This window comes from Euprymna scolopes, chromosome 22 (genome assembly GCF_053919585.1).
Source record: "Euprymna scolopes isolate OS-2025 chromosome 22, ASM5391958v1, whole genome shotgun sequence".
NCBI classification, from domain to species: Eukaryota; Metazoa; Mollusca; class Cephalopoda; order Sepiida; family Sepiolidae; genus Euprymna; species Euprymna scolopes.
Window position 1 is genome coordinate 38,018,253 of NC_136503.1, and position 505,030 is coordinate 38,523,282.

Sequence of the window (505,030 nt, forward strand, 5' to 3'; positions counted from 1 at the left end):
AAAGATTGAAATATGTCCGTAGGGACAGCATAGCTCCAGATATGATCCCGGTGTCATATCCAAAGAGAAACCCGCTTATTGTCGCGCAGCAGGTCAGAAGATATAGAAAACAGTTCGCTTTTCTGTTGGAGTTTTTTTTCAGGATCGGAACACGGTCGTCCATGATGGATAGGAGACACGGTGTTATGAACGTCAGGTCTTTCTTTCCTTTTCAGTAAACATGATTTCAATAGTCACAGCTGTTGCTCCCCCCCCCCCCCGCTCTTTCTTTAGTTTCTGCATAAAGTATGACTATTACGGTAACAGCAATAAAAAAAGAAGAAAAAGAAAAGAAAAATGAAAACACAACTAATAAAACTAATAGTTCTCAGTCGACAGTTATTACTTCAAATGAGGGTTTATGCCATTATGCTCACAAATTAGCATAGTTGCTTTTTTTTTTTTTTAGCTTTTTAATGGAAGATATATATCAGTGGGTGATTGCTTTTTTGACAAAAGTTTTTTACATTATTTTCTCTTTTCTTTACGACAGCTGCTATTTGGATTTGTAGATCTATTACAAATGGAGATTTGGTACCTGTCTGTCTGAAGCTGAAACTATACTATTACCGTGATTGATGTGCCGTTGTATTTCTATTACTAATGGAAATTTGGTATCTGAAGCCGGACCTATACTATTCCTTTTATTAATGCACTATTGTATTTTTAATTCTAATGGAGATTTGGTATCTGTCTGTCTGAAGTCGATACTATACTATCACTTCTATTACTGGGTTCTATGTACCTTTCGACCGACTCATATTCAAGAGGGAAAATGAATAACGTTTAAAATAAATATATGAAGTCGAATGGGGAAAAAAAAGAAAAAATGATGGCGAGGAAATCATTATCTGTGAATAATTGCAGACAAAAACTATATACATTGATGAACAGTGGCAATCTTCTTTTTTTTTTTTTTAGAGCTCTTTAAATAGTTCTAACTTGTGTGAGAGCTATTTTGCCTACAAAGCAAAGGTTTATACATTGTTACACATAAAGCCTCAAGGATATTAAGGAAGAGGTCTTGTATATGATGCGAAAGCAGCTGTCCGAATACGTCTCACCACACAATTTATTATCATACAAACACTGCCCAATTGCTGACACTTGAATCGGTGAGTTCCCTATATGTGCTCTGTAAACATCCGGACGTATTCCTTAAACACCTGGATGTGCTCATCAATATATTTCTTTTCAACCCCCATGACTTGCGATAACATGCAAGGATGTGTTGTGCCACTCTGATTCCCAAGCGTTAAAGCATTCGACCCACATAATCAGCCTCACACTGACATTTAAATTCCCCTAAAGTCTAAATATAGACTACTAAACTTTTACTTAGTGTGGGAAGAACATCTCTCTGAACTGCTGTGAAAGCAGTCATAATGCCAAATACCAGATGGAGTTGTACTGCATAAAACCAATGGGATACAACAGACATAATTCTGTCGGCAAATCCTTTACTGATAGAACCAATAAAATGGAGTTTTAATAGACCGGATTCTTGGGTGAACCAAAGAAAATGTTAGTATTAAATTTCGCAAGTGTTTTATGAATATACTTGGAATTCATGCCTTTGGGGAAACCATTCTTAATTAGAATATCAGTTATCTTTTTTAGTTCAGCTACTAATTTGCTGGTCATGCAAATCGTAAGGGCAAAGTGAACTCAGATCTTAATTAAACTGATTTTCTTATTCATTAAGGCAAAGGAACCCAAACTAATATACAGGCCCGTAAAAATCGGTTTCCTGTATCTTGTCTAAGTGAAATTATTCCCTGTCCTTCCTACAAAAATGTCCAAAAATTTAAAGAGCCATTCGGCTCTTCCTTCATAGTTAACTGTAATGCTAGGGGGAAATTGTTTAGTTTCAGGAAAAAATCATCTACTTTGTGGTGGGATTTATAAAGGGACAAAATTGCCGTCCACATAGCACCAATAACAAAAGGGTCTAGGAACCCGAGTGAATAATGAAGATTCTTAAAAACGTAGGAAAATATTTGCTAGGATAACACCCAAAGGACTGCCCATCGCTACCTCATCAATCTGCAGATACGTTTCATTATTGAAGCTGAAATTGACTGACCTAGTGACCAGTTCCATGAGCAGTAGCATAGCAAGGGAAGGCAGGAGAAGTGGTCTTTCCCGGGCGGCACATGCCAGAAGGCGATATTTTGAGAAGGTAGAAATAGAAAATAGAAAAAATTAAAATAATAAAAAGCTAGCAAAAAAATCTGAAAGTTTATACTAAAATAGATTTTTAAGGTCGTAATATGTTTTTGTGTTTTATGTGTGTAATACTGTTTTTAAACTGGTTTTAGATTCTTGATTGGAATTCTATGTAAATAAATATTTTGAGGATTTTCTGGAATTTTGAAGGTTAACGGATTATCAACGGTCAGTGGGTGAGGTTGCAAATCTTATACCGTCCCGGGTGGCAAAAATAGTTTCTACACTACTGTCCATGAGTTCAAGGAAAGTGTTCTCCAGAAAAGCAGAAGGGATTAAACCATATCAGCACATATCTGAATGGTTTCATCGAGGGGAACATTCGTAAATAATATCAAAAGAACATAGAAATTTTGCTTGCGAATTACAATCCAATTCCCACATGAATGCTGCAAAACAGAAAAAAAAAAAAACTAATACAAATACCTGAAAAGTTTTTAATACAAGATCAAGCATCTCGGCCAACCACTTGACCAACTTATGTTAGAGTGAACCAATTTTTACTTCAACACCTGATGATGATTCGTGGACGAATCGAAAGTGCTCGTGACAGTAACAATTATGGAACTTTTATTAATATTATTGATTTTGATACTAAACAGATTATACGGAAAATCAAAAAATTAAAAAAAAAGGAATCATAAAGTAAAGTGTTTCCGTTGCATTTAATAACATTTGCTTGAATGAGGGAAATAAAATGCTGCCTAAATATACCAATTTCACACACACACACACACACACACACACACACACACACACACACACACACACATACACACACACACACACACACACACACACATATATATATGTATGTGTGTGTGTGTGTGTGTGTGTGTGTGTGTGTGTGTGTATCTATAAAATAAAAATTACAATTAAATTTACCAAAATGATCCAAGATGGTAAAACAAAAGTATATTATAAATATTAAAGAATTAATATTTATAAAGTAATCTCAACCAGATGTAAAATCTTGATAAAACCAAGTAGGAGATAGAGCTTATAATAAGAGCAAATAGTTAATAAAACATGTTAAAACACTTAGAAAAAGAGTTAAAAACATATTTAATCTGTAAAGGAAACACTTAATAAGTGGATAGTCCTTAATCCGCAAATCCTTAAGAGCAAATAGTTAATAAAACATGTTAAAAACACTTAGAAAAAGAGTTAAAAACATATTTAATCTGAAAAGGAAACACTTAATAAGTGGATAGTCCTTAATCCGTGGAGTTTCAAAGGAATACTTTCCTTCTCATCAGAGGGTAGGAATTAGCAAAATGCAGGATCGGATTTTGCATACAAAAGTATTTGATGAAACAACAAGTAAGTCAAAGATCTTACTTGATAACAAAAAATGAAGCAGAGAGAATATGGTGAAGAAAAAGGTGATTTCACGTGAATGGATAGTCAGGTGAAAGGTAAGGTATCCAATGACTGTAAAATCCAAAAATGTAAGTCCAAGAAAGTTAATTTAATTTTCCATTTCCATTAATATAATATAATATAATAATAATAATAATATTAATGAGAATAATAATATTGCTCCTAACAGCCATCCTAACACTAACAACACTCATTATCCCCTCCAAAACAGTCATCATACTATCATTGTCCCACCCTTTGTTGAACACAATGAACAAAATTCAAACTATTTGACTAATACAAATCAGCAAATTAATATTAATATCAGACCTCAAGCTTTTAATAAAGTACATACATATATCGGCGCTACTTCAACATTAATTAAGAAAAGAATATCAAACCACATTCTTCTTTTAAAAACCAAAATTCTAATATTAATCAAGGAACTTCTCTAACCACTTTAATTAAAAAAACTTAACTCTAATAATACCCTCTTTTCAATCAAATGGACTATTATAAAAAAGTTCAGTCTTATACTCCAGGCTCAAAGTAATGTCGCCCCTGCACAACAGAAGCTAGCTATAACTATAATTACTTCTCCTCAAAGTAACAATATATATAATAAATTCTAAAAACGAACTGATCTCTTTCTGTAAACATAAGTCCAAATTTAATTATGGTAATTTTGAAATTACATAGCTATTACTTTAACCTTTCAGATATATATAATTTTTCTTTAACATTATCGTTTTTTTCTACATACTTTCTTAATACTTTATAACTCAATAATCCTTTATTTTAATTCTTTATTTCTTCTTTGCTTGGCCGTTTTTTTTATCTGTAATTTCCGTCTTAGTCTTTAAATATTCCTATCTATCAATTATATCAATCTACTTATACATTCATATCCTGTATTTACTTATATTTACTATATGCATTTACTTACATACTTACTGGCTTCATCCGGAATTTGCAGATACCGGCCATCCTCTCCCCTTAAATTTTTTATTATTATTTATTTATTTATTTTTATTTATTTATTTATTTATTTATTAATTTATTTTTTTTTTCCATTTAATGTCTTTTAATTACTCTTGCTGACATTTTCTTAAGTAATAACCTGTACATTTCAGTTGACTTCCTTTTTTCCCTATATTATTCGTGCCTTTTAACGTTATCCTGTCTGGGTCATTTTGACATTTGCTTTTCTAATTTATATTTAATTCTATCACCATCTAATCTTCTCTCTCTCCTCTCTCTCTCTCTCTCTCTCTCTCTTTCTCCCTTTCTCTCTCTCTTCTTCTTCTTCTTCTTCTTTACTGATTTTTTTTTAATTGCACTTTGTTCTCGGCAGCCGTGTTAAAAGCATATCTTATTTTTCTTTTATTATTATTCAAATTTTTCCCCCTTTTCTTTGTACAAATTTGTGAATTATTCCACGGATTTCGGCCTTTTGGATTATTTTGGACCATCTTCCAACTATGTGATTTCCTTGGATTTTACTTGTGCGAATGGAAAATTAAATTAACTTTCTTGGACTTACATTTTTGGATTTTACCGTCATTGGATACCTTACCTTTCACTTGACTATCCATTTACGTGAAATCACTTTTTCTTCACCATATTCCCTCTGCTTCACTTTTTGTTATCAAGTAAGATCTTTGACTTACTTGCAGTTTCATCAAATACTTTTGTATGCAAAATCCGATCCCGCATTTTGCTAATTCCTACCCTCTGATGAGAAGGAAAGTATTTCTTCGAAACTCCGTGGATTAAGGACTATCCACTTATTAAGTGTTTCCTTTTGATATTAAATATGTTTTTAACTCTTTTTCTAAGTGTTTTTAACATGTTTTATTAACTATTTGCTCTTATATATATATATATATATATATATATATATATATATATATATATATATATATATATGAATTTACTTGATTCCTCCGGCCTTGGCAGACATGTTTTAAATATTCCCTCCAGTGCTTTTTCTGTGCACATTTGATTTTTCTTTTAATGATTTGGAACTCATTCCATTTGTGATTTTTTCCAAGGAATTCTGCCTTTTGGATCATTTTGGACCATTTGGAACTTACCTGTTGGATTGGAAATTTTTAATTCTACCATGTTTGGATTTTACCATTCTTGGATTTTTTACCCTTCACCAGACTATCCATTCATGTGAAATCTTTTTATCATTTTTCTTTTACCTCCTACTCCCCTTACCTCACCCTTTTTTTAACCAAGTAAGATCTGTGACTTACTTGTAGTTTCACTAAATACTTTTACATGCAAAATCCGATCCCGCATTTTGCTAATTCCTGCCCTCTGATGAGAAGGAGAGTATTTCTTCGAAACTCTGCGGATTAAGGACTATCCACTTATCTTGTGCTTCCTTTTTAAAATTAAATATGTTTTTAACTCTTTTTCACGATGTCTTTTAACATGTTTTATTAATCATTTGTTCATATATATATATATATATATATATATATATATATATATATATATATATATATATATATATGCAAATAAATAGCAAAAGGTTTAGATTCCATATATCAAGATTTAGTCCATCTTACAATTTATTTATTTCAGCATTTAAAAATGTTTAATTCTTGACAGCATCTGTTTCTTAGTGTAGAATCATTCTTGCAATTATTATGTGAATTATTATATTATTGTATCATTATTATTATGCCTGCACTATGAAACAGGTGCTGCCAAGAATGGAACATTTAACATGCTGAAAGAAATAGACGGTAAGATGGACATCTTGATATTTGGAATATAGACTTTTTTTAATTTATTTGTATATGCTCTGTCCATCGATCTTTATTAATCAAAAGATTGATATAAATAAAAAGTGAAATATAAATGAATAAGCATATTTTTCCTATAAACGTATATATATTTTTTTTGCTCCCCATCCCCGACAAAAGGAGGGTGGCCCTGTAAATTCACCCTTGTCCGTTCGTCCATTCATCTGTTCGCACTTTTCTCAATGAATACACGCTTTGGAATTTTTTTAAATTTTGCACAAACATTAAACATGATATGAGTAAAAAAGTAACAGAACGGATTTTCCAGGAAAACTCCGGTTACCCTCCTATGGGTGCCTTTCAGGTTAAAATGGCTAAAATTGACACTTTTGTAATTATTAAAAAAAAAATTGATGCCTTGGATTTTTATAAAACATTCTGAAAAGTTGTAACTTGTGATTTCTATATAATTTTGCTTGTCTATACTTCGCGATAACTCTTGGATGTGCCCCAGGGGCTCTTTTAGAGCTGATAAAAACACTCCATTTTTGGGACTATTTTACCATATTTGTCCAAAATTTTCTGTGTATGTCTATTTAGCTGTTTTGCACAGTGCTGAACTCAAATTTAAATATGTTAAGGCCTTGGGGACTTTGGGGGCTAAACGGGGGGGAGCAAATGATAGACTGAGTCATTTCTCGTTTGCATAGTGCAGAACTCAAATTTACATATGTTAAGGCCTAAAATTGCACCGTTTGTTCATTTTCACCAGGATTTGACGTCCCCTGGGGACTTTTAGGGCTAAATGAGGGGGGGGGGCAAATGCTGAGCTTAGTCATTTTTTTTATGCCTCCTTCACTGTGCACTTGTTAAGTGTTGAGACATTATTTTGAACAGAGTGCAGTCCCGATACTGAGTGTGAAGTAATTTCCAGTAACAAAAATGGCAGCTAAGAATCAAATGCGGCTCATGACATAGCCAACGGCGAACTGATTGAATCCAAAATTTGACAATTTTTATAGTAACTTTGGAACATTTTCATTGGTTGATTACCACAACCGGTGGTTAGAAAAACGATTTTAAAAATCATTGGTGTCATACCCCCATTAGTTCGTCTGATGGGGATGTGTCTCCTAGCGGCTTCGGCTGCAGGGAGACAGGGTAGAAGTACTTGTCAAGGATCCGTTCTTGACACTCAGCTTGACAGGTGAGAGGCCGGGAACCGGCCCAGCACCTGTCAGACTGAAGTACACCGCCTGGGTAATACCTAGGAGGTCCACCCTCCCAGGCCTTGCCACTGGGCTTTCCGGTGGAGTAAGTTTATCGCTTACTACCTGAGGCGCCCCGACTGGGAATGCCGACGGGGTTACTCAGGCAATTTTTACAATTGTAGGAGTGCCACATCAAAATGTGCACTTATTAAATCCCCACCTTCCGGCCTTGTGCCACATATTGTTGTGGTGGGCAGCAATTAAATCTCTACCCCCATTAGGAGTCAAAAACATTTCACAGCATTCACGGGGGACCATGCATGCTTCACTTTTTCTTTTTTTTTTTTTAATCTAGCGAATTTACAAACTCTCAGTTAGGATAAAAAAATTTTAAATCTAGAGGATTTTGAAAATCTCAATTGACAACACTAGTTTATCTCCCTTAAATATGTTTATTATTCTAAGACAATGATTATAAATTTACTCATTAAATTTTAGATACAAAGTGTCAAAAAATTAGCTACTAGGTCATATATCATTATCATAGGAATATTAAGGAGGGTTTCTACATTTAAACCAATCATCATAATACCACATTTACAGCATAGACTATTTTAAACATGCCAAAAGTTTAGTAAATGCTAATTAGTAAGAGTATGAATTCTGTTTTAGTTTTCTATTTCAGGCGCCATGCTATAAATGAGCTACAGCTGCCACAAGTTCAGAAATATTGTGTCTCCGAGATCTCTTGATTGCGATTTCGCTCAGAAGGCCAACTGAGTGCTAGTGATAGCAAAGCAACAGTGTAAGGCTCTAAGATTAGTGTTAGCGTCAACACGACAACACGACAACAAGAGGCCCAACCATCACCAGTAATCCATTTCGTCTGCATATATGTATAATAAATTAACAATAATTAATTATTTCTACAATTATTAAGATTATTTGCTTCCTAAACTTCACATTCTCATCTTTTTGAAAAAACACTTACGGCATGTGTGTTTTGTTTTTATTTGCAAATAATGCAACTTTATTTGACAAAAAAAAAAAAAAAAAAAAAAACCTATTTTGATTACAAGGGAAGTAACTCTGTAAACTTCCTGTTTGACAATTTTTTTTGATTTTTCATAAATAAATCAAATTTGCTGTTTTCCAATTGCAGTTTTAGACATAAAATCAGTTTAACTTGGTAGTGAGGTTTAGCTCCCACAAGAAGGTATAAAACAACAAGGATGAGTGTATAAATTGCATTGGTATCACCTCTAAACAACAATAATTCAAGTCCTGGTGCTTTCCCCATATTAATTTCTTTAATTGTGCTTTTTATCTCATCAATACTGGGATCAATCATCATCTCCATGATAACCTTGTTTTGAGGGAGATCATCAATAAAACTGTAGTATCACACAGGATTAGTGAATCTCTCAATGAAGGCTTCATTTCTAGAGCAATTTGATGCCTCCGTTCAGTCTCAAAAGACAAAGGATACCCCCTGTAGAGGCAGTTATGCATGTGATTGTGAGGCAAGGGTTGCTCAATCTTCAACCACACCTCTCCTCAATCGACACTGTTCATTGGCAAGAAGTCCAGGACGACTGGAAACAATGCCAAGATAAGCGGAGTGTACATACAGCACCTGAAAGTCGAAAATGGTTACCCATTTAGTACCGACCAGGTTCAACATTGCTTAAATTTGGTGATCCACTGGTTCTTGCTAGAGCAATAGCTCTTGACATATCAAAGGTTTTTAATAGGGTATTGCATAAAGGTCTACTTCACAAGATTGCCAGCTACAGAACAGCTGACAATGTTCTCTCAATTATTAAATCTTTTCTATCTGATAGGCTTATAAGAGTAGTTGTTGATGGACAGAAATCAAAAGCTCATGGTATCAATGCAGGTGTCCCTCATGGTTCCATCCTGGGCCCAGCTCTCTTTCTGATCTTCACAATGATCTTCTAAATCATATTCTTAGATCATTTGTAGACATTTATGCAGACGACACCACAATCTATGGCAACACTTCAAAAGCCAGCAATGACCAAAATCTTTCTAATTGTATCTCTTCTGATTTTGAGTGGTACAATGAGGAAAAAGGTGGCTGATTAATTTTAATACATTGAAAACCAAGTTTCTCTCTTTTCATCATAATCATTCATCAGGCTCCAACCGAAATGAATGGCTCTCGTTTTGGGGAAACATCATGTCTTGACAAGCTTCTGGAACTGACCTGACCTGATCTGAAATGGAACACATACATCAAATCTGCACTGGAAAAGTGGTTGGATCATTCTAGTAGGTATCTCACTGCTGATGCAATCTTCTATCTATATAAGAGCCAAGTACGTCTTAAAATGGAGTAATGTTGACACATCTGGGCTGGAGATGCTCAACACATCCTGCTTTGATAAAATTCAAAACCGGCTTAAAAACCTATTAGGTGATGCCTTTTTCTCTTCCCTACAATCCTTTTCCACAGAAGAGGCATTGCAAACCTATCTCTGCTCTATCATGGTTTCATGACAAGTGCTCGTTTAAGCTTCAATCTATGGTTCCCCTTGCCAAACTTTCACAAAAACTCCGACTAGATACAACCACTATCAACAATTTCCCCCACTCTTTATCTGTGCACAAATCTAAATGCAGATTCCACAAACAAAGCTTATTTCCTAGAATTGCCTGCCTGTGGAACACTGTTCTGTTGACCCACTTCCTGTCCAATTACAGTATGGTAGCCTTCAAGTCCAATGTAAACAAGTTCTTGTTGAACTGTCCCCTTAAATAATCCAAATTCTACCAAACCTACACCATTAACGATTACTAAACTACCACCTTACATTCATTAACCTTTATACCTGGGAGATCTTCGGACCTTGATTAGTAGTGACCCCCTTGTAAAAAAAAGAAAACAAAAATAACCATATCATTTATTTCAAATGGATTATAAAATAGATCTCTAAAATGTGTGCTGTCCATCACTCCATGATCCCTTCAACATTGTTGAAAAGAGTTGAACCATCTTTTGATTTCACAGATACCATTTGTTGAGGCCGTGGACATAAAGCTTTCTGACTTTCTTTTTTTTTTACACATAGTTGTTTAATCTTTGCGATCATAAGTTGTCTGTATTTTGGCCACTAATTATCTCATGCTGTACTTTTCATTTTGCTTCTTTATGAGATTTTTCTGCAGTTATTTGAACACAGAAATATCTCATGAGTAGGGCTGTGACAACAGAATATTCTTTTTATTCTTTTGACTCTCAAGTATATATCCGACACAGCAAGACACAGTCAATCAACCGAGAACCACATCAGTCTATATAAAAACATATGAGATATTAATGGATAAACACTCAAGAGTCAAAACAATGAAAAAAAAAATATGCTATTGTCACAGCCCTACTCATGAGCCTTGTTTTTCTCTTCCAAAACATTGGTGATTGTAGAATCATTTTAAATCAAACCAATTCATATATTTGTCATTTTTAAGGCCAAGAACTTCAGTTCCTTTGGAATATGTGACTTGAATCGCTCCTAGGTTCCATCAAATGTGATATTAATAAATGAGGTCCTAAGAGTTTCCTGCACTTCTTTATTTTGTAATTTGAAGACATCAATTAGTTTTGACACTTTTATTCTATTAGCTCTGACCTTTTTCTTATGCACAACTAGAGTTTTGCACAAACAACTTTGAGATCAATGCCACACTTGCACTTTGCACAATCCTTACAGTACACATATCTTGAAGATAACGTTTATGCATGATGACTAGGGCTATGACAACAGCATATTCTTTTTATTGTTTTGACTCTCGAGTATTTATGCGACACAGTTAAACACAGTTAATCAATGGAGAACTATATCACTCTATATAAAAGCATATAAGATAACGGATACACACTCGAGAGTCAAAACAATGAAAAGAATATGCTTTTGTCCTTGCCCTAGTGATGACTTAATCAAAAATATATGCATGTTTTAATCTTGTGAATGGGGTATTATTGCTAAAAGGTATTGCATACTATAACTGCAAAAAACAGTGCACAACTGCAAAAGAAGAATACCATTTTCATTTGCCTTGTGAAGACTGTATTTTCCCAAGAAATCCCGGGTTTTATGATCACTTCCAACCTGTTTATTAAAGTCTTTAACAAAATCTTATCTGCTGTTCTTATTCCTTTGATACAATTTCCTACACTTTGACAAAACGCTAATTTGACATCCTGACTACTATCTAAAGCCAGGGCATATACTGAGATAACTGAGGTGTAATCATCACGACGTAAAGAACTTTTAAACAGAAGATTATGACCGAGGTTTGCCCATTACACGTATCGTTTTTGTTGGACATGTATTGTTTTTATTTATGTATTGATTTATTTTATGTGTTCATCATCACGATCGTCATAAACATCAAAGACACTTGGCGTCCTCAAGACGGTTTTCCTATATGAACTTATTAACAGAAGATCGCGACCAAGGTCTGCCTATTGCACCCTCACTAACGTGATTCAATCACTGATTTCACAAGGTTCTAACTGAGATAAGATCTTTGTCCTGATAGCAAAACCAACTCCTCTTGGGCTTCCTTTTCCAGAAAAAAAAAGTGTACCCATTATTTTTTTCAGTAAGTTGATCTTCAGCACTAATACAAGTCTCAGATAGAGCAGCAATATCCACGTGGTATCTAGCTAGTTCTCTGGCAAGAACAGCTGTTTTCCGCTATGGATTAACCGACTCTTTTATATGAAGAAGTGTCCTTATGTTCCAGGTAGCAATATTCAATTTAGTTTTCTTTTTAGCATAAATCTCATTGCTTTTTCTTTTGTTTCCCCTGAAGAAATGAACAACTGTTAATCGCAAGTAGACGACCAGCTGAAACGAGAAACAGACAATTTTAAGTCATCTTTTTTAGATCCATGCCATAATCCGGATGAGCAAAACGCCCCAATGAAACAAGTTCCTGTCCCTCAAAACTAACAGCGATGTTAAGATAAGCTGTAAGCCACCACTTTGTGCAGATTTGTGACTACACACTTCCAACTTGTTAAATCTGTACACATTGCTCTGCCTCCCTCACCACAGAACTTGCAAAGCAGAGATATCTGTACAAAACGATCTCAATGATAAATGCTTGGACAATACATATATCACTCTCTGAGCATCCACAGTCAGGATCCATAGACAAGCAGGTGCAAGATAACTGCTAACTTTATCAGCCAAAGGTTTTCCTCGATGTCCTTCTCACAAAAGTGATGACTTTCAGTCACAAGGGTCAGGCCACCATGATCCGCCAGATCCTGGACAGACGCATCATGGATTTGGACATGAAAACATGATGTAGTATACTTCATAGATACTTATTTATGATCATGATTTGATACTCCGGCCGATGCGTAATTCATCTGTCGTCAGAGTTCCTGGAGAAAATGTAGAGGCCATGGTTTGTCATTGGTTGACAAACACACACAGTGGCTATGGTCACCGGATACCCACCAGATACTGGTCAGATGTATCTCTTGATTTGCTAATTAACTGTACAGAAGAGCATAACCATACGCTGGTTGGTTGTATGTCTCACAGGATTAGGGACAGTTCTTCTGGACGTTCCGACAATAGACTTAACCTTTGCCCTTTTGACTTGGACTGCATTTAAATTAAATACTGTTATGTTGACATTTTCCAATGAAATAAAATAACTTGATCGTTTAATGTTTTTCCTGACAACTAGTGAACTGAATGCAAATCAATAACAAATACTTTTGCTCTTTGTTGTTTTTTAAACAGAGAAGATGCTTAGCATAATGCATGTGAGTATGTGTGTGTGTGTGTGTGTGTGTGTGTGTGTGTGTGTGTGTGTGTGTGTGTGTGTGTGTGTGTTATGAATTCGAAAACGACTGGGCCAATTTTTTCACATAAAAGTACTTCATGTGTCTGACAGCGTTCTTAGGTTTTGTGTCAGAATGTCTTCATTAAGTATCGATAATCAATAATCGAAATAATCCTATACCTCTATAAGGTCACCATTCGCCCATGTATGGAGTATTGTTGTCATATTTGCTACTAGTCTCTCACTCCTAGACAAGGTTCAAAAGAGAGTCGCCAACCTAATAGGTCCTGAACTGTCATCCAAGCTTCAGCCTCTATCCCATCGATGAAATGTAGCATCTCTCTGCCTGTTTTACAAGTACTTTAACGGTGAATGTTCTGACGAACTGCAAGCACTTGTACCCCCTCTACATAAATACCCCTGACAAACCCGACAAGCAGCAAAATCCCACCCCTTCACAGTTGAGATCCCTAGATGTAAGAGAGCCTTCTACTCTAGTAGTTTCTTCCCCAAAACTGCTAGACTTTGGAATTCCCTTCCAGGTTCCTGCTTCCCCAACTGTACTGACATCCAGAAGTTCAAGTGTAACGTGAACTGACATCTTGTTGGCCAACTCCCCACCTAGTACCCCTGTAGCCTGTGTTCCTAATAGTAGCCCCCCTAGATCAAAGTGGCAATGTGCCTTGTTTGGGGTGAAAATGTAATAAAAAAATAAATAAATAAATAAATAAAATCCAATAAAAGAAGGAACAGGCGATTTTGACCAAAGTTAACACCTTACATTATCACATGTGCATTTGAGAAGTTTTATTACAACACAAGCTGTAAGGCCCGACATATGAAATCAATAGTAGGTTCTTTGTTATGACATTCTTTGAATGTTTCTGTTTAAAATACAATTGCACCATGATACTTGACTTTTTCATTTTAAACTTAAATTCAAGCCATTATCACCGCACAAGAAGTAAGACATATAAAATCAAGAGTATATTTTTTGATAAGATAGGGGCGCATTCCAAATGAATATTTCTGTTTTGAGCACAATTGAACAATGATACTTAACTTTGTATTTTGAACTTCAATTCAAGCAATTATATAAAAAAAAAATAATTTTATAAAATAAAGAGGTTCTTTACAGTGCAATGTAGACTACAAAGTATCATGGACTAAGTCACTGTGAAGAAGGATGTGAAGCTTCCTCCCGGTGCACTGCGGTGAGTCCAACTAGAGCAGGAAATCGATTTGATTGAAAAATGGGTGATTTCATATATATATATATATATATATATATATATATATATATATATATATATATATATATATATATATATATATAGTAAGTTTCTCCATAGGGAATCATAAGGCTAAAATGATTCCTTTTAGGAATGAGACATAGACTATTCTATACAGCTTAATTGCCATATATTTTCATAACTTACTAACTAGCTCTACTTACGTATTGAAAACTATTGGAATACTGTAAATTGTTACAAAAAATATTATGTCTATAAGATTTTATGTGGATACATGAAATAATTATATATATATATATATATATATATATATATATATATATATATATATATATGTGTGTGTGTGTGTGTGTGTGTGTGTGTGGTAATCAATTCACGCTTGAATCCATAGAATAAAAATCCAGATAATCATAATTATGTTTATATGAATGTGTTTAATAGTAAATAAAGCTAGGAATGCATATTAATTGGATTTTTCGGACTACTATTCTCATCTTGAGTGTCATCTACCTTCAGTCGATGTAACCTCCGACCTTCTTCAGGTGTATATGGTTGAACTCGAGAATGTTTCTGTCGAACTCAGGAATTTGGACGGAATTTCAAACAGAACCCTTTATTTACTTCACGAGAGTAACATGGTCGTATTCCATCCACCATGACTAGACGGAGGTCTTAAGTAATTCACAATTGTATTTTTTAGTTGTCCATACTGAGAATTGAACCTCAATCTTTTTGGTACAGTGGTGAGAGTATTTGAAAAAAAATCGATTGTAAAAGTGATATTCTCCTGAAGCTTGAAGGTTCAATTCTCAGTGTGGGCGACCGAAAAATACAAGTACAGTTCAGCTGTATTTTCCACACTGTAGGTAGGCATGTTATTGGCCGATAGTTACTAGGAATATTTCCTTTTTCCGAGTCTTTTTACGCCATCTGTCAATAAATTATATATTTTACAAAATCTTCTGTGTCATGGTTCTTTCTTCAACATGTTGCATTTATTGGTATCTTCTCTGAGACGCAAAATGGAGTTCGGGAATAGATAATCAATTTTAAAATTTTGTTTTTGTTTCCATTTAAATACGGAAAATTATTTGTCTGTGTCGGGTGGTTTTCTTGTATGACTTGTCACATGTGATCTATAACACTAGATCATTATCAAACTTCATCGAGTAATTGTAAGTTTGTCGAACTTCCAGCTGTGCAGTTTGTAATGTCGAAAGCTTTCAAAGGTCAAGAGAGATTGAGTCTCTTGAGAGAAGGCATATTGGTCTACGCGGCATCCAAGAAACACGATAGAGAGGTAAAACTGTTTGAATGACTGTGGGAAAGAAAGCAAGATATAAGTTGTTTTAGTTTGGAAATGAAAAAAGAAAACAGTTGGTGTTGGTATTTTTTATTGTATAAAGAAATAAAGAGGTTGAAGTTAATCGTGTAAGTGATGAAGTTGATGATTGGTGAGAACATTTTCACAGCTTTATCTGTTTATGCATCACAATGTAATGTTGAGTGGGATTGCAAAAGATGAGTTTTATGACTGACTTATTACAACAGCTTAATAGGTAGGGCTATGACAACAGCATATTCTTTTCATTTTCATGACTCTCGAGTATATATCCGACACAGACATAGTTAATCTACCGAGAACCACATCACTCTATATAAAAGTATATAAGATAACGGATACACACTTGAGAGTCAAAACAATGAAAAGAATATGCTGTTGTCCTAGCCCTATTAATAAGGTTGATGGCTTGAGATTTAAATAGTCATGGAAATTTGTTGATTTTGAAGATGTGCATGGAGGAAAAGGATATGGTGATAGGGATACAGAAGGAGAAAGAAATTTTAGAATTTGGTTTTGTAATGGAGATGTTGTTTAGGACACTACCTTTTTATGAAAAAAGAAAGCCATCTCATTATATATGAATCTGGTACAGCAAAAACACAACTAGATTATCTGCTGGTTATAAAAAAAGGACAGAAAGCTCTTAAGTTATCATCATCATAGGAATCCGAAGATTTTAGTGTTGGCATTGGTTTCTCCGATATTTTTTTATAGTCAAAATTCTTTCTACAAAGACATTGGGTACTTATGAGAGGGACCATGTGAAGCTTGGCAACATCAAAAGTGAAAGTGTGGAATGAACTGGGTTCAAACTTGGAACGCGCAGGTCGTCAGTCGGTGTTGTTATCCACTTGACCATCGTCACCTTCCAACCTTTAAGTAACGTGAAAGTTAAGAAATCGTGATACGGCACGATGAATGGATCGATAATAGGAAATACAGAAGGGCATAGAATTTTAGAATTTGATCGTGCAATGGATTTGTTGATTGCTAATGTCCTATTGAAAGTGATGATTCATGGGAAGTGCCGCAATATGGTTTGACTGAAGCAACAGAAGATGAGTTTTATGATGGGCTTATTGCAGTAACCAATAAGGTTGATAGGAAGGAAGTACTTGCTGTGGAAAAAGATTTCAATGATCATGTAAAAAAAAAAAAAAAAACTCTGGTAGTTTCAATTATGTCTGTTGTTTGTTATTGACTAATTAAATGTTAAATAATCATAAAATAATGAATTGCCACTTTTATTGAATAGCTGTGCTTAATTTCCTCATTGTTTCTAATTCATCTCTATATAAATAAAATGAGCTCATTTTTCCCGCCTGATTTTGACATTAATAGGATTAAAAATCAAGATATTTCATGCAAATATAATATGCACAAACGGCAGAACAATATCTGAGGTGTGTTATAGGCTTATTATTTCTCAAATTCCTCGATAATCTTAGATTTCTATACTTTTTTACTTTTTCTGCTGAGAAGTAACGGCCAAAATCGGTTAAGATCAATGGAAGTGGTAAAATATTTTCTCTCTAATAAATTCCTCCTCCCCCTGCCACCACTTAACACCGTTTGGGGATCGTTCACAAGGAACAGTTGAGAAGAGAACACCGGTTTGGCTTCGTAGTTCTTTCATGTGAAGTTATTTAAAATCACTAAACTAAGCTGCAGTGCTCTGTGGCGTAGTGGTTAGCGTGCTGGACAATTCACATTATATTTTCACGTTCGCGCCGACCTACCGTAGTCATTTTTTTTTTTTTTTTTTTTTTTTCCTAAACTGGAATGGCCTTTTCTTGGTGGCTGAACTGTTAACGTTGCAGATGGTTTTTTTTTTTTTTTCACACTTTATTTTCCTACTTTTACTCATGACTCCGGGTTTGATCCTTCCTACTTACCTACCATAACATTTTTTAAAACTCCCCCCCCCCGTCCCGAAAACAAACACTCGGGCAACGCCGGGTACCCCCGCTAGTAAGAAATAAAATGTATCTAGTGAAACCACATAATCAAATTATTGCTGCGCTAAAAATTCTAGATCACATGATATGAATTGTAGTATCTGATACAAAAAGCATACCTTCTCATAAAATTAACCGTGGTTTCCAAAAATATTTAAAAAACATAAAGAAGAAAGACAGTGAGGCTTTTTTTTGTGTTGCCACTCTAACTTAGGGTTAGTTGGTTGGTTGGTTGTTTTTGTTTTTCGGCATATCAACCCTTTTCGGGTTATTTAATGCCGAATCCAAAGATTTTGAAGAAAATTTTTTTTAATAAAATATATTTGTTGTTTTCACATCAGTTTCTATTTAACCCATAGTTGGGACCCTAACAGGTACTACCACTCCGGGTCAGAGTGGACCTGGGAGCAATGGTAATTAAAGGGTGACTCCACACTCCCCAAAGCCCACAAGCTGGAGCCTCACCACTAGATATAGTTTATGGTCATATCTAGGACCCCCATTGAGGGACTTTTACCGTGGCCTACGGTCTTGCTTTTACCCTCTGCAGGGAGGCAGTCTATTCTAATGCCCCACCAACAGGGCCGTCCGTAGGGTTAGTGATAGGATTAAAGAAGAGCATATTTTTTTAATGACTTTTAACACCGACATCTTGATATGAATGTCAACATTGGACAATATTGTACACACTCGGAAATGAATAACAATACTGATTCAAGTACTTGTGTGCAGTGTGCAAATATTGATTTTGAAAATTGATGTAAACAAGAGTAGAATAGAAAATTAACCTAAAAGTCATTAAGAAAAACATGTACTTAATCAACTCAAATAATCTGGGTGGCTATATTTGGGTGATAAATGCTTTTTTCTGCAAATATGGCAAAAAAATATACCACTTAACCTAGCTTTTGGAAAACGGACAGCAATTTAGAATTACTTTGGAACGATTTTACCAGAGAACCGAAAATAATTCTATAAATCTATTTTTTAAACACATTAAAAACAATGAAACATTGCTTTAACTTAAATGCTAATTAAATATTATTGAAAACTATACTTTTTAACCCATTAAAAACGGGCAAAATTCACTCATTCTAAGTCAACCTGTTGACTTAGAATGAGTGCTTTATGCCAAATTGATGGTTTAATATGGTCAAATTTGTGCTTACTTTTGCATCCCTATTACTCTTCAAGTGTGCATCGTACAGACACCATAACACTAAATTTAATGCACCTTATCTTAACAAAGGTCCATACAAAATTTCAGACAGATCGGCTCAGTAGTTTCCAAGAGTAAATGTGATACTGTCGTGACTAATCCTTATTAATTCCTAACTATGCATCAAACGGATACCATAATACTTTGTTCTTTGCACTTTATCATAACAAAGATCCATACAAAATTTCAATCGAATCGACTCAATAGTTTCTGAGAAAAAATGGAACGGACAGATAGACAGACTAAGAGAAATAGAATATAGATAATACAGATACCTATTAAATATTAGTTTAAAATATACAAAGGTTCATAGAAAGCATGCGAAATTAGAATGTTGTTGCTAATGGCCACATAGTAAACAAGCGATAGTAGCTCCTACTTCACGTGTGGGAGAAGGATGTTCTCTCGTCAGCCTCAAATTCAAAAAGGGAAGCTTGTCTTTCATCAGCAAAAAGCTGTGAATAGTTCGACAACAAATCACTATGGCATAGTTGATACCATGATACGCGACTTAGTTTGCTGCACCTTATAACAAAGGTTTTTACAAAGTTTCAACCAGATTGACCTAATAGAAAAAGTAAAAATTTAAATACTAATCTCTATTAATTCCTAATTGTGCATCGAACGAATGCCATAATACTTAATTTACTGTACTTTATCATGACAAAGGTTCTTGCAAAATTTTAGCCAGATTGATCCAGTAGTTTCTGAGAAAAAGTGGAATTTAAATATTAATCCCTATTAATTCCTAACTATGCAATGAACAGGTACCATAATACTTAGCTCGCTGTACCTTATCATGACAAAGGTTCATACAAAATTCCAACCACATTGATCCAGTCCTTAGCCTTGAGTCCCTGAAGGGGCATAGGCCATCCACAACTTTGTAGATGCTTTTGTAGCGAGTTCTTTTTTCAGGGTGAGGGTGCTGGCCCCACGCCTAACCTTCCCTGAAGGTACATACAGCACCTAACATTCCCAAAATAGTCACCCATCTGGTTTTGGCCAGGCTCAATGTTGCTTAACTTCGGTGATCTGGTGAGAACCGGTGTGTCAACATGATTGTGCAGTAATTGACCCAGTAGTTTATGAGAAAAAGTGGAACGGGAAGACAGACAAACAAACAGACAAGCTAATAGAAACATGATAAGCATATGCATGTAAACAGAGTTACTAGACTGAAATTTTTTATTTAGAAACAATCACCAACAATTGTATGAAGTCAATTTATTCGCTGTTTATTTTTGTTGTCTTCACTTTCACAACATTCATTTCATGAAACAAATGTGCAGCTGTTGTTCTTTCGTGTTCAGAATGCAATACTAGTTTTCAACCGTGGATACAAGAACAAGTCAAGATTTATTTCAATGACACAGTCTCTATTTACTTGCTTCCCAACATGGATAGAATTAGAGACAAAGGCCAGTTTTTAATGTAGGGAAAATCATAGTGATGGGACGATTCAACATTTTCCCCGATTCCAATACAATTATCGATATGAAGGAATCCCTCGTGAGAATCACTCCTCGGTCACAGAACTGAAGTGTGACCTCTGATCTCGTCCAAGTCACTATTCTGATCGATAATGACCATATGTGAACTTTTCAATGCAGTAGAACCCTGTTAGTCGCACTGGTCAGTCTTCAATCCGTGGCCGGGTGCTTGTCAGTTTTTCTCGCGTCAGGATTGATATGCCATCGTCTCACTGGTTGGTCGTACGCTAAGGAAAAGTAACAATAACTCAATATTTGCTCTCCGGCAGGAAGACAATTCAATTCACAAAGAAAGAAAAACAAACTCGGCTTCTTTCTAGTCTACTGATTAAATTTAAAAAAGATATGTATTAGTGATGAGACAATTCCAAAATTTTTCTCGATTCCGATACAATTACTGATTCCATCTTAAATTTCCGATTCTGATACAGTTCCTGATTCCGATTCCGATTATTTTAGAATTAATGAATATTTAATTAGTGATTTGTTGTTTTGTTTTTTTGTTTTTTTTTCTTTTGCAAAATTTCCAATTTCTGGGTAATTTCAGCGTATATTTTTTTCTCAAGTGTTTTCCTTGTAATTGATTGAAAATTGGAAGGCAGCAAAAGATTTATTTTGATTTTAAAACAAAGCCAAATTGTATCAGTTCGTCGTTAGTGTACAACTGTACAACATGCTACTTGAAAATGTTCATAAAAAGTTAAAAATAGTCGACGATTGGTAGGCAAAATGAGAAAACGATGTAAGAACAAAATATTTAACAACACCCCCTCCCATTGTTACGAACGAATTTCTAAATAATGTTACTATTTGGATAACCATTTTTAACATGAGGAGGGCATGGGCTTTGTTGACTATTCTATGCATTCTATGAATGAAGTTAAAATTTTATTTTAATTGTGAAAAATTGGTGGGTTATTAAATTTATTTGCTTTGCTGTAAACTAAAAAGTTAAAACGAGATGTAAATAATAATAATAATAATAATAATAATAATAATAACAATAATAATAATAATAACAATAATAATAATAATAATAACTAGCAGGACCTGTGGAAATTCCACAGGGACTGATTCATATATAATATATTGATGTTGGCATTCTGTAGATGTTCAGCATAAATGGAGACGCTCTGATATTATTGTAACTATTTTGTTAAAACTGCAAAAGTATTTATCCAAGCTAGCAGGGACGCCCGGTGTAGCCAGGTCGTAAAAGACGCTTAAATATGATATTTCAATTCTTGCAGATTTGGTATATATTATTATAGAATTAATGTTCTATCAATTTTTATATATTGTAAAGCTGCGATTTCAAAAACAAAAAATATACCTATACGACTTGGGTTCATCAGCTTGAATCGAAACCGAATCTCAAACATATATATATATATATATATATATATATATATATAATTTTAGTTCCTGAAACCAAGACTTATGGAGAATTCTTGATAAAATTATTTTTAAAAAACAGATTATTGGAGTGCCATTAACTATAATCGAAACTGAAACCAAAACTTAAGTGCCATCAATTATAATCGAAACCGAAACCAAAATTATAAAAAATTCTTAGTAAAATTATTTATAAAAAAATTAAATGACTTGAGTGCCATCAGCTATAATTGAAACCGAAACCAAAACTGATGAAGAATTCTTGGTAAAATTATTTATGACAAGAAATGGAAGTACATAACAATTAAACAACCCGGATATAAGTGTGATACAGAAAATAATACACACGCTATTGTATTAATAGATGATGATGATGATGATGATGACCTCGCGGTTATCATAGCTTTTAACGACGTTTGAAAAAGGGTCACCATTTTGGTCGGTCCCCCTTTTGGGGTACCTCCGAAATTAGAGAGAGAACAAGAGTGCTGAAAAAGAACAGTTGTGGAAAAGAAAACATCGGATTATAATTAAGTGCAACGAGACTTTAGGATTGATGATGTTTTATAAAAGTTTCCAAGATATAGGGGTACAAAGAGGATGGTACATTTCTTTGATAAATGTCTTTACCCAGGGAAACTGGTCCGTCGCATGTGGGTGCTTCCATCGTTCCCGCATGTCTGAGACAAATTTCTTCTTTGTATCTCCCTCCAACACAGTCCTCTATTCTGATTGGCTGAAACTTCTGGTGATGTTGACAGAAGAAAGGAAGGGAAAAGTAGAAGAGTAGGGAGAAAGAGAGAAATAAGGGAAGCATACCGTAGCAGCATCATAGTAGTAGTTCACTACAATGATAATAATAATAATAATAATAATGTATAAATTTACGTTCAGATGAAACAAAGTTTTACTCACTGACCGTATTAAATTTTAATGGTTCAACCTATTGAAAATTAAAGAAGAAAAAAACAACAACAACAAATCACTAATTAAATATTCATTAATTTTAAAAGAATCGGAATCGGAATCAGGAACTGTATCAGAATCGGAAATTTAAGATGGAATCAGTAATTGTATCGGAATCGGGAAAAATTTTGGAATTGTCTCATCACTAATACATATCTTTTTTAAATTTAATCAGTAGACTAGAAAGAAGCCGAGTTTGTTTTTCTTTCTTTGTGAATTGAATTGTCTTCCTGCCGGAGAGCAAATATTAAGTTATTGTTTCAGAGAGGACATTTATACATATTACAATTCTGTTCTGCTTAGGACTTCATATATGTACTGAGGGTGATAGGGTGATAGATGCACAGTTCTTATATTTCTTATAACACATATACAGGAGGAGAGATACATATTCTTCGAAGGGTTACACATTGTTCATAATAAGATGTTTAACACATTACCTTTTGAGTTGTTGAATGATGACACATGACAACAGTTTTACAAAAACACAAAGATGATTCTTTATTCATTGGACCGGTCGAATGTTGATGACGTCAGGAATTCACTTGTATCTACATGGTTTAATCTTCTACCCTTTGCTTCCAAAGGGGATCCTCCTATGACCATCTTAGCCGATCAACCCTCTCCGACCGACTCTGCTGACTGTTCTGCCAGCTCTTCTGCCTATATTGAGAATCCCCCTTTTGTTATGACGTCAGAAGTGTGTTTCCCAAACGTGACCAATTCACGTGGCTATGCACGTTTGTCCAAAACACACTTCTGCAAACAAAGAATTCTCTCTTAACCTATTTTTTTTAACCTAAACTATTTTTTAACAATGTATTTGTAATTTGTATTGTTCATTCATTTTAGCTGACATTTTTAATATTCAGCTTTATAAAAGAATAAACAATCAATTCTTTTTACGATATCAACAATATCTAACTATTTTATAATAGAATTTAACAATAGACCTTTTTAACATTCTGATTTCTAACATTCTATTTCTTAATCTTGCTTACAAGCTTCGAGTCTCAGCTTATCCTAATCTCATTTTCACTTATCTAATGTTCTTATTTACATGGAAATTTCTGTCCACCTTGGAGTCACGTTTTTTCCTTTTGTTATAATCTTTTTATTTCCTTCTTCCTCGCTGTGACGTCACCTCATACACGGCTCGGTCATGTGCATATGTTGACTGCTGCTGCTGCTGCTATATGCACATTCATGCTCAAGAAAGATATGGAAACAAAAAAAAATGAAATGGCACTAACCCTATGCGGGTTTAACCAGCTTCCTCCAAGGGAGGAAGTTCCATGGAAGTATGAAATTCACAAGCGGTCCCCAGTCACATGTATATCCCCGCTAGGGGAGATGACGATGCTAGGTTTTTGCAACTCTTGCAGGGATGTGTCGACGTCCTCCTACATACAGTGCCTGGACTTCCGAAATTGGTCAACCATCTGGTATTGACCAGGCTCAATGTTGCTTAACTTCGGTGATCTGACTTGAACTAGGTGTGTCAACGTGATTATGCTGTATAGCAAGAAAGATATACCATAACATGTTTAACTGGTTAATTAGGCAAAGAAAATTTAACGTTTTTCACTTGTTTGCTGACTCAGCAGAAATCTATGTATTTCATATAGAAATCAAATGTTAGACTCGAAAGGGGTCCCTTTGATTTCTGAGAACTTACTGAGGTAGAATGAAAACAAAACAATAGACAAACTGAACTTGGATTTAGGATCAGGGTGTAGTATTTGTTCTGTTTTTGGTCAGAAGAGGCGAGATACTTCCAAACTGATGAATTTTTTAAATATTTTTTTATTTTGTCTCAATCCAAAATGTCCCATTTTTAGAGGAGCAGAACTTTCCCCACTAAATATATATTTATATTAACTTGCCTTTCTATGAAGTCAAAATTAGACAGAATGTTGGTTTTTAAACAACATTCTGTCTAATTTTGACTTCATAGAACACTCAGTGTTCAACAATCTCTCATAATACCGTTCACAAACACCCCCATTGTCTTATTCATTTGTTGCTAGCACCCGATCATCATTTAGATTGTGCTTCTATCCAATAATATCCATATTTGTCCTTGCTATCTGTTTAAATGTTTTTGACTAACGAGGGTATGACCTCAATGCTATGGACGATCTTATTTATAACTACACGTTAGGACAATCAACCAATATAAAAATATCGAATTTTGGATTCAAATCAGTTCGCTATCAATCTCTGTCTTGAACGGCTGAACCACTGCTGATTGTGACTGCATTGATTCTTTGCTGATCTAATGCCGCCATCTTGATTCTAAAGAATTACTCAACACTCGAAATCGTGACTGCATTGATTCTTCTCCGATTTGCTTTACTAGCGCCATCTTTGTTCAACAGAATGGCTCAACATTCAACACTATCTGTTTAACTATACTAAATACATAATTCTTCTGGCCGTTCCTTTGTAATATATCTAGAAACCTAGTTTGCTCAGCCTCCAGATTGGCTTTGTAGATAACTCTCCCTGCTCTCCTTTGTTGCAGGAACCACTTGTTCGTGATCGGTACTAGGTCTAAGAAAAGAAACACAAATAAAAATACAACAATGACAAAAAAAGAAAAGGTAAACTTGTATGTGCATCAAAAATATAAAGGAGGTATTTATTTCAAAGAAATAAAAAATACTTCATGAATCGTTACCATAGGATGATGCTGATGATTATCCTGGCTGAAGTGTCCTTTCGTCTTTTTGCTGGAAACTGTTGCCTTTGATGTAGCTGCTGTAGAAATTTGGCTGGAGAACAAATATAAATGTTCATCATCATCATCATCATCATCATGACTAAAAAATCTTATCACTCTATAGAAAGGAAAAATTACATCCCTTTGCTGTAGAGTTTTGGTATAGCAGAGAGATTTAACGGAAACTCTTTGCATGTCTACGATTATCGCAAGGTTTGAGAAAGGCAATGATTTTGTTTTTTCTGAAGATTTTTGGGATGTTTCATGTCAGCATACAGTTTTTTTTCAGCTCAAAGATCCATTTTCATGTCAGCGGTCCAAAGTGGTTGATCTCCTCTGTAAAAATATCATCTAGGCTTTAAGGACACTGACGCTAATATTGTAAGTAAGAACAACTCAGCCAGTTTTGGGAGCATTGAACACGGTTTATGTTTGATCTTTGCCGTTTGGTAGTCGGCTTACTATTGAGCAACAATGGGTGTGCAATTTGGTTGGCAGTTATCGTGCACGGCTGTTATGTTGGAGTTGATGAATTGTTACTGATTTTTCAGATTAGACTCTGGGTGCCTTCTTACTATTCTTTGTTGTATCAGTTTTGTTCAACATTTTTTTTCCATCTGGGCCTTTTGATAAGTAGGTCACGAGTCTTTCACCTACTTTGATGCCATTTTTAGCAAAGGGGTCAGATTTATATAATTTGTTGGTTTGGACATCAAACCCACATATATTTTGAGTGCAGCAGGCTCTTAAAATGTTCTTTCGGGTTGCTTGGCATACAAACCTTATTTTAATGGTGAATGCTCTGTACCTTTTCAATGTAAATACGCCCAACATACCTAACAAGCAGCTAAATCCCACTCCTACACAGTAGAGATCTCTGGGTGTAAGAAAGCCTTCTATTCCAATAGTTTCTTTCTCAGAACTGCTAGACTTTGGAATTCCCTTTCAGGATTCTGCTTTCTCAACTGTACTGACATGCAGAAGTTTAAGTGTAAATGTGAACAGACATCTTGCTGCTCATCTCCCTTCATAATATACCTGCAACTTATGTCCCCGATAGTAGCCCCCTACTTCAAAGTGACATTGTGCCTTGTTTGGAGTGAAAATTGAATTTAAAAAAAAAAAAAAGTAAAAAAAAAAAAAGGAAAGAAAAGAAAAGGAAAAGCTGTCATAGTATTTTGGGAGCCAGCAATTTTTTATTTCAAAATCTCCACAGAAGCCAGGCCAGTTCGCATTCTCAAAGTTGGATCATCTTCAAAATAGAATTATGACTGGAGTGATTTTAGCAGGGATTATAATGCCAATGAGGTAGTGTTGTATTTTGGGCAGTGGCTTTTTGCTCGGCTGATGATGCTCTGTTCTATTTGGAAGTTTGCTAAAACACTAAACTTGGCACTGAACAACATTCGCTGCTAAAACCTTCCAACCTAGATTCAAATGGAAAAGCCTACTCACACTGTTAGGTTTGCCTGATGGTGAACCCCATCTGTAAGACTAAAATGAATAAATGCACCCTTTTTATACTGGCTTTCAAGTTGCTGTTGATATAACTGTCACGTTGTGTGTATGAATACATTCCAAAACGACGTACCTGTTGAATAGTGGGGTTTATGTATGTGTAAGTGCATGTATGTATATACGTCGTATCATTTAGTTGATTGTCTAGTGTGTATATTTTAACATTTATGCAACAGTTCTAACAGGAAATGATTAATGTGGACATATCGAAGCAGTTGTAGACAAACAGTTCTTTTTAGCAGATGTAAATAACACAACACATACCTGAATCATTTACGAACATTTATTTTTATGATCCGGCCGGTATCTTCAGAGATTACACGTTCTTACATCTTGGCTGACTGAGATGACGCCACCGCCTGTGCCATGGAGAGACCAACTCCCCTTTTTCAGTCGTCCATTCTCTCTGATGTCCAACTAACGACTGACTAGAATCTCCCCAAATCTACATTTCATCACGTGTCTCATTACGTGTTTTATTATGTGGCTCAGACCAACAGCTGATGTAACCCCAATCTAGTTATTTGTTTATGTGAACCAAAAATCATGTTTACATCTATTTTCACATTCCTTTTGCAATTTATATGTCAATCATTTTTCCCCAATTTAATTGTTTATTTTTCTAATCATAATAATTAATCCAGTGACCCGCCGTCACTCAAATCAATAATAATAATAATGTTTTGACTCTTGGCCTTGCTTGCCACAGATACTATGCTATGATCACAGCCCAATGGGTCACAACATTACATAACGCTTTGATGAGATCTGACTGGTTTGAGTGACAATATCTGCAGAAAGAAAGTGTTTTGGTTTCTGTCATATGAGTTAAGTTGTTCAATCATTAAACATTTTATTTTGTTAAGAGTTCCCAGTAACAAACAGGGGCAGCAGGACACAATCATCAAATTTCGAATTTTAATGAAATCTGGTTTGTTACTGAAATTCTATCAGATTATTTTCAATTTTTTTTGTATTAATATTCTGTTGAATATAAACTATCATCACTTAACAAAATTCAAAGAATATTAACATTCTTGCAAAAAAAAAAAAAAAAAAAAAAAAACTATTTCACTGAATTATTCCGTTGACATATTTATAAAACAAGTATAAGGATGCAACACTGGTGATGGGACAGGGCCTGAAGTTTGGTAGATAGTGCGATACCAATCAGCTTAGAAATTCTTACTTACACTCTGCTCAAAAGAGAGAATATAGTGCTTGCTGAACCAGTCCAGATGTGGCAAAAGAGCTCTATGCATTTGCAAATGGTGGCTTTATAGAGATATAGGATACTGACATGTGCAAATATTTTAGCTTAGTACAGGAAGCCTACCATCTTTATAGCAGTTTTGATAACATCTTCTACATACTTATTCTATTACATGTTGCCTGAAAATGTCAGGAAAGATGAATTTCTGAAAGAGGGGTTTTTCCTTAGTAGAGAAAAGGAAACATGTATTCAACACCCGAAGAACGTCGCAGGGTACAGCGACCGAAACGTTGTGCTAATAACACCCAAGATGAGAATAATTGTCCAATTAATCAAAAATAATACAAACTCTTAGGAAATATGTTATCAACTATGACAATCGGTGGCTGATATGATGCTTTGATGAAACCTGATTGGTCAGTTTCGGTAACGATATGTGCAGAAAGAATAAAACTATTGATTTCTGTCACACGGCTTAAGTTGTTCAAGGATCAAAACATTCGGTTTTGTTAGGAGTGCTGATCCATAAACAGGGTCGGCACAACACATAGCCTTTTTAAATAAACCTTTTCTTAACTCGGTTTAATAGTTTCTGCTTTTCTTTGATGCACTTTTCTACTTATTTATTCTAGATGATGTCTTGAAGGCCGTTTTGTACACCCACAATCTTGTCTCCTATCTCCTGTGTTTTCTTCAATTTCTTCCTCCATACCTGCTGAAGTGAATTTGGTAACTGAACACTTATCTGTTTGATCTCTAAACTCGTGCTTCACGTGTTGTTCATTCAGCATCAACACTTTTCTCATGAGCTTTCTTCAAGTCACAAATAACTAATTTATGCTTGACACAATTTTATCACCAGGTATTTCTTTCACATCACTCGAGAGTTTTCTGTCCCTTGCCAGAAGATAATCCATTTGAGCATATACTGTCCCAGATTCATACATTGAGGGTTGTTCTAAAAGTAATGCCTCCTATTTTTTTTTAATTCCACCCAAACTGATCAGAGGGTATTGCAAATTGCATTGTTATGATGACTAAACTTATAAACATTCATCCTTCCGTTGCAGATATTGGCAGTGTGAGACTCTTAAAACAACCCATCATGGACGTGCATCAGAAGCAGAGATACGTCATTGAATTCCTCCATGCAGAAAAAAATTGAACAGATCAACATTTATGAAGCTGATACAGTTGATGTCAGCACAGTTAAGAGATGGGTCCATCGAATTCAGAGTGGCAACAAAGACGTGAGTGATAAAGCGTGCCCCAGATTTTTACAACGAAGGCATCATTCGTTGCTGGCGAAAGTGCATTGAGAATGATGGTGACTATGTAGGAAAATAAAATTTGGAGCACAAAAGGTTGCTTGTTTTAACAATGTCATTCCCGTTTTCATACCCTTTCAATTATTGAGTTAATGACCCTCATCAAAAAACATCAGTTGCCATCTGCTTTTTGTTTACATATACAAAGTCGAATTAAGACAACTACTCCATTGAATTTGGATGAATTACTTTGATTTAGTCAATAGTAGTAGTCAATAGTCAAGTAGCATTAGTATTACCTATAATATAAAGAGCATTCCAGCCAGTTTGTATGTCCGATTAAAAAAAATGAATGAATAAAAAATAAATAAATAGACACACACAAAGTTGTTTTTTCTTTGATCAGTACTGCCCGGATGAATATAAAAGAAAAAAAAAAAAAAAAAAAAAAAAAAAGAAGAATTATTCATTCTTTGAGCCTAAACTGGTGCAGATTTTGTCAGATTAATCACTTACTAAAGGGAAGTAACTTCTTTTAATGAAGAAATTAATTCTCTGATGCAAACTCCTAAAAAATCTATAAAAGTGCGTGTCAAAAAAACAACAAAAGAAAAATGGACTGGGTGGAGAAGAATAAGAGGATGGGGAAAGAAAGGTAAGGGAAAAAACGAAGGAAGGGAAAAGATAGCAGTTTTAATAGAAATATATTACACACACCCCCAATGCACTTTTGCCAGCAACAAATAAAAATCGGAGTGCGCTTTGTCACTCACATCTGTTGCCACTCTGAATTCGACAAACCCATCTCTTAACTGTGCCGACAGCAACTGTATCAGCTTCACAAACGTTGATCTGTTCAATTTTTTCTGCATGGAGGAATTCAATGACGTATCTCTGCTTCTGATGCACGTCCATGACAGGTTAAGTAGACCTGCTAGCATGATTATTATGTAGATGTAAACATCTACGTAGAAATGAAGTTTGAGGGTTGTGGTCATTTGTAAGGTGGGGTACATACAAGACAAAATTTAGATAAATATTACACAATTCAAAGAAAGTTTGTTTAGAACTGTAAAATCTGGAATCTTTGTTTCATTGTATTTCAAAGTTCTCAGAAATCAAGGGGGCCTTCTTCATGGGGCTAACACTTAATTTTTAAGAGATATATAGATATTAGAATATACCATTAAAGTCCTCCTTTACCCCTTAAACACTGAGTTAGTGAAGAAGTTAGAACAATTTTCCTCTCCCCAATTGACCATTTAAATATTTATAGAATATATTTCGTGTGGTCTCTTGGTTTTACTGAATTTCAGGACAATTCAACTAGTCTGAGATAACATTCCTCATAAAAGTCAATGTGAAGTAGCCATACCAAAGAGATCTTATTTGGGCTGCAAATATTAATGTGATTTTGAATATTTAGTCAGAGTTTACTTGTAGAGAAAATGTATCCTCATCCCAAGTTGACTGGACAAACCCCTGTACAGAGAATAGTCTTTAGTAGGCATTCGAGTTTTTCTTCGCTATCTTGAAGAATAATTTGTTTAATGATTAGGGCTAGGACAACAGAATATTCTTTTCATTGGTTTGACTCTTGCGTGTGTACCTGTTGAGATCTTATATGCTTTTACATAGAGAGTGATGTGGTTCTCGGTTGATTAACTGTGTAAGATATATACTCGAGAGTCAAAACAATAAGAATATTCTGTTGTCATAAACCTATTTAATGATCAGTGAAAAACAAGAAGAAAAGTATGAAAAATATTTGATGTAATTAAGTTTAATTTTATATCAGCTTTTTAAATTTTTATTTCAACACATCGAGAAAAATAATTAAACAATCACTTAATGTAAAATTAGACATTTTAGCACGTTAAAAACCGGCAAAAGTTACAGCCCATTGAATGAGTGCTTTATGCTAAATAAAGGTTGAATATGTGCTTATTTTTTGCACTAAATACTAATTCCTATTAATCCTTAACTATGCATTGAATGGATACAATAATACTTAGTTCGCTGCACTTTATCATAAAAAAGGCCCATACAAAACTTCAGTCAGCTCGACCAAGTAGTTTCCGATAAAAAGTAGAATGGACAATTAAAGTGAAGTATGTCTTTTGGACGCATTCTTATCCAACACTATATTGACTAGAGTTTATTAACTTCCAACAAAGATGTGTCTATATTATTTAATTGGAATTCATTATTGAGATGAGTATTATTTATTAATTTTTTTTTTATTGCGGACTATTATCCTCATCTTTTCTTAGTTGTTTCACGTTTCCGCCAACTATTCCTCTGGCCTTCATCAGGTGGTAACCGCGACGGATAGGAACTCTGAATCTCCTGACTGCATCCACTGCAATTACTGCCTTCCATAGTTGTTGTCTCACCACATTTTGGGCTAAGTAAGACTCTGGCCGGCAAGGTAGTAATTACAGTGAATGCAGTCAGGAGATTTAGAGTTCCTGTCCATCATGGTTACCACCTGACGAAGGCTAGAGGAATAGTTGGTCGAAACGTCATGAAACAACAAAGAAAAGATGAGGATAATAGTCCGCAATAAATAAAAATGTGTCTATTTCACATGCAAAACTTCTTAGAATTGGAGAAAATGTAAAATTACTGGTTATTTGTAAACACCAATAGCAATGACGAAGGAATGCAATTTAGATCAAATCTCTTGATAAAAAGTTTAAAAATAAAAAGCAAGAAAGGAAATAATTTTTAACATTTTTTTTTTATTTATAATTTTTTTTCTTTTAAGGGTTAAAAAAAAAAAAAAAAATTTCCAACTTTGATGACACCAGTAAATCTCAACGGCGAACGTTTTCTGAAAATGCACGCAGCTCAGCAAAACATTTGCCATCGAGTGCTAAGGGTGTGCTCTATTTCCACTATCCGAAAAACACCAACTGCTTATAAAGCAGCTGCACCAGAAATTATCTCAATAAGTTCTTTGGTGATGACGGCTTGCCTGGTTCTATTGTAGGTCAGAGTCAATTTGTCAATCATCTCACCTGAAAGTTAAAAAAAAAAAAAAACGAGTTAAGTGAGGTCAAATTAATGATTTTGTCAGCTATTTAATGCTCAAAAATAAACAAACAGATTGGAAACTGGATATAATTAATTAACGAGTTATTATAAAGTTAAAGCATATTAACCCTTTCTGGGTTGTTTAATGCAAAATTCAGTCATTTTGGTAAAAGATTTTATGCTAAGCATTGTTATTCATGGTGGAAATGTTTATGCAATTAACACAATTGACACTCAGTCACCATCTTTAACATTTCAAAGTTATCAGGGAAAGATGTCTGATTAAAAAAATATTGAGTTTAATAGAATGTAGGAGGGGAGAATTTATGTTAAATTTTTTTTTTCTGTACAAGCAGGTTTTTTTGTTTTTTTTTAAATTTCTCAACTCACTCCTTTCGGTTGGTGTGTCTCACGAAGCTGACTGTTGATAAATTCTCCAATTGTCAGTTCTTTTACCCCCCCCCAATTTCTTTTACAGAAGCACAATTTCGTGCAGTCTTTTATATAATATGAACATTTGTTAGAGACGAAGGAGGTCTGATTGAAGATCAGGTTTAATAGTACAATTGAAAAAAATTAAGTTAAATTTTGGGAGCAAGAATTTTTTTTTTTTTTTAATTTTCTGTATGTCACTTGTAATTGGGCAATGAACCATGCTGGCCATTCTTGGTATCTCATTTATTTTAGATCCACCACCCTCCAACACACACCCACACTATTCTCTCATTTTGCTTCTACCGTAAAATCTTTCTCCAGTAGAAAGATTTGGTGAAAGATAAAGTAGGAGAAATTGCAAAAAGATTTGTATCTTGTAGATATACAAGCCAACATGAAGGACAATTTGATCTTTCCTCACTCGGATTTATGCTCAGTTCTTAAGGAGTTCGAAATAGAAAAGGTGTTGCAGAAAAAAGAAAAAAATTCTCTTGATTGGTGACAGTTCTGAAAATTGCGTTTAACAAATTCTTAAAAATCAGCATATCTCAAAATACAAGCAATAAAATGCTTATATTTTCATTTTTGTCTGGACCTTAAAATCATCAAAACAATCACATTCCAAACGGGAAGTTCACTCACATCTTATGATAAATTAGGGTCCTACAGTAGCGAGTGGCGAGTAGGGTTAACTAGGCAAATATGCAATGTACACAGCTAACAATGAAGAATTTAGAATATACAGTTTTTAAACAAATTAAGAATTGGAAAGAAAAAGGAATACACAAACAATAACAAATACGGCATGATCTTGGGTGTCCAAGAATGACATAATTGTAATCTTGAAAGAGGTTAATTTTAGAGAATAAAGGAAAGAAAAAAACCATTTGAATAGCAGAAAGGGGAAGTGTTGGGAGAGTGGACACAGCAGCCATTCAGATCATGTAAGGACTAGCAAGAACTTAGCATTGTGTCCATATCACCACAATGTCATGAAACTGAAATTAAACTATAACAAAAGGTATATAATACCTTTGTCATCAAGAGACGTTTTGTCAAACTGGAAGTAATAGTCTGTTTAAAGAATCTTTTACTGTATTTGCTTAAACATAGACCCACATGACGCATTGACATGGCCGGTATGTAATGGTTCATTATTTATTATCCAAATAACTATGATGTGCATACAGGATACATACATGTATAAAACATGCATGGATGTGGTATACAATACATCATTTATTCATATCAATAATGTATGTACATGATAACTAACATTCTGATTTACATTTTGTTAACATCTGGGTTATAATTTTTTTTTTTTTTTTTTTTTACTATTCTGTTTTTTTCCATCATCCCAGGATAATCTCATTACAGTTTCTTACATTTTGCCTACATTACTTCTCAAAAATCAACTTGGCCTTTTGGTCAAGATCAAAGTGTAGTATCTGTTCTTCAGATGCTGCACTTCCATTTCTTGTTCTCTTTCGGTGAAGGAGCAGTCCTTCACGACCGAGACAATTTTATATTTTTGTACCTTTCTCCACATTAAAAAACGACCCCGGTGTCTAACTCTGTCCCGTGGAGAGGCATTGTAAATAGGTACATTACTTTTCAACTCTATCAACCACTCAAACTGTCTATCCCAACCTAGTCTCTTGCGTATTACATTATAGTTCAATCCCAATTTGGAAAGGGTGCATGGTCACACCTTAGTTGCTATTACTCTTGGGTCTATTGACCAAGTGGTAGTACCTGTCAGAAATCCATCTATGATGGCATAGTTTATCATTTCCAACAAAAAATTATATATTTTTCATAATTAAATAATTATTTTTGTATACCTACAGAAATGTACCTGGCAACTAATATTCAATGTTTCATGCTTATGCAATCATTAGTGTAGGATAACAATTCCTGTCGATCGAGAGAGTCAAACCCAGTCACCGAGCTACCTTTGATTCCATTTACTAAGCCTCCACCTCCGGGCCACAAAACAATTGCCACGAGAATAAAGGGAATTAAGAACTAATAAATGCTCAATTCGAGTGCAGACATAAGACAATCCAGAGTATTCGAATAACAAAAGTTATGAACATTTCAGAAATGATAGTTGACTGCCTCTTAGTTAATACTGCCAAGAGAGTGTCTAGCCTTAAATATTCTTTAAGAGGTTGATAATTATAATTAAATAACAACTAGGTGGGGGTGGGTTTGCCCGGGCTTAAAATATGCTTAAATATGATATTTTAATTTGTTCAGATTTCATATATATTATTATAGTCGTGATTTCAAAAGTAAAAAAAATTATTTGGGTGCCATCAGCTAGAATCGAAACTGAAAGCAAAACTGTAGCATTCAAAGCTGGTGATGTTACCACTGTACCAATGTGACACGCATATGAACTGATTAAAAATTAAAAATAAACCAAGATGAATGTTTAATGATTTTTTTTTTTTTTCAATTTTGACCGATCTTTTGACCCCTTAAAAATAATTTTAACCGGCTAAAGACCCATAAAAATATGGCCTGTAAAAAAATCCAATCATTTGCGGCCTCTAGTGCCGCTCTGTGACTTTTAGTTCTGGAGGAGATAGAGTTTGAAAATATGGAGACAGAAGGCAGGCGGTTATATATTAGACTATTCTTTTATACTAATATATATATATATATATATATATATATATATATATATATATATATATATACACACACACACACACACACATAGACAAATAAATAAAAGAAATGAATCTAAAATATTTGAAGATATTAAGAATCCAACTGTTTACCAAAATTTGACATTAAATAAATCAAAAGGGTTGATAGATGTTAAAAAAAAAAGATAAACAATAATACCTATGACAACAACTTACTTGCGTTTTTACTAGCAGCATCCATAGCTGTCATCCTAGAACTCTGCTCACTACAGGCAGATTCCTTCAGAGCAGAATAAATTTGACCGACCAAAGCAAATTCGTTGAAAGAAGTCAGTACCTCATCATCAATGCTGTCATAGAGAGGAAGATTTTCAGCCTGACTGACAGTTTCCAAGGAGTAGATTGGAAGCTCGGATGTATTGTAAGAGACAACAGTCCTGAGAGAAAAAAAATCTGATTATAGTCCAAGGCATTGAATTAGTCTCATAAAGTTACGTTGACAAAAAAAAAAAAGTTTTTAAAAATTCTTTATTTTTATCATTTAATCCTTCATAAAAAATATCTTATTTTGAATCCATATTTTGGCTAAATTAGTAAATATCCATAGTTTGTAGCAATTCATTTTTTTTTTTTTAAATGTCTAAAAAAAAAAAAAAAAAAAAAAAAAAAAAAAAAATGTTTAAACATTTACCAGTTGCTCATGCAATACTGTGTATTAATAAGAAAGTGTAGCAAAGTAGGTTTTTATGGTGCAACAACAGCAACAAATTAAAGTTTGCTATTCAGAATCAAAGTTTCATATATCAGCTTAAATGCTACTTAGGCCCAACTTCTAAAATCTCACAAGTTTATGTTAAATTGGTTCTTGTTTAGTTTAATCAAGACGTTAAAAAATGAAAATATTGAAAAAATTTTTTTTTATATTGTACATACTCATTATAGAATTAAGTTCTTATTAAAAAAATTTCAATTAATTTGATCAAGTAGCTTTTTTTTTTTTTTTTTTTTTTTTTTTTTTTACAAAGAAAAATCAAATTTTAATGAGATCAGTCATATTCTGGCCATCTTGCCTATTTTGTGGACGAGGAGGCACCAAGGAAGATAACTATCACTGCTTAAAGTTTGTCAAAATTGGAGATTATTCTGAAATAGGGTCAGAAAAAAATACTTAGATAAATATTTTAGTTCTTTTTCACTTTTTTTTTTTTTTTTTTACAGAGTTTCTGTCCTTTTTTTAAATCTTTTTTTCATTTTATCCTTTGTTAATCAATTTTTTGTTTAATGGCATCCCCTCCTCCTCTGCCAAATAGACAAGATGGATGTGATACGATCAATCTCATTAAAATTTGATTTGTCAGAATTGGAACTCTAAGGCTAATCTTGATTGTCGCCGTTTAACTCTGATAACCAGAGAGTGACACAGCCACGTGACTTGCTGTTCTTTCTTTTCTCTTCCTCTTTTCCACTGAACCCTCGACCAGTCAATATGAAACGAAGAGTCACTCCTGGTGGGGGGCATCGGCCAACCAACCAGTGCTCCTGACTAACCCATCAGCCTCTCCGCAATCTTATTCTCAACAAACTCTCATTCTTTCTATCTATATTCTTAATATTTCTCATGTAAATTTATGTAAATAAATCTGCATTCTTTCGCTGATGTATATCGGTATGTTTTCGTCATCATTATGCGACCCTTTGCTTTTCAATCCTTCTACCATTTAAATTCATTTAACTACACAATGGGGATGGGATCGTCTATAACACAAGCAGACCATCCTGTCCCCACCAAAGATTTTCCTATGTAATAAAAAAAGAAAAAAATACTTGATCAAATCAGGTCAATTTTTTTTTTACGAGAACTTAATTCCATAACAGGTACGTACAATATAATTTTTGTTCAATATTTTCATTTTTTAATGTCTTGATTAAACTAAACGAGTGGAATATAATAAACTAAATTAGTGGAATAAGATTTTGAGGGACCACAGCAAGGCATCAATTTAGCAGCCCTGTTTGAACCTGCCTTGCAGATTACATTGTCTGCAATTGTGCAATTTGCCTCACACCTCCACAAAAAAAAAAAAAAAATTTTTTTAAAAATAAAAATTTTTTTTAAAAAAATGGTACTTGCTTAAAGATATTGTAATAAAGACTTCCGCAGTCAAACTTGTAGCCAGAGTCAAAGATTTCCTTTGCAATAAGTGAAGCTTCCGCAAATGTAGGTGGTTTCTTTCCTACTTCATTGAAACTCATCATGATGCTTTCAGGTACGACTCTGAAATTAAAAAAGAATAAGTTCAAATTAACATTTAATTTCCTAATTATATTGCTGATTAACAAATAAAAAAAATTATTCCCACTATATTAATCTATTTATTCTATTGTAATAAAATACATTAAAATTTTAAATTATGTGAGAAAACTAATTATCAATTGAGATGGATTATTATAAAAAAAATTAAACTTTGTAATTAAAAAGAAGTTTTTCACGCCCTCAAAACAGTAGAATGGAAATGTTATGTATCAGTTTCGAAACTCTTTAGGAGAATATATATTTATTTATAAAAAATACATAATTGTTACATCGGTTATACTACAACAATACTTTCCTATAGACTTAGTATGCATCTATCTGAAACTCAATTTGCCAATATAGAAAAAACAAAAAACATGACCCACTTTCAAGATAGACACATTTTAGTAATACAATATATTTGATAAAATATTCTTAAAATCATGTACATTAAAACTAGACACCCACAATAAATGATGTTAACTATGAAACTAGTGATTGAATTTTGAAGTGTCTAGCATAGTAATTAATGCTAACAATTTATTAGCCATTACTATTTGGAATTCTATATGTGCACTAGAATGGCCGTCCGGCATTGCCCAGTCACAAAATATGCAATATTTTAATTACTGCAAATTTCATATTTAATATTATAGAGCAAATTCTCTATCGATTATTATTTGGTACCCAATATATATAGTAATGATTTCAAAAGTTAAAAAAAAAAAATGAGTTCCAGTTGGAATTGAAATCAAAACATTCAGCGCTTCAGCTTTAGTCATTATTTAGCGCTTCAGGTTTCGTTGTTACCGTCTGAGCTTTTGCCTAAAAATTAAGCAAATATGTGCATATGCTCAAAAGTTAGTTTATTTTCTCCTGCCAAGGTCAATTGTCAAAGGTCAATTGTGTTTTTTGTTGTTTTTTTTTCAATTTTGATTCTTTAGCAGCTACTTTTACATCCTAAAACAAAATTGAAATTGTTCCACTAATCCAAATCACCTATATATCAAGTTTCACGTCTGTAGACCAAATATTCAAAAAGGAGTTTGAGAGAAGGTTCACGCACACACACACAAGGTTATATAATATATATATATATATATATCTATATATAAAAAATCTGTGCGCTAGAATGTTTTCATCTTAAATTCTACGCAATTATGCATGATGTAGAAAATACAGATAAATAGAATTAAGCGTAATAATTAAATGAAACCAATCATCTAAAAAGAACCATAAAAATGAATAGTTAATTAATGAATGCTTGTTTTTCAAAGGAATGTGCAAATTAGTTAACCTTCATGTAGTCAATCACATATTCATGACTGAGCATATTTTCATTTAAATAACTTTTAGATAAAAAGTAAAAACAGACTTTTAGTATCAATGTCAGAGCGAGAAAAAAAGTCTTTAGGTATATAGATTCCACATTATAGTGTTCACATACAGCATTTCATCACTATACTCGATATACTAGCAGATGTAAACATACCAAATTTAACCCTGCCCAATGATTTGAGATATCAAAATTATTTTTGAAAATATAGAATTGAAACCCACAAAATTTATATATATATATATATATATATATATATATATATATATGACAGGAATATCAAATTGAAAAAAAAAACACAAAAAAAAAAAACATTAAAAATGTTATTTAACAACATTTGCTTTTAGAGAGAGAGAGAGAGAGAGAGATCTCATATTGGTATGTGTGTGTGTTTCTTGGAAAAAAAAAAAAAAAAAAATTGAATTTTTTCACATTTGACAAATAGAAAATAACTTTATGGAAAACAAAAACATCCAAATTATAGGCATTATATATATATTTTTTGAACAGTGCTATGTTCTTTATCGAAAATTATATATTTTTTAAAACCTATAAAAAATTGGCGACTGAAATTGTTCTGAATGTTACAGAAAGAGAATTTATTTTTCTTAATATCAATTTACACAGGTGTCTATCTAATTGTAATTACTATTAAGAACAAAATCATTTTGTCAACCAACAAACTTATTTCAAAACGAAAGGCTTTTGTCTAACAAAAAAAAAAAAATCTAGTGCCATCCCCCATCTAGATTTTAAAGTTCATTTAAGTATTCTATTAAAGCAAAAAAGCATGGTATCAGAAGTGGCAACACTATTCCACCTTAGGATGCAGCTGTCTCATAGATAGAGAATTGCATCAAGAGTCGGGTACTTTCTGGAGTAATAGAATGAGCCAATGTTTCCAATAACCTTAGCAACAGATTTTAAATCAGAACTTATTAAAGCAGCTGACTTTGTCAATAAGAGAGCCATTCATTCTAACTGGGGTAAAGATAGGATCTGAGTGTTGGTGTTGAAACGAGAGAAGGTTGGTTTTAGAAGTGATAAAAAATAACAAGCCATTCCTTCCTTTCATGTTAGAAGAGAAAATCAAAATGATCTTGATTACCAATGCTCTTTAAAGTGCTGCCATAGATATACTAACCAAGAATCAGATATAAAGCACAAATATCTTGCCAATTAATTGGCACGTTATACCCTGTTCTTTTACTGCTCCCAAATGTAAAAGATTTGGCATTAAAAATGAAGAATCGAAATAACATTTTTATGTATGGCTAACACTTTAAAAAATTTATCTGCACAAAATATAAAAATACATAATGAACAAATTAGGCACAAGGCCATTCAAAAGTGTGGGATAATGGGTGTTGTTGGTCATCCTTAGTCTCAAATAAAATTGTCTATCCTACTCTTAACTAGAAATATCTGTCACTACAATACTACATTCACTCCAGAGGCTGTCCCTACTTAAACTGCTAACACTTTATCGTAGTAGAATACAGACATTAGTTTTTCAATTCCTGCTTCAGATATGCAGCCAGCTTTCCAGCCCCTGCTGAAGGGAGTAAAAGGTGAATATATGTTCACTTAAACTTCAAGTCTCACACTCCGTTGGCATTAACAGGGAACATGTTTAATAAACTGTTTAGTGGATCAGAGGCATTACTTATTGAACGCCCCTTGTAAATCAGTTGATGTTAGCCTTGTCGTAAACAGCTACGACCCAATTCTTGATTACAGTTTCACCATTCTTTTTGTTGATAATGCTTTTTTGACCATGGCCACGAAATGTTTTTTTTTTTTTTTTTTTAAATAAATTTTTGTTCTTTTTATTGTGACCTCAAATCCATCTGTAGACAACCAAGATTCAAAATCTTTACCCTGACAGTTATAGTGTGATGTCAATCTATCCTATTTTAGTAATAGATTGACTATTCCAGATACAATGAACAGAGTTACGACTAAGTGTTGTCACAGTCACAGCATCGGGCACAGACATTCTGTAACATACTATTTCTATAAATACACCATCATGTCTTAATTATCATTGGCCCTTCAAGGTCACAACATTAATAATATTGCACAACATGCACGTTAACAAAAACACAGATTAATATATCCAATGAAGTTACACCATATTTTCTCCCTAAAACTTTAATGTCTTTTCCTCGTAATGTCAAACTTTTATTGTTGCATACAACCTGTTTGTTTTCATCTTTCGTTGTCTGCCACATGATTCATTGGCTGAGAAAATTTAAAATATGACAATTCATTTTACTTAATCATCCACTGCCAGGAATTTTCATGAAATATAATAAAACATGTTTTATTTGAACTTATTTTTCATTCAAAGAATCTGGTTCCCAAAAGCATTTTTTTAAAAAATACATCTTTATTATTCAAGGTCTAGTTGGAAAGATTTGTGATGTCACTCACGAGATCCAGTCTCACTCATTTCTCTTATACAACTATACTGACCTAATACAAAACAGACAGCTTTAGGAATGAGCATAAGTGAGGAGGGAAGAACTCTTCATTAATGCAAGAGAGAGAATTCTGTTAAACTATTTTGTATTCAGATTTGTCATTAGCCAAATCTTCAGCCTTTGCTATGCAAATCTAGAATAGTTTGATATTTAACTGACCTTGAAAGCATAGCTCGTGATTTGTCACCAACAAGCACCAGCTTTGTCTCTACTCCTTCCTTCTTGGCGGCAAGTGAAGCTTTGATGGCTTTTACCACATTAGAGTGGACGGCTCCACACAAGCCACGGTCAGAGGTGATGGCCACAATCAAATGCTGAGGTTTTGAATCGTCCTGTTTTATCTCTGCTTTTTCAAAGAAAGCTGCAAAAGAAAAGAAATGAAGTTATAAACTGTTTAAAATAAAAATTATATTCAACTAGTGGTATTCACCCAACATTGCTTGTGTGTAGATATACTGATTTTTTGAAGCCTTTTTAAGAAAAATAATGTTTAATAACGCCATATTTATAATTTTTGCATTGTGTTGTTTCTAAATTAAAACAAAAGAAATAAACATTTCTTACAGTTAAAAAACAAATAGACATAGTGAATCAAATTTGAATTAGAAAAAATAAAGATGAAAAGAAAAGATGAAAAAAATGAAAAAGAAAAAATGAAAAGGAAAAATAAAAATAAAAATAAAAAATACAAAACTGAAAATTTTTTTATTTATAAAAATAATTTCTAAATCTTTTTAGATACATCCTTCATGGAGATATTCTTTCTTTGTCTTATGAAATAAAGTTAATCTAATTTTAAAAAATGAATTTCATTTCTTTAAGTTCTAATACATTTCAGTTATTTTATAGATCAAACCAATAATTGCCCTAATAACCCTAGATGGAATCTATGGAATATTTCAATGCCATAGCTAACCCTTATTGAAACTTACTTAAATATTCTGTTAACATATTGATTTTTATAACACTCAAACATTGACTTGTATATAAATGAGATAAAAAGAGAAAAGATTGAACCTTGTTAATTCTACTACAACAATATAGACGTTCTAACGTCAGAAAACGATAGCATAATCTTAAGAGACACTGATAAAGGGTGTTAAATGCAAGGGAGATAAGTATGTTAGGCTAAGTGAAATAAGCATATAATTCAGATATCGTTTGAGATGCTGAAAACGTATGCAACTCATTAGGCGATATTTGTTGAGTTTGCTTAAACTTATTAAAGGGTACTCGTAATCTTTTTCTAAAAAATACTTATTACACTTAATCGAATCAGGAAACATTAGATGACAAATTAAGTTTTTTGATTAGCGAATAAAAAAAGGGGTTTATTTAAATCAAATAAAAATATTTTTTTTTTTTAATAAAATTTTTTTGGAATTTAATTGAAAAGTTTTCCTAATTAAATTACAAGAAAATAAAACCACCTAATTAAAAAATATATTTTTAGTTATCGTTTATTATATAAAAATAAGTTTGAAACCTTTAAATGTAATGAACATCAAAAAATTATTAAAAATACATTTGTAAAAATTAACATTTTCCTAAATGTATCATTTTTTTTCATACTTAACTCACTCAAAGTGCCCAAGTTATGCTACTGACAAAAAACATAGCCTATGTCTCATTTGTCTTTTTTTTAATTACCATATAATTTCGGCATATAAGGCGACCGTCGGGTAAGACGAGGTACAAAATTGGAGCAAATTTTAATAAATTTATCATATATCGGTTGTATAAAACGACTGCTAAATCACAAACCCATGTTTGTTTAGCCTAGGCTAGATATTGCAACACCCAATATCTTATGAAATATTGGTTTTTAAAGAGGATTTCTTTTTTTTTTTTTTTTTTTTTTTTAAACTTTAAAAGGTCGTCTTATACGCCGTTAAATATATGGTAGTTAACTGCACTAAGACACAAGAAAGGTCCAGAAAATTGCTTAAAAATAGCGTGCATGAGTGCGGGGTGGGATGGGGTCAGTTGAGGGTGAAAGATAAAGATATATACAAAAACACTTATTGCATTTATAAAAAAAAATTCAGTTGTAGTATTTTTGTATAATTTTTCAAATTAAAATTGTCATCTTAAACTAAAAAATTACCGTCTGATAAGCGGCATACAATTTCCTCATCCTAAATTGTCTTTCCAATGTTTATTTTGCTGAGTCTAACGTAGTTATATCTCTTATTTAATACACTTTCAAACACCTATTAAGATGTATCCAATTACTTTTATTTTTAAAGGAAATCGCTCCAGACGAGGCATGAAGCCAATTGATGTCAGGAGCTAAAAAATAAAATAAAAACTAGCCAATGATAAATGTTTTATGGACAGATTCCAACCCAGAAAACAGCAACTCTTTCCCCTTTATCAGAAACATGTCTATGATGCTTATTCTATGCATTAAACAATAGAATTTTCAAGCGCGAAAAATTAACAGACTGATGGCATAGTCAGTTATAAAAGGTGTGTGATTACAACCAGCTTTTAAAAAGAAAAAAAAAAAATCCTGAGATGTTATTTCCCCTTCCTCCCACCACACAAGGTTGAAGACAGTCATTTGTGAGGCAGTGTTGATGGGACAGAAATTACTTCTTTTTCCATAGCGTTGCACTCTTGAAGTCCTCTGGCTGCACTTCACATCACATCTTGCATATGAGGAGTCAAAAAAATGCTATTTTGGCCATTCTGTTTCAATACATAATCAACGTCTGTTTTCAATTGAAAATTAAAAAGAAAAAAAAGTTTCTTCAAATATATCCCCCCCTCCATTCATGTACATTTGAACTTTTTATTTTATTTTTTTAAATATAAATTTTTGAAACAAAAATCTTCATCAAAACATGTCAAATTGAATTTTCAAACTTTGTCTTTTTTCAGCAATGAATCATTTGGAACAAACTTATACTCCGGGAATTCTGGGATACGGTGGCCATAGGATATGTTTTTTTTTCAGGTTACGATGTTGAATACATTTTTTGAACCCTGGTTATGGTATTTGCCCCACCTCATGGTGTTATTTATAATATTTGATATATATATATATATATATATATATATATATATATGTATTATATACTGTACTGTATTTTGTTACTAATTTTTAGTATGCACTGTATAAAATTTTGCTTAGGCCCCATCATATGGTAATTTCACCTTACGACCCACCCCCAGAACGAATTAATGCCGTATTCTGAGGTTCTACTGTATTCAAATCAAGAATGTTAAGAAAAGAAAAAATAATTAACAATTTATTTATTAAGATAAATTCTGATTGTAGTACTTCCAGCTAGTTTTAATGACATAAATTCAGTGCTTCTACATAGTAAGAGTAGAATTTTAAATATTGAATTTCAAGTAAAACAAATACACCTACATAATTGTCATGTTGCAAAAAATAACATATCTCAAAATTACGAAAAACGATAAGATAGAAAAATAATAACTAATGAAAAAAGAAATTTATGAAATCGAGCAATTTCGCTAGATTTAGCTAAAAAAAGTTTTTTAAAAAGTTGACAGGGGAGATAATTAAGGTCTGAATTTCTAAGAACCGGGTTACTTCCCATTTTGCTTATATCACGTGACACAAACAATTCCAAATGTTAGACACATTTGTTCCTTATAACCTTTATTGAAAACTGTCATTAATTTTTTTTCTATTTTATCATTTTTTTTGTAATTTTTAGATATGTTATTCTTTGCGACATGACAATTACATAGATACTATTTGTTTTATTTGAAATTCAATATTTCGATTTTTGAATTTTGCTCTTACAATGTAGAAGCACTTCTAAAGTGAAGTCAATTTTTTTTTTTTTAAAGAAAAGGACAACTCTGCCTTAAGGAAATTATGAGCTCAGGCCTTTTGTTAGGTTTTCTATATATCTATAAAAGTGAAAATGTCTATGTGTATGTGTTCGTGTACATTTCCCTACCAAATAACTGTCAATTTTCAGTCTAGAGACTAGAGATTTGACATATAGGCCGTCGGCCCAGAGTGAAAATTCTTAATTTTAATGAGATGTAAAAGGGGTGGGCATGATTTTTGGATATAATATGTATAAAATCATAAGAAACATGGAAAAAAATTTCACAAGCAAGATTATGGTGCATTAATAAATAATTTTAATTTTAATGCACAAAAAAATGCTAACTGTTAAGTTGCCTTCGTACAAAAAAGTAGCCATTCAGAATACTTCTTTTATTTACTCCTTACAATCTACCAATCACAATCATCGTAGTGCGAGTTAAAAATTCAATATGGCTGCCTCCAGTGAAGAAGAAATGTTTGTAAACAAAGACAAAAAAGAGTGCGTTATGTGCATATTTCCAACTAAAACATTGAATGTTAGATCTTTTTCAGTGAAGACATGGACGCGCTTTTTAGAATATGTTAAAAAATGGAAAGGTTTACATGGACCACAAGCAGAAATTGCGAAAAACTTTGACTTAAGCTGTGATTCAACTGAAATACCACCTCGTGTTGAGTTTCACCAAACTTGTTATGCACGTTTCACGGATTATCAGAAAATTGAAAGAATTCAGAAAAAACTAGAAAAGAATACTGATAACGTTTTCGAAGGTAAGTTTAAGCTTTTAATAATTTTTATTTTTATTGATACGTATTTGGAAAGAGACAATTTTTCTTATACTCCCTCTATTCACTTAGGCAAGTACGTGTGAACTGAACAGCATGAAAAATTTTATGGTAGGAAAAAATGGATTTAGAGTAACATTTCGTATATAAGTTTAATGGAAAATCATCCTCCATTTCCTGGAGACTATTGTTAATTTTTTTTTACCATTAACCCTAAGTCTGAGTGCCAAGATTGTAATTTACCCCCTCCTCTCCCAATAAAAAAACGCACAGAATTTATCTTCACTAGAAAAAAGGTCAACACCTCTAAATTCTAAAATATATTTATTCAATTTAATTGATTTTTAATTTTTTTTTTTTTTTTTTTTTTTTTTTGTAAACTTCTAAGTTGTACAATCTTTTTTCTTCTCGGGGGAGGGAGCGATTTAAATGAGGGTGTTAATCTACATTAATATCTTTTCAAACAATTGAATATGTACATAAAAGTTGGCATCTGTTTTAGAAAATTTCACTTGTAAAGAAAACAAAAAAAAAAAACTAGAGTTTATTTCTATTTACTTGCCTCCCCCACGAGAACATAGATACAAAACAGGGTTTTATTGTGGGTAAAATTTAGTTCACCAAAAATGTATTCTGATTGGAACAAAAATTACAATTGCCTCAGTTTAGAAAGATTTCTCCTTCACAAATCTGAAACAAAAGATAACCTGTATTATCAGAATAAAGGGTACACTTTGCTCTTAGCCAAATGCTGTTACTATTTAACAGTTTTCATAATTTCAATAATTTTAGCTATTGGTTTTAATCTGGAAATGTTTCATTTCTTTTATGATTCTAAATATAGATACAACTGTCTATGGTACCATTTCTTGATTCTAGCACTTCCACAATCAGTCACTTGACAATCTATTCCATTAACCTTTATCCTCGTGTGGCTTTTAGCCTTGATAAGTGGTAACTCACTAGTAAAATAACGTGCATTGCATATTGAATTTACCTACCAATTCCAATGATAAATATATTGCATGATTTTGTAAACATCCCTTGGTCCGATTAATAATGAGTCACCAGACGATTTAATTGTAGAATGTAAATTAATAACATACAATTTTTTCACAGAAGTTTTATCAGCACTATACAAAAAAAATCTTAAATTTTTAATGAAATGTTTTGGATTTATGAAATAATGATTGGATATTTTTAATTTGAACTTTTCCATATACTTTGTTATTTCAAATGCATATTAAACTCCTAAATATATTTATTTTTACAGGGTCCCCATCTCAAGAAAACATTGATGCGACTACTGCCGAAAATGATGATCCACCAGCTAAAAAAAGACGGGTTCTTCGTTCCAATTTTGATCGACCATCTTTGCCAGCTAGATCAGAGCATATTTTACCAGATGTTTGCATACTATGCCAAAAAGTAAAAACTATAGTGTGCAAAGGATCTGGCAAAAGAAACAGGGAAAAACTTGTCAGATGTTCGACAATAGAAGCTGCTAATTTAAAACGAGCAGCAGAAGAAAATGAAAATGAATCACTCCTCATGCAAATAAGGAATAAAGATTGTGTAGCAATCGAAGTGAAATATCATAACTCATGTTACCGTGACTTCACTCGATATTTAACCAAACCAACCAAAACCGAACACTCTGAGCAAACTTCATATGCTAAAGCATTTGAGGTCTTTGCGAAATTAGTCCAAACAAGGATTATCGAAAACAAGGAAATCATGAGACTTAAAAAATTGAAAGATTTGTTTGTCAAACAGATTAAAGAAACACATGGAGTTGATGCGCATTTATATAAAACAGGATATTTAAAACAAAGATTAATGAAAAAATTTCCTCAATTATGCTTCATCACTCCTAAAATGAGATCACAAGGTGACATCGTGTATGTAAATGACATTACAGTGTCTTCTCTTGTAGAGGAAAAAACAGTACTCCATGAGGAAACACATACCACAACTCCAAGTGAAACAGAGTCGTCAGAAAATGACACAAACCAACAAACAAGTCATGTACGCTCAGATCCAAATCCTCTTTCTAACTTGTACATAACAGCTATGGATCTGAGAAATATTATTCAACAAGTAAAACCTCCTTCGTTATGGCCGCCAACAGCAGAAACATTAAATTTGCAGGAGGCTGAAAAGATGGTGCCCCATATTTTATTTAACTTTCTTGCATGGATAGTTGGGGCATCTGAAGATTTGTGCACAGAAAAAATAATGGACATATCTGCATCCGTCTATAGAAAGATTTTGTCTATTTCACAAGACATTATATTTTTGTCTTCTAACGGACGTACATTAATGCCAAAACATTTATCACTTGGTATGGCTGTACGCCATCTGTCTGGATCTGCCCAAGTGATTGGTTTATTGAATGGTTTGGGACATTGTGTTTCTCATTCGGTGGTTTTAAATCATGATACAGCACTAGCTGAACTTGAAATCAATCGTGGAGAAAATTCTATTCCATCCACCATCCAGGCAGGTATTCCAACAACTTTGGTCTGGGACAATAATGATTTTGGTGAGGAAACTTTATCTGGACATGGAACAACACACAACACAACTGGGATAATAATACAAAATGTTAGTCGAACCGTGTGCATCTAAGATTGCAGTAGAAGGACTCAAAAGAACACGGAAAAGAACATTGGAACCACCAGAAGTAAATTTGGCTACATACACCGGTGGAAGAAAAGATGGCCCACTACCATTTGCTGAACATGTTTCACTTCATTCAGATCGTGTATTTCTGCAAAATTCTCTAAAACTTGATATAGCGTACTATATCACAAAATTCGGCAGTGAAATTATATTACCATCTTGGACTGGGTTTAACCAACTCCTGTGCAAAAGGGAGATTGCATCAAAATCTACCATAGGTTATTTACCCGTAATTGATGTTAGCCCCACAGAAATGGATACAGTCCTTACAATTCTAAAAAAAAGCATTGACATTGCAGATCAACTCAAGTTAGAGTCTCTTGTTATTGTAATGGATCAAGCAATCTATTCAAAGGCACAATTAATTAGATGGAGAAATCCATATTTCATGAAGAGATTGGTGATTCGACTTGGTGCTTTTCATACAGCAATGTCCTTTCTTGGGTGTTTGGGAAAGCGTTTTCGTGATGCCGGGCTTCAAGATATTCTAATAGAATCAGAAGTTGTTGCTGTAGGCTCAATAAATGGAGTTTTCACAAGTAGACACTATAACAGAGCAGTTAGAGCCCATAAATTAGTGGCCGAAGCAATGCAGCATATGCGTTTGACAACCTATTTAAACAGCATTCCTGAAGAAAAGGCAGAAAAAGTGAAGCATTTAATGACATCCTTGTCACAATCATTCCCAGGACCTCAGTATGAAGAAATTCTGAAGGGAGAACATTTTCAAAGTTTTCTATCATCCTATGAAGAATTTATACAGGTTGGCAACAAAAAGCAAACTTTTGCATTCTGGAGTTCTTATATTGACATTGTAGAAATTCTTTTACTTTTCCTTAGAGGTATTCGAGAGTCAAACTGGGAACTTCACTTGGCAAGTGTTAGACAGATGTTACCTTGGGTGTTTGCATATGACCATGTAAATTATAGCAGATACCTTCCAGTTTACTGGTTGGAGATGTCTAATCTCACTAATACTCATCCAGTGATATATACACAATGCATTGGAGGAGATTTTGCTGTTCAAAGAAGCTCAAATGCCTTTGCTAAAATTCCTTGTGACCAAACCATCGAACAAACTGCTAATCGTGATTCAAAAACAAAAGGTGGTATGACAGGCTTCAGCACAAACAAGAGAGCCGTCAACAGGTGGATATGGTCCCATCATGCGAGAGGGTCTATTACCCATGAATGTGAAACTATGGCTGGCAAAGGAGAACGAAGTGGAACACGATCAGATCTTTTACAGTCGGATGAAACATGATAAGCTTGCTATTGGAAAGATAATAGACACAGTAAACAGTATGTTTAATCCATTTGAGTATGAACCAGCTGAGTTGATCCATATTGCATCAGGATTAGTTGCGACACAAGATGTTCAAAATGATCTGCAATTTGCTAAGGCAAGGGGCGAATCAGAATTTGAAAATTTCTGTGGGCAGCGTCTACAAACGGGAGAAGTTGATTTTTTTGCCCCGATGAAAAGAATGAATTTAAAAACATTCTCCAGTATGTCTAAAAAATCAAATCATCATGTCCACGGAAAGGATATCACTTTGGAAGCAGATAGAAATCTCCTAGCAAGATTGGTAGAATCCGGAACATTAATCTTCAAGAATTACTGTCATATTCCTTAGGTCCATTACCATTGTCCCTTGCAAATTCACATGGATCGTTGGTTAAAACTAATAAAGCAAACTTACTTCATGCTTTAGAAAGCCATGCTAACAATCCTATTGTTGAGAACCCTATAGTAGGTGGCATATATATAGTGGATGGTATGTCGCTGATACACCAATTAAATTTGAACAAATTACAAGGAGAGAAAACATTTCTTAATCTTGCTCTTGTTATTTTGAAAAGTTTAGTGAACAGGGCAAAATCGAATCATTCTAAAGAAATTCATTTTGTTACTGATACATACCAGCAGATCTCTATAAAAAATATCGAGAGGGATAAAAGAGCTGCTACTAGCTCTCAGATAAGAATCCATGGTCAGCTCCTTCCTCAGCAATGGAAGAAATTTCTTTCAAATGGAGAGAATAAAAAGTCCTTAATAGAATTCTTGGATGAAACATGGTCTAATGTTTCAACATCAGAGCTTAGAGGAGTGAAGGTATTCTTGGCGCATAACAAGAAATGTCATTCCTTCTCACCTGGAAAAGAGGCAAGTGATATTGTCATCCGGTTAGAAGAGACAAAACTTTGTAGCTCACAAGAAGAAGCTGATACACGGATTTATTTGCATGCTCCTTTTGCAGCCAACACTAGTACGGATGTAATCATTATGAGTCCTGATACCGATGTGTTTGTAATTGGAGTTTCTTTACAAAATCTTATTCTCGCACATTTATACTTCCACACAGGAAGAGGAACAAATTTGCGAACAATAGACATCAAGATGATTAAAGACAACATTGGAGAGTCTGTCAGTCAAGCCTTGATTGGTCTACATTGTTTTACAGGATGTGATAGTGTCAGTTCATTTTACGGAAAGGGCAAAAAGAAAGCACTTAGTTTATTACTGAGAGAGAATGAGTTTTGTTACGCATTCAGTGATCTTGGTAATGAATTTTATGTGAAACCAGACACAGCAAAATCATTGGAAATGTTTGTTTGCAGGTTGTATGGCCAACAAAATGTCACAAGTGTTAATGAAGCCAGATACAACATGTTTAGATTCCAAAGAAAATTGGAAATCACAATGCCTCCAAATCAAGATGCCCTGAGTGAACACATCAAGCGAGCTAACTATCAAGCAGGTACGTTTTATAAATATTTAATTTCCAATTATATGTAAAAATTAAATATATGGAGTTTCATTGTTATTTGCTTATTAGAAAGGATGAAAATTATTCAATATTAATGTTAATTTCTTTCTTTTTTCAGGTGTCTATAAAAGGAGCCTCCATGCAAATCCTGATATACCATCCCCTGATTGTCATGGATGGAAGATAGAAAATGGAGATTTAGTAATCCATTGGATGAATCTTCTTCCTGCTCCAGACAGTTTAATGGATTTAATTAACTGCTCTGCCAAATGTAAAAAAAGTCATTGTAAAGACGTTAACATTTGTACATGTCTCCAAAACAGGGTCCCATGCACAGATATGTGCAAGTGTGCAAGAGATTCTTGTTATAAAATTAGTAAAAACATTGGACATGATGATGATGACACTGATGATGGTGATGACGACGACGATGATGATGAAGTGGCATAAGCAGTAATCAGTTTTAAATAAAAGCATATATGATCTTATTTACTAACATGTTGTTTGTTTAACTTTCATTAAAAATGCCTTTTTGTCCTTTAAATCTGTGTTATTATTCATAGATTCAAAAAAATACTTTTTAATGAAAATTGACAAACATTGTATATTTTACCAAGTTGATGTGTATAAAAAATGACACAAAATCGCAGCTCTACCTCTGGTTTAAACGACCTTGTTACATACAAAATATAGCAATAGATTTGTATGACTAATAATATTGGTAGACTATAGGTGTCTCTACATGAGAAATATCAAAATGTAAATCTATTTCTTTAGTTATCCACAGAAAAGATTGAAGTTGTTTCAAATAAGATGTTTGAAAAAAGCTTTTTTAGAAAAATATTCCCTATTTTGAAGCATAGTAAATATATTAAGTCCAATATTTATGTATTAAATGATGAAGAAATAAATTGGGAATAAAATGTGCTAAACTAGATGTCTGTATTGTTATCGGTTTGTGTGCTACTAAGGTTTAAGCAAGTCATAATGTTCTATTTGATGATTGTCGGCCATCTTTAAATATGGCCGCCGTTTTCATTAATGCGCAACATTTGTGCTTGTGAAAAAAAATATGATGTTCAGGAGTCTATTGGCATTCATTTGACACCATTTTTTCTTCCACCCCCAACCGAGGTCACAGAATCAAAAATCTAGAGGGATTTTGACCTTTGGGCCCATAGCCTAATAAGGAGTATTTGGGAAAATCTTTAATCGGTTTTAGGCCAGAAATTTGGCTGTCAAGGGGCCAAAGTTCAACGATTTGACCTTTGAAAACTTTATAAAACTCCTCTGCCAATTATGGGTCTAAACACTTGAAATTTTAAATGTAGGTTACTTGAACATAGATCAAACTTTTTAATTTGATTTGAACCCCAAAAAATAAATGTTAAGGAGTCAAAATTGGGGTCAAAGTTTTAAAAAATTTGACCGCTGCGGTCTCTACCAAATTACTCGGCCAATTTCTGGTCTAGACATTTGAAATTTTACAAAAAGGGGATTCAGAGTTAGGGCAAGGGCAAGGGGTCAAAGTTCAAAAGATTTGACCTTTGCGGTGTCTAGCAAACTACTCAGCCAATTTTGGGTGTAAACATTTGAAATCTGTACATAACGGGTATTAAGACATACAGCAAGCATTTTAATCAGTTTTGGGGCAAAAATTTGGCTGCCAAAATGTCAAAGTTGAAAGAGTTGACCTTTGCAGATTCTACCCAATTCCTCCACCAATTTTTAGTCAAAAGACTTGAAATTTTAGATGTAGGTAATTTGGACATAGGTAAAACTTTGTATTTTGATTTGAGATCAAAATAATAAATGTTAAGGGGGGTCAAAGTTTAAAAAATTGACCTTTGCTGTCTCTACGAAATTACTTAGACAAATTTTGGTCTAAATATCTGAAATCTTACATGAAGTGTATTCACACGTAGGACAAGTTATGAACAATACATAGAGCCCAAGCAAAGCCGGGCTGAACTGCTAGTGAAATAATAAAAACTGACATTAAATTGTTGGTTTGGTCACTGTTTTAATAAATTAATAGAAAGTTTCATAAGGAAACATTAAGAATACCAAAATATTTTATGTAACAAAATATTATATAATAATTGTTAAATTTTAATGAATTAAATTACTCAGCGACTAAGGTTTGGTTTGATTGTTTTTTTGGGTTTTTTTAATGACATATCAACCCTTTTCAGGTTGTTTAATGCTGAATCCAGTTATTTTGGAAATAGTATTCATGTTGCATGCAGTTACTTTGTAGGTTTTTATTCTTCAATCACTAGTTTGTAGTGTTTGGGTTGGTTGTTTTATACTAGATTTTATCAGGTTTTTTTCCCCCTTTGCCCTGCAGAACATGACTGAGTTTTGCAATGGGAGCGGGAAAAGATTTACAGTATTAATGTTTGGTATATTTTAAGCTAGGAAACCAGTCAGGAAGTGGGGGAGACAGAAATAGAAAGGAGAAATGGGAAAGAGAATGGTGAAAGGTGGGTTTTTGTTTTTGAAGAACATAAGTTTTGCAAAAGAAAGTAGAAAAACAAAAAGCATCAATGTTAGATGCATTTTGTCTCAGGAAGCCAATATCTTCAGACAGCCTGATCTAGTAGCACCAGCTCAACGACTAAAGGATATATATATATTAATTGTTCATAGAATGTTTTTCTTTTTATAATGTTCATTATAATAAATGTAATTATTAGTTAATAGTTGAAGAAGGGCTATAATATTCAGTTGTTGTGGTTAGTCAAGTTGAATATATTTGTATTATATTCAGATTACTGTTTTCATCTAAAATATTATTTTCACAATGTTTTGGATGCTGTAACCACCAACATAATTCAAGTGTGTATTGCTGAATTCTGTACAAAATCACATGGTAGACTGCTCTCGCTTCAGCAGCAATGTCTGTGTAAAAACTTACAAGTAATCTTAATTGTATTGTTAGTATTACCTGTAATATGGATTGAACCCGTAGCACAATGGATGAAGTAGTAGATAATAAGCAATTCTAAGCAACAGTATTCTGAAGGTTTTTTTTTTTTTTTTTTTTTTTACACAGTGGTCACCACTTATCAAGGCCCGGAAGCCACTCAGGGATAAGGGTTATTGCAAGTACATTACGTTAGTGTGGAGATTTGATGAAGTGTTTACTTAAGGGGGCGGTTCATTAGGAATTTGTTAACGTTGGACTTGAACACATTCAAGTTGTAGTCAGGTGGGAAGCAGGCAGACAGAACAGAGTTCCACAGCCGTGCAGTTCTAAGAAAGAAGCTTTGTTCATGGAATCCACGTTTTGATTTAGGCACAGATAAAGAGTGGGGGAAATTTTTCACAGTGGATTCAGCTAGACGGGTGTTTTTCGTGAAAGATTGGCGAGGGGGGACCAGAGATTGGAGTTCAGACGAGCATCTGCTATGGAAATAACGATAAAACAAGGATATGCTCGCAACGTCTCTTCTGTGGGAGAGAGGTTGCAGGGTAGAGAAAAGGGTATTCCCCACTAAGCCACAAAGTCTATTTTGTACTCTGTCAAGGCAGGATAGGCTGTTTTTAGCAGCTCCTGCCCAGATATGGCAGCAGTATTCCATCCTTAGACGTACTTGGCTTTTATATAGATAGAGAATTGCATCAGTAGTGAGATATCTCCTGGAGCGGTAGAAGGATCCCACCATCTTTCCAGTGATCTTGGCAACAGACTTGATGTACGTGTTCCATTTCAGATTGGGAGTAAAGGTCAAATCCAGAAGCTTGTCAAAACACGGGGCCTCTCCCAGACGAGAGCCATCCATCGCAATTGATGCCAGATGGGGATCAGAGTGTTGATGATGTAAGGATAGGAGTTTGGTTTTAGATGCATTAAAGGTAACCAGCCACGTCTTCCCCCACTGAACCACACGCTCGAGATCAGGGGAGAGATAATCAGAGAGAACTTTGTCATTTACAGCCTTTGACGTGTTGCCGTAGATGGTCGTGTCATCAGCATAGATGTCAACGAATGATTTAAGTATGTGTTTAGGGAGGTCATTGATGTAGATCAGGAAGAGAGTTGGGCCCAGGATTGACCCCTGAAGGACTCCAGCATTAATACTGCAGGCCTCTGATTTTTGTCCATCGACCACTACTCTTATGAGCTTATCGGAGAGAAATGATTTAATGATTGAGAAAACATTTCCAGTTATACCGTAGCTGGAAATCTTGTGAAGTAGACCCTTATGCCATACCTTGTCGAAGGCCTTTGATATGTCAAGAGCAATTGCCCTAGAAAGAAAGCCTTTGTCAAGAGATTCACTAATCCTGCGAGATATAGGTTCAATCCTCAGTGCAGGTGATAGTAAAATATGATTCATTATATTCAGTTTATCATGCTAGTATGTGTTGGACAGCTTTTAGAAATTGACTTTTAAACTGGTGAGATTTCTTTAGAAGTTATTTCCTTAATTGGAACAAGATCTTTTTATAAGTTGGATTCCTTACACCAATCCAGCATGTTGATGGTGACCAACATTTTTATTGAGACACGATTAAGTGATTGCTCCCCATGGCTAAAAAGCGTTTTATTTGCCTTTAAGAATTACTTAAGACAATTTTTGCTGTTATGACTAGGGCAACAGTATATTCTTTTGTTTTGACTCTCGAGTGTGTATCCGTTGATATCTTATCTGCTGTTATATAGAGTGATGTGGTTCTCAGTTGATTAACTGTGTTTAACTATTGAATATATACTTGAGTCCAAAAAAAAAAAAAAAAAAATCATTGAAACATTTGTTAAAAAAAAAAAAAAATCTTAATATACTTTTCTTAGAAAAAAAAAAATTTCTTTCAGATAATTCAACTAATGGTATATGGTTCTTATCTTGCGTTAAAATTTTGTTTTCAGCATCTTGAATTTATCGTCTGCGTTTGCATCAGTCTTTTCCAGATGCTTGCAAGAAGATGCAAACATAGCTTTGGGTCAGGTTCTGGATCACTACCAATTTGTTATTCAGAAAACAGACGAATAAAATCAAATCACTGAAACAACAATACCAGGTAGTATCTGAAAAGTAAAATGGACACCATGCAAGCTTACCTGTAGCTCCTTTCCCATAAGATCTGGCAGGTCGTAACTCCCTCTCAGCCCGAGCAAATTTCGCAGCAGACACCATTTTCATAGATTGGGTGATTTTCTGAATGTTGCTGACAGACTTGAGACGGATACGAACTGGAATGAAAATAAAAATACAAAATAAATTCTAGTAGACACATTTTGAATCAACATTAAACAATGGCAACATTTTTTATGTTTATCTTTCGAGATAATGTGTCCTTTAACATTCCATCGCTACTTAGATATTTCCCTTTTCTTTAAATAAGGTTATCAGTGTCTTCTCCACCTGTGATCCGCAAGGGTTTTGTTAGCCCCCACCCCTTTCGGTTTCTGTGGTTATAAAGTTGAATGTCGACTGTGTAACCAGTCTTCTAGTTCTACCTGTTCCATCATAGGTGGTTATCTCCAATGAATTACCATGTCCTATTGAAAGCAGCAAAGGGTTTACTGCATCTCCTGAAAGAGGGAGGATGAATTTATTTTCAGGTGTATTCATCCTTGAGAGAATGCCATGCTATATTCACAGCTGCCCTTGTGCGCCTTCTTATAGGAAAGGGAGGGGGGGATGGATTCCCACAATAAAATGACCTTGTATCTAGACTGAGAATGGTAGGTAAACAAAATTGGTCCCATTTCAAGAGGAACAATAACTCAAATTTAATACGAGGGAAATAAACAGATACAAATGTATTAATCAGACAACTAATTTCATCTTTGATATCATTATTACAACATTTTGGCAGATGTAACTGCCAACCTTCATCTTGGAGAACTTGCATGGAACCTTTTATTTAGTCCACAGGGTTGGTAGCTTGTTCATGTTCTGTCAATCACGACTGGGTAGAAGTAATCCACTACTGTATTACTAGCTTGTGTATTCATTTTTTATCTTCATAGTTGTTGTTGTTTTTTCACCACGTTTCAATTAATGGATAAAGGTATCGAATTTCTACAGTTCCAGATGAACATTGTCTGAAGATAGCGGTTTCAATCCTACCCAAAGAATTAGTTGGCTAAAAACGTGGTGAGACAACAACAACTATCAAAGGCAGTAATTACTAGGGATACAGTTACAAGACTTAGCATTCCTATCCCGTCGCGGTTAATCACCTGAAAAAGGTCAGACGATGGATTGGCTGAAACTCATTTTTTTTTTTTTTGCAACAGCAGCAGCAACTATGAAGATGAGAATAAGTCTTCAAAAAATGAATACACAAATTATGACGCCTAATCTCAAAGGATTCAAAAAATGTATTACTAGTATTGTTAGTTGCGCAACGGATAAAAGTGCTAAGTTATAATCAATTCTAGTGACAGTATTATAGAGGTTGAAGATTCAAGCATCAGCATGAACATTACTAAAAATAAAATTACAAATTATTTAAAACTTCTACCCAGTCATGGTTGACAGAACAAAAGCTACTCATTTGGATTAAATAAAGGATTCCATTCACAATTCAATACAAATGCCAGAGTTCAAATTGTCTGAAATGGTGTGACAATAACATCAAAGATGAGAACAGTAATCGGAATAATAGAAACCATCAATGATCATCTAAAAAAAAAAAAAAAAAAAAACTATGGTTATAGTCAGCTAACTTACTTCTTAATTTCTGACATAGTGCAACTGGAATTGGTGACAAGGCAAATAATTTTCTTCACTTTTATTGTTCTTCAATATTTCTATTATGAAATAATTTATTGAAATAAAATCTAAGAAAAGGATATTATTGAAAAGTATACAATAAAAATTAAAATTATAAAGATAAAAATAACAATATTTATTTGCATTTTTAATAACAAAATTTAAAAAATAAGTTTTTATTTCATTTGAAATTTTATAAGAACGCCATGCTATATTCACAGCTGCCCTTGTGTGCCTTCTTAAAGGGGGAGAAAGGGGGCTGGATTCCCACAATAAAATGACCTTGTGTCTAGACTGAGAAGGGTAGGTAAACAAAATTGGTCTTTATGTTTATGAAATTATAAAAATAAGTTTCTTTCAAATTTATATAATAAATATATATTTGTGAAAGCATAAAAAATAAAATTGAAAAAAAAATGATATAATTTATAGGCACTAGAGAAAATAAAACGAAGGAACTGATTTGCCTTGTCACTACTTCTGCGGCTATACAGGAAATTAGGAATTATACTAGCTAACTATAACCAAAATTCCAAAACAAACCAGCATCTTTTCATTAACATGTATTTTCGTTTGTATTTGCCTGAAAAAAATCAAAGTTTTTGTACGACCGATTTATCTTGTGGCAACATTCATAATCCTTTTCAATTTATTTGTTCACGTGTCTCATCTCCTGCAATGCCCAGCAATGTCTTACACTTTTGACAGGGTCCGATACTCTAGTTTATAGTCAATCCTGGTATTGTATTTCTGACAGGCAGATAGAGTCAGATAGTCAAAAATTCTTGTAGAAGTTAGAAGTCCAAATACTTATATTTTAAAGATTCTGGAATCCAATTCTTTTACAACTGATTTTCCATTTTTTTTATGGAAAAATTTTTATAAATAAGAGGAAAAATTTCTGTTTAAAAAGAAACGTTTTCAAGTGCATCAGTTGATATTATAATCTTGCCTATAACTGTTATGGTAATGTCCAGCATTTTAGTAGCGTGCAGCAACTGAAGCTGGTGCTGGTACATATTGTGAGCTAGATGTATTTCAGTGTTCGCTCGGTTCTGGCCAGAACATAATGCCAAAAGACAGATAATGCCAAGCATTGCCAAAAAAATCATAACACAAAATAAAAGAAAATGGCAAAATGAATAAATGTAAAATGTAGAAACCAAAAAACAAACCAAATGACCTACCATGATTTGGCGTTTTATTTTTATTTTCATTTTAATAAGAACTGTCAAGAAAAGGTTAGAGGAAGCAAAAATTAAGGAGGGAGGGGAGGGGGGAGTCCAAATAATTTTCAAAAAATGTTTGAAAAAATAAATAAAATAAAATGAAATAAATAAATAAAAAATAAATAAAATAAAGGATAAAAAGAAACTTTTTGCTTTTCAATGTTTTAAAGTTTTTTTCCAAGAAAACTGGAAACAATTTTTTTCCCAAGTATTTATATAAAAAGTATTTTTATTTTATTTTTTTTAAATTGGAAGAGATAATTTTAAAGATTCATTATGTTGGTACTATCCATGATTTGCATGTAACAACCGTTTTTTGTGTATATTAAATTTTTTATTGCTACTTTATATTCTAATTTGATGGCAAGCAATTAATTTCAAATTATGTGCAGCTTTATGAGAAGCCAAAACATTATTTATGTTACTCGCCCTCTTATGTGATAGAGCAATTAAGCTTAGAAAAAAGAAAAAAAAAAAAAAAAAAACGTTCATTGAAAATAAATAAAAATAATAAACCAGTAAATTAAAATGTTATACTTACTATCCTTCAAGGTAGCCATACCCCGTGTTTGCACACTAAAATAAATTTAAAAAAAAAAAAAAAAATGTATAAGCTATTTAAAAAAACAGAAAAGACAAAAAAAAAAAAAAAAAAAGAAAAAAAAAATTTTTTTAAGTGAAAAATAATCAAAACACCAAATCTTTAACATGTATTAAATTTGTAAGGGAGATAAATTTAGCTTGACAAGTTTCCCTAACATCCTGTTTAATAATAAAAAAATTTTGGCGCATTTTCCATTGAATAGCAATAGTCGATTTGATAATCTTTTATATTGTCGACCACAAAAAAATCGAGTCGTCTTCTATTCCTTTTGGGATATCTTTCGACTTTATCATCATCATCATCATGGACACTCTCGTCTCCACCATTTTTATTGTTTTCGTTTGTTCTAATTATTTGAGGTAATATAATTTCATCCTCTTCATATGACGGGTTTTCGTCTGTAAAATTAAACGTGTCTGTGAATTTTACACACCAGATTCTTTTTCTTTTATTTTTTTTGGGAAAAAATATTAAATTGGCTCGACTGTTTTTATCGTATCCAAGAAATATACCTCTGTCGGCTTTAATATTCAATTTACTCTTTTTCTCTATATATGCGAAGCAAGTTGAACCAAATATATGCATTCTGCTTAAATTTGGTTTTTTACCGCAGAAAGATTTATATGGAGTTTTAGATAGTGTTTTGCTAAAGCACCTGTTGCGTATATAGGCTGCTGCCATTAGTGCATACGTCCAGAGGTTTTTAGGGAGTCTTGATTCAATGAGTAGGCATCTTGCCATTTCAAAAAGTGTTCGCCACGCACGTTCAGCAGTCCCGTTTTGGTGTGGCGATCTAGGAGCTGATGTTTCATGCCTGATATGATGGTTAATTAGTAAAAGTTCAAAGTCTTTATTGATGAATTCCGTACCGTTGTCAGAGTGAATACACTTGATTTCACCGTAGGGTGTCATGTTGGCTAGATATTTCTTAGTTGCTAGCAGGGTATCAGATTTGTTCTTTAAAAAGGAAACCATTATTAAACCTGAATGGTCATCTACGAAATTCAACACACATCTATAATGTTCTCTGGCCATCGGTTCTACGGGACCGTTCAAGTCACAATGCACCATTGATAGGATTTTTTTGGCCTTTTTGTCTGGTATCTTGTTTTGATAGTTTGTCATTTTCCCTTGCGTACAGACGTCGCAGTTGAAGGTTTTTGATGTTTATATTTGCATTCCATCAACTACAGTCGGCAACTTTTTGATATCAGGAATATTGCAGTGTCCAAGAATTTTATGCCATGTCTGTAAATCATGGCAGGCGGTTTTTGATGGGACTACGCTATTTAAATAATATAGTCTTCCATTTTCTTTAATACAGTTCCATTCGGGTATACCAGTTTTGATTTATTGAGGCTAAAGTTTATATTTGCACCTTGTTTTGTGGCAGCTTGTACAGAAAATATATTTTGTTTAAATTTTGGGATTAGAAGAGCGTTTTCTAGAATACAGAAACACAGTTCACCTTTATTGTTCTTTAGCGAGATTTTCGCATTGCCTCTTTTCAAAACGATATCATTGACTCGACTCCTGTCAGCTAGTTCTACAAAATGATTTTGTGGCTTAAAGTTGGGATCAAAATTGATAAAATCAGATTCCTTTGTAATCACATGTGCTGTGGTCCCACAATCGACAAGAAAATTATCATTGTTTGTTGAAGCATCAAATGTACACGAAAATAAAAATGTATGTTTGTTAACAGAGCTCTCTACATTTTTAATGTAGTCGCCATTTTGAGTCCTGTATCTACATTGGAAACTTTTGTGATTAGGTCGTCCACAATTATAGCAAATAATTTTTGTACTTTTCTTAGGAAAAAACTTGCTTTTGGCAAAGTTGCGTTTTTTATTCCTGGCATGGGTATAATTCGATTTTGGTGTTTTTATGTGTGTATTTTTGAATTTCATGATATTTGTGGATTCATTTTTTTCTGTGATCATTTTTTCAGTTTCTTCGTAACTTCTGAGTGCTACCTTGAATTGGCTAAAAGTCATGGGTTTTTCTTTCTGGTTTATCACAGTGGTAAATGGCTTGAAATCACTCGGTAATCCCTTAAGGACCATGGAAATTAACAGACTGTCACTTATAACTTCAGACATTTTTAAAGAATTTGCAGGTGTCTCGGCTCTTATAATATAATCAGTAATAGTTTCGGCTTCCATTCGTTTTAGAGAGGTCAGTTCAGTGTATAAAGAAATAATTTTGGGTTTTCCTTTCAATAAATAATGCTCTCTCAATATGTTTAATGCTTTGCAGCTGTCGTCCAGGGCTTCTCTCATTACCAGTGATAGACTTCGGTCATCTAAACACTGTATTAATTCCGCAAAGACAGTTGCATTCTTTTCAATGAATTCGGGGTCGTTTCTGTTTTCAGGTTGTGTTTGTAGTACTTTGTGTAGCTTTTGGATTCGTAGATGTCCTAGAAATTTAACTTGTCACAATTCGAATTTTGATTCGGATCCATCGAAATAAAGACGCACTCTGGGCCCATAACTTCTAGAAGTGTAAGCCATTTTGAGTTTCAGATGGTTCGCTGTTACACACAAGTCCTGGGAGGTGACTTGTTTGTAGTAGACAGTTCCTCAGAACAAAATATTCTTACCGTGTCGAAACCCAGGAAAAGAACATGTGAAATTGCTCCAGAAAATGTTTAATATTTATGAAGCAATTCTGGTTTCTGATTGGTTGGTAGCAGAACGTGAATTAATTTGATTCGTCAGTTCTTAGCAGCATCGTTTATAAATAGAATCGTCCGACTGTGTGGGATCATACCCCATTATACCCCAAAATATTGCAACAAGATGAATTTCACAACCTGGGAGCCATGGTCCTCTACATGTGTTTGTGTGTGGAAATAGAGGACAACACACACACACAAAAAAAAAATAAATAAATAAAAACACCAACCTTTTCTGGTGCTTGTTCAGAATTCCCTCTATATTAACAAAAATAAAGAAAAATCAGTATATTTTTACAACCTGTCCCCATGTAGTATAAACACCCCCAACCACCCTATGTTAAGAACAGCTTTCGAGGTTGAGGGGTGTTTATTCCGAAAGCCGTTCTTAACATGGGAAGGTTGGGGTGTTTATAATATGCTGTGGCACATCAAAAATTTACTGAAAAATCTGTATGATGTACGTATCCGTGACAGAAAATATTATATTCTAAAAATCACCTAAATTGATCAAGTAGTTTTATTTTTAAATAAGAAAATAATTTTTAAGCTAATTTGAGATTTTTCCAATATACATATGTTAAGAACGTTTTTTTTTAAATTTTGCAGGTTTGAATTATTTGGAATTCTCTCCCTTGTTTTTCACCTGCTTCAAGATGGCGGCACGATATCGTCGCTGGTCACTTAGTAAAAAAATTTGATTTTCTTATTTAAAAAGAAAACTACTTGATCAATTTACCTATTTTTAATGTACAATATTTTCTTTCCATCATTTTTTTTTCTTTTGATTTCGGCTACTATTCTCATCTAAGTTGTTGGAAGGTAACGGTAGTTTAGTGGTTAACGACACAGATTGACGACCTGGATGTCCCAAATTTGAATCCAGTTCGTGCCACAAAAATCACGGTGCTTGTTAAGATAGAGTCGACAGATCGATTTTCTTTTAATATGTCGTTTTAAGTAATTACGTACTTAATTGTCATGTCGAAAATATGCAACAATTAAGAAAATTCATCAAGTACAAAGTTATTTATTGACAAAAGTAATTTTTATGAAAATTGGATAAAATTGCATTTTTCTTAGAAGTTACAAAATGGATGATAAAAAGTTCACACACAGGACGGAACTCTGAACGCAAAATTTATACACCGACATTCGTAGCCTATAACAATATACTTTTTGGTACTTTTTATGACCTGCCCCATCGTAGTATAACCCCACCCCCCAGGGTTTGTATTACTATACACAGATTCGAAAAAGTTGTCAAAAAAAAAAAAAAAAAAAAAAAAATATATATATATATATATATATATATAACAAATAAATGTTATCAAAGGCAAGATAAATTACTTTTCTACCTAATTGGATAATTTTCGAGTGTTTTTAACGTGTACAGTAATACAAACCCAGTATTTATTCCGAAAGCCGTTCTTAACATGAGGAGGTTGGTGGTGTTTATACTACGTCGGGCAGGTCGTAAAAATAAAATTTAAAAAAAAATAGCAATTGTGCTACTCGATAGAGTGTTGGAATCCAACACTCTATCGAGTAGCACAATTGCTATTTTTTTTTATTAGTAATATATCCAACACTGTTGGATATATTACTAATTTCGACATGACAAGTACGCAATATTGTTTTTGTTTAAACGACATATTAAAAAAATTGTCGATTGTTTTAACTTTCACTAAGGACGTTGGTAACCTTCACGTGATCCCTTCCATAAGTACCCGATGTAAACAAAAACTCCGACTAGAAAAATATCGGTGAAACCAATGCCAACAATAAAATTGTCAGATTCATACGATATGATGCTGATTTTTTGTTAAATGAAACATTTCAATCGATGCGACATACATCCGCCCCCTTCTTTGGACGCATCTTTCTGGAAAACAAATGCATCTGAAGAAGATCGGTGGTGGTGAATCCGAAACGTTAATAATAACAAAGACAATAATAATAATAATAATAATAATAATAGGCTGAATGCAAAAAAAATTCGAAACAAAAATTTTTTTTATTAATTATTTAAAAAACAAATTTTTTTGTCACTAAATTTTCACAAGGAAAAACATCTGCTTTTGATGGTCAACTCGTTTTTGCTTATTTTCGGTCAGTGCACTCACTGCACTGCACTGGTTGGTTGTCCAACCTCCAAAGGTTGTTTATTCCGAAAGCCGTTCTTAACATGAGGAGATGATGGGGTGAGGGGTATTCCGAAAACCGTTCTTAACATTGGGTTTTTTTTGGGGGGGAGGGGTTATTCCGAAAGGCATTTTCTTATTTTCAACCTTCCCGTAATCAACTTCTAAAAGGTAAGTTTCGGGTAGTGAGTGCCCCCAGTGGCACTTTCATCGTATTTTCTTACGACTGAAATAGTTAAACAAACACGACTTTATATATAAGTTTACGTTTATTAGTTTTGTGACTGTTCGTTTAGAAATATTTTGTTTATTATTATTTATTTTTAAACAATCTTTTTAGAACAACTGCCTAAGTGTCCTTGAGTTTTGTGCAGGAAAAATTAAAAGTTAACGCTAGAAGAGGACAACCTTTTATAATCAGCAGATTTGTGTTGGAAAAGAGCACTAACTAAGAAAATCGGTTAGCACTTAGAAATATAGACATGATTTTCAATAATAATAGAAAATAGCAGAAATTGTGCAATGCGTTTAAAAGAACGGCGGATTTAAGTTAAGCAACAACTAAAAATTGAAATGGGATTCAGATCACCATGACTATGGCGACGAACACGACTTAACTTTTGCAATTAGACAAGGTGATTGTTACTATTTATTTGTTAGGATTACAAAAGACGCTTAAGAAAAAAATAAATAAATAAAGAGCCAATAAAAAAAATAAATGATTAGATATATATATATATATATATATATATATATTAATAATTTTTTTTTTACTTTGATTTCATTGGTGTAGTAGCGAAAGCCATATACTTTTTTTTCCATCAGAGTTGAGGTACGTCAATAAGAATCTGTAGACATTGAAGTGTTGGCATAGGCTGAAAAGAAAACCTTTCCATAAGGTGACAAAATAAAGATTAATAAATTTAAATAACTTACCATTGTGGGGCAAAAATTTGGACAGTGCGGCAAAACATGGCTCTAACCTTGGTTGTGTGAACGACGTTGGTGAGTCCCGATACCGGTAGAGGTCGTCAAGGGAGATAATTCTCAAAATCACAAAAAGGAAGACTCTTCATTTTAACTTCCGGCTTTGTCGGGCGAAAAATTATTAATTCATGTATTTATTTATATTTTCCCTTTATAAGTATCACAATAAAAAAATATAAATAAATAAATAAAAATAATGATAATAAAAATATTATTTCATTCTTAGAAAAGAAAAAAAAAGGAAACAAATTCCGTTTCAGGCGCTTCTAATTCAACATGGCTACCATATTGTTTAATTAGGCATTAGCAAAAATAAACATTATAACAGTAAATGTTTTTGTTTTTTTTGTTTTTTTGTATCGCTGGCTGTACTATTGTAACCTGTGTTTGGGTTAACGAAGGACATGTTTGTTCTCAACTGCCACTCTTGACTTACGGTTGTGTGCGGATTAAAAAAGGTCATGTTTTCCTCAACTGTCACATAAGACTTAGGGTTAGTGTTGGGGTTAATGAAGGGCATGTTTTTTTTGTTTTTTGTTTTTTTTCTAATGATTATTTAATTTCGTAAATATTGATATGAGTTAGAGACAGATTTAAAATGGCGATACATGGGAATAGCTGGATGAGTTTGCCTAGGACTAGTAGATGCTTAGAGATGGAGGACCTTGGTCTGCAGCTGAAAAAAAAAAATGGATGGAATTAAAAAATTGGAGCTTCGTTATAATAGCGAAATTTGTAGAGGACTTGGACATATAAGTCCTAATCCCGTTACAAAAGAAAATAATGAAACAAATGGAATTGACGGAAACAAAAACTCAATTGATGAATAAGATAAACGTGTCGTTTATTTACTGTTGAAAGAATGAATGTTTTAGATATAACACGTGTTCATGTCCGCGCGGGTGTAACCATCGTTTGTTGCGGGACTGGTGGTGTAGAAAGAAAAAGGAAATGTGTGTTCATCTCACTATCGGGTCACTATGGTTTGTTCGCGCATGGGAAGAGAAGTGAGTAATGTAATGGAACGAGAAATGGCAGTCCATCGTGTAGACAAAGAAAAGGATAGAGGGTTGACATCAGTTAGCAGTCAGCTACGCGAAGGTGTTCTCAGGGACCAGTTGTATATATAGAGAGAGAAAGAGTGAGAATGTCAATCCAGTTCATGGAGAGAGAAGCGTATAAAGTGTACGTACGGTCTATTAGCTTTTTGTCCCACATAGTAGCAAGTGGTGTGAAGTACGCGCTTGCCAAAAAGGCACGCTGTCGGTCCATAGACCACATAGCTCGAAAGCTGGTCTGAAAAAGGAAGAAGCCGCTTGTTGCTCTTTCTTTTATAGGTGTTTCTGGTGGTCTTTTGCGCATGTGTGGATTTCCTTTGAAAGGGGAAGTGACGATGTCCATATGTGCGTACGTGTGCGCGTATGTGAGTACATGTATGTACGTTAGCGTGTGTGTGTGTATACACGTGAATGTGAGTGTATATATGCGAACATGAATATATGTACGTGTGGACGTGCGCACGTATGTTTGTGTGCGTGCATGTATATGACAAGTAATATGGCTTGAAATGTGAACGCGTGTTTTTGTGTGAGACTAAAAAAGGCTTGCGCAAATTCGAAAATCGAATGCTGAATTTCATGTAAAACCAAGGGTATCTACTTAATTGTTATGTTGCAATGATGAACATATCCAAAAAAATACGAAAAATGATAAGGTAAAAAATGAATTATTAATAGTTTCAATGGCAATTAGCGAAAAATGAATTTTGCTAAATTGACCTAAGATTTTCAACGTTTTCAAAATAATTACCTCCCTTGTTATGATTCGGACTCTCCGTTTTCTTTTTTTCTTTTTTAGCAAAACTCAGTTTTCCCTAATTGTGTTCAAAAACTATTTTCATTAATAATTAATTTTCTACCTTATCGTTTTTCATAATTTCTAGATATGTTCATTACTGCGACATGACAGTTAAGTAGATACCACTGATTTTACTTGAAATTCAATTTTTCAATTTTCAAATTCACTAATAACGAAGAAGCACCAAAAATTTCATGAACTTCAAGTGAGACGAGCAATCAGCTGGGAACCGGGAAATTTTATGAAATATACTAAAATCCAACAAAATTTAATATTTAATTAATGCATTTTTAAAATTTTACTTTTATATCATCTGAACTACTATTCTCGTCTTGGTTGCTATTTTCACACCATTTTAGATAGTGTCTGAAGAAAGATAAAATGATGAAGAAACGGTTATATAATATATGTACATTTATTCTCATGAGGAATGTTTCTCAAGGATAAATGTAAGAGGCACTTCATCAAACATGATACATAAAGGGGATAAACATCACAAATGTAATTAATAAAGGTAATTTCAAGTAACTGCCCCAAACACATTCAAAATAGACATGAACTGCCAGGGCAAACAATTTATAGAGAGATGCATGTTGTTTGGCTTGATGAGCGGCTATTGAAAATAGGAAAAAGTCGCATGTTCAGCGTTGTTATAGAAGTTGGTGATTTGCATACGTGAACATAAACCTGATGTAAAAGACAACTTATAAGAAAAGTGAGGCAGATGGTAAAATACTTTTTTCTTCTTCTTCTTTTTCTTCACACCAGTCAAGGGTACATCCCTGATAATCAGTCTGGCAGAAGGTGGGATGCTGTGGCATCAGCTAACTCTGCTTTATTGGGTTAGGTGTAATTCTATTCAGTACTAGAAAGGGCACATTCTAAGAATTTATCTTCTCTCATTTAGAAGGGTTTGGTTTATTGCCAATTGCATTAGGAACCTTTCTATGGAATATCAAAAGGGTTACTCAGATTATTTTCATGGAACCAGAGTGCACCCTCTTCTGATGTGCTAGCTTTTCTATCATTCACTTTCCAGCCTTGTGCCACATATTACTGCAGTGGGAAAGAAGTAAATATGAAAAAAACAACAACAAAAAAAAAATCATTTAATGTGAGTAGATTAAAAAGAGATTCTTGTAGTTAAGAAAGCATTTTTGAAAGTTATTGTTCCGCTGTTGAGTTGTTCCTAAATTTTAGACCGAATTAGAATTTTAGAAAGAACTGATATCAGAATCTGTAATTGTATCGTAATTGGGAATTTAGAACGTAATCTGTAATTGTAATGAAATCAAGAATTTAGAACGTAATCTGTAATTGTAACAAAATCAAGAATTTAGAACGTAATCTGTAATTGTAACGAAATCAAGAATTTAGAACGTAATCTGTAATTGTAACGAAATCAAGAATTGAGAACATAATCTGTAATTGTATCGGAATCTGGGGAAATTTGGGAATCATCCCAGCATTACTTTTAACTAAACGTTGATTGACCACTACTTTCAGGAATGTCGGTCTTTTACTTTAAATTCCAGCTATTCTTAATGCCTGATGCCAACTCCACTCTTAGAAGCATCGACCAATGCAAATATCTCATTAAGACTGACCACACAAATACTTTTTACCAGATTCCTCTCCAGAAGAAATGAAGGTGTTATATCGCATATCCCTCCATATTTACATGAATAAACCAGAAACCAGCAGGAGCAGCGATGGTGATAATATTGGTGATGCTAAAACGAACCCCGTTCGTTGATACAACATAAATGAACACACTAAACACACACTACAACATCAAAACCCATTTCTTTATATACATACATCAACGGAATAACTCGCAACTCACCTCAACAAAGAAAACCGCCAGAGGAAGTCGTACATCAAAAGACAAATCAAAATACAAAACACAAACATCACAGCAGACGCAACTCCGGCACCATATAAACACGAATAATTATCTCACAAAACACTGCAACAGTACAACACCTACTAGAACACATTCACAACTTTCTTAGCTTTAAATTGATATAACACATGTATACAAACATCAAACAGATGACTCCCTACAACGCATTAAAACACAAAAACAAACACAAATAAAAAGAGAAAATGCCGACCAATGATAAAAAGCCACCTTTGTCTACAACTACGTCTGCAACATGAGTATAAAAATTACAGCTTTTTCGACAAGCAAGCAGATCGATCCAGCGTGTCAAGCTGTGAACCTCATTCCGTCTCCAGCCAGCAGCCGTTAACCCCTCGCCAGCGACAACAGCTATTAAAATTACTGCGCTGCCGCCACTGCACCACCACCATCACACTCATTATACTGGATAGCAAGCCTTGAAGACTACCCTTCTTTCGCCGCTAGATCACCGCAGTTCACATGATAGCGAGGTTTGTCCCGCCAATAGCAGCAGCCACCGTCATAAACCCTCCATCAGCGACACCTGCTATTAAGATTACTCCTCTTCCGCCGTCGCCGCCAAACCCCTTGTGCTATCAGACAACAGCTTTTAAGACTCCCCCTCCTTTGTTGCCGACACCGCATCTGTATCCCAGACACCAGAACACTAAGCCACATTGCTGTCATTGCCGCCACCGCATGCATATTCCAGACACCAGAACACATAAGCAACGTTCCTGACATCGCTGCCCCCCTGCCTCAGCCTGACCTAACACGAGATCGTCGCCGAGTCATATTAACACCCGACCGGTATTCCCACCACCGCTGCTACCAGAATATCCTGACACATCAAGCAGTTCGTTTCCCGATCGTTTTAACTTTAAATAAAAGGTTTAAACTCAACCTTTTCGTTTGTTCCTTTATTGCTTCCATATACTCAGTTTTGTAATATAACAAAATCGATGAAATACCGACATATTACAACCCTACAAAGGGGTATGTATATATACATGCTGTGCTGTGTGCATGAGACGTAATGAATATGAGAAAATCTGGATTGCTCTTGACAGGAATATAATTGGCTGGTTAAGTCATAAATACGAACTGGTAGAGCCGCCTGAGAGAGATGTTGAAAAGTATGCCAAAAGCCTCACGTTATGAATATATCAGCTCTGACCATGAACGCTCATTCACTAAGGCAATTTATTAGATTAATACTCAAATACTGTAGCCAAGACAGTTCAGCTGCTTCAAACAAATATCACCATTTCATGGGACATATAAGCATGCTTGGATTAGAAACTGACCTTAAAGAGCTTATGTATTGATAGATGAACTACCATTGATTATACTTCCCTTTAAAGCTGGTAACAATTTATATACTGTGTTTCCTCACAACACCTGGTGTGATGTAATTGCTTCTCACTGGAGCAACATATGGCACAAAGGGGAATAATCTACTTTCTAGGAGGAAGCACTATAGTCATGTAGAAAAATATCCAAGAATGAATCCATTGGAATTCAGTTAGGAGCAACTCAGGCAATCGATAATAAACCAACCTCTCTCTAAGGTCGAAGTAACACTTAGGAAATGTGCTTCTTCTGACCAAACTGAATACCTCATTCCAACAAAAAAAAACAATTGCTGACCTGTGGTAGCTTAGAGATTGATGTGTGAGACAATGAGCATAGGAAAGTTATGGAGCTGATTTAAGCTATTCCTTTTTTCTTTCTTTGTTCGTTCGGCTTACACTTTCCTCTTTTTTTCTTTTCACTTCTTTCATGGAAGTTTAGTGACAGATTTTTGCATCGAGATGCAATTTGGACAAATGCTAAAAAGCAACTGGTTTGAATAGCTTACTCTCTTTCTTTCTCCACTTCTTTGGGATTTGCTTTCTTCATCACTTACAAAGCCAAGTTAGTTTTCACATGAAAGTGTTAACTCCAAATATTTTCCAACCAATAAAAGTCCTTTTAAAACCAAAGAGTAACAGTCCTGTGCAAAATCAAAGAAGCCTATAAAGCAGTGATTTACTAAACTGAAATCAGATTTCTTCCAAGTGACACTTTTGATGCACCTTGATTCCCAGCTTTAACAATGTTGATCCTAGCAGACTGGAATGCCTCATGCTGAAATTCCTTTATGCCTGCTGGTATTTCTCCATTGAACCGGTCACCCAAAAGGTAAACTCACACACACACACACACACAGACACACACATCAGAACTTTGAAACAGATTTTCTGATGCTGTTGTCTATTTCTCGTCTAAGAACTTTAAAACTTCTCAACAAACTTTGATCTTTCTCTGTAAAATTGTTGATATAAAAATATGCTTTGCTTGTGAACACTTGTTTTTTTTGTTTCGTTTCATTCCCAAAATCCTGTTGTTGAGTTAGCACTTGCTAAGCGGTGACCCATTCATAACATTAATGCTTTTATCTATCTTTTTCATTTGCTAATTTTGCTACATGTATATTCATTGTTAGCGCAGTTCTTGGCAATTTTCAAAGGCATAACTATTGCCAAAAAATACACTGCAGTTCCTATGTTGCCAGAATGGTGTCAAGGATGCGTCCTCATCATGTATGAAAATTGGTTATCACCAACTTGGCAGCTGACTTGTATTCAGGTGCTAACAATGCCGAGGAACTCATCAATAACTTAATCAACACAATGGATGCCATTGATTCCTGCAATCTTTGCCTGTCTGCATCAAATATTGTGATCTTTTTATGATCCATCATCAAAGTTGCCATCTCATTAATAAGGATGGTAAAGGTAAATGCTTTATCTGAATTGACATCACCAACCTGATAGTCCAAACCTTAGAATAGCTTCCAAGAAGGCTATCATTAGCAAGTGCATAAATACCGGAGCTGCTGTATTGCCATTTGGTAAATGAAATCTGCACCATCAAACCCTGGTAAGGCCTTTCAGAACTGCTGCGACTTTGCTTTCTTTAATGGTTTACAAAGATAGTTTGTTTGCCCATTCTCTCTGCATTTCATCTCATTCTTGTAGATATTTTCCAAATACCAACATTTAAATGTCTAAAAACAAAAAATAAGTGTAAACCCAAATCCCAAACTTCAAACCTGAAAGTTATTCAATTTTTTTTTCAATCAAAAATTCATAAAAGTTACTAATAAAGTCAACTGAATCTATTCTGGGTAATCAATACCCGCTTTTTATTGAACTAGTTTATTTCCTCTCACCTTGATTGTCACGATCAGGATCTTCCTTGGTAGGTTATGGGTCAGTGCCCTGCAAGAATTCTAATAAACAGAAAAGAAAAGAAAAGAGAAAAGACAAAAATCAAAGTCGTTCTTAATGTATCCACATCTCGTTTTCTGAAGGGGTCTCGACATGCGTGCTGCCTTCCCTTGGTTTCTCACCCAGAACTGGGTTTTCTTCAGGTGGGGTCATCAGGGCTGCCGGTGGGTTTGGACTCGAGTTATCCTTGTCGTCAATGCAGACAGCCTTGAGGTGCTTCTCATTATCTTTTGACTTCATCCGTTCTCTTACACACCACACCACTGCTGCCAGTAACATATTCACCATTATTAGCATGCTTATTCCCGCTACCGTAATTACCAATCTATGGAATCTATCCTTAGACTCTGTATCCTCTAGACCATCCAATCGAGTCTGTAATTCTCGCAAATCTATTTTTCTTGCTACCCCCCAGAGCTTTGGGCAACCAGAATTGGGTACGCAGTGACGATTGACGGATTAGGGGGTCCCAGAGGTTAGTAAGGTTATTCAACTGAACATTTGCTCACTCTACCTCAGGCGTCCTCAATAAATACCTTTCCTCAACTTGATAATATGCAGATAACCCTATACCTTTCCCCTGGGCCTTACATCGCTTGTCCAGTTCTATCATAGTTAAAGGTGGATGCACCTTAATTATCCTAGCGGCACACCCTGGATAATTTCAGCCTCTGTTGGGTGGACACTAACCAGGTGCCTTCTGCCACTCTTACAGCCAAGGGCAATAGTCCCTCGCTTGCCACTTCAACCTTGCAGACGCGGTTTATCATTCTCTCACCCCCCTGAAATAATCCCAATACACACAGCTCATGATCTCTAGTCACATATATCTGGCTTTGTGACCGACAGATTGACTCGACACTCTCCTGCTTCTCGCCGGTTCAATAGCATAAATTTATCCCTCATCATGTTAAACGCTACGTATTCAGTCTCCACCCGGTAACTGGCCACCAGCCCCAATCTGGGTGTGACCAGTGGATATGGAGCGGGTGAAGTGATGACCTGGTAAACCTTATATCGACCTTCTCGATCCCAGAGGGGCATAGACACAAACACCAATATTCTCCCAGCTTCAAGCTGCGCACTAAACCGCAGTGTGTTATAATATTCCCACAATCCTTCTTCTGGACTCACCGGGAGTTATAGATGCGATGGTAACTTCTGTCTTATGTCCTCTAGAAGTCCTCTTAGCTGATCAGGGCTGAGTACACTAGGGGACAAATGCCCCAACGCCAGGGCATCCAGCTGTGCCCTTATATGATTGGTCCATTTGACCAAAGTTTGCTCGGTTCATCGTAATCGGTGCCACATATGCATCAGGTGCAAATATCGCTGTAGGAAAGTTTCGAAAATTCTGTCTCCATCCTACTAGACACATTCCAAATTTCCTCATGCAAAACTTGCAGTTGGCTAATGATATCTTTAAGGCCTTCCCTATTCTCTTGCATCTCTACGCTAGTAATATTTTATATTGATACCCCACCCCCTGGTAACTTGTACCAACGCCTTCTGTGCCTTCTCTTATTCTTCTATCTGTAACTTTACTAATCCGAGGTGTTCCTCAGTGACCACCCCGAATAATGTCTCCAAGGCTTTGCCTATTACAGGAATAACTGCTCTCTTGGGTCTGGGCTCCAGGTCCCTAAATCTCTGATAGTGATCCCATTTGTCAGCCCACTGGCGCCATAATATGTGCAACTCGTCTTCCAAGGGATTCAATATCCGGATATATTGTTCTACACGCTCATACCTGCTAACTAGTTGCTTTCTCACTTTGTCAAATTGATCGATCCCTTTACAATGTCTGGTAATTAGTTCTCCGTAAGGTCGCAAATCATTCATCAACGTCACTAACCAATTCGATTGTGTTATCATTATCTCAGTGGTTTTTTTGAAGATGGCACCCTTTCTCACTGTTAGCGCGTTGGACGTCCATATCAGCCCAAACAGGAATATTACCTTGATGTCCTTCATCCCGGCTTTCAACATCAGTCCCCCGGTCTCAGAAGGTCAGGATCTTCATTCTTAGAGAAAACAAAGAAAGTATTTGTCCGGGTTTTCTTTTGTATTGTCTTTTTCATTTCACTGTCTTTGTGTACTTTTGCGTTCTTTTCCTTTTTTGGTTTTCAGTCTCTGTTCCTCTCTATATATTATACTTATTTTTTTTTTGTGTTCGGTTGTGTCTGTTTTTTGTTTTTTTTCTAAGTCCTTCATTGTACCGTGGTATATTTTTTTGGGTTTTTTTTCATACATCTTTTGTTCTCTATATTATATATTTTTTCTCAGTTTTTACGTGTTTTACTCAGGGTCAATCCTTTTCGCTGTGAAGGTGCTTACTCAGGGTCTACTATCCTGGTTACACAGCTCCAAATGTGAATGGGCTCTTGTCACAGTTCACCAAATGTGACCTTCCCGGGTCACTGGTAACAGGTGTGAACCCTCACACACATGTCTTGATCGTTTTTCACAGGGAATTCTCCGTGAGTTCTCTCAGTGCAATGGGATCTGGTTAGTCGGTTTCAGTGTCGATTTCACCTTTGGGTTGATATGCCATATCACGCTGGAAATGCACACAAAAGAAAAACATACTCAGTTTTCTCTATTCTAGGAGTTAACTCAACTTAAATTTACAAAATATAATACAACCTTATATACAAATGTCCAATGTTGATTTCTAATAAAACACACTATTGAATCTTACTCTCCGTGTTTTGCAGTGGCGACGGACTGGGAAGGGTGTGACGACGACTCTTCGATTAGTGTTAGGTTATCTCAAGACCCAGCTTCACCAACTCACTGATTTTGGCGTTATGATTTCAAAACAACATCGAATCGTCAATTTTCCAACAAACAATGAAATTTATATGTCGGCTTCACAAAAATAATAAAATTCATAACTAAACTCTTCCTTTCAGCAAGGTTGGCCGTCACTGCCCGGGCATGCAATAAGGCCTAACAATTAATACACGCATAGTTGCCCGGCCCTTTTCAGGGTTTCGTGAGTCTTAATCTCCTCCAATGGGAAGCTCTACCACTCCCAGAGGCGGTAACGCCACATAACATGCTCAAAACTAAACTTTAAAAATCTGGGTTGGCAATATTCTTTTACCACATTAATCATTTTTAAAATACATGCCAGTCTTTGAAAAAAAAAAAAAAAAATGAAGCAAATGGTGTATAATTCTTACCGAATCGTCTCTAGTCAATGGTAACAGATTTTCAACATATAAGGTCAACTTTAAAAGAAAAATATGAAACAAAGGAATCCCTCCTGCGGATAAGAAGAATAACATTTTTGAATTTTTTTTTTTTTTTTTTTCAAATCTCTACTATTATATACTTTGTGTGTATGTGTATGTGTGTCCGTTCCCTATGGACTCCTAAACGGTTGGGCCGAATTAAAAAAAAATTTCACACAAATATACTTTATGTGCCTGGCAGTGTTCTTAGATAGGTTTTGTATCAGAATGTCTTCGATAGGTATCGATAATCAATAATTGAAAACATTCCGATGAAAGAAGCAACAGACGATTTGGGTCAAAGCTAACACCTTATGTAGCTTGACATCACAAGTGCATTTGAGAAATTTTATTACCACACAAGCAGAAAGACCCGCCATATAAAATCAACAATAGGTTCATGTATATGACAGGAGCACGTTCGTAATGAACGTTTCTGTTTAGAGCATAATTGAACCATGATACTTGACTTTTGCATTTTAAACTTTAATTCAAGCTATTATCACCGCACAAGTAGAAAGGCCAGACATATAAAATCAACAGTAGGTGGTTTTATATCACAAGGGCATGCTCAAAATGAATGTTTCTCTTTAAAGCACAATTGAACCATGATACTTGACTTTTCAATTTTAAAGTTTAATTCAAGCTATTATATATAAAAATTAATTTTATAAAATCAACAGTAGGTTCTCTACAGTGCAATGTAGACTACAATGTATTATGGACTAAGTCACTACGGGAAGACATGTGAAGCTTCCTCCTGGTGGGTTCTCGACTTGGCAATTAATTGATTTGATTGAAAAATGGTCGATTTCATTGATTTTGATGACAAGATTGTGAAACATTCGTTGATCCTCATTCAATCCCGGGCAACGTCGAGTTTCCCTGCTAGTTGTGATGTAATCCACATTTCTGATTCTACACTTTATCTTTTCTGTCCTCAGTCAGTGAAGGAGAATTGCTTATGGATTGAGGAAATTTTTTTTTATCCTAATCCAGACAAGCACGTTTTTGGAGAGATGAATTTTCACTACATTAAAAACACACCTTGTGTCTAACTATGTCGTTGTGAGGAAGGAAATAAACAGGGAAATTAAGCTGAAATTTTTTAAAAAGATATATACCCCCTCTGCCAAAAAAAAAATAACACAACAACGTCACCTCTAAAAAAACGGCACATTTTTAGATTAAGACTTTTCGCTACTCTTTCCCTCAACAACAAGAAAACAATTCCACTTTTTTAGGCGAAAAACTCGGCAGAAGAAACAAAAAATATTCTTTAAACTTTGAAATGAGGATCAGTTTCGTATATATAGTTAGCATCAATTAATTCTCTCATTTCCAGGACATTCTATTCTTTAGACCAGTTACCTATTTTTTTTTTTATCATTAACCCTAAGTCTGGGTGGTAAAGTCATAAAACTACACACAATCAACTAAAAAAAATATAGAACCATCAACTCCCAATAAAATTCACAGAATATATCTCCCATAGCAAAAGAAAAAGAAGGAAATGGCTAATTGCACTAAAATGCTAAAATGGCCCGAAAACAAGTACTGTCGAGGTGTGTGTCAGATCACCGCTTCCACTTAACGGAAGCTACCAAACCTGAAACGAAACACGAAACCATATAGCAACATCCCATTTCAAAAAAAACAAACATTCCCAGTGTTAGTACTTCTTGTGTTAATGTATTAAATATATTATTTAAAAAAGACTTCATTTAAAGAAATGTAAAAAAAAAAAAATTTTCTTTATTTTTTATTGATTCGTGTGCGAAATGCGAAACAATGTGGATGTGTTTTGTTTCAAAGAAATGATTTTGTTTTGACATTTCCTGTGTTATTATGAAACAATAAAAAATAATAAACTTTTATTTTCTTACATTTCTTTAAATAAATTTATTTTTGTTTTAACACATGTGTTATCCCGAAACAAGAAAAATAATAGAATATCTTTTTTTAAAATTTCTTTAAATAAATTGATTTTTGTTTTAACACTTTTGTTTTCACAAAACAATAAAAAATAAACATTTACATTTTTTACATTTCTTTAAATAATTTTTTTTGCTTTAACACGTGTTATCACGAAACAATAAAAAATAAACTTTCGTTTTTTAAAAAAGTTTATATTTGTTTGAACACTTGTGTTATCAGGAAAAAAAAACTTTTATCTTTTTACATTCCTTAAGATTTTTTTTTAACACTTGCATCATCACGAATCTATAAAAATAGACTTTTATTTCAAGATTTTTGTTCCTTGGAAGTGCTGGTTGAGTTTAAATAAAATAAAATATGTATTATATACGTTTGAAGCCAAAACAACGCATTAGTACAAAATAAACAGATATTTATTTTGTTTAAAATTTATATTGAAATATATAAAAATAATATAAAAATAATATAAATTTCAAACAAAATAAACAGACATTTATTTTGTTTGAAATTTATATTGAAATTTATAAAAATAATATAAATTTCAAACAAAATATATGTCTGTTTATTTTGTACTAATGCATTGTTTTGGCTTCAAATGTATATAATACATATTTTATTTAGACTTTTATCTGTTTACAGTTCTTTAAATAAATTTATTTTTGTCTTAACACTTTTGTTATCACAAAACAATTTAAAAATAAACTTTTATTTTTTAAACATTTCTTTAAATAATGTTATTTTTGTTTTAACACAGGTGTTATCACGAAACAATAAAAAATAAACTTTCATATGTTTTACATTTTTTTAAATCAACTTTTTTAATTTAACACTTGTGTCATCACGAAACTATAATATAATTAATAATAATAATAATAATACTAAAAATTTATATTTTTACATTCCTTTTTGTTTTTTGTTTTAACACTTGTATTATCAAAAAACAATAAAAATAATAAAAATGTATTTTTTTTACATTTCTTTAAATACATTTATTTTTGTTTTAATACTTGTGTTTTCACAAGACAAAAAAATAAGCATTTAATTTTTTTACATTTATTTAGAAAAATTTATTTTTGTTTTAACACTTGTGTTATCCCGAAACAACAAAAAATAATCAAAATTTATTTTTTTACATTTCTTGAAATTAATTTATTCTTGTTTTAACACTTGTATTATCACTAAACAATAAAAAAAAACTTTTATTTTCTTTTACATTTCTTGAAATGAACTTATTTTCGCATTAATACTTGTGTTATCCCGAAACAACAATAATAATAATTTATTTATTTTTTACATTATTTAAATGAATTTATTTTTGTTTTAACATTTGTATTATCCCGAAACAATAAAAATAATAAAAATTTATTTATTATACATTTTATTCATAATTTTTTTGTATTAAGACGTATTTTATTCCAAAACAATAAATAATACAAATTTAATTTTTTTACATTTCTTTAAATGAATTTATTTTTGTTTTATCACTTGTGTTACAACACAACAATAAAAAATAAACATTTAATTTACATTTATTTAAAAAAATGTATTTTTGTTTTTACACATGTGTTATCACGAAACAATAAAAAAATTTCTTTGTATTTACATTGTTTGAATAAATTTATTTTTGTTTTAACACTTGTATTATCAGGAAACAATAAAAAAAAATAATAAAAATATATTTTTTTTTGCATTTCTTTAAACTAATTTATTTTTGTTTTAACAATTATGTTACCAAGAAACAATAAAAATAACAAATTCTTTTTACATTTCTTTAAATAAATTTGTTTTTGTTTTAACACTTGTATTTTCCCGAAGCAAACAAAAATAATAAAAGTTTTTTTTTTTTACATTATTTTAAATAAATTTATTTTGGTTTTAACACTTGTGTTATCCCAAGCAATAAAAATAATAATGTTTTTTACATCTTTTAAAATAAATTTTTTGTTTTAAAATCTTTTTTTTCACAAAACAATAAAAAATAAACTTTTATTTTTTTTTTTTTTACATTTCTTTAAATAAATTTTTTTTTTTAATACTTGTATTATGACGGAACAATAAAAAAACTTTTATATTTTTACATTTTTTTTTTTTATAATTTATTTTTGTTTTAACACTTGCGTTTTCACGAAACAAAAAAACTTTTCATTTTTTTTTACATTTCTTTTTATCAACTTATTTTTTTATACATTGTGTTATCCCGAAACAATGGAAATATTCAAATTTTATTTTTTTTACATTTCTTTAAATAAATTTATTTTTTAAGACGTGTGTTATCACGAAACAAAAAAATTGTTTTTTTTACATTTCTTTAAATAAATTTATTTTTGTTTTAACACTTGTTATCACGAAACAATTAAAATAATAAAATAAATTTTTAAACATTTGTTTAAATAAGTTTATTTTTGTTTTAACATTTGTTTTCACGAAACAATAAAAATCAAACTTGTTTTTTTTTTACATTTCTTTAAATAAATTTATTTTAGCTTTAACACTTGCGTTATCCCGAAGCAATAAAAAATAAAAATTTGTTTTACATATTTTTTAAAACAGTTATCTTTTGTTGAAACACTTGTGTTATCACGAAACAATAAAGAAACTTTTATTCGTTTACATTTCTTTCAATAAATTTACTTTTGCTTAACAAGTGTGTAATCACGAAACAATATAAAATAAACTATTATTTTTTTTACATTACTTTAAATGAATTTATTTTTGTTTTAACACTTGTGTTATCCAGAAACAATAATAAATTTATTTTTACATTTCTTAAAATAAATTATATTTTGTTTTAGCACTTCTTATCCCGAAACAATAAAAATATAAAAATTTTACTTTATTTTTTTAACACTTTTCTTTTTATGAAACAATAAAAAGAGAAACTTTATTTATGAAACAATGAAAAGAAAAACTTTTATTTTTTTTACATTTCTTTAAAAAATTTATTTCAGTTTTTACACTTATGTTATCACGAAACTATAAGAAATAAACTTTTATTTTTTAAACATTTCTTAAAATGAATATTTTTTTTATTCACACTGGTGTTTTTTTCGAAACAATTAAAAAAATAAAGGTTTATTATTTTACATTTCTTTAAATAAACTTATTTTTGTTTAAGCACTTGTGTCATCCCTTACCAATAAAAAGCATAGAAATGTATTTTATTAAATTTATTTTTGTTTTAACGTTATTGTTTTCACGAAATAATAAAAAATAAACATTTATATTTTACATTTCTTTAAATAAATTTATTTGTTTGTTTTATTTGTTTGTTCTTATTTGTTTTATTTGTTTTTATTTGTTTTACATTTCTTTAAATACATTAAAAAAGTTTTATTGTTTGCATTTCTTAAAACAAATTTATTTTTGTTTTAAAACTTATGTTATTACGAAACATTAAAAAAATTTTAATCTTATTTTTACAATTCTTTAAAAATACTTATTTTTGTTTTAACACATCTGTTATAAAAAAACAATAAAATTAATGAAAATTATTATATTTCATTATAAATTTTTTTTTTACACTTTTCAGAAACAATAAAAAATAAACTTTTATTTTGTACAATCCTTAGGATGAATTTATTTTTTGTTTTAACATTTGTGTTATTATGAAACAATAAAAAATAAACATTTTTTTTTTACATTTCTTTAAAAAAGTATTTTTGTTTTAGCATTTGTGTTATCACGAAACAATAAAAAAAACTTTTATTGTTTACATTTCCTTAAATAAATTTATTTTTGTCTTAACACTTGTCGTATCACGAAACAATAACAAAACATTATTTTTTAAAATTTCTTAAAATAAATTCATTTTTGTTTTAACATTTGTATTATCATAAAGCAATAAAAAAATTATTCATAAAAGTTAATTTTTTGTTATTGTTTTGTGAAAACAATAGCGTAAAAACAAAATAAATTTATCTGAAGAAATGTAAAAAGAAAGTTTTTTTTTTTGTGATAACACATGTGTAAAAACAAAAAAAAAACATATTTAAAGTAATATAAAAAATAAATGTATATTATTTTTTTTATTGTTTCTTGTTTTTTTTTTACATTTCTTTAAATACATTAAAAAAAAAGCTCCTATTGTTTTCATTTATTTATTTTTGTTTTAACACTTGTGTTATCACGAAACATTAAAAATAATTGAGAAAATCTTATATTTACAATTCTTTAAAAATACTCATTTTTGTTTTGACACGTCTGTTATGAAACAATAACAATAATGAAAATTATTATATTTCTTTATAAAATTCATTTTTTTTTTACGCTTTTCAGAAACAATAAAAAATAAACTTTCATTTTTTACAATCCTTAAAATAAATTTATTTTTTCTTTTAACACTTGTGTTATTATGAAACAATGAAAAATAAACTTTTTTTTTACATTTCTTTAAAAAAATTTATTTTTGTCTTAACACGTGTATTATCACGAAACAATAAAGAAAATTATATTTTTTATTTCTTGAAATAAAATTATTTTTGTTTTAACACTTGTGTTATCACGAAACAATGAAAAAATGTTTATTGTTTATATTTATTTAAATAAATTTATTTTTGTTTTAACACTTGTGTAATAACGAAACAATGAAAAATAAACTTTTAATTTTTTTTACATTTTTTAAATAAATTTATTTTTGATTAAACACTTGTGTTATCAACAAACAATAAATAATATTAAACATTTATTTTTTATACTACTTTAAATATGTTTTTTTAGTTTTTACACTTGTGTTATCACGAAAAAACTTATTTTTACATTTCTTTAAATAACTTTATTTTTACAATAAACATTTACTTTTTTAAATTTTCAAAAAACTTTAAAAAAAAAACTTTTATTTTTAACATTTCCTTTAATAAATCTATTTTTAACAATTGTGTTATCACGAAAGAATAAAAAAACTTCTTTTTTTTTTACATTTCTTTAAATAAATTTACTTTTCTTTTAACCTTTGTGTAATCACGAATCAACAAAAAATGAACATTAATTTTTACATTTTTTTTATATATGAATATATTTTGTTTTTACACAAGTGTTTTCACAAAACAATAAAAAAATAATCTTTTATTTTTTTACATTTCTTTAAAAACACTTATTTTTGTTTTAACACTTGTGTTATCACAAAACAAAAAACTTTCAATTTTTTACATTTCTGTTTATAAATTTATTTTTTTATCTTGTGTTATAACGAAACAACAAAAATATTAAAAAAAAATTTTTTTTACATTTCTTTAAATAATTTTATTTTTGTTTTAAGACTTGTTTTATCACAGAACAAAAACAAACTTTTATTTTTTTACATTTCATTAAATAAATTTATTTTTGTTTTAACGCTATTGTTTTCACGAAACAATACAAAATAAACACTTATATTTTACATTTCTTTAAATGAATTTATTTTTGTTTTAACACTTATGTTATCACAAAACAATTAAAATAATAAAAAATGTTTTGAACATTTGTTTAATAAGTTTATTTTTGTTTAAACATTTTTTAACGAAACGATAAAAATGTAACTTTTTTAGATTTCTTTAAATAAATTTATGTTAGCTTTAACACTTGTGCTATATCGAAGCAATAAAAAAATAATAATTTTTTTACATCTTTTTAAATAGTTGTCTTTTGTTTTAACACTTGTTTTATCATGAAACAATAAAAAACTTTTATTCGTTTACATTTCTTTTATTTTTTACAATCTTTAAAATTAATTTATTTTTGTTTTAACACTTGTGTTATTATGAAACAATAAAAAGAAAACTTTATTCTTTTTACATTTCTTTAAAAAAATTATTTTTGTTTTTAGACTTGTGTTACACGAAACAATAATACACTTTTATTGTTTGCATTTCTTAAAATAAATTTGTTTTTTGTTTTAACACTTGTGCTATCACGAAACAATAAAAAACATTAATTTTTTTTTAATTTCTTAAAATAAATTTACTTTTGTTTTAACACTTGTGTTCTCACGAAACAATAAAACCTTTTATTGTTTACATTTATTTAAATAAATTTATTTTTGTTTTGATACTTGTATTATCATGAAACAATAAAAAAAACTTTACTTGTTCACATTTCTTTTAATAAATTTATCTTTGTTTTAACGAAACTATGAAAAATAAACTTTTATTTTTTTTACATTTTTTAAAAATAAATTTATTTTTGATTAAACAGTTGTGTTTTCAAGAAACAATACAGAATAATAAACATTTTTTATATTACTTTAAATATGTTTTTTGTTTTTACACTCGTGTTATCAGGAAAAGAAACTTTCTTTTTACATTTCTTAAAATAAATTTATTTTTATTTTTACGCTATTGTTTTCACAAAACAATAAAAAAATTAACATTTATATTTTATATTTTTTAGAATATTTTTTCCTAATCACGAAACAATAAAATAAACATTTACTTTTTTAAATTTTCAAAAAACATTTAAAAAAACTTGTACTTTTCACATTTCCTTTAATAAATCTATTTTTAACCATTGTGTTATCACAAAACAATAAAAAAAAAACTTTATTTTTTTTTTACATTTCTTTAAATAAATTTATTTTTGTTTTAACCTTTGTGTAATCACAAAACAATAAAAAAAATGAACATTAATTTTTACATTTTTATATATGAATTTATTGTTTTAACACTTGTGTTTTCACAAAACAATAAAAAAGTAATCTTTTATTTTTTCATATTTCTTTAAAAACACTTATTTTATTTTTAACACTTGTGTTATCACAAAACAAAAAAAAAACTTTCAATTTTTTACATTTTTTTTTATAAATTTATTTTTTATACCTGTGTTATACCGAAACAATAAAAACATTGATGTTTTTTTTTTTTTTTACATTTCTTTAAACATTTTTTTTAAGACGATGTTATCACGAAACAAAAAAAAATTGTTTTTTTACACTTTTTTTTAAATAAATTTATTTTGGTTTTAAGACTTGTTTTATCACAGAACAAAAACAAACTTTTTTTTTTTTTTTTACATTACATTAAATAAATTTATTTTGTTTTAAAGCTATTGTTTTCACGAACCAATATAATGAATGAATTTATTTTTTTTGTACACATGTGTCATCACGAAACAATAAAAAATCTTTTTTTTTTTGCATTTCTTCAAATAAATTTATTTTTGTTCTAATACTTATGTTTTTACGAAACAATTAAAATAATATTTTTTTAACATTTGTTTAAATAAGTTTATTTTTGTTTTAACACTTTTTTCACGAAACAATAAAAATTAAACTTTTTTTTAGATTTCTTTAAATAAATTTATTTTAGCTTTAACACTTGCGTTATCCCGAAGCAATAAAAAAAATAATTTATTTTTTACATTTTTTTTAAATAGTTGTCTTTTATTTTAACACTTGTGTTATCACGAAACAATAAAATCTTTTATTTGTATACATTTCTTTGAAGAAATTTACTTTTTTTTTTAACAAGTATGTAATCACGAAACAATATAAAATAAACTATTATTTTTTTTTTACATTACTTTGAATGAATATTTTTAACACTTGTGTTATCCAGAAACAATAATAAATTTTTTTTTACATTTCTTGAATAAATTTATTTTGGTTTTAGCACTTCTTATCCCGAAACAATAAGAATATAAAAAAAATTATTTTTTTACATTTCTTTCAAATAAATTTCTTTTTTTAACACTTCTTTTTACGAAACAATAAAAAAGAAACTTTTATATTTTTTACATTTCTTTAAATAAATTTATCTCAGTTTTTACACTTATAAAAATAAACTTTTATTTTTAAACATTTCTTTAAATTAATATTTTTTGTATTCACACTGGTGTGTTTTTCGAAACAACTAAAATAAGGATTTATTATTTTACATTTCTTTAAATAAATTTATTTTTGTTTAAATATTTGTGTCATCCCTTTACAATAAAAAGCATAGAAATTTATTTTAATAAATTTATTTGTTTTAACGTTATTGTTTTTACGAAACAATAAAAAAATAAACATTTATATTTTACAATTCTTTAAATACATTTATTTTTGTTTTAACACTTGTGTCATCATGAAACAATTAAAAAAAAACTTACATTTTTTTTTACATTTCTTTAAATACATTAAAAAAAAGTTTTTATTGTTTGCATTTCTTAAAATAAATTTACTTTCGTTTTAACACTTGTGTTATCACGAAACATTAAAAATAATTGAGAAAATCTTATTTTTACAATTTTTAAAAAATATTATTTTGTTTTAACACATCTGTTATCATGAAACAATAAAAATAATGAAAATTATTATATTTCTTTATAATTATTTTTTTACACTTTTCAGAAACAATAAAAATAATTTTTCATCTTTTTACAATCCTTAAAATAAATTTATTTTTGTTTTAACACTTGTGCTAATATGAAACAATAAAAAATAAACTTTATTTTTTTTACATTTCCTTAAAAAATATTTTTGTTTTAACACTTGTGTTATCACGAAACTATAAAAAAACTTTTATTGTTTACATTTCTTTAGATAAATTTAATTTTGTTTTATCACTTGTGTTATCACGAAATAAAAGATAATAAACATTTATATTTCATATCACTTTAAATAATTTTTTTATTTTTTTACATTTCTTTAAATAAATTTATTTTTGTTTTTACACTTGTGCTTTCACGAAACAATAACATTTTTTTTTACATTTCTGTAAATAAATTTATTTTTGTTTAAACACTTGTGTTATCACGAAACAATAACAAAAAAACTTTTATCTTTTTACATTTCTTTAAACAAATTTATTTTTGTTTCAACAATTGTGTTATCCTTAAACCATAAAATAATAAAAATTTATTATTTTACATTTCTTTAAATAAATTTATTTTTGTTTTTACACTTGTGTTATCACGAAACAATAATAAAAAAAACTTCGTTTTTTTTTTTTTTTAACATTTCCACTATTTTTTTTTTTTTTTCCTGTATGGGTTCGTGTTCCGTTTCATGCCTGATGGCTTCCGTTCCGTATTCACATCAACTGGATCCATTTCCGCCATCTTGCTTTAGGGAGCGCAATTGTTAGATATTGCCCTAATTATTAGCAATTAATTTAAAATTGACAGTTGGTAGGTTTGTTTAAAATTTTTTATTTAATTTCTTATTTGATGTTTAAGAAAATACAATTTAAAATAAATTATGCCCAAACCTTACGCGGATATCAAAATGTATATCCCTGGAACATCAGTTCAGTCAGTTTTAAGTTTAAATATACATCCAAATGTCACGAAATGTTGTCAACTAAAATAAAGAAGGAGGAAATAATAAAAATAGAACATCCTGATTAAAAAAAAAAAAAAAAAAAATCCACTCTTAGAGAAAGAGGACGAAAGAGTTCCCGCTACGTGACGTCATCGATATTATTTGTTTCACTCTCGTGGTTTGTACTCGACGTTACAGGTAACTTCGTTTTTTCTTTAATTTTCTTCTTTAATAGATTAATCCCCTTTCTAACCGCCAAATAGGATCGCTTTATGCGTTTTTTTTTTTTTAAACACTTGAAAGTTTTGATTTTGGTGGGTTTTTTTGTCCCGACATATGGTTATTGTATTTACTTTACGACTATGAAATCGTTTTATTTTTTTATTCGTAATCTTTGACGTTACATCTGTATCTTATTTGTTTCCACCCTCCCGATACACACGAGGGCAAAGTTAGACACAAGGTCGTTTTTTTTTGTTTTGTTTTTTTAATATAGAGAGAATCAATCTACTCCCTACCCTCACTAAAAAAGCGCACTTGTCTCTATAGCTAAAATGAGTCTGACATGTCAAACTTTTTCTCCACTTTTTTGTATCTTTTAACGTTTTCTTTCTTATTTTGATGTCATTGTTTGTAATGGTTTTAAATAGGTAATTATTCGGTGAGTGAAATTGTTTTGCTAATAGTCGAACGAATGTTTTTATGGCGATCACCTGGTGCTACACTGCTAATCTGTAAATGTGACAATGTATCTTTATAGAAAGAACCTCATCTTCTACAGGTCTGTCTATTCTTTTTTCCTTCCTTCCTTTTTTATTTATTTATTTTTTTTTAACATCTTCGTAACTAAACTAACTTTTGGCCTTTTTTTTTTTTACGATAAGCAACAAACCGAAAAAGTTTTACAGAAAGACAGCAAATAAATATTATCAAAGGCAAGCTAAATTACTCCTCTACCTACCTGAATAAGCTTTTGGTGTGTTAGCTTATTTTAAAGTTTGAAACATAAGTAGTACCGAACTTTTAAGTTAAAACGACAAGACGGCCGACATGAGGTTGTCATCTTTAAAGTCCCGATGGTCGCTCAAAACTTGAAAAGAAAAAACAAAATACTGGTCGAAACCCACTCAAATGTTATAGAATTTTATCGAATTTTCATATACATTTAACGTAAACTGATCTACTTTGTTGAGCACCGCACCACTCACCAGCACCACACACCACCACTAACCCCTAAGTCCGAATGGCAAGATGCTAAAACCAGGCATAAGTTCGTGTCTTAATGCTCATTAAGCCATTTAAACCTAGTTTCCGCTTACTTCTGTAAGTTTTAAACCAATTGTTTGTTTCAGATTTTTTTAAAATGAGGATTGATAATTTAAATAATAATAAAAATTGGTGCTAGTGCACTTACTGATCCGCGCTATTTTTTTAAATCGTATTTCCAAGTTTAATTAAAGTTTTATGCTGTTTTTTTTTATTCAATTGTAAGGTTAAAGTATAGAATAGTTACAAAACACCCTCCCCATGTTAGGAACGGCTTTTTAAATGTTATTTCAGCACGGATCAATAAGTGCACTAGTACCTAAAATTATTTTTCTAATTAAAATACACAATTGAGATCGATTTTTTTAAAATATGTTGTTTTAAGCAAAAATATTGCATACTTAATTGGTATGTCGAAAATAGTAATAAATCCCAAAATTAAGAAAATTCATCGAGTAGAAACTTATTTATAGTTGAAAGTAATTTTTATGGAAAATTGGGGAAAATTGCATTTTTCTTATGTTATCAAGTAGACGATGAAGAGTTCACACACAGGGGACATAACTCGCAACGCTAAATTTAGATTATACCGTAATGGTTTCCGACATTTGTAGTCTATAGCGAGAGGCTTTTTTTTTTTTTTACTAAAAACGCAATAGCAGTTGTTCTACTCGATGAATTTTCGTAATTTTGGAATATGTTACTATTTTCGACATGGCAATTTTTATTTATTTATTTATTTTGCTTAAAACGACATTTTTTTTTTAATCGATCTGTTGACTATCTTAACATGCACGCACCAGTGCAGTGCACCACTGCCACTGCACCAGTCACCACTACCAGTTTCAGTTCTAAATTTTTTAATATAAATACAATTGATTTAAAAGATGCAGAAGTCAGGTTACATGTTTTGTTTTTGTTTTTTGTTTTTCTCGAGGTGCTTGTAGTCTACAGATCAATTTTTTATATTGTCATATAGAAAATATCCAAAAATTAGAAAAATTCATGGAGTAGAACAACTGCTGAAGTGCTGCTTGCTGCTATTGTGTTTTTAAGTTAAAAAAAAAAAAAGTCTATAGCTATCGGCTAAAACAAAACGTCAACCACACTGGCGAAACGGGAGGATAAGTATATCCCATGTATTCGCAAGCTTCAAGGTGTTTGGAAAATGCAATTTTCCGTAAAAATTATTTTTAACTATGAATAATTCTCTATTCGATGAATTTTCGGAATTTTGGGATATATTACTATTTTCGACATGACAAATAAGTACTGTTGTTTTTGCATAAAACTTTTTTTATCTTAATAAGCATTTTTCCCAATTTTACGCTTGGAAAAGTGAAACTTGAAACATTCGATATCTTTTTCGTCAGTCTTCCCGCATGTCCAGCTTGTCTCATTGCAATCACACCAGACTAAGACAATGTTTATCTGTAATTGCCATAAACGCCCATAATAACGCTACCACTATCCCCCACTAAATTTTTATAGAATCACTCCAGCCTCCGAACCGGTTTTCCCGACGTATGTTGACAAATAAATGCGAATATGTTATTTACATCCATCGCAAATTATTAGGGTTAGGATTCCGGTTAGAAACGGGAGTGGTTCTAAAATTACCCAAGCCCGACAAGATTACTTGAATTTACTAACTACACGAGTAGTAGTCTGAAAATTAAAATAATTACGAATTCTTCGTTCATTACATTTTAGGAAATTTATATTAGAAAAAAAATGTTTTAAACTATGAAACAGAAGTTTAAGAGACCATATGGTACTAAAAAAAAAACAAGACAACAAAAAAACAACTTCGTCATTTACCAAAAGGATAGTTTTAATTTATTTGGGTTTGTATTACTGTGTACACATAGATTCGAAAAAGTTGTCAAAAAACAAATATATAACAAATAAATATTATCAAAGGCAAGATAAGTTACTTTTCTACCTAACTGGATATATTTTTAGTGTTTTTATTCAACGTAACATGTTTATTCAGCTCGAAAAGCATACAGTGTTTACCGATGTATTGGAAAATCCAAGATGGCGCCCGACTCTCTCTTTACCACGATAAGTTCAGGAAAAGATGTTATAAATAATAAACTAGACAAAATACTGTTAGAAATTCGCTCAATATATGTTACCGTGACATAAGTTGACATATATGCGGTGTTTTTTAATAGTATTTTGTCTAGTTTATTATTTATAACACCTTTTCCCAAACTTACCATGTTAAAGAGAGTGTCGGGCGCCATTTTGAATTTTCCAATACATCGGGTAAACACCACTGCATGTTTTTCGAGCTGAATAAACATGTTACATCGAATAAAAACACAAAAAATGTATCCTGTTTGGTAGAAAAGTAACTTATCTTGCCTTTGATAATATTTATTGGTTATATATTTGTTTTTTGACAACTTTTTCGAATCTATGTTTACAGTAATACAAACCCATTTATTTTTTTAAAACAATTTAAGTCTAGCGTAAAAGAATAAGTCTCGAGACCGCGGCTCAAAGTGAGCACAAAACGGTGTTAGGCCTAAGGCTAAAATAGCTTCCGGATATAACCACGGCTACCTATATATCTTGTTGGTCGTGATATAACATACTTGGGCGGACCTGTACGAGAGTGCCCACTCCCTGGAAATGTGTTTTACACTCTTTTAAAAACTTTTTTTTTCGATGATTATCATAGATTACAAACTTAAGTATCATATTAACAGAAAAAAAATGTGAAAAAAAAAATTGACTTTTAAGAAGGGGGGTTCGGGTTCACTCTCTCGTTATAACGTTTTACCTCCATTGCCACCTGACTTACTGTCCATTTCTTTACCGACGTGTCACGTGATTAAAAGTCATTAATTCCACTAGTGACGGTTTTAAATTATTTAAAAAATGTTTATTTCGTATTATTTGGATTTTGCGGACTTGAGTGTTATTTGCACAATGTTTCGGTCAGAGGTTACATCGACCTTCTTCAGGTGTATTTTGTTGAACTCTAAGAATATTTCTGTTGAACTCGGGTATCTGCACAGAATTTTGAAAGGGACCCTTGAAATAATCCATGAAGGTAGCACGTTTTTTTATTTTTTCTGCTAATATGATACTTAAGTCTGTAATCTATGATAATTGGCAAAAAAAAAAAAAAAACTTAAAAAAAAGTGCAAAACACATTTTTACGGGGTAGGCACTCTCGTATAGGTCCACCACAAATGGAAACAAAAAAATTGTCCCAGAAATGACCAAGTGTCGGAAAGGGTACTTTCTGCATTTTAGCTTTTTGTTTGTTTTTAATTTTTGAAGTTAGACTCTAAACAAGTGTAGAGTATCATAAAAATTTATCTCGATATGGACGTAATACTTTGCAAAAAAAAAACAAAAAAACTGTTCATTTTTTGTTTTTTTAATTTATTTTGAAATTTTAATTCATTACGAATACTGTTTGTCCCCCCCCCCTTCCAAAGGAAAGAAAGAAATCACATTTTCCACTAGTGACGGTTTTAAATTATTTAAAAATGTTTATTTCGTATTATTTGGATTTTGCGGACTTGAGTGTTATTTGCACAACGTTTCGGTCAGAGGTTACATCGACCTTCTTCAGGTGTATTTTGTTGAACTCTAAGAATATTTCTGTTGAACTCAGGTATCTGCACAGAATTTTGAAAGGGACCCTTGAAATAATCCATGGAGGTAGCATGTTCTGTCAGCCATGACTAGTTAAAGATCCTAAGTAATTTGCAATTGTATTTTGGGTCGGCTGCACCTTCAACCTTCAACCTCAAGAAGAGTAAGTTTTACAACTGAATTTTACCCAATACCTCTATTGACTACATCATGGGTTCTGTGCAGATTCTCGAATTCGACAGGGGCAAATAACATTCAAGGTGAGAACAGTAGTCTGAAGAATCCAAATCATATAAATAATCAATCATTATCTAAAAAAATGCAGAATCCTAAATCTTTATATGGAAAACTCTTCATAAAAAAAAAAAAAAAATAAGTTCAAATAATGACTAATTTTATTGATCCCCTGACAAAACCTGTAAATTCACCTTTATCCGTTCGCCTGTCCACACTTTTCTCAATAACAATGCCTTGGAATTTAAAAAATTTTTGCACAAACATTAAAAATGATATGAGTAAAAAAAAAAGTAACAGAATGGATTTTCCGAGAAAACTTTGGTTGTCCCCCTAGGGGTTCTTCTCGGGTTAAAATGGCTAAAATTGACACTTTTGTGCTTATTAAAAAAAAGTGATGCCTTGGATTTTTTTATAAAACTTTCTGAAAAGTTGTAACTAACTAATTTCTATATAATTTTGTTTGTCTATACTTCACGATAACTCTTGGGTGTGCCCCAGGGGCTCTTTTAGGCTTAATAAAAACACTCGATTTTTGGGACTATTTTAACATATTTGTCCAAAGTTTTCTGTATATCTATTTAGCAGTTTTGCATGGTGCTGAACTCAAATTATTATTTGGGGCTAAATGGGGGTGGGGGCAAATGATAGACTTTGTCATTTCTTTTTTTGCATGGTGCAGACTGCAGAACTGAAATTTACATACGTTATGCCCTAAAACTGCACTGTTTGTTCATTTTCACCAGGATTTGAGTCCCCTGTGGACTTTTGGGGCTAAATGGGCAGGGGGGGGGCAATGATGAACTTAGTCATTTTTTTTTTGTGCCTCGTCCACTGTGCACTCATGAGGGACCATGCATGCTTCAACTTGTTTATTTCAGAATTTCATGTGTTTAAACAAACTGTTTGATTTCTAGTAAAAAAAAAACAAACAAAAAAAACACATGTTCAGATATTTATTTACTTGCATTCATTTTAGAATTACAATTTTTAAAACTGTAAAAAAAATTTAAAAAAACATCACGTTTGCAAATTAAAATTTCAAAATATTCCAAATCGACAGTTTTAATTTACTTCTAAATTTAACATAAATATTGGTACTTGCTTGTATATTTATTTCAACATTGTGATTTTTTTTTTATTTTATTTATTTATTTTTTTTTTTATAAATCTTATTCATCCCAAACAAGGTACAGTGCCATTTAGACGTGATGGGCTATTATTTGGGACCATATCTACAGGGACACTATGTAGGGAGTTGAACAGCAAGATGTCTATTCACATTGCGTTTAAATTTTTGCATGTTTTACGGTCAGGGAAGCAAGAAACAGGGAGGGAATTCCAAAATCTAGTAGTTCAAGGAAAGAAACTATTAGAAGGCTTTCAGGTATCTGGGAATCTCTACAGAGTAGGGGTGAAATTTTGTTGCTTGTCGGGTTAGTTGGAGGTATTTACGTGGAGGGGCATAAGTGTGGCGCTTATGTCAACGGATCATCAAATCTAAGGGAGATAACCAGCATAAACATAGTAAAAATAAGCATATTTTGCAAGGTATAATTTGGGACGCTGAAATAATCAGTAGAACAATGAAAGAATGTTAAAATGAAAAAAAAAAAAAAGATTACACGATTATTGTAGCTGAGTTCCGGAAATTGCTGAAGCAATTTACAAAAAGGAAATAAGTTAGCGAAGTTAATCAACAAACTTAAAAATATAACCATGTTAAGCAAAATAAACTTATTATTAACGTACACAAAACAAAAGTAAACAACTTGTTACAATAAAACTCAACAACAAAAATTAAATAAACTTGTTAATTAATCAAGGAGTTGTTGTCTAATTAGCCAAAGAAAAATGCTTCCCTTATTTAAGACCCCCCCCCCCAAACCCCGAACACTTTATCTTGTGCAGAATCTTTGAACGTTGTTATTTTTTCCTACTTTAATCATAGACAGAAATGACTGATTACCTAAAATAAAGAAAAACAAATTTTTAATTTATTTTCATTTAAAAAAAAAATTACATTGACGGTTTAAATACTTCAAAATCTACTTCAAAAATTTTCTATTTTCGTTGTTTTGTGTACGTTAATTATTATGCACCTCAAATTATACCTTGCAAAATGAACCTACAGAATAGTAAAAAAAAAAAAAAAAAAAAAAAAAATTAAACTTTAATCATTGACGGTTTAAATACTTCAAAATCTCCTTCAAAAAAGTTTTAATCATCTTGACGCTGACTGATTACCTAAAATAAAGAAAAACAAATTTCTTTTTTTTTGTGTGTGTAATCGTTTTTTGTTTTGTTTTTTATCTTGCAAAATATGCTTATTTTTACTATGTTTATGCTGGTTATCTCCCTTAGATTTGATAATCTGTTGGCATAAGTGCTATGAGTTCATCAGAGTACATGCCATTGAAATATTAGTAAAGCATGCACAGAGATGCAATATTCCAGCAATGGGACAAAGGTTGAAGCTTGGCCGATAGTGCAAGGCCTATTAAGTTGTTGACTCTTTTCTGAATCCTAAGAGCGAAAGAATAGTGGTAGATGCACCAGCCCAGATGCGACAACAATACTCCATGCATGGGTAAATTGTGGCTTTGTAGAAATAGAGGATACTCTCAAGTGCGAGTAGTTTCCTAGCATATTAGAGAGAGCCCACTTTATTTTCAGCAACCTTGGCAAAGTTTTCAATGTATTTGTTCCAATTCATGTTGCCTGTGAATGTTAAGCCAAAGAGTTTGAATGAAAAACTTCCAGGTAACATTGGTCATGGCAGCCATTAGTTGAGAAGGTTACTTAAAGAATCTTTGTATTGGCAGCATTCAATGTTACCATCCATTTACACCCCTATTCCACTACAGACTGGGAGTCATTCTATAAGATTTCAGTCATTGCCTTAGATATGTGTTCATTCATTCCCCCCCCCCTCGTGTCTGTTAAAAAGCATGATGTCATCAGTAAATATACCCATTTCGGAGACAATTTTATCAGGGAGGTCATTTGTGAATCTCAGGAATAATAAAGGTCCAAGGATAGATCCCTGTGGCATGGCCACATTTATATCCTGCCGTTTTTACATACGACCATTAAGGACAATATGGATTTTTCTCTTGTCTAAGAAGGATCCAATTCTATTAAGTATTTGTCGAGCAATACCAATGATTTAATTTTCATGAGAAGACCTTCGTGCCAAACCATTAAAGGCCATAGATATATCAAGGGCTACTGCTCTAATCTCCTCTGCCTTGTCCAGTGCATGGTCTATACATTCAAAGATTAGTTAAGATATCTGCAGTAGAACAAGTTTGCCTAAATCCATAGTGTTAGTCAGAAAAAGTTTAGTATCTATGAGGTGGTGGACTAATGCTTCATTAAGGATTCAAAAGTTTTGCTGAAAAGAGAAAGGAGGCTAATGGGGCAATAATTGAAGGGGTCAGTTCTTTCGCCAAAATTCTTGAAAACTGGTATCACAGAAGCAATTTTCCAGCAGTCAACAAAGCAAGATTCAGTAAGACATTTGTTGTAGAGTTTCGAGAGAACTGGGGGCAACCTCAGTGGAACATATTTTTTTAATAATATAGCAGGGATGAAATCAGGCTCACGTGCCTTTGATGTGTCTAGGGTTTTTATGGCATCACAAACATGAAAAAAAGGTGATTTTCAGATCAAGTGTGGCTTTTGTCTGTAATGGGGAAATTGGTGGTGGGGTGTTTGTCCTAATGTGGAGTTGGAGGCGAACAGCTGGGCCAGCAGGTTAACCTTCTTGGTTGCCGTGTCAACAAGCTCAAGGTTGTTGGATTGTGGAGAAATTGTTGATTGCAGATATACCACATTGTTATAGATTTTCTAGAAATCATGAATTCCTAACTTCTGTGATTGAATGTGTTTTCTGGTGATTTTGGTATGTCTACTGTTATTTCTAACCTCTATAAACTCTTGTCTATTTGACTTACAGCAGATAAATCTGTAAAATGCATGCAGCCTTTGAGCAATGGCAGCTGCACAGGTAGAAGTGAGCCATTGAGGACAGTGGGGTTTGTTATAAAACTTCCGTGTGGGAAGATGCGCTTCAATTGCTCCTTTGAATCATTCAGCAGCTTCATTTGCACACTGTTCCACAGGATGAGAAAAGATATTATTCTATGGGGCATCCCTGATGACTTCCCACTCAGCCTTTTTTTAAGTACTTTGTCATTTTGAGCAATGGCTCTTCAACTAAGGGTCAAAAGTTTAGGGTGATATCTACCAATATCACAAGGTGATCAGCATTCCTAATGGACTATAGGCATTTGTCACACAATCTTCGGAAATTGTGGTCAGAAATGAGATGCTTTCAATAACTTCCCAGGCCTTTTTTTGTATGAGCACATGAAACCCTAGTACCCTTCAGAGTAATCTCCTCTGGCTGCAATGCACTTGTTGTACCGTTCTAACAACTTCTGAACAGTCCGGTGGAAGTCTTCTCATGTGAGCGTGTCAATGACCCTCATCACAGCCTTTTTCATCTCCTCAATTGTCTCATAACAACAGCCTCTAAGGTTTGCCTTGAGCTTAGGGAATAATTAAGTCACATGGGCCAAGATCTGGACTATAAGGGAGGGTGAGGAACTGTCTTGATGCCCATCTTGGGTCAAATAGTCTGTGACAAGAATGGAGTTATGAACTGATGCATTCACGCAAATCTTTCTCATTTTCAGTTCCTTGTGAATAATTGTGTGTACAATTCCCACACTGACATCAAACTGTGCACTTATTGTCTCTATAGAGACACAATAGTCTGTATCCATGAAATTCTTGATTTGGCCAATCAACTTTGGTTTTCTGACTTCCTTACTCCTCCCACACCTCTCATCATCCCTCACAGACTCTCTGCCTTCCTTGAATCTCTTATGCCACTCAAAAACTGATGCTTGATGAAAGATGATCCAAAAACTGTCTGAAGCATTCCATATGTTTCTGTGGCATTTTTTCCAAGTTTAAAACAGACAAAACGTCCAGATTGCATTATTGAAATTCACCAGCTGTGACAATCAAACTTTAGTAGGGTGTACTCCAATTCCTGCTGTAGCTGTTCATTTGAATCTGAAATCATAAAACTTGGTCAGTCATCTCATAAGATGTATAGCAATAACATACTGAATTTTCAAGAGTCTACGACAATTTTAAATGCCTGTACAAAAAAAGTCGGGAAACTTATTGAATGCATCTCGTAGGTCTAAAATGAGGCTTGTTGATTTTGTTGATCTGGGAGGCGGGTCAGTAATGTGACAGTCAGTGTCAGGGAATAACCAAAAAACTGTGATGCTACCAGCTGTGTCTGTAACTCGAGAAACCAAGCCAATTACTGTGGTGGATATTAAAATTACCAAATACATGTACTTGAACACTAGCATCTATGTTGTCAGAGACATGGTTGATTACAGTTCTGGGTCAAGGGAGAATGGTAGAGAAAATATAAGTAACTAATGCTATGTTGCAACGTTAGTCCAAAGCACATGAAGGTCTGATCATCTGATTCTTGTTTGAATCTCTAGTCAAGGGAAGGGTGTTATGAATATAAACTCCAAATCTGTGTATATGTTTGTCAGAGTCCTTGCGACAAAGTGGGAAGTAGCCAGACATGTTAAAGTGGTTGAATAAAATGGAGGATTGGAGGTTAGTTTCATTTAGTGCTAAGATATCTGGCGAGTTTGCTAGGAGAAATGATTCTACACCATCTAGATTAGTTCTAAGTTTATGGATATTTGTAAATGTGAGTCTTAAGGGAATAATTGGTTTTATTTGAGTGTGTGTCTGATTTAATTGTATTTTTTGTTTTGGCTGTCATTTTGTCATAGTTGCTGTAGGTGAGTGCCCCATAGGTGTATTTGGGTTAGGCATTATTCTGTAAACCTGCAGAAACTGTTGTAGCGCCCTATCTGTCGGCATGCCTTCTGCCTTTCTCAGAACCCCCTTCAAGGTGTCCACGAATCTTTCGGCTTGACCATTTGACTTTTAAATAGTACTGCAGAGTCATGATGTGATTCACCTGATATGTATCGCAGATTTGCTTGATTCACTAGACGTGAACCACATCCCATCATCCATAACTACAGTCAATCATGCCAAATATGCATGCAAACAGTTCATGTAGGAATTCTGTCATGCAACTTGTAGGTCTTTTACATTTCAAGATTTCTAGCTATTTAGTGTGGCTGTCAATGACAATGAGATAGTACTGGTTATTTAAAGGACCTGTAAAATAAACATGAATCCTTTGCCATGTTTGGTCAGTTTTTGGCCATGGTTTGGATGTAATTGTTGGTGCTTATGCTGTGAGCTTTGCATGCATCAATCATGTCTGCTATGTTTCGGACCATGTTTGGCCAATAGATGTAGCATTGCATGAGGAGTGTTTTTTTTTTTCCTCAGATGTCCCATATGAAAATCCTGCAGGATTCTTTTCTGCAGACTGCTCGGTATCACCATTCTATTGTTATATAAAAGGACATTGTCGCAAAATGAAAAAATCTCTGGCACATCGGGATTTTTATTATGAATTTTATTCTTTTTGGTCTGGATAAAGTCATCTTATTTCTGTAAGTGTAATTTATAGTATCTGCGATCATATTTATTTCACAGTTAATTCTTAATATTGCAATGATTGAATCCTCAAATATTTCAGTGTTCTTCGGAACAAGTTGGGATAACCCATTGGCATAATAGATTTTTAAAAGACAGGTACTCCATTTTGAAATTGTAGTTTAGTAGTATAGTATCCAAACGTAAAAGTCGATTGGCGGTAGAGACAGGTAGACCCCTTTTTTTTTTTTTTTTTTTTTTTTACCCAAATATCAACAACAGGGGGTTTGTGATCCATCTGTAATATAAATCGTCTGGCATAGAGATATATGTAGAACTTAATCATAGCAAAAATTATGCCCAGTGCCTCTTTCTCGATCTACAGAGTATGTAGTGATAATTTTGAAAGCATAAACATACCCATGTTTAAAAAATCTAGCAAAAATCAGTTAATGGTTAGATTTTCATGAAATTTTTGATATAATCATTTCTAAATTATATTTTAAAAGTATTTTTTTTTTTTTTTTTTTTTTTTTTTTTTTGGTGTTCTACTCTCCCATATGTCATGTTACAAAAACTAAATATATATATATATATATATATATAAAACCCATATTTCACTTACCTTGAAGTTGTAACTAAAAAATGGACATCAAATCAATATTAAATTAAAAAAAAAAAATCAACATTTTTTTTTTTTACTCAATAACAAATAACATAATTAGTTTGTATTACAACAAAAAAGCAGAATTCTAAGAAATAATTAATTTTAAAAAGATTCAAATGTAATAAAATTACAATATTCCACAATATGAAGTTTTAAAACAGAATGTTATCTTTCCAAAATCACGTAAATTGAGAACTAAAATACAAATTATTTATATAAAATCTGTTACATATTTCAGAGACCTACCATGGTTTCATTGCAGTGGATTTGATTTGAATTTTTAAAAAGCATATCCATTGCAATGAAACCATGGTACATCTCTGAAATATGTAACAAAGTTTTTATATAATTTGTGTGTGTATGTATATGTGTATGTGTGTGTGTATATATATATATATATATATATATATATATATATATATATATATATATATGAATTATGAATTCAATTATGTAGAATTACAATAAAATTTATTGCTTGACAAATGAGTACAAATAATTTTTTTAATTTTTTCCTTGATCCATAGATTTTCAATGAATGGTTCACCTCATCAAAGTTATTAGCAAAATAGATGTCGATGATAAGTTTTTGCTTATTAGCACAAAAATTAAAATTGAAATGATAGGGTAAAAAGTATCCTCCATAGTTGAATGAATGAGGATACAAGAACAGTTGTAAAATTCAAAGCAATGAATACTGGTATATTCCAGAATGAATTGTCTGAAATATTCTTTAAAAAAAAAAAAAAATTCTTTCTGGAATGTACCAGCATTTATTGTTTTGGATTTTATAACCGTTCTTGTATCCTCATTCATTTCATCATGGAGTATCTTTTTTACACTATCATTTCAATTTCTACTTTGCTCATAACATTTCAACACACTTTTGCCAACGCAAAATAAGTGTATTTATGCCAATAATGTAAAAATTTTGTGTGCTGGCGGCGCTGAAGTTGTTTTTGATATTGTTTAAGTTTTTGGAAGCATTTCTCACGCAAGAAGTTGTCGAGATGCTTGAAAAAGTGGTAGTCTTGTAGGTGAGAGGTCTGGAGAGTATGGTGGACGAGTTTCGTAGCCCAATTTGTTCAACTTGTGCTTTTTTTTTTTTTTTTTTTTTTTTTTTACCTCCTTTTTCAGGTTCAAGCCTGGCTACTGCGGCTAATTTTTTTTGCCCTCATTAGGTACTCACTGCTATTGAAACAATTCAGTTATTTATTTATTTCTTTTTTTGGTGGGGGGGTGCTCAATAGCCTTTCTATACCACCTCTTGACACCCGAGTAACGCCGGGTACCCATGCTAGTCATTGCATAAAATAGTCAGATACAGTCATGCAAAGAAAAGTTAAACTCTGGTTTCTCTCTCAGGTTTAAGAACAACAAACTGTTTCCTATACAGGATTTCAGCTTAATTTGATTTCTATCACAAAGTAACAAACGGGTTGTGGTTGTCTGTTGACTCGGTCGGTCATGAGGGGAGATGTCTTTATTTCTACTTTGCTCTTTTGAGGAGGGATCCAGCCTTTTGGGTTGCCAGCCCAGAACTTGCGTGCACTCTCTTTGAGTCCAGCAAGTGAATCTCTCTATCTGCTAAAAATAAATAGCTTTTATTAAAATCACTAATTCTCCTCCCATTTCTTCAAGATTATTCTGTTCTCCTTTCTTCTCTTTCTTTTCCTCTTCTCTTCTCTCTTTCTTCTGACACGCTTATCTTTTTCTCTCTCTCTCTCTATTCTTCTGAAAGCTCTTATGGTTTTCTTTCAAACCAATTCCTACAGCCCCTCTCCCATGTCATCCAATTTATTTCTTATATCAAAACTTCCTGTGGAGTCTTGACAGCATGCTTAGTGATTCTTTTGCTGAAATGATAACAACCTTTTTTCTTTTTTTTTTCTTTTTTTTTCTTTTTTTTAAAATTCTTCTTTCAATATAAACAGGTGGTTGTGAGTGACTATTTCTTTGATATCAACTATTTTAGCTTATTTTATCTAAAGTGTCACTTTCCATTTATTACTGAAGATTTATTCTTTCCAGAATCTTCAACAAGAATTTATTTTATCATCTGGATTATGCGCGACTGCCAACCTTGAATAGCAAGGTGGATAGATGTTGCCCAGGATAGGGATTCTATTACACTAACAATTCAATGAACAAAAGATACCAAATAAAAATATCAATTAAAAATGAAGAAATAACCGGAAATTAAGTGGAAACAGTAATCGTAAATATAACCCCAATTCTGCATCACGAACTGATTTATCTCCTTTGTTTTCACTTAACTTTTGCTACTTCGATATTAGAAAATGACTAACTGATAATAAAGATTTATTTTTAATTCGTTCTAGCAGATTTTTTACTTTGCCATTTTTTTGTGATTTTGTAATTTTTACCACTTTCGACATGATACGCAATTGCATAATAGTATTTTGGGGAGGGGGATTTTTTAGATATCCCATTCTAATGCACAAGTACCGATTAAAATTTAGTTTTCACTTATATTTCATTTCTGAAAGTCCTGCCTCTAAAAGATAAAAGAAACTGGTCAGTCTTTCAAAACTATTTGACGTTTTCAACTTGTAAGGTCACGCCTGACAAAGTATAAAAACAAAACCTTTGTATGTTTAATTTGCTGTGCAAGCTTCTGAAACATCTTATTAGTTACTTACAAAAACAACAACCCGTTTATATAAAGTAATTTGATATTAAAATTAATTTTAAAATTCCTAATGTGGCTTATATATATATGTCATCCACATACAGTACTGTTTCGCTATTTCACAGCTCGTCAGTGCGGCTAGACAAACAACTACCTCAAGCCAGGATCGAAACCTGATCGGCCAAACGAGAGTCGGAGCTTCTAACCATTGCACTATACGGCTGCTGCTATGCGAGCAGTGAATTAACAATGTTGTGACATTGTTCAAATACCTAAGCTCAATTTGTTTGCACAAAGAGCATCGCTTCATATGCTAATGGTAATTTGTATATCACTTCCCAAATGCTCAACCAAAGATAGAGAGCATTATAGTCATCCACATAAAGTACTGTTTCGCTGTTTCATAGCTCATCAGTGTGGCTAGACAAGCAACTACCCCAAGCCAGGATCAAAACCCGATCGCCCAAACGACAGTCGGAGCTTCTAACCATTGCGCTATACAGCTGCTGCTATACACACACTAGCAGAGAAACCAACATTGCTTGGAATTGAATGATGACTAACAAATGTTTTACACTCCCATATTTTTATTGTCATGGAAATCAGTGAAATCGCCCATTTTTCAATCAAACCAATAGATTGTCTGCTCTAGGTGGGGACCCGTCATGGTACATCAGGAGGAAACTTCACATACTCACCACAGTGACTTAGTCCACAATACATTGTCGTCTGCATTGCACTGTAGAGAACCTACTGTTGATTTTATGAAATTATTTTTTATTCATATTGGCTTGAATTAAAGTTTAAAATGAAAAAGTCAAGTATCTTGGTGCAATTGTGCTTTAAACAAAACATTCATTTCGAACATGCCTCTGTTATATCAAACAACTTACTGTTGATTTTATATATTGGGCCTTTCGGCTTGTGTGGTAATAAAACTTCTCAAATGCACTTGTGCTGTTAGCTGTGTAAGGTATTAACTTTGGTCAAAATCACCTGTTTCTTTTTTCATTAGATTATTTCGATTATTGATACTTATCAAAGACATTTCGATACAAAACCTATCTAAGAACACTGCCAGACACATAAAGTACATTTGTGAAATTTCATAAAAATCGTTCCAGCTGTTTTCAAGTCCATTTGAGCTCACAGACAGACAAAGTTCTTTTTATATATTAGAAAAGAGATAGAGATATATAAAGTTGAGCTTTTTCTCACTCTAACATTGATATTAAAAGCCTTTTTTTTTTCTATTTAAAAATTATTAAAACAAACTTCAAATACTCAGTCATGAATATACGAGCGGCTACATGGAGGTTAACTATTTTGCATATTCCTTTAAAAACCGAGTATTTACATTAATTATTTATTTTTTATGGTTTATTAGATAATTGGTTTTATTTCACTATTAAGCTAAATTATATTTATGCAGTTTCTACATTATGCATAATTGCATAGAATTTAAGATGAAAGTATTCCAACAAACAGAAATATATATATATATATATATATATATATATATATATATATATACTAGCAGGAGTAACTGGAACTGCCAGTTGGAGAGAGGTTGTATATAGTGTTGGGACGATTCCTAATTTTTATACGATTCCGATTCCAGGAAAATATTGATTAACGATTCCGATACCAAGTCCGATTCCTAGGGAATTAGTTTTGAAATATACCAGGTAGTTTTATACTTATGGTTGGGTAGTTCCCAAATATGTTCCCTAACTTTGGAAGAGATATTTTATGTCTACACCGTAGTGTTTTGGTTTAAATAAAATTATTATATAGTAAACTAAACGGAAAAATTAGCAAAATTTATTTTAGAGAAAATTTATTTTACTTAATTGGAATACAGAAAAAAAACCCAAAGAAAATAGAATTTATCCTTCAGAGCAAAAACAAATAAAATAGAATTTATATAACAGAACAAAAACAAGAAAATTAGAGAATAAATTAACACGATTCATTATTTTGGTTGTCATAATTAACAGATTTAATGAATTAAATAAAATAAAAATATATACTAATTAAATATAAAAAAAGATAAATATTTAATTTAATAATTTATAAATGAACGTGCGTAATGAAAAAAACAATATACCACGTGACATGGCGCTGTAGATACAAAATAACCCTTCTAAAGTTAATGACCATATTTGAGAAATACCATTAATCGAAAGTGTTTGTGTTTTATACCAAAAGGTAGGTATAGCGAAAAGTTACAATTAAAGGAATTTCAAAAACGATTTTCTGTTTGGCTATTGATAGTTGTATTTGTGATGGCAGTTCTTCAGACCACCATAATTCACAAAGAGTAGTTAACACCTGTTTTTCATTGCTTTTACATGTTGTTTCTAACGTGAAGAATAAGTTTAGCCAAACTAATTTTGAAATAGGGTATATCAAAGGAACACATATAAAAATGATACCACTATAAAAAACAAATGAAATACTAGATAAAATTGAGCAAAAATAATTACCAAAATTACAGAAAAAGATAACAAAACAAAACAAAAAATGGTGAAGTTTGTTGAGTGAAATGAATTATTGAAAGAAAATTAATTGAACTAATAGAAATGTTAAATAAAAAATGTTTCACCCATTTTTTTGGCATTATTATTCTCAAAGATCATTCAAAAGAAACGTGAAGGTATTGTGCAATTATTATAAGAAACTATCTTATTTATTCAATAAATATATTTTTATATTTGAAAATTAAAAATTTATTAGAACTAGAATATAGTTGAAACCACAAAAACAATTTCTTAGTTATTTCATAATTAGCATATTCATTACAAGCACAGGCTAGTTAAAATTAAATTAATTTTCAATTCATGAAACACATTTTGACTGTCTTTAAAGTAGTTTAAAAGTATACACTTACATTTTTATCTTGGAAAATTTACACTGTCTTTTGTGTGTCTTGTCAGTAGCTGAGAAACGTGAAAACTAAATTGTCAAATGATATGAAAGATACCAATTAGCAGAAATAATTTCTATCTGTAGTTTGGGATTTATGGCTTTATATTTATTGCTCCTACAGACATACTTTGTTACCATTGGCTGGCCAATGCTGGCTAGGTGACCCCGGATATATATATATATATATATATATATATATATATATATATATATATATATTTTCCACAGTTAAAAAAATGAAATGTCATCAAATGATTTCAATAAAAATCGGCAAAAGATTTTGCAATGACTAATTTTTTTAAGAGTTTATAATATTCTAAAAAAAGATTTTAAATTAAAACTTAAAAATTCCATAATATATAATAAATACATTCTATTTCCGACTATTTTCGCACCTAAGCTTGGCTGAAAAAAAAAATTTGGGGGGGGGGAGTTCACCCCTCTATGGCTGTCACTCGGGGCTGACCGCCCCCCCCCCTAGCGGGTATGAGCCCCTGAACCCTCAGACTATTTTCGGCCATTTTACAGCTTTCGTTAAGGTATGCTCGAGTGAACACTAAGGCTATTCGTGTGCCATATGTGCACCCACACTCGTATTAAAGTGACATAAGCGTAGTAATCTTTCGCGGACAATTTAAAATTAGATGGAAATTAATTTTTAAAAATTGCGGATAATTTTGGAAAGGCAATTGTTTTTTTTTTTTTTTTTTTTTTTTTTTGTTTTTTTGTAAATGTCGATAATACAGGACTTGCCTTTTAAAATCTTAATTTTCATATAATTTCGGGTGTGTTATAAACAAATATTGCATTCAAAATTGGGGACGGCAAATAGTTTTTAAAATATGGAAGGAAGCATCTAACACGTGTTTTTGTTTGTTTATAAAGTTCATGGTGGGGGGGTACAAAAAACATAGGCTCCATGTCTTTTTTAGAATAAGTTTTTTTATTTTTTCGGGATAAAAAGAAAATTCGAAATAGGTATTTTATAAAGAGTTACCCGAGAATGGTGTGGCGTTTTCAGTACACCTAAATCTACTTTAAAAATATATTTTTCTATACGAACGTGAGACGAGCCCTAAAGTAAAATAATACCAAAAATGTTATCTAATCTAAATTAAAATCAATATTTTATTTTATTTGGGGGGGGGGGGATCTGCAAAGAAGTTCCAAAAAATATATCTAATTGATTCATGAGCTGAATATTTTAATAGAATGTAAATTTAAAAAAAAAAAAAATATTTGAAAATTGACTTACCCAGTAGTAGCTTAAATTACATATAAAGCTGTATTTAAGAGATAGCAAAATAATTGTTTTGTTTTTTTCATTTTCTGAAGACCTTAACAGCAAACCACTACTTAGCATGTGTAGTTCTAATGTTATTCCAATGATATTCTTTTTGAAACTTCAAAGGAAGCCGACTACTGTCAAAATTTTGCGAAATAATACAACGTGATCAATTTCATTTTAGAGATATTTCTTTCAAAAGCCTTCTTTTAAAAAAAGAAAAAAAGTATATTGTTCTATTAAACCTTTCACTGTTTAAATAATTTGACTCTGCTCGTTTTATTTTAAGAAAATATAAGTTGAAAAAGCATTTTCATTCACTATTAGATTTGTCAGTAAAAAAAAAAAACAGTCGCCAAAAAGATAAGCGTTTTTTTTAAATTTTTACTCGCAATGTAGAGCCCTGCATACTTCTTTTCAAATTAACTCTTTTGTAGTTTTGATTACAATAGAACTGAATGAATGAACCTTGTAAGGGAGGGGGCACTAAGCATTTCCCTGTTAATAATGAATTTCTTTGGTTTCTTTTTGTAACATGCTACATTTCTCTCTTGCGGTTAGAAATATCAGGAAATTTTTTTTCTTTTTTTCAACATCAGACTAAAAGAATCGTAAGGAAGGAATCGGAAAATTAAGGTATTTTTTAACGATGCGATTCCGATACCTCCCAAAATACACGATTCTTACGATTAACGATTCCGATTAATCGTCCCACCACTAGTTGTATATTATTGAACCCCCCCCCCCCAAAAAAATCCAAACAACTTTTGTTTCAATCAAAATAGCGAGTACCCATGCAAGCAAAAAAAAAAAAAAAAAAAAAAATTAGCCGCAGTAGCCAGGCTCGAACCTGTAATGTAAAAGAGGAAAAGGAGGTGAAAAAAGCAAATGCGTTAGCCGTCTCATCAACGACGACTTATGACGTCACAGGTCTTCAAAATATCATCTTCTAAACATGTTGAGATCGCTAGGCGTGAATGATTTGCAAAAATGTTGACACAAAAACTGACCTATCCTTGCAAAAAACGGCCGAGATGACCGGCACAGAAATAATCTTTTTGGCCAATTTTGGGATATTTGTCGTCCGAGAGATCGATCTTTCTAACAAAATCAATTTTGTCAGTGTTTGTTGCGTATGTCAAAAGTCTTTGGCAAATCTACACACACACACACTAACACGCATTTTGCCTTTTATATAATAGGTGTATGTGTGTGTGTGTGTTCGAAAAGTCTCTACCAAACTTCTCTCTCAATATTTTGTCTACAGAGTTGAAATTTGATATATAGGGTATTTGGACCCTTGTATACTTTTGATTTGGTTTTTAGCCGGCAAAAATTGCTGTTAAAGGGTCAAAATTGAAAACAAAACAGTTGACCTTGGTAGGGTGTAAGTCCAATAAAACAATATGTCTGCTGTTTCTTTTGCACATGCACAAAATTAAGCATTACTAGCTCAAAGTCACTTAATGTTCTGATTTTAGTTCTAGCAGATGGTACCTAAGTCATTTTTTTTGTTATAACTTTTGAAATCCTTACTATATATTGGATAATAATCAACAGAAAATTGGCTCTATAAGAAATCTGCATGAATCAAAATATAATATTTATGCATATTTTATGACCAGGCAACACTGGGCGGCCTGTTAGAGTGTGTGTGTGTGAGGACAACTCTCAACTTATATACGATAAATTTTTGATCTACAGATTTGAAATTTGGTATATAGGGTATTCAGACATGTGGAAAACTTTTTAATTGATTTTCATCCAGAAAAAAATGGCTAAGGGGTCAAAATTGAAAAATTGGTACTTGAGGATCATCAGATTTTTATTTGTTTTCAGCTGTTTCATGCGCGAATCGTTCACATGATAGCTTCTTTATGTTAAGAATAGGTAGGTTTGGAGTACTTTTTTTTTACTTACAAGAAATGAACGGTTTAAAAAAAAACATAATACTCGCATGCACATGTCTCTTTTTTTTCTTTCTTTTTTTTTTTTTTTAGTAGGAATTTAATGTAACGTTTAATACCGGCCAATGCTGGATACATCTGCTAGTGTGTATGTATACATATATATATATATAATCATCCTTGTAACTTGTCTTTTTATTTTATTTTTCCAATTTTTTTCTATTTTCTTTTTTTCTATTTTCTTTTTTTCGTTTTTCTTTTTTTCTTTCTTTTCTTTTGACACTTGTTTCATGGTATAGATAACTTTTTTTTATTCCGGTAAAAAGGGGGGGGGGGTTCAAGTGGTTTATATAGACTTATTACCTCCTCATTTTTTTCCCCCCTAAGTGCAAAGCTTAAAACGTGATCTGTTAAATGTTTCGCCTAACTTTTAACTTCACAATAATAAAAAAAAAAGTTGTTTTAAAAATATACTTAATTGCAAAGTGACACTCCGACAGAGAAGGATCAAAAATAATCCTAAACATGAAAGCCCTTTGGAAGACAGAATCGATACTACACTTTGGTCCTGGTCCAAACGCCTAGTAGTACCAGATAGTGAGTTTCTTTTATCTATTCCATGGATAGTTTACTTTTGGGTAAACACGTATATTAACGTAGGCGAGCATTAGCATGGTCTACATAAATAGAAGGCTGTTCCACTAAAGTCACATAACCTGCTGATGTCGCAGAATAAAGTACAATGGTCACTATTAGGCGATAAACGAATATTACTAGGATTATTTAAAAATCCATGCATTTTTAAAATTAATTAAATACACTTTTCAAAAATAAAACTTCACTACAGTATTTTTCCTGAAAAAAACAAAAAAAAAAAAACTCACTTTTAATTACGTGTCCAAATGTAAAAAAAAAAAAAAAAAAAAAAAAAAAAATGCTTTATCCTTCGGAAAAGAAAATACAGTTACTTTTGGACCAGTTTTATAAATCCCTCGGCAATTTCTTTGAGAATTGAAACAGAATATAACTATCCTCATAATAGTCGATTATTGCCTGACCGTGACATTGTACTTTATTCTGGAATGTCAGCAGATCACACGACTTTAGTGGACCACTGGACCACACTGACACTCGGCTAGTTTAATATACGTGTAACCTTATTTTTTTAATTGTTTTCTGTTGTGTTGCTTTAGTGTTTGTTTTGCTTTTATCAATAAGTTATGTAAAACTTTAACTCTGAATTATTTCTCCTTGTTTTTGTATTTTTCATGCGAATTTTTTACATTTCTTTACATGGAAATGAAAAATTGATTAGGTATCCATCCAATAAATGTCAGAGTGACATCTATTAGGTAAATTTCTATCAGTATTTTGTTTTATTTTCGAGTTTTTAACGATTATTGTGACTACAAAAATGAAAACTTTGTCAGCCATCTTGTTGTTTTGACTAAAGTGCTCAATACTACTTGTGTTTCAAACTAAATAAACACTTTGAAAATAAGTTAAAATGCAAAAAAACTTATCCTGGTAGAAGAGTAACCAATTTTGCCTTTGGTAACATTTAGTTGTTGTATATTTGTTAACTTTTTTTTTGTTGTCTATAGTAATAACTGCTCAAATTGACATATCTGACATCGGTCAGTGGAATATTATTTTTCATAAGTTGACATTAAAGTTAAGTTTGTTTCTGTTAATTGATTTAGCTAACAATTTTTTCAATAAGTGATAGTTATTAAGACAATATTAATCTATGCTAGCAGAATCCATGGTAATTGAAAATTTTTAAAACACACATCATTAAGAATTACAATGAGGTTGGACCATGTACCATTAAAGACTTAACTAAATCACAAAGCTCTAGATCTTCAGGTCCTGGTATCTCTGCTGGCATCTATTTGTTGAACTGTTCTCTGATCTTATCCTGATCTCGCAGTATTATGATCATGTGGCAGCCTTTTTTCTTTTTTTTTTTTTTTTTTTTTTTTTTTTTAAATTTTTTTTTTTGAGAAATTCAATAACATAAACATATGCAAATGAAATTCCCAGTACAGTTTGTCTTTAATCTTTCAAAAAGTTCAGCTAGATATGTATGATACACATGATATTAAGTCAGGTTGATTTTGTGTAAGTTCTGATGGTTCAAGTTATTTACTATTTCAGAACATCTTGGATTACACATGTATGTAAGGAATAGATCTAGTTTTCCGTATTTACAGAAAACTGCTTTGTACCAATTTCAACATGCCATTTAAGTAGGTAATAATGTTTTTACTTGAAATGCGTAGGTTAAAAAAACTACTAGTCAACAAAAGCACCATTTGATTTACTTATTTTGACATGACACTTAAGTAGGTAATAATGGTTTCACCTGAAATGCATTAGAATTTGTACTTATTTCAACATGGCATGCAAGTAAGTAAAAATGGTAATAAAAATTTTTGGAGAGGAAATAGTTTTAATAATTTTTAACTATAAGAGTGACTATAAAGGGAGATAATTCGTTTCTCATTAGTTATTGTATGTGATGATTTTTTTTTTTTGTTTGTTTTTGTTTTTCTTTTTTTAAGAGTCTGGATGGACGGACAAGTAAATTAATACTTAGATTAAAAAAATGTTAATTTAAACTGAGAATTAAATCCAATTTAATTAATAACCTATTTTTCTTAAAATAATTTGTGTTTTGAGATTTTTTTTTTTTTTTTTTTTGAGATTTTAGGAACAGGTATTCATAGATTTGCTGGTGTAGTTGTAATGTAAGCAGTTCTAGCTACGACTGGAGAAAGTCAAATCAGACTCCAAATTTACTGAAATATGTAACTAAAAATAAAACGCTATTACTTTTCTTATCAGACGACTAGTTTTCAATCAGTTAGAGATATCAAGTTCCGACTTTTACATGAGATTCTGGATAATCTTATTACTTTTGCCACTTTACATTTGAAATTTTTTTTTATACCTTTTTAATTTTTTTGTTTTCAGTTTTGAAGAATTCCACAAACAAGCATGTGAAAGGATGGAATAGAGGGAATTTTATAAAAGTCAATCAAAATAAATGTAGAGACGACGTCCATTCGCAAATCGTAGATATTATAATCTAGGGAGTATATAAAAAGTTCTCCAGAATAGTAACCCTCTCGAGACCCCCCCCCCCGAAAAAAGCCTTTCTTGGACATTCAAAAATGCGTGCGCCACTTTTGCCTTTTATATATATATAGATTAGTATTTCAAAATAAATTGCAACAGATATGGGGTTCTTTTACAATAGACAGAAAAGGTTGTCAAAAAACAAATATATAACAAATAAATGTTATCAAAAGCAAGATAAGTTAATCTTCTACCAAGCTAGGTAAATTTTTAGTGTTTTTACTTATTTTAAAATGTTAATTCTGTTAAAAAAAACAAGTAGTGTATAGTGGAATGTGAAAACAAAAAAATTGGTTGCAGTTTGATTCTTACAGCTTTGAAGTCTCGATAATAACTTAAAAACAAAATGTCAGAAACCTACCCAATAGATGTCACAGTAACATTTATTGGGTGGGTTTCTATCAGTATTTTTTGTTATTATTTTTTTAAGTCATTATAGAAACTTCAAAGATGTAAGAGTCAATTTGTGGCCATTTTTTTCTTGTTTTCATGTAACGCTATATTCTACTTGTTTTTCAAACAGAATAAACGTTTTAAAATAAGTAAAAACACTAAAAACTTTTCCAGATAGATAGAAGAGTAATTTATCTTGCCTTTGATAACATCTATTTATTATACATTTGTTTTTTGGTCACATTTTTGTATTCTGTCTACGTGTATTGTAAAAACAACCCCCCAAACATTTTTTTGTGGGGGGGGGGGATTTATATAAAAATAAATACAAACATTTTTGAAAATGTATGACTTCTTTTAACAAACCTTTAATGAACAATTTGAATGAAAGAAAATTTTGAAATGAATGAAAATGATCATTATATGAAAATATATGACTTTAAAAAACATTGTTTCCAGACTCTAGTAACATGCAGAAATTTAAATATGAAAACAGACATCCTGCTGCTCAACTCTCTACATAAGGTCCCCATAGGCATTATCCCTAATAGTAACCCATTTTGTCCTAGTGGTAATGTGCTTGTTTGGGATAAGAATTTAAAAAATAAAGTCCATCTCAAAGTCCAAAAGCCGATTTATCTTTGAAACCTGCAGAAATCTAACATTTGTCCATGCTACTGAAATATGTAGTCTGTTTATTATACAAACATTATTGGTTACACATGTACATACATGTTTCAGTGGAATCTCAATTCAAAGAGACCAAGAAAGAAAACTTTATTGAAACAAAAATCAATGTTCATTCATTTTATATAAAATATATTCAAGTGTGTTACTCTGTAAGAAAGGGAGGGTGTATAGTTTGTGGATGTGGACAGTAGCGGTTTTGGAAAGAGGTGTGGTGAAGAAAGGGATTAGGGGTGGGAGGAAGAGGAGTGAAGTACGATCCCCGTCTGGTCAAGCTGTCACAGTGGGGGAGGTATCGGTTTCATTTTAACTTGACGGTTGTTTATTGGCCTAAGTGTTTGCTTTACTCTGAAGTAATATTATACACTCATCATTGTTGTTTCCCTATTTTAAGTCTTTATGACCGGTTTTTCTTTTCTGGTGGCACATTCCTTATTCATCTATTTTATTGATAAGCTCTATTGATTTATTCATTTTATTTCTCACTTTTTTATTCATTTGTTTCTCGTTTTTATTTATTTATTTGTTTATTTATTTCAAAATAAAATATACATCCACATGGTCAAATTAACAGTAAACGAACAAATATACAGGCTTATTTATATGATTTTTAAATAAAGGTGGTATACTGGGAGTTACATTTTCCACTCTAACGTGGTGTCTGAAGTAATTACATGTTTTAATATCTATGTATAAACTAAATTTTAATGATTGTCATTTTTTCATTTGGGTTGTTTATCTTTTCCTCAATACTATAATGTAAATATATTTTATAAGTTTATATGCTTCATTATAAAGGTAGGTTTTTCAGACAATTAACATGTAAACAAATACATAATAGTATATGTGTGTCTATTTTGTTAAAACATTCTGTTCTCATAAATCCTCTAGAGTACTTAGTTACCGTTTGAGATCAATTATGTGGTTGGTTTACTACCTTATAATACTTCTGTTGGGAAAATCGTAGTGTACCTGGTTAGCGCAGGTTTCATTTGCTTAAAACAGAGAGTCTTGAACTTGAAACCCGACCAATATGAAACAAAAACGTCTTATGCAAATTGAGATGCCGTCGGGTTTGGAAATATAAAAAGTGAGTATTTCTTGGAATTGGAATAAGTTTGGTGGAGTGGAACTTTTGTCAGTGTATTTGACGAACATAGAAAATAATACTTCTCTTTTTTTTTTTTTTCAACTTAAAATATTCAACATCTGAACTTCTCTTAAGTATATATCAACATTCCCATTATAAGCATGCCAGCCACATAGATTATTTTAGTTAATCGTTTTCGGGTGTTTCTTTAGCAACTATGCAAAGTGCACTCACCTTTATCCGGTTGGTGGCATATTGTTTTAGTTTAGTATTAAATGGTAGTGTTTGAAATGGTGCTGAGGGGTAACGAGAGAGAGGTTCCTTCTTCAATTTAACTAATTTCCCCCACTCTATATCTGTGCCTAAATCAAAACACGGATTCCATGAACAAAGCTTCTTTCTTAGAACTGCACGCCTGTGGAACTCTGTTCCGTCTGCCTGCTTCCCTCCGGACTACAACTTGGATGTCTTCAAGTCTAATGTTAACAAATTCCTAATGAACCGCCCCCTTAAGTAAACACTTCATCAAATCTCCACACTAACGTAATGTACTTGCAATAACCCTTATCCCTGAGTGGCTTCCGGGCCTTGATAAGTGGTGATCACTATTTATGCTAGCCTATTCTTCAATTTTTAGTAAATATAGTTATTAGGTTAGTGCAAAAATGTTGTTTTACATATATAAGTTGAATGCCAAAAAACATTATTTTTGTACCAACCTAATATTAATTAGAGGTGTGATGGTTTTTAGTAAGTATAGTTATTAATTTGTGGCGTATCGGGATTACTTTGTATCCTTTCAACTTTTCCTTTCGTTCATTAAGATATTGAGAGTGAGGGGTTATGTATTGTAGTATTAACTATGATCCCTTGTCTATTTCCACGTATTTACAGACCAATCATCTTACAGATTAAAATTTATGCATTTTTTTTTTTTTAATAGCTAAGCTTAAAGAAAAGAAAATTGATGTCCTTCCTACACTGATGATTGCGTTAGCATGAAACATTAGTGTCTGTAAGTATAAAGAATAATTATTATTTAATTATAGTTATTCAGCCTCTTTAAGAATACTTAAGGATGGGCACTGTCTACAGAATTATAATTAAGGCAGTCAATTAAGCGTCTATGCAATGTTTACGATTTTCACTCGTGCGAACTCTCTAAATTGTCAAAATATATTCGCCTGAATTTGGCGTTTAATCTATATATTAATATGATAGCGTGTGTTATTTTCTGTGCCACGCTTACATCTGGGCTGTTTAATTGTTATGTATTTCCATTTCTTGTAATATATTTGTGATAAATTCCAAACAAGTAAAATATTTGTTTATTTTCCTAATATTACATTGTGATTTGGCTTTCAAACGCACTAGATGCATATTTATTTTATTCAGATTAAAACAACATTTCTATATGAACTCTCATCCTTGATGTTATTCTCGCGTTGCCTACGCACAGTTCAAACATTTCAAAATAAAACTGCTAGATACGACGCGTGGCTCTTTACAAACAGACTTCTTTCTCCGTTACAACATGGCAAGGAAGAAGAAAAGGAAAAAAAAAGAAACAAGCAAAACAACACCCTGAAGATGGAGTATACCTCTGAAATATATATGTTATAAATTTCAAACAAATAAAATATTTGTTTATTTTCCTAATATTACGTTGTGATTTGGCTTTCAAGCACACTAGATGCGTATTTTATTTTATCTTATCAATTTTGAAATATTCTTCGTCAACTTTGTTCGGTCGTAACTTTGCTTCCTGTGGTCGTAAAAATATAAATCAAAGTCCAGTAGAGATGGACTTCTATGCTTATATAGCTTGTAAAATTTCAGCCATATCCAATCAAATTTGACCCCACGCATGTGTATTCAAATGTAAACATTGAAAAAACAGTTTCCGTTTTTGCTGGCGTCATTTTTTACTGTTTTTTTTTTTTTTTTTTTTTTTTTTTTTTTTTAACTTGGAGCATAAAAATATAAAAGAAAAATAAATTTACATCATTGGAATGCTTATTCTATTCTCTTTCCATCAATGTAATTTTTAAAAACGTTGACCCACAAATAAAAAAGATATGACTTGTTGAAGCACATTAGGTATGTAATATTGTCGATGTCCACGAAAATACAGTGTACGCTTGTAATGCTAGCTAAATGTCCATCAACGTTTCGTCTTTATTGTAAGACTTCTGCTTTTTTTTCTTTTCACTATTTTTGTATGTTTTTTGTACCAGTGGCGAGTTAAATTTTGTATGCTCCTTTGACCTGCTTCATCCAGGACTTGCTGTTTAATAAATCTGTTAAAATTTAAAAAATTGAATATAAAATTTAACATCTTGAAGATGTTAACTCCCAAAGAGGTAGCCATTTTTTAGTTTATTTAGTATTAAAAAAAAAAAATTCTTTTGATTTATGTGGATCTCTTTGTTTATTTTGTGATTTCTACAACTTAAAAAAACTCGTTTAAACTTTCCACTAATTCTAAATCTGAATAGCAATCATCCCCCCCCCCCAAATGTTTTTTTTTTTTTGTTCCTGTTTTATTTATTTATTTTTTTTTTTTTTAGGGGGGCATTGTAGAGTTAATCGGTCTGTAGGTAGAAGAGTTTGATTATCTTTCGAAGAAATTGTTGTCAAAGGAACGTGTAAAAATAATTTGCACAGTGGACTAATTTGACTTGTCACTGGTACGAAAAAATAGAAAACTAGTTGTGAAAAAAAATGACCTTATTTTTGGGAGCTAACATCTTCAAGATAGTCGCCCTTCCTTTAAAATCTGCCATAGTTGAGAGCAGCATAGATACTTAGGAAATAAGTATCTTTTTCAATGATATTAGTTTCCATTGTTACAAGTATTTACGCCTACACACAAACACACACACACACACACACACACACACACACACACACACACACAGTTCTCAAACTACATTTTCCTGGTTGAGACAAATAAGGTCACTTCATAAAATAAACGATTTTTGATTTCATGCACATGTACAGAAAGTGAAACCTTCTGCTTGTCAGGATCAGAATTCTTGGCCACCGAGACTACATAAGAGCCTGAATGACTGAAGATGACATCAACAAATAAAAATCACTAATCCGTTTCTGCATTCTCTTTTCTTTTCTTTTTTTCTTTTCTTTTCTTTTTTGCTTTTCTTTTCTTTTTTGCTTTTCTTTTCTTTTTTTTTCTTTTTTTTCTTTTTCTTTTTTCTTTTTCTTTTTTTCCTTTCTTTTTTTTCTTTTCTGAGTGGGGACTGAAGGGAGTTGAGCAGGGAAATGTTTGTTCACATTACATTTAAACTTTTGCATGTTAGTACAGTCATGGTGGGGAAAAGTGCATGTCTAGCCGCACTGATGAGTTGATACACTGAAACAGTACTGTATGTTGACAATATATATATATATATATATATATATATATTTTTTTTTTTTTACTATCTGTAAATACAGAGTATAACGATAAAATTCTCACCCTAAAGAAACCAACACTACAGCTTTATTTTAAAACTTATTAAAAAAAAAATCAGTTCAAGTAACTTGATTATGTAGTAGAGCTGACATCTATTCAATGTAGCTGCCTTCAGCCTTAATCACCACCTCAATATTGGTCCAAGCCTGGGAGCATGCCTTTTCTACAAGTGCCGGCAGGAACTCAGTGATTACTTGGTAAATGGCAGTGATCAGGCTGGCTTTGGTATTGTGGGAGGTCATGTTGGTGATGTTCTCAATGTATGATCAAAGTAGTCCAACGAATTCAGATCGGGGGAGGAGGGAGGTGCCAGTGAGAGAAGGGTACAAAATCGTAGCAGAAAAAGTCAAGCCTGGGTCTCTTTGGGCTTGTGGACTGGCACCAAGTCCTGCTGTCACACCCAGGATTTGCAAGCGGCCACCTGATTGCACCAGGGGATCACCACACTCTTCAGCACATCCAGGTACACTTTGGTGTTGATTTTCAAGCAGGAAACTACACCAAAAACCATAACCATTAGTTGTCCGATGTGTTGAGCTGTGCTCTCAATCGTTGAACTGTTCGGATTTGCATTTTGAGGGTGCTGGCAATGGTCCTGTTGTCATAACTTGGATCCGTAGAGAGCATGATTTGCACAGCGACGCCCCTTTGATCTTGCTCGTTGAACATTGTGTCACTTTCACACATGATAGAAGGCTCCTATCACTTTTGGGATTTGTACACAACTGGCCAACTAGTAGATGGTCTGCAACAAAAAAAGAAAACCGGTTTTCATTAAATGGAAATGGAATCATGTCGTCTTTTCTGGTGCGACAATTTTATCGTTCCATGCTGTATAATAAGTCTAATTTTTTTAACTGAGCAAAAGTAATTAAACTTAATATGATTAAAGTGTGTTTTTACTGCAAAAATTTCAAGAATTTTTCAGAGTAGGGCTCTCTGGACAAATTTATCTTCAGTTGACCTTTGACAACTAAATATTTTCGTTTACTAGCCAAATAGAAAAGTTACTAGCCAAAGCCACATGATTTTTAGAATATGACATCTTCGTTCTGTGACGAGTATGTATATCATAAATGTTGTTCTGTATATTTTTTTTTTTTTTTTTTTTTTTTTGATAAGTGTAATTCTAAAATACAACAAATTTTATGTTGATACTTGAAGGTATAAACATTCTAATTTCTTCAGATGTTTTTTTTAAACGCCTTGGTAAAAAAAAAAAAAAAAAAAGTGTATATTGTTCTATTAAACTTTTATTGTTTTAATAATTTAACTTTGTTCATTTTATTTTAAAAAAATGAAAAGATATTTTTCACTCAGTAGTGAGCTTTTGAAGATTGTCAGTGAAAGAAATACAATCACCAAAAGATGAGCATTTCATTATTTCTACTCGCCACTTTGAAAAATCACTCACAAATGCGACTGTTTCACTCGCAATGTAAAGCCCTGCAAAATAAAACTAATCCTGCTAGTTTAATCATTCTACATCTACTGACCTAAGCACTCTCATCCAAAACCAACAGTCTCTGTTCTGCATACATTTCCTTAGACCATCTAGATTTAATCTTCCTCTGAGCTCATTAGATTTAAGCCCGTTTTTAAGACTTCCATTGCACATTCATTATATTTTTTTCCATGCCACACATATCCTCAACCCTCACTAGCTAGGTTTTACTTCATACATCATTACATTGCATATTCATACGTGATACTCTTTCCTTGATCAACAATGGAAATGCTCTGCTGGTTAGTAATGGCAGAATTTCTCTGAACTTATTCACTTTCACTTTTAATTCTTGCAATCACACTAGCACCTGCCCCACCCTGTGCTCCAACAGTGTCACCAAGGCAACAATCTCAGTAGCTTCATCATCCAGATATACCTTATTCACGTCCGAATTCTTATCTGTCTTCATTGTTTTACACTTCTTGCACATAAACTGGTTATCATCTTTTAACCTAATCTTTTTTCCTTGGAGTTGCCCCCTCCCCCCTTCTTGCATTGTTTCTTTTTTTATTTTTTTTAAAACAAAAATATGCATAGGTATCGATCCTCTGTTTCGTAAAACATTTTTTCACTAATATTAACAAATAGTATAGATATCCCCAAAAATTGAGTCATAGGAAAGCCTTTAAAAAATATCTTAGTGACCCTTGAACATTGAACCTTCTTTATGATCTACAGACCCAGCCTCAAACCCACAATCCGCATTCTTCTAATGCAGAGCCAACCCTCTTTTCCTTAATAGAGAAAAAAAAGCATGTTTTCAACGCCCGAAGAAGGTCGCAGGTTGCAGTGAACGAAACGTGCTAATAACACCCAAGATAGTCCGATTAATCAGCATAACACAACCATTTACATCTCATCTCAAAAATTCAGAATTGCATCTTTTAACCTACTTTCTCTTAAGTCCATCCTCATTACTTCCTCCCATACTTTCCTTGATCTTCCCCTGTGAACTGAACCTGCTATCTCAACTGTTCTACATCTACGAACCTAAGAACTCTCATCCATTCTTCCAACGTGACCATCTCCCTATAATATACAGATTTAATCCTCCTCTGAGATCATCAAAACTAAGTCTGTCTAAGTCGGACTCATCGTATCATTTCTCATATCATTTCTCTTCATGCAATGCATGTCTTCAACTCTCACTGGCCAGGTTTCACTTTCATATATAATTGAACATGCCTGATAGACTCTTCTCTTGATCAAAAGTGAGTTAGTAATAATAAAAGTTGATATAACTTGCTTCATCCATTCCTAACTCTTACAAGCACCTGCGCCACCGTGTTCCAATGGTGTCACCCAAGTGACAAAACCTGGATAACCTCAGTAGCCTTGCCATCCAAATATATTTTCTTCACATCTGAGGTTTTTTTTTTTTTTTTTTTTTTTTAGTCATCACTTATCAAGGCCTGAAGACGACTCAAGGATAAGGGTTAATAAATGTAAGGTGGTAGTTTAGTAATTGTTAATAGAGTAGATTGGGTAGAATTTGGATTATTTTAGGAGATGGTCAAACAAGAACTTGTTTACATTAGACTTGAAGGCTACCATATTGTAATCAGCCGAGAAGCAGGCCAATATAAAAATATTCCATATGTAGGCAGTTGCTAGGGAAGAAGCTTTGTTCATGGAATCTGTGTTTGGATTTAGGCACAGATAGAGAGTGAGGGAATTGGATATAGTGGTTGTAACTAGTCGAGTGTTTTTTGTGAAAGTTTGGCAAGGGAGGGGGAACCATTGATTGGAGCTCAATCGAGTGCTTTCTATGAAAATAATGATAGAGCAGAGACAGGCTTGCAACATATCTTTTGTGGGAAAGTGGTTACAGGGAAAAGAAAAGGGCATCACCTACGAGGTTACAAAGCCTGTTTTGAACTCTATCAATGCTGGATAGGTCACGCCGGGCAGCTCCTGCACAAATGAATAATTTTCTTGTTGCAATAAATCAATTTAATTTGTCGTCTGCTGAGTGCTGATTTGCTCATTCCGTCGACTTTTTCTGACAGCTTACTGTAAACTGCTTGAAAATGCTGATACAACCTTGGGTCAAGTTCTGGATCAGTACCAAAAAAACCACTATAATTCTTCAATGGCGATCGATATGTTCATTACATTTAAAATTTGACACAATATTATGATTTTAATTATGCAAATTGTTATCCCTGACTTCAGTCTACAACAAGGCAACATGCTCCCACAGCGGTTATTTGTAACTGCTTGTTTAGTATTATTAGAACGAGCTCGTGTTTGGGAGAGGTAGAGAAATGTATGAGATTATAGTTTACTAGCAGCCACATCTGAAAATGGATGAGGACCCTCTCCAATATGTACTTTTTGTCACAGCCCTCAACCTTAGAATTTTTATCATTTTTCAGATAAAGATGTTGCCTTTTTGATGTTTATGGATATCCAGCGCAAACACAAATCTGACAATATCATTAAAAGTAAATCCTAGTCAATATGTATATGTAGAATATGGCCTAAAATCTTTGTTCCAAATTTCAAAGGAATGTGTACACAGGGTTTCAGATGTTATCAGTGGCCCTTGTGACCCCCTTTTAATCAAATCTTGAAGTAACCTTGGTAATGTAGTTTCAGAATATAGTTATAAGTAGTCTATCTTCACAATCCTAGGTATTTGTGAACGAACAGAGGTTACAATTAGACATCTATGTGTATGTGAGTGTGTGTGAATTTAATACAGCTGGTTTTGGAATGATAACTAACGATATATGTGTGCATGTATAAGGAGGTATATTTGGTAAAAAAATGGGAAAGTGCTCAAATACTTTAGTGTGTGTGTGTGTGTGTGTGTATATATATATATATATATATAAGAACAACTAGTTAATAAAACATGTTAAAAAACACTTTGAAAAAGAGTTAAAAACATATTTAATTTTAAAAAGGAAACACTAAATAAGTGGATAGTCCTTAATTCGCAGAGTTTCAAAGAAATACTTTTCTTCTCAGCAGAGGGTAGGATTTAGCAAAATGCGGGATCAGATTTTGCTTGCAAAAGTATTTAATGAAACTACAAGTAAGTCATAGAGCTTACTTGATAATAAATAGTGAAGCAGAGGGAATAGGGTGATGAAAAAGGTGATGGGAAAAATATCCAATAACGGTAAAATCCAAAATTCGAGAATCCAAAAAAGTTGGTTAAATTTCCATTTCCACAAGTAAAATCCAAGGGAATCGCGTAATTGGAAGATGGTCCAAAGTAATCCAAAAGGCAGAAATCCATGGAATAATTCACAAATGGGTACAAGGAAAAGGGAATGAGTTCAAATAATATTATTAAAAGAAAGATAAGATGTGCATAGAAAAAAAAAAGGGAGTAATTTACAACACGACTGTCAAGGCTTGGCTAATTTAAAAAAAATGAGTGAAAAAAAAAATTGGATGGTGATTAAGTTAATTTTAGAATAGAAAAGCCAATGTCAAAATGACCCAGACAAGATGACGTTGAAAAGGCACCAAATTTAAAGCAAAAAAGGGATCAACTGAAATGTACAAGTTATTACTTAAGAAATAAATTATCAGCAGGAGTTATTAAAGGAAACAAATGAAATGCAAAGAAAGATAAGTTAAATACATACACATGTATATACGTACATACATATCTATGAATACATACAATTGCACACACATATATATCTATAATATAAAGCTGAACATGTGTGTGTGTGTCTGGTCACGAATAGGCTCATATATGGTTGACTATTATAGAAAACTGATTACATATAATGATAGATGTATCAAGACACAGGAATGGATATGTTTAATCTGGCATAATGATGATTCATTAAAATTGTGGGGTCTGCGTACGTGCCTGGTCCACAAAGTATGGAAATAAAAAATAAATAAAAAACGTTTACAAGTATTTTTGATATAGATGTACATAATAATACTTTGATAAGTATGTTTAACTTAAATAGGGATGGTATAATAAAATTGTTGGGTCTGCGTTTGCGCCTGGCCTCCATAGAATGGAAATAGGCACACACTTTAATAAAGACTTTTCATATCTATCTGCGTAAGTATACTTTGATAATTATGTTTCAGTTTGAAGAAATATGTTATAATAAAATTATGGGGTGTTCTTTCGTGCCTGACCTCCATAGAATGGAAATATGTCACAAAGTTTAACAAGGTTTTTCAATATAGATCCACAAAATATTGTGATAAGTGTTTCAGTGTGAACAGGTATGGTATAATAAATTATGGGGTTTATCTATTTTATTTTTACTTTCATCATATTTTGCTTTGGTTTTGATACCCCCAAATTCGAAGCTATCTTTTTAGAACCCTTCCTTTTCATAACCTATCATACTTTAATAAATCAGAGTCCATTTTCTGTAGGCTGTTTTTGAACCCAGTCAACAACGGGTACTTTTGCTAGTATAAATATATATATATATATATATACAACAAACACACCCACATATACACACACATATAAATAGATGATTAAATAAATAAAGAGTTAAAAAATATATATATTACAATAGAAAAATGCGACCATGAAAAGTAATATGGTTAAGATTTAAATGAAAAGTAAATGGAAAAGTAGAGGACTAGTTGTTAAAATTGGAAAAGAAAAGGACAAGATGTTCTAGTAAAAAAAATGTTTTTAATTTTTTTTACATAGGCATCACCGCTTATCAAGGCCAAGAGGCCACTCGAAGATAAGGGTTAAAGAGTGTACAGTAGACATTGGACAATATAGTAATCGTTAGTAATAGAAATTTGGTAAATTTGTTAACAAGTGGGACGGCGCCTCAAGAACTTGTTTAGGTTAGACTTGAAGACAACTATATTGTAGTCAGCAGGAAAACGGAAGAAAATTCCACAGGCATGCAGTTCTAAGAAAGAAGCTTTGCTCATGGAATCTACGTTTAGGTTTAGACACAGATAACAAGTGGGGGAAATTATTGACAGTGTTTTCAGCTAGACGGGTGTTTCTTGTGAAAGTTTGGCGAGGGGAGACCATAGACTGAAGCTCAGTCGAACGCTTTCCATGAAAACAACCATACAGCAGAGACAAACTCGCAACATCTCTTCTGTGAGATAGAGGTTGCAGTAAAGAGAAAAGGATATCTCCTACGAGACTACGAAGTCTATTTTGAACTCTATCAAGGCAGGACAAGTCCTTTCTAGCAGCTCCTGCCCAGATGTGGCAACAGTATTCCATCCTTAGACCTACCTGGCTCTTATATAAATAGAGAATCGCATCAGCAGTGAGATATATACTGGATCGATAGAAGGATCCCACCATTTTTCCAGCGGCCTTGGCAACAGATTTGATGTATCTGTTCCATTTAAGATCAGGAGTAAAGGTCAAGCCCAGAAGCTTGTGAAAACTTGAGGCCTCCTGAAGACGAAAGCCATTCATTTCAACTGATGCCAGATATGGATCAGAATGTTGATGATGTAAAGAGAGAAGCTTGGTTTTAGATGCATTAAAAGTAACCAGCCACTCCTTTTCCCATTGTACCACTTGCTCAAGATCAGAGGAGAGAGAATCAGAGAGAACTTGGTCGTTTACTGACTTATATGTGCTACCATAAATGGTAGTGTCATCAGCATAAATGTCTACAAATGATGTAAGGATGTGATTTGGAAGATCATTAATGTTGATCAGGAAAAGAGTTGGGCCTAGGATGGGTCCCTGAAGGACTCCAGCATTAATACTGTGAGCTTCTGATTTTTGCTCATCAACTACTACTCTTATGAACCTATCAGAAAGAAATGATTTAATAATTGAGAAGACGTTTCCAGCTATACCATAGCTAGAGATCTTGTGAAGTAAACCTTCATGCCATACCCTATCAAAGGCCTTAGATATGTCAAGAGCAATTGCCCTAGAAAGGTTGCCTCCGTCAAGAGATTCACTAATCCTATGAGATATAACTATAAGCACATCTGCTGTAGATCTAGCAGAACGGAAACCATATTGTGTGTCACTAAGAAGGTTATTTTTGCTGAGATGGTTGATTACTTCTCGAACACAGATTCCAGCAACTTACTCATGACGCACAGGAGACTTATTGGCCTGTACTAAGAGGGGGATGAGCGATCACCTGAATTCTTAAATACAGAGCATACTGATGAGATTTTTCAGGGTGATGGAAAGCAATTCTCCTTAAGAGAACATTTAAACAGTTTTGTAAGTATGGGCGCTAGTTCTGGTTGAATTTTTTTTTAGTACTATAATTGGAATACCATCAGGGCTGGTTGGTTTACTGGAATCAAGGTTTTTTATTAGCTTGGCAACATCACATACAGATATATGTATATCACATAGCATGTTTTCTGATACAGGAGGAAATATTGGGGGTTGGCGGCATTGATCGCAAAGGGTAGAATTAGCTGCAAAGTTCTTGGTAAATAGTTTGATTTTGTCTGATGCTGATGAGATTACCTCAGGTCCATTGATGATAGTTGGGATAGAGCACATGCTTCTGTTCAGGATTCTGTTTGCTATTTGCCGAAACTGGTGGGAACCAAGCCGCTGCTCAGCTACTTTGGACTTGATGGACTGAGCATACAACTCTCTTGCGTTATTTATTACTTTCTTACAATGATTGCTGGCAGTCCTGAAAGTGGCTTTAGTTTCCATTACATCTATTACATTGGAAGCAGTGGAAAAAGTGATTTCTTTGCACAATAACAGCAGCACATTCTGAAGAGAACCATGGCTGGCTGTTAGGTTTTTGCTGGAACTTTTTTGAGGCTATGAAACGGTCTATACCTGCAGTTAACCATTCCATCAGGTCTGATACTATAGAGGACACATCCTTTTTAAACATGGAACACAGAGGTAGATCCGATATAAATGTATGGAAGCTATCCCAGTCAGCCGTAGTGTATCGATATACTGTACAATGGAGACGTCTGGGGACTTACTATATTTCATTTTTATCTTAATTGATACAACAGAGTGGTTGAAAGATCCAAGAGGAGACAGAACAGAAACTGAACATAGTTCAGGGTAAGTTGTGAGAAAAAGGTCTAGTAGACTCGCATACTGGCCGTCATTGTCGGGCACACGGGTGGGTTTGTGAACAATCTGAGTGAGGTCATAAGCAATGGAGAAATCATGACAGAACCTCCCCTCATCATCGGTCTTGTTTGAATATATAATAAATTTATAGCTTAAAATATTGTAGCATCAAGAAATTTTTTTAAATTGAATTTAACATTATATAATCAATTCTTAATATCTTGTCCTTTACTTTTCCATGTTTAAATCTTAACCATATTACTTTTCATGCTTGCATTTTTCTATTGTAATCCATGATTTTTGTAGGCTTCCAGTAAATTCACTTGTTCTTTGTTTGAATTCAGTCTTATTTTTTTGCCTCCATAAACGTAACATACACATATGTAAAACAATGTACAGCACTCGTCTGCTATCATTCTCTCTGTTTCTCTTGTTACTTCTCTTTTTGCGACAGCAGTAAATTAGTAGCAACACTAGTTGCTGAAGCGACGTGGTTGCTATGGAAACCAGTCATAAAAAATGCCGCTCACCTCTTTAAGAATTTTTACGATTTTGAACACGACTAAATTCATCATAATTTTTGTTTTTACTGAACGAAAATTGAAAAATATTTTTCACAATGTAGCTGAGAAGGTGATATATAAACTGTAATAATTGTTTGAAATTTGATTGAAAAGTGAGTGAGCAGTGAATCTTTAAAGCAGTTGTAAATGACTAAAACTGCCACTTAACCATATATTCAAATGCTACCGTGTTTGAATGGTATAAATTATTTTTGTCTTTATATTTTTTGTTAAAATAAAAAAGATCATTAGAAAAATTTGAAAAGTAAAAGGTATGATTAAGCAGAGATTTGTTATTAACAATATTCGCTTGAAAATTTCTAGCAATTTACATAGGGTAGGTGGCAGGTGTCAGCAATGAGGGGTTGCTGATGAAGGAATGAAATAGAAACCCAACTGAGACAATATTGTCCCTTTGAAGCTGTCCACATTAATGTCTTGCTGGTTGGTTGGTCAAATTCACTTTCTGTTTTCGTTTTATGTTTATTTTAAAAAAATTTTATACAGAAATGAAGGTGATTGAGTTTTGATTGTGTCTTTGCGGTTATAATATTCAAATTCAGTTGGGTAGATCAGAGGACAATCACAATAGGTTTTTTGTTAAAAATAGTAATTGGTAATCAGGCTTGCAGGCTGGTAAAAATGTCTTCATAAGCCGGATCCAACTCATGAGCCGTAGGTTGCCAAACCTTTGTGTACTTGATCAGTGTCAAATCACTGCAAACCTTGGTATTCCACTTTCTACTTTGTTAATCTAGTGATTGTCTAATTCATCAGTGAGGCGAAAATAATATTGACTAGGTTGATCAAAACACTCTGATAATAGTTTTTATGATTAATGATATTTTCATGTTTGTGTAGATATAGATTAGAGCCTTCTATAACTTAAAAAAAAATATAATTTTTCTAAATATGAGATGCATTCGAAATGGATCAGAAGAGATTGCAAATTGTATTGTTATGATGACTGAACATATGCTTTTATGACCTGAAAGTTTCATTTCTCTGTTGCAGATATTGACGGTGTGAGACTCTAAGAAAGCAACCCAGTCATCGACATGCGTCAAAAGCAGAGATGCGTCATTGAATTCCTGGCAAAAGTGCATTGAGACTGATGGTGACTATGTAGAAAAATAAATTTTGAAGCACAAAAGGTTGCTTGTTTTAACGGTACCACTCTTCTTTTCATTGCTCTTCAACTTTTTAGAGTTAAAAAAAAAATGAGGCTTTACTTTTGGAACGACCCTCGTAAATACCTGTCAGGGTTTAAAAGTAATTTTAATTTATTTCATAACAGAATCTAAAGAGCTTTCAGTTATTAGTCGCGTGCAAACGACTCTATAAGTCACTCCATCGGTCTGTCAGTCGGTCTGTCCGTAACACTTTTGTGCTTGGCCTTTTTGGTTAAGATCAAAGGTCTGTTGTTAATAGATGCTGTTCTTAGCTTTTTTGGGCCAAGATCAAAGTGTAGGGCCTTGTGCCTAATTTTGTTGAATTGAATTTTTTGTACGTTTTTTATGTTCAATTTTTTCTTTCTCAATAAAATATATAAACAAGATCAAAGTGTAGTATCTGTTCCGGCAAATACTGCAAGCAAAGACCATATGTGGGGGTAACTCCACATATAAGACCTTGATCAATGTAGGGGCAACCCTTCATACCAATTGTCACTATCCAGCTTCCCTACTCCCCAGGGAGTTGGTTCCCATTTCCCCTTCACTCCTCACATTAAAAATCGGCCTTGTGCCTCATGCTCGGTGGGGGAGCAAATAAATACCCTTTTATTGGCCTTTTGGCCAAAATCAAAGTGTAGTAGCTGTTCTTACTACATGTTGTACTTATGTTTGTAACTTTGTGATATAAAGTGGGGGGGATCACTTTTCTGTATTAATTTAACGTAAAATGATCACCCACTTTACAACCAGTCAGTCTCAAAGCCATTCAAGTCATTCTCCAGATCATTCAAGTGGTTTTTGAAGGATTCCAGTTATTTTTTAAGCATTCAAGTCATTCTTAAGATCATTCAATTCATCCTTAAGTTCATTAAAGTCATTCTAAGTCATTTACTTTTTATTTATTTAAGTCATTTCAGCCCATTTTTTGGTCATTTTAGTTTATCTTTAAGAATTTCATGTCAATCCTACATTCACGCATTCATTCATTACACAAGAGCACGCGACTAATGGCTATCGGCCTTATTTTAGTAGCAGCAGAATCTCTAGATAGGCTTCTCTAAGTCACTGTTGTTAAACAACAATTCTCTCATTTTTTTTTTTTTTCTACTGCTATTTCATCCCAAACAAGGCACAATGCTACTAAGTTGTAGTTGGGACCAGAGTTGCAGGGATACTATATAGAAAGTTCGGCAACAGCATGTCTGTTCACATTACACTTTAACTCCTGCATGTCAGGAGGGAATTCCAAAGTCTTACAGTTAAAGGGAAGAAAGTATTTGAGTAGAACGCTTTCTTGAATTTAGGGATCTCTACAGTGTAGGGGTGTGATTTTTGCTGTTTGTTGGATTTGTCAGGAGTAGGGGGTGTTAGTGCTTTGTTCGTCAGAGCACATTCCATTAAAATACTTTTAAAATATGCACAGGGATACAACATTGCAGCAATTGGGACAGGGTTTGGAGTTTAGTTGACAGTGTAAGACCTATTAGGTTGGCGACTCTTTTCTGGATCATGTCTGAGAGCAAGAGATTAGTGAAAGATACACCGGCCTAGATGTGGCAATTATACTCCATGTATGGGTAAATGATGGCTTTGTAGAGATATTTAATAGATGGCAGCAGCAACAATCAATGTATGCAAATGACCGAGCTGTGTGTGAGGAAGTAGGAAAGAAAAAGATTATAAAAAAGGAAAAACGTGCCCCAAAGAGACAGATATATTACACACGCGGCCGCAAGCGAAAGGGAAAGACATGTCCTAAATGTTACATGATAAGGACTGTCCCCTTTTCATGTAAGTATAAAAATAGAGAGATTTAGTTAAAATGAAAATGAAATAGAATAGACGAAATTCGAACCTCGTAAATTAGGTTTAGAAATAGATTACGAGAGAGAATTAGAAAATGGAATGTAAAACAAACCATTGTTTAGCTTAGAGATAAAATAGTTTCAAGAAAAGAATGTGCGTTGTCAATTCTGTTATGAAAAATTCAATTGAGGAATGCAACTATACAAGATAATTTAATAAACATGTTTTTAACATATTGGAAAAATAGGTTACTGGGAATATAGGTTAAAATTCCTTTTGTAAACAAAGGAAAAAGTTTTGGACACGCATGTCCAGAACACGTGAAAGAAGACGCATCTTTTAACATGTGTATGACGTCATGGAAAATGGGAAGTTCTCGATATAGTTAGAGATTTAGAGTTAAGCGAGGAGGAACTGGGGAGAGTCAGAGAGAGTCTGAGGACGACAGACGACAGTCCAGACATGGACATTCGAACGTCTAGAAGCGAGACGGTCACTTTTGAAACTTAGAATGTGAAGCTTTGAATTCTTGACTCAGAAAACCACGGCCGGTCGTGAGAAGAAATAAACCCATCATGTGTTTTTATAAACGTCATCTTTGTGTTGTAATTCTACCAAAAAGGTAAAGTGAAAATTGTTATATATGTCTTATGTATATCATGTGGTTTAAAATGTCTTTACATACACGTCTCGACATCTCATATCTACAATGTGAACTCTACATCTCATATCTACACTTCTAAGTATGAACATTTAATATAAATATGAATCTTAATAAAACAAACAATCTCTTACAACAACATCTCTCTCTTACAACAACAACAATCTCTCTTACAAAGACTGCACTTTTAATAAGAAAATATATATATAACACTAAACATGGCTGGACAAAGAAAGAGTATTACATTTTCAACACAGCAGAATCTTGTTAAACACATTTGAGTGCAAGAAGAATTTTGAAAAACCTACAAGGCATTTTTCTGGAAGTACTTGTAAATAAATGTCTGTAGTTTCAACTGAAGAAAAAGGGAATTGGGTTTTTCCTTGTGACTGTATGCATACGTGTGGGTCTCGAGTATTGACGGGTAACTATTATGTTACAGATATAAGATACTCTCAAGTGTTAATAATTTTCTAGCACATTAGAGAGAACCCACCTTCATTGCAGCAATCATGGCAATGTCTTCAATGTATTTGTTTCAGTTCATGTTGCCTGTGAATGTTTAGGAATTATGTCCCTTAGACTTCTTAAAAAAAAAATTTTTAGGTCATTATTTGAAATCGTTTTCATTGTAATAATTTTACTTACCGGAATAAATTATAGAAACTGAAACGCATTACACATTGTTTAGCGTAAAGAACTTATTGCAAGGATAAAAGCAGAAATTGCCAGTCAGAATCAAATATCGGTTGGTAAAATATATTTCTATTTAGGCCTTACATAGAAAATCCAACCAACTTAAATTTATATATTAGGTTAAAACCTTCCATGACTAAAAATGTTTTTTCATAAATACATGTCTATGAAGTTCAAAAGCAATTGTAGCAGTATATGTATTTGGACACTAATGTTAAATACAGAAAGTCCAAATTATTTTATGAAAAGAAAAAAAAAATTCTTGGCTATGAAAAAACACAAAGGCTTTGTTTTGGTTTTATGGTTTGCATCCATTATTAGGCATACTTTTTTTTTTGTTTCAGAAATTCCAACAAAATAAATCTTTTTTTTTTTTTTTGTCACTGGTCTTTCTGATTTTTATAAAATTTCGTTAAGTTTTGACATAATCTATCTATATATCTATAAAAGTGAACGTGTCTGTCTGTCTATGTACATTTTCCTTCGCAATAAGTTTAATTTTCAGTTTACAGACTCGAAATTTGATATACAAGGGTACTGAGATTTGGGAAAATCTATGTGATTGGTTTTCGACCAGAAATTTGGCTGTTATGGGGTCAAAGTTCAACGATTTGACCTTTGAGAACTCTACCAAACTCCTCCAACAATTTGGGGTCTAAACACTTGAAATTTTAGATATAGGTTCCTTGGACATGGATCTAACTTAATAACTCGATTTGAGCCCAAAACAATAAATTTTAAGGGGTCATAATAGGGGTCAAAGTTTAAAAAAATTGACCTTTTTTTTTTTTTTTTCTCACGTACACCTCCAAACACCCGGACAACGCAGGGCACCCATGTTAGTATATCTATAAAAGTGAGAATGTGTGATTGTGTGAGAGAGAAAGGACACTACTCAACCTATATACTAAACAAATTTTTGATCTACAGACTTAAAATTTGGTATATAGGATATTCAGATATGTGCAAAATTTTTTAATTGGTTTTCATCAAGAACAAAGGGCTGCTTAGGGGTAAAAATTAGCAAATTGGTAGGTGGAGGCTGTCGGATTTTTTATCTATTTGTAAACTGTTTCAGTCAAGAGTCGAGAAATCTGACAGCTTATTTCTGTTAAGAATAAGATTTTTTGAAAACATTTTGTAAATGTTGTGTTGAGCTGGTATATCATACTTGACTTATTGTCTTTAGGTTTTGGTTTTGATCTCAGCTCAAGTATTTTTTTTTTTTTTACTTACAAGAAGTGAACTGTGTAAAAAAACTACATAATATTTGCAGTACTCCATTTCTGTATTAATTAAAATATATTTATGCATATTTTACAACCGGGAAATTCCGGGTACATCTTCTAGTTGTATATAAAGTCATCATAAATGCAGAAAACTAGCTGAATGAGATTGGGGGAGATGAAAAAACTCTGGCTAAAATTGAACAAAGTTATAATTTTTCCAACTATTTAAAAATGATCTTCAAATTTTGCTTAAAATCCACCTAAATTTCATTGTCTTTTTGCATGAAACAAATAAAATATTGAAGAACTTGAAAAAAAGCCCCCTCAAAAAAATAAAAAATGGATAAAAATTACATTCTTCATAGATATCTAAAAGTACATTCTTAAGTTGTGACTAGCAAGGCCACCCGGCGTTGCTCGGGATTATATAAGACAATGAGAAAATTTTTGAACATACCTGTTATTCTTAGGATAGAGGAATTTTTGATGTCTATGTATCATTTGCCATCTTGAGCAAAAGAATATTTTACCTACCCTAGGACGGGTATTGCACAACATATGTATGAAATAATTGTACCTTCCCTAGGGCAAGAAAATTTAGAGCACGTCTATGGGAAAAATTTCCGTACTTAGGGCGGGTAATGTATAACATATATTTAAAATAATTTACATAATTTTCTGTTGTGTTAACTTTTCTGCATGTCATAGGTAAGAGTTTGTTTGTTTTTACATCAGAGGTTTATAGTGAAGAAGCACCTTATTTCTTATATAAATGTCATACTACTCGAATATGATTTTCGGTTTTGATAAATTATGTACGCCACAGGTAAATTTTCTTTGTTTTTCATATGTGTACTATACTCGACAAGTACCTTATTTTCTGGGTAGGATACTGTAAAAACACCTTTTTTTTCTAATAAAAAAAAAATGAGAGAACTCTATACTTTTAAGTAATTTTCTGTTGTACTAAATTTTTTGTGCGTCTAGAGTAAGAATTTGCTTGTTTTCTATGTGGGTTCTATAGTGAAGAAGCACCTTATTTCTCATTTAAAAGTTATACTACTCGAATATGTAATGTAACTTTCGGTTTTAATAACTTTTATGCACGTCTCAGGTAGGATTTTCTTTGTTTTTCCATATGAGTACTATACTGCACAAGTACCTTAATTCTTGGATAGGATAATGTAAAAGTACCTTATTTCTAATATATAGATGAAACTATGATTTTACATAATATTCTGTTGTGATAACTTTTCCGTGTGTCATAGTTAAGAGTTTGTTTTTACATTAGAGTGCTATAGTGAAGAAGCACCTTATTTCTAATATAAATGTCATACTACTCGAATATATTACATGATTTTCGGTTTTGATTACTTTTATCTACGTCACAAGTAAGATTTCCTTTGTTTTTCATATGGGTACTATACTGCACAAGTACCTTATTTCCTGGGTAGGATACTGTACAAGTACCTTTTTTCTAATCTAAAAATGAAAGAACTCTATATTTTTATGAAATTTTCTGTTGTGCTAAATATTCTGTATGACAGGGATAAGAATTTGTTTATTTCATCTGGGTCCTATAGTGAAGAAGCACCTTATTTCTCATGTAAGTCATACTACAATATTTAATGTGATTTTCGGTTTTAATAACTTATGTCACAGAAAATATTTTCATATGAGTACTATACTGCACAAGTACCTTATTACTTGGATAGGATTTCTTGTACACATAGATACATTAAAAAGTAAGTGATCATGGTATGTGATTTTTGGAATATGACATCTATACAATATACAAGCCTACAATACATAAAATTCATAATGATCAGTTAATTTGTTTAGGAGTGAATCCAATACATACAAATATATAATCATATACACATACTAAACATTCATAATGATCGGTTAATTAGTTTAGGAGTGGATCCAAGACATACGAATATGTAATCATATACACATAATTAAAATTCATAATGATTTGTTAATTAGTTTAGGAGTGGATCCAATACATACAAATATATACACATAATTAAAATTCATAATGATCGATTTATTAGTTTAGGAGTGAATCCAATACAAAATGCCATTACTTGATCTATTTACATGATTTTTGGAATATAACAAATAAGCGATATACAATATATCAGATATATTTGGAATATGACATTTTCGTTTCAGAAACATTCTTCTGAATTTTTTAAAAATAAAAGTTTTCTTGTGTAATTATTACATAACATTTAAAAATCAAGAATATTGGTATGTAAAAAAAAAAAAAAAAAAAAAAAAAAAAATGGTGGAGCTCAAAACCGTAACATTTTATACAATGTACGCATGCGCACAACAACGCCATTGTGCTAGGCTTGTCAAGTTGTCATTTCTTTCAAGTTTGAACCCCTTTTTTGAATCCCTTAACAAGTGTTTTAACTGATTAAACACCTCTAATAAAATTCTGCACCAAAAATGCAATCTTTTGAGCTATTGTATGCCGTCCAGCAACCATCCGTCTAGGAGGAGATACAATTTGAAAAACGGAGACACGCACACTGATTGTGAGATTTATATATTAGATTAATGATCATTTACATTATTCAAGTTGTAGTGATTGCAGGGGAGCTAACTATGATTTTTCTTTTTCTTTATTGACGAGGTCAAAGTCCACATTAGTTTAATATGTTCAATATATTTTTACAATCTTCTGACCATAAAAAATAAAAATAACTTTTTTTTTTTTTTTTTTAATATAGTCCCAATTTTGAGAGTGAGTAGACAAACTATTCTGTTGCATTTTAATAAATACAAACAAGTAGTTTTTTTTTTCTTTATATTTTACTTAATGCATGATAGCATTCCAAGTGTGAGACATATCTAACCTTTGTATAATACTACAGCAGTGCAAAACGTTCACTATTTTAGACCTAGGTATTTTGTGACTCAATTTTAGGTTTACATGTTTTGTGGATCTAATTTTAAATTTAGGTGTTTTGTGAATCTAATTTTAAGCTTAGATGTTTTGTGAATCTAATTTTAAATTTAGGTGTTTTGTGAATCTAATTTTAAGCTTAGATGTTTTGTGAATCTAATTTTAAATTTAGGTGTTTTGTGAATCTAATTTTAAGCTTAGATGTTTTGTGAATCTAATTTTAAGCTTAGATGTTTTGTGAATCTAATTTTAAGCTTAGATGTTTTGTGAATCTAATTTTAAGCTTAGATGTTTTGTGAATCTAATTTTAAGCTTAGATGTTTTGTGAATCTAATTTTAAGCTTAGATGTTTTGTGAATCTAATTTTAAATTTAGGTGTTTTGTGAATCTAATTTTAAGCTTAGATGTTTTGTGAATCTAATTTTAAATTTAGATGTTTTGTGAATCTAATTTTAAATTTAGGTGTTTTGTGAATCTAATTTTAAGCTTAGATGTTTTGTGAATCTAATTTTAAATTTAGATGTTTTGTGAATCTAATTTTAAGCTTAGATGTTTTGTGAATCTAATTTTAAGCTTAGATGTTTTGTGAATCTAATTTTAAGCTTAGATGTTTTGTGAATCTAATTTTAAGCTTAGATGTTTTGTGAATCTAATTTTAAGCTTAGATGTTTTGTGAATCTAATTTTAAGCTTAGATGTTTTGTGAATCTAATTTTAAGCTTAGATGTTTTGTGAATCTAATTTTAAATTTAGGTGTTTTGTGAATCTAATTTTAAATTTAGGTGTTTTGTGAATCTAATTTTAAATTTAGATGTTTTGTTAATCTAATTTTAAATTTAGGTGTTTTGTGAATCAAATTTTAAGCTTAGATGTTTTGTGAATCTAATTTTAAATTTAGATGTTTTGTGAATCTAATTTTAAATTTAGATGTTTTGTGAATCTTATTTTAAATTTAGGTGTTTTGTGAATCTAATTTTAAATTTAGGTGTTTTGTGAATCTAATTTTAAGCTTAGATGTTTTGTGAATCTAATTTTAAATTTAGGTGTTTTGTGGATCTAATTTTAAATTTAGATGTTTTGTGAATCTAATTTTAAATTTAGATGTTTTGTGAATCTAATTTTAAGCTTAGATGTTTTGTGAATCTAATTTTAAGCTTAGATGTTTTGTGAATCTAATTTTAAGCTTAGATGTTTTGTGAATCTAATTTTAAATTTAGGTGTTTTGTGAATCTAATTTTAAGCTTAGATGTTTTGTGAATCTAATTTTAAATTTAGGTGTTTTGTGAATCTAATTTTAAATTTAGGTGTTTTGTGAATCTAATTTTAAGCTTAGATGTTCTGTGAATCTAATTTTAAATTTAGGTGTTTTGTGAATCTAATTTTAAATTTAGGTGTTTTGTGGATCTAATTTTAAATTTAGATGTTTTGTGAATCTAATTTTAAATTTAGGTGTTTTGTGGATCTAATTTTAAATTTAGATGTTTTGTGAATCTAAGTTTAAGCTTAGATGTTTTGTGAATCTAATTTTAAGCTTAGATGTTTTGTGAATCTAATTTTAAGCTTAGATGTTTTGTGAATCTAATTTTAAGCTTAGATGTTTTGTGAATCTAATTTTAAGCTTAGATGTTTTGTGAATCTAATTTTAAGCTTAGATTTTTTGTGAATCTAATTTTAAATTTAGATGTTTTGTGAATCTAATTTTAAGCTTAGATGTTTTGTGAATCTAATTTTAAATTTAGGCGTTTTGTGAATCTAATTTTAAATTTAGGTGTTTTGTGAATCTAATTTTAAGCTTAGATATTTTGTGAATCTCATTTTAAATTTAGGTGTTTTGTGAATCTAATTTTAAGCTTAGATGTTTTGTGAATCTAATTTTAAATTTAGGTGTTTTGTGAATCTAATTTTAAGCTTAGATGTTTTGTGAATCTAATTTAAAGCTTAGATGTTTTGTGAATCTAATTTTAAGCTTAGATGTTTTGTGAATCTAATTTTAAATTTAGGTGTTTTGTGAATCTAATTTTAAATTTAGATGTTTTGTGAATCTAATTTTAAGCTTAGATGTTTTGTGAATCTAATTTTAAGCTTAGATGTTTTGTGAATCTAATTTTAAATTTAGGTGTTTTGTGAATCTAATTTTAAGCTTAGATGTTTTGTGAATCTAATTTTAAGCTTAGATGTTTTGTGAATCTAATTTTAAATTTAGATGTTTTGTGAATCTAATTTTAAGCTTAGATGTTTTGTGAATCTAATTTTAAGCTTAGATGTTTTGTGAATCTAATTTTAAGCTTAGATGTTTTGTGAATCTAATTTTAAGCTTAGATGTTTTGTGAATCTAATTTTAAGCTTAGATGTTTTGTGAATCTAATTTTAAGCTTAGATGTTTTGTGAATCTAATTTTAAGCTTAGATGTTTTGTGAATCTAATTTTAAGCTTAGATGTTTTGTGAATCTAATTTTAAATTTAGATGTTTTGTGAATCTAATTTTAAGCTTAGATGTTTTGTGAATCTAATTTTAAGCTTAGATGTTTTGTGAATCTAATTTTAAGCTTAGATGTTTTGTGAATCTAATTTTAAGCTTAGATGTTTTGTGAATCTAATTTTAGGCTTAGATGTTTTGTGAATCTAATTTTAAGCTTAGATGTTTTGTGAATCTAATTTTAAGCTTAGATGTTTTGTGAATCTAATTTTAAGCTTAGATGTTTTGTGAATCTACTTATAAATTTAAATGTTTTTTTAGTCTAATTTTAAGTTTAGGTGTTTTTGTGAATCTAATTTTAAATTTAGGTGTTTTGTCAATCTTATTTTAGGTGTGTTTTGTGAATCTAATTCTAGGTGTTTTGTGAATACATGTAAAACAAAGGGAAACAGATCTCGATTATCTGACAGCTACAAGAATTTAACGGTTGAAATACACCTTTCATTTTCAATAGTTAACTCCTTAAAACAATGACCATTAAAGATTTCATCAAGAATGAAACTTTGAATCCTCATCCAGTTCTAATTTTTTTACTACCCTCTTTTCTTGGCCTTTGGGACAAGATCAAAGTGTAGTATCTGTTCTTCAGATGCTGCACTTCTATTTCTTGTTCTCTTTCGGTGGAGGAGAAATCCTTCACGACTGAGACAATTTTTATTTTTGTACCTTTTCTCCACGTTAAAAAACGACTCTGTCCCGTGGGGAGGCATAGTAAATAGGTACCCTCTTTATTTTTGAAATGCCTTTCAGGGGAAGGCATCATGCCTAAACAGAAGAAAACAACGAAATCAATTGGCAAGAAGTAAATTAACTGTGTTCCTTTTTGATACACGTTTTTTTCCGTGATGTAATCATTTATTTATTTATTTTTTTTAAATGATATTTTCTGCAGTTGTGATTGGCTGAAATAAGATATGTATACTAACATTCGTATCCAATCAAAAGTTGATTTTTTAATGAAATTTTTTTTTTAATCTGTTCATTGAAAAAGATTTTACTGAATCGGTTTTCATGCAGTAATCGAAATTTTCACATGAATAATAAAAACCGGAAAATCTTTGGGTTTTTGTTTGTGTTTTTTTTTTTTTTTTTTTTTGTTTTTTTTAAATATATTTTTATTTTGACTGGTTGACAGTAGTTGAAATTCCAGTTTCATTTTGTTTCTGTTTGTCTGTCAATGATAAATGAAATTCATATTGTGTTTATCTGACTAGTTGTATTGTTGGGTTTTGTTATGTTTTATATATTTTTTCTTCAAAATTGTAATTATATATGCAGTGTAATGACATATGGAACTGAAATTTGATCAGTGAGGTTTAAAGACATGTGTTGCATAGAGAGAAATTATATTTGAATGATATAAATGGTGTTTAATGTGCGTGTTAAGGACAAGCTTAGATTTGATGACTTCCAAAGATTAAATCTGGGCAGTATAGATATGTGTACAGAACGGGAAACTTTGATTGTATGGCCATGTTGAAAGAATGGATGACAGTTCTTGGGTCAGTGGATATAAGACAGTTGAGCTAGCAGGTTCATTTCACATGGGGCAGGTCAAGGAAAACATGGATAGAAATGATAGAAAGAAGGACAAATAATGTTAGAAATTAATTCCAACTTATATTTTAAAATAACAATTAATTTAGCATTTACTTTTTGAACAACTTCAAGAAAAACAACTACCAAACAAAGCCAAATTATTGCACATCAATTCCAGTAGTCTATAATATAAATCTCACCTGTCTGTTTAAATATATGTATGTATGTTTGTATGTCTGCCTAAAACTTTCGACAGAAGCGACCGATTTTCATGAGATCAGTATCCTTTTGAAGCTCAACCCTTCGGACGACAAATATCGAAAAATTGGCCAAAAACATTAATTCCTTCATCTGGGCATTTTTCTACAGAGAGGGTGTTTTTTTTTTTTTGTTTTTTTTGGCTGACATTTTTTGCAAGTCATTCAAGGCTCACGTAAATGATGTCGCATAAAAGGTGTTATTTCGACCGCCCGTAAGGTCACAACCACGGTAGGCTCATTGATAAGAGCGTTTTTTTTTTTTTGGCCCCCCCCCCTCTTTTTTTCCTCTGGCACATTACGGGTTTGAGTCTGCTTACTACACCTATTTTTTATTTATTTATTTTTTTTGCTCAACATACCTCTAAACACCCAGGCAATGTCAGGCACCCAGGCTAGTTATATATATATATATATATATAGTAGTGTTGTGACAATTAATCATGAATTGGAAAAATAGGAACTTTTGGGGGTATCAGGATCAAAAAAAATGAGTGCTTATTTTCCAATGCCAAAAGCGATTCCTTTAAGTATTATTATTTTTTTTTTTTTGAGGGGATTTTGTTTAAAACAAAGTCTTTCATTATTGATAGTAATGTTAAAATAATGAATATTTATTGATTTTAAACTACTAGTAAAATCTATAGATCACCCCCCCCCTCTCCACACACACACACACACACACACATGCACGTGTTATTAAGTTTGAGAAAATATATGCACATGTTTTTATGATAATCGGAGGGTGGGGGTGGGTAACAAATTTATACTTAAATATGTAGAGATTTGTAAAGAATTGGAATCTGTAATTATATCAGAATCGAGAATTTAGTACGGAATCGGTAATTGTATCAGAATCAGAAAAATGTAGTAATCGTCCCATCACTAATATATAGATACCCGATCAAAAGCAGAACAAAATTACTTAGTTGATGTGGTTCTGTTTTTTCGAAGAATAGTTGATTTTGAAGATATTTTCTTCCTTCCAAAGCGATATCTTTTAATATGCTACTTTTCCTGTTGAAAAAGTTATCTTGATTAATCAAAAAAAAAAAAAGTTTTAATCTATATATATAAAAGCGAAAATGTATGTACGTATGTATGTATGTATGTATGTGTGTTCGCTTTTTCTGTATGTCAACAAAAGGCTTTTTTCAGAGAAGCGGTCGCTCGCTTCACAACTTTTTAAAACTTTTTATATCACATATAAATCGTAATATCTCACAGTTAACAACGAAGCTCGCCTGTCTATTTAATTTGCTCGATTTCGGGAAGATAAATATTCAATATTTGTTGCTCACCGCATGTGGGTTAGTCTTTTTCCTATAACATCTTGGAGGAGAGAAAAAAGCGTTCAGCAGTAAATGAATACTATCCCGCAGTCAAACTTGGCCTCATTAAAACGGGCACCTGCTAAATCCAAGTAATTAAATAAATTCAAACGTGTTTCCGTTAGCATCTCGCGGTGGGGCAATGGTTAACGCTACTTTTTTTTTTTTTTTTCACACTTTGATTTACAACTTTGCCTCAACGGTTCGGGTTCGATCCTCATACTTACTTTTTTTTTTTTTTTTTTTTTTTTAACCCCCCCCCCCCAAACACCCTGGTAACGCCAGGTACCCCTCGCTAGTTATTCATAAAAATTAAGACCTGAACAAATTATTATTATATTTATTTTTATTTTATTTTAAGTTTTATTTTACTTTGCAATATTATATCTTATTTCTAACGATAAATAGCTGACCAGAGGTAAGTTAGTTTGAAGTGAATTTCTAAAAGCCGTCCAACACATGCCAGTATGTAAAACGGACGTTAAGCCAAAATATGATGAAGAAGAAAGGCACAAGTTTAAATTTATTTATGTTGTCTCATTTCTTATTTGTATTTTATTTAAATTGTACAATAATTAAAAAATCTTGACTCTTAAAAGTGATGAATAAAAAAAATATATAAAAAATAGAAAGCATTCTGTTTGCAAATATGAGATTTGAAAGATTTCTTGTCCTGCCCTGTACAGGGTGGAACGATAAAGTTGTCGCCCTAAAGAAAACAACGCTACAGTTTTATTTTAAAACGTTTATTGAAAAATCAATTTAGGTAACTTGATTATGTAGTAGAGCTGACATCTATTCAATGTAGCCGCTTTCAGCCTCAATCACCGCCTGAATACGGGTCTGGAATTGGGAGTATGACTTTTTCACAAGCTCTGGCAGGCGCTCGGCAGATGGCAGCGATCAGGTTGGCTTTAGTGTTGTGGGAGGTCATGTTGGTGATGTTCTTGACGTATGACCAAACGTAGTCCAGCGGGTTCAAGTCGGAGGAGGAGAGGGCCTGTGAGAGAAGGGTACAAAGTGATAGCACTCCTGAAACCAAGCCCTCTTTGGACTTGTGGACCGGCAAAGTCCTGTCGCCACATCCAGGGTCTGCTACCAGCCACCTGATTGCACCAAGTGATCACCACACTCTTCAGCACATCCAGGTACACTTTGCTGTTGATTTTCAAGCCAACTTTGAAGATGTGAGGTAGCATTAGTGCCTTCACTTGAAACCACACCAAACACCATAATTGTGGCCGAAAACTTTGTTTTCATCACCCTGGGCACATTCCTGTTATTCATGGCAATCCAGCGATACATTTTGAGGGTGTTGGCAATGGTCCTGTTGTCATAACTTGGATCGGTGCAGCAGCACATTTCCAATCTCGCTCGTTGATCATTGTGCCACTTTCGGACATGATAGAATACTCCTATCATTGTTGGGATTTGTATACAACTGGCCAACTAGTAGATGGTCTGCAACAATAAAAAGAAAAACTGTTTTCATCAAACAGATATGGAATCATGTCGTCTTTTTTAGGGCGACAATTTTAGTGTTCCACTCTGTATAATAAATGCTGCATATATTGTTATAACTTTCCATTTGTGATTTTGATAATCATATAGTATAAATTGGGAGAGGGGATAGTGTATAACAAATATGTTTTCAAATGCAATAACATTTACTTTCCACCGACCTGTATAGTTTCAAACTTCTGAAAGTGTTATAAAGTTTCTTCTTCTGTTTATTTTTCCATTTTTTTGTGTTTATTTTTGTTTTTATATATAAGATTTCTTCTATATCCTGTCTTTTAGATTTGAGACAGTAAAAAAAAATCTAAAACGGTCAACCGTGTATTGATGTTTCATTCCTTAAAGAATAATTTTAAAAAAAGACTTACCTTGCCACTAACCCTAAGTTCGACTGGAACTCCTCCCAAATTTAGAGTTAATAGTAGAGTAAGCCTTTTTATGTTTTCTTTTTTTTTTTCTATCTTTTAGCTTGAAATTAGTGACCATGTCCAAACAAAATTTACCACCATTTTGATTTACTCGTGTTTGACTGAGTGAAAGTAATTGTTTTTGTAAATAAGATCAAGGTAAAGAGCCACTTGAGGATAAGGAATAATGAGATGAAATGATTGTCTGCTGAAATTGATTACTGAAATAAACAAAGTTTGATTTATTAAGTACTTGTTGACATTAGATTTGAAGATGGCTGTTATAGTCTGAAGGGAAGTAGTCCCATAGTAATATATTCCACAGATGAGAAGCCTTTGAAAAGAAACTCCCCCCATGGAAATTCCACCTGACACTAGACATATGAAAAGAGAAGGGAACATTTTCTCTTCTAATAGAAAGACAAGTTCTTGCTGTGAATGTCTTATGAGGAGGAACTAGAGATTGGAGCTTGTTCAAGCACCATCCGTAGAAATAACAAAGTCCCTTCTGTGAGAAAGGGCTTCTAAGGGACAGAAAAGATCATCGGTCACTAGATTTCAAAGTCAGCTTTGAACTCTATCAGATGTGGCAGCTTAGGAAGTATCTGAATTTTGCCCAGCACAATGATAAAAAATTTAATTCCTAATTAATAAAAATGCTTGGAATTTTTTATTATTCAAAGGAATAAAAGAAGAAACAAAAAAAAAAAAATTCAGATTTGTATTAAAAAAAAAAAAAAGAAAGTTTTTTGCAAGGAATTGCAAGCTTGGTGTTAATGGTTTCTAAAAGATATGTATCCAGTAATTTTAGAAATTTTAGATCAGCATTTGCCAGACAAAGTGTTTGAAAGTTTCTGGCAAAATCCGCTATCAATTCTGATAAAATATAAAAAATTAACAAATAAAAAAATAAAAAAATCAGTCACACCTAAATTTGCAATAGCATTTTTTTTGTTAAATGCACAGATTGGATGAATGAATAGATTTTAAGAATACACATTGTTTTTTATCTTTTTATTTTTCCTTTTGTGTTTTCCTTTTTTCCTTTTCTTTTCGTTTTCTTTTTTTCTTTTATCTTTGTTTTCATTTTTCTTTTTCATCTTTTTTCTTCTCCATCTTTCTTTTTCATTTTTCTTTTTCATCTTGTTTTTTATTTAACCATACTTTTTTGTGTTTTCGTTTCTCCATATTTTTCTTTCCTTGCCCTATTTTACTCTACTTTTTTTTTTCTCCTCCTCTTTCCTCTCCGTTCTTTTCCCCCACATCTTCCTCTCCCCTTTTTTTTCTGTTTTTCTTCATTTTGTTTTTTTTTTGGGGTTTTTCTTTTCTTCATTTTTTTCTGTTTATCTTTTTATGGGGTTTCCTGTCTTTATTTGTTTTACCCCCCCCCACCTCCTTTTTTTTCTGTTTCTTTTTATATATTTTTTCTTTTCTTTTCATTTTGTTAGCCGGCAGTAACAAAGTTCAAGCCACAAGTGAAAATGCCTCTTGGTAAATCAATAACATCGAACTCATTTATACGTCAGTTACCTATGAGTGCATACAGAAATTTAGAGAATCTATTAGACCCAGGGGAAATGTGGACGCAGCTGATGGAGAATATCCCCCAATACCTGGATGATTCCAACTCACCTTATCGATATACAGTTCAAGATGGATTGTAAGTATAAGGTTCAGTATTGCCTCGGATTGAATGAGGAACCCTATGTCACCCCCCCCCCTCATTTTATTCTTACTTTTTTACATTTTATGATATTTGATTGGCTGGATTTTTAAGATGAGGATTGATTATTCATATTTCGCTTCTTCCGTATATAGTTCTCATCTCAAGTGTTATTTTCACAATGTTTCAATCAATGTAACCTCCGACCTTTATAAGGTGTATTTTACCAAACTCTGACCTGTGGCATAGTGGTTAGAGTTATTGGTAAAATTCTGTTGTAAAGCTACACTCTTCAAGAGGTTGAAGGTTCGATCCTCAGTGTAGGTCACATTCAAAAATATAATTGCAGATTACTTAGGACATCTACTCAGTCATGATTGACAGATTGAGAGCATGCTACCCTGGTGGATTGAATAAAGGGTTCTGTTCGAAATTCCGTGCAGATTCACAAGTTCGGCAAAAAGATTCTTGAGTTCGAGAACATATACCTAATGAAGGTTGAAGATTACATTGTTCAAATCATTGTGAAAATAACACTCAAGATGAGAACAGTAGTCCGAATAATTCAAATAATATGAACATTGGTGGGCTAGGAGGGGTGTGATTAAATTAACATTTGTTGAAATAATTTTTTTTTTTTACCCTCCTTTGTACACACTCGTTGTTTCCTCAAGAATGGCCTCTTTGTACACCTGCTCTGAACACCATATTAACATAAAAACAACTCTCCATGTAGTCTGTATTATACCTTTCTTCATTGCTTTGGAACTTATGACTGTGTCTCTATGTTCCTTCATTGAACCTAACTCGACGATGGAATATCCTTTTATTTTAATTTTGGCTTCTTTTAAGCTTTTCATGCAAGCTTTTAGTTTTCAATCGGCGTGTTAAATAGCAAAATTTATGACTCCCTATAAACATTATTTTGCTAAAACTAGTTCCTCTGATGAGATCAGCTATTTATTAAGGAAAAAAAACCCCCTAATATATAATATAATATAAAAGGAACTGTGTGTCTGTGAGTTCCTTCCTTATAGACTCAAAAACAGCTGGGCCGATTTTTGTGAAATTTCACTCTTTATGTGCCTGGCAGTGTTGTTAGATAGGTTTTGTATCGAAATGTCTTTGATAAGTGTTGATAATTGAAATAATTTGATGAAAGGAGGAACAGGCGGTTTTGATCGAAGTTAACATCTTACACAGCCTAACATCACAAGTTCCTTTCAGAAGTTTTATTACCGCACAAGCCGAATAGCTTGATATATAAAATCAACAAGTTCTTTGATATGACAGTGGCACGTCCAAAATGAATTTTTCTGTTTAAAGCACAATTGAACAATGATACTTGCCTTTATACCGCACAAGCAGTAAGGCCAGGCATATAAAATCAACAGTAAGTTATTTGATATGGCAAGGATGTGCTCAAAATGAATGCTTCTGTTTAGAGCACAATTGAACTATGATACTTGACTTTTGCATTTTAAACTTTAATTCAAGCCATTATATATATAAAAATAATTTTATAAAATCAACAATAGGTTCTCTACAGTGCAATGTAGACTGTAATTGTGAACTAAATGACTGTGAGGCATGTGAAGCTCCCTCTCAGTGAACCACGATGGGTCTCCAACCAGAGCAGGCAATCAATCGATTTGATTGAAAAATGGTTGATTTCACTGATTTCAATGACAATAAAAATATGGGAGTGTGGAACATTCGTTCATCATCATTCACATCACAGGCAACATCAGATCACCCTGCTAGTATATATATATATATATACATAAAATAAATGCGTATTAAATACGTTTGAAGCCAAAACAACACATTATATAAAAATAAAGATATTTATTTTGTTTGAAATTTATATTGAAATTTCTAAATATAATTAAAAGTAAAATTTCATCTTTATTTATTTATTTATTTTTTTCTTTTTGCCATGTTATTGGAGCATAGAATCAGTAGAAGTCTGTTCGTTGTTTCTGCGGTAATCTTTTCAAATGTCGGAACGGTGCGTTGGTCACGCGGAATTCACGTTAGGGTTTGTGTTCCTTGAACAGAAGCACTGGTTGAGTTTGAATAAAATAAATACGTATTATATACGTTTGAAGCCAAAACAACGCATTATTACAAAATAAACATATCTAATACATATTTATTTTATTCAAGCTCAACCAGCGCTTCTATTCAAGGAACACAAACCCTAACGTGAATTCCGCGTGAACAACGCACTGTTTCAACATTTTCAAAGACTACCGCAGAAACAACAAACGGACTTCTACTGATTCTATGCTCCAACTACAAGATGTCAAAAAAATAAAAAGACATACTGAAGATGAAGTTTTTCTTCGAAATATATTTAGAAATTTCAATATAAATTTCAAACAAAATAAATATCTGTTTATTTTGTAATAATGCGTTGTTTTGGCTTCAAAAGGTATCTAATACGTATTTATTTTATTCAAACTCAACCAACACTTCTATTCAAGGAAGACAAACCCTAACGCTATATATATATATATAATATATATATATATATATATATATATATATATATAATGTGTGTGTGTGTTTAGTTTTTTGGCTAGATTTAAAGTGTAATATCTCTTGTGGTACTACACAATCTTTTGTCCTTAATCAGTGAAGAAACCCTTCTAGACTGAGGTAATTAAAACTTTTTTTTTGTCCCAATTCAAATTAATCCTTTTTGGGAGATAAATTTTTCCATATTAAAAATCGACCTTTTGTCTCACTTTATTTGAAAGTATAATAAAAATTATTTTTGCACAATCATTGGCAAGATCTCATTAATTTTCTCCTAACTAATTGACACCATCTGACCGATAGAACACTGTTCCTGGCGGACAGAAACAACAAAATCAGCAGTAAATTACAATATCAACAAAATTAAAAAAAAAAAAAAAAAAAAAAAAAAAAACAAGAGTTCTGTAAGATACTCAATTTTGGTTGGTTTAACACGTAAATTTTGATTGGTTATTGAGATCCAACTTTAACCAATCAGAAACAGTTGCCCTGGATCCAAGCATCTGTTGAATATCGGTGCATGGGAGGACCCTTATCACCTGGGGAAACAAAGCCACTACTTGAAAAACGAACCATTGAATCCTGGAGAGAAGCTTGCTAAAACAAACCTTAGTCAGCCACAAACTCTACAGATAATAATTTTTCTTCCAAGTTTAGAATCAAACAAAGTGCAAAAGATCATCAAAGACGTCAGCCAAAACAAAACTTTGTTTTAACAAAATTTCTATGACTGAAGCAGCCGATAAATCTTCCAATTTTATTATCAAAAAAACAAGTGACGAAGGATTATCAAATTCCTATTATTGCTGTTATAACTGTAATTATGTTATTAAGTATAATTATATTATGTTATTATTGTTATTCCTTCCTCAAGGTGTGGATTAAAACAAACCCTTTTTTTTTTTTTTATAAGAATCGCCACTGATCAAGGCCTAAAGACCACTCGAGGATAAGATTCAATATCGCATTTTTAAGGAAAGCTTTTTAAATTTTTCTTGTATTAAATTTTTTTGGCATTCCTTCCTCTTCTCTTTCTCCTTAATAAGGAATGACTGTGTGTGTGTGTTTTGAAAATTATTTTTTTTTTGTTTTTAATTAAAACATTTTTTATTCATTGGATATCATTTCATTTTTAAAAATTTTGTTTTATAACATTTAAAAAAAAAAAAAAATTCTTTTAATTAAAATCATTTTTTATTCATTTTCTTTTCATTTTCCTTTTTTAAAATTTTATATAACTTTTTATTAAAATAAAATATTCTTTCAAATTTGTCTTCCATCTTCAACGTTTTCTGTGTTTTACGCTAAACTAAAGAAATAGAAAATTAAACTTTGAAATATTTGACTATATTCCAGAAACATCCGTACAAAAAGTCAATTAAAAGGGAGAAGTCCGACAGTTTTGTTGCTGGAAGACTGGGGTACACAAAATCCACAGATTCGACATTTGATTGAAGTTTTAAGAGAGTCTGAGTTATATGCTGCTGCTGATTATTTGTCCGTTAATGTTCTTAAGGGTAAGTTTTACGTTAATATGTAACAGAGAGCATTTGATATGATTTTTTCACAAAACCAAAACAATGAAAAATATTTGGCAAATAATAAAGGTCATGGCTAAAGCAGAATGTGAGAAAAAATCCGTATGAGCATTAAAACTGTTTTTATGTTCTTGTTTTTCTTATAAATTATTAAATGAGGAATCATTTTAATTTAAAATCCATTTAGCATTACGCATGTAAAACTTGAGAAAAGCATACTTGAAATGTGTCAACATTATCTGAATAAGTAAAATCACACATCAGTTTAAATTCGGTCACCATGTTGTTTTCATTTCGTTTATTCATATAATATTGATGCATTTCAAGCATGCTTTTCTCAAGTTTACATGCATAATACTAACAAGATTTTAAATCCAAATGATTCCTTGTTTAATATGTATAATTATAAAACTCTGTGGACTGTCCAACTGTCCTTCCTTGCTTACTTGGTTATTGTCTTTAACAATCGAGCAATTCCATCTTTCAAAAAAGGGATGGCAGGTGAATTTATATAATTTTCAGAATGTGAGAGATTATATATAATTATTTCCACAGCCAAACAACGTCACAGCAACTTTGTTTGGCTGTGGAAATAATTATATATAATCTCTCACATTCTGAAAATTCTATTTACTAATTGCTCGCTAGGTTAGCATTGCTGGATGTCATCATCTTGGTGAGTTGAAAGTTCCTATTTGTGAGACATCAGCTTGGTGTTATTAGCTGGTTGGATGACTGCGTCCCTCGTCAAGACGAAGTAGGTCCATTCCACAGTCAGATTTTGCCATGGTTTGCTTAATCTTTGTTAATAGAATTTCTTCTGTGCAGGGCGTTTGCTCAGTTGGCAGAGTGCTTGCCTTGCATGCGAGAGTCTCGGATTTCGAATCCCGGTTTCGGATATGTCTAACTGATGAGCCCAAATGAGGGCAAAACTCGTGTCTTGGACTTCCGGTTTGTTGGCTGTCATGGCTCTTGTAGGTTGTGGTGTTGTTTGGCTGCGGAAATAATTTATATATATATATATATATAACTACTTCATTTACTCACATAAAATTAATATACAAAAGTATAAATTTATGCGTAAACTTTAAGTATTTACTTCAAAAGTGCTCAATACGTAGGTAGAGCTAGTTAGTAATTTATGAAATATATATGGCGATTAAGCTACGCAGAATATTCAGTGTAGCTTAATCGCCATATATATTTTATAAATTACTATATATATATATATATATATATATATATATAATGTGGATGGGCGTGGCTCAGAGGCCAAGGAATGAGGGTGGAGAATTGTATGTCTTGATTTTGATTCTAGCTGATAGCACCCAAGTGATATATATATATTTTTTAGTTTTGATCTTGCTACTCTACAGAGTGTCCATAAAGTCTGTGTGCACATTAAAATATTTATAAACTTTATTTGTATTTGCAATTGAAATAATCTGTAAAAAGAATTTTATGGACACTCTGTATATTAGATACAATATAATAATCAATAAAGAATTGTCTCTATAATAATATTAAATATGAAATCGGCATGAATTAAAATATCACATTTAAGCGTATCTTATGACCGGGCAACTTGCTAGTAATATATAAGAATACAACACGTTGAAATCATTTTTAATGCCCATGCAGAATTTTTCTTGTATTCTGCTCTTGAAACAACCTGTAACGCCCACCAAACATTTTTTTTTGTTTACATTTTTAAAGTTTATTAAAATTTATCAAACAGGCTTTGATTTCAATCTAGAAGTTTTGTTCAACAATATAAAGAAAAATTTTCTTTAATCTTTGATTAATATTTTTGTAAAACTCTAAACTGAGAATTTGAATAAGGAATTTCAGTTAACAAAAACTTAAAAAAATTAAGTTTATTTTTTCTCAAAATCTTTTCAGGATCTCCAGTCTCACGTGGTGGACAATCAACATTTTCTCATCAATGTAAGTAATAGTTTTTCACATCATCACATCTGCTTAGATGTTTGTAGAGTTAGTGTTATAAGACGTTTGCTAGAGATAGCCATTGTATAGAGGCGGCTGTGTCTATTCTGACTAAGCTGGCTTGAAATGAAGTTTCATATAGAAATACCAACATCTTATAAAATACCAATCAGTTTTACTTAATAATTTCATTAATACAGGAACAGAATTGTAAGGTTAGTTGGTTCAGCAGGCAGGCTTTAGCTATAGAAAGAGAATTAAGTTCAGAAGGTCCATTTTATCCTGTCATTTTATGGCAAGGTATGAGAAAATGTTTATAGTGCCTGGTCTCCACAGCGTCTGTTCAGAAACTCTGTATTTTAGCACCAAACTACAGTTCAGTGGAAATTAGGAAAACTAAGTATGCACATACTGCCTGATGTATTTCTATGAGAGTTTTAATATGACTGTATGAGACATAGAAATTCCCAGGTTGGTATCTGGAGGTACGTTTAACTCACTGGGAGAGATGTACACTCAGTCTTTAAGATATGCATCTAGAAGGAAACTCTGTCTGCTCTGCCCTGTGGCCATTGCACCGACTTTTTAAAAAAAAAATAAAGATATCAATCAAGAGTGCCTCATTTTAGGGAGATTCGGTCATGGGTAAATGCTAGAACTTGTTTTTTTATTATTTTTTACCTTTTTTAATGGCTTTTACCTTTCTTCAAACTGTGTGATACCGTCCATGCACAACATTTATTTATTAAAGTTTTGTAAATATATATCAATCTTATTTGCAAATAAATAATAAAACTCATTTTTATTATTACTATTTTTGATAAAAATCTCAATTTTCAAAAATCTGCTCCAAAATTAAAAAGCTTTGTAAATATATAAATGCACTCTACATAAAAAAATCAATCATGTTCGCGAATAAATAATGTATCTTGTATTTATTATTTTCAATTAAAATATCAATTCAAACTTTAAATTTGTGTAAATATATAAAAAACGCACTCTTGTTGTTTACAGAAGCAATGTGTGTGCTAAGGTCAAGGTTAAACCAAAACGTGTACTTTTGTTTATTTATTTATTTATTTTTTGCATTAAAGTCAATTGGTGTCCATATTCCCTACTTCATCCAAAATTTTAAGCAAATCTTTGTGTAATAAAAGATTAAAGTTTTTGAATAATTTTCTAAATGCAGATTAAGACCAACATTACGCTCAGAAAATTAGTTAAAATTTAGTTCAATTATTTAATCACTAATCAATACCATAATAATTACTTTTAAATTTAAAAACTCTATAAAAAAGCAAGAGGAGAGGGCAGACTTAGAAAAGTAAGATTAAAAATATTAAAGTATTTATGGGATTTTAATTTCAACCTTTTTTACGATATCCAATATAGCAAAACTGCCATTTATTTATTTATTTATTTCATTGAATTGTCTCCAAGCTTATAAATATTTGATTACAAGAAATTCGTTTTCGCCCTATTATCAAATTGTGTTTCCGTCTTTTTTCAGATTATCCAAATCTCAAGTTTTTTTTTTTTTTGTTAATTTATTATTTAAAAGAAAAATCTAGCTTGATCCCTACTGTGCTATGAATCCTATGAAGATTCAATGTGTTTAAGCTGTTTAAATGAATCTTATATGAATAGTCAAAGTTGTACTTCCATATCATTTTTATGAATTTTTTTTTTTTTTTTTTTTTTTCCAGAAGTACTGGCAATTTGTCCAATGTTTATTCTGGTTTGATCTAATAATTGTTTCCATTCTGACTAATTTTCATTTTCCATAAGATATTATTACATTTGTACTGATTTTTCACTTGTTTAAATTCTACATTTTTAGTTATACATTTGTGAAATTAGACTCCTTCATTAATAGCACACAAGATGGCAATTTTTTTTTTTTTTTTTTTCCCCCAATTTTCACCAAACTTTGAATGATCATGATTCAGTAGTTAAGTGTGTTTCAGAAATAAATTTGGTATTCTATTTTTGTAAAAATCTGTGTCCACCTTAAAAATTTATAGATATAATGAAAATAAAATTTTAGTTTGGAATGTCTTCAAATGAAATATCAAAATTTAGCACCATCTTTAAATGTGCATTTATTCAAGGGGAGATAATTTTAAAAAGGAGCATTAATCAGTTTGTACCAATTTTCTGTATATTTTATGGACTCATTTATAGGTACAGAACCTACAGAGCAGAGAAGTATTGACTCGTGTGATAGCTGTTGGAAGATATCTGACTCAAAGCCTGAAGAGCCCATTGAATCATCTCTTGATTCCAAGTGTGAAACTGCTAACAAGATAACATCATTATCAGGATCAATCGACAGTAAGCCAGATCCGAAAAGCTTAAAGCTCATCGGCAGTCCCCCTACTTCAACAACATCTCCAATCACAACTCCTACAAATGAACAAAAATGTGAAGCCACAGAAAATGATGAAACAGAACAAGTGAAAGAAAAATTCAAGAAGATAGATATGGGTAATATTATTTTTTTCTTCTTTCTCGTCCTACTTATTTTAATATAGTAAAAAAAAAAAAAAAATGTAACTTTGTGTATTTTAAAAAGCCATAGACATTCCAGATATTAAGTAAATTCTGAGGATTGAGGTGATATATTTAAACATTTTTACTCCTTGTGGTGAAATAATAAATTAACTATTCTGTACTTTCAACTAACAGTTTTTATGGTTACATTTGTCACATTGGTGTCCAAGCTCACACCTCCAAATTTGCTCCTGTTTCTGAAAAACATGTTTTTTTATTCAAGCCGGCAGCATCTCATTACATATGTGTTCGGACGACGAATTAGAACGAATCTAAGAATTCAATCTAAGGGAAATAACTCCTCCATTTTCATAGAGTTGCTTCCCCTTAACCGTGAAATGGTTCCTGGGATTCTTGTCTGTAAACACGGGAACGAGAACACAGCGACTATACGAGATTAGGATGAGAGGCGGCAGTCTGCGATTGGCACAATGGAGGGACGAACATCGTTCTTCATAGCAGAGACATTTCTAATTGAATCTGTTCCATCTGAGTATATATTTTTATGTAATCGTTTTGTTAACAATCAATAAATGTTGTTAACCATTAACCATTGTTTTTGTCTCTCCATCGATGTGATTCATTACCATGTTTTTTACTGTTATGAAGGATTCCATTTACCCACGTCATAAGAGAGTGGCGACAAGATGAGATTAAAACTCAACAAATCAAAAACAGACAAGAATCACACATGCTCAGAAAAAAAAAAAAACACACTCTCGGAGATTTGCAAAAAAAAAAAAAAAAAAATGGAGAACCTTCGTAATTGCCAACAAGAACGGAAATTTCCTAACATTTTTTTTTTCTTTTTTGAACACACGAAGAATAAGGAAGTCTGTACTTTCTTCATGGCCTGTTCCAGATTCTCCTTGGTCACGCCTCCACATAGTTTTTGCAGGACCCACCGATGGGCAATTTTTTCTCCTTGTGTGGTAGACGCCTACAGCAAATGGCCCGAAATATTTCAAATGAACCGCATGACTTCTGAGGAAACAATTTCCAAGCTTCAGAAGATTTTCAGTAGGTTCGGCATTCCCGAGACTTTGGTCTCTGACAACGGCACCACTTTTAGCTCAACCAAGTTCTCTACCTTTTGTGAACAAAATGGTATCAACCACATTCGCACAGCACCATTCCACCCACAATCGAACGGCCAAATCGAACGATTTGTGGATATCTTTAAAAGAGCCCTTTTAAAACTCAGGGCAGAAGGGTCAACATCTGAAATTCTGGAAATGTTCCTGACGAGCTATAGGGCAACACCAAACCCTAACGCACTAAACAGTACCTCACCAGCCAAATGCTTAATGAATCGGAAAATCCGATTACACATTGATGTACTACATCCAAAACCACATCATCCCATCAAGAGGAACACAAAAAGGAACGGGAGTACAACCGCCATCATGGTTCTGTCCAAAGAACATTCTCTCCGGGTCGACAAGTCCTAGCAAAGGATTACCACAACAACAAGTCCTAGCAATGGACACATTATACAAAGAACTGGAAATGTAACGTACAAGGTAAAAGTCCAAGATTCAATTTGGGTTCGACACGCTAACCAACTGTGACCATCACATCTTCCAGACAAAGTACAAGATCCTTTTATTCCTCTAAACATCTTGTTGGACACCTTCAACTTGCCTCAACAACCACCAGAAACTTCTCAGAGCAGTGAAGCTGTGATGCAGGACCCAAACATCCGGAAGTCAGCTAGCACCCTTTATCCAACACGACACTTACAGGTGGATCCCCGACTTGTCGTACAAGCGACATAATTAAAAGGGGGACAAATTAGAACGACTCTAAGAATCCAATCTAAGGGAAATAACTCCTCCATTTTCAGAGAAGAGTTGCTTCCCCTTAACCGTGAAATGGTTCCTGGGATTCTCGTATGTAAACACGGGAACGGGAACACAACGATGATACGAGATTAAGGCGGTAGTTTGCGATTGGCACAATGGAGGAACGAACATCGTTCTTCGTAGCAGAGACATTCATAATTCAATCTTTTCCATCTGAGTATATATTTTTTATGTAATCGTTTTGTTAACAATCAATAAACGTTGTTAACCGTTAACCATTGTTTTTGTCTCTCCATCGATGTGATTCATTACCATGTTTTTTACTGTTATGAAGGATTCCATTTACCCACGTCATAACATATGGAAATCTTGTAACTTCACGAGACCCATCAGTTACTGTTTCTGTCTTTTTTTTTTTTTTTTTTTTTTTTTTTTTTTTTTTCAGACTCTACATGGTGCATGAAATTAATTTAAAATAATTAAAAATACTCTATACTATTAAAACTTGAAAATCATATATATATATATATATATATATATATATATATATATATACTAAAGATGATGAGTTTCCTTATTTAAAAAAATAAAATGTCTGCTATTAAAATGTTTGATTTAAGTAGTTTTATTAGTTTTGTAAATATATATATATATATATATATATATAAAATAAATCTTGGTAATGAAAATCCGAACAAGCTGGTTATTTTATATTTCTTTAAAGAGATCATGGCCATGTGTAAAGGTCATGGTCAAACCGATGTCGACAGAAATCTGTCCTCTTGTTTCTCCTGTCGGCTCATGTCAATTGGGATCCTTATTCTCTTCTTAGTTTAAATAAAATTTTGGCTGTCTTTGCAAAAGATGAAAATTGACTTACAAAATGCAAATGAAAAAAATCAACAAAAACAAGCTTTAAAAAACAAGCAAAAACAAGCTTTATGAAACTTTCTCTCTTTTTTACTCCCTTTCTTTTTCTCTCTCTTTTCTCTTTCTCTCTCTTTTCTCTTTCTCTCTCTTTTCTCTTTCTCTTTCTTTTCTCTTTGTTTTTTTTTTTCTCTTTTCTTTTTATACCTCAAACAAGGCATACTACTACTTGAAACGTAAAAGCTTACTATTTGGGACTGTGTTTAATAGTGAACTGTAGGGAGTTGAGCAGCGAAATGTCTGTTCACATTACATTTAAATTTTTGCAGGTTAGTACAGTTGGAGAGCAGGAAACAGGGAGGGAATTTCAAAGTTTAGCTTTCCTGACTGTACTAATATTCAGAAGATTAAATGTAATGTTGTTTAGGGCTCTACAGACAAACTTATCTTTAGTTGACCTTTGACAACTAAATATTTTCGTTTACTAGCTAAACAGAAAAGTTACTCACATGATTTTTAGAATATGACATGTTTGTTCTGTGACGAGTATGAACATCAAAGATTTATCTGTGTTTTTTTTTGTTTAATAAGTGTAATTTTAAATATACAACAAATTTTATGATACTTAAAGTTATAACATTCTAATTTCTTCAGATATTTTTTTAAACAGCCTTCATTAAAAAAAATAGAGTATATTGTTCTAGTAAACGTTTGTTTAAATAATTTAACTTTGTTCATCTATATATAAAAATCAAACGAAGATTTTGGAACTTTTTCCATTGCGCCAATTTGAGCCACAGCAATGCGTGGCAGGGTACAGCTAGTTTTATATATATAAAAAAAAAAAAAGTTGAAAAGATATTTTTCACTCCCTAGTGAACTTTGGAAGATTGTCAGTGAAAGAAATACAATCGGCAAAAAATAAGTGTTTCATTATTTCTAGTCACCACTTTGAAAAATCACTCACAAATTCGACTGTTTCACTCGCAATGTAGAGCCCTGCTGTTAGACATAGTACCAAATTGTAGCCCCTTGCGCCCAAGTGACACCAAGTGACAATACACCTTATTTGGAATGAAATGTAGTAAAAACAATAAAAATAAATTTAAAAAAAAAAAAAAAAAAAGAGTAAAAAAAAAAGTTGAACTTTTTAGATGAGGATTGATTATTCGTATTATTTGGATTTTTTAGACTACTGTTCTCATCTTGAGTGTTATTTTTACGTTTCAGTCGATATAACCTCTAACTTTCTTCAAGCATATCTTGTTGAACTCAGGAATCTTTGAAATTCCATGCAGATTGCTGAATTCAATAAGATACACCTAAAGAAGGTTTGGAAGTTACATTGACTGAAACGTTGTGATGAGAACAGTATTTCAAAGAATCGAAATAATATAAATAATAAAGGAGTTTATAATTTATTTGTCTTTTCCATCGAATACAGGTGATATACCACAAGAGCACTGTCCACGAATTGCATACGATGTTTTAAAAGAAATGACTGATAATTTTAATGATAAAGACATAATCTCGGGTGGACGATTACTTGGAAGTGGAGGTTTTGGCTCTGTTTATCTTGGTAAGTAAAAATTTTTTTTGTTATTAGCCTAAGCCTAAATTTTTTTTTCTCTAATATAATGAATGAGATAATATAATACCCAAAGTCCCCCAATATGCATAATCTTGTATTTTATTTATTTTTTTTATTCAATTTTCACCCAAACAAGGCACAGTGCCACTTTGAAGTAAGGGAGGGGGCTACTATCAGGGACATAAATTGCAGGGATATTATGAAGGGAGTTGGGCAGCAAGATGTCTGTTCACATTACACTTGAACTTCTGCATATCAGCATAGTTGGGAAAGTAGAATCCCGGAAGGGAGTTCCAAAGTCTAGCAGTTCTGGGGAAGAAACGAGTAGAAGTCCTTCTTACACCTAGGAATCTCCACTGTGTAGGGGTGGGATTTAGCCGCTTACCTGGTTTGTCGGGGGTATTTACATTGAGAGGGCACAATTGCTTGTAGTTTGTCAGAGAATTCACCAATAAAATTCTTGTAGAACAGGCAGAGAGATGCAACATCTCATCGATGAGACAAAGGCTGAAGCTTAGATAACAGTTCAGGACCTATCAGGTTGGCGACTCTCTTTTGAACCCTGTCCAGGAGTGAGAGACTAGTAGCAGATGCACCAGCCCAAATGTGAGAACAGTACTCCATACCTAGACGAATCATGGCCTTATAGACCTACAGGATACTTTCAGGCGTGAGTATCTTTCTAGCACAGTAGAGAGAGCCCACCTTCTTCACAGAAGCCTTTGGATTATTTAGAGAAAGCAACCTACTCCCATAGATTAAAGAAAGGTTCCATTTCAAATTCCATACAAATTCCTAAATCCAACAATATGCACCTTAAGAAGGTCGGAGGTTGCATTGGCTGAGAATAACATCCAAGATGAAAGCAGTAGTCCAAATAATCTAAATTACTAATCAACATCTCAAAACATGCATAATCTTGTTATCTGTATGCAGCATTCTTGGTTGTGACACGATCACTATGTGTTGATCCCAGGCAAACCACTTATACATTCTTGGGTAAGATGTACAACCTGTTCCACCCAACTCCATTACCCTGAAATCCATCTTTCCTCCTACTAATATTTTTCTTCCGCCTACTCTGCTTCCCAACTCTCAACTATTCAAACTCTGTTCTCATCTTTAGTGTCATTTTCACAACGTTTTGGTTGGTGTAACCTCCAACCTTCTTCAGATGTATTTTGTTACACTTGGGAAGGACCCATCGCGTTAGTGGTTAGAGTACTAAGAAAACTCAATTGTGAAAGTGACCTTCTCCTGAAGGTTCAATTCTCAGTGTGGGCGACCGAAAATAAAATTGCGAATTACTTAGGACCTCTCTCCAGTCATGGCTGACAGAACAAGACATGCTACCCCCGTGAAGTAAAAGGGTTTTATTCAAAATTCCATTCAAATTCTCGAGTTTGATAGAAACATTCCTGAGTTTAACAAGATACACCTGAAGAAGGTTGGAGGTTACATCAACCGAAACGTGGTGAAAATGGCTCTCAAAATGAGAGCAGTAGTCCGATGAAGCCAAATAATACGTAGGTAAACTCTGTCTACTCTAACCCTTCCCAGGTAAAACACCAAACTACATCAGACGTTCTTGAGCATAAATTAAAATCAAATTAATTTTATGAACGTTCAGTGTTTGTATTCATACAAAACTATCTTCCAGTTATGAAGAGGAGAAAAATGGTAATCTGGTGTGGTAAGATGGGATCTTGTGTTACATGTGGTCGATTGCATTTTCATCATGGCATCCGATGAGTTCACTTAGGCTTGAAAAATCCTTGAAGTTTGATTTTTGCCTTGAAAAGACCTTCTTTCTATTATTACCTTGAAAAATCATTGAAGATATGGAAAATGTTTGGAAAATCGTATTCTTTATGTTCAGTGAAAATTTGTGCTACAATATTGAAAATAAAATCGAAATAAATACTATTAAATTATTTTTTTTAACTATTAATAAAATGCCATCAAAACATTTTTTAAATATTGAAAATAAAATCGAAATGAATACTATTAAATTATTTTTTAACTGTTAATAAAATGCCATCAAAATGTTTTTTAAATATTGAAAATAAAATCAAGAAATTCTATGCAATAAATGGCCATACAATACTAATAGAGTGGAAGCCAATCACACTAGCCTGGCTGCACGGTAAAAAAAAGTGCTCAACACAGACAGCCTTGTACCAAACCAATGCAAATATACAACGAAAAATAAAGTAATATTAGATTACTAGCAGGCCGCCTGGCATTGCCCGGTTGTAAAATATGCATAAATATATTTTAATTAATACAGAAACTGAGACATGTGCATGCAAGTATTATGTTTTCTTCTTAAACAGTTCACTTCTTGTAAGTGAAAAAATTTAAAAAAAATACTCAAGCTGAGATCGAAACCAAAATCTAAAGATAGTGAGTCAAGTACAATAGCCATTAGACCAGCTTGACACAACCTTTTAAAAGGTGTTTTCAAACTACTTATTCTTAACATAAGTAATCTATCCATGCATGCGCATTCGTGAAACAGCAAACAGATAAAAATCTAATGACTCTCACGTGTCAATTTTTAATTTTGACCCCTTAGCAACCCTTTTTCCGATTAAAAAGTTTTCCACATGACTGAATAGCCTATATATCAAATTTCAAATCTGTAGATCAAAAAAATTCGTTGAGTATATAGGTTGAGAAGTGTCCTCACACACACACATGTACTCACTTTTATAGATATATAAATTGTTAAAATGTAAGATGCAGAATATTGGAATGGCAATCATATTTGAAAATAAAGTGGTAACATTCGGCACCAAAAAGAAAGAAGAATAAAAATTAAAATCTGCTTATTTTTTAAGCTAAACAGATTAGACGTCAAATTTTCACCATTTTTTAGTTTCATCCTAGCTCTGAAAATTGCCATACGAATCTAATAAAACGATAGCACTCATCATGGAGGACTGGTGTTTAAACATTATCTGGAAAACCTACAACGCAAGTTATAATCAGTCTTGGATATGACTTTAAACTATATCCGATGGTGAGACCCTAGCTTGCAGGCTTTGGGGAGTGTGGAGACACCCTTTAATTGCCATTGCTCTCAGGTTCACTCTGACCCGGAGTGGTAGTACCTGTTAAGGTCTCAACTATGAGTTAAATAGAAACTGACTTAAAAAAACATTTTATTAAAAACTTTTCAAAATCACTGGATTCGGCATTAAATTACCTAAAATGGGTTGATGTGCCATAAAACAACCATCAATCCAAGTTATAATCCAGCAATTAATATCTCATCTCGCATTTCGGTTCTAATCTTTGTTAATCTGTTATTTTTTTATTTTTTTAAAATTTTTACTCTTGTACTCTCTAGGTGTGCGGTCAGATCTTAACGTAGCTGTAAAGCGTCTTTTTGATACAAGTCCCGAAGAAACCAAGCTTTTTGAGACAGAATTACAAGTCCTTTCCAAGTGAGTACATTTATGTACAGTTTATGTATACTAGCAGGAAGCCGTGGAAATTTCGCATTGCTTTTTACATGAATCTGTATAATTTACTATTAATGATTTTGATGCAATGAATAGGGGTACATCTGGGTTCCTCCTCACAAGAATATGAGGTGCTTATTCAGATTGGCACTTATTATGATAAACAAAAATGAAAACTTTTATCGTGTACCTACTTGTCACGGAATGAAGATGGTATATTCCAAAAATCACAAAAATAAAGTTTTTTTTTCTAATTTAAGAAAATCAAATTTTACTCATTTTAGCAGTAACAGCCATTTGTTTCTGGAGATGGTATTTTGTTTTGAACTTATATAAAGTGTACATAAATGTTTAAATCTGTATATTTTCTGAAAAAATATTGTCTATTAAAAAAATCATGTTATGTTTATAATAAAGCATTGTTTTAATTCGTAAGCTTACATTGTATTTAAAAAAAAAAAACAAAAAAAAAACAATTATCCTTGTGGGTTGTCTGCCTTTGTAAAACCTCACTTTCCTTCAAGTGTAGAGGCTATTTTTCTCCCTTGAACAATGAAAATTTGATATTTGTGAATGAAAAAAAAAACTACTGCTTGATCAAATTACGTAATTTTTAAAAAAATATTTCCTCTTCGTTACGTGACTGGTACATACATCATACAGACTTTTCTTTATTTTTAATTGCCGCCATAATTGTCAATTTGAATAAGCACCGAATATGATTTACTTGTGTAAGCCGTTAATACGTGTGGATAGAACAACTCTGGCGAGACATTGAAAGATACACTGAAAGCTTAACACTTAAGAATATTACCAGGTATGACCACAAATGCATGTTCATTAAGGCAACATGCATTTTTTTTTTTTTTTTTTTTTTACAAAGGAATTGTCACTTTTCAAGGCCCAGAGGCCACTCGAGGATAAGGGTTCATGAGTGCACAGTAGTCAAAGGGAACATGTCATAGTAATTGTTAGTAGTAGAAATTTGGTAAATTGGATTACTTAAGGGAATGGCTCATTAAGAATTTGTTTACGTTGGACTTGAAGACAACCATATTGTAGTCAGTTGGAAAGTAGGAAAACGGAACTGAGTTCCAAAGGCATGCAATTCTAAGAAAGAAGCTTTGTTCATGGAATCTACATTTAGGTTTAGGCACAGATAAAGAGTGGAGAAAATTATTGATAGTGGTTTCAGCTAGATGAGTGTTTTTTGTGAAAGTCAGAACAGGAGAGACCATAGATTGGGGCTCAGACTGGCACTTGCCATGAAAATAATAAAGCATAGACAGGCTCGCAACGTCTCTTTTGTGGGAAAGAGGTTGCAGGGAAGAGAAAAGGGCATCCTCCACTAGGCTACGAAGTCTATTTTGAACTTTGTCAAGGCAGGATAAGATGCTTCTAGCATCTCCTGCCCAGATATGGCAACAATACTCCTTGGACGTATTTGGTTCTTATATAGGTAGAGAATTGCATTAACAGTGAGATATCTACTATGGAGCGACCTTGCCCGGTCGTAAGTATATTTTAATTCATGCATATTTCGTATTTATTATTACAAAGCCAATTCTCTATTGAATATTATATTGTACCTAATATATAGTATTGATTTCAAAAGTTTAAAAAAAAAAAAATGACTTGGGTGCCATCAGCTAAAACCAAAACATTTAGCGCACCAGCCACATCTACTACCGATGTAGCTATTGAGAGATAAATAAGAAAGATTTAATATAAAATGACTTTAAGAAATGAATTGAATACTCCACAAATATATATAAATATATACTATTATGCATCTGTTTGCATGTTGAGTCCAAAGAACCTATCCCTAAAGCAAAGCATATCAAATATATACATATTCTAGTCTTGGGCAAAGAATAAACAACCCAAATGAAAGAATGGCAACCACCGAAATTAAGTTTATATATAGATATAAAAACCTTTACCACGATAATTACCTCAAACACCGCAGTAAAGGAGAAAATATGACTACCAGTATACCACCTTTATTTAAATCATATAAATAATCCTATATATCTGTTTAACTAATTATTAATTTGACCATATGGACATATATCTTATAAATAAACAAACAAATGAAGAAATAAAGAAAGAATTTGAAAACTAGAAACAAATGAATGAATAAAAAAAACGATGAATAGAATAAAAAATAAATAAATAAATAGATAAATAAAACTTGTCAATAGGAAAATGAAGTCGCCCCCAGAAAAGAAAAAACAACCATAAAAACCTAAGATAAGAAAGCAGCAACAATAAGAGTATAACATTACTTCAGATCAAAGCAAAAACTTAGACCAATAAACAACCGCCAAGTTAAAAGAATACTAACCTCCCCACTGCAACAGCTTAATCACACAAAATTATAGTTCCTCCCTCCTCCCTCACCCCAATTCTTTCCTTCACCACACCTCCCTCCAAAACCCCTACTGCTCACATTCACAAAGTATACACCCCACTTTCTTTCAGAAAGTAACCCACACCTGAATATCTTATAAAAACTAATTTAATTTTGACTCTTGTTTCAATATGAATTCTTTTTTGGTTGGAAGTGTTACCCTTGAATTAAGATTCCACTGAAACATGTATGCACATTTGTAACCAATAATGTTTGTATAATAAACAAACTATATAATTTACTGTTCATATTATTTCTTTTGAAATAATAAATGTCTGTCAGGGTAAATACTGTTAAGTAAAAATAAAATTAATTCTTCCGTAAAAATAATTATCATTAAGTAAGTATTTTTTAAATAAAATAAAACGAATATGCCTATTTAAGATTGTAGCAATTTAATTCTTTTTAAAGCAAAAAAACATTCTAATTATGGTAAAATTATCCAAAACTGAACATTCAAATCAATGAAACTAATTTTGAAATGAATTCATTTAAAATTGTTTTAGTCAGGTGACTATTTGATTTTGGAACAATTCATTTTAAATGGGTCAGGCACATGTGATTAGTCTCAGTGATAATATTTCATATTAAATTATAAAGTATGAAATAGTGTCATTTTTTCCCTTTTGTTTTGCCATTAACAAAAAATTCCATTATTCTCATGTATAATAGAAAAAAAAAATCCTTCAGAATTTAAAATTTAGTTCATTTCTTTTTCTTTCAGTTTTTCACCTCTTTTTTGCCCTTTTCTTTTCTTTTCTTTTCTTTTCTACTATTTTCTTCTTTTTTTTTTTTCACTGTTTTATTATATCTACAAATAAATACAAAGACATTATTGAGATTCATTTGCAAAATTTTTGATTTACATACCCGCAATATATCTCAACTACAAATCCCAAAATACTTTATTTGAAGAATTGTTTTGAAATATAAAATCAGTATTGAATGCAAAACAAACTTTGTCTAAATATGATTTATGGAGAAATTTTAACACAAAGAAAAATCTGAATCCTCATTTATTTATTTGTGCAAATACAGGCTTCAAATGCCAGTATTTTATTTATTTGATTTTGGATCAACCATAAAACATTTAGGAAACATAATTTACCAAACAGTTTGGAGCTTTATCATCAAAACGAAAATTCTGTTAAAATCAGTTGTAAGTTTAATCAATCTCATGCTGGTCAATCTCCACATCATAAATGCTACCACAAGTTTTAGGTAAAAGCATAAGCAAAACTCATACTCACACATTTCTTCACACTGTGCCAGAACTATACTTAATTGTTGCAGTCAAAAAGAAATTTCACTTTCTTTTGATCCTCATCTCCAAAATTCAGAAACTTAATAAAAACCTTTGAATATTTTTAACGCCAGAATTTTTAATGACAGGCTTCTCCTTACATATTAATCTTTTACAAAAGCAAATAGCAATGACAAAATACCATCCCAAAAACTTGGTTCAAATCGTAAACATTACAATGCTGCATGTTTATTGGAGGTGCAGAGATGCATCTTACAAACAAATAGGCCAAAAACGAGAAAATATTTAACTTAAAAGCGGCTACCCAAAAGATTGATTAGCTTTTTTGAAAAATATAAAGACTTCTTAAAAATAAGGGTTCATGCTCACCAATATTCCAGTGAATGGTTGCACCAATTTGAGAAAAGTAGCAGAATTTTTCTTTTAGAACTGCACTTATTATCTGCTATTGACAGAGTTCAAAATGAATTTGTAGCCTAGTGGGGATGCCCTTTTCTCTTCCCTGCAACCTTTCCCACAGAAGAGACGTTTGAGCCTGTCTCTGCTTTATCGTTATTTTCATGGCAAATGCTCATCTGAGCTCCAATCTAGGGTGCCCCCTGTCCTGACTTTCATGAAAAATACTCGTCTAGTTGAAACCACTATCAATAATTTCCCTCACTCTTTATATGTACCTAAACCTAAGCATAGATTCCTTGAATCAAGCTTCTTTCTTAGAGCTGCATGCCTGTGAAACTTTGTTCCATTTTCCTACTTTCCAATTGATTACAATATGATCATCTTCAAGTCCAACGTAAACAAGTTCTTGATGAGCCATCCCCTTAAGTAATTCAATTTTTATCAAATTTCCACTACTAACGATTACTACAACATTTTCCCATTCACTACTGTACACACGTTAATCCTTATCATCGAGTAGCCTCCAGGCCTTGATAAATGGTGACTCCTTTGTCAAAAAAAAAAAGTTTCTTCCATAATTCAAGCAATCGATGCAGCTGTGCTGAATTTGTTCATAGTTCCACAGAACGTAATAGTAAGAACAAAGTTGCTGAATCCTGATGAATCATTTCATCTTTACTTCTTTGCACATCTTTTAATTTTAAACCCTCATAACTAAAGATACTAATATTATTAGACAATTAGGAGAAGGGAGGGGAATTACAGCCAGGTAGATTTCTCATGAAGTCACACTTTGCATTTGTAAATTTATATATGAATAAAAAATGATATTTGTGCACTTTAACCATAATTGAGCAGCTACAAAGTTAACATTACATTGAAAAGACACATCTTGATGAGGCGTGTACTAATGTGCACGTTTGTTATATTATTGGCTCCTGGAAAATACTGGTTAGTCTGCTGCTGTATGGCCGATTGTCAGTATTTTAGGTTAGAAATATTTCGATAACAAAGAAAAGAATGCTTGAATAATAGAAAGAATGTTATCAAAACTAAAAAAAGGTATTTAACTTGCGAAAATATTTATGTTAAAATAGTCCCTAGGAATTTTAACTTGGGGGGGGGGGGAGGAATTTGATAAATAAAAATAAACACGGATGACTTAATGACAGAAATCAGATGGTTGTATGTTAAAATAGCCCCTAGGAATTTTAACTTGGGGGAAAAAGGAATTTGATAAGTAAAAATAAACATGGATGACTTAATGACAGAAATCAGATGATGGTTGTATGTTAAAATAGTCCCTAGGAATTTTAACTTGGGGGAAAAAAGGAATTTGATAAGTAAAAATAAACACGGATGACTTAATGGCAGAAATCAGATGATGGTTGCATGGTTTTACATGTTGATGACATCATTTAGAGGGGGGGGTTGGAGAGACACGTAGAAATTAGTCAACGAGATGGCAGTCAGTTGAGTCGACAGTCTGCAGTCAGAGGGAGAGAGATGGTTCACTGACCATAATGGCTGTGAGTCGGAAAATGTTGATAGTTAAGATGTAAAAATCTAAGACTAGCGTGGAGCTTTCCAATGGAGAAACATTGGTAAATAAAGTTGCTGTAAGTGCAACCAAGACTTTGGGTTGTACAAATCTTCGTTTGCAACTTTTTCAAGGATCTATCAAATCAAGATCAACTCAGATGGATAAGGTATGTTTCTTCATTGGCCGATGTTAATCCCCCCCTCCTCCCAAAGAGAACTGTATCTGTCCCCTATTATTGTAAAGACCGTATATCATCAATGTTATATGTCCTGTTTATACACTCCTCACTGGACGATCACATACACACTTCAAATATCTATACACTCAACATCTTAGAGATAATTAAATATGACACATCAAACACAAAATAGACACATTCATATATACTCATAAATATATGGACACATTATATAGACCAACAATATTACATGACTAGTGGAACACATAGATGAATGCTACAGACGACAGTTTAATTGCTTCTTAAAAAATGAAGACAGTGGAACATCACGACCTGTGCAGTGAACAAATACAAATTCACCAAATGATTTAATTGACACATTAAAATGGAGTTTTATATTTGAGTAAATCTCGGCAGGAAAAGCGGAATTTATCCAGTTTGAAAGACGGTTCTTATGGCTGACATATATATTCAGTCTTGAAATTCACAAAATTCAAGAATTAAAAATAAAGGCAATCTTTTTACTTATTTATTGCAGATTTCAACATGAAAACCTGGTCTCATTGCTTGGATATAGTTGTGGTCCTAAATTTTGCCTGGTATACACTTATATGGTAAATGGTTCACTTGAAGACAGACTTGCATGCAAGGTAGGTCTCTATTGAAATACCTTTTATTAAGGATGAAAACTTCAACATGGTTGATACAAAATTGAAATATGATGTAACAATATATCTCACATAAAGTTATCTTGTCCGATTTTCAGTCAGGCCAAACAGCATTTAAGCTGACAAATTCAATTTTCCTTCTGACTAACCAATTTTCATTTGTTATTGGTGAATTATGTTATTATGAACAACTAGGCTTTTTAGCTCATTAAAAACAGACCATCCTTATAACCTGTTGACTTAGAATGAGTGCTTTATGCCAAATTAGTGGTTGAATATGGTTAAGTTTTTGCTCATTTTTGCATTAAATACTAATCTCTATTAATCCCTAACTGTGCATCGAACAGATACGATAATACTTAGTTTGCTGCACCTTAATAAACGTTCTTACAAAATTTTAGCCAGATCAGCCTAATAGTTTCTAAGAAAAAGTGGAACGGGCAGATGGACAGACATAAATATAATATAGATAACATACTTCACTGCAATTTTTAAAAATTACTTGATCCAAATATGAATGGCTTAAATAATCCCATAAAAATAAAACTTGCCAAAGGGAGATAAATCATTTTAAATTTAAAGAATATAATAGATATTTACCGTTTTAAGTTTAAAAATGTTCAAATACAAATTAAAGACTAAAATAATTTCACTGTATTTCGGATATTGCTGGGCCGGTACAAAGTTGTGGTTCCTTTCTGTTTAAGAACTCTATTAAACAGATTACATGCATAAGTAACACCGTTATGAAGTGTCAACTTCTCTTCTTTTTTTTTTACGCAACAACTAGGTTGTGACTGACAATGAAAATTATGATCAAAGGGGCATGTAATAATAATGGGGGTCGGGTCTGCCTTTGCGCCTAACATTCATAAAAAGCAAATATGTCTTTCTTTATTCTATTTTATTTACAACTTTAAAATTATAGAAATTAAAAACTGAAAATGGTAATATGGTCCTTTATCGTTATTGTAGTGAAATTCAAAAATTGAAATATTGAATTTCAAGTGAAAATAATGGTATCTCGTGAATAGTCATGTCACAGTAATGAACATACCCCCAAAATTATGAAAAAAATGATAAGATATTAGGTTGAGAAGAAAATTCTTGCAGAATTTTATATTTTGATTTCAAATGATGTATATCAAATAAGTTTCTGTTATAATACCTCATTTTAAAGAGCACTTTTCGCTCTATTTAACCGTGTGGTACTTGTATAGTTTAGTCAAGACATTAAAAAATGAAAATATTGAAAAAAGTTTAAATTGTACTTATTTGTTATGGAATGAAGTTTTCCGAAAAAAATTTCACTAGATTTTATCAAGTAGTTTTTATTTTACAGCGAAAAAAAAAATTGTTATGATACCGAGCAAAAGGTTTGATTTTTAGGAAGAGATAGGGAGGGTGTGTTGGCGCTTTATATGGAATTATCTCCCATGTCGTTTCTAAAATTCAAACAAAAATTTAAAACAAATCAAAGATGTCTGCCTTCAACGCGCTCTCATAAAAACGTGTTTTTCCACTGTAAAAAAAAAACTACTCGATCAAATTAAGTGAAATTTTTTTTCTCTGAGATCTTCATGCCAAAACGAATACGTACAATGTAACTTTTTTTTTGATATTTTCATTTTTTAATGTCTTGATTAAACTGTACAAGTACCAACCGTTTAAATTACAATTGTTTTAAAACAATTACGTTTTTTCAGAATGTTGAATATAAGATGGAAGAAAAAGCAAATTTGCACAATTTTCTTATTTCAATTCAAGTTAGGCTGTAAAGCTGTAGAAACAGCTTGCGACATCAACAAATTGTTTGGCTTTCATAAGTATATAATAACATCTTCACCGGAAATGCATTGGTTTAAAAGATCACCAACGTAAACAACCACCAAACTTCCTTCAATTGAAGCTGGTTCAACCTGCCAAAGATACGGTATGAAAAATGCTGGATCTTTCTGCCTCTGTAGTAATAATCTCCCAGGTGGAGCAATACAATCAGCTGAAACAAAATAAAATATAAGGTTGATGCAAAAATAATGTCGTTTTCTTGATGTTCAACTTCAAAAAATCATAACTCCTTTCATAAATAAACTTTATTAATCGAAATAAGAACCATTAGAATTGACACATTTTTGCCAACGAGAAACCAGTTTGTTTATCCCATTAGTATAGAAATCCGGAGTTCTAGAAGCAGTAAGGTCATTGAAGGCTGATTCGGCATCATCTCAGCTTTTGAAGCATTTTTCATGCAGGAAGTTGTTGAGATGCTTGAAAAAGTGATAATCATTGGGCGGGAGATCCGGTGAATATGGCGGATGAGACAGTCTCGTAGCCCAATTTGTTCAACTTCTGCAGGATCAGTTGAGCAACATGTGGGCAAGTGTTATCATGGAGGAGAATTGTTCCCTTCATATTGACCAATCTCAGTCACCACAACTCTTTTTTGGTGAAATTTCGACTTCGGGAAGTGTTGTGGAGCTTCTCCGGCATCCAACCACTGTGTCGAACATCGCCAGTTGTTGTAGAGGATCCACTTCTCATCACACGTCACAATCTGCTCGAGAAATGGGTTGTTTTTGTTGCGCAGAAGGAGCATAGAAGACACCTCAAAACGAGATTTTTTTTTTTGATTATCGTTCAATTCATGCAGCACTCATTTATTCAACTTTTTTGAGTTCCTTATTTGCTTTAAATAGCGAACGACTGTTCAGTGGTCAACCTTAACAGGAACTTCTCATGTGGTTTTGCAAGGATCGGCTTCAATTAAGGCTTTCAAATGTTTAGCAACTGCAATCAGCTGGCTGCACCCATCTTCATCTTCAAGGCTCTCATCACCATTGAGAAATTTCTTGAACCACCGTTGTGTCACATGTTCGTGAGTGGTTCCTGGATCAAATGCATCATTGATATCACAAGCTTTCTCGGCAGCTTTTCGGCCTAGTTTGAACTGGAACAAAAAAATTGTGCGAATTTCAGTTTTGTCCATGCTGTCGAAAAGCCTGCAAAAAAAAAAATGAATAAAGAGATTGAAAACAGTAACGAATAACACAATTTGATAGAGCGAAAATGATATATAACATGTATATATATATCTATATATATCAATGAATTAATTCAGAAATCATATATAAAAGTAACATATGTAAGAAAATATTGTTTTTGCACCAACCTAATATTAATATCAGTAAGTGATGAGATTAACAGTCAAAACAGAATGGGGGATTCATCAATCATCTTTGGGGGAGCTGCAACCTGTTGTAACAAAGATGCTTCAAAATGGACCCAAGACAAATGATTCACTCCCAGGTATTCCTAATAGCAGAAGAGTGAGCAATGATCTTGGCTTGGGGTGGTTCTATGTCTCCATTCTGAGACACCCCCCCCTCATGGGGGAGACCCATTTTAGCCCATCTTGTTCATTTGACGTCTCCAGTCCAACTCAACGATACTTATGCAAATCGGAACATGTGACATGTCATGTCCGGTCACCTGTTTGGATACTTTCTGGTGCAAACTTGACTGTTCATAAAGTTTGACATGTTTGACAACCTGTCAAAACATGACAATTCAAATCTCTGTTGTCCACTCATCACTAGATAGATAGATAATTATATAGATAGATAGATAAACAGATACATAGATAGATAATAAATAGACAGATAAGTTACTGCTTCTGCTCAGTCACTCTCTAACAAGAATGCAATAAAAAAAAAATGGTTTTATGATTTTTTAAGATTTTTTTTTTAATATTATTAAATGAGGTAAGATTTTGACTTAAAATCTATTTAATATTACACATATAATCTTAAAAAAAATTGTTTGAAATGCTATAATAATCAAGATTTTAACAATAGATATTAAACATCGATTAATAAATATTTCCTACATTTGGTGGTATGAGAAGGACTTGCTATTTCAACATATGATTATATAAGATCACTTATAAGAATATCTGTTCCAGATACGTAAAATTAATTTCCCAAACAGTAGTTTTGCACCACTTTTGTCTCCTTACTAAGATTAAAATAATGCTACTAAACTGTATGTCTAGAATCATTATTCCAATTTTGATCAAAATCCATTATATGATTTTGGTTCTAGAAAGTTTGGCAAATTTAAGAGTTAAGCTTAAGAGTTCTTCAGAAGAAATTTAAATTCAGGGAATCATGTTTAATGAGTGCCTAATGACCATGGACCCAGTTTAATGCAAATTTGAAATGTTTGAATTTTCAAATGAGAGGTTGTATCCATATTATGCTGCACTTTAAAAACCTTTTATAATTTTATAATAATCCAAATAAATTGACATTTAAGGAATTAGTCAATGTCTAATAGCTATTTCACAAAAAAATCTTAGGCATCAGAATTTCCACAAGATTCTTCGATTCTCTATTTGCTTCCAGATTACTCACTACAATGCCTACTGATTTTCAAAATTCATTATGATTGGATAATGGTAATTTTTTTTTACAAAGGAGTTACCACTTATCAAGGCCAAGAGGCTACTCGGGGATAAGGGTTAATGAGTGTACATTAGTCAATGGGATTATAGCGTAGTAATCATAATAGAAATTTTGTAAATTGGATTACTTAGGGGGACGGTTCATCAAGAAATTGTTTACATTGGACTTGAAGACAATCAAATTGTAGTCAGCTGGAAAGCAGGCCAACAGAAGAGAGAATTAGTTTATGAACAGATCTTGTACACAGATATATAAACGTGTACATGTACCTAGCTTTATATGCAGTGCATACATTGACAGATAACTGTTTCAGCAGTTTGTATTTTTTTTTTCATAAACATATCAAGGCCAAAAGCCACTAGAGTTAGTGTTTATGAGATAGCTAGATTATCAGTTAAATGATGAAGAATATTATGGGAGGATTGAAAATTATGAATGTAATGGTCAAAATTTGATTAGTTATAAAAGCGGTTTATGATGAGTATTTGTTCGCTTTAGATTTGAAGACGGCCATGTTGCAGCTTTCAAAAATTGCTTGTAAACTTCATTATTTGATTCTTGTGTCTTTCTTTTTTCTTCTTTTAAATAGAATGATACACTTCCTCTTGTAGTTCAACAAAGAATCGATATCGCGAAAGGAACGGCTCAGGGCATACATTATTTGAATAGTAACAATGTTATTCACAGAGACATAAAAAGGTAAAAAAAATATGTTTAAAGTAAAATTTTCTTACAAATTTATTTAACTGATGTCTTTATAAAAACCACAACACACCATTTTCTTCTACATGCTTTTGTATGTAATTGCACAATAACAGTAATTGATGTCCATACAAATGTTATCTGTAAATAAAAATCACAATATTGTCAGCTTGTTTAATATGAATACATATGAACATAGCCATTGTGTTCACTCACAGCCGTGACCGTTCTGCACATTGTGTCTGGGCGTAAGTTGATAGTAGATCCAGTTAAAGTTGCTGCAAAGTATCCTTACACCAAGTAAAACCATGAGTTCAGCTTCTTTTTGTTTTTTACTTAAGGGTTACTTTATTTTACTTGGAGGTCACGGCCTAGAGGTCACTCTAGAATAAGGGTTAATAAATGTTAGGTAGACTCTGAGACAATACCCTTATGATCAGTAATGGTGGAACTTGGGTAGAGTTTAATAATATACGAAGACGACTCAACAACACCTTATTTAAAACTACCATGTTATAGGCAGCTGAGAAGCAGCCTCTCTACGAACAAATAAAGTTTATTATTTTTGGAGATTACTATTAATGTTGAATGACAGACTTGCAGAATAACAGTTTCTTTCCTACCCTATCCTATTGAAAAACATCAGTTCAACCTGACACAACAGAGCCTCTGTTCTCATAAATCATCAAAAGCTAACTGCCTGACAGCTCCCTGAAAAATCAACTCTCCAACATTCGACTGCCACTTTTTAAATTTTAAAAAAAAAAAAATCTTTATTTTATGGAAATCGCTTGAGACGTGGCACAAAGCAACTTGATGTACAAAAATTAACAGGAACAAAAGATAATTATCACAAAAACATGAGATGTCTATTGACCTTAGTCTTGAAAAGATCAAAGACTGTAGGTAGAAGGAAAACAGTGAGCAGGAAGAGAGTTCCACAATGTTTCGGTCTTTGGAAAGAAGCTACTGGAATAGGAAGCTGTATTACAGTGAGGTATTAAAACAGTGAATTGATGAAGACCACTAGACCAACAAGTCAAACGAGTTGGAGCAAAGGAAGCAGAGAATAGATCAGGAAATTTTTTAGAACATAATCATGTAGAAAAGACTAGAAGAACATGTAAGGGCCGATCAAATAACAGATACGTTTCAAATAGGATACAGATTCACCAGTCCAAATATGACGACAGTACTCTATACATAAACTGATAGTAGATTTATAGAGATAGAGATTGGCCTTGGGTGTGAGAAAGTGTTTAGAGTGATAAAGAGAACCGAGTTTACAAGAAGTAGAAAGAGCAATGGATTTAATATATGAACTCCAGGAAAGATTTGATGAGAAAGAAAGACCAAAAGGTTTTAGAGTCGATTTCTTATCTAGAACAGACCCATCCATAAAAATCTCAGGAAGAAGGGACACTCCTACCATTAAAAGACATTAGCGGAGTCTTAACAGTATTAAAGTATTATTTTTATATTGCATATGTTTAATATAAATCTATTGTTATTTTAAATACTAAACGTTTACATTTAAATTACCTCCCTTGAAAATTATTGAACATAAATTATCAAAAACTTTCTTAAATCTGTTTTTATCTTTTTTTTTTTTTTTTTTTTCTAATGAATAAAATTTTTCTTGTGTGGTGTTTAAAAAAGTTTGATTGACATTCAGATTGAGAAAACTATACATTTCTAAAATTACTGAAAAATTAGTTTAAAAGCTGCCCAACAGGCAATTTCTTTTTTTTTCTTTTAATAGAAAATAAATAGAATTATATTTTTTAACAGCTACAATCTAATTTCAGCGCAAATGTACTTCTGGATGAACACTTTTTACCGAAAGTTGGTGATTTTGCCACGGCACGGAAAAGTCCCAAGGATATGACGAGCATATTTACTAGAGTTGTAACAGGGACAGCAGCATATTTGGCCCCTGAAGCATACCAACATGAAGTATCTGTAAAGCTGGATTCCTACAGCTATGGAGTGGTAAGGATCATTAATTATTTATAATAATAATGCTTTGTATTATATGTTTACAAATATCAAACAAAATATTGGAAATTATAACTAAATGTTATATTAGCAATTTTTATTCCCCCCACCCCCCAAATCAACATTCCTGTAATGATCTGGTCCCTGTTGATTTTGCGGTGGGAGTTAAGTTCTGTGCAGTTCCAGGATGTGCATCCTCCCAAGCCTTGCTTTCTCTCTTTGAAAAGGAGTTAGTTTATTGCTAATCACCTAAGGTGCTTTTACCAGGGAATGCCGATGGTGCTGCCCAGGCACTTTTTGCAGGTCAGAGCGCCCCTCCTCTAGGACGCTGACTTCTCAATTTCATTTTCCAACCATGGTGTCTGAGTTCTTGCAGTGGGAAAGAACTAAATATTTTATAACGTATTTGACACTCGGGCAATGTTTGGCAAATTTACTAGTGTATGTCTATAAATTTGTATGTTTGTGTGTCTGATATATTAAATAAGTTCAAATGTTGTGAATTAAAAACCAATATTTTTCAAAAGTGCTCAACATATGTAGAGCTATTATGAGTGAAATTATATAAACATCAGAAAAAACCCTACGCGGATTAATCAACATTTCAATAATAATATGTATGCATTGAGCACTTTTGAAAAATATTCGTTTTTAGTTCTGGGACAACTTCTTTTTTGAAATTTCACACAAATCTATTTATGTGTTTGGGGATGCTCATAAATAGATTTTGTATTGAAATGACTCTGATAAGTATAAAAAATCAATTATCAAAAAAATCCGATTAAAGAAGGAACAATCTGATTTTTACTAAAGTTAACACCCTTATATAGCCTAACATCACAAGTGCATTTGAGAGGTTTTATCACCGTACAAGCAAAAGGTCCTGGTGTATTAAATCAACAATAGGTTCTTTGATAAGACAGGAGTTCACTTGAAATGAATGTTTCTGTTTAGAATACACCTGAACCATGATACTTGATTTTTGCATTTTAAATTTTACTTCAAGTCATTATATAAAAATAATTTTATAAAATCAACAATAGATTTCTACAGTGCAATGTAGGCTATATTGTATTGTGGACTAAGTTACTATGAGAAGGTATGTGAAACTTCCTCCCAGTGCACAGTGGTCCTAGATATGACCTTAAACTATATTCAGTGGTGAGGCCCCAGCTTGCGGGCTTTGGGGAGTGTGGAGCCACCCTTTAATTACCATTGCTCTCAGGTCCACTCTGACCTGGAGTGGTATTACCTGTTAGGGTCCCAACTATGGGTTGAATAGAAACCGACTTGAAAACAACAAATATATTCTATTAAAAAATTTTTCTTCAAAATTTTTGGATTCGGCATTAAGTGACACGAAAAGGGTTGATACGCCGTAAAACAAAACCAACCAACCAACCCAGTGCACAGGCAGTCAATCAATTTGATTAAAAAATGAATGATTTCACCAATTTCGATGACAATAAAAATATTAGAAGTGTGGAACATTCATTGCTCCTCATTCAATTCTGGGCAACGTCAGATCTCCCTGCTAGATTTTTTTTCCCTTATATTGTTTAATCTAGGGACGAAGCATCCCACTGGATACCAGCTATTCATACATATCTTATACATTCAAACTGAAATCTTTTCTTGTCCTTTTAAATGCAATTGTTTGAATCTCTCTTGCACTTGGTTTACTGGGTATATTTGCCAGGTAGTTCTTGAAATTCTTTTTCAGGAGTCTAGTTGCTCCTATAATTTCTGGAGTGATAGATCTTCCTAAGATTCCAGTTTCTTTTCATGTCATACATAAGACCTTGATATTATATCTTTAACCTCTTGGCGCTGTTCAACCAAGTATCATTGGGGTCATTAACTTCTACTAAGGTTGTTTCTTTCTCCTTCTTGACTTGTATCACTATGTAAGGTTTAATAGCTCTGTTTTCTAGGTATATAACTGTAGGAATTACATAGTCATAATGGATGGTGTATAACTTATTTCCAACTGTTCTTTCTGGTATATGTTCTGAAGACTTGTTGATTCATTCGATATTCAATTTTTTACAGATGGTCCAGTGAAGATATTTGCACACTCCGTTATGTCGCGTTGTATAGCAGCCATTCTTCTATAGTTTGATGAAAATTTCAGAAAACAATAACTTCACATATGTTTTTGGAAAAGTGTAAAGCAATCATAAGTAATTTAGACTCTTTGGAGATTTTCTTAGCAAAATGAAAGTAAGAATTTAATATTGCAATGTTTACATTGTTTTTATCCAATGTTTAAAGATTTAGTCCTCTGGTTTTTTATCTATAATTTATATTATAAACATATATACAATATTCTGGTTTTATATCTATAATTTATATTATAAACATATATACAATATTCTGGTTTTTTATCTATAATTTATATTATAAACATATATACAATATTCTGGTTTTTTATCTATAATTTATATTATAAACATATATACAATATTCTGGTTTTATATCTATGGTTTATATTATAAACATATATACAATATTCTGGTTTTTTATCTATAATTTATATTATAAACATATATACAATATTCTGGTTTTATATCTATGGTTTATATTATAAACATATATACAATATTCTGGTTTTTTATCTATAATTTATATTATAAACATATATACAATATTCTGGTTTTTTATCTATAATTTATATTATAAACATATATACAATATTCTGGTTTTTTATCTATAATTTATATTATAAACATATATACAATATTCTGGTTTTTTATCTATAATTTATATCATAAACATATATACAATATTCTGGTTTTATATCTATAATTTATATCATAAACATATATACAATATTCTGGTTTTATATCTATAATTTATATCATAAACATATATACAATATTCTGGTTTTATATCTATAATTTATATCATAAACATATATATAATATTCTGGTTTTATATCTATAATTTATATCATAAACATATATACAATATTCTGGTTTTATATCTATAATTTATATCATAAACATATATACAATATTCTGGTTTTATATCTATAATTTATATCATAAACATATATATAATATTCTGGTTTTATATCTATAATTTATATTATAAACATATATATAATATTCTGGTTTTATATCTATAATTTATATTATAAACATATATATAATATTCTGGTTTTATATCTATAATTTATATTATAAACATATATATAATATTCTGGTTTTATATCTATAATTTATATTATAAACATATATACAATATTCTGGTTTTATATCTATAATTTATATTATAAACATATATACAATATTCTGGTTTTATATCTATAATTTATATCATAAACATATATATAATATTCTGGTTTTATATCTATAATTTATATTATAAACATATATATAATATTCTGGTTTTATATCTATAATTTATATTATAAACATATATACAATATTCTGGTTTTATATCTATAATTTATATCATAAACATATATACAATATTCTGGTTTTATATCTATAATTTATATTATAAACATATATACAATATTCTGGTTTTATATCTATAATTTATATTATAAACATATATATAATATTCTGGTTTTATATTTATAATTTATATTATAAACATATATACAATATTCTGGTTTTATATCTATAATTTATATTATAAACATATATACAATATTCTGGTTTTTTATCTAATTTATATCATAAACATATATATAATATTCTGGTTTTATATCTGTGATTTATATTATAAACATATATACAATATTCTGGTTTTATATCTATGGTTTATATTATAAACATATATACAATATTCTGGTTTTATATCTATAATTTATATCATAAACATATATACAATATTCTGGTTTTATATCTATAGTTTATATCATAAACATATATACAATATTCTGGTTTTATATCTATAGTTTATATTATAAACATATATACAATATTCTGGTTTTATATCTATGGTTTATATTATAAACATATATATAATATTCTGGTTTTATATCTATAATTTATATCATAAACATATATACAATATTCTGGTTTTATATCTATAGTTTATATTATAAACATATATACAATATTCTGGTTTTATATCTATAATTTATATCATAAACATATATACAATATTCTGGTTTTATATCTATAGTTTATTTCATAAACATATATATAATATTCTGGTTTTAGATCTATAATTTATATTATAAACATATATACAATATTCTGGTTTTTTATCTATAATATATATTATAAACATATATACAATATTCTGGTTTTATATCTATAGTTTATTTCATAAACATATATACAATATTCTGTTTTTTTATCTATAATTTATATTATAAACATATATACAATATTCTGGTTTTATATCTATAGTTTATTTCATAAACATACAATATTCTGGTTTTATATCTATAATTTATATTATAAACATATATACAATATTCTGGTTTTTTTATCTATAATTTATATTATAAACATATATACAATATTCTGGTTTTTTATCTAATTTATATCATAAACATATATATAATATTCTGGTTTTATATCTGTGATTTATATTATAAACATATATACAATATTCTGGTTTTATATCTATAATTTATATTATAAACATATATACAATATTCTGGTTTTTTATCTAATTTATATCATAAACATATATATAATATTCTGGTTTTATATCTGTGATTTATATTATAAACATATATACAATATTCTGGTTTTATATCTATAATTTATATTATAAACATATATACAATATTCTGGTTTTATATCTATAATTTATATTATAAACATATATACAATATTCTGGTTTTATATCTATAATTTATATTATAAACATATATACAATATTCTGGTTTTATATCTATAATTTATATTATAAACATATATACAATATTCTGGTTTTATATCTATAATTTATATCATAAACATATATATAATATTCTGGTTTTATATCTGTGATTTATATTATAAACATATATACAATATTCTGGTTTTATATCTATAATTTATATTATAAACATATATACAATATTCTGGTTTTATATCTATAATTTATATTATAAACATATATACAATATTCTGGTTTTATATCTATAATTTATATTATAAACATATATACAATATTCTGGTTTTATATCTATAATTTATATTATAAACATATATACAATATTCTGGTTTTTTATCTAATTTATATCATAAACATATATATAATATTCTGGTTTTATATCTGTGATTTATATTATAAACATATATACAATATTCTGGTTTTATATCTATAATTTATATTATAAACATATATACAATATTCTGGTTTTTTATCTAATTTATATCATAAACATATATATAATATTCTGGTTTTATATCTGTGATTTATATTATAAACATATATACAATATTCTGGTTTTATATCTATAATTTATATTATAAACATATATACAATGTTCTGGTTTTATATCTATAATTTATATTATAAACATATATACAATATCCTGGTTTTATATCTACAGTTTATATTATAAACATATATACAATATTCTGGTTTTATATCTATAATTTATATTATAAACATATATACAATATCCTGGTTTTATATCTATAATTTATATTATAAATATATATACAATATTCTGGTTTTATATCTATAGTTTATATTATAAACATATATACAATATTCTGGTTTTATATCTATAGTTTATATCATAAACATATATACAATATTCTGGTTTTATATTTATAGTTTATATTATAAACATATATACAATATTCTGGTTTTATATCTATAGTTTATATCATAAACATATGTATAATATTCTGATTTTATATCTATTCTTTATATTATAAACATATATACAATATTCTGGTTTTATATCTATAATTTATATTATAAACATATATACAATATTCTGGTTTTATATCTATAATTTATATTATAAACATATATACAATATTCTGGTTTTATATTTATAGTTTATATTATAAACATATATACAATATTCTGGTTTTATATCTATAATTTATATTATAAATATATATACAATATTCTGGTTTTATATCTATAGTTTATATTATAAACATGTATAATATTCTGGTTTTATATCTATAGTTTATAATATAAACATATATACAATATTCTGGTTTTATATCTATAATTTATATTATAAACATATATACAATATTCTGGATTTATATCTATAGTTTATATTATAAACATATGTATAATATTCTGGTTTTATATCTATAGTTTATATTATAAACATATATACAATATTCTGGTTTTATATCTATAGTTTATAATATAATTAATGAATGCATGGTAGTCACCGAGAAAGCAGCGTAGTGATCTTTTAATAATGGAAATCGGGTAGAATTTAATTATTTAAGGGGACGGCTCAACAAGAAGTTGTTCACATTGGACTTGAAGATGACCATGTTGTAATTAGCTGAGAAGCATATTCATTAAAATAAAACAACTAATAGTTAATTACATTTATAAAGCCAAGTCAGTTCATGATGGTCTTTGGTGTGGCACATCATTAACAGACCAGGGCTATCGAGGAAGCCACATGTAGCAGGGCCTACTGCTTTATTCATCTTCACGGTGATCAGTTGGAGTACAAATCAGCTGAGAAACTGATCTCTGCTGATATTGCTGCATGAACAGAGTTTGTTGCCGATTCTGTTACTGACAAGGATGTGAAAATATCGACACCAGTTGCAAAGGGGAATACTGTCCAGCCATCAGGCTATTTTCCATCTCTTTTGTTAAGGCCAACCAGTTTAAGGATCAACAGAAAGCCAGTGATGTCTAGAGCTGACCAGGCGATATAATTGAGAGTACTGTCTAATGAATTGTTCAGCACTCCAAAATGAAAGGATGTGCAGTCCATATAGATTGATTGGCTGACCTGTAGATATTTCAGCATATCTTCTATTATGTAAAGGGAAAACGTCTGTGTGCATGTGTGTTTGTATGGCCAGATAAAACTTGAAAAATACAAAACCAACACCCACAAAGTTTATATTTTCCTGACCGGTGCTGCCCCAGATTTATAATATCTAAAATTTAGGGAAATTTTTTTTTTTTTTTTTTTAAGGATAAATTGGAACAGATTTCGTTCTTGAAATTTTAATTAGTTTAAAAGAAACAATGTAATTATATAATAATTTGGAAAAAATGCCAAGTCAGTCCTCAAAATCTTCTGGAAATGACATTTAGGACAGTGAGAGAGAGAGAGAGAGAGAGAGAGATAGAAGTTTTAATATGAAGACATTGTACACACACACACGCATACACACACACATACTTTTATTTATTTTTTTGTTTTTTTATGACCCAGCGCAATGTCAGGTAGCCTTGTTAATCTCAAATATAATAGACATTAGGCACTTTTGAATCAACAAATAATTTACTTTGAGAAAATGGACAGAACTTTAGTTCCAACTTGATGCTTGCTATTTTTCTTGTGAGAAGTCTAATGCATTTGATAAATGTAGCCATCCAATGTATTAATACAAGGTATTCTATCCTATGTAATAATCTTCATTTATTTTGCAGGTACTACTTGAACTTTTAACTGGGCTTCCTGTATTTGATTATAAAAGAGATGATCATGATCTGGTAAGCATTACTCACATTAAAAAAATAAAAATAAAAATTGGTTCTTGTTTATAATTACCCAATATTCAAAAAACAAAAATAAAGAAAAAACTTGGATAACGTATATACCTGTGACAAAAAATATATCATGTTCTAAAAAATCACGTAAATTAATCAAGTAGTTTTATTTTTGCAAAGAATATCATTTTTAAGGGATTAAAGTGAATTTATAGGCATTACAACAAAAATCTTGCAAGTTTAAATTATTGAGTTATCTCCCTTTGTTTCTTGAGGTAGTTTTCAAAATGGTTACATGGGACAGTTGCTTTTCAGTTACTCATAAAATTTGATCTTATGTAAAATTAAAACTACTTGATCAATTTATGTAGTTTTTGGAACATCATATAAGCCATACAGATTTTTCTTTACTTTTGTTTTTTAATATAGGGGTAATTCTGTATTATAAGGACCCCTTAATTATTGTGAGGAGAGCAAGATAACTAAATAAGAGACAGTTAAGCTATACTACTTTGAATGTAGGACACAATTCACAGAAAACATGGTGCCATAGTTTCAAACAGACAAGTAATTTTGAACTTTTTTATGACACAATGGTGCAGTATTAATATTTGAACACTCAGACCAAATTGAAAAGTTCTTGTTACATGCCTCATACAGCGCTTTGTACTCTATCCCAGTGGTTCCCACGAATAGATTATAAGTGGAACTTATAAGTTATATATAACCAGAATTGTTTGTATTAATAAATATTAACTCACACATTATTATTTGTATGATATTCATGCTTAAATATCAGAAAGAGAAGACTATAATAAATCATTTGCTTAAATTGTTAGATATTTAGAATTCTGATAATGATAAACATTTGTAAGTGCTATGAATTATTCATTTAAATATTCATTTTTTGTGAGAGGTGTGTCGTGAAAATGTAAAGAGCTCAATATTGTGCTGCCATGTTAAAAATGTTGGGAAGAACTGCACTATCTAAAAACTTTTTCTTCCCCCATTTTTTTTTTTTCCATTTTGTCTTGTATTAAAATATTGGTTTGTGAAAATTTAAAGAGCCCAGTATTGTGCTGCCATGTTAAAAAGGTTACTCTATCCAAAAACTTGTTCTTCCCCTGCTTTTTTTTTTTTTTTTTTCATTTTGTCTTGTATTAAAGTATTCATCATCAAAGTCTGTGTTCATTGTAATTTTTATATTCAGTGATTTTTTTTTTTTTTTTTTTTTTTTTTTTTTTTCCAAACTGTAGACATCCCTTTTTTAGGAATCTAAGGAGTCATACCTGGAACAGAAACTCACAAATTCCAGCGAAATATAAATTTTAATTTGTATCCCAAGATTATTGGCAACGTTTCAAATCAAATAGGTGTTTAAGAAAACCAGGAAAAGTTTTGTGCTAATTTTTATTTTAAATAATTTTTTCACAAAAATAAATATTCAAATAGGTGGTATGATTTTTTTTTATTGGAAAAATGATAAAATGTTTTTCTTTTTTATTTGTACTAATTTTTATTTTAAATAACTTCTTATACAAAAATAAATATTTATAAAAGTAGTAATTTTTTTTTTTTTTTAAATGTTTTTTTTTTTTGTTAATTTTTTGAGGGAAAACAATCAAATAGTTTTATTTTCTTTTGGAAATATAATTAAATGATTTTGTACTATATTACGCATAATTTATTACTTGCTACCAGTTAAATTGTTTTAGTATTTGTTAACGGTTATGTATTGAGAAAATAAAACTATCGCATACAGGGAATCTGAAAATTTTGCCAGAAGTTATATAACAGATAAAGTTTAATATCAGGAACTAATTTTGACCTAACACTGTTTACTGCGAACTTTAAATCTGGAGTCTTTCTGGTTTGCCAGAATTTCTACCAAGCTTATACACTCAAATTTCTGAACGAATTACGCATACACATTTCAATATTAACACACACATACACACACATTGCACATGCACACACATAGTAACATTTAAGAATACCCAAAGCCTTTAAATTCAAACCAGTCTTCAATATTGAACAGTTTCTTACATAATTTATTACTCATTATAATAAGATAGATATATAAAATTTATGCTTCACTTTAACAAAAAACACAACCACTTTATTATTCGTTTTACAGTATTTGTGAGGTTCAGAGTTGGAACAATTTCAAGTAAACTCAAAATAGCCTTTTTTCCCATCTTCTTACAGAAATCTCATATTAGTGAGCATTGTGACAAAGTGGATGATATCTACGATTTTGTCGATGTTTCTGCTGGAACTTGGCCGAAACACATTATAGAAGCATTTTACAATATTTCCATGAAGTGCCTTTATGACCGAAAAAAGCGGAGAGCAACAATTGCTGATGTGAGTAACTTTGTCTCTTCTGACCGATTTATACATTTTACAAAAAAAAAAAAAAAATATCGCATTGTCACATTTCTTTAATTTTATTATCCAAATTTTGATGCCATACTTTCTGAATTCATTCTGAGGCTAATTTCATTTCTTCTTGACCCATTAATTCCCAGAGTATCTGAATTGTTTTACTATTGAATTGAAACTTTGTCTAATGAATAAAAATGGATTAGAATACACAAATTTAAAGGAAAAAGTTATTTATTTTTATTTAGAAAGCAAAATATTGACTCTTCTATAAATAGGACACTAGGTACATGTTATATTTTAGAAATCAAGAGGATATATATTCATGATAAAATTGACACATTATGGTAAATAGCAAAGCAGTTCACACAAAGAGTTACATTGGAATTTTGGCAAGACTCATTTATATAAGTTCATACGTTATCAAACAAATAGAATTTTAGAAAACTTCACAAGAATTTTTAAAAGTCCCCAAAACTCTGAGAGAAGTTGATGAATATAAATAAATTTTATCCTTTCTTCAAAGTAATCATGCAATAAGCAGTTATATACTAAAATTTCAGCCTGGCGTTGCTCGGGTGTTTGGAGGTGTATGTTGAGCAAAAAAAAGGGGGGGGCGGTCAATTATTTTAACTTTGACCCCTTAACATTTATTGTTTTGGGCTCAAATCAAGTTATTAAGTTAGATCCATGTCCAAAGAACCTATATCTAAAATTTCAAGTGTTTAGACCCCCAAATTGTCGGAGGAGTTTGGTAGAGTTCTCAAAGGTAAAATCGTTGAACTTTGACCCCTTAAAAGCCAAATTTCTGTCTGAAAACCGATCACAAAAATTTTCCCAAATCTCAGTACCCTGTATATCAAATTTTCGAGTCTGTAGACTTAAAATTGACAGTTATTGCATAGGGAAATGTACACACACACAGACAGATATGTTCACTTTTATAGATATATAGATTATCTTATAGATTTTAAAAAGAAATTATTTGTTGTTCTATTTATAGGACAGTGGAACCTAATGGTTTTAATCCTGACTGTCATAAATAATAAGCCATTTCATTAAGTTATGTGACTTGCTTATGTTACAGAATAAAGTACAATGGCCACGATATTGACTATTACAATGGATGGTCATTTTCTGTCTCATTTCTCAAAGAAATTGCTGAGGGATTTATAAAACTGGACCAAAAGTGACTGTATTTTATTTTCCGAAAGATAAAAAGTTATTTTACGTTTGGACGTACAATTAAAAGAGAGTATTTTTTGTCGGGAAAATACAGTAAATTTTATGTGTTGAAAGTGTATTTATTAGGTTGTTGCATAAGTTCAGCCGTTTAAAGAAAATCAAAGAATTTTAACAGCAAAAGTAAGTTTGTGTAGGGCCCAAACTCAAACAGTTCTCTCAGCTATAGTGTTTTCTCCATGTACAGCATAATATCCTTGGTCACTTCACTTGCTTTTAGACCTCAATTAAAAGGCAAAAAGAAGGTATTGAAAATGTGATTTTTTTATCTACTTGACAATCCATTTGACGGTTCTGCAAAACAAAAAAAAATTATATGAGCAAAAAACGATGGCCATTATATTGTAGAACAGAATACATGCTTTCTAATGATACATAACACTTTGCCAAATATCAAAACATGTTTTAGCACAAAAAATTTTTATGAAATGGTGAGAACGTATGTAACAACCTGATAATTACTAATTTACATGTGACTTTAATTTTAAGTTAAAAATATAACTGTTATAAAATAATTTTTAAATGAGATTTTCTTTACAATGCAGAACACATTTCTTTAGTTTTAAAACTTGTTAAACAAGTAATTTTTACATGAGATTTTTTTTCATAGAGTATCATCAGTATATTTTGGAAATGTCTTTAGTTTTCAATGTGGAAAAACTCAAACTTATAAAAATTTTAACCTTGATCATGACATTATGATAGGAATTTTAACTTCATTTCTTTTCTTTTAATTTATTAAATTTCATTGAAACTTTGTATGTGTGTATAAAAAAAAATGTTTCAAGTTTATTTCTTCCAGAATGTTGTTTTTATTAAAAAAATATTTATAATTTGTAAAAATTATCATTCAATTTCATTTTAAAAAATTATTTTAAATATTATTTGTTGTTCAATTTCATTTTAAAATATTATTCATCATTCAATTTTAATTTATTTGTTTATTTGCTAAATTCATATTTAGCAATATGTAATAGTTTCTTGCTTCAAGCATTTTACATACATAATTCTTGCTTTTTTATTTATATTGAGTAAAATTAAGTTTTAGACTAAATCATGTTCCTTTTTCTTAAATGCAATTTTTTAAAGTAATTAATAACCAAATTTTAGTTTTTAAATCCATTAAACAAACGTTTACTTACTTTTAACTTTTCTTTTTGAATTATTTCTTTCTTTTTTTTTATCGAATATATGAATAAGTTCAGTTTTAGTATAAATCATGTTTCTTCTTTTTCTAAGTGTGTTTCAAAAAGAATTCTAATTCTTTTTGTAAAAAGCTCTAATTCATTATTGGCTGCTTGTACCTCAGACAGGACATCATTTTTCAGTGACCAGGCCTGTTTTACAATGGTTGTGGTTAAACCTATTAATCTGGCAGAATAAATAACTAGTGTAAAGGATAAAGATTTGCCATATTTGTAATTTGGTTGGTAGAAAATAGACAGAAAAGGCAAGTTTTAATTGGTAGGCTAGGCTCTTTCACTTTCATCATCTCCTGGAGTGTTGGTGGAAATGTTTCCTGGACGTTTGATTTCTTTAAGGAAAGACATTAAGTATCCATGAAGAGCACCAAACTTAAGCCCGTATGATATTTTATTTATTTTAGAATTGTAGGAAAGATTTGGGGGAAAATGATGCAATTGAATTTGAGATTACCTCAGGAGTACTCTGAGAATGACTCCATCGATATATTATTAACAATGGCAGTCATTTATTTAGTATGATTTTCAAAGATTTGTCCATTATGTTCAAGTATTTTGTTTCCATTGATTTGAGTTGATTTAACTGAAGAAAGATTAGAGAAAATTTTTAATTTTAACTATCAGCAATATCCTAGATAGTTCTTGTGTGCCTTCAGTTTTTTTTTTTATGAATACATGCAAAAGTTTTTCCATCTATCCTAACTATATTAACATAAAAATTGATAAGATTTATTTCATTCTAATGATACAAGAATATTTCCAAATATCATATACATATGCTAATCTTCAAACTCCCTCAAATAGATTTCGATATTTCTCATTAACATATTTATTTTTTTTAAGTTTTTAATGAGCTAGCATACCGTCTACCATATCCCGGTTGTAAAATACACTTAATATGACATTTTCATTTAAATAGATTTCATATTTATTATTATTATAGAGCCAATTCTTGTACCCAATAGGTAGTAGTAGCTGCCTGACATAGCCCAGTCATAAAATATACTTATATATGAGATTTTCTCGTGTGTAATTTTCATATTTATTATTATAGAACCAATACTCTATTGTCTATCTTGCAAAGCCATATATATATATTAGTAATAGGACGATTCCAATGTTTTTCCAGATTCCAATACAATTCAGTACTAAATTCCCGATTCCAATTCTTTATAAATCTCTAAATATTTAACTATAGAATTGTTATTTTTCCCCGATTACCATAAAAACACGTTAAATGTGCAGATGTTTTCCTAAACGTAAAAATACATTTGTGGGTAATCTATAGATTTTAGTTTTACTGATAGTTTAAAATCAATAACTATTTATTATTTCATCATTACTTCCAGCAATGGAAGATTTTGCTTAAAACAAAATAAAAAAATCAAAGAATCGGTTTTTTTTTTGGGTTTTTTTCACATCGGAAAATAAGCAAAATATTTTTCGATCCTGATACCCCCAAAAGTTCTGATTTTTCTGGTTTCCAATTCTAATTAATTGTCCCAACACTAAAATATATATCCATATATATTATACACATTTTGTATAATTCTAGCCTTTCTCTTCTGATGAGAAGCTATTAGCTTCGAAATGACATGGCTTGAAGAAGTATCTTTTTTTTTTTTTTTCTTAATTTTCCCCTTTTACTTTTCCTTATTGTTTTCATATAATGAAGTTATATATAACTTTTCTTCCTCATCTTTTATTTAATACACACACACATATATATATATATATATATATATATATATATATATATATATATATATATATATATATATATATATATATATATGCAGCATTTCTCTTGTTGGTTCTAAAACAAAACATTTTTACTTATATCTTGTAATTCTACCTTTTCAGATTATGCCTGAAATGCAGAGCCTGACACTTGTAAATTTGTGTGATGTCACTTCAACGAGTTGTTAATAGATTGAATGATTATTGAAAAGAAACTGACAAGCAGATTTTATTTTCACATTTCGACAAATTTTCAGATTTTATTGTGTAAGAATTAATATTTTTAATAAAACAAATTTTTTAATATTTTTTTTTATTTGTTCATTATAACACTTTGAATGTCACATGTTTTAATCAATAATCCGTCATCAATCATCTAATTATACAATATATATATATATATATATATATATGTATTTGAAAATCTTGGGGGGGGGGGGTACAGAATTTTATAATAGCTAAATAAAGACTAATTTTTTTAATCATGATGAAAATAAAAAGTGAAAAAGCCAGCTGACCGGTTTCATTCCTCATTCAACAGAGCTAAATAGAGGATTATATATATATATTTCTGTAGAAATATTCTTTATTCACTTATATTTCCTTTTTATGTATACAAATCTTTATTTAAGAAGCTAAATGTAATTACAGAGCATTTAATGCATGAATGATAAAGGTCTATATTCCAAATTTCATGATGTTGACCGTCTTAAAATTTATTCCTTTAATCCAGTTTACAATTTTTGACAGAAACAAATACTGTCAAGAATTGTAAGTGTCAACTGAATTAAAGGAATAAATTGTAAGACGGTCAACATCATGAAATTTGGAATATAGACTTTTATCATTCATGCATATTATATATATATATATATATATATATATATATATTAGTGATGAGACGATTCCAATATTTTATCAATTCCAATTCTTATTAAAATCTCTATTTATCTATGATTTTTTTTTTGTTTTTGTTTTTTTTGTTTTTTAGATTACCGTAAAAACCAATGTAATATATGCAATGTAATATATTCGCAAATGTAAAATACACGTGGGAGGTGGTGATAATCTATCGATTTTAGTTTAACTGATAATTTAAAATCAATAGATATTTTATCATTTTATTAGTACAAGTAATGGAAATTTGATACTTCTGACTCTGATTCTCGACTCCTTGACCCCTATGTGGAAATCTGTTCTGCAGATCCATATACCAGCTTCCCACACCTATTCAGCAAGAATTTTATAAATATTTTGCATGTATATTATTTTTTACATTTAACATTCACTTGTCTGATAAATATACTCACATGTACACTATATATATATATATATATATATATATATATATATATATATAAGCGCTTTAAAAAGGTCGGGAAGACTCTAGGGACCCCTTTCATCAACAAACTCATCAGGAGTCAATCGTTGAATTTCTATAAAGAGAACAAATGTCACGCAAGAGTGAAGACTGAAGTGGGGATTACTTATAAAATTATAACGAATAGATGAGAAAAAAATTTTTTTATATAAATTAAATGAAGGGCAAATGGGATTACGAGCAAAAAAAAAAAATTACGAGTGAATTCTACATTGTAAAATATATACAATTGTATAAAATATATGTACAAAATGGGATGTGTGGGGAAGTTAAAATTTAAAATATATCCCCAAATAAGTCCAAATATTTCACAAATTCCTTCTGTCGACAGAGAGAGGGCCTGCGTGAGAGGATAGAGACTGACTCCAGAATCCTCAGGTTATTCGAAGAGTCAGCCCGGCGTAAAATCCTAAACCAGTCCATTTTATATGCATTGGCACATGCTGGATTTTCAACAAGGTGCTGACCAATAGCAGATTCCAAGGTGAACGAGGGGTGACAAGGCTTACCTAGTCTGATGCTTGCTGGAACATGTTGGTTTATTCTTGTCTGCAAATTTAACTTTGACTCCTGATGAGTTTGTTGATAAAAGAGGCCCCTAGAGTTTTCTCGACCTTATTTAAAGCGCTTTATAAGTTTTGTACCGTAAAACACTTATTTAAATTCTTTCGGGCTCTACAACAATGAACAAATCAAAGAAATTAACAAACTATCTCGTTACAGGAGCAAAATAAGATCTATAAAACTAACCATTCGTTTTCTTCACTCATGCCTTGAAGAAAACGTCTCTCCATTTTATATTAACACAAGAATTATTTCTTCTAAGGTAACACCTAGCCTCAAAATTGAACGGGCTTTTATCCACGATGAAATAAACAAATTATGCAGACAATGTGTTTCTTATATTAATTTAAAGACTCATTTTCTCGAATTAAAACTTTTTGTAGCTTTTATGACTTCTTTCGACTATTAAAGTATTTGGCAAACCGAGAGGATTTTTCTGGACAACATATTTCTAGTAAATTAAATAAACAATTGGATTTACTTATTCGGTCTAGATTCGGGCGTGACTCTAATGCTGAAGGCAAGAATATTTTTAATTATTCAAATCTTGTCTTTTCTAAAGTTGAGACTGCAGTGTTGTCTAAGGGGTTGAATTTTTGTGTTCCCCCGACTCGTATAGACAAAGAAACACTTACAGCATTTGAAGTTTTATTTTCTCAATTTAAGCACCACGATCTTCTTACACCTGAACATGTAACCACCCTGAAGGCCAGTTTGAAGGACTTGGCTCTTCGTTACTTAAATTCAAACATTGACTCTGAAGATTTTGTTTGGTCCAGCACATACTTTAAAAAACCATTAAAACACTTAAATCCAACAAAGATGTAGACTTGATAAAGGTGCTGGTGTGGTTATCTTGGACCGAACAGACTATGTCCAGAAAATATCAGTTATTTTGAATGATCCTGATAAATTCCTTTGTATTGGTTCTGCTGATATTCACGATAGCACCTATAAAAATGAAGTCAAAATCCAGAAGCGCCTTTTGTACCTCTACAAAAAAGGATTATTTTACAAAAGATATATATGAAAAAATAAGGCCTTCTGGCTCTCTGAGATCTAGACTTTATGGCCTTCCTAAAATCCACAAAGAAGGTATTCCGCTTAGACCTATTGTGTCTATGACGGGGTCTGCCCAGCACTCCTTAGCCCAATGGCTTCTAACCATTATAAAACCGGTTCAGGCTCTATACACTAAACATTGTATTAGTGACTCATTTAGATTAGTTGATCACTTGCACGAATTGCAACCCAGTGTTAAGAACAGCTTTATGTGTTCTTTCGACGTATCCAGTTTATTTACCAATGTCTCGCTACAAGAGACTATAGATATTTGTGCTGACTCCCTTTACAACAGTGATTTAACCCCCCACCCCACCCTTCCCTAGAGAAATATTTGTTGAACTCCTATTAATCTGTACTAAAACTGTAGAATTCAGCTTTGATAACATCATGTATAGTCAGATTGATGGGGTTCAGATGGAAAGTCCCCTGGGTCCGGCATTGGCCGACATTTTTGTGGGATATTATGAGTCTGCACTATTTAACAGTATATCGAAACCATCGATATACTTTAGATACGACGACGACGACACCTTTGCAGCTTTTGCATCAGAAAACGAGGCATTAGCTTTCTTCAATAAACTTAATTCCCTCCATAAATCATTAACATTTACTATGGAGGATGAGAATGACGGTTGCTTGCCCTTTCTTGATGTTTTAATTGAACGTGGTAAGAACTCTTTCCTTACGACTGTTTATCGTAAGCCGACATTTATCGGCCTCTACACAAATTGGCGTTCATTCGTTCCCACTTCAAGAAAAACAGGGCTCATTCAAACATTAGTGTATAGAGCCCTTAGAATCTGTTCTTCTAGTAAACTGGATTGTGAATTAAAGAAGATTAAAGACATTTTTATTCACAATGGTTATCTGGAGAAATTTGTTGATAATATTATTTATAATAAAGTTAAAGCTCACAATTCTCCTACAGTTTTTGGTCCCTCCAAGTGTCCTGTTTATTTAAAAATCCCTTAGATTGGTGATCCTGGTCAGTGTTTGGGTAGACTTGTTATCAAGTCTGTATCAAATTGTTTCCCATCTGTTGCTCTTCGCTTGGTTCATCGTGTTAAGTCTGCATTTACCTCAGTTGTGAAGGATGGTTTGTCCTACATCACAAATAGTAATGTGATTTATCAATTCAATTGTCAGTATGCTGCTGTCTATGTAGGTCGAACCCGTTTAAATTTGCAGACAAGAATAAACCAACATGTTCCAGCAAGCATCAGACTAGGTAAGCCTCGTCACCCCTCGTTCACCTTGGAATCTGCTATTGGCCAGCACCTTGCTGAAAATCCAGCATGTGCCAATGCATATAAAATGGACTGGTTTAGGATTTTACGCCGGGCTGACTCTTCGAATAACCTGAGGATTCTGGAGTCAGTCTCTATCCTCTCACGCAGGCCCTCTCTCTGTCGACAGAAGGAATTTGTGAAATCTTTGGACTTATTTGGGGATATATTTTAAATTTTAACTTTCCCACACATCCAATTTTGTACATATATTTTATACAATTGTATATATTTTACAACGTATAATTCACTTGCAATTTTTTTTTTTTTTTTTGCTCGTAATTCCATTCGCCCTTCATTTAATTTTATATATATTTTTTTTCTCATCCATTCGTTATAATTTTATAAATAATCTCCACTTAAGTCTTCACTCTTGCGTGACATTTGTTCTCTTTATAGAAATTCAACGATTGACTCCTGATGAGTTTGTTGATGAAACGGGCCCCTAGAGTCTTCCCGGCCTTATTTAAAGCGCTTTATAAGTTTTGTACCATAAAACACACACACACACATATATATATATATATATATATATATATATATATAAAATGGTATTATTTATGCTCATGATCATTTACCAGCCTAATAATTTGCTCTCAAAAACAGGATGGCTTCAGTGAGTTTCTTTTTGATTTCAGCCACTTTGACCTTGCTTTATGATCTTGTTGATCCAAAAGCTTTTCAAAATCCTCTACATCAGGCATGTCAAACTCAGAGCCCCTCAGGGCCACTGGAATAAGTTTGTGTTGGCATGAGGGATGCACCCCTACAATATTAATCAAAGTTAAATAAAAATCATTGCTGAATATGTTTCTTTTACCGGTAATTTAGAAACATGCAATAGTTTCGTCATATTCAAGAATGCAAGTTAAAAGTACTTGCAGTTTAACAAAAGAATATAACAAAGGAAATTAGCATGACATAAATCTGTTCTTTATTTCGATATAACGAAAATTTAAAAAGCAACATACATAGTCAACATGTAATGGAATGCAACAAATGCAATGCACATAAATTAGAATTCAAAATGGACATTTATTATCAAGTACTCAAACATGTTTCGTGTTTTGTCCTGAGGTTTAACACCTCTTGTTCTTGACAAGCTTTGGTATGTCTGGCTGAAGTTTCTGTGTATTTCCGAGCTTTACAAGAGAAGATAAGTGTTTGTCAGTCAACCTAGTTCTCTGAGAAGTCTTTATTAATTTCATGAAAGAAAATAATTGTTTGCACAAGTTGGTGGAACCAAACATTGCCACAATCCGTGTGACAAACTTTCTGAAATTTATAAACCTTTTCAGAAGGTATGAAAAGAAATCAGGTATTCTCACTTCAAAATACTTTGCTCTGAGTAAAGAATCTGACTGCATTTCTAACAGTTCCATTTGTAGGCTTTTGTCTGTCTTAGTAACATCAAAAGTAAACGGTGCTGTGAATAATGCAAACTCTTGCTCAAAATATGAGAAATCACAAAATCATTTTTGAAACTACTTTGACAATGATTTCAGGTGACTGTCATACTTGGCAAAACTTAGTGCTGACTTAGTATTAGTACTATTTTTTTAGCTATTTTCACGTAGGAAAAGAAATTAAATTTTCATTTGAGACTTGTGACTTCCATAATCTCAACTTTGTAATGAAGCATTTGATGTCATCATACAACTGAGTGATGAGCTTGTTTTTACCTTGTAATTTCAAATTGAGATTGTTTAATTGTGCTGTAATGTCCATGGCAAAAGCCAGATCCTGGAGCTATCTTTCATTTCATCAGTGTTTCCACCTTTCATCTCCAAAAATGTGATTATTTCTTGTCTTAACAAGTAAAATCTTTTCAACATTTTGTGATATGACAACCAGCATAAATGGAATGTTGGTGAACTGATTATTCATATCTTCTTACAACTGGTTGAATTGACGCTGGTTGAGAGAACGACCTCTGATATAGTTCACTATCTTTATGATTAAACTAAGCACATGATCCAATTTTAAAATCTTTGAACACAAATTTTGTTGATGAATAATACAGTGGAAATGACAAATCCGGATGTAAATTCTTTATTTTTGCTTGTAACTTGGCAGCAACACCATTATGTCTGCCAAGCATATTCGCTGCACTGTCAGTAGACAAGCTTACTCAAATCTAAATCATATTCATGTAGAATCCATTCAACATTCTCAAAGATGTCCTGGCTTGTTGTAGTGTCATGCATATGTATTAGTTCAATCAGTTCTTCATAAATGTTGAATTTATTGTCGCAGGCCCTGATGAAGACCGCAAGCTGTGTTATCCCAGTGATATCGACAGTCTCATCAATTGCAATTGAAAACTGTTCAAATCTTAATGATTCAGCTTTCAACTGTTGCTTCAAATCACTTGACATTTCATCAATCCGTTCAGCAACAGTGTTCCTGGTAAGGGAAATATTTTTGAACAAGTGTGCTTTTTCTGGACACACAACTTCGGCTGTTTCTCCTTCGGTGTAGGATTTCCCATGAATCGCTATCAATCGACTGAGTTCATAGCTTGCAGTAATAGAAGCGACATAACTTATTTATTTACTTTCTGACTTTTGTAAAAAAGGCCTGTTGCTGTGTCAAGTTAACCGTCAATTCTTTGAGCATTGAAGCACGCATGGTGCCTTCATATTTATTATAAGGCAGATGATTCATTTCATAATGTCTTTGCAGGTTATACGCTTTCGGCATATAAATATGGTTATTGCAAATTAAACTATGTATATTTTCATTCACTTCTGTGCAAAAATAATGTAGTTCCCATTTTTCTTGAAACACTCACCCTTCTTCATTTTTTTTTTTTTTTTCCTACACAGTGATCACCACTTATCAAGGCCCGGAAGCCACTCAGGGATAAGGGTTATTGCAAGTACATTACGTTAGTGTGGAGATTTGATGAAGTGTTTACTTAAGGGGGCGGTTCATTAGGAATTTGTTAACATTGGACTTGAAGACATCCAAGTTGTAGTCCGGTGGGAAGCAGGCAGACGGAACAGAGTTCCACAGGCATGCAGTTCTAAGAAAGAAGCTTTGTTCATGGAATCCGCGTTTTGATATAAGCACAGATATAGTGTGGGCGAAATTTTTCACAGTGGATTCAGCTAGACGGGTGTTTTTCGTGAAAGATTGGCGAGGGGGGACCAGAGATTGGAGTTCAGATGAGCACCTGCCATGGAAATAACGATAAAACAAGGATAGGCTCGCAATGTCTCTTCTGTGGGAGAGAGATTGCAGAGTAGATTTACCTTTCTTTTTTTCTTAGTCAGAAGCACTAGCCATTTTAAAAAGGATGTGCAATCTGGAAAATTAAAAAGTAAAAATAAAATCAAACACAACGAAAAATATTTATAAAATATAAATAAAAGCAGTTATCACAAAAGAACAGTATTACCCGATTCATATTTTTAGTTATAAAAGTCAATTTTAATAAAAAGTACACAATAGTAAAAAGCAATATAGATACAGGGCCTACACGACAGGAAACGTAAAAGTAGATAAAATAAATACAGATTAAGAGGTGTGTTCGAAGAATAGTTAAAATTTCTTATCTATCTTTGCTTTGAGAAAGTTATTCTTTACATTGAAACCATCAATCAAAGGCTTAGAACATCACGGGCACAACATTTTTTTGATTTATCACTTTATGAAGACAATTTGCTTATCAACAGGTTTATTGAAAATAGAAGAAGGTAAAAACTGAGAAGGAAAGAAAAAAGAGAAATACAGTGACAGTGTGACAACTGAGTAAGAGAGAGAATCGAGAAACGCTTAAAAGTCCAAAACGATGAAAATGTGAGTCCAAATAACGATGTGAAGAAATTGAAAGTCAATAAATTCTGTAAAAAAAAAAAAAAAGATATTTGTTTCTTTGGGGGTCATTGAAGCTAATTTACCGGTGATAAAGCAAAAAGCTTGTCCCTTCGACAAATTGAATTTTCTGCTGGTTGTGGGTTTTGTAAAATTACGTTTTGTCAGTGTTTTCACGGGTGCAAGTTGAAAAAAGATAAAATAAATCTAACAAAACCAATGTAACAAAATAACTTTTTATTAACTTTAAATAAAAAAAAAACGAATTTAAAAACAAAACGAAACAATTAAAACTAAAACAAATGTAACAAATTAAAAATAAAAAAACAATTTGAATTTTGAAAGAAAAAATAATATTGCGGATAGAATTGCTTTCTTTACTATCGTTGTGTCTGTTATTTCTATGATTAATGCCTAAAAATATTTATTAATGAAAAATAAAACAAATTCAACTTTATGAGCAGAAACCATTTATAATTTTAATTGCAAGAAAACTTAATTTGACAAAACCCACAACCAGCAGAAGATTAAATTTTTCAAAGGGACAAATACCAAAAAAAGAAAGAAAAGGACTTACAGCGTCGGTGCAGAACGTCAAGGTAAGAGTGAAAAAAGATAAGCTACCGCTTGGACAGCATGTTGGCGTGCAGGAAAAAAGAAAGCCGGTGTAGGGCTAAGAAAGGTACCCTGTGTAAGAAAGGGAAACTAAGGGAAGTAATGAGAAGTCGTCACAGTTGTGTTTGTGCCATTGTAAGCTTTTGATATGTGGGCTCAGTAAGTATCAAAAAAGACTTTCCTAATGTGAGGATAGATAAGAAATTTCGAACTCACCTCTTATTTTGATCTTTTCATTTTTCTCCTTAATTTCTTCCTGTTGCTTAAAATTGTCTGTGGGGCTGCAATTCTTCTTCTTGCAGGCTGCATGCGGCCCATGGGTAGCATGTTTGACATGCCTGCTCTACATCACAAATTCCCTCTGAGTCTGTGGTTGAAATAGTGTGTGGATCTCCAGTAGATGCCTTTGCATTTAAGCCCAAAATCCTGACGGAAAAGTCACAAAGTGATGATTTTGCATTTTTCTTAGTTTCAAATAACAACACTCTATTCATTGGATCTACATATACTCCAGCCGGTAGAATTTTATTATTAAGCAGTTGTACTTTTCTTTGACGCATTGACTCACACATTGTTCCTGCAAGCAAACCACATTCTACTCTTTCAAGAACATTCTAGGAGTGAGATCCTCTTTTTGAAGTTAGTTTGTCACTTGAAAAAGAAGCTTAAGAAGGTCTCCCAGTTCTTCAAGTTGCATCCACTGCTCTTCTGAAAGACTAGCATCTGGGTTTGCCATATTGATAAGAACAGGCTTTAATTCAACCAACCGTTTTACCATGTTGTAAGTACTATCCCAACGGGTAACCTGGTCTATTATAGCTCCTTTTCTAGCTCTTCTTTTAAGAATGGCATCAAGCTTTGGTGTTCTTGCTGAAATAGCAACTCTTCTGACTTTGGCTATAAGATTACTGAAATAATGCTCTTTAAGAGCATCGTTCATTGCAAATTGGTGTGTATGAACACAAAGATGGTGTTCAATTTCTATAATGCAGGCTGTTATGTTACCAAATGCATCTAATGAACATGGTACCTCCTCAAATCCTTCTAAGAAATTTAAATTCTCTTGCATCTCTGTTAAGTCATTCCAGTCAGTTGGCTTCCTATTGTGAGTAAGCCCAGGTTATTCTTCCTGAATTTCTGCTGCACATTCTTCTGTAATACTTGAATCTTCTCTTTCATTCAGTTTTTTGACCATACTCAACATGTTAAATGCACTATTTGTGACAATGCTTAATACATGGTCTTTTTGAATGCCAAAGTCTTGCAACATTTTTTTTTACCAATTGTTTTAAGAAGTTATTAGAATGTTTGGCTTCAGTGTCTTTAATGGCTAAGGTTTTGGTCATATTTTTCCCTTCACCCACATACCTAACATTAACAACAAAATAATTAACACAATGGCGTGTGCATACATCCATTTTCAAGTATAAAAACTTGTTGTCTATTTTTCTCTTATGCTGTTCCTTTTGGCTTTCATATTCATTAATTACTATTTTCCTTATGGAATCTCTGTTTAGAGCCACTCCTAGTTTTTTCGTGCCAGTTTACCAATCAGTGATAACACTTCAGGCTGGGAAAAGAATTTCAAGGAAATGCTGTTGAGTACTCAGTAATCTTAATGATGTTCCTTTTGAATGCATCTGGAGTTATTGATATTGTCACTTTATCACTAACAACAACAAAAAAAAACTTGTCAGAGATGCTGTAGCAGGGTTTTTTTCAGTAATCAAAGTTTTAGATTTTGATGCTGTTGGTGTCTCAGATGAGCCTTTGTCTTTCTGTTGTACAAGTTAAAAGATGTCAGAATGGTATCACTCCAAATGTCTTTTTTAAGAAGCATGAATATGAACATGTCCTTTAGAAGTAGTAGCACCACCAGAAGCATTAATTTCAGCACCACAAGTTGTTTCTTCATTATCTTGGCATGTTACGCACTGACTTACATAATGCTTGAAATCACTGGTTAAATTAAAATGTTCAAATATGGCAGATTTATGTTTTGAAGCCATGCTAAGGGTGCACTGAGTTTTATAGCTTTAATTTTCAAAATTATATATTATGTACTTCTGTAAATCTGTAAACAATCTGTAAAAAAAAAAAAAAATAAATAAAATAAAAAATAAAAATACTGTTTAATTCAAAATTTAAAAATTGTTTACTTTATTCCACTATTCAATTTCTCTAAATCTGCAAAAAAATAAATAAATATGTAGGATATTCTGTATACCAGTATATAACCATTTGTCTTTACCAAAGTCACATTACACAATGTACAAGATTTTGCTTAGATATTTTCTTTTTACTATTATGGTTATGAGTTAATGCATAAATATCTGATACACTTGGGTCTAATTTGCAATTGTCTTTATAACATAATCAGTTTTTAATTAGATTAAGATGCTTTCTGAATCTCTTTACTCTGATTCCTATTTTTCATTGATTCGCTTGTAGGCCTATTGTATTCACTAGTAACCCCTGTTTTCTATTTCGTATATTCCAAACGACTAAATTTTTTTTGATAAATGTATGATTTTTCATATTCTGAAGTACCTTTAACATAATCTAGCATATTTCTATTAAAGAAAAATCACTGGGAGACACTGCTTCAGCCAGAATCGGCTGTTTTTTAGATTAGTTAGTCATACACAATGCCATCGCATGGTAGCAACACAAATTGATTTAGGCCCGTTTTTTCGGACAAGATTGTAATTCCGGATCAATCCCGGACTAATCCAATTACCAAATTCTATTTGATTCAGGTACTGGATAACTTTTAGATTACAATCCAATTGTTATCCGATGTAATTCACTGCGATCTAACTCAAAGGCAAAGTTTTCATTGACGTTATAACGAAAACAGCTGTCCAGACAGGATTTGCAGTGATCTGATGGACCAGAATATGTTGAAGTGGAAGCATTGAAGTACAGTACAAATATGATATACAGTGCCAGCAAAAAGAAAGTCCACACTTGTAATTTTTTCAAAAACTGCAAATTTAAGCTAAATTTAATGTAAAATGTTAAATTGTAATGTTAAAACAACCTATACTTCATTCGCTTCGCGAATTCTTCTATAATTTTACCTGTTCATATTTGACTTTTAATTGAAATATTGTAGTGTTCGTGTCAATTTTAAAAAAATAACTTCAAATTGAGGGGGCAAAAAGAAAGTCCACAGCAACAAATTCGCTTTAAACCAGCTTAAATTATCGCCCCTAAATCAGTTTAAAATATCCATCAACAGGCAACAAAGCATCTCTAATCGTAATTGTTGTTGTTCCAGGTTATACAACGTAACATTTAGTCCATATGCCACGACTTTCTCTTAGTGATCGTCAGAGCTCATTAATCTCCACCTTTCTGGTTTATCCAATCGAGAAATTGGCCACAGATTGAAATGTGATGAGAAAACGGTACAAAAAACTGTGCAAAAGCACCAAAACACTGGCAGTGTTCATGATGCCCCTAAATCTGGCCGTACTAGAGTTACTTCTAACAGGGAGGACAATGCTATCAAGATCCACAGCCTAAGAAACAGATTTGAAACGGCTCCCCAAATCGAACAACAGTGCAATCTTGTTCAAAAGTGCTCCCTTTCTACTGTTAAGAACAGATTAAAGGAATTTAATTTGCGAGGATATGTTGCAAGACGCATGCTAATGATTTCTGTAAAGAACAGAAACGCCATCTGGACTTCGTTAGATGCAATGAAGATCATGACTCTTCATATTAATCAAAAGTGCTTTTTAGCGACAAAAACAAGTTCAATAGGCTAAGCAGTGATGGTAGGCAGAACGTCCGTCGGAGGAAAGACGAAGAATTTAATCCTAGGTGCTCAGTTTCAATGCTGCAAGGTGGTGGAGGTTCAGTTTTGGTATGGGGCATTATTAGTACTAATGGTCCAGGGCCTATAGTTCGCTTGCAAGGTCGAATTAATTCAACGAAGTACATTAATATGTTGAGTGAGCATTTTCTACCCTACTTTGGTCGGAATTTGGATGATAATCTCATCTTCAAGCAGGATAATGCTCCCGTTCACACAGCTGGCAATGTCAAGAGGTTCCTGGAAGAGCATGATATTCTGTTTTGATTGGCCTGCACAATCTCCAGACCTCAATCCTATCGAAAACGTATGGCATTACATCAAGCAACAACTATGCAATGATAAAAGTTCAAATTTGGAAGGACTTTGGATAAAAATTAAAGAAAAGTGGGATGCCCTTTCCCTGGAGTATTGTTGCAGTCTAATTCAAGGAATTTCCAAAAGATTGCAGGCTGTCAAATTGCAGAAGGGCTATGCTACTAAATATTAACTAGTTCATTGTGTTCCTGTTGTATTTGTGTTGCATTAATGTCCTAAAGTTACATTTAAATAACAATTTTCCATTGTGCGGACTTTCTTTTTGCCTCCTCAATTTAAAGTTATTTTTTTAAATTGACGTGAACACTAGAATATTTCTATTAAAAGTCAAATATGAACGGGTAAAATTATAGAAGAATAAAAGGCGAATCAAATGAGATATAGTTTGTTTAAACAGTTACATTAAATTTAGCTTAAATTTGAAGTTTTTGAAAAAATTACAAGTGCAGACTTTCTTTTTGCCGCCTGTGTATATATATATATATATATATATTTCACTCTCCTTACAGGAAACCACTACAAATGCATAACCACAAACCCTTTTACTCCACAGACTGATAAAGATAACTTGTCAGTATTGTGTATATTTCTTCTTTTTTTTTTTTTGTTTTATTATTGATGGATTGTTTTCTGTTTTCTTTTTTTTTTCTGTTTCCATCCAGAGAGACCACTAAAGTGTAGATGTACACTGCACACATTTACTATTGTTTCCAAAAATAAAAGCAAAACCAAACAAAAACTACTAAATTGTGCGATAGGGAAAACCAAACAGGAAAACCATGCAAAAAAAATTTTTTTTATTGGATTTAAGGAGTCGGAGTTGGATAAAAAATTCCGACCTTGACTCCGACTTTGGAACCCTGAATGGAAATTTTTGTTTTAAGTAAACAGAAAAAAAAAAAAAAATAATTCAAAGAAATTTTTCTGATACCCTTAAGAGTTCTGATTTTTTCCAATTCCTGCTTTCAAATTCAAATAATCATCCCAACACTCATACACATGTATATAACTGGTTGGTTTCCTGTTTGAAAACGTTCGTAAATAGAAAATCAAACAGAACACGTCTATAAAATATGTTTTGAAACCATCCAGCGCAAAAAAAAATAATTTAAAAATAATGTTTATCGGTATATTTCAGCGAAGAAACTCGCCTTTGTCAAGATATATTTTTTTCTTCTTATGCCTCATGATGGTACTTTAGCATATGCCATGTGCATGCCTGGACTATAAAACAACAAAAAAAAGTTCAACAACAACTAAACGGACGTGTCCCGTTTAAAAGTACCATCATGAGGCGTTAGAAGAAAAAAAAATATCTTGACAATGGCGAGTTCCTTCGCCGAAATATATCGATAAGCACTATTTTTAAATTGTTTATTATTTTTTGCATTGGATGGCTTCAAAACATATTTTATATATGTGTTCTATTTGATTATATATATATATATATATATATATATATATATATATATACATTCACGTGAAATCACCTTTTTCTTCACCATATTCCCTCTGCTTCACTTTTTATTATCAAGTAGGATCTTTGACTTACTTGCAGTTTCATCAAATACTTTTGTATGCAAAATCCGATCCCGCATTTTGCTAATTCCTACCCTCTGATGAGAAGGAAAGTATTTCTTCGAAACTCCGTGGATTAAGGACTATTCACTTATTAAGTGTTTCTTTTTCAGATTAAATATGTTTTTAACTCTTTTTCAAAGTGTTTTTTAACACGTTTTATTAACTATTTGCTCTTATATATACATATATATATATAATTCGAAAGGAAAAACAAATGAAACTTTGGAAGACATAATAAAAAAAAAAAAATGAGGGTTTCATTTAGCTCAGTTAAAAAAAAAAAAATGTCTTCAACAAATTCTGGTTGTCGTCAAAATAAAATCCAGTTGTAGTTTTATTAAAATGCAAAAAAAAAAAAAAAAAAAAATGCTTCAAAACTCAAAAAGAAATATGTAAGTAGAAAAATAACCTTTATTGCCTTTGGTAACATTTATTTGTTGCCTATTATTTTTTTTAAACCCTTTTTTTGGTTATATATTGTAAAAAAAAAAAAAAAAAATTACTCCTTATTTATTTTAATTGCTAATTGAAAATGAAAGCAAAATATAGGATTTACCTGCTGCATTCGATAATAGGAAAGTTTCTTGTGTTTCTTTTAAAGTAGTTTCTGACTGATAATCATATAAACCCTATTTTGCCCGGATTTTTCAAATCTGGGTTGAGACTTTTCATGGAGACAATTTCCATCATGCCTTTATATTTACATTAATTTATATAGTGCTCTTACACTACAGAATCAATCAATCAGTATATATATATATATATATATATATATATATATATATATATATATATATATATATATACTAGCTAGGATATCCGACGTTGCCTGGGATTGAATGATGATCAAAGAATATTTCACACTCCTATATTTCAATTGTCATCAAAATCTGTGAAATTGCCCAGGAGGAAGCTTCACATGCCTCCATGCAGTAACTTAGTCCAAAATACATGTTATTCTACATTGCACTCTAGAGAACCTACTGTTTTTTTTTTTTTATAAAATTATATTATATAAACTTTTTTCTAGTTATCGAAAAAAATAAAAATTAAGAAATTTATGTGCAGGGTTGAACCTACAGACCACATCATGCCAGAAAAAAAAACACACACACACAAATTTCGAAGTCTAATAAATTTCTTTGCAGTTAAAAAAATAAATTAAGAAATTTACGTGCAGAGTTCGAACCTACAGATCACGTCATGCAAAAAGAAAAAAAAACACGCTATCAACTTACTTACAATAGAATTTTCACAGCCCATTATTCTATTATTGTTGCTAAGCGACAACATGAAAAAATGGCTTTACCGATGATAGATAAATTAAAATAGCAGTTTCGATTATCGGTAATTATCGGGGGTATTCTGAGACAAAACTTAACTAAGATCATACCCAGACTTATACGCTAAAGTTCTGTAAATTTTAAAGAAAATCTTTACAGCCGTTTCAGAGTCTGTAAGGAATGAACTCACACACACACAAAGTTGCATTTATATATTGTGTATTTAGATGACATTTTTTTATTTAAACATTGTTAAAAATTACCCAATGATGACATCTATGGAACTTGCATTAATTTTTTTAGTTTTCACACAAAAATAAGAAAAATAAAAAAAATGAAAAAGTATAATTAAATAGAAGTTCTCTATTATTTTTAACAATGTTTTATATATTAGTGTTAGGACAATTAATCGGAATCTGAAAAATCGGGACTTTTGGGGTTATTGGTGTCAGAAAAAATTGTGCCTATTTTCTGATGTCAAAAACAATACTTTTAATCAGCTTTTTATCTGATTTTGTTTAAAGCAAATCTCCTACTGCTGATAGTAATGATTAAATAATTAATATCTATTGATTTTAAACTACTAATAAAACTAAAATCGATAACTCATCCCCCCTCAAATGTATTTTTATATTTAAAAAAATGTCTGCATATTAAACACATGTTTTTACAGTAATCGTGAAAAAAATAACAGTATAATTCAATATTTAGAGATACATAAAGAATTGGAATCGGTAATTATATCAGTATCGGGAATTTAGTATGGAATCGGTAATTGTACTGAAATCAAGAATAATATTGGAATCGTCCCATCACTAATATATATTTTAAAAAGCCAGTATAATGAAGGATTAAAAAAAAGTGCATTGGTTTATAATCAAAATTCCTGTTGTACTGGCTTTTTAAAATTACAAATTTTATTCAAATTTATACAACACTTATACAGGGAAGAAATATCTACTTATATTTACTTATATATAAAAGGTACTTTGTGTCTATGTAAGTTATTTACTTATGGACTCCAAAACGGTTTAACCAACTTTTTTCAATTTCACATAAATTTACTTTATGTGTCTGGAAGTGTTCTTAAATAGGGTTTGTATCGGAATACCTCCAATAAGTATTGCAAATCATAAAAATCCAATTAAAGAAGGAGCAGTCTGATTTTGACCAAAGTTAACCCCCTTAGACAGCCTAACATCACAAGTGCATTTGAGAAGTTTTATCACCACACAGGCAGAAGTACCCAGTATATAAAATCAACAGTAGGTTCTTTTGATAAGACAGGCCGAAACGAGTGTTTCTGTTTAGAGCACAATTGAATCATGATACTTGACTTTTGCATTTTAAACTTTGATTTTATTTACTTGTGTACACCCTCCATCAACTATGATAAAAGAAAAAATAAATAAATAAATAAAAATGTACTGCTCTGTACAAGGATTGAACTTACAATCTTCAAAATATGTACAATGATATGGAAGTTCTCTACAATCATCAGCGAATCCCAATGTTTGTGTGACATAGGTTTCTGTTCATCTTTATCTCTCATTCTGGCTGTGTTGTTTTGGTGATCGCTGAGGGCACGTATATTGGTTTATATATGTTTAAGTATGTGAAAATAGAAGCAACACAGACCCACAAAAAAATACACACACTCAGATACATTGTGTATAAGTCAGTTGTGCTGTGCTGTGTCTGTGTGTGTGTGTGCGTGAGAGAGAGAGAGACACTGTCACAGAAAAGGACCCCCATATGCTAACGTCCACATTTTAGTTTTCGGTCATGCTAAGACCTAACTGAGATAATTTGTCTATCGATGCCATCATTGCCGAGGTCGTCAGCATCTGCTCAACCTGATTTGCTTTTGCTCAACTTTGACTCCAATCTGTTTGTCTCCTCTCATCTCCATGCTTCACTCGGGTTTACCTTAGTCTGCTTGAAGCCAAACTCTCGAGGATCTCTCCAAGTTGCAAACGGTTTCAAACAATTTTGACTACTAAATATATTAACTTACAACTGGAAATCCTCAGCATCTTTCTCAGTAATGACTCACTTTCTCAGCTACTCTCACTTGACTATTTATCCTAGTTCTGGTTGCCTTTGTTTTTTTTTTAATCATTTCCTCACATTCTCTGAGGTATTGGCTCTGGGGTGCGGAAATGTCTTGGGTAGTCCATAGCATGGCAAATATAATACTTGTGTTTAATACATCTCTCCTTCACTTAATACCTTCCTCCCAACACCTTTTGTCCCGTTTGCCCTTCGTTCTCACCTGTTATATCACCTGTAATATTGATTGGACTGAAAGTCACACACACACACACACACACATCTTGTTATTATAGTTATTGAGATATATTATTTTAAAAGATACTCACTATTCATAGCATTTAGACATTTACAGTGTGACAGTGATAAAACAATAAAACAAACAAAAAGATCCAAGTTCTGTTTTATTCATCTTCACTTTGTCTAATTAACATTTAATATCGTTTTTCTTAAACCCCCACCCCTACCCTGCCAACTGCCTGTATAATTAAAATTAGATTTTAACATTTAGTGGTGATCAAAGTTTGTGCTGATGGTCTGCCCTACGAATGGTATTTGAGGCTGTCACACGATTCTGACAGATGTGTTCAACCATTAGTTTGATGAGGATTCCATCCCAGGTCAAGTCACCATTGCTGAGGAAGAGGGACAGGCATAGTGGAGAAGAACTAACATCCGTTTTCATTTTTTTGTTTTCCCCCCTTCCCCGCACCAATGAAATTATTTTAATAAAAACGATTTATTTATTTATGTACAAGTTTATTTAAAAAAAGAAAAAATCGATTTGCTAATCTCAAATCAGACGACCCCTGAAGTGAATGTGGTATTATGGTGATTGAGGACTCTAGTTAGGAAAGGCAGTATAGTGACAAGGATGGCCATAGACCTCCTCCCTCCCCACTTTTTCGATTGGCCTGTGCCTAATTTATTTGCAACTTTTATATAATTTTTGTAAATAAATAGATTTTTTAAAGTTTGTGCTGTGCAGCTGACATGTCAGTTGTATATAATCACACTGATGAGTCTTAACAAAAACAAAACATGCATGTCTAAATATATATATAAAGGTGTGTTTGAAGGGTTGTCAATGCAGGAATTATTCAGTTATTGGAAAAATAAATAATGATACATAATTCAAAGGATTCAATAATTTTCAGTAAATATTTATTTACCTGACTGTAAATGATAGATTTCCTCAAAGGTTTTCGGGGGTATCCGCCATTTTCAAGAGGTAACAAATGTACATAAACCCTCCATGCTGCTGCTTTCATGTTTATTTAAATTAGCTGCTAAATTTTATTTTGTTTTGAAACATTATTTTTTTAATGTTTAAAACGACGTTAATTGTTTAGGGGGGGGTAATTCTGTTATCTTTTTCTTATTTTCTTATCTAGGGAAGTAACTGTAACCCTGTCCAAGAAAAGTAATTAATCCCCTTTTGTCTTTATAAGCAAAATGTTGGATCTTTCTGCTTTATTATTAATTTCTACACTACACTTAGGAACAAACCATGTTCATTATCTAACTGCCCCTTAAAAAACACAGGACTGTGAATATTCAGTGTATTAAATCCAATGCATCATATGCAATAAGTCTTACATTGGAAGTACAATCAGGCTGTTGCATATCCGAATCAAAGAACACATTACTACCAAGACCTCGTCTTTTTATATGCACATATCTCACACACACAACCCTAATAAAAATATAATTGTTAAAATACTAGCAATCGCGAGAATTCAAGAAAATCTGAGATTAAAAGAATCGATATTGATAGAAAAATTACAATCAGAAATTAATAATTAATTAATCAATATTGGTACTAATTTGGCTTGAAATTTACAAGGATGAGATTACTGAGCCTTCAGTGAATAACTGACAGTCTTTTCTTTGAACAAATTGTCCTGGGTCCTTTGTTGTGATCTGTGCCAACTAGACACTGGCCGTTTATTGAATAAATAAAAAATAAAGACAAAATTATAGTCAGTAACAGTAGCCACTGTATATGCATAGTTATCTTTGTATATACAGTCACTGTATATATAGTTACTTCAAAGTTATTGACATTTTTATTAGGGCGATTTTTATTTTATTATTATTATTATTATTACACAATTTCAGAACTGAAACAAACAAGACAATATATATAAACTTATAAACTATATTTTTGCCTGTTCAAAATAGGCAAAAGTTATAATGCATTGACTTAAAATGTGTGCTTCATGCTAAATTAATGGCTAAATATGGTTAAATTTGCGCTAATTTTTGCATGAAATATTAATCCCTATTAATCCCTAACGGTGCATCGAACAGATACCATAATACTTAATTTGCTACACCTCATCATAAAGGTCCATACAAAATTTCAGTCAAATCAACCCATTGGTTTTCAAAACCTTTATAGTAAATGTGGTATTGTTGTAACTAATCCTTATTAATCCCTAACTGCACATCAAACAGATACCATAATACTTTTTTTTTTTATTTTTTTTTTTACACAGTGATCACCACTTATCAAGGCCCGGAAGTCACTCAGGGATGAGGGTTATTGCAAGTACATTACGTTAGTGTGGAGATTTGATGAAGTGTTTACTTAAGGGGGCAGTTCATTAGGAATTTGTTAACGTTGGACTTGAAGACATCCAAGTTGTAGTCCAGTGGGAAGCAGGCAGACGGAACAAAGTTCCACAGGCGTGCAGTTCTAAGAAAGAAGCTTTGTTCATGGAATCCACGTTTTGATTTAGGCACAGATATAGAGTGGGGGAAATTTTTCACAGTGGATTCAACTAGACGGGTGTTTTTCGTGAAAGATTGGCGAGGGGGGACCAGAGATTGGAGTTCAGACGAGCACCTGCCATGGAAATAACGATAAAACAAGGATAGGCTCGCAACGTCTCTTCTGTGAGAGAGAGGTTGCAGGGTAGAGAAAAGGGCATCCCCCACTAAGCCACGAAGTCTATTTTGTACTCTGTCAAGGCAGGATAGGCTATTTTTAGCAGCTCCTGCCCAGATATGGCAACAGTATTCCATACTTAGTTGGTTGCGACTTATCATAATAAAGGTCCATACAAAATTTCAGCCCAGTAGTTTCCAAGAAAAAGTAGAAGGGACAGACAGATAAACATGCTAAGAAAAACATGATATAAAAACCTGTTGCACTTTTCTGTGTTAAACAAATATTCTAATGATTTTTTTTTAAATAGCAAATAACTTTTCAATGTGTTTTATTTCCACAGGTGTTGCTAGTTGAACGTTCATCAATAGTGGAAGAAGACAAAGAAGGTTCATTTTAAAATATTATTCGTGCCTCCCAAACTGTAAACAGCAGTTAAAACGAAAGACTAATTAATCACTAAGTAGATTTCTCAAATTAATCTAAAAATCAATGACTGTCCTAATTTACTAGGGACAAATACTGATAGTGGGATTCACATTTTTTAGCAACCTTTTCTATTGTTACATGTCTCACTAGCAGGTACACTTGGTGTTGCCCAGGAATGAACAAGGACCATTATGATAGGTTCATAAGAGTAGTAGTTGATGGGCAAAAATCAGAAACTCACAGTAAATGCTGGAGTCCTTCAGGGGTCCATCCTGGGCCCAACTCTTTTCCTGATCTAAATCAATGATCTTCCAAATCACATCCTTACATCATTCGTAGTAGCACATCTAAGGCAGTAAACGATCAAGTTCTTTCCGATTCTCTCTCCTCTGATCTTGAGCACATGGTACAATAGGGAAAAGAGTGGCTGGTTACTTTTAATGCATCTAAAACCAAGCTTCTATCTTTCATTATCAACGTTCTGATCCACATCTGGCATCAATTGAAAAGAATGGCTCTCATTTTGGGGAGGCCTCATGTTTTGACAAGCTTCTGGGCTTGACCATTACTCCTGATCTTAAATGGAACATGTACATTAAATCTGTTGCCAAGGCTGCTGGAAAAATGGTGGGATCCTTCTATCAATCCAATACATATCTCACTGTTGATGCGATTCTCTATCTATATAAGAGCCAGGTATGTCCAAGGATGAAGTACTGTTGCCACATCTGGGCAGGAGCTGCTAGAAGCGACTTATTCTGCCTTGATAGAGTTCAAAATAGACTTCGTAGCCTCGTAGGAGATGTCCTTTTCTCTTCCCTGCAACCTCTATCTCACAGAAGAGATGTTGCGAGTTTGTCTCTGCTTTATCGTTATTTTCATGGAAAGTGTTCGACTGAGCTTCTATCTATGGTCCCCTCTTGCCAAACTTTCACAAGAAACACTCGTCTAACAGAAAACACTATCAATAATTCCCCCATTCTTTATCTGTGCCTAAACCTAAACGTAGATTCCATAAACAAAGCTTATTTCTTAGAACTGCACGCCTGTGGAATTCTCTTCCATTTTCCTGCTTTCGAGCTGACTACAATATGGTTGTATTCAAGTCCAACGTAAATAACTCCTTGATGAGCTATTCCACTTAAGTTAACAAATTTACCGAATTTCCATTACTAACGATTACTATATTGTCCAATTGACTACTGTGCACTCTTAACCCTTATCCTCAAGTGGTCTCTGGGCCTTGATAAGTGGTTTTGCCTATGGAAAAAATTTTTTTTTTTTTAATTATGTACTCTTGTTGCCAGCCCTGAACCTCATGTTACCAATATTATTATTTCTTTTTCATTCTTTCATTTTCTGTATCTGCAATTGTTCAGGGATGGCAGTGACCACCAACAACAACTGTAGTTTACTTTTTTGTGAGGTGGGGGAGCAGACTTCCACCAGCCAACGCCGGTTAACAGGTCCTGCTAGTACATAAATAGAATAAAGCAAAATGATGCATTTTCTGTTTATGGATGTGAGAGAAATGTTTTTTTTTTTTTAATTGCATTTTCATCTCAAACAAGGTACGTGGCCACTATGAAGAAGGGGGCTACTATCTGAGACATAATTTGTAGGGATACTATGTAGGGTGCTTAGCAGCAAAATATCAGATCAGTTTGTTTACATTACACTTGAACTTCTGCATGTCAGCACAGTCAGGAAAACGGGAATTCCAAGGTCTGGCCGTCCTAGGGAAGAAACTAGTAGAGTAGAAGGTTTTCTTATATCTAAGGATTTCTTCTGTGTATGGGTGAGATTTTGCTTCTTGTCAGGTTTGTCGGGGTTATTTACGTCGAAGGGATACAAGGGCTTGCAGTTTGTCGGAGTACCTACCGTTAAAGTACTTATAAAGCAGGCAGAGGGATGCAACATTTCGTTGATGGGACAGCGGTTGAAGCCTAGCTGATAGTGCAGGACCTATTAGGTTGGCAACTCTTTTTTTAATCCTGTCTAAGAGGGAGAGACTAGTAGCAGATGCACCCGCCCAAATGTGGCAACAATACTCCATACATGGGCAAATGGTGGCCTTGTAAAGATGCAGGATACACTCAGACATAAGTGACTTTCTAGCATGGTAGAGAAAGCCCACCTTCTTTGCAGCAGCCTAAGCAATGCACGTAATGTACCTGTTCTAACTCATGTTGCCTGTGTACGTTAAGCCAAAGAGTTTGAACGGAGTACTTTCAGGTAATGTATTATTAGCCATGTAGTGGTTGAAAAGGTTACTTGTAGTTATTGAAGGAAAAGAGCTTAGTCTTTGCAGTATTGAATCTGACCATCCATTTTTATCCCCATTCCACCATAGATCGGAGGTCTTCCTCTAGTATTTCTGCCATTGTCTTGGATACATATTCATTCGTTTTCCCCCTCATGTCTGTTATAGAGCATTATGTTGTCAGCAAATATACCCATCTCAGAGACAATTTTATCAGGGAGCTCATTTATGAATATCAGGAATAATAAAGGTCCAAGGATCGATCTTTGGGGTACACCCGCATTTATATCATATTGTTTTGACATACGACCATCGAGGACAACCTGGATTCTTCTTACTTAAGAAAGATTTAATTATGTTAAGTATTCATCCAGCAATACCATAGGATCTGATTTTCATGAGAAGACCATCGTGCCATACCCTGTTGAAGGTCTTAGATATATCTAGGGCTACTGCCCTAGCCTCCCCTGCTTTATCCAGTGCATGGTATATATGTTCAGAGATTACAGTTAGGATATCTGCAGTAGAATTGGCTTGCCTAAACCTATACTGTTGGTTGGACAGAGTTTAGAAGTTGTGAGGTGGTGGACTAAATCTTGATTAATCATGGACTCAAATATTTTGGTGAAAAGAGGGAGGAGGCTAATGGGGCGATAATTTAATGGGTCAATTCTTTCGCCAGAATTCTTGTAAATTGGTACCACAGAAACGGTTTTCCAGCAGTCAGGAAAGCAAGATTCATTAAGGCATTTATTGAAAAGTTTGGAGAGAACTGGAGCTACTTCAGCTGAGCATTTTTTTAAAAGTCAGGATGAGATCAGGTGCACATGCTTTTGAAGTGTCTAGGTTTTTTATGATATCATATACTTGAGAAGGGGTGATCATCTAGTGTGGTTTTTGTCCGCAGAGGAAAATCTGGGAGAGAGTAGTTTGCTGGGTCCAAAGTAGAGTTGCAGCCAAAGCGATGGGCAAGCAGATTAGCCTTCTCGGTTGCCAAGCAAACAATTTCAAGATTGTTAACCAGTGGGGAAAATGCTGATTGCCCATTATTTACTACACTGTTATAGATTTTCCAGAAGTCACAAGTTCCTAATTTCTGGTTTTAATGCATTTTCTGGTGGTTTCGGTATATTCTCTCTTGACTGTTGTTATTTTCTTCTTACAATAACTTCTATTAACTTTTGTCTATTTGTACTGAATTTATGTCGGATAAATCTGTGGTATGCATACTGTCTTTGAGCAATGGCAGCTGCACAAGTAGAAATAAACTATTGGAGAGAGTGAGGTTTGCTATAGAACTTACATGTGGGAACATGTGCTCCAATTGCTGCTTTGAACCATTCAGTAGTCTCATTTGCACACTGTTCAGCAGGAAGAGAAAAAATATTTCCCCATGGGGTATCTCTGATGTGATTCCTGATGGCATCCCAGTCAGCCTTATTGTAGAACCTTGTCATTTTGAGCAATGGCTCTTCAATTTCGAGTCAAGAGTTTAGGGTGATGTCTATCATTATCACAGCATGATCAGCAATGGGCATTTGTTAGACAATCCTTAGGAACTGTGATCAGAAAAAGGTCCAGAAATGAGGTTTGATGGTCCTGACAATCTGGAAGACGGGTCAGGAACATTACTGTTTGTGTCAAGGAATGGGATATAGAAAAGTTATGTGTGATGCTACCAGCTGTGTCAGTGTAGTTGGAGAAACCAAGCCAACTTCTGTGGTGGACATTAAAGTCACCAAATACAAGTATTTGGGCACTAGTGTCTAGGGAGAGTGCTACATCTATACTGATTGATTAGAGTACAGTCCTAGATTAAGGGAGAGCAATAAAGAAAATATAAGTAGCTAATGCTATGTTACAAAATTAGTCTAAAGCACATGAAGGCCTGGTCATCTGATTCTAGTTTAGATTCCTTAGTTATGGGGAGGGTGTTACGAATATAGACTCCCAATTGGTGCATGTGTCTGTCAGAGTTCTTACGACAAAGTGGAAGATAACCAGACATGTTAAAGTGGTTAGAAAAGATAGAGGAGTGCAAATTAGTTTGACTTAGCACTAAGATATCCGGGAAGTTTGCTAGAAGAAATGATTCTACATCATCTAAGTTAGTTCTAAGTCCATAGATATTTGTAAATGCAAGCCTCAAGGCAGAAGGCAAAGCGTTGTTCAAGTGTGTGTGGTTTGATAGCTATTTTGAATTGAGCTGTCATTTTTATAGCTTAAGTTTAGGATAAAGGATGCTAAGCAAAGAAAGTCGATGTGCATTCCCACCATCATGCAACACAAGTAGATCATTAGCTAATTCCTCACACATAGGAAAGTGGCCTCAGGAATACCCACCGGAGATGAGTGCAGGGTCACTTTTCCATGCATGACATGGTACTACAACCATCCCGATATTATACAACTGATGATAGAGCAGCAGCTCTAAGTGCTACCAAAGAGTACTGTCAGTCAGAATACAGCAGAATAATATGGTTACTATTTTTACTAATATATGAAAAAAAAATAGATGAATTAAATAAAAAAAATAAAAAGATAAGTAAGTTTAGGATTACAAGATTCATTCTGCGACATGTTAATTAGCATATAAATACTATGAGAATAAAAATGCATAAAAGCTTAAGTACCTTAGGTACCAGATAGGCAAATAGATAAGAGGAAGGAAACCTAGCCATACATGTGTGTGTGTGTGTGTGCTATTGAAAAAGACAATTATTCTTGAATCTGTTGCAAAATATAATGCAATGATGAAGTAATGAATAAATTGTGATAAAACAATGGCTAAAAACATTTTATTTAGAAAAAAATGTTTTTAGCCATTGTTTTTGTGTTCATTTGTGCATTAATAAGAGGCTTTCTGTGTGTGTTTATATGTGTAAATTTATTTAATATGCACTTTACACAACACTAAAGACAACTATCCAAAGAATATTGCTTCAGTTGCAACACAGGAACCATTACAGTACCTATTTACTATGCCTCCCCACGGGACAGAGTTAGACACCAGGGTCGTTTTTTAACGCGGAGAAAAGGTACAAAAATAAAAATTGTCTCAGTCGTGAAGGATTTCTCCTCCACCAAAAGAGAACAAGAAATAGAAGTGCAGCATCTGAAGAACAGATACTACACTTTGATCTTGACCAAAAGGAGCCATTACAGTATCTCACACATTTCGCTTGTTTTTGCACTCAAATTTTTTGATAAAATTATTGGTATTTCTTGTTATGAAATTATACTCTGCTGTTTAAATGACATAAAATTGAACTTTTCTTAAAATAAATTACACTATAATCGCCATTTGTTTTACTTTCTTTTATTTATCAATTTGCTATTAGCAAATTATCAATTAGTTTGAGATTTCATTTTTTTTTATTCATAATAGTTGTTGTTTCACCAAAATGAATACTCAAATTATAAAGCCTTATCTCAAAGGATTAAAAAAAATAAATAATATAATAATAATAATAATAATAATAATAATAATAATTATATAATCAACTAGTTTTTTTAAATCTTTATTTTTGCATTTAAATGAATAAAATTCTGTTAAAATTGATTTTATTTATTTTTTCGTATGTAAAAAGAAATTTCTTTTTAAATAGTTCGTCAAAAAAATATTTTTAAAATGTCTTTTCTAAAAAAGAAATCAATAAAAAAAAATTGCAAAGGTTGGTGTGATGTGAGATGCTTGTCAGAAATAGCCGTTTTATATCCATCTGATGAGGGAGGGGCCTTACTTGAGATGATGAAGAAAAGGGTTACAAGACTTCTGTTCAAAAAAGCAAACTGCTCTAAAATTTATATTAACTTTATTTAACAGTTTCAGCAACACAGGAATATAAGACAGTTAAGTTTGGCCGGTGTTTATTGTAGAAAAAGAGTTGAGTTGAGATTTTTAGTCATGTGTCTCGGTTATATTTCCACCTCTCATCATGACTGATAAGAGGTGAACGAGGAAATGCCATGTTTGTTTATATTGGCGTCTTGATAGAAACTGTTCATATTTGAGCACCAAACAGTCTGGGCAGAAACAGGAAAAGGTGCGCATGATCAGTAGTTTCTAATCGTCTGTTAACTATTATGCAACTTTGAACATACTTGTTTTAGTTAACCAAACAACATTTTTTTTAAAACTCATTTTCACCCCAAACAAGGTATGTTATCACTTTGAATGTAAGGAGCTATTTGGAATAGTATATAATAGGGGACTGTGTGGAGTTGAGCAGTGAGATGTCTGTTCACATTACATTTAAACTTCAGTAGGTTAGTACAGTAAGGGAAGCAGGAAACAGGAAAGGAATTCCAACATCTAGCAGTCTGAGAGAAGAAATTATTAGAGTAGAAGGGCTTCCAGCATCTCGGAACCTCAACAGTAAAGGGGTAGGATTTTGCTGCTTGCCAGATTAGTCGAAAGTATGTACATCAAGGGAGCACAAGTGCTATGAGTTTATCAGAGCACACTTCATAAAGTACTTATAAAATAGACACAGGGATGCAACATTGCAGTGATGAGACAGATGTTGCAGCTTTGCCAGTAATGTGGAACCTATTAGATTAAAGACTCTTTTTTGGATCCTGCTTAAGAATAAGAGATGAGGTTGATGCATCAGCTTAGATATGGCAACAATACCCATACATGGGCGAATGGTGGCTTTGTAGAAGTATAGGATGCTTTCTGGTGTGATTAATTTTGTAGCATACTTGGCAGTATCCTCAATGTATTTGTTCCAATTCATGTTGCCTATGAATGTTTGGTTAAAAAATTTGAAAGATGGGCTTTCAGGTAGGGTATTATTTGTTTTGGCAATCAGTGGTTGAGAAGAGTTTTTTTTTTGTAGTTATTAAGGGACAGAAGCTTAGTCTTAGTAGAATTAAATTTTATCATCTACTTACAGCCCTATACCACTACCGACTGAAGATCATTTTCTAGAGTTTTTGCCATTGCATTGGATATGTGCACATTCGTTTTTCGCGAATGTCTATTACAGAGTGTGGTATCATCTGCAAATATATCCATACACAATTTTATCAGGAAAGTCATTTATGAATATTAGGAATAATAAAAGGTCAAGGGTCGAATCCTGGTGCACATTTGATTAACTATCATGTTGTTTAGATATATAGCTATTGAGGACAATTTGGATTTTTCTCTTGTCTAGGAAGGATCTGATTATGTTGAGTATTCATCCAGAAATACCATAGGATTTAATTTTCATAAGAAGCTTTTCATACCAGGCTTTGAATCTATCAAGAGCTGCAACTCCAACTTCCCCTGCCTTATCCAGTACATGGTATATGCACTCAGAGATGATGGTTAACATATCTGCAGTAGAATGAGCTTGCCTAAATCTATACTGTTGGTCAGAAAGAAGCTTCACATTTATAAGATGGTGGACTAATGCTTGATCAATCAAAGACTCAACGATTTTAATGAAGAGGGGCAGGAGACTGATGGGACAATAATTGAGCAGGTCAGTTCTTTCATCAGAATTCTTGAGTACTGATACAATGGAGGTAATTTTGCAGCTATCAGGGAAGCAAGATTTTGCTAGACATTTGTTGAAGAGCTTGAAGAGGACAGGGGCTAGTTCAGTAGAACATTTCTTAATTAGTATGACAGGGATGAGATCAGGCCCAGATGCACTGAAGGTATCTAAGTTTTTTATGATATCATGAAAATGAGAAGGGGTGATTTTCAAATCTACGAGTGTGGTTTCTGTCTACAAAGGGAAATTTCGAAATGAGTGGTTTGAAAAGTATAAAGTGGAGTTGAAGCAAATCGCCGGGCAAATAGGTCAGCTTTCTTCAGTTGCCGTGCAAGCAACCTTATAGTTGTTAGATAGTGGAAGAATTGTTGGTTGTCCATTATTCATCACACTATTACAATACCAAGATCTTTCGAGTCATTGCCGACTCACAGGATACTCAATACTCCAGTCTGCAGAGTGACTTAGATCAACTCCAATCCTGGGTAAACAACATGTGTATGCGGTTCCATGCAGAGAAATGTACAACGATGTATCAGGGAAAAACAATCGCAAGCATCCATACATCATGAGATACGGTGATAGTAGTTGTAGCACTCTGAACAAGACCAATGAAGAGAAGGATCTAGATGCGATCATTGACCAAAAGCTGTTGTTCACTAAGCATGTTGAAACTCATCAATAAGGCCAACCAGGTTCTCGGAACCACCCAAACACACTTTTACAGGTCTGGGCACATCTTTCTTGCTTCTCTATAAGTCCCCAATCTGCCCACGTTTGGAATACACCTGTAGCTTGGTACCCGAAACTAAACAAAAAGGATGCCCTGGAACGGGTCCAGTGTAGAGCAACAAGACTTGTACAGGGCATTTCCAATTTTGCCTCAGAACGCCTTGCCTACCTCAACTCTTGAATTTGGCAGAAAACGCACCAACATAATACAGACACTACAAGATAGTAAGGGGTTTACATAATGTCCCATATAACAGACCTTGCACCAACTGTGGCAATTCCTTGTTCGCTCCAGCCCTCAATCTATCCACCAGGGGATACAATCTGAAGATGTAGATACAACATCATCCTGGCTCTCGTGGTTAGTTCTTCTCAAGCAGAGTTACTCCTGTTTGGAATAGGCTAAGTTTCCACACTGTTAATGCCCCTTCAGTTATTGCCTTTAAGTCTTGCCTCGCAACAGAATGGAAGAACCACCAGGACCTACACCACTACCCAATTTTTCTACTGAACCAGTGATTCTACCCTCCTATTTTTTTTTTTTTTTCATGAACATACAGCGAATACCATTTGACACTCTTCGATGGAAGATGGTCAAACCTTGACATATGGTCTTAATACCCTTGTTGGGCAACCAATGACCTTTACTTAAGATAATTACAAATTTTTCAGAAATCACGAGTTCCTATTTGTTGCAACCTGATATGTTTCTAACGTCTTAATACTAATTAATCACTACATAATTGATTACATGTAAATACAAAAGAAATTAGATGTTTTGCTACAAAACAATATGGCTGCCAACGATTAAAATAGTTAATAGATTTTCAAAACTTTAAAAAGTAAATTAGAATTTTATTCCAAGACAGAAAATACATTTTAAGATCAACAATCCATTTTATCAACTAAAAAAAAAAAAAAAAAAAAAAAAAAAATGGCTGGTACTCATGGAGAGTGATCCGTGCTAAAATAATAACATTATTATTTAAAAAGCCATTCTTAACATGGGGAGGGGAGAGTGTTTTGTACCTATTCTGTACTTTAACCTTACAATTGAATAAAAAAAACATATAAAACTTTAATTAAACGTGGGAATACGATTTTAAAAATAGCGCGGATCACTTGTGGAAAAAAAACTATTTAGAGGGTAAAGTAGATTACCCGGTGATAGCGTAAGCTCCGAGGGGTTGCAAAGGATGCCCTAAGCGACCCCCCCTACTGGGTCGAGTAACAAGTTTTGTAGTACGGCGAGCGAGTAACTAATTTGTGCCAACCGTTCACCAGTAAGTCGTTAACAGAACTGGCGCTAGTCAGAGACACAATTCTTTTATAACAGAAGAATAGTGCCTCCCCCTACTCCTCCAAGTCTATAAGAGACTCGTTCTCTCAACCACTCAGATTAGAATTCCGCCCTCGAGGCCGGCGCCACCAAGTAAGCAATCTCCTTTTTTTATTTTTATTTTCTCACACACTCCCGACAAAAACGAGAAAAAAAAACAAAAGGTAGAAGAGAGAAAAGAAAAAGAAAAAGTTACATAAAAATGACAGACCACCAAAATACTTAATCAAAAAACAACTGTTAGTACAATATAGCAGTAGTCGATCAGTCCAGATATCAATCAAGCAGGCAGCAGGCTAGGTCTACCCCGTCGTTTTTTAAGGGGCGCACATTCTGGGCAATACCACTTTTGCCTGTTGGGAGGTTCTGAGTCGATACCGACACATCGGAAATGGTACCAATCGTCGCACGAGTCACACCCGATCATATTCTGATTCTGCTGCGGAGAGCTGCACAGGGGACACAACCAGACCTGCTCTTCAACACTAGGGGGTGAATCCAACGTCTCCCCTCCCTCCGCAACAGGAGGTCCTTCAGGAGTCCTAGAAAGCTCTAAGGGGTACAGATGTTTCAGGGAATGTACTTCCTCCAAGCCCTCCCCTTTTTGTACACGTGCTGCTCTAACGACACCATCATGGCCTGGAATCAGTTCAGTAATAGTTCCTAAGACCCAAAACGGTCTGGGTTTCAAAGGACTCTTAATCAGCACAACATCATCCTTCTGGAGGCGGGTTCTTGTACTGAGTCGGGATCGACCAGGAATCTTCCTTCCCAGCTCTAGCAGGTACTCCTCATACCATAGTTTGTGGAAATCTGTCAGACATTGGTCCCTAAGTTCCAAGGTTTGAATTAGCCTCTCCCTGCTGGGAGGCAACAAGGTTGTTCTATCCTCTCTATCCAGTCGTATCAATAGCCCGGGGCTCTGATTGGGCTTAAGGAACATATTAGGGGTAATTGGAGTAGCATTTTTGTCGGCTGACACCTGGTAAGTAAGAGGCCGGTTATTAACAGACCTCTGAATATCCGATAACACTGTCAGAAGGGTAAAGTAATCCAATCTACCCCTGCCAAGAATCTTAAATAGGCAATTCTTCATGGTCTTGATACATCGCTCCCATGTTCCTCCATACCAAGGAGAGAACAAGGGAATGGTTTTAAGTTTTAACTTACAAGGACCGTATTTTCTTTGATAGTCCGTAAAAAGAGAGAGACGATCGAAAATCTTTCCACTTCCTATAAACGTTTTCGCGTTGTCACTATAAAGGGTTTCGGGAACGCCATATCGGTTAGTAAATCGAACCAGTGCCTGGAAGAAAGAGGGTACGCTCATGTTGGGAACTACTTCAATGTGTATTGCTCTGATATTCAAACAAGTGAACAGGAGCAAGTACATTTTCGTATCTCGTTTCCCGTCACTCACCCAAAGATGGCCAGTAAAATCAATCCCAGTGTGTTGATAGGGGACTCTGAAATCGGTACGGTGCGACGGCAGGGCAGCAGCAGCATTCGGCGTCACTGGCGTTGAATTATAACGTTTACATCTGGCACAAACAGCCAGTACCTTATTCACAGCTTGTCGACCCTGCGGGACCCAATAACCGCTTCGCCTCAACTCCGCTAGAGTTGACCCAGTTCCAAGGTGGCAACACCTTTCATGACAATCTAAAATGATGAGTCTGGTAACAGGATGATGTTTCCCTATCAGAATGGGGTTTTTAACTTCATAACCAAAGTGGGAAGATTGGTTGATTCTTCCCCTAGATCGAATCAAACCGTCAGGGTCCAGAAAAAGATCCAGAGCACGAACCCTAACTGGCATGGGTTTACCACTCGGCTCCTTTAGGTACTCCACTTCCACGGGAAATTCTTGCCGTTGCACTGTCTTCATAAGGTAGATCGCTGCCTTAGAGTTGTAGTCCCATTGTCGATTAAATCGGATGGCTAGGAACTTAAACACCAAGGCAGTAACAGTCAGTAAACCAGAGAATGAGGAAAACCTCTGAAAAGGTATGGCCGAAGTGTACTCTTGATCATGGATCAAGGAACAATTTGCTGAACTGCGGGTCATTCGCTGGCATATCTCACTCAAACAGGGCATATCCTGTCCTGGCCATTGAGATATTCCTTCGCATAGCCAGGAAGGGCCTGAACACCAAAATTCCATCTTGGATTGGAACTTTCTCAATGTTAATCCTCTTGTTAACAAATCCGCCGGGTTGAGTGTACTATCAACATATCTGAAGAGAGTCTTCAAGCCATAGCGAGACTCCAACTCCACTTTCATCTGCAGAATGTCTTTAAGTCTATTTTTTGCAAAAACATTTTTGCTAGCCATGTTTTGAGATAAAATCCAGGACAAGACCACCTGTGCATCCGTGGCTATACACAAATTCTCGGGAACAAATCCTTCACAATTGTCCAGGATTGTGGGGAGACACTTGAAGGCGAGGAAAACGGCCATTAGTTCCAACACAGGCAAAGTCTTGTCCTTCATAGGTGCCACCTTAGCTTTCGCAAATAATAAGGATGACCGACCATTTTGTACGATATACACGGCAAACCCATATGCTTCCTTGGACGCGTCGCAAAACAGGTACATATCTCCAGGTAGCCCTGCCATAAGCGCCTTGCGCAAAAAACGGAAATCACTCAACCCTGAAAGGTCCTTGGCTAGCTCTCTCCAATCGCTCAAGATCGCTGGCTGGAGTGGATCATCCCAACCTGCACCATTCTTCCACATGGACCTGATTAGCACTCTACTGCGGATAGTAACCGGGAGACATAGGGACAACGGATCGAAGACCTTAGCTGACTCTGAAAGAACACCTCTCTTAGTTGTCACGTCAGGATTGCACTTTACCGGAGCGACATACAACTCCTCCGAATGTGGGGAGTATCGGTAGCCCAGTACTCTCTCCCACTCCTCTTCATGGATACTTAGAGTACCATCCTCCTTCATCCTATTGCGGAGCGCCTGACTGTTTGAGTTGCATGACTGGATAATAAAGCCCCCTTCCAGCAAACGCTCTCTAACAAGGGAATACAATGTAGTAAGCTCACTCGCGTCTGCCACGGATGCCACAAGGTTATCCACATAAAACCGGTCCTCCATCATTCTGCGGCAAGCATCTTGAGGGTATTTTGCCGCATGTAATTTTAAGATGCACCCCAACACAAATGGGCTGGAAGTAAACCCGAATATCAAGGTGGTATAGCGGAAGCAGCGCAAACAATTTCCTTGTTTAAGAAAAAAGCAAAACCGGTTCCTATCCGCCTCCAGCTTAAGCCGAATCATTAGGAAGGCTCGGCGAATGTCTGCTAGTAGCACATAATTGTTGGCTCTAAAGGCCAGCAACAACTTCAAGATGTCCCCTGTTAAGTTAACGCCAGAATATGCTGCTTCGTTCAGCGATAATCCATCTCCTGTCTTCAAACTACAGTTGAACACTGGTCTTATCCTGGTAGTTGCCGTAGGGTCCGACTTGAAAACTGGTCTATGTGGTATCCACACATATTTGTTGAACTCCTGAGGGGAGACAAAAATCTCTTCAATTATACCGTCCTCCTGTTGCTGACGAAACACCTCCAAATATTCATCATATATTTTTCTTTTAGTCAAGTTTGCTGCTACCCGGTCTAAAACATGCAAGGAAGTTGCATGATTAGAGGGTACTCTGGCTAATCTATCGTGATGCCAGGGGAGCTCCACATAATAGCTTCCATCCCGAAGCTCTACCGTTTCCTCAAATCGCTTCATCTGAACTTTATCGTAATCAGAAAAGTCCTCCTGACTGGGAAGCCCCAGAGATTCCAACGTAAACATTTGTTCTAGTCCTCTTTGTACCATACTGTCAGGAAAGCACTCCGCCATGGGATCCAGGTATGTTGATTGTGTGTCTAGGACAAAACATAAATGTGATGAATCGACCTGGGGGGTATGTTCCATTACCGAATTAAACGAGAGGTGAGTAACCTCAGAGAGGGGCTTATCTTCCAAGAAAAAAGAGTCCACTGCTCCAAACGGGACCAATCCAGGCGGGGTTGCAAAGGCCCATCCATTCAAACACGGGATCAGCTTTAAGGAGTCCAGGTGTTCAATCAGGTCTAACCCAATTATTCCCTTGATCGGTATTAAATCCTTTCCGGTCTCAAACTGGCCGGCCAAAGCATATTTTGCATCCTGAAAGACACGCAATAGAGATTCCAGGTTGGCCACTCGAACCGACAAGTCCATACCATCGGCTACCAAGACAGGAGATGTCACTGTCCTTCCAGAACCCAAGTCAACTCCCAGGACTACCTCTGTGAACCCACGCTGACACTCACCTAGAAAGGTAGACAATCTCAGCTGACAATTGACACCAAGGGTTTCGATTGGGCACAAAGTTCTCAGTACATCTGCCGCCAGATATGTCCGCCCGCTACCCGTGTCCAGTAGGCAATTCACTGACACTGTCTTTGGTCCACAAGAGAATGTAACTGAGAGAATGGGTGGCAACGTGCGGGAATACCCGGTTGAAGTTGCATTGTTCACATCCACATGAAAAGAAGGAGTAATAGCGTTCCCCCTACCAAACTTTTGAGACGTATTCTGTCTTACTGTTGATGTAACTGCAGTGGAGACACCGCCCTTAATCTGCAATCTCTTTATTGCTTCTCCAGTTAGTCTCAATATGGAGGACAAAGGTGGCACCCGTCTATTTGTTAGCGCTATTATCTCGCCTTTCAGTTCGAGAGGAAATTTCCTAAACAGAATCTTAGCCATCAGTCTGGCTCCGCCAGAATCGTCCACAGAAAAGTCACACGAAAAGGAATTCCCCAGCTCTTCCAACAGCGATGCCGTCCTGGAAACGAAGTCCCCCAGCTCAAAAAGGGCTCCACCTTTCTTTGGTACATAGTCCAGAATATCCTGGAATATTTGGTCAATGATTTCATCCAGGTCCAGATACTCCCTCTTCAGTATAGCCATGGCTTGCTGGTAATTGGTGTCAGTGCAACTCAGGTGATTTACCAGCCTCAAGGCTCTGTCTGAGAGTGAACACTTCAAGAAGTTCAACCTCTCGGTATCATTGGCCATGCCGATCACGCAGTTCTCAAACCTAGTCAAGAAGTTTCTGAAACTCATGCGGTCGGACTCCATTTCCTGTCCGCTAAATGTAGGCCCTGTGATCTGTATACGTGGGGGTTTAACAATGAAGGAAGAACCTCTCCCGGTAGTTGCAGAAGCCCTTGAGAACTCAAAGGCAGATTCTGAGTAAGGGCTGGGCTCTGGCTGTCGGTATGCTTGATCCAAATCGCCCAAGTCTTCATAATAATCCTTTAGTTGAGGCAGCCAAGCACCCTCAATCTCGGCAGGTGTACTCTCATCAAAGGAGCCTAACTCCAGCTGTGTGATACAAGTCTCTAACTCGACAATGAATTGTTGAATCTCCGTCCTTAAGAATGAGTACGCCGATGACCTAACTCCATCACGACACATCTTCAGTCGTCCCTGAATCTTCTGAGTCAATGACTCCCTTCTGCGTAGGAGCTGCTCTTTCGTGACGTTCATGACAGTAGTTAACCGACGAAAGAGTAAGCACCAAATGGCTGAAGGCAAAGGGAGATATTTGACCGGTATCTATGATACGATTGAGCATACACTGAAATTAATTCTGTGATCCCAACTACCTGAAGAGTATGTTTGATATATATTTTTTTACCTGTTGTTAGAAACGAGGGCACCGGCACCAACTAACCGGTTTATTTATTTCGTAAGCACGCCCGTGCGCGCACACAACATACACATAAATATAAACTAAAACAAGAAATTTCAATAAAAATCTTATCAAAAAATAATAATTGCTACTCGCAAGAAAAATATTTCGAGACTTCTGCAGTTTACGAACCGTGCTAATTTTAGATAAGATTTTCAAACTAGATTAAATTTTTATAGTATCTTTTGTTTATTCAATTGTTAGGGAAAGTATAGAATAATTAACAAAACCTCCCTCCCTCTCCACGTTAAGAATAGGTTTCTAAATAATAACGTTATTTCCGCACGGTCCGTGAACTGCAGAAGTATTTAAATATTTAAAAAGTTATATTCAAAATCCACGGATTTTCTTTTTAAAAAAAAAAAAGGACATGTCACCTCTCAAACGAGTGTAAAAAGACGCGCCTGTAGAAATGTCACGTGACAAATGTCATAATCTTTCCCTCTCTCTTTCTCTTTCTCTCGCTCTCTAAATTGGCACGCTATTAGAGGCAGTGAACCATTGTAGGAAGTGCCGAGCGAGTGAGCAACACTGATCATGACGTCATTTCCATGTGGTTGGTTACACGGCAGGAGAATTACTGCAGAGGTCTGCCATGGCCTAACGTGAAAAAAAGGAAAAAAAGAAAGAAAAACAACAATTCAAAACAAAGTGTGGTGAGTCAAGATCACCATCATACGAACAGACAGTGGAACTCCAGTTGGACTACTGCACTGAGTGGGATGCGGGAGCTGGACGGACCTCTCCTCTGAAACGCACACGCAACAATACGTTTGTGATATTTACACACACACGCACACAATAATAATAATAATAATAATAATAATAATAATAATAATAATAATAATTATCAATCAATTATACATTCGTGATATTTACACACGCATACACACACAAGCGATCTCACTGACTGATCACATAATTTTTTTTTTTTTTTTTTTTTTTTTTTTGACAACCATGGCGTACCATTCCCATCTCGACCCGGACGATTCATTTGATTATCTATTTAAAATCGTCCTAATTGGCGATGCTGGAGTTGGGAAAACATGTGTTGTCCAGCGCTTCAAATCCGGTACCTATTTGGAAAAACACGGCAGTACTATAGGGGTTGACTTTACCATGAAGACCCTACAGATTGACGGGAAACTCGTTAAGGTAAGGCGGACATCCATCGACCCACCTGTTTTTATCTTATCCATCATTCAATATCATTGTCTTTTTTTCTTTAACATGTCTTTTTCGCCACGTTTACTTGAAATTTGACGCACCAACTTTTGCCTGCAAAACGATTTTTAGTTTCGTTATTACGAACAGAGAAAAATAAACAGCAAGCTTACATCTGCCGGATCTAAAAGTTGTTGATCCTGTTTTTCTTATATTTGTTTTCGTTTCGTTGTCTTAAATATTGTGTATATTTACTTGCCTCCTCACGGGGAGACACAAGGTCGGTTTTTAATGTGGGGAAATCCAGCTCCCCAAAAGGGGTATTCTGAATAGGATCAAAAATAAAAATTGTCTCAGTCTAGAAGGATTTCTCCTCCATTGACCAAGGACAGAAAAGGTGATCAGTAGTAGTACTGATGCTAAACTGTAGCATCAGAACAGATACTACACTGTGATATTGCCGGTGTCTTAAACATTGTTAGTCAAACATTCAAATAATAAGGTTCTTGTGCAGACTTGCAGCTTTGTTACCGCGCTATTTTTTTTTATTTATTTATTTTATTTATTTATTTTTTTTTTTAATATTTTCAAATTAAATTAAATTTTTACGATATATTTTTTAACGTTATTATTCCAGCGCCGTAACATAGATTTTCATGGCAAGTGCTCGACTGCTCGACTGCTCGACTCGACTGAACCCCAATCTACGGTTCCATCCTTGTCAAACTTTCACACAAAATATTCAGCTAGCTACAACCACTATGTACGATCCACCCCTCTCTATCTGTGCCTGAATCTAAACACAAATTCCATGAACAAAGCTTCTTTCCCAGAATCACCTGTCTATGGAACAGTTGGAACACTGTTCTGCTGCTGGTCTGCTTAGTGCTTCCCGGTTGAGTACAAATCCAATGTAAACAAGTTCTTGTCGAGCCATTCACATAAATAATCAAATTCTACCCAATTTACACCATTAACGATTACTAAACTACCTCCTTACATTCATTGACCCTTATCCTCGAGTAGCCTTCTGGCCTTGATAGGTGGGGGACTTCCAAGTAAAAAAACAAAAAAAAAAAACAAAGAAAAAAAGATGCACAAGTAACAACAATAATTATATACTCCTGGTTCAGGAATTTATACTTTTTATCTGAGCAAGTCCACCCTTCCAAGTATTATCTCTTCCTTTCGGAGAGGAATGAGTTAACCAACCTACGGGACCGGTCAGATTATTTTTGTCCCAATCTAGGATGTCTCTTTTTAAGGAATTAGATTGCACACATCAAGCCGACCCTGAATCTGTCTTCGTAGGAGACAGATAATCTATTTGTAGTTTTCTCCTCACGAGGGTAAAATTGGACGCAAAGCCGATTATTATCCAGAATTCCCCCCTATATTAAAAAATAAAAAAACGTATCCGCGAAGGAAAGAAAATAACATATTCCAAAATTCACGTAAATTGATCCAGTAGTTTTATTTTTATAAACACAAGACAATCCTTTTAAATCGAATTTGAGTTTTTCCAATGTCTCCATATTAAGAATGGTTTTCTGAAATCTCGCAAGTTTGAATTATTTGGAGTTATTCCCCTTGTTTATTGAGCTTGTTTCCAAATTGGCGTCGCGATATCGCTGTTGTTCGTTTAGCCACAAAATTTGGTTTTCTGATTTTAAAATAAAACTACTTAATCAATTTACAGTATTTTTTGGTGCATTTTATTTTCTTTCTGTCACTGGTACGTACATCATAGAGATTTTTCTTTAGTTTTTGTTTTTGTATTTTAATATTGGATCAATTTTGGACAAGCACACAGATGTCAAATTATACTAAATATTTAATCAGATCGAAAGCGATATTATCTTAGACACCGCTATTCCAAATTCATAACATCAAGCGATCATCAATAGACTGCCTCTTCTGCACCAAGCATTCATGATTAAAAAAAAAAAAAAAAAAAGCGGTACTAATGCAGAGTCTCTCTGCACTAGTACCGCTTCTGCAGAGAGTGATCTGGACGTAAATAATAACGTTATTATTTAAAAAGACATTCTTAACATGGGGAGGGTGTTTCTTTCGTACCTATTCTATACTTCAACCTTACAATTGAATAAAAAAAAACATATAAAACTTTAATTAAACTTGGAAATACGATTTAAAAAAAAATAGCGCGGATCACTCTCTGCACTAGCACCAAAAAAAAAAAAAAAAAAAAAAAAGCGTCCCGTAAAATTCTAAAATTTAAATTATTCCAATAAGAAATAATTTTTTTAATGAAAATTAAAAATCACGTAAAAATGGAAGGTATTATTATACAAACACCGTGACAGCGAATTAGTAAAAACAGACGTAGTATTCTGTTACGTTTCGGTGTGCTGAACACGAATCTGAAAACTGGGTTAGGGTTAGGGTTAGGGTTATTATTAATAATTCGCTGTCACGGTATTTGTATAAATTTACCAAATGGAATTTGGTGGACCTGTACGAGAGTGCCAAATGTGCCCAGTGCCCACCCTCTAAAAATGCGTGTTTTTCATTTTTTTTTTTTTTCGGACGATTATCATAAATTACAGACTTAAGTATAATATTAGCAGAAATTTTTTTGAAAATAAATAAATTTTATGACTTTTAAGAAGGAGGTTCAGTTATTCGTTCTAATCACGTGATACGTCGGTGAAGAAATGGACAGTAAGTCAGGTAGCACTGAAGCAGAACGTTATAACGAGAAAGTGGACCCCCCCCCTTTTAAAAGTCATTAAATTTAATTTTTTTTCATTTTTTTTTTTTTTTTTGTGCTAATATGATACTTAAGTCTGTAATTTATGATAATCGTCGGAAAATGTTAAAAAAAAAAAAAGATATAAAACACGATTTTTATAGGGTGGGCAGCGTGGGCACTCTTGTACAGGTCCGCTTGGAATTTTTACGTGATTTCTGAAAACTCTAAAATAAATTGAATAAAAAAAAAAAAATCGATTTTTATTTTTTAAATATAATTATTTTTCATATGCAATCTTATCAGTTTGGAACCATTTAAATTATACGTATAAAATTTGTTTATGACTGTTTGGTACGAAAGAATAAGTCCACTGATGGCGACCCACGGCCACGAATTCGGAATAGCGGCGACTAGATCACATAATTCAATATTGCTGACCTCAAAGCTGTCCTTGTAGATTTTGTTTTTACTATTATTTCTGAATCCACCCGGATACATTACACAGATATTTGTGATTTAATTAATACGTCATTTTGTGTTGGAAAAATGTCCGTTTTAAACATGAGTGCACCAATTTAAGTTTTACAATGTGTATTGTTTAATATTGAGGTTTGATTTACAATAGACAGAGGTAGTACGAAAATTGATCAAAAACAAATTTATAAGAAATAAATGTAATCGAAAGCAATATCTTTTACCTAGCTGGATAAGTTTTTAGTGTTTTACTGTTTTCACTTACTTTAAAACGTTTATTCGGTTCGAAAAAAAGGTGTCGAGCGAGCACTACGTGAGAATAAGATGGCCGCGATATGACTCTTATATCTTTGAAGTCTCGATAATTGTTCAAAAATAGAAAATTAAACAAAATACTAGTAGAGACTCAGACCCACCCAATAAATGTTGCTGTGACATTTGTTTGGTGAATTTTGTATCAGTATTTTGTTTAATTTTCGAGTTTTTAACTGATTCTCGAGCTTGTCGAGTTTTTAACTGATTCTCGAGCTTGTCGAGTTTTTAACTGATTCTCGAGCTTGTCGAGTTTTTAACTGATTCTCGAACCTCCGAAGGAGAAACGTTGATGGCGCTATCTTTGTTTTTGTTTTAACATAAACGCTCAGCACTACTTGCGTTCACACTCAAAACAGTGGCGCTGTTTTAAGTATAAAACAAACCCAGATTATGACATTAAGAACGTTTTGCAGTTAAAATTAATTTAGTATTTTATATACGGTTGACAAGAAAGTTCCTGCGGTTTTTAACTTTCAAATTCAGATGAATATATCTCAGCTCAAACAAAAATTTATTGATCGAAATCGAATCACTATCAGAATCAATATACTTTTAACAACGTAAAAAAAAAAAAATGATGCCAGTAACGCAAAAATTGAAATCGCCGAAGATGCTTTTGATATTGCTTAGGGTTTTGAAGTATTTCTTACGCAGAAAGTTATCGAGGCTTGAAAAAGTGGTAGCCGGTAGGTGAGAGGTCTGGAGACTATGGTGGATGAGGCAGAGTTTTGTCGCCTAATTCATTCAACTTCTGCAGGGTCATCCATTTGTTGACAGTATTTTTCCACCGTAATGGTTGCACCTACATTCAAAAAACTGTAATGGATGAAACCAGTCATAGACCACCAAACAGTCAGCTCTCGGTGGAAGCCACATTGTGATTCTGGGATGACAAGATCAAAAACAGTCTCCAGAAGTCGGGTGAACATGATCTTAGACATTTTACTGACCAGCAATCCAGAATGAACCGGTGGAGATGCAGGAGGAGGTGAGTTTCGCCAGAGTTAAGGATCTCAGCGGGTATGCTGAGATCCTTAACTCTGGGATCCTTGTTGTTTTTTAGGTTGTGAATGGTCTCCTTCACTTCGTTGATGGATGGTGGTTTGTCCAGCATGGGAATGAACGGCAGAGTTGGGAGATCATTAATAAGGGAGGGATCGGTGGCATTGATCTTATTAAGCAGGCAGGCATTCAACCCATCTTTCCAGGATATCGCTTTTCTCTTTGATGAGAGCACCATCCTTACCACACACATGGTGCATGGAACGTTGCCTTGGACCATGGGACATCTTTACCACCTCGTAGAAACTGTGGGTGTCATCAAGGTCAACACAGCTTTGGATCTCCCTAGTCTTCTTCAGCCACCATTCATTCTCCATCCGGCGCAATTCTTGTTGCACCATGGCACGGAGAGAGGAGAAATACTTGCAGAGTGTGGAAGATGCTGGATTTCTAAGAAGGGTATCATGAGCAGCATTTTTCTATCGTATGAGGAATCTGATGTCTCTTGCACAATCGTCGAACCAGGCCTTGTGTCGCTTCTCAGAGTAGCCAAGAATGGATTCTGAGGCACCATGAAGAGCGGTTGAGATTTCTTTCCATTCTGCTGTGAGGGTAGTAGTGGTCACAACAGGGGCAGGGAGGGACTCGACAATGGCATCACACATTTTGGCTGAGATTGCTGGATTCCATAGAGAAAACAGATTGAGTTGCTGTCTTGGCTTCTGCCGATGGGTAGGTGGACATACATTTAGCTGGAGACTTGAGCGAATCAGGCAGTGATCAGATATAACCCATAGCCATTTATCTAATTCTCAATGAAAAAGTAGATGTGATGTTTTATGACCTAAGGACAGGATCTTGCATAGCTTGCCCTTTGAATCATGGATCATCTATTCAATACTAATGAGGATACATTGGATTTTTTTTTTATTATTCTTGGCAATCAGTCTGACAGAGCCTGGATCATTTTGAAGTCAGTGGCCTTGTTTCTGTGGGATTATGATATAATTGTGTGCTGTCTTAGGAGTTATATTATTGCTAATCACCTAAAGGACTCCCGCTGTGAAATGCCAGTATTTTTTGTAGGTCAGCGTGTACTTTCTCTAGCGCACTACCTTTTCAAATCCACCCCCCATCTGACCTGAAGAGGAGGTGAATAAATTTACTATCAAAACTCTCTGGAACTTGTTTACTTTTTCTTTTCTTTGTGAATTAGTGACCAGATTTATAAGATGCTTGCTCAAAGTATATTTAAATGTCTGCATGTTGGTACAGTTAGGGAAACAAGAAGCAGGAAGGGAATTCCAAAGACAAGGGGCTCAAGAAAAGGAGCTTTTAGAGTAAAAAGCCTTCTGGCATCTAGGGACTTCTACAGGGAAGAGGTCTGATTTTAATGCTTCTATTGGGTTGGTTGAAAGTAGTTCCATTGAGGGGAGCACAAGTGCAAGATCGGTGGAGTACATTGCGTTGAAGTACTTGTAAAACAAGTGCAAGGATGCAATAATGTGGCGATGGAACTGAATTCCAGATGATCTTGAGAAACAATTGAATTCTTTGGGAATCAGGTACAACATCATCATACTTCAGAAGTCGCTCTGCTTGGCACAGCAGTCATCCTGTGACAGGTGCTTTCTATCTAATTGACACTTTGACTATGCTCACTAACTTTGGTGTAAAAATCGACTGTTGGGTGAAAAATTAACCAGTGTAAAGCATCACAGCATTGTGAAGTTATGGAACACATTATTAGTAATAATAATAATAATAATAATAATAAATACAATTTTAGCTGGGAACAAAGAATAATATCTGTTCTGATATTATGCTTCATCTTTTCTGTCTTCGGTAAGTGGAGGAGAAATCCTTCTACACTGAGGTAATTTTTATTTCTGTTTGTATCCAAAGTGCCCCTTTTTGGGGAGTTGAATTTTTACCCACATTAAAAACCGACCTTGTGCCTAACTCTGCCCTCGTGGAGAGGCAAGTGAGTAGGAACAATAATAATGTGTAAAGTCTCTTAGAGGCGAGAAATACACCCAATCACATGGGAAGTGGTCACACAATTTTATTAATATAGAAGGTGTGGACGATATTTGTTTGCAAAATTATTGTCTAGGGAAAAAGAAGTTTAATTTTTTTAGATTTATTTAATCAAACTTGTTCTGTTCATTTCATTTGATGAACCCATTTTTTTGTTTTATTTGGATTCTTTGGAATGTTATTTTCGCAATGTTTCGGTCGATGTAACCTCCGACTTTCTTCAGGTGTATCTTTTTGAACTTGTGAATCTGCACCGAATTTCAAACAAAACCCTTTATTTTATTATTGGAATCCTTTGAGATGAGTAATTTGTATATGTATTTATTTGTGGACTGTTATCCTTATCTTCATAGTTGTTGTTTCGTGACGTTTCGATTAGCTATTCCCCTGGCCTTCATTAGGTGGTTAACTGTGATGGGATAGGAATGCTGAAGGCATTGAATCTCTGCAGTTTGATGTGAGCATTGTCTGAAGATAGCAGTTTCAATCCTACCCAAAGCCGGCCAGATGATTAGTGGTGAGATAACAACTATAGAAAGCAGTAATTACTGAGGATACAGTTAAGAGACTCAGCATTCCTATCCCATTGAAGGCCAGAGGAATAGTTCGCTGAAACGTTGTGAAACAACAACTATGAAGATGAGGATAACTGTCCGCAAGTAAATAAATAAAAACCTTTTATTTAATCCATATGCTCTTGTTTCGTCAGCCATGACTAGGTAGAAGTTCCAAGTAATTTGCAATTATATTTTTGAGTGTCACTCACACTTAGGATTGAATCTTCAACCTCCAGAAGAGTGTAACCCATGGCGCAGTGGTAAGATTCAGTTGTAAAGTGACACTTTTTTGGAGGTTGAAGGTTGAATCCTCAGTGTGAGCAACACTCAAAAATACAATTGCAAATTACTAAGGTATCCTATCCAGTTATGGCTGAGGTATTCCGTTCAAAATTCCAAACAGATTTTCAAGTTCAACAGGAAAAATCCCAAGTTCAATAAGATACACCTAAAGAAGCTCGGAGATTACATGGACCGAAACATGAAAATAACTCTCAAGATGAAAATAGTAGTTCATAGAATCCAAATAATATAAATAATCAATTCTCATCTAAAAAATTTAGAAACTTATTTTTGGCTTTGATGACTGCCTTGAAGCAACCTCAAAATGAACCATAGGACTTTGTTATGTCTTCTGACTTAAACCCACAAAAACTCTGGTGATCCTAATGTTTACTTCATCCTTTGTGTTGCCGCTGGATCTTTTGATGCCTTGTTTTATTGTGCCCTACACAAAGAAGTCAAGGGGGTTGAAGTCAAGCAAGAAGGGAAGAAACTATTAGAATAGAAGGCTTTCTGGCGTCTAGTGATCTCTACAGTAAAGGGGGGTGATTTTGTTGCTTGCTGGGCTAGTTTGGAATATGTATGTTGAGGGAACACAAATGTTACGAGTTTGTCAGAGCACATTCCATAAAAATACTTGTAAGACAGGTAGAGGGATGCAACATTGCGGCGATGAGACAGGAGTTGGAGTTTGGTTGATAATATGGGAAATATTAGGTTGGAGACTCTTTCTTGAAACCTGTCTTAGAGGGAGAGACTAGTTGTGGGTTTCACCACTTCACTCAGAACGCAGATGCAGCCATGATGAGGCCTTCAGACAAAAAGGTGGAGTGGCATGACATCACCTTCACTGCTGATCACACTGATTGGAAATCAGACTTTTATACAGGTTCCAAGCAAATACTGCTGTTTGTATGTGGTCAGGGAGGTACAATAAATGTAAAAAAAACAAAAATGGTGGAGACTTCACTGAAACAATCAAAACATGGCTAAGAAAGTGCATTTCTTTACCTAGTTAAAGACTAAATTATATTTACATATTATTAATACTGTTTTCTAATCTGAATAATTTGCAAACCTGTTATGTCCTGGACAGCAACAAACTTAGGTAACTCATTCAAGTTTTGCAAACAACTTGTATTTTTCACTCCGGAATATCATAGCTGACAAGTAAGTTGATGACATGTTGTTGTTTGCTGGGGAAAAGGGTCTTAGCAGATTCAATTCTTAGATTTCTGATAACGAGGTGGATCAGAAAAAATTGGGTTTTATTTGGTGAGAATTAGAGTAACTATAGCCTTGTACGAATTTCTGCTTGGCACATTTTATTTTTTTAGCAACGCCAATATAAACAAGTACCAAAAATATCGCTGATTTTTTTTTTTTTTTTTTTATCGATGTACCGGCTACAAGCCAAGAATTGCAATTTCCGAGTTGACCAGGAAACACTGGATTAATAGAACAAACTATTTGTGAAATGAGGCACCCTGAGTTGCAGACGCATCTCCTAAAAAGAATGAGCCGTACTGACACTTCAAGAAGCATTAAGCATAGGCAGAACGCATGAAGTTTCCACGAAGCGACAGGAAGCAACTGGCCGAGATTCAAGGAAAAGAAAAACACAAGTAGATGCTATAAAACACACCAAATGCAGAAGGTGTGGCAGTAGGCAGTCACACTTAAAAGACAAATGTCCCGCATGTGGTACTACATGCTCAGCATGTGTAAGACAGAATCATTAGATAAGGGTGTGTCTTAGTAAAAAAAGGGAACAAAAACAAAGAAGATCACTAGCACTTGTATCCCCTCAATATACAGACCCCCGACAAACCTATCGAGCAGCCAGATTCTGCCTTTTCACTATAAAAGTTTTTAGATGCCAGAAAGTCTTCTATTCTTATAGCTTCTTTCATTGGACTGCTAAACTTTGGAATTCCCTCTCTGTTTCCTGCTTCCATGATTATACTAACATGCAGAAATTTATATGTAAGGTGAGCAGAAATCTTGATCATGTCCTTACATAGTCCCCTCTAGACATGGTCTGAAATAGTAGCGCCTTACGTTCAAGTGGTAATATGCCTTGTTTGGGGAGGACAAGAATTAACAAAAAAACAAAAAAAACTGCCCACATAACAAATAAAGAAACAAAAAGCCAAGATTACGTTTCTGAATTTTTGAGATGAGGATTGATTATTCGTATTCTTTGTATTTATTCGACCACTCTTCCCATCTTGAGTGTTATTTTCACAACATTTCAGTCGATGTAACCTCTGACCTTCTTCAGGTTTATTTTGTTGAACTCTGGAATCTTTTTTATTAAACTCTGGAATCTGCACGGAATTCTGAATGGAACACTTTATTTAATCCATGGGAGTTGCATGCTTTCGTTCTGTCAGCCATGACTGGGTAAAAGTATTTTGAATGTCGCACACACTAAGGATTGAACCTTAAACCTCCAAAAGATTGTTACTTTACAACTGAGTTTTATCAAGTACTTTAACCAGTGCACCATGAGTCCTTGCATAGATAACTCCCATGATGAGAATAGTAGTTTGAAGTATCCAAAAATTGCAGATTTTCTCATAAGATTCCCCTGCTGACCAGCCAATGTTGACACTGGAGCTGAAGGCAATACTCTTCTCTTGCATACATTCCCAGATAAATTCAGCCCCTGGACAGCCATTCCTTGATTCTACATGTTATGAGCTAGCAATTCTAAATGTGTATAATGGATCAAAACAAGGCTTAGCATGCCATCCATCAAGCTGACTCCTGCTAGATATTATATCTATCAGGAATCGGCTCGATGGATGGCATGCTGAACCTCGGGCACTGACAATGGGCCTTAATGGAATACTATACTTATGAATATTAGGTAGGCCGTATAGGCGTGATAGCTTGCTCCAGTCATACGCATATCTCCACCATATGTAAAGAATTTAACTCACTTCATGAAAATAATAAACAATGCTCCTATTCATTCCAATCAGATGGTGAGTCTAGATGTAGAGAGTCTGTTCATGAAAGTACCAACTGATGAGACTCTGGCAGTGATGCGGGACAAGCTGACTTTTGATGCCTCACTAAAGGAATGCACTTGCATCCCAATTGATAATATAATGAAAATGTTGACCTTCTGTGTAGAAACTACATACTTTGTGATGGGATCTGATAGATATCGGCAGGAAGAAGGTCTGGCGATGGAATCACCATTGTCCCCAGTACTGGCCAATGCATACGTGGAATACTTTGAGGAAATTACATTAGCATCAACACCAATTAGAATCAACAACCAACAATGTGGTTGCAATATGATGATGACACATTTACCCTCTGGCCCCATCAGGAAGATGTTCAAACATTACTAGATTATGTGAACTCTATCCGTCCAACTATACAGTTTATGATGGAAAAAGATAACAACAAATTATCATTCCTACTTGCACTGGTCAGGGGTTTATGTCATCTGTATCTCAACACTGGACAATACTTAAACTTCAATTCCCACCATCCATATAGTGTAAAGAAAGGAATTGTCTGTTGCCTACAACACCGAGCAAAAACAATATGTAGTAACAGCAGTGCATATCAAGAGGAGATGGACAGTTTAAGAGAAACCCTCTACTGAAACAACTATCCAGAGAGCATGATATTAACTCCAAGAAATCTGGACCAGAGACCAAAAGACACCACTCGGAAACTCACCACAGTTTGTATACCATACATGAACGGCTTGTCTGAAAAACTTCAATGAATATGTCATCAATATGACATCAGGACAGTATTCAGAAGCGATTCAACTCTCCAGAAACAGCTTGTGTGAGTCAAAGCCCCCCCCCCCCGAAAAAAAAAAGCATGACTAAGAACTGTGTATATGTAAATGTTGAAAACTATACAAAGGTGAGACATGCCGTGCACTAAAAGTACGGTTAGAAGAACATTGAAAAGCCGTAATACATGAAGAGATTGAAAAATCAGGTATGGCTGACTATATCTAGAAGGAAAAGGGAAACCATCTACCATTATAGGATGAAGTAAAAATTATAAACAGATAGGAACGGTGGAGAGTAAGACGACTCAAAGAAGCAGCATATATGCTTGGAGACACTCAATTACCAAGTAGAAAACCTAGTATAGAATTTAACATGAAATGGGAACTCTTGATTATAAATAATAGATTATATATACAGTAATAACTAAATAACAATAGTATATATATATATATATATATATATATATATATATATATATATATATATATATATAGTAATTATAATTAGTAATAAATAGTAATATTTGCAACTAGGCATAAAAAATAGATTTAAGACTCCTAAAATTCATACTAGAACTGTCTGCAAGAGCCCGTGGCGTAGTAGTTAGAGTAGTTGGAAAAATAAATTGTAAAAGTGATATTCTCCTGAAGGTTGAAGGTTCAATTGTGAATTACTTAGGATCTTTATCCAGTCATGGCTGATGGAACAAGAGCATGCTACCGCCGTGAAGTAAATAAAAGGTTTTGTTCGAAATCCCCTCCAAATTCCTGAGTTCGACAGAAACATTCCCGAGTTCAACAAGATATACCTGAAGAAGGTCGGAGGTTATATCAACCGAAATGTTGTGTAAATAACATTAAAGATGAGAACAGTAGTCCAAATAATGATGAAAATAGTTTTCGAAAAATATTCAAGTTAAATTTGCTATTTTATAATTACAAATAGTCAGTTTTTATATGATATGAAAATATTTTTACAAAATTGGAAAACTTTACTCAAAAGTCTATGTTTAAAACTTCATATCGCGGAATATTGGAATTTTATTCTATTTAAATCTTTAAAAAATTAATTCCTTGTTAGAATTCTATTTTTTTTTCTTCTTGTAATTTAACTAATAGTTAAGAAAAAAAAACGTTGATTTTTTTTTTTTTAAAGTAATAATATTGATTTTATGCCAATTTTTTATTTACAACTTCAAGGTAAGTAAATTAGCAATGGGTTTATATATATATATATATATATATATATATATATATATATATATATATATATATAAATTAGTTAAACTCTTCAGCTTTATAAAATGTTGCAATTTTTATGGACATAAAGTTATTTTGTTTAGTTTTCGTAATATTAAATATGGGGGGGGGTGATCCAGATCCATCTAAAAAAACATTTCCCCTCACATAATTAACGAAAATTGCTTTCAAAATATAAGTTAATTTTAAATTGAATACGTATCGAAAATTTCATGAAAATCTAATCATTAGTTGTTTTTTTTTGCTAGATTTTTTAAAGACGGGTGTGTTTACATATTCGAAAGGATCAGTCACTACATAGGAACGGTGTTTTAAAGCGTCGATTTTGGTCTCGCATTTTCATTATTTTCGTACGCTGTAAAAAAAAAAAAAAATAAAAAAATACTAGTTTATTTGAAGCTTCTTCTTTGAAATGGTACAAAAGTTATGATTAAATTACAGTTACATCGTATTACAAATAGGTGGAGAAATGTTATATCTGTTTCGCGTTGGCAGTACCTAGTGTTCTGGTTCGCGTGTTTGATGCGTTCATTTTCCTTCTTTTAACACTGTTAACACGAAAACGAGCCTATAATTAGGGAGACAAAAGGTCCACGAGAACCCAAATTAAGTATAACAAAAACATCAAACTATTTTTAATATCTTTTTTTTTTTCTCGCGTTCTACCATGGGCGCAACAGTCAACACCGCAGGCGCAACAACGGCGCAACAGTATTACTAAAATATTTATAAAAATATTGTTTCACGATATAATTCTTGTATTCACAAGTCTTTAACGATAAATGTATAAAAAATATTTGTTTCACATTTCAATATCCTGACATATTCTACGTTCCGTTTAAATTTCTATTTTAGTAAGTTTCATATTCTAACGGCCTCTATACTACAATCGAAACGAGTGTTTTTATTTTTTAAAATAGTAAACTACTAACCATATGCACAACTGCACAAGTGCACAAGTAAGACACAGATAAACAGTGTCTGTGAACGTCACCACCGTCTGCTTCAGCCAATAATTAAAAACAAGATGCGTCGATTCAATCTATTTGCACAGCAACAAGCATAACTTGCTATTTTCAATTTTAGCGTGACGGACGGACCGATCAATAAGAAACAGCTTGGATGCGTCGCAAATAAGCTGCGTCCGTTCGAACTGTGTGTTAAGCGATTGAAATCCAACCGACCGACCAAGCCTTCTCTCGAGATACGAAGACACATTAACAAAAAAAAAAAAAAAAAAAAAAAAAAACGAATGCTGTTTATTGGGGAAACGACAAATATACATTGAAGATTGTTTTAGACGGAAAGTAATGGATATTATTTCTGTTTGTTTTTCTATACGTAATATAAAATGCCACGTGGGTGGGTATCGCCTCGACGCCTTGTTCTCATCCTAAAAAATGCGGTCAAAATCTGACAACTTGAAAACATTCTTTCACGCGTTCTGTTGACCTGACCTCACGGTCATTCTTAGATCTGCTGTTTTATTTATTTATTTTTTTTTTTTAGCTTTTATTTTTTAATTTTTTTTTTTTATATAGATGATTGTCACTTTTCCATTGACGTTAAAGCGTGACAAGCGTTTAATAAGTGTGGGACATGCCCCCCCCCCCCCGCACGAGTCTTCGTTTACCCCACAACCCTACTCTTCCCAAAAGCATAATTTAAAGCTTCTTTCCCAACTATCTTGGATGGCGCACACACACACACACACACACACACACACACACACACACACGCACGCACGCACGCACGCACGCACACACACACAGCGTCAGTATTTTCAACAAACGTCAAATTCTTGTTTTACAAGATTCATCACGTGATATCTTTTAATGTCTGGCGTTATTTTAATAATTCAGCGAAAACGTTACCTTGACTGCGATCTATCGCAGCGAGGAAAGCGGTGTAAAGATTTATGACTAAGGTGCATTATGACAACAAGAGTTGAAAAAATTGACAAATAACTTCAACCAAATGCAAGAAAAAATTTAATGTTCTACTGACTTGCATAGTTTTTCAGTTTTTACACGTTTTTAAGGTGCTTTTTTTTCTTTTCTTTTTTTTTTGAGATTTTGTATAGTTGCCTCAGAGGCTTGTAAAAATCGGAATTAAAGATAGTGCTGAAGGTTTAATAATTGAAAAATATAAAATTAATTAAAAAAAAAAAAAATACAACCACCTAGTAATTGTCACCAAATTTAATGCTTGACCGATCCGTGTATTTTAACTTAGTGAACCTGTTTTTAAGTTTTTCTTTATTTCAAAATATTTTGCACTAGACCAAAAATTTCGACCTCACATCGTCGCCCTATCTTGAATTCACTTTTTTACAAGCCTTCTAGCAAACGATAAAAAAAAAAATCTGGAAACCAAACACTTGAAAAAGTGTAAAAACTTAAAAGCTATACAAGTTATTTGTTGTAAATTTGTTTTCACCCCTTTTTTTTTTGTTGTTAAGTATATTGTATCATTGCCAGCTTTACTTATAGTTTTCGAATTTGAAAAATTGTCTAGATGGAGGAATTATATTCTATTTCCGTCATCTAAATTATTTAGAGTGAAAAGGGCCTATTAGATTCTTTTTTGGACCTTGTCCAAGAGGGAGGGAATAGTTGTTGATGAACTAGCTCGGACTCCATGCACGGTCGAATGGTAGGCCTTGTAGAGGTGTACGATACTAACAGGCATAAGAAATTTTCTAGCCCAGTAGAGGGAGCCCATCTTCTATGCAGAAAACTTGGAAGTATTTATATATTTATTCAAATTCTTGTTACCTGTGAATGTTAAGCTGAGGAGTTTAAATGCCAGGCTCTGGAGAAGAGTGCTGTCAGCCATAGCAAGCAGTGAATGAACAAGTTTCTTATATTTGTTAAAGAATCAGTGATTTGTCTTGGTAACATTGAATGTAACCATTCATTTTTTAGCCCATTCTACTACAGACTGCAGATAATTTTTTTAAGAATTCAGTTTTTGTCTTGGATGTGCATGTTCGATTTGCCCACATATCCAAAATAGTGTTGCGTCATCAGCAAATATACCCATCTCATACGCGATTGCATCAGGGATGTTGCTTACAAAGATCAGGAATAATAAGGGTCATAATGTGATGTTTGGATGTATGGCCATCAAGAACGACCTGTGTAACATTGTTCTCTCTAACTGACTGCCATGCCGGCCGGCTCTCAATACATGGCACAGGATGCAGCTAGCTTCTCAATACACGGCACCAGAGGCAGCTAGCTTCTTAATACACGACACTAGATGCAGCTAGCTTCTCAATATATGACACTAGACACAGCTGGCCACTCAATACATGGTACCAGATATAGCTAGCTTCTCAATATATGACACTAGACACAGCTGGCCACTCAATACATGGTACCAGATATAGCTAGCTTCTCAATATATGACACTAGACACAGCTGGCCACTCAATACATGGCACCAGATGCAGCTAGCTTCTCAATACACGGCACCAGAGGCAGCTAGCTTCTTAATACATGGCACTAGACACAGCTGGCCACTCAATACATGGCACTAGACACAGCTGGCCACTCAATACATGGTACCAGATATAGCTAGCTTCTCAATACATGGCACTAGACACAGCTGGCCACTCAATACATGGTACCAGATATAGCTAGCTTCTCAATACATGGCACTAGACACAGCTGGCCACTCAATACATCGTACCAGATATAGCTAGCTTCTCAATACATGGCACTAGACACAGCTGGCCACTCAATACATGGTACCAGATATAGCTAGCTTCTCAATACATGGCACTAGACACAGCTGGCCACTCAATACATCGTACCAGATATAGCTAGCTTCTCAATACATGGCACTAGACACAGCTGCTTACTCAATACATGGTACCAAATATAGCTAGCTTCTCAATACATGGCACTAGACACAGCTGGCCACTCAATACATCGTACCAGATATAGCTAGCTTCTCAATACATGGCACTAGACACAGCTGGCCACTCAATACATGGTACCAGATATAGCTAGCTTTTCAATACATGGCACTAGACACAGCTGGCTTCTCAATACACAAAGCAATTGTCATTTATTTAATTTGGAGACTATTATAATAAATTTTCAAGTTTAAAATTATCAGCAGCTAATTGTTGTGGGGTTTGATTGTTTTACAAAACATCCAGAGTGGTGGAATAAAAATCGGAGGATAGGCGTCGGGTTGAACCTTTTAAAATTTCAAGGATCAGAATCAGTCAGTCAATTTAACTGACTCTGACTTGAAAATATATGTTTTTTGACCGAGTCACAATTTATTAAAGCCAAAAGCCACTTGAGGATAAGGAATAATGAGATGGATGTACTATTGATTTAATGATGAAGAATATTATGAGAGGATTGAAAATGAGTTAAGCAATGTTTGATTACTCATGAGGATAGTTTATGATTTGACATTTGGATTTGAAGACAACCACTTTCTAGGTTGCAGGGAATTAGTTCTGTGGTAATATGGTTCACAGATGGGAAGTTCTTGGAAAGTAATACACAATAAAAAATTCTACTTAAAAAACAAAATCGACCATTTAATAATGAAACAAATATTTTGATATTTTTTTGTTTGGGCTATTATTCATTAAGTGTTACTTTTTTGTTTTTAGTAAAATTCATTCAGTTTTGCTCACTAAAAAAAAATAAAACTTTTAATTCACAAAGTCTTGAAAAATCTGTTTGTCTTCTTTAAAATCAAAATTATTAAGAGTGTAAGAAGAAAATTTCCTGGGTTAGAGTCAGAGCTTTTAAAATTTCAGAAGTTGAACAATTAATGTATTGACTCCATAACCAACTGTTTTATGGATTATTTAATGGTGAAATAGTAAACAAAATTTAATGGTCCTCTTCTCTTCCCTACAACTCCTTTCTCACTGAAGAGACGTTGCTAGTCTTTCTCTACTCTATCGTTTTCATGGTAGATACTTGGTTGAGCTCCAATCTTGTTCCCTCCTGTAAAACATTCACAAAAAACTTGTCTATTTACAACCACTGTAAATAATTTTCCCTTCTTCCTCTGTATACCTAAAACTAAATGGAAAAAAAAGCAATGTTTCTTTCCAAGAACTGTTTGTGGAATACAATACCACAGGGCTGCTTCCCAGTTGACTACAACATTATTATTTTGAAGTCCAATGTAAGAAAATTCTTGCAGAACCGTCCTCTTAAATAATCAAATTCTACCCTCTTTCAACAACCATTACCAATGCTCAGGGTGTTCATTAATCCACCTGACAAACATTGAGCTTTATCCTCGAGTAGTTTTGGACCTTGATAAACAGTGACTCATTAGACATTCAATAAAAAAAAAAGCAATAAAAAACAATACCCATTGTAAACAACTAATTCAAGGCAAATTCCTATTATTACGTTGTCTGTTTTGAAAGTTCATGGTTGAAGATGTTCTCTTCATCCATTTTTTGGGGGGAGCGGCTTGTATATTCTTAAAGAAGAATAAAAAATGTCAATGATTTTTGAGGTTAGACTAAATTTTATTTGCTTAACTGGGAGTTCTTTATAGACATTCATAGAGAAATAAATGTCTCAGAATATTATATGACGTCTGGTTCAGCTAAAATTCTGGCTGCAACTGAATTTAATCTCAATCTTCAACTCTCTAAATCTCTTAAATTATGTGGTTAAACTGTCTACTTTTTTATAAGGGGGTTTCAAACTGACCTTGAGGTCATCCTCCATCAAGCGTCCAGATAAGTATGTGCACCTGGAAAACTATATACTTCACTTCAAAAGTATTGATTACTTCAAATGAATAAGCAACTCCATAGCTGGGAGGCCGGAATAAGATTTCATATATTTCTGAACAATATTAATAATAGATTTGGTACGATTTCATCATGTTTCATCACTTTTGTAGTTACCACCATCAAAGCAGAGGTTATGTTTTTGCTCTAATTTGTTAGTTTGCGTACAGCCTAGCATTCTTATCGCTTGATTAATCATCACCAAACTTGGTCAAAATATTGGTCATGTTCTAATTTAGAGCTGATTTGATGTTAGGATATCTAAGTCATGGTCAAGGTTATGGAAAAATTGACAGTTATATCTTTGGTGATAATCTTGGTTCTGTTCATAGAGGAGTTTTTTTTTTTTCAAATTTGATGTATGCTTTTGATTCTGTTTAATAACACTAACCACCATAAACAATTTTAGTTTAATCAGATAAACAGTCTTTGACTTATTAAGTTATTTCCATATGATATCAATATTTTCATATAATAATAATAATAATAATAATAATAATAATGATAACTAGCGGAACCTGTGAAAATTCCATAGGGGATTCACTCATATGTAATATATTGATGTTGGCATTCTGTAGATGTTCAGTGTAAATGGAGACACTCTGGTATTATTGTAGCTTTTTTGTTAAAATTGCAAAAGTATTTATCTAAGCTAGTATGAACACCCAGCAAAGCCTGGTCGTAAAGTAACTTGAGTTCCTTCAGCCATAATCGAAATTGAAACCAAAACTTATGAAGAATTCTTGATAAAATTATTTATTAAAAAAAAAAAGATAGATGGCTTAAGTACCATCTGCCATAATCGAAACCGAAATCAAAACTTATGAAGAATTCTTGGTAAAATTATTTATGACAAGAAATGGAAGTGCATAACAATTAAACACAAAAGAACACATGCTATCCTATTAATATATAGATGATAATAATAATATAGAAGTGAAGAGATATGTTTTATTTATGTAAAAAGAATGTCAACTGTTTTTTTTGTTTTTTGTTTTTTAATTTTCTAATTTTGTTCAAGCTGAGAATGGAGCATCCTACCGGATGTAAGAGATTCACTCACTCTCTCATACATTGCAACCAAGAGATCTTTTTAAGATTCTAACCGTCTCTTCAAGTGCAATTATTTCTCTCTTGCACTTGGTTTATTTGCCAGATAATTTTGAGATTCTTTTTTATGAGTCCGGTTGTTTCTATAATTACTGGAATGATGGAGGCCTTCCTATGACGTGCGTAAGACCTTTGTATTTTGTTATCTTTTCTCTCTCAACTCTGTTTAACCCAACATTATTGGGGAAATCACTATGTCAGGTTTAATAGCACTGTTTCCTAGGTATGTAGTTGTCAGAATTGCATAGTCATAGTAGATGGTGCGTGACTTATTTCCAACTGTTCTTTCTGGTATATGTCCCCAGAACTTGCTGCTGCATTTGATATACAACTTTTTACAGATCGTCCAGTGGAGATATTTATGCACTCCATTGTGTCGCATTGTATAGTAGCCACTCATCAGCAGAACCTTCCAACTAGATATCAGGTGGCTCACACTCTCTACTTCTGTGTCGCAGAAACTGCACTTGTTGTCATTGTTGAGACTTTTTATTTTATTTTACTTCAGTTAAAGTTCTCAGAAATCAAGGAACCTCCTTCCTAGGGCTAACACCTGATCTCTATATGAAACACATAGATATTTGAATATTACATTAAAGTTCTCATTTACCTCTAAAACACTGAGTTAGTAAAAAAGTTGAGAACATAATTTTCCTCTTCCAAATTGACCATTTAAATAAGTTATAGTATGTATTTCTTGTGGTCTCTTTGTCTTATTGGATTCCAAGACAAGAATTCATCTAGTCTGGTAGAATATCCAGCTTCATTCTGTTACTTGAGGTAACATCACTTAAAGAAGGTGCATCATTTTTTGTAGAAGCCAGTGTGGGTCAGCCATACTGAGGAAAACTTATTTTGGATGTAAATACTATATGATTTTGAATATTTAGTCAGGATTTATTTGAAGGGAAACGTACTCTCATGCCAGGTTGGTCTGATAACCCTTATACAGAGAGACAGACACTTGAGGATAGTGTCTGATAGACTTACAAGTTTTCTCATGTAGGCTTTCATGTTCTTTCCTGTAGGCATTAAAGTTCTTTTCTGTGGGCATTCAAATTTTCTCCCGTAGGCATTCTAAGTTCTCTCTGGTAGGCATTCTAAGTTCTCTCTGGTAGGCATTCAAGTCTCTTCTCATTGCTGAGACCGCTATGTGACTGTTTGTGAATTTGTAAATAAAATCAACGGTTACAGATAGATTTAGTATAATATGAATATGGACGTTTACGTTTTACTTACGAAATAGACACTCATTTGATACTGAAGATTGACCTTAATAATCCTGTTTTGTAACGTAGTGAGTCATTCATGTTTTGTTTATTTTTAGCACGGTTTTTTTTTCTTTCCTGACCTCATATTTTGATTAATACTTATTTTTTAATTGATATTTCTCTCCAATCGGATAATTATTTAAAGTCTAACAAAAAGTATATTGTAATCAATTCTCACTAAATTTGTTTATATTGAACAGGGTGGCCCGACAGTCTTGCTAACCACCTCGCTCATACCAGGAAAATAATAGCGTTAATATACAAAATTTTGTCGATGTGTGACATTGTTTTTATTTAGTTGCCTCTCCGCAAGAGCTGAGTTAGACACAAGGTTGTTTTTTAATGTGCATAAAATCCAGTTCCTATTTTTTATTTATTTTTTTTTTTTTTAGATAAAATTTTAAAGTTAAATTCAATTTTTACGGTATCTTTTTTTTTTTATTAAATTGTTAAGTGAAAGTATAAAAGAGTTATAAAACGCCCTCCTCTCCCCATATTATTAATGGGTTTCTAAATAATAAGGATTATTTCAACACGGTCCGTATTCTGCAAGATGTATGCCAAAACAAAAATTGCATCAGTTTAGAAGAAATTCTCCTTCAATGGCCAGAGACAAGATGAAATGTATTATCAGAACAGATACTATACTTCGTCCTTAGTTAACAGGCCAAGAATTGTAATTTTGTCTGTGTTTGTTTACAAAATCATAAGGTTTTAGAGAGCTGGATTCCATAACCTATATATTCTGAAACTACATTACACAGAGTACTTGGATACATATATTTCATTTTGATCAAAGGGGCTACAACAATAATATTGTGGAGTCTTGTTCGCACTTGAATTCCATAGAAAAAGAAATACGTTTTACTTTTTCCAATTTCTTGTGGATTGGGACAAAAATACCTGAGTCAAGAAAGATCTCTCATTCACTGACTGAAGACTACGTGTAGCATCAGACAGATACTACACTTTGTTCTTAGTCAAAAAGCTATGTTTTGTATTGCAGTAGTACTTGTTCCTAAATTTTTGGTATAGTGTTGATTACCTTTGAATAATATGTTCATGTCACTGCATAGAATTTAACTATCACGTCAACAGCTGTAGAGATTTGTTTGAGTTTAGACAATCTTGAGGTTATTTTTAGTTTCTTCTGCATTGAAATTTAATTAAATTATTTTAGGCTTAACATTCACAGAAAACATGAATTGGAACAAATACATTGAGGACATGGCCAAGGTTGCTGCAAAGAAGGTGGGCTCCCTCTATCATTCTAGAAAATTACTCACACCAGATAGTATTCGCCCATGCATGAAGTATTGTTGCCACATCTGAACTGGTTCATATAACATTTGTCTCTTACTCTTAGACAGGATCCAAAAAAAGAGTCTCATATCTAATAGGTCCCGAACTATTGGTCAAGCTCCAACCTTTGTCGCATCACCACAATATTGTATCCCTGTGTCTGTTTTACAAGTACTTTAATGGAATATGCTCTGATGAACTTGTGCCCTCTTGACATACATATCCCCCACTAACCCGACAGGTAGCAAAATTGCATCCTTTCACTGTTGAGGTTCTTAGATGATGGAAAAACTCCTACTCTAATAGTTTCTTCGCTCATACTGCTAGAGTTCCTGTTTTTTGTTTCATTGACTGTACTAACCTTCAGAAGTTTAAATATACAAAGGTTGTTCCAAAAGTAAAACCGCCTATTTTTATTTACTCAAAAAGTTGAAGACCTATGACGATGGGAGTAGCATCATTAAAACAAGCAATTTTTTGTGCTTCAGAATTTATTTTTCTACATAGTCACCACTATTCTCAATGCATTTTTGCCAGCCTCTTTTGATGCATCGGTCATAAAAGTCTGGAGCACGCTTTGTCACTCACATCTATGTCGTCACTCTGAAATCGACAAACTCATCTCCTAACTGTACTGATATCAACTGCACCAACTTCGTAAACGTTCAACAGGCACCAGTGAATATTGATCAGTAGAATTTTTTCCGCATAGAGGAATTCAATGATGCGTCTCTGCTTCTGACGCACGTCCATGACAGGAGTTGTCTTTTTAGAGTCTCACACCGTCAATATTTGCAACAGAGAGATGAAACTTTCAGGTCATGAATGCATAAATTCAATCATCATAATGCAATTTGAAATCCCTTCTGATACATTTGGGCAGAATAAAAATAGGAGGTATTACATCCCTTGTACCTTTTCATACGCTCATCCATACACCAGATCTCCCGTTTCACCACACTAGGGAGCGCTGATATTGAGAGCTATAGAAGCCAAAACAGAAAAAAATTCTCCCCTTTTTTCCTTCCTGCTTTTCGTTTAACACATGTCTCTATTTACAATGCCTCCTCACGGGACAGAGTTAGACACCAGGGTCATTTTTTAATGTGGAGAAAAGGAACAAAAATAGAAATTGTCTCAGTCGTGAAGGATTTCTCCTCCACTGACAGGGGACAAAAAATTGAAGTGTAGATCTGAAGAACAGATGGTGTTTATTTGCTCCCCCACTGAGCAAATTAGGCACAAGGCCGTTTTTAATGTGAGGTAAAAACCAGCTCCCCTAAAAGGGGTCACTCTGGTTACCAAAAATAATAATTGTCCCAGTATAGAGGGTTTCCCCTCCATTGACTGGTACAAACCATCTTAAGTGCAGTATCTGCCGGAACAGATGGTATTTATTTGCTCCCCCACCGAGCAAATTAGGCACAAGGCCAATTTTTAATGTGAGGAGTGAAGGGAGGGGGAAGGGAAAAGGGGACCAGCTCCCGAGAGGTGGGAAATGGGAGCTGGTTAAAGGTCAGGCATGTGAGGTTGCCCCCACATCTGGTCTTTGCTAGTCATAGCTAGTCATAGCTTGCAGTATCTGCCGGAACAGATACTACACTTTGATCTTGTCCCGAAGGCCAAACATTCTCTCAACTCTTTCATAAACACCTGAATACACTCTTTGAACTTTCTTGAATCTATGCTTGCATTTTTATGCACACAATTGAGAGTGAATTTTTCTGGATTCACATTAAATAAATGGTATTTAGGACAAATCATTTTGATGCTGTTGCTTTGTTTCATGTATTTGCTTATATGAATAAATAAATGTATATATCTATAAAAGTGAGAATGTGTGTGTGTGTTTGTGTGTGTGGACACGTCTCACCCTATATACTCAACGAATCTTTGATCTACAGACTTGAAATTTGGTATATAGGGCATTCAGACACATGGAAAACTTTTTAATCCGTTTTTATCCGGAAAAAAAGGCTACTAAGGGGTCAAAATTTAAAAATTGGTACGTGGGAGGTCACTGTATTTTTATGTTTTCAATTGTTTGACAACTGCGCATGCGTGGTCCTGAAATATGACTGCTTACTTAATGTTAAGTGTGAGTTTGTTTTAAAACACTCTTTGAAGGCTATGTCAAGCTGGTGTAATGGTTATTTTACTTGACTCACGGTTTTGGTTTTGATCTCAGCTCGAGTATTGTTTTTTTTTTTTTTTTTTCATTTACTTACAAGAAGTGAACTGTTCAGAAAAAACATAATACTCGCATGCACGTGTTTCAGTTTCTTTCCGTTTTTATTTTTCATTTTTTAAAAGAATTGAATCATTAGATTTTTATCTGTTTGTCAACTGTTTCACGAATGTGAATGCGTGGTCATGAAATAAGACAGCTTCCTTATGCATAGAATAAGTAGATTTGAAAACACTTTGTAAAGATCGTGTCAAGTTAATCTTATGGTTATCGTACTTGACTCACTGTCTTTAGGTTTTGGTTTCGATCTCAGTTTGAGTATTTTTTGATTTTATTTTTGGTTACTTACCAGAAATGAACTGTTTACAAAAAACAAAAACAAAAAACAAAAACATAATACTCGCATGCACATGTCTCAGTTTCTGTATGAATTAAAATCTATGTGTATTTTACAGCCGGGTAATGTCGGGCAGCCTGCTAGTAAATGTATACTTACTAAACTCCACAAATGTTGTTAGAAGCACATCTAATAAATGTCAACAATCGTACGAAAATGTAATGTCCTACTAGTACTTTGTTTAATTTTCAATTTTTGAGCGATTATCAAGGGTTCTTGCACAAAGCTTATGGCAGCCATGATTATTTTTGTTCTAACTGAACAAAATGGACATGCAGTTACTTTTGAACCAGAAAATGTTTTTCAAATAAGTTAAAACAAATAACAACAACAAAAACTTATCCCGATAGGTAGAAGAGTAAATTATCTTGCCTTTGGTAACAGTTATTTGTTGTATATTAATTTTTTTTTTCACCCCTTTTATTTTTGTTTTATTGGCTCTTGTTAAAAATGGCCAAGTATTTATATACATTTTATTTGTTAGTTTTGGTTTTGTTTTACTGTATTAACATATTTTTAATTTACTAATTTTTATGTTTATCTTCTGAGCTTTGATGGAGGCATACGTTTTCTGCTGATTACCATTCTAGTGTATATTTTGTTTTCAGTGTTTCTTTTTATGCTGTTATATTTATCAATAGTGTCTTATAGTTTCTTTATTTTTTTGTCTTCTGAATGTGCAATAAGATATCCTATGGGCGACACAAAAACAGTCTTAGTTTTTAATACTTTTACAATAAGCAACCAATTTGAACACTGGCTGGTTATTGTACTTTAGGACTCGGTCAAAAAAAAAAAAAGAAAAAAAAAAAGACAGGTATGAAGGAATGTGTGTCATTTATTTGCTTCTTAACAAATTTGATGGAGTATCATTTTCATCCTAAGCATTTCTTTATGACAACCAGATTTTTTATATTTGTAGAAGGCCCCACAATCGTCTAATAAGGAAGAAATCAATTGAAAGAAAAGCACACACACAACTGTTTTTTTTTATTCGACTTTTGCAAAGTTGCTACACATTATTAACCCCCCCCCCAAAAAAAACACACACACACACACACAAATATTTATTAATGAAACTTGTGGCAAGTTGATGTTATATTTTGATGTTATTGTCTTTCCATTTTTCTTCATTGAAATTACTATATGATAATTGCTGATATTTTTTCTAGTATTTTAAAATGTGATCAACACTCAGCATATTCCGATGGTTTACGTAAGCTGCCGGGATATGCCGAGGCAACATCGCAGAAAAGCAGGTCATTAAATGCAGGAATACCGAGTTATTTTCTTGTTTCAGTTAGTGTAACCTCCGACCTTCTTCATGTGTTTCTTGTTGAACTCGGAAATCTTTTTGTCAAACTCGGGAATCTGCATGGAATCTTGAACACAATCTTTTATTTAATCCACGAGGATAGAATTCCATTTCATGCTCCCATTCTATCAGTAATAACCGGGGAGAAGTGAAGTAATTCGGAATTTTGCCCCATCGACGTACATATCCCTGATAAACCTGCTTAACAATAAAATCTCACCCTTTCACTGTTGAGATCCCTAAATGCCAGAAAGATTTTTACTCTTTCTTTGAACATCTAGATTTTGGGATTCCCTTCCTATTACCTACTTCTCTGACTGCACTGATATGCAGAAGTTTAAATGTAACGTAAACCAACATCTTATTAATCTTTCCTAGGCATGATCCCAAATAGTAGCCCCTTACGTCAAAGTGGCGATATACCTTATTTAGGGTGAACATGAGTAAAAAAATAAAAAAAAATGAATGTTGCCGCACTCAGGATTGAAATTCTGTATAAATTCTTGATTTCGACAGAAAGATTCTCAAGTTCAACAAGATATACCTGAAGAAGGTCGGAAGTTACAGCGACCGCAATGTTATGAAAATAACACTCCAGATGAGAACAATAATGAGAAAATAAAATAGTCTGAATAATTCAAATAATACAGATTATCAATCCTCATCTAAAATGTTCGGAAACATAGTAAAACATATTGGTGCTTCTTAAGATGCAGGCGACAAATCGATTAAAAAAAAAAAATATGTTGTTTTAAGCAAAAACTATATTATGTACTTAATTATCATGCTGAAAATAGTAATATATCCAAAAATTACGAAAAATCATCGCGTAGAAATTTATTTCTAGTTAAAAGTAATTTTTACGGAAAATTGGGTAAAATCGCATTTTTCTTAGACATTATAAAATAGACATTAGAAGGCTACACACAGGGGACATAACTCCAAAATAAATATTTTAGATTACTTGTGTAATAGCTGCAATATTTGTTGTCTATAGCGATAGATATATTTTTTTTTACTAAAAAACAATAGCAGTTGTTCTTTTCTTACTTTTTTTTTTGAATTTTCGTAATTTTTGGATATATTAATATTTTCGACATAACAATTAAGTATGTAATATTGTTTTTGCTTAAAACGATACATTTAAAAAATCGATTTGGCGACTATATCTTAACAAGTACCAACATATTTCCTTCTTATGGATGCCCAGTGCAAATGCAGACGACAAACACAGTATTATTATAAAACTCAGTAATATGAAATTAATACCACGATTGGATTTCTCGTAAAGTTTTACCCAAGAAAAGTTGTATTTAATCTTGGAATAGGGCTGTGTTCTTATTTGAATCCCGGTTGAAGAGACAGACCACAGATTATCAATCTATTTTGTCTGTTAAAATGTAAGATGCAAGAAATAAGACTATTATCAATACGAATTGTAAAAACCAGCAACCCAAGTTCAAGTTTCATCACAGTAGCTGAAGTTATTTCGCAATGATAACCTCTGTGAATCTCCCACCCTCATGCTATGTGTGTGTGTGGGTGGAGTGGGGTTATAAGAAAGAATTGTCTAGAAAAACAAAAATCTTTACTATAATAATCATTATTGATTGTGATTGAATTATTATTCAGCTGCTGTTTTATCTGAAGGTTTAGATATTCGGTCGTCTTTTTTTAGGTATAATCAATTCCAGAGTGCACGTTACCATTCTTAGCACTTTTCGATTCTTAATCTCAGCGTTGCTAGGCAGATTTTCTGCATATTATAACTCACGCCATTGCTTAGCCAAACGCATTTGTTGCCCAGACAGAGACTTTAATTCAAGTTGTAACCCGGCTCTGTTCATATCTACCACTTGACACTTCAGCTGCGATAAATAAACAGGCGCCCAAAAAAGATTTGCTTTACCATTTCCTCTTATCAGTTCTTTATAAGCAACTCATATTGGCCAGATATAAATCTTTTTTCATTTTTGTTCCTTTCTTTGAATTTGATACGCTTTTATTTAAAAATAAAATATTTATTCATTATATATAAAGTTGAGTTTTTTTTTCTTGCTCTGACAGTGGCATTAAAAGTTTCCCTTTTTTATTTAACAATTACTAGCAGTTCAGCCCGGCTTTGCTCAGGCCCTATGTACTGTTCATAACTTATCCTACGTGTAAATACACTTTATGTAAGATTTCAAATGTTTAGACCAAAATTTGTCTGAGTAATTTCGTAGAGACCGCAGAGGTAATTTTTTTTTTTAACTTTGACCCCAATTTTTACCCCATAACATTTATTATTTTGATCTCAAATCAAAATACAAAGTTTTTCCTCTGTCCAAGTTACCTACATCTAAAATTTAAAGTCTTTAGACCCAAAATTGTCGGAGGAATTTGGTAGAGTCTGCAAAGGTCAACTCTTTCAACTTTGACCTCTTGGCAGCCAAATTTTCGCCCCAAAACTGATTCAAATGCTTGCCACATGTCTGAATACCCGTTATGTATAAATTTCAAAGGCTTAGACCCAAAATTGGCTGAGTATTTTGTTAGACACAGCAAAGGTCAAATCTTTGGAACTTTAACCCCTTGGCAGCTCAAATTTTCGATCCAAACCAATTAAAAAGCTTGTCTTCTCTCTGAATACCCTTTATGTAAAATTTCAAATGTTTAGACCAGAAATTGGCTGAGTAATTTGAAAGAGACTGCAGAGGTCATTTTTTTTTTTTTTAACTTTGACCCCAATTTTGACCCCTTAACATTTATATTTTTGGGCTCCAATCAAATTATAAAGTTTGATCCATGTTCAAGTAACCTACATTTAATATTTCAAGTGTTTAGATCCAAAATTGACGGAGGAGTTTGGTAGAGTTTTCAAAGGTCAAATTGTTGAATTTTGACCCCTTGACAACAAAATTTCTGGCCGAAAACCGATTAAAAAGATTTTCCCAAATCTCAATACTCCTTATGTCAAATATCGAGTCTCTAGACCGAAAATTGACAGAATTAATTGGTAGGGAAATGTACACAGACACACATTTTCACTTTTATAGATATATAGATTAAAACAAACTTCACAATATATTCAGCCATGAATATGTGAGCGATTTCATGAAAGTTAACTAATTTGCATATTCCTTTGATAAATGAGCATTAATTAATTACTTGTTCAATTTTTATGGTTTCTTATTAGATGATTGGTTTTATTTCACTACTAGCGAGGGGTACCCGGCGTTGCCCGGGTGTTTTTCGGTGTGTGTGAAAAAACCTTGAAAATGTGAAAAAAAAACAGGTGCCCGTGAAAAAAAACCGAAGCCTTGACGACGCGCAGTTGGAAAATAGTAAAGTGTTAAAAAAAAACAGGCGCGCGTTTTTGATTGACGTGACGGCGATAGGTATTCAGCAGTCAGCATTTTGTGCGGGACAGTTTTGAATGAGGTGAATAAATCGGTTTGTTTGTTTGTTTTTAAAAACCCGCTCCCTGTTTATTAGGGGGAGTGTCTCGTCTCGAAATGAAAGCTACCGTCTGATATGACGAAGTCGATATTGAACAAACGTTACTTAGCTCTCTATAGACCACTGGCTTTCAGCCATTGATTATAGTCGAGTTTCGCTTTTTGTTTATACCGAAAACCGAATGTAACGCATGCCGATGCGGGAAATGTGGAATAATTAACGTTAGAAAGTCAATAAAATTAAATAGACAGGCGAGCTCCGTGGTTAAGTGTGAGATATTACAATTTATAAATGATATAAAAAGTTTTAAGAAGTTGCGAAGTGAGCGAGCGCTTCTTTGAAAGAAGCCTTTTGTAGACATCGAGGAAAAGTGTACATACATACATACATACATACATTTTCGCTTTTATATATATAGATTACACTTAATTTTATTTATTCGTAGTTTCTATACCTTTTCCAGTTCCAAATGGGAGCCGTTCATTTCTAAATGGGAATAGTTCAGTTCAAAATGGAAAAATTATTATAAGTATAAATATAAAAAATATTTTATGAATTATTTTAGCAATAAAGTTAACATTTTATCATATGAAAAAAAAAAAAATTCTTCAAGTCATTTATTAGAACATCTTCTAATGCTACAGCTGCAGGAATGTTAGATTGAATTCCAACTATGAAACGATTGCATTCTTCTGGTGTAACCCTTCCCAATTCTTCCTCAATTAAGTTAAAGCTCTTGCCCTTTGTTCAGTAATTAACAAGCCATCTCTTCTCTGCATTGCAAGAATACTCACAATTTTAGCAACCAATTCTTGCTTGACGTAAGCTTTGATTAAAGACCATACTTGTTCAATTGGATTAAACATTGGACTGTATGGTCCCAACCTAAGCACTTCACATCCTAGAAATTCTTCTTCACTAAAAACTTCTTCAATGTTTGAGTGACATGGGTGGGGAATTGTCAACAACCATCACAACTGGACCCCCATATTGTCTCTTTGCAGCTCTCAAACGTTCTTGCATCCAAGACTGTGCGCTTTCCTTTCGAAAAGGTTCTCTTTGAATGTAATGGTTCACGTGGCCATAAGGACCAATACATCCAATAACATGAATATTGGCACCCTGAGTACTGGCTGAAACTACGTTACACTACCTACCCTTTAGAGAACGCCCATCTCTCCTGGAAATATGAACATTAAAGTTCGTTTCATCCATAAATAAAATGGGTTTTCCAGTTGATTGGTAATTCAATAATGTTGAACAAAATAAACGACGTTTATTTTTACTCTCAATTGAATTTGCCCTCTTAGGTACAAATCTTACAGCTTTAAGCGTATATGTCATCATATCTAGATGCTTCGCTACTGTAGATTTGGATAATTTAAACCCAAACTAGGCTTCAATCCTTTCACAGATCACGTTTAATGTGATCCTAGGATTTTCATCCATTAGTGCTGAATAAAATCCAAATGCACCTATTTGACCTTACAATTTCTAGGCCCTCCTCTTGTATCAGGTTGAACTCTTATTTTACATGATTTACACATTACTTTTTCTAGAAAGATCATCAACCATATTATTAGACGTTGTTTCAATATTTATATTTATAGTGTATGACATTAAGGGAGGTAATTCAGTATATCAAGAACAGCTGATTCTCATTATTAAATAGAAAGTGTGAATTCAAAATTGAACAACTGTTCCATCAAAAAATAACAGAGAAATTTAATTCATATCTCTATTATTTTTTGATGGAACAGTTGTTCAATCTTTATTGTAAAAACAATGTCTTTTTGTAAAGGTTCAATTTATACATTTTGAAAAGTAACATGTTTGATTGAAAACTTACTGGTATTCGATAATAAAATAAAATATTTACAGGACCCCCCCCCCCAAACACAAGCAGATTGAATCTTAAATGAAGCTATCTACATATTATTTGAATTATTCCGTCTACTGTTCTCATCTTGAGTTTTATTTTCACAACGTTTTAGTCTATGTAAACTCTGATCTTTTTCAGGTGTATCTTATCAAACTCGGGAATCTTTTTATCAAACTCGGGAATCTATATGGAATTTTGAATAGAACTCTTTATTTAATCCACAGAGGTAGCATGCTCTTGTTTCATCAGCCACGACTGGGTAGAAGTTCTAAGTAATTCGCAGTATATTTTGTGTGTTGTCCCACACTGAGGAGTGAACCTTCAACCTCCAGAAGAATGTAACTTACAACTGAATTTAACTAGATCTATCCACTAGAAAAGGTCCATTTCTTTCCTGTTTATATTGATTTCTAGCGCATTTCATTGACAAAATTAATTCTATTGTTTATCCTCCTGCTATCTCTCTATAATAGCTTTCTTTTAGTTAGAAATAAATCAGTTTCACTGATTCTCTCTCTCTCTCTCTCTCTCTCTCTCTCTCTCTCTCTCAAATAATAATACTGCTTAGAGGGAGAGGGAGAGAGAGAGAGAGAAAATTTTCCTTGTTCTCTTTTTCTCTGTGTGATTATTTTATTTCTTTCAGAAAGAAATATTTTTCACGGTTCGTTGGTGAAAATCCAGTCCACAATTAAACTACTCTAATCCATCTTAAAAATAGATTATAAATAATAATTTCCTTTCAAAATCAATATAATTAAGATATATAATTTCTGCATTTTTCATCGATTGTTATTGACTGATAATTCGTTCAGTATTAATCTGTGATCCGTCATTAAATTGGAATGTTAACTTATGAATTAAAAGATTAGAACGCAATCATTTACTTTTCTATCAAGTTTCTTCAGGATAGATTTTAAACAGTATTTTCCTTTGAATATCGTTTGTTTTTTGTTATTATTTATTTATTTATTTATTTTGCTCTCTATACGAATCCATGTTGCTAGAAATTAGAATTTTGCATCAGGACAATCAAAATGTTTTATATTATGCAGACTTGTTATTGCGTAAAAATATTTCAAATTTTAAATAAAAACAAATGAGTTTTTGTTTTCATTTAAAATTTCCCTAGACAGATCTTGGCATTTATCTTAAAATTTTAGTCTAAACGATCATATTTTTATGATAATCTGAAATTAAAAACAACTCTATAACTAAATATTTAGAATATTTAGAAATTTAAAAAGAATCAGAATCAATAAGTTATCAGAATTGAATTAATTGAATCGAAATCATGAAATCGTCTCCTTAATAGTTATATTTCACAAAACTATCTGGCAGTGAGATCCCAATTTGGGAGTTTTGGGGAGTGTAAAAAGTTGTCATTATTCCTAGGCCAACTCCAACTTAGAGTTGTAGTAACTGTCAGGATCTCATGTATCGTTTATAGCCGATGCATTTATAAAACAAATTAATCAACACATCATTCATATACGAAACATACACTTATAGTTTATTCAGTCGTGAAACTGAATATCTCCACTTGACAGCATAAGAATGGATCAAAGTGTTATCTGAGCCGTACTTCTTCACATTGTATGAAATATTCCCAAACTTATATCATGGAAACGTTGATAACTCCAAAACTATTTATCTGATTAGGCTGAAATGTTGCATGATGGTTAATGTTATTAAAGAGCATCAGATGCATACATCAAATGTGGAAAAGTCAAAAATTGAAATTCCGTCAAAATTTTGACCATGGGGGAACTCTTTTATAATCTAATATATAAACAGCTATATGTCGGTCTGTCTGTCTCCATATTTTCAAACTCTATCTCCTCTGAAACTAAAAGTTGCAGAGTGGCGTTAGGGGCCTCAAATGATTGGATTTTTTACGGGCCATTCTTTTATGAGTCTTTAGCCAGTTAAAATTATTTTTAAAGGATCAAAATTGAAAAAATCGTGAAACATTTTGATACATTCATCTTATTTTATTTTTCATTTTTAATCGGTTTATATGCATGCCACGTTAGTACAGAGGTAATGTCACCAGTTTTAAATGCTACAGTTTCGATTCTAGCCAATGCCACCTAAATACTTATTTTTTAAAATTTTGAAATCACAACTCTATAATAATATATATGAAATCTGGACAGATTAAAATATCATATTTAAGAGTATTTTATGCCCTGGCAAAGCCTCCCACTCCGTCCTTGCTAGTATCATATAAAATGCAGAACTTTATTGGCTAGAATATTAACCAAGTAGCAAGTCTCAATGATGAACAGAACCAAAGTTATAACCAGAAGTATGACTTTCACTCCTTCCATGACCTTAACCTTTCGCCTAGATATCCTCAAATTAAATCAGTCCTAAATTAGATTATGCCTGACATTTTGAATAAGTTTAATGATGATTGGTCAACCGATGTGGACGTTAGGTTATACACAAACGAACAAATATGACTTAAAACATAACTTCTGCCTTAGTGGCGGTAATAAATATTCAAAAATATAAACTTGAAACATAATAGTTTTTACCAAAATAACTAGGTTTATCATTAAAGAACACTAGCAGTAATAATAGTAATAGTAACCTTTTCCTCAGCCTGAAAGGGGATGCTTCTTTTCATTGCTTATTCCTGATCTTTTGTAATATTAATCAAAACGAATGGCCTGAACAATCTCTGTGACAGGATACTAGTCTGTCGTCGGTTATACTATCTAGCAAGGTTGGTTGGTATCTATTTCTAAACATAGTTGGAGCATTTACTTAGAACACCTGGTATTTCAAATGGTCACCCATATTAATACAATCGGGCTTAATGTCATGTAACATCTGTGATCTGACGAAAACTGGTATGTTAATGTGATTTTTAACCCAAAATAACTAAATCAAAGGTTAAATAGCAAGCTATATTAAAATGAAATCATATGCAATGAATCACAAAATTTATTAGTTCAGCATTAAAAATATACATTTGGTTATATCTACTGTAGTATCTGCTCTATGTGAGAATTTAGCTTCGACTGAAAGATGATTTTTTTTCCCCCAACAAACAAGGCATATTGTCATTTGGACATAAAGGGGCTACTATCCGGGATCATGTCTAACAGGGAATTGAAGAGATTTCAGTAGTAAGGTGTTTGTTCACATTACATTTAAACTTCTGCATGTCAGTACAGTGAGAGAAACTAGGAGACAATTCCAAAGTCTAGCAATCCGAGGGTAAAAAACTATTAAAGTAGAAAATTTTCCAGCATCTAGGGACCTCAATAGTGAAGGGGTGTGATTTTACTGCTTGTCAGTTTGGTTGGCAATTCACAAATATACATTTTGTTTTTAACAAATGTTTGCTAAAAAAAAGATACAAAAAGAAAATTATTTTGCAAAAAGGAAATTTACAAGTTTTTACAAGTGACTTCTTTTTTTTTTTTTTTTAAAGCAAAAACTGGAAACATTATGTTAGGTATTAGTTGATTAATTTGGTTAGTAAGGTAGAAATGGTCGCAGTTTAACGTTATGCCTGGGACAATTTACATTTTTCTTTTTTTTTTTTGTGTGTGATTTTGACTGTTCATGCTTCTCTTTTTTGGTTTCTGAAAAGAGATTTATTCATAATTAGATTTCAAAAAGTTCGGTTATAAAATGTTTTAGTTTTATTCTTTTTATAGGTTTAGTGAAAATGTCGGCAATATTATTTTCAGACGTCACATAAATAAGAGTAATAGATTTTTTACTTATTTCATCCTTTATAAAATGATATCTGGTATCAATATGCTTTGACATTTGATGAATCATAGAATTATTTGCTAATAAGATACTGCTTTGATTGTCACAATAAATTACTATTGGTTTTTTACTTAGATCTGGTTTTAAAATAGATTTTAGAAGGGTGTTCAGAAAAATTGACTCCTGCATGGAATGGGTTAGGGTCACATATTCTGCTTCACAAGTAGAAAGGGCAACAATTTGTTGCTTTTTAGTTTTCCAAGAGATCATAGGTCCAGTCTTTGACAGTCTAAAACAATACCCTGTTATATTTTTCTATCCTCAGAGTTATCCCAATCTGAATCTGAAAATCCTTCTAAATTTAGAGGATATGTAGACTTTTTAAATATTAAAGATTGTTCCTTGGTTCCTTTTAGGTAACGAAGGACTTCTTTTGCATGATTAAGGTCCTTAATTGTCGGTTTTGATAAGTTTTAAGATAGCTTTGTTATAGTGTAACATATGTCAGGCCTAGCTGCGGTCATCAAGTAGATGAGGCTCACTACCATTTCCCTGTATATTCAATTATCTATGGATTTTGTTTCAGGCCCTATATTTTTATTTATGTCCATTTCGACGGGAGTTGAACATGGTTTACAATCTTGCATTCCGAACTTGAGCAGAATTTTTTCAATGTATCGTGACTGGTTCATAGTTATAGTTTCATTTTCACAGGTAAATTTTATACCGAGGAACCGTGACAGTCGTCCAAGATAATTTATTCTTAACAACTTTTAAAGTGTTGTCGCAGTTTGAGGCAAGTAATATATCGTCAACCAAAAAAAACAAATCAACAATTTATTACCTATATTTTTGGTATACATGCACGCGTCTACGGGACATTGCTCGAATTCCTGTTCTATTAAATAATTATGGAGTGTTAAATTCCAATTGTGTGCACTTTTTTTTTTTTTTTTTTTACATGGGGATCACCACTTATCAAGGCCCATAAGCCACTCTGGGATAAGGGTTATTTTGTGTACAATAATCAATGGGATAATATTGTAGTAATAGTTGGTATTGGAGATTTGATAACGTGTCTTACTAAGGAGACGATTAATCAGAAATTTGTTTATGTTGGACTTGAAGACGTCCAAGTTGTAGTCAGGTAAACAGGCAAACGGAAGAGAATTCCACAGTCGTGCACTGATCAGAAAAAAGCTATGTTCATGGAATCTACGTTTTGATTTAGGCACAGATAAAGAGTGGGGGAAATTACTGACAGTGGTTTTAGCTAGATGGGTGTTTATCATAGAAGGTTTGACGAGGGGGGACCAGAGATTGGAGCTCGGACGAGCACTTGCCATGGAAATAACGATAAAACAAAGACAGGCTCGCAACGTCTCTTCTGTGGGAGAGAGGTTGCAGGGAAGAAAAGAGAGCATCCCTCACTAAGCCACGAAGTCTATTTTGTACTTTGTCAAGGCAGGATAGGCTGTTTTTTGAAGCTCCAGCCAAGATTTGGCAGCAGTACTCCATCTTTGGATGTACTTGGCTTTTATAGAAATAGAGAATTGCATCAGTAGTGAGATATCTTCTGGAGCGATAGAAGGATCCTACCATTTTCCCAGCGGCCTGGGCAACAGACTTTATATACATGTTCCATTTCAGATCAGGAGTAAAGGTTAAACCCAGGAGCTTGTCAAAACATGAAGCCTCCCCAAGACGAGAGCCATCCATTTCAATTGATGCTAGATGAGGAACAGAGCGTTGATGATGTAAAGTTAGGAGCTTGGTTTTAGATGCATTAAAAGTAACCAGCCATCTCTTTCCCCACTGAACGACGTGCTCAAGATCAGAGGAGAGGGAATCAGAGAGAGTTTTGTCATTTACGGCCTTTGATTTGTTGCCGTAGATGGTCGTGTCATCAGCATAGATGTCAACAAATGAATTAAGTATGTGTTTTGGGAGATCATTGATGTAGATCAGGAAGAGAATTGGGCCCAGGATGGACCCCTGGGGGACTCCAGCATTACTACTGTGGGCCTCTGATTTCTGCCCATCAACCACTACTCTTATGAACCTATCAGAGAGAAATAATATAATTACTGAGAAAACATTTCCAGTAATACCGTAGCTGGAAATCTTGTGAAGTATGCCCTTATGCCAAACCTTATCAAAGGCCTTTTGTATGTCAAGAGCAATTGCCCTAGAAACGAAGCCTTTGTCGAGAGATTCACTAATCCTATGGAATATGACTTTGTTTTAGTTCATATAACGATTTATGCAGTTTCCATACGCAATTTTTATTTTCATGTTAAATCCCTCTTGAGGGTAAATATAGATTTCACAGTCAATCAAGGAGCATTTAAATAAGCATTTTTTTACATCCATTTGATGTATTTTTAATTTGTATTGAGCGGCAAGTTGTAATAAAATTCTAATTGTCATTAAATTTATCGTTGGTGAAAATGTTGCAAAATATTCCACTCTAGAAATTTGTGAAAAACCTTTTGCAACAAATCTTGCTTGAAAAGTTTCACTGCCAGAAGCTGTGATTTTTTTTGGAAAAAATACAGCGTGAAGAAATTATATTTTTATCTGTTGGTTTTGCCACTATTTCGTATGTGTTATTTTCAGATAAAGCTTTCAATTCGGATATCATAGCTTGTTCCCATTCTTGGTGATTTTCTGAATTAATCGCCTTATTATAATTTTCTGGTGCGCTGTTCAACGTGTAACAGTAATCCACTGTGTAATCTTGTATCTTTTTAATTTGTAAGAAGTCTGGCCTTTTTCGCTCCCTTATTGAGTATCGATGTGACTGGTTAATATTTTCGTCAGAAGTTCTACTGCAATTGTCGTCGTTATTAATATTTTCATTGTGATCGATTAATATGCTAGGTAATATTTCACATTTTTCATCCACTGGATTGCCATTTTTTAAATTTAATGTATCCTTGAATTTTACACATCTAACCCTTTTTATGGCATTTTGGTTTGGAAAATAGATTAAATATGATGGGCTGTTTTTATCATAACCTACGAAAATACCTTTTTCACTTTTAGTATTTAGTTTACTGGTATTTTCTATAAATGCAAAACAATCAGAACCAAATAGATGCATTCTGTTCATTTTAGGTTTTACACCACAAAATGCTTTATACAGCATTTTGCCTAGTCTGTTATTGAACGATCTATTTCTGATATATGCTGCTGCCATTAAAGCGTACGACCATAAAGTATGCGTTAATTTCGATTCGATAAGTAGGCATTCCATTAAAGTACTTGTAAAACAGGCATAGGGGCGCAACACTGCAGCGCTGTGACAGGGGTTGGAGATTGGCTGAGCGTGTGGAATCTATTAGATTTGAGACTCTTTCTTGTTCCCTTTCTAATAAATATCAAATTCATATGTTGTCCCCAGTAATATATGTATCCTATTCAGCAGAGATGACATACAGTGCCTAATATTCCCAAATGGTCACCTCTCCAATACTGACTAGAGTGAGTGTTGCTTAACTTTGGTGATCTAATGACAACTGATGTCAATATGATTATGTCATATACAGCATTAAATAATCTAAAAAAAATGGATATTCTGTAAGACAAACTAAGCATGCGGGGTCCCCCCCCCTCCACTATTGAAAAAGTTACCTTCATCATGACTAATGTTTGTGCAAAATTTAAAAAAATTGAGAAAAGTGCAAACAAATGAACAGACAAACAATTTTGGGGCAATTTTACCCCTATAATGACCTTAGGCGGGCAATCAGTTATCTCAAAACATCCGTTCTCACAAAAATTTATTTTCACCATGACTAATGTTTGTGCAAAATTTAAAAAAATCCAAGGCGTGGTTATTGAGAAAAGTGCAAACAAATGAACAGATGAATGGACGTGAATTACTAGGTCCAATCGCCCTTTGTCGAGGGATCAACAAACCAATCATAATAGTATTAAAACCTGTTTTAATTAATTGTGGAATTTTCATAGGTCATGCTTCTTGATAGAAGTATGCAAAACGGAGAAATGAATATGACTTCATGTTTTTCAAAGAATTCTTATAACCTTGATTGAAATGTTTTTTGTTCTTTTTTAAATATATATATATCTGTTTTTACTGTAATCTGTTTTGGATCTTATCTAATTAATTTAAGAAGAAAAAAACTTATCTTATTCTCTTATCTTTGACATTCTTATGTAACAATTTGACTTTGTAGACGTGTTCATGCATCTTTATAAGAGCCTCTGTCTGTTGTTCTGTCTGTTGAATGGACTTGACAAAAAAAGAGGCTTAAATAAGGACCTGATCAGAGATAAGTTAGTTTGGTAGCCAACTTTTTAAAGTTATCCAATGCATGTCAGCATATGAAATGGACATTAAATCGAAGATGATGATGATGATCATCATCATCAAGAATATATATATAGAAATACCAATGTTGTAATAACCTCACAAAAATGCACATCTTTATTTTCAACACGTATCACACTATTGTAGTTCTACATTCCATTCTTTCTAGGCTTAATACAAAACCAAGGAATCTGCTATCATCTATTAATTTTTGTCAACGGCCGTATAACCCTTACCCCTCTCCCCAACAAATTTCTATCATGTCTTTATTATTTTATGATTAAGAAGTAATTTATTTTTCGTTTTTTTTTTTTTGTACACACATCTAGTCCTGGGATGACAACCTATTGCCTCAACACACTTTGAGATACGAATTTACATGCGTTCCGTTACCAACCGCCAATTTATCTAGAAAAAAATCGTATTGCCAAATAAATATTCGTATTTGAATTAAAAGAATAAGAATTAGTCCGTTTCAAGAGTAATAAATTTACCCAAAAACCAGCTTAAATTACACCCAACAATCACTAAAGAAAGTAATGACACGGAAAATTGATAAATAATAAATGTTAATAAAAAAATGGTTGCACTCACCGCCTAGGCGAGTGCTAGCATATGGGATGCATGCAAGGAGGAGGGAGGGAGAGAAGCAAGACTAGCATGTGTGCACATGCAAACACACACACACACACACACACACACACACACACACAATATGGTAACTAAAAAAGGGGCAAGATTATACACAATCAAAAACTTTGAATGAACTTACAAAATGTTTAATATTTAAGTCTTAATGTAACAGAAAGAATGAATAAAAGAATAAAATTGTAACCAACTTACTATCGAGACAGAGATGAGCAGCTAATGAAGTTGAGCTAGGAGGAGAAGGAAGCAGGGAGAGAGGACTGATACAGCATAGCCTATTCTATGACACACACACACACACACACACACACACACACACACACACACACACACACACACACACATACTATTTTCTTGCTTTGCATTTTGTATTTTTTTTCTTTTCCTTTTGTATTTTGCTTTAGCTTTTTGTTTAATTTTTTGAAATCGTATCTCAAAAGAATCGTATCTTAAGGGTGTAAATATAGATACAATGTATTGTATTTTTAAAAAAATCGTATCTTAGTGTATTTGTATTTCAAGTTATTACTATACATGAAATTTCTATATCGTTGGACATATCTCATCTCTGGCACTCATGGTGTTAGAAATAGTGAAGGAGATATACTGAATTACTCATAAAAATGGATGTCCAAAAGAGACAATTTTAAAACTAATCTATCGCTAAAACTATTATGTAACTTTTTGTTCTTTTTTTTTTTTCTTATCATCATAAAGAGATGTTTGCTTTTAATGTTTTTGCTATTGATATACTCCTTTTCTTATGATATATATATATATATATATATATATATATATTAGAGAGAGAGAGAGAGAGAGAGAGAGAGAGAGAGAAAGAGAGAATCAGCTTTTTTTTTTCTATTACTTATATCATCTAACATAAAGTTATCTTGGCAGATTTTCGAAATCAGATTTACATACTATTTAAGTTGATAATTAAAACTTTGTTTCTGACAAGCCAATTTCCATTTGTCATTGTTGTACCATGTTATTGGCAATATAATAACAGAATTAGATACAATTCATTTATAAAATTACTGTTTTTGACACAGACAACTGATGATATGAAACATTTTTAAATATTCACCTAAAAATAAAAATAATTAATAGAGATAACACATTTTAAATTGAAGAATATGATAGAAGTTGTCTACCTTTAAGTCTAAAAATTTGCAAACAAATTTAAATGGAAAACTAAAACTACTTGACTACATTATAAGCAGTGCTAGGTAGGTAAAGCTTATCTATATGTACAGGAAAATCAGTCTCTTTATCATCTCTTTGTCATTGATAGCTTTTGATCAAATCAATATTTGATTCTGGTCTATCAGCTTTTCATATGGAGCATTGCATCATGTTGTTAAGAAGAATAAAATGTAGTTTAATTTAATTTGTGCCAGAAAATACTTTGTCCAGTATGGAATTATTTTCAAAGAAAAGTTACATTGTTGTTGTTCATATGGAGTTACATCCCTTTGATTGGAACAAAATAATAATTTTAGAAATACCTGACATGTTTTAAAAAAAGGAAAAGCAAAACACTGTAAATAAACACACCACCAGCCAATGCTAGGAAGGTATATTATTAGTGATATATATCTCATGAGCAGTGTATCACAATATATATAAACAGTAGAACTCCGGGATACAGCATCCCTAAGATATGGTTTTTTTCAGGTTACGATGTGGAATACAATATTTTTCCGGCCCTTGGTTATGGTATTTGCCCTGCCTTACGGTGTTATTTATAATGTTATTTGATTATATACATGTGTATTATATACTGTACTCTATTTTGTTACTAATTTTTAATGCCATATCCCAGGGTTTTACTGTATATATCTTGACTTTAAAAAAAATATTTTCTTATCAGTTTGTTCAAGCTGAGGATGGGATAACCTACCAAACATCCACCCGCTAACTCAGATATTCCAACCGAGAGATTTTTTAAGATTTTGACCGTCCCTTTAAGTGCAATTGTTTGAATATCTTTTGCACATGCTTCACCAGTTTTTGAAATTGTTTTTCATGCTCCTATAATTACTGGAATGATAGAGATCTTCCCAAGATTCCAGTTTCTTTTCATGTCATACATAAGACGTTAGTATTTCGTTATCGTTTCCTTCTCAGCTCTGTTTAACCCACTATCATTGGAGACCCTAACTTCTACTAAGGTTGCTTCTTTCTCCTTCCTGCCCCATATCACTATGTCAAGTTTAACTGCTCCATTTTCTAGGTACGTGGCTGTAGGGAATGCATAGTCATAGTAGATGGTGTATGACTTATTTCCAACTGTTCTTTCTGGTAAACATGTTCACAGGACTTGCTGCTGCATTCAGTGTTCAATTTTTTACAGATCATCCATTGTGTCGTGCCATATAGTAGCTGTCCCTCAGCAGAACCTTAGAGTTGGATGTCAGGTGATTCATACTCTTTACATCTGTGGTCCTGAATATGACCTTAAACTATATCCGATGGTAAGGTTCCAGCTTGCGGGTTTTGGGGAGTGTGAGCCACCCTTTAATTGCCATTGCTCCCAGGTCCACTCTGAGTGGTAGTACTTGTTAGGGTCCCAACTATGGGTTAAATAGAAACCAACTTGAAACAAAAAACAATATATTCTATTAAAGAAATTTCATTCAATATCACTGGATTCGACATTAAATAACCTGAAAAAGAGTTGAAATGCCATAAAACAACCAACCAACTTTACATCTGTCTGGCAGAGCCTGCACTTGCTGTCATTGCTTAGACCACTCATTTTCTGATGAGCATTGGTCATCAAGTCTTGATCTTTGGCAGCCATTATAATCCTCTCTTTATCATAGTGGAGTGATCATTTTGACTCGACTGTATCGTGATATGCCTACCTAGTACAAAGCATTTTTTTCTTAAAAATGTTTGAACGTAAGTATTGTTTGATTTATTGTTTGACGTGTATCTATCCATTGTGAGCATATCGTTTGGTCGTTGTGCAAATGTACTTTTGTACATTTGCCATTACACAAATATAACCAGATCTCTGGCTTCTGAGTTGAGTTTCAACTTGCACAAATTTTTTATAAGGCCATATAAATGATTGTTATTCATTTATCCCCCCCCCGCCCGGTTTTGGGGGTTGTGTTGATTTGGGGTTTATTTTGCAGACTGCTAAAATAAATGCTCATAAAGAAAACGATTTTAATATTAAAATATATTTTATACAAATTAAGGAGAGTAGAAAGTCAAACAGGTTTTCTCAGCTCCACAACTCTTGCTCTTCTTTATTTTGATTTTTAGTCCTCACGTTCCATGAGCGATTTTTCTTACAAGGAGGGGGGGGATAATTACTGTTTTTGGACCGGTTATTTTTTTAAGTGGATGATATGTGGAAATTTTCAATCCTCTTGTAGTGTTTATCATCATTCAACTGGCAATCAATCTTATTGTTAACCTTGAGGTTTTTTAGCTTTAATAACTGGTAACTGATTAGTATTAGGTTGATGCAAAAATAATGTCGTTTTTTTATATATAGTTAAACGTCAAAAAACCTAATAAAAACAAAGTATTCAACCGAGGTTATCAGTGGAGGGGGAGTAATAGTAAAAAAAATTTGCTTTAGGTTGATGCAAAAAGAATGTTGTTTTATATTTTGCTGAACATCAAAAATGCCGGTGTTCCATAGGGCTCTATTCTAAGTTTCTTCTCTATATCAATGATTTTTTATGAGAATATTATTCAGAAAATTAACATCTATGCTGATGATACCACTCTCTATTCTGGCTCTATTGCTTCTTGCTGTCAGATTAGTTGAAATATGCAGCTAATCTAAAAGTTGATCCGAGTACAGTTGGGGATTGTGATACAAAATGGCTTATTTTTATTAATCCTTGGCTCGTGTTTTTTGATCGTAAGCATCCCCCTTTTCTTCCTGAGATTTTCATGGGTGGCGCTGCTCTTCATGAAAAAATTACGCTGAAACTGCTTTTTATTCATCAAATCTTTCTTGAGATTCATATATTAGATCCATTGCGTTTCTTTCAATCGTAGATGTGACCCTTTATTCCTGGGATTTCCATGGATTGCTTTGTTGTTGAGAATTGTCTGATTTATTCTCTACTTCCTTTGTTCCAGCTCGTTTGACTTGCTGGTCTAGTGGTCTTCACCAATTTACTATTTTGATAGCTTGTTACAATATAGCTTCTTATTTCAGTAGCTTCTTTCCAAGGCGAGCCAGGGCCATTGTACTTGGATTTGTTAGATGTTTAACAGAATATGGCATTCTGATCTTTTACACAAGCTTCAGGCTTATAGTATTAGTGATAAGATTCTTGACATTATTATGCCTTTTCTTTATGAGTGAAACTTGCGAGTAATTCTGAATGTTGTCTTCTTATCTTCTATCCCTATCGATGTTGGTCTTCCTCATTTTAGGTTTAACATTGTTTCTTCTCTATATCAATGATCTTCCAAAGAATATTATTCAGAAAATTAACATCTATGGTGATGATATCACTTTCTATTCTGATGTTGCTTCTCACCTATGTCCCTGAGACTAGTTGATCTGGAAGTTAGGCTTATTTTGTTTTATCTTGTTAAAACTCATCTTGTTTCTTTCAATCATAGGTGTGACCCTTTCTTCCTGGAATTTCCATGGATTGTTCTGGTCTTAAGAATTGTCTGATTTATTCTTTACTGCCTTTGTTCCAACACTTTCTCATTCCTGAGGCTAGTCTCTAGCTCTACAAATCTACGACTAGACCCTGTATGGAGTACTGTTATTGTATTTGGACTAGTGAATTTCTGTCCCATTTGAAGGTTTATAAATTTCTTTTAGTTAACACAAAGGTTTACGTTACATCTTAATAGTGTATGGCTAGACTTGTTAACCTTAATTATTCAGAGAATAACATTCCATATTTCTTTAAAAAATACTTTTACAACAATTATCTATTATATAAATGTCACCTGTCTGTTTAAATGTATGCATGTATGTATGTGTGTATGTCTGCCTAAAACTTTTGATAGAGGCTACGGATTTTCACGAGATTGGTATCGTTTTGACACTCGACCCCTTCGGACAATAAATATCGAAAAATTGGCTAAAAACATTAATTCCTTCACCCTCAACTGGGCAGTTTTCTACAAGGAGGGTAGTTTTTTTTTTTTTTTTTTTTTTTTTTGCGTCACCATTTTTGCGTTGCCATTTTTGCAAGTCATCATATCGGTCGGAATGACTTTACTAATTTCAACATTCCAAACTTCCGGTCGCGTCATGGAGTAGGGGTAAGATGTCAGGTTTTCTTTCACTTTCTTTTCCATCTTCGCGTCACGGGTTCGAGCCTGCCTGCCTACTACCACTTTCTTTTTTTCTTTCTTTTTTTTTTTTTTTTTTTTTTTTTTTGCTCAACACACACACCTCCAAACACCCAGGCAATGCCGGCACCCGGGATAGTTTAATATAAAGGGTAAAATTTAGGTTAAATAAGTATTTCCCTTTGAAAAACTGTGAATGAAAAGAAACATGAAAAACTGTGGATAAGTTAACAAATGTTGAGTGCATTTTAATTCTTTCAGCTTAACTTGGGAATTTTTACGCACTGATGAAGCCTCCTCATGAAGATTGGCGAGATTTTGTTATATAAGTTCTTAAAATGGGCAGAAACAATTGTTTGTAAATAAAAGATTTATATGAGAATATATATGTTTAGTAAATTATGAAAATATATATGGCAATTAAGCTATATATGGCAATTTATACACAGAATTATTTATATTTCATACTTGTAAGAATTGGCAGGCTGATGCATGGAAATGATGTTACCAAGTGTTTTTATATATACACTTGGTATTAAGTTTGCTATCTAACCAATTAGATTCTTTGTTATTCTCTCCCCTGTTTTTACTAGCTAATGGCCGAGCTTTTATCAGACAACGGTTTGGCTGACTTATATTTCACCTTCTTTTGTTCATTTTTGGAGAGGGGTCAGTCATCTTTATTTGTGTCTTAAAAAGTGGACTTGTTGTAACTTGGGTGTGCTTAGATATATGTTCTTATTTTTTTTTATATTTTAGACTAGCTTGACTGCCAGGCGTTGCCCGGGTGTTCGAAGGTGTGTGTTGAGCAAAAAAAAACAAAGTGGTAGTAGGCAGGCAAGCAGGCGGGCTCGAATGGAGGAAAAGAATGTGAAAAAAAAACATGATGTCTTTGCCATTGTGTCCATCGCCAAACCAGAAGTGGCAAAGGTTTAAATTAAGGTTAGTCAATCAAAAAGAGAGGATGACTTTCGAAAATATCTACGAAAAAAGCGACCCTTCCTTGTAGAAAAGTGCCTAGTTGAGAGTGAAGGAATTGATGTTTTGGGCCAATTTTTCAATATTTGTCGTCTACAGGGTTAAGCTTCAAAACAATATCAATCTCGTGAAAATCCATTGTCTTTTTCGAAAGTTTTAGGCAGACATACAAACGTACATACATACATTTAAACAGACAGGTGAGATTTATATTATAGAAGATGTTAGGTTAGTTTAGTTATATATATGTGCGTGTGTGTGTGGGTGTGACGACGCTAACCCTATTTGGGTTTAACCAGCTTCCTCCAAAGGAGGAAGTTCCATGGGAGTATGAAATTCACAAACAGTCCCCAGTTATCCTCATTAGGGGAGATGACGACGTTAGGTTTTTACAACTCTTGCAAGGAAGTGTCGACGTCATCCTACTTACAGCACCTAAAATTCCCAAATTGGTCACCCATTTTAGTGATAATCAAGTTCAATGTTGCTTAACTTCAGTGATCTGACGGGAACTGGTATGTCAATGTGATTATGCTGTAACTAAATATATATATATATTCAGAAAGTGTGAGAGAATATATAATCATTTTCCACAGCTAAACCAATGTCGCGGCCCATAAGAGCCAAGAAAACCAACAAACTGGAAGTCCAAAATTCGAGTTTCGCCCTCATTTGGACTCATCAGTTAGACACATCTGAGCTCAAGATTTGAAATCTGAGCATGCAAGAGGCTCGGGTTTCAAATCCTGAGCTCAGATGTGTCTAACTGATGAGCCCAAATGAGGGCGAAACTCGAATCTTGGACTTCTGGTTTGTTGGCTTTCTTGGCTCTTGTGGGCTGCGACGTTGGTTCGGCTGTGGAAAATATATATATATATATATGATAGATATTGATAGATATATTATGTATTGTTATCCTAAACTAAAGTTTCTTCTGTGCATTTAGCTATTTGCTATTTTGCTTTCTACAGTTTAATAGGTTTTTGGGTTCTTTAAAGTTCAGGATTAAAATTCTCCCTTATATATATATATATATATATATATATATATATATATATATATATATATATATATACTCTATTAAAAAGGAAAAAATGGAAACAAATGAAAATGAAACAACTCCTTGGTAGTAGGGACAGCTGGTATCCAATAAAATGGAAACGGCTCTTTTTGTTTTCAGTTAAACTTTACATACTACTTAACCGATTACCTTTTAGAGTTGTTTTTTGAGAGCGCAAAGAAAATCAATTTTTTCCAGTAAAGTTTTTACCATGGATAGAACTTTTGTCGATAATTCACATTTTTTTTATTTTACTTTTAAATGTCAGCATATTTTTTTACATTATGATTGACAGAATTGTGGTGAGGAGTCAACTGCAAAAGGCATCCAGCTCTCAACTTGGTTTAAAATAAACTTGACATGATCTCCTATAAAAATTTTCTGACTTACCAAATCAACTGACCCCCCCCCCAAAAAAAAAACCTCCAAAAAAAACCCCAAACAATTTATGACTCTGGAGTCAGTTTTAAACGAAGTAATTTCAGCACAGTGCCATCTCTGCAAGTCATGTAAAGATTCCTTCAGATTAAAGTCGATGCCTCTGTTCAGTCTCAAAAGACAAAGGACACCCCTTGTAAAGGCAGCTGTGCATGTAATTGTGTTGCAAGAGTTGTGCAATCCCAACAACACCTCTCCTGAATTGGCACTGTTTGAATCCAGTGGCAAGGAGAAGTCCAGGACGACTGGAAACAATGTCGAGATCAGCAAAGAGCACATACAGCACCTGGAAGACCCAAATGATCACCCATTTAGTACTGACCAGGTTCAATGTTGCTTTACTTCGATGATCCAGCGGGAACCAGTGTGTCAACATGATTATGCCGTATCAAAGGATAAAGTAAGTTGGAGTTAAACTCATTCTGATACATTATTTAATAAGTTCAGAACCGAACTAATGAAATAACAACTTTTAGGCAAAATTTGGCTTTATTCACCACCATAGTCGCCTTCATATACAGCATAAACATCATGACACACCGTTTCCCATTTAATCACCTAAGTTAAGAAAGGTTGAGCCTGGTCAATACTAAAATGGGTGACCATTTGGAAATTCTAGGTGCTGTAGGTGTTCTCCACTTATCTCGGTATTGTTTCCTGTCATTCTGAACTTCTCCTTACCACTGCACTCAAACAGTGCTGATTTAGGAGAGATGTGATTGGAGATTGCTCAACTCTTGCCTCACAATTTCATGTGCAGCTATCTTTACAGAGAATATCCATTGTCTTTCAAGACTGAATGATGGAGGCATCACAGTCTCCTAGGCTGGTATACTGATTTTAATACAATTTTCTGACAATTCTTTTGTAAAAGGATTTGTTTTTGGTGTCAAAATGCACTTCAGTTTCTGAAATAACTTCTTCACTAGAGCTAAATCTCTTGGTAGAACATTCGTTTGTGGCCTGCAAAGATTGGAGAAGTGGAGAAGATTGGACCATGCCAAAAACTGCTGGACAGCATCAATGACAGGAAATTGTGATTTTTGGGACATGTAGCCAGAACAGATGGCCTAACAAAAGATCTGCTCTTTGCTACAACCCCTATCAAAAGAGGACGTGGAAGACAAAAAGCAAGAATGTCAGACAACATGAAGGACATCACGGACATTAGCATGGCTGATTTGCTCAGAATGGCACAGAACCGGAGTCAATGGCAATGATTCATGAAGAGTGCCATGGCTGGTCAGTAATGACCATTCCGTCAAAGAGAGAGAAACAACCAGTAATTCCTGAGTAAGAGCTGAAGAATAGGATTAGTACGATGCCAATTTGAAGTGCAATTCATTTAATTTTGCAACTTGCAACATATCATTATTTTAGTGAAAAAACACTTGTTTTTCCCTTTTTCATTGGGAAGCATTTTTTGGCTATTTCTTCATTCAAATGCACTAATAATGCCATGTAATATCCAATATTGATGGCCCTTTGTTTTTCAAGGTAATTGATGGACAAAATACCCTGTGCATTCCAAAATACGGAGACCAAAACTTTGCCAGCTGATGTTTGCACCTTTGGTCACTTTAAATGGTCCATTCAGCTGAGTGCATATTTGACTCTGGAGTGGATCCATGTTTCATCCATTGTTACATATGGATACAAAAACTCTTTTTCACTGCATTGAAACAATTGCAAACAATGTTTTGAATCATCAACGTTGTTTTTGATCATCTGTGAGAAAACACGGCTTTCTCATTGACAAATGTTGATGCAAAATGGTGAATACACTGCCTTCTGATATCTTAGTTCTCTGCTATTTTATCCAACTTGAATTTATTATCGGCCAAAGGTGTTTATGCACTTTTATGTTTCCTGGGACAGCTGCTGAATTTCAGCATTATTTGTGCTTGTATTTAAAGTCAGCATACCACCTCTTGGCCACTGTTTCTGATAGCAGAGCCTAAACAACACCAACTTATTGCTTTGTTTGAACAGTATTTTTGTTCATCAGAAAGCAATGCTTTATCAACACATGAAAATCAGATTTTCCTATTGTTTTGAAACAGCAGCTTGTATAATCTATAATACAATTGGGCTTAAATTTTAACAGATGCTAATTTGAAAGTTATTACTTTATAAAAATCATATGCATTTTTAATTAGTGGCGCCATTTATATTTAAGGCTTGTGACTTATTGAGTGATGTGTTTTTGCTGAATAGTTTTTAATATTATAAAAGTATATCCTAAACTTCTATTAAAACTGCTAAGGGTGTTATTTCAGACAGATTTTGTGAAGAAAAAGGGTTCTAATTTCGTTTTTGAGAAGGAAAAAAGAAAATCTTGAGAGATGTGAGGAGATAGGGTGATGAAAAGATCAAAAGAGGTCCGAGGATCAAACTTGGGTCAATTGCATAAAAAAGGAAAAAGATCAAAAGAGGTCAATTGCATGAAAAAGTATGCCATTTATTTAAAAGAAAAAGAAGGACCAATAATTTTAGAAGGGAGCTCTTATGAGAAATGTCTTCTTAATTCGACCTTTAACAGGATTTTTAGAAACGCAAAAATATCAAGGATTTTCCATCTGCTGCATCTCCATATTTTCTTGATGACCAGATCATATCGATTCCATTAATCAGTTATCACCTCTTGGCTGCAAATGTGATTTTGTCAACCTCATCTCGATGTTGACTCATCATAGTAAGTGAGGTCGAGAGTCTTGTTAACTCTAATGTCTTCAAGTAAAGAATCCTATCGGGTAAAAAAAAAGATTGATGGAAATATTTAGGTATGGATTGGCTGTTTTAAAAGAGGAGACTTTGTTGCTTTGGCCACGCTGCGCACCGCAACACATCCATGAAGCAATAGCTCCAGAAACTCTCCAATATTGGCGAAGACGCCCAGGGTGAGAGGTGGGGGAACAACTGAAAATGTGGTTACGCATCATCAAAGCTGACATCAAATTTACTGCTAGTCCACAAGTCTACAGTGTTTATCACTGATCCAGGGACTGGTTGCCTATAACAATCTTGGCTGCTGCAGACTGTCGTGCGTGATCTGTGTTCTTCCAGGACACTGTGCGTTCTCTGGGAGGAGTCAGCTCAGTGCATTCTGAGTGAATGTTACGAAGTCAACTATGGATTGGCACAGTGACTGATAACTATATTGTTGTATTCATGTCTGCTTTATGAGTTGGTGAAAATTTTTTATCTCTGACTTTTGAAAGGTAGGGAAAGGTTTTTAAGATTCCTTTTTAAGAAGTGGCCACTATTTAAAGCTTGACACAAGCATTTTGATATTTTATTTTTGCTTGAGGTATTTTTTTTAATCGTTTATCACTTTTAAAGAATTGAATTCTTTAGATTTCGTTTGTTAAAAGACAAGAACAAAGAAACAAAATATCTTGAAAAATATGCTTGAAAAATATGCTCGTCCATTCCACATTCTAGAAATAATTTTTGATTTTATGTTTTGAAAATTTTTTAGATGACACTTGATAATTTAGATTATTTAGACTTATCCTGAATCGCATCTTCCGCATGGTGCGAATTGTGAACCCACGTAACTTATTTTTCGCCATTGCTCCCAATCTAGGGCAAGTTGGTTGATGGACGCCCAACTGTTGAGAGATGTCCAATCAAAAACATTTTCTCTCCTTCTCTTTTGCTTTCCTCTGCCTCTTTTGCCCTCTAACATACCCTCAAAGTATAACTTTGACGGACCACTGGTTTATCGTTTGACATGGCCAAAAAGTTTAAGGGGTTTACTTTTGATTTTATCAAATAGAGGGAGTAGGGAAGTAGTTTGCAGGAGGGTGGATATTTTGTTTTTTTCGATCAGGTGATGTCCCATAATGAAATGCATTATGCGATTTTGAAGCATCTCATTGCGATTGGCTAGTTGTTTAGTCCATGTTCGACTGAGCTTCAATCTATGGTCCCCCCTCGCCAAACTTTCACAAGAAACACTCGTCTAGCTGTAAACACTATCAATAATTCCCCCCACTCTTTATCTGTGCCTAAACCTAAACGTAGATTCCATGAACAAAGCTTCTTTCTTAGAACTGCACGCCTGTGGAATTGTCTTCCGTTTTCCTGCTTTCCTTTAACCCTTATCCTTGAGTGACCTCTTGGCCTTGATAATGTGCTGATGCCTATGTAAAAAAAAAAAACAAAAAAGAAAACAATCAAGGCCATATAAAACTACTTGGAGAATATAAATTCAGACTACTGTTCTCTTATTGGATGTTATTTTTACGATAAGTAAAAAACTGATGGGTTTATTTGTTTGTGGATTCGATGTAAAGATTCACATCAACATCTTTGCGATTGCTGCATCCGCACTACAGTCATCTTAAAAACTAGATGTCATCATCTACTTCTGATAGACAAACAACTATTTCTGTCGATGGAGAAGATTTGTAAGGAGTTCAAAAAATTCTCCACGCTATGCTATGCTACGGTATTTGTCATATGTTGGTTGAAAAGGGAATAAAACAATCATGTTGAATTGTGAGATTAGAAACATAGCTATTATTATCATATGATGATCATTTCATGAAGGCGATGAACTTGGTTCTGTCTTTTGCATGATCTTATCATTTGCTGATGTTGATATTCTCCGATTTTCAGTTTTTTTTTTTTTTTTTTTTTTTTTTTTTACACAGGAATCACCACCTATCAAGGCCCGGAGGCCACTCGAGGATAAGGATTAATTGGTATACATTAGTCATTGTGATTATAGCATAGTAAATATAAGTAGTGTGAATTTTGTAAATTGGATTACTTAGGGGGTCGGTTCATGAAGAATTTGTTTATGTTGGACTTGAAGACAATCAGATTGTAGTCAGCTGGAAAGTAGGCAAACGGAAGAGAGTTTCACAGGCGTGCAGTTCCAAGAAGGAAACTTTGTTCATGGAATGTACATTTACGTTTAGGCACAGATAAAGAGTGGGGGAAATTATTGATAGTGGTTTTGGCTAGACGAGTGTTTTTCGTGAAAGTTTGGTGAGGGGAGGGGGGAACCATAGATTGAAGTTCAGATGAGCACTTGCCATGAAAATAACGATAAAGCAGAGGCAGGCTCGCAACGTCTCTTTTGTAGGAAAGAGATTGCAGGGAAGAGAAAAGGGTATCCCTCACTAGGCTATGCAGTCTATTTTGAACTCTGTCAAGGCAGGATAAGCTGTTTCCAGCAGCTCCTGCTTTTCATTGTATCTTTGAATCTTAGTCTGGCTATTTCTTTGATTCCTCCTTCTCTTATGTGGTTAAAAATAATACAGCCTTGCTAGTTATTCACGTTCTATTCTTTGCAGATGTCTTAACCAGCTAAGAATGTTTCTGTATTATGAGATCCACCATAGTTGGTGACATTGTGTTCTACCAACACTACATTCATGGTATCTCTCAGATGACATCATTAAAATATAGCAGTTACTTTGGTTATATTTTAGATCTGATTCTATCCATCTGTAATTATTCTGTGTTAGTAAGTCTGCTATAGATGGTAGACCTGCACATTCAAGTATTTTCGTGTTGGTCACCATACCAATTATTTGCGTTGAGATGCCTCTGTTTCAAGTGTCTTTTCATGGTACTTCCATATCTTAATTTGAGCCTTCCCAGATTTCTCATTCTTTCACACAGTTGAGGATACAACTGTTGTCTTGAGAATCGTTCAAATTTCATTCTCATCAGCTGCCTCCCCTTGCCAAACTTTCACAAAAAAAAACCACTCATCTAGGTGAAATCACTATCAATAATTTTCCCCCACTCTCTATCTGTGTCTAAACCTAAATGTGGATTCCATGAACAAAGCTTCTTTCCCAGAACTGGTCGTCCGTGGAACTCTGTTCTGCTGGCCTGCTTTCCAGCTGACTACAATATTGTCACCTTCAAGTTCAATGTAAACAGGTTCTTCTTGAGACACCTCTTTAAGTAATCAAATTATACCAAATTTCAACTACTAACGATTACTACACTATTGTCTGAATGTCTACTGTATGCTCTTTAACCCTCGAGTGGTCTCTGTGCTTTGATAAGAGGTGACTCCATTGTAAGAAAAAATAAAGCCTAGATGTTCCAGTATTTTGTTGTTGATGACGTTGTCCTACCACGCTACATTCATGATAGCTCTGTATTATTCAGACTACTGTTCTTATCTTGAGTTTTATTCGCACAATATTTCAGTTCATGTAACCCCCAACCTTCTTCAGGTGTATCTTGTCGAATTCAGGAATCTCTTTTGTCGAACTCGGAAATCTGCATGGAATTTCAAACAGAACCCTTTATTTAATCTTCTGGAGTAGCATACTCTTGTTTTATCAGTTATGACTTGGTAGAGGTCGTAAGTAATTCATTATTGTATTTTGAGTGTCATCCACACCAAATTATTTAGGACTTCTACCCAGTCATGGCTGACAGAATGAGAGAATGCTACCGCCGTAGATTAAATAAAGGGTTCTGTACAGATTCGTGAGTTCAACAAGATACGCCTGAAGAAGGTTGGAGTTTACATTGACTGAAACGTTGTGTGAATAAAACTCAAGATGAGAACAGTAGTCCAAATAATATGAATTATCAATCCTCATCTCCAAAATTCAGGAACATAATGAAACACAATGGCGCTTTTTCACTTCAGCACACTGTTATTTATTCCATGTTTCCAATCCATAGTGAAAAATTAAGAGGACAACTATGCTGTAGAGTTTGCGTTACTCAGATGCTAACATGTCGGTTACTCTACAGTTTCTCCTGAAGATTCCTTTAACTTGTGCTTGTTTTCCCTGCCCTCATAAGAATTTTTCTGTCGAACCTATCACTTTCTGGGATTGTACTTTCTAGGTAGGTGGAGTTTTTGCATTGTGTCATTGCCTCATCCTTGATTTTCTTTCATCGTATGGTTCTGCTTGTAAACTAATTTGTTATAGGGTGGCACTAGATAACATCAAATGTGACTACGACTTTCATAATGATTGTTTCAAAATTATTGCTTGTCTTTTTTTTTTCTATCTTACAGTTTTTGGCAGTTTATTTGCATTAAAACCTTAAGTCAAAACATGATTCAAATATTGACAATCATGTAGAAACTCTGTTCCTCCATTTTAAATGGTTAAAAAAAATGCTATCTATATTAGATGTCTCTTACTCTGTCTGTCTGTTTGTCTATCTGTCTGTTACACTTTTTCTTGAAAACTACTTGAACAATCTGTTTGAAATTTTGTATGGACCTTTGCTATGATAAGGTGCAGCAAACAAAGTATTATAGATTATAGTATCCATTCGATATACAGTTAGGGATTAATAGGAAGTAGTCATCACAATACCACATTTACTCTGGAAGTTTTCTCAGAAACTACTGGGTCGATCTGGCTGAAATTTTATATGGACCTTTGTTATGATAAGATGCAACAAACTAAGTATTATGGTATCCATTTTGCATACAGTTAAGGATTAATAGGGATTAGTCACCACAATACCACATTTACTTTAGAAGTTTTCTTGGAAACTACTGGGCCAATCTAACAGAAATTTTGTATAGACCTTTGCTATGATAAGGTTCAGCAAACTAAGTATTATGTATCCGTTGGATGCATAGTTAGGATTAAGCACTTAATGCAAAAATTAGCACAAATTTAATCATGTTCAACCATCAATTTGGCATAAAGTATTCATTCTATGTCAACGTGCTATAAGCTTTTGCCTATTTTAATAAATTTTCATAAATTTCTAAAAAAAAAATGTAGCACCAGAAATTTTAATCAATGTTTATTTGTATTATTCAAGTAGTGATGATGATGACAAAAGGGCCATAGATGTGTCACTTGTTTTTCTTTTTAAGAATGAAATACCTATAAAAAGATCTAGCAGGTGACCTTGTTTTTTTCTGATCTGTTAGCGCTGTTGATCTACATAGAAAGAGAAGAAAGAGAAGAAAATATTCTGTACATTTGATTGAAAGAAACGAAATGAGAGAGAAAGCAATGGATGATAATTGTGCTGTTTGGTGTTTTACATGTGAATGAGTTTTGAAATCGAGGAAAGTCCTTACTGTGTTACAACGAAAACCATGTCAAGAATGTGGAATGTTTTCAGTTCATGGTTGGCTGTTTTTGTACCCGCCACCTTCTCCCCCTCCGCCCCCCCCCCCGTGTATCTACCTCACTATCTTATTTCTTTGTCTCTCACCAATCTTTCTCTCCTCTCTTTCACGCCCTACGATTCTCTTTCTTTATATTTGCTTCTCTCTCTCTCTCTATCTCTCTCTCTCTCTCTCTCTCTCTCTCTCCACCCCCATTCTTGTTTTCTCTTCCAACCCACTCCATTTTTACTTTTCTCTCTTTTATCTTTTCTATATCTAAGTTGTCTCTATCTCGATGTCTCCCCTCTCTTTTTTATCCACCTTCATTTATCCTCTTTTTCTGACTTTCTCTGACTTTCTTGTTTATTCCCTGTCTTCCTTTGACTTCCTCTGCACCTGTCTGTCTCTGTCTCTGTGTCTCTGTCTCTGTCTCTGTGTTTCTGTCTCTGTCTGTCTGTCTGTCTGTCTGTCTGTCTCTCTCTCTCTCTCTCTTTCTCTCTCTCTCTCTCAGGTGGAAAGTCGGTTTTAAAAGTTTGACTCCTTACTTCTGCAAACATTTTGGACTCTTGTCTCCTGACTTCCCATCATGTACAGGTGTGCTATGTGTACATTGGTTAAATTATGTGTGTGCGTGTTAGGGGGAGGGGGTCAGTTTCTCAGGCGAGTGTAGTTTTCGTGTTGCCAGCACCAGCATTTTTGAGTGACAGACTAGGTGTCAAATTTTCAGTTACTTCCTATTTTAAAGAAAAAAAAAAAAAAAAAAAAAAAGTTAGATTTTGTGATACTACCCCCCCCCCCCCCCACAAGTGTTAGGAAAAACAGAGGAGAAAAAAATCGAACAAAAAGCAGAAAATAAGTTTATCAACAGAACAAAAGTATAGGAAGTTGTTCGTCAGTGCACACAAAAGAAAGCTGGAATAGGATTGTTAATCAAGATGTGGTAGTGATTGGGTCAAAGGAGGTCAATAGCAAGTCTATGGACAGTTATAGGAGTGGCAGTTAGTCTTGTGACACTTTATGACAGGTAGAGAAGTTTATGTATAGTATTGAGTTTGCTACAAGTGAAGACCATATCCAGTTTGGGACAGTTGACAGCTTGGAGGTCACCCAAAAGACATCTGAGAGATTGGAGTCCAGCGAGCATAAATCATAAATCGGGCTGAGAAGAAAATCACTGGGGATTAATCTGACCAGACAGCTAGTGATAGATAACGTTTGGGGGTTCCTCTTTCTACTCTATGTGATGGTCTCTCTCTCTCTCACCCCCCCCCCTCTTAAATAATTTACATCAAGTACTCATCTTGTGTTATTTTGTCATAGTGCATCACAAAAGTGATCAGGTCACATTTAATTGAATGATTAATTGATTATTGCGATTCAGAATTTTAAAAGACGCCATTTTGTTTATTGCTACTAAAGCATAAGGGGCTACTATTATAGAGGTTAGATTTGGGGGAGGGGCAACTTGAATGGGAAGTTGCGTAGTAAGGTGCTTGTTCACGTTATATTTAAATTTATGTACAATTGAGAAAACCGACAGAGAATTCCAAAGATTAGCAGTTCAAAGGAAGAGGCTATCAGAATAGAAAATCTTCATCTAAGAATTTCTGCAGTGAAGGAGTAGGATTCAGCAGTTAGTAAGGTGGGTCGGGGTGTATCTAAAGAATAAAATAAGGACAGCAAGAGTTACAAGGCTTCCAAAAGTAAACCCGAGTTTCACTTTCTACTCTCCTTAAATCAATAATTGAAATTAGTTTGATTTAAATTTATAACAACCTTGATAACTTCCTATCAACCTTTCGTTAATATGTGTGTGTGCGTGTACAGGAACGTAATTTATACATCGTGTATACATAGGTATGCGAACTACTTGTTGGAATGCTCGGTATGTGTCTCTCACACTGTCCCATAATAAAACATAGGTAAGTTATGTTATAAGATAAGAAATAAAAAATAAGTCGAGTCACCTACATGTTCCCTAGTTTATCTTTCACTGTGGCTTTCATTTTCAATACAAAAGATGTATCCAATCGCCTAATGACACCAAGTAGGCAGGCTAAGAAACTATTGCTTTCTGCTAAAGATGAATTGGCTTTTTATCTACTTTTATTGGATAATACAGGGCTCGTAGGTTTAAAAATGTAAGCACAAGAAGGTTTGGTTTTTCTGTTTTACAACATAACTATAAAGGTTTGGTTTGGTTTGGTTTATTTTATAAAATCAATAAAAAGCCTGGTTTGGTTTGTCCTTTTTGCAATATAATTAAAAAAAGGTTTGGTTTGTTTTATTACACAAATATAGACTTGGTATGGTTTGCCTTTTTTTTTTCAACATGAATAAAAAGGCGTGGACTAGTTTGTTTAAATCTAATATATAAGGAAAAGTCAGTTTGATTCTTGACTTTAGACCTAACTAGCATTGCATCTAATAAATCGATACTTAATTCTAACTATCCAATTTGTTTTCTTTTTTTTTCCTATCACGCTCTTTGCAAAAAATAACCTTACAGCTATTTCACTTCTGTAAAGAAATACAACAGGTTAATATTTCATTATACAATTCTTAAAGCATGAAGCTCATCAGAGCAGATAAGGTCAGTTTGAAGTCAAACAATATCTATTTTACAATGTTTCACTTACTGCGGTTTTCCTTTTGGGTCATAGTGTTCAAATTCGTAATGGTAATTTGTTTCCATTCATTTGCTTTGGTTTCTTTTTTTTCAGGTTTTAAATTATTCTAGAGTTATCTGCCCTTATTCCTTTAAAATTAGCAATTGACAGCTTATTTGGTTTAACGCCTGTTTTACATGTTGGCATGTGTTAGATGGTGGTTAGAAGTTGACTTTAAACTACTTGTGGCTTGAACTTTATTCTTCTTTCTTTCAACTCCATCCTTCCATATTTTCCTTGGCCTTGCTCTGTGAACTGACCCTTGTACTTCAACTGTTCAACACCTACTAACCGAAGAACTCGCATCCATTCTTTCAATGTGACCAAACTAACAAAGTATCCTGTTCTGCCCACATTTCATACTGTCCACATTTCATTTGCATCTGAGGTCATGAAGTGAAAGCCTGTCTTTAAGACTCACTTCACCAACACATCGTGTCATTCTCATATCAACCCTCACTGGTCAGACTTCACTTACATAAATCATCACACTATGAAAAAAAGGTACTCGTGCGGAATTTGAACCAGACGTAATTAATTGGCCGCTTGCCTTTGCTCGGAAGATGGCGTCAACCACTGGCTTTTGCTGCGCATCACCGATTATCAAAGTGTAACAACGTTACTAAAAGAAAATACTGGAAAAAACATTTTAATATAATAAAATCACCAGAAAAGAATATAACGAAAATAATAAAAGAAACAACGACCTACCATAACAATTTGTTTTCTTCTGGTCACAAATTATTTTTATGTGAAAAAAATAAACAAGTTGTATTTTTTTAAACCATTTTTTTGTCAAACAAAATTAATAAAATAACCATTTTTTTTTTTTGTTTTTCATATTTTTTAACAAAGGTTTAAAAAAAAGCACTTTTTTTATGTTTTTCATGTATTATTTTTTTTTTTTTTTTACATTTTTTCTTTATTTTTTATAAATAATGTAAAATAAAGTGTTTTTTTTGTTATTTATTATTCTTTTCATGTACAATTTCTTTTCCTATAGGGTGGGGCTGGGCAACGTTTTTTTTTTTTTTTAATTAAATTAAGACAGTCGGAATAATCTCTTAGGATTAGATAAACTTTGCTATGGTCGCATCAGATGATGTCAAAGTGGAGTGAGAAGAGACAGCGAATGTGGAAGAAACTTTGCCAACCGGGTAACTTTTAGACATATGGTTTAAGACATATGGTTTAAGATATATGGTTTAAGACATATGGTTTAAGATATATGGTTTAAGATGGAGACAAAAGAATCATTACCAAATTTCTGTCTCCAAATAAACTTGAAAAGATAATTGTCGAGAAGCTCCCGGCTAACCCCATTGATTCTTTCTTTTTTTCCAATACTTTCCCCAAAGATCACCTGCTCTGGTGGCTGATCGGCGTCTTACATCAGATTACAATCAAACCTGAGTGCATGACGTCATATTCCAAGCAAAGCCAAACAGACGGTTAGTTATGTCTGATTCAAATTCTGCACAAGTACCGAGAAAAATTGATCAAATTTTAATTTAATTGTGAAAGTATAAATTCTAAAAAAAAATATATTGACTTTGAAGCAATTGTAAAAAATATTTTTGATATAGTATTCTTTTTTGATTAGCTAAAAAGAAATGTGTGTGTGTGTATATATGCGCATGCATGTTGCAACTCCGGAGAGTTTATCTATGAAGCAATAGCTCCAGAACCACTCCAAGGTTGCTGAAGACACCCATAAATCATCGTTACAGTGCATCAAAGCTGACGTTGAACCTAGCTGCTGTCCACAGGACTAACTGCCACTGTTTCCGGGACTAGTTCGGCATCACTATCTTGGTCGCTACGGACCATCGTGTGTGATTTGTGTTCATACAGGATGTTGTGTATTCTATAATAAAAGCTTGCTCAACACATCATGGGTGAATATCATCTCGAATATAAGTACAGGGAAAAGTGAATCTTCCATTGTCTGTGTGTGCTTCTTTCATTGCTCTTACTGACTATTTCAAAATACCTTCTCCAACTTTAAATCTGATCTTATTCAACCAATCATAACTTTATGTTGCTTGATGAATTTTGATTGACTGAGCTGGGAATAGGTTTGTATAAGTAGACAAGGGCAGTTAGTTGGGGAAGTCAGGCACAAGTGGCATACCAACGCCTCTCTCTCTCTCTCTCTCTCTCTCTCTCTCTCTCTCTCTCTCTCTCTCTCTCTCTCTCTCTCTGTTTCTATCATCATAATAGACCGAGGAGGGAAAAATTAATGGAAGGCTCAAAATGTCCTCTTGTAATCAAATGGCTTTTGAAATTAGGAAATGAATAATTTGAAGTTGAATCTTCTTTGGCATGTTTCTTTTGAGAACGAAGCCCAACAATTAAAGAGAAATCCAATATGGCTTGGTAATTGTATGTCGAGCAATATTATGAAGCTGAGCAAACTGCTAAAAAAACTTGGCAGTATATACAATACTCTACCCCCCCCCTTTAAAACCTTGCCATCAGTACCTTCCTTCCTACAAAATCATATTTCATTCAGTTCTTTGTGTAGGCCATGTTTAGTTCGACCAAATGTGTGAGTTCCTATGGTAGAACCTGTCTGTCGAGGCCGGGTCTGCTCAATCACATGAGATCATTTGGCAGTAACCAATTATATAAGTGTCAAACAGTAGAAATTAGTTATATACAAACGAACTTAGTGATTCCATGTGTTATATATATACACAACAAAACTTGTAAAATTAAATATTGATTGCTGAACCACTCCGTGTCCACAAATGAACATTGCAATATTATATGGATGGTTTTCTTATTGAACAACTGTCTCATTTTGAAAAAAAAAAAAAAAAAATGCTATCTACTTTTGCCCTGTTTTAGATTTGGCAGCCATGCATTGCTTTTCTTTCTCATATTGTAAAAAAAAAATGTTCTAAACCACCTTCCTCGTTTTATTCAACCTCAATAATGGGGCTTAAAATAAAATAACATGAATTTGTCTGCAGATTATCTTCATTTAATTGTGATATTGATCATTACAATGCATTGATCTTTCTTTGAGCTGTCTCCACGTATATATATAGATATAGATATAGATAGTCTAAAGAGGCTTTGAGTCATTTATATAAATGAAGAAAACTATTATCCTCACCTTTCTTAGTTGTTGTTTCACGACGTTTTGGCCAACTATTCCTCTGGCCTTCGTTAGGTGGTAAGTTGGCCGAAACGTCGTCAATCAACAACTAAGAAAGAAGAGGAAAATAGTCTGCAGTAAATAAATTAATAAATAATACTCATCTCAATAATGAATTCCAATTAAATAATATAGAAGAAAATGCAGTCTAAAATTTCCTAGGATATTAAGTAAATTCACATATTGCAAGTTTAACACTTGTATAAGTTGACTTACTGCTGCAAAATTCACAAATACAAAAAGGGGGCTCAACTATATAGCAGTGACACACAGACATTGCAAGTCTGTTTCTGCTCTATCGTTATTTTCATGGTAAGTGCTTGACTGAACTCCAATCTATTGTCTCTCCCTTGCCAAAATTTCACAAAACAACCCTACTCAACTAGCTACAACCACTATATATGATTTCCCTCACTCTCTAACTGTGCCTAAATCTAAACGCAGATTCCATGAACAAAACTTCTTTCCCAGAATTGCTCGCCTGTGGAACATTGTTCCGCTGGCCTGCTTCCCAGTTAAATACAACATAGTAGCCTTCAACTCCAATGTAAACAAGTTCTTGTTCAGCCATTCCTATAAATAATCAATTTCTACTCAATTTGCACCATTAATAATTACTAAACTACCACCTTACATTCATTAACCCTTACCCTCGAGTAGCCTTCAGGTCTTGATAAAGTGGTGACTCCCAAGTAAAAAAAAAGGGTTTGTATTACTACACACATAAATTCGAAAAAGTTGTCAAAAAACACAGTGTATACCGATGTATTAGAAAATTAAAAATGGCGCCGGACTCTCTGTTGAACACGGTAAGTTTGGGAAAATGAGTTAAAAAATAAAAAAAACTATACAAAATACCGTTAAAAACCCACCAAATATATGTCAGCCTACGTCATGGTAACATATATTGAGAGAGTTTCTAACAGTATAGTTTTTTTTATTTTTAACCCATTTTCCCAAATTATCGTGTTCAACAGAGAGTCTGGCGCCATTTTTAATTTTCCAATACATCGGCAAACACTGTGTTTTTCGAACAGAATAAACATGTTATATTAAATAAATACACTAAAAAATTATCCAGTTAGGTAGAAAAGTAAATTATCTTGCCTTTGATAACATTTATTTGTTATATATTTGGGGGGTTTTTTTTGACAATTTTTCGAATGTATGTGTATAGTAATACACTCCCACCACTCAAAAAATAAATAAATAAATAAATAAATAAATAAAGAGGACCTAAATCGTGAAATTAAAAAAGGGATCATATGTGTGTGCATGTGTCTACTAGTGTACACCTTCTTTCAAGATTATACTTTGGCAATGTTCGTACCAATATTCATATAAAATCATAGAATTACGTCACTAATTTAATTAGCATATATAAATCATTTCTAATGACCTAAAAAAACATCAGGGGTTAATTTTTTTTTTCTTTAGGTCATCAGAAATTGTAATAATTTAATTTTTCACATATAACTTATCGTTTCTCATAACCTAAAAAAAAAAAAAAAAAAAAAAAACTCTCGATGACTTTTTATTTAGAGTGAGGATTTCTTTCTGATTTCATTTTTGATAGCTGAGGTTGTCTGATTTGCAATACAATTTTTTCTAATGCTCTTTTTATTTATTTATTTATTTATTTATTTATTTATTTTTTATTAAACTTTGGTAAGCTTGAATTAGCGTGAGTTGGAAGAAAGGCGCTGGTCATTTTTGAAGAAAAAAAAAACATCAACCATCTTGACTTTGAATATTTTTTTCTTCCTTGGGTTATTGGGAGGTGGGGTGGGGGTCAGATATTAATTTCCCTTTTTGTTTTATTTTACTTCAGTCGAAGTTCTCAAAAATCAAGGGGCCCACAACCTGGGGCTAACACTTGAACTCTATATGAGATACATAGATATTCGAATGTTCCATTAAAGATCTTTATCTCTCAAGCACTGAGTTAGTAAAGAAAAAGAAAGGGTTTACTTCTATGGAAAAAGTATCCTCATGCCACGTTGTTCTGACAAACCCCTGTACAGAGAGACCTTAGACACTCGAGGATAGTGTCTAGTAGGCATTCAAGTTCTCTTCTCTATGTGAAGCATCAAAGATGTTAAAAATAAAGGAGAACATTTGTCGCTCACATACAGAAATAAGAAACAAGGAACACGTTCGAAACTGGAAAGTTTAACAAAAAATGTTTTTACCTCTAAATCGGTATAAAAAACAGAAAGGAAAACAAAAATAAAATGTTTTGTTCTCCCTTTCCTCTTTTGTTAGGAAGGTTTGCACTCATTAACTGTATGATGGGACGGATATATGTTTACACCATGTAATAGATCGGGATATATATATATATATATATATATATATATATATATATATATATATATATATATAATGGATTCTCCCCGGCGATTTCGACGTATGAGGTTCCGCTACAACAACTAAGTTGCTCGGAAATCCACTAAGATGATTTGTTTATAGTGGTGAAGGCTTTGTGTAGAACCAACCTACCCTCTGTCGGTGCAGACGACTGCCACAGGACAGAGCATACAGTAGACCGCAAGTTTTTACATCAGAGTTTCCTTCTCCTAGATGCATGTCTTAACGAAGATTGAGGATGCATCTTTCCCAGTAAATTAATGCACCTCCAGATACCAACCTGGAAATTTCTACGACTCAGCACGGTACATACAGCACTTAACCTTCCCAAATGGTCACCCATCTGTTACTAGGCAGGTCAACGTTGCTTAACTTTGGTGATCTGGCGAGAACCAGTGTGTCAACGTGTTTGTGCCATGTGTGTGTGTATATATATATATATATATATATATATGGTATTACTTATTATTTATTATATATATATATATATATATTTTCTTAATTAATCCTCGCCTCGACACTTGAGTTTTAAATTTCTTCCATTTCTTTTTTTACACACATTTTATATTTCTTTTAATAATATTATTGGAATTCATTCCCTTTTACTTGTATCTATTTGTGAATTATTCCATTGATTTCTGCCTTTTGGATTACTTTGGATCATCTTCCAATTATGCGATTCCCTTGGATTTTACTTGTGCGAATGTAAATTTAACTTTCTTGGATTTTGCATTTTTGGATTTTACCGTCATTGGATACGTTACCCTTCACTAGACTATCCATTCTCATGAAATCACTTTTTTATTCACCCTATTCCCTCGGCTTCACTTTTTATTATCAAGTAAGATCTATGACTTACTTGTAGTTTCATCAAATACTTTTGCAAGCAAAATCTGATCCCGCATTTTGCTAAATCTTACCTTCTGATGAGAAGGAAAGTATTTCTTTGAAACTCCATGGATTAAGGACTATCCACTTATTTTGTGCTTCCTTTTTAAAATTAAATATGTTTTTAACTCTTTTTCAAAGTGTTTTTTAACATGTGTTATTAACTACTTGTTCTTATATATATATATATACACACACTGTTGATTGCAAAAGCATGAAATACAAATGTCTGTACATATAAAAAATAATTATTTATAATTTATAAGTATTTCGCCCCATTAAGAAATAAGTTCTTAAAAGTTGAGCACTGTATTGGAAATAAAAGTTAGTTCGCTGGTCTTGTGTGAGACCACGGTCTCACACAAGACCAGCGAACTAACTTTTTCAGTCGCTCAATCACTTTAGATCATCTTAATAATGTTATGCCTGTATTTGGCTTTACAAACGCTAAATTTCCCTTGATTATCGTGGCCGTTGACAGTGGCCCAGGAGTAACGTTCCTTGTTAATGAAGTCAAAGGTGGCTTTGTGACAAGGTTCGAATCCTTCAGGCAACAGCAATCGTCATTTCCTGCATTGCGTTGCCCGGTATTAAATGTAACGTTAAATTCCTTTTAAAAAAATAAAGTAAAAAAAAATGGAAAGAAACTAAGACATGCGTATGCAAGCATTATGTTTTTTTTTCCTGAATGGTTCACTTCATGTAAGTAAAAAAATAAAAATACTCGAGCTGAGATTGAAACTCAAACCTAAGGACAGTGAGTCAAGTACGATAACCATTGGACCAACTTGACATTATCTTTAGAAAGTATTTTCAAACCTTGTGAAACTGTTGACAAATAAATAAAAGTCTGATAACTCCCAAGTACCAATTTTTCTATTTTGATCCCATAGCGGTCCTTTTTTACAGATGAAAGCCAGTTAAAAGTTTTCCACGTGTCTAAATACCCTATATGCCAAATTTCAAGTCTGTAGATTAAAACTTCATTGAGTATATAGGTTGAAAAGTCTCCTTAAACACATACATTCTCACTTTTATGGATATGAATTAACAGAGATCCTGCGTAATTATACCTTTTTTATTCTATTATTTTAATGTTTTTTTTTTGTTTTTCTGTTTTTTTTTAAATCAAATCAATTGATATGAGTTTCATATGTATCATGAAAGTTTTTGATTTGAATCATTATCAGTGAAAAAGCAAATGAACAAAAAAAAAAGAAAAAAGCTGGAGAAAAGAAGGGAATCTCACAAAAGAACTGCAAAATAGGCGAACGTCTTCAGACTATTCACAAGAGAGGTTAACAAGCTAGATTCCATGATGCTAGAATTAGCATCACAGGATTAAATTGTATGGAGCTAAGCATTTTAATATATATATATATATATATATATATATATATATATATATATATATATATATATATATATATATAAAAATTTTAAAAGTCCAGGTATGCTTTTAGGATAGTGATTTAAAGGTTATGAGGGTTTTTTGAAGCATGAAAAACGAGGTTACTTTTTGTATTTAATATTTTTATTGTTATTTTTTATATTTCAAGTGGACCTCCGCTCTTGGTCAAAAAAAAGTATCGAAATCACTATATATATATATATATATATATATATATATACACTCCTATAAATTTGTTTATTTTGTGTATTGCTATTCATATAAAAACCTTTTTTCTATTTATTTAAAAAGAAAATACAACTTTGTTATACATGTGTTGTGGATTTGCATTCATCTGCAAAAGATCTAACTAATTTGCATATTCTTTTAAACATTCATTTTAATTAATTCCTTATTAACTTTTTCGATTTTCGTATGGGATGATCATCTTTAACTATTTCCTGCATGCAGATATTCTATATGATTTATACTTGTGTAATATTTGTGTAAAAGGTTGTAGTAAACACAAACCTCTTTCTATATATATTTATGTATGCATATATATATATATATTTATGTATGCATATATATATATTTGTTTAAAAAAATTTACCTACCAAGCTCCTTTGTCAGTTTTTGCTCTACAGACATGACACTCATTTGAACCCATGTAAAACTTTGCATTTGGGCTTTAGTCGGATAAAATCAGTGCACAAGTGTGAAAATTACAAAAAATGGAATTTGCCAGGTGAAGGTCGAACAACAACATTACGAATATGCATGCATAACGTAATAGCTATTGATTCGTGTTTTAATTTTTAGTCTTGCAGCAAACATATTTTCATAGCTCAGGCATTAACATCAAAGGAAAAAGTAAATCGAAAGCTAAACGTTTTGATTCCGATTCTCGGTTGTGGCGCACAAGTCATTTTTTTTTTTTTTTAACTTTTAAAATCATTACTATATATTAGGTCCAATATAATATAATAATAAATACGAAATCTGCATTAATCAAAATATCATATTTAAGCATATTTTATGACCGGGCAATGCCGGGCGGCCTGCTAGTATATATGTATATAATGTCTAAATCAAAATCAAGATCGTTTTTGACATGAAACAGCTATCCTACCCACTACCTCATCTTAGTTATGTCGGTTTTGTTTTGTTTGTTTTTGTCTTCAGATTTTACATATTTTAGATCTTTGAATTGATTGTCTGAATTCTTTTCAAATTCCATTTCTATTTTTGGTCTTGCCTTATTGAGCTTTGTTGTTAGCTGTAACAATGGTTATGATGCAATCTGTTAGTTTTATTCTTTATTATTTTTTTAAAATTCTTTACAAGCGGCCAAGTTTAAAAAGTGAAAATCCCAGCTTAATGTTTCTTATAAAAAAAAACATACTTGGTCTTACTATTAGTTACTCAGAAGTTTTAGACTGAACAAAGAAGATGCAACGAAACATTACTTTGAATTGTTCACCTTACTCATTAGACTTAGCTTCATCTGACTTCTTCCTGTTTTCTAAACTCAAGATCCACCTGTTTAGTCATCTCTCTAGAAACAGTGGTGAGATCATATGTGCAGAGGAGAAGTTTTTGAAGAAGGATCAGCGTTCCACCTTTTTTTCATAACAGGATTGCAATGGTTGAGCGTTGTTGGGAAAGATTATTGTTAGAGCAAGAAGATTATGTCAAGAGGAGGGTATTTACATGCTAACTCTTTTCAGGTTGTTTAATCCCTAATTTTGGTAAACGTTTTTATGCTTCAAGTTCTTTATATCTTCAAATATTTATTCATAGTGTTTGGTTTGGTTGTTTTGTCGATGAAAATTGTTGTTATTGTTTTAGAGTTTGCAGAACATGATTGAGTTTTACAAAAGGAAGGGAGAAATTGTTTGGTGCATTTTTAGTTTGGAAGCCAGTATCTGGCAGCATTAAACAAAGGATAAGAACATTTGTTTTGGTTGCAAAATAAATATATATATATATATATATATATATATATTTTTTTTTTTTGTTACAACAAAAATTTGCCATTGTTTTAAACAATATTTTTTCTTTTTGGTCAGCTGTGAAAACGTTTATTTAGTTTTCTTTCTTTTTCTATGTGTTCTTTTTCATGAGTACTTTTTTGGCAAAGAGTTGAATAAAAAATTACTGAAATAAAAGCTTGTTTTCCGCTAAGTATTGTTGTTTGTTTATAGACGCACTAGAAAAATATTTGCCCAACCGATCTGTTTCCTACCCCAGTTCCTGACAAGAAGCACAATTCTGTAACTACCTTTTGAAGTTCCGTATCTTCAAAAGGTAGTTACAGAATTGTGCTTCTTGTCGCACTCCCATATTTTTATTGTCATCGAAATCGGTGAAATCTATTTTTTTAATCAATTCAATTAATTACTTGCTCTAGTTAGGGACCCATCACAGTGCACCAGGAGGAAGCTTCACATGCCTTCCTGCAGTGACTTAGTTCACAATACATCGTAGTCTACATTGCACTGTAGAGAACCTACTTTTGATTTTATAAAATAATTTTTTATATATAATGACTTTAATTAAAGTTTAAGATGTACAAGTCAAGTATCATGCTTCAACTGTGCTCTAAACAGAAACATTAACTTCGAATGCACCCCTGGGCCTTTTGGCTTGTGTAGTAATAAAACTTCTAAAATACATTTGTGATGTTAGGCTGCTTAAGGTGTTAACTTTGGTCGAAATCGCCTGTTCCTTCTTTCATCTGATTATTTCGCTTATCGATTGTCAGTACTTATCAAAGATATTCCGATACAAAACCTATCTAAGAACACTGCCGTGAACATAAAGTACCTTTAAATGAAATTTCATAAAAATCATCCCAGCCGTCTTTGAGTCCATAGAGAACGAACACACACACACACACACACACACACACACACACACACACACACACACACACACACACACACACACACACACACACACACACACACACACAGTTCCTTTCATATAATAAGTAAAGATTGTAAAACGATGTTCTTAAACTTTCCTGATTTCATTCAACCTCAATAATGATGATGATGATAATTATCTATATATTAATATGATAGCGTGTGTTATTTTGTGTGTCACATTTTTTTTTTTTTTTTGCTTTTGCGTGTCTGTCATTTAATTGTTATGTCTTTCCATTTCTTGTAATAAATAATTTTACCAAGAATTCTTCATAAGTTTTGGTTTCGGTTTCGATTTTAGCTGAAGGAACTCAAGTTATCTATATATACATTCTTTTTTTTTTCATAAGTTTTGGTTTCAGTTTCGATTCAAGATGATGCACCCAAGCCATACGGATGTATTTTTTATTTTTGAAATCACAAGTTTATGATATATAAGAATGGATCGAAAATTGACTCTTATAATAATATATATAAATTAAAATATCATATTTAAGCATATTTTATGACCAGGCTATGCCGGGCGTCCCTGCTAGCTTAGATATCAGTTTTTGCAGTTTTAACAAAAGAACTACAATAATATCAGGTGTCTCCATTTACGCTCAACATCCAGAAAATGTCAACATCAATATATTACGTATGAAAGAGTCCACTGTGGAATTTCCACAGATCCCGCTAGTTATTATTATTAAAATAAAATGTCATGAATTTGCCACCTTAAGATTGCCTCACTAGTAATACGACCCTTTTTCTTTCAGAATAATGCATGATTCGACTCATTCCTAGGAAGTGCACCCTTCCACAAAGTAACTTCCTTCTTTGAAGGGAGTTGGTTTATTGACAATTGCCTCGAGTGTCTCTATGCTATGGGAATGCTGACAGATCCGTTCAGTTATTTTTGTATCCTTAACTAGAATGCCCTTAACTAGAATGCCTTTGACTAGAATGCTCCTCTCGGAGCAGGCTGGTTTGCTCCACCTGGCCTTGTGCCATATTTTAGTTCAGTAGGAAGCAATTAAATCCAGACAAAATAAGTGTAAATACTTTTGTTTTTATTTAACATTCATTTAACAAATTGCTGTCCTATATTTTATGAAGGAAGGGAAGGGAGAGTATAATGGAAAAATGCATTAATCTTTGTTCCCACCCACCCCCTTCCTTAGGACATTTTTATAGCCTTTAATACTGTCTAAATCATATCTCTTTTAACTTTTAACAATGCCCAACACTGATGGTCAGTATGCAAGTCTAATGGACCTTTTTCTCACAACTTTTCCTGAGCTATGTTCATCTTCCATTCTGTCTCCACTGGGATCTTCCGACCACTCAGTTGTATCGGTTAAGATAAAAACAAAATGTAATAAGTCCTCCAACATACCTCTCCATCGTACAGTATATCGATACTGTATGGCTGATTGGGATATCTTTTGTACATTTATATCAGATCTACCTCTATGTTCCATTTTGAAAAAGGTGTCCTTCATAGTATCAGACTTGATGGAATGGTTAATTGTAGGTATAAACCACTTCATACCCTCCAAAAAAAAACACTGTAAAAGAGTAATAAAGAACGCAAGAGAGTTGTATGTTCAGTCCATCAAGTCCAAAGTAGCCAAGCAGCGGTTTGGTTCCCACCAATTTTAGCAAATAACAAACAGGGTCCTGAATAAAAGTGTGTGCTCGATCCCAACCATCATCAATAGACCTGAGGTAATCAGACAAAGTACGGCACAATCACATTGACACACCGGTTCTCGCCAGATCACCAAAGTTAAGCAACATTGAGCTTGGCCAGTACCAGATGGGTGACCATTTGGGAAGGCTAGGTGCTGTATGTACCTTCTGGGAAGGTTGGGCGTGTGGCCAGCACCCTCACCCCATAAAAAGAACTCAGTCGCTACAAAAGCATCTACAAAGTTGTAGATGACCTATGTCCCTTAGGGGCTCAAAGCTATGGAATCAGACAAAGTCAAACTCTTTGCCAAGGACTTTGCAACTAATTCTACTCTATGTGATCTGGGCTGCCCCCCCCCCCCCCGTATTTCCCCCTGTGTCTGAAAACACATCATGCAACATACAAATATCTGTGCATGGTGTTGTCAAGCTAATCAAAAATCTTGATTCCAGTAAAGCAACTGACCATGACGGCATTCCAATTATAGTGCTGAAAAAGCTTCAACCAGAACTAGTTTTCATACTTACAAAGCAGTATGTCCCGTATTTAAAAATTCGGTGATCGGTCATCTCCCTCTCAGTACAGACCAATCAGTCTCTTGTGCATCATGAGTAAGTTGCTGGAATCTGTGTTAAATAGAGAAGTAATCAACCACCTCAGCAAAAATAACCTCCTCAGTGACATGCAATATGCTTTCTGTTCTGCTAAATCTACAGCAGATGTGCTAACAGTTATATCTCATAGGATTAGCAAATCTCTTGACGGAGGTTTCCTTTCTAGGGCAATTACTCTTGACATATCAAAGGCCTTTGACCTTTACTCCTCTGAGATGGAACACGTACATTAAATCTATTGCCAAGGCTGCTGAAAAAATAATGCTCCAGTATATATCTCACTTCTGATGCAATTCTCTACCTGTATAAGGGCCAAGTACGTTCAAGGATGGAGTACTGTTGTCACATCTGCTAGAAGCAGCTTATCCTGCCTTGAAAGAGTTCAAAATAGACTTTGTAGCCTAGTGGGGAAAGCCCTTTTCTCTTCCCGGCAGCATCTTCCCAGAAGAAACATTGCAAGCCTGTCTCTGCTTTATTGTTATTTTCATGGCAAGTGCTCGTCTGAGCTCTAATCTATGGTGCCCTCTGTCCTGACTTTCACGAAAAACACTTGTCTAGCTGAAACCACTATCAATAATATCCCCCACTCTTTATCTGCACCTAAACCTAAATGTAGATTCCATGAACAAAGCTTCTTTCTTAGAACTGCATGCCTGTGGAACTTTGTTCCATTTTCTGGCTTTCCAACTGACTACAATATGGTTGTCTCCAAGTCCAATGTGAACAAATTCTTGATGAACCGTTCCCTTAAGTAATCCAATTTACCGAATTTCCACTACTAACGATTACTACGACATGTTCCCTTTGACCACTGTACACTTAATAACTCTTATCCTTGAGTATCTTTCGGGCCTTGATAAGTGGTTACTCCTTTGTAAAAAAAAAAAAAAAATCAAAAAAAAAATCTATTTTGTTAGCTAAATAAAATGTTATCTAAAGTAATATTGTTTTTATTACAATGTTGATAAAGGCAATTGTTAGAAGAAAAACAAGATAATAATATCTTTTCATAGTGTCTTAGACTTATGGGACCTCTGGTGTATACCCTCTTCAAAAGTTCAATGTGAAGACTTTTTTGGAATGGTCTGAAATTTTCTTCTGTCCATTTGTTGGTTCTACTAGATTGGACTTTGGTGATGATTTTTCATAGAATTGTCTTTAGTTTGGATCAACAGTAATTAACATGCCTTTGTACTCAAAATATGTTTATTATGTACAAGGTTCAAGGAGAGAGAGAGAGAGAGAGAGAGAGAGAGAGAGAGAGAGAGAGAGAGAGAGAGATCAACTCACTACTGGTTTTTAAAACTACATTTCACATGATCGTTTTCGTTAGCCTCTTTGCAAATTCTCCTCATTTAAAAACCCCAAGTATGCAAGGCGGTCAGTTAAATAGTTTAGTAATGAATTTTATACATTTTTTTTTTTTTTTACATAGGCATCACCACTTATCAAGGCCCAGAAGCCACTCGAGGATGAGAGTTAAAGAGTGTACAATAGTCAATTGGACAATATAGTAACCGTTAGTAATGGAAATTCGGTAAATTTGTTAACTTAAGTGGAACAGCTCATCAAGAATTTGTTTACATTGATCTTGAAGAGAACCATATTGTAGTAGGCAAACGGAAGAGCGTTCCACAGGCGTGCAGTTCTAAGAAAGAAACTTTGTTCATGGAATCCACATTTAGGTTTAAGCACAGATAAAGAGTGGGGAAAATTATTGATAGTGTTGGGAATGTATACACACTAACAGAGAAACCCGATGCTGCCTGGGATTGAATTAGGATCAACGAATGTTCCACACTTGGAATATTTTGATTGTCATCGAAATTGGTAACATTGCCCATTTTTCTATCAAACCAATTGTCTGCCTGCTCGGGACCCACCACAATGCACCAAAAGGAAGCTTCACGAGCATCCCCACAGTAACTTAGTCTGTAATACATTGCACTGTAGATTTTATAACATTATTTTATATATATATAATGAATTAAAGCTTAAAGTGAAAAAGTGCTTTAAACAGAAACATTCATTTGGAATATACCTCTGTCTTATCAAAGAACCTACTGTTAAATGTATATGTTGGGCCTTTCTACTTCTGCAGTGATAAAACTTCTCAAATGCACTTGTGATGTTAGACTGTATAAAGGTGCTTTGGTCAAAATCGGACTGTCCATTCTTTAATTGAACTTTATCGATTTTTGATACTTATCAGAGGTATTCCGATACACAGCCTATCTAAGAACACCCCCAGGCACATAAAGTACATTTAACAAAAAAAAAATCGACTTAACCGTTTCCAAGTTCATAGGAACACACTCTCTCTCTCTCTCACACACACACACACACACACACACACACACACACACACACACACACACACACACACACACACACACACAGAGTGTCTTTTTTATATATAAGTAAACAAAGATAGAAATCTACACATACCTAATTTTATTTAAATAAAAATACAAGTTTTCACATTTAATATAGCGATCCTCAAAAGGGCGTAAATTTGACAGAAGTTAAAAATGTGCTAGATTAATTCATGTGCAAAATTTTTCTTAAAAATATGCTTTTACTGTTAAAAGTGACTCTATTTTTTATCTAACAAATTTTTATGTATGGAGACAAAGACTAAAACTAAAAAGGCCTGCACCCCTCTCTCCCTCTCTTTTCCAGACAGAGGGTCCATCGTAGTTCATGCCAACTCTGTCTCCTCCTGGTTCCAAAGCATTCAGACAAAAGCCACCACTATTTTCCAAATGTATAGATTAGTCGCACATATGATGAAAAGCAAACTATCTTTTGATGCTTTAATAATATTGTCTTCAGTTGACTAGTGTATTAAATAATCTGGAATGTTTTCATATGAAATGAGGTAAATATTGACCTTCAAATCCTTTAGAAATATCAGCCAATCGCCATAAACGAAAGGTTGACGCATGGATTTGTTAGATGTGAGTGTGTGTGTGTGTGTGTGTGTGTGTGGTAGGTAGGGAGACTCCTTAAAATGAAAGGATTCTAATTGATTAATATCTTGTATCAAACCAATAATTACAGGAGCGCTCATTCCGTTATCAGATATTGTTGTGTCCAAGATGAGTCAGCATATTGTGGACTTTTTCTTCTCCATACATTCCAGTCATAGATATAACCCGAGTATATTTACCTGCCTCTTCCGCCTCTCACTGCCATTTGTTAGACAGTAAATGTTTGTGTGTGTATGTGGAAAGGTGTCCAATTACCCCCCCTCTAAGAAAATGTGGGCATTCTGAATCTAATAATACTCTACATGAGAGATCATCATTCAAACTCCTCGGCTTAACATTCCTGGGAAATATGAATTGGAACAAATACATTAAGGACATTGCCAAGGCTACTGCAAAGAAGGTGGACTCCCTCTACCATACTAGAAAATTACTCACACCTGAGAGTATCCTATGTCTTTACAAAACTACTATTCGCCCAAGCATGGAATATTGTTGCCACATCTGGGCTGGTGCATCTACCAACAATTTCTCCCTTTTAGACAGGGTTCAAAAAAGAGTCAATAGGTCCCGCGCTATCTGCAATATGCCTTGTATGGGATGAAAAAGAGTAAAAAAAAACAAGAAATATATGCAAAATTTTCCATGATTAAACAAGTCGGCATTTCTTAGTAGAGCACCTCAGGTAGATATTAAGTGTATGTGAGAGGAAGGGGGAAGTTCAGCCCCCCCCCTCCTCAAAAACCAAACAAATAATACATTCAGAATAAGTGTAGAAATTGCCATGATTAGACCAGCAGCTTTCTCCAGTAGATCGCCTCAGTTTGACATGAAGTCACATCAAGTGTGTATGTGTTTGGTGACGGGGAATTCAGCTCCCCTTCTTCCCCCCCCCTCCAAAAAAAAAAGAGGGCATTTGGAATGGGTACAAAGCATATCATGATTAGACTAGTCAACATTCTCCAGTGGGCGTCTCAGGTGACCAATAATTAACCAATCCCTCTCCCAAAAGAAGAAGTAATGCCTGGGAAGATGGCCACCTTGGACTGAAGTAAACCACACTAGACTTTAATCGAAGATCGAGTGCCCCATGTACCAAATGAGTATGTAGTTAAGTCTTAAAACGCAATGCATATTATTCAGCAAGTTCAGTGTAATCATGACAGAGTAGTCAATATTCTAAAAAGGCCAGTGGGTTATTCTCATTTTTGAGAGAAACAAATTATGAATAATGTTTACATTGTAATTGTACCGGAAAACATTGGGTAGCCCTGATAATCGCTATAGTCTGTGGTAAAAACTATCCCAGTAACCTCGTGATTCAGGAAGAATTCTCCATACTTAAATAAAATTGAAAAGTTTATATTTAATTTTTTAAAATCATGTATTTTAATTTTTTATTAAAAATTAGCTTTCCTTCCTTAGTGTCTCACAGGAATATTTCAACTTTCATTTCTGTTTCTCACCCCCCCCTCCACGCTATTCTTATGCCCTCTGCTTTCTTGTCCTTTTTTTTTTTAAATAAAAATTTTTTTTATTACAAAAAATATTTTTTGAAAAAGAATTCCAGAACATATTACTTAAAAAATTATAGTCTTAATTCCAGCAGCCTGTAACCAAATTCTGTCTAGATATGCAATGTTGCTACTTGTCTCTTATATACGTTTATCTAAAACTTGAAAAATACACAGTAAACACCCATAAAGTTGGTATTTATTTAATCAATATAATCCCAGGTGTATAATATCTAAAATAAAAAAAAGATTCATTATTTGAGGGTCAAACGGCCATTTGTATCATTTAATTTTATCAAGATGTACATGCATCATTTAATGTTATTATGGACAGGGGAGTAACTTTGATTCTTTTTACAGTAATTTCCATTATGCCAACTCTGTGTGTGTGTGCAAAAAGAATGGGAATATAAGCTAGCTCTGCTAGTTATTATATATATATATATATATATATATATATATATATATATATATATATATATATGATGCATTTGGTGGAAGAACAACATAAACGCCAAACGTTGAAATTTTGAGATTTTGGCGCAAAACATGTAAAATATCAAGGAAAATCTAATCACAAACAGATCATTGCTAAATTCAAACTATTTATGTGAAAATAAGTGTTTGAATATTTGATATACTTCTATGACGAGATCCCTGACGACACCAGATGATCTTGCTTTTCAAATAGAGGATGGGAGAGGATGAGGCATGGGGGGAACATACTGACACTTGGTCAAGGAAAAACAGATGTTTATGAGAGAAGAAATGGGGATATTTTGATGGGAAATAAATAAATAAATATGATAATGAGATTCTCGAGTTGGCAGAAAAAGCAATACAGGGTCGCCAGCCGAAAATGTTTGACTCATGGAGATAAATAGTTGTCATCACATCAGGGCCGGGGTGGGGTCTTTAAGAGAAAGACAAACGAGAATTTGTTCCCATATAATGGCTGTTAAAAATCTGTTAACAACGAAGAGGTTGTTTTTAAAACCCTGTTGAGTGACATGGTCGACCTGGAGGTGACTAATTACATGATAAGTAACACCTCAGTGCAATGAGGGTTAAAAATTGGTATAGATAAAAGCCGAGAGAAGGAGTAGAAATTAGGGAAACAGAGAGAGAGAGGAAATTCAAAAGAGGAAAAAGGAAAGGAAATACAAATTGATACGATAAAAGAAGAGAGGAAGGGAAAGGAAGAAAGAATAACTCCAAAAAGGTGGACGGAGGAATTTCTGTTTTGATAAAAACAAGACACTTAGCTAATTGGCGTCTTTTTTTGCTGATCCCTTCCCGTGGACTGATGGTAGATGAAGAACTGAGAGCTTGGTAAAGGAAACAAAACTGCCAGCCCCCTAAGTTGCATGACTAGGCAGTGTGTAACTATTATATTGTAAAGTCAAAGACAATAATCAATTCTGTGTTAACCAATTAAGTTTTGACTTTCTTTTCTTTGACTGGAACACCGTTGTGAATGCAATATATTTCTCCGATAGCCCAGATGACGGTTGGAAGCTGATTTGAAAGCAGAACTGGAAAGAGACCGACGACGACCCAAAGACGAATTCGACGACTAGACAAAACCACGGGTGGCGCCCCAGGTATCGGCTACAGGTGCATTTCAATCACGAGCCTATGCACCTGAGCTGAGCTGCACTGGAGGCGTTACACTTCTGTTGAAATGTGAATACTTAAGACCATCAATTTTCTTTAACTTCTTTACCTAATTATGTTGTATTTGTTTTGAATTTTCCAGACTTGCAAACCAACGAGCACTGATAGCATTGTTGTTTACTAAAGTGGAACATCTAAAAAATTCATTTTGTAAGCCTCTTCAAATATGACTGGAAGAAAGAGAACAAGAAAGGTTGACTAGTAGGAACAAAAGAAACAGCAAAACCTAAGCGAAATAGTGGAGAAACAATATGTCAGTAGTTCTTCAAAATGTATTGTAGAAAAGCGCAGGCTTGCAAGAAAAAAATTGTTTCGTAAAAATAGGTGACCCGGAAAAATTTACGTTAATATTCGAATCATTCTGGAAAATAAGAAATTACAATTAAATACGCCTGTTGAAATGTGGATACTTAAAACCATTGACTTTCTTTAAATTCTCAACCTAATTATGTTCTTTTTGTTTGGATTTTTCCAGACTTGCAAACCAACGAGCACTAACAGCATTTTTGTTCATTAGTCAGTAGTTAATAAATTTCTTCCATCACACGATTATTAAAACCTCATTTATAAGCTCAAGGAAGTATCATTATGCTCCAAACATTTAACCTCTTTTATTTTTGGAAAAAGTATCAGGTGGAGCTTAGTGTTCTTTCACCAAATGCATCATATATCGTACGACGATTCTTATGTCTTTTTTTTTTTTTTTTTTTTTTTGCAGTCAGCTCATATTACTTTTTTTTTAATTTTATTTTTATGGTTTACATATATAATATTCAATTGGGGATGGTGTAACAAATTATGGACGCGAGTATGCATGTAAAGTGACGTCACTAGTAAAGAAAAAGACTATAAAAAAGAGAAAGAGCATGTTAGAGAAGAAGATCACGTTAGAGACGACGATCATGTTAGAGAGGTGCGTGACGTCACAACCATAATGAGAAGTCACCCGTGGCGGGAGAATGAGGAAATAAATGTTGTTGTTACAAAAATGGTAGTCGAGTTATTATTTTTCCTATGTTCCTTGTGACGTACTCTGTAACAACGTGCTGGTTCCCTTACAATGTTACTGTGGGACCCAATGATGTATTCAGAGTTGATTGGAAGGGAGGGTGTGTAAGTAAAGTGAGTAAAGTAATATTAATAAAAATAAATTTTGGTAAATTTATAGCCTTAAGCCCCTCGTTTTCCCCAAAATTTAAACCTCTGGCATTTCCCAGAAATTTATATCGTTGTGCACTTCTGAGCCCCCATCCTTATTGACATTCTCGTTCTTATTTCTTTTTATTTCTATAATGTAATATATCTATATATCGAAAAAAGTGAAAATGTCTGTGTGTGTGTCTGTGTGTGTGTATACATTTCTCTACCAAATAACTCTGTGAATTTTTGGTCTAAAGACTCGAGATTTGGCCTAAAGGGTATTGAGATTTGGGAACATCTTTTTAATTAGTTTTCGGCCACAAATTTTGCTGTCAAAGTTCAACGATTTGACCTTTGAAAACTCTACCAAATTCTTCTGCCAATTTTGGGTCTAAACACTTGGAAGTTTTAAATGTAGATTACTTGGACATGGATCAAACTTTTTAATTTGATTTGAGCCCCAAAAAATAAATGTTAATGGGTCAAAATTGGGGTCAAAGTTAAAAAAATTTTACCTCTGCAGTCTCTACCAAATTACTCAGCTAAATTCTGGTCTAAACATTTGAATTTTACATAAAGAGTATTCGGAGATAGGGCAAGCTTTTTAATTGGTGTGGGTCGAAAATTTGAGCTGCCAAGGGGTCAAAGTTCAAAAGATTTGACCTTTGCGATTTCTAGCAAACTACCCAGACAATTTTGGGTCTAAACATTTGAAATCTATACATAATGGATATTCAGACAAGCGGCAAGAATTTTAATCAGTTTTGGGGCGAAAATTTAGCTGCCAAAAGGTCAAAGTTGAAAGAGTTCACCTTTGCAGATTCTACCAAATTTCTCCGCCAATTTTGGGTTTAAAGACTTGAAATTTTAGATGTAGATAACTTCGACATGGGTAAAACTTGGTATTTTGATTTAAGACCAAAATAATAAATGTTAAGGGATCAAAATTGGGGGTAAAGTTTTTAAAAATTACCTCTGCAGTCTCTACGAAATTACGGAGACAAATTTTGGTCTAAACATTTGAAATCTTACATAAAGTGTATTCACACGTAGGGCAAGTTATGAACAGTACATAGGGCCCGAGCAAAGCCGGGCTGAACTGCTAATTATAAATAAAATAAATTAAAATATATTTCCTTTTTATGGTGTGAATGCAGATTCCATTATCTTGTTTTCCTCTTTTTGTTCGAAATTATATAAACTTATCCAAGTAACATGTGTATGTCTGATAATTTTTATACAGAGATACTTAAAATGTAAATAAACAAAAACTATGGCCGATATACATGGTAACAGTAATAAAATTTTGGTTCTCTCTCCACTGCAAGGACTTGGACACCAGGGTCAGAAAGTGGAATTGAGAAGTCAGCGTCCTCGAGGAGGGGTACTTTAACCTGCAAAAAGTGCCTGGGAAGCTCCGTCGGCATTCTCTGGTAAAGTGCGCTTCAGGCGATTAGCAATGAACTAACAACTTTTCAAAGAGAGAAAACAAAGCCTGGGAGGGTGGACCTCCTAGAACTGCACAGAACTAAACTCCCACCACAAAATTAACAGGGACGGGATCATTACAGGAATGGTTGAATCTCTGCTGATTTTGGGGCTCCAAAATATGCTAACAGTAATAGTAAAGAGAGAATTACGTAAAGAAAATGACAGTCAGAAAATGCTTCACTTGTTCTGTTTAAAAAATATTTTTGCTATTATACGATATTCCAAATTGATGATTTTTGAAATAAGAACAATTTCAATAATAAAGCAAATCTTTCTTTTTTTTTTCTTTTTTTTTTTTTTGATGAGAATCGCCCCCAAACAAGGCATGAAGCCACTTAATGCAAAGAGCCATAAAAAAAAGTGTAAAATAGTTGGCAATAAGTATTAAATGGATAGATTCTGATCCAGGAAACAGCAATTCTTCCCCCTTTATCAGAAATGTCGCTCATGAAATGTGAGGACTATAGGACAAAATAAGGAAAGTGAGAGTCCTGCGGCTGCTTAAAGTAAACCCAGTGTTCACTTTCTACTCACCTTGAAAATAACGAAATAGAAATTTTAATTGAGCATTGATAAACTTTCCTATAATAGATCTACGGATCCTCAGAAAGACTGGCTTCATTTTGTAAAACAATATGTCACATCATTCGCAAGTATATAAAATAAGATAAAACAAGAGAAGTGAAAAAAAACACCAACACTGCAAATATCAGTTGCACTTTGGGTGACTGTGTGACACCATCGATCCTCTGAATGCTAAGCTCCACATCTACATCTACTGTCAAGACTGTGTTCGTCAATCGGTTGATCGATTCATTTCCCCATCTCCTCCGACCTATGATCTGCCTTCCACTTTGTCAAACTTGCCACTGTTCTCAACTATGTCCAACTATCAACTGTAAATGTTATCAAAAATCGCAAACCCAAGACTGTCTGCAAACCGCTTCTAACTGTCCTAAAGACTGTCGTAAAACTTATTGCCAATCCTAAAACTTACCTCAGGTCCTTTTTATAGTCACACTCTGATTAACAATCCCATTCAGCTTCCTTTGTCTACCTCAGTGAACAACTTCCTTTCCATTGTTCTGCTGATAAACCTATTTCCTTTTTTTTTTGTTTGTGATGTCTGCATGAGAATAAATAGAACCTGATCAGTTAAGATGGAAGCTCTTCAATATAAATCAAACTATTAACATATAGATTTCTGTAACAAACATTCTTTTTGACATATACTAGAATGATCAACCCTACAAGCCTATATTCCAATATATATACAAGGTGGAACGATAAAATTGTCGCCCCAAAAAAGACGACATGATTCCATTTCCGTTTGATGAAAACGGGTTTTCTTTTTTTTTTATTGTCGGTCATCTACTAGTTGGCCAGTTGTGTACAAATCCCAAGAGCGATAGGAACCTTCTAACATATCTGAAAGTGACACAGTGTTCAACGCAGCTGCACAATTCATGCTCTCTACTGATCCAAGTTATGACAACAGGACCATTGCCAGCACCCTCAAAATGCATTGCTGGATTGCCATGAATAACGAATAACGTGCCCAGGGGGATGAAAACAAAGTTTCCGGCCACGGTTATGGTCTTTGGTGTGGTTTCAAGTGAGGGCCACATCATGCTGCCTCACATTTTCGAAGTCAGCTTGAAAGTCAACACCAAAGTGTACCTGGATGTGCTGAAGAGTGTGGTAATCCCCGGGTGCAATCTCTGTGTCACAGCAGGACTCGGTGCTGGCGCACGTCCAAAGAGATCCAGGCTTGGCTTCAGAAGGAGTGCTACAACTTTGTACCTTTCTCTCACTGGCCCTCCTCCTCTCCCGACCTGAACCTGCTGGATTACTTCGTTTGGTCATACATTGAGAACATCACCAACATGACCTCCCAATCTGATCGCTGCCATCTACCGAGTATTCGCCGAGCTCCTGCCGACGCTTGTAGAAAAAGCATCCTTTCAGTTCCAGACCCGTATTGAGGGGGTGATTAAGGCTGACGGCAGCTACATTGAATAAATGTCAGCTCTACTACATAATCAAGTTACCTGAATTTAGTTTTTTAATAAAAGTTCTAAAATAAAGCTGTAGTATTGTTTTCTTTAGGGTGACGCTTTTATCGTCCCACTCTGTATTAAATTATTTTAACATCAATACGTATTTAAAACAAAATAAATTATTTTGGACTATTAAAATAATTCCACATGCTATTGATAATGTTTACACATTTATTTATTTATTTATTTACTAGCCGAGAGACCCAACGTTGCCCGGGATTGAATGATGATCAACAAATATTTCACCCTCTTATATTTTTATTGTCATCAAAACCCGTGAAATCGCCTGGGAGGAAGCTTTGCATTCCTCCATTCAGTAACTTAGTCCAAAATATATGTTATTCTACATTGCACCCTAGAAAACCCACTGTTTTTTTTTATAAAATTATTTTATATAAACTTCTTTCCAGTTAACGAAAAAAAAAAAAAAGCATTACGAAATTTACATGCGGAGTTTGAACCTACAAACCACATCATGCAAAAAAAAAAAAAAAATGTAAATTTTCAAGTCTTATAAAATTCTTTGCAGTTAATTAAAAAAATTAAGAAATTTATCTGCAAAGTTTTAACCTACAGACCATGTCATACAAAAAAAAACAAAACAAAAAAACACGCTATCAACTTACCCACAGTAGAATTTTCACGGTCTGTTGTTCTATCATTGTTGCTAAGTGACGATATGGAAAAAATGGTTTTACCGATGATAGATGAATTAAAATAACGGTTTCAATTATTAATTATCAGTAATTATCGGGGGTATTCTGAGACAAAACTTAACTAAGATCATACCCAGACTTATACACTAAAGTTCTGTAAATTTTAAAGAAAATCTGTTCAGCCATTTCGGAGTCTATAAGAAACAACCCTTCACCCCCCCCCCACACACACACAAAGGCAAAGTTGCATTTATATAATTGTAGAGATTATTATTGCTCAAATTTGAATTCATGTTGGTGACAGACCGATTTTACAACACTCATCACAAATGAAAAGAATCCCTGAAGACAGAACTCACCAACAACCAAAGGATGACGACTTTCCTTTCAACAACAACCTTGGAGGAGGGGAGCAGAAATATATAGAACATGAGAGAGAAAGCCAGACGGAGAAGGAAAAGCGGGTCTCTCTATGGCTACATAAGAAAGCCTCCAATGTATGCAAGCAGTGGCTCGGAAGAAGAAAGAAACAATCTGATTACAAAAAAGGGAGCAGATGAATGTCTGTATGAGTGCAAATAGAACTCGCTCGGTTGAGGTGAGAGCTCTTCAATGTACAGCAAATTGTTATATTTCTTTTTCTGCCCTGTTTCCTAACACTTTTTGGGGGGCGGGGGGTGTCATCGACCATGTCTCAACGTTATATATTAGAAATATAAACCATAAGTTTTGCTTATTTTATTTTTATTCAAATAAATTTTGTTAATGCAAAATCTCTATACAACATTATCATGGAGAGTAGAAAATGGATCTTGGGTTTATGTTGGGCAACTTTGTAACTCTCACTTCCTCTCTGTTATGTTCTTTATTTCTCACGTTCCATTGAATGTGAGGACTATTATATGAGGCATTACACACTATTGAAAACGAAAAAGCTGTTCTTTCTCATAATATTCAAATTTTTATGTACAGTTGAATTAACAGTAAATTATTGTTATGGCACAAAAGGGAAACATTTTGTGTTTTTTTTTGGGGGGCTCAGCTGTTGTTTTGAGTGGATGTTATGTGGAGATTTTCAAGCCTCTCATACTATTCAGCAACATTCTATGCATCTTATTAACCCTTTTCCTCTCGTGGGTTTTGACCGTGATATATCATGACTATGCCTATGACAAGAGAATATTCTTATTATTGTTTGGACTCTAGAATATATATCCGACAATCAATCGAGAACCACATCACTCCTATCTAAAAACGTATAAGATATTAACTGATATATACTCGAGAGTCAAAATAACGAAAAGAATATTCTCTTGTCACAGCCCTAATCATAGCTTATTTGTGGAAAAATAAAAATCATGTGACATTGTTTGCATTGAGACCAATCAGAAACAAGGATTTGTAATTCTTAAAGCGAAAGTGATATTTTTTTTTTTAGTATCTCATCCTAGTCTGTTTATTGTTTCGTTGATCCAAAGTATAAAACCCAGACAGACAAAAGTTCTTTAGATTAAATACAATCTTAAGAATTGTACTTTCGAAAACGATCAATATTCCAACATTGGAAGTTTGCTCATTTTTTGTTCCAATTTCTTCCATCAGATTATTTCTTCCTACCTCAAAAAAAAAAAAAAGAGGAAATTGATTCAGCAGTTTTGTTTTTAGATATGTCATAGGTTTATTCTTTTTTTTAAAGAAGAAAAAAATGGAAAAAAAAAGATTCTGAAATCATTTTTTTTCTCTGTCATATACAAAATACGAGGTGCCTTCAATAAGTTTCCAGACTTTTTTCGTATGGGCACTTTATTGATATGAAACTCTAGTACCCTTTGAAGTAATCTTCTCCGGCTGCAATGCACTTGTACCGTTCCAACAACTTCTGGAAGGCCCCATGGAAGTCCTCTTGTGTGAGCGTGTCAGTGACCCTCATTACAGCCGCTTTCATTTCCTCAGTTGGCTCATAACGACAGCCTCTAAGGTTTGCCTTGAACTTGGGGAATAACCAAAAGTTACATAGAGCAAGGTCTGCACTATAGGGAAGGTGAGGAACTGTCTTGATGCTCATCCTGGTCAAATAGTCTTTGACAAGAATGGAGTTATGAACTGGTGCATTCATGCAAATCTTCCGCATCTTCAGTTTCTTGTGAATAATTGTGTGTACAATTTCCACACTGACATCAAACTGTGCGGTTATTGTCTCTGTAGACACATGACAGTCCTTATCCATGAAATTCTTTATTTGGCCAATCAACTCTGGTGTTCTGACTTCCTTACTTCTCCCACACATCTCATCATCTCTCACAGACTCTCTGCCTTCCTTGAATCTCTTATACCACTCAAAAATTGATGCTCGATTCATGCATGATGATCCAAAAACAGTCTGAAGCCTTCCACACGTTTCTGTGGCATTTCTTCCAAGTTTAAAATAGAATTTTATTGTATATTCTTCTAAAGTGTCTTCACATCCAGATTGCACTTTTGAAAATCACCAGCTGTGACAATCAAACTTTAGTAGGGTGTATTCCAATTCCTTCTGTAGCTGTTCATTTGAACCTGAAATCATAAAAATTGATCAGTCATCTCATAAGACATAGAACAATAACATAGTGAATTTTAAAGAGTCTATGACAATTTTAAACGCTTGTACAAAAAACGTCTGAAAACTTCTTGAATGCACCTAGTATCTCCAATCAGGTCTTTATTTATCCCTCTTTCCATCTGATGTTCACAGTATTAATGCTAGCATGCCTCGGGGATCTATCCTGGTCCCAACTGTTTTCCTTATCTTCATCAACGATCTCCCAAGTCATATTCTATGATCATTTATCGACATCTATGCAGACGATAATACCATGGCAACACTTGAAAGGCTGGTAATGACCAAGATGATTCTCTCACTTCCGACCTGGAGCGTGTGATACAATGGAATAAAAAGTGGCTACTGACCTTTAAAGCATTTAAAACCAAACTTCTATTTTTTTTTTTTTCCACCACCAACACTCAAATCTCCACTTGGTCCCAGCTGAAATGAACAGTTCTCATCTAAAAAAAAAAAAAACTTCAACAAACTTCTGGTATTGATCTTTAGCCGTAACCTGGAATGGAAGACCTACATCAGATCTGTTGGCAAAATCACTGGGAAAAATGGTGGGATCATTCTACTGCTCCAGAAAGTATCTTACTCTCGACGCTATCCTCAACTTGTACAAGAACAAAATACACCTTAAGATGGATTACTGTGGCCAACTCTGGGGAAGAGCCCCTAAGAGTACCCTTTCCTGTCGTGACAGGATACAAAACCGTTTTTGAAATTTAGTAAGCAAGTACCTTTTTGCTTCACTGCTTCCTTCCTGATAGAAGAGATGTTGCAAGTCTATCTCTACTTTATCGTTACTTTTATGGTAGGTGCTCGACTGAGCTTCAATCTATGTTACCCCTTGTAAAACATTCACAACAAATACTTGTCTAGCTACAACAACCGTCAGCAATTTCCCTTACTCTCTATCTGTGCCTAAAACTAAACAGAAAATTCCATGAGTAGAGTTTCTTTCCTAGAACTGTCCGTCTGTGAAACAATATCAAGTGGCTGCTTCCCAGCTGACTATAATAAGATCATTTTCAAGTTTAATGTAAATAAGTTCTTGTTGAGCCATTCTCGTAAATAATTAAGCCCTACTGAAGTTCCACCACCATTACTGATCACGTTGTCTCATCGTCTACCTAACACTTATTATCCCTTATCTTGAAGTCACTTCCGAGCATTTAATGTAATTACCCCCACCCCTCCCCCAGTAAAAAAAAAAGAAAAAAGTCCGCTTTTATTACACTTTGACATATTTTCTTTGGTCTTCCCCTGTGAACCTGCTGCCACAACTGTTTTACATCTACTATCCCAAGAAATCGCATCTGTTCTTTTAACGTGATCATTTTTTTTTTTTTTTTACAAGGTAGTTACCACTTATCAAGGCCCAGAAGCCACTTGGGGATAAGGGTTATTGCGTATGCAGTAATCAATGGGATAGTATCATAGTAATTGTTAGTATTGGAGATTTGATAAAGTATCTTACTTAAGGGGGCGGTTCATCAGGAATTTGTTTATGTTGGACTTGAAGACATCCAACAAGCAAATGGAACAGAGTTCCACAGGTGTGCACTTCTAAGAAAGAAGCTTTGTTCATGGAATCTACGTTTTGGTTTTGGCACAGATAAAGAGTGGGGAAAATTTTTGACAGTGGTTTCAGCTAGACAGGTGTTTACCGTGAAAGATTGGCGAGGGGGGGGTGACCAGAGATTGGAACTCAGACGAGCACTTGCCATGGAAGTAATGATAAAATAAAGTAGACTCGCAACGTCTTTCCTGTGGGAGACAGGTTGCAAGGAAGAGAAAAGCGCATCCCCCACTAAGCCACGAAGCCTATTTTGTACTCTGTCAAGGCAGGATAGGCTGTTTTTAGCAGCTCCTGCTCAGATGTGGCAGCAGTACTCCATCCTTGGACGTACTTGGCTTTTATATCGATAGAGAATTGCATCAGCAGTGAGATATCTTCTGGAACAGTAGAAGGATCCTACCATTTTTCCAGCAACCTTGTCAACTGATTTGATGTACGTGTTCCATTTCAGATCAGGAGTACAGGTCAAGCCCAGAAGCTTGTCAAAACATGGAGTTTCCACTAGACGAGAGCCATCCAGTTCAATTGATGCCAAATGGGGATCAGAGCGTTGATGATGTAAAGATAGGAGCTTGGTTTTAGATGCATTAAAAGTAACCAGCCACCTCTTTCCCCATTGCATCACATGCTCAAGATCACAGCTACCATACCAACAAAGTCTACTCTTCCACACATATCTCCCTATACAATCCAGATTTAATCTGCCACTGCGATCATCAAAGCTAAGCCTGTCTTTAAGACTCACATTATGCATCCATTGTATCATTCTCATATCATTTCTCACCATGCAACACATGTCCTCAACTCTAACTGGCCAGGTTTCATTTTCATACTTCATCACACTGTGTACACATGCTTGATAGGCTCTTTTCTTAGTTGATAGTGGTAATGCTTTGCTGTAGTCATGAGGCTATCCTCCTAGGTATTACCTCCGCCTTAAGAGAGGATATGTTCATTCATTATATCATCCTCTCATTTTTAGTGTAGGGTGTAGTATCTGTTTTACGGTTATGATATCATTCCAGACATTACCGCCTATTATTTTAGAGGGGGGGTAGTATCTCTTTTGTTGTCATGAGACCATCCTCCCATGCATTATCTTCTCTTTATAGGGGGGTAGTGTAGTATCTGTTCGGTTGTCATGAAACAATTCTTCCTGACATTGCCTCCTTCTTTGGGGGGAGGGGTAGTGTGCATCAACAAAAAAATGTCACAATCGGTTGTTCATTCCTAAACTCAACACTTACATTATATATCTGAACAAAAATAAAACCTTCATGAATTTAAAGAAAATATGTCAGCACTTGGGTAACGCTGAATCCATTTGCTTGTAGCTTATACAATAAAATCAGTTCTGAGTCAGTTTGCTTTTTTTCTCTTGTCAGATAATCAATTGATTGTTAATTTAACAATTATAACGGATGAGAGCTTAATAACTACTGATTAAAAATGTATTACTCCCATAATCTAATAATGGTGTTTGTAGCCTTTAGAAGACACTTTTGTTTTTCATCTTTTTCTCCACATACAAATCTACACAGACATATTGCTTGACTCTGTTTCTGAAATATCTGCCTGATTTATTTTTTGTTTGTTTGTTATTTTTTTTTTTTGTTTTATACTATATAAAAATAGCAAAGAAATCCGGTGTTCCTATTTACAATGCCTCCCCACGGGACAGAGTTAGACACCAGGGTTGTTTTTTAACGTGGAGAAAAGGAACAAAAATTTAAAATTGTCTCAGTCATGAAGGATTTCTCCTCCACTGACAGAGAACAAGAAATTAAAGTGCATCATCTGAAGAAGATACTACACTTTGATCTTGGTCCGAAGGCGGTGTTGCTCGGGAGTAGTAATTTGAAAACTTTAGTCAGTATTTTATTACTTATTTTTGTAATTTAATATTTTATTTTATTTTGTATAAGGGTCAAATACGTTAAATGAATAGAAAAAAGGGTCCTTGGCCTTCGGAACAGGATCAAAGTGTAGTATCTATTCTGATGTTGCACGTCGCTTTTTCACTTCACTTTTTTGGTCTCGGTTAGTGGAGAAGAAATCCTTCATGACTGATACATTTTTTAGTTTTGTTACTAACCAGAGTGCCCCTTTTTGGGAAGCTGGTCCCCCCCCCCACACACACACATTAAAAACAGACCTTGTGTCTAACTCTGCCCTCGTGGGGAGGCAAGTAAACAACAATAATAATAATAATAATAAAATTAGGGTCAAATATGTTCTAAAATGGAGTAGTGTTGCCACATCTAAGGAGGTATTGCCCTGAACATTCTTTCCTGCCTTGAAAGAGTACAAAACCAACTTCGAAATCTAGTGGGCAAAGTTTTCTTCTCCTTCCTACTACCTTTTTCTCACAGAAGAGACGTTGCCAGTTTTTCTCTATTATATTGTTATTTTCATGGCAGGTTTTTAATGATCCCCTTCCCCCTGCAAAACGCTTCCAATAAAACTTGTCTAGCTACGACCACTGTCAATAATTTCCTTTTCTCTCTCTCTCTCTCTCTCTCTCTCTCTCTCTCTCTCTGCCTAACACTAAATGAAACTTCCATGAACAAAGTTTCTTTCCTAGAATTATCCGTCTATGGAACACAATATCATGGGCTGCTTCTCAGCCAACTACAACATTGTTGTTTTCAAGTCCAATGTAAACAAATTCTTGTTGAGCCGTCCTCTTAAATAATCAAAATTTGCCAGACTAGAGATGCATTAGTAAACAAAAAAACAACAACAAAAAAAAATGCAATACAATAAAGTTGAGAAAATTCCAAAATTATTTTAGAGGAAACAAAAGTTAGATTTTGTCATTAAAAAACAAACAAAAAAAAAAACTAGTTTAGTTATAGATGTTGCAAATCACCAATATCGATTTTAACAATTTTTTCTACAATAAATTTGTTACATATTTAGTTCTCCATAATGGAAGAATGCTAAACACATTGCTATTATTTATCTATTTATTTATTGCAAACTATTATCCGCCTCTTCTAGTTGTTTTTTCACGACGTTTCGGCCAACTATTCCTCTGACCTCGTCAGGTGGTTATCCGCGACGGGATAGGAATGCTGAGTTTCCTAACTGTATCCTCACCAATTACTGCCTTCCATAGTTGTCGTTTCACCATGTTTTGGCCAACTAAGCCTATCGCTGGCTTTCGGTAGGATTGAAACGTTCAGACAATGCTCACCTGGAACTGCAGAGATTCAACGTCTTTATCCACTGCGCTACGACATAATGAAGACCAAAAGAATAGTTGGCCGAAACGTCGTGAAACAAGTATAAAGATGAGGATAATAATCCGCAATAAATAAATGGATAAATAATGTAAGTTACTCATCTCAATAAGAATTCCAATTAATTAAATAATACATTACTATTATACGCATTTATTTTGCAGTTTATATAATGATAAACAAAAACAGTAAAAGAGAAACAAATAATTGAGCCCATTGTTAAATACTGTTTCAACCAGATAATAAATATTTCTGTAACAGTTTTTTTTTTTTTTTTTTTTCACTCCTGAGTTCTTTAATCCTTTTTGGTCACTAACAACTCGATATAATCACAGGAGATTTACGGATTTGCACTCTAGCTTTTAATCTTGCAGCCTTCCTAATTTAAGCTAGCGTCGTCTGCTCTCTCTCTCTCTCTCTTCTTCTTCTTCTTCTTCTTCTTCTTCTTCTTCTTCTCCTCCTTTCACAATTTATATAATCAGTTTCCCATTGTAGAGAATTCTTTTTTGAAACGATTTCATTTCATGTTACACTTAAAATAAATATCTATAATACAGCTATTATTTATTCATACTAGATATTGATTAAAGCTATTTCATGCAGAGATGCTTACATTAAAAAAAATCAATCTACTATTTCATAAAGTTGCTATTAAATTCCTATAGATAAAAATCCTTATATTCCATATTTTACAAGAGCTGTGGAGTTAGTAACCAAAGGGATCGACTTTGACTCCTAATATCTTCTTCCACTAGTAATATATATATATATATATATATATATATATTTAAAGTGATGGTTGTGTAGTTCCAACGAGAGAAAAAATGTATATTTAAAAGAGTGTAGCCATCAACAATTGTGGGTTTTTTTAAAAGGTTTTCATCATATTTTTATTTTAAAATATTTTTATAACGCGTTTCGAGCTTAGGGTGTGCTCTCTTCAGATATTTTCGTAAAAAGTTTTTCTTTAAAATGGGAGTTTGTGGATATGCCTCCGCTGATATTAAATATGTTTTTCATAGTGGTGACTGGTGCGATGCGTGTGTTCAGTGTTTAGACATTCTGTCTCCAGCTGTAAGTGTTTCACTGTGACCGGTCAAAGTTAGTTTCAAAGAGTGTTTTTTAGTCCATATGGTGAAGGTTTTTATGGCTTCTTTAGGGTTCTTTTTTAAAGACTTTCTTTCCCCATGTATAGCATACACTCACACACAATCCCATACGCATACATATATATTCATGTACATGTACACATGCACACGCACACAGGCACACACACATACACACACGTACATACATAGAAATATGTGTAGGAGCATACATATATACACATATACATACCCACCCACACACTCACACACGTACTCGCATACATCCACCGCTAACAATTATTTTTATTTTTTTATTTTTATATATATATATATATATATATATATATATATACACTTTTTTTTTTTTTTTTTTTTTCCCCCTACCAAAACACGCATGTATATATGCGCTTAATCATTCAGACATACGTACACGTACCCACACACACACACAAGTAAGATGGAGAATAATAGGTAGAAGATATATATACACACACATACACGCACATACACACATATATGTACACACATATATGTATGTGCACATACACTCACAAACATCCACATACTATGTAGGCACATACACACACACATGCACACACACAGACATATGCAGGGGCTCACACATACGCGTATATCCATATTCACACGAACACATTTACTCACTCATACATGTGCATACATATGTATATATACATACATACACACACACATACATACGGATGTGTATACACTCATCCACCCATATATATATGGGCACATGCACTCACAATCCCACACACACACACATATTCATACATCCCACCTTATGCATATATTGGTTGAAGTTTCCTTTCCAATCCATGCACATATGCATACATGGATTCGGTCACCCAAACATAAGTGCACGTATACATACAAACAAGATGTAGCATAGATAACAGATGATATATAATTATATATACACGCATACACAATCATATGTGTACACCCACGCACATACACGTATACACACGCACACACGCGCGCACGCACACATACATACGTTTAATTTCTAGTTGTTTGCTTAGTTAAGAGAAATGGTACTGTACTGGGTATGGGCGCGCGCACCCGCGAAAGTTTGCGTGTGCCTTATTGTGCTTTTTTGTTGTTTCGTGTGTGAGGGTGTACACCTACCCAAGCATGCATGCGTGTAAGTGTATTTTGTGTTTTGCCTATTTATGTGTATAATTATGAAGAGACGTTTAAGGCGGGGTTAAACTTTGTTATGAAATTTTTTTCTTGAGTTAGCAAGTAGAAGTAGTTGTCAGTTTGGAAGATGGGCATTATCTCGAATCTGCCTCCACTGCATGCGTGTATATGTTGTGATACATGTAGGTGTCTATTTTCCGCGATTTTGATGTTGAAAGCACAATAAGGCACACGCAAACTTTCGCGGGTGCGCGCGCCCATACCCAGTACAGTACCATTTCTCTTAACTAAGCAAACAACTAGAAATTAAACGTATGTATGTGTGCGTGCGCGCGTGTGTGCGTGTGTATACGTGTATGTGCGTGGGTGTACACATATGATTGTGTATGCGTGTGTGTATAATTATATATCATCTGTTATCTATGCTACATCTTGTTTGTATGTATACGTGCACTTATGTTTGGGTGACCGAATCCATGTATGCATATGTGCATGGATTGGAAAGGAAACTTCAACCAATATATGCATAAGGTGGGATGTATGAATATGTGTGTGTGTGTGGGATTGTGAGTGCATGTGCCCATATATATATGGGTGGATGAGTGTATACACATCCGTATGTATGTGTGTGTGTATGTATGTATATATACATATGTATGCACATGTATGAGTGAGTAAATGTGTTCGTGTGAATATGGATATACGCGTATGTGTGAGCCCCTGCATATGTCTGTGTGTGTGCATGTGTGTGTGTATGTGCCTACATAGTATGTGGATGTTTGTGAGTGTATGTGCACATACATATATGTGTGTACATATATGTGTGTATGTGCGTGTATGTGTGTGTATATATATCTTCTACCTATTATTCTCCATCTTACTTGTGTGTGTGTGTGGGTACGTGTACGTATGTCTGAATGATTAAGCGCATATATACATGCGTGTTTTGGTAGGGGGAAAAAAAAAAAAAAAAAAAAGTGTATATATATATATATATATATATATATATATAAAAATAAAAAAATAAAAATAATTGTTAGCGGTGGATGTATGCGAGTACGTGTGTGAGTGTGTGGGTGGGTATGTATATGTGTATATATGTATGCTCCTACACATATTTCTATGTATGTACGTGTGTGTATGTGTGTGTGCCTGTGTGCGTGTGCATGTGTACATGTACATGAATATATATGTATGCGTATGGGATTGTGTGTGAGTGTATGCTATACATGGGGAAAGAAAGTCTTTAAAAAAGAACCCTAAAGAAGCCATAAAAACCTTCACCATATGGACTAAAAAACACTCTTTGAAACTAACTTTGACCGGTCACAGTGAAACACTTACAGCTGGAGACAGAATGTCTAAACACTGAACACACGCATCGCACCAGTCACCACTATGAAAAACATATTTAATATCAGCGGAGGCATATCCACAAACTCCCATTTTAAAGAAAAACTTTTTACGAAAATATCTGAAGAGAGCACACCCTAAGCTCGAAACGCGTTATAAAAATATTTTAAAATAAAAATATGATGAAAACCTTTTAAAAAAACCCACAATTGTTGATGGCTACACTCTTTTAAATATATATATATATATATATATATATATATATATATATATATATATATATATATATAGTTGGATATGTTTATATATTTGTATGTATAGGATTCCCCCTTAAACTAATTAATCGATGATTATGAATGCTAGGACACAGCTACTAGGCGTAAGGGATCGTGATGTGGGCTATATTTAGATTAATTTAATTTCATACAAAGAGGTGGAAGACGTTCATAAGAATTTCGATTTTTGTGAAATTTTTAGAACCTCGGGATACGGCATTAAAAATTAGTAACAAAATACACTACAGTATATAATACACATGTATATAATCAAATAACATTATAAATAACACCGTAAGGCGAGGCAAATATTGTAACCAGGGTCTGGAAAAATATTGTATTCCACATTGTAACCTGAACCGTATCGTGGGGCCATCGTATCCCTGTGTTTTACTTATCTTGATTTTAATGTTTGTAAGGCTACATAAAAGTGACATAAAACGGTTCTGTTTTGGGGTGAATTGATTTACCTGTCCTGGGATAGGTGTTCTACCAGTAATTTGTTAAAGCTAAGCACATTTTATGATTTATATATATTAGATTAAACGTGACCTGTTGGGTCATAACGACTACTAGCCTTTGTTTGACTTTGATTTCATTCACTAATTCATAAACTGAGATATATCTGTGAAGAAATTCTTGCATAACTAAAAATAAGTTCTTTTACTTTTTTAATTAGGTTTTGATGAATATTAATTACCAGAAGGATTTTTATACATTTTACATATCACTCTTTTCTTCTCCATTCATTCTCTATATTAAACGTCGTAATATCTTTTGTAGGAATATCTATTCGTCCCTGAGGAAAATATCTTACACTATCTAACGAAACATGTATAAAACATAATATAATGAAAATTTAGGCATCTGCTTAAATATAATTGAAAAAAAAGACAAAATTATGGGCGTAAATTGATTCCATCATTTGGTATTTGGAATGAAAACTGTGTACATCATCATCATCATCATCATCATCATCTGTATATTGCAAAATACGATCTGTCATGTATTAACTGTCTCCAAGATCTCCTGTCACTCATTATTTTGTTTAGTTAACTAATTCATCTTAAGGGGCTCACGTTACCACATCATATTGTCAGTGGATTACCTCTTTGTCTACACCAGTGGTTCTCAACCTTTTTTTACTCATGGACCCCTTTTCCCTTTTTTTTTTTTATATCTTGGTGGACCCCTTCATAACTATTGGTCATAAGACAATTTTCTATTTTTCACTCATATAAATTTTGAGGTTTTAATAATCAAAGAAATATTATATAATTAAGCTTTATTTTTAAATGAAAACTAATTTAATGCAAATAAAGTATTCTACAACAACTATAATAATAATAAGTTTTGTTGTTTTGCCTGTGGACCCCCAGAAATATTCCATGGACCCCTAGGGTCCATGTGGACCCCAGTTGAGAACTCTTGATCTACACCCTTCCACCATTCGCACTAGACATGAAGACCAAATGCACATAGATACTGTGATTTTCTTAATGTGGTCTATCGCCTCTTTAAGCTTATGTGGCATTAGTTCAAATTGTAGAATAACATTGAAAAAAAAAAAAAATGATGCGTTTTCTTTATTCACCCTCCATTCTTAAATGTTCAGAATTAAATATTGCTAATTGATGAAGTTTTACCCATTTTAAAATTTTCTTTTTAATACATTTGTTATTTCACTTGTTAATATTGCATGAACTTTGGCGATGGATTTGTCTATCGTGCAATCATTTCTATTGTTATCCTCATACAATCTTTTATAAAAGTTTCCCCATTATTATCGTGAACCATACAGTGTATGTCTTTATGTTCAATCTTCTTGACGCAACATAATATATTTCTTGCAGTAAGATTGACCAATCTCTATTATCTCTTCCAATGTTATGATCTTTTAATAATCACCAATTTCGTTTCTTCTGATATTCATCAGCTATTAACTATAATTTATGTGTGTGCATATATATTAGTCGCCTGTCGTCTCCACAGGGGGAGAAACCAAAGCAGCAAAACTGAAGCTGCCTGCCAGGACACTATAGATACAAATGTAGGCAAATTTGGGCATATTTTATTGGTTTTAAAATATAGGTTCTTTTTTTTTTACCAGTTGTCATAAAATTTTAACCATAGAATAGTATTATATAATCTTCAAAAACCCTGCAAATTTTCATGTAGTTTCGTCCCATAGAACCAAATATAAGAGCATTTCAATATTCAATTTGGTTATGAGTATAGATATATCCATATATATTCATATATAAGATATACCACCCTTTTTTGGCAATTTTATAAGTTCCAAATCTCAGCGACTATTGATCAGAATTTAACAAATGTCGGCTCGTTGGAAAGGTAATGACCTGACTTTTGTAGTGGGTTATGTGAGATTTATCCTTAAGGTCGCACATTAAGGGGATCATCTATCATCCAGAGCCTATTTTTGGCACTTTTTTTACAGCCATAAAATGTTTCAGTAAAGGTGCAGTATCTTTCCACCCTCAAAAGATCTATTAAAATTACCACTATTGTAAGTTTTCAAGGACGCTGAAAATGGAAATAGCGTTTAAAATTCCAGGAAACAAGTAGTTTCCAAGATGTGAAGAAAATTTCAAAAAGTGGGGGATCACTTTTCTATATTAATTTAATGTAAAATGAACACCCACTTTATAGCCACCTTTTTTATACAGGTTTTCGAAGGTGCTGAATATGAAAATAATGTTTATAACTTCAGGAAAGGAGTAGTTTCCAAGATATGAAGAAACTATAGTTTTAAAAAGTGGGGGATCACTTTTCTACATTAGTTTAACTTTAACAAATATTTAATTGTTAAATGAGCACCCATTTACATCACCTTTTTGGAAAGTATAATTTTTTTTAGGGTGGTGTTTATTGTGGCCTGGTAGACCAACAAAAAACCTACCTTGAAAAACTTGTTTTCTATAGGTTTTCAGGTGTGTGAAAATGAATATCGCATTTTAATTTTATGTAAATAAGTATTTTTCCGGGTATCAAGCAAAAATATGTGCAAGCTTGCGCATTCAACAATGGCCACCATTTATAATATAAAGAATGACATTGCTTAATACCTGGAAAAATACTTATTTGTGGAAAATTTAAATGCAGTACTTGTTATCAGCATACCTGAAAACCTATTGAAAACAGGTTTTTTAAGGTAGGTTTGTGTTGGTTTACCAGGCCACAATTACCAATTAAACACTACCCTAAAAAAAATAACAGACTGGAATTTTAAACGTCATTTTCTTTTCAGCACCCTCGAAAACCTATAATAGCGATAATTTTAAAGGATTTTTAAGGGTGGAAAGATACTGCACCTTTACCACTATTTCAATCATTGTCATTTGTTTTCCTAGTTTTGCATATGAATTACAGAATATCTTATATTTCTGCAAAACCTCTGGCCTTGATGGAGGGGAGACTAAAACTTGCTGCTGCAAGGGGAGACTTGATTCCAAATATTTCTTATATGTTATATCTCCCCTCTTTTGAAAATAGGGTATGATTATGAATATTTCCAGTATCACATAAGCCTTATACACTGTGAAATTTACTTTATGTATGAAACCAAAGAAGGAAGATATGACATATGAGAAATATTTGGAATCAATTGAAATATTGGTAAAGGTGCAGTATCTTTCCACCCTCAAATAACCCCTTTAAAATTACCATTATCATAGGTTTTCGAGGGTGCTGAAAACAGACCATTTCAAGCCATAGCAGCAAGTTTCAGTCTCCCTTCCATTAAGACCAGACCTTTTTGGGATATATATAATCTTTCTGATTTCTCTGATTTCTTTCTGTCTTTTGATGAGAAGAACAGCAAGAATAGCATTCTTTGAAACTCTGCAGAATAAGGACTTTGTAAATTGTTTTTTTTTTTAGTACTCAGTCGAATAATAAATTTAATTGTAAATTTCAACTTACAGTTTTAATTTTTTTTCTCTTATAATAAGCTCTACTCTCTATTGTGTATGCATTGAGCTTTATTTATTTGGTTGGGATTAAAATATCTATATATATATATATAAATACTGGTATTTATATTAGATTGAAGTTTACCATTGCTTATATCAGGTAAACACTGCATCTTTTTTGATTTCATTATATGTATATATATATATATATATATATATATATATATTACAAGCTGACCCAACCCTGACAGTTGAAGGTTCAATCTTCAGTGCGAGCAATACTAAGAATATAATTGTGAATTACTTAAGACTTCTACTCAGTCATGGCTGATGGAATGGAAGCATGCTACTGCTGTGGATTAAATAAAAAATTCCGTGCAGATTCCCAAGTTCGACAGAAAGATTCCTAAGTTTCACAAAAGTCGGAGGTTACATTGACCAAAATGTTGTGAAAATGACACTCAAGATGGGAACAGGAGTCCGAATACTTCAAATAATATGAACAACCAATCCTTATTTCAAAAATTCAAAATTGTATCTTTTACTAATGGAGATTATTAAGATCTAATAAGATTACTGGTTCATATAGTCACTAAAATTTATAAAATAGATTGTTTTTTTGATGTAACAGAAAAATAGATTTTCCTGATTATGGTCTACTGTGAATTGAACCCTCGACCATCACAAATAGATTCACAGTGTACAGTTACATAAACCACCGAATGTCTATCGTAAATTGAACCAACATCAATTCATTGACTATCAATCACTTTTTTAAGAGTGCACATTTCTCCACAGGGATAAGAAGAGAAGTGCTAATGGACTATAATTGTAGAAAATCATTCAATACTGAGTGGCATAAAGATGTCACAAAAGCTTCAGTTAATGGTTTTCCATCCATTTGTAATGAAATGTACATGCCAATCATGGTCTTTTTATTCTTTGCTCCAAAAATAAATACAAAAATTATGAAACTGACTGACAGGTGAGAATATGAAAAGAATTTATTAGATTGTTGCAAAAATACTGGTCGATTTGGTTGTTATTTTTGCACAGTTTCATACAAAATCTTACATGTTTGTGAATTTTTGAGATGAGGATTGATAATTTATATTATTTGGATTATTCAGATTACTCTTCTCATTTTAAGTGTTATTCTCATAACTGGTCCTGGATATGATCTTAAACTATATCCGATGGTGAGGCCCCGGCTTGTGGGCTTTGGGGAGTGTGGAGCCACCCTTTAATTTCCATTGCTCCCAGATTCACTCTGACCAAAAGATTTTCTTCAAAATAACTGGATTCGGCATTAAATAACCTGAAAAGGGCTGATATGCCGTAAAGCAAAAACAACCAAAAATATTCTCACAACAATTTTAGTGGATATATGAACTAGTTACTTTGTTAGATCTTAATAACACCTTCAATTGCATCCCAGGCTGAGGTCTCAATTTGGGAGCTTTAGCAAATATGACACCACTCTTTAGTTGCTACAAATCCCAGGTTCAATCTCACCAGGAATTATAGTATTTATCAAGATCCCATCTATCGTTTGCAAACTATTTATTTACAAAAATTTAAGTTTGTACAAAATAAATTACTTTTCACACCATATTTATACAAAACATACGTGCGTTTTGTAAGGATTGGTATGCTATAAAACACAATAACTAATCAAACTTAATGAAATTGTTTTATTATAAAAATTGAATATTTTTTTCTGATTTTCCTAACCCTAGCGTAAGACAAATAAGTGACTGACACCGTGTGCTTGTGGTACGTCAAGAAAGATAACGATGATTAGTTCAGCTAATGTTAAAAGAAAATTAATTTTAAAAAAGCAACAAGGAGGTTCATAGCCCTTGAGCCCCTGGAGGAGCATAGGCCATCTACAACTTTTGTAGATGCTTTTGTAGCAAGGAGTTCTTTTTTACAGGGTGAGGGTGCTGGCCCCACGTCCAACCTTCCCAGAAGGTACATACAGTGCCTAGCCTTTCCAAATGGTCACTCATCTGATACTGGCCAGGTTCAATGTTGCTTAACTTCGGTGATCTGACAAAAGGAGGGAGACCTGTAAATTCACCCTTGTCTGTTCGTCCGTCCACACTTTTCTCGATAACTACACCTTGGAATTTTTCGAAATTTTGCACAAACATTAAACATGATATGAGTAAAAAGTAACAGAAGGAATTTTCCGGGAAAACTCCGGTTGCCCCCCCTAGAGATGCCTTTCGATTTAAAATGGCTAAAATTGACACTTCTGCTTATTCAAAAAATAAAAAGTAAAAAAATTAAAAAAATTGATGCCTTGGATTTTTATAAAACTTTCTGAAAAGTTGTAACTAACTGATTTCTATATAATTTTGTTTGTCTATACTTCATGATAACCCTTGGGTGTGTCCCAGGGGCTCTTTTAGGGTTAATAAAAACACTCCATTTTTTGGACTATTTTACCATATCTATCCAAAATTTTCTGTGTATGTCTATTTAGCAGTTTTGCATGGTGCCGAACTCAAATTTAAATATTTTCAGTCATTGGGGGAATTTTGGGGCTAAATAGGGAGGGGTGGTGGCAAATGATGGACTTAGTAATTTCTTTTTTTTTCATGGTGCAGAACTCAAATTTACATATGTTACATATGTTAAGGCCTAAAACTGCACTGTTTGTCCATTTTCACCAGGATTTGACATCCCCTGTGGACTTTTAGAGCTAAATGGGGGGGGGCAATGCTGAACTTAGTCATTTTTTTATGCCTTGTTCACTGTGCACTCATGAGGAACCATGCATGCTTCACTTGTTTAATCATGATTTGACTTATTTAAATGTCTGTCTGTTCGTCCATCACCATCACGTTATGATATTTTAAAAAAATTTTTTTCATGAAGCCACTTGATGTAAGAAGCTAAAAAATACCACTTCAAGGTAAAAAATTATCCAACTCTAAATTTTAGATGGATAGATTCCTACTTATAGAACAACAATTTTTTCCCCCTTTGCCAGAAATATCGCTCATAGAATGTGAGAACTAAAGAACAAAATAAGGGAAGTGAGAGTTACAAGGCTGGCAAAAGTAAACCAAAAGTTCACTTGCTACTCTTCATGAGTATCTTGGACTCCAAGCTGGGCAACATCAGGCAATGTCTCACACCTGCTCTCCATGCAGTTTGATCCTAAAAGTTGATATCAGTCATATTACATGCAGTCAAATCAGTTCTTACACACCCAATATAGGCCTTCCTCGGTCTAACATGCTTCCTATGCCTGGTGTATCCAGTCATGTTATGGAGTTGATGCAAGAGGTGGCATGCTATACATGACCAAATCATCCAAGACGTTGAGAACGTAAAGCATCCATAATCTCACCAGTTCAAAGTTTCTGATGAAGCACTGCATTGAAGAGATCTTTTTCTCCAGTTTGCATCTGCATATTCACCTGACCATGGCACAGTCACCACACTGATGCTGTTGTAGATAAACACTTCTGATTTGCAACGACCTTGGTATAATGACATGGCCATTATGCCAACGTGGATGTGCTGTTGCATATGTAAAAAAAAAAAAAAATCATTGCGCTATACATATTCTTCATATTTTATAAGTTTTAATGTTAGATTTTTACCAACAATAGATTGCATTATTATTATTATTATTATTATGGATCTTTGGTGTTTATCTGTCACAAAAACTATGTCAAAAGTGAGAATTTATTCTCGAAGAAATTATGTATAAACTGGTAATACCTGGTGGGGTATTAGCTCTGAGCGAGATATGCTGGCTTCCTCCAAAGGAAGGAGTTTACAGGGAATATCAAATTCACAATTAGTCCCGAGCTGTATGTATATCCTGGTCATTGGAAGATGACACACTGTATCTGGATTTCTGAAATGCTTACTGGTTAGAGTTCACGTCGCTTAACTTGAGTGATTTAACAAAAAACAATGTTTCAATGGAATTATGCCATGAGTTTTAATTTAATCTGAAATATTTTTAATATTGATATGAAAAGCAATATTTTTAATGTTAATATTAAAAAACAATATTTTTAATGTTGATATTAAAAAAACAATATTTTTAATGTTGATATTAAAAAAAACAATATTTTTAATGTTGATATTAAAAAACAATATTTTTAATGTTGATATTAAAAAACAATATTTTTAATGTTTATATTAAAACAATATTTTAATGTTGATATTAAAAGCAATATTTCTAATGTTGATATTAAAAACAATATTTTTAATATTTCTATTAAAAAAAATATTTTTAATGTTGATATTAAAAAAAATATTTTTAATATTGATATTAAAAAACAATATTTTTAGTATCAGTATTAAAAGACAATATTTTTAGTATTGATATTAAAAGACAATATTATTAATGTTGATATTAAAAAATATTTTTAATATTGAAATTAAATAACAATATTTTTAATATTGATATTAAAAGCAATATTTTTAATATTGATATTAAAAACAATATTTTTAATGTTTATATGAAAAAACAATATTTTTAGTATTGATATTAAAAGTTACTATTTTTAATGTCGATATTAAAAAACAATTCCATGAAATTTGTAATGAAACGGTGTCTTTTTTGTTTTTTGCAGTTACAAATTTGGGACACTGCCGGACAAGAAAGGTTTCGGACGATCACTCAAAGTTATTACAGAAGTGCAAATGGAGTTATCATTGCTTACGATGTCACAAAAAGATCTTCATTTGAAAATATTCCACGGTGGTTAGATGATGTAAAGAAATATGCAGGATCCAATATAGTACAGTTAATTTTAGGTAAGTATTTAATCTGAATGTATACATATTCTTTTTTCATTTAAACTTTGTAAAAAAAATTATAAATACACCAAGCATCAAAGGAAAAGAAAATAACAACAATTGCTCCTGACGATAATCGGATGCACTGATAGAAAGCGCTTGAGAAAAATATGGCTGAACAACAACTTCTGGGTGCCATTCTATATAATATGCCTGCCGAAATTTATATATATATATATATATATATATATATATATATATATATATATATATATATATATATATATATATATATAATGTTTTTTTTTTTTTTTAGTTTTTGTGAACTTTAAATATTCCCTTTCATCAACAATTTTACTTTGCGAAATTCTTTTTCACTCTAAGGAGAAAAAAAAACAACTTTCGGACTGTTTTTGACAAACATACATTTATCTCTGAGGAGTTGTTTAGTGGACTTCCACTATTCAATGAAACGCATGTAAGATGTACTTCATAAACATAGGAATAAAATATGAGTGAGAATTAAATGTGTCTGGTTTGGGAATAAAATATTACTTTAAACTATAGGCATTACAATAGTTTTAGGTCCTGCGCCTTTTTGGGTAAATCTGTATTTACATAGGCTAATATATATATATATATCTATATATATCTATATATATATATATATATATATATATATATATATATATATATATATATATACCTATTTACTATGCCTCCCCACAGGACAGAGTTAGACACCAGGGTCGTTTTTTAACGTGGAGAAAAGGTACAAAAATAAAAATTGTCTCAGTCGTGAAGGATTTCTCCTCCACCGAAAGAGAACAAGAAATAGAAGTGCAGCATCTGAAGAACAGATACTACACTTTGATCTTGTCCCGAAGGATTCCCTAATTGTAGTCAGCTATATATATATATATATATATATATATATATAGCATTGATAAAATATCACATATCTAGAACATTGTTGCAGGAGATTTATTGATGACTTTATATGTATAAATGATAACGAGGAATTTGAAAAAAAAAAAAAAAAATTTGATATACACATACAGATATACAGATATATTACAGTATTAAAAACCAAAACAACACAAAACAATCCTGGCTTTTATACTTTGCCCTTTTCTTTTTTATATATGTATACTAGCATGGATACCCGGCGTTGCCCAGGTCCACAATGAAGTTCTGTTTGGACACACCTGGTATACTAATGATATTAAGCACTTTTTCATTATTATATATTAACTTCATCGTGGGTAACGTCAATAACCCCACAACAATTTAAAAAATAAAAGATACGGTAATCCTACTTAAAAACGGATAAAAACACGAAAATGTAATTGCCCCCAAACAGAAGTACATTACAACCTCCCCACCAGATATTCCGGCAGAAGGGATGTGAAGAGAAGAAGCTATTTTCCGGATATTGAGCACTTTTTCCTGCCCGTATGCTGGATCCCCCAATAAAAAATAAATAAATCCAAACAACTTTTCTTTCAATCAAAATAGCAGGAAGTGCCCATGCAACTGAAAAAAAAAATGAACTGCTGTGGCCAGCTTCGAATGTGAAATGCAAAAGAGGAGAAAAAGGCAAAAAATTATAGACAATGTCATAACATTGCAAACATAGTTCTAGTCTAATGCACGTGCATGACTTGCAAAAAAAAAGCGACACGAAAAACGGATCCCCCCCCTTCCAAAGTGTGGTCCAGTTGACACAAAATGAATCTTTTTCTAATTTTCACATATTATGCATCTGGAGCATTTTCATTTCAGATGGTACCAGTTTTGACTTGGTTGGATGTTTTTAGCAGACATACAAACACATACAAACACACATACAGATCCCCTTTATATAACAGACTAGCGGGGGATACCCAGCATTGTCTGGGTGTGTTGCGGTGGTTTAGTAAGGGTGGAAATAAAAAGCAGCCCGGTGGGAGTGGGAAAGAAACAACAGGGTGGAGAGAGGTGTTTAAAAAAAGTGGTAATTAGCTAGAACCCATAACGTGAAGGAGGAAAAGAAGGTGAGGTTAAAAAAAAAAGTGGTAGTAGGCAGGCAGGCAGGCTCAAACCCGTAATACGAAGGAGGGGAAGAAGGTGAAAAAAACATAACGCATTAGCCGATGTCGCCATCGCATAAGTAGAAGTTGCGTGCGTTGAATTTAAGCATAGTCAATTGAACGTATGATGATTTAAATGCTTTGCCGCTTTTTCAAACAATTTTGCTTTATATGAAAAAGCCAAACAAACACCTGAGATGACGCCACAAACTCAATCAAAAAAAGATAGAGATGGTGCCCATTTGCGAATCCGAGATATTACGATCTGGTAAGTACGAGAAAACTTCTCGCGGAATCTAACCGACGCGAGAACCCCAATTTGAAAAGCCTTTCGTGGACATACACAAACATGCGCGCCCATTTTGCCTTTTATATATTAGACTAGTCTGGGTGCCCGGAGTTGCCTGGGTGTTTGGAGGTGTGTGTTGAGCAAAAAAAAGAAAACGAAAAAAAAATGGTAGTAAGCAGGTAGGCTCAAACCCGTACCGCGAAGGAGGAAAAGAACGGGGGAAAAAAAACGTGATGACTTTGCTGTTGTGTCCATCACTAAACCAGAAGTGACGAAGGTTTAAATTAAGGCTAGTCAATCAAAAAGAGGGAATGACTTTTGAAAATATAGGCGAAAAAAGTGACCCCCTCCGTGTATAAAAGTGCCCAGTTGAGGGCGAACTAATGAATGTTTTTAGCCAATTTTTCAATATTTGTCATCCAAAGGGTCGAGCTTCAAAATGATACCGATCTTTAGAAAGTCCGTCGCCTCTGTTGAAAGTTTTAGGCAAACATACAAACATACATACATACATACACATATACATTTAAACAGAAAGGTGAGATTTATATTATAGATTATAATAAAGGGACAAGAAACTTAATTTCTATTTCTATTATAGATTATTTATTTATAACTATTGGTTGCTATTAACTTCGAGTTTTATTTATTTATTGTTATATTAGTTGTATTCAATAAGGAATTTAGATTAATATCTATTAATATTATTAATTTAGGTAAAATTTGCCTTACATGTTTATATTATCTAATAGTGTTGTAAATATTTTATTTTTATGATACTATATTATTTCTTAGTTACTATATTTATAGAAAGTAATTTGTTTGAAATGCTTACAACTAATTCATACTTCATTTCTCTGATTTAATAATTAATCTCTCTATCCTTAGGAACCTAATGATTACTAATTTTTCATTAAGACAGAGCAAAACATGTAGTGTTATGTATCATGGGTATTGAAACCTTCTTCAAAATGCTCCAATCAAGGACGTGTATCTAATTGTTTCTCTTGGAATCCTATTTGCTATCCTATTGTTCTATCAAGTATCTTATTGTTCAGAAAGGAAATATCTGATTAGAAGCACCAAAGAAAACTATCTCTGCTGGTTGACTGAATTTCATTCACAATGCTGCTAATTTTATTAATTTCTAGCTCTGTTTCTTTTGTACACATTGTAAGATTTTATTTTCATTATTATTTTAGTCCTAATGAAGCACAAGGTTACTGAAACATAGTTGCATTTGCATATGCCATTATAAATGTTTATATAATATATATTTATAAAGCTCTACCTAGTATTAAGCACTTTTGAAAAAAATACTGGCTTTAGGTTCATTTTATCAATATATTTGAATTTGTTTAATTACTTTTTTAATATATTTACTATAATGTGGTATGTAAGCTACACAGAAACGTTTATATTCAATTCCCGTGAAAGATCACCAGGCTAATTATGTGGCTGTATATCTAAAGGTTGCGTTTATAGCTATTACTAACCAATCAGATTCATTGGTTTTATTGTCCCCTGTCTATCTATTTATTCCCATTACCAATAGGTGTCATTCCCTTTGTTTGAGCTAGATGTTGGTGCTTCCCACTTTTTAACTGGTCAAATGATTAAAAGATGATTTTACTTTGACATATGGAATGAAAGCAATTTCTCTTTCACATTTTTTTCTGTTATCGTTTGCCATCCACTTCTAATGAAATGATTATTATGAATTATGGAATATATATTATGAGCAATACAGCGAGTAACATGTACACATTTATTTATTTCTGTTAACTTCTTTATTAAGGAGTGGACGAAAACCGCACCATATCTACAAAAAAAAAAAAAAAAAAAAAATTAAAATAAGCAGTAGCATGTTGCTGCACGTTTATGCACATGTTTCGGTCAGATAGTTACTAGTAACTAGAGACTTCTTCAGGCGATACAGGTTATATAAAAGCAAAAATTGCAAACTTCACTTTTGTATAAACTTTATCGTCTAAAGAGGTCAGCTGGTTACCAGTAACTAGCTGACCAAAACAAGCTCATGACCGTGTAGCATATTACTGCTTATGTAAAAAACAAGTAAAAAGTATACCTTGTCCTAAAATTATATATATATATATATATATATATATATAATTTTGGTCATTCAATGAATTTAAAAATTTATGATGTGAAATGTTTGAATTTCAAATCAAAGATTTTTATTATTCTATCTAAGACAAAGAATACATTTGAGATATTATAACCCCTTATTCTATAGGATTTCGATGTCTACCATCTCTTCAGAGGAGAAAATATTAGCAAATAGTTATAATGGTTTACACCTTATTTGCTAAAGTCAGTGAGACATGGAAAATCACAGTTAAAAGTTGTTTAAGTATTTAAATGTCATAGAGTAAGGGAAGTTAATGAAAAGGATATAAAAATTCACATCCAAATTGTATGATAAAATCCGAAGTGAATGTCTTTGATAGCAGTGTGGTAAAGTGATCCAAACTGTATTTTGTGTAATCCACATCACAATGTAATGGTCTGAAGTAGGCATTTCCCTGGAGCAGTTTTCTTTGTTTCTATACCAGTTGATTGTTAGATAATTTTATTCTGAAGTATATATATATATACACACGCACACACACACACACACACACACACACACACACACACACACACACACACACACACACACACACACACACACACACACACACACATTATCATTACTGGTACTATTTAATATGCTACATAGTTGTGGTTATCACTACCTAAACTAGTTCAGTCAACAGGCTTTGCTGGTGAAGAGAGTAGTTAGCCGGCTAGCAAGATTTGTTTTGCAACCTGACGAATGGCAAATGAACACAGTTGTAGAGTCAGTAGCCATCTAGTACATGAAATAGCAACATGTATGGCAGCAGATGAGAAGCAATCGTTTGATCGGCTGCATCCTACAGTCGTGAAAAAAACACTGGTTGTCTTAGGTTTCCTCTTGCCACTAAAATTTCACTTTGTTGTTGTGTCTACTTTCAGTGGCAATCTAATTGATCTCTTTGCACACGTATCTGCATCAGCCTTGATCAGCTCAGAACAAGAAATGTGTGAAGAATGACCAAAGCGGGATTTACAACATTTTCCATGCTTTCACCTGTTCTGTTAGTTATAGACGGTGTTGTATAGATATATTAGGACATATTCTCAGACAGGAAGAATAAGGTTATGACAACAGCATATTATTTTCCTTGTTTTGATTCTCAGGTCTATATCCATTGATATCTTATGTTTTTATGCAGAGTGATGTGATCCTCAGTTGATTAATTGTGTCTAACTGTGTCGGATATATACTCAAGAGTAAAAACAATGAAAAGAATACGCTGTTGTCATAACCCTAATCATTATTATCATTTATCAGAGCAGTTTCATTAAGCAATGTTTTATTCAAAAGCACAAAAATAAATTTCAGATATAAGAATGATTGTGATCAGGAATCTAATATCACAAACTGGGTGTTTTTTTTTTTTTTAAACCAGAAGATTGTAGTTCCAATGCCAAACTCCTAGGTTTTAAAAATCAACGTTACAGTTTCAATTGTTATGTAATGAGAGAGAGAGAGAGAGAGAGAGAGAGAGAGAGAGAGAGAGAGAGAGAGAGAGAGGGGGGGGGAAGGAGATAATATTTCATGAATGACAAGAAGTGAGTGCAGATAGTCAGTCTCTTTTTTCAGCGGGCAATCTAATACAGGCGTGTATAAAAAGTGCTTGTACCCACTCAACCTTGAGAAAAGGGTACAAATAAAAAAAATGGCCAGTTTTATATTTAGGTTAATGTTTAAAACTCCCTGGCCAGGATTTTGATAAAGATTTGAACTATAAGTATCTGTAGCATAGTGGTTAAAGTACTTGGTAGAATTCAGTTGTAAAACATTACACTCTTCTGGAGGTTGTAGGTTCAATCTTCCATGTGGGCGACACTCAAAATACAAGTGCAAATTACTTAGGACCTCTATCCAGTGGCCCTGTCGGTGGGGCATTAGAATACGCCGACGTTGTAAAAATAACATTTGAGATGAGAGCAGTAGTCCAAAGAATCCGACTTATATGAATGATCAGTCCTCATCTCAAAACTTCAAACCCTAACTACAAGTTTTTGTTGTGTCATATTGATAACCACAGTTGTGATCATTTCGTGTCAATTAAAAATGATGGATGCACATATTTGGTGTAGGTAGATGAGAACAACAGGAACAAGGTAGTACAACACAATGTCATAACTAGGGCTATGATATCATAACTAGGGCTATGACATCATATTCTTTTTATTGTTTTGACTCTTGAGTATATATCAGACACAGTTGGACACAGTTAATCAACCGAGAACCACATCACTCTGTATAAAAGCATATGAGATATCAATGGATACACACTCGAGAGTCAAAACAATGAAAAGAATATGCTGTTATCTTAGCCCTAGTCATAACCCATGGTTACAAACACAAAGGTGACAGTTTCAATGTCAAGATCCACGAGCATAAACACTAAGATCAAAATGTAATTGGTTGTAAAAGAAAGGGTCTTATATTAGGTTGAAATGCCCACGCATTAACACTAACACCTGACTCTTTGATTTTCCAAACTAGTACTGTTTATTCTTGAGAAAGTGATGATAGACTGAAATATTTTATTGATCTGAACAGAAACCAATGCAGATTTGCATGTTCTGTGGTCCATAAAATTTTTGTATCATCTATGGTATTGTTACTCTTCAAACATAATGCATCCGCTGATTTTTTTCTTTTCTACAAAACACAGTACATCAAACAGTGTTGTTTTAGTTGGCAGGATGTGTACTGTTGTCAGTTGTAGAAGGAAGCTCACTCTACACTTGGCTTCCATGACACTTATATGAAAATAATTTATAAATACACAATGTAAACACTTTAAAAAAATTACAGGTACAAGTTCATAGCACTTAACAACTAAAAAAAATAATTTAGATCAAATGCAAGTTGAATGAAATATATATATATATTCATTTTAAGTGTAAAAACTTTGTAAAATTTTTTTGTCATGAAATTTGTTTTTAAGTTGACTTATTGACACACGAAAGAAAAAATGGTAGTCGATTTTTTTTTTTAAGGTAGTCACTTAATTTTGATTAACTTCATGCTAAAAATATAATAATAAAAGTATCCTTCTACCAGCCCAAAGTCTGAGTGGCAAGCCCTCCTTTCTTAAACAAAATATCTCATAAAAACCATACTCGATCACCTAAGTCAAGCCATGACCTTGAAAATTTCAAACATCATGTTTTTTTTTGTTTTTTTGTGCATGTCGATAAGTCAGCTTTATACAGAATCAAATTCTGAAATAAGTTAATTTGAGAATTTAATTTGACTATGTTTGCTAGCAATTATTTGTTTATATTTTGTCTTGTAAGTTTTCAATTGTTAACTATTCTGTACTTCTCTATACACAATTCTGTACTTTATGCACAATTACAAACAAACAAAACCTGTGATCATTTTTACTCGGATCATGTAAATAAACATTAACCACAAATTTTGTTCGATTTTGGAAAAAAACTAGATATTTGTGAAAAGTGTAATTTTTGCTAAATTATGAACATTGTAAAGTGCCTTGGGGTGGGGATATCAAAGTTTTCATGTGGTCACTACACTAGTATTGTCATGTAAATAACCATTTTCTTACTTTTTGTGGATTTTGAGCAAACAATTAATGAAGGAAATTTGAAGTGATAGATTTATCTCTCTCCCATGGTGAGAAGATGTGACACTAAGATCAGAAAATGGGATTGAAGAGCCAGTGCCCCACCCCCCAGAAGAGGAGCACTCTGACTTACAAAATATACCTGAGTACCTCATCGATATTCCCTGGTAGGAGTGCGTCAAGCAATTAGCAATAAACTAAATTCTTCTCAAAGAGAAAAGACAAAACCTAGGAGACCATTTCAGAAATGTCATAGACTCTGTTGATTTTGGTGCCAAAGGAAAAAATCCCAAGGTCAAGGTGAAGGAAATTTTAGGTATTTGCAAAGAATTGCTATTTTGTCATATTTTAGCGATAAACCAGAGTTTGAACTATTTGCTTGGTCAGCTTTCTGCATTTATAGTCTTTTAACTTTATGCAAAATTTTGTGAAAAACTTATAAACCAATTTTGAGAAAATCAGAAGACAAATGGAATAATGAAAAATGGCAAAAACAGAAGTCCTTTCCAATTAACATTTGAAACCAAAAAAGACTGTAAACTTTAAAAGCTATCTTTATCAAAATGAAACATTTTTCAATTAATCAAATCTCATACAAGTTAGCATCAGATATTCTTAAATGTATCGCCTTGTTAGTCTGAGACCAATCCTAAGATGATTATCCAAAGATGGTGTTGATAATTTGTATTTCATCTTCGACTGGCATTGGTCAATTCATCATCATATCATATGAATCCAAAGATTCTATTGTTGGTATTGGTTTCCCCGATATTTTTCTTGTCATAATTCTTTCTAGAAAGAAATTAGATAATTAAGGGAGGGACCACGTGAATGTTTCCAACATCTTAAGTGAAAGTGATTTTTGTGGAACCAACTGGATTGGAACTTGGGACACTTAGGCTGTCAGTTTGTGTCGGTAACCACTAGTGTCACTTTCTGTTGGGCAAATAATAAACAAAATGTAATGATAATGGTCTTAGAACTCTGATAAAATTCTGTGTTCAACTGATCTTTTCAGCTTTCTATCACTTGATTTTATGATCTGCCTATAATTCTCCTTTAAGCTTTGCACTGGCTTACTCATGCCCCATTTCCCAATATGTTTTTTTTTTTTTTTTTTTATAATCTGTTCATGATTTTCTCTATCGCACCTTTTTGTGATCTGGAGTAAAAGCCAATTCCAAACAGGCAAAAAAAGCAACAAAAAAAACAAAAAAAACAAAAACAAATATCTTTTCTACTTCCATGATCCATAATTATTTCCCAGTTTCAAATGAGTTATTTCACCCCAAGTGACCTGAAGCACTGATCAAAACTTAATTACGCAGTTCACCAAGAAATCTTTCTGAACCAAATTGTATTTTTTAACTTCTCGAGTCATTTAATTCTCTATTTGACTGAAGTGTCTTGAGGCCTTTGACCGTAATGCGTGAATCATCCCGGATTAGTAGATATCAAGTTCACTTCTTTGTCATTAATGGATGAATCAAAATAATGTTTTTCCATTAGAATGGAAACGTATACACCATTTAATGCTTAAATGAAGCAAGCGTGTTAATACTGTCCTGTCTTTATTTTATCCAGCACCAAAATAAGAGAAATGACCTCTAGAGCAAGGTAGAAAGTTGCATGTAAAGGTTGTAATTTTAGCTTAAAGGGCAATAACTCATATCCTTGATATATTACAAGTCTTTGTATATCCGTAGTGAATAGACACAGTTTATTTACTCCATCAAATCATTTGTACAATCATGGCTGTAAGGAAAAAAAAAGACAAATTTATCTTGGATATTTTTCTTTCAAAAATATGTCTTCACCTTGCACTTATTTTGTTGAGCTCACATAGAAAAAGGGAATATAGAATATTCTGTTACAATATATGAGAAAATTTTAAATATGAAATAAATTTGGATTATTTGCATTATTCAGACTAGTGTTCTCATTCTTGACTGTTATTCACACAATGTTTTGACCGATGTAACCTCCAAGCTTCTTCAAATGTATCTTGTATTCAGGAATCTTTCTGATGAACTCTGAAATCTGCACAGAATTTCAAACAGAACACTTTATTTAATCCACAGGGATAGCATGTTCTTGTTCTGTCAGCCATGACTGGGTAGATGTCTTAGGTAATTTGCAGTTGTATTCTTAGTATCGCCCACACTGAGACTTGAACCTTACATCAACCAAAACGTTGTGTGAGTAACACTGAAGATGAGAACAATAGTCTGAATAATCCAAATAATGCAAATTATCAATCCTCATCTCAAAAATTCAGAAACATGAAATAATTGTTATCCATTATCAAATTCTATCTACTCCAACCCAGACTAATTTGATCATAAGAACACAAGTTGGGAGCTTTGAAAAATATGGAATCATTCTTATATGTTATTACTCCTAGGTCCACTCTAATGTGAAGTGGTAGTACCTGCCAAGATCCTGTATATCGTTTCATTTACCTCCTAGGAGGTTAGACACAAGGTTAGGTGTGATTTTGAGAAGCCACCGCACTAGAATTAGCATACTGTGGCCTACAAAAAAATGTATTTCCTTATTGGGGCGTCTCAGGCAATTAGCAGTAAACCGCTTAGCAGAGAGAAGGCAGAGCCTGGAAGCATGGGCCGCCAAGGACACGTCCATGCAATTCATATTTAAGAAATGCGTTTTAGATATATCATTTGCAGATTAATTATTTACAAAAAAAGAAAAAAATGACTTACCAAAATCCAAATGACAACCAAACCAAAATCTGATTTTCCATGAAACAGTGATAAATTCTGAGAAAAAACTTGGAATCTTAAATATTTTCTGATATTGGAATAAAGCGAACAGAGCATGCGTGATGTATTTAAAACGACTGAAAAGAAGTCAGATTGTTGTGTTTCAGGATGGTAGCCTTTCAGAGAAATTAGGGAATACTTTGGATGTGCAATTAAAACTCAGAAATTACTTTATTCAAAGAGAACACTTTTCACATTTTAAAAGAGTTTTGAGGCAAATTAACACATTGTTAGATCTTGTTGAAAGTCTGCCAAGACTCATTGTGAAACAGTTTTTAATATCAAAAGATTTGCAACTAATTTCACATTTAAATGTATTAATTAAATGAAAACAAAAAAAAAAAAAATTATCTCGCCATTTGTATTAATCGGGTTATTCAGACTACTATATTAATTTCTGAATTTTTTAGATGATTGGTTATTCATCTTACTTGGATTCATCAGACTGCTGTTTTCATTTGGAGTGTGATTTTCGCAACGTTTCGGTCAATGTAACCTCCGACCTTCAAGCCTGAAAGGACTTGTGGCGCAGTGGTTAGAGTACTTGGAAAAATCAATTGTAAAAGTAATATTCTCCTGAAGGTTGAAGGTTCAATCCTCAGTGTGGGCGACTGAAAAATACAATTGCGAATTACTTAGGACCTCTTTCCAGTCATGGCTGACAGAACAAGAGCACGCTACCCCTGTGAAGTAAATAAAAGGGTTCCGCTCGAAATTCCGTCCAAATTCCCGAGTTTGACAGAAACATTCCCAAGTTCGACAAGATACGCCTGGAAACGGTCGGAGGTTACCTCGACCGAAACATTGTGAAAATCACGCTCAAGATGAGAACAGTAGTCTAATGAATTCAAATAATATGAATACTATTTTCATTATTCTGTAACTTTTCACATTCTTCATGGGCATTTTATCGAACTTAGGAATCTCTACAGAATTTATAATGGAATCTTTTATTTAATCCTCAAAAGTAGCTTACTCTCACTCTATCAGTCATTCCTGAGTAGAAGTTTTAAGTAATTCTTAATTTCATTGTTAGTAATCACCTGTACTGAGGATTGAACCTTCGACCTCCATAAGACTAGATCTGATTATTTCTGTAACGTTATCGTTACATGTCTACACTCTTGACCCACACATTGTAAGCAGCCAGTCTCAAGGAAACCAAGACAAGGAATAACTCAGCTTTTTTTTTTCTGTTGAAACAGATATTTATTTCGAGGTACTTTCCTTATCTCTTGTTCAAATCTGTCACTCTCCACCCATGTGCGTAACACATCTATCTCTGTCCTCTCTCTCTAACATGTTCCTCGGTCTGCGCACACATTCTTTTTTATCATTTTCCTTCTTTCTTTGCTGCGACGTCACCTCGCATACGGTTCGGTCATTTGCATATAGCTGTCATATGAGCATCCACGCTCTGTTACATTACTTAGCAATTTTATCTGTCGTGTCACGTGTTCTTGCAAGCAAGACAGCTGAAGAAGGCCGTAGATTACATCGGCTAAAATATGAGAATAACATCCAAGATGAGAGCAATAGTCAGAATAATCCAAACAAAATAAATTTTCAATCCTCATTTCAAAAATTGCAAAATATTTTTTTGTAATTTTTTTAACTGATATGATAAATTATATCTCTTTGATAACGTCCATAAATTGGGGGAAAAAAAATAAAAATCTGCGTTAACTGACGAATTACAAGCACTTGTAACCCCTCAACGTGACCCCCCCCCCCCGACAAACCTGAAAAGCAGCTAAATCCCACCCCTTCACAGTAGAGATCCCTAAGTGTAAAAAAACCTTCTACTCCAATAGTTTCTTCCCCAGAACTGCTAGACTTTCGAACTCCCTTCCGAGATTCTGCTTTCCCAACTGTACTGACATGAAGAAGTTCAAATGTAATGTGAACAAACATTTTGCTTCATAATATCCCTGCAACTTATGTCCCTGATAGTAGCCCCCTACTTCAAAGTGGTACTGTGCCTTGTTTGGGGTGAAAATTAAATTTAAAAAAAAAACCCAAAAAAAACTACTGGGTAACATTTGATAAATTTCTATTAAAAATTCTATCTCTCCTTCTATCCTTATCCCCCGTTTTTATTCTCCTTCTTCCCACCTCTCTTTCTTCTGCACGCAGTCCATTCCTCTCTCTGAACGCATACAAACATACATACGCATACAAACAACTCATGTTTATAGATTCTTTGAGGAATGAGTTGGAATAAGGAATTAAATCTTTGACTAGCAAAACCCATGGAAATTCCATGGTAGTTGAAAACAAACCTTCTAATCACATAAGCAACAATTAGAATGGGGCTGTGCTTCAATAAAATAGTCGATGGAATATTAGTTTGGATGAGACTACAAATTAAAAAATAAACTTTTCTGAAGACAAATATGGAGAACTGCTTGAGATAATTTTACAAGAAATAGGCATATTTTTAAAAATTTGATGAAAGTGACTTGTAAATCAGTTAGTAATAATTATGTCACTATCTTTTCTTAATAATCTGATATTTTGGTATGTACGTAAAAAGATTTGATGAAAACATGTTACATATCAACTTTTTACAATTTTTTTTATTTAAGCAGAAAAGTAATTTATCTTGCCTTTGGTTATAGTTATGTGTTGTATATTTATGTTTTAATCAGTCTTTTTAGCAAAACGAGATTAAACTACATTTATTTGTAAGAAAAACATGTTAAAGCATGTTAAAACAAAAACTTATCCATTTAAATAAAAAAGTAATTTATTCTTGCTTTGTTATTTGCGGTATATTTAGGTTTAAATCAGTCTTTTTAACTCAATGGAGTTAAACTATATTTATTTGTAAGAAAAAAAAAACGTTAAAATATGTTAAAACACAAAAGCTTATCCATCTACATACAAAAGTAATTTATTCTTGCCTTTGGTTATAGCATATATTGTATATTTATTTTTTCATTAGTTTTTTTTTTTTTTAACTCAATAGGGTTTGAACTATATTTATTTATAAGAAAAGTATGTTAAAATCAGTTAAAACACAAAATCTCATCCACCCAAGTCGATAAGTAATTTATTTTTGCCTTTGGTCATAGTTATATGTTGTACATTTATGTTGTAATCAGTCTTTTTAACTCGACAGGGTTAAACTATATTTATTTGTAAGGAAAACATTAAAGTAAGTTAAAACACACAACACTCAGTTTCTTTAGGAGGTTTACTATTTAAACTTACAATTAGTGATACAGTAAGTAAAATAATTATTATTATTTTTTTTTTACTAACCTTTCACTCCTAAAAAACAAATCTACAAAATTTATGTCCAATAGTAAAATATTTTTTGGTTAACCGCTCTAAAATGTTGGAATGGCTCGGAAATGGGGGATCATTTTATAGTGAATTGGTGGTGGGGGAGGCCATGATTCTCCATGTTGAGAAATTTATCTCAATTTCAGCTTTTTTTTTATTTTTGTCATTAGCCACTCGCATTCCTGCCTGGCATATTAATTTTTGTTAATTATATATTTTCACGGTTTTGCTGACATAATATTAGCTTTTACTTCTCAGACCTGAGTCATCTGTCCAAATCCTGAAATATTTTTTTTTTAAATTGCTGCTTTTATTATTGAAGTATTTTTATAATTTCTAGTTCACAGCATGACATAGGTAAATAGGCAAATAGGCAGATAGTGACAGTGGTGCAACTTTAGAGATGATTATGATTTTGTCATAATCATTTTGATGGTTTTGTCTTTCTTTGCAAAAGATATCTTATCATAATGGAGATTTGGTGACTGTCTATCTCTAACCAAAAGCATGTCATAATTCTCTGATGTAGATTTGATGTCGGTTTGTAATCGAAAGCACATCATAATGCATTGGTCTTATTATAATAGAGATTTGGTGTATGTATGTATGTCTGTTAAAAAAAAAAACGTCATAATTTCCTTAGTAATCTCTTTTTATATAAAATTAAGTATGTGTACATGTTTATATGTTTGTATGAACAGGATTCACTCATAAACTATTGAAATTTATGAAATCTTGCTTCATTGGGATTATGGAGCAAATTCGATGCAGATCTTAACCAACCAATCATTATGAATTTTGTAACACAGTTCCTAGGCATAAATATGGGTAATGTTGGCTATATTTAGTTTAATTTAATGCAAAATGTGGAAGCCCTTCATGAAAATGGGTATTAGACATTAATTAATAAATATTCCCTAAATTTCAGTTTCTTTGAAGTATCATAAAGGGTTTTTAGAGGCATAATACGGACACAACTTCTCATTTTAAAATTCAAATATTTCATGTAAACGCAAATAAACACGGACAACTGGAGTAAGGTCGAAGAGTATTTATTCAGCACATGCGTACCGTTCGCGCTATATATTTTGAAAGTTCTTTTTACACCATTTCTGGTAGAGAAGTTAACTCTCTGTTGTGGAGAGTGTTCAAGGGACGCAACTGGGTAAAGTTAACATTTCAGATTTGCATCGAATTTGTTCCATAATCCCAATGGAGCAAGATTTCATAAATTTCAATTTCTTCTTAAATCCCCTTAAACTTAAGCTTTAAATTTTACACATTTTTTAGAGTCAAAATTATGTGATGGATTTTCATCAGAACTAGAATCATGATTCGATACTTATGCAGAGAAGGTACTGTGCTAAAGTGGAAGTTTAATGAATGTTTCCCGGCAGATAATGTAAACCACAGAGATATGTTGAAATGCTTAGCCAATGAAATTTGAATAAGTAGACGACAAAAATTCAATTAATTTGTTCACAACTTTATGAAACCATCAAACATTGTTGACAAAAATAACACGGTACGTTTTCTATATAAGCACCTTAGGTGAAAGTACAGAATAGTTACAAAACATCCTTCCCTCTCCATATTAAGAATGGGGTTTTAAATTATGTTATTATTTCAGCACAATACCTTCTCTGCATAAATAAGTTTGATTGAACAAAAAAAAAATTCTTTTTAAAGAAAATACAAAAAAAAAAAAAACTTTTGTCTCCTAAACAATTTCTGATTATTTTTGCCTCATTTTCAATATTCTTACTAAAATTTAAAGAAAAAACTTAATAAGAATTGTTTGAAAAAAGTCTTTGACATTTGCTGTTATAATTTTTGTTTCATATTATAAAAAAAAAATATTTAAATAAATATTCATTTTTGAAAATTACCATAGGTTGAATGGCCTTTATTCTTTTTCTTCTGTTTAGTAGAATTTAGAAAATTATAATTTACAACACTGGAACTTTTACAAGTGGATTTTTTCTCTATCACCGTTTTTTCATATGCATGCGCATATTTTGCTGATGGATTTTCACCAATCAAGCATAAACAAAACGCTGCCTTCTTCTCATCTTGAGTTTGGTTCATTTTATGCTCATTAAATCTTGCCACTTTAAGTAGCTTATCTCTATCTATTTGTATAAAACATTGGTTAATATTCATTGTTACCCAGCGCCATGTTTGTTGTACATTCAAAGCACTCTCTGAATTGCCTGACACTCTTCACATTCTCTGATGATGGTTTTCACATCGGCCTTAAAAGCCCCATGAAAATTATAGTGTTCATTTCACACCAGGATAACTGCTTTGTCAGTGAACAATCTTGATCTGGTCAAACCTGACTGAGCTCATGAACGCAGTGAAGGCAAGTTTCTCAAGCTCAGTGTTCCTCTTAATTGTATCAAGCCACTTCTGAGGCACTTTTATCAATCGATCCACCTTGTTTTGGCTATACCTGACCAAAGATACATCTATTGATAACACATATTCCTTCACCAATTTTATTAACATGTCAAGTTGCCATCAAATAAGAATCTCATTTGTAGCTTTGGTTTGTCCCTTGGCCCTGTTAGTAAGGTGATCATCTTCCAGAGAATTGTCAAATTCTTGAATAATGCCATCGAGTTGTATGAAGTTAATACGTTTGGAGTCCTTTTTGGATGTAATCAGCAAGCATTCTCTACTACAGCCCCATCATATATCAATAACACGTTAGTAGTGAGAGAGCTTGTGTCGACACACACACTAAGATCTTGACTGTTGACACACCATTTTCCTCACTCCAAATCTTCTTTGTGCACTCTGGTGAGAAACTCCTTAATCACAGGGTCGAGAAGGGCATCATCTACTTTGTCATTCTACCCACTGATGATGTCAGATGCTCTCCACTTAATGAACACCATGGCAACATGAAGTCAACCACTCATGGGAAGATGCCCAACGAACTTACCACATAACGAAAATATATTCCGTTTCGTGATGACATAAAGCATGTCTGGGATTTTGTTGTCTCTTCTCCAATACAGAGCATTATCCTCTCCCTAGATTTGCAAACCAAGCACGTGAGCACCATCTTGTAGCCTCTCCAGCTCTTTGCTGAGGAGGCTGAAGCTGTAAAGATTCTTATTCACATGCACCGCAAGCACAGCACTCTTGGCCACTTACACATCATCAATATAGGCAAATGTTGCCCGCTGTATGCGTTTGTCCTTTGTCAAAATTAGCATCAACAATTGTTTGCATGATGGATGGTGCTACACAAGTTCAAACCTCATGTGAGTCAGGCAGTACCTTTTTGCCTTGATTAGTACAGTTTGATTCCCAGTGATTGGTGCAGAATACTTGAAGATCTAAAACTGATACATTCAACCCTGCTTGCCGCCATCTCTCAACTTTTTGGTTCATATGTCTGTGTGGGCTGTAAATGGGTTCATGTGCTCATTTAACTCCTGATAGTCAAGCACCGGCCTTACCTTTTGTTTGTTCTGCTAGATGATTGCCATTAGTGGGATCAGACCCTTCAGGGGCTCTAATTCCTCTAATGGGTAAGGAACCAACCACCCATTATCAATCCAGGCTTGTAGCTCTTTATTATATTCTGCATAAGCTCTTGCAGGGATGTTGTACTCTGTTGCATAATTTTTCTGGTAGTTGATCACTAAACCACTTCTATGGTACCATCCAGGATTTGGTGCATTAGTCAAATTCTATTGGAAAGTCGGGCTGTTTCAGCTCTATTCTCGCACCCAGAGCAAAAGCTGCCTTAGCAAAATGTATTTTGTCTCCCTTGTATACCACCGAATTTCTTTATGATGCCCATTCTGAGAAGGGGGTTGAATCCCGATAGCTTGCTGTTTACCACCAGTATGTTAATTTTCAGGGGATTCCTGCTGGTCACTGTTAAAGTTATGCTGCCAACACCGTGGCTTAGAAGGCATCAGAATCGCAGTACTTTTTCATAATTCACAACTGATGAGGAGTAATCCGAATCCACCAACCCTATATGATTTAGCCTATTAGCCTCTTTACCTTTATTATAGGGTCTCTTAGTTTATGTGGAGAAAGAGTAGTGCTGGCCTCTTGCCACTTGCCCTGTTTCCCCGGACACCTTGATGCAACATGTCCATGTTGCTGGCACTGAAAACAGTTTTTCTCTAGAAGCACTTTTCTTGTGTTGCCCTTGGACTGTGGGCAATCTCTGGCAAAGTGATTGGGACCTCCACACTTGTGGCACTGCACATGAGGAAGAATTCTGCATTTCCCAAACACTACAGCAACAGGCTCATCCACTTCTGCCTCTTCTATCATGAGAGCCCTAGCAAGAATCTGTTCTAGAGTCATGTGCTCCATCCTTAAGGATCCACTCAATTATTGTTTAACTGAACCAAGGAATCCTGACATGAAAGCACAATTGAGCCATCGGTCAGAGGGGTTTTCTTCACTTAGACATGCCAGGTTCTGTAGGTGATCCAAGTATTCAGCCATAGTTTCCCTGGGCGCAAATGATGAGAGACAAACTTGTCAAATGCAACAAAAAGGTCCAGCACAAAAGCCACAATAGTGTTGCCTGCATAGATGTCTATGAATGATCTAAGAATGTGATTTGGGAGATCATTGATGAAGATCAGAAAGAGAGTTGGGCCCAGGATGAAGCCATGCCAATTTAAAACCTAGAGAACTCAATTTTATTCACAGAAAAATATTGCATTATGCTAAGTGGAAAACATTATTTCCCATATATATATATATATATATATATGTGTGTGTGTGTGTGTGTGTGTGTGTGTGTGTGTGTATGAGAGAGAGAGAGAGAGAGAGAGAGAGAGAGAGAGAGATGTCGCTTCCAGCATATATTTGATAGCCAAAGTAATGAACACGGCAAGGTTTTAGAGAAAGAAATAATTATACAACAATATTATATAAAGAAAATAAAAACGGTTTGTTCTGCTGACAATTAGCACTGAAAATACATTCAATGTCAATTCTGTAGAAGTATCACATTGTAATTATTTTCCCAAGAGACCCAGACTTGTATTTGCTGAGTGAAACCATTGACAAACATGACATCAATTTGTTGAGATCATATCAAATATTTGTCATCTTGCCGAGCAACATTTTTTCCACTTCAAAATTGATATTTTTCTTTTCCTTTTTTGTCCACTTTCCAGCCAGATTTCTTTCCCCCAAACCATGTATGTACCTTTTAACCTTTATCCCCTCTCATTCAGACATTCTCTTTCAATAATTATGCTGTATTTTGTTTGTTTGTTTTTCTTCCACTTGTATAAATTATTCTTCCATTTATCTTGTCACTCATTTTTAGTTTTAGTTTACATTTTTTACTGTCATTTTCTTTCCACTTCCTCTTTCAGTTTTTCTTACTCCATTTTCAATATTTCTCTTCCTTTCAATTTTTCCTCTTATCTTTCAATTTTCTTCCCTGTTTCAATTTCTTTCCTCTTTCAGTTTTTCTCGTTCCATTTTCAATATTTCCCCTTCATTCAATTTTTTCCTCTTGCTCTTTCTATTTTTCTCTCTCTTTCAATTTATTTCTTCCTTCACTTCCATTTTTTTCCTCTTTCACAATTTCTTGTTCCATTCTCAACATGTCTCCTTTCAATTTTTCGTCTTACTCTTTCAATATTTTTCTCTCTCCTTCAATTTCTTTCCCTGTTTTCATTCAACTTCGTTCTTTTTGACCTTCCAAATGTTCTACTTCTTTCATTCTTTATTTCTTCTTTCCTTTTCTCTTTTATTTTTCTCCTCCTTGTCCTCCTTTTCACTTTTTCTTCTCTTTCTGTTTTGTTCCTTCTCTTTCATTTCCCCCATACTACAGAAGAAACTGTCCAGGCTTCATTAATGTGTTCGGTAATTCTTGGACTATCTTTTAGTTCCAATGACACCATAACTCTTTTAAGCTTTTCCCATTGTCGTCCTCAAGTTGTTTTAAAATAATGCCTAATTGTGGTTAGGCGTGTGGGCCTGATCTGATGGTGATATGTTTATCAAAGCTGCTCTGAGTCTTACGATAGCCGATTTGCAGTCCGGTGATTCACGTGCATCTTTGTGCATTTGTGCGTGTGTGCACACATGTGCTGCTGAGTCATTGGGCAGCTTGGTGGTGCTGATGCAATCACAAGACTTATTATATGGCCTTCTGATTTCGTCATAGATATGTTGCATTCTGTTGTCAACTGAATTATTAGAATATTTACATTTTAGGCTATATATATAAATATATATAATATTTTTCTTTGTCTGTTTATCTGTTATAATTTTCTTGAAAACTACAGGATCGATCTGCCTGAAATTTTGTATGGATCTTTGTTATGATAAGGTGCTGAGAACTGTATTCTGGTATGGTATTCGATGCAAAATTAGGGATTACTAGAGATTAGTATTTAATGCAAAAATGAGCACAAATTTGACTGTATGCAACCATCAATTTGATGTAAAGCACTCATTTTAAATTAATAGACTATAATTTTTTTCCGTTTTTAATGGGCTAAAAAGTTGAGTATATATATATATATATATATATATATATATATATATATATATATATATATATATATATATATATTAGTATTTTTGTGGTTATAGAAGCTCAATATACTAGATAGAGCAATTAAAAAAACAAGGAAAATTGATGAAAATAAAAATTGAATAAATTACAATATTTATTAATTCATCAGAAATTCAAATGAAGAATTGTAATAAAAATAGTCCTTAACCCATAGATTTTCAAAAATAGACTTTTTTTTCTCAGAGAATAAACATTAGTAAAAAAAAAAAATGTAGTATCTATGAAGAAAGCATTGAACGAGTATTTTTGCTAATTCTCATACAAGATTCACAAAGGCCAACTACTCATCTCAAGGAAACTGCCTTATGAAAACTAAGAAATTATTTCACAAGATCAAACACCCTGTCAATCCAAAGATTTTGTGTTCTTGTTAGACGAGAAGAACTTCTGACAGAACTAAGAATAACAGGTGGCTAGTTTATAGTTTGCACAAATTCATGAAGACAAAGTTCCCTCAAACTGTGATAATATTTGGGTGTTTTTCATCAATGGTCATAGTTTACGTTCCACATCTTTAAAAAGGGTCTCAGACAATCAGATTGATATATTGAGTTGATGCCCACTGTTGTCAAGCACTGAATGGAGGGAGTGACTGTGGGTAAACTATATGTGTGGCAGTAGAACCTTCCATATCAGTTTCAATATCTGACAGCTGCCCCCTTCTCTCCAACCTTGCCTAATTACAAACCAATAAACTATTGTGTGAAGTGCGGTTGCGAAAAAGACCAACTGCAATATCAAGGATGAGCTGATTGCCAGGATCAAACTCTTGAAGAACACCATAGACATCTTGCTCCAGGTTCATATTCCATCGTTAGGCTATAGTGGAGTCTAAGGAGCACTTCTTTGAGTGGACAGTATTCAACAAAAAAGAAATGGAATTTGAATTTTAAGAATTCACTAATTATGGGCCAAGATATAATATTTTTTTTCTTTCTTTTCCATAAAGTGTCAAATTTGTTCCAAACACCCTGTATGTATGTAATTTGTTCAGCTTACATTGACAAGTCGAGGTTTCACTCTGCATAATCTGCTCAGACCTGCTATTTTGAAATGGATATAAACCTAACTTTGATAATTCCATATTTACGAGTGAATAAAGGGCAATCAGTAATTCCCCCACTATCCAAAAACCAAAAGATTGCATGCATGGCAACCGAAAAGGCGGAACTGCTTGCTCGGCAATTTGCCTCCAACTCCACCCTACAGCCAAACAAACAACTCATGATAATGAGAACTATTATATTTGCCTTAGAAAAGAGAAAAAAGAAATGACCCCTTTCTTTTCATTTATCTAAATTACAAAAAAAAAATAAAATAAAATAATTAATATATATATTTTTTTTAATATTCATTAAGTTTTTAATTCATTTTTTCTGTCTCTAATAACATAGGCGAAAAACACAAATTAACCATTTCATATTACTGAGGAATATATAAATTCTTTTTTTGACCAATTGATGTTCCACTCTTTCGTTTACCAGTTTTTAATGGGAGATTCATTTTAATTTAATTTTTTTTTATTTATTTTTATTTATTTATTATTTTTTTAATTTTTATATATTTTTATTTATATATTTTTTTTATTCATTTTCATTTTTATGCTTATACAAAATCAACTCACTTGAATTTGAATATCAATAAGACCATATTAAATCATCTAAAATTAATAAACATAATTTCGTTGCTAAAATTTACCAGATGTTACCTATATCATATTTTCTATAGACACAGTTTAAATTATATTTTCAAACAAACGCGATAAGATTGATTAAAGATTAAAAAAAAATATATTAAAAATACATTCGTCAGATACCATTTCCAATATATATGTAAATTACGACATCTATTTTACTTTTTTTTTGGGGGGAAAAGGGGATCGGAATATCTATTCTACAAGTTATTTGCTTTTCAAATAAATCATTATTTTTTTTTATTCACACCCAGACAACCCCTAAAATAATTGCGACTTTACAATATTTTTTTTTAGTTTATTTTATTCCTATTTAGTTGCCTCTCTACAAGGCCAAAGTTAGATACAATGTCGGTTTTTAATGTAGGAAGTACCCAACTCCACAAAAAGAGCCATTCCGGATTTGGGAAAAAATGTTAACTTGGAAAAACATGGCAAGATCCTATTTCAATAACCATTTTGTTATTTTCAAAATGTCTAAGATTAAAGTTCTTTCCTTTTCAACTGAATTATTATTTTTTCTTTCCTCAGGAACCTCTCTGAATATTTGTTGACTTTACAATATATTTATTTTTGGTTTATTTTCATTTTATTTTGAAAATTATAATTAACATTAAATTATAGTATCTGTTATGATATTACTTAATTTTACCTCTCCTGAGTTGGTGAAAAGTGGTTGGTTCATTTTAACGCATTCAAAACTAAATTCTATCTATGGCAATTTTAAATTTTGTCTCAATCCAGAGTGCCTCTTTTTGGGAGAGGTAGATTACCCCCCCCACACACACACGCACACACATATAATACTGACCTATTTCCTAAATCTGCCCTCAATTTTAATAATAGCCAATTATACATATTTTTTTGTCTCAATCTTGAAGGTTTTCTGCTCTCACCGAGAAGAAAAAAGAAAGTCAAATTATAAATGAAAATAACAAGTTACTTTTTTTAAGTTAAATTTATTCTATTCTCTTGTGCAACGCCAGGACACAGGTCATGTTAGTTTTAAATAAATACATTTTAAAAAATGGCATTCGTCTATTGATTTGAAAAATATTTAGCTGGCAATTTTTATGGTGAGAAGACAGTATCAATTTTTTTTTTAAGAACTGAATTGCTACAATTTTAGATGAATAAAGAAGAAACATTTTCGTTTTATTCATTTGAAAAGTATTTATTTATTTTACTTTTTTTTTTTTTCGATTTGGTAACATTCACCTACGATAAGTTCAGCTAACTCCTCCCATAGAACATACAGCATCTCTGCACAACAGCATAGTAATTGTTACAAATGAAAATTGGGTATAATTTGATTAATTAAGGAAGAACTTGTTTGCATTAGACTTGAAGATGACTATATTATAGTCAGCTGGAAAGCCAGCCAGCGGAACAGAGTTCCATAGGCAGGTAGTTCTAGGAAATAAGCTTTGTTCATGGAATTCGTATTTAGATTTAGGCACAGATAGAGAGTGAGGGAAATTATTGATAGTGGTTTTAACTAAAGTATTTTTTTGTGAAAGTTTGGCAAGGGAAAGGGTTCATGGAATGAAGTTCAGATGAGACCTTGCCATGAAAATAACTAAAGAGCAGAAACAGGCTCGCAACCTCCCTTCTGTGGGAAAGAGGTTGCAGGAAAGGGAAAAGGGCATCACCTACTAGGTTTTGAAGCTGGATTTAAACTTTATCAAAGCAGGGTAGTGTGTTCCAAGCAGTTCCTACTCAGATGTGGCAACAGTACTCCATTTTAGGATGTATCTGACTCTTATACAGATAGAGGATTACATTGGGAGTGAAGTACTTTCTAGAGCAGTAAAATAATGCAACCATTTTTGCAGCAACCTTGGCAACAGATTTGATGTAGGTCTTCCATTTCAGGTCAGGAGTGACGGTCAGACCCAAAAGCTTGTCAAAGCAGAAAACGTCTTTAAGATGAGAACCATTCATATCGATTGGGGTTAAGAGGGGATCAGAGTATTTATAGTGAAAAGATAGAATTTAGTTTTGAATGCGTTAAAATGAACCATCCACTTTTTGCCCCATTGCACCATATGCTCAAGGTCTGAGGAGAGAAACTCGGCGAGACCTTGGTCGTTGTTGGCCTTTAAAGTGTTGCCATAGATGGTAGTGTCGTCTCTTCTTACCTTAGGAAGGTGTATGTATGTATGTATGTATGTATGTATGTATGTAGTCTTCCTGAAGGATTAAAAACAAGACCTTCCAAAGGGTGAATGAACTCTTTTTCTGGGTCAACGGCCAACTAGCACCGTGTATATTTGTGTGTGTGTGTGTATATGTGTATTGGGGTGGAGAGGGCTCCCGTAAGCCGTGGTGAAGACAACCTTTCTAGGAGAAGCAAATCTCTGATTTAAAAAACCATAAAGCGGAAGACCATTACCCGCATTAAGCTGGTCTGCAGTTTAATTTGTTGCTGGCTATCTTGCTCTTGCTTGTTGCTGGATCTCAACATTTTGAACCGAGAGAGAGACTTAGCTGTCGTACAAAGCTAAGACTCTGTAACATCATATTTGTATAGATACTCCCTCAGGCATTTGAGCTCATGGATTTTAAATGTCTGAGGGAGTGGCACTCGTCTGACAAAGTGTTGCAATCATCATGTATGTATGCAAAGTTTGTAAGTCTACTGCTGGTCTGAGAAGACATGTGATTGTTCATAGGAATACCCTTCAACCTCCAGAGGAAGTCAACTCGATGAATTGCTCAATTTGTATGTCACATCTGCCTCAAGATGTGCAAATCTGCAGCGGGAGTGGAGAGTCATCTGAGATGGCATGGACGACAAAATTGGGAGAACTCAGTGTGACACGAGCATCTGGAAAGATGCAGCAATCATCATGTATGTATGTATACAATATTGTATGCCTTGATAGTACACTGTGTAAGGACTGTACGCTTGCTGCTGTGATTAATCACATAATAGTCAAAGGTAGTTCTGCTTTTGACAAACTGGAGAAACGTGTGTGGCTAGATCAGGGAATCACATCAAAATCAAAGTGTTTACAAAGAATGCATTATCACTGTGTTACTATATGGATCAGAGACTTGGACAGCATATAGAAGGCATCTCAAGTTATTGGTAAGGTTTCATCAAAGTTGTATTCGAAGAATACTTAATATTAACTGGATGGCTCTAACGCCTGACACTGTAGATCTTGAATGATCAAATAGCATTAGTATAGAAATGAAAACCATTCAAAATCAGATGTGCTGGAATGAACATTTGGGTAGGATGGAGGGTAAAAGACCACAATATAAACCAAGGAAAAGGTTTAGGGATTCTCTGAAAAACAGCTTGAAAATACTTGAGATGGATGTACATAACTGGGAAATCCAAGCGAAAGATCGATCACTGTGGAGCAAAACCATTAGAGAAAGTTGTAAGATTTTTGAAGAGTAGCGTCTAGAGCTTGCTGTCTTAAAACGTGTTTTAAGAAAGCAGGACAAAAATATAATGTCAGAGAAATTATAATAGGAACTAAAGTGTACTGTATGTGGCAAATATCTTTTGTGAAAATCCGGTTTTGTGAATCATCTGAAATCACAAAATCAAAGACAGGAATGACAGTCTTATGACGAGGCTATTACAGCACATCCGGCAATGCTAAGTTGTCATATTTGTGGTCTAATCTGCAAATCTAAAAGTGGCCTGACACGATATTGAAGGATTCACATTATTATCATACGAACACCTTTACAAGAAGGAAAGTTTTTATGTCACATATGTGTACTTCATGTAGGACTAAAGCTGGATTAAAAAGCTACCTATGTGCACACAGCCGCACAATATTAAACTGAAGAGATGTCAAACTTCTGTCAAGAAGAAGCAATCATTATGTATGTGTGTATGTTATGTTTGTCTATCAAAATTATCATTATCATATTTAATGTCTACCAAAATTATCATTATCATATTTAATGTCTATCAAAATTATCATTATCATATTTAATGTCTATCAAAATTATCATTATCATATTTAATGTCCTGCTGGCATGTGTTGGACAGCTTGTAGAAATTGACTTCCAAACTAACCTATTTATCCCTCTTTCTCTCATATTCATCTTTTATCATTTCTTCCCATATTTTCCTAGGTTATCTCCTGCGCACTGCACCCACTGCCTCAACTGTTCTACATCTACTAAGCCAAGAACTCATTTATTCTTTCAACATGGGCATATCATCGAAGTCTCTTGTTATACACACATCTCTCAAGAAGAATTTCAAAACACTACCTGGCAAATATACCCGGTGAGCCAAGTGCAAGAGAGATTCAAACAATTGCATTTAAAGGGTCGGTCAGAATCTTAAAAAGATCTCTAAGTTGGAATATCTGAGATAGTGGGTGAATATTTGGCATCCAGTAGGATGCCTCATATCCAGTTTGAACAAACTTATAAGTAAAGAAAATCAAAATTTAATCTTCCTTTGAAATTATTAGATCTAAGCCTGTCTTGAGGGTTCACATTACACACCCATTGTATCATTCTCATATTTCTCTCCATGCAACGCATGTCTTCAACCCTCACTGGTCAGGTTTTACTTCCATACATCATCACATTGCATGCACCTGCCTGATACTAATCTTCCCGGAGTCTATAGTGGTAATTCTATGCTGGTTAATAATGACAGAAGTTGCCTGAATTTATTCCATTCATCCTCATCACACTTGCACCTGCTTCACACTGCGCTCGAATGGTATCACCAAGGTAACAGAACTTCTTGTCAGCCTCAATAGCTTTGCCATCCAGATAGACTAAGTTTTCATCCGTCTCCATTGTTTTACACTTCTTGCACACAAACTGGTTTATCCTCTCTCAAAAAGATGGAAAAATAAATTGTCGCCTGCTTTGAGAAGATAAGTTCATTTATTGCTCTTTTTGCGTCGACATGATCTTTGCCGTTTCACTATTTTTAGTCAAGATAAAATGATCAAAGGATTTTATTTTTATTTTCAATAATATATTTTTTTTAATCCTATTTTTCTATTTTTGAGACTGGATAATTTTTTAAATTCTTTTTGTCTCATTTATTTTTCCGCTTCAGGGATACGTTTGCTTGGTTTCCCGTTGCAATAAATGGAGGCCCATTGTCTCCGCCTTATTGTTAGCACAAAAGAAGAAAAGACACAATATATATATATATATATATATATATATATATATATATATATATATATATATATATATATATATGAGGATTTTACTTATATTAAAAAAATAAAAAATATATATATATGAGAATTTTACTTATATTAAAAATATATATATATATATGAGAATTTTACTCATATTAAAAATATATATATATATATATATATATATATATATATATATATATATATATATATATATATATATATGAGAATTTTACTTATATTAAAAAAAAAAGTTCCTATGATTTCTGTTTAAGTTTTCACTTGTGCATGAGTTTATTACTGACATTATAACATAGCTTCTTACAAATACTAGAAGAATATTCATCTCAAGTAAATGAATTCTTCAAACAGTTTGCACCACTTTTATGTCCCCCTTATGAAGATTAAAATCAAGATACAATGCTGCTAACCATTATGTTTAGAATCCTTATTCCAATTTTAATCAAAATCAATTACATGATTTTGATTCTAGAAAATGTCTCAAATTTAAGGCTTAAGCTTAAGAAGAAATTGAAATTTAGAGAATCTTACCTAATTAGTGCCTAATGATTATGGATCAAATTTAATGCAAATCTGAAATATTTGAATTTTCAAATGGGAGTTTGTGTCCATATTATGCTTCCCGGAAACCCTTTTAAAATACTGCAAAGAAATTGAAATTTGGAGAATATTTATTAATTTATGTCTATTACTTATTGTTAAAGTTTCACAAAAATTGAAGGTACCTGAATTTTCATAAAGTCTCCACCATCAATATATTACATATGAAAGCGCCTGCTGTGGAATTTCCACAGGTCTCACTAGTATTCATTATTTCAGTCTTTAAAAGATTTTTTCTTTCATCACGTCACCATCATACCACATACTTCTAAATATCGTTATTCACTCAATTGGACAGTTAGTGATTAATGCTAAACTTCTAGTGTGCACAGAAAAACTTTAAAATTCCATAAAAATCAGGAATTATATCAATAAGTCCAGTGATAACAAGAGTAAGTAGTGGATGGTATAAGTTCGTGAACTTTCTGCCATTATCAACCAAGCACAAACCTCTGTCCCATCACTGCATTGTTGATCCCCGTGGCTGTTTTATAACTATTTCAATGGAATGTGCTCTGATGAACTCATGAATATTCCCATTTTTCCCCCCTTTGCATAAAACTACATGAATACAACTAACATTACGCTTAACAGCAGCGTTCCAAAATTCATAATGATCTGTTAATTAGTTTAGAAGTGAATCTTACACATTGAAGAATGGGGTCATAAGAGGAATTATGGAAGAGGGGGTAAAATTGGAACTGCTTCCTCTGTAGATTATGATGATGATGATGATGATGTCGCTCCTAGGAATAAATTTAATGCTTTAATGTTACGAATTAATGTGTCTAAAATGTTGTTCTATAGTTTAAATAAAGGTGGTATCATTGCTTTTTAATAATCATGCGGGTTTCATTAGATTTATATCTAGGAAACCACCAGTCTATACAACAATTATACGTGTGTGTGTGTGTGTGTGTGTGTGTGTGTGTGTGCATATATATGCCGATAAAATTATTTTATTTTTTCCTTTCTTTTTTATAACTCGTTTTTTATGTTTTGTGCAGGTAACAAACAAGACTTGGAACATCTCCGTGAAGTCACAGTTGCCGAAGCAAAGGCTTATGCACAACACTGTAGCATGTTAGATGCAATCGAAACGAGTGCAAAAGAAAATACCAATATTGATGAAGCATTCCTAAGGATGGCTAAGGTATTAATCTTTTTTTCTTTTCTTTTCTTTTAAACCTTAAACCTAGCATGATTGTCACTTGTGCAAAGTATTCAAACATAAACATTGAATTATTTTTTTTCATTCATATCGGAAAGAAATTTTACTGTTTTATGACAAGAAAAGTATAAAAAAAGTATTTGGCTCTAAAAAATACATAGTTTAACAACCTTAATGAAGTGCAGTTCTAGTGGATTTCTTTTATGAAGGGGTGAGGTGACCCAATCATTTGCTAGTGCATATAACTTGGTGTGTGCGTGCCATGGGGAAGTGTCTTAGAAGGGCTGTTACATTCTGAAATGGTATAACCAGCTCCCCGGAGGTAGTAAACAATAGGAATTAATCTAGTCTGTAACATGGGAAGTCTTTGCTCAGGTTTTTGGCAGCATTAATTCTGTCCAGAGAATTAATTATCTGGGTTGGGACCATCAGCTGAAATTTGAATTTTTGTATAAAACAAGCAAACAGCATATATTTTTATGCACGCATATATATATATATATATATATATATATATATATATATATATATATAATATTAAGTCTATTTATTCATTTCAGTTTTTTAAGAAACATAATTATTAACTCGAAAGTTAGTAGAGCTGTCTTGGGCACATGCATCCTACATGAAAATGAAATGACAACTACAAATCTTCTTTTTCATGGTGACAAAAACGAGTGAGCAAGCGAGAGAGAGAGAGGGAGGAAGAGAAAGAGAGAGAAAAAAGATATGAATGCAAATCAATAAAGAGAAAAATAGAGAAAATCTTAATTCACAAGTCCTAGGTCATAAATTCATCAGGTTTGACCTCTTGGCAGTATCTTTGAGCCCTCAATTTTAAAAGCATTTGTTAACAAGGGCCAAATCTAGTTGATGGACACATTTTGTCATCAAGCTGTCAATTTTAGTTGAATGATGGTTTGTGGTCTTCGTCATGTTTTAATAACACCTTTTTGATTTCACATGTCTTTCCATGAGATCCATAAAAGTGAGACACAAAGCTTTTAAATGTGGAGCCCCGCTTATCATTTTGCCATAGTGGGTTATTTTTATATACTAATAAGTCATCATTTATTAAAGCAAAATCCATTTGAATATAGAAGTTAATGCGATGGGTGGATTGTTAGTTGAATGATGAAGAATATTATAAAAGGATTGGAAATGATGAATGAAATGAACACATACTTATAAGGACAGTTTATAACAACTATTGGTTAACATTGAAATTGAAGCTAACTAGTGTCGAGACGATTAATCGAAAACGCAATCTGGAGTCGGAAAAATTGGAATATTTGAGAGCATCGGAATTGGTATCGGAATCGGAAACATTTGTACTGATTTTCCGATGCACAAAACGATTCTTTTAATTGTTATTTTATTTGATTTTGTTTAAAGCAAAATCTTCTATTGCTGGTAATAAATGATAAAATTATAAATATTTATTGATTGCTTAAAAAATCAATAAAGCTAAAATGGATAGATTATCCACCACAAGTATATTTTTACGTTTAGGAAAATATTTGTACATTTAGCATGTGTGTTTTTACGGGAATCAGGAAAAAAAATACAACTATAGAGTTAAATATTTAGAGATTTATAAAGAATCAAAATCGGTAATAATTTTTTTTTAATTACATTTTCACCCCAAACAAGGCACATTGCCACTTTGATGTAAGGGGCTACTATCAGGGACATAGGGGTACTATGTGAGGAGTTGGGCAGCAAGATGTCGGTTCACGTTACACTTGAACTTCTGCATGTCAGTACAGCTGGGGAAGCAGGAACCTGGAAGGGAATTCCAAAGTCTAGCAGTTCTGGGGAAGAAACTACTGGAGTAGAAAGCTCTCTTACATCTAGGGATCTCTACTGTGAAGGGGTGGGATTTTGCTGCTTGTCGGGTTTGTTGGAGGTATTTACGTCGAGGGGGGTACAAGTGCTTGCAGTTCATCGGAGCATTCACCGTTAAAGTACTTGTAGAACAGGCAGAGGGATGCTACATTTCGTCAATGGGACAGAGGCTGAAGCTTAGATGACAGTTCAGGACCTATTAGGTTGGCGACTCTCTTTTGAACCTTGTCTAGAAGTAAGAGACTAGTAGCAGATGTACCAACCCAAATATGACAACAATACTCCATACATGGGAGAATGGTGGCCTTATAGAGGTACAGGATACTTTCGGATGTTAGTAGCTTTCTAGCACGGTAGAGAGAACCTACCTTTTTTGCAACGGTCCTGGCAATGCTCCCAATGTAATTTTTTCAACATGTTTCCTGTGAACATTAGGCCGAGGAGTTTAAAAGATGTACTTTCAGATAAAGAGTCTTTTGCTATTGGTGGTAGAGAAGGTTTCTTATAATTATTGAATGAAACAAGTTTAGTCTTGGCAGCATTGAATATGACCATCCATTTTTGTCTAGTGTTTCGGCCATTTCTTTAGACATGTGTTCATTTGTTTTCCTGTCATGTCTGTTATAGAATATGGTGCCATCAGCATATATACCCATCTCACAGACAATTTTGTCAGGGTATGAGAATAGTATGAGAATCGGGAATTTAGTCCAGAATCAGTAATTGTATCGGAATTGGGAAAAATATTGGAATCGTCCCATCATTAAAGCTAACTATATTGTATGTCACAAGGTAGCAGTCCCATGCTTATGTATTCCACAGATGGTAAGTTCTTGGAAAAAAAATCTGTTCATAGAAATTCCATTTCATATGAGACACATGGAGGAAGAAAGGGAAGTTCTTTGCAGTTGTGATAAAAGTTGAGTCGACTGTCATATTCTACACACTTTGCTATTTTTTGTTTTTATTTTTTATTTTTTACAAGAGGGTCACCACATTATTTAGACCCTAAACCACTTGAGGATAAGGGTTAATGGGTGTATGGTAGATATCAGGACAATAGTGTAGTAATTGTTAGTTGTGGGAATTTGATATAATTTGATTGTTTAAGTGGACAGCTCAGCAACAATTTGTTTACATTGAACTTGAAGATAAACATATTATAGTCAGCTGGAAAGGAAGTCAGAGTTCCACAGGCGGCAGACAGTTCTAGGAAAGAAGCTTAATTCATGGAATCCACATTTAGATTTAGGCACAGATAGAGAGTGGGGGGAATTGTTGATAGTGGTTGTAGTGTTTTTGTGAAAGTTTGACAAGGGGAGAACTATAGATTAAAGCTCAGATGAGCAATTGTCATGGTAATAACGATAGTGCAGACACAGGCTAGCAATGTATCTTCTGTGGGAAAGAGATTGCAGGGAAGAGAAAACTGCATCACCCACCAGGTTTCGAAGCTGGTTTTGAACTCTGTTGAGGCAGGATAGGGTATTCTGAGCAGCTCCAGCCTAGATATGGCAACAGTACTCCATTCTAGGACATATTTAACTCTTATACAGGTAGAGGATTGCATTAGAAGTACTGGAATGGTACAATGATTCAACCACTTTTCTGGCGACCTTGGCAACAGATTTGATGTACGTGCTCCATTTCAGGTCAGGGGTGAAGGTCAGTCCCAGAAGCTTGTTAAAGCATGGTACTTTCCTAAGACGATAGCCATTCATTTCAAGTGGGGCCAGATGAAGATCAGAGCGTTAATGATGGAAAGAGAAGTTTGATTTTAGATGCATTAAAATTAACCCACCACCTCTTTCCCCATTGCATCACATGCTCAAGATCAGAAGAGAGAGAATCAGAGAGAACTCGATCACCACCCCCCTCTTTTTGGGGGGACCTTTGTGGCCTTCGGGCCAAGATCCAAGTGTAGTATCTGTTCCGACAGATACTGCAAGCGAAGACCATATGTGGGGGTAACCCCACATATCAGACCTTGGTCAATGTAGGGGAAACCCTTCATACCAATTGTCACTATCCAGCTCCCATTTCCCACTCATCGGGAGTTGGCCCCCTTTTCCTCCCCCCTCTCTCCACATTAAAAAATGGCCTTGTGCCTAATTTGCTCAGTGGGGAAGCAAATAAATCCAGACCTTGGTCATTACCGGCTTTTGAAGTGTTGCTGTAGATGGTAGTGTCGCCTGCATAGATGTCTATGAATGATCTAAGAATGTGATTTGGGAGATAATTGATGAAGATCAGGAAGAGAGTTTGACCCAGGATAGAACCCTGAGGGATGCCAGCATTGATACTATGAGCTCCTGATTTATGCCCTTCAACCACTACTCTTATAAACTTATCAAAGAGAAATTATTTCATAACTGAGAGGACATTTCCAGCAATTCCTATAGAGGGAGATCTTGTGAAGCAGACCTTTATGCAAAACATTAACAAAGGCCTTCAATATGTCAAGAGCAATTGCTTTAGAAATTATGCCTCCATCGAAAGATACTTGATATTTGGTTGAGTTTTGGAATGTAGACCACATCTATTTTTAGTTTTGTTTTGAAATAAAAAAAATTATTTTACTGTTTGTTTGACACCAGCAGGCAACTTCGTGTTACCTACAGATGAATGAGGACATCTGTATTGTTGCTCCCAGTCCTGAACTCCATAATTCCATTTTTATTCTTATTGTAAAAGTTTTGTAATTTTCAATTTATAAATGCAATAAAATAAAAAGTAAAATGTGTTCTTTGCTGTTTGTGGTTGTTCGAGTTGATTGCAGATAAATTGTAAAAAAAATAAAAAGGTACTAATATGAAATTAATAGCATCTTTGGATTATTTATGAAATTTTATTTGGGGAAAAATTTTGTTTGATTTTAAGGATTTGCAACCCCAGAGAGACAGACAGATAGGTCTTAGAAATGACAACAACTGCAGGTTCTGCCACACAGAAGTAGAGAGTGTGAACCACCTGATATCCAGTTGTAAGTAAATGTACGGTTTTGCTGGGGAATGGCTACTATTGCCACTTGACCATCTGTAAACGTTGAATGTTGAATGTAAGCAGCAAGTCCTGCGAACATATAGCAGACAAATCTGTTAGAAATAAGTCATACATTCTCCACTATAACTGTGTAATTCCTACAGCTACATACTTAGAAAACAGGACTATTAAACCTGACATAATGAGATGAGACAAAAGGGAGAAAGTAGTAACCTTAGTTGAAGTCAGTATCTCCAACGATGCTGGGTTAAACAAAGTTGAAAGGAAGAAGATAACAAAATATCAAGATTTTATGTTCATCATGGAAAGTAATTGGAATTTTAAGAAAAATTTCCATCATTCTTGTAATTTTAGAAGCAACGGAGCCCATGAAAAGAATTAAAAAAAACTACCGGGATCATATACACGATGAACCAAGTGCAAGAGAGATACAAACAATTGCACTTAAAGAGACAGTTAGAATCTTAAAAAAAGATCTCTCAGTTGAAGTTTCTGAAATAGCGGGTGATTGTCTGCCATCCAGCAGGATGCCTCGTGTCCAGCAAAAAAAGATAATAAAGTTTAAAAAACCCCCAGATATTATACATATATAGGCAGACTCACAAAAAACTCAGAAAATTTAAAAAGACAGTGAATCCGTTTCATGTATAGAGATGCAGCTAAGAACCCTAAGGGCTCACCTTGCCCAAACTAACTGTGAACCCTAAAAAAAAGGCAACTACCTTCTCAATGTGCTTAACTCTAATTCCTCCTCAACCCCTGGAAGGCCAGCTCTGATTACCTCCCTTTCCCATCTTTTTGAGCCCCTTCGACCCCCCCCTCCATCAAAAGATTTTGACCTTTGTTAATGGTTACCATTCAACCACCCACAATTTTACTTCTTGAGATAACCTCTGGAGATAACAACTGGACAGTCTCCATTCAAAGGGCCTTATCTGCAGATAAACTTGGACATCACTTTTCTCAAATAGGTCAACGCGATTGCTCTTTCAATTGATTAGTTTAGGAGTAGATCCTGTAAATACAAACATATACACATACCTTATTTTAAATATGTACAATAGCAAACTGAACTCACCTCTAAAAATAATGATATATTTTCTTTCAGTAATCGTGTTATGAAATATATTTTACAGGATGCACCATGCAATAAAAAAAGAACAGGAAATTTTGCATGATTAATTTACACATACATCTGTTGTCATCATTTTATGATGATGATGATGATGATGACGACGACAGATGTACATGTGAATTAATTGTGCGAAATTTCTTGTTTTTGTGTGGTGCACAATATGATTTCTGCAAGAAAATATTTTATTATTTTTTTAAAGATCAGTTCAGTATATTCAGCATAAAATGAACACTGATATTATAACAACTGGTATAACCTTTTGAAAATAAGTAGTTTAACAGATTACTCAATAAATCCCGGGCCTTATATATAGATAGCACCACTAATAAAAATCATATAGATTTTTATAGAGTACTAACCTTCAAATGGCACTTCTCAAAATTTGCACATAATGGAATTATTAGTTCACAAATTGCATTAGCTGTTGCAATTTTTTTCAATTTTGTGTGCATAGCATAGCTTTCTGATGATAAAAAAATACTATTCAAGTAAAGTAATGGCTTGATATGTGTAATTTAGATTCTGCTCCATCGGAAGCAACAGTGAAGAGGTGGTATGCCAATTTGAAATATAACCATACAAACATGTGATTCGGAACATTCTGGTCATCCAAATTTGGGAATTGTCCTGGAAAAGATAAAAAAAAAAAGTCCACAAACTTATTTTGGTCGATTGTAAATTGGAGTTGGATGAAATAGTAGAGGAAGATATCAGAATCATATTCACTATTTTGCATGAACGCTTCTTCATGGAAAAGCGGTGTTCAAAGTGGGTGCTGCATTTGCTCGCAGTCAATCTAAAATAACAATGCATCAACAATTCAAAGCAAAATATTTGCAACAATTTTGATGCAACAAAATGAAGTTTTATGTGTGTATATATATATATATATATATATGTTGTTTGTTTATTTATTTATTACTGTATATAATCGTTACATAGGTGGACTTCACTTTTGTATGAGCAATATCACCTGAAGAGGTCTCTAATTACCCGTAACTGGCTGACCGGAACAGGCTCGTGAATGTGTTGCAACACATAACTGTTTATCTAAAACTAATAAAAAATATATTTTGTCCTAATTCGGTATTGAGAACTCTTGTATTAACTGTGTTAAAACTTCATTGGTTACTTTACCTCTGGGAAATATTAACCTGGATATAACTGTTTAACGGTACAGAACTTATATATTGCTTTAAACAAAATGTCCGGCAAAACCCGAGGGGCCCTTTTCATCAACAGACTCATCAGGAGTTAATCATTGATAATAAAATAAATAAATAAATAAAATAACCCGCAAGAACAGACTTAATGGGGTGTGCGTGCAAATTTTGCCAGGGGAGAGAGAGGAAAAACGGGTGGGAATACGAACAAAATATATACAATAATATAAAATATATGTACAAGTGGGGCAAGGGGAGAGTTCCCCTCCCCCCTCTCCCTCAGTAAAATTTACACATATATCCCATAAGTCTGTTCTTGTGAGTTATTTTATTTATTTGTTTATTTTATGATCAACGACTAACTCCTGATGAGTCTGTTGATGAAAGGGGCCCTTCGAGTTTTGCCAGCCATTTTGTTTAAGGCAATGTTCTGTACCGTTAAACAGTTATATCCAGGTTAATATTTCCCAGAGGTAAAGTAACCAATGAAGTTTTAACACGGTTAATACAAGAGTTCTCAATACCGAATTAGGACAAGATATATTTTTTATTTGTTTTACATATATATATATGCTCTTTCTAGTTTAATAAGCATATCATGTTTTGAATTTTGATGACTGAATTTTTGAGAAAAAAAGAAAAAAAACATTCTTTCTATAAATCGCCGATAAGAGCCATTTGCCAAGATACACATGATTAATGTTGGAGATTACATCGATTGAAATACTGTGAGGATAACAACCAAGATGAGAACAGTATTCCAAATGATACATATTATCAATCCGCATCTAAAAAATTCTGAAACATAATTTGTTGTGGATCTTTTACTTTTTAACGCATATTGATTATCTATTTGTTTTTTTGTTTGTTTTTATTAGTGCAATGTAAAATTGTTTTTTTTAATTAATTTTAATTCTGTCTATGGGATATACATAATTTTTTCCCCCTTTTGCAGGAGCTGAAAAACAAAATTGGTGGAGAAAGTACCCTGGAGAATGGCCCAGGAGGAAAAATAAACTTGAACACACGATCAGTGCGGACAAGTGGATGTTGTAGTAGCAGCAGTTCCTGATAAGGCTTTTTCAGTCCCTCAACAATATGACAACTGGAAACCATTGGGGACATTCAACCCACCTTCACCCCCAGGGGGCCAAATAATGTGGCAGTGGTGGTTAGGGGGTGGGGAGTGATATTATGCTGTGGACTGATACTGACACACGGTCCCTTCAGCCTTTCTTCATTATTCTCTCTTTTTCTTCTCTCTTTCCTGCCTTTCTTGCTCAACACATGAATACGACCTTCTCATGCAAACATGTATACACACATATGCACTAAACACACATACACACACACAGAGTTATATGCAAACTCAAATATACACTTGACTCAAGTGTACACTCAAACTCGTCCTTCAATTCAATCTTAGAACCATATGTACATTCTAGCAAACTCTACTTTAGATATACATGCATTTAAAAACCCTCACACTAAAATATGCATACATTTATTTTCACTCACACTCAAGCTACACACACTTACACTCAAATATACACACCCGATCACATTCAAATGTATACACACATACTCAGTTACATTCAATACACATACAATATATACACATATTTACATTCAATACACATATAATATATACACACATACACAGTTTTACATGCAATACACATATAATATATGCATACATACATAGTTACATTCAATACACATACAATATATACACAGTTACATTCAATATAGATATAATATATACACACATACACAGATTTACATTCAATGCACATACAATATATACACACATACAGTTTTACACACAATACATATATAATATATACACAGTTACATTTAATACACATACAATATATACACACATACACAGTTTTACATACAATACACATATAATATATACACAGTTACATTCACTACACATACAATATATATACACATACACAGTAAATACAGATACAATATGTACACACATACACAGTTACGTTAAATACACATACAATACATACACACACACACACATACATCATAATACACACATTCACACTCAAACGTTTTTCTATACACCCTCATTCAAATATATGCACACCTGCGCTATAATGTATACACACTAAGTCTCTAATACAAACACACAGTCTCTAATACAAATGTATATTTGTCTTTTCTCTTGTATTATAGTCTCATTTTAAAGGCTGGTTGGTTGTGGGCTACAAACATTATATCACAAACGGCAACAAAAGCCATGGGGTTTAGTCATAAATGGTAAGATGATCTATTTCACTCCCCTTCCTCCCACCACTTCTCCTTTCTTAAAAGATTATATTTGCTATTTAAAAAAGGGAGAAAGGAATAAAGCTAAGTGCATTTTATTATTAATATATATATATATATATATATATATATATATATATATATATATATATATATATATATATATATATATATATAAGCAATGCCGGGTGTCTTTTCTGTAAAGGGTACATATTATTTGTGGAAAATGTACTTTGTGAATTTTTTCCTTTATTTTTCTTATTTTTTTTCTCTGTGTCTTTCTCTCTTGTGTTTTTTTTCATTTCCTTTTAAAAATGCTTTGTTACCCCCCCTTCTTTATTTCTATTTTTTCTTCCTTTTTCTTTATTTCTTTCTTTATTTCTATTTTTCTTCTTTTTTCTTGATTTCTTCTTCTTTCTCTATTTCTACTTTCTTTTTCTTTCTTCATCACCACCACCACCAACAACATCATCTGACCAATGCCACGTTATTTAAAACGATTTAAAACATCAATAAACTAAAATATGAAGGCAATTATGACAAGAGAATAAAAAAAAAATAACAATAAATCAGCATAGAAAATATTTAAGAAACAAAAAAATCGGCCATCTTCCTATGTATTTATTTTAAATTCCTTGAGGCAGAAGTTAATATGAAGGGAGAGGGTACAGTTTCAAACTGGCAATCACTGGAGGTCACGATTGACAAACTCAGAATATATTAATGACAATACAGAAAAATGAACTTTTACGTGTTTCACGTTCAAGATAAAAATCTGTTGAAAATATTTTATGGGATCGTGTGTAAGTCGACACTCCACTTATCACAGTCGATGTCAAGTTCCACAAGTTACCATATCCAATTTAATGCAAACGTAAAACAAAACATGTATTTTTTTGAACGTGTCCTCAAAAAAAAAGACAAATAATTTATATTTATTTCTCATCATGTAAATTTATCTGTATTATTTGGATTCTTCAAACTACTGTTCCCATCTTCAGTGTTATTTTCACAACATTTCAGTCGATGTAACTTCCGACCTTCTTCAGGTCTATCTTGTTGAATGGTGTGAAAATAATGCTCAAGATGAGAACAGTAGTTCGAATAATCCAAATTATATGAATAATCAACCCTCATCTAAAAAATTCAGCCACATGTAAAGTTATCTTGTGATATTTTAAAAGTTGGACCTAAATAGCATTTAAATTGACATATCAAACTTTGATTTCAACAAGCCAATTTTTATTTTTTTTATTTGGTTTATTTTTGTAGCATGTTATTGCCACTATAATAATGTAGTTCGTTACATTTTATTTAAAAAATGACATAGTCTTGCTTGGAAAACTAGTAATATGGAAACATTTGTTAAATTATAACTGAAAAATCAAAATCCATGTGGGAAACAACTCATATTTTTCATTGAAGTATATTAAGAGTTTTTTCCCCTCAACTAAAAATTCTGGTGTTACCAGATCAGTCTGTCTAAAGATATTGGCTTCCTCACCTAAAATGCGTAAAGCATTGATGTTATTGTCCCCCCCCCTTTGAAAAAATTTATTATGTGCAGCAAAGCCCAAAAAAAAAAACAAAAAAAAAACAATTTTCTCTACAAAAATAAGCAGACCAAATACCATTAATAAATATTTGAGCTTATAAGGAACTTGAAGCATTAATTTTTTAAATTTTTAGAGAAATAATTTTTAAAAGTACTAAAAAAAAGTTTAAAATTGCAGCGTTCCTTCCCTTGATGATCACTTTTGGTGGCTTGCTATGTTGTTCACTTATAAAAATAACAATAGACTTTAATTTTTCTTCATTCCATGTAGCTGTTGCAATATCTGTGCCGACTAAGATATTGGATTTGAATCAAAGGTGAGTCCAGGGTTTGAATCATGTGATTGGCAGAACAGTTATTTCCACACTGATTATTCTATAAAAGATGAAACATATATGTTTGCAGATATATGTGTGTGTGTGTGTGTGTGTGTGTGTGTGTGTGTGTGTGTGTGTGTGTGTGTGTGTGTGTGTGTGTGTGTGTGTGTAAAAGAAATGATCTTTAAAAGTACAATAAATAATGTTTTTTTTGTTTATGCCATTGCTATTTTTCTCCTTTCCAAATTCTTTTTTCATTCCATATAATAAACTTTCTAGCAGTGTTTTTTTTTAGGAATTGTTTAGTGATCTTTTGCTAAGCAATGAAACATACATAAGACATAATGTATTGACAATTCAGACGTCTGTATAAAAATATTCAGGTTACTAAAAATTTATGAGTGCGGAATGATTCCATCTTTTGATTTTTGGAATGATAACTAATAATATATCTATCTATCTATTTATCTATCTATCTATCTATCTATCTATCTATCTATATATATATATATATATATATATATATATATATATATATATATATACACACACAGGGTGTCCACAAAGTCTGGCTACATTATGTAGACAAACTTTGTGGAAGCATCCTGTAGATTATGTAGCCAGACTTTGTGGGCACCCTGTGTGTGTGTGTGTATATATATATATATATATATATATATATATATATATATATATATATATATGTATATGTATATACACGCGCACACACACACACACACATATATATATATATATATATATATATATATATATATATATATATATATATATATATATATATATATATGTATATACAGGGTGCCCACAAAGTCTGGCTACATAATCTACAGGATGCTTCCACAAAGTCTGGCTACATAATGTAGCCAGACTTTGTGGACACTCTGTATATGTATATATATATATATATATATATATATATATATATATATATACACACACACATAAACATGTATACATTTATAGATACACACACACACACATATATATACACACACACATAAACATATGTATATATTTATAGATACATGCACACATAGATAGATAGATATAAAATTTAAAATTGTTTTTGATCTATTAATAGAAAAATCTTATTCTAAGAGCAAGTCCATACATGTTTACATTTGGAATTGTGTGGCATATTTAAACAATGATGTCTGATATGGTGCCAGGCTAAACTCGTTCCTTTCACCTGATATGTGGAATTGTTGAATTTACACATGGTCCAAATCTTTTGAATGTCTAATAAATGTATATAAAATGAAACAATAACTTTGTCCACCTAACAATTTTAAGTATTTTATTTATATTTAACAGGGTGAAACCTTTTGTACGTTTTGTTTCTCTTTGGACTTCTGTCCCCATCGGTGTTTATATTTCTACTATGTCTAAACTGATATGTAATCCAGCCTTCTTCACATGTATCGTTCATATATGGGTGGTGATGTTCTCTCTGTATTAACGTATGAACTATGTTGACTGTTTATGGTGATGTTTCTTTCATACTTGATCCTGATTATTTGCAGGTCAGATATTTTTAAAGTAATGAGCACTCGTGCATGATATAACATCTGCACCTTTGGCTAGGAACAAAGTGTAGTACCTATTCTTATACTACACTTCACCTTTTTTTACCTCGATCAGTGAAGGAGAAATCCTACCAGACTGAGGCATGATGGTTTATCCAATCGAGAAATTGGCCGCAGATTGAAATGAGATGAAAAAACAGTACGAATGACTGTGCAAAAGCACCAAAACACCAGCAGTGTTCGTGGTGCCCCTAAATCTGGTCGTCCTAGAGTTAATCTTACAGGAAGACAATGCTATGAAGATCTGCAGCCTCAATAACAGATTTGAAACAGCTCCCCAAATCCAACAACAGTGTAATTTTGTTAAAAAGTGCTCTCATTCTACAGTTAAGAACAGATTGAAGGAATTTAATTTGCGAGGCTGTGTTCCAAGACACAAGCCAATGATTTCTGTAAAGAACAGAAAGCATCGTCTGGACTTCGTCAGATGTTGTTCATATTGGTCGAAAGTGATTTTTAGCAACAAAAGCAAGTTCAATAGGCTATGCAGTGATGGTAGGCAGTACGTCTGTTGAAGGAAGAGCGAAGGATTTAATCTTAGATGCACAGTTTTAGTGCTGCAAGGTGGTGGAGGTTCAGTTTTGGTGTGGGGTGTTATTAGTGCCAATGGTCCAGGTCACTTGCAAGATCGAATTAATTCAACTAAGTACATTAATATGTCGACTGAGCATTTTCTACCCTACTTTGGCTGGACAATGTCAAGAGGTTCTGTGTTTGGATTGGCCTGCTCAATCTCCAGACCTCAATCCTATTGAAAACGTGTGGGATTACATCAAGCAACAGTTATACAATGATAAAATTTCACATCTGGAAGAACTTTTGACAAAAATTAAAGAGAAGTGGGATGCTCTTTCATTGGACTATTGCCGCAGACTAATTCAAGAGAATGCCATAAAATTTTCAGGTTGTTAAATTGCAGAAAATCTATGCTACTAAATAATAACTGGTTCATTGTGTTCCTGCTGTATTTATGTTGTTAATTTTTTAAATTGACGTGAACACTAGGATACTTCCATTAAAAGTCAAATATGAAAAGCAAAATTATAGAGGAATAAATGGCAAATTAAATGAGGTATAAGTTGTTTAAATAGTTATAATCAATTTAGCTTAAATTTGCGATTTTTGAAAAAAAGACAAGTGCAAACTTTCTTTTTGGCAGTACTATATATATATATATATATATATATATTATCTATAATATAAAGCTGAATGTCTGTGTGTGTGTGTGTGTGTCTGGTCACAAATAGGCTCCTATATGGTTGACTATTTTAAAAAACTGATTACATATAATGATAGAAGATGTATCGAGACACAAGAATGGGTATGTTTGATCTGGCAGAACGGTGGTTCATTAAAATTGTGGGGTCTGCGTTCGCACCTGGTCCACAAAGTATGGAAATAAAAAAATTTAAAAATTAAAAAAAAACGTTTACAAGTGTTTTTGATATAAGATGTACATGAGAATACTTTGATAAGTATGTTTTAACTTAAATAGGGATGGTATAATAAAATTGTGGGGTCTGCGTTCGTGCCTGGCCTCCATAGAATGGAAATAGGCACAAACTTTAATGAAGACTTTTCATATCTATCAGCATAAGTATACTTTGATAATTATGTTTCAGTTTGAAGAAATATGGTATAATAAAATTATGTAGTGTTCGTTCGCACCTGACCTCCATAGAATGGAAATATGTCACAAAGTTTAACAAGGTTTTTTAATATAGATCCACAGAATATTGTGATAAGTGTTTCAGTGTAAACAGGTATGGTATAATAAATTATGGGGTTTATCTATTTTATTTTTACTTTCATCATATTTTGCTTTGGTTTTGATACCCCCAAATTCAAAGCTATCTCTTTACAACCCTTCCTTTTCATAACCTATCATACTTTCATAAATCAGAGTCCATTTTCTGTAGGCTGTTTTTGAACCCAGTCAACGACGGTTACGTTTGCTAATATATATATATATATATATATATATATATATATATATATATATATATATATATATATATATAATTCTCCAAAACAGTTTTTCATGTGCAACAACTGATGATCCCTACAAAAATATTAAGAATAGCATAGAATTCTTGGAAACAAACTAATACACATACTGCATTAATTTGTGTGTGTGTGTGTGTGTGTGTGTGTGTGTGTGTATATATATATATATATACATATAATTAAATAAGATCAATTATTCCTCTGAGGAAAAATCATTATAGCTTGGTAAATGCAAATGCCACTTATAAATTCATTATGACCAGACTAGTATCCACTGTCTTATGTAGGTTTTGCACATATTTGCAATCACATTCATCCATTATAATAAAATCTTAATATTGATTCCTAGGAGTGTCAACATCTAAATTACAGTAAAATAAACTTGTGCCTTTAAGGGGGTGGGGAGGGGCACCTCATACAGGTGTCATTTTTGATCTCTTGCCAAACCATTAGAGAAAGATAAATTTGTACAAATATCTAATCCTCCAGTATAAAGCATAAAATCACAGTAAAGTTTTAAGATACGCCAGTTATTATTATTGTGGTGTGTATGTGTGTGCGTTTTATATATGTATGATTACTTCATTTAATCACATAAATTAATATACAAAGATATAATCTTATGTGTAAATTTTTCATTATTTACTTCAACAGTGCTCAATACATAGGTAAAGCTAGGTAATAAGTCATGAAAATATATATGGCAATTAAGCTAAACAGTATATTCCACATTTCATTCTTGTGAGAATTCATCAGGCTTATGCATTCTCACGAGAATGAAATGTGGAATATTCGGTGTAGCTTAATTGCCATATATATTTTCATAACTTACTATATATATATATATTCATTTGAAGTTTTAATGGGATTATTCATTAAAAATAAAATATGTCCAAAGTAAAATAATCTATTATACTAAAGCTGACTGAGTTAATCAACGTTTGTTTTTCCTAAAGCTTTTTTTTTTCTTATCTATTTTAGTCACACAAAATACATATTAAAATATTCCTTGTTTTGGAGATTGAATTATGTTTGAAAAAAAAAATTAATTTTCACTGTTCTAATTAGTTATAATTAGCAATTTACTCACCAATTCTCTCATCTCTGTCTATTGCTCTCATCTTCGCTCTTATTTTCTCTTCTCTAACTCTCATTCTTCTCCTTCTCTCTCTATTTCTCAAAGGTAATAAAACTAACAGTGAAACAGAAAAGTAAGAAATATCACCATAAGTATTATTACTATTAACTCATAACTACAGAGAGAGAGAGAGAGAGAGAGAGAGAGAGAGAGAGAGAGAGAGAGAGAGAGCAAACAGACAGAGATTAGTTTGGAAGTTTACCTTTTTCTTCCCCCAAAAATTAGCTGGCTTTGTAAACTCACTTTTTTCCTAATTCAAACAATCTAACCCAGACTCAGCGAGAGACCTAACGGGTCACATTTTTTTTCTTTTCTAATAAATAAATAAAACCACATTCATTCATCATATTTAAGTATGCAAGAACAATCAGCACCCACAAACACTCAGCGTGTATATCGTATCAAAATACACCAGAAACATCACCACATATAAATATGAACGAAACATTTGAAGAAAGCCCGAGTCATACAAAAGGCAACATTTGATGAGAACAATAGTTTGAACAAAAACAGTGCAAATAATAATTTGCACTGTTTTGCCTCATCGCAAAAAAAAATCTTTAGACAACACAGTGAAACATGCAAAATAATATTTTTTTTCTTATTGTTATAACAAAAAATATGTAAAGTTGAATCTTGGATTCATTATTCAGTTGTATTCATCGCATGACACATTATAATAATGTAATATATTTTTGGAACAAATTATTAATCAAGTTAAAAAATAACATGGCACATAAAGGTTTCAGAATAAATTGGATGAATTCACAAATAATAAAAGAATGAATTTCCAAGGACAACTGATGAAATATTTAAAAGATTTAAAAGAATTTGGTCTGTATTATTCGTGTGTGTGTGTGTGTGTATTATGCATATATACTTTATATGTAAATATATGCTATGTTTTTATTTTTACTTATTTTTTGGTTTTTATTAAAAGTTGACGTGGGAATATTGATTGAAATAAGAAACGTGCAAAAAAAACAGGTAACATAGCAACCTGTGTTTGATGAATTGCATACAATGAGTCTTCAGCTTTAGCATTAAATAATTAAAAGCTGTTGATACAATGTAAAACAAACTAAATCACTAAATTGATTTTAAGCAATTATTTTTAAACAATTGTTTTTAAACAATTTTTGAACAATTATTTTTAAGCAGTTATTTTTTAACAATTATTTTTAAGCAATTATTTTTAAACAATTGCTTTTAAACAATTTTTGAACAATTATTTTAAAGCAATTTTTAAATAATTTTTTAACAACTATTTTTAAGCAGTTGTCTTTAAACAATGTTTGAACAAATATTTTTAAACAATTATTTTTAAACAATTTCAGCAATTATTGAAAATTACAGCTATATTTTCTTTTAAAGAACAAGTGAAGAAAATTCTAAGAGAGAGTTTAATGTTAATTTGTATATTTAGATGTAGACATCACATGTTGGTAACTGATTATGACCACTGGTCTCAACCTTGACCTTAACTTTGACCTTCATCTTGCCCTTAATTTTGCATTTAACTGGCTATTTGGGTTTTGAATCTCAGCAATCAAAAGTCAAAATACCTAATCCACTGAATTAACAAACTTTGTCACTCACTACTGATGAATCATAGATGACAAAACGGGTATCTGCTGTGGATGATAAAGATGATAACTATAACAGGCTTGGCAGACATGCTGCAAGGATACATGATGCAGGGAAGGCATGATTATCATATCATAGTGAAGTAAGTACTTGAGAAAATTTGCAAGGATTAGCAAAATTATTTTTTCAATCAGACACATCGTTTGTTTTGTTTGTTTATTTTCTTTTTTTAAGTATTTTTAGATTTTGTTGATAGATGATCTTGCAAAATGTTGAATTTGCTTTCACCATCATTATGGTTTAGTATTTAAGGTGCTATGAGTGTTACAGACTCCAAAGTGGGCAGCACTAGGCAAGATCTAATGCCTGCTATCCATGCAATCCAATACAAGGAGTTGATATCAGTCATGCAGTTAAATCACTTCTTACACACTCAAGCTGACTCTTCTTTGGTCCACCAAGTTCCATAGTGCCCAGGATATCCATACAGCATATATGGAGTTGACACAAGAGGTTGCACATGACCAAACCATCTGAGATGCTGAGCACATGAGACATTCATAATCCTACCAATAGCAAATTTCTGATGAAGCACAATTGAAGGGATCCTTTCTTTCACTTTGCAGTTGCACATTCTCCTGGTCATGGTACGATAATTATGCCGGAGCTTTTACAGATCAAACACATATTATAAAATTGAATTTTATGATGCAATTATATTTTCTGTATTTTTAATCAGTTTGTCTGGATAATGTTAATCAATTCATTATTTCTGCAATGTCATCGAAAAGTATAATCAATTTTGTGAGAAAGCCTATTTTTCATGGTCTTTCTTTGTACATGGATGGAAATAAGTAAATTGTTATAATCCTAAAGTGTTTAATAATGATATTGTCTGCATATAAAACAAACGTCAAACCTATCCATCATCACCATAATCTGATGATGATGATGATGATGATGGGGAGTAAGTTTAGTTGGTAATTAATTAATTACTGGATATTACTAATGATTCCTGCTAATACACATCTCTACTTACTCATCCTCAATTGTTGATGATCTTAATTGCATAATTGTCAGGCTTTTGTAGGTATTGTGTTGATATGAAGGAAAGTAATGAAAGGAAGTAAGAAAGCGTAAGATTTTCAATATCCTATGCATATTATGATTTGAGTCGGACAGTGTTAGAAGATGGATAACATTCAGATAAATAGTAAAATGGAAGCCATGAGGCTAAAAGGATGGAAGACTACTAAATTATTGGGTTATCTGTTCTTCCTGTTTGTTACTGTGTATCATCTGTATTTGTGAATTGGCTGGATCTTGGTAGTCAAATGTTGTGTAAGTAGTAGTAGTAGTAGTAGTAGTCTCTTTTTTAGTCTGAAAGGTTCTTAGAGCTGATGATTGTCTCCAATCTTATATCGTGAAGCAGAACAAATGAAGATAGTTGGCTAGTCTGTCACCGGTTATACTTCCCAGCAAGACTGTTACCTATTTATACACTGAGTGAAGTGTTTTGTTATAATACCTAGTATTTTCAAATAGTCACCCATCTAAGTACTGACCAAGTTCAATGTTGCTTAACTTCCCTAAGCTAATGAGAACCGGTGTCAATATGATTCAACCTATGTATGAGCTTATAGATAGATTGGGTTATAAATACAAGCATGTTAGCAAACCAGAAGTTACTCTTAACTTATATTGGCATCCAAAACAAAATAGTTACACCAGGATTTATTACCACTAAAGTGAAAAAACATAAGTATATTTGGTATATTGAGGAGAGAGGAGAATGTAAAGGAGGTAACTTTTCTTAATTTTCTGAAAAACATTTAAAGAGAAAAAAAAATTGTCAAATACAATTCAAAATGGAGAAAATTTAATTTGAAAATAATAGCATTTTAAACATCTATATTTTTGCTAAATGATAAAAAAATGTGAATTATGAAGTTTTGCAAAATATGCATCTCTACTAGGATATAAAAAAAAATGAGGTTGTTAACTGAAAATGTGGCTCAGCACGATCAATTCCAACATGGCGACAATGTTAGACCCATCAATCTTTGGCATCCAACAGTGGTCAGTCCAAAGAGTGGTTGAACATTTGAACCAAACAAGATGCACTCAGTTGTCCACTATGGTATAATCTCATTTGGGATACGATAGATCCAATTAATAGAGCTGATTCAGTTTGCTTAAAGTGAATAACATTTAAAGAAAAAAAAAATTATACATATTACAAAATTACTTTTTTTTTTAACTCTCTCAATTCTGTTTTGATTGCATTGATATTCTTGTTTCTTAGAATTGGGTACTCATATGTGAAGGTTGCCAGCATCACAACTGAAAGTGATGCTATTATTTTTACAGGATTTAAATACTTTACACTGAGTTATCAGTCGATGCTGATAACCACTGCCCCATTATCATCTCTCTACGGAGGTGATAATAGATATATCGTAAATTTATAAAATCCATTTAGCATACTAGTTCTGTTTCTCATTTTTTTTTTTTTTTTATTAGAATAAATATTTGAACTTCTATACTGGTCGATACATAAACTAAAACAATCTGTGATGAGGTAATCTAAAGAATTATTAAAATTATAATTGTTATGTTTTGAGATTTAAAAAAAAAAATTTCTTGTTGCTTTTTTTTTGTTTTTTTTAATTATTATTAAACATTTTCGCCCCTCCCTCCCAATTCTTACTCCTGCCAATTTTTAATGGTTTTTAAAACAAGCTTAAAATCCAAGATAAATTTTAACATTATCGATAGACTGATTTAACATGGCGATGTGAGGTGTGCTTGCATTTATTAGCCTTGATCCAAACTACAAATAGAATATTGTTCTCATATGTGATTTTGTATGTATATAAAGATTAAAAAAAAAAAATTAATAATAATTATTGCACCACTGAGAAATAGAAGTTAATTATTTAAAGCAAGAATTTTCAATGTGTTTGTTTTTTTTTTTCTCTGTGAACCCACGTTGTTATATTTTGAATGATTAGTTAAATACTTGTATGTAAGACAGTGGAGACGGATAAAAACTCAGATATGGAGAAAGTATATCTGGATGGTGAGGCTGTTGAGGTTGTCCAAAAGTTTTCTTCTCCTGGTGATACTATTGGAGCATGGGGAGAAGTTAATGCTGGTGTGTGATAGCAAGAGTTAAGAATGGAGGAAGTAAATTCAGGAAATTTTGGCCATTACTAACCAGCAGAGCATTACTGCTCCCAACCAAGAGAAGATTTTATCAGGTATGTGTGCACAATATGATGATATATGGAAGAAAAACTTGGCTAGTGAGGGTTGAAGATATGTGTTGCATGAGAAGAAATGATATAAAAATAATACAATAGATCTGTAATGTAAATCTTAAAGATCAGCTTAAATCTGTTGATCTCAGAGCAAGATTAAATCTTGACAGTTGAGGGAAATGTGTGAAGAACAGATTTGTTAGTTTGGTCGTATTGAAAAAAAAATGGTTGAGAATGTTTGGGTTAGTAGATGTAGAACGTTTGAGATAGTAGAGCCAGTTGGCAGTGAGAGGTCAAGAAAAACATGGGAAGAACTGATAAGGATGGGATTGAGAAAAGAGTGGTGAATAGATTTGGTCAGAGAAAGGTTTGTTTAGAAGTCAATTTCTAAAAGCCGTCCAATACATGCCAGCATGTAAAACAGATGTTAAATATGATGATGATTACGATGTGTTAACCTATTTAATTAAAAAAACAAACAAAAACAAACAAATAAATGAATTGGTAATATAATAATACACATGTTTCTGTTTCAATATCTCTATATATAAATAGAAATTGCTTTGTAAAATACACTAAGGGAGGTAACTGAGTATATATTAAAGTAAATGCTAACATGAATCAGCAGGAAGTTTTACTAATGTTTCTAAACAACTGTTTTTTTTTGTTTTTAAGTGACTTTGATTATAAAAGTTAAAAGCTGTATGTAAATTTGGAAGACTTAAAAAACGTATGGCATCAATTTTGATATCACAATTACATAATTAAAAAAAAAGAAGTTTAATTTAATGACATTGGTTTACAAAAAAACATTTTTGCATTGAGGTAAGCATATGAATATGTTTTTGCTCTTTCTGAATTCAAATTTAGCAACTATTTGTTCAATCACAACAAATTATTTTTCTTTCACCGATCATTTTTTTTTTTTTTTAGGAAAAAGTATCTAGATAATTATACACTAAGATAATTTCATGTTCGCACATGTTTTCACATACATTTTAAAAAAATGTTTTCACATACATTTTTTAAAAAATGTTTTCACATACATTTTTAAAAAAATGTTTTCACATTTTTTAAAAAAATGTTTCCACATACATTTTAAAAAAATGTTTCCACATACATTTTAAAAAAATGTTTCCACATACATTTTAAAAAAATGTTTTCACATACATTTTTTAAAAAAAATGTTTTCACATACATTTTTTAAAAAAATGTTTTCACATACATTTTTTAAAAAAATGTGATCAGCAGAGATGATGATTGCTGATTAATCTGATATCACTAAGTCTTTTTACTCATTTTAAAATGAATTGTTCCAAAAATCAAATTATGTCGTCCCATAAACTAAAACAGTACAATTTTAAATAAATACACTTAAAAAAATGACATTCGTTTTTGTTGATTAGTTTTTTTAAGAATAATTAGCTGACAATTAATTTCATGGTAATAAGATAGAATACTTATTGTTTTAAAAAGAATTAAATTGCTACAATTTTGCAATTAATAAATAAAGATATGTTTTGTTTATTTAAAGAATGTTTCGCTGACATATATATATACATATATATACTAAATAACTGATAAAAGTCTATATTCCAAGTTACAGCTTCCAATTTATTCCTTTAAGTATGTTGACATTCACAATTCTTGACAGTGAAAGTCAACATACTTAAAAGAATAAATTGTAAAACGGTCAACATCATGTAACTTGGAATATAGACTTTTATCATTTATTTTTTATATGCTCTGTAATTATATTGAGGTTTATAAATTAAGGATTGGTATAAATAAAAAGTGAAATATAACTGAAAAAATATTTCCACAGAAATATATATATATATATATATATATATATATATATATATATATATATATAGAGAGAGAGAGAGAGAGAGGGGGAATATAAAACGTCCAATGTGATGACTGAAGATAGCTACCATCTCTGAAATCAGCATCTCAAAATTGAGTTTAAAAACACATTTTAATGCTTGCCTCATTTTTATTTTAGTAAACTAGTGTTATGTTTAAATAAATTTTTTAAATTAATTAAGTCAACTTAATTAGTCAAATAACTTTTTACTTATTGAATATTTTTTCAATTGTTTAATTTTTTTTTTAATTTAATGTTTAATTTACTAAAATAATTTTTTCAATGTGTAATTTTAATGTTTAATTTGTTAAAATATATTTAAAATGTTTAATTCAGAAAAGTTTTTAATGATTAATTCGTTAAAAAACAATAAATTTTGATGTTTAATTTGTTAATATGTATCTTAAATGTTTGATTTTAAAAAGCTTTTAACGGTTAATTTATTAAAACGTTTTTAAATGTTTGATTTATTAAAAAGATTTTTTTTAATTTTCATTTTATTAAAAAAAAAAAAATTAATGTTATAAAAATGAACCCAAATTTCTTAAATATTTTCTTGTATAACTGTTTATCCATTAGAAGAAGAAAAAAAACAACTTTCAATATAGATTTACTCATTGATACAAAATAAACAGGAATAACGATTTTATTTGAAGAAAGAATGAGAGATGCTGGAGTCTAAATTTTCAAAATAATTCATGGGAGTTTTAATTGGTAGACATTGTTTTGATATTTTTTCCCCATCTGAAAGGTTATTGTTAAGGCAGATGTTTTTCAAGAAATCTATAAATTAATCAAATTTTTTTATTTGCTAATAGAGTAATATATTTTGGAAACAAGTTGTCAAATCATGTTGAAGATCTCTGCTCCAGAGTTAATAGTGAAGCTAAAGGTTGAGTTATCTATGGATGCCAAGTTTGGTGATTATTTAAACTCTTTTTTTTTTTTTAATGGAAATCAATCTGGACAATGCATGAAGCCATTTGATCTAAGGAGCTAAAAATAAAAAAACAATCCTACTTCAAAAACTAGCCAACAATAAGTGTTAAATGGGTAAATTCTGAACCAGGAAGCAGCAATTCTCCACCCTTTGTCAGAAACATCACTCATGGAATGTGAGGACTAAAGGACAAAAGAGAGGCTACCAAAAATAAACCGAACGTCCACTTTTCTCTTTTATCATTCATTTAGTTTCAATCTGAACGGTATTATTTCTCTTCAACCATTTTGTGTTAATTTTTAAGTGACGTTATTGTAAATGTTCAGCACTTGAAATAAGTAAAAAAAACTTTATCTGGAATTAGACTAAATCTGGCATGTTGTGTTTGAGTTCTGTCGGCTATTTTATCACTATCGCTGGCAGTTGTTGGCAACCTTCACATGGTACCTCATGGGAAGATCAAATTTTACAAACAATCAGAAGAAACTAATATCAACGCCTGAACTGAAACAAAAGATCATAAATCACTCATATGAATACGTATCAAAAGGTTTCAAAATCATTTTTGGATTTTGTGGGTCTCGGTATCATAAATAAGTCAGCCATTTTAATGCTTTACTAATGGATGGATGTTCGTCTGTCAAAACGATGATGAACATCGGATCATCATGGAGGGATGATAAATAACACCCAAGGAATCATGAAGCAAGTGTTGCGCAATCATTAACCATTCCTTTCCTGAGTTGGCACTGCTTGATTTCATTGGCAAAGACAAGTCCAAAGCGACTAGAAACAATGCTGAGATAAACGGAAATATATGGCATAATCACGTGACACATCGGTTCCTGTTAGTTCTTTTTTTTTTTTTTTTTTATTACATTTTCACCCCAAACAAGGCACATTGCCACTTTGATGTAGGAGGCTACTATCAGGGACATAAGCTACAGGGGTACTATGTGGGGAGTTGGGCAGCAAGATGTCGGTTCACATTACACTTGAACTTCTGCATGTCAGTACAGTTGGGGAAGCAGGAACCCGGAAGGGAATTCCAAAGTCTAGCGGTTCTGGGGAAGAAACTACTGGAGTAGAAGGTTCTCTTACATCTCGGGATCTCAACTGTGAAGGGGTGGGATTTTGCTGCTTGTCGGGTTTGTCGGGAGTATTTATGTCGAGGGGGTAGTTCACTGACGTTAAGCATTGTTGAGCCTGGTCAGTACTAAAATGAGTGACCATTTGGGAATTCCAGATATCGTATGTGCTCTTTGTTAGTAAAAGATAAAAAACAGTCTGATATCTTTTTACTTATTTTTTTTTTTTTATTGGAATCCTTTGAGATGAGTAATTCGTATATTTTTATTTATTTATTTGCGCACTGTTCTCCTCATTTTCATAGTTGTTGTTTAACACCGTTTCGTCCAACTATTGCTCTGGTCTTCATGGTGAGACGACAACAACTATGGAAGGCAGTAATTACTGAGGATACAGTTAAGAGACTCAGCATTCCTATCTTGTTGCAGTTAACCACTTGACGAAGACCAGAGGAATAGTTGGCTGAAACATTGTGAAACAACAACTATGAAAATGAAGATAACTGTCCACAAATGAATAAATATCTATTTACTTTGTGAACTTTCAAAATTTGAAAGTGGTTTTTAAAAATTTAAACTGTTTATTAGGAAGTAATGGCTCGAAAGAATGTTAACGACTAAAGTCAAGTATTATAGTTCATTCTAAACTTATAAATCTATGGAAAAACTTGAATTTTCTCACACGCCTCTGTCATATCAAAGAACTCACTATTTTTTGTGTAAAGATGCTTTTTTAATGGTGCTTGGCAAAGAGATTTTCTTTTACTTCTTGGAGAAGGCAAATGTGTATGAATATACATGGAAATATGTGAATGAATTTATCTGTGGTTACAAGGAAAGAAAATGTCATTTTTCTTTTTTTGATATTTTTATTGTGGGCCTATCATATTAATACAATTAGCATCTTCTATTCTCTTTTGCTCAAAAATAAAAAGTTATAGTTAAGTTTACTAATTGAATAATTGTAAACTTAAATCAAATATAACTATTAATACTAATTTGAATAAAATAAAATACACATCAAGTGCGCTTGAAAGCCAAATCACAACGTAATATTAGGAAAATAAACAAATATTTTACTTGTTTGAAATTTATAACATAAATATATTTCGGAGCCAAACTCCATCCTCAGTATGTTGTTTTCTTTTTTTTTCTTTTCTTCTTCCTTGCCATGTTGTAAAGTTGGAGAAAGAAAAGTCTGTTTGTAAAGAGCCGCGCATTATACTAATGTTTATAGGATACTTCTAACCAGATGAAAAAGTTCAATAAACCCAAATGGAATAGAGCTTGTTATACGTATATAAATTAAAATACTGTAAATTAAAAATTTACAAAATTTTTATTCAACAAGGAACACGCAATTGTCGAATAAAAAAAAATAAAAAATTGTAAATTCTTAATTTACAGTATTTTAATTTTTATACATATTAGAGTTGGGATGACTAATCAGAATTGGGAATTGGAACTTTCTAGGATATCAGAATCGGATTCTGAAAAATTGTGCCTATTTTCCTATGCCAAAAACTCGTTATCTGTGCCTAAATCAAAACGTAGATTCCATGAAGTGCACGCCTGTGGAACTCTTTTTCATTTGCCTGTTTCCCACCTGAGTACAACTTGGATGTCTTCAAATCCAACATAAACAAATTCCCGATGAACTGCCGCCTTAAGTAAGACACTTTATCAAATCTCCAATATTAACGATTACTACAATACTATCCCATTGATTACTGTACACGCAATAACCCTTATCCCCGAGTGGCTTCCGGGCCTTAATAAGTGGTAACCTCCATGAAAAGAAAAGCAAAAAAAAAAAAAACGATTCCTTTGTCATTTTTTTATTTGACTTTTGTTTTTAAACAAAATCTTCCACTGCTATTAGTAATAATACAATAAAAATGTCTATTGACTTTAAACTACCAGTAAAACTAAAATCTATAGATCACCCCACCACACAAAGTGTGTTTTTACATTTGGGAAAATATATGCACATTTAACATGTGTTTTTAAGGTAATCAGGACAAAATAACCATTTTATAGTTACATATATAGAGATTTATAGAGAATCGAAATCAGGAATTTAGTATGGAATCAATAAGTGTATTGAAATTGGGGAAAAATATTGAAATCGTCCCATCACTAATATATATATATATATATATATATATATATATATATATATATATAGTGGGGGTTCCAAAAAGGTCAGGTAGTTGCTGTAGGAAATCTCAAGTGTAACAGCTCTATGCAGAGCAGAGCATATATAAAGGTAAAAGGAAATCATCCCACACAAACTTAGTCCAACCTCATATTGCACTGGCTTGAAATAAAGTTATTAGACTAATTTTCTTTTCCCATCAAAAAATAGTATCTTTACATAAAAAAGGTACACTAAAACATATCTGGCTGCTATTGCTTTTTCCTGTATCAAACATGGCCACCAAAAATAAAACTTGGCATTTTTCATGAATTTATTTAAAAAGAATTTTTTTCCAATCAGTGTTGCAGATTGAACAATGTCTTCAAATATCTCATGCATCCTCACTATATAACTATGAAAAGAAATTTTTTTAGCAATTAAAGTAGAAAATTAAATCCGAAATATGATTTTTGTCTTTTTAAATAAGTTCGAAAATTTTTTTATTTTTATCACAATTTACATTCCAAAATTTCAACTGTGATCACTTGAATTTTTTTTAAGGATGACTTGGTTTCATTAACTTTTCTCTCCTCCACTAAATTATTATCTGGCACAGTCCCAAGAAGGCTTATTTCCAGGCAGTACCTTCAAGAACAGAGAGGTGGGGGTAGGTTATTGCCTATCACCTGAGGCACTCTCACTTGTAAGTGGAAAGAATGACAACTGAGTGCCTTTTTTTAGGTACTGCAATCTGCGTTTCCCATAAAAGTAACTGTGCATCATATGTTGCCCTCACAGGTAAACACTTACTTTATAAGGAGGCGAGAAAGTGGGGTTGACTTAGTTGACTTTCAAAGAAAAAATAATTTCTGGATTTTGTTAAAACTTAAAGGTGAAATTCAAGCATTAAAGTTCTTTTAGTTTTGTGTTGACCTCTAGACTAAAGAAAAGCAATAATTTTTGCACACGTCTCTGTCATATAAAAGAATCTGTTTTAATTGTAAAAATGTTTGAAATTTCTGTAATAGGCAGCTACATTTCAAAAGTTAAACAATATACATTAAAAAGGCTTTAGTCATTTATGCATAGAAAACCAAACTAAAAACAATATATGTAAATTCAACATTAATAATATAATGCAAGCTAAAAAACTTCAATTTACATAGGCCATCTACAAGAAATGCTACATATATATGTATTGCAATACATTTATTCATTTTAATTATTCGTTAATAATTTTTTCATCTGAAATTTTTGTCATTTTTATGAAAGTTTATCAGGTGAAAATAGCTAATATGGAATTTTTTAACTCTCAATTTAATTTTTTTTACTTTTCTTGTCAACTATATATATATATATATATATATATATATATATATATATATTTTTTTTTTTTAATGATCCAGTGAACGACAAATTCATAATAAATGTGCTTTAGTTTTTATTAAACATCTTATTCGAATTATCTCCCTTTTTGTGTTTCGTTTATTTTGTTTTTCTGTAAAAGTTAATTTTTTGTTGATTTCAAATCTTTGGTTGAGGGGGTGGGTGGATGTAGTTAACAAAAAAGGTGTTTCTATTTTCCTTGAGGATTCCAAATATTATCTTTCTTTTTTTCTAAGACACTCTGGGCGAACATTCACACATGTATGCACACATTCAGATGTGTGTGTGTGTGTAGTTTGACTAATGATGTATATTACAGCAATTTTACAAATTTTTTTCTTCTAAAATATTATTACCTCCAGTGCCAGATGAGATTAGCATGAGGCTAGTCTAATTTTTAAGGATGAGGCCTCTACAAAGCGTCTTTTATGTGATCTATCATTGTGTGTAATGTCACTTTTGTGTAATGCTGAGAAATTAACCATATTTTAACCATATAACTATGCTATATCATCATAATTTAATGAATTTTTTTTTTAATAAGAGATTGTTCACGGCCACAATATTCATCATTGTATCAATTTGGCACCTATTACGTTGGATAAGTAAGTTAAACCTGATAATTTTCCTGCAGTTAAACCTGATAATTTTCCTGCAGCTAAAAAACCTTTGATTATTTCTCCAGAATATTGTGCATAAAAAATATTTTTTTTAAATGTCTTAATTTTGAACCTGCAATAAAATCAATTCTCATTGAACATCTTATTATAATTATTTCCAATGTTTTTTTTTCTGCTTTTGTTTATATATTGTTACACACTGTATCAGGAATGTTGGTATTTTTGCTGATTTAAATTTTTTGGCGGTGGTGAGGGGGGTGGGGGCAACAAAAAAAGTATCCACTTATTGTTATTTTTTCTGGACAATTCCAAATGTGGTCTTTTTTCTCTCTCTTGTAAATTAAAAAAAAAAAAAATACCACTTTTGAACGTCCAATTTTCTTGTTTGTTTCTTTAGTATGAATAAAATATCTCTGGAGAGTTAGCCTGAACCAAACACTAAAAAAAAAAAAAGTGTAGGACATATTCAAGGGTGTAGTAGAGGTCTAATAATGGCTACTCCTTTATCTTATGCCCCAAAGATCTAAATATAAATCCTTTTTTATATATAATTTTTCTTACCAGTTTGTTCAAACTGGGGATGTGGCATCCTACTAGATGCCAAACATTCACTCGCTAACTCAGATATTCCAACCGAGAGATCTTTTTAAGATTCTGACCATCCCTTTAAGTGAAATTGTTTGAATCTCTCTTGCACTTCATTCACCGGGTATATTTGCCACATAGTTTTTGAAATTCTTTTTCAGGAGTCCAGTTGCTCCTATAATTACTTAGTACTAAGAATTATTATGAAGAGAGAGATAGTTTGAATATGATTGGATGCCCGAGGCCACTGCCCTCTGTCCACCCCCTCCCACTGTGCGCCACTGGATACGCATCTTCTTTTTGTCTTCTGTATTTTATACACGGATTATCAATAAGAAAGAGCAAACACAAAGCAGCTTTACAAAAAAAATGTATAGTAGCAATTCTTTTTTGCTTTTTGTTGGATGTCAACAATTGAAATCTGCATAGAATGAGTGGCACGTTCGTACTGGTCAGTTTGGCTGATTAATGGCTAGATTGCTTTTTGTCATTTAGTATCCAACGTTTGGACTTTTTTTTCTTTTTGCTGTGTTCACCTGCTCTCTTCTTTTATAAGTAAGGCTACCCATGCAATGTTTTTATCTACTCACATTTACGGAAATACCTCATTCGTTAATCGTATCCAGAAACATTCCGAGAGTTTTTTTTTTTTTTTTTGACCCTCGATAGAACTCAACTTTCAATGAGCCATTCAATCTTTGAGTTGACCCAGTCTGGTACAAGGTAATTCAATTGCCTCATCCTTTTATTGTTTTTTTTTTGTTTTTGTTTTTTTTTTAAATTTTGATTTTTTTTATACTTTGTGTTGTTATTGTTGCTGAGTGTATATTATTGTCAATTTGTAAAGCAGTGGCTGCTGAGCCCCTTGTTTTGAAAAAAAAAAAAAAGAAAAAGGTTTTTGTTTTTTTTTCTGGTGTATATGTTTACTGGCTGTTTTAGTGGCCACTACTTAAAATAAAATTTTTAAAAATATATGCAACGGTTTTGCTATTATTAAAATAAAAACAATGATGTTAAAAATAATGATGATCATAAATACTATTCAGTTGTTTTCTTTTCTTTCTTTGTTACTAGCAGGGCTACCCAGCATTGCCTGAAACAAGAGTAAACTTCTATCTCTCTTCCTCTCTCTATCTCCCCTCCCCTCTTCCCACTCCAAATCCCCTTTTCTTCTTTGCTATTCTTCTTTAACTAGGCGTACAAACAACTCTTCTTTATATAATAGATTCTTCATAGAATTAGTTGGCATTTTCTTTCCAAATTCAACAAGGAGCATAAGAACCTTGAAAAGAACCCTAAAGCCCCCCCCCCCTCCCTCGAACAAGACTTGACTCGGTCGACTCTCAGACAATAATTTTTCTAAGTTTTAGATATTCATTTAAAACAATATCGGTTAAGAATATACCAATTTTGTTTTGTAGTTTTTTACTTTTAGCTAGATATACAAGCATACACACACACACACACACACACAATGCCTATTAAACACTATCTTCGAGTGTCTAAGGTCTCTCTGTACAGAGATTTGTAAGGATATGAGGATTCTTTTTACAAGTAAACCCTGACTAAATATTCAAAATCACATAGTATTCACAGCACAAATAAAATTGTTGCACCTTCTCCAAGTGATGTTATCTCAAGTAACAACACAAAGCTGGATACTCCACCAGACTAGATGAATTCTTGTTCTGGAATCCAGTAAGACTAAGAGATCACAAGAAATGTATATTATAGCATAATTAAATGGTCAATTGGGGAGAGAAAAAATGTTCTTTACTTACTCGGTGTTTGAGAAACAAAGAAATTTTCTGGAACATTCGAATATCAGTGTATCTCATATAGAGTTCAAGTGTTAGTCTCAGGTAGGGTGTCCCTTTATTTCTGAGAACTTTGACTGAAGGAAAATGAAACAAGACTAAAACAACTGTGCTTTATATAATAGACTAGCGGGGAGGGGTACCCGGCATTGCCCGGGTGTTTGGAGGTGTGTGTAGGGGGGGGGGTAAATAATAGCCCTGAAACAATGTTAAAAAATCGGAAAAACCAAAACCAAAAAAAAAAATGGCATAAATAACCCTGTTGGATCGAACCTGCAATCTTAGGATAACAACGCTGTGTGTATAGGGGGAGGTAAACTAAAGAATAAGCGAAGTAAAAAAAAAAAGTTGCCCGGGTGTTTAACGATGTAAAAGAAAAAAAAATAGTTTGGGTCGGGAGGCGGGATTGAACCCGGAAGCCTTGACGCTGAGGTGAAACAAAAGCCAACCACTTAACCGGCTAGGCCAGGAGTAAGAAGAATTAATTAGAATGTTAAGTTAAGGGTTATAAAGCGAGTGAAAGAGGTTTGATTGACAGATAGCCACTAAATGAGGTCATCGCGGGAGCGTTATGAGATGACGTAGCAGTATTTTATTTAATGCGGGACAGCTTTTTGGGGTTTGTTTACTTTGTTTCAATGCGGGGTGGTTTTCGCTTCCCCAAGATGATAGTGGGGAGAAACCGGCTCCCCATCAAAAGGGGATTGTCCAGATTGAATAGTAATTGTCTGATATAAGGAGTTTAGCCCCACATTGATCAAAGCTGATTGCTTGTGGACGTTCTCGGCGCGATGCTGAGAACAGTGTTAGCTTTGAATTAGTTTCGCTTTTTATACGAAAAAGTCGAATCAACACGTGAGAAGCCAAAATAACAATAATTTTGTAAAAGTCGCTGTAAGTAAATCTAGACGCTACGCGCTTTCCCAAATCATAGATATTATTATTTAGGGGGTATATAAACAATTCTAAGTGATAGTAACCCCCCCCCGGGACCGTCGGCGAAAAAAACCTTTGCGAGACATATATGAAATGATCACACATATTTTGCCTTTTATATATATAGATAATAATAATAACTAGCGGGGGGGGGGGTACCTGGCGTTGCCCGGGTGTTTCAAGGTGTGTGGTGTTGGGCGCCGGGTGTTAATCAAAACATAAGAATTTTTTAAAAAAACACAAAAAAAACTAACATAAGGCAAACGAACGATGTTAAATGTAAAAATCAGAAAAACAAAAAAAGAAAATGCGAAACAGAAAAACGAACGTTAAAACTTCGTTAAAAAATCTGAAAAATAAAAACAAAAAAAAACATGTGAAAAATTGTTACATGAACATACAGAATGAAAAAAAAAAACTTAGGAAAGCAAAAGTCAACTGTCCTCTGCCACAATAATTTGAATCTTCGGGGGGTACCCGGCGTTGCCCTGGTGTTTGGAGATGTGTGTGCTCGGGCGAGGGGTGTTAATCAAAACATAAGAATAAGTGCAGTACATATTTTTAAAAAAACTAACGTAAGGCAAACGACCGATGTTAAATGTAAAAATGGGAAAAACAAAAAAAGAAAACGGAAAAACGAACCCCCCACCCCCCAAAAAAACATGTGAAAAATGGTTTTAAGTAACCCTGCTTCAACATTAAAATTTAAAAAATCGAAAAAAAAAAAAGAAGACATTCCACACCAGGATTCGAACACAAAACCTTTAGATAATGAGGCCGCACTCTAAGTAACTGAGCTAAGATGACATCCACAAAATTGTGTCACTTTTTCAAATATTTAAAGTAAATCATGTTCCGACGTCGTATGACGCATGCGTAGAACCAAACTCGTCATGAGAGGATGGTTTTTGCTGACCCCCCCCCCCTGCAGAAAACTACTGATTTCAGGGTGAAGGAATTAACGTTTTTTGGCCAATTTTTCGATATTTGTTGAGCGAAGGTTGGAACTTTAAAGTGATACCGATTTGGCAAAAATGACCCGTGTCGAAATTTTTTGCAAGACATACAAACACACATACATACATACATACATACATACAAACAAACATACATACACACATTTTCACTTTTATATTCATAGATAGAAGATAACAAGAATGTATAATGTGCTGGATTTTTTCTTTTTTTTTTTGGTGAAATTACTTTTGAATATGAGAGTGACACCATATTAGCCATTTATTAATCTACAAGCAAAAAAGTATGCTATTAATTTAGTTCTAAGTATTCTTTTTAAATGTACTAGCGGAGGGGGGGGTACCCGGCATTGCCCAGGTGTTTTTAGGTGTGTGTACGGGGGGGGGGGGGGATAAGTAATAACCCTGAAACGATGTTAAAAAAAATCGGAAAAACCAAATCAAAAAAAAAAACAGCGAAAAAAAAAAAGCTGTGTGTATAGGGGGGGGGAGTAAACTAAAGAATAAGCGAAGTAAAAAAAATAAAGAAACGTTGCCCGTATGTCTAAAGATGTAAAAGAAAAAAAATAGTTTTGGTCGTGAGGCTGGATTGAACCAGGAACACGGAGGTGAAACTAACTCCAACCACTTAACTGTCTAGGCCAAGAGTAAGAGGAATTGATTATAGTGTTAAAATAAGGCTTATAAAGCGAGTGAAAGAGGTTTGATTGACAGATAGCCACTAAATGAGGTCATCGCGGGAGCGTTACAAGATGACGTAGCAGTATTTTATTTTTTATTAAATTACGTATTTCGTTTCCTGTCTAGACATCTCTCTCTATCTGTCACTCTCTGTGTGTGTGTGTGTGTGTGTCTCTCTCTCTCTCTCTCTCTCTCACTTCGTCTTCCTTACTATAAAGAAAATGGCGTCTGGCTGTTTTTTTTTTGTAAAAACTTCAATCGTTAATATTGTTTGTAAGCATATTTTATTTTTACTTCACATTTTTGGCTTGTTATTTTTCGTTTAACTATCATATCTAACTATTTTGAATGTGCTAATAACTTTGGTAACGTTGTCATAGCGTAGAAGTTCATAGTTTAGCTTGTGTAAGGGTTAAATTTTTTTCTACTGATAACAACATGTTTTTTTAAATTCAGACTGCCATTAGAGCTTGCTGACGTCAAGATCACGTGACATGACTCAGCGGGTTTTAAATACAAGTTGACTCAAAATAAACGGCCCCGTGTATACTTTATGTAGAAGAGTTGGCGCCCGTATTTTTTGGGGCAGTTATAAATCGATTTAAAAATATGTAATGTTTAACATTAAAATTTCACTTTTTTTGGGACCCCCCCCCCTCTGAAGAAAATCGATCAGTTGACACACTTCTGATGGTCCTTTTGGGCTAATTTTTCGATATTTGTCATCCGGAGAGTGGGGCTTTAATATAATACCAACTTTGTGAATTTTTGTTCCGTCGGTCAAAAGTTTTTAGCAGACACACAAACATACATACATACATTTTCGCTTTTATATATATAGATGACTTACGTGTCTTTAATATAAATAGATTGTAATTTTAAATATTAAGTTTTTATTTAAATTACCTCCCTTAAAAATTAATAAACTTAACTAAACTTTTTAGCCCATTAAAAACGGGCAAAAGTTATAGCTCGTTGACTCAGAATAAGTGCATTATGCCAAACCTCTGAAGTAAATGTGGTATTGTGGTGACTAATCTCTATTAATTCTTAACTTTGCATCTGACAGATACCATAATACTTTGTTTGCTGCACCTTATCACAACAAAGGTCCATATAAAATTTCAGCCAGATTGGCTCAGTAGTTTCCGAGAGAACTTCTAGAGTGAATGTGGTATTGTGGTGACTAATTAACTCCCAAAATCAACAGAGATTAGACCATTTCTGTAATGACCTGGTCTCTGCTGATTGCAGGACAATGCTGGTTCTATGCAGTTCTAGGAGGTCCACCCTCCTAGGCTTTGCCTTCTCTCTTTGAGAAGGGGTTAGCTTATTCCTAATCGCCTGAGGTGGCCATACTAAGGAATGCTAACAGAGTTGCCCAAGCAATTTTTGCAGGTACCCTCCTTGGGGACGCTGGATTTTCAATTCCATTTTCCGAATGTAGTGTTACAGTTCTTGCAGTGGGAGAGAACTAAATAATCTCTATTAATCCTTAACTGTGCATCGAACAGATACCATAATACTTAGTTCGCTGCACCTTATCATAATGAAGGCCACTACAGAATTGCAGTCATATCGGCCCGGTAGTTTCCAAGAAAAAGTGGAACGGACAAACAGACAGAGAGACAGATTAAGAGAAATATAATATAGATATTTTAAGAAAGGTTTTGGTAATGTATCCTTTTTTCATATGAAATCACAGTTACTGTTAATATCGACAAAATTATCGCATACAAATACCTGTGTTTAGGGCTTTGTTTTCTACTTTATATACAGTATTTAAAAAAAAAAAAATGAGTTTTTAATGTGTCCGTTCAGTCTCAAGAGACAATGGACTCTCTTGTAAAGGTAGCTGTGCATGTAATTGTGAGGCAAGGGTTGCGCAATCTCCAACCACACCTCTCCTGATTTGGCACTGTTTTGATCCAGTGGCAAGGAGAAGCCCAAGACTGACTAGAAACAATGCCGAGATAAGTGGAGAGCATATGCAGCACATGGAATTCTCAAGTGGTCACCCATTATAATACTGACCAGGCTCAATGTTGCTTAACTTTGATGATCTGATGGAAACTGGTGTGTTAATGTAATTATGCCGTATACGTGTTTTATTATTGATTTAAATCACAGTGAGTCATTTTCATGTTAATCTATCTTCTATAAATATAAAAGCGAAAATGTATGTATGTATGTGTGTTCGCTTTTTCTGTGTGTCTACAAAAGGCTTCTTTCAGAGAAGCGATCGCTCGCTTCACAACTTTTTAAAACTTTTTATATCAATATAAATCGTAATATCTCACATTTAACAACGAAGCTCGCCTGTCTATTTAATTTGCTCGATTTCGGGAAGATAAATATTCAATATTTTTCGCTCGCAGCATGTGGGTTAGTCTTTTTCCTATAACATCTTGGGGGGGGGGGGAAGCGTTCAGCAGTAAATGAAATCCCGCAGTCAAACCTGACCTCATTAACTCATTAAAATGAGCACCTGCTAAATCCAAGTAATGAAATAAATTCAAACGTGCTTCCGTAAGCATGTCGCGGTGGGGCAATGGTTAGCGTCACACATTTTTTTTTTTTCACAACTTTGCCTCAACGGTTCGGGTTCGATCCTCATACTTACTTTTTTTTTTAAAACCCCCCCCCCCCACACACACACACCTCCAAACACCCGGGCAACGCCGGGTACCCCTTGCTAGTATAAGAATAAATTTAAAAAAAAAGTAACATTCATTCATTTAGACCAATGGTTCTCAACCAGGGTCCATGTGAACCCCCATGGTACATGTAACGTTAATATCGGTTCAGTCTTCCTTCAAGATAAATTGTTGATATATGTTCTTTGGTTTTCTTTACATTACTGAAAAATGAAATAAGCTATAAGGGTTCACCAAAATACATTAAAAAGGAAAAGAAAACCATGATTAAAAAAAGGTTGAGAACCATTGATTTAGATTATTAAAGGTGGGTGGGGAGGAATGGCTGACATGGCATTAATGATACTTGCTTGTTCAAAGGTGATTTTAGAGTCTTTAAACTGTCAAATAGTAAGTAATTGCTGATTTGAATTAAAGCTTAAAACTAAAAGTCAAGTATCATGGCTCATTTGTTCTCTTAAACCAAAACAAAAACTTTAATTTTCTTATGCGCCCCTGTCATAAAATAACCTCTATTTTATTCACTCTTAAAAAGGCTGAAGATCGTTCTTTTAAATTCTCATTTGGTGCATCATTACACATGTCACAGAAAGGAAAAATGCCAATTATGTTATATAGGAAGTGTGTCGACATGACTGCTCAGAGCCGATGGCCTTATATCACATCAATGGGGTGGGGAAGACAGAGATGGGTAATCACTATTTAATCATATTTTGCCAGCACATTTCAATTTCATGATCACATCTGGCATGCTTCCAAGGAACTGTTTTCCTCTATCATTCTTTCTCTCTTTGAGCCATGTGATATCATATCCGTTTCTATAATTTCCACAGTGGGTTGAGAGTGGACAGACGGAAAGAACTAGAGAGATCAATACTAACTGATTAATCATATTTTGTCTGCCCATTTCCATTTTTTTTATGTTCACGCATTGTGTGCCTCTAAGGAATAAACTCTTCTCTCTCTTTTTGAGACATGTAACGTCCTATCTATTTCAATTGATTCTCACAATCCTAATCTCTAGTTCAACAAGTTGATCTCAACTGAAATTTGATTCCCTGTTATTTTCAACTAATCAATTTATACACTAGCGGGTTTTACTCACTCAATATCTAACATGTGTTCAAAACAGAATATCCCTTCGATTCAGTTTTCCAGATGACAATATTGTTGTTTAACAGAAAATATTTTCATTTATTTTGGTAGAACTGAAAAGGAATTAAAAACATCTAATAGTAACCTTTACAAAAAAAAAAAAAAAAAGAAAAAAAAAAGAAAAAAAAAAGAAAAAAAAAAGAAGGGGTGATATGAATCTTGATAGATTCCATTTGAGGCTGGTGTGTTGAACGGGACCAACTTCAGCACACCCAATTTTTGGTGCAGTCTGACTTTATCTAACTGGTTCAAAATACTAGCAAATATACTCTACCTTAATCGCATATTATCCTAGTCTTGGAGGATGGTTTCATGACAAATAAATGCATACTGTTACCTTACAAAAAAAAAAAAAAAAAAAAAAAAAAAAAAAAAAGTGGTAATGCCTGGAATGATATTATCATGACCAAAGAACAGTTAATATGCTACCATTCCCAAAAAGGAGGAGGTAACGCCTAGGATGATATGACAGGAGAACAGATACTACATTCCTTAAATTAAGCATCGAAAGATAGCAATCATATAGTTCGGCTTCAGACGGACAGATACCAAATCTCCAATATTAATGGGTGTTTATACAAAATCAGAATGATGTAAATAAATTAATTTTTTATCATCATAATTGATAATCTTTGAAAAACAAAACGCTGTTGACTTCATTATAGAGTGGGGATTTCAGGCAACAGGGTAAGTTTGAGGTAGCTGTCTGACTTGCTATTTACTCTCCTCAATATTTAAAAAAAAAAAAATGTGTTTATTTTACTAAATTTTGTGTAATGCGAGAGAAGTACACATTTATTTACTAGCGGGGAGGAGGGGGGGGGCTTGTTCGGTTAGAAAGTATGCTTAAATATTTTAATTAATGCAAATTTCATATTTATTATTGCAGAGCTAATTCTCTATTAAATATATATATAGTACTGATTTCAAAAGTTAAAAAAAAAAAAAGACTTGGGTTCCATCAGCTAAAGTCGAAACCAATACATGTAGCACTTCAGCTGCGTTCCCTACCATTTGAGCTATCGACAGATAGATAAGAACAATTTAAAATTAAATCACTTTGAGCTATGAACAAATTTGCGCATGTGCAAAAGTAATAGAATTATGTCAGCAATTTGAAATGAACATTTTACATTTCAACTTGTCGACATATTACTGTACGCATTATTCATTCGTCCAAACAAAGATTTTACTCATTAGTAATCATACACCAAGGATGGTTTATATTTCCTGTTAATTCCAGTGTTATGCAACCAGCAGTTTAAGAGTTTATCGGTTAAATATTTACAGACACATACATGTATCTACTCTTATTCATATAGATTTCTTTTTTTTTAATCCTGTTTCATTAAGCCAACATTTAATTGGATGAGTTAAAGGGTTTAGAGAAGGGACTTTATCTAAGACCTCATTATTTTATTTGTCCCACTCTCATAGCAATTACACTGATAGTTCAAGGTTTACAGTGATCCAAAACAAACATGTCATGTTAACGCATACAAACGTTATTGGCAAAGTTCTTTGTTGACAACATTCCATCAGATCTGTCTAAACATCTTTAAAGTGTTGTCTATATATAAAAATAAAAAAAATAAATAAATAAAAGGTAACATGTTTATATCTTCAGTTTTCAAAGACAAGGCAATACCTCTGCCCTGATACAGCAGAGAGAGATCATCAGGTTTATTTCCAGGTGTCAGGGAAGGGGGGGGGGGCAATTTGATCTGACTCAAGCTGAAAAGGTGCTAATTTCTAGACAACCTGTGTTGCATCCAACCCCTGATAGGGAAACATAAATAACAATCATCCAATCTATAATAAAGACCAATGTGTATTATTTGGATTCTTCAGATTACTGTTCTCATTTTGAGTGCCATTTTCAGTCGATGTAACCTCCGACCTTCTTCGTGTGCAGCTTGTTGAAATTGGCAAGAACCCCCCCCCTCCTGCTACTAAATAAAATATTCAAAAAATTAATAAGTTTTGCTTTATCAACATTAAAAGTTTTAAGACTTGTTATTTTTGCTACAAACATTGCCTCACCAATACTAATGTCCATAGGTCTTGTTTAACTGACTTTGAAACTCAAGAATCCTCTATCTGTATAAGAGCCAAGTACATCCTAAAATGGAGTACTGTTGCCACGTCTGGGGAGGAGCTGCTCAGAGCACCCTTTCTTGCCTTGGCAGAGCACAAAACTGGCTTTGAAATTTTGTAGGCAATGTCCTTTTATCCTTACAACCTCTTCCTCACATAAGAGATACTGCAAGTCTATTTTTTGTTATTTTCATGGCAAGTGTTCAACTGAGCTTCAATTGATAGTTACCCCCCCCCTGCAAAACATTCATAACAAATACTTGCCTAGTTACAACTGTCAACAATTTGCCTTGCTGCCTATCTGTGCTTAAAACTAAATGAAAATTCAATGAGCAAACTTTTTCTAGAACTGCCTGTCTACAGAATATGATACGAGGCTGCTTCCCAGCTGAATACAACATGGTACCTTTCAAATCCAATGTAAACAAGTTCTTGTTGAGCGGTTCTTTAATAATTTTTATCCAATTTTCACCATCACCTGACATTTCTTAACCCTTACCCTTGATAAGCTGTGATAAATAAAATTGTTTTTTTAATCTAATATATAAAACGGCTATATGTCTGTCTCCATATTTTCAAATTATTAGATTTTTTAAAAATTCAAATGATTAGATTTATGGGCTATCGATTCATGAGTCTTTAGCTGATTAAAATTGTTTTTAAGGAGGGGGGGGGTCAAAATTAAAACAAAAACAAAAGACATTTAGTTGATTTTTAACTAGCAGTTCAGCCCGGCTTTGCTCAGGCTCTATGTACTGTTAATAACTTTGTGCATATGTATATGAAAAAGTTTGACTCATGTCCAGTAACCTACATCTAAAATTTCAAGTGTTTAGACCCAAAATTGGCAGAGGAGTTAGGTAGAGTCTGCAAAGGTCAACTCTTTCAGCCTTGATCTCTTGGCAGCCAAATTTTTGCCCAAAACTAATTAAAAAGCTTGCATGTCCGAATACCCTTTATGTAAAATTTCAAATGTTTAGACCCAAAATTGGCTGAATAGTTTGCTAGACCACAAAGGTCAAATCTTTTGAACCATGACCCCTTGGTAGCCAAATTTTCTGCCAAAAAAAACAGATTAAAAAGCTTGCCCTATGTTTGAATACACTTTATGTAAAATTTCAAATTTTTAAACCAAAAATTGGCTGAGTAATTTGATAGATACCACAAAGGTCAAATTTTTAAATTTTGACCCTTAACATATTTTAGGCTCAAATCAAATTAAAAAGTTTGATCTATGTCCAAGTAACCTACATTTAAAATTTCAAGTCTTTAGACCCAAAATTGGCAGAGCTTTCAAAGGTTAAAATCGTTTAACTTTGACAGCCAAATTTCTGGCCAAAAACCTAATTAAAAAGATTTTCCCAAATCTCAATACCCCTTATGTCAAATTTCGAGTCCAGACTGTTGACTCGAGTTTAGTAGGGAAATGTACACAGACAATTTTACTTTTATAGATTATTTAATCAGTTTATATGCGTGTTATGTTGGTACAGTGGTAATGTTACCAGCTTTGAATGCTACAGTTTCAATTTAGATTCTAGCTGATGGCACCTAAATACTTTTCCTATTTTACTTTTGAAATCACAACTCGTATGAAATCTGGACAAATTAAAATATATTTAAGCATATTTTACACCCAAACAAAGAGTTGAGGTATCAGAACTAGATCAAGGAAGATATGGAATAATAAGGATAAACTTGTAGCAATGTCCACAAGATGCTTTAGAGAAGGAGATTTTAAGGAAGACCTAAAAAGTCATCTTTCAAAATCCCAAAAAACACTAAGTCCTCAAAATACCACCATAACGTTTGGAAATGAATATACTTTCACATGCATTAATAAATAGTAATCTACATTGTATATGCTGAAATGCACGGGGGCAGTGAATAAAAATCTCATTTTTGTAATTTTATTACAACTGCAGTTAAAAGAATTTAATGAAATTTGAAAAAAAAAAAAAAAAAAATCTTGCTTATTGTTGGAGTATGAAATACTGGCCTTTTTTCTTTTCAAAATATGACTCCAACATAAGTATCGAACTCGTTAGGAGTTTAGGTAAGAAAACTAAATAAGTAAATCAATCTTTTTATGCATTGAAATGGTATCCCTTTTGTAGGGGAGACTTAATATCACCCTAGCAAAAAAAAAATAAAAAACTCCCTTTTCAGCGAAAGTCAATTTGACTATTTCATTTGCATCATTATTATAAAAACAGCCAGCAGATGTTTATAAAAAATATAAAAAATAGTTTTGTAAACTAAATTTTTTGAAAAATCCTGATGTACTTTTCACATAAAGTTTATATTTTACAAAATTCCATTTTGATGCAAGGGAGATAATTACAACTTGAATCATTTTTCTAAGTCCGTCACAACAAGCTTTTGAAGAACAGAAATGTCACATGGTCGTTATATGCAAGGTCAATTTGTGACATTGCTATAGAAACAGACAAAGTCATAACATGCAATGAACTGAAACAAGTTTTAAGATTTACAGAAATTTTAAATTATAATTAAACCAACTATTAAAATGTGCATTCATCAAGTTGTGTCTTTACAATATCATGTAGGCTGATATTTGGGCTTGATAATGAATGCTCTAGAAAAGTCACTTCGCATTAATGTTAACCAGTTAAAAAAAATATGCTTATCCTGTAAATCTGCCAAGTTAGTTTGCACATTTTAAAACTGGTAAACATGAATGAGAAGCGACTTTCTCAGGGCATTCATCGTCAAGCCTAAGTATCAGCAGACATTGTTTATAAAGCACAAACGAAACTTGAATGCCTTTAAGGGTTAGATTAATTTGAAGCAATATAGTTTTGCAAGCATTTCAGAAATAAAATAAACAAAAGGTTAAAGATTAAAAATTTTTTATTGCAGAATCTTTTTTAAATATATATATGTATATAACATTAATTTCATAAATTCATATCGCTTTTATTTACTTCCAGTTTGCACTTTTGTTGTTGATCGGTCGTTTCATGAAGCTAGGACAAGCCATGTAAGCCTTGATTTGTGGCAAAGCTTCAAATTTGTTGAGGAAAGCAGTCAGTTTGGGACGAGAACTCAGGAGCTTGGCATCAAAAATACGATGTTGATCCAACAGCTCATACATAATGAAGTCAACAAAGGTTAGCTGCAAAAAGATAAAATTTGAATTAACCTCGTAATTTTCGTCATGGAAAACACTCCATTATAGAAATTCAATATTTAACATGTAAATCTGGAAGCAAAGTTTAAACTTGAACTTGTTAAGATATAGTCAACAAATTGATTTTTTAAACATTTTAAGCAAAAAATATTACATAGTTAATTGTCATGTCCAAACTGTCTATAATATAAATCTCACCTGTCTGTTTAAATGCATGCATCTTTGTATATTTCCCAAAAACATTTGACAGAGGCGACAGATTTCATGAGATTGGCATGTTTTGAAGACAAAATATCGAAAAATTACCAAAACATTAATTCCTTCACCCTCAACTGTGCACTTCTACAGAGAGGGGGAGGGGGTCACTTTTTCGCCAATATTTGCAAAAGTCATTGCCTCTTTTCGATTGTCTAGCCTTAATTTAAGCCTACGTCACTTCCAATTTTTCAATGGGCGCACCGACTAACACGTTACATTTTTTTTTTCCCACATTTTCCTTCGTGGTACGGGTTCAAGCCTGCCTGTCTATGACCACTTTTTTTTTTTTGCTCAACCAACACCCTTACACACACTTCCACTTTCTTTTTCACGTTCGAGCCTGCTTGCCTATTACAACTTTTTTTTTTGCTCAACACACCTCCAGACACCCGGGCAACACCGGGCACCCAGGCTAGTATATCGATAGATATGAAAATTCATCTAGTAGAACAACTGCTATTGTTTTTTTTAGCAAAAAAAGTTTATCACTAGACAATAAATATTGCAGCTAGGACACAAGTAATCTAGAATATTACTTTTGGAGTTATGTCCCCTGCGTTTAGACTTCCCGTCTACTTTATAACGTCTAAGAAGATGCGATTTTACCCAATTTTCCATAAAAATTACTTTTTAACTTTCTACTCGATTTTCCAATATTTAGATCTATTACTATTTGACATGACAGTTAAGTACGTCATTGTTTTTTTTGCTTGAAAACGACGTTCTAAAAAATCTGTAAACTGTATCTAAACAAATAGCAAACTTGTCCTAGATAATTTACTTTGTTGACAATAGATGCGATGAAGTTTGCCTATTACATTTTTATTAGCATCTCCATTACAGGCATGGCTAAGTCAAGTGTGCTCTTCTATACAATTGACATTGAAAAGTGATTACAACATGCTTATTAAATTGCCGTTTTAAAACCTTTCAAAAAGTGTGCATAAAAATATCAGATTTATGAACTAATGAATACTAAAAATTAATACTAAAATAAATTAACAGTTCTCAAAATCCTTATAAAAAAAAAGATTTAATTTTGCAGCATTTAGACCAAGGCAATACCTACAGCAGCTATGCAACTAATGTCTATCAAGATCAAAATAATACAAGAAATTTTTTAGCAAAGAACTTTAATGTCTAATAAATTATTCGTACAAAATGAGTTGGGGTATTTGGACACTAATTTGATCTGGCCTAGCAAGTATAGTAAAAATTTAGAGTAAAAAAAAATCGTTTTTATTTGGCATAATTTAAAATCACCAAATCACCAATGTCAGTTATCTCAGTATTTCTATTGGTTTAATGAGTTTAATACATTTAAGGAATTAGCAACTTTTTCCAGCTAATTTACATTAATCTGGGTTATAGTCGGCTAATGTATTTCCTAACTTCTGGCATGGCTGTTACCAGAATCAGCGATGAGGCAGATCAGTTCCTTCGCATTTTTTCCTCACATCTATGTCTCCACTGTACTCTTTACAATCGTTTTTTTTTTTTTTTTTTTTATTTAATCAGAGACATTTTTCAGTCTTATTTTAATCAAGAATTATTGAATTTTGTGGGTTTTTTTTTTTTAAGAATTGTTGAATTGTGTTTTTTTAAGAATTAAAATCTTAAAACCATTTTGGGAATAGTTTGTATACAATTAAAAAAAAAAATTTTTCATGAGGTTTGAAATTGTTTTGATTTCAATAATTTTATATATTCATAAACATATAAATTAAATAGAAAACTTATTTTTAAAATTAAAAACAAATTTTTTATAATAATTTCAAATAAAAACTTATTTTTTTTTTTGTTATTAAAAGTGCAAATAAAGATTGTTATTTTCATCTTTATAATTTTATTAATCTTTATTGTATATTTTTCAATGTCCTTTTCTTATATTTTATTCGTATAAATCGCTTACTAGAAATAAACAATAAGTGAAAGAACTGATTTGCATTGTCACCACTTCTAGCAGCAGCAGCAGCCACATCGGAAGTTAGGCAGTATGTTAGCTGACTATAACTAGTCTATGAATGCTAGCCCATCGTCCAGTCTGCATCGCAATAATAGATCGATGATCAGAGGGATCTGCAATTTACTAAAAGCACTTCACTTTCTCAGAAGGTTATCCTAAAAACAAATTACACTGGTTTGTTAATATGGAAAGTTCATAATCCTGAATAAACTGTTGCAAAGGCATGAATATCCTAAATTGAAGAAAGTTGGCCAAGAAAAACTTAGAAATAAGTGATTAGACACATTGATTGGGTCCCTAATGGTCAAGTTCAAATCTAGTTATATAAAAAGGTGAGCATAATTAAATACCACAAAATCGCTCATAAAAAGCAAATGAATAAACAATGTTACATTTAAAAGCAGTAAAAATTGTGCATAAAATCTGACAAGGTATCATGACTGAAAAAACATCAGCCTGCCAATTGAGGAGTTAAGAGTTCGATCCTTGTTAAAAAGGATCGCCATGCTGATGACGGGTAATATCTATGAACACGCGTTTCTGGGTAACTCTTGTGTACATAAAATATTTAATAAATAAAATATATACATACACAAGTTTTAAGTCCATTTTATCAGTACATTAAATCACACAAAACTTAACTTACCTCATTACCAGCAAACCAAGCTTTGTTACCCAAGTAGTTATCAAATTTCTCCAACAGAGGAACAATGTCTTTCAAATAAGCAGCTTTGTTACTTTCCTTAAAAAAAAAAAAAATAAAAAAAAAAAGTTACATTGTTAAAGGAAACAGAACATAATTTAGTTAAAATACACAGATCCATTCTTTATATTAGATTATATCCATTGTTTATATTATGCTAAATTTGCTTAAACTAAATTACACAAAATTACGTTAAAAATTTGTGCTCAATGCGTAGTAATACAAAGTTACATTTTTCTTTAAATCGAATGCAGTTCCTAGACAAAATTTAATTACAAGACAAACCATATTTTTCTTAAATAAAATTAGACACTTATATATTTGCATATACAGGATTCACTTCTAAACTAATTGACTTAAGATTTTGGAACATGGCAAGTATAAAGGGTTCCAATGTATACTATGGAGGATTTTAACTTTTTAAGGGACATATGGGCACAAGCTTCTATTTAAAAATTCAAATACATCAGAATAACAAAATTTGATCCATAGTCATTAGCTACCAATGATGCAAGATTCAAAGAATTTCAGCTTCTGATTAAGACTTAAGGTCTTAAATTTAAGACATTTTCTAGAAGCAAAATAATGAAATTGGATTTAAAATTCTACACTAGACACATCTTGATTTTTATCTTAGTAAGGGGGAGAGTAAAAGTGGTGCAATACTGTTTGAGAATTAGTTTTACTAGTCCTGGGACAGGTATTCTAGTGATACAAGAGAATGTTTAGAAAGTGATGTATTCTCTTTGCATATAACGAATACTATTGATTTCAATTTACTTAGAAACAAAGTTAAAATTATAACCTATTGAAAATTTAATCTCACTTCAAAATCATATACTTGCATATATTAGAATGTTCTTCAGTTTAACAAAATTCAGGGAGTTTAATCTTTTATAATGTAAGACAGAATGTAAATAGTGGTTGGTAGTTAAAAAAATTAACTGCACAAGTAATACTCACAAAGTTTGGGCCGTAGCAAAGGCGAACAAACCCATTACGAAAGTCCATTGCCTGATTCTCCATCATGTCAACAAGAGCTTTACTTTTCTCATCCTTACCATCTGGGAAAATAAAGGGCAAACAATGCAAATGTGACTAAATTCCCGATTTAACATTTTAATTTTCAGGTGAGACTAACCTAATTTTCAACAAATTAGATCCTTTCTAAATGAACACTTTACAGCAATATTCAAAGAGAAAAAGTTAATTTTTACAAATAAAAGAAAGGATTGGTTTCACAGTTAAAGTTATGAAATTTATATTTAAAAGTTTGTCTAATTTTCTAAGTAATGAACTTGGCTAAGCAAGCCAGCAAAGCTATTAGTATTAAGAAAGTACGATTTATTTACAAGGCAAAGAAGTTAACTTTTTAAACCAGGGCAGTGGAAGCAACACTGAACCTTTTTATAATTTCAAGAATTATAAAAGTTTGGACTACCAACTAATTTTAAATAAGCAATCGATTTCCAAACGAAATTTAGCAGATGTTGCAAAAATGGCGATCATTGTTAAACTGAACATGGATTAAAAATAGTGAGGTAGAAACTGGAAACAGGTAGAAGAGAAATTAAATTGCCATATTTCAATTTTAAAATTGTTTTATATTCAGATTTTTCAGCAACAGAGAAGAAAAAAAAAAAAGGCAAACCTACCAAGATGATGTTTTCGTGCAATGAATCGTATAATAGCATTGCTTTGAGTAATTTTAATGTCACCATCAATGTAATAAGGAAGCTGAAATGAAAACAAAAACCTTTTAAAAAGTCAAAGACAAAGATTTTCATACAAATGGAAAGTTAATGTGACAAACTTAGAAATGTAAGAAAAAAAAAAAAAAAAATTATCAAAGTGATTTGATGATTCAAAGAGTTCAGTTTTAAGATTAAAGAAACTTTCCATCATTTGAAATTAATACTTACATTAGGAAAATCAAGTCCCAAAGTTGATTTTACACTGAACCACTTCTCACGGCTGTAGTCAGGAGCTGAAAATATGAATAGGTAATGCAAATAGATTCCATGAAATCTAATTCTGTTTACAACGAAGTTATAAATTTTATAGCACTCTGGATTGAGAAAAGAAAAATTGCCTCAGTCTAAGATTTCTCTCTAACCAAAGACAATAGATACTATACTTTCAGCCATTAGCGACGATTTTAATTTTATCAATTAGCTAGGATTGTCTCCCTTTTTATCTACTGCATGAATTCATATAAAGGTTGTCTCCCCTTGACAAGTTTGTTTCTTTAACATCATATGCCTAGTAGTTCTTATTTATCATTTTTTTTGTTTTAACACAGGAATCACCACTTATCAAAGCCCGGAAGCCACTCAAGGATAAGGGTTAATGGGTGTATATTAGTCAATGTGATTATAACGTAGTAAACATAAGTAGTAGGAATTTTGTAAATTGGATTACTTAGGGAGACGGTTCATCAAGAACTTGTTTACGTTGGATTTGAAGACAATCAGATTGTAGTCAGCTGGCGTGCAGTTCTAAGAAAGAAGTTTTGTTCATGGAACTTACATTTAGGTCTAAGCATAGACTAAGAGTGTGAGAAATTATTGATAGTGGTTTTGGCCAGATGAATGTTTTTTGTGTAAGTTCATCGAGTGGGGGACCATAGATTGGAAGCGCAGATGAGAACGATAAAGCAGAGACATGCTCACAACGTCTCTGTGGGAAGAGGTTGCAGGGAAGAGAAAAGGGCATCCTCACTAAGCTATGAAGTCTATTTTGAACTGTCAAGGCAAGATAAGCTGCTACTAGCCGCTCCTTCCCAGATGTGGCAACAGTACTCCGTTAACCGTACCTGGCTTCACATTACATTTAGAGCAGTTTGAATTTTAGTTCAATTGATTTTTACTTTTAATTAAACTTGAATACTGAATAATTTTTCAGAAAGTTTGGTGAGGATACTAATTTTTACCCGATACACAAGTTTATTTGGAATACGATTTTTATCAGTGCCTACCTGCATAAACACAATTTTTTTAAGACAATAAATCATCAGTTCTGAAAGTTTTATAAAGTTAGTTTTGTTAGCCATCAGAAATAATCAAATAGAACTTATAAGAGAATATTCGATATAAGACGGCAGGTAATTTCATAGTTTTTTTTTTAGAGTATTCGTGATTTAAATCTTTTCATTTTGCATAAATTAAATCAACTTTAAAATAAGACAATTTAGGTTTATAAGAAATTGAAATAAACGTTATTGGAATAAAAATGTCTTCACTGTTAAAAAGAGGAAGGGGTGTAGGAATGATTTTAAGCAAGTTAAATTATACAGCTGATGTTATTTAAAAGAAGAAAATAGGGGAGAGGCAAGGAGGAGGGCTTAATTTAACATTAATTACTTACCATCTCCTTGTTCATACTGGATATCTTCAAAGTCTTGACCAACATATTTCAATATCATTCTGATTGGTTGGGCCAACTAAAAAAAAATAAATAAAGGGGGGAAAAATGTTCAATACGGAACACTATTTATTTATAAAAAACAGTTTCTCATTTCTACAAAGTGATCGAACATGGATACACCTAGAGGGTGGGGGTGTAATCATGCAATTAGGGCAATTTGATCAAGCATGCTTTTTAACAAGTGTCTTGGTATTTATTATATGCATGCTAACTGACAGGCCAGACATGTATATTGCCTTAAGTTCAATTTTTTCTACATTATCAATATACTAAAAAAACTTGTTTGTCCCTGTGCACATTTGATATCATTCAGTAAAACAGACCATACATAATAATCTAAATAAAAACTTAAAGATTTTTTATTTGCTCTTGTGACTATGGTTAATATACTGTTAATTATAGTTCCCCCTCTCCGATAGAGATAAGTTTTCCAAGACTCCTATAGCCTTAGTTATTGGAATAACAGAAGAGATGTGACTAAATGCATACAAAATAATTGCGTTTCTAAATAATGTATTTATCATAAAAGAAGTAAACTTATGCGATTCAGATTTTCTTTACTCCTGAAATCTCCAGATTTGACCTGCTTCTCAAAGCACCATCCTCCTGTCTAATCAGACACCTCAATATCTCAAGAATGAAAGCTGAAAAGGCAGACGGACAGACACATCTAAACATTCCAGCCAAGATGCACCTAAGGACCAAGTATATCCAACAGACTGATTTCCTATCCATGACACAGATGACCCCCCACCTTATGATGGTTGACTTATTTAGTGTTTTAGTTTTAAGAGGGATCACCAGCATCGGCTCCTGTAAACCCATTCACTAAGACAGGTTGAAGAAATTGGAAAGTGATCCTATGAAGACAAAGGACTTCATAAGATGACACCATCAATTAAAACAAAATTTCTATGTGGACGGGGACTGTATAATATTACATATTACTGGAGATTAGAAAAAGACATCTACATTCAGAATCTAGTATCTATTTGTGAAAAGAATAGTGAAAATTTTTTATATGATAGTAAATATGAAAAATAATTATATATATATATATATATATAAGTCATGTCATATGCTACTGGTACCATGTAACCCAGTACTACCTGCCTCATGGTCGGATCACCGGCGACTAAACTTGTTCCCCCACCAGACTTGTTTGGTGAGGAGGGTGGCTAGTCTCCATGAAGGATTAAAAACAAGACCTTCCAAAGGGCGAATGAACACTTTTTCGGGGTCAACGGCCAACTAGCACTGTGCATGTGTGTGTATGTGTGTGTGTTGAGGTGGAGAGGGCTCCCATAAGCCGTGGCAAAGGCAACCTTTCTAGGAGAAGCAAATCTGATTTAAAAAACCATAAAGCGGGAGACCATTAAGCTGGTCTGCAGTTTAACTTGTTGCTGGCTATCTTGCTCTTGCTTGTTGCTGGATCTCAACATTTTGAACCGAGAGAGAGACTTAGCTGTCATACAAAGCAAAGACTAACATCTTTGTATAGATACTTTCTCAGGCATTTGTCTATTAAAACGGCCCTGTGACGATGGAAGTAATTTTTGGCCTCATGGACTTTTAAGTATCTGAGGGAGTGGCACTCGTCTGACAAGACGTTGCAATTTCTAGGATGATCAAAATAAAATATAAGTATGATTTTTGGAAATAAAGATGAAATGTTGAATTTATATATTTTTTTCATTTTCCACATTGGAATATTTCCATAATTTTAATCAATAGTAAATATTGAATTTAATCATAAACCATTTAATCTGCAAAGATTTCTTCATTTGTACTTTGTAATTTTAATGGAGTTAAAATTTTTAATCTTTAAACATAAAATGCATATAGTTTTGTAATTCATTATCAATTTGCTGGCTTATAGTGCACTGGTCTGGCCAATGACCTGTAAGGTCATAGATTGGGTAATCGGAGCTAATACCAGATGTTAAGTTTCAGAGAAATACCATTGTAAACTCAAATTAGTCGTAGGGTCTATTTGTTGGAGTAAAGTCTTACAAGGTTACATTGCATGGAGTATTGCCATCACATCTGGGTTGGTGCATCTACCACTAATCTCTCCCTCTTGAATAGGATTAAAAAGTCTTCAATCTAATATATCCCACGTTATCAGCTAAACTCCAACCCCTGTCCCATCACTGCAATGTTGCATCTGTGCCTGTTTTACAAGTATTTTAATGGAATGTGCTCTGATAAACTTGTTGCACTTGTGCAACCCCCTTAATGTACATATCCCCAATAAACTCGTTTAGCAACAAAATCACACCCCCTTCACTGTCGAGCTCCCTAAATACAGAAAGCTTTCTACTCAAGTAGTTTACTTTAAACAGACCTTTGAATTCCTTTCCTGCTACCTAATTGTACTGATGTGCAGAAGTTTAAATGTAATGTAAACCAACATTTTGTTAATCTTTCCTAGGCATTGTCACAAAAAGAAGCCCTTTATGTCCAAGTGGTGACATGCCTTGTTGGGAGGGGGGGAGAGAACATAAGTTGTTTAAAAAAAAAAAAAATAAATAAATAAAAATCATAAGACAACCGGCACTATTTAGCCAAGATCAGTGTTCGCAAATTTTAAATTATTCCTAACATCATGCCATACTATAATAAACAATTTTGATCCTTTAGATCAGTCATGTCAAACATACGGCCTGCAGGCCGCATGCGGCCCATCAGACATACTAGCGGCCCGCACAAATGATTTTCATTTCTCCCAAATTGGCATGGGTTTTGGTACATTTTGACGTAAAAGTGGAAGATCATTTTTAGTTAAGACTTAAAAAAAAGAAAAAAGCATTTCAGCTAAATAATAATTTAGCTTTAATGTTTTTTGTACGAGTGCGTCTAATTACTAGAATTAACTAAAGTTTCTTTATTCTAATGTGTAGTTTTTACGTTTTTTAAAATGATATTTATCGTATTGTGTTCCCTTTCTTTATTTAGAATGCAAGTTAAAATTATAAACTTTAGAATTATCTCCCTTTAAAAATTCGGTTGGTCATTCATTTGTCACATAAGTATTTTAAAGATTTATTTAGATTTCAACTTGACTTGAATTTAGTGATAAAGCTAATTTATTTCAATTTGTTTTAACCGTCGGGCAAAAAAAAAGGTCTTTTAAACTTTTATCAAAAACTTTCGGGTTTGTATTACTGTACACAGATTCGAAAAAGTTGTCAAAAAACAAATATCTAACAAATAAATGTTATCAAAGATAAGATAAGTTATTTTTCTACCAAAGTGGACATATTTTTCGTGTTTTTATTTAATGTAACATGTTAATCAGCTCGAAAAGCTGACAGTGTTTACCGATGTATTGGAAAATTCAAAATGGCGACCGACTCTCTCTCGGAGAGGGTAAGTTTGGAAAAAGGTATTATAAATAATAAACTAGACAAAATACTGTTAGAAATTCGCTCAATGTATATTAGCGTGACATAAGTTGACATATATTCGGTTGTTTTTTAATAGTATTTTGTCTAGTTTATTATTTATAACTTCTTTTGCCAAACTTACCGTGTTAAAGAGACAGTCGGGCGCCATTTTGAATTTTCCAATACATCGGTAAACACTGCATGTTTTTCGAGCTGAATAAACATGTTACATTGAATAAAAACACAAAAATATATCCAGTTTGGTAGAAAAGTAACTCATCTTGCCTTTGATAACATTTATTTGTTATATATTTGTTTTTTGTCAACTTTTTCGAATCTATGTGTACAGTAATACAAACCCAAACTTCCATATTTACTGGTTTTATTTTAAAAAGATATATAAATGCTCACAATGCATTTTTACAGGTAGTAATAAGCTTTAAAAATCGCCGGTCAAAAAATAATTTCTCTTTCTGGTCGCGTTCAACATTTGCGACACTCATGGCAATACAAATCAACGACTTTAGGAAAACTAGTCCCCTTTTGCTAGGTAGGAAAACTGGCCCCTTATTGAATAAATATCGATTGAAAACACATTTCATGGCCGTTAGTGAAGAAAATATTGTCTTTACACATCCCATAATTTTTTTTTTTTTTTTTTTTTTTTAATATTTTTAATTGTTTACTGTTGTTTTAAAAAAAATTAATTTTTCTAAGTTTTAGTTTTCTACCTAGCTTTGAAAGTTTTTGGTCTTTCAACTTATTTTAAAGAGTTTAGTTAAAAAAAAATGTCGAGTGTTACTTATGAACAAAAGATGACGGACATAAGACGTGATCCTCTTAGGAGGATCAGATCATTCATTGCTCAAAAATATTAAGGTAGATATAGTTTTCAAACGAGCCCCCCCCCTCCAAAAGAAAATAAACTTGCATATTTTTAGGAATGCACATCCCATAATTAAAAAAATTTTTTTTACATGTTTATCGTTTTAAAAAAATTAAATTGATTTTTCTAAATTTTCGTTTTCTACCTAGCTTTGTAAGTTTTTGGTGTTTAAACTTATTTTAAAGAGTTTATTTAATTAAAAAGAAATAACAAGTAATGTCAGACTCGACATTACATAGTAAATAATTTTTAACAAAAAAAATGTCCGAAAATTAAAAATACTGAGGTAGATATAGTTTTAAAACGAGCCTCCCTCACCTCCAAAAGAAAATTTGTATATTTTTTAAGTACTGCAGTACTGCACAAGCACAAGTGCCCCCGAAATGAGTTAAACGATACCCTCCCCATGTCAAGAATGGCTTTCGAAATAACGTTATTATTTCAGCGCGGTACCAAAATGACATAAGACCGTGTTTTCTTTTTGGTTTTGTAATAAGAATTATTTAAACTGAATTAATTCTTCTAAAAATAATTGCTTTCTTTGATAATACGTGTTTTCTTTATTTTTTGTTTCGTAATGACAAAGTGTTAAAACTAGAGTATTTTTAATAAATATTTGGTTTCGTTTTTCGTATCTTAACTCCGTGATCAAGTTTATTTTTTTTTAAGCAAGAGTTAAAAATCATTTTTAAAAATATTATGGGGGTGCATACTGCATAGGCTCTTAAAAACAATATCTCCTTCAAGAATGGTAATAAAATGTGTTTTCAATCGATATTTATTCAATAAGGGACCAGTTTTCATACCTAGTAAAAAGGGGGGGGTTTCCAGGTACGAGTTTTCCGAGCACCAAATCAACTGCTATTGCCGTAAGGGGACTTGGAGTTTGACATGTCTGCTTTAGATAAATGGCATCAAGTTGGGAATAAATAAACTGTACTGAAAGATTAAGAACAAAAATGTACTTTTGAAAAATTCGCATAAGAGAAATCTGTTCTTTTTGGATTGTCAACTAACTGGGATATTAGATTTGGGGGGGGGCACCTGTGTACTACTAGAACGGATTCACTTTTTTGGTTTTTAGTTGAGACATGGGGAGAGTACTGCTGCATTGCATAGCACGGACAGACAAATGTAATTTCAGGACAGAATCGAAAACGCATTTTTTGCCTTTGAGAAATGTTTATATAAAAAAAAAAAAAAAAAAAAAAAAATAAATAACAAAATGCCCCCCCCAAGACATTTTTTCATCTATATATATAAAAGGCAAAAATCGGTGTGTATGTATGTATGTATGTATGTATGTATGTATGTTTGTTTGTAACGCTAAAACTTTTGAAAGACGGAACCAGAGTTGACAAATTTGGTATCATATTGCACCTTGATCACCCGGATGACAAATATCGAAATTTCACGTCAAACGGACCAGTAGAAAGGGGTCAACTGATCGTTTTTCTCCTAGGGGGGCCCCCCAAAAAACCTGTCATTTTAACGTTATTCAATACGTGTCACGTGACGTGACGTCAGCTCAAACTTTTGACAGACACAACCAAAGTTGACAAATTATGTATCATATTGAACCTTGATCACCCGCATGACAAATATCGAAATTCCACACCAAACGGACCATTAAAAGGGGGTGAACTGATCATTTCTCTCCTAGGGGGGCCCCCCAAAAAACCTGTCATTTTAATGTTAATATTACATAATCCAAAAACGCTTAGTCATGTCACGTGACGTCAACATCCAGTAATGGCGAACAAATGTAAACAAACACTTTGTTTTACCGATACTTTTGTAATTTCTCTTCTGCTTTGTTCTAGAGATTATTAAACTCCATGACAATGTCTCCAACGTATTTAACTGGTTAAAAATAGTATTTATACAAGAGTTTTAACGAAAAATATCAGGAAAAAATGTACAGGAATAAAAAAAAATTCAGCTTTCAAAATATTCGTCGATAAAAAAACCGATCTTTATATTTACGCTAGCCATTTTGTATATTACCACGTGACCTGCTATCTCTTAAACTGGAGGGGGGGGGATCCACTTGAATCCAACAAAACCAGTAATTTTTTTTTTCTATTATATATACATCATTTTCTATAAAATTAAGTGTAGACTTTATAATTAAAACAAAAAATGTTATTCATACTAAAAAAAAAAAACGCTTAGTCATGTCACGTGACGTGACGTCAACATCCACTAATGGCGAACAATTGTACCTATTTACTATGCCTCCCCACGGGACAGAGTTAGACACCAGGGTCGTTTTTTAACGTGGAGAAAAGGTACAAAAATAAAAATTGTCTCAGTCGTGGAGGATTTCTCCTCCACCGAAAGAGAACAAGAAATAGAAGTGCAGCATCTGAAGAACAGATACTACACTTTGATCTTGACCAAAAGGCCAAGAATGCGAACAATTGTAAATAACAACTTTTTTCACAAAACCAACACCGTCTTTCTTTTTTTTCTCTCTCTTTCTCTCTCTCACCCACTTACTCTTCCCTCTCTCTCACCCTCTTTCTCTTGACGTCACACCACTGTTAAACTGTGGGGGGGGGGAACACATTCCCAGGCATTATCTCCTATAGATGCACATTTTATTAGAAATTCAGCTTTCAAAATATTAGACGATAATAAAAATATAAAACCAACACCCTCTTTCTCTTTTCTCTCTCTCTCACCAACTTACTCTTCTCTCTCTCTCACCCTCTTTCTCTTGACCTCCTACTACTGTTAAACTGTGTGTGTGTGGGGGGGGGAAGAGGCAGCTTGAAAACCAACAAAAACAGTGCACAGTTTCCCAAGCATTTGGGGTGGGAAGGGGGGGAAGAAGCCGAGCGCACAGTTTCGTGTGAGAGAGAGAGAACAATTCTCAACCTATATACTCAACAAATTTTTTATCTACAGATTTGAAAGTTTGTATATAGGGTATTCAGACATATGGAAATATATCTAGCATAATCTATCTATTATATCTATAAAAGTGAAAATGTGTGTGTGTGTGAGGTAGCCAGAGAGAGAGAGAGAGAGAGAGAGAGAGAGAGAGAGAGACAACAATTCACAACCTATATATTCAATACATTTTTTATCTACAGATTTGAAAATTTGTATATAGGGTATTCAGACATATGGAAATATATCTAGCATAATCTATCTATTATATCTATAAAAGTGAAAATGTGTGTGTGTGTGTGTGTGTGTGTGCGTAAGAGAGAGAGAGAGAACAATTCTCAACCTATATACTCAACGTATTTTTATCTACGGATTTTAAACTTTGTATATAGGGTATTCAGACATATAGAAATATATCTAGCATAATCTATACATTATATCTATAAAAGTGAGAATGTGAGTGTGTGAGAGAGAGAGAACAATTCTCAACCTATATATTCAACAAATTTTTTACCTACAGATTTGAAAATTTGTATATTGGGTATTCAGACATATGGAAATATATCTAGCATAATCGATCTATTATATCTATAAAAGTCAGAATGTTTGCGTGTGGTTGTGTGTGTAAGGTTGCGAGAGAGAGAGAGAGAGAACAATTCTCAACCTATCTATTCAATAAATTTGTTATCTACAGATTTGACCATTTGTATATAGGGTATTCAGACATATGGAAATATGTCCAGCATAATCTATCTATTATATCCATAAAAGTGAGAATGTGTGCGTGAGAGAGAGAGAGAGAGAGAGAGAGAGAGAGAGAGAGTAAGTACAATTCTCACCCTATATATTCAACATATTTTTTATCTACCGATTAGAAAATTTGTATATAGGGTATTCAGACATATGGAAATATATCTAGCATAATCTATCTATTATATCTAGAAAAGTGAGAATGTGTGTGAAAGAGAGAGAGAGAAGAGAGAGAGAGAGAACAATTCTCAACCTATATATTCAACTAATTTTTATGTACAGATCTGAAAATTTGTATACAGGGTATTTGAAAATTTGTATACAGGGTATTTGATAATTTGTATATAGGGTATTCAGACATAAGGAAATATATCTAGCATAATCTATCTATTATATCTATAAAAGTGAGAATGTGTGTGAAAGAGAGAGAGAGAGAACAATTCTCAACCTATATATTCAACAAATTCTATCTTTACAGATTTGAAAATTTGTATATAGGGTATTCAGACATTTGGAAATATATCTAGCATAATCTATTATATCTATAAAAGTGAGAATGTGTGTGTGAGAGAGAGAGAAAGAACAATTCTCAACCTATATACTCAACAAATTTTTTATCTACAGATTTAAAAATTTGTATATAGAGTATTCAGACATATAGAAATATATCTAGCATAACCTATCTATTATATCTATAAAATGACCATGTGTGTGTGTGTGAGAGAGAGAGAGAGAGTCAGAGAGAGAGAGAGAACAATTTTCAGCTTGTGTGTGTGTGAGAAAGAGAGAGAGAGAAAGAGAGGAAGGAAAATTCTCACCCTATATATTTAACAAATTTTTTATCTACATATTAGAAAATTTGGATATAGGGTATTCAGACGTATGGAAATATATCTAGCATAATCTATCTATTATATCTATAAAAGTGAGAATGTGTGTGTGAGAGAGAGAGAAAGAGAGAGAGAGAGAACAATTCTCAACCTATATATTCAACTAATTTTTTATCTACAGATTTGAAAATGTGTATATTGGGTATTCAGACATATGTAAATATATCTGGCATAATCTATGTATTATATCTATAAAAGTGTGAATGTGAGTGATGGAAAGAGCAAAAAATTCTCAACCTATATAACCTATAAAAGTGAGAATATGTGTGAGAGAGAGAGAGAGAGAGAGAGAACAATTCTCAACCTATATATTCCACACATTTTTGGGCACAGATTTGAAAATTTGTATATAGGGTAGGCAGACATATAGAAATATATCTAGCATAATCTATCTATTATATCTATAAAAGTGAGAACTTGTGTGTGTGTGTGTGTGAGAGAGAGAGAGAGAACAATTCTTAACCTACATACTCAACAAATTTTTTACCTACAGTTTAGAAAATTTGTATATAGGGTATTCAGACATATGGAAATATATCTAGCATAATCTATCTTATATAACTACAAAAGTTAGAATGTGTGTGTGAGAGAGAGAGAGAGAACAATTCTAAACCTATATATTCAACAAATTTTTTATCTACAGATTTGAAACTTTGTATATAGGGTATTCAGACATATGGAAATATATCTAGCATAATCTATCTATTTTATCTATAAAAGTGAGAATGCGTGTGTGTGAGATAGCGAGAGAGAGAGAGAGAAAAAGAGAGAGATAAAAATTCTCAACCTATACATTCAACAAATTTTTTATCCACAGATTTGAACATTTGTATATAGGGTGTTCAGACATATAGAAATATATCTAGCATAATCTATCTATTATATGTATAAAAGTGAGAATGTGTGTGTGTGTGAGAGAGAGGACAATTGTCAACCTATGTATACAACAAATTTTTTATCTACAGATTTCAAAATTTGTATATTGGGCATTCAGACATATTTCAATATATCTGGCATAATCTGTCTATTATATCTATAAAAGTGAGAATGTGTGTGATAGAGAGAGAGAGAACAATTCTCAACCTATATACTCAACAAATTTTTTATCTACAGATTTGAAAATTTGTATATAGGGTATTCAGACATATGGAAATATATCTAGCATAATCTATTATATCTATAAAAGTGAGAATGTGTGTGTGTGTGTGTGTGAGAGAGAGAGAGAGAGAGAGAGAGAGAGAGAGAGAGAGAGAGAGAACAATTCTCAACCCATATACTCAACAAATTCTTTATCTACAGATTTTAAAATTTGTATATAGAGTATTCATACAAATAGAAATATATCTAGGATAATCTTTCTATTATATCTATAAAAGTGAGAATGTGTGTGTGTGTGAGCGAGAGAGAGAGAGAGAGAGAGAGAACAGTTCTCAACCTATACATTCAACAAATTTTTGTATATAGGGTATTCAGAAATATCGAAATATATCTAGCATAATCTATTATATCTTTAAAAGTTAGAATGTGTGTGTGAGAGATAGAGAGAACAATTCTCAACCTATGCACTCTACAAATTTTTTATCTACAAATTAGAAAATTTGTATATAGGGTATTCACACATATGGAAATATATCTAGCATAATCTATCTATTATATCTATAAAAGTTAGAATGTGTGTGTGAGGTAGCCAGAGAGAGAGAGAGAGAGAGTAAGAACAATTTTCAACCTATATATTCAACAAATATTTGATCTACAGATTAGAAAATTTGTATATAGGGTATTCAGACATATGGAAATATATCTAGCATAATCTATCTATTATATCTCTAAAATTGAGAATGTGTGTGTGATAGAGAGAGAGAGAGAACAATTTTCAACCTATATACTCAACAAATTTTTTTATCTACAGATTTGAAAATTTGTATATAGGGTATTCAGACATATGGAAATATATCTAGAGTAATCTATCTATTATATCTATAAAAGTGAGAATGCGTGTGTGTGTGAGAGAGAGCGACACAGAACAATTCTCAACCTATATATTCAACAAATTTTTTATGTACAGATCTGAAATATCACATTTGTATAGAAGTAGAAATCTTGATACCTACTCTGATACCTAATAAAAGAAAGGACACTCTTTAGGGCGGATTTTGATTATAACAAGTCACTAATTAGAAATTATAATAAACATTCTAATAATTTAAGAATTTTACCAAAATAAAATTGCATGGTAATCACCCAATTTCTGCCACAAAATTTTGATTGGCAGAACTCATAAACATAAAATATATATTTTCTAATTTCATCTTTTTTTTTTCTTTTTACATAATCTGGTTTGATGTTTTCCCAAATATTCAAATCACTATATTTTGCTGCTTAATATCAAATACAGCAACTGAGTTATTTTTATGCATCAAACAATTACATTTTCTCATTCATCCAAACTAATCACTGAACATCAATTTCATATTTTCTTCACTAAAATATTACTGTGCTTGATGTCATCAAGTGGAGCGGATCATTTTTTTTTCATTTGTTCACACATTTTTCCAATTTATATATATTTTAAAGATTCTTAGCCTATGTCATTGCATACCAATCTGTTTATTAAAAGTTAAGGTTCACTGTAAACACATATGTTACACCAAAATAAAAACGCTTCAGATAATGTCTTGATATTCAATTCAGTTTCTCACATGACATCTTATGAAGTTAGTAGAAATGTTACAGACTTTTGAATCTCAAACACTTTCAATACTGTGCACTGATATTTTCTTTTTTGCAATATAAGCACATTCATGATTTTTTTTACAAACGTTAAAAACTTTCACATTGTGTAGCAATATACTGAAACAATTATAAAAATATTTGTTTTTATTTTGAATGATGCAGGGCATCTGAAGAGAGATTTTTCTAACAAAATGAAAGTATAATTTTTAGCAATAGGTATCTAGGAAAAGGCCACTACATATGTTATAAGTTCCAAATTTCCACAACCTGGCCAATACTGGTACATGCTAGCAAATTTAGATTTGCAATTACAAAATATGATTCTAATTTTTTCCTTTGCTCTTTATTCTAACACTACACTAAGTTTACTGTGTTATTTCGCTACAGTTGATATTGTGTAGAACAATAAGAAAATCATAGTGAACAATGCATTCAACAAAATTTCACACACATTTCTAGATACCTATATCTAATAAGTTCAAAAGAAAGGACACACTTAGGGAGGTATTTTGGTGGTCAAGTCACTAAAAAGAGATTAGCTGGTTTCCCGGCATAGCCCAGGATATAATAAAGATTGACTGAAATACATGTTCTAGCTGGTTTCTAGGCGTTGCCAGGGATGTAATATAGACACATTATGTTGTATATTACCTGTTCTCTTCTCCCTAAGGTAAAACAATTTCATATACATGCTGTAAATTACCTATGCTAGGGATAAAACATGAACAATATCAGTCCTAGGGTAGATAAAACAAATAATACATAGAGATGAAAGATTCCTCTCCCCTAAGAATCAAACATATGTTCAATATCTGCTTTTGTTTTTTCATTGTTTATACGGTCCCGAGCAACGCCGGGTAGCCCTGCTAGTTTTTAATAAAATATGAATATAAAGTTTTTGTAAAACATTTCTGGAATTAAAACTCAGTTTTGTGTTATAAGTTTCTTATATTTATTTTAATTTCAGAAATGTGTTACAAAAACTGTTCAGGTTTTATTTTCTTAAAGTCTCGTTTCAAGAAGAAAAAAAAAGTGTTATAAGTTTATGTTAAAAAAAAAAAAAAAAATAATAATAATAAAACGCGCGCATTTATTTTCATTTCGGTTCTGAAATTGCATTTTCTGCCCCTGACTCTCCCCATGTCCCAATGCATGGAACAGTCCTATTAGACCCTGTGGCACAAGTAGTTAAATATTTTAAAACTATTTCAAGAGATAGAATTTGAATTTAACATTTTCTTGTAATGTACACAAGAAAAAAAAAAACAAAAAAAAACAAAAAAAAACAAAAACAAAAACTTTTTCCTCGGCCCCCAAACCACTAGTCTAAGTTATTGAAACAGATTGTTCCGTTGACGGTGGTGTCGTGAGCCCCCCTCCCAGGCTTTGCCTCCTCACGCTTTGAGTAGGGGGTTAGTTTATTACTAATCGCATGTGGCGCCCCTGCAGCAAGTGGGATCGAGGGAGGCGCCGCGGTCCAAGCTTTTTATTTTTTTTCTCTCTAAAGACCAAAAACATTGTTTTGGTAGGGCGCCGGCTTTTCAAATCCCACTTTCCACCGTGGAGAGAAGATCGAAATAGCAAATTAAACATTTTCGAAAAGAGGCGGGGGCGTATTCGTTCGCTCATCTAGTGACCGCCATGCATATATTTGGAAAATAACACTGGAAATACATTTTTTTGTTTTTTAACAGACGCGGCAGATGTGTCGTAGAGGGAAATACAGACGATCTAGTTTTGAATTTGGGTCACTGTGACCTCAATAATGTAAACATCAATTCGATGGCTTGGAGGGGGAAAAGGAATAGTCATATTCAACTTCTCAGTTCAAGCGGCAAGCTAAAATAAACTTTAAAAAAAACCCAAAAAACAAAACAAAAACACATACACAATTGTAACGAGTTTCTGGTTCTTATTTAAAATTCAATCTAACAAAAATATAGAAGATGCAGAAAAATGCGTCCGATGCGGAGCGAAAACGTCATTTCAAAAATCGGTTATTTTGGAATTTTAACCTATTATTCTAAGGGAGGTAACTATTTTACTAAAATAGCTGGAAAAAAATCCATACGATTACTCTAATCTTTTAAGAAAAATTACAATATCGTCGCATTTTACATTTGTTTATGTTATACAAGTTTGTTTCATTAAATGAAGTAACTGAAAATAATCTTTTTATTAAATAGTTATCTCCCTTAGAACAATACGTTAAAATTCCGATTAACCGACAAGACTGGAGTTTAAGTGGAAAAATAACCAAAATAACGTCAATAATCAAGTAGTTTTATATTTTTTATAAAAGAAAAGCAAAGCTCATGAGTAAGCAAAGAGGGGTTTTCTCTGCCGTCGCCATCTTGAAAAGAGTGGCAGATAAGACAGATTTCACATTAATTGCTTTAAAAATTGTTTCGTAATTATTTTATTAAAAAAGTAATATTTGATTAATTTATGGTTTTGGGTACGTGACGGGTTGTTTATTTTTTGTTTGTGTTTTGTTTTGTCGAACAAATAATTTTAAACATTTTTAATTAAAGAAACTTTGAAAGGTCAACAAATTAAATGATTGTTTTCTTAACGGGGAAGTGGGTTTTTATTTATTTGTTTTCCCTTTCCAGAAGCAATTGTTCGGCGATATAATGTTGTCTCCCCTGGATTTGAACAGCAAGTGCGTGAAATAAAATGGCGTCTCCAATTTCGGCAATAAAGTGTAGAAGCACCAAAAATTTTCGGTAGATTTAAAGGTTCCGAAATAAGAAACGCGTTTTTTAGTTATCAATTTTTAAACTATTCCGCACGATAACAGAATTAGACACAAGGTCAGTTTTAGTGTAGAGGAATATCAACCCCCTAGCTCTGGGTTACGAGAACGCCGGGGGGGGGGGCAGAAAAAAAGAAAGAAAAAAAAAAAAGAACGGGCTCTATGTAAAAAAATTTGTAAAAATGAAAACTTATCCCCAGCCCAAAGGACCAGTATGCTTTATTGCTTTAGCAGTAGTGACTACTACTGCCAGTAGTCTTATGAAGGAAAGAGTTTAAGTGGTTGGCACTGGTTGGGTTGGGTCATCCTGGTAGAAAGCATATTGGAGAATTGAAACCGGTTTTGTACTAACTGACCGACTTAATGAAAGTATTAAATAACGTCAAGGCAGCATCGGATAATATAGGGAAGGGTGAAGAAAAAGTATTTTATTATCATTTGGTTTTAAGGCAAACCTTTCGTGCGATAAATAAATTGTTATACATCTTATTTGTACTTTTGCAGAATTTGACCCAGATCCTCAGGATTTTCCGTCATTCAAGAAAGTTTCATTTTATATAACAAACAATATAAAATGCAACTTTTCTTGAATGACGGAAAATCCTGGGGATCCGGGTCAAATTCTGCAAAGTACAAATAAGATATATAACAATTTTTTTTTTTTTTTGCAATTTTTTTTTTATCAACGAAAGTTGTTTTTTTTTTCAAGAAAAGAAAAATGTTTTTTAACCGTAATTTGTTAAGTGAAAGTATATTTTTTTTGTTCAATAAAGTTTGCAGTAAACGTTTTTAAAGTTTTTTTTTTTATAAAAAGATGAATACTTTTTATGAAAACCGTAAATTGTTAGGTGAAAGTACAGAAAAGTGTTTTGGTAAGTATGAAAAATCACTCCATCCTCGAAAATTCCTTTAAAATTACCACTCTTAAAGGTTTTCGGGGGCGCTGAAAACGAAACTAACGTTTAAAATTACGGCAAACGAGCAGTTTCCAATATAGGAAGAAATTGGAGTTTTAAAAGTAGGGGAATCCTACTTTTTTAAACTCCCCTGGATCACTTTTCTATAATAATTTACCGTAAAATGAGCACCCACTTTGTGCCCACCAGTTTTTTTTGTGTTTTCTTCCTACTCTCAGAAAATCCTTTAAAATTACCACTAACGCTTAAAATCTCAGGAAACAAGTAGTTTCCTGGATATGAAGAAATGCACCCCCATTATGGCCACCTTTTTTGTGGTGGTGGTGGCTGCCGGTTTATGTTTTTCGTTCATTTTTTTTTTGGAGGAGGATGTATAGTTTTTAACAAATACTTTTACAGTTTAATTAACCGTTTTTCCGTAAGTAACGCGGACATTAACCGAGCAGAAAACCCGTTTAATATTTATAAAAAATCTGTTTACATTTGGTGGTAGGCGGTGGAGGGCGGGGAGTGTTGTGGCGGCCGCGTCAAATTCTGCAAGAGTAAAACCTTTTTATTTTGTCATCACCCTACCCCAAAAGTGGGTTAAGATCACCCCCTTCTTCCTCGCAAAATATTTTTGGGATAATTTCTTAGAAATCATACGCAGATGTTCTATTTTCTTCATGGCTATATGCCTGTAAAAACGCAATCCGGTTAAACAAAAGCCCGGCTTTAGATGTTGGGTGTTTATTGCTAAAGCCATTCTAAACATGGGAAGGCTGGGGGGTGGGTGTACCACGCTGGGTACTCTCGTAAAAAAAAAAAAAAAAAAAACCCATGTCCCCTGTAGTCGCAATCTTCAAGAGGGAAAAATGCCATTTCCGATTTTCCATAAATTACTTTTAACTATAATTTTCAACTCGATGATTTTTCGCCATTTTTGGATAGATTACTATTTTCGATATAAGTAAATAAGTTGTTTATGCTTAAATCCACACAAAAAAAAAAAAAAAAAAAAACGAATTCGATCTGTCGACTACCTTAACAAGTACCCAGATTTGTTCCGATTTACAATGCCTCCCCACGGGACAGAGTTAGACATCAGGGTCGTTTTTTAATGTGGAGAAAAGAAACAAAAATAAAAATTGTCTCAGTCGTGAAGGATTTCTCCACTGACAGAACAAGAAATTGAAGTGCAGCATCTGAAAAACAGATAATACACTTTGATCTTGTCCCGAAGGCCAAGAGGAAATAAAGTACCCAGATTTGTTTAGTCATTTACTTCAAAATTACTTAATTTTTCTAATATCCCATCTTTGTTTTTTAACGAGTACGTACATCAAACTTATTTTCCTTACTTGCTAAGAATAAAAATATTCTTCAAAGATAAACTCACATTATTAAATAAAAAAATTTAAAAAAGAGATGGTTGAATTCTAGGATAAAATAATAATAAAAAAAACTTACGCCACGAATTTTCCAGTATCCAAGCTTTGGTTTCGGCATGGTTGAAGTTGAGGTTGAACAAAGATAAAATTTGTTGAAAGAAGCTGAATGCGTAAGAGCAAAAGCACAAACTGATGAATTTGCGGTCAAATCGGTGTTTATATACACTGGCAGCCAAGCAGCCCCCCACACGATCCTTAACCTGCCACGAACTACGGAAGCCCAAAATGAATAAAAAATTTCTATCTGAAACGTGACGACGCATTCGCATTTTTCTTTTCTTTTTTTTTCCATTAAAAAATATAAATCAAATCCTACGCAATCGCTAAAGATATTTTATTTAGTAAAACTAATTAAATAAATGTCATTCAATGATTGTAATTATAATTCAGTTGAATTCCTGACTTGAATTTTATTGTTCAACGTTTTTTTGGGGTTTTTTTTGTTGATTAACGAGTTATATCAAAATAATTTACTTAAAGCAATTAAAATAGTTTTACAAATATTTTTGTATTTAGTCAATAAATTATTTTCATTAAAATAATTTATTTCTCTTCGTCTGGGCTTCTCTGCGTTTCTATTTTTTTTAGCCAGCAATGAAAATGAAGACGAAAAAAAAATGCAACAAATAAATGTTACCAAAGGCAAGTTCAGTTGCCTCTTTTCTATCCACATGGATAAGCTTTTGTTGAAACTTTTCGCGGACCAGTACGAAAGTGCTCACCCCTCAAAATTTTGTCTCTCAATTTTTCGTCTGCTAAAATTTTAATCACATGATAAAATAAACCATTCATTCAAGTGCCGCTTATTATGGATTTAGCTGAATACGATATTAAAAATCACTTTATTGGTGTTTATGCACTAATGTTACCGGGCTGGCGGTTGTTTTGTAATTATTCTGTACTTTCACCTAACAATTTAATAAACAAAGAAGATGTCGTAAAACTTGAATTTATATAGATACTAGCATTTCAGCCCGGCGTTGCCCGGGTGTTTGGAGGTGTATGCTGAGCAAAAAAAAAAAAAGAGTAAATTTTTTAATTTGACCCCTATTATGACCCCTTAAAATTTATAGTTTCGGGCTCAAATCACTTTATTAAGTTAGATCCAGGTTCAAGGAACCTATATCTAAAATTTCAAGTGTCTAGACCCAAAATTGTCGGAGGAGTTTGGTAGAGTTCTTAAAGGTCAAATCGTTGAAATTTGACCCCTTAACAGCCAAATTTCTGGCTGACACCCGTCACATCGATTTTCCCAAATCTCAGTACCCGGTATTTCAAATTTCGAGTCTATAGACTAAAAATTGACAGAGTTATTGCATAGGGAAATGTAACAGACAGACAGACAGACAGACAGACAGACAGACACGTTCACTTTTATAGATATATAGATAGATAATCATTTTATCATATATTTTTCGAGGGGGAATAAATATTGACTTAATGAGATAAAGGGCCGTTTGAATAAATTCTTTTTTTTTTCTTTTTTTTTCAATTTTTTTCAATTTTTTTTTTTTTATTACATTTTCACCCCAAACAGGGCACATTGCCACTGTGGTGTAGGGGGCTACTATCAGGGGCAGCAACTACTGGTGCACTATGTTGGGATTTGGGCAGCAAGATGGCGGTTCACGTTAAACTTGAACTTCTGCATGTCAGTACAGTTGGGGAAGCAGGGACCTGGAATTGAATTCCAGAGTCTAGCAGTTCTGGGGAAGAAACTACTGGAGTAGAAAGATCTTCTACATCTAGGGATCTCTACTGTGTGGGAGTGGGATTTATCTGCCTGTCGGGTTTGTCGAGGGTGTCTACGTCGTGGGGGCACAAGTGCCTGCAGTTCGTCAGAGCATTCACCAATAAAATACTTGTAGAACAGGCAGAGGGATGCAACGTTTAGTAGATGGGACAGAGGCTGAAGCTTAGATGCCAGTTCAGGGCCTATCAGATTGGCGACTCTCTTTTGAACCTTGTCTAGGAGCGAGAGACTAGCAGCAGATGCACCAGCCCAAATGTGACAGCAATACTCCATACATGGGCGAATGGTGTCCTTATAGAGGTACAGGATACTTTCAGGTGTCAGTAGTTTTCTAGCATGGTAGAGAGAGCCTACTTTCTTCGCAGCGGCCCTGGCAATGTTTTCAATATAATTGTTCCAACTCATGTTTCCTATGAACGTTAGGCCAAGCAGTTTGAAAGATGTACTCTCAGACAGGGAGTCACTGGCCATTGCTATTGGTGGCAGAGAAGGTTTCTTGTAATTATTGAAGGAAACCAGTTTAGTCTTGGCAGCATTGAATGTTACCATCCATTTTTGTCCCCATTCCACTACAGATTGGAGGTCATCCTCTAGTGTTTCTGCCATTTCTTTAGTTATGTGTTCATTTGTTTTCCAGTCATGCCTGTTATAGAGTGTGGTGTCATCAGCATATATACCCATCTCAGAAGCAGTTTTGTCGGGGAGGTCATTAATAAATATTAGGAACAATAGAGGTCCAAGGATTGACCCCTGAGGCACTACCGCATTTATATCACACTGTTTAGATGTACGACCGTCGAGGACAACCTGGATTTTTCTCTTATCTAAGAAGGATTTAATTATGTTCAGTATTCTATCAGTGATACCGTATGATTTAATTTTCCTGAGGAGACCCTCATGCCATATCCTGTCAAAAGCCTTAGATATATCTAGAGCTACCGCTCTGCCCTCCCCCGCTTTGTCGAGTGAATGGTATATACGTTCAGAGATTACAGTGAGGATGTCTGCTGTGGAACAGGCTTGTCTAAATCCATATTGTTTGTCAGTCAGAAGTTTAGCATCTGTAAGGTGCCGGACTAGAGCATGGTTGATTATTGTCTCAAATATTTTGGCGAAAATTGGGAGGAGGCTAATGGGGCGATAATTTGATGGGTCAGTTCTTTCGCCAGAATTCTTGAATACTGGTACCACAGAAGCAGTTTTCCAACAGCCCGGAAAGCATGATTCATTAAAGCATTTGTTGTAGAGTTTGGAGAGAACTGGAGCTACTTCGGCTGAGCACTTTTTTAATAGCACAGCTGGGATGAGATCAGGTCCACATGCTTTTAAAGTGTCAAGGTTTTTTATGATAGCATGTACCTGAGCAGGGTTGATTTTTAGATTGTCTAGCGTGGTGTCTGTCTGTAAAGGAAAGTCAGGCAGGGGGTGGTTGGAAGGGTCCAGTGTGGAGTTTGAGGCAAACCGGCTGGCAAGCATATTAGCCTTCTCGGTTGCTGAGCAAATAACCTTGTGATTGTTGGTTAGTGGAGGAATTGTTGATTGCCCATTATTTACTACACTGTTGTAGACTTTCCAGAAGTCACGAGTTCCTAATTTTTGTGCTTCGATGCGTTTTTTAGTGGTTTCAGTAAATTCTCTCTTAGCTGTCGCTATTTCTTTCTTAACGTTACTTCTAGCTTCAATATACTCATGTCTGTTTAAAATGGACTTATGTCGGTTAAATCTGTGGTATGCATGCTGCCTTTGAACAATGGCAGTTGCGCAAGTAGAAGTAAACCATTGAGGAGAGTGGGGCTTGCTATAAAATTTCCGCATGGGAACATTCTTCAATTGCTGTTTTGAACCATTCAGTGGTCTTATTTGCGCACTGTTCAGCAGGAAGAGAAAAAATATTTCCCCATGGGGCATCTCTGATAAGATCTCTGATGGCTTCCCAGTCAGCCTTTTTATAATATCTTGTTGTTTTGAGCACTGGCTCTTCAGTTTTGGGTCTAGAGCTTAGGGCGATTTCAACCATTATCACTGCATGATCAGCGTTCCTGAGTGGGCAGTCAGCATTTGTTATAGAATCCTCGGGAACTGTGGTCAGAAACAGATCTAGAAGTGATGCGTGTTGTTCTTGCTCGTCAGGGAAATGGGTTGGAAACGTAACCATTTGTGATAGGGAGTGAGATATAGCGAAGCTATGTGTTGTGCTGCCCGCTGCATCTGTGTTAGTAGAGAATCCAAGCCAGTTTTTGTGGTGAACATTTAAGTCACCAAATACATGTATTTGTGCGCTAGTGTCGAGGGAGAGTGCTGTGTCTATGCTGTCAGAGACTTTGTTTATTATGGTGCAGTCCTGGGTCGAGAGAGAGCGGTAGAGAAAATAAAAGTAGCTAATGTTATGTTGTATGTTTAGTCTAAAGCACATAAAGGCTTGATCGTCCGTTTCTAGGTTTGTTTCTCTAGTCAGGGGGATGGTGTTATGAATGTAGACTCCAAATCCGTGCATATGTCTGTCAGAGTCCTTACGGCAGAGTGGGAGATAGCCAGGCATGTTAAAATAGTTAAGGGGGATTGTGGAGTGTAGGTTAGTCTCGCTTAGTGCTAAGATATCCGAGGTATTTGTTAGGAGAAATGCTTCAACATCAACTAAATTACCCAAGGATATTAGTGATTGCAAGCCTCAAGGGAGGAGGCAAGTTGGATTTGTTTGTCCCTAGGCCTGGTTTAAGCTTATTTTTTTTATTGTACTGTCATCATGCTTTTAAAGAGTTTCAGTTATGCAATGGGGAGCTGAACAAGAGGTTATGCAGGGTATCAGACATGCAACACAAGTAGACCATTAGCTGACCTTTCTTCAACTAGGACTATGGCCTCAGGAAAGCCCAAGAGTGGATGAGTGCAGGGTCCCTTTCCATGTGCGACATGGCACTACAAACATCCCGATATCATACAACTGTTGATGGAGCAGCCGCTCTAAGCGCTACCAAAGAGTTAGGGCACCTGTACTACCAGTCGGAAACAGCAGTCAGGAACTGTCAATCCGGTACCCTGAACCCATCAGAAGAAGGTCAACCCAATCTAATTGCATAGGCATGTGTGGTACTCAAGCACTCCCACGTGCCCAGTTTTGAGGGGTGGCATGTGTCGGGAATGGGGGAACGGCATTCATTGCCCTAGACAAAAAGACAAAGATCTACCACTAAGTGTTTTGTCGATTCACTGTGATAGTGTCTCTGCGCCTGACTAATAGGCAAAGAAGGAGTATGGAAGCTGGGCGATAGACAAAGCCTATCTACTTCTTAAGCAATTTAGGTATGCAGACCGGTAATTTGTTTGAGTCACCAACTCTAGGAAGCTTGTCATCCAAGACTGGAAAGGCCTCCCTCCCCTTTGGTTTAGTTTTAGAGTTTTCCTTCTCCTAGACGGGTGATCTGGGAAGATCTACTGGGTCCATCAGCCCTGAGAGGGTTTGCTCCGCGCCTGGGTCCTAATCCAGGTATTTCTGCGACCCCCGCATGGTTAGTTAATGTTACAGGGTTAGTTTGTAGAGCTTATATATCTAATGAATAGTTACACTCCTCAAAGTGATTTAGGGACATGCAGTGGAAGCAATTTTGTGAGCAGGCTTGTTAGAAAGGCATTAGTGCGGATTAAGACCTTTAGGTTTTTCCATTTTTTTAAACTTTATGTTAGTTTAGGTACAGGATAACGTTATAGTGTGAGTAGGTATTAGGAATTGAGCTAAGAATTTTTCCCAGTCACTGTATATTTAGATTTACGAGGGTTAAGATGTAGGTGCAGTACAGTAAGGGTATAACTGGAGGTACATTTTAAGTCATGGCGTATTCAGTATGTATAATTAAGTAAATAGATATTAGGGCAAGTTTTCAGTAGATGCAAATAGATAGAAGTTGTGTTAGTGTTTCTACTATTGAAGGGAGATAATTTCAGTAAAGACAAGTCAAAAAAAAGTTACTTAAAAATTAAATGGTAGCAGTTTGAAGAATTGAATTCTTTTTAATTCAGTAATAAAAAATTCATAATAATTTAAATTTAAATTTGTAATTATAAAAAAAAAATATTTTTCCAAAGGACTGTTTGAATTAATTGATTTAAATTTAAAGTGTTGTGTAATTATTTCTAAAAAAAAAAAAATGTACTAAAAAAGTAATGAGCCAACCATGTAAGTAGAAAAGTAACTTTTATTAGTCATGGTAACATTTATTGTCTTATTAATTTATTTACTGACACTTTTATTCGTTTGTTGACTTCTCTGCAATATCTCAATTAAATTCGAATAAGACAAACCAAAAGGAACACGAAGTGAGTTAAATTTTTTCAACAGAAAGCATTTTAAATTCGACTTCAAAGAAAGGCCAAGTAGTAAAATTATTTTCCAACGAAAACAATTTATCAACAGAAACAAACAATAAAAAAGGAACACTGTAGGGACTGCCAAAATTCACCACAGAATTAACCCCCCCCTATATATAACACGATGTAACTTTATTATAAATTAATATTATCAGTATAACTTTTGTACCATTTAAAAGAAGGGCAAAATAAATCAGTAATAATTTAAAAAAAATTTTTTTCATCGAACGAAAATAATGAAATTGCATGACGAAAATCGTGTTTACATAATTGGCGCTTTAAAATAACGTTTCCATGTAGTAGAAATTCCAAACGTGAAAACATACCCGTATTTAATAAATCTAGCAAAAATCAACTAATGGTCAGATTTTCGTGAAATTTTCGATACTTATCCATTTTAGAATGAAATTACATATAAAATGCAGTTTTCGTAAAATATACGAGGGGAAATTTTTTTAGTGCGTGTCTCCCCCCCCCTATTTATTTTTTTTCGAAATTCGAACAAAATATATGTATCTATCAAAACTTCTATTTATTATGAAACATCAGAGTTCAAATAAGTAAAAAATATTTATTTTTTAAAAATTAAAATACACAGATTGAACAAAAATTTACCTTGAAGTTGCAATTAAAAAATTGATATAAACATAATATTATTATGTTTTTTTTTAATAGCGTTTTTTCGAATTAATATATACTATAATCAGTTGAATTGCCAAGAAAAAGAAACTTCGTAAACATTAATTAATTTTTAAAAGATTAAAACGATTAAAATTCCATTATTTCAAAATTTTTCGTTACAACATAGATTTTTTAATTGTGTTTAATTTGTTTTTTAAATATTAAGTTTTAATATAAACATGACTCTTGTCAGCTATTTCATCGCCAGATTAAAACCAATTTGAAAATATTATTGCACAAATCTTAAGCATTTTGTAGGACCCCCCCCCTCATATTTTGTTGTCTCTTTTTACCGAACAAAATATGGAACCCAGTAGGTAACCAAATAAACATTCAGTAAAACCGTATTTCATATTAATATACAAATGTTTATAATATTATTAATCGTTAAACTGTGCAAATCTTAAAACCTAACAAAATTATAACAAAGATTAATTATTAATTGCAGTTTGAAGAAGATAAACAAAGGTTTTTAAAAAATCATTAAGTCGCTTCTGCTTTTCCATAGTTCGTATAGTTAACACAAATCTGACGTCACGGAAATATGCGGTCCATTTTTCAACCTCGTTTGGCAGTCCCTAAGGAACACGTATTTTTAAAATAGTATTTTCAAGTTAAATTCAAGTTTTACAGTAGCCTTTTTTGTTTATTAAATTGTTAGGTGTAAGTACAGAATAGTTACACTACACTCGCCAGGTCGGTAACATAAGTGCACGCAACTGAAAATATTTATTTTTTTCTTTTTCTAATTACAAATTTGAATCATTATGAATTTATTTAAACGGTCCTTTATCTCACTAAGTCAATCCTCCCCATCTAAAAATATATATAATAAAATGATTGTGTAAACATAACACTGAGTTATGTACCCTTAACCCGAGCTCTCCAGGAAGGAGAGAGAAAAAGGGACTGTCATGGCTGACCCAATAAAGGTACACATGTACGTCGCTTATCGAGGCTAACTACTGTGTCTTGTTGTCTTTCCCTTATGAGTGAAGTCCTTCCCTCTTAATTATACATGGTGTCAGAAGTGGGATAAAAACAAAAATAACGAAACAAAGGAAAAATACAACGACCCATCCTAAAAATAAAACATGAAAATACGTATGAACGATGAAGGACGCACCCTCACTACGTGGTAAACTTTTTTTGTTTCTTTGTTTGTTTTGTTTTTAATATCCAGTCAGTATACATATTCAATACTTTTTGACACTCTAGTTAAACACAAATATGTCTAACCCAAACGAAGCTTCACCAAAACATGCCGAAATCGACCCAATTTCTTTCATGTTACAAATGCAACAACAACAACTCACCATGCAAGAACAGATGACGAACCTCATGGCACGCCTTCTGCCCACCGGGCAACACGCCCCCACCCCATTGTCGCGCCATTCACGGGTGAAGCCCGAGCGACCAGTAATAGAACCTGACTGGTCAGACAATAAATGGATCATTTTTAAGGATGCATGGCTTCGTGATAAGGTGATGACACAACTTAACGACCCCACAGAAATCCGGAATGAGTTACGATCTGCATGCAATTCATCTGTCAATGAGATGTTATTCAATTTTATTGGTCCGGATGCCCTGCATAATGCTACAGAGGAGCAGCTGCTGGAATATATTAAATCCGTTGCCGTGAAAACCGTCCATCCCGAGGTATACCGTCAGCAGTTCTTTGTAATGAGGCAAAGTGATGGGGAGACTATCGCATCCTTTATTTCCCGGTTGAAATCACAAGCGATGCTCTGCGCTTTCAATTGTGGCAACCAGCAATGTACAATGTCATTTTCCGAAGACATGATCAAATCTCAAATCATTGCCGGATTACGGGACACCTCCCACCAGAGCAAAATTTTAGCAGAGATTACGTCCCTGCCAACTCTAAATGACTTAACTAGACGTCTCTTGACTCTAGAATCTACCGCCAGAGTATCAAATCACTTCCGACCAGCAGAGATCACACAAGTGGCCCAATTTAAATCTGCGTCATCAAGAAAGTTTCCACCACCAGACAAGACCAAAAATGATAATGGCAAATGCAAAAGTTGTGGACACAAGGCACACCCAAAAGGACGAAGACAATGCCCCGCTTGGGGCAAATCATGCCACAAATGTGGCAAAGAGAACCACTTCTCAACCACATGCCATGGCACAGCATCGTCAAATGCCATAATGGGAGACTACCCAAATGACAGCCAAGATGAAGATTCTTCGTTCATATCGACAATGACTGTGCAACCTAAATGACTAGAGGAAGAAGAGGGGATCCCGCATGGGTCATGGACCAACAACAAGTTCACACCAAGCCGACCAGAGCCGCCTCCATTTTTCAATGTTACTATCACATTAGATACAAAGGCCCACCAACATCTTGGGCGATTCAGACATATAAATATGAAACACCAACCCGTCCAATTGCTCGCTTTGGCAGACACAGGAGCTCAGACAAGTACAGCTGGTGTGGACTTATTGAACAATCTGGGGTGCACTTCTGAACATCTGCTGCGTACCAGACATCGGTTACGTGCCGTTAATGATGACAACCTGCCCATTAAGGGGGCCTTAATTGCCACGATGTCACTCGGTAAGGCAACATGTTCGGAGGTGATATACATCAGCCCAAGGGTTAAGGGCCTGTATATATCATAAACGGCCCTGAAAAAACTCAAAATTATCAACGACGACTTTCCAGCACAAATTAATAGTCTGGTAGCTACAACGAAGATGGACCATAAACCAACTGACCGAATGTTAGCCCCATGCGGATGCCCATACAGATTACCATGCCCACCACTGCCAGACAAGCTCCCGTTTCCTGCCACACCGGAATATCGAGGAGAGATAGAGAGCTGGATCAAATGCTATTTTGCCAGCAGTGCATTTAATACATGTACACACCAGAAATTGCAGACCATGACCGGAGAACCGCTTACTATCACATTCCTCAACAACCATCAACCTAAGGCTGTTCACAAACCAATCCCTGTCCCTCACCACTGGAAAGAAGCTGTCAAATCCCAGCTTGATGCAGACGTAGCACTGAACATCATTGAACCAGTGCCAGCAGGGACACCAACGACATGGTGTTCGAGAATGATCACCGTGCCCAAAAAAGATGGCAGCCCACGTAGAACGGTCGACCTCCAAAATTTAAATGCAATGACAAGACGAGAAACACACCACACACCCTCCCCATTCAATCTTGTCAATACGATACCCCCAGGAAAAAAGAAAACTATTCTGGATGCCTGGAACGGATATCACAGTGTTCCTCTGGCTGTAAAGGCACGGGATGCCACCACTTTCATAACAGAATGGGGCAGATACAGGTATTTGCGAGCCCCCCAAGGTTTCCAAGCGTCCAATGATGGTTACACAAAGAGATTCGACACCATTACAGAAGGTTTCCCTCGTGTTGCTCGCTGTGTGGACGTCTCTATATTGTGGGATGATGATATGGCACTATCCTTTTGGCACACCATTAGATACATCATACTATGTGCTGAAAATGGAATAGTATTTAACCCAGAAAAATTCCAATTCGCAAAAGACAATGTAGAGTTTGCTGGGACGATACATTGGAACAACTCTTCCAGCAATCCAAGGAAACAATCCTAGAAAATATCCGGGATGGTGTTCGAACATTCGAAATAAATCACCCAACATGTCTAACTACAGACTGGAGTCGAACAGGAATAGGATTTACCCTACTCCAAAAACATTGTGCATGCCATCCACAATGGACCACCGTTGTGGGCCAGGACATTGGAAAGTTGTATATGCTGGCTCCCGATTCACTAGACCTGCTGAGAACCGGTATGCACCAATTGAAGGGGAAGCTTTAGCTATAAAGTTTGGATTGGAAAGCTGCAAAATGTTTGTTTTAGGCTGCCCCCACCTGATACTTGCTATTGATCACAAACCCCTTGTGCCGATATTCAATGATCGTAGCTTGGACGAAATAAAAAATCCCAGGATTTTAGATATCAGAGAGCAGACCCTGATGTACCAGTTCAGGGCCATATCAATACCAGGCGACGCCAATGGTGGAGCAAATGCCATGTCCCGTATCCCTACACATACCACCAAGGTCGCAGCAGCGGAATTGGATAGCATGGAAGAAGCGTTGCAAGCTGGAATAGAATCCCGATACAACCAAGAAACATCTCCTATCAAGATGGTGCGCATACAGCAAGAAGCCGCGATGGATCACCAATACATGAACCTTGTGGAAACAATAGAACAAGGATTCCCTGAACACAAGGATCTTCTACAGCCAAATATTAAATAGTTTTGGAATATGCGAAGTGACCTATACACAGTTCAGTCTCTAGTATTCAAGGAAGGCCGCATATTAATTCCAAAAAACCTACATCGCGAACTCATCGACCAACTCCATGTTGGCCACCAGGGGGTCAACAGTATGAGAAGCAACGCCAGACAACGTTTTTTTTGGCCTGGTATGGGAGCACAATTGCAGGAAAAGCGCAATCAGTGCAAGCACTGTAACGAAATTGCCCCATCAAACCATAAAGAACCTCCAATGGAGCCTGTCCACCCAGAATACCCTTTCCAGTCGACAGTAACAGATATTTTCAACATGGCGGGATGGAAATATATGATATATGCTGACAGATATTCAGGTTGGACAGAGGTATCTTCAATGCAACAAGACACCAGGATCTCCACAGTATGCAACATCTTACGCAGGTATTTTGTGAATTATGGTGTGCCGGAGGAAATTGCTTGTGACGGTGGACCCCCATACAACTCTGATGAGTGGAGAACATTTCTCAAAACATGGGGCATATCCTTCCGAGTCTCGTCGGCATATTATCCACAAAGCAATGGTAGAGCTGAGGCAGCTGTCAAGCATATGAAGAGGATATTAACAACAAATATTAGCCCCAATGGTTCACTGGATATGGATGAAGTGGCAAAAGCACTGCTACTCCATCGCAACACACCACCACCTGACATAGGTGCGTCACCATCAGAACTTCTATTCGCTCGTCGCCTGAATGACCACTTACCAAACCCCACAAAATTTCGCCGTGAATGGTTGGAACTCGCCGACATGCGCGAGAGGGCCATTAACCAGCGTTTCCTCAACAACATGAAGCACACTGAAAACAGGCAACAACTCAACCCACTAAGAATTGGGGAACATGTGTCAATTCAAAACCAATATGAACACAAACCACTGCGCTGGGATAACACCGGCACGATTGTTGAAACTCTCCCCCACAGACAATACCGTGTATTAGTTGATGGCAGCAGAAGAACCACACTCCGAAACCGCCGTTACCTTCACAAAATAAGCACGGATAGCCCCAACCTGGCTCATGATGACACCCTACCAGATGACCTACCAAACAGAATCAGGATCCATTCCCCACAGTCACCTACAAACTCAAACCCAGTACGCCCAGACAGCCAACAACACCCTCAAATACAAATAACACCAACCCCACCTTCCACACCAGGTACTCAAATAAAGAATGAACCCCTGAAAATGACAGATACAGGGCAGAATGAAATATCTGAAGCTAGGTCTAGACCTATCCGTAACAGACGATTACCGTCTAGATTTAAGGACTTCCAGCTTGGATGATAATAATAATAATAGTGGTAATAATAATAATGATAATAATAAAAAAAAAGAAAGACTTTAAATAAAAAATAAATAAATAAATAAATAAAAATAACATGTAAACATAACACTGAGTTATGTACCCTTAACCCGAGCTCTCCAGGAAGGAGAGAGAAAAAGGGACTGTCATGGCGGACCCAATAAAGGTACACATGTATGTCGCTTATCGAGGCTAACTACTGTGTCTTGTTGTCTTTCCCTTATGAGTGAAGTCCTTCCCTCTTAATTATACAGATTGTTTTACGATATCTTTTTTGTTTATCAATTTGTTAGGTGAAAGTGCAGAATAGTAACAAAACACCCGCCAGCCCGGCAATATAAGTGCATAAAGTGATTTTTAATATCGTATTCAGCTAAATCCATAACTAGCGGCACTTGAATGAATGGTTTATTTTATTGCCATTGCCTTAGATTTGTGTACATCCATTCTTCCCTCATGCATCTACCCATCTACCCAATATTATCAGAAAGGTTGTCAATGAATATCAGGAATAATGGTCCAAGGATCGACCCCTAAGGCACTCCTGCATTAATGTTATGCTGTTTGGATAGAGAAACCAAGCCAATTAGACATTAAAGTCACCAAATGCATGTACTTGGAGGCTAGTATCTGGGGAGAGTGCTGCATCTATGCTGTCATACTTGGTTGATTAGGTACAGTGTTGGTAGATGGAGAACGTTCTTTTCTTTTAATCTTATAATACAATTCAAAATTCAACAGCTTAATTTAACAGATTAATCATTGTTTTTCTCAAAACGTCCTCTTTTTTTTTTTTCAATACTAGTCTATCCCCTTCTCACCATAACTGGTCACGATCGGGGTTCTCCATAGGCAATTCATGGGCTATTTCTCTGCAAAGAAAATCAAAAGACAGAGAAGAAGAAGAAGAAGAAGAAGAAGAAGAAGAAGGAGAAACAAGATCGTCCTTAGTGACTTCACATCTCGGTTCCCAGAGAGATTCCAATACGCGTGCTGCCTTCCTCCAGTTGCTCGTCAGGAACTTGGGTTTCTTCAGGTGGGATCATCATGGATGTTGGTCAGTTACTTCCGTTATCGACGCAAACAGCCTTATTGTCTCTCATTCACTCACCTTCTCACACACCACTGCCGTCAAGAACACACTCAGCATCATTAACATGCTTATTCCCACCCCCACTATCGCTAACCTATGGGAGCTAGATTGAGGAAAAATTTGTTTCTTTTTAAGAATTAATGTAATCTTTCCAAAAAATACTTTTCATACGGCCTAATTTCAAATAAACCTTAAATTAAGGAATTTACTTGAATAATCCTCCCTTGAAAATTATTTTAAACATTCGGGAAGATTTTACCGTTAAAATTTTGTCACTTATTATCGGGTCAGGCGTTTCCATATTTTCACCGCTTTTACAATTAAAGCCAGTACATTCTCAGGTGGAATTTTAATTCACAATCACGTCTTTAATTACCTTTTTAATAGAATTTTTTTTTTTTCTTTATTTCAGTTAATTCACTACACACCTCCCCAACCATTGGGCCTTCCTAAATTCGTTCACAGTCCTGATCAACAAGGACTCCAGGGATTCTCATTATCACTAGTAATCTAGGTCTGACAGGTTGTCATCACTGTCAGGCCCCAACTCGTCCACGGGGGGTGTCACTTGGGCGGCCCTGGTCTCCCAGGATAATCTCCACCGGCTGGATGGTCAGGGTGGGTGGTCCCAAACTGACCTGCGCCCCCTGGTCTCGCAGCCAATCGTTTCCCAATGTCAGTTCCTTCTTCAAGTCTTTTGTGACATCGACTTTCATACGCCCCCCTCTTTCTCCCAGTCTAAAGGAGAGATATGTTATCCCCTCCAGTTGCAACTTGGTGTCGTTCGCCTGGGCCAGTTCCACATCTGCTGGACGCAAGGGTTCACTGTCTGCCAACCGATGGTATGCATCCACACTTAACAGCGACACTGAGGCACCCATGTCCACCAGGGCCGTCAGCTCCACAGCCCCTACCTCCACATCCAATGATGAACCGACCGACAACCACAGCCTCGACAGGAGACGTAGATGTGAACTTTAGCACTTGGAGAATTGTCTACCATGATCGTGTTGCATATGTAGCCAGAGCCGAACTGATATATAGTGAATATATCGATTTTTTTTTTTACTGTACTCAAAGACTTTTTTTTTTTGCATTATTTATTTTTTTTATACTTGTAAACCCGCATTCACCTCCTCAGCAGTCACCAATACGACAGACAACAACATGCCCAGAAGAGAAGAAATCTATGATGTGCAGTATTGGAAGCCAGCGATTGTTGTCGAACAGGAGAGCACGTTTTCACAAATAGGGACAAAAACTGGGGCTTTGTCTATTTTTGGCACAGGATGCTGTCCACTGAGGTTTTGTCATAAAACTGTACAATAAAAGCAATACTGATAAAGAATGACAAAGGCCACCTTTTCAAAAATAATGAATTCTTATTGACTTGTTAAAATAGCGAAAGACCAAAAGTTGGTAGAATAGGAGAGTTCAGAGAATCTTAGGATGTTTCAACTGAAAAGAACTTGTTTGACCTCAAAGCAGAAATATTTAAGGAAACATGTTCATTTTGGTTGGTGCCATATGCCTTTACACATAGGTTGGTGCGAAAATAATGTCATTTTTTTTATCATATATATATATATATATATATATATATATATATATATATATATATATATATATATATGTCAAAAATTAACATTTTTGCACCAACCTAACATATCACCATGTTTGTTTGTTGTGAGAGAATGCATGTATAAACTGTGTATCCAAATTCGATTAGCAGTTTGTATATATTGTTGCTATGTTTAGTAATTCGGTTCTGTCTCATTGTATCTGTTGAAGGTCTTTCAGATTCTAAAAGGCCTAGGCAGAATGTGTTGTGTGCATGTACATTATCTTTTCAAAAGGAAGAAAAAAATGCTGTGTTTGAGTTTTTATAGTATGTGCAATTTCTGCAGTAAACATTTCATGTTGTGATAGGTATAAAAGAAACGACTTATCTAAGCTATTGACCCATTAAGAGTTGATATGTAAAAACAGCAGTCACTGTTTCTGCTGTTTTCAACAAAACTACCTCTGTTGTACAGTTGTATGTCTTGCTATTTAACAAGAGAATGATCTATAAATTTGTAGTGGAATGGGTCCATAATTTAATACTGCTAAGACTAAGCTTCTTTCCTTTAACAATTACAAGAAACCTTCTCAACCACCGATTGACATAGCTAATAATATGCTATCTGAAAGCTCTTTGTTCAAACTCCTCGGCTTAACATTCACAGGCAACATGAATTCGAACAAATACATGGAAGACATTGCCAAAGCTGCTGCAAAGAAGGTAGGCTGTCTCTCTCTCTCTCTCTCTACTATGCTAGAAAACTGCTCACACCTTACAGCATCTTGTATTTCGACACAGCGACTATTCGCCCATGGATTAAGTATTGCTGCCACATCTGCATTGAAGCATCTACCACTAGTCTGTCTTAGACAGGGTTCAAAATAAGTCTTCAACCTAATAGGTCCTGTACTCTCAATCAAACTCCAACCCCTGTCCCATTGCCATAATGTTGTGTCCCTGTGCCTGTTTTACAAATATTTTAATGAAATGTGCTCTGATGAACTCATAGCATTTGTGTTCTCTTGATGTAAATACTCTAGACTAACCCGACAAGCAACAAAATCCCACCCTTTCACTCTAGAGATCCCTAATTGCTGGAAAGCCTGCTAATTTGATAGTTTTTTTCCCAAGAATTACTAGACTTTGGGATTTATTTTTTGTCTCCTGCTTCCCTAACTGTACTAACATGAACAAAATTTAAATGTCATGTGAACAGACATCTTGCTGTTCAACTCCCTACATAGTATCCCTGTAAATTTGGTCCCAAATAGAAACCCCTTACGCCCATATGGCAACATTCCATGTTTGGAGTGAATAAGATTTTTAAAAAAATGTACAAAGAACTGCTAGCTACTCTATTTAATAATAGTTTAATTTTATTGAACATGTCAAGATTTGAACCTTGGAAATATGTGACGTCATTTCACTAACTAAAAACAAATCGTACATTAAGATACGTCCACTGAAAAGGCACAATTAGTGATGAAAATGATATTTTAAGCTTTGAAATCACAAAGCGACTGACAGAAAAAGCAAATTATAAAAATATGTGGACATGTTTAATATACGAGTCGTTCATGTTTGCTTATTTCTAAAATACAAAGGAACTATACAAGTTGTACATTGATTATGAAAGAGCTATTTCAAAGTGAAGCATAACAGACTTGATAAAAATAGCAGTGGGCAGTAAATGTTATTCTGTTTACACATTGACTTTGATTGAACAAAAGCTCAAATCAGTTGTTTCTTTTAACCAATCACAACGTAATAGAGTTCATAGACAGCTAAAACCAAAAACAATCCAGAAGAAACAGACTACAAAGGAAAAAGAATAAAACAAAATAGTGATGGAATTTCTATCACAAAAGAACCCCAACCCTAACCAAATCGTATGAAATTCATAAATATTTGTGTGAACTATAAAAACTCAAACAGAATTTTTCTTTCTTGTTTTTTTTTTTTTTTTAAGAGGCAACACGTGTGTGTACAGCACATTATGTCAAGACCTTTTTGATCCGAAAGCTTCTCCCCAACCTGTGTTTAATTAATCATATCACACTGTATGATGCATGTTACTCTAAATTAATTACAAAAATTACTAATTAAAATATAGATGACAGAAAATATTTGCAAAAATGATTGAAAAATTGTGTTTGGCTGAGAATAAAACTGAACATAACCAGCAAAATCTTTATTGAAATCAAAGGAAAATTAGTGATAACCAATTTTAGCTCCCTCACCCTCCCACCTATTTATCCACTCTGACAAGTTAAGCAGATTTCATGTCAGGATGCTAAGATCCAATAAAAAAAAAAAAGTCAATGGATGCCTCCATCTATTCTCTATATATGGTTCTAAGGGTCAGATAACTCCCTGGATATTTCCTGTATTAGGGGCAAATAACTCACCTATACACAGTGGTTTGTTAGGATAACTAATCTAAAGCAGATGTTCTTTAGTTGTCAAATCCGAAATGAAAGAAAAGTAAATTTATTGACATTTACAAAGCTGTTACATTCCAGTCTGTACCAATGATTTTTTTTTTTAAATCTTTCATTTTAATTCACCCCTAAACTAGATACATAACCACCGAGGTATAAGAGGCTACTACGAATTAGTAGCAATAGACATCCTAAGTTGAGAGTTGGGCAGCGAGATGATTGTTAATATTACATTTAAATTTCTGCATATTGGTAGAGTCAGGGAGACAGAGAGCAGGGAGGGAATTCAAAAGGCTAGCAGTTCAAGGAAAGAAATTATTAGAGAAAAAAACAAAAACAAAAAAACTTCTAGCATCTGGAGATCTTAACAATGGAATGATAGGATTTTGCTGATTGTTTGGGAGTGTTTACGAAGGGGGCAGAAGGTCAGCAAGTTTGCTGGAGTATATTCTATTGATAGGGATGCAACATTGTGTTGATGGGACAGGGGCTGGAGATTAGTAAATAGCGAGACCTATTAGATTAGAAATCCTTTTTTTTATTGGATCCGGTCTAAGAGGGAGTAACTAGTGATATGGCATAATCAAAAATGATTTTTGGATAACATATGGAGTTTTATGCGTAGTCATTTATGGAAAATATTAAACTATTGCCCTTCAACTCAACGCAAGATGTGCATGCGTTTGAGGCATTCATTTGCTTTTTAGAACATTTATCTTGAATTACATTGCTTAACTATGATGCTGGTGTAATTATTTTTATTATGAAAAAGGGATTAATATAGAGTCTATGGGAAATCTTTTTCCAAATCTTTTTTCTAATTTGTTCTGTGTATCAGTTAAATTCTCCATTTTATTTTATTTTCCCATCAAATAGTACAGTATGTCTTTGTATTTTTATTATCTATCAACGACCTATGTTTAGTGGGATTGTATTGCTTACAGAGGGCAGAAGGTCAGCAAGTTTGCTGGAGCATATTCTATTGAAAGATTTGTAAGACAAGTACAGGAACGCAAAATTTTGTCGATGGAGGCTTGGTAGATAGTGAGACTTATTAGATTAGAAACTTTGGGAGGGAGGGGGTCTAAGAGGGAGTGACTAGTGATTGGGGCAACAATGCTCCATGTATAGGTCAATAATAAAGTAGATAAGAAATTGTCTTCAGAAATCTGAATTATTGGTCTGGAGTGTTTGCAAACATGATGTTTGAGCTCATAGATAGCTAAAACCAAAAACAAAGGAGAATTTAGAGCAAGAAATGGACCATGAAAAAAAAAAAAAAAGAAAAACTAGTGTTGAAATTTATATCACGAAAGCAAAACACAAAGGTTACTTGAATCACCTGAAAAACCTGCCATACAATAAAACTAATGATTGCAGACTGAGCAAAAAACGTCCTAAAAATATAATGGTTTTCAGAATGAGAATTAATGGAAACAAAAGGGAAAGCAAGTGATGTAACAGAACATAAGTAATCCCTTTACAGTGCAAATTTACTAATAAATCACAAAATAAACACTGCATGTGCGAATACCAATGGCCAAAAACCACAGGACCGATGGAGAAAGAAGCAGCTGAAATCAAACACATGAAAGAAATCATAAACGAAGACAAAATAAAGCTACAATCTCTAAACGCCACAACTATCCCTTAAGAACCATAGATAACTCCCTGAAAAACAGTAAGTATGCTGAAAAGCGTCATGATAGACAATCTGCTATATATTGATTAAAAAGATCCTGATACCAGTGAAAAATAAATAAATAAATAAAAGAACATAGTAATTGCATCGATTAACTACAAAAATTCTATGATAACAAAATTTAAATACAGATAATTAAGGATGTACAACATTTTGGAGAGAAATATCAATTTTTGAAAAAAAAATAAAGGAAAACATGTTGACTGAATTTGACAGCCAGATGACAATGCGTGACCAGGATAAAAAAAAAAACTCAAACATTTTCAAGGTAAAACTATCTTCATTCTGCCCAGCCACAAATTGACAGATATAAAAAAAAAATGTGTGGCTTTTTAGTCGCACAGCTGTTGTTGCAGCTAGTGGTGTCTTGATATCAATATCACTTCATTGGTCACCGGAAAGGGAGATGCGTGAAAAGAAATAAAATTGTTATTTTTATCACATGTGCCTAAGCTGTTCAAAGGTTAACTTCCGGTTTTTTTGCAAAGACTGCAAAGTTGTAAACGCGGTACAATAAGGGCACAAAAATATTGTAACATTCATTTTTATTAGTTAGTGTAATTTTATAGCATATGTAGGTAAATATGTAAGTAGTGACAATGCAGTTAAAATGCAGATTGTTTAATTAAAATACTCGAATTGTCTTTTAAGCATTCTGTATGGCATTTTTTTAACAATTTAATTAATGTCTAAAAATGTTTTTGGCTCGTGATGAAAGACAAAAGAAATCATGTGATTTAAGTTATTTATCTTTAATGAATTACTTCTACTAATAGGATTAACAATCATTTACATTCAATATCACGCCCCCCCCCAAAAAAAAGCGGAGGTAAGTAACTATAAAATTTTAAAAAAAAAACCTACATAATTCTAAGCCTTATGACTACTGATCAAACTTTGTTTTCATGTCTGTACTATTAACAATTACCCACATGAAAATAACTTATGTTCTTATATCTTGTATAAAAATGTTTTATAAATTAAAAAAAAAATTTTTATTTACAAAACTGCTTTCGTTAGCAATTGCTAACTGGTGAGCCTTCTATTCTTTTAGTGTTTCGTTTATTTCCACTTTATTATGCATGCCCATATGTATCTTTCATTTCTTCCACCGTTATAACAATAACATTTATACCTCAATTCATATTAAATGTTAGTGTAGTTCTTGGCTGCACACAACTCTTATCTGTGGTTAAAATAACCACTTTTTGAAATTTATAAAAAGGGTCGGCGTTCATTAGTGCAAAGGTACAACTTTTTTTGGTGATCAGTTGGACATTTAGAGAGTGCATAGCAGAGACAGACAAATTCAATTTTGGGAAAGAATCGAAAATCTCACATATGCGTGTTTTTTTTTTTGTTTTCTTTTAAGTAGATTTTTAAAAACACAAAATACAGGTTTTTAAACAGATTAGATTAAAAAAAAATTTTTTTTGTAACATAACCCAAATTCTGACATTTTCGAATGCATTTTTTTTTTATCGAGAAAGTTTTTGTTACAATTATTCAATTAAAATAAATATAAGAAATTTATAACCACAAAACAGTTTTTTTCCTTGATGTACACTGGTCTGCCGCTGCTATGCACTCTCCCAATGTCCCAACTGAAAACCAAAAATGTTGTACCTTCGTACTAGGACACAAGTACCAAAAAGTCACTTTTTTAAAAACATTTAATTTAATTTTTAATTTATCAAGTTTTTTTTTTTCTCTCTTATCAGTTAAATTCATTCTTCCTTAAATTTGCAAACAGTTTAGTCAGGTCTGTATATTTTTGCAAATTTCTGAAGACGAAATTTACCCCCCCCCCAAATTAAAGCTTTTTTTTTATTGTAGGTACAGATATTTTAAATATTTTTTCTTTTAAGGCTTGGTCTGGTGATATATCTTCTTTGGAAATGGGATAACCTAAAAGTACATTTAATACTATTGTATACGCATTTAAAAAATTTATTGTCATTCTAACATTCCTTAATTAATAAAGATGGTGTCGGTTTTCCTTTATAATTAAATTTTATTAGTAGTTCTTATGCATACATCATCTTGGTAACACATTATATTTTTAATATTGTCTAAAACCTATTCGATGGCCCTTTGCAATATGGCATTTTTTCTGTTATTATTTCATATGCCATCCTTTTCTATTTTAATTTTAGTAACTATATTGGCGTAATTATCATCGTTACTTCTTTGCAGTTATTAACCTTATTAGGTATTTAATGCTGTAACGTTTTCAGGTATATTTTGGAAAAACCCTGCCAGTTTACGCAATGCAACTTTAACATATGAATTCGAGCAAACTTTTGTGATTTTCACCTATTTCCTGATCTCCACATATGTACGCCTCCAAAAACTACAATAAGTTATACCTCCTTGCTAACCTCAGGTGGAACATGTTCAAGAAGGTGATGTCTATTGATTTTCATAGTTTTGCTATCACTGTTAACAAATGTTAGTCTCATTTTCGTGCCTCATAAGGAGGTTTATATACACTAGCAGGCAGACACGACGTTGCCCAGGATTAAATGAGGATCAACGAATTTTCCACACTTCCAATACTTTTATGGTCATCGAAATCACCCATTTTTCAATCAAATCGATTGATTGCCTATTCTAGTTGCAGTACACTGGAAGGAAGCTTCACAGTCCTCCTTGCAGTATATTTACTTCACAATACAATATAGTTTATTTTAAGATTTGTTCCTTAGAAGCGCTGGTTGAGTTTGAATAAAATATGTATTATATACGTTTGAAGCCAAAACAACACATTATTACAAAATAAACAGACATTTATTTTGTTTGAAATTTATATTGAAATTCATAAATATATTTCAAAGAAAAGCTTCATTTTCAGTATGTCTTTCTTTTTGTAATAATGCGTTATTTTGGCTTCAAACGTATATAATGCATATTTTATTTTATAATATAGTTTACGTTGCACTGTAGAGAACCTATTACTGATTTTATAAAATTATTTTATATAATGGTTAAAATTAAAGTTCAAAATGCAAAAGTCAAGTATCATGGTTTAATTGTGCTCTAAAAAAAAGCAATCATTTTGAATGCGCCCTTATCTTATCAAAGAACTTACTGTTGATTTTATACGCCTGACCCTTCTGCTTGTGCGGTGATAAAGTCTCTCAAATGCACTTGTGATGTTAGGGTATATAAGGGTGTTAACTTTCGACAAAATCGGACTGTTCCTTCTTTAAATGTATTTTTTTGGGTTATCGATACAAAACCTATGAACACTCCCAGACACTAAGTATATTTATGAAATTTAAAAAAAAAACAAAACAAAAAAAAAACAACAGAACAGCCCAGCCATTTTGAAGTTCATAGAGAACAAACTCATAAAGTCGCTTTATGTATCTTAGCAGGGAGACCTGACGTTGCCCGGTATTGAGTGATGATCAAGGAATATTTCTTACTCCCAAAGTTTTATCGAAATCAGTGAAATCGCCCATTTTTCAATCAAATCGATTGATTGCTGATCCAGTAGGGAAAGCTTCACATATCTTTCTGCAGTGACAGTCCACAATACACTGTAGAGAATGTAATGTTGACTTGTATAAAATTATTTTATACATAGTGGCTTAAATTAAAATTTAAACCGCAAGAGTTCAATTGTGCTTTAAACAGAAACATTCATTTTGAACGCGCCCCTGTCATATCAAAGAATCTAATGTTGATTTTATGTACCGGGCCTTTCTGCTTGGGTGGTAAGAAAACTTTTCAAATGCATTTGTGATGTTAAGCAGTATAAAAGTGTTAACTTTGATCAAAATCGCCTGTTCCTTTTTTCGTCGGATTTTTTTTAATTATCGATACTTATCAAAGACATTTTGATGCAAAACCTATCCAAGAACACTGCCAGTGTTTTAAAGTAGATTTGTGTGAAATTTCATAAAATATTTTTTCAATTGATATTTATTCAATAATGGCCCAGTTTTCCTATCTATCAAAAATGGACGAGTTTTCCATGGACGAGTATTTCTAAATTCATTTAAAATAATTTCTCTTTTTCTCGAGTAAAGAAATAAGAATTTTTGGGCTGTAGATATCAAATTTTTTTTTTTTTTTACACAGGCATCACCACATTATCAAGGCCAAGAGGCCACTGAAGGATAAGGGTTAAAGAGTGTACAGTAGAAATTGGACAATATAGTAATCATTAGTAATGAAAATTAGGTACATTTGATTACTTATATGGAACGGCTCATCAAGAACTTATTTACGTTAGACTTGAACACAACCATATTGTAGTCAGCCGGAAAGCAGGAAAACGGAAGACAATTCCACAGGCGTGCAGTTCTAAGAAAGAAGCTTTGCTCATGGAATCTACGTTTAGGTTTAGGTACAGATAAAGAGTGGGAGGAATTATTGATAGTGTTTTCAGCTAGACGAGTGTTTCTTGTGAAGGTTAGGCGAGGGGGGACCATAGACTGAAGCTCAGTCGAACACTTTCCATGAAAATAACGATACATCAGAGACAAACTCGCAACATCTCTTCTGTGAGATAGAGTTTGCAGGGAAGAGAAAAGGACATCTCCTACGCGGCTAAGATATTTTTCTTTTTATTCATTTATCGTTTAGATAAAGGAATTCTAATTCATTTTTAGATAAAGAACCACTGTGACTAAAATGCAAAATATTCGAATTATTTTCCAAATATAACATTCGTTAAATGATGACATCGTCACAATCTTTTTCTTTGAACAAAATATTTGGATTTTCTCCAATAAATAATGATTTTTCATTCCAAATTATTTTTCTAATTTTCGGCTCTTTCCAAGAAAAATGAATTCAATAAATTGTCTTTAATTTCTCAAAATTGACTGTCAACATTTTTTTTTTTTTTAATTCAAAGATTTTTTTTTTCCAAGAAACGAATTCGTTTTCGACTTCAAAATTGTCTAGAGACCAAAATATAATTTCAACATTATATTTACTTAAGAGATCAACTGTCTCAACTTCTCTATATTTTAAAAGTATGTTAAAATCAAGTGCATTTAAATTTTCGACATTCTTATATTGAGTAACTACAAAGGAGAGTTCATTTACAAAAATACAATTTGGATAACATAAGAAAACTGTATTCACGGAAACCTTGATTCCAGTAAAGCAACTGCCCCTGACGGTATTCCAATTATAGTACTAAAAAAAATTCAACCAGAACTAGCGCCCATACTTACAAAACTGTTTAAACGTTGTCTTAAGGTGAATAGTTTCCCATCACCCTGGAAAATCTCATCAGTATGCCCTGTATTTAAGAATTCAGGTGATCGCCCATCCCCCTCTCAGTACAGGCCAATAAGTCTCCTGAGTAAGTTGCTGGAATCTGTGTTAAATAGAGAAGTAATCAACCATCTCAACAAAAATAACATTCTTAGTGACACTCAATATGGTTTCCGTTCTGCTAGATCTACAGCAGATGTGCTTACAGTTATATCTCATAGGATTAGCAAATCTCTTGACGGAGGCAACCTTTCTAGGGCAATTGCTCTTGACATATCTAAAGCCTTTGATAGGGTATGGCATAAAGGTTTACTTCACAAGATCTCTAGCTATGGTATAGCTGGAAATGTCTTCTCAGTTATTAAATCATTTCTTTCTGATAGGTTCATAAGAGTAGTAGTTGAGGGGCAAAAATCAGAAGCTCACAGTATTAATGTTGGAGTTCCTCAGGGGTCCATCCTGGGTCCAACTCTTTTCCTGATCTACATTAATGATCTTCCAAATCATATCCTTACATCATTTGTAGACATTTATGCTGATGACACTACCATTTATGGTAGCGCATCTAAGACCGTAAACGACCAAGTTCTCTCTGATTCTCTCTCCTCTGATCTTGAGCACGTGGTACAATGGGGAAAGGAGTGGCTGGTTACTTTTAATGTATCTAAAACAAAGCTTCTCTCTTTACATCATCAACATTCTGATCCACATCTGGCATCAATTGAAATGAACGGCTCTCGTCTTCAGGAGGCCTCAAATTTTGACAAGCTTCTGGGCTTGACCGTTACTCCTGATCTTAAATGGAACAGGTACATCAAATCTGTTGCCAAGGCTGCTGGAAAAATGGTGGGATCTTTCTATCAATCCAGTAGATATCTCACTGCTGATGCAATTCTCTATCTATATAAGAGCCAGATACGTCCAAGGATGGAATACTGTTGCCACATCTGGGCAGGAGCTGTTAGAAAGGACTTGTCCTGCCTTGATAGAGTTCAAAATAGACTTCATAGCCTCGTAGGGGATGTCCTTTTCTCTTCCCTGCAACCTCTATTTCACAGAAGAGATTGTGCGCGCTTGTCTCTGATGTATCGTTATTTTCATGGAAAGTGTTCGACTGAGCTTCAGTCTATTGTCCCCCCTCGCCAAACTTTCACAAGAAACACTCGTCTAGCTGAAAACACTATCAATAATTCCTCCCACTCTTTATCTGTCCCTAAACCTAAACGTAGATTCCATGAACAAAGCTTCTTTCTTAGAACTGCACGCCTGTGGAATTGTCTTCCGTTTTCCTGCTTTCTGGCTGACTACAATATGGTTGTGTTCAAGTCTAACATAAACAATTTCTTGATGAGCCGTTCCATATAAGTAATCAAATTTACCGAATTTCCATTACTAATGATTACTATATTATCCAATTTCTACTGTACACTCTTTAACCCTTATCCTCGAGTGGCCGCTTGGTCTTGATGCATGTGTAAAAAAAAAAGATGAAAAATAAGGTGTTGGGTCAAACCAGAAAATCTCATCTAAAAAATGTTATATTTGCATATCCTTCTATATTTACATGATAAACCAGAAAAGCAGCAGCAGCTGCGACAGTCAATAATGGCGATGCTAAGACAAAGATGTTCGTCGAGTTAATACGAATGAACTCAATAAATACACACAATAATTTCAAAGCCCATTCACTCACATACACACATCAATAGAATAGCTCGCACATCACTTCAACAAAGAAAACCTCCAGATAAGGCTGCACAACAAAAGAGAAAACCAAAATGTAAAACACAAACATCGCAAAAACGCAATTTAGACAGCATATTAATGCAAATAAGTATTGCACAAAACATCGCAACAATTCAACACCGACTAGGTTACATTCAGAACTTTTTCAGCTTTATCATGCATACATACATCAAACAGACGATTCCCTACAACGCATTAAGACATAATAAATAAACACAATTTAAATAGCAAAATGTAAGCTAATTATCAATTTGCCCTTTGTCTTCAACTACGTCCGCACCGCACCACCACAATAAAAACACTAGCCGCCGCGACAAAAGATCAGTCGCCTAGAATCACCGCAAATCTCAGCATCGGATTCCTTCCCGACGTTAAATCCACTTTCGTGCGCATCATCCTTACGAACTTTGAACACTTTCTTTATTTTTACTTTCTCATTAAGTTTAATTTTTATAAATAAACGATTGAGAAATCAGTCATTTAAAATTTAAATACATATTGTTTGTCTGGTCCCTTCTCGCCACTATACGCTTATTCATAATATAACAAAAAGAAAAAAAAATGGAGGGGGGGTCTCTAAAAACTGCAAATTGTCGTCTGCCAGTGTTTACAATTTAAAAACTGTAATATGAATTAAACCAACCAATGAAATGATGACACGAATGCAATCATTCTCACATGAACATAACATCGTCCGGTCATTATTTTCAAACGAAATTCAATAACATTTGGAAACCGTTAAAAATAAATTACAAACATTTTATCCGGAGCTTTTTATTTTAAATGGGCTATTTTGACGAATAGCGTGCGAAAAATAAAATAAGATAAAATAAAATAAAATAAAATAAAATAATGGCCGAAATCACCTGGTAAATCAAAATTGTAAAATATGAAACGTCGGGCGTGTAAAACGAAACAAGCACCCCGTGCTATTGAAAGAGAAGCGTTCATTTAACTGGAATTTGAATAAAAAATAAAATAAATAAAATCGACATTTTTTTTTTTTTTTTTGCGTTGAAAAGGAGTTATTGCGTATTTTTTTTTCGTCTTCTTTTTTCCAACTATTTATTATGTATGAAGGAGTGGTAAAAAAAGCAAATATATAACAAATTGTAGACAATGTATGACGAGCCGGTCGCTGTCGTGTCCAATGCACAAATGACACTGCGCCTGCGTGATGGGACGGTAAATCCGGTTGGTATTGATTTGCATGAGTTGGCGCCCCCGCGGTGATAAAAGGCATCAGACTTTTGTCTGTGCGCAGCATTCTTTCATTTGCTTGGTGAAAGAGATTTCGTGCTGTTCGTCTCAGTTACGTAAATCGAGGACAGGAAGAAAGGGACAGCAAGAACTGTAAATAGAACATATTGATTCAAGCTATTTCGGCATTATATCTGAAGGAAGGTTCGACCTAAAATTAGTACTGGAATATGACGGCACAACATCTATTGTAGACTGGTTAAAGAGAGTGGACCTTATCTGCAAGCTCTCGGGGGTTGACAGAGTCCAACAGATCATCCCCTTGCGACTAGCTGGAGGAGTTTTCGACGTCTACCAACAGCTGTCAGATGCAGAGGAGAATAATGTAACATGTATGAAAGATGCACTGTGACCCATATGAGGCATACAAGCAGTTTGCAAGATGCACCTTACACTCGGACAAGTCAGTAAACGAGTTCTACGCTGCATTAACGAAGCTCTCCAGTCTGTTCGGAGGAGTTCCAAGCCAGACACTGAAGTATGCATTCATTGCTGGACTGCCTGCCCATACTCAGGAGTTGCAACGTGCATCTGCTGACATCAACCAGATCCCAACAGAAAGTATGCTCAGCCGAGTAAGGTCTGTGGTAAATAACGAACAGGTTGCAGCCGCTGTCGTCTCTGAAAACTCACTGCAGTGTTTCAATTACTCTGGAGCCAACTATCTTGCTAAGCACTGTCAGCTCAAACAATTGAAGCAGCGTTGTACACCATTCATACGATGCTACCGATGCCAGAAACAGGGACACATCGCGTCACAATGTCCGGAAAACGGAAATAGGGGCGAGAGGTGAGTGCCACTCTAGCACCGAGTAGGATGAGAACCAACCTTCCAGTGAAGCGTGTGCGTGTCAACGGAGTGATTCAGGAGGCATTGATTGACTCTGGGTGCACCTGATTTCTAGTAAGGAGTATGATTTGTGGTCCACAGAATGGACACAAGACAGAGGTACTGACTATTGATGGAAAGAGTATGACCAGCAAAGGAGCGACCAAGATCAGTTTGCAGGTGGATAAAAAGATCCCCGTGGTGGTGGAGATTCGATCTCTTGCTGGGAATTGATGCCATCCGCCTGTTGGGGCAGTGTTCATATAAATGAACGTGGTGAGGCCAGTTTCCCGAAGGAAGTTTGTGGTGTCGGCACTACCGTTGCAGTGAAAATAGAACGACCTGATTTTGATGTCGTATTCGACCCGACTAAGAAACATTGGACAGCAACCTGGAAATGGTTGAATGAGCAGCCGCCACAACAGCTGATCAATCAGACACCTGAATACACCGTGCCCAAACACATTCAGAAGGACTATGACTACGAATTGCAAACTTGGATTCGCAATGGATGGCTGATACCATACCCAGGGAAAGACCTTGGTCCACCCAAGGGATTAATCCCACTAATGGCGATTGTTCAGCATAATAAGGGGAAAGTGCGGCCTGTTATGGATTACTACGAGCTAAATGACCATGTGGACGTATACATGGCATGTGCGGAAGTGTGTTCACAAAAGCGGAGGGACTGGCGGAGCAGGGGTCCGACGTGTCAGTGTTGGACTTGAGAAAGGCCTATCTCCAGGTACATGTGCACCATTCTTTATGGCCGTTTCAAACCGTGGTTGTGAAGGGGGAGAGATACTGCCTGACTAAAATGGGATTTGGGCTTAACATTGCTCCATCCATTATGCAGGCAATTGTCGAGGCTGTTTTGTCTGAAGATGAAACTGTTCAAGAAGCAACATCGGCATATGTAGATGATTTATACATCAACAACAGCGTGACGCCCACGAAACGAGTGAAGCAGCATCTTTTTTGGTTTGGATTGGAAAGCAAGGAACCAGAGTGGCTTGAGGATGGTGCACGAGTGCTTGGATTGGAGGTCTGGGGGGAGCATGGCACTCTGCGATGGAAGCATGGTAGTATGATTCCAGATGTTCCAGAGATTGTGACACGTCGAGCCATTTTTTTTCCTGTGTGAGAAACTGACTGGGCATCTGCCAGTGTGTGGGTGGCTACAAGCAGCAACAGGAATCATAAAGTGATGGGCCAACACCATAACCCAAGGATGGGATGACACCACAGAGGATGTTCCACTTCAACAAATGCTCCAGGAAACAATAGCGAGGGTGAAGCAGAGCGATCCCTCACAGGGTCTGTGGTGTGTAAACGGACAAGACATCAATGTATGGGTGGACGAAAGTTCCCTAGTGACTGGTGTGCTCCTGGAACATGACACTATTGTCTTCGAAGATGCATGTTGGCTGCAATCCACGAAGCGACGTGCCGCATATTGACTTAGCTGAACTAGATGCGGCGTTAAAGGGCATCAACCTTGCGTTACACTGGAAGTGCAAATTTATACACTTAAAAACGGACTCAGTAAGTGTGTGTCGACATTCTGATACTAACCCATGAACATAACACTACACTGGGGTAAGTCATTTAAAAATACCAATAAATGTTATCAAAGGCCAGATAAGTTACTCTTCTACCTATTTTTTACCTAAATATTTTGCATTTAATGAGAAGTTGAGTAAAACAAAACATTGTGGCTAGGTAAAAAAAAAATGTTAAATGCTTAGATTCAGTAAATTTACAGGTTTCGTTTTATATGCTTGATGTTTCATATTTCACAAGTTTGATTTACCAGGTGATTTCGGCCATTATTATTTTTTTTTTTTGCACACTATTAGTCAATAAGCCTTTAAATGATATAAGGCCATAAAAAAAATAAATTCTGATACACACTAAACAATGCTTCAAGCAAACTACATTAACCACTTATCATTTTCATTTAATAATTTTTGCATTATTCGGCTTGAAATTCTCCTCAGTATCTCCACCAAGTAGTCGACAATCACGTTCAATGAATCTGGTTTTTCCATGTTTAACTTTTCCGATTTTTTTTTTCATTTTTAACTCATTAATTAGTAAAATTCGTTTCAAGACGTTTGTTATTCTTTTTACAAATTGTGACAATTGTATGTACTTATAGTGAGCCGTGCAACTGCTAAACGAACTGTCTAGCTCAAACACAGACACAAAACAGGCGTGCCTGTGTGGCACATACGCAAAGCAATGTCACTTGGCATGCGACAAATGACATGACATGACACAACCTTTTAGTTCCTCTGACATCTGACCCTAGTCTTCTGTTCTTCCTTCTCTTTCCTTCTCATCTCGACACAATAACAAACAGACACATCTGCACATGACTGTGAATCGACAACCATGAAACAATCTTGCCTGTACGCATGCGTGCATTCTCGAGGTAAGAGAACTTGATTTCATGAGAACATAATGGTTTCTCATGAACAATTAATCATCTCTTAAATACAATATTCAACAAGCTTATTAGAACTTTGTCAGCTCAACACACACATATGCACAACGAATACTTCCAACATTATGCATGTGCCATGAGTACACATTCTTTTTGTTTTTTTCTATTGTGTACAAATAAATGTGTCTTGTATATATATTGTACTTCGGTATTCTGATCATATTCATTTAAGGTCAGAGTTTACACATCGGTAACCCCAATCTCCAACATAACTATTTCAAATTTATCTTCTAACTTCAAGAATCCTTGAAAATACCTTAAAACGTTTATGAATTAATCCACCAAGTTAGCAGATTTATAAATTACTTTTTTTGTAAAGTTGACTTTGCGTTTGTGGCATGGTCCCTAGCTTTGGTAGGGTCAGTTGAACGATGATAGAGTCTTTTGGTTATTACCAAGAACCGCAACATTTAATATAAATTGGGTATAAAAGTTTTATTTTAGTGAAAGAAGAAAATGAAGGATATATACGGAAGTGCATATAAAAATGGAAATGAATGAAACATTAACAAAATAGAAGGGTCACCAGTTAGTAAGTGCTAATTAAAACAGAAACAGTTTTATAAATTAAAAATCCATAAACAGAAAATGAAATTTCAGAACAAAACATGTTTATATCTAAAATGTTATATTAGTAAGGTTATTTTTAGTAAGCGTTCACTTATGCAACTTTGTGTTTGGTAAAGAAAATTGAATATAGTTACAAGTCATAGGGTGAATAATATGAGTATGTAACTAATAGATGTAGGTGAGTATTTGGCAGTGTGGCACTGTATGTATACTGGTTTACCTTATTCCTGTTTGTGCATGTGTAGCTGTAAATAGCAATTCATTTCTGTTTGTCCCATTGTCGCTAGTGTGTAAGAATGTATGTACAAGATGAAGCTTGAGAGTTATTAAAGATTCCTTTTTGACTTGTTCCTCCGACCAAGTATATGGAGGGCGATGATTATTTAGTATCTGTTTTAAGTTCCTCAGCAAGTGAAGTCTCTCTCACTTTTACTTGTTTGTTTCTAAGTTTGTGTAGGCTTATTATTTTCACATAGACTTGTTACTCTTTGGAGTTTGGAACGATTTTCATTGGTTGAAAATACTTTGAGTTAACATGTTTTCATGAAAACTTACTTGCCTTTAAGCGTGGCAAGTAAAAATGAATCGAAACGAGGCGGAGAAAGAAAGAGGGCAATGTATTCTAGTCATTTTCTTTTTAGCATGTGTCCGAACCACATCTTACTACACGGTCATAGAAAATTTTGGTGTAAGAATTATCTCACTGTTGGAATCAATTTTCATACCCAAATCGACGTTCTTAATTTTAACTTTGAATGTCTTTCTTTTGTTCATTTTTTTTTTAACATGTATCGGATCTTTGCTAGGACGCTACAAAAAGTATAATTAAAGGACTTAGGTCTAAATTTCAGAAATTATTCTTGACACATCAATGGCAACTGACAGAGAGAAAAAGAGAAAAAGAAAAATCGTCTTTCTTTTGAATAGATATCTCTTGCAACAGATTGCCGTCGGTTGCGACCTAAGGTATCGTCTTTGAAGTCCAGTAATAAATATTAGTAATACCACAAATTAAAAAGAAGTAGAAAGGAATAACTACCGTGACGGTAGAAACCAATTATAAAAAGAGAAAGGGTAGCAAAGTTTGTCAAAAACAAGCCATTTTATAACATGATCCAAGGATCACATGATTAACCATTATGATAGGAAAGAAACTGGAATCTTAGGGAGATATGTCGGGATTATTTCACCAACAAGAAGAGAGGGAGGGGGTGTAAGAAATAATCCGGACAAAATTGCCACGAAATTTATTACCCCTCTTCTAGAATTGAATTATTCTAGTATTTGCTGTCTTTTGCCTGAATTGTAACATGGAGGATTCAGTCTCTATGGAAGAGCTTGATCTTAAACGGAAACTTCTGCAAAGAAATGTACTGACTACTCTAGAAGGACTAGAAAAAGAAAAGAGTCCTGAGGAAGTGCTTTCTCGTTTCCAGAGGGAAATTGAGGAATGGATGGAACAGCTGGAAGCCGTCTCATTTGGTATGGAGGAGATTTATGCTAAAGAAGGAGATGCAGAGACCCTGGCCAGCTTAAGTACTGCCTCCTTTCGCTTTAAATATGATGTCAGACGAAGGCTAAGTTTACTGCGAAAGACTGAGCAACGCGAGACCCCAGCGGTCACCTCGTTGGATGGAGATATTGACTCGATTCCTAATCAAGTGAACCCGGTGACCCCTGATAATAAGAGATCTCCACCTTCCAAATTGGCAGCCCAATCATCATTTTCGGTGGAGCCATTTAAAATAAAGTTGAAGGGACCTCACTTCAACGAAAAAGACTTTAAAAAAGACAAAAGGAGTTTTAAGGACTTTTTGGTAAAATTTGAAAATTGTGCCAGGTCCATTACAGCGGACACGGAAAAACTGTATTTCTTAAGATGTTCATTAGAAGGCAGAGCTCTCCAACTGATAGATCACCTTTCTCCCACTGAAGAAAGTTACCTGATGGCCCTGAAACTTTTAAAGGACCAATATGTGGACGAGGAAGAAATAAGAGGCGAGATTATACAGGGAATACTGGACTTTCAGTTTGATAATCTTGGGAATCTGGAGGAATTTAAAAATTTTATAGTGAAGACCCAGGCTGATATGTGGGAATTAAGGGCTTCATGCAATTGCGATTTGTATGATGATAGGTCGGCCGGAGCAATTATAATATCGCAAGTGTTATTTGTGAAGATCCCACCAGCAATAAAAGTAGAACTTCTGCGAATTTCTGGCAGTTACTACCCTTCATTGTCTGTGTTGTTGAAGGAGACCCCGAGAATAGTCAAACAAGTGCTTGTTACAAGAACACCTGCTAAGATGACAGTGAAACCTAGGCCACAACCTAAGTAAGACATCAACTGAATCCTCATCTCTCGAGACCTTCAACACAAAACTGAAAACAGAGACCAAATGTGATTTTTGTAAATCGAGTGAACATTTGTCTGACAACTGTACTAATTATACAATCCATGAGGCCAGAATAAGCAGGTGTCGAGAGCTATGCCTCTGCTTTCGTTGTATTAAAAATTCCCACTTCGGAAATATGTGTCCATTGAAGACATCTAGAAAAGTTTCTTGTCTTCGTTGTAAATCTAAGGGACACGTGACTGCCATGTGTTCTTCTCTTACTAGTAATATGCATATTGATACATGCCTATGCACTAAAGACTGTGATAATGCTTTCCTGTCTCCTATAATTGGAATTATTGTGAAAAAAGGGAATAAGGAAGTAAAAGTTAACTGCTTGTTAGACACCGGCAGTCAGAGGACTTACCTGGACTATTCAATTTAAAAAAAAACTGAATTGCCTCTCCTTAGCAAAGGATAGAACTATTGATGTGAAAACTTTTTTAGGCACAAGTCCTAAAATGTTTAAAGAAATCTTTTTGAATTTAAATTTGTTCACTGGCAAAACCCATACCCTTCCAATTCTTGCGACAAAATTAAATTTGTCTTATAATCTGGAAAGCCTCCCCCAGATGCTTAGGAATCTGAAGAATCATAGACTGGCCGCTCATTTTTATGACAAAAAAAACTTATTAACTATAGATGGGTTGCTAGGGATTGACGCAATCCAGTACCTAGAACACCTAAAGGTGATTCCTTGTATGTATGGAGCTGTTTTGAAAAACAAAAAGGATTGATCCCCTTCGGAAATGTTAACTCTTTTCTCTTTGAACGCCAGATCAAGAAACGAAAAGAAACAAAAGTAAATTATGCAGAAGTTTTGGCTAGAACGCCACAACTTAAGACTTCCAGAATCAACTATGTAATTCACCCAGAGGAATGTTACCCAGACCCTCTAAATAATTGGTTTAAAGACAGTAACGTTGAGCGAGGGTTGGAGAACATGTTTAATCTCGAATCAATTGGATTACCTACTGACGAAAAGTTCTCCACCTTGGATGAAGAGAAGGTGAAACAGTTTAAAGATTCCATCACATTTAAAGATGGTTTATATCATGTGCGTCTTCAGTGGTATGAAGACAAATTGAAATCTGTTCCTTCTAATTATAGTGCATCTCTACGGATTCTGGATAAAGTAACAAAGGATCTTGAGAAGAAAAAATTGTATGACCAATACCTTCAAGTTTTTCAATAGCAAGAAGACGAAGGTATTATTAAAGAAATAATTGTAACCCCTAAAAATTTTAAAGACTATACATGAATTCCCCATAGACCTGTGTTAAAATTAACTGATCAGACAACTACAAAGATAAGACCAGTTTTTAATTGTTCTTATAAGCAAAAGGGTTGTGTCATTAAACGAAGCAGCATATCCAGGCGTAAATTTGATGACTGATATGCTAGAACTGATAATCCGTTTCAGAACGAACAAATATGTCTTGTTGGCCGACATCAGAAAAGCATTTCTGATGATTCGATTGGAATCTGAAAAAGATTGGAATCGATTTTGTTTCTTTTTAAAGAAAGGTAAAAACTTTCATTGCTGCTGTTACAAAACCATCATATTTGGTTTCAATGCAAGCCCTTTTATGTTGAATTATGTGTTAAAGTTCCATGCTGACAAATTTCCTTTGGATGAGTGTTCAGAAGCATTGAAGTCCAATTTTTATGTTGATAACCTAGTTAAAACTGGGAATAACCCTGAAACCCTATCTGCCTTGTATAACTCTGTGAGAGAGTGTCTACACGAAGGAAATTTTGATTTGCAATCGTGTAATTCTAACTGTGTAGCGCTCAAGAAGAAAATGGAAGCTGATGAAACCTTATCAGCATTCGATTCTGGTTGTGAAAAAGTCTTGGGTTATCTATACGACCCTGTGCAAGATTCCATAAGGGTCCCACCACCATCATGCGACGCGGAAGCATCAACCAAGAGAAAAATATTGTCCGAGACCTCAAAGGTATTTACCTGTAACAGTGCAAGATCGTTTATTAATGAGAGAACTTTGGAAACTAAAGCTGAATTGGGATGATCCTGTTCCTCAAAGCATGTGTTCTGTTTGGAAAACACTGGCAAGTGACCTGTCGGCAATTGACTCTGTATCCTTTCTGAGGAGAGTTTTAGATGAAGGAAAGGACACAAAATTATTTCTCTTTTGTGATGCAGCTAAATCCGCATATGGGTTTACAGTGTATGCAGTACAGGATGGAAAATCATCCTTAGTATTTGCAAAAGCAAAAATGGCTCCTCTACAAGGAAGATCCCTCCCAACGTTGGAATTTTTATCTGTGTTTTTGGCTGTGAAATGTTTCCCTTTTATTAAACAGTCCCTAAAGGACATTACTGTAAAAATATTTATGTGATTACAGATGCCCAGGTAGTTCTGTCTTGAGTTCTTGCTGATTTTGTCCAAACAAAAAATATATTTGTAAGACATAGATTACAAGACATAACTCAAATGACGGAGAAAATTAAAACTGATCTTGATATAAAAGTGAATTTTAGGTATGTTCCCACTGCTAACAATCCGGCTGATTTCTTCACCAGGGGCCTAACTATTAACAGCTTTAAAGAAAACCTTCCTCTTTCGTATGAGGGGCCTGAATGGATAAGGCAGGAAGAATCCTCCTGGCACCATGATCAATTGGGTTGCCTTTCTAAGGCTCAGATGGGGCGGATTTGTCCCTCGGTGAATTATGTAACAGAGAATGAAGTCACTACTTCTGTAGTCGAGCTGGAGAGATTTTCCAGCCTTAGTAAATTGATTAGTGTAACTTCATTGATCTTTGAGTTTGTTAACAGATTAAAAAAGCGAGTGATGGATCGCAAGTTACAAGCAAATACCTACCTGATTAAGACAATGCAGAAACAATCTTTTTCAGCAGAGCTAGACTTTTTATTAAATCCTGAAGGAAATAACGTGCCCAAGTTGGTAAAGGATCTGAACCTCTTTCTGGACCCCAAAGGCATTGTAAGATCTAGGGGAAGAATAGAAAAATCTGTATATCACCCATATGAAGTTCAAAATCCAGTTTTATTGGGAAAAAAGCATCGTCTGACAGAATTGATTATTCGAGAGTGCCATCAAAGAAGTCAACATTTAGGCTTGGCCACAACATTAAATGAGGTGAGATTAGCAGGTTACTGGATATCAGAAGCCAGACAGGCTATTAAGAATGTGGTTAATACTTGTGCCAAGTGTAAAAAGTTTAATGCTGTTTCCTTCTCAACACCTAATCCAACCAACCTACCGACTCCATGTGTAAATTTTTCCAAACCCTTTTTACATACTGGTGTGGATTTTACCAGTCATATTTATGTTAAAGGGAAAGATGGCGACTATAAAATGTACATTGTCCTTTTTACATGCATGAGCATTAGGGCAGTACATTTAGAACTGGTACCAGATATGTCTGTAAAATCGTTCATACAGGCCTTTGTCAGATTTATGAACGTGAATGGAATCCCCACTCACCTTTACTCGGATAATGCCCGTACATTTACTGCTGCTGCCAGAATTATAAGCAAAGGGATGATAGCAGATGAATTTAAAGAACGGTTCAACTCATACGACCTTAAACATTGTACTATTCCACTGTTTTCTCCTTGGTATGGTGGCAGCTGGGAAAGGTCTATCAAGACCATAAAATCTTGCCTATATAAAGCTATAGGAAGAGGAAAAGTAGACTATTTTGGTCAAATAACCATTATGTCGGACGTTCAAAGGGCAGTAAACAGCCGCCCCCTGACATATATAAGCTCTGATGACTGAGCTGGACATTTTAACTCCAAACTCTCATGAACGCGAATGTTGGTCGTGGAATATTAATGAGGGTTGAAGACCAGGACCTGGAAATCATGGACCCGTTTGCACGAAGGGACTTGATTCAAACCCTGCGTTCTTGGGAAGACAGTCTGAAAAAATTTAGGAAACTTTGGAATGAAGACTACTTATTGAGTCTCAGAGAAAGAACCTTGAATCTAGCCGAATCTTCTTTTGAAAATAAGATAAAACCAGGAGATATGGTACTCATTAAAAGTCCTCTGAAGACTAGGCCTTTTTGATCCCTAGGTAAAGTCCTTGAACTAATCCGAGGAAGTGATAATTTGGTATGCATGGTGAAAGTGAAGAAAGGGAATGGAGCTATAGACATGCACTCCATCAAACATCTCTTTCCTCTAGAATTCTCTCAACAGCCAGAAGAACCCGACCCAACAGACATGAAACCACCAAGCTCCCATGATGTGAGGGAGAGCACGATAATTTGGATCTGTCCAGCCTGCAACAGACCAGAAGATACTAGACCAATGATAGCATGTGATACATACGATGGTTGGTTTCATTTCGACTGCGTGGGCTTAATAGAAGCACCACCAGAAGATGAACAGTGGTGCTGTAATAACTGCAATCCTCGAGATTTAACAAGGGGCAGACCCAGCCTATCAAGGGTCTAAACTGACTGTTTTATTCCCCTTAATCAGGAATTCTTTTTTTTTGTTTGTGGGGAATGTGTGTAAGAATCGAAATTGTTTGACTTACCGGGAGTTGGTCGGAAGAAAGAAAAGACACTGAACTGCTGTTTGCCGTTACTGAGAAACTGGGTGTCTATTTCCTACTAAGTTAAATAGACATTCTAATCTTGTTGGAAATCACGTTGGAATTCTCGCCACTGAGAGTTAGTATGTATAAAAGGAGTTGTCTCACTACGGGTTAGTGATTAGTCAAGAACCTAGTAGTTGGTTGCTCGGGAGATCTGTTGCCTGCATCCGTCTGAAGGCGGTCTGGGTATGCCTAATATCAAAATACGTAGACACACTCTAAGGCTGATATACCTGGACCGAATGTGTACACCTGACTTAGGGAACGGTGTCTTCTGGATGGAAGACACTAAGAAAGCCTTTCCGGCTATGGAGAGTGTGCATTCGGCTGAGGGGGAGGCATGCAGGAGGCCCCGAAATGAATGCCATTTCTATCACGAGTGTCGACAGGCATTGAGGTTCCTTCAACGGGTGAATGAAAGCCTCTCTGACACCCGGCTGTTGTCTCGCAAAGCGCTATATAGGGTTTTAGTGAGGGGATCTGTCCGAGACCAAAAGATTGAGGAGTTCGGTTTCACGAATGAGGAGCGTCGCTCGATATGGCCTTGGGCGCCTGGGATGAGCTGTTTCGATAACTACGAGGCATCGCTCACCTGGCTGGTAATCCGAGATGCCCTCTGGGTTCACAAAAAACTTTTCATAACGGGTTTTACAATGACACCTAGTTGTGTCCGATGCGGAGATTGGGAGGAAGACCTAAGCCATGCTTTCTTCCACTGTGCTATCGTTCGACCGTTATGTGAGTTAGTTGAGAGCTTCACGGTTCGCATACTAAACGGGCGTTTTTTTGTACTGGATGCGGTTTCCCCGTGCTACAATTGAGCGCCGAGTATGAAGAAAGAGGAACGTTATGTTTTTCTGTGTTTGCTAGCTGTTATGAGAGGCGTGATTTGGTCGACACGACAGAAGGAGGTTTACGGAGATGAGACCTTCACTGCTCCCCAGCTTGTTCTCATGTTCAAGCATCGGTTGAAAATGCGAATTAAGCTGGAGAAGGTGAAACTCACTCCTGTGAATTTCAACGAAAGGTGGGTGAAAGCTTCGCGACTGTGTAGAGTGACTGGAGCTGGCCTTGAATTCGTTTCTGATTTGATTTAGGTCAAAAAGGATTTTGGGTGTCCTGAACTAACAAGACATCAGTATCGGACCGATTAGTTTAGTATGGGTTAGTTAGGCTTTATTGTTTGATTTTTTTTAGCTTAGCTAGAGTATGTATGTGTTCATCGTCCCAGTCCCTCTTTTAGTTTGCCCTTGTCCCCCCCCCCTTTTTTTTTTCCCCCCACCTTAGGTTCGATAACCCCCATTCCCGACCCCAATTAGGTGACGGATGGACTGCTTTGTCAGTGATGCAGGTCGTTTTTGTGGTGTTTATTCAATAAAGTCAGTTTTTGTGTGGACCTGCGTTTTTTCGACTGACAAGCTTTCTATCTGCCACAATTAGTAGTGGGGGGCTCTTTTACTAACTACTATTTTTTTCATTGTAAATATTTCATTCTTTTTTGTATATAAAATTTTTAGCCCCAACCCCCCCACATCATGTATATATCATTTTTCGGGTTATAATTAGGATTCCCATAGAGTGATTCTGGTATTCTGGTGAAAGAGTCTAGTTAAGTTAACTTTATGTTAGATAGGTCCACATTACCCCCCCCCCCTACTTTTGGCCTTGTGCCACATTTTGTATATATATTTATGCAAATAAATATTAAGAACCTAGTTACCTAGCTTGCTAGTCGGTTGGCGGCTCTTAGACCGATTACCTCGTTACTGTTGTTCAGCAAATGTTACTTGTTAATTGTTACCTTTACAAGGAAAGAAAAGACTGCTTGTAAGCAACGTCACCATTTCGTTGCAAGCCCTTACTGCCTTTTTTTACACCCCCCTCTTGTTGGTGAAATAATCCCGACAGATATCAATCACATCAATTATTATAGGTGCCACAGGGTTTATGAAGAAGAACCTGAAGTCGTACCTAACTAATATTCCTAGTGAACCAAGTGCAAGAGAGATCCAGACAATTGCACTTAAGGGAACAACTAAAAAGACCTCTCGGCTGGTTTCAATAAAAAGCAGAAGAATGTTGGCAACTGGTTTGGCTGCCCATACCCAGCATTTAATCTTCAAAGGAAGAAAATTAAAAAAAAAATAAATAAAAACAATCACAAAGGAGAAGACGCTTTTGCATCTGTCTCCACGGGAGTTTAGTAGAAAAGCTAACAAACAACCAAAGTCAAAATTCAAATATACAATAAATAAATATTACCATAGCCAATAAAAGTTAATTTAGTACCTACCTGGCTTATTTTTTTGTTTGAAATGCCTGTTTTTGGGTTTTTTTTTCCTTCTAAATCTCAAATATTTGTTTTTACGAGTGGTTTTGCAAACAAGATGGCGACCTACAGTCTTCATGAGAAACAAACCTGCTGCCACGGTATTTCAAAATGGCTCGTAAAAACCGAAGGTGCTAATGCAGAGAGTGATCCGCGCTATTTTTTAAATCGTATTTCCACGTTTAATTAAAGTTTTATGATATGTTTTTTTATTCAATTGTAAGGTTAAAGTACAGAATACGTACAAAACACCCTCCCCATATTAAGAATGGCTTTTTAAATAATGTTATTTCAGCACGGATCACTCTCTGCATAAGTACCAAACCGAATATTTGAGATAAAAAAAAAAAAGCATTTAAAATTACTTAAAACCGAAAAATAAATAAAAAAAAATACACCAGGTAGGTATAAAAATTAACTTTTCTTAGCTCTGGTAAAGATTTATCGTATATTTGCATTTTTTTTACCTTTTTTTTTCGTTTTGTGGAAACTTTCTCCACTGAAAGGTAGAGGTTAACAAGGATTTTGCAACAATGGTTTGTTGTGACTAGGTAAAAATTGTAGAACCTTGTCGGTCTGTTAATAAGGGTAACGATTCAATTTCCTTCAACTATAGTCTCAAACTGAACATCACCACTAAAATTCAGTTCACTCCATCATTTTTATAATCCAGTTAGCCAATCAAATAAGTTAAACGTAACAGCTACCAATATAAAAAGAATCATCACCCACACAAAAGATTTTTGCTGCCACTCTTCATGAGAGTTGCAGGTAAGTGCTTCAATTTTCTCTGCTAAATCCCGTGTCTTCCTAAACCAGAGGCCATTGAGAGTAAGTAACATTTTCATATAAAAGCATTTTTTTTTTTATTTTTTACAAATGCTGAACATTTTCTCCCCCTTTTATTTTGTGGTCATGTCCACAATACCAACATAAAAAAAATCATTTTAACATGTAAGTATAAGCGAATATTTGTCTCTGAGTTGACATTTTGTAGTAATTTTTTTATTAACCAGAGCTCGATGTAGAAGTGTAAAACGATGGAATCAGTGTAACGGTCGTTCAAGCAAGAAATTGGTACCTGCTTGGTCGACTGGCTTTATAGTGTCGATTTGTTGGATTGTAGGAGACATTTGCATAGAATCGACTAGATGATTAAAAAAAAAAAAAATGCCCCTATAGTGAGTTGGTCAGTTTTAGTTTGTTCGCCGACGTTTTTTTTTTTATTTACAAAGATGAGTTGTCATAAGCAACGAAACCATTCATTGCAACTCAGATAAGTTTACTCAAAAGTTGTGAAGGAGTTACCACACAAGGAGGCGATTTAATTGTTTTTTTCCCCATTTATGTTGAGTTCGGGTTTTGGAGCTTTAAGTTGCTTAAACCGTCCCTTCCATTTTGTCAGCGAAAAATCCAGCACTTTATAATGGTTGTATTTTTGTATTAATTCTTAATCAAGTTAATGCAGGTATTTAAAAGATATATTTCATATTTGTAATTCCATTTATTTTTTATTTTCATATCGGTGTGATTCAAGGCACATACCTTCAATTAATCTTAATTGAATTAAATCCTTTCCAATCGTCTGTTTCCAAACATTTTAAACTCCCAATATCTACTTTCATTTCGAAGATGGCGTAGGTGCTTTGATTGGTTTGTCGATTTCTTGTTTCATCAATATGAACTTTATTCCTTCTGCCACAACCAACCTTTTCTTGGGTCCTATACTATAGCGCTTGTAAGCTTGAAGGACAAGTCACGTGTGTACAGGTTATGATTAAGATGGTGACTGCCAGCTCCTTTATTATAAAGAAGGAAGTGATGTCATTCAGGGAACGTCACTGTGAGTGTTCCTATTTACAATGTCTCCCCACGGGACAGAGTTAGACACCAGGGTCGTTTTTTAATGTAGAGAAAAGGAACAAAAATAAAAATCGTCTCAGTCGTGAAGAATTTCTCCTCCACTGACAGAACAAGAAATTGAAGTGCAGCATCTGAAGAACAGATACTACACTTTGATCTTGACCCGCTGTGAGTGTTATTAGTCAGATACATTTCCCTTTTCGTATCATTAATTTTTATGTGTCCAGACTTTTTAAAATTTTTATTAGGTCCAGTTTGATGCATGGTTTTGATATCCGTCTGGATCTAGTCATTGTCCCTCTATGAGAGTCGGAAGGTGTTTTAAGGGGACATTTTTGTGTAGTTGTGGGAGTTGAAGGATTTTCCATTTGGTTGGCAGTTAGATATATTTACACATTTCATTGATTTGGGTGACAATTGCCAGTTGTTTTAGGCATTTATCGGTGGCGGGTAATGAGCTCATTATGGCAGGGACAAATACTGCAAAGTTGTTTTTTTTTTTTTCCAAGGTCTTTATCCTGTGTGGGTTTGACCTTTATCTATAGTGGCCCTTAACAGAGCATTAACTGTGTATAATTCTTTGCCTGGGACATGACTAATGGTATAATCATAATGCATTAGGTGTATGCAGAATCTCTATTCTTACTGGTAGTTCACTGATGTCTTTGCCTCCCAGTAGAAGTATGAGTAGCTTGTATTCCATTTCATCCTGGAAGTTTAGGCCAATGAGGTAGTCTGTGAATCTATCATATGACCATGTTATTGCAAGGGTTTTTTGACAATCTGTGCAGTCTCTGACATGGCCTGTGATGCATATGCAATGGGGTGCATTTTGTTGTCTTGCATTTGTGGTAGTACAGCTCCCAGACCATGAGATGATGCATCTGCTGATACTATTGTTCTTCCCAGACTGTATGACAGCTGCACACAATGCTGACTTGATTGCACTGAATGCATTGCTTTATGTTGCTTCCCAGATGAAGGCGTTTTTCTTTTGGCTCACTAGATCGCGTTGGGGTTTTGTCATCTCTGCCAAATTTGGGATGAATTTGCCCATCTGGTTGAGCATTCCCAGAAATTAGTCAGTTTCAGAGGTGTATATTGGTTTTGGGAAATTTGCGACCTTAATGACTCTTTCTGGATCTAGTTGTAGAATCTCAACACTGAAGATGTGCCCCAGGAATGAAAAGTGGGTTCTTTGCAACAACAGGCAACCCTCAGCTCAGTGGTTAGACACCAAAGCTCCACGATGCTTCCTGAAAGTAGAGTTGCTCCAAAAGGTCATGCTAACTGTTTGGTGGTCTGCGATCGTCTCATCCATTGCAGTTTTTTTGAATGCAAGCGAAACTATTATTGTGGGAGAAGTACTGTGCCAACAAATGGGTGAAATTCATCAGAAACTTCAACAAAACCTAGCATTAGTCAATAGAAAAGGTCCAATTCTCCTCCACGACAATGCCCGAGCGCATGTTGCTAAACCAACCCGCAGATGTTGAATGAATTGGGCTAAGAAACTCTGCCTCATCCGCCATACTCTCCAGATCTTTCACCTACCAACTACCACTTTTTCAAGCATCTGAACAACTGTCTGCATGAGAAATGCTTCAAAAACCTAAGCGATATCAAAAAACGTCTGCAGCGACTTCATTGCCACCAGTATGCAAGTTTTAATGTTACTTGTTTTAATGTACACTTGTTTAGCGTTGGCAAAAGTGTGATTCCGATGGTGCTTATTTCGATCAATAAATATTTGAGCCGAGACTTGTTAATCTGTTTTTAGAAATTAAAAACCGCAAGAATTTTTTGTCAACCTGATATCATAAAAATGCTATTCAAAAGAGATTACTTTTATAAACACGAAGAACACTTAAAAAAAAAAAAAAAAAAAAAAGTGGGTATTTTAATTTGAACTCTGAATCTTTTGCCATCTAGTTACTGAACTTTCTCTCTTTCTATTTCTATCCTTCCGAAAACTGTTACTCAATAAGGATTAATTCCTTGTAAGCCTGATGGATGGACATATCTTGGCAACCTGCGAGTTAATAAACTTTTCGGTGCTAGTGCACTTACTGATCCGCGCTATTTTTTTAAATCGTATTTCCAAGTTTGTTTTTTATTCAATTGTAAGGTTTAAAGTATAGAATAGTTATAAAACACCCTCCCCTCATGTTAAGAATGGCTTCTTAAATAATAACGTTATTTCAGCACGGATCAATAAGTGCACTGCACTAGTACCAACTTTTCTATAACCTTTTCTCGGTCTATAGGTCCATCACTCCATCACCTCACTAAAAATTCTCTCCCAAGTTGATCTTTTTTTTTTTCTTCTTCCTTGTGCTTCTTTATTTTTATCAAAGTTGTCAACTTAATATGCTACGTAGAAAGGGCCTTCGTCAGACATAACGAAAATAATTTCTGCATTTGTACTCGTAAAACCAAAGGAAAACGTTCACATGCAATCATATAGAATTGTTAAAAAAAATAAAAAAAATGCATACCATTTGAGTCATCCATAACTATAATGAGTCTGATTTTCATAAATAAATGCTTCTAGGAAAATTACCGCCTGTCCCCTTGGGAATTTTACGATATGGAAATTACCGAGCAATTTATTTTCCTTTTATCATTTACCGGAAATAGCCGATGTTCATACTCGATACAAGTAGGTTTTTATAACGGGGAGTGGGTTTCAGATTTTTTTTTTTCCATGCTAGCCTGTTAATTTGGTGCTAGTGCAGTGCAGTTTGTGCTGAAATAATAACGTTAAATAATATTCAAAAAGCCATTCTTAACATGGGGAGGGTGTTTTGTACCTATTCTGTACTTTAACCTTACAATTTAATAAAAACCTAAAAAATTTAATTAAAATAAATTTAAAATTAAAAAAAAATAGCGCGGATCAATAAGTGCACTATCACCGTTCGGTTTCTCTATTTCCTTCATTATTCTAGTTTTTATTTATTTATTTATTTATTTCATTCTTTTCTTTTTTATTTTTTTTAAACCGGATATCAAGTGTAAAGCCAATCGGATTTCAGCTACATTTTTCCGGGCAAAGTCTAAGGTGTGGAGGAAGAGGACAACAGGTCTTCTAGGATAAGCCGGCGTCCTTCTTTGAGCAAATAATACACGGTTTAAATTAGATCGTTATTGTCTATTTATAAAAGCAAGAAGCAGGTCACAAGGAAAATGCAGAAAGAAAAAAAGTTTATATCGTCTGGCAGGCATTTAAATAAGATTTCACAGTGTACAAATGGCGTACGATTTTACAAGATTGTTGGGCAATCTTGACTAAAGTAGTCCGCAAAACAGCGGCCGCGAACGGATGTAAAAAATGGAATGGAACGTAGGTTTTAGCTAAACAAATTTAATAAACAAAAAAATGCCGTAAAAATTGAATTTCATCGTCCTTTCTCTGCATAATTAACAAAACAATGAAATGAAAAAATAAGAAACTCCCCCCCTCCAAATAGAACTTATCAAGGCCAAAAGGCCACTCGAGGATAAGGGTTAAAGAGTGTACAGTAGACAATTGGACAATAAAGTAATCGTTAGTAATGGAAATTCGGTAAATTTGTTAACTTATATGGAACGGCTCATCAAAAACTTGTTTACGTTAGACTTGAACACAACCATATTGTAGTCAGCTGGAAAGCAGGAAAACGGAAGACAATTCCACAGGCGTGCAGTTCTAAGAAAGAAGCTTTGTTCATGGAATCTACATTTAGGTTTACGCACAGATAACGAGTGGGGGTAATTATTGATAGTGTTTTCAGCTAGACGAGTGTTTCTTGTGAAAGTTTGGCGAGGGGGGACCATAAACTGAAGCTCAGTCGAACACTTTCCATGAAAATAACGATACATCAGAGACAAACTTGCAACATCTCTTCTGTGAGAAAGGGGTTGCAGGGAAGAGAAAAGGACATCCCCCTACGAGGCTATGAAGTCTATTTTGAACTCTATCAAGGCAGGACAAGTCCTTTCTAGCAGCTCCTGCCCAGATGTGGCAACAATACTCCATCCTTGGACGTACCTGGCTCTTATATAGATAGAGAATTGCATCAGCAGTGAGATATCTACAAGATCGATAGAAGGGTCCCACCATTTTTCCAGCAGCCTTGGCAACGGATTTAATGTGTTCCATTTCAAATCAGGAGTAAAGGTCAAGCCCAGAAGCTTGTCAAAACATGAGCCCTCCCCAAGACGAGAGTCATTCATTTCAATTGATGCCAGATGGGGATCAGCACGTTGATGATGTAAAGATAAAAGCTTGGTTTTAGATGCATTAAAAGTAACAAGTCACCTCTTTCCCCATTGTACCACTTGCTCAAGATCAGAGGAGAGAGAATCGGAGAGAACTTGGTCGTTTACGGTCTTAGATGCGCTGCCATAGATAGTAGTGTCATCAACATAAATGTCTATGACTGATGTAAGGATGTGATTTGGAAGATCATTAATGTAGATCAGGAAGAGAGTTGGGCCCAGGATGGACCCCTGAGGGACTCCAGCATTAATACTGTGAGCTTCTGATTTCTGGCCATCAACCACTACTCTTATAAACCTATTAGAGAGAAATTATTTAATAACTGAGATTTCATTGTTTTATTAATTGTGTAATAGGTTTTTTTGTGTAAAAAGGTGCGGATTCTATCTGGCAAGTTCATTTTGAATATATATATATATATATATATATATATATATATATATATATATATATATATATATATATATATATATTATAATAGATTTTTTTCTCGTCCATAAATGTTTATTATATTTTCCAAGTTGATAGCATAAATAGATTAGGCAATTGTATTTATTTTCAGTTAGTGAGAGGGAATCTTTCACAATACCTTCCCTTAAAACTTGCGGGGAAATGCTCTGTTTTACAATTGTTGTAAAAATGGAACTAAAATTTAAATGTCGTTCTTTTTTAAATTCGGTACATTTTTACATTACGTCCAACTCATCGTTTACATTCAACATGTCAACTTTTATAGGTTTTCGGGTATGCTGACAAAGTTGGAGGTGTCTATTCTGAAAGCCGTTCTTAATATGGGGAGGTTGGGGTGTTTATTTGTCGTAAGAATACCCGAAAACCTATAAAAGTCAACATTTCCAATGTGAATGTTGAATTGGACTAATGTAAAAAAAAAAAAAAAAAGGCTGAAGGTGATTGGTCGATATCCACTGATGCCTGATACCACAGCTGTGGCGTGAGCAGTAGGTAAATATCTCCCAACCTTTAACAAAAAAATAAAATAAATAAATAAAAAATAAAAGTTGTCAGTAATTAGCAATATGAAGAACAGTTTAAACATTTAATATAGAAATTTATTGAAGAAAACATCACTTTTTTATATGTGCATTTGTGCTCTGTCATCGCACAAGAAAAACATGGCGTTTGTTTTACTATACACATAGATTCGAAAAAGTTGTCAAAAAACAAATATATAAAAAATGAATGTTATCAAAGGCAAGATACTTTTCTACCTAACTGGATAATTATTGTTTTATTTAATGTAAAATCTTTATTCGGTTTGAAAAATATGCAGTGTTTATCGATATCTTTGAAAAAGACAACTGGCGCTAAGCATGCTGTTGAATATGTTAAGTCTGGGAAAATGAGTTTAAACTAAAAAAATTATACAAAATGCTGTTAGAAACACACCAAATATATGTCAGCCTATGTCACGGTAACATATTGAGTGAGTCCAGTGTAATGGAGGTTATTATTTTCAGAATTTCAACTTTTCATCAGGCCAAAATGGAAGCGTTTTTTGGCTGTCCTAAAATTTTTAACTCCAATTTCTGACGCTTTGTTTTTTCAATTTCAACACTTGAGGTGAGCACTTGCTATGGTTCATTTACCTGCAAATAATAATCTCCATTACACTGGACTCCTTTAATTATAGTTGGTTATTTTTATTTTAATGTTGAACTCTGTATGAAATGTCCGCATGAGCTATTTTTCTTGTTTTCTAAATTTTGTGACTACAAATTACAAAACTTTCAGTTTCATCCTATGCAGCGACCAGCAAATACATAGAAATGTTTTAAAAAAAATTTAGTGTGACTTTTGGATTATTTTGCTAACAGTTTTTCCTGTGATGAGAAGAATTTGCATTCTTTGAAACTCTGCAGATTAAGGAACACCTAGCTATCAGCTTTGGAGTATTCTGTCAAATAAAAACTTTTTGTAAATTTCTACTTTATATCTCTGTTATTATTATTATTATTATTATTATTATTATTATTTATCATAAGATCTACTATCGTCAGTGAATGTATTGAGATTTTTCATTTAGTTGGGATTAAGATATAAATAACAATATTTATATTTGATTTTGGAATTTGCTTTTTCCTCAAAGCCTTTCTGCATATATATATATATATATATATATATATATATATATATATATATATATATATATATATATATATATCGGGTTTCAATCCTGGCTTGAGGCAGTTACCTGTCTAGCCGCACTGATGAGCTGTGAAACAGCAAAACAGTACTGTATGTGGGTGACTATAATGCTCCTTATCTTGGATTGAGCATATTGGGAAGTGATGTACAAACTGCCATTAGCATATAAAGCGATACTCTTTGTGTAAACAAATTGAGCGGAGGCATTTAGACGATGTCAAAACATTGTTAATTCATTACCGACAGCATCAGCCGTATAGCGCAATGATGTGACACCATTTGGGCGGTCGGGTTTCGATCCTGGCTTGAGGCAGTTGCCTGTCTAGCTGCACTGATGAGCTGTGAAACAGCACTATATGTGGATGACTATATATATATATATATAAAATAAAAATTACAATTGTATATATATAAGTACGATTGTTGAATATTATTCCTTCGATTACTTTCGTTTTTGGGGGGCACAATAAAAAAAAATTAAAACGGAACGAATTTTAAATTTCCGTTCCATTTTGACAACAATCTTAAAAAAGAGCATTCGCCGCAAGTTTTATCCAATGAAAGAAAAAAGGGTGGAACAATAAACAAAAAACATGTTACCAAAGGCAAGCTAAGTTATTTTTCTTTACCTAATTAAGTGTTTTGTGCTTTAATTTATCTACATTTTTTCACACTACTTTTATTCTTAGCTAAAAAGACATTAAAATTGCTTTAGTTTCTGTTCTGGAAGATTACATTATTTAATTTTTGTTATTTGATTTCATTGTTTTGTTTTATTTTCATTGTTTCGTTTTAGTAATTATGCAGAGCAAAGACCATGAAATTCAACTTTTACAGTATCTTTTGTTTATAAAACTTATGTAAAACTGCAGTCCTATTTGGGGAACAAGTTTCTTAGTTTTTTTTTCATTTTGTTGCTTTGGTAGTTATGCAAAGAAAGGACGATGAAATTCTATTACGTAGTTAAAAATTAAAACACTCTTATCATTAGTTGTTGTTATCATCATTCGAGTTTTTTGCTTGTTTGTTTGTTTGTTTTCTTGCTAGGCTGTACAGTCGACTCGCTAATTTCGTTTCGCTAAAATTTGCATTCCGTTCCATTTTTACATCTGTTCGCAGCCACCATCTTGCGGATTACTTTAGATCACCTGTTGCTCTATAGAACGTCAGCCATATTTCATATTCTTCATTAGCTATTTACACGAGACATGCACATTTTTATCATGATTTTCTCTAGTTCAGATGGGTACAGTAAATAAACTTTTAATTCGAAACGACCCCTAATGTACTAATGTATAACATAAGATGCAGAAAAGAAACATTTATCATGCGTACACAGCTTTATTTTCTCATAACCTCAATACGCTTTGAAGGGATTTTACCGTGTTTTCTTGTTTAAACATTTTAAACGAATGATTATTAGTGTGAAGATTTTGTGAGTATGGCACAAGGCTTAAAAGTACCGATTTTTATGGTAGGTGTGCTGCACAAGAGCTTGGAGTCAATATGGCTATTTTCTGTCAGAAACAGTCCATAATCCATATGTGAATATGCGTGTGTGTTTATATTGTAAGAACAGTGGTTTGGAAAAGGAATGTTTAAAAGGAGATTTGAGTTCTCGCTGGATATGGTTAATTTCCACAATGGGTATTTGTGGTTCATCTGCAGTCCGCATAAAACCATGATAGGTGTTTAACGTCACATGAAGACGGAGCTTTCTCAAACACGTACTGGCTGCACTTGAATTGAAAGAGAAAGTGCTTTGATTTTGGCGGATATATGCTTTTATAATGCCCATCTGCTGCTTTGAGACTGATCACCGTATTCAAGCGCGAGAGAGCACAACATACTTCCTTTTCTTTTATGTATGCGTGGTTGCATCACAACGTCATGTTCCTACGCGTTTTTAATAATGCGTAGGTGTTTCATAGGGGTGATTGCTGTGAAATTCTCTTGCCTGTCATTTATTCCGGTCACTATATTAAATAAAAATTAAGCAACAAATAAGTGTAACCAAAGGCAATAAAAGGGCGCTTAGTTTTACTCCAATATTAAAAACTGCTCTGATCTTGATCACGTTGTACAATGGGGAAATGAGTGGCCGGTTACTTTTAATGCATCTAAAACCAAACTTCTATCTTTACATCATCAACGTTCTGATCCCCATCTGGCATCAATTAAAATGAGTGGCTCTCACCTTTTGACAGGCTTCTGGGCTTGACCTTTACTCCTGATCTTAAATGGAATACGTACATCAAATCTGTTGCGAAGGCTGCTGGAAAAATGGTCGGACCCTTCTATCGATCTTGTAGATATCTCACTGCTGATGCAATTCTCTATCTATATAAGAGCCAGATACGTCCAAGGATGGAATACTGTTGCCACATATGGGCAGGAGCTGCTAGAAAGAACTTGTCCTGCCTTGATAGAGTTCAAAATAGACTTCATGGCCTGGTGGGAGATGTCCTTTTCTCTTCGCTACAACCTCTATCTCACAGAAGAGATGTTGCGAGTTTGTCTCTGCTTTATCGTTATTTTCATGGAAAGTGTTTAACTGAGCTTCAATCTATGGTCCCTACTCGCCAAACTTTCACAAGAAACACTAGACTAGCTGAAAACATTATCAATAATTTTCCCCACTCTTTATCTGTACCTAAACCTAAACATAGATTCCATGATCAAAGCTTCTTTCTTAGAACTGCACGCCTGTGGAATTGTCTTCCGTTTTCCTGCTTTCCAGCTGTCTATAATATGGTTGTCTTCAAGTCCAACGTGATGAGCCGTTCCACTTAAGTTAACAAATTTACCAAACTTCCATTACTAACGATTACTATATTGTCCTTTTGACTACTCTACACTCTTTAACCCTTATCCTTGAGTGGCCTATCGGCCTTGATAAGTGGTGACGCCTATGTAAAAAAAAATAAAGAAATAAAAAAGGTGCAATTACACTATAAAGTAGGCAAATGCGAAATTTTTAATATTGAATTTCAAGGCAAACCAATAATCTGTACTTAATTGCCATGTTACAGCAATGAATATATCCAAAAATTATGGAAAACGATAAGGTAGAAAAATATTAAAGAAGACATTTTTTTTAGCTGGAATAAGATGCTTGGCTAAAATAAAAAAATAAAAAAACACTGGAGAGTTCCAAGGGGAAGTAAATATCATGTAATTACTATTTTAATTAATATTATTATGACCCCTCATGTAATATTTAATAAACAAATAAAAAAGCATTTGTAATGCCTACACAGAGTTAATTTCTCACTATTAACTCGAAATGGTATTCAATGAATTTACTGATTTTTCTGTATTTTTTGTTTTCTAATGTAGTTTGATATGCACTAATTTGCATATCAATGAATTAGCAGCCCTAAAAAGACATAGAAAGCGAGACAACAGGAAAGTGATTGACATGAAAGGTTTTTTTTTTTTCTTATTAGACTACAAGCTATTTCGACAAGAAATGGAGTTTAAAATGTGATTCGGTTGGATTTTATGAAAAAAAAGTCGTCACTGTTAAATGAAGAACTTAAAATGTGATTCAGTTGAATTTTATTAAGTCTTTGCTGTTAAGTGAAGAATTTAAAATGCAATTAGAGCTGGATTTTTTTTTTAATTGGCGTTGTCGTGTGGTGAATAGTGAGGGCTAGCCGTGTGTGGAATCCCTGGGCATAGGTTTATGTGAAATGATCTTTAAGGATCATGGGGGCGTTTGATATGTATTACTTTGCATATCAATGAATTAGCAGCCCTAAAAAAAACATAAAAAGACAGAAGACTAGAGGACAGGGGAAGTGGCTGTCGCGAAAGATATGAGACGTGGTAAAAAGTTGTACGTATGCTGACAATATTTTTTTATTTTATTTTTTCCCCTAATTAGACCACATATAATTAGGTTAAACTATGCAATTGCACGCATTTTTTGTTTAATTTTCGGTTTTAGAATTGTTAAACATACAACATTGAGGCTTCACCTTGCTATTGACAAAAACAGATGTAAAATCCATGATGCTTTATAGAATTATTAAAATGTAATTAAATACATTAAAATACTTAAAAACACAAATATTTAACAGTTAAGTAAAAAAGTAACATTTATTGCCTTTGGTAACATTTATTTGCTATTGTCACTTCATTTTCTGTTAACTATTGTGGAAAGTCGCTGATGGTTGACTTTTCAGTAATCATTTTAAAACTTTTCAATTTTAGCCATACTTTCATATTTTCTAAAACTAGTTAAAAACTAAAATAAAACAAAAAGATAAAATAAATAAATAAATAAATAAAAAGGTGGTGGGTACCGTGAATCTTATAAGTTTGAAGCATTTGTTTCCAACGCTGCTGTGAAAACATTTTTCATTATGACTTTTTCACGTGTAAAATTTTTTTTTTTTTTTTTTTTTTTTTTTTTAGAGATTAAATTTAGGCTTTAATCTTTCAAACGCAATCAAAAAGTAATTGAAAACCAACAAAAAATTATGATGATCCGACTTTGAAAACCACGTCTCCGATCAGTTTCCACCATTAAATTGCACGATATCATAGAATAACACTTGATTTTGATCTTCTCAAAAGTGAAAAGAAAAATTATTTCAGCTTATGCATTTTGTTTAATGTAAAAATAAATAAATAAATAAAGATAAAAGTTGTCCCATCATAGCAGCTATTATGATATGGTGGAAATTGCAGTGTCAAATAACACGATACCTCCACCCCGCATACACCTTCCTAATAATCTTTAACGTTATTGGATAATTTGTGCCCCCGAACATCCGGGTACCAAGAGAACTGATTTGAGCACACATTTGGCGTAGTCATTCTTTTCCATGAACTCTTATAATTACTGGAATGATGGAGATCTTCCTAACATGCCAATTTCTTTTCATGTTGTACATAAAACCTTGGTATTTCATAATCTTCTCCCTCTTGATTTGCTTAAGTCAGCATCATTAGGGACACTGACTGCACCTAGGGTTGCTACTTTCTTCCTCTTCTCCCATATCAATATATAGTTTAACAGCTCCGTTTCCTATCTATGTAGTTGTAGGAATAGGGTAATTATAGTTGTAGGATTGGGTAATTATAGTTGTAGGAATAAGGTAATTATAGTGGATGGTGTATGACTTATTTCCAACAGTTCTTTCTGGTGTATTTTCTCAGGACTTGTTGCAACACTGGATATTCAACTTTTTACAGCTGGTCCAATGAAGATATTTAAAGACTCCATTGTGTTGCATTGTACAGTAACCATCCCACAACAGAACCTAGCAACTGGATGTCAGGTGGCTCACTCTATCTACTTCCGTGTGGCAAAATCTGTACTTGTTTGTGTGTCCATTGTTTAAAAATCAGCAGTAGCACGAATGTGATTTTTTTCCCCCTCTTTTGTCTCTATGGCGGACGTGACGAGCAACAACCTGAATTAAATGGTGGAAAAATTTTGCATTACCTTATCGCTGCCCCCACCTCCTAAAAAGGGCTTGTTTTTTGTCTGGCATACATTTATGAAAAAAGAACCAAGGTCACAAGGAAAGGTTCAACAAGAGCATTAACATCTTGTTTTTTTTTTGTTTTTTTTTGTTTTTTTTTAATAAGTTTTAAATTTTAGATTTGGATGTTGAGTCAGTTTTTATTTTTTGCCCCAATTCAGTGTGCCCTATTTGGAGAGTTTGATTTTCTCCACGTTAAAAATCGATCCTCAAGAAATAAGTAAATCAAGACTTGAAAGTGACAACAGTTAAAAAAAAATCATACTTATGAATAATACAAAAACGAAATCAATTTATTGCTTGGATAAAAACGTGTGTCAGGGAGGTTGGTTTCTTTTATTTTCTCGAACACGATTTGATTTGCTGTTTTGCTCTATTTTTCAAACTTTGAGTAGTGGTAGCAAAACAGCAACACCTTCTTTTGAGCAACAGTCCACGGTCTCGCTTTTAAGCCTCTTATTTTCTTATTTTTTGTTGCTAGTAATGATAAAGAATGGGGCCAGGACCTCTGTTATCAAGGCCTGATGGCTGACCCTGGTTGGCGAGCCACTTCCTGAGACAGAAAGGTTTACATCATTGTTGGACTTCTTGCATGGAGTATAGACGGGTGGAGAGGCCCTTTTTATCCTGGGTGCTGGTCTGCCAGTATTTGTTTTTATTTTTATTCATATTTTAATATATGATACGTCATTGTCAACGGCTTTTTATTTATCATTCAAAGCTGCCCTCAATTAATAAAGAGGATGCCCCAGTCCACAACCTGGAAGATGTCTGGACAGCTTGAGGAGATAGCACACCATTTTGTTTTTTGTATTAATGTTTGGTCTGAATATACTTCTAAATAGAAGTATCCTCATGTTAGGGTCTTTGACAAACTCCTATACACAGAGACCGAAGACACCTGAGGATGTTGTCTAGTAGGTATTCAAGTTTCTTCCCAGTATACATTCAAGTGCGTGTGTCTGTGTGGAGGGAGATATGTCCCTTAAAAATGTATTTAGGTTTAGCAGCGTCTCAAAAGTGTAGTTATTCTCATTTTTATTTTCATTGTAATGGGATTTTATGTTTGTATGGCTATGAAAGCGGTGAGGGTTTAGTTGATAATTTTCTTTATTTTACCAAATGAGTCACCACTCAAGGATAAGGTGTTAATGAAATGAATACAAAAAACTTCATTAGTAGCAGCAGCGTATAACATATGAAAATCACCAAGCCAGCTGTGCGATGTGACGTCACAGCAGAGACAAACGGACACAGGTGGACAGAAAAGGGTGTTCAGAAAAACATGTGTTTGGAGAAGCAAAGGCATTTGTATGTGTTCGGAGAAAAAGAGGTGTTTGGAGGAGTAATGCTAGAGACGCGATAAGAAAAGCTTGTTTGAGACACATGTATGACGTCACAGCCAAGCCGAAAAGTCACACGCAGCCTGAGAACGATAAATGAATTGTTTAAATATTTAGAAATAAAATGGTGTTGGAAATACCAGGTATGAAGGTTTCTGTTTAAAAAGAGTCAATTTTTTTCCTGTTCTGTTTCTTTGATAAAAACAGGCATACAATGTTACAACCAGATGTTTATGTAGCATGACTGAGCATTGAATCGATGATGATGATGATGATGATGATGACCCTGCTTTTTGGGGTATCTCCCTTTTTGACTGTCTTTTCTTTTTTTTTCTCTAACATGTAAAGTTATATTGCAAGATTTTTGGAGCACAGGGGGGAACTGGTGCTAGTGTAATTGCAAGAGTTAGGAGCAGATGGAGTAAGATGAAGGAACTTTTGCCATTACAAACTATCAAAATATCACCACTGTTGACCAATCAGGCGTATGTATGTAGAGTGATGATGCATGGAAGTGAAAATTAGGCAGTGAGGGTTGAGGACATGCGTTGCATGGAGACAAATGATACAAAGTATTCATCCACCTCTGCTTGATCGACAGCAAAAAAAGATACAACACTCATCCTAGTCCAAACACCAAACTAATTTTATTTCTCTTTCTTCCCAGATATAAATTTTTAAACCAAGCCTATCAAATTTTTCTAAGTACTAGCAAGCCGGCCGCTATTGCCTCCGTCGTAAAATACACTTAAATATGATATTTTGATTAATGCAGATTTTGTATTTATTTTATATTATACTACCATTTCAGCCCGGCGTTGCCCGGGTGTTTGGAGGTGTATGCTGAGCAAAAAAAAAGGAGGTTAATTTTTTTTAACTTTGACCCCTAAAATTTATTGTTTTGGGCTCAAATCAAGTTATTAAGTTAGATCCATGTCCAATGAACCTATATCTAAAATTTCAAGTGCTTAAACCCAAAATTGTCGGAGTTTGGTAGAGTTCTCAAAGGTCAAATCGTTGAACTTTGACCCCTTAACAGCCAAATTTTTGGCCGAAAACCGATCACATCGATTTTCCCAAATTTCAGTACCCTGTATATCAAATTTCGTGTCTGTAGACTTAAAATTGACAGTTATTGCATAGGAAAATGTACACACACAGATACAGACATGTTCACTTTTATAGATATATAGATTGGACCCAATATGTAGTAACGATTTAAAAAGTAAAAAAAAAAAAATGATTTATGTGCCACTATCGAGAATTGAAACCAAAACGTTTAGCTTAAGATTTACTTTTTCTTTTGACGTTAATGCTTGAGCTATGAAGACATGCTTGCTGCAAGGCTAAAAATTAAAACATGAACCAATAGATATTACGTTACACATGATATTTATAATGCCGTCGTTCAACCTTCAACTGGCAAATTTCATTTAAAAAAATTTTTAAACACTTTTGCACCGATTTTCCCCGACAAAAACCCAAATATAAAGTTTTGCATGGGTTCGAATACCTTATATATTAAGTTTCATGTCTGTAGACCAAAAAATGGTAGAGGAATTTGGTAGGCAAAGATTTTTAAACAAATATATATATACATATACTTAAATATATATAGAAAGAGGTTTGTATTTGCTATAACCGTTTTAAGTAAATATTACGCAAGTATAAATCATGTAAAATATGTGCATGAATATAATTACATGTAAAGATGATCATCTCATAAGAAATCCGAAAAAACTAATCGGGAATTAAAATAAATGTTTAAAAGAATATGAAAATTAGCTAGATCTTTTGCAGATGAATGCAATCCAAGAACCATATATAACAAAGTTATATTTTCTTTTTTAATAAATAGAAAAAAGTGTTTTTAACATGAATATCTATACCCCCCCCCCAAAAAAAAAATTATAGGAGTATAGATGTAGTAGTTTTCGGGTTATTGTGTTTTGATGTGTGTGTATGTGAAAGAGGGTGGGAGTCACGAAATATACACGGTTTTCTTTTCTTTCTTTTTTTTTTTACACAGTGGTCACCACTTATCAAGGCCCGGAAGCCACTCAGGGATAAGGGTTATTGCAAGTACATTACGTTAGTGTGGAGATTTTATGAAGTATTTACTTAAGGGGGCGGTTCATTAGGAATTTGTTAACATTGGACTTGAAGACATCCAAGTTGTAGTCCGGTGGGAAGCAGGCAGACGGAACAGAGTTCCACAGGCGTGCAGTTCTAAGAAAGAAGCTTTGTTCATGGAATCCACGTTTTGATTTAGGCACAGATATAGAGTGGGGGAAATTTTTCACAGTGGATTCAGCTAGACGGGTGTTTTTCGTGTTTTTCATTTTTAACTTATCTTAAGACGTGTTTGTTCTATCACCCTCTGCCTCTCTTTTTGTCTCTGTCTATCTATCTTTCTCGCCCCCTCCCCTCTCAACCTTTTTTATAAAAAGATTAAAAAAAAACGTACTTGACCGTTGATCTTCAGGAGAAATAGATAAGTAGGTGTTGAATTTTCTTACCCAAGTGCAAAATGCTTTACAAACGCGCAAGCGCGCGCACACACACACACACACATACACATACACATACACACACACACACACACACGCGCGCGCGTGCAATGCAAATATTCTCCACTGAAAAATCTGCAACACTGATATATCCAGTGTACCAGTAAATCGTGAGAGCGTATACCAGAAAGAACAGTTGGGAATAAGTCATACACCATCCATTATGACTATGAAATTTCTACAGCTACGTAATTAGAAAACAGAACTGTTAAACCTGATATAGTGATATGGGACAAGAGAGAGAAAGTAGCAACACTAGTTCTAGTTAGTGTCCCTAAAGATGCTGGCCTTAACAGAGTTGAGAGGGAGAAGTTAATGAAATATCAAATCCTTATGTACGTTATGAAAAGAAACTGGAATCTTAAGACATCCATCATTCCAGTAATTATAGGAGCAACTGGACTCATATGAAAAAAAATGTCAAAAAACGACCTGTTGAATATAAATCAAACGCAAGAGAAATACAAACAATTGCACTCAACTACTGTTCTCAAGTGTGAAAATCATACTTAGGATGAGAACAGTAGTCTGATGAATTCAAATAATACGACTAACCAATGCTCATCTCAAAAATTCAGAAACGTAGTTACACTCAAAAATATTTTAGAATTTAGAATGGGGGATCAGTTTTGCATATAAATTTAACGTAAAATGATCCTCCATTTTCGGCCCATTATAACGTTTTAGGGCAGTACATTTTATTGGGGGAGGGGTTTACTTTTTCAGGTTATGGGCTAATAATGGGGAAAAAAAAAAATAGTTTGTTGCAGCAGACCGAAAGGTGTGAAGGTGTCAATTGACCGTACAACTAACAAGGTAGATACAAAGGTAAAGAGATAATGGCAATAGCAAAGAGAAATGACAGACACTGATGATCGTTTAAAGACGATGGAGATCGTGTTTTATTTATCGAGAATTGAAATGGTAAATTATTGGCAATGGCGGTCGTGTATTCAAGATCGGCAGAACCGAGATGGGATCAACCAGTCGCTGAATGTCTGTGGCCATTGGAACGGGAGGCTGGATATCAGTGGGCACTGGATACTGGTAGCCGGAGGCTGGGTGTTGTAGAAAGCGTAACTGCAGGAGGTACGGGAAACTGCAGGAGTCAGTGGTTGTAGAGGGTAATCTCAGAAGGCAGGCAGTAGTACAGAGTGAAGTTTGTGGTATTTAACCCGGAAAAGGGCTATTTGAATCACAGTAATTAGTTTTTAAGTGATGTTTGAACTACTCCTGGTGAGTCCCGTCTTCACATTTCCTTATTTGAACTTATATTAAGTATAATACTTAGTTTTATTTTTTATTTATTTATTTTTATTTATTTAAAAAAAAATTTTAAAGGAGAGTACAATACAAACAATTGCACTCAATTGGATTCTTTCGACTACTGTTCTCATCTTGAGTGTGAAAATCACACTGAAGATGAGAACAGTAGTCCAAAGAATACAAATATGAATAACCAATCCTCATCTCAAAAATTCAAAAACGTAATTGTATTCAAAGTTAGTATCTTAAAAAGATTTCGCGGTTGAAGTGACTAGTATTCAGTAGGACGCTATGAGCCTGTCTTTGTTTTACCATTATTTTCATGACAAGTGCTCGTCTGAGTTCCAATCTATAGTCCACCCCCCTCGCCAAACTTTCACCAAAACACCCGTCTACCTGAAACCACTGTCAATAATTTTCCCCACTCTTTGACTGTGCCTAAGTCAAAATGTAGATTCCATGAACAAAGCTTCTTTCTTAGAACTGCACGCCTGTGGAACTTTGTTCCATTTGCCTGTTTCCCAGCTGACTACAACTTGGTTGTCTTCAAGTTCAACATAAACAAATTCTTGATGACCCCCCCCTTAAGTAATCCAATCTTCCAAATTTCCATTACTAACGATTACTACTATATTATCCCCTTGATTGCTGTACACTCAATAACCCTTATCCTCGAGTGACCTCCGGGCCTTGATAAGTGGTGACTCCTATGTAAAAAAAAAAAAAAAAAAAAAAAAAATTCTATTGCAAACGGAAGTGTGACAGGTACATTGATGGACAGAGCCTCTTATAGAAATACTTGGACGCAGCAACAATAAGATGTGTCCATTCAATCTACCGATGGGAGTATTGCTGTGCTAGTGTGAAATAAAATACATGAGGGTTGTAATAGATTAGAAATCGATATGCGAGACGAGACAAGCTACCCCTTTGCTTCTCTTATTCTACTTTTTCTTCTTTTTTGCTTTTCACTTTCTTGACTAGAGTTTTTTTTTTTCTTTATCATTTTGATTGCTATCTTTTTTTTTCTGTCTCCTCTTCATGGGGATTCGGTTTTTTGCACCACTCCCAAAAGCAAGAAGTTTTCACAGCAACGTGTGAATTCAAAATATTTTCCAACCAATAAACATTGTTTCAAACTCCAAACCTAACAATCCACTGTAAAATTGTCCACGCCTATAAAACAGCAGCTTGATAAATAGAAATTCAGAATCCTTCCGAGGGGGCAGAGGGGGTAGACACCTGTTCTGCTCCAGATACAAGCGTCTAGCCTCAACTCTTGAAGCCCATTCCAGACAACCTTAAGGCTATGTCTCTATCTCCAATGAACACATGCCACCCAGAAGGTAAACTCACACACACACACACACACACACACACGCACACACACACACACACACACACACACACACACACACACACAACGGTAAAATGAAACAAATATTTGTCTACTTTTTATTCACAAACTTTGAAAACTTCTCAACAAATTTTGCAAAGTTTGTGTAAACGGGATAGACCGGAGATGTGTGTGTATACTAGTGTACCTTTGTATTAGTGAGGGTGTGTGCGTTATTATACTTGTGTGTACATGCGCTTTGGTGAACAGCATGTGTATATGCAAGCACTATGTTTCATAGTTTGTGAAAGTTTCTCATTATGTGTGTGTTACTTGTAGAGGGACATTTGGGCCCCGAAGTGACCCAAGTGGGATTATGACACATGCATGTACGTTGTAAGTTGAAATAAAGCAAGAAAAGAGGAAGAAAAATGCGATGTTTAAGTTTTTAACACATCTGAGAGGAAGTAGATAAATGAAATACCAAGTCCTTATGTACGACATGAAAAGAAACTGGAATCCTAAGAATACCTCCATCATTCCAGTAATTATAGGAGCAACCAGACTTAATGGCTGCTCAAGACGAGCATTCAAGAAGATGGCAGGTCTCAGTAATGACAACAAATGCAGATTCTGCCACACGGAATTGGAAAGTGTGAGTCATCTGGTATCAAGTTGTAAGGTTCTTTTGGGGGATGGCTACTACACAGCGAGGCGAGACATGATGGAGTATGTAAGTACCTCCACTGGACCATCTGTAAAAAAATTAAACATCCAGTGTAGTAGCAAGCCCTGGGAACATCAACCTCAAAGAACAGTTGGAAATGATTTATATACCATATATTACGACCATGTAATCCCTACAGCCACTTACCTTGAAAATGCTGCAGTGAAACCTGACATAGTTATATGGAATAAGTCAGAGAGAGTGGCAACCTTGGTTGAAGTGAGTGTCCCTAATGATGAAGATCTGTACAGAGCTGGAAGAGAGAAAGACTAAATATCAAGGTCTCATGTATGATATGAAAAGAAACTGGAATCTTAGGGAGATATCAATCTCGACAAGCAGCTAAATCCCACCCCTTCAGAGTAGAGATTCCTAGGTACAAGAAAGCCTTCTACTCCAATAGTTTCTTCCCCAGAACTGCTAGACTTTGAAACTCCCTTCCAGGATTCTGCTTTCCAACTGTATTGACTTGCAAAAGTTCAAGTGTAATGTGAACAGACATCTTGCTACTCAACTCCCTTCATAATACCCTTGCAAGTTATGTGCCTGATAGTAGCCCCCTGCTTCAAAGTGGCACTGTGCCTTGTTTGGGGTGAAAATTGAACAAAAAAAAAAAGAAAAAATCATACCAGTTATTATAGATGCCATAGGACTTATGAAGAAAAAATTGAAGTCCTACCTAACTAATATTCCTGGTGAACCAAGTGCAAAAGAGATCCAGAAAATTGCACTTAAAGGAACAATGAGGATACTAAAAGGAACTCTCGGCTGGTTTCAATAAAAAGCAGGGCAATGTTGGCAGCATTACGATCTTCAAAGAAAGAAAATGAAAAAAAAAAAAATAAATAAAACTAAAAAAAAAACTACCTGTTGAATATACCCAGTGAATCAAGTGCAAAAGAAATACAAACAATCGCACATGCAAGATTTTAAAGTAAATATCGTCGTTTCTCTTTTTTTTTTTTAATGGAAGCCACTTGATGTAAGGAGCTAAAAAATATTACTTCAAGGGTTAAAACTTGCCAATGATAAGTGTTAGATGGAATAGTTTCTGATCCAGAAAACAGCAATTCTTCCCTCTTTGTAAGAAACATCGCTCATGGAATGTGAGGACTAAAGAATGAAATAAGGGAAGCGAAAGTTACGTTTCTACTTTCCTTAAAGAGTTGACTGAAAGAAACTACTAAAGTATGGTTTTATTCAATTCTACGAGGTCCACCCTCCCAGGCTTTACCTTCTCTCTTAGAGAAGGGGGTCAGTTTATTGCTAATCACCTGAGGCACCCCTACAGGCAAATGCCGATGGGACTGCTCAGGTATTTTTTGTAAGCTAGAATGAATTAATCCTATTGCCTTGCTTTTCAAACCGCACTTGATGTTGTGTCTAACATCCTGGAAAGGAAATACATAGAATGCTTTGATTCATGCGTGAATGTCTGCATCAAAAAGATTTGTTACAATCCCTATTTACTTGCCTCTTCCTACAAAGACAAAGTTAAATACAAAGTCGGTTTTAATGTTGGAAATCCAGCTTCCCAAAAAGGAAAATTTTGGATTGGGATAAAAAAAATAAAAAAAAATCCTTCAGTCTAGAATTTATACACTTTTGACTGAGGACAGAACAGATACTACACTTTAATCCTATCCTGAACTTTAACTTTGACAGTGCTTCATGACACTGATTCTGTAAATATGACTTTGTAAATAAAATTCTCAATTGGCCATTAAAATACGACGATGTAAAAAAAAAATGCATGAGTTGCAGTAATGGTTCGAAAAACAGTAATTTTTTGTCACTAATGTCTTTCCATACTTTAAAAACTGCTTTGTCATTCTCATAAAGGAAAAAGAAAAAAAAAATAGAGAAGGAAAAGAAGAGAATAACCAATCAAAAATTGTCCTATGATACGGATGTGATGACGTAAATAACTGTCCAGAAAGGGAAAATGTTAATTCTAACAACAATGGCATTTAATGTTTGCTCTCTCTCTCTCTCTCTCTCTCTCTCTCTCTCTCTCTCTCTCTCTCTCTCTCATTTATATATATATGTACATATATACACGGTGTCCATAAAGTCCATGTGCACTTTAAAAAATTTATAACTTTATTTGTATTTGCAATAGAAATAATCTGTAAAATGGGTTTGAAAGAAGTAAATCTATATTTTTAAGCTTTTATTGAAATTTTATTTAACTTTCCACATGCCCTCCATCATTAGCGATACAAACGGTAATACGATTTTGCAGTTCACGAAAAACATTTGCCAAATGATTTATAGTAATGCCTGACATCACATTAGTTATTCTAGCTTTCAAATCTTCCAATGAACTAGGCTTGGTTGCATACACAATTGTTTTCACATGTCCCCATAAAAAAAAAATCTAATGGAGTCAAATCTGGCGAACGTGGAGGCCAATGAAATGGTTCACCCCTTCCGATCCATCTGTTAGGAAATTCCTGATTAAGAAACTGTCTAACATGCCGCGCAGAGTGACAAGGAGCTCCATCTTGTTGAAACACTGTATCATCTTTCAAGTTTAATTGTTCAAGTTGCAGAATAAAGTAATTCTGCAACATATCTAAGTAGCTGTCACTGTTAATAACACGATCTTCAAAAAAAATATGGCCCTATGATTCGATTTATTCCTTTATAACTTTAAGAGAGTCCCTTTCATGTTCAACAGTTTCATTTGGGTTTTCAGTTCCCCAAATTTGGCAATTATGCCTATTGACCTTGCCACTAATGTGAAATGTTGCTTCATCAGAAAACAGTAAATTACTCACAAATGCATCATCATTGCAAAGTTTTCATTGAACTGGTGACAGAAAGTTAGCCGTGCATAATAATCCTCTTCTAACAACTGTTGATGTAATTGAATTTTGTAAGCTTTCATATGAAGTTTTGCCCGCAGAATCTTATGCACAGTAGACTTTGGCAGCCCGAGCTCCAATGATGCCCGTCTTACAGACTTTCTTGGACTTACAGTAAAGGATTCTTCTATGGAAGCAACACTTTCGTCACTGACACATGGCCTTTCAGATCATAGTTTATCATGGACAGGGCCTGGCTCTTTAAATTTTTCATCGATTTAACAATGGTGTTCCTATGAGGCGCTTTTTTATTGTATTCAATTCTAAACTTTCTTTGTACAGCAATAGTAGATTTCAATTCAGCCAACCAAAGGACACAGTTTACTTTTTCCTCAATTGAAGCCATGGGATCAAATTAATTCTGAAAAACAAAAGAAAATATTTTTTACTTATCTAAAACTTGTTACGAATTTTGTGGTGAAAAATTATTCAATAACTATACTTAAAACTAGATACATAACACTTTATAACATTTTTTATAGATTATTTCTATCGCAAATATAAAGCTATAAATTTTTTAAAGTGCACACGAACTTTATGGACACCCTGTGTATATATATATATATATATATATATATATATATAAATAATGATTTCTGCGTTTATATAAAAGGATATTTTTTAAGTATATATGCTTTATCATCTCCAAATGGCTTCAAATTACTAGTTTAATGAAATTGTTTCAGGCTTCAAAACATACGAGGGACGTTCAATAAATAATGTCCTGACTCACTTCTCATAACAATGGAGCAACAAAAACTTGACACCATTATTAGTCTTTCTCTACACAGGAACCATCCAGAGTTCTGCATTTCTCTCATCTAATTCAGCTCTGTATAGCGTTTTTATAGAACATCCCAGCTTTGTCCCTAAACTGCGATGCGACTTTGGAAATCAAAGCTGCATCATCTAGGAAATGTTTTCTTTCCAAAAACAACTTCATGGCTGAGATGAAGTGAAGGTCAAAAATTCCAAGATCAGGATAGTAGGGTGGAGGGGGAGGATTTCATAGCCACGTGTCCGGCAGCCTCAACTTAACTGACAGATGCCTCATCAATGAAAAAAGGTGTTTGTCTGGGAGCTGTTTCCCCAAATTTCCAGCCACGTTTGAATTCGCGGTGCCAACGTTTTACAAGGTCACATGGTGTATCATTGCCATACGTTTCTTCCATTTCATCAAAAGTCTCCTGTAATGTGCATCCTTTCAAATGCAAGAACCAGATCACTGTGAAACACTCAACAGGCTTCATTTCGCATCCAACTTAGTTCAAACACCTGTAAATCAAATCACAACTAGTAAGCTGTAATTGTGTATATAACACGTAGAGATATAAATCATTGCACATGCAAAATTCCAGCTAGATCGGACTAGTAGATATGGGTCAAGGGCATTACTTATTGAACGGTCCTCGTATATACTGGTTGGAAATGGCAATTTAAGAATCTCTCAAAGTGGTATGAGATATCTTTTTGTTGGGGGCAGATCTGTTGATTATCATCCTCAAAGAGTTTTTCATATTTTTAACCTGCATTCTTCTCGTCTTCCTTAAAAAACATTTTGAAACACTATCTCAGTTTTTACTGATGAATAGCAAAATAGATTAAAGAGGTTTTTTTTTTCGTTATTAGTTGCAAAACATGCATAAGATGGTTACAAAGAATGGAATACAACTAATATATATGTGAGCACTTTAAGCGACGGGCGGGTGTGGATTTAATACACACTCGAGGAGAAATATTTATGGCACTGATTCGTGGTCTAATGGTTAAAATAGCCGACTATCAACTCGATGGTTGTAGGTTCAATCCACAGCTGGGGAAAAGTGTTTGTCTAGCCGCCCTGATGAGTTGTGATACAACGAAACAGTACTGTATGTGGATGACAAATAAAAAGCCCCCCCCTTTTGGGTTGAACCTTGGGGGAAATATATATATATATATATATATACTAGAATTTCTGCCTGGCGTTGCCCGGGTGTTCGGAAGTGTATGTTGAGCAAAAAGAAAAAAAAAAAGTGGTAGCAGGAAGGCAGGCTTGAACCGCAAAGAAGGAAAAGAACGGGGAAAAAACCTGACGTCCTTGCTGTTACGACCACTGCCAAACCGGAAGTAACGTAGATTTAAATTAAGGCTAGATAATCGAAAAGAGGGGATGACTTTCGACAATATTGGCGAAAAAAAAAACGACCCCTCCCTGTAGAAAAGTGCTCAGTTGAAGGTGAAGATATTAATGTTTTTAGCCAATTTTTCGATATTTGTTGTCTGAAGGGTCAAGCTTCAAAACGATACTAATCTTGGTAAAATCCGTCGCTTCTGTCGAAAGTTTTAGGCAGACTTGCAAACGTACATACATACATACATTTATATATTGGTAACTAAAATTTTTTGACCCAAACCGATTAAAAAGCTTGCTCTATCTCTGAATACCCTTTATGTAAAACTTCAAATGTTTAGACCAGAAAATGTCTGAGTAATTTGGTAGAGATCGCAGAGATCAAAATTTTTTTAACATTGACCCCTATTATGACCCCCTTAACATTTATTTTTTTAGGCTCAAATCAAATTATTAAGTTAAATCCATGTCCATGGAACCTATATCTAAAATTTCAAGTGTTTAGACCCAAAATTGTCGGAGGAATTTGGTAGAGTTCTCAAAGGTCAAATCGTTGAACTTTGACCCCTTAACAGCCAAATTTCTGGCCGAAAACGGATGACAAAGATTTTCCCAAATATCTGTATCCTGTATATCAAATTTCGAGTTTGTAGATTTAAAACTGACAGTTATTGCGTAGGGAAATGTACACACACACACGTTCACTTTTATAGATAGATATAGATATATACATGGCCCAATTATGTTTACTTGACACACCGGTTCTCACCAGATCACTGAAGTTAAGCAAAATTGAGCCTGGCCAGTACCAGATGGGTGACCATTTGGGAAGTCTAGGCACTATATGTACCGTGCAGAGTCATAGAAATTTCCAGGTTATTATTCACTGGGAGAAATGCACCCTCAGTCTTTGTTAAGACATGAATCTAGAAGAAGGAAACTCTAATTGGAAAACCTGCGGTTTACTGTATAATCTGTCCCGTGGCAGTCGTCTACACCGACAAAGGTTAGAAGTAATACCAAAAAAAAAAAAAAAGTGGATGGTTCTACACAAAGCCTTCACCACTATAAACAAATCATCTGTGTGGATTTCCGAGCAACTTACATATATATATATATATATATATATATATATATATATATATACATATATATATATATATATAGCTATATATATATATATATATATATATATATATATATATAGCTATAGCAGATCATCATATAATGATGAGATCACTCTGACAGACGTTAAAAAACATTTTAAGAGAATGTTTAAATTTCAACAGTATTTTTCGCTGTTAATGGTAGCCGAATGGATTGGGTCCTTGCTAATGAAGCCAAAGATGGTGTTAATCGTGACACCCTGCGCTAATGATTCCCGAAAGGATAAAACACTAGTGTCTGTAGGTATTTAATGATTATTATAGTAAATAATTATATATGTGTGTGTGTGTGTGGGTCACAAATGAGAGTTCAATATAGAAACGTTGTTTTAATTTGAATAAAATAAAATACGCATCAAATGCGCTTGAAACCAAATCACAACGTAATATTAGCAAAATAAACAAATATTTTATTTGTTTGAAATTCACCACAAATAAAATATTTGTTTATTTTCCTAATATTACGTTGTGATTTGGTTTCAAGCGCACTTGATGCGTATTTTATTTTATTCAAATTAAAACAACGTTTCTATATTGAACTCTTATTCGTGACGTTATTCTCGCGTTACCTGCGCACAGTTCAAACAATTCAAAATACAACCGCCAGATACAACGCGCGGCTCCTTACAAACAGACTTCTTTCTCCAAATTTACAACATGGCAAGAAAAAAGAAAAAAAAAAAAAGAAACAAAGAACACACTGAAGATGAAGTCTACCTTCGAAATATATTTGTGATAAATTCAAATAAGTAAAATGTTTTATTTTCCTATATTACGTTGTGATTTGGTTTCAAGCGCACTAGATGCGTATTATATATATATATATATATATATATATATATATATATATATATATACACACGTTTATTTTTTATTATCGTATCTTTAAGTTACATTATTCTCGTCATGTACAATATCTATGTGTGTGTGTATATATATATATATATATATATATATATATATATATATATATATATATATATATATATATATGTATGTATGTATACGTATGTATATATATGTTTGTGTGTGTGTGAGCTTATATGTAAAGTTTTATTAAGTTAGAACGAAATCGATAAAGGAACAAATAAATAATGCATAAATACGTACTAACCAGCTTAACCGGATTTAATGGTTCTCATTTTCTCACTGTGAGAATTAGCTTATATATATATATATATATAGTAATCAACTCTTTCATAGTAATCAACTCTTTCAAACGAATATTTAGATCTACTACTTTGCACATAGATATTGTACATGACGAGACTCGATTGGAAAGTGTTGTGAGGTTGAATTGCATGCCAAGTTAACAGGTTAAATGGGTCAATGTTATGCGGTATTATGTGTACAAGTGGGGTGTGTGGTGACAGTGGGATCGCTTGCTTAAAATAACAAATGATCATAACGTGCAAAAATACATACCGCAGTTGAAAGCCCAGAAATTGAAAAATTAAGCATTGGAAGCATGTACATTGGTATTAAAGAAAGTTTCGTCTCTCTGTTGCACATATTGAGGGTGTGTGACTCTAAAAAAGGGGCCCCTGTCATGAACGTACGTCAGAAACAGATGTGTCCTTGAAGTTCTGGAAAAAAATGCGGGTGGAGACTATGTAGAAAAATAAATTCTGGAGCACTAAAGATCGCTTGTTTTATGGTATCACTTCCATCTCCGTAGCTCTTCAACTTTTAAGTTGAAAAAATAAAAAATTTACTTTTGGAACGACCCCTGTATATGCATATATCTATAATATGAATCTCACCTGTCTGTTTGTATGTATGTATGTATGTATGTATGTATGTATGGCTAAAACTTTCGACAGAGGCGACGGATTTTCACGAGATTGGTATCGTTTTGAAGCTCGATTCTTCGGACGACAAATATCGAAAAATTGGCTAAAAACGTTAATTCCTTCACCCTCAACAGGGCATTTTTCTACAAGGAGGAGTCGTTTTTTTCGCTGATATTTTCAAAAGTCATCCCATTTTTCGATTGACTAGCCTTAATTTAAACATTCGCCATTTCCGGTTTGGCAATGGATGCAAGTTTTTTTGTTTTCGCATTCTTTTTCTCCTTCACGTTACGGGTTCGAGCCTGCCTGCCTACTACCACTTTTTTCCTTTTTCTGCTCAACACACCTCTAAACAACCGGGCAAGGCCGGGCTCTCAGGCTAGTATATATATATATATATATATATATATGAGAGAAATATATGCATGTAGATGCATTATATATATATGTATGTATGTATGTATGCATATATATATATATATATATATATATATATATATGTATATAGCTGCATACATATATATATTATATAAATCTATATATATATACATATAAAAGGCAAAATGTGTGTGCACATTTTTTGTATGTCCAGCAAAGGCTTTTTTCGGGGAGTTCTCGTCTTAAAACTGTTTATATACCCCCTAGATCACAATATGTACGATTTGCGAACGCGCGTCGTGTCTAGATTTATTTACATCGACTTTTACAAAATTCTTGCTATTTCGGCTATCCTTGTGTGTGTTGGCCTTATTCGTATAAAAGCAAAACTAAATCTATATATATAAAAGGCAAATGTGCGCACATTTTTTGTATGTCTCGAAAAGGCTTTTTTCAACGACGGTCCTGGAGTCGTTACTATCGCTTAGAAGTGTTTATATACCCCCTAGATAATATCTAGGATTTGGGAACGCAGGTCGCATCTAGATTTATTTACGTCGACTTTTATGAGATTCGCGCTATTTCGTTCTGTCCCCTGTTTGTTCTGCTTTTTAGTATAAATACAGTGAAACTAAATTCAAACGGGTCGGTTCTCGGCTTTCGTGCTGAAACGTCCAGAAAGCAATCAGTTTTTGATCAATGTGGAGTTTCTCCTTATATCAGATAATTGCTATTCGATTTGGACAATTGGGAGCTGCTTCTCCCCCCCCTTATCATCTGGGGGAAGCGAAAACTAAAAATACTGCCACGTCATTGTAACGATCCCGTGATGACCTCATTTAGCGTCTTCCTGTCAACCAAACCTCTTTCACTCGCTTTATAAGCCTTTACTTAACACACTAACCAATTATTCTCACTCATGGTTGAGACGGTTAAGTGGTTGGCTTTTGTTTCCACCTCTGCGTCAAGGCTTCCGGGTTCAATCCCGCCTCCCGACCAAAACTATTTTTTTATCTTTTACACCTTTACACACCCGGGCAACAGTTTACCCCCCCCCCCCATACACACAGTGTTGTTACCTTAAGATTGCAGGTTCGATCCGACAGGTTTATTTATGCCAGTTTTTCTGTTTTGATTTTGGTTTTTCCGATTTTTTTAACATCGTCTTTTTTATAATATTTAAGCAGGGTTATTACTTACCCCCCTCATACACACGCCTATAAACACCCAGGCAACGCCGGGTACCCCTCGCTAGTCTATATATATAAAAGCGAAAATGTGTGTGTATGTTTGTATGTCTCGCAAAAACTTTCCATACAGGCTACGGATTTTCACCAGATAGGTATCATTTTGAAGACCGTACCTTCGGATGACAAATATCGAAAAATTGGCTAAAATCATTCATCCATTCACCCTCAACTGGACCCTTTTCTGCAGAGAGGGGTAGTAAAAAATCGTTCCTTCATTTTCCTTTTCTACTACTACTACTACGACGATGACATGTTTGATCTAGAAAACGTTGACGTTTAACCACCTGCTGTTTTTTAAACATTTAATTTTGTCGCTTGTCAGTTCTGTGTCTCTTTGGCGTCGGGGTAACGTGTCAGACTTATTTTTCCACCTTAGCCTCGAGGCTTCAGGTTCGAGCCTACCTCTCTACCAAAACTAATCAAACGATTAAAAACATCTCCCTCAAAATAAACAAAATAGCATCATCGAATAACAAACAAGTGGAAATTTGAACTTAAAAGAATCGATTTTTTTCCAAATAAACCTGAACTTCAATTAAGTTTACTTTATATTTACAGTTAGACCGAAGAGTTCGGTTAGAAATTTGTAAAAGTATCCCTTTTCAGAACCGATTAAAAAAAGAGGGAAGTGCTTCTACAGAACTTGAATCTACTTTTTTAAAACTGACCCAACATAAAAAAAAAAATCTTTTTTTTTTTCATACTTTTAATTCGAATTTTTTTTCACATATAAATCCATAATTAAAAAAACCCCAGATACGTCTTTATTTACACACTGCGCGATTAAAAAAAATATTCTGTATTTTCACCTAATAATTTAATAATTTGACTTTTTTTACATTTCATCTAACAAGTTCTATAAAACGATTTCATAGCAATTGTTGTCGTTGCTTATTACTTCACAAAAAGGTACTATACAAATGGGTAAGGAAAAAGAAAGACTATAAAAAAAGACGTTTGAGAAGACGATCATATTAGAGACGTGGGTGACGTCATAGTTGCCGTGAGAAGTCACGCATAGCGGGAGAATGAAGAAATAAATGTTGTTGTTACAAAAACAAGAAAAAGTGAGTTGAGTTATAACTTGTCCTATGTTCCAAGCTTGGGGGAAGATTAAATCTGAAGAGTATAGGGATATGCATGCAGAGTAGGAGATTTTGATGGTATAGCCACATTAAAAGAATAGATAAGAGTTTCTTTAGTAGATGCAGGACAGTTGAGGTAGCAGGGTCAGCTCACAGGATAAGGGTTGAGCAGGTGCTAGTGTTGCATGGGGAGGAAGATGAGTGTTTGCTCATTTTGCATCAAATGTTCATGTTATGGCACATCAATCCTTTTGGGGGATTTATAAAATAAAACCAGAATAAACATTTTTATATCTTGTCTTCACATCTCTTGACCATGTCAACTTCTCTGGAACATAAACTCATAACAACACAAGTCTCATTTCTCTGGACAATTAGAACTTTATTCGTTTCATGGTTGAGGCCATGCCCCTGTTCTCTGCCTATCCTTAGAAGGAGGGTGGAAATTTCTCTATCGATTCATCTGCCATACATTGCTACCTCTCATCACTTCTATGAGAAGTCTTCATCTTCTGATGACTGTCTATCAGACTCGAACTTTTGACTCTAAACTTGAACTGAATTCTCTCGAACTGAACTGACTGACTAAAAATGTCTCATGTGCGTTTCTATATATTTTAGGAGTAGAGGAGGGATATGGGTCCCTTCATCAATGACACATCATTATGCACTCAACGCTCATTTTTGTCAAGGTTGTTCCAGTTTTAAGACCGAGTCAATCAGTTTGATTTGGTTTAACCCCTTGATCCCATTTGCACTGTTTAACCTCTGTCGGCTTGGTCTTCATTACATTAGTGTGATGGCTAGAATCAGGAGTGAATGCCATAAGTTCAGGAGTGAATGGAATAAAGTGAAATGTGGCCAGTGAGAGTTGAGGGCATGCGTTGCATGTAAAGAAATGATATAAGAATGATACGATGGATGTGTAAAGCAAGTCTTAAAGACGGGCTTAGATCTGATAACTTCAGGGGATGATTAAATGCATGCGCAGAACAAAGTTTCAATGATACGAGGTACCTTCAATAAGTTTCCAGACTTTTTTTTCGTATGGACACTTTTATTGATAGTACTCACATGAAATGCTAGTCCCCTTCGAAGTAATCTCCTCCAGCTGCAATGCACTTATTGTACCATTCCAACAACTTCTGAAAGGCCCCATGAAAGTCCTCTTATGTGAGCGTATCAATGACCTTCGTCACAACTTTTATCTCCTCAATTGTCTCATAACGACAATCTCTAAGGTTTTCCTTGAGCTTAGGGAATAACCAAAAGTCACAGGGAGCAAGGTGTGGTCTATAGGGAGGGTGAGGAACTGTCTTTATGCCCATCTTGGTCAAATAGTCTGATCTTCTCTGAGCACCCTTGGGACAAACTTTTCGCAAATCTTCCACATCTTCAGTTCCTTGCAAATAATTGTTTACAGTTCCCACACTGACATCAAACTCTGCACTTATTGTCTTTATAGACGCAAAACGGTTCTAATCCATGAAATTCTTTATATGGCCAATCAACTCTGGTGTTCTGACTTTCTTACTCCTCCCACACCTATCATCCCTTACAGACTCCTTGCCTTCCTTGAATTTTTTCTGCCACTCAAAAACTGATGCTCGATTCATACAAGATGGTCCAAAAGCAGTGTGAAGCATTCCATACGTTTCTGTGGCATTTTTCCCATGTTTAAAACAGAGTTTTATTGCATATCGTTCTTCTAAAGTGTCCTCACGTCCAGATTGCATTTTTTTTTTAATTCACCAGCCGCGACAATCAGGCTTTAGTAGGATGTATTCCAATTCCTGCTGTATCCATTTGAACCTGAGATCATAAAAATTGGTCAGTCATCTCATAAGATATATAGCAATACCATACTGAATATTCAAGAGTCGACAACTATTTTAAATGCCTGTATAAAAAATCTGGAACCTTAATGAAGGCACCATGTTGAAAGAATGGGTGATCGTTTTTTGATTAGTAGACATAGACTAATTGAGGTAGCAGGTCAGCACATGGGAAGACTAAGAAAAACATAGGAAAAGGTGATGAATATGTACTCAAGTGAAAGAGGGATAAAGACCTGGCTAGTGATAGGTTAGCTATTAGAAAGCAAATTCTAATAGTTATTCAGCATATGTGAGCATATAAAGCGGATGTTAAACAAATTATTATTATGATGATGATGATGATGATGATATAACTTGGGTAATTTACGGTTTAATTGTGTTTAGATGAGAAAGCCTAGAAATGTATCTGTTAATTTTTGATTGGTAATTCTGTAGTTATATGTGAGATGACCAAATCCGGCGATTGGTCAAACGAAAATGAAATGAACGCACGTCTTACAAAAATATGTATAAAGATGCAGTGTATCTTGTTTAGTATAAAAAATATAGATTATTAAAGATAAAATCACAAGATTGAAATACGAGAAATATAAGGGTGCTAGAGAAGTAAAAGTAATATCTTTCCAGTATGTTAAATGTTTGGCAATTAAATCCACTAATATATGAAATAGTTAGTTAAAAATAACAGGGAATAAAAGGTCAGCCAAGGTGAACTTGCTGAACTACATGTTAGGATTACTAGGTTGTGGGAATTAATAGAAATGGATAGGACGTTACATAGTTCAAAGAGAGAGTGAGAGAAGAAAAGTTCCTTGGAAGCACACGATGTGTGAACATGAGAAATTGAAATTTGCTAAGAGATACGATTAAATAATGATTATCGATCTCTCTTTATTCTGCTTGCCTACTCCACTGGTTAGTGATTTGGAACAAAGATCAAGTCAAATAAATCAACTCTGTTATCGATCAGCTTTGTCTTCAGTGTGCTAGAGGAAAAGTTCCTTGGAAGCACACGACGCGTGAACATGAGAAATTGAAATTTGCTAAGAGATATGATTAAATTCATGCGGCTGGGAACCGCTTGTGAATTTCATACTCCCATGAAACTTCCTCATTAGTGGAAACCAGTTCAACCTGCCCAAGGCAAGTGCCGTTTCAGTACTGATATGATCAAACAGTGATTATCGGTCTCTTTCTATCCTGCCTGCCTACTACATTGGTTAGTAATGTGAAACGAAGATCAAGTCGAATAAATCAATTCTGTTATTGATCAGCTTTGTCTTGACTTTGTCTTTTTAACAGTGTAAATGAGTTTCAGGACAATAAGTCATCAGTCTGGAAGAATCACACACGAATGCATGCAAGAACGAGCAGCTAAAAAAGTGTGGATAATAATTGAACTTTCATGTGCTCTTGTAATAATGACGGCTGCTTGCTTTTCAACATGTATGACACAAGGTTAAAAAGCAACACATGTACATGAGTGGCAGTCGTAACACATCTTAACGTGAGAGTAAAAACTCCTCTGACTTCCTTTATAAAAAAATGTATCGACCAGGTCTCAGCCGTGGTGTTTTTTTCCCCCCTGAGCCCCAAAGCCAACAGACTCTATACCATTTCTGAAATGACTTTTTCCTTGTTGACGGCGGTATGATGTTGGTCCTGTGTAGTTCTAGGAGGTCCACCCTCCCCAGGCCTTGCCTTCTACCTTTGAGAAAGTGTTGGTTTATTGCTAATTGCTTAAAGCAGGGAATATCAACAGGACTGCCCAGACATTTTTATCAGGACAGAGTGCTCCTTCTCTCAAGTGCTGGCCCTTCAATCATACTTTCTGACCCTTGTGTCGCATCTTCCTGCCATATGAGGGAGATAAATACAGCGACTAGGACTAAATATTAAAATCAAAGAAAGTGATTCTTGAATTGGAAGCCATGTTTAATTTCAGAAGAGTTTCCGATGGGAACTACTCTGTACAAATCCTAAAGAATTTTCAGTGAGTTTTTGTACATGTCCTGTATCTTGATACGAAAAAATTATGAACTGAACTGCTTAAAGATTCAATATTTTTATGGAGCAATTCTGATTTCTGATTGGTTGCTAGCAGAGCGTGGCTCAATTTGATTCGTCAGTTTCTATCGCCAGCGTCTATAAGTAGAATCTTCCAACCATCAGTAATCATACTAAAAATATTGCAACAGTGATCAAGACAAATGTAGAGAAATACGTGATCGAAATCACCAAATGAAAATATTTATGTCTGTTGCTTTTGTTGCTGAAGCTAGAAATGCAGGGAAACTATAAGATTACCACCGGAGGGAGGGGGTGTGTGAAAATGGGTGTGAGGCGTTCTTTATTTCTTTGAAAGTTTGTTTCATTTCATCTTAGCGCTTTGAAGTCATGGGATTGGCTTCAAAAACGATACTTGCCGTTTTTGAACAGTTAATGATTGTTTACTTAACGACAGGGTGTAAAAGGAAACATACTTTTATGAAACACTCTGTAACACAGTCTACTGATTTCTCTGGCAGTTGCTGAGCATACTGTGTGTGTGTGTGTGTGTAAATTGCCGAGGAAAAGGGGGATAAGCGTTTAAAATAAATTTAATGTTTTAATTGACAACAGTTAAAAGGCTTAGTTTGAAGGTTTTTTTTTTTTTTTTTTTTTTTTTTTTTTTACATAGGCATCACCACTTATCAAGGCCAAGATGCCACTCGAGGATTAGGGTTAAAGAGTGTACAGTAGAAATTGTACAATATAGTAACCGTTAGTAATGGAGATTCGGTAAATTTAACTTATATGGAACGGCTCATCAAAAACTTGTTTACGTTAGACTTGAAGACAACCATATTGTAGTCAGCTGGAAAGCAGAAAAACGGAAGACAATTTCATAGGCGTGCAGTTCTACGAAAGAAGCTTTGCTCATGGAATCTACGCTTAGGTTTAGGCACAGATAAAGAGTGGGGGGAACTAGTGATAATGTTTTCTGCTAGACTGGTGTTTCTGGTGAAAGTTTGGCGAGGGGAGACCATAGAATGGAGCTCAGCCGAGCACCTGCCATGAAAATAACGATAAAGCAAACTCGCAACATCTCTTCTGTGAGAAAGAGGTTGCAGGGAAGAGAAAAGGACACCCCCCACAAGGCTACAAAGTCTATTTTGAACTCTATCAAGGCAGGATAAGTTCTTTCTAGCAGCTCCTGCCCAGATGTGGCAACAATACTCCATCCTTGGACGTACCTGGCTCTTATATAGATAGAGAATTACATCAGCAGTGAGATATCTACTGGATCGATAGAAGGATCCCACCATTTTTCCAGCAGCCTTGGCAACGGATTCAATGTCTGTGTTCCATTTAAGATCAGGAGTAAAGGTCAAGCCCAGAAGCTTGTCAAAACATGAGGCCTCCCCAAGACGAGAGCCATTCATTTCAATTGATGCCAGATGGGTATCAGAGCGTTGATGATGTAAAAATAAAAGCTTGGTTTTAGATGCAGTTAAAAGTAACAAGCCACCTCTTTCCCCATTGTACCACTTGCTCAAGATCAGAGGAGAATCAGAGAACTTGTTCGTTTACAGTCTTAGATGTACTACCATAGATAGTGGTGTCATCAGCATATATGTCTACAAATGATGTAAGAATGTGATTTGGAAGATCATTAATATAGATCAGAAAGAGAGTTGGTCTCAGGAAGGACCCCTGAGGGACTCCAGGATTAATACTAAGAGCTTCTGATTTCTGCCCATTAACCACTACTCTTATGAACCTATCAGAGAGAAATGATTTAATAATTGAGAAGACATTTCCAGCTATACCGTAGCTGGAGATCTTGTGAAGTAAAACCTTTATGCCATACTTTATCAAAGGCCTTTGATATGTCAAGAGCAATTGCCCTAGAAAGGTAGCCTCCATCGAGAGATTTGCTAATCCTATGAGATATAACTGTAAGCACATCTGCTGTAGATCTAGCAGAATGGAAACCATATTGCGTGTCACTAAGAAGGTTATTTTTGTTAAGATGGTTTATTATTTCTCTATTTAACACAGATTCCAGCAACTTACTCATGACGCACAGGAGACTTATTGGCCTGTACTGTGAGGGAGATGAGCGATCATCTGAATTCTAAAATACGGGGCATACTGATGAGATTTTTCTAGGATGACGGGAAGCAATTCTCCTTAAACGTTTAAACAGTTTTGTAAGTATGGGCGTTAGTTCTGGTTGAAGTCTTTTGAGTATTATAATTGGAATACCGTCAGAGCCGGTGGCTTTACTGGAATCAAGGTTTTTGATTAGCTTGGCAACATCACATACAGATATTTATATATCACATAGCATGTTTTCTGATACAGTAGGAAATATTGGATGTTGGCAGTCTTGGTCGCAAAGGTCAAAATTAGCTGCAAAGTTCTTGGCAAAGAGTTTGGCTTTGTCTGATGCTGACGAGATTACCTCAGGTCCATTTATGAGAGTTGGGATAGAGCACACGCTTCTGTTCAGGATTCTGTTTGCTATTTGCCAAAACTGGTGGGAACCAAGCCGCTGCTCAGCTACTTTGGACTTGACGAACTGAGCATACAACTCTCTTGCATTCTTTATTATTTTTTTACAGTGGTTGCTGGCAGTTCTGAAAGTGAGTTAGTCTCAGTGCATCTATTACGTTGGAAGCAATGGAAAAAGTGATTTCTATGCGCAATGGCAGCAGCATATTCCAGAGAAAAACCACGACTGGCTGTTAGGTTTTTGCTGGAATTTTTTGAGCATATGAAACAGTCTATACCTACAATTAACCATTCTGTCAGGTCTGATACTATAGAGAACACATCCTTTTTAAACATGGAATGCAGAGGTAGATCTGATATAAATGTGCGGAAGCTATCCCAGTCAGCCATAGAGTATCGATATACTGTATGATGGAGAGGTACATCTGGGGACTAATTACATTACATTTTTATCTTAACTGATACAAACTGAGTGGTCAGAAGATCCAAGTGGAGACAGAACAGAACAGGGAAAGTTGTGAGAAAGAGGTCTAGGAGACTTGCATACTGGCCGTCAGTATCGGGAACACTGGTGGGTGCATGAACAATCTGAGTGAGATCATAAGCAATGGAGAAATCATGACAGAACCTCCCCTCATCATCGGTCTTGTTTGAGTGAGTTAACCATTCCACATTGTGAACATTGAAGTCTCCACAGACATGAATATTAGCTGAAGGATAAGCAGATAGGGCATGGTCAATTTTCTCAGATATGCTTTTAAAGATAGTAACTCCGCTGTTGTGGAGGCGATAGAGAGCAAATATAAATGCAGTAGTTTGAGCTAGTACAACCCGGAAGCACATATAGGGTAAGCGAGGATCTTCTCTACAGATGTCCCTACCACATAGAAAGCCATCTTTTATATAGGCACATATTCCATGCCCATGGCGATCTTGCATTAATAAGACGTCCTTCGCGTCTGCAAATAGGAATTGATTTCGCTTGAAAAAAAAAATGCAGCGTTTTCAATTTTGAAAAGAAAACGGTCATCACGTGACATAGTTCGCTACTTAGACAAGCATATTCTTTTATAAGTAGTAACGTGTCGACGGGCGGTGGGGGGGGTAAGAAACCAGCATTTTCAGATCTATTTATGCTCTATTTCAAATGAAACTTGCCAGACAGATTGAGTATATCTTTCCATGAGAAAAACATTTACACAATTAATAAAACAATGAAATAAAAATAAAGATCAAGCACTGAAATAAATATAATATTAGCACTTGCATCTAGAAAACGAAATTCATAACTTAACTGCATTACTAAGACGTCCTTCGAATTATCCATAATATATATATATATATCCATAATATATATATATCCATAATATATATATATATATATATATATATCCATAATATATATATATATATATATATATATATATATATA

At 33.6% G+C, this 505,030-nt stretch overlaps 9 protein-coding genes, 1 long non-coding RNA gene and 2 pseudogenes across 15 annotated transcripts in view; 6 read left to right on the forward strand and 6 right to left on the reverse strand.

The window, feature by feature from the left end:
- The window catches only part of LOC145243979 (proton myo-inositol cotransporter-like), a 42,874-nt gene extending 42,368 nt beyond the window's left edge, over positions 1 to 506 (reverse strand). The window contains exon 1 of one of the 2 annotated variants that reach the window (XM_080107115.1): positions 1 to 503. This exon is cut by the window's left edge and continues 210 nt beyond it. In XM_080107115.1, coding sequence (XP_079963241.1) covers positions 1 to 163 — 163 coding nt within the window. In that variant the 5' untranslated portion in view covers positions 164 to 503. The other variant, XM_080107114.1, reaches the window with a different exon arrangement.
- A 7,778-nt stretch (positions 507 to 8,284) lies between these two features.
- Positions 8,285 to 8,412, reverse strand: LOC145244223 (U11 spliceosomal RNA; annotated as a pseudogene).
- Positions 8,413 to 32,512: 24,100 nt separating this feature from the next.
- LOC145243984 (ATP synthase F(1) complex subunit gamma, mitochondrial-like) lies at positions 32,513 to 66,570 on the reverse strand. The gene is made up of 7 exons (XM_080107126.1): positions 66,424 to 66,570; positions 60,601 to 60,635; positions 57,168 to 57,299; positions 42,197 to 42,398; positions 38,054 to 38,197; positions 36,139 to 36,359; positions 32,513 to 32,811 (listed from the first exon to the last, which is right to left on the reverse strand). Exons 1-7 carry the CDS (start codon positions 66,459 to 66,461, stop codon positions 32,711 to 32,713), a joined length of 873 nt encoding a protein of 290 aa, XP_079963252.1. The 5' UTR covers positions 66,462 to 66,570; the 3' UTR covers positions 32,513 to 32,710.
- Positions 45,858 to 49,274, forward strand: LOC145243793 (uncharacterized). Its single transcript, XM_080106829.1, has 2 exons — positions 45,858 to 46,628; positions 47,917 to 49,274. Exons 1-2 carry the CDS (start codon positions 46,307 to 46,309, stop codon positions 49,272 to 49,274), a joined length of 1,680 nt encoding a protein of 559 aa, XP_079962955.1. The 5' UTR covers positions 45,858 to 46,306.
- On the forward strand, positions 50,633 to 53,036 carry LOC145243794 (uncharacterized). Its single transcript, XM_080106830.1, has 3 exons — positions 50,633 to 50,731; positions 51,259 to 52,090; positions 52,218 to 53,036. The coding sequence occupies exons 1-3, from the start codon at positions 50,633 to 50,635 to the stop codon at positions 52,547 to 52,549; spliced, it is 1,263 nt and encodes a 420-aa protein (XP_079962956.1). The 3' UTR covers positions 52,550 to 53,036.
- Positions 66,571 to 87,739: 21,169 nt separating the features above from the next.
- Positions 87,740 to 189,014, forward strand: LOC145243982 (interleukin-1 receptor-associated kinase 4-like). 4 transcript variants are annotated; one of them, XM_080107122.1, is made up of 14 exons: positions 87,740 to 88,098; positions 115,289 to 115,360; positions 144,365 to 144,576; positions 148,480 to 148,640; positions 150,564 to 150,608; positions 152,793 to 153,095; positions 157,278 to 157,412; positions 160,780 to 160,876; positions 167,230 to 167,341; positions 172,412 to 172,521; positions 174,333 to 174,516; positions 182,080 to 182,142; positions 184,348 to 184,506; positions 188,832 to 189,014. In XM_080107122.1, exons 3-14 carry the CDS (start codon positions 144,398 to 144,400, stop codon positions 188,895 to 188,897), a joined length of 1,614 nt encoding a protein of 537 aa, XP_079963248.1. In that variant the 5' UTR covers positions 87,740 to 88,098; positions 115,289 to 115,360; positions 144,365 to 144,397; the 3' UTR covers positions 188,898 to 189,014. The 4 variants fall into 4 exon arrangements, with proteins under 4 accessions (XP_079963248.1, XP_079963249.1, XP_079963250.1 ...); XM_080107124.1 differs by lacking the exon at positions 87,740 to 88,098 and adding an exon at positions 109,421 to 109,628; XM_080107123.1 differs by lacking the exon at positions 115,289 to 115,360.
- On the reverse strand, positions 183,975 to 225,842 carry LOC145243986 (uncharacterized). Of its 2 annotated transcripts, none has more exons than XR_013862977.1 (3): positions 225,777 to 225,842; positions 197,655 to 199,523; positions 183,975 to 186,060 (listed from the first exon to the last, which is right to left on the reverse strand). It is a non-coding gene; the product is annotated as an uncharacterized LOC145243986 (long non-coding RNA). The 2 variants fall into 2 exon arrangements; XR_013862976.1 differs by lacking the exon at positions 183,975 to 186,060 and adding an exon at positions 196,263 to 196,314.
- A 383-nt stretch (positions 225,843 to 226,225) lies between these two features.
- Positions 226,226 to 370,289, forward strand: LOC145243985 (ras-related protein Rab-43-like). Its single transcript, XM_080107127.1, has 4 exons — positions 226,226 to 226,554; positions 329,308 to 329,491; positions 358,680 to 358,825; positions 366,948 to 370,289. Exons 1-4 carry the CDS (start codon positions 226,357 to 226,359, stop codon positions 367,062 to 367,064), a joined length of 645 nt encoding a protein of 214 aa, XP_079963253.1. The 5' UTR covers positions 226,226 to 226,356; the 3' UTR covers positions 367,065 to 370,289.
- Positions 370,290 to 401,557: 31,268 nt separating this feature from the next.
- LOC145243987 (glutathione S-transferase Mu 3-like) lies at positions 401,558 to 425,068 on the reverse strand. The gene is made up of 7 exons (XM_080107128.1): positions 424,879 to 425,068; positions 408,149 to 408,224; positions 406,705 to 406,769; positions 406,438 to 406,519; positions 405,746 to 405,846; positions 404,726 to 404,821; positions 401,558 to 401,840 (listed from the first exon to the last, which is right to left on the reverse strand). Exons 1-7 carry the CDS (start codon positions 424,915 to 424,917, stop codon positions 401,646 to 401,648), a joined length of 654 nt encoding a protein of 217 aa, XP_079963254.1. The 5' UTR covers positions 424,918 to 425,068; the 3' UTR covers positions 401,558 to 401,645.
- LOC145244135 (U2 spliceosomal RNA) lies at positions 414,770 to 414,903 on the reverse strand (annotated as a pseudogene).
- Positions 425,069 to 461,101: 36,033 nt separating the features above from the next.
- Positions 461,102 to 462,415, forward strand: LOC145243699 (uncharacterized). The gene has a single exon (XM_080106756.1). It carries the CDS (start codon positions 461,102 to 461,104, stop codon positions 462,413 to 462,415), a length of 1,314 nt encoding a protein of 437 aa, XP_079962882.1.
- Positions 462,416 to 466,326: 3,911 nt separating this feature from the next.
- LOC145243988 (uncharacterized protein C12orf56-like) overlaps positions 466,327 to 505,030 on the forward strand; it is a 165,707-nt gene continuing 127,003 nt past the window's right edge. The window contains exon 1 of the mRNA XM_080107130.1: positions 466,327 to 466,403. The gene's annotated coding sequence lies outside the window, so the exon portion shown is untranslated. The remainder of the gene's footprint in view (positions 466,404 to 505,030) is intronic.

Coding starts and splice junctions, on each gene's coding strand:
- LOC145243987 (XM_080107128.1), bottom strand. CDS start 424,917: ATGCCGAAACCAAAGCTTGGATACTGGAAAATTCGTGGC. Junction 408,225..424,878: donor GATACTGGAAAATTCGTGGC/GTAAGTTTTTTT, acceptor ATTTTTTTTTAG/TTGGCCCAACCAATCAGAAT. Junction 406,520..406,704: donor TGGGACTTGATTTTCCTAAT/GTAAGTATTAAT, acceptor TTTTCATTTCAG/CTTCCTTATTACATTGATGG.
- LOC145243982 (XM_080107122.1), top strand. CDS start 144,398: ATGCCTCTTGGTAAATCAATAACATCGAACTCATTTATACGTCAGTTA. Junction 160,877..167,229: donor GAATTACAAGTCCTTTCCAA/GTGAGTACATTT, acceptor TATTTATTGCAG/ATTTCAACATGAAAACCTGG. Junction 167,342..172,411: donor AAGACAGACTTGCATGCAAG/GTAGGTCTCTAT, acceptor TCTTTTAAATAG/AATGATACACTTCCTCTTGT.
- LOC145243794 (XM_080106830.1), top strand. CDS start 50,633: ATGTTTAATCCATTTGAGTATGAACCAGCTGAGTTGATCCATATTGCA. Junction 50,732..51,258: donor ATGATCTGCAATTTGCTAAG/GCAAGGGGCGAA, acceptor ACATACCAGCAG/ATCTCTATAAAAAATATCGA. Junction 52,091..52,217: donor GCGAGCTAACTATCAAGCAG/GTACGTTTTATA, acceptor TTCTTTTTTCAG/GTGTCTATAAAAGGAGCCTC.
- LOC145243699 (XM_080106756.1), top strand. CDS start 461,102: ATGACGGAGAAAATTAAAACTGATCTTGATATAAAAGTGAATTTTAGG.
- LOC145243985 (XM_080107127.1), top strand. CDS start 226,357: ATGGCGTACCATTCCCATCTCGACCCGGACGATTCATTTGATTATCTA. Junction 226,555..329,307: donor TTGACGGGAAACTCGTTAAG/GTAAGGCGGACA, acceptor TGTTTTTTGCAG/TTACAAATTTGGGACACTGC. Junction 329,492..358,679: donor TATAGTACAGTTAATTTTAG/GTAAGTATTTAA, acceptor TGTTTTGTGCAG/GTAACAAACAAGACTTGGAA.
- LOC145243793 (XM_080106829.1), top strand. CDS start 46,307: ATGGCTGCCTCCAGTGAAGAAGAAATGTTTGTAAACAAAGACAAAAAA. Junction 46,629..47,916: donor TACTGATAACGTTTTCGAAG/GTAAGTTTAAGC, acceptor TTATTTTTACAG/GGTCCCCATCTCAAGAAAAC.
- LOC145243984 (XM_080107126.1), bottom strand. CDS start 66,461: ATGTTTTGCCGCACTGTCCAAATTTTTGCCCCACAATG. Junction 60,636..66,423: donor CAAATTTTTGCCCCACAATG/GTAAGTTATTTA, acceptor AATTTATTTTAG/TGTGCAAACACGGGGTATGG. Junction 38,198..42,196: donor TCACGAGCTATGCTTTCAAG/GTCAGTTAAATA, acceptor TTTTAATTTCAG/AGTCGTACCTGAAAGCATCA.